This window comes from Mesocricetus auratus, unplaced genomic scaffold, assembly GCF_017639785.1.
Source record: "Mesocricetus auratus isolate SY011 unplaced genomic scaffold, BCM_Maur_2.0 Super-Scaffold_2245, whole genome shotgun sequence".
In the NCBI taxonomy this organism is placed as follows: Eukaryota; Metazoa; Chordata; class Mammalia; order Rodentia; family Cricetidae; genus Mesocricetus; species Mesocricetus auratus.
Window position 1 is genome coordinate 1,470,794 of NW_024429180.1, and position 519,655 is coordinate 1,990,448.

Here is a 519,655-nt window from a genome sequence, read left to right on the forward strand (position 1 = left end):
CCTGGTCTGGGGATTGTAAAGAATGAGCTGCCTGAGTGGAGTTCCATAGTGTGAACGTTAGTGCCAGCTAGTCATTTTAGACAGTAGGCAGCTTCCTTAGATGGCTGTTGTAGACATAACCATATCCTCTGGGGCCGGTTGCTGTAGAGTAGGTTCTGGGCTGTTTTTCTGTATTCAGTTTGCTAGCTTCCTGGCTAATTGTTGCTGCTTTCTGTACAACCCTGTGTATTCAGACTTTTTTCCGTTGCAGTTAACTATTTGGATTCGTGAATGTAGGATCCTTGAGGACAGAAAATCAATCCTTATATTCATATTTCCAGTGGCTGTCTAGTACATTTTCATCATCTCTGAAAGAAACCTTGTACCCATTAGCAATTACTCCTTGCTATCTCTTCCCCTAACATTTAGACGTCACCAATATATATTCTCTCTGTGCAAATGTTTATTCTTATAATTTCACATAAATAGAACCAAATAGAATATGGCTGACTAGTTTCTCTTTATGTAATGTTTTCAAGGTCCATCCCTATTACAGCATGGTTCTTTGCATTGTACTGTTGGGGAGAATAATATTCCTCATGGATATACCCAGTTTGGTTTCCCCACTCATCAGCTAATGGACATGTGGGTTGTTTCCATCTTTTGGCTGTTGTAAATCGCGTTGTAATGGGCATGACTGTACAGGTTCTCATACGAATGTTCTTTTGGCTTTCTTGGCAATCGCAGGGTTGCATGGTAATGCTACATATACCTTTTTGTGGAATATCTCTAGACATAGAGTATGCAACTGGAAAGGGGAAGACTGATTGGACTTTCTGCATTCCAGAACTATCCCCCCTTCCTCCACAGCCTGCCAAGGCCTCTGTGTCCCCCAGTACACGGTACCAAATGGAGGCTCCTGGCCTCCATAACCCCAACTGGCCCATAAGTCACTCTGTGGCCGAGGCCGCATATTTCCAGACCCTTTCTGGTAGCCACAGCGTTGGGTGCTCAGCAGACATGAAATGTTCTGATGAATGAGTAGAGCTGATGAGACAGCTCAGCAGGTGAAAGCGCTTGCTGTGTGTCTTAGTGAGGGGTCTCGTTGCTGTGAAGAGATGCCATGACCATGGCAACTCTTCTAAAGGAAACATTTAAAATTGAGGTGGTGGCTGACATAGGTTTCTCAGGTTCAGTCAATCATCATCATGGCAGGGAGCCTGGTAGCCTGCAGGCAGATGTGGTTCTAGAATGGGAAGTCCTACATCTTGACTCAGAGGCAACAGGAAGTTGACTGACTGACTGTCACACTAAGAGAAACTTGAGTAAAAGAGGCCTCAAAGCCCACCCCCACAGTGACACACTTCCTCCAACAAGGCCACACCTCCTATTATTGCCACTACCTTTGGGGGCCATTTTCTTTCAAACGATGACACTGTGAAAGCATGACAATCTAAGTGCCATCTTCAGAGCCCATGGTACAGGGAGGGAACAGACTCCAAAAGTTGTCTTCTGATCTCTGTACGCATGTTATGGTATGCATGTACGCAGGCACACCCGTTGTCACCATCGTTATCATTACCATAATAATGATAGTTTTTAAATGAATGATTAAATTAACTAAAGCACTGTTCCCTTGGTGGTATTATTCCTTGTCTAGCAAGTACAAGATTCGTTTCTTATGTAATGTTTGAATATGAAATGCCTCCCCTCCATGATCACATTTTCGGGACTTGTTTCCCAGCCAATGGGGCTATAGGAGGTGATTGTGGGAACTTTAGGGGTAGAGTCTAGCTGGAGAAAGTAGGCCCCTGGAGACAGGTCCATGAGGGCATATCATCACTTTTACCTTCCTGTAGGACTCTCTGCTTCCTGTCTGCAAGGATGTGACCAGGCCCTGTCACACATTTCAACCACCATGCTACTCTGCCGAGTGACCACGAGCTGTACTGTCTAAAACCATCTCTCCTCCCTCAAGTTGTTTCTCTTAGAAGTTTTGTCGGCGTGATCAATAGCTAACACACTGTAGGCTGCTCGCGGGTTGCTGCTGATACAGCAGCTCATGTCAACTGAGACAAGACACACGTATCTTCAGAAAGCAGTACGCCCCAGACACCCCCAAGAACCACAGCAATCTCTGCTCCACAGCGGTGCATTATTCAAACTTTTTAAATTAAGTGAACGCCTTTGAATACGCCTCTGCTCTGAGCGCAAAGGTTTATTATCTCAGACAAAACACAGCCTCGCGTAACGCTGACACGTAAAGCTGAGCACCTTGTCGAGCCCTGATACACGGGTTACATTTTGTGTCTCCGTTGTTCAGAATTCCTAGGCCTGAAACTCTCCCAGGCTTCTGCGGGATGATTAGTGCATCTCAGAACAGTAAAGGAGGGCACGGTTGACGTCTGAAAAGACAGTGAGCTCAGCCCTCCTGTCAAAGGCTGTATATCCTTCAGCAGCAAGATCCTCATGGCTCAAGGCTTTGTCAGCGGCGGAAGGTGTTATCTAAATGCAGCGCCGTGCCACTAAGAACCTGGGCACAAAGGGACTCGCTGTGCAGCTCATGGGGGCCTCATGTCACCGTGCTGAGGAAATCTCTCTCTCTCTCTCTTTTTTCTCCCTTGATGTTCAAAGGCTGAGGCTGAACATGATCAAATGGCAATTAAGCCACAATGATCTGCGGCTCACGTGACATGGTGACTGGGGAAGCTGGTCTGCTCCTGCAAGATAAATTGAGACCAGCGCAAGGGGATGATATGTGCCTTCAGAGGAGAATGGATGCCTTGGCGCAGCGGATTGTAACTAGAAATCGAATGCTCCCTTCCTCTTAAACCAGCCGCGTCTCTGGACTTCCAGCTTTGTAAACGGTCAACTCGGAGACCTGGGATCAGTAACAGTGTGTTCTTCTCTCCTACACTCGTCATCAATAACAGTGTCCTGTGCCCCAGCACAGCCTCCCAAGTCCCCATGCCCTTCTCTTCTGCTAACATTTTCTACAAGACTTATTCGAGATTATTGAAATAGCTTTCTAGCTGCCCAAGAGCCTCCATTCTCCCCCACCCCATTTAGTGTATGCACCAACCTCCTCACACATAGGCTGATACTCAGTTCAGAAACTGGCAAGAGCGTCCCTTCAGATTTTCCCCACCAACATCCCGCGCCTACTGGCGATGATGTAACAGACTTAACCTTTCTTTACTATGGTTACAATGAACTCTTTAGGGCGCCCCCCCCCCACATCAGTTACCTTTCTCATTTCTGGGACCAAATAACACAACAAGAAGCTACTGAGTGGAGAAGCCTATATGGGCTCACAGTTTGAGGGGACAGTGTCCACGATTGCATGGAAGGCATGTGACATTTCAGCAAAGCAGGAAGTGGGGGCCGAAAACAGGACAGGACTATCAACCTCAAGGCTCACCCTCCCCACGGTGACCTGTTTCCTCCAGCTAGCATTACAGCCTCCTCCCCAGGCAGAGCTGCCAGATGGAAATTGTATATTCAAATATATGAGCTGTGGGGTGGGGGGGATATTTTATATTCAAAACACAGCTCAGAGGGAGGTTTTGTATACTCAAATATATGAGCTGTGGGGAGGGGGGACATTTCATACTCAAATCACAGCCCCCCCAAACACACTCTTGCCAGCTCAAGAGAGTCCCCAGAGGCCCTGAGATTTAGATGTGTGGGTAGAAGAATCACTGAGGAAACTGAGTGTTGCTGGATTTTCTTGTCCTGCCAGGTCCCGCCTCGCCTCTCAGCCCAAAATGAAACACACAGAAATGCTGTATTAATTATCAACTGTTGGCAGATGGCTAGGGCTTCTTATTGTCTATCTCTTTCTTAATTATTAACCTATAACCGCTAATCTACATTATTTCTACAAAGCCTTATCTTACCAGAGAACTGCCTGGTGTATCCTATCCGCCCAGTCCCTCCGTGGCGTCTCTTCTGCCTACCTTTCCCAGAATCCTCCTCATCTCCTAGTCCTGCCTGTCTTCCTACCTCTACTGGCTATAGGCCAACCAGTGTTCTATTCATCAACCAATAAGAGAAACATGTACACAGAAGGACGCGCCCCCCCCCCATCTACTGAGTGCGAAGGAAACGTCAATGTAGACTGCAGTGTCCCATAAAAGAAGTGACAGCAAGGGGCAGAGATCTGGGAGGGCAGACTTCCCTTAGTCCTTGGCTAAGGCTGGAGTGGGTGTGGGGCAGAGAATGTAAACTGTAAACCTGAGCAGCCTGTGGTCCCCGTATGAGAGGGTAAACTGACTCCCAGGGTCCTGAGGAATCCTGGACCACTCAAAAGTCTAAAGCTATCAGAAGCAAAACACAGGTCTATGCAGAGGATGCCTGAAAAGGGTTGGGGTGGAAGTCCAAAGAAAAAGGACTAAGAAAAAGGCTAAAGGAGAGCATGGCAGGGCCTGATACTCCCTTCCTGACCTGAAAAGGCCGTGCTGAGGGAAGAAACCGCCTCTCAGCTAAATAGCGGTTTCCCACGAACTGAGATACTGCCTCAGCTCACAAGATTCTTTAAACTCAGACTCAGGGAGCTTACAAGCTCGCTAAGCCCCTCCCCGCTGTCAAACAAGCAACAACCACAATTGATGGGGGAGAGGAGTGGCTTTGGTAGATTTGCCTGCGGGTTGTATTGGGATCCCTGTAACTGGAGGTTTCTCTCCCTACCCGCCAGTTCCGGAATAACCATTCTGAGGCTTAATATTAATTACAAACGGTTCGGCTCATTAGCTCAGGCTTGTTACTAACTGGCTCTTACAAGTTAAATTAACCCATTTCCATTAATCTGTGTATTTCCCCGAGTTCCATGGTTTATTACCTCACATCTTGCTTCTCTGGTGGCTGCTGGTGTCTCTCTGACTCCTCCTTCTTTCTCTCTGTGTCCTTGTTTGGATTTCCCACCTAGCTATATTCTGCCTGGCTATTGGCCAAATCAGCTTCTTTGTTAACCAGCGGTTAACAAAGAGGGGTTTCCCACACCATCTCCCCTTTTCTGTCTAATTAAAAAGAAAGGTTTTAACTTTAACATAGTAAAATTACATATAACAAAATAGGTATCAAGCAAGGATTACAGTTATAATACTTAGTCTACTTGTATTTGGCAAAATTAAAGAAAATACTCTGTCATCTATCCCATCTCGGTGAGTCTAAGGTTTTATAGCTAATTTATCTTTTATCATAACTAAGGAAAACTGTACTTACAACTATCCAGTCTTCGACTCCATCAAAGACCCCAGTGCCTCAAATCAAGACTTGAGGTTGGATCTTTAAAGAGGTGAATCCATTAAAATGAGGTGACTGGAGTAATCCCTAACCCACTGAGTGGGAAGGGAAATTGGGATATAAAGGGAGATAACAGGGCACAGAAAATAAGAGCACATGAAGACAGCATGGAAAGGCTGCTAGCTGTACGCCGGAAACCAAGCTGTCTGATACCTTGAAGTTAGGGTCTCTGGCACATGAGGAAGTGCATTTCTGTCTCTGAGCCCCAGTCTGTGGTGTTTCTCCAGAGCAGCCTCAGGAGGTGACTTCATTTCCTTACCTAGGAAGCCAGGCATCGATGCTGGAACATCCTCTGAGGCTGTCATAGAAATGAATAGCAGGCGTGTGGGAGAGAGGTACCAGAGAGTGGGTCATCTGCAACTGAGATGATACAGTTGGGACAATTACGGTCCAATCAAAGCCCACGCTGGAGTAAGTGAAGGAAGAGAGTAGGTTTCGGCGGCTTCAACGCTTGGGTATGGGAGGCTGGTTTAACTTGATAACAGATTCCTCAGCAGTGTGGTGTTCATTAAAATTCTTCAAGTATTCCATATGATGTACTATCTTGTGAGAAATGCCACTGGAAGGCACAGTTGATGGATTTACTGAAAGGTTTATTGCCAAAGTTAAGAACCGTAATCTTTTTCTACTTGTTTAGAAATAATGCTGCACTTGAGCCAAATATGACAACATTCTGGAAGGTATTAAGAAAATAATTAAAAGATTTGAGCTTAATTGGGTTAGTTGCCTGCTATAACTATCTGGAGACCTACTCAAACAGGATTCCCTTCTCCTCTCATCAACCCCAACCCCACAGGTAATACAGCAAGTCTGAAAGACACTTAGAGACTGGGAAGAGAAAACAATTGCTGAGAATTTTTTCACTCTGAAGTCTGGCCTTAAAGGCTATTTTCCCTCCTCACACATCTCTTGGATCCTGTTCCGCCTCAATGGAATCCAGTGTCACCCACTGAGAGAGAAATAAGGTTTCCAAGGAAGCTGGTGAGGATTGGGGTGAATGATAGAAGGTATGCGATGAGGGATGTCATTCTGTGTATATGTTGTCTTATTGGACGTTGTTGAACAAAGCACTGTTGGCCAATAGGGAAGCAAGATAGGTGGGACTAGGAGTCTAGGAGGATTCTGGGAAAGGGAGTGAAATGAGTCATCGCCATGTGATCCCCAGAGAAAAGAATGCAAGTCTGTCATTCTCAGAAAGATAAGTCCTCATAAAAAATGTATATATATATATTAGTAATTATGGGTCAAATATTAAGTCAGAGCTAGCCAATTAGGAACCATAGCAACAGCTTTGTAATTAATATAGTGTCTTGTGTGTTATTTGGGGGTTTAGACAGCTTACAGGGCCCAGGCAGCTGGTGGGAATACTAAAAGTTACAGGTATGGCTGAGTAGAGAAAATGGGGATCAATGGTAGAATAAGAAGTCGACAAGGAAGACACTTTAATCAGGGAGGGAAGCTTTGCATTTTTGAAAAGACTGGAAAGGGCGAGGAAAGGAGTGAGGAGAGGGAAAGGGGTGAGGAGGGGAGCAGGAGGGTAAGGGGATTTGAATGTGCCTTCCCTCAGAAACACGCTGAAGACCTCTCACTGTTAGTGTCTATGATTACAACATTATTTGGAGACCAAGTCTTCATAGATGTAACCAAGTTAAGATGAAGTCATTTTTTTGGTTAAGCCCCATCCAATACAACTGGTATCTTGTTGTTGTTGTTGTTGTTGTTTTAAGCTTCTTATTGATTCTTTGAGGATTTCACATCATGCATCCTGATCCCATTCATCTCCCCATCCCTTTAATATCTGTCCTTGGACCTTGAAAACTTCCCCCCTAAAAAATGAAATAAAAATTAAAAGAAAAAAAAGAAGCAAGCAAATAAACAAAAAAAATCTCGTCTTGGAAGCTGTAGCGTGATATAGAGAGTCACACGGTATAGCCTTTAGTCCATTCGTTTTCACTTTCAAGTGTTCATTGCAAAGAGTCATGGGTCTGGTTCAAGGTCTCTGGCTTCCGCTTCGCTATCTTGATGGGGGATGTCCTTCAGTATATATGTTTCTCTTATTGGTTGATGAATAAAACACTGTTTGGCCGACAGCCAGGCAGAAAGCATAGGCGGGGCTACCAGACCAGGAGAAGACTTAGAAAAGGAAGGTGTAGAAACTTCAGAGAGATGCCATGTAACAGGCCCAGACATTCCCCAGTAAGCCAAGACCATGGGAAAATACATAGATTAGTAGTTATGGGTTAATAATTAAGAGAGAGCTAGCCAATGGGCTCTCGATGGGACCCCTCCTGGATAATCCTGCTGTTGTCCTATATCATGGAGGTCTGTAGTTCTGGCCCCTCTTCGCTTTCTCCAGCAATTCACAGACAAGGTGGTTGCTGGAGTGGACTAACTCATGGCCCTAGTTCTGGGCCCCGGGTGGTAGTTGGGTTGGTCAGCCGGCCAACATTCCCTCATTGTCACCACCAGGGCTAGTTCTCCTGCACTGCCAAGGCTAACTCATCCAATGCAGCAGGCAGCTCTCCCACACCCACACCACCAGGGCTAGCTCCACTGTTTTGCCCAGATGAGGCGCAGGGCCTGCTCTCCTGTTTGTTCCACTTGGTGAGGGTCAGAGTCAGCTCTTCTGATTGCTGCAGGGGGAGAGCAGCTCTCCTTCACCCACCCCACCTTATAGAAGATTAGGGACTGGAAGAGATCTCCCACACAAGTTTATGTATCGAACCCACCAGCCTGGTCCCAACAACTGCATCAACCCCAAATGAATACTCAGAGACTTATATTAATTATAAAATTGTTGGCTGATGACTAGGGCTTCTTATTGGCTAGCTCTGTCTCAATTATTAATCCATTTCCCCATCAATCTATGTATTGCTACACAAGGCTATGTCTTACTCAGTAATGCCCGGCATGGCGTTATTCCTCCGACAGCATCAAGACTGTCTGGCGGGCTCACTCTGCCTACCTTTCCCAGAATCCTCCTCCTCTCCTAGCCCTACCTATCTTCCTGCCTGGCCAATCAGTGTTTTATTCATCAACCAATAAGAAAAACATATACTGAATAACATCTCCCATTAGGTTTACAGGGCCAACTCACCCACATCCATACCACCAGGGCCAGCTCTACTATGCTGCCTGGGAAAAGTGCAGGGTCTTCTCTCCCCCAAACTAGAATCTCTTAGGAGAGGCAAATTTGAACACAGACACAGAGGCAAGATCTTAGAGTGATAACTTCCATTAGGCAAAGAGTACCAAATGCTACCAGATGCTTGGGGGGGGGGGTGAGGAAGGATCCTCTTAGAGGCTTCAGAAGGTGACCTTCCCCTTCTGATGTCTTCAGTCTAGGCTCCCAGACTCCAAAACTCAAAAAAAAAAAAAATAAGTTCCTCTTTTATCACCGTCTGTGGTGCTTGCTATGATAGCTCAACAAACTATTACAAGGAGAGAGACAAAGGACTAAATTAAGCTCCCCGTACCCCCAAGATACTTTGATTCTACATACCTCATGGGAAACATATCTAAATTCATAGGCTAGATCGACAGTTGCTACTCTGTCTATAAGGATCTGAGACCAAGCGGAAAGCATGAAGCAATGTCATGGCCGAGAGCTTTTAATTTTTCTTGTTGGCTAGCTCACTGCTGAATCAATGTGTTGATGAACTGATTAATTCATTGCCATTGTCTCTAACACTTGCGTGGACTCAGGGTACATACACACTTCTGCAGTGAGATAATTTGCTTTTGGGAAAAGGAACAGCTGTTGATCAGAAAACATCAACTAGGCATTTCATCACTGACAAGGGAAGATGCAAATGGAGAAAGTAGAAGGAGAGAAAGAAACAGAAAGACACAGAAGGAAGAGTGCTCCAGAGGTTTCAATGAGAATGTCCCCTGACCTGAACCTGCGAGAATAAGGGTACTGAATGCTACTTGAGTAGTAGGTTTTAGAAAACCATCCCTTTTTTTTCTCCTTGGTATGAGTTCAGTCATGTATGACATGTACAACTGTAAACCTTGTCTAGTAAAAGTATGAAGAATTCCTATCTAATAAAAAGACAAGCCTAAAGGTTTCAAGATTTTGCTTTGTAAGACATTAATCAGTTTTGTTCCAAACCAATAAACATAAAAATGGCTTTTCTGATAGACATAATTTTTCTCTTTTTTCATTCAAATTTGTAAGGCTCTTGTCCTGTTTCCTCACCAGAAATTTGAATTAAGCCTTTCAGCTGTTTGGTTGTATATATGTATGAGAATCACATTTTTATTCTTTTGAGAATCATACCTTACCAACACACTGATCTTCAAGGTCTGTATGTGCTCATGAGGTGGTCTACATCAATGTCCGTCTGACAGGAGGAAAATCTTTCCTTCAAACATCCTTCCTCACTGTCAGGGGCTTGTACAGCTGCTGCCTGAGGGGGGGACTCATGGCTGCTTTCAAGATACCTGCTTTGTTGTCAGGTATCTGTCTAATACAAAATACCCTCCCATCTCTTTTGACTTAAGATTTCTTGGGGAATACAGAATCTCACTGACAGCTCTTGGAATACTCTAGTTTCATGTTGTCCATCCCAAACCTCAGCAGGGGCTTCTGAGTTCTGCATGAATTTAAACAAACCACTGCACACGTCTACATAGCTGATATTAATTACAAATGTCAGTTCCATAGAGCATGGAGCTCTGAGCAAAGCAGTCATCATCCTAATCGGATTGGTGTGTCTTCTTGTAAAAGAAACCAACACGATGGGAGCTGTGGATGTTTCCTCACCGGAAAAGGGTGTGAGGAATGCCAGTGGAACCCTACTGGAGGTTCCAGTTGCTCCTTTCTAGCCATTTGTATGCAATTTTACACTAAGTGTATATGGCCTAGAGTAATGGATGGTGCTATAAGGCTGGGGAGGGCTAATTAAGGGAGTTCCATCCATTCGGGTATGGGAAACTCATCATCTACAAAGGGTGAAGACTTTCTAACATGGTTGCTCTGGGGTCCCCCACACTGCCTTAGGGAAGCCCTTAATCAATAATCTATAAGCAAACCAATAAACTCACTGGCTCCCAGAGTGAACTGTGGAGGACTGTACTTTGGTTTGTCACTAGGATCTTACCAAGAAAGGTAGAGATTGCTTCCCTCCCCCAAGGAAAGGAATTCTCATGACAGGGTATGAGATTTGTATAAAATAACCCATAAAATCACAACCCCTGTGCATGACACATGTTGCAGAACTGGTAAAAATGATGAACATTTATTTTTATTGTTCATGCAGAATATAAACAAATGCACAACACAACGGCTCTCACCTAAAAGAGAATAAGAAATAGTTTACTGTGGAACAAAATTTGTCTGTGGCTCATATATTAGTCAAGGGTCTCTAGAGTAACAGATCTTATAGACTGAAACTCTGTCTATATATACTGAAAGTGGATTTATTAGAATGGCTTACAGAATGTGGTCCAACTAATCCAACAATGGCTGCCTATGAATGGAAGGCCCAAGAGTCCAGTAGTTGCTCAGCCCACAAGGCTGGAAGTCTCTGGTGGTCTTCTGTATACTCCAGAATCTCAAAGACGTAGGCTCTAATACCAGTTAAGGAATGAACTTGCTAGTGAGGCTAGAGCAAGCAGCCAATAACCAAGAACTACTCTTTTCCATGTCCTTATACAGGCTTTGGGAAGAAAGCATGACCCAGATTATAGATAAGTCTTCCCACCTCAAAGGTCTGGATTAGAAGTGTGTCTTCTCACTTCAAATTAAGCAAAAATCCCTCACAAGTATGCCCCCTCCCATTGTGGTGTTTAATTCCATATATAGTCAAGTTGGCAACAAAGAATAGCCATGACAGCATCAATCTTCAACCTATAGGTAGAATATCTGACAGACTTTTCTGTGAAGCAGGAGTTTTGAAGTACTGTCCCACCTTGTCCTGGCAAAGTTCAGCAGTGGCTCTCATTTTTGTTCAGTTTGTCCAATTTGTATAGATTACTATTAGCAGTCGAGACACAGGCAATTTCTTGCCCAGTGGCTAACTTCGTCACAATGAAAGAAAACTCCATATGGAGGCTCTTCACAGCCCATCATCTTCTCAGAAGTAGATTAATGCTGCCAGGAGTAGACATATCTCACTGTCATGAAAGGCCTTAAATGTCATATTCTGTAGGCCTCTGAAGTCTTTGAAGACCAACTATTTAAAATAGATCTCTATTTGACCTTAAAAACATACCTAACATGACTACAAGTTTGATTGTTATAGATGACTAACTACTAAACTGCATTTCTTAATTATCTTAGTTTGTAATAGTAGCTTTTAAGAACTAGAGCTTCACATTTTAAAATGAGTTACATAGGTATAATACCATAAACAAAAGTAGAAACATGTGTACCATGTGCTCAAACAAAAATAACTTTAAATTTGTATCAATATACAAGAACCCATATTACTTTGAAGTTGTCCTAAGCAGCTTGTATACTGAAGCTGATCTTTGGGTGGTATTTGTCAGCTTAGTGATGTTACCACAATCCAGGTGGATTTGTCATTGTAGGGCCCCATCATCTTTGTGAAGACCTCAAAGGCCACTGGCAGGAATGGTCATAGTTCACTGAAGAAAACTTAAACATTTTGAATATCATATGCTGCTGATCTCTGAAAGGTTGAAGGACCACAACCTCTTAAACACATTCAGGGTATACAAATTTAGTTTCTAGTTACCTGTTTCAAACTCAATCCCAAAATCACATACAGGAAGCTAAATGAAGCTTATTTCTAGAATTAATTAGTACTCCATATGACCATTACTATCACAAAAGAAAGCTTGAACATATAAGCTTACAGTTTTGAGATTGTATTTATACCTTAGGAAGAGTTTTAAAGAATCAAATGGAAACCAAAGGATGATGAGATTACTGATGATAGAATAGTCCCATAATTTTGTTTTCTTCTGTCTCATACCAGATGGCTCTTCTGGCATGAAAAAGATATTTTAGATTTTCTTTTAACAAGCATGTTTGGATTTAGAGAAGAAGAGATCCATGCTCCAACTCCAAGGACAACTTTGATTTTTAATTGAATTGGGACCACAAAAAGACCATTTTTCTTTTACATTTGTAGAGAACAGCTGTTTGATGAACTATTGCGTCTCCTAACCAAGAGGTTTCTCCTGTTCAAATCTAATCTTTATTAATCTTGATGGTATCCATAGCTTTTATTCTCCTGTAGAAACAAAAGCAAAACCTCTTCCCCAACACAACACATATCTTGGCTTCCATTCTGAAGTCAGCACATCTTTAAAATATACAGGCTGGTTTAATTCAGCAGCTTTTTCTACAATCGATGTCTCTTCACAGCTGTCATTCCTTTCTCATTAGCATGAAGGCAAATTTTTCTCTATCCTATTCTTGTAAAGTTATAGTAAAGCAGTCTTTTAAATCAATCACTATAGTGAACCACCCTTTAGATAATAAGGAAGCAAAGGAATTCCAGGCTTTAAAGAGCCCATTGGCTGGAGCACCTTATTTATGGCTCTCAGATCTGTTACCATTCTCCAGTTTCCAGATTTTTTTATGTTTTAGTGACAAATATTCCAAGGACTGGTCAAGTCTTCAAAATGTTGAGCATTTACCTGCTTCTGTACCAGCTGTTGTTCTAGTACCTGCAATTTTTTTTATGTCAAGGACCATTGTTCCACCCACACAGGTTTGTCAGTTAACCATTTTAAAGGCAGGGCTGTTGGTACCCTTGAAAGATGACCAGATGTAGTTCCATATTTATGTACAATCTGAATGGTCTGTGATGTTCTTCATAGTAACTTTCAATATTTCTCTGAAAACCATTCTTTATTTTATGGTTTATTTCTGAGATTGGAGGTATGATAATCTTTGTTCTTCATTGCTGTAACAAATCACGTCCCCATAAATTCATTGCTATGTTAGCCACATATGGTCTTAATTTTCTATTTGTCATTTTGGCCCTATATACTCTACCCATCTTGTAGTTTGTTTTACTTGAGATAAAGTTCTAATTCCTAGAGAAGGTGAGTATTTACCTCCTAAAGAGGTCAATCTGGATACCAAGACTTGGGTGAAATTATTGCTATGTCTGTACCTGTGTCAACCAAAACCTCAATTTTAACGCCATTTACACATAGTTTTAGCTTTGGTCTCCAATCATTTATAGCAGTTTGCCAAAATACTTGCTTTCTGGTGTCTCCTGAACCTTTTGCTGTATCTACTGAAGCTGTTCTGTCTTTGACCACATCTAGAGTACTGAGGTTGTCACAACATGTGTTAAGTGTTTTAATTGTCCTGTGGATGAGTCTCTATGATGCTGACAAGGAATTATTGAACCAGTTTTGATGTCAGGTCATGTGGGAGGCCCCTCAGGGTTTTTCTGGTGGCAAATGGTTACCTTTACTGTCCCTTATTGATCTCCATTTGTTAGTCCAGTGATAGCCTTTGTGACACCTTCTGCATATTCCAAAAGGCTGTGCCCTGCTGTTTGTATTGCCTACAATCCCTTTGCAAATGACCTCGTTTACCACAATCAAAACATCTGGCACTTTGATTTTTCTTAAAATTTTCCAGAAATGGCTTCTATCAAAGCAGCATCAGAAGCGTGAGATGCAGTATCAGGCATACTTCTAATCCACTCATCTGTTGGTGCTGATCTCACCTTTCAGGGCCCAAGCTCCCTTTTGCATTTTGAATAGGCATTCTCAAAAGCCAAAGATTCAATGAATTCTCTAACTTCTGGATCTGGGACCATTTTGTTTGCAGCTGAAGTAGATCTTCGTTTTAAAAAAAAAATCAGTGAAGGCTTCTTTGGGGTCTTACATAATTTTAGTAAAATAACTCAGTCTCTTTCCTGTTTTCTTTAACCCTGCCCCAAGTATTCAAAACTGCTATATGGCAGCACTCCAAGGAGCGATCATCAAATCTAGACTGTCTTTGCATACTGGCCTTCACTAAGAAACTGGTTTTGGAAATTTCCAAACCTCTGGCCCTACCTGTTGTTCTATGACCCCTAGCTTCCTCCCCTTACCATGTTTTCCATTGTAGCTTAGGGAAAGCTTCCAATACTGATGTAGCTAAATCTTTCCAGTCTTGTGTTCCAAGTTGCCCATGAATTAGACATCTGCTTCACCTATGGTGAAGGCATGCCACATGAAGCGACAGCTTCTTTAAATTTCCTCAGACCTGAAACTTCCGCATGCTTCTGATCAACTTCTGCATACCTTTGGGGATGCTTATCATCTGGTGGTCATTCTTCTATGGTAACTGGATGAGCTAAGTTTTTTTTTTAATGACCTTGGTCTGCTCCTCTTCAGTTTCATAATGCAATGGTGTAGTAGGCTCTGCTCTAAATTCTCTGTCTGTGGCTGAATATATATATACATACATATGTATATATATACATACACATACATATATTGCTTTCATTAGTAGGTCATTCTAAGGCTTGTGTCTTATCAATCAAATTTTCATCAGTAAGTCTCTCAGGCTTGTATCTCACCAGCCAAACTTCTATTTTCATTAGAAGTTTCTAAGGCTTGTGTCTTATCAGTAGAAACACTTAGTAAGTCCTTGTAAGGTTTGCATCTTATCAGTTAAATCTTCATATTTGACACAGTTGCCAAACCATTTTTAAGGATAAGGCATGAATTGCCAAACTGATAGTTAATTAAAATTGGCATCGTGTTAATCCCAGGTAAGTGGATTATCCCCTCACTTATTTTTCTCATTTGCAAGCTGTTGGGGAAGTCCTGTGCATTTGTCAATAAAGACTGTCTGGCCAATAGGAATCTAGATAGGTGGGGCTAGGAATCCAGGAGGATTCTGGGAAGGAGAAACACAAGGAGTCAACATGTAACGCCATGGGGGTAGGAAGCCTGGAACTATTCTCCGGTAAGAAACATACTTAGATTAACAATTATGGGGTAATTACTTAAGTCAGAGCTAGCCAGTAAGAAACAAGCAAGGCCAACAGCTTCATAATTAATATAGCCTCCTGTGTGTTTATTTGGGGACTACAATGTGGCGGAGCCCAGGCGACTGGCGGGTGATAAACCAAAGCAGCTAGCAAAGAAAAAGCTTCATTTAACAGCAAGCCATCCATAGTAACACTAAACAGGGTTGCAACTTCCTCCATTGTGATAGTTCTGACTCTTAACACGGGAAATATTTTTTCCTTTTTTTTTTTTTTAACCTAATTCTGCTTTTAGGAATTCCTGGGTATCCCACCAGAACTGATGACTTTTTAGTTTGTCCACAGAAGTGACTACAGCAATGGCAGAGCTGTGCAAGGGGAGGGGAAGGGGGTAGCCCAGGCAGTCAGAACTTTGAGGTGGTTACTAGGGTAGCAGCATGGCTGTTGTTGTGCTACACGGGTTAGGGTTGAGGGTGGAAGGCATCTGCAACTGTTTGCATGTAGCTGGGGGCTGAGTGCCTGTAGTGGTGGCAGCAGCAGTAAAAGCCCGAGCAGGTCTCAAGGAGGTTACCCTGGCCTAGTTTGGTGTCCTGGGGACGGGGTCCAGGGAAAGCCTGCATGTCTGAGAGTGAGAGCACGGCTAGTGTTGGGAGACTAACCCCAGAGGCATTTAGGGCTGTGGGGCGGCAGCAGCTGGAGATTGCTGTAGAAATACCGCAATGGAAAAACCGGGTTTCATGGGGAGGGCCTGTGGGGAGGCAGGCAGTGGCAGCAGAGCAGTGGCGGGTTCGCCACCTTGGAGTGGTTTAGTAATGCTGTGCATTGGACACCAGATGTAGCATTTGCCCAAATTGTTCTAGCCTTAATAAAAAAAAAAAAAAACTTGGGAGTCAGAAATTGAGATAAAAACTTGATAAATCCAGGGAACTGCAGGAAATCAACCTACTGACCCTACTCCCTATGTTTTCCCCAATCCAGACTCACTAGAAATCCCCCTCAGCCCCTCCTACTCTCTTCCTGTCCCTTACTATCTGACTTTTGTAGTCCTCCAACATCTCTATGTCTAATCCCGGTCAGTCAGTTGCTCACTCCATCCTTGACTCAAGGTGACTTTATTGGCACAGGGGATTGACAATGTGAGCAATTCTCTTGCAACAGATGGTAAAAGATTACCCTTGAACACTCCAAAGAGAAATTTGGCCCTTTCTCTGTTCCTGGGAGATAACCTCTAAGCCTTTGGAATATGCCCTCTGATAAGCATATACTTGTTTTGTCGGGTCACGCTGGGTCATGCTAACAGTGTAATTGATGGTAGAGGCCTCAGCTCTAATCAGTCCGGCCTCTGGTGGGTAGCTTAGACTGTCAGTCTTGTCTGAGTGACTCACTTTTTAAACCATCCTTGGGCACTAAGACTCATGGAGCTTCCTAAGTTGAAAATATATTTTATGGATCCTGTCATGCTCCTTCTGGGAGAATAAAGTATTGTCTATACAACCGAACAAGATAATGGCAGCTGGGAATTTGTGATTGGTATGACCCTATTGACCCTATGCATCATGTCACTTACGGATTTTTTTATCTGCATCTACAGCCCTAATAAACTGTAACTAGTAAACGGAGTTCTTCTCACTTCTGTGAGTGCTTCTAGTGGATCAGTGAGCCTAGGGATAGTCTTGGGAGTATCCAGGCACAGTTCCTTGGGGTGCTGCCTTTAATGTCTCCGGTTGAAGAGGCCCTTCCCAGAGTTAAGCTCTCACATACATAAAAGCAGCTCTCCCTGTCTGCTCTCAGATCTGTAACAGCAGCTCAGAATTCTCTCTGGAGAATCTGTGGACCAGAGTTACCATGCTCCTTGTTCGTCTCCCGTGTGTCTCATGGGATCCCCAAACTCTGCCAAACTGACAACTTGTCTGTGCCTTAGGTAGCTTCCTCTTCCTTTATTCCTTGTCTTTACCCTTCAGTGAGTTAAAAACCTGTGACTTCCCTGAGGGTATGAACTCTTTCAGCTCTGAAATGCAAGCATCCAGTAGAGGGACTCACAAATATCTGGCTTTCAGTACATTTTTTCTCTTTTCTTTGTAAAAAGAATAAAAGGTTCTACACATAAATAATTAGTCTTCCGTGTAAGTAAATGTCACTTCATACTGACAAGAGCATAGCTATTTCTTGAATGTGCAAACAAGAATTTAAGTTTTTAAAATAAAGGTGAGTCATTAAATAATACACCTACTTTATATACGAAAGAGATGCAATTTGTCACAAACGGAGATTAAATTGCAGTTTACTCTCAGGAAAAGGCAGTCACGCCCATTAGAGTTCACTGAAGAGTGTGGAGAGGGCGACATAAAAAAAATGCACTGTTGTTCAAGTGAGGTGAAGGAAACGTTAGTATATAGGATTCAATCCCATGATTACCAGGCTATGAGAACATCTTTCCTGCTGCCCACCTGTCAGGGAGTCCTCTGTCCTGAATGCCTTAAAATCCCATCATTGACTTTTTGTGGTCCTTTTCATTGTACTGTAATCATTGGCTCTTACAATCCTCTACTCTACCTGAATATATCTACTTCTCTACATGGTCTGGACCCTGGGCACCATCCTACCTGTATGGACCGTGAACAAGAGGATTCACAAGCCTCAGCCACCCAGGCTAGTTACCTATGAGTCTGCTCATACAGCCAATATGAAAAAAATAGGGCAAGAAGGGGGAAGTGGAGGTAAAACTCACTTCAGAGGGATGTGTTTCCTTGCCTGATACAAATAAGATTTTTCTGTCACATTTATCTTTTTCTTTTGGGGGGGGTGTTGGTCAAGACAGCTCTGGAGGCTGTCCTGGAACTAGCTCTTGTAGACCAGGCTGGTCTCGAACTCACAAGAGATCTGCCTGCCTCTGCTGGGATTAAAGGCATGTGCCACCACTGCCTGGCCTGTCACCTTTATCTTAATCTAAGTTTCTTTATCTAAACAGAAGTAAAGCTACTTAAGAAAAAGTAAAAATACAATGGAAGGAAATGGGGGTATAGCAGTTTTAATGCGGTTTCATCGATACAGTTTGGCATTTGATTGCTATGTGGTAGTGGTGTTGGGAGACAAGAGGTGAAATTTCACTCAGGCATTGGGCTAATTCTCACAGGACGCTTAATCACTCTTAGGAGTGTGTTGCTAAAAGGAGACTGACTGCCTCTTGCCTTTTAGGCACCTCTCTGGTCTCTGGAACTAAGTATTTTTAAACAAATGCTCTTTTGTTTGTTTTTATTTGTTTGTTTGTTTTGCTTTGTTTTCTTCTCCAGCAAAATAATTTGCTCATTTAGGAAAAAACAAAATCATAGTCTTGGCCTTATCTCATCTTGCTCCGTAGATGTTCTAGTTATGACTTGATCAACTCATTCCCCGTGGAAAACTTCGGGTACCATCTAGTGCCTATAAAGCCCTAATCCCTTATAACATCTCAGATGCCGGTGGCCTTTTTCTGGCTCATTTTCCACATGTGTCTAAGAGGCCCCACTTTCTGCAAACATGACCAGAGCTTTCCAAAGGCGCGAGCCGGTTTTCTGGCTTCAGTGTTGTCCCTACCCTACGGGTCTCTCCAGCTGGATCATGTGGCTCTGAAACCATTTGCCCCTGGTCACGGGAGTAACCTGCAACCCCCTGCGCAGTTGCAGCACGGCTGTTTTTCTCTGGTGGAATGAGACTGCGCATCGCTTCCGTCTTCCTGGATAGCATGAAGGAACTAGAAAGCCAGTAATTGAAGGCAAAGACCGAAGCCCCATCGTGGGTAGAAGAGCCTGAGTCCATGAATGGCTCTGTGGAGCAGACTCCACATCTATGGCATCAGAGAAAGGGGAAAGCTTTATCGGGCTAAGTCTCCAGGAGCACTGCTCACACCAGCATTCAACCTTCTCCCACGTTGCAGCAAGCACTTCTGAGACTGCTCCATCTTACAAACACGTGTAGGGAATTATCCCTCTGCCATCCGAACTTCCGTAGTGAAGTCTTGTGTTCTACTCTAACAAGCAAAGCTTGCCTGGAGATCAGAGGGCGGAGCTTGCCACTGGTTAACCATAGAGGTCTGGAGGTCTGTAGAGACAGACAGGAAGTGCTTCGGCTGGGCAGAGAGAGAGGAACTGACAAGGCTGGGGGAGGAGACCTGCGCTCACTCCCTCTTCCGATGGAAAGCTAGGGAGGGAAGGTATGGCTGTGGCTTGCTCTCTGATCTTTCAGCATTTTCCCCTGTTACAACTTCCTTGCCTCGTCTATGGGTCCTCTAACAGTGGAACCAGTATTTATCCCGAGTGCACAAATGGACTTTGGGAGCCCACTCCCTATGGAGTGATACTATTTCACCCCAGATACTTGGGGGAGGGCCTGTGACAGACTTTGCTGATCCCCCATGGAAGGCCTCACTGCTCTTGGGGAGTGGGTGGGCGTGAGTTGGGGGGGAGTAGCAGGGGACATGGGAGGGTGGGAGGGAGAGGGAAGGGGGTTGATATGTAAAATGATTGTTTCTAAATTAAAAAGAAAAGAAGAGGAAAAAAAAGAACCTTCTTGCCTCGCATTGTTTGTGGCACTTTCCATTTAATTGTTTTGCTTCCTTTTGGGGATTGTAAATTTTTGAGACCAGGTGTGGAAGAAGTTTCTTGCTGTACTTTATTCTTTGCGAGGTGGACTTCGAGGGTGAGCACTGCTACCCACTGTACACTCTAAATGTAGCTATTACCTAGTGAGCCAGGCTGAGAGGCGCAAAGGAGCCCCGAGAGGCTGCAGGGGTGTCTCGGAGGTTGAGAGCCAGTATTGCTTTGGCAAAGGATGCGGACTGAGTTCCCGGCACCACATCACAAATGCCTGAAATCCCAGATCCAGAGGATTCAACGCCCTCTTCTGGACTCTGTGGGCACCTGCACCCTACACACGGAAATAACCCCCCCCCCCAAGCAGATGCAGTGATCCACAGCCAAGCACTGGGCTGAGCTCCTGGAGTTCAGTTGAAGAGAGGGAGCAGGGGTCGTACGAACAAGGGGGGTCAAGAGCATGATGGGAAGACCACAGGGACAGCTGTGGGAGCTCACAGATTATGGACTGACGGCTGGGGAACCTGCATGAGCCGAACTAGATCCTCTGAATGTGGGTGGCAGTTGTGCGACTTGATCATGTTGGGGGCCCCCTGGAAGTGGACCAGGACCTATCCTGGGTGAATGGGCTGGGTTTTTGGAGCCCACTCCCTGTGGTGGGATACCTTGCTCAGCCTTGATACAGCGGGGAGGGGCTTGGTCCTGCCTCAACTTGGTATTGCAGACTTTGTTGACTCCCCAAGGAAGACCTTACCCCCTCTGAGGAGTGCATGGTGGTGGGGAGGGGAGGAGAGGGTGAGAGAAGAGGAGGGAGGGGGAACTGGGGTTGGTATGTAAAATGAAAAAGTAACTTTTAAAAAACGTTCCTTTTTTTAATTAAAGAAGAGAAACGACACACACACACACAAATTAAGTTTTCTGGGTTTTGTTTGTTTGTTTGTTTGTTTGTTTTTTGCAGGAGATCTGAGTCCCTCATCTTGTCTTTTGGGTTGAGATCTCATCAAGAGTCAGCCCCGCCTGGCTTTAAACCAACCAGTCACACTAACGGAAACGGACCTCCGAATGTAAATATTTCCATTATAACCACTCCCCAAACTGTAACCAAATCAGTTTCAGTCCAGAAATGTTCTGAAACCTAAAATGGATGACTTATGAAGTTTTGGAGTATTTTAAATTCTATTATTTTCAAATATAATGGTTTGCTGGACTTGTATACACAGTAGTGTGGAATCTTCTCCAGCGAGGATTTGTTTTGTTTTGTTTTTATTATTTTGGAAGCTTGCAGGCTTGGCTCTCCTCTGCCACGAAGTCCTTCAGCTGCAGCAGGCTAGGTGGATGGTGCTAACCGAGGTGCTTGAGAGGGTAGCCTTGTGTAGGTCAAAGGTCACTGAGACCAGGGCCAGACAGTCTCAAGTCTTCTTGCTGATGGGTGTGTTTGCACAGCGGCTGCAGAAGCCGCGGAGCTCGTGATGCTAGAGACCATTTGCAGCCTTCCAAGTTGCTATTTCATTGGGTGGCAGTCTTGTGTTATCTGTCGGGATTCACGACGTGGGGCTAGTTCACCAGAATACTAACTCACCATCTTGGGGTTAATCATTAGTACATTAACGCCTGTGCCGGGATCGGCTTGTGATTGAGCTGTTGGGTGGCCGGCCTGGAGTTTGTTTCTGTAGCCTAGCTCCTATCAGAGTTGCCGGGCAGCTAATTTCTACGGTACACGCATCACGTTATTCCAAGTCACAAAATGCTTACTAACGCACACAAGAAGTTTAAAAAAGGAAAAAAACACAACAACAACAACAACAACAACAAAACCCCTTACATTCCTAATACCAGCCAGTCGAAGATTTTGGTAGATGCCAGGACTGAGACCAGACTTCGTGAAGTACTAACAAGATGGCCGTACCCTGGGCATCATAGACCAGTAGAAGAGATAGCAGAGTGAGTGTGTGTTGGATGCTTTCACCATTTGAGATGTGGCGACATATACAAGGGGAGAAGCTAAATAGGGAGCTAGATAAATCTGAACTCAGGAGACAGCAAGGAGCAGAAGCGTAAATCTGAAATGTATTGATTGGAGCGTTGGCGGCAGATTAAATCATAACAGGGAAATTTGTGGAGTAAGGTAAAAGGAGGAGATCTTTAAAACTCTTAAGAGATCATTCCGGGCAGGCAAACCTGCCAAGCAGCCTAGGTAAAAGCCGGACAGTGGAAAGCAGTAGTCCGAGGGAAGAGGGCCTTTTAAGGAGGAAGAAGAAATCTTGGGATGAGCTCGGCCTTGGTAAGGGCAGACGGTAGGAGTGACTCGCAAATGCAGTTTCACTGAATGGGAGCCAAGAGAATGGAGTTGGAGACAGCTAGGGCTGGGGGTCGGGGGGGACAGCAGTCTCCATCAGTGATGGAGGGCAAGGGAGGCAGCATGGCATAGAGCAGAGGAAAGCTTGGAAGGGACTTGGTGCCTAGGATGAGGACTCCACTCCAAAGAGGGAAACAGATCAGAGACTACTCGGAAGGAGGGCGTCGGTGGCCATTGGGGGTTTGAGGTCTGTGGTTTGGCAGGGGGAAAGCAACAAAGGTTTTCACTTCCTTGGAGGTGGCTGCAAAGGTAAGAACTGAGAATGGGAAGTAAGCGGGAAGGAAGGCGCAGCATCTCGGGGTCGTGACTGGAGTATGGAGGCACGCCGCACAGCACACAGCCCTGCTCCTCCGAAGAGCTGGTGCAATCCTGAGACTGCAGGGCCCAGGGAGGAGGAACTCACTTCCCGGTTCGAGAGCGAGAAAGTAGACACACGTCTTCAGCAACTCCTCCCAGACAGGAAGGAGCGTGGAGTTGCGCAAGGGGTGGGGGGAGGTTGTGCATGGATTCTACACGCCCTCGGCGGAGCGCGCGGGACCAACCAACCAGGTACGCGGTTCAGAGCGCGCGGAATCCCCGGGGTGCAGAAGCCAGGCCTCGGCCCCTTCGCATCCCGGCTGCGCTTTCTCCTCCCCAGCGAAGCCCGTCCGCCCCTGCGCCTCCTTCGCCGAGAGCGCCCAGTCCCGACGTCACCCCCACATGTACCAATGAGCGGAAGAGGAGCGTGTGAGTGACGGGAAAGACAACCGATGGGCGCGCGGCGGGGGGGCGGGACTAGGCATTCGCGGGCGGTCGCGAGTGGGGAGCGGCGCGGCGGGGGCCGGGACGCGGCGGGGTGGGACGGGGGGGACGGGAGGGGCGCGGGAGGCCCCTCCCCTGGCGGCGGCGGGCTTGGGGAGCCGCTGGAGTTTAAGCACGCGGGAGGGAGATGCGACCGCCGCTTGGGCTCCTTGCAGGTAACGCGCCGGTGACCCGTTGAGGGTTGAGCTCAGCTGCGGGGCGAGCGCAGTTGGGTGCGGAGCGGGCGCCGGCTCCTGGGCTCGCAATAGAGCCACCAGCCCGGCCCCGGGGCCCGGGGGCGGCGCCCGAGCCCTGCACCTCTACTGGAGGAGTTAGCTACGGGACCCGAGCTGCCCACCGGCGGAGGCGGGTCCCGGGCAGTGTGCGCCCTGGTAGAAGCCGCACCCCGGACAAAGAGCGCGCGGTTAAGGGGTGCGCGCCCCGGGTTCAGCCTTCCGCGCTGCCCCGCCACGGCCGAGGTCGCCGCGCCAGCCACACTGTCTGACCCAGCCGCGCAACAGCTTTGTGACCCGGGAGTGCACCGGGTGCAGCGGCCACCCGGCCACGGGGTCCCCGTGCCTGGTCGCCAGCTGGCCAAGGCACAGGCGACGGCTGGAGACAGCCGGGTAGCTTGGCCGCTTGCCCAGGGTTACACGGAGAGCTACCCTGCAGCTCCTGGAGTGCCAGCTACTCCGCTCTCGCGCTGTGGAGCAAAACCGGTACCACTGGCCTGGGAGCCTGGAGCCACCGAGCTGCCAGGAGTTGGGGAAACCGGAGCAGGTGGAGCAGCTACCTCCTCACCTCTGGCAAACTCCACGGGGAGTCTGGGCTGTTGATGTTGTGGCTGTGGGGCTGTTTGTGTTTTCTTTTCTTTTAACTACACACAAAAGAAAGGAGGAGTTAGAGGAAAGATCTAGCCACTGAGTCATCCACACTTTGCTCTCTCCCGGGGAACAGATGGATGGTGAGAATTCCTTGAGAAACGATTACATTAGGGTTTGACGAAATCCCTGTACCTGCACCCCTCAATAAGCAATGCACCTCAGGTTGAGTTGGGGCTACGTGAGGCCAGCTGGCCCCACCAAGGTGGGAAAATGGCTACAAGCTAGCAAAGTGGAAACTTTCTGAGGCAGGAGTTCTGAGTGTGAAACCTCCTACGGGCAGCCCCTTGAGCATTCTTGAATTAAGAAGGTGGGTCACAACAGGATGCCTCCTACCCTGCCTTTGACTCAGTGACTGGCTCCTTGCCTTGGGCACTCTTAGGTGTTAGCTCACCCTGCATTGTGCCAGAATACTGGTTCAGAAACCATCACATGGTTTAATTTGATTTCCAGAGGCAAGGTTGTGCTCCGTCTTGGAGGACAGCTGGCCCTGGATGCATTGCCCTTCATGTAGAGGACAAGTGCCTGCCTCTCTGTGCCTGTGGCAAATTCTTCTGTTAGGTGATCGCTGTTTTCCAGGGTGACTGGCTCATCTAGGTTGGGTGTCACTGCTTCATTGAAGTGTCCAACGTTATTAGGGGCTCACGGTTCCCAGTTCAGTGCAGTTTAGGCTTTGGGGAGACACTGATTGAGGCCTCTTTGACCTTTTGACTGACAGAGGGATTTGTTTTAGCACCCTGAAAATCAAGGCTTATTAGGAGTTTGAGAGTTGGGGATACAGACTACTGGTTTGTTCCTCGTTGAACCGATCTTAGGGAGCCAATTGAGACAGGAGCTCAATGGCCAGCCACCAGTACACCCAGCTCGGGTAGTGTGACTGTGTCTTTTCAGACTACTCACAGTAGGTTCTGTGCAGATGGGTCACTGCTGAAACTGGAACCACAGTGAGCATCTATCTTGTTTTGGCCCCTCCATACAGTAAGCTACCAACTATCCAAGCTGTGGCTTAGTCTCCAGGGCTCCCAGGCAGGGTGATACCTGGAGAAAGAAGATCAGTAAGACATGTTGCTTAGTCAAAGCCGGAAAGTCCTTTCCTATGTTGTGACGTAGATAGAAAGGTCCCCTTATCTGCCTCCTCACATGGGCATGGCTTCATTTACCCTCACACCAAGCCTTATTGTAAAGCAGGGGTCATTTACTGATGGAGGGTGGAGCGTTGGTGTCAGGGTCATTGTGTGGTGTAGAGTTTGTATAGGACACAAAGATGCCTCAACGGGGAAGCTGTGGGCTGTAGATCTGCCCACGAAAAAAAAAAAGGGTTCCCCTTTTTAGGGTACGCCTGATGGGTTCTGATGGTCACTAAGATGGCACCATAAGCATTAAGATGGGATCAGGGACTAGGAACTGATCGAAACACTATGGAAAGGGAGACTAACTGATTATGCTACCTAACTCAGTCCCTACCACAGCGTAGAGAACACCGTGGTACCTTCTACTGATGAGGAAACTGATTTTTAGGAAAGCAATGCAGCTCAGGGAAATGTAGCTCCAGAAACTTTTGCTGGGGGCTGCCGTAGTGGATTCTGAGAATGTCACGTGGGTTTCCAACGCACTGTAACATGTTTTGGCATTTGCTGATAGAAGGGCGTATTCTGGATTGCATGGCTGTGTGTGTGACACGAGTCCTCTCGACAAATGGGAGCGTTTGAATATTTTCGCTGCAGAAAGCAGCCGAGGCGTTGGACTGAGGTGGAGTCCCCCAAGAGCAGAGTAGAGATGCTTCCATGAAATGGCAGTGAGGACTGAGAATTAGGGTAGAGGACACAGTGCCTGCACGGTTTGACCCCCATCGGGGAAGAGTATTTGCCATCATCCATTCACTTGGCTTCTCAAAAGTGGGGGCGTGGCCCACCAGGGCACCCCAAATGTTGGGGTCCATAATCCACCCTACATATATGTGCACTGTTGCTTGAATGATGGTTGGCTTGCACTACGGGTCTGAATAGCCCGGAAAGGCGTAGCAGCTAATTTGGGAACAGATGATTTCATCAATCAGTAATCATCATAAGGCCATGTGAACTTCTTAACGACCTGTGGTTTCGTATTCAGGTGTTGGAGGCTCAACCCAAGAGCATCAGAACCAGTTGTATGACCAGTTGTTATGGCTTCCATGTAGTCTGTTATACCTTTAAAATGGGCATAAACCATTTGTTTAGTCGAGGAGCACATTTATTCCTTCCATTTTTAAAGCCGTAGTTTCTTGCTAAGCACTTGGTCCTGTTTTAATTTTGAAGTCTCGGGAGTAATTTCTTTAGCTGGAATGTAAAACAGCAATCAAGGGCACTGATGGTGACCTGACTGCAATTAGGATTTAAACAGTGGCTTACCTTTTTCGTGGAAAGAAAAGAAAGCCGCAGGAATTAGGTGAACTGTTCCCCCAGGACTTGCTAAGAGCAAGCCTTACATCAGGCAGTGGTGTTCAGGGGACAGAGAAAGGGTTGCAGGCTTTTGTGTCTGGATTGTAAATGGGCTCTGCCTCTGGGAAGGATCAGTGCCACCGTTGGGAGGTGAGCACTGCTGTCTGTCCATCAGTCAGTCTGCCTCTACCATATTCAGAAAGAAGACTTTAAAACAAAGAAATATGTCTGTGGCCCTAGATTCCTATTTGGCTGACTTCTTGTTGGTCTGGGTATTTACTTGGAGATCTGGAACCAGATACACCCCAGCTGCATTCCCAGCCCAGGGGGGGCTGGAATTTTTTCTTTCATCGACTTGAAAGCAGAATGGAGAGGCTGTTCTCTTAGAAGGGAGGACCACAACTTTTACACCAAAAAGCCAGTGGTGGCTTTCTCCAAATATCCATTAAAACCCACTGAAAGCAGGTTTGTGGGGGCATTTTCTTGATTAATGATTGATGTTGGAGGTCTGCTGGGCAGTGCTACTACCCCTGGACGGATGATCCTGATCTGAATAAGAAAGCAGACTGAGCTAGCCAGTAAGCCATATTCCCTTATGACCTCTACAGTTAGGTTCCTGCTTTGAGTTCCTTCCTTTACTGGTGGGACTGTAAGCCAAATAACACCTGCTCCACCCCCACCCCCCCAAAAAATACAGTGACAACTCTAAAGTAGGCAGTCCCATTTCTGCTTAATAGTGAGGACGTAGTTTCACTAACTCTCGCAGCTAAAAGGGTCTTCCGTTTTACATAGAGACTCATCCGAGTCCACACAGCTAATAAATGGGCAAGGCTGTGGCAAAACCACTCTGTCCATTTGAAAACTCCAAATGGAGAATGTATTCCTAAATTAGCTCTTCCCCAGTAGTGTCAGTCAGTCAGTCAGATCTTTGTGCAGAACTGGGACAGCTTAGTTCTTTTGGGGACCTTCCAAAGAAGTCAGTTATTCTGTCTCTATGTAAACCCCAGTTCAATCATTGTCATGTGCTCTCACCTCATGAGTCCCCTCTCTAAGATTTTCAGCTAACCGGCACATGTCCTTGAGTTCTGCACACAGACGATGAGGTCCGTTAGAGTCAGGATCACAGTCATGTTTCGTAGGTGTACTCTAACAACCCCTTCCCACCCCACAGTGTGCCAACAATGAATGGTTACTGATTTTTCTGGATTGATGAAGTTGATTGTTACTCTTTTAAAAAAGCCTTGTAAGCTGTCTCTGAGATGTATGCTTTGTGGGGCTAGTAAAAACAGGAATCTCTGAAGTCAGAATTTCTGAAAGGAGACATCAGAAACCCCAGGGCTTCAGATTTCATAGGTCATGGTAGGGTTGGGAAATCCTTGAGTCCCAGGTCACTTTTCTGTCCCCTGAAGTTTGGAAGCCATGGCTTGACATGTCTTAACGATTGCATCCTATAGTATCACAGCGTACCTGCTGACGTAGCCCTTGCTTAAGGTAAAGATGCCCCCTGCAGAAGTGTGCTTAACATGACGTTACTTCCCTTGCAGATTTCGGAGCATAATGCTGGAGCAGGAGGCTGGTAGCTGGCGGTTTTCAAGATGGCCGAGCTGGACGCCGACTTGGACCAAATCATCCCGTCTTCTGTCCTGTCCCCTTTCTGGGCTAAGTTAGTAGTAGGATTTGCTTCCCTCCTGTGTTTTGCCAGGAGCTATGATGGAGATTTTGTCTTTGATGACTCTGAAGCTATTATTAACAACAAGGTTTGTGTCTTAATCCTCTAGGAAACTTACAACATGCCAGTTTGCTTATGTCTCAGTAACCATCCAAGTTGGTGTTAGTTCTCTGTTAAACTTGGGTTGGCTCTTGGTGTGGGTCTCAGTTAAGCTATAGATTTCCCCCTTCCATTTTATGTATTAGCTCCTACATTTATTGCCTTAAGGTCTACAGAACCTGTCTGTGCTCAGGAGACCCCCACCCACACACGTGTCTTAGCCATTCTGCTAAGATTACAAGACCAGGGGTGTTGCCGATTGGGTACTCTGGGGTTCTATGAAACTCCCCAGAACCACCAGAGGAAAGAAAGAGACTCATCCATCTGTTGTAGTGACAGGTGGATCCAGTCACCTATTGAGAGGCGTGTGATCGGCAGCAGGCAGCAGCTGACTGTGCGCCTTGCCGTGTGAGGGAGGTGTGCTGCTGAGGGAGGGGTACAGTGTCCGTCCGTCCCCCCACTTGCTCCATGTTTGTGGACTCAGGTTGGCTGACCTTGCAGAATCCTAGTCCATCTTGCTCACCAGTTGCAGCCCCATAAGGCTAGGAAGTCAGTCATCTTTTTCATTATAAAATGGGAAGGAAAAGATTGAAATGGATCGAAAGACAATGAGAATAAGAAACTTGGAGGAAGAACCGGTGCTCGGGAGTGGTGTGGGGTAGAGCCTCTGCGATAGTCTGTGCTGTCAGCACACGGTTGTGTTGCTTGCCCTTGGCTGGAACTTGAAGGAATGCACCTGCCTGTCTCTCTGGGCCACGTCGTCTCTACAGGAGCTGTTGCAGCACCAGTGTTGTGTGCTCCTAAGAGATGAAGGCCATTGAGATAACTCAGCGGGGTAATGACTTGAGTTCGATCCACAGGACCCACATTGTGGAAGGAGAGAACAGTGTCCTGCAATTTGTCCTCTATCCTGTACACCCACACACCATAGTCTGTGTCTTTGTGTCTGTGTGTCTCTCTGTGTATGTGTACAAACACAAGGCTATAAAATGTATTTTTGCATAAATACATAAAACATATGTATTTTTTATAAATGGTGTATATGTTTAAAATCATGGATATCACCAAATGAAGAAAAGTCCTTTTCACATAGAAAAATGTCAAAGAAAACTCCACATGGCGAGACCATATGTTAAGAAGTTGTAGAAAGATATGCTTGTCTTGCAGGTGTTTTACTTGTAACATCATATTATTAGTTTTTTGTTTTTTTTGTTTTTTTTAGTCAGAGTCTCATTATATTGCTCTGGCTGGCCTGGAACTTGCTATGTAGGCCAGACTGGCTACAAACTCACAGAGATCCACCTGTCTCTGCACCCTGAGTGCTGGGGTTAGAGGTGTGCGCCACCATACCTGGATCTGTTGATGCTCACTTTTAACTCACGTTTTCTGCTTGTAACTCCCCTCCCTTGCATTCACCTGCCACCCCTATGATAGGCGACTCCTTAAAAGAAGCCAGTAACTCTGAACAACTCTGCCACATCGATGGCCTGCTGGCCACAGGATAGCGTTTCCAACAAGGATTCACTTAGTAAAAGTTCTGCTGTGTATATTGTGGTGACTTTCTTCATACCTCTGGTCGGGTATGTAATGGGGTTGATTCAGGACCTGTGCTAGAAAATTCCATTGAGCTGGGACGATGGAAGCATGGACTCTGGTGCGTGACGCATGCATTCTGATGATCACTGCAGTCTTGCTTCCCAGTGGAGGAAAGTGGACGGGCATCTTGTGCCCCTTGCCCAGTGTGGTTTGAGCAATATTTTCTGTAATGTCACCTCTTGCCCCTTGGCATTAACTCGTCAGCTCCCCCCCATTCTCCTTCCTTGTTGAATGGAATGCACACCTCCATTCCTGTAGCTGTGTCTTCATGCCGCAAGCAGGCGGTTGCTGGGGTGGGGTGGGGGTGGGGGGGCGGGCTCTGTTTGCTAGATGCTTCCTTGTGCTGAGTTGCCTTTTTTTTGTTTTTCCACAAGATGATCTCCGAGACGATACCGTTAGGAGGAATTTCAGACGCAGTCTAGTGTTCCCATAAATCATTAGAAAAGGAAATTGGCCTTTCTCTCTCACACTTTGCTCTGTGTAGGCTGTGCCCAATTAAATATTTAGAGCTTCTTTGGTGTGCATTTCTGTTCAGAGTGAGGATGAGTTGCTACTCCCAACCACCTCACAACCGAACAAGCGCTTCTGTGGCGCAACACAAAGACTTGGGCTCCCACTTTTGTCGCAGAGTAGGCAGATGGGTCCTGCAGTCCTTGCAAAACATCCAACTGGCTCGTTGGATGCGTGATCTAAATTTTTTAAGGCCGCAGAAGCTGGTAGAAGCGGAAGGCACAGTGAGAATCGAGTGATCGACTTTGCATCTGTTCCCCCTCCTGAGGTTTTTCCCTTCGAGTCGGCAGGCGCTTCATTCAGTATCAAGTGCCGGAGTCCATATTGCAATGAGGATATTTATTCTTTGTGGCCATCTGTCATTTAACCACCTCTTCTGTTTGGGAAAAATCTTTTTAAAGTGTGTGTATGTGTGTGTGTGCGCGCGTGCACGCTTATACTCCTGCCACATGTATACAGGTGCCTGAGGTGGCAGAAGCAGCCATTAAATCCCCTGAAACTGGAGTTGCAGGTGGTTGTGAGTCCAAGCTGGATGCTGAGAAGCAATCTCAGGTCCTCTGGGAGAGCAGTATGTGTTCTAAGCCACTTCTTCTGAGTTTGAGCCTCAGAAAGCTGGTAATGTGCAGTTTCTCCTGTTAGATACACACACACAGCTGCTGGAGTTTAAGGCACAGTCTTTTGACGATATGTATAGCAAGAGCTGTAGCTGGAATTTCTTTCCAACCTGGTCCCATAGCTGATTTGCCCCAGATAAGCACACAGAGACATATATGGATTTGTAAACTGTTGGCCGATGGCTAGGGCTTCTGACTGGCTAGCTCTCTCTCAATCATTAACCCATAACTACTAATCTATGTATTTCTACATGGCCTCATCTTACCAGAGTACGCCTGGCGCGTCCTGTCTTCCCAGTCTCTACATGAGGTCCCCTTGGTGGTGCCTCTCTGTCTCTCTCCCCAACATTCCCCTCGACTCATAGCCCACCTAGCTTCCTTCCTCTATTGGCCTATCAGTGTTTTATTCATCAACCAGTAAGAGAAACATATATACAGAAGGACATCCCCCACCAAAGATCTAGAAGGAGTCATGAGCCACTCAACATGGGTGCTGAGAACTAAACTCAGGGTTCTGTTCAGCCGTCTCTCTAGCCCTCTCATTTAATTTTTATAGCATTTAGTTTCATATTTTAAGTGTAAGGGAAAATGCGTTTAGTCATGGTTGGTATAATACAAGATTAACTTAGCAGATAGATGAGTTTTGTTTAATATTTAGTAATTGTATATTGTAAAATTGTATGGGGGATTAACCCCCCAGTTTCACAATCTGCTCAACTCGTGACCAAAAATGGAAATTTTAAGAATTATATTTGCCCAACTTGTTTACACTGGATATTTTTCTAATACTCTACCTTATTGATTGACTGCGAAAGAATAGTAGTGACCTTGTGTGGCAGAGTGGTCTGTTCTCTTGGCATGTTTAAGCACTTTCTCTGTACTTCAGCTCATGTGGCCTAGGCCTTGCGGAGCGTCAGTCTAGTGACAGATAATTAAGCCATGGCTGTGAGTGACCAGTGTGTCAGCTGTTATGGGGACAGATATAAGATGCCCTGGAAAAGGATTGAGATCCACTTGGGGTGCCAGAAGGGTAAAGGTGACCATCTAGGGCAGACTTGGCCTATGTAAAGCCTCTGGGAAAGGAACTCACGAGAGATAGGCAGGAACTTGGAGTTAGACAGATGGGCGCAGAGTCTATGGCCTTCAGAGAACACCAGCTTTAACCCAGGAAGGTGAGAAGATATTGAAAGGCTTGTAACTAGCTGGATAGTTAATGTTCTTTGTGTAGAAAAACGTGTGACCCTTTTAAGAATTCTGCCCCATGTCCTTGGAGAAGACATGATGGCGGGCTGGGCCTCGGGCTTGTAGGAAGGATGAAGTGTGCAGTTATTGGGGGAAGCTTTCAAGGCTTTGGTACAAGATTAGCGGCGGATCATAACTCCTTGCCCGGAATGTCCCATTGTGTTCCCGCAGGACCTCCAGTCAGACACACCCCTGGGGGACCTGTGGCACCATGACTTCTGGGGCAGTAGACTGAGCAGCAATACCAGCCACAAGTCCTACCGGCCACTTACTGTCCTGACCTTCAGGTAAGGTGTAACAGTGGGAGTAGAGGCATCATTTGAGGTTTCCAGGTGACATCGTATGTAGGAGGATCCAGCCATTAGTTCTTAGGTAGGTGAAGTCCTACCTAAGATGTTTGCTTATTTCAGGTCTTAGGAAGTGTGCCCCCCGGGGAGGCTGAGAGGCTGTGCCTGAGAGAATCTCACAAACTAAGCCCGCACAAACTAGAGCTGGAGTTATGCAGAGAGTTATGACTGTACAAGGGTGATGCTCAGTGTTTCATTGGTTCTCAGGGAACCCACCCTTTTCTGTTTGGTTAGCAAAGCAGGGGACCAATATGATACCTATCTAGGCAACACAGGCACCCAGTAAAATTGTGGGGTTCTTGTTTTCCATGACAGAATTAAGCTCTGAATTATTTTACCACCGCCAAGTCGAAGGTTAGAGATGACTTCTGGTCCCCATTAACCAGGGTTACTGTAAAAGGAGTTCTTAATTGGTTTGTATAATAAAAAGCCCTAGTCAGTTATAGAGGGAAATGCTGAGAGATCAGAGAGAAGGAGCAAGCCACAGCACACCTTACCTCCTTAGCATCTCAGCAGATGAGAGCGAGTTCCTGTTTCTCCCTGCTTATAGCCTGTTTCTGCCCAGCTACATCACTTCCTGTGTCTGCCCAGACCTCCAGACCTCTATGGTTAACTGGTGGCAAGCTCCATCCTCTGACCCCGCCCCAGACTGACTTTATTTGTACAAGAAAGATATCGCCACAGGTTACTAATCATGTGACAGTTCTTATACTAACTGTTTTCTGGGATACACTTAAATTCTTGCATACAGATCTTGCAGAGAAATAATTAAAAATGACCAGAACCACCAGTCAAATGAAAGCCTCACACTAACAGTAGGAAGGTACCCTGCAGAAGGTGGCCACGGATACATATTGTTGAAACACCTTTTTTGTACAGATGTGTAGGTTGTGTGGGCTAGTTTAAATCTAGGCCCCCTGTGGGGGGCAGCCTCAAGGGATTTGTGGTTTATCTTATCCTTGGAAAATAATCCCTTGGGGGGGGCTTAAAAATAAATAAATAAATAAATAAATAAATAAATAAATAAATAAATAAAAGGGTCTAGCTTCCCTTTTGCCTTTCTTGTCCCTGTATTTTCTGGCCATTTCTCCCAGTGTCCTCTATGGCTAATCGCACTCACGGTTTCTTCGGGCTTCTTAGCTGGGCTGGCGTTACCTATCACCTTGGGTGCTGTTTCCATGATGGAGGCGCGCCGAGGTCTTTCAGCGGCTGCTGCCCCTCCGTGAGTGCTTTGTGCATCCACTGTGAACACCCACCGTTTCGTTGCAGGATCAACTACTACCTGTCAGGAGGCTTCCACCCCGTGGGGTTCCATGTGGTCAACATCCTCCTGCACGGCGGCGTCTCCGTCCTCATGCTGGACGTCTTCTCGGTGCTGTTCGGTGGCCTGCATTTCACCAGTAAAGGCCGGAGGGTACACCTGGCCCCCAGAGCGTCCCTGCTGGCGGCACTGCTGTTCGCTGTCCATCCGGTGCACACCGAGTGTGTAAGTGTGACCCATGTGTGTGGCGGTCCACGTGTGTGACAGTCTGCGTGTGTGATATCCCCCTGTGGCGTCTGGTTTTTCCGGAATGGGCTCTTTTCTGTGCACATCACGCTGTCTTCGGGGAATACACAGTGCTCTTCCCTGTCGGATACTTGGCTTGGTCAGGGGCATCTCCTTATGGATGAACAACAGCTACCTTCCTGAGAGACCTTCTCCTTCCGAGTGTCCTGTGATCTTGGGTGGCACTGTCTGTTTTAGCCTGTGTGATGCCACCAACTTCGAGGGCGTAAATGCTGATGTTGCCTGACTTTGCAGCCTAAGGGCCCTTCTCCAGTGCAGAGACAGGGTGGGGCAGTTTTTCTTCCTTTCTTTTATTTATCTTTAGAGGGTGATAGGGTCTTACTATATAGGTCCTGACTGGCATAGAACTCCCTATGTATGCCTACTACTGGACTCTAAACCACAGGGATCCATCTCCCTCTTGTCTCCTAAGCATTAGTATTTAAAGTGTTCACTAGCATACCTGACCTAGGGCAGTTTCCTGTGGTGGCTGGCTTTATGATTTACAAAAATACCTTCTTAATATAATTAGCATAAAAGCACCGTGACATCGGATGGTCTGGTACAACTTTACAGGCAGTGAGTATCCCAAGAGGATAAAGGAAAGTGACCGTTGGGCATGCTAAAACTCCTGAGGTTCCGTGGCCCCTGCTGGTTCAGGGGAATTACTCTTAAAGTTTTCCTCCTCCTCCCTCCCTCCCTGGGTATCTTCCCCTTAACAGACTCGGCCAAGTGATAGACAGCAGTGATAGAAACTAAGCCTGCTGCCCTGTGGCCATGTGCCCAGGACATGAAGAGTACATGTTAGACATAGGCTGTTGAGATTTAACTGGACACGTGAGATGTTGCCAGAAAACCCCTATATGCACACCTGAGCCCTTGGAAGATTTGAGGCAGCGAGCTGCTGAAGAAAGAGATGGGATTTAGTCATTCTGGTAGCATAAAACATCTGGATTAGAACGCTACATTTGCTATTTCTCTCACAGTAGACTTCCACCTCTAGCAGACATTTAAATGCCTAACATTTAACTGATTATCCTGTTGAGGGTCTTAAAGTCAGTTCTAAAGTGTTAATCAGAATTCTTGTTTTCAGCATCTTATTTCTCATAATGTCTGCTCTTTGGTTTCAAGAAGGCATGGGATTTTTCTGGCTATCTTCTGTATCTTTTGTGAAAGGCTGTGGCTCATGCTGCAGGAGTCCATTTTAAACCCTTTATCTCTCTTTTTGTGCATCACCGTGACCAAGTTAGAATTGGTTGCCGCCTCACTTCTCTGGTCTAAGTGTTTGTTGCATCACAGATGCAGTGACACAAAAGGGGCTCTCTGGAAAAAAAAAACCCCGATTGACTGTTTGCTTCTTGTCTAGTTGGGCATAACTGTAAACCAAAATAAAACTGAATGATTAATCAAAGGTTTCCCAAAATTATGATTTTAAGTATTGAGAAGTTGATTTATGAAAAGGTTTTAAGGCCTGGGTGTGCTTATACATTTGTGCATGCACAAAGATACACACACACACACACACATGCTGCAGATAAATGCAGTTTATCTGCTAATCCTGAAAGGCCATATTTCAGGTCTTTAAAGGGGAAATTGAGGGGAATGGAGAGGTAGCTCAGCTAGTTAGGTGCTTGATGTACAAGCATGGGGACCTGACACTGATTACTAGCACCCCACATAGAATTCCTGACATAGTGTGTGTGCCAACAATCCCAGTGATGGGGACCCAGGGTTCCCTGGCCAGCCAGGGAACCTAATTATCTAGCCTGTCTCGTTTGGATAATAATACCCAAGGTTGACACCTGGCTGCGAAATACATAGACACACGTGCATGAACACACAGCATACATGTGCATGGGCACACACAGGTGCATGGGCACATGCGCGCGCACACACACACACACACATGGGGGGTGGCAGCTACCTGTGGGTGTAAAGGATTACTTGAAAATTCCCTTCATCTCCCTATCATTCCATAACAACCATTTAAACCTGAATTTCAGAAAATAAGGGATAGTTAAAAGTTAGCATTCACAGACAGATGCTTTGCGTGTTTACCTTTCCATTATTTTGACACACTATCCAATTTCTTCTTACCAGCTTTTCCATCTTATCTCTCACGCTACATTTTTTTTTAAATGCCAGCTTTAAACACATGCAAAGAGCAACACACCTGGAGCTTATCTTCAGGTGACAGGAGAATGCCTCACAGGTGTCCTGCCAGGACGGGAGAGACCGCCGGTTCTCTACCGTGGTGTGGCCATGATGGTCCCACCGTCCCTGTGGCTCGCTGTGGCATGAGGACCTAGCAGATTGGAGTGAATGTGTGTCCACATATATGTGTTAAGAGGATGGAGTTGCAGCATGAGCCCTACCAGGTTTTAATGACATGCATTTCTTTGTAATTAAGATGAGTATGTTTTGTGCCTTTATCCTCCCTCCCCCCAGGTTCATATTGAGTCTATTTTGCTCACTGCAAATAAACAATTATATTTTATCTTTTATGTTATTGTCGGGGTTTTTGTTTTGTCTTATGGTTTTTTTGTTTTGTTTTGTTTTGTTTTTGAGACAAGGCGTGGCATAGCCCTGGCTGGCCTTGAATACCTGATCCTCCTCCTGCCACAGTCTTCCAAGTTCTGGAATTACAGAGGTGTGTTACCATAACCAACTTAGCACCTAACAATTTCCTACCCATCCAGTGTGCCTGAGACAGAGGCTTCTGACCAGAACCAAGATGGTCCCAGGTGAAGTGGGGTGAATTGGTCACCCTTCAGTCTGATCCTCATCTGGGCTCTGATTGATAGGGAAATCATTACAAACAAACTGATTTTGTTCCTTGGGTGATACAAATCAAAGCCAGTCAACACCCCCCCACACACACCTCAATATGCCATCTTGAATCATACTGAATTGTTAGGCACATGAGGCACCTGACAGGGAACTGCCTCCCTATGAGAGAGGAGAAGCATGAGAAGGGGTGTTGCTTAGTCCCTGATCTGGTTTTGGCTCACCCATCAGGATAAGAAACTCCCAAGGAGTCTTTGAGGACACGAGTACCATCATGTTTAAAGTGAGGCTAAAGATGACTGGGTTCTGATGTCAGAAAAGCTCAGGCCTCTTCAAGACTCCTACCCACTCATTACTGAACCCAGATGTTGTGCCAGGGAGTGGACAAGATTACGGGTCTTTCCATCCCAGGCTGGTCCGAGATTCACTTGTAGCTATTTAGATGAGGCTGGCTTTGAACTCTTGTTCTCCTGCCTCTACCTTTCAAGCGCTGGGATTGTAGGCACACACCGTAATACCCAGCTTTGAACACTTAGATGCCAACCCAAAAGGGATTAGGAGGGGAACCCTTGCCCACCTCCTAACCATCCCCAAATTCTTTATTCTTTTCCCTGGTAAGGAAAACTCAGATGCTACTTGTTTAATGGATTGAAGGAATTGAAGGAGGGTGTGTGATTCCCTCCCAAAAAAACTTGACAGGAGTGTTTGAGGTCATCTGAAAGAAAAGTACAACTGTTGGAGAGAAGTTTATCTGGAAATACATATTTTTTCAGAGAGAGAGAGAGAGAGAGAGAGAGCCTTGTCTTCCTTATGTCCATTCTCCAATGTTTGGATATAGCTTGCTCTTGGATAGCCTCTCTGACTCTCTATTCTACGAGCTCTCTAATTAGTTATTCTTGACAAATATTCATTGAAATGATAAATGCCTCTTTAAAAACTCGCCATAGGTTTATTTCTTTTCGTTTGTCTTTATGTCACTTAAAGACTTGAGATTGCCTTACCAAAATAGGGGTGGAGAGACGGCTCAGCTACTAAACACCGAGCTGACAACCAGGACTGTAGTTTACAGAAAGGAAAAAAAAAACTTAGCATTAGAACGTGAGTCCATTTGTTTAAAGTTCACTTCTTGGCACTTCTTTGCATGCAACTTAACTACCCTGATAGGAGCTTCAACAGCCTGGTCCTTTTGACTTCATCCTTGGCTCTTGTCCAAACTACTCCTTACCCTTCAGTCAATCCAAGAAGTCCTGGTTCCCCCTCCTTCTCCTTAGCTTCTGGTCTACCTTGGCTTTGGTTGCTTCTATTCTGAGAGAGGGTTTGGCATTTGGTCTGTCCAGAGCCACGGCTCTAATAAAAGCTCCTCTCCTTGTAGTCCAGACAGAGGCCCATGCAGCCATGGATGTTCCACCACTTAACTTGCCACCAGGCCAAAAGAAGCAGCACCCCACCCCCAGGGTGTCCGGGGGGTGGGGGATCCTTTTCCTGCCTGCTACTTAGTCCTATTTCTAGAAGCACTCTGAGGTTCATGAAGGGAGCTAACAGGGAGCCTTGTGTCAGGCTTTGTCTGTAGTTGCATCTCCAATCACTTAGTGTTTCCCTCGTCGAATGAACTTACCTCGATGAGTATCCATAACCCGTCACGCATCCGTTTAACCCTCCAGCGAGCTGCCCTGTCCTCTTCAGGTCCATCAAAGGGGTCTTGCCCTTTGCTTCCTGTACTGGTCGATTGTTAACCATTCTGTGAGAAAAAATGCCTGTCAGAAGCAACTTTAGGGAGGAAAGGGGTGACTGTGGCTCATGGTCTGAGGGCACACAGCCCATCGCGGTCGGGAAGGTGTGGTAGCAGCAGAGAGTGAGGTAGCCGGGCACATCCGGTCAGGAAGCAGAGAGAAATGAACGACGGCACTTTTGCTCACTTTCTTCTCTTTATTTAATTGGAGACCCCTTGCCCCCACACCCCAGCCGCTGGAGTGGGTGCTGTCCCCTGAGAGTGAGTTTACCTCAGTTCACTGGCTTATCAGTTCCTGTTCGGACGTGCCGAGAGGATCGTCTCCTGGCCCACTCTAGATCCTGTCAGATTGACAGGGCTGACCGTCACACCTGCCCCTCCGTAGGTTTCCTCTCTCACATGCTCTTGGCTAGGATGGATATGTCTTTCTTCCTACATGACACCATAGATTTCCCAGGGCACCTCCATGGGGCGATTACAGCTACAGTGGACAGTACACCCCAGCCTTTCGTATGTAAGTGCAAAACCATTGAAGGTGTTCCTGCTCAGCTGTTGACTTTACACGCCCTTATGGAACATACTATGTGTACTGATCTCCAAAGGTCCGGTAGTTCATCTTTCCTTTGGAAAGTGGTTAGTCTGCCAGCCATTAAAGTGATTTGGTATATGCCACATTTCGGTACCAGTTAGTGAAGGACACTCCTTAAACTAGAGTAGTACTCATGGGTACAGTTCTGTGGTTCTCCTTATATTTGGGGAAAAAAAAACCAATTATTGGGGTAATTGGCTTGGAAGAAATGAACACAAACTTTATACAGTTTCATTTCTCTAGGGAAAGTAGGGAAAGAAGGCAGAATTGTCTCAATGGAAATGAAGAGAGACATTTCTGTTTCATTTCATTGGTCTCTTGAAAAGCATCTTCTCTTTGCAGGGTAACCTCTAAACCAGTTTGAATCAGAGGGGAAAAGATAGCAGAGGCAGCTCAGAGGCATTAAGCCTACCTTTTCCTTTCTGCCTAAACTGTTAGCATATTTCCTACTTTTGTGTCCTGCGTGCTTTTAATTTGTTATTATTTTTATTATTATTATTAGTAGTAGTAGTGGTGGTGGTGGTGGTGGTGGGGTGTGTGTGCGTGTGTGCGTGCACACATACGTGCATGCTTGATGTATGTGTTGTTATCATTTTTATTATTTATTATTATTATTATTAGTGGTGGTGGGGTGTGTGTGCGTGTGTGTGCGCACACATACGTGCATGCTTGGTGTATGTGCATGCCTGATGGGGGGATAGAGTGGGGCATGTATGCCATGATACATATGCATGCTAGAGGGGCTCCCTGAAGTTTGTTCTCTCCATCCCCCTTTTTTGCGGGTTCTGGGGATTGAACCCGGGTCTCCAGGCTAGTGCAGCAAGTACTTTCACCCACTGTTTCAGTCTTGCTGGTCCCAGGATTTATCTTTTTTAATACCAAACTCTGAGCTGGCAGCACTTTTGACTGAAAATCTACAGGACGTGAGAAACCTGGGTCTCTGGTATTCTTGGGTGTTGTGTGTTAAACAACACAGCTTTTGCTACACATGTGCTATGCCCAGAACAGTCTGTTCAAACAGCCCAGTTTCTCTTAAAGCAATGAAATGAGGTCCAGTACCAGGAAGGGTGAAGAGAACGAACCAGCTATAAGGTAACACTTTATCCGGGTTTGCACAGCACTGCCCACGTGACGTCATAGGTGGTGGGGGGGGTCTAGTAAGTTGCTTGTTTTGTGTCTAAGGAACATTTTGAATGTCCAAAATTTACGAATGCTAAAACATCTTTCATGTAAATCTTTTTCCCTCCCCCCTTCTTTTAAGGTCGCTGGTGTTGTTGGCCGCGCAGACCTCCTGTGTGCCCTGTTCTTTTTATTATCTTTCCTTGGCTACTGTCAAGCGTTTAAAGAAAGTAAGCATTACATTTGCCTTCCTCATTTGCCACCCTCTTCGTATTTCTGCCCTTTGAAACAGCGTTTTAACAGATATCGAATTAGTCTGTTCATAATAAGGTTATCGTTTGAGGCACAGGCTCAGGTCAGAGGTTCAGACTCTTCGCATACGTGTTTATTTCATCACATTTTTCATAATGCTACATACATTCTAGGTCAGTGATACAGAGCTCCCCCACCGGCGTCCTGGGGAGTAGCACAGCTGAGCCAGAACTACTGAAGCACTTGTGCTAGGGAGGCGGGCTCTTTTATTTCCAGCAAAAGTTGCACGGTTGCCCACCAGCTTGGAACCCTTTAGAGATCACATGTTATTCATAGCCAAGCCACCCCATCATGATTTCCAGGGGTGAGTTGAACCAGCCCTACGAAGAGTCTCCACTCCACTATCCCTCCCCCTTCCTTGCATGGAGGCTAAACCCGAGCTCTGGTTGTGTCTGTGGTTCTCAGACACGCAGTTCCATTGTGACATAGGAGAAGGGGGACTCTGCCCCAGGCTGTCGATGTTTACTGTTGGGTACACACCCTTGTGTCATTTTTTTTTATTGTGCCAAGAGAAAGAAACACTACATATCAGTTAATACATTGGCGTCCGGGGGACGAGTGAGTGGAATATCTTCAAGTGTAGAGAAGAGCACTTTTTCTTCCTGAGACCAAAGGTGAGCTCTGCAGGAAGGCACACCTCCATCAGTTCTGTGGGCCGGGTCTCCCCACTGTGACAGCTCATGATGGTATGATTTGGGGAGGTTGTGTCCACCCCAGTTTCACAGCAAAGCTGGTAAGAGATGGTGGCACCAGTTGTGTTTTCCCTAAGATTATGAATCAGGAATGGGAGGGAGTTTCCCCCACCCCTCACAGACAGGTTTATTACTGAAAATGTCACTGATGTCCTAGCATGGGCAGTTCAGTCAGAATCTACAGGAACGTGAGGTAGGAGCTTCTCGGCATTCAGACATTTCCCCCAAGAGAATTAAGACTTCAGACTTGTAGATTTCTTTTCAGAAATGTCTCTTAAGTCGTCATTTATTAATCTTAGCACAACCATATTTAAAAAAAAAACTACTCGCAATTAAGAATGGAACTGAGTCATCGGAAGAGCTTTCTGAAGGAAGTATTTATATTAAATATTAAATACTAAATATTATATAGCAATAGGTGTAACATGTAGGATGTATCATATAGAACCTCCCACTGCTTTTAAAGATTGCTCTTGTGAAGTCATAGGGAAACATCATCACAACACTAAAAATCCTTCTAATGAGTAAACTGATACATTTGTTAGGCTTTCAAATGGACTATTCTTTCACAGTGGTGAAAACAAAAACTGAAGCTATTTTGTATTCCCTTCCTGGATTTTTTACTCTTCTGTGTTCCGGTTCTTGAATTTGTTCATTAATATTTATATCACGTATTCCTTTATAATCATAAAATAGTTTCTAAGGGCCATCCGTACAAAAAGTAATTGGTTTATGAAGCCTTTGGGACTGGGAGTTTAGCTTAGTAGTGGATCGCTCTCCTGGCATAGGCGAGGCCCTGGGTTCTATCCCTAGAGCTGAAAAGGCAAAATAAATATGCATGGAGTCTTAGACACCGATGGTGAGGGCGAAGGCACTTCAGTGTGTCATGGTTTTGTTGTTGTTGTTAAATCATACTTTGATTCCTGGGAAGTTGGTGAAGAACTGGTAGCCCTATACTTTTCTTTTTTGGTCCAGTGACACGGTTTTATCATGTATGCTTTGTTTACTCTAGCATGGGAAAGAGATGAGTAGCCCTTGAGTTTATCATTGTCTCCAGTGAAGTTAACCTGGACATGTTTCATGTTTGCAGATCAGGGACAGGGGTGGCACTGACTCATGCTAGGATAATGAGTAGACACTGATTTGTTTGACATCCCTGAGGCAGTGAGGAGACCAGAGGACAGATGTGGGAGCCTTCACAGAAGCCCTTTGTCTTGTCTGTGGTCACCTGGTCTCCCCGGAATTCTGTTTACTGGTTAACTTGAGCTCATGCTAAGACGGGAAAGAGTAGGCCTGATGGAGCGCGTGGAGTCACCGCCCCTTGGTCTCTGACCGACACGTTGTGGTTAGTTGGCCTTTGGGAAGGATGAAGCTGTGGTAGTTGGTGTACTCATTCCGGGCCTCGGTGCCTTGATCCCAAAAGATGCCCTCAGTCTTGGATCTTTGCGTCCTTTCTGCCCCCTGGTGGCTCACTTGCCCTAGCATGCTTGAGTTGGAGATAAGTATGGTTTCTGCGAGTTTGAAGTGGGTGGTTGAAGTCCCTGTCTCTAGAGTCTTCATCATTGTGAACTAATGTCACTGCTGTCTGTCTGTGCTCCTGGTTTTTCTGTCTACAGAAGGATGGGATTCTGCCTTGCATTTCCACGGCAAGTCTACAGAGATTCCAAGTCTGATTAGTTTCCTTGCAGGGAAGCCCTTCTCTCTCTTGAGCAGGGCTCTAGGCCTGGTCTTCCTCCCCTCCTCCCCCACTGTAATCACCTAAGGACTTTATGTTGTTGCTAGAATTCCTTTCCAGCCTGGCCCCACAGCCGCATTGCCCCAAATAAACACACAGAGACATTTATTAATTTATAATATTGTTGGCCGATAGTGAGGGCTTCTTATTGGCTAGCTCTGTCTTAATTATTAACCCGTTTCTATTAATCTACGTGTTGCCACGAGGCTGTGGCTTACCTATAATCCGGCATGTTACTCCTTCAGCAGCATGTTTTCTCTTCCAGGCCTCCCTCCCTCCCCCCCCCTCTCTCCCCCTTCCTTCCTCTTGTAGCCCCGCTTATACTTATTATTCGTCAACTAATAAGAGAAATATATATGCAGAAGGATACTCCCCCATCATGATGTCCTGATGAGCAACCTGCCTTCCTCCTCTGTACGCGGGTGGCATAACCTTTTGTTGCATCAGCCACTAGATCTCCTCCTACCCACAACTCCCATTCTGTCCCTTGTGTACCACCAACTGTCCCCTTGCCTCTTGACAAAGGTGCCATATATTTCCAACAGGTTTTCTGTGTTGCAAAACCTAGAAAGACAAAGGCCATACAACCCCGTGGGGGCGGGGGGATTTATAACCGCATATGTCTTCTATGTATATGTGTACACACACACACACACACACACACACACACTTACATATGTAAAAATACTTTTGTTTCACATGCTGGAGGTCATACCTAGGGATTTACATGTGCCCGTTGAGTGTTCTACCACTGACTTACATCCCTAGCTTCGCATTATTTAGAGTGTCCCTCCCTCTCTCTACCTCTCTGCATGTACTCAAGAAGAGATCCCTTTTTTGTGGCATTTGTAGGATAGATGGGGGTGGCCATTGCTCCACTAAAGCCTTTGACATCCTATCGGGCTTCCAGCAGAACACAGCTTTTCATAGCAAGAGGCATTTGGGTGTCTCCATGTCCATGTGTCTTATTAAATAATACTAGTCTTCTTTTCCCTAGCTTGGCAGTTCAGATGAACACAGGCCAAACAGTCCTTATGGCTTAATGCTGTAGCACGATGCTTTTGCCTGTGTTTGTAAGTACAGCAGAGAATTAAAACTCTTTTGTAGTAGAAGTACAGTTTTTATTGGAATGAAAATAATCATGCTGTTTAATGTCGAGGCTTAGTGTCTAAAGCAACCAGCTTAAAGACCTGGTCTTTGTACTTGGAGAAATTGAATATATGAAGTCAATAAAGAGGAGGTCCGGTTTTAGTTACATGTAAATTCGGCGTTCAAGAGAGCTTTTTACGTTGGAACCGAGTTAATACTGTTTTATAAGGAACAGAAATTAAGTGCTCTGAATTGAGTTTAACTAGTTAGAAGCCTCTCTGAGAGGCTATAGCTCCTTTTTGGTAACCCCATTAGCTTTCTTTTATAGGTGCAGTCTGTATTGTTATAAACTCTGAACAATCCTAGGCTGCCTGAGTTTATTAGGAGGCAACTCTGCTATGCTCTCACATCCTGGCATTTTCAGAAAATGGAGGGAAATCTACTCACTGTCGTTTCCAGAGCTCTACCCGTGTTTTCTTTTTTTCTTTTCTTTCTTGTGCTTTCATCCTATAAGCTCTTTTGAACGAGATTTTTTTTAATGAAAGTGTTCTTATAAAGGCCTCAGACATTACTTTAAAAAAAGTTATAAAATCAGATGAGTTGAAGGTGCATGGTTTTTTGTTTTGTTTTGTTTTGTTTTGTTTTAAATTCCCAAACTAAAAAATGTGCTATTCTCATGAGATGTTTTGTTAATACCAAAAGCTCTCTCAGAGCCTGCTATTTCAGGCTGGACATGGGTAAGCCCTGTACAATAAGCTTGCTAGAGTGGTTAAAAAAAACCCTTTCTTCAACTAGTGCCTTCAACTAGGACGGGAAGTCTCACTCACATTGGGAGGCGGGGTTTCCCAGAGAGGGGAAGGTCTTGCTACATTGTTAGAGCTCATACTTTTTCTCAGCTCAGCAGAATGCCAACAAGATCTCAGAGCTTGTTTCGCTTTCAGTTCTTAGGATTTTTTTTTTCTTAATCTGCTGCTGTCATGTTGTAGTTCAGCCAGGAACCCAGAGAACCCATTCCCTTCCATTTCATTTAAGATATGTTGGTTTTTGTTTGTTTGTTTGTTTTGACTAAGACTCATAATGCTTAGAAAAAAAATAAGCCTAGCCAATTGGGCGATTCCCAGCTGTCACCTTGTACTCGGGAGGCAGAGGCAGGGGAATTACAAGTTTCAGGCCAGCCTAGAGTACAGTATAAGAATTTGCCTAAAACAAAAAACCAAAAACAAACAAAAAAACTGCCTAACTGTGTCGTAGGGACACCTGTTTTTAGTCTGAAGCCATTGCCAGTAAACCATTGAGAGTGGTATTCTATATGTATCTTTCTTCTCTGCCTTCAATTTTCCTGGGTTCCTTCCTTGCTCGAATTTCTCCACACGGCCCCCTGTCTGAGGACAGCAAGTCCGGCTCTCCTTCCGTGCGTGGAAGCAGGCTTGGTTGGTTCCAGCACTTGGAACACAAGAGTGTGATGTTCATTGTAGCTCTGGCAGCTACGGAGTTGTGACCACCTGTCGTGGTGGCGCGGTTCCCACACACACCACGATGTGCCAGTTTCGCTCGGCGGAGCTGCCAGGCAGAGGGTGGTGGAGAGGGCTTCGCTTGTACAATGTGCTGCTTTTTTGCTGAAAGGAGAGCTCCCCTCCGGAAGGAGTGCCAAGCCGGAGGCACACGCTTCATTAAATTGGTCACATCTGTTGGCACTTGTGGGTGTTAGTGCTGACAAGTGTCTTTCTGCTGGCTGGAGTTTTCCCCGTCACTTCTCAGCATTTGCCTCCACTGACCTAATGCTCTGTATCGTCTTAGAGACACTGACTGAGATGGGGGGAGGGCAAGTGATGGAGGCTCACGTTCTGGATCTTAAGCTGTCAGGATGACGACAAATGGTTTTGTCATGTTCTCCTGCAGTCTTCTGAGCTTAAAAATCTATCAGTCTGGATAAAGTTGGGACAGTGAACTCCCAGTAAGGGTATTTGTATAGAGCTGTGTACAAGTCAGGATTATCTGTCTTAGAGAGACTTTATTTCTGCACAAAGATGTTAATAAATGTAAATGTACTAGAGGCAACATTTGTTTCGAGATTTATTTTTACTGTTTCTCACAGTTGCTGCTAAGTTTAGAATTAATCTATTTTCCTTATGCCTTTTATGTTAACATAATTTTTAAAAAATGAAATGGCCTCTTACATATTAGGAATACTTCCAGCCTGAAGAGGTTTGAAGGCTGAATTAAAAATGAAAAGACTTGAGTTTTAACTATATTTTATTACACTGAGAGTCTTACTAATGTTTTGGTATTATTGCATAATTGCATAAGAAATGTGGCAATATAAAAGACTCCTAATAAACATGGAGTTAAAAGAAACCGTTAACTCGGTATTATGTACAAAGTGGCCTAGCGTTTCTGTCACTGTACTGAGATGTACATACTTGGAAGGAGAGTTGCTGACATTGGTTGCCTGGTTAAAAACCACCACAAAAACATAAAGTCTAAACTCACCTAGGTTATGTTGCCTACTGGCCACGGTTAGCAGTTATTGCTTTGACAAACCAAGATTAAAAGTAAATCTTAATTTAGGGGAATTGCATGGGTAAAACTACCCTCAACGGGGTTGTCCCAGAACTCAGAGCCTGTCTCCCACTTTAAGGTTTTTACCCACCTCTGGTGGGTAAATAGAAGCTCACTAATGCTGTGTCAGTTGGCTGACCTTGGTTTATAATGCACAGACATATTCCGTGTTTGTAAAGAAGATCCACCCCCCCTTTGGCTTGAATGATATGATTTGAGAGATTTATTTGCTAATTATTTTGTGTATGCGTCTGGTAGGTGCTTGCATACCAGGCACAGAGCTCTGAGTCCAGTCCCCAGCTCCACATGAACCAGACCTGTAATCTCAACACCAGGGAGGTAGAAGCTGGAGGCTCAGAAATTCAGGATTATCCTCTGCTACCTAGTGAGTTTGAGGCCAGGCTGGGATATGAGTCCCTGTCTCAAAAAAAAAAAAAAAAAAAAAGCAGTGAGATGAATTGTAGTCTGTCAACAGTAGAATTTTAATATAGAATCCGTATACAATGTGAAACATTTTTACATTGGTTTTCCAGACCAGTCTACAGACTCTAGGTTGGGACGAGATAAATCTCAAGTACTTGTTAGCTTTAATGACCTGCTTCTTGGCAGTAGCAGGTCTGGAGTTGCCTCTCTGCCGGCCAAGCTGTCGAGGTTAGTAACTGACCGTTGAAGTGCTGCCTTTGATCTGAAATTGCCGCTGATTTCAGAGGCAACGCCTAATAATAAGTGGTTACCGATGCTGAAGCTGTGTCTCCACCGCATAGGTTTTCGTCTGGGTGTGTTACGTCAGAGGCCGAAAGGGAGGATGCCGTGAAGGCAGTAGGAGCATGGGACATTTCATGGCTTTCTGGTGTTTCGATACAGCGTGGCAGAAGCAAGTTAAAGAGGAAAGGGTATATTTCAGTTTACGCTTCCACATCGAAGTCAGTCCTTGAACTCGAGACAGGAACCTGGAAGCAGGAGCTGATGGCAGAGACAGGAAAAGGTACTACTTAGTGGCTTGTTGCTCCTGGGTTAGCCTGCTTTTTCATACAACCCTATGACCAGACCAGGGACAGCACCACTTATAATGATCCAGGCCTTCCACGTTGATCATTAACCAAGACATTCTACAACAGACCTGTCTTCAGACCTATCTGATGGAGGCATTCTCTCAAATAAGATTCCCTCTTGCCAGATGTCAGGTTTGTGCCAGCTTGACAAAAGCCAGCCGGCACAGGGTATGAGAGAGAAGTGTAGTGCAATTGTGGGTGACCCTAGGGGAAAAAAAAAGCTTGATAAAGCCACAAGCTGTTTTTTGTTTTGTTTCTATACATTCCATTAAGTCTATACATGTTTGCCATCCATGAAGAGGGCTGTTTTGAATTCTAGACTAGATGGATGGGACATGAGCCCTTCATTTTCACAGGCTCCGTAGTATGTAGCTCTGTGTTAGCGGGGTGCCTTCAAGAGTCCTCCTTTGCATGTTTTAATGAGGGACCTGGACTTTAATTCACCCCCATGGGGAGGACATTCATCTTCATTATGTTATATTTAAGTGAAGCACGAAAGTAATTCCATTTGTCTAGGGAGATATGTAAAATGATCTGGGGGGTTGTGCTTTTAAAATTTAGGTTTTAGAAAATCATATTATGTCTCGGTGAGACATATGAGGTGAGAATGCTTTGTAAATCAGATCCTTAAAAATATAAATAAGGTAGAATTGGTGGTGAAAGGCAAAGCTTCCCATCTTCAGGATGGCCATACTAACTGTATGAGTTCATCGAGATGCATAGACCTTGGGTCTAGCTAATCCCACTGTATAACATTTTTTGTTTGCAAGTTCTTTATATGAAGTTTTGATAGCGACATAATAAGCGTATTGTCAGTTATAACTGTATAGGACAGTTAGGCTTAACGAGCAGTAGACACAATTACAATGGAATGAGGCCAGACTGCAGCCCCTCATGCTGACCCTGGGACATACAAAAACCTCGAATCGGAATCCTGCCGAGTATAGTAGCTTTCGGTAATGGTGTTGGTTCTAAGTGTGGTCTTCTGGTGTCGCATACATGTAAGTCATGTGTGTAAGTAAAATCACCCTTCATTTGTTTGGCACAGCTAGATAAATACGTAACAGTTCCTACTGAAGAACCGTTGACTTCCAGGCCCTCTGCCACCCGAATAGCCTGAAGCTTAAGCCGTGAAATTCAGAAAGGCAAGCTTGTGCTCAGCATAAGGAGTAATATTCCTAATGGCCCAGAGCTTAAGTGAAATGGGCTGTGTTACGAGACGCTCATGCCTGTGCTCAAGTTACTCAAGTCTAGGTCAGGTGGCCCCCTGCTGGAAGCATCCTGGAAGGGATTCGCCTTCATCCTCCCAACATGTGTTGCCACTCAGAGTCAGCTGGACGCTGCTTCTGTCTGCAGCTCTCAGCTCCTCGAAGCCAGGCAGGGTGCCAGCAATGTAGCTGAATGCACGCTTGCTGCCGAGGGTGTTGTTGTGGGACTGTAGAGTGTCCAGAGATCTGGGGAGCATGTTAAAAGGGCCCGTGCCTGCTAGTTGCCGTTCTTAGGATTCCTGACTCCGTAGGCCTGGGTGGGTTGTAATTCTGCATTGTTAGCGATGTCTAAGCCCAGGGCTCCAGACCCTCAACCTGAGTAGTACTGGTTGAGGCCAGCGGTTTCCCAGTAGGCATGGTCCCGCCCACCAAAGTCGTTTGGCAATATCTGTAACACAGTTGGTTAGAGATTCTCCTGTTGTCTAATAATTTCCTGTGATAGGCAGCATTGTCCCCTCAGCAAAGCATCAACCAACCATATGTCTCATTTTGAGGAATTCTCATTAGGGGCATTAACAGAAAAGCCCAGTCTCTAATATCTGAAGAGCGTCTTGATGGATTGTGGGTTAGGGTTATGCAGCTTGTAGGCTACCGCTACTTCTAACTTAATCTGGGGTGTCAGTTAGAGACACCTACCCACAGGCAATCAGACAGGCGGGCCACTTGCTGTTGTAGCTGCCATAAAGCAAATGAATTGGGAAGGGAGACTGCTGGGAGAGTGGGGGTGTGGCTTCTCAGCTTCAGTGACATTTGACAGCTTCATAAGAAGGGTAGGATTTTGCCAGAGGCACACTAGCCCAGGGGAATGGGACAAGCAAAGCAAAGTGGGAATCTGTTGAGTTGGCTACTATGCCTGGAATTGACTATAGACCAGGGAAGTTAGAGGGTGCCAGGTGGTCACAGTAGCAAGGCCACTAATGAAAGCCATACTCACGAGGGTTACCCTTAGCCTGAAGGCAACAGCAGGTGTCAGTCCTGGCAGAAAATGGTGCTGCTCATGCATTCGTGAGCTTCCAAGGAGTTCAGCTAGCTACAGGCTTCATCACCTTGAAAGGTATCTTAGCCCACACGCAGAGAGCATGAAGTTGAGATCACCTCTGGCGCACTCCAGGTCCTGGTGATTATTGGCAGGACATGAAAGACTTCTATCCTGGGGCTTTGCCAATCAGTCCTTAATAAATCATAAGGCTTATATCCAGTCAGGGCATGCACATGTGCACACACATGCACACTTGTGCACGCATGCACACATACACAAGCATTTATTGCTGGCTTCTGGAGTGAGCAGTTTAATGAGAACCATGATGTACTTTAGAAACTGCACTGCATTATTCACACATTTTATCCCAGGATAATTCACCAGCCTCTCCTTTTTACCATTGAACTGAAGCCCCATAGAAATTTCATCACCCTGACCTGAGGAAATTTGCATGCAGAGTTTATCAGCTATCCCTGTGGTTTCCACACTGTATCGAGTGATTTTTTTTAAAAGTGCTTCCTGTTTGATCTGGTTTTTATATGTACATATGGCTAAGAACTTGGTTCTGCAGTGAAAAGTATGACTTCCTCTCTATTTTTTCTTCTTCACTCACTAATTACTATAGTCGGTTGTCCACATGTGTTTCTAGAGGTATGTTTTTGCTTTCATGTAATTTATAGTGGCAAGTCACTCCCTTATAGGTTTCCCCTCTCGTTTCCTGAGATAGGTTCATCACCCCCATCTTACAGGTGAGGGGAGTAAATGGGAGTAACTCGTTAGATGCTGTGTGTTAGTAATGAAACGACAGAGCAGAAGTTAGATGTAATGTCCTTGCAGTGGTACCCGGACATACTAATGATTGGTTCTCCCAAGGACGTGCAGTGTTTGTTCACTTAGATGAGGACTGAGGACTTAAAAGGGGGGCAGGGGTGGGGCCGACCCGTGACTCTGTCTCCTTCCAGCTGTTCGGCTCTGGTCGCAGACAGCAATGGGTGTACACATGCCGCCTCAGAAAGTTAGTGTGGTGGCCATTGACTGCCATCCCTGTCCTCCAGGTTTCTCATCCGTTTCCATGTTGAGTGATACTTTTTTGACTTGCTCTTGAATACTTAGCTCCCATATAGGGTAGGAGCCCAAACAGACCCATGACCTTTACTGGTCGAGAGTGCTGGGGAATTAAGCACCCTGTGGTGGTAGAATCAGAACGACTGTACATAGAGAGGAGCAGACTCAGCCTAAGCCATCTGGTGTGCAGAGCCCAGGCCTTATCTCTGTGATAGCAGTGGGGACCACTGGAGTCATTCTGCAATCAGATGGGTTGCTCGCAGGGTCAGAATTCTCAGTGCCACTTGCTAGAATGGACCTATATAGTGGCCATCGAGTCGGGAAGAAGCAACATGCTCCATGGGAACTCTGGGCTGTGGCATCTTTGTGGCCGGAGCTCACTTACAGTGCTTCTCAGTGCATTAAGATGGGACATGTGTTCTATTTAGATAGCATTGTCCAGTCAGGGTGCACCATGGGACCAAACTTAGGTTAGTGACTCTCTGAGGTGCATGCTTGGAATGTTACTCCCTGGGGCCGGCCGGATGGGACATTACTGTAACATGATTTGTGTGTTTCTGTTACTGGCAGGTAATAAGGAGAGAACGCATTCTTCCACCCTCTGGGTGTTGCTGAGTATCATTCTGGGAGCCGTAGCCATGTTGTGCAAGGAGCAAGGAATCACTGTGCTGGTAAGAGCTCAGATAGAGCCTGTTTCTCCCACACATGGATTCCCTGCAAGAGAGAGATGCTGTGGGGCTATCCCACTCCTGTGTCCTCTTATGCTTGTATGTAATCACCAGCCCGAGGTTTTACCCATTTCTGGGCTCACGATTTTGGCTGCCACCATGCCACCATGCGTTTCAGGTGGAGAATTGGCTGGTTCTCCTGACCACGACTAGTGAATGGTGGGAACTGATCTGTGGGACGTTCTTAGGGAGGGGGAGTGTTAGTTGTCCTAAAATGCTGTGGAGGTTGCTAGGCACTGCTGTGACAGAGACATCCTAGTGAGGACTGCGGCTCTGAAACCTGATACTAATATCAAGTGTGGCTTGAGGACCAGTGGCATCCATAGCAACAGCAGCATCCCAGAGCTAGTTAGCTCAGGATCTCTAACCCCTCCTCAGACCTCCGAGTAGACATCCCACTTAGCAAGGTCTGCAGGTCGCTCCAGAATTTATTAACACCTCAGAAGCGCTGAAGGTCGGGTTGAACGTAAATAAACTATGAGCATTTTGATGCTGCTGCCTCTAACTTGGATGGAGAAGTAAGTACCAGTTTTGTGTTTGGCTTAGTCTTCCTGTTACCCCACCCCCCTCAGCGGCAGTCCCACAGCTCCAGGCAAAGAAGTAAGCGGTGTGAGAAGGTGGTATCAGCAGACAAGGGAGTTCCTGTCTTCTGGAAAAACAGTTTACAGTCCAGCATAGATGGTCTTCTGTGACCCGTGATGATCGCGCGTGTCACTTGAGTGAATAAAAATCAGTATTCTTCAAATTGTTTAACCCGGCAGTGGCCTGTGGATTGGATAATTAGTGACTTCCAGCATTTGTGGGAGAGGGTTGGGCAGCAGTGTCATCTTTGCTCTGAAAACCACAAATTACCCCTGGCTTCTGATGATTTCTGACCATCTTTGCCACAAAACCCCGTATTAAAAAGAGCCCAGTCATGCCAGGGACAGCTTTCGCCAGACATACCGTGGATATTCCGACCCCATTATGCAGACTGGGCAGGGGGTTCCAGTAGATGATATTGCCTTCCGAAGTCATCCACAGAGTAAAGACTAGACCCGACGCACGAGTATGCTCTGAATAGCTGTCAAAGCAGCCTGACCATCACGATGTCATGGGAGCCGTTGGTGTAGGTGGAGCCATGGGGGAGCTGCCCAGTGGTTTCACACATTTGTTCACCTCACAATAGTGAGCGCTTCTGCACAGTGTCTAAGGAGGCTTGCTTGTGCACACATCAGCGTCTTTCATGTGCAGAGTTGCCCGAGCAGCTGTGTCACAGCCAGAAGGAAGGGGAGACAAAGAGGAGAGAGTCCAGCTTTTAGACCAAAACTCCAGGAGAGCAGTTCACGCCTTCCTAAGCTCTGTATGCCACCCACGTGACCTGACCCGTCCTTGGAGTCTCTCTTTGTAGAGCAGACCTGGGGATGTAATCCAGTCCTGTGCCCAGTGGACGATTGGAGCTCTCCTTCAGAGAGTGATGTGTCTGTCCTCTTCACCAGGCCTCAGTCAGCCGGGTAGAGTCTGTGTACAAGGCTGGGTTGGCGAGATTGATGACTGATGTTCTCCTCTTATACTTAATTATTGCCCTGGTAGCTGACCACTCTTACAGTTATAGACAAGGAGGAAGGGAACAAGGACTTCTGGGGAACTTCTCATAGGAGCCCATGCTCCTAAATGTAGGCCACGGGGTCATTACTGCCAGGGTCTCACTAGACTATCACTGGTGGAGTCCACACCATGGGTTAGGTTCATCCAGACATGCGGCTGTTCTTCTTAAATCCCTGGGAGTTTGTCCATGGTCATCGTCAGAGTTCTTGTGTGGGTATAAACAATGAAAATGTGTGACTGTGATTTCTGCCCCCACCAGAGTCAGGCTCTCCGGACTAACTGACACTTTGATTCTTAGGGCTTAAATGCTGTGTTCGACATCCTGGTGATAGGAAAATTCAACATTCTGGAAACTGTCCAAAAGGCACTACATAAGGGCAAATCATTAGAGGTGAGTTACATGCTTTTATCTCGAGCCCAGACATGGAAAATGTCAAGTACCAGCCCATTTAAAATGCTGTTTTCCAAGTATTTCTTGTGATTTGAATACAAAAGTAGGCAGCTTTTTAATGAACCGTGTCAAATGGTTTAGGTGGAGTAATCATACTTGGGGTTGGTATATTTAATTTTGCAATGCTAGGGATTAAACCCAGGGCCTGCATGATTCTAGGCAAATGCCCTATGATTAACCTATATCTCCAGCCCTTTTTTTTTCTATTTTTTTTATTTTAAACCAGTTTTACTATGTTGCCTAGGCTAGACTTGAACTCTGTGTAGCCTCTAGGCAGACCATATGGACCAAGGTGGCCACACTCCTGTCTCAGCCTCCTAAATACTTGGGACCACACGCTATGCTTTATTTGAAAAGGTCTTCCAACAGCAGGAACTTTGTGGTGTCGTTTCAGAACACCGGTGTGCTCAGGAACAGAGGTCTCCTCTTCCGAATGACCCTGCTCACCCTCGGAGGGACTAGCATGCTTTATGTACGCTGGAAAATCATGGGTACCGGTCCACCAGCATTTACCGAGGTGGACAATCCAGCCTCCTTTGCAGACAGCCTGTTGGTTAGGGTAAGTCATGAGCATGGACTTCTTTGCAATCATTTTCTTTCCCTCTGGTCTGTAGATCAGTGGTTCTCAACCTGTGAGACTCAACTCCTTTGTGGGGGTCAAATGACCCTTACACAGGGGCCACATCATCAGATATCCTGCACATGCAGATGTTTACACTGTGATGCATAACAGCAGCAAGGTTACAGTTATGAAGCAGCAATGAAGAATAATTTTATGGTTGAGGATCACCGCAGCGTGGGAGACTGTATTATTAAAGGGTGGCACGTTGGGAAGGTTGAGAACCACTGTTGTAGATCCTTCATCCTTCCCCGTCTTCATCTCTGCCCCTCCACCGCATCCCCCAGTCCCTAATAAGTAGATAAATCCTGTTTTTAACAAGATAACGCCAACCTTTTATTGTGCTGTTGGGAAAGATGTGTGTTGGGTCTCTATATAGTTATCTTTGTGTGTCCCTGGGGAATTAATGTCAAGAGCCCCCGCCTCCCCCCTCCACAATTCTAAACCCAGGGGTGCTGGAGTCTCTTTGATAAGGTAAGAGTGTTTACATATAACCTGCACTCATCTCCTCCGTGCTCAGAGCCGTCCCCAGCTTCTACACTGTTGCTGACGCAATGCCTGCTCTCTGTTCTCACATGGTTCAGGGAAGCACTCGGTGCTCGGCCAGCTTAAGCTTTGGGATTTTTTGAAACCTTCTGAAAAATTTTGTTTTCCTTCCGAATATTTTCAGTCTGTGGTTAAATTCTAGGTTTGTGGAATCTGTGGCTTTAGGCCCACAGAGAAGAGAGAGGACCAACCACCATTGCTTTCGTGAAAAGAAGGAAGAGCAGCCTCTTCTGTGGTGGTGTCCCTCTTACTAACGTGCTTCTTCCTGACCCCGTTTCTGTTGCTGCGGGAAACTGGTGTAGCTGAGACAGGACACAGTGTTGTAATACCACGCTGTTGTGACAGCATCAAGGTTATTCGCTTAGGTTTTCCTGTTTTCCTAACGACCTCAAGCCAGACTCCTAGCTGTGCACTTTACAGAGAGAAACCAAGAAAATACTCAGGGCTGAGCTCCGTTTTTAAATGGTTAGACGCACTGTTGACACCTGGGCCGGCCTCACATTGACGGAGTCAGAGGCATTAGGTACTACTATGTAAATGACCCATAGCCTGGTCGGATATATGACACCTGCATTGCCTGGTCCAGTGGCTTGGCTTTATTTATTTATAAAGTATTAAAAACGTGGATGCATTTAATAAATTACAGGTTACACTCCTATGCCCAGACTACAAATGGGCAGCATTTCATTTTTTACACAACTGCTCCCTGGAACAGGAACTTGTGAACGCCTCGGAAGTGAAGTTAGGACATGTGTGTTCTTTCAAGTTCAGGATCTAGTAAGTGTTTGTTTTTCTTTTGACTGACAGGCCATAAACTATAATTACTACTATTCGTTGAATGCCTGGCTGCTGCTGTGTCCCTGGTGGCTGTGTTTTGATTGGTCAATGGGCTGCATCCCCCTCATTAAGTCAGTTGGTGACTGGAGGGTAATTGCTCTGGCGGCACTTTGGCTCTGCCTAATTGGCCTAATATTCCAAGCTCTGTGCTCTGAAGATAGCTGCAAGAGAAGGTAAGAGAAGGCAGCATGGAATTTTAACTTCTACCCAGCAGAAGCATTTTTTTTTTTTGCTAACTCCAGTGCCCATCACTTTTAACAGCTCTGTGCATAGGATGTCTAAGGACATTTGTCCTGAATGTATGGCTACAACAAGGTGGGAATCTATGGTTGGCTTCAACCAGTAGGAGGGAAACTGGAGGAGATGTAGACATGACTGCCATGCCCCCCTCCCTTCTAAGTAGCACTTGGAGATCTCGCTGTAGGAGGCAAAGTGTAATTTATGGTCAGAACAGAGAGTGTAATTGACGTGTGTTGGGTCCATTATTTCACAGTTTTCCTTCCAAGAAACCCTTGCAAATTCTGTGTTCCTTTCTGTTTGTTGTCAGGCACAAAATAGGTTGCTGCCCCCAAAGAGACACCATACTTTTTCAGCAGATAAAAAGATCTTTTGCAAAGGGTTATTGAGGAAATAATTGGAGAAAACAAACATAGTTTCCGTGAAAATAAAAACTGTCTAAGATGATTTCCACAAAGCTTAACTGCATGATAGTAAATGAGCAATTTCTCAAAGTAATGTTCTGCTTACTTGTGTGCTTAAATTGGCTGATAATTCTAAAGAGCAGCAAACTTTAGTCCCAATCGGCTCATTTATACATGTGAAATAGAATTTAAAACAAAATACTGTAAGGCACAGGGTCCCAGAAGGCGCCACCAAATGTGACCCCCCATTTCTTCATTTATACCTTTGCATCCTATAAGACAGAGAGACATAGAGAGTAGTCCGAGGATGCTATATATGTTTCATGGAATACTGGCTTGTGTTTTGCTGGTTGTGACACAGTAACAACAATAACAACAAAAAAAGATACTTGTTTCTTTCAAATTTTACACAATTTAATCTATTTCTATATTGTTCTGGTTGGTGGCGGGGGGTCACATGTAAGACACGTGAATTTATTGGGGACCAGTGTTTATTAAGCAAAGGATAGATTGAATGTAATCTTTCTGACTTGATACAAGCATATGATTCGGGTGTTTTTCCCCATGTACTGGCCGCTGAGTGCCCTGCTCCGTGCTGTCAGCTTAACTCCCTCTACTTGATGCCCTTTTCCTTGCTAATACCTTTTCTAAACTGACGGCGGGAAACGAAGAAACAGTCTGTGTTAATCACGTCAAGTGAGGAGCTTCTCTTCGAAAGTCTAAGCTAGCCATTACTTTTCATCTTCCAGAATCCTGACTCTGGGTCTGGGATTTCTTGTGATTCCCTTCCTTCCTGCAAGCAACTTGTTTTTCCGAGTGGGCTTCGTGGTCGCAGAGCGTGTCCTCTACCTCCCCAGCGCTGGGTACTGCATGCTGCTGACCTTTGGCTTCGGAGCCCTAAGCAGACACACTAAGAAAAAGGTACCATGGGGCTGGGGAGATGGTTCAGTGGGTAAGGGGTTGGACTCACAACACTGATGTAAAAAACACTTGCCATGGCTTCGTGTGCCTGTAACCCCAAGCTTTGAGGGCTCCCAGACAGGCAGCTCCTGGGAACTCAATGTCCAGCCAGCCTAGCAGAAGTAGCCAGCTTCAGGCTCGGTGAATGACCCTGTCTTGAAGCAGTAAGGAATAGTGAAGGAAGACACTTGGTATCTTCTTGTGGCGCCTACATGGTCACAGGCGGATGCTCATGCCTGCGTACGTACTGAAAATAAAGTAAAAAAGAAACCTGAAAAAGGAAAGAACTATATACATATATACATGGTCACAGGCGGATGCTCATGCCTGCGTACGTACTGAAAATAAAGTAAAAAAGAAACCTGAAAAAGGAAAGAACTATATACATACATATATATATGACAACCCAGAATGCTGCCACCAAGAACCGTAACCGCCACATGTGGCTTACTGATGACGTGTGCCAACTCTGTCCAGAAACCAGTTGCCGCCGTCGTCCTGGGCATTCTACTCATCAACGCGCTGAGATGTGTGATCCGCAGTGGCGAGTGGCGGAGCGAAGACCGGCTGTTTCGGAGCGCCCTGTCTGTGTGTCCTCTCAATGCTAAGGTACCTCGCCCACCAGAGTCCTCCTCAGAACACTTCGCTGGAAGGTCTAAGTCCTCCAGCAGAGTGAGGACGTTAACCACGGAGCAGAAACTGGTGTTAGCCATCATCAAATATTTGTGGGGTTTTTTATTATTATTATTTTTCAGTGAGTTTGTTATGATTCGTTGTACTTAGCTAAAGGAAATGATTATATTCTAAAGAAATAGTTAAAACCAAGCAGTACCAATAGACAGATTTATTTAGAGCTGTGCCCATCCTCCTGTTCCTCTTGTCACTTCACTTTGAGGAGCCTGGGAGTGGGGTGGTGTCTCATCTCCAGGCTGGGGCTGCGTAGAGCTCCCGTCCTAATCTTTCAAGCACACCTTACAGAATCCGCACTGGTGACGGCAGCTGGCCCCCCTTCAAGCTTAAGGTGGGGGTACCTGTGAGCACACTTGGATGTTCAAAGTAGACCACCAGCTCACACACATACCGCCCTGAGTCCTCTGCTGGGTGATGCCTCTTGCCAGATTAGATAAGCATGGATGTATGTGCTTTTAACATTGGCAGTGTTTCTGTTGGGGGGATCTAGAGGGGATTTACCTCACTTGTAGGTTTGGTTAAATCTGAGGTTTTTTTTTTTTTTTTACTTACCCAGCTGTGCAAACTCTCAGTGTTCTTTTTTTTGTTGTTGTTGTTGGGTAAGGAATAATGCCTGCCTGCAAGGCCTCTTGTGGGAGCAGAGGAAGTGATGACGCCATAGCACAACGGTCAGCACATAGTAGGCGCCCTGGGGGATGTTAGCTTTTTAGATTTCACGTTCACGTTGGCTCTGCCGAACAGTAAGAAGAGAATTCCGTTTGCTGAAGCTGGGCCAAGGCTTTAGGGTGGGAGTCTCCTGTTAGTTAGTGTACAGACTGTAGTGTCATACGGACAGCTGTCTTAGCTCATTTGGTTGGAATTGCCTAGAACGTGTGAATGGGTCCTGAAATGGGGGGAGTTTTCTCAAGTTCTCAGTTCTACATTCTATGTTAAGGAAAGCAGCAATTTCAGACAACATCTTACATAAATAAGCTAATGAGTACTTCACATCTTGCTGTGACCCCCCCTCACCTCCCCAACCCCCTCTTCCCAACCCCCCAAACCCCACCTCCCCACCCCCCCCCAAAGTGAAGACAGGTCCATAAAAGCTGTGACTCCCTTGCTTGCCCTCTGTCTTTCCCTCTGTCACCCGTGTTTTATAGTTAAGAGTCTTAGAGAAAGTGATTCACTTCAGGACTTTTTGCCTTTGCTTTGCTGAGCAACCGCTGTCTTCCGTGAGTCAACTTCAGTAGCAGTTTAACTTCATAGACACAGGATTTCCTTTACGTTTACGTCCCTGCGTGGACAGCACCAATTGCCCGATCTGCTTATGTAGTTCCTCGCTGTGGGGGAACTCCTGTCTCTACACGGGGCATTATAATCAATCCCACCATTGTCCTCTTGCTAAGGATTTAGGTAGAGGGCATTACTTTCTTTATTTCCTCAGCTGGGAGAAACTGAGGCATAGAAAGGGGTAGCTGGAACTAGTAATTGGAGTGGCTGGGTGGAGATCCAGCAGGGTGGTTTGCTGTGCACAGGTAACCATGGTAAGCAAGGGGCATGGGGATATATGTGTGTGTGTGTGTGTGTGTGTGTGTGTGTGTGTGTGTGTGTGTGTGTGTGTGTGTATTTGCTGTCTTGGCCTGGAAAATCTTCCCAGTGTGTGAATTCAGCCATAACAGACTGGAAGACAGGGAGTTCACACATGGGCATCACATGGTCAAGGGTATGTGTGTGTCTCTTTCTAACTAAGGTGTGCATAAAGACCTCAGCTTTAAGCCAGTGCCATGGTATTCATTATTTTTTTTTCAATGCCATTTAATGTAAGCAAGATAGTGTAGCTGGAGTTACTTTTCTGCCTGCTCCTGCAACCGATTCGCCCCAAATAAACACACAGAGACCTAAATTAATGTGTAAACTGTTTAGCCGATGGCTTAGGGCTTCTTACTGGCTGGCTCTCTCTTAATTTATTAACCCATTTCTATCAAAGTATTTCCACGTGGTCTTATCTTACTGGAGAAGGGTCTGGACCTGTTACTCCTTCCTCCACTACATGGCATCTCCCTGCCACCCCTCTCTCCTCAACCCAGTCTTCCCGTCTGGTAGCTCCGCCTATGCTTCCTGCCTGGCTGCTGGCCAGTCAGTGTTTTATTCATCAGCCAATAAGAGAAGCATATATACGGAAGGACATTCCCCATCAAGATAGAGTTTCTGCTCTGTTTTAACTGTCCTGTTATACACTCACACGTCGAATCGTCCTCCTCTTATTCCCCCTTTGGAGACTGCTGTATCCTATCAGTCCTTTTCCAGGCGATTTATTTTCTGCGCTGGTCTCCACTGCCTCTGAATAGTAAGCAAGCAGTTGGCACCTCGCTATTGTTCAGACCCAGATTCATAAACTGAGACTCGCCTTTTTTTTTTTAAACTTTGAGAGCTTGAGATACCGGTATAGGTAGTGCTGGTTCCTGGCCTGCATTGAAACTACCCACAGTGCCTTGCATGTGGTAATTGCCTAATATTAGTTATTGAATTGGGCCAAATGGAAACTTGTGTTCTTCAAGCCTACCGTGTGTGAGAGTCCAAGTACTGGATTTATTGGCAGTCGTTTTAGTTTTTTAAGGCTTTAACATATGCTGCGTTTAATATCAACCCCATGATACAGTTCTAAATTACTTTAACAGTGAAAGAAAGGAACCATATACCACCCCAAGGTATTTCCTTAAGGGTGATTACTGAAGTTTTCTGTGTTCAAACATTTTAGGTTTGGCAACCTTCAACGTCGGCAGGGTATTTGAAACAGCCAGTTTCTAATGCAAAGGTATCGAAAGTGCCCTTCATAGTGGATGCCGTTAGCTCTTTACCTGTGTGTATGCCATTTAATGGCCGTGGCTGTTTTAATCTGACTTCCTTGTCTCAGCACATGAGGTACAAAGACTGGAAGGAGAGCTGGATAAATGGCCTCTTTCAGTCTTCTGTATACCACGGTAACAAAAATCACTCATTTTTTTAAACGCTGCCAACAGTAGCCTGGTCGTCGGGCCCCGTTTTCTGCGTCACTTGGCCCAATCTAGACAGCTGTTTTCTTTCCACCGAATTCCCTGCCGAATCCATAGAGTGACAATGGCATCTTACTTTTGGAGTGTCTTCTGGGCCTGAATCCGACTCCTAGCCCGCTCAGTTCCAATAACTGCTACCCAGCTTTTCACAGTGGCCTGTCCTCTGCCCTGGGATTCTGGCCTGGCATTGTGAGTGTCTCGCAGAACCCTGGCCAAGCTGCAGAGGGCAGCTGAACTCTTTGAGGACGGCTTAGGGAGAGGACAAAGGGAAAGCAGCAGGAGCTGCGGGCAGAAGAGGCCGCCGCCGTGCCCACATTTGAGCAGAAGCTGTATTTGTGTCCCGGTGACCAGGAGGACATTCCTCTTGGTGGCACCCTCCAGCTTTCCATCCTTTCGTGCCTGGAATGGAATGAGGCCACAAATATTGTGGCCTGCCCTGGCAATAGCGTTTACTGAACCACTGCTTCTGAGCTGTAATGTCAGAATGAAAATACCAACGAATGGACAGAATTACGATCCAGGAAGTTTCTGTGTGTGGGGTGTATGTGTGTGTGTGTGTGTGTGTGTATGTTTGAGAGGGGTGTGTGTTTGAGAGGGGTGTGTGTGTGTGTGAGGGGCACATGTGTGTGTGAGGGGCGTGTGTGTGTGGTGAAGAAGGCGGCACTCAGGCATATTACATCAGCATGTCTCTGCTTCGGATTTCCCTCATTGAACCAGGTAGACACAAACGTAGCTATCTTAAAATTGGCTACGTGAAAGGGATCTGTAAGAGAGGAGCTTATAGAAATCCAAACATACCAGGCAGTGCTGTAGCTGGGTTTTTGAGACTGACCGTGCAGGACAGGTTCATTTTCAGAGCCCAGTGCCCCGCCCTGCCCGAGTACTGTTTCAGGATTCCATACGTTCGCTTGGGTCACCACTGCATGACGCCCTGAGACCTTGAGCCTGCAGCAGCAGAGATCAGTTCTACTAGACATGTACGATGAGCGTGCCAGCAGGGCTGCTTTCTGTGGAGGCCTCTCCAGCCATGTGTCCTCATGTGGTCGTCCCTGTGCACAGCCGTCTTCATCTCTGTCTGTACCCAGTCAGATTAGGGTGTTGCCCCCCCCATGCGACCTCGATTCTACTTTATTACACCTTAAAGGCCAGGACTCCGCAGCCCCGGGCCTCATTGTCTGAACACTGAGGACACTATATTCAGTCTGTGGCACATAGCAGAAGACAGTAGCTGGCATTATTCAAGAAGAGCAGGCAGTGTGGCGAGGCATCCAAGTGGCCTACAGCAGTCAGCCAGCCTTCGCCCAGCGCCTGGGACGCGGGTGTACTGTGGTTAAAAACCGGACTTAGGAACCGGGGCTCAGATTCAGCCTCATCGTTTCTAATAAATACCAAAGAGGTTTACCAGATCCGAAAAGGGGAGGCAGCAGCTCCTTAAGCTCAGAACCTGCGTATGGGGGAAGATATTGGCAAATCTTGGTGGCCCTCTGTAGGAGGCGATAACTATGGTCTGTCATTCGCCCTGAGTCTTCCTCTCTAAACAGAGATGTGTGGCATCTCCTCCTGGGATTGCCACTGGCTTTTATGGTCCTGGGGAGAGCTTTTGATTTTCAGGGCCAAAGGCATCCTGCTTGCCAAGTCCAGGTCCCAGCTCCCTTTTTTGTTTTGTTTTAATGGTATTTTTGAGATAAGGTCTCAAGTAGCCCTGACTGTCTTTGTAGCCAACCAATGATGACCTTAAACTGATCCCTCTGCCTCTACTTTCCAAGTGCTAGAATTGCAGACATGCACCACCAACACCTGACATTTCTCTGTAATATAATCCAAGCCCATGCCTAACTGAGAAAATACTCTGAATCGTCCCCCCACCCCAGGTGTCCTCATTCTAAGATGGTTAAGAATTTCTCATTGATTTTTCAACCATGAGTCCTGTTTCTTCGATCTTCTCTCCAAATGGCTTCTCTGATCATTAATGATCATCTCATATTCTCTCTCATTCTTTTTTATTGTTGTTTCAAGACTGGGTTTCTCTGCATAGCCCTTGCTGTCCTGGGACTCACTTTGTAGACCAGGCTGGCCTCAAACTCACAGAGATCCGCCTGCCTCTGGCCCCTGAGTGCTGGCGTTAAAGACCTGCCTGGCTTCTCTTTCATTCTTAATGAACGTAAAAACTTCCATCATATAAATTAGCCTTTCTGTGGCCAACAAGATGAGTTAGTAGGTAAAGGTGTTTGCTGCCTGACCTCAGCTGAGTCTGAGGAAGATGTAAGGACGAGGCTTCATAAGGGGAGAGACTTGGCCTGCGCACAGTAAACCAGAAGTAACCTCTGAAAAACACATACCCACTGTCTTGCCATCTGATAACCTCCACTGCGTTCCGAGTTATCATCAAGGAACCCCCCACCCTCCATCCCTTAGACTTCACAGCCTCTCTGTCTTAAAACTGGGCAAAATACATTTCTGTATTAGAAATTAGCATCCTGTGGCATTCTGCTATACCAAAGGTAAGCAGGAAGACAGGGCTTACATCAGGACTGAGAAGAGACGCGGGGACAGGGAAGTTCACTGGTGTGTGAACAGCGCGGCACAGAGGCGTCTGGTCACCAGCAAACACCGAGACCAGGCTGGAAGAGCTCCTCCCTTAGGCTTGGACTTCAGAACTGAGACTGGCAGTGCTGTGTGAACCCCGATCGGTGGCATCTCCTCACGACACCCCGAGGGCACCGGCCTTGCTGCTCTCAACAGCCTGCTGCCACCTTGCTATTCCTGCCCTCAGCTCTCCAGCAACCCTGAGCCTCCTGTCCCAACACCAGCTTCCTCTCCTCCCTACACTGCCTGGGTTGCCCCTTCTTCAGAGGGCATCCTCTATGCCAAACCTTTCCCTAGTAGCTAGGGTCAGATTCCAGCCAGGAAGTCCGTCCCATAGGACTCTTCCCCGGGCTCTCTGAAACCAGGACGTGACCTTTCCCTCGCAGCCTGTGCAGGGACACTGGTACTGAGGTAGACGTGTAGTCATTGGCCAGGGGTGCTGTGAGACAGGGCTTTGGGCTTTGGCCTCCATGTTGTCCCCGGCTGCTGGGACTTCGACTTACTCGGTCGTCATCAGCACTGCCTGAAGGATGAACAGTGGTAGATGTTAGTTGGTAGCTTCTTAGTTTAGGCTGCCATAAAAGAACACTGTGGGCTGGGGATAAAATGGTAGATTCTGGAGGCTGGGGAACCCACAGTGAAGGCACCTGTGGGTAGTGGTCCCTGAGAAGGACAGACATCTTTTCAGTGAGACCCTAAAATAATAAAGTGAGAGGGGGGGACACGTTTATGACCTCTCCACCTTCCAAAGCTCCCACCTTCTAACCCCTCACGTTAGGAGTTAGGATGCCATTGTATGAATTCGGGGATGGGAGACAAAAGCATCCCACTCACGATGCAGGGAGGAAAGAGCTTGCAGTGCTACCAGAGGAATATGCCAGACCGGAGAGGACTGGATTTAGGGAAAAGTGACAGAACTGTTACTTCTGTCTCGGGTCTGCAGGTGACTGACTTGTGATCTCGACTCTGAGGTTAGTCACAGAGGAGGACATGGGGCTTTCCAGACAGCTTAGTTTTGTGACTTTCTGGTTTTTCTCCGGGGGGTGACGTAGCCATTTTCCTTCCCGTCATATTTACAGCTGGGTCTGCATGTTGTCCCTCGTGGCTTGCGACCACCCCACCACCATCATCCCCCCGCCCCCCAGCCTCAACATAGGGTCTCTTAGTTCTGGCAGATTTGTTTTGTTTTGTTTTAAATCCCTTTTCTTTGCGTCTCCAGTCAGACGGTCCGTTAGGTGTCCAGCTCTGAACAGAGAAGTCTCTGTGCCGATAGCCAAATTGTCACCTGTGTTTTCAGGTTCACTACAACATTGGCAAAAACCTGGCTGACCAAGGCAACCAAACAGCGGCCATCAGATACTACCGGGAAGCAGTCAGGTACGTGTGTGCACGTGCGTGCATGTGTGTGTGCGTGCGTGCGTGCCTGAGTGTGCGCCCGTGAATCTTCACTTTCCGAGATGCCTGGCCCTTCCCTGAAAAGCTCTTCCATCTCTGCTGATTCTCCGAGTGTTGGGTGTAAACAAAGGGGGACAGTAACGGTCTCTTTGGCTTTCCTCCCCACTTCCAGACTAAACCCCAAGTACATTCATGCCATGAATAACCTCGGTAATATCTTAAAAGAGAGGGATGAGCTACAGGAAGCTGAGGAGCTGCTGTCATTGGCTGTCCAGATACAGTAAGCACCTTTTTCTCTTCTTAGCTCTCTGCCAAGGACAAAAAAAAAAAATATGGATCCTGGGTTTGGGCCGTCATTCAGTCTTCTCTGTTTCTTGTTTATTTTTTATAAAAACAAAATTAAAAAAAATGCTTCCCTAGGCCAGACTTTGCAGCCGCGTGGATGAATTTGGGCATAGTTCAGAATAGCCTGAAACGGTTCGAGGCAGCAGAGCAAAGCTACCGGACGGCAATTAAGCACAGGAGGAAATACCCAGACTGCTACTACAACCTTGGGCGGCTGGTAAGGACAGACTGCCCCAATTTCCCATCCCCATAAACAGAATCCCCTTAAACCCGTCCAGGGCTCTCCTCATTACAGACGTCCTCTGTGTGTGTGTGTTTCATCTCCTTTGGAAGTAGCGATTTGGTTTCCTCGTTTGTACTGCCAAAGTTCTAATTAATGAGCCATCCAGACCGAGTGAGTCCAGTTTATAAAGTCACGAAGGCAATAGATTAAATGAAAATTCTGTACATCCCTTCTGCCCTGGAAAACATACTTTCTGATAAACATTGGTTTTGTTTTATTTTTAAAACATGAATTGAGTAGAAGCTAAGGTTTAAAAGATTTCTGAGCTCCCTTGTTCTTCTTCCCCAAGGGAGCAGATCTCTTCTTTCTCAAGGGGATATTCTCCTCCAAAAGACGGCTTCCGGAGTTAGAGTGTGTATCTGAAAGGGCCTTGCAGTTTACTTAATGAAACTAGAAACTAGAATGCTTGAATTAATCTATATTTCTAGTTTTTGACAGAATAGTTAAAGGAATCTGATTGCTCCTAATTTTCTTGTGTATGGAAGTTTCTGGCCCACCTTGTCTCACAGCTGTTTAGTCCCAAATAAACACATAGAGGCTTATATTAATCATAAACGGTTTGGCCAATAGCTCAGGCTTCTTATTGGCTAGCTCTCTTAATTACTAACCCATTTCTATTAATCTACATCTCTCCACAGTGGCTACATGGTGTCTTCTTGACTCTGCCTACTACCCTTATTTATCCCTGTTCAGATTTCCTGCCTGGCTAAATACTGCCTGTCCATTGGCTGAAGCATCTTTATTCATCAACCAATAAGAAAAACATATATTCACAGCATACAAAAGGACAGCCCCCATTAAATAATGACCTAAGCAGCAGCATCCTTTAAACAGGAGTCATTAGATTTACTAGGTGAAATTGAGGAGGAAAATATTTTTGGTCTATGTGAGCCAAAGTGGATTGTATGCACAATGATGGGACATCTTTAAAAAAGAAGTGTACAACTTCATAAGTAGGTAAAATTCACAGGTCTTTAAAAAAAAATAACTTATTTATCCCCATTTGAAATACCTGAAGTATCCTCATATTATGCAGTCTTTGTATGAACAAAACCAGTAGTCCTCCCCTACATTAGTTATTCATCCAGATAAGCACTTCATCTCATATTTGATAATTGAGAGCTTCCATATAACATTTGTATTTTCTATAAAAGATAACAAATGTCCCCCTGCCTTTGGGAAGCATCCCTCTCCGAACTCTGTACTTTGACCCAAAGACCGTGTCAAAGCAGAAGGGAAACCCAGAAAACATTGGATGTTTGGTTTCTTTTTCTTTTTTAATATGAAGAATAGACTTCCATTTAATGTGTTTGCTTCTGGAGTGACGTGCCATGATTTTGTGAACTGCGCAGGTGAATGAACAGAGGAAAAGAAATGGTGGGGTGTAAGGCCATGAGCAGTAGCTGACTTTCTCATGGTAGACTGAGGGGTCACCCCTGCAGGCCACGTACAGGGAAGCAAACCATGTGTGGGGATGCGAATGAAAACCTGGCACAGATTGACTCTGTCAGCCTGGATCAGGCTTTGGGTCATTGTCAGCAAATTTAAAAACACAGTAAGCACCATTGTTTCCAGGCAACAGCCAGTCCAATCCCAGGTGCACGATAAAGCTTAAAGTGTGACAACACAGAGACTCCTTTACAAAGTACATGTGACCAGGCGGGTGGGTTCTATAAGTTGAAAGGTCTAGAATCTAGTGTGATCTCCAACCAATAGCATAGAGGTCAGAAGGACATAAAGGACACATGGTGTTTCCCCTAAGGATGGGTAATCGTCTACAGAGAGATTAGTCTGGGATAGTCATTCTGGAGAATTTAGGTGAGGTCTGCCTCCATACCAAAGGGTAGGTGGCGGCTGCCTCCACAGAGAGCAAAACGGTCACCAGGTCTTTAACAAAATCCACTCCCTGCCTTCTGGGTAGGAAAACAGTATTTTTGTCTCCACCATCGAGAAGAGGCCCCTGTGTGTTTAGCATTTCTGGTTTCCCTAGTGACCAGCGGGTGCAAGGTCAAGTCCCTTTAAGTGGGCAGATAATGTTCGTGTTATAAATTTCAGAATGATGTTGCTTATGTGGTTTTTTATTAAAAAAAAAAAACAAAACACTAAAGTTGTTTTAGTTAAAAGTACAACAGGAAGACACCATCTCCAGAAGCCTAAGCCAGTGCCAGAAAGAGGAGTTACTTCCTCCAGGGCACCGCAGAGGGGTGACAGCAACATGACTGACCCCAGGGAACAAGAGGTCTGAACACACAGGCCGAGCGTTTCATTCTCTTGACCTCGCTGGCCGTCCCCGTGACTACTGGGCCCTGGGTGCTGCTTTCATATTTCAAAACGCATCGCTTTATAATGATGCGGACGTCTATGCTGAAGAAGTATTTATCTCTCCTAGGGATGCGCAGGGGGTGGAGGGCACCTTTAAAACCTCCTGATAATGTGAATAGAGACCGTAATAACCTCGATCGCATACAGACCAGGGCAGGTCCTCAGTGCTGACAAAGGGAGAGAGCGGAGGGAGCAGATGTGTCAACCTAAATCCATGCTGGGAGGCAGAGTCTCTTGTTCGCTGGGTCAGTTACACTAGTACTTAGGTGACGTGAGATTTGGTGCTTGTGAAGTCCTGGGTGCTGCACCTCTTCTAGAGGCAGTTCCTTTCGGGCTATTGCTCGCAAAGCACATGTGTCCGCCTGCAGCTTCCACAGTAGCCATCAGCTTCCACCCTGCCTGTCACTGCTGTTAACTGGGATTTAGAAAATGGGATTTATGCTAAATGAGCCCCAGTAGGAGTAGCACCCAAAGAAAAGATCACAGAACATAAAATACAAGCTTGGGATGGCGAGCTCTAGCCTCGGGCTTTATGATGCTTTCCCTGGAATTGACCAGTCATAGCCCCGAAACAAGGATACCTCGGAGTTGTTTACCTATTGTGCTGCCCTGAAATGGCATTAAATTACCACACGGCCTGGTGTCTGGAGGCTCTTGCTCTCCGTTGAGGTTTAATTATCCAGCCTTTGCTCTTGACAGCTTAAAAGCATTAAGGCTTAATCTTTAACAGCTCAACCTGCCCTGTACGTATCTGGAAATAAGAGGAAACTTAATAACTTCAGAGTGTCCGTTTTAGACGTCATGTCTTTATAACGGGAGACAGATGCCTGCTTTGATTTGTGGATTTGATAAAGAAGAGGATGTAATTCAATTATGGAGGAAATGGGAAGAGCCCGGGTTACTGGGGGCACAGTGCTGATCCTCGAGGGGGGTGGTGGTGACAGTGACTCGGAGGATGCTGCCGACTGTTTACCGTGCAGACGTTGGCCGTCTGTGTCAGTTCCCGGGCTTGGGAAAAGAGGAAAACATGCTGAGTGTTTTGAACTGGGAAGCCTTAGCAGAAGGACCTGGTGTTGGGGGAAGAGCAAAAATGGAAATGTATTGATGGAGAAATAAATAATGAAGGGAAGGAAACCCGCAGGTTTTGGGGAAGCATGTGAATGGAAGGAGAACCGAACTCAGAAGCTGCCGTATGGAGGACAGACCCGTGGCTTCCAGGCATGGGACAGTGGAGGAGAGGGCGACGGGAGGAGGAGGAGGGCAGGATGCAAATTGGGAAAAACATGGTTCTCTGGCCTTGACTTTCTGAGGCTGACAAAAAAAAAGTGTCAAGGAGTCCGGTGGTAAGGGACCAGGAGCCAAGTATGGGATGCATGAGTATTAAGTCGCCACATCTCTCTGTTTTCTTTTCTTTTTATTTATCCTGTATGTCTTTTACACATCATGTATCTTGATACCGTTCACTTCCCTGTCCCTTCGCATCAGCCCTCTGCCCCTGCACACACACCCCCCAAAATAAAACAAATTGTAAGAGAAAAAAAGGAAAAAAGAAATTTAAAAAGGGGAGAAAAAGTCTTAAAAATCTCATCATGGGTGAGTCGCGCCGTAAACCCCTCGGTTCAGCCTTCAACAAGCAGTGACAACAGTCAAGAGTAATAGTGAGGGATGAGTTGAAAACGTTGTGTGAGGACGTGTGCTGTCTGAGGAATTTACAGTGTCACCTCTGGCCGTCCAGGTGACTCACATGTGTGTTACACACTGCAGAGAACTGACTCGACACTTCCAGTGCAGAGACCAAGTTTAATGTTTAGTGTTTATTTAGGGTTATTTATTTAGTGTTATTAGCCCTGTTTATTTCCATTTTTATAGTGTTTCCCAATGGTTTAAAGGACAAAATATTACAACCTGATAGTCTAAGCCTCGCAAGAAATTTGAGAAATTCTGACATATTTTTCTTTCTTTAATTTTTTTTCCTTTTTTTAAAATTTAAATTAGAAACAAGCTTCTTTTACATGTCAAACCCAGTTCCCTCTCCCTCCCCTCATTCCCTGCCCCCCACCGGTCCCTCTATCCCATCCCCTTTCTGGTCCCCAGCAAGGGTGAGGCCTTCCATGGGGGATCTTCAAAGTCTGTCATATCATTTGGAGCAGGGCCTAGACCCTCCCCCGTGTGTCTAGGCTGAGAGAGTATCCCTCCATGGGGAGTGGGCTCCCAACGTCCATTCATGTACTAGGAATAAATACTGATCCACTACCAGAGGCCCCATAGATTAACCAGATGTCCAAACTGACACGTTTAGGGGGTCTAGAACAGTCCTGTGCTGGTTTCTCTGTGGTCCGTGAGCTCCCATTTTCATAATTCATTAAACCTAAAGTCACCTATTTGTTGCATGGGCCATAGGACAAGTCAAAAAAATTTTTGTTGCCCCGTGGAAAGTGTACTTAGTAAGCAGGAAGGAAGTGATAACCTAATCTGCCATCGATTTCTGTCATTTGAAATTTGTGCCGAGTTTCAAGGAAGGAGTGCATTCAGATGAAATGTACTTGGACCCCCACATGCAAATGCTCACATTCTCTTCTTCCCAAACAGGCAAAGGGCATCCAAACTGCTGAGGGGTTTTCCACAACTGTGTGGGTCTTTTCCAAGGAGTTTACAAAATGTATCTGAGTAGCCTGTATTTTTGTCTTGAGTTTAGATAGTCATAAGGGGTTTCTAAACCATTCTTTAAAACAAGCAAGTTAGGCATATAGCATGCATGTGCGCTCTTTCCCCCCACGATTGTGCCCCCCTCCATCTGCCACTTCTGCGGGGGCGAGGGGCCGTGTGAGAGAGAGTGGGGGGGTGGGTAGGAAGAGAGAGTGAAGGGGAGGGAGAGAAGGGGAGAGGAGAAAGATAAGCCCGTGTGTACACATATGGAGGCTAAAATCCGGTTTTAGATATGCTCCCCTGTGGCTATCCTTATTTTTCGAGGCAGGGTCTCTGACTGTTTCTGACCTTGCCATTTCAGCTAGACTAGCTGGCTAGTAGTCTCCTGGAGGTCCACCTGTGTTACGGGGTTGCACGTGTAAGCACGTGACCCTCGGAGCCATCTCCCCAGCCCACTACAACGTTAGTTACTTAAAACACTAGTTTACTGTTCTAGATAATGCTTTATTAATAAAGACAGACTGTATAGGAGCCTTTCTGGAGTAGAAGAATAATAGCATCTCTCTGGAGCTTGAAATGTGGTTTTGTGTAACTGTGATCAGCAAATAATACGTTATGCCGTTATGCTTCTTGGCTCAGGACCCAGGCCACCTGGCTCTAACCCCTGACCCTCCGTCTCTAGACATGTGGCTTAAGTAAGTCGCTCAAAGTTTTCCTCGGTTGTTGCCTCTGTAACGTGGAGTTGTCATGGCACCTGGGGCCGGGTTTTTGTTTTTGTTTTTGTTTTTGTTTTTTTTGGTTTTGTGTTTTTGTTTTTGTTTTTCAAGTACATGGCTTGGTAGGAAAAATGAGAAGCTCCATGAGTGATGGTAAGGCAGGGGTTCCTGTTTCTGTTGTGGAACTTTATTTGTCTTTGTTGGCGATACTGTAGAAAGGGGAAAAAGAAGAGTCGGGATGTCGACTTTGGGGGTATTTTGCTTCCAGTATGCAGATCTAAATCGCCACGTGGACGCATTGAACGCATGGAGAAATGCCACCGTACTGAAGCCGGAACACAGCCTGGCGTGGAACAACATGATCATACTCCTGGACAACACAGGTGCGGAGGAGAGGGGATGATGAGGGGTCCCGCCATCCAGTCCTGTGGGCTGATGGAGGACTAGTGTCATCCACACAGGCTACTCGGGTTGCGTAAACCAGTGTCATCTCCACAGACTAACAGGGCATGTAGACTCGTGCTATTCCTTCAATCTAAAAAAATAAATAAGATGGGCGTAGTGGTATCCACCTTTAATCCCAGCACATGGGAGGCAGAGGCAGGCGGATCCCTGGGTTTAACCAAGATAACATAGTGAAACTCTAAGCAAAGGAAGAAGGGAGGGGGGAAATCTGGTGTTACCTGGTATTACAAAAATGTCTGGCTTTTTGGGGGCAGGTGAGATGACTCAGTCAGTAAAATGCTTGCTGAACAAGCCTAAGGGCCTAAGTTCTACTCTGTGCACCCACATAAAGAGCCTAGGCATGATAGCCGAGACCTGTAACCCCAGAACTGGGAGGTAGAGACGGGAGGATCCCCTGGCGGTTCACTAACCAGCTAGACTAACCTACTTCGTGAGCTCCAAGTTCAGTGAGAGACCCTGTCCCTGTGTCAAATAAGACACTTGGTTCTGACATCTGGCCAGCCCGTGCAAAAACCACCCTGACACGCAATAATACTATTGTCTATCTATCTAAAAAATGAAGTTCTCTGACATATCTGAACATAATGTGACAAAAATCACTGTGTAACAGGTGTCTGGCAGAAAAGTTTAACGTGGCTTTCTAGAATGTCGCGGGAAGGTCCTCACCTCTCCAGTCAGAATCGTGCTGAGTTGCCACGGCCCTCCCGCTCACCGGGCTGTGGGTCGTCTTCACGTGTTCTGCTTGGGTCTTCCGGAGTAGTGTGTTCGTGGTCACGTACGATGCGTGTTAAGTCCTTCTCTAGAGAGATGGAGACACGAGTACCGTATTGATGGGGTTTTTCCTTTCTCCTCCCAGGTAATTTAGCCCAGGCTGAAGCAGTCGGGAGAGAGGCCCTGGAATTAATTCCTAACGATCACTCTCTTATGTTCTCCCTGGCAAACGTGCTGGGGAAAGCCCAGAAATACAAGGTGGGTAAACCACGGGCCTCGACAACCCCGCAGTTAGTCCAGCAGCTGACAGGTGCCACCGCTGTTTCTTATGCCTGGTTCGACCAAGAGTTGGGCTGGAGGGGCACCACGGGAGCTCTTGGGGTAGTTTGCTTCCTGAAGAAGTTTCCCAGCAGGAGGACGCGTGGGGTCAAACCCAGTGCCCTTCCTCATCAGAAGCAGGCCTGTTCCTGGTGGAGAGGGAAGAGAAACCGAGACAGGGGGCACAAGGAGGATGAACGGCTGGTCTGTCCTCTGGTGTCATCCCATCCACGATGTCCCCCTCCCCCTTTGCATAAAGAGTCTGACCCTGCAGGAGTGCTAGCATTGTCTATGGGTGCTATCTTTTGTATTGTTTATAGCTGGTTCGCATGGCTGCCAAGGTTTCTCCATGGCATCAGCAAGGCCCTAGAGGTTTTTGACCAATGAAAACCCCAAGGTCTTAATTCTGATCCTGAGATGTAGCTCTATGGTAGAGGGTTTGCCTAGGATGCGTGAGGTCCTGGACTTGACCTCCAGCCTCACACACACACACACACACACACACACACACTTGTGTACACACACACCTCTTCCACTCAGGTTTTCAAGAGTGGCAAGCGGTTGGCTGGGCCTCTCCCCATGTCCTTCAGGAAACTGTGGGCCCATGGGACTGCTGACCCCACACTCTGATTTTGCGTGTCTGAATTGTTGAGGGAGCTTGTTAACACAGATTGCTCACCAGGAGGACCATCCTGGAGTGGGTTAAGTCATGGGTATTTCTTTCTAACTGGCATCCTGAGCACCCCACACAGAAAACCTTGGAGGTACTTTGAGAAGTCCCGTGACCTTTGGAGGAAGAAATATATTTTAGGATCGTGGGCTGATAGATATTTGAGTTACTACTTAAAATACTAATTAATATTTTTATTGATATTTCATGTTACTATTTTATTCTGAATAATTTTATTTCAGAATTATAACGGCTATGAGCTATTTTGAACACCCTGAGGCCATGGATGTGATTCAAGGCCTAACAGCAGCAATTAGGTTTTTTCCTTTAGAGAACCCTGCTAATGCATTAATTAATATCCCACACATTGTCATTTCCTTGTTTCCGTTAGACATCATTATTGGTTTAATTTTCTGTAAGCCATTTTATGTGTTTCTGTCATTTTTGAATGTTGGTGAATTTAGGTTTCCCTATACATTATTAGTTCTAGCTTTTGTCCTAAAAAGCAGCTTTTGGAGATGTTCCATTTTGCCTTTGTGCCTCTACATGGGGGAAGGGGGACAAGTCGGGGGACTTATGTCCTCCATTGACCCAGCTACCGCAAGCCTTCTTCAGGATGCCAATTCCGTAATCATTGTATTGATTTTTTTTTCTCTATCATCCTACAGTCTGTAAAGTGCAATTTCTATTATAGGAATTGAACCCAGGGTTCATTTGGCTTCCTGTCCACATCCTCCCCGCCACCCTATAAGTAGAAAATACTCCATATAACGGAATGGAGCAGTAGGTTAGTTACCCTCATCTTTACACATTTTTCATCTTAATGGGCAAGGCCAGAGTGCGGAGCCTATGAGAAGGAAACAAGATGAAATCTGAAATAAGCGGCTCATTTTCGAGCTCTTGGGCAGCCACCAGCAGGGAGCATAATGGGACTTTTCCATCCAGGGGGTCACCCAGCCAAGTCCAGCCATGGGCCAGCATCTGATACTTTTTTTTTTAAGTTAAGGATTTGGAATATAAACGTTTGTATAGCTTTTTCTCTCACAATGGGAAGAGAATCTTTTGTTCTTGCTCTGCAGGATGCCCTGCAGAGCCCTGGGCAGATATAGTAGGGAAAGTAGTTGTGGGGGGGGGGGGGAGTAGTGTCGATTTATAGGATGGGAGTAGGCTCATCTTCCAGGAATTGGGAGTCGGCATTCCGGACAACTGATTAGTCACTTACACACCTTGATGTGTTCTCTCTCTCTCTCTCTCTCTCTCTCTCTCTCTCTCTCTCTCTCTCTCTCTCTCTCTCTCTCTCTCTCTCTCTCTCTCTTTCTGAGTGTGTGTGTGTGTGTGTGTGTGTGTGTGTGTTTGCACATATGTGTGTGGCTGGAGTCAGAGACTGATGTAAGGTACCTTCCACAGCCACTGTCTACCTTATGTTTCGAGAGTCTGAGCTGAATCAGGAGCTCGCTGATTCAGCCAGATTGCCTGGCCAGAGAGATCCAGGGACCCTCCTGTCTCTGTCTCCCCCACCACTATGCCAGCTATTTCATGGGTACTGGGATACAGATCCAGGTCCTCAGCCTTGCAGTCATGAAATGACCGAATGAATGCCTCATCAGCATCCAGATAGAGGCTTCCAACATGTTGCCTGCTAGCAGCTTGGGTGTACGGAAAATGTGTCTATTGTATTGAGCAGTTCTCCTGCACGTTCAAGAACCCTTGAGCCTAACAGCAGTCACTCCATGCCTCAGTCTGCTCTCGTGTGAACTGTAGATGGCCGTCTGCGGGGATGATCCTGGCCTTGTGGTAGGAGAGCATGCACAGAGTGGGATTTGCGTCTATTGAGTAGCAAACACATGCATACCAAAAAAAAAGATACATTGAGTTTAATGATGATGAATCTCTATGATCATCTTCAACCTGTTAGGAAATCTACGTTGCTTGGGAGGACAGCAGCGATGCTCGGCTCTTACCATGGTACTTTCAGCCACCCCTTTCTGCATGCCTTGGAGTGAAAAAGCGTGTCACAGTGAGGGGGGGGGGAGGAGTCACGCGTGGCGGCACACTGCTTGTTAAGAGTTCTTTGGTTCTCCTCATGTAGGGCTCTACCTGATTTATTTGATATTCTGTTTATTTATACATCTGTTTATCTAATAGACTGGGCCTTGCTATGCTTTGTTGCGCAGCCCGGGTTGGCGCTCGTCCGTCCTCTTGCCTCAGTATCCCAAGCACAGGGGGGCACACCACACCCAACCGGTGCTTCTCTTTAAAAATATACTTTAGATTTTTTACATGTTTTTAAAATTTTTTCCTTTTATTATTATTACTTTAATTTTAAATAGCTTGCTTCACATGTCAATCCCAGTTCCCTCTCCCTCCCCTCCTCCCGTACCCCCCCCACTATCCCCCCCAAGGCTCCCACCCTATTGCCAATTCCTTCCACATAGGGGATATCTAGAATCTGTCATTTCACTCAGGGCAGGGTCCAGGCACTCCCCTAAGAGTCCAGGCTGAGAGAGAAACCCTCTTTGTGCTATGGACACACGATGTCTGTTTGTATTCCAGGGATAGACACTGATCCACTGCTCAGGGTCCCATAGGCTGCCCAGGCCTCATCACTGACTCTCACATTTGGGGGTCTTGATCATTTTAAATAATTTTTTGTTTTTAAATTTCTTACTTTGTGTGTGTGTGTATGTGTGTGCGCGAGCGTGTGTGAGCACCGTACGTGTGCATTGCCTGTGGAAGACCCGAGGGAGACACCTGTTGCAGAGGTTTTCTTGTCCCGCCAGGTCCAGCTGCCCTTCTCTCAGCCCTAAATAAGCACACAGAGACTTACATTATTAAACTGTCGGCCGATGGCTAGGGTTTCTTGTTGGCTATCTCTGTCTTAATTACTAATCCATTTCTATTAACCTAAGTGTTTATACATGACCTTATCTTACCAGAGAACACCTGGCGCGTCCCACCATCCCCGTCCCTCCATGGCGGCGTCTCTTTCCGGTCTCCCTCTCTGCCTGCCTTTCTCAGAATTCTCCTCTTGTCTCCTAGTCCCGCCTGTCTTCCTGCCTCTACTGGCCAAACAGTGTTTTATTCATCAACCAATAAGAGAAACATAAATACAGGACATCCCCCATCAGACATCATATCCCCTGAGGCTGGAGTTACAGATGGTAACTTTGAGAAAGCCATTGTGAGTACTTGGACTCCAACCTGGGTTTTCTGCAAAAGCAAACTCTGTTCAGCTGCTGAGCCATCTTTCCAGCCCTTTAAAAAAAAAAAAAATATATATATATATATATATATATATATATATATATATATATATATATATATAAGATGCAGGTAAATGTGTTTAAAAGTTAACATGTCTTTACTAGAAGTATAAGATAGCTAAAAAGTGACAACTTTGCTCAATCTCAGCTACTTTGCTGTTCCTGGCATAGGCTCTGAGCCCCGGGGTCATCCTACGTTAGCTTCAAAGGAAGGCTGACCTATGGTAGTTGGTGTGAACCACAAGCTCCCAGTTGTACTGTCTCTTACCTAAGTGAACCCAAAGTGAGGTGATCTTGCTGTGACCTGATTTTAGCTTCACATCACACTGCCCCCCACCCCTTCCTTCCTTGAGTCATGCAGGACACAAGATGGCCCCTTAGGAGGGCTCTGGATTCAGGTATCGGTCTTGAGATGTTTTGCCTTCCAGGTCCTCTCCCACCCAAATCTCCACTTGTTCTCAAAGATCCAGATTGCAAGGCCATTCCAGGTCTAAATCTCCGTTAAGTGCCGTGTAGAGTGCCCTTCAGAAGAGTGCATTGCTTTTTTTCTCCGTGTTAATGAATGAAATCTCCAGTTGAATGAGGGGTTGGATGGATCTGTTCAACGATTCACAGCACATTGCCTGTGTTTGTAGGCGTCCAGATCTCTCCATGGGCCGGTTTGTAAAGTCTGTCTTGGACATGGCCCTGATGGGATGGATGAGCACATCATGAGCTTTGAACACCTCCATGCCTGTGCTCTTCCTCAGGTCCAGGTGTAGTCTGGGGCTGCTGAAGCTTGCACTCAAGCAGCCCCACCGCTCCCCGAGGCGGCAGATCCTATCCTGCCCACACTCACTTGCGCCCTGCCCTACCTTTTCTGGGATTCCCCTGTGTCTACATGCTGCCGTGTTGCTGTTTCGAGCCTCGGAAATGTGACTTAAGCTTTCTCCTTCATCCTCTTGTCCCCCTGTAGAGTTCAACCCTGACATGTAGGAGTTGCCACCCACTGAGGATGTGTGAACCTCAGGCCCCTACCCCAGGCTCACTGATTCATTACCCAGAGACAGCCATGGCCTTGACATTTGATTAGTTAGGGAAATGAGAAATTCTGGGACCCCCCCACAGAAAACATGTCATTCACCCCTACAGCAGTCCACTCCAGCAAACTCTCCTGTGTGACGCAGAGCATCTTAGAGTACATTCTCATTTTCAGACTCTTATTTCTTGTAGTTTTTAAGGTTCAATGAAAATCACCAGGAAAGGCACAAGAAACCACACCTTCTGTTTGGTTTGGTTGTCCGGCAGCTTCTTTAAAATGTTGGACAAATCTTGGGTCCCTCCAAAAACAATTCAGTTCTAGAGCTGGGGTGTGGACCCTGACTCCCTACTGGCATCCCATGTGTCAGATTGATGTCTTCATCCTACCCCCTTCTACATGATGGGGTTTTCCCTGAGTTCTGCGGGTTCAGAGTTGTCCACCTGAACCCCCAGCCTGCTTCCCAGGACACCATTGGCTATCCGTTTTCAAGGAAGCTGCTGTTCAGCACTTCAGAGTCAGCGAGGCAGGAAGCTCACTCAGAAAACTCACGCAGAGTGTGAGAAGTCAAAATTGTCCCCAATCTGACAACGTGGGTCGTTAGTATACGCTCAGCATTTGATGCCAGTTGCAGTGAGCTTGGTTCTTTCCAAGCAGGTGTGTGGGAGATACACATAGTGACCTGGGCTTATGTTAGTGGACAGGTTGGGCATCTATCTCCAGGTAGAAAGTGACCATTTGGGCTCACTTAGGTAGAGAACCACTACCCTGCTTCATGGTGACCCCACTGCAAGTAAGGACAAGTACAAAGATCAGTCCACACCCACCAGGGGCATTTGGTCACAGTCCTATACAGTAATTAATGGACAGCTCCCACCAGAGATGGCCATTCCTTCCTCGTTATCTGTGCTAATTGCTGCTGAATAAGGGATGCAGCTCGTCTGGGATGCCAAGGGTATTCTGGGTTTCTGTGGGGGATTAAACAGGCTCATATCCCTACCTTGAGTGCTGGTCTCTGCAGTGAGGCCATCGGTTTGGGTTGGGCTTGCTGCTTTCGTGAGTATCCTCGACAGCTTGGCCCTTTCCCCTTCTGCCCCTCTCCCCCTCCAGTGGGCCCTAAGTTAAGTCATTTGAATTAGGTTACAAAGTGCCAGCCACTTCTGAGGTGGGGCTTACATGGCTTCGTCATCCCCTGACACCACTGTGTCCCACCGCCCCTTCTCAGCAAGGCTGTTTCTGGAAAGGAGATGTTTTGATACAAAACAGCAATGATAGAAGGTGACTGTTTTTGCTTCGTGCGTAATACCTTCTTCTGTTTATGTGTTCATTTTGTTTCGTGTATAATACCTTCTTCTTTCTGTGTGTGTGTGTTTCATTGTTTTAGGAGTCTGAAGCATTATTCCTCAAGGCAATTAAGGCAAATCCAAATGTTGCGAGTTACCATGGCAATTTGGGTAAGAAAGTTTTTCCGATTGAGTTGCATTGAAATTCTGTGTTGTTTTATATGTCTATGTCTATAAAATCTTTTCTTGCAAGAGTAATTTCTGAAAGGTTACCTGTATTGTTCCTGTCTCAAGATGAATTTTCATTAAATGGGTTGGGGGTGCAGATCAGTGTGGAGCCTTGCAGGCTGGAGGCCCTGCACTCATTCTCTAGTCCCTCACGAGAAACATTCCCTATACCCAGTCAGGGTTAGGATGTTGAAGATGCACTTTATTGCAACATCATTTTACAGTTTGATTCTGATGTGAGAGCCCCAACCGCAACCTAGAAACACAGCCTTTTCCCAAAGGGTTGTATGGAAATCTTCACTTAAGAGGTTGTGTTTATAAGAGACAGCTTGGCAGCTAAGTACATTGGCTACTCCTGCAGAGGACCCAGATTTGGTTCCCAGCACCCATTTGGAGGCTCACAACCGTCTGTAACTCCTGTTCTATAGGACCTGGCATCCTCTGGCCTCAATAGGCACCAGGCACCGAATGCATGTGTTACATGTACATACACACAGGCAAATACTCATACACACAAGATAATAAATAAATAAACCTAAAAATAACAAAAAATAATAACAAATAAACCTAAAATATAGAATATATTGTGGGGTTTCTTTTTATACATGAAGAAGGAAATAATGAAAGAGTAGACTTTGACATAGCCTGAGCTCAGCGCAGTGCTGTCTAGCTAGAAGTCTCACAGCAGCATTGAAACAGTCATGGCCCTTCTTCTTCTTTTTTTTTTTTTTTTTGTAATAACATTTCTGGAAACACGTGAATCCTATCTAACAATAAGAAGAACCCCAAGAGTAACAGGCAGGGGGTCCAGGGGCCCACTCCCCGGGGTGTGTGATTACAATAAACAAAGCTTACAGTACAAAAACAGTACTTTTTAAATCAGTGGTTTCTGTCGAGGCTCCACAAAAGTTCTTTGTGCGTGTGTTTGGGAGCCCTGAAAGTTAAGTCAGAAGCGCTTCCAACCAAATTCATCTGCTATTTCAGCTGTGCTTTATCATCGCTGGGGACATCTCGAGTCGGCCAAGAAACACTATGAGATCTCCTTGCAGCTTGACCCCGTGGCAGCAGGCACCAAGGAGAATTACAGTCTGCTGAGAAGAAAACTAGAACAAATGCACAAGAAAGATGTCTGATCTCCCCCACTCACTGTTCTGAGTGTGTGTGTGTGTGTGTGTGTGTGTGTGTGTGTGTGTGTGTGTGTGTGTGTGTGTGTGTAATGAGGCCTCGGTTCAGATTGTGCGTTCGGGTTTAGCCATTTAAAGTTCTCAGGCTTTTTTGTTTACTACACTATTATTTTTTTTCCTGTGAAAACAAAGAGATGCAAGAAGATTGTAGCACCAGCAACACACTCTTGAATGCTTGAGAGGATTTTTTTGCATTGAGATTGTATTTTTTCAGACTACCCAAATGTAATTCTAAAATCTCAAAAATGAAGCCTTTTTTTTTTTTAACTAAACAGAAAAAGGAGAATCAAAAATCATCTCGAGCAACTTTTGCTCGTGTTAAACCTGCATTTGGGGTGTGACTGGCGCAGTGAAGTGGCGTCACCTCGCCATGGCCAACTCCCACAGACTTACATAAGCATCGTGTATCTTGTGTGTGTGTATGCTAGCATGTTTATTTAATGACAAGTAATGACAAGTAAATTAAGGTCTGGGGGTTTAAGTCTCTTTGCAATAGTATAACTTGAAGTTTGTAAGAAATTATTCACTCTTTTGTGTTTAATGGGATAAATAGTGGAATGAAGAAGGGGAAATTTTAACATCTGGTGTATCTGTATATTTTTTTTTCTTTCATAGGAAGGTGTTGACTCCCAAGCTTTTTGGGGTATGTGTGTGCATTCCAACATGTATGATGTTAGTACACAGGATGATGTTCTACAGAAAACTACCACTGGTGGTAGACTAACCCTGCTGTGTTTAGGCAAATGCAGGCCGTCTAACGTTTTGGTTTCTGTCCTGCCCGGTGTTCAGAGGGCTGTTGTGTCCGTGTACATTGTGTTTTCATGTTTTTAGCCGAGGAATGGGTTCCCATTTCACATAATTGACCTACAGACATTACTCTATCCAGAAAATGCAAAAAGGTTAAACTTTCTTACAAAAGAAGTCAAAGTTCTGGATTGTGTGGTGTTCTTTAAAAAAAAAAAACGAGTTGCTTTTTTTCCCCCTTGTTTTATCAGATCTCAACGATTTGTTCACTTAGTTTGTTCTTTATATACTGTTGACCTAATAATTCATGCAATTGCTGTAATTTCTATTGCAGTAAAATTATCACACAAACTGCTGCGAAACTGTCGTCGTTTCTTTTTAGTAGTCAATGTTTCTGTTGAGCCTCCCCTGAAGGTGGAGTCGGATCTTTTCTAGGGTATGTGACGGGTGTGTCCTTTTAGGACCCACGGTTCATTCCTTTCCCACCACTGTGACAAGACAGACACCCAACAGACAGTGTCAGAGTGGAAGGGCTTAGTTTACCTCACAGTCTGCTGTGACGGGGAAGGTGCGGCAGGAGCTTGGAGCAGCTGTCGTGATGTATCACAGTCAGGAAATGGAGCGATCCATGACATGTGGCTGCTCTGCTTGTCATTTACTTCCTTCAGGCCCCCTGCCTGGGGGTGCTGGCGCCTGTGGGGTGCTGCCACCCCACATCTATGCAGGGTCTACCAACACTAAACCTCTGAAAACGCCCTTCCTGGTACACGGGTTTTGCTCAGAATTCAGTCCATTTACAGGCCTATTTTTTGTTTGTTTGTTTGTTTTTGGTTTTGGTTTTTTGGTTTTTCAAGACAGGGCTTCTCTGTATTGTTTTGGAGGCTGTCCTGGAACTCGCTTGGTAGACCAGGCTTGGTCTCGAACTCAAACAGAGCTCTACCTGCCTCTGCCTCCCGAGTGCTGGCATTAAAGGCGTGCGCCACCACCTCCCAGCAACAGGCCTATTTTATAGGCTTATGTTATGAAGTTACTGAAGTTCAGATATTGGGATGTGTAGCTCCATATCGGTAGATTTTCTTCTCTGTGCTCACTTTTAAAATACAACTTTCTTAAGTAAAAGCAAGTGGAAGAATCAGTGTGCAGACAGGATCCAGGCCTGGTGGTTGGTGTGTGTCTACCATCCCCTCTTACTCAGGAGGATCACAAATGCAAGGCCTGCCTAGGTTACGAAGGAATTCAAGACCACGTTGGGCAGCTTGGTGAGACCCTGTCTCAAAGATTAAAAATAAAAATGACAAGTCTGTTAAGTCAAGGGTTCTCTAGAAGAACAGAGAGAGAGAGACAGAGAAAGAGAGACAGAGAGAGAGATGAAAAAACTGTTATTAGATTGGTTTACACGGTACTTCTATGTTGTCCAAGAATGACTGTCTTCACAATGGAGAGGCTCAGAACTGTTGCTGCTTGGTTCACAAAGCTGTTTCGCAGCAGTTTCCCAATCTGACACTGTAGGTAGGCCAGGAGAGCTCCAAGAGAGTCACTGGTCTAAAGCCCACGTTATAAAGCTAAAGAAACTTGTATCATTGAGGGAAGGCAGGGACAGTGGCAGCCATAGAGCAGATGAACTCACCAGCAAGATGTGAAAGCGAGCCAACAAAACGCTTTTCCTGTGGACCTCCCTGCACCAGGGCTGCTGCAGGACCACTGGGCCCACATTTAGGATGGGTCTTCACACTTCTTGTAGCCCGATCAAGGAGATCCCTCACAGGTGTACTCAGAGGTTTGCCCCTTTGCTGGTTCCAGAGCCAGTTGGTTTGATGACCAAATGGGAGTCCTAAGGTTATAGTGATGTCTGCGTATTGTAGACCAAAACCAGAAGGGATGGGAATGCCTGCACTCACCTTCTGGGGACAGCAGGGTAGACTTTTAGACCAGCAGTTGTACTTTGTAGTAGTTGGAATACATCAGCAAAGAAAATTTTATGTCTCAGACATTGCTTTAAACAGTTTGTAGATCCTTTTTTTGTTTTTTTGTATTGTTTCCGAGTAAAGAATATTTCTTCTAAAAGCACCTTTAGGAACCTTTCTCTTTTTTCTCCCTACTGATAAACTCTCATGTCTGGCTCCCTTTCTACAAAACAGATCCCCTAAACTCTTGTTGGTTGGTCCATCAGGATTCCCTCTCCAGCTGTTTTCTGGGGGTGGGGGGAGGGTCATTTGGTTGACTAATACTTCAGGAAGCATTTCCTGGCTGCAGATTTTGGAAGTCCATTATGTAGACTCTTTCTTTTCTTCCTGTCTTAAGAGAGCTGTAGCATGTTTCTTGATTACCCTAAGACTGAAATAGAAGACTGCCTTCTGGTAACTTCTCTACTTGCCTGAACTTACGTATGTGTGTGCATTTTAAAACAGGGTCTTGCTGCACAGCCCAGCTGGCCTCAAACCCATGGTCCTATGCCTCATCTTCCCGAGGAGCTGGAATTATAGACAGGCACCGCCACACCTAGATGATAGCTCTTTTTTTTTATTTCAATGTTTTGTTGTTAATGACAGATGGGGGCAGCATTTAAACATGGGGAAATCTGATCACAGCCCATCACTTCCTTGGGCATACTTGTTTCTCAGTTCAGCACGTGTTACTTCGGGGTCTCTGCCTGGTCTGTCACTCCAATTTGTTTATACTTTGATGCACACTTACATTTGTTCTTTTAAATTTCATCCTATTAGGCACAGCCTCACACCCATATCCCTTACGGGGTCTTCTGGCGGAGTCTCATGTTACCTAGCGTGTTTGTTGCATGTGATTTCAAGTTACTGACTTGAAATGTCGTACAGGAGACTAGCTCAGCATCAAAGCATTAGACATCTGTGTCCGTATTCCTGTTCAACCTGCCTGGGTCTGGAGGTGATGGACCCAGGTATGAGTCTTGGTTCTCCCAGTGTAACATCCTAGGCAACTCATTTACATTATTCTACCCACTTCTCACATTTAAAGTGGGCCATAAGATTTGTTGGATAAGAAGGTAAGACGCTCAGTGGACCCCGGGATAGATGCTAAGAGGCAGAGTGCGCTTTTGAAAAAGGAGCAGCGCTATCATTAAACACATCTATTCCCTCCTTTACTCAGTAAAAAGTTAAGTGCCTGCTGCATCAGCCACTTTTACATTGCTGTGATAGAAACACTATAGCCAAGGCAACTTACAGAAGAAAGTTTATGTGTGTTTATGGCTCCAGACAAAGTCCATGATTGCAGAGCAGAGACATGGTGGCTGGGTCAGAAGCTGAGGGCTCACAACTCTACTGGCACACAGGGAACGGTGACAGTTTTGAAACCGTAGCCTGCCAGCAGTAACATCCTTGAGCAAAGCCATACCCCACTAAACCTCCCCAAACAGTGCTACCAGTTAGGGACCAAGTATTCAAACATCTGAGCCTACTGGGAACATTCTCATGTAAATTATCATATCTACTATGTGCCAGAGACCTCTTAGACCGTGGAAGTATAAGCTGAGAGAAAGTGACTGAGGTCCTTTTACTTTAGCATCCATAAATTCTGGTAGTCCCATGGATATCAAACGATGGCTGCTAACAAACTACCATGGTGATCAGTTTCCCATTTTTACTTTTTAAATTGTGGCTTCTATATTTTTGTATCTGTGTGAACTATGGCTATGGCTCAGTGGCAGAGTGCTAACCTAGCATGCACAAGGCCCTAGAACCGAGTCCCAGCACCATAAGAACTGACATTTAAAAAGTTACAGCTGTGTGCACTGTCCATTTCTTATGGGCAGTGTGTCTCAGTACAAGGCAGTGAATATATGTGACAGCCTAGAAATTTAGCTTTTTTTTAAAAAAATTATTTGTTGCATTTAATCCTTGCAGTCATATTAATTTTTAATGCTGTTGGATACCACGGGGCTATATTTCTCACTGCTCTCCTAAGGTTTTCCTGAGTGGACAACTCGGGTACCTGTCTGAAAATCAGGCACCTCTCAAGATCATAAGATTAGCAAACAGCCAGAGTAGATGAGGCTTCTTGGTGGATTAATTAGAGCTGTTATAATACATGTTGGAAGAATGTTGATTAGAAAATTGTTCTTTGAAGAGCAGTGGTGGCTCACACCTTTAATCCCAGCACTTGTGATACAGAAGCAGGTGGACCTCTGTGAGTTCAAGGCCAGCTAGTCAATAGAGTGAGTTCCAGGACAGCCAGAGCTGTTACACAGAGAAACCCTGTCTTGAAAACAAAAGAAGGAGGAGGAGAAGGAGAAAGAAAGAGGGGGGAGAGGGAGGGAGGGAGGGGGGAAGACAAAGAAAGATAGATCATGCTTTGGGTTTTGTCCCAAACTAATCAATTCAGGAAAGATCAGCAATGAATAAAATCACTATATGAGGGGCGACAGGGAACTTGGTCATGGAGTCCCAAAAGCTGAGCTCAACTGATGACAGCATCAATGAGTGACTGTCCCACTGTGAGGCCATGTGACATACAGTCTCCTAGGAAGAACTGTAAAATAGGGTTCTATCTGAATCTAAGCATGTTGACTTGAGCCATGATTTTGAATTTAAACACTACAAATGATAAGTTTTTGTGATATTATGTAAGAACTTGTAGGTTTTTAAGGTACATACACAGAGCTGGGTGTGGAGGCAACACAGCTGTAATCCCAGCACTTGGGAGGCTAAGACAGGAGCATGGTAAGTTTGAGATCATACTGGACTACATAGCAAGGGACAAACAAGCCTGAACTACTTAGTGACACCCTGTCAAAGGAAGGGGCCGTGGGAGGAAACACAAACTGTGTCTTTAGAGGTTAAATGATAAGTCCATGTTCTACAACAACAAAAAGGCAAAGGAGCCTGGGGGAGATGACTTAGTCAGAAAAGCCCTGAGCACGCATGAGGACTGAGTTCAGTCCCTAGTACTCATAAAAAAATAAAATTTAGAAGCACCAACCTGTAACACAACAAAAACCCAGAGGCAGATGTTGGGGTTAAAGCTAATGACCAGAAAAGCAAAGTGGCCATCCACTAGAGAGCTCTCACCTCTACCGATGCTCAGACTGAGGGAGCGATTATGACCTCTGGTTGTATCTCCACACTGCTCCTTAGACTGCAATGAGTTCCTGTCTCCGCCTTATCTCCCTCTCTCACCCAGCCATATCACCCCTGTCTCCACCTCCCTAGTGCTGGGATTAAAGGCGTGTCATTCCAAGTGATCAACAAAAAGATGAGTGATGGGCTCATGGTCAAAGCGTCACTGAACTTCAACTTAACCCCCATCACCTCCTCCCACACCTTGTGTCCCCCAATACTTTGTGCTTTCAGTCCCCTCCTCAGTAAATGAAGACTTTAATCCCAAAGCTGTTGAAGAGTGGAGCATGGTGAAGTTGGGGCTCCCGTCGCCTGGGGCACCAAAATGGGGCCTTGGGAGCCCCTGGATAAGAAGATCCTGTAGTCTCACACGCCTCTGATTGGGAACAGTCAGAGCTTGATTGCTCATGCTTCTGGTGCAGGGTACAGGACACATACAGAACCAACAAGGACCACATCCTTTTCCAGCCCAAGAGGCTTGGTGATGATGCTCATCTGCAAGGTGGGCTCCGGCCACCACAGAAATGTTCTTCGGGTTTTGTAAGGGAGATCTCATGTACCCACTGGCCACGCCCATTTGGGGCGTGGACACAGGTAAGTGGGAAAGGTGAGGGATAAAAGGAGAAAAAAGAAAAGCCCCTTCTTGGATCCCGGCCAAGATTCGGAGATCATAGAGCGCTGACAAGTTCTCAGCTTTTCATGTAAGTTACTTCTCTCTTAATAAATATCCAACTACCTTCACACACACACACACACACACACACACACACACACACACACACCGGCATCCTTGATGTGACTCGCGCTTCCCTGTCACAGGGTTCCCCCTGACTCATCCGATTTCTCTTGTCCACCTGCAGCAGGCGCTCTGCTTTGCATACCTTCTGAAAGTTCTTGTTGGCTTCCTCCACCCCTTTCTCCAGCAGGGACTGACTGAAGCTTACATGTGTTCTCAAAGCTGAGCTGCAGGTCCACAAAGCAGCGGATGGTTTACTGGCTGAACCGCGTTCTAAAGAGAATGCCCCATGCGAGCCCCATGTCAGCCCATGTGAACCCCAGGGTGATTTTCTTCAGCTGTTTGGCAAAACGGTCTAGTTCTTTCTTTAGAGCCTTCCTGTCCTGTGACTCCTCAGGATTTGGTTCCACCTCCACCTTCGTGGTACTAGGGTGGACAGTAAGTGGACCACGAGAGACCTCCTCCTCTTTGCTCTCCATTCTGACTCCTGTGTGGCCCTCAGGCTGCAGAATCTCTGGGCCAACGTGAGGCATTAGGCCCACTCTGACCTGAGATGCACAGTATGCCATCCCTCCACAGAATTTACATGGCTGCAGACACCTCTTGAGCCTGGCTCAGGTGCTGGCCCAGTGCCAAGCCTAGATGGTGACAGTCGGGAGCTTAACCAGGTCCAAGGGTACACCCAGTGTGGCTTCTGCTCCAGCACCCCACCTGGTGGGGGTGAGAAGACTTGTTAGTTCCACCCTCAGAAATGTAATTTGCCATACTCACCTGCAGTAATAGTGTTTACCTACTTCTGGATCACACTCTGGGAGTTGAAATTGGCAGAATCTTGATAAAGGCAATGCCAAATACTCTGCCCATTATCGTTTACGCCACTGGGACATTCCCTCACGGCTACACCAACTGTGTAATTATATCAGGAGACATCATCTGTTTCTCCACTTGGTCACATAAACAGCACTAAACTTTTTCAGTGTTATCACAAACCTCCACTTTTACAATATATGTTCTGGTTACCTCCAGCTTTAAAGGTCTAAATTTCCAACCCATTTGTGGTACCTTGTAATAGCAGCTCTATGAAGAGGGAAGTGTATTAAGTAATCTAATCTCCCAGTAGCTGCTGTGGGGACCATTTTTTTCCTCTGGCAAATGTAGTTTTTTGGGGGAGGGTATTTTTAAATCAAAGCATTCATTTTCTGAACCTTTCCCTTCAAGCAGATTAGCCAATCATGTCAGAGGGAGACTTCCCTCCCACCAATGGGATGAGACTCAGTTAACACCTACCTGTCTATAATAAAAGATGGGAACCATCTTGGCCCTGGTGTGCTTTCTAGCCTACTTTGGGTTTTGATGCAGTCTTTTTACAAAAAGAATTGCCTTTCTGAGCTACTTGAACATTTTTCCCACGTGTCTTTGTGAGATGCCGAGGCTATTTTTTGTTTCTACCAAGCTTCAGTGACGAAATGGGAAATAATACTTTTCAGAGAGGTATGAGGTTTAAGAGGTGCATATAGACACACAAGGTACACACCCATAGATACTAAAATAAATTATAAAGCCATCCTGATAAAGTGTTTTCATGGTAGCCAAGGGTGGCCTTGAACTCACAGCCATCCATCTACCTGTGTCTCCCAAGTGCTGGGATTAAAGGTGTGTGCCACCACTGCCTGGTGTCTATGGCTAACTATCGTGGCTAGCTCCGAGTTCTGATCTTCAGGCAAGCTTTATTTGTTAGATCATAAACAAAACATCGCAATGCCACATAATAGGCTTCCCTAGGAGACTTCCATATATACTGTGTTTTTATTGATCCTCTTCTCTACCCCTCCTTCCATCCCTACCCATCTTCTACTTTGATGTCATGTGTATTTTATTAATCCCCCTTTCTCCCCTTACCAGGCCCTCCCTTAAGACCCTTTGTCCCCTCTCATGGTCCTCTGTGGAAAGAGTTAAGTGGTTTATGAATATGATCAATTAGATTTATTCTAGACTTGTTCATCTATTTAAAATACAACCACTTCAGCCTCACTGGCTACATCTACACGAAAACCAATAATACGAGAAGAGTTCAAGTACTCCACCTACACAAAGAAGTCAAAGAGACAGGAAATGATGAAAGGACATCAATAGTCTTATACTTAATTGTGTCTTTGAGGACAGAGACCTCTCATGGTTTCTGTGACATTGCTTTCTCCTGGGCTCTAAAAGCGCCACACCATTCCTGAGGAAAAGTCTCTAGAGACAAAGGTTCCCTGAGCTTTTGTTTCTCACCCACCTATTCTGGCTCTCACTCAGGGGATACAGGTGAAAGTCAGCCTTTCCACTAGCTCTTAAACAAGTTTTATTTTAAAAAGAGTCGGTCAGTGGGAGGAATGGCTACATTACCTGTATCCAGTAGGCATGGGTATGAGCGGGTGTGAAGCCTTGGTGATGCATGACTGTCCTGAGGCGTCTTCCTAAGATCCATCAGAGTTTAGCGTCACCACAGGGTTTATGAAAAGAGGTCTGTCTCCAATTTTGTGTTTATGAGTCTCTCTGAAGTAGTGGGTTTCGGGTGTGTTTGGGTCCAACACAGGCGTGTGTAATGTAGAGCTTACCCATTTAGAAGCGGTTGTACTGTGTCTGGTGTGGGGCATCCCTGTGTGTGGGTGCACGTGTCTGGGTGTGTGTGTTGTGTGGGGGGGATGTGTCTGTCTGTCTCTCTGTGTCAGGGGTGGGGCATCCCTGTGTGTGAGTGCATGTGTCTGTGTGTGTTTGTTGTGTGTGTGTGTGGGGGGGGTCTGTCTGTCTGTCTCTGTGTCAGGTGTGGGGCATCCCTATGTGTGAATGCATGTGTCTGTGTGGGGGGGGTCTGTCTGTCTTTCTGTCTGTCTCTGTGTCAGGTGTAGGGCATCCCTATGTGTGAATGCATGTGTCTGTGTGTGAGTGCATGTGTCTGTGTTGTGTGTGTGTGTGGGGGGGTCTGTCTGTCTGTCTCTGTGTCAGGGGTGGGGCATCCCTGTGTATGAATGCATGTGTCTGTTTGTGTGTGTTGTGTGTGGGGGGTCTGTCTGTCTTTCTGTCTGTCTCTGTGTCAGGAGTGGGGCATCCCTGTGTGTGAGTGCATATGTCTGTGTGTGGTGTTTTGTGTGTGTGTGGGAGGTTGTCTGTCTGTCTGTCTGTCTGTCTGTCTGTCTGTCTGTCTGTCTGTCTGTGTCGGGGATGGGGCGCTTTCGTTCAGTTCAGAAGAAGGTGGTCTCAGATAGGTAAGTGCGCGGCTCTGGCCGCGTGGACTGAGGCGTGCAGGTAGGCGTGCAGGCATCCAGGTGTGGTCGGGCGGGGCATTAATGCGAGGGCGCCGCAGGGGCGAGAGGAGCGGCGGAGTGCAGCCTGCAGGGGGCGCCGCCCGGGGCGTTTTGGTTGCGGCGCCCGCTCAGTTGGGCATTTCCGCTCCGCGGGCCGGCGCGCTCCCGCTGATCCTCTTGGCCGGGTGCAGGTGAGGCTCTGAGCGGGCTGGCACTGGGAGCCTGAGCGGCTTAGGGACTGGGTCGCCAGGCTGCAGAGCGCGGGCCGCTAGCGTCCGGGCAGATGCAGGGCCGGGCGGGAGGGCGAACGGAACCCGCGGGGCAGGGCGCACGTTTGACCCCGGAAAACCGCCCCTGACGGCCAACGCGCTGGCCACGGCGGGAGTCGCACAGACGCTGGCCCAAGCCGAGCTGCTGCTCGCTGCTCGTGGGACGGACGCCTCCAGCAGGTAGCTTAAGCTCCCAGGTGGAATGAGGCTGTTTTCAAAAGCTCCGCTTTTTAATTTTAGGTGTTTCTTATGTGTGAAGGAGGCCACAACTTGCAAAAGAATCCAAAACCAACTTCTGATCTTAGGTTCTTTTCTATTCGTGATTATCGTTGCTGTTTCACTCGATCCGCCAAGTTATAATGGCATAGCCTCGCTCGAAACCCATCAGAGGTGTGCACATGTTTTAACTTAGCTTCTTAACTCCAAGTTCAGTTTATTCATGTTGAAGGAATACGGAAACACATTAGAGTAGGAGCATGGAGCATATATATATATATATATAGGCTGACGGTCCCAGTAAGAAATCATGAGTTCAAAATAAAGGCTGTCTTTGAATCAGTTGGATTTACCTCTGAGAGGTAAGTCTTGGGCACACCTGTGCTTACTTTCCTCCAGTTGAAGGCTTTTTCTTGGCCTGGTTCCTGTAATTGAAGTGCCTGGCAGTTTGGCCTCATTTTCCTGAGCCGGCTCCCAGGAGAAGCCAGAAGTCCCTGAGTAAGCAGGCCAGCCTTCCCCAATGAACTTTAGTCTTTAAAGGCTTAGTACGCCAAGTTAATTAGTAGCTTCTTCTATACTGAACTTTTTTTTTAACTAGTAAACTTTACTAACCGTGACCTTAGCATACAACAGACCCAAGGTTGTATCTCCAGCACTGGAAAACAAAGTTGGGGTTGGGTATGTAGCTCAGTGGTAAAACGCCGCCTTATTATGTGTGAGGTGGTGAACTGGAATCCTACTAATGACTGTTTGTGGTGGTGCTGGGTAGTGTGCAGTGCATTTTTAAAATGATGTGTTCAAGTCAGGTGTTGTGGTTTATGCCTGTAATCCTAGCACCAGTGTAAGGATTCAGGCATTACACTGGCTAGCCCCTGTCACTTGGCGGAATGCCCTCAGGCAGCACCCTGGTCAGCCCAGGTGCAAAGGACCCCTTAAAAGAAAGACCACTTCCCACTTACGCTCTCTTTAGGACTTCTCCTGTTTCCCTCTTCTCTTCTGCTCACTCTGACTCTGTGTTTCTTTATCTCTTTTCTCCTCCCTCCTCCCCTTCCTAATAAAACTTCTCACTTAAGCTCTGTCTGCCTGGCATGTTTGTCCCTATGCTCCGTCACCCTCGCCTACAGTGGAATCCACCAAGGTCCCGCACTCAGAAGACTGAAGCAGGGCATCGTAGGCTATGAAAGACTTTATATCAAATGATAACACCCCACAGTGTTTTCCCTTTATCTAGTAACTCCAGTTGTCAGTGCTTGAAAAAATAGTCACCGCATATTTTTTTTATTGTACCCACCATCCTACAAGCTAGGGCCGTCGAAGAGGGATATGGCCCATGGGAAGGTAGCCATAGGAGGACAGCATCAACTGATCTTAGCAGTCTTCTCTAGAGCATTCCCCATCTGGAGCCAGTATTTAATTGAAATTTTATTCAGAGAGCCTGAGCTAGCCATGGCTACCCAGCATCTTGACTGAGAAATCCATCCTTCAGTCAAAGGCTTCTCTGTGTTGTTGTTGAAACTGCTTTGGGAAGGACAGCCTTGCTTAGGTTGCAGGCCCAATCCCTGGAACCCGGAGCTATGTGTAGGCATTGCTAACTTTGTGTGAGGTACTGTTATTCTCCCTCAGCGGAGTTCACTAGAAAAGGCTAGCTGTTCATATGGCGGCATGAGTCAACGGGTATTATCACTAATGTGGAAGAATGAAGTACAAGGCCATGAACTGTTGGAGTGAAAGCTGGGGGTGGGGGCTCTTTAGGGTTAAACCTCAAGCAGAGGGTGGCTTTTTATGGAGGAATGGGACAATGGCATTCCTGGTTTTAGACACCATGAGCAGAAGACAGGGTGAATATATGAAACTATGTTCAGAAAGAGCAAGCGAGCCGACAGGTGTGCTGAGACGACCATGGGCATAGGGAGAGCTGCACCAGATTGGGCCGAGGAAGGAAAGGCTCTCCGATGATAAGTTCTGTTTCTTATCAAGGTTCTGATTTCCCTCTCTAGCTGAAAAATTTTTAACCAGGTATGAAAGCACGGAAACTATCTGAACTTCCAGATAGCCATTAAATAGAACTTATGATTCTTCTCAGCCTGATAGGCATTCTTTTTCCCATTCTCTGTTCATTTAAGACTGGAAATACAGCTTGGTGGTAGAGCACCTGCCTCACATTTGCAGGGTCCCAGGCTTTACCCTCAATGCTACAAGAAAAAAAAAAGGTGATTTAAAGCAGTTTATTCTAGATAGTATAACAGTTCTCTAAATAATTAGAAGGAACATTTTCTTCTGGGACTACAATGTCATCATCACCTCTTAGCAGATTACCTCAAGATGCTCAAATTTTTATGTGGGTTTGTTATGTAAAATGTAGTGCAAAATAGGCCCAGCACTTGAGAGGTAGAGGCAGGTAAATCTCAGTCAGTTTGAGGACAGCCTGCTCTACAGATTGAGTTCCAGGACAGCCAGGACAGTTACACAGAGAAACTGTGTCTTGAAAAACAAAACAAAACAAAAAATTGTGCAAATAAATGGTATCTATTGACTTATTGGTTGACCCTTTCAGGCTAGGGCAGGGATTTATAGGATTTCCTATAAAGGCGCAAATACAAACTCAGGCTTTACAGGCCCTGAGCCTTTGTACAAATGCCTGGCTCTGAAGTTGCCATATAAAAGTAGCCATGGCTGACATATACTACATATGTATAACTATGCTCATGTTTAATTTTCTGGTTTTCATATATGTGTTTGCTTATTTTTAATTCCCTGCAAGGTTCAGCTTACACACAGGCCATGACTTGCTGACTTTGATCTGGAGCAATTCATGAGTTCCTTCCTTCCTTCCTTCCTTCCTTCCTTCCTTCCTTCCTTCCTTCCTTCCTTCCTTCCTTCCTTCCTTCCTTAAAAAAAATAAAAACATTTATCTATTATGTGTATGTGTGCGAAACTCAGAGGACAGCTTATGGGAGTCAGTTCTCCCTTTCACAACAAGGTTCCAGGGCTTGAACTCAGGTTGTCCTTCTTGGTGGCAAGTGCCTTTACCCACTGAACTGTTTGAGGCTTTCCACAGGTTTCTTTACTGTCGGTGATTTATTGATATCACTTGGCTGGTTACCACATTCTGAGCTTGGGGGTTGTTTTTGCTTAGGTCCAACTAGATAACTTGGTTACTGCCAAGATATGAGTTGCCACTGTTGCACCCTGAGGAATCTCTTGCCCTGTTTGTTGGTCACTGTTGTGGTTTATAGGTGTCACAGATAGGTATGATTTTTGGTCATTTCCTCCCTTGGTGGCTTGTACAGTACCTTCAGGTACTATGAAAGCTGGTCCTCTGAGGGGAAGCTTTCAGGTCACATCCAGCTCAGATCCTCTGAATCCTGTGTCCAAACTAACAGCCTCCCAAGTTCTGGGATTAAAGGCGTGTGCCACCGCCGCCACCACCTCCACCTGGCTGAACTGGCCATTTTAATGTATTGCTGACCCTCTGCTGGGCTTCAGAGTCCAGTTAGATAAGAACAACCATACTTCATTCCTTTTGGCCCTAGTGCCTTTGACATAGCAAAGAGTAGGAAAAGGTGACATTTTGAGTTAGGTCTGAGTGAGAGTAGAAGTACCAGACATTGTCCATTTGTTCAAATCATCACACCTGCTTTTAAAAAGTTAACGACCCCTCTGTCTTATCTGAAACAAGAATAGAAAATGATTTGTCCACCTTTCTAGGGTATGCTCAACGAAGACCAGCCAGTCACTGCCAGGATGACAACGGTGTCTTAGCTTCTTAAGGCAAGTAGCTAGGTAGATTTTCAGATGGACCAGGAGTGCCAGTCCCTGGTTGGCTGTGATACATGATGGATATATCTGGTTCCAGAAGTTGAGTTGTCTGCCACCCCTTACTAGAATCTCTGTGGTCTCTTTCTACTTGTGCCAACTGACAAATGTCTCAAGCAAACTCATGACAAATTCTGAACTACTGTGACCCCAGGCCAGACATAGGTTGGAAATTCTTAATACAGAAATTGGGAATGCTCTAAAATCCAAGTGTTGGATTTTGTACCATTTTGCATTTCAGCCCCACCCACCCCACCCCCAGAAGTGCTTGATATGAAGTCTATGCAGTTAAGTAATTCCAAAATCTGAAATGTTCCAACATCTGAAACATTTCTGGTCCCATGGGTTTCAGATAGGGCTACTGAGTCTGTTTTTATTGGGTGATCTTTGGAGACTATAACAAAATCACTAGTGACAAATAGATATATACCTGATATGATGTTCTCTAAGAACTTCTCTGAGTGGCTCCTAGCCTGTGGCTGTTGTGAACCATGCTGCTGAGGACTGTGGAGATGTTGTGTCTTTTAATGTACCATTATTAATGTCAAAAGGTAGTTAGATGATTTATTTTCTGTGCACAAAAAGTTAAATTCTGTCATCAAGAACATCAGTTATAAGACACACACCTGTAATTCCAGCACTCAGGAGGTGGGGTAGGAGGATCAGTCAAGAGTTCAAGGTCATTCTTGGCTATGTAGTGAGTTTGGGCTCAGCCAGCTACATGAGGCCCTGTCTGAAAACATAACAAAACAAAAACCAAAGTGCAACAGCCTCAAAACCATTGGTCAACTAGATAACCAATGTATGGTTTTGTGTGTGTGTGTGTGTGTGTGTGAGAAAATTAAAAAAGAATTAACATTTACCAGACACAGGTACATGCCAGACATGATTATATCTGGGTAGAGTTCAGAAAGATGGGGTGTCTGAACCATGGACAGGCATTCACAGTTGTCTCTTCTCGACCCTGAAGTTGCAGTGCAGCTGGTTTAAAGGTCTGTGTTAATTCTCTTTTCTTTAGTTACTTTGAGACAGGATCTTTACTGTGTGCTCTAGGAGAACTCCCAAGAGCTGTGACCTAGGCATGTCATATCACACCAGGTGTATGTTCTTGTATCTACCCCACACTGGCTCCTGCTGCCAGAGTAACACTGAATAGGTCTGATCTGAAGGATGCCGGGACACTCCAGGAAATTGTAGTTTCATTATAGATTACAAATAGAAACCCTGGATAAAGACCTTGTATTAAGTAAGGCTTGCCCCTACAGCTTTTGCAGAATAACTCTACCCATTCCCACAGGTAGCTCTTCTATGTAGGTTTCCTGTGTTTCTGTGGTCACCCTACATTGCATTATTATTGTCTGTCTGTTTGCTTATGTGCATGTCTGCTATAGATCTCACTATAGCCACTGCTGCTGATATTTCTCTGGATGCTCAAACTGTCTCTGATTTAAACAGATGGTGTCCATTTTAGCAGGCTTCTCTGTCCTTCCAAGTTGACATGTTTTTCTGAGTACTCCCCTTGCTTTCCTGCTCAGGTTCCTCTTGGATGTTGTGTCCCAACCTAGGGATCATCCATTCCCCCCCCCCAAAAAAAACTGCATTCCTTATTAGAAAATGGTATTTAGAAGCCAGTATCTGCAGTGCAGTATACTCACTGCTGTTGGAACGTACCTGTTCTATTACTATAAAGAGACACCATGATCAAGGCGGCTTATAAAATAAAACATTTAGTTGGAGGTTTGCTTACAGTTTCAGAGGGTTAGTTCATGACCCTCATGGTGGGAAGCATGGTGGCAGGAAGTTATGGCGACTGACCTGAGACCTTAAATTCTGATCTACAGGCAGTAGGCAGTGAGAGAGACTGGGTCTGGTGTGGGCTTTTGAAACTTCAAAGTTACCTCCCAGTGGCACACCCCCTCCAACCAGGCCATACTTCCCAATCCTTCCTAAGTAGCTCAGCAGCAAAGAGCCAGACATTCAAGTATGGGAGCCATTCTCTGTATCTACTCTTGCATGTGTGCATGGCTATGTGTATTTACTTACTCATTAATGTTCATAGAAAACCATGGGTTTACACCAGTAGCCTCTACCTAACCTGTACCTTAGAAAGCACTACGGCTTAATATGTTTCTGTATTAATAACCCTCCTCTCTGACACTGAAAAGTCTGGCAGCCCTAAACTTATCTGATTGATCCTTCCTGGTCACAAGCTGACTGCCCACAATAGGGCTCCCCCTTGAGGACTCCCAAGCAAGGCTGGGGAGAATGAGGTGCCTCCCATTACCAGTCAGGCTGTAAAACCACATTGTGTGGGCTGTTTGCAAGGGGGAGGGAGCTCCTGTCCGAAGGACTGTCACCCTGAGCACCCAAACTTCTTAGAGGCCTAAATGGCCTCTTGGATGTATACCACTGCTTCTTTGTTCGTCTCCAAGCCCGAGTGTGAGAAAATCTTACCTGGGCTTTCTTCTCTGAAAGCCACCCCCACAAACAGTTTACAGCCTTTGCCCCTTGGCCCACATAAAAGCACAGGCCAGAGCAACTCACAGTTTCAGTCCCATTAGAGACACAGAGAGCAAAGTCCAGTAATGCTTCTGTGTCTCAGCTGATCAAACAGGTTCCTCATAGTTGTGGTCAAGGCTGAGGTCCAAGCTTGACTCAGAGAGGCCCTGAACTCATGAAACAATGGGGCAGTAACTGGGTCCTTTCTGGATATCGTGGAAACCTCAGTTTCTCTTCTCATGGTCATCTCCATACAGAGCCACAGATGGCAGCCTGACAACTGAGAAATCTGAGACAAAGAACTCCTAAGACAGATGCCTCAGCGTGTTTGTTTTTAATAGCCTAACTTAGAATAATATCTTGTTCTTCTTTGTTTGAAGTGAATCACTAAACCTGCCTATGTTCAGGAGGCAGAAATTGTACAAATACAGGAATGCTTGGGAGAGGAGCTTGCCAAGTGCCCAGCAGAACCTCATAGCCAGGAAAAGACAGAGGCACGTGTTTCTGTAAGGATAAACGGCACACTTGTTGAGGGTATAGGTAACTGTTTTTTGTAGAAATTACTTACAAGAGAAACCAGGCAACCCAGATGAGTCAAGTCTTTCACTAGCGAACCGGAAGCTGAAAAGAGAGCAAGCGCAGTGCTGCCAAAGTCTTTTATTCCCACCTCCGTACTTGCCTCTAGCCACGCCCAAAAGTGGGCCTGGCTAGCGGCGTAGTTCACTGCCTACATCCATATGCATCTCTAGTCACGCCCAAAGTGTGTGTGGTTAGCAGCGCGGTAAACCACCCTTTTATTACTACATCCCTATGCGCCTCTAGTGCGCCACGTGGCTAATGGCGGAGTCCTAAATCTCCTCCTACAGGCATGGTCTTTCACATACTGTGGAAGGTGGAAGGGTCACCCAGTCTTGTTGAGTATAGCAACAAGACCAGTTTGGATGGTCAACCCGGATGGAGTTAAGTGTGTCAGTATAACACTGCTAGAGAAGTAGTGATGGGGTAGGGAGAGGTGAGGGCAAAGGAGGCTAGGAAGCGTGAATGCCCCCCTCCCTCACGGTATCCAGTCACAGGCGGGTGTCACCTTCAGCACCTTCTTGTGATAAGCCTACTGTTTAAGGAGGAGCTGTAGATCAGGTGGCCGAGTGCTTGCCTTAGCACAGGCAGAGTCCTCGGTTCAGCTGCCAGCACTGCATACCAGGTTTGTTAGAATGTATATGTAATCTCTGAAGATGGTGGCAGAGACGGGAATATCAGAAATTCAATGTTGTTTTACCCTCGTGGGTAATTTGAAGCCAGCCTGAGCTACATGAAACCCCATCTTAAAAACAAAGTGTGTGTGTGAGTGATTATCTTATTTTCCCATTGCTGTGATAAGACATCAGGACCAAGGCAACTTATAGGGGAAAAAAGATTATTTGAGGCTTACAGTTTCAGAGGGTGAGTCTGTGGTCATCGTGGCAGAGCATGGTGACAGGCAGGCAGGATGGCAATGGAGCAGTAGCTGAGGGTTCACATTTTGATCCACGAGCAGGAAGCTGGGAGCTCTGACTGGGAATGGCATGGGCTTTTGAGACCTCAAAGCCTGCCTCCCCGTGACACATCTCTTCCAAAAAGGCTATCCCTCCTAATCCTTCCCAAACAGTTCTACCAACTGGGGACTAAGTATCGAAACATATGAGCCTGTAGGAGCCATTCTCAAACCACCATGGGGAAGAGGGATTTTTATAATTCTATCCCTAGGGGATCTGAAACCTGCTTCTTGCTTCTGAAAGTATCTATATCCATGTACTGCCTGACCCCCATCCTGTGCACATGCCTCATAACACAAATCTTTAAAGACAAAGTATAGACCTCCAACTCTCATTGTTACTGTTAAGAAAATTGATTTATAAAGCCAGGTATGGTGGTGCATTCCTCCAGCCCAGCACTCAGGAGGATCTCAGAGGCAGGAGGATCTCTGTGAGTTTGAAGCCAGCCTGATCTGCATATGGGACAGCCAGGACTACATAGAAATATCTTGTCTTTTAAAAAAATGGTTTATGGACTTGTGTAGATAGACGTCAGATTTGGCAGAGGGGTTTGTAGGGCCCTTTTGTTTCAAACACTGTTAGGTTGTAAAATAGCAGGTCTTTTTTTCCAGCATTTCAGGCAGTAAGTACAAGGTGGCTTACAATGTGGTGGCTAAATGTACTAATGAAACTGTTAGCATTGTTGGGAATGTTGAATGAGACAGGCTTCGAATTCTGACTCTGAGAATCAGTGCTCTGATCTTAAGTAATGATGCTCACAGACGGGTTCTACCTTCATATTTCACCCCCTTTTCTCAAGACTGACCTGAGAAGAAATTATTTTAAAGACTGTTATTTTCATAGGTATTTGGGGTTTCTAATTTATGCTCAGAACTATCATTTGATTAATCTCATGATGATAAAAATAATGGTAAATTTAAAGGGCAAATATATACTACATTTAAATCTGTAATTTGAGTTTTGAATTATCTCTCAGCTGTTTTAATTGAATTCAGCTTAGGGTAATACAAGCACTGATAGAATGTGATTGCTTTGGAGAAAGTAGTTAGGAAAAAAAGGCTTAATTTTGAGTTCTGTGCTTTTAGTTTAGTTTCTTTTTTATTTTTTCTTTTATTGAAAATAGACTTTTTTTCTCATACAATATATCCTGATTACAGTTTCTCTTCCCAGTTCCTCCCAACCTTCCCTCCCCTCTAGATCCATCCCCTTTCTGTGTCCCATTAGAAAAGAGCAGACTTGTAAGAGATAACACCAAACATGTCAAAATAAAAAATAATAAGATAAAGCAAAAACTATTACACTGAGGCTGGACAAGGCAACCCAACAGAAGGAAAAGAGCCCTACTAGCAGCCGCAAGGATCAGCGACTCACTTATTCACACTCAGGAGTCTCATAAAAATACTAAACTGAAAGCTATAATAAATACACAGAGGGCGTGGTGCAGACCCATGCAGGTCCTGTGCTTGCTGCTGCTGTTTCTGTGAGCTCATGTGCACCTTGCTTAGTTGATTCAGAGGGCCTTGTTCTCATGGTATCCTCCGTCCATTCTGGCTCTTACACTCTTTCGGCTCCTCTTCTGTGTTCTCTGAGCTCTGAGATGAGAAACTCGACGGAGAGCTCCCACTTAGACTCTCTCTTCCTGTAAAGTCTGGCTGTAGGTCTCTGGTTCTGTTCCTATCTACTGACAGAGGAACCTTCTCTGATGATGGCTAAGCAAGGCAGTCTGTGCATACAGCAGAATATCATTGGGAGTCTTTTGTTCTTGAAAGACAAGTAGTATTTGGTTTTACCCTAGGTCTCTGGGCTATCTAGTCTCTAGTTCTTGATCACACAAGCAGTATCGTTATGGGGCCCATCTTGTGGAGTGAACCCTAAGTCGAAACAGACATTGGTTGGCTTCTACAAGTTCTGTGCCACAATTGCCCTAGCATATCTTCAGGGAGGTCAAAGGTTCTGTGGCTGGGTTGGTATTTATGTTTCTCTTTTGGCAGCCTGAAGGGTACTTCCTGCACCAAAGGCACAAGAATGTTGGGGTGAGGGCATATTCCATATAGGCACCAGGTCTACTTCTCTATATTCAATGAGTTGTGTGGGTGTTGTCCTCAGCAATGGAGCCCACTGTCAGTTTGTAGAGAGAAAACCATTGTCTTAGCAACAGTTTGGGTTGTTTGGGGGATTTCCTTGAGACCACTTTGACCAACAACTCAATTGAATGCAACCCAGTCCCAGTCCTGGAAGACTCACTTGGTGACAAGAGATGGCTATTGAGACTCAGTACCACCACCACTCCCATTATTAGGAGACCTCATTAGGATCATATTTTAGGAAGTTTCCTCTGCACTAGGTTTCCATATCAACCCCTCAAATGCCCGACAATTCCAGCTGTCTTCTCCCTTCCCCTCCCCACCTGATTCTCCTGTTCCCATCACCGCCCACATCTGCTTCCAGTCTACGTGTAAAATCTGTTCTATTTCCCCCACCAAGGGAGATCTATATGTCCCCTTAAATCCTTTTATACCTAACCTCTCTGGGTCTACGGATAGTAGGTTGGTTATCATGTACTTAAAGGCTATATATATCCACATGTAAGTGAATATATAACTATCTCTGGGTCTGGGTTACCTCATTCAGGATGATTTTTTTCTACTTCTGTTTTCCTATATATACTTCATCATGCCATTTTTTAACAGCTGAGTAGTACTTCATTGTGTAAATGCACCACATTTTATTTATCTGTTCTTCTGTTGAGGGACATCTAGGTGGTTTCCAATTTCTGGACTAGAGAGTAATGAATGTGATTGAGCAAGTGTCATTGTGTTGGGATGGAGCATCCTTTGGGTGTATGCCCAAGAGTGATATATGTGGGTCCTTAGGTAGATCGATTCCCAATTTTCTGAGGAACCACTATATTGATTTTCATAGTGGCTGTACAAGTTTGCACTCTCACCAGCAATGGGTGGGTGTTGCCTTTATTCCACATCCTAGTCAGCATGAACTGTCACTTGTGTTACTGATCTTAGCCATTCTGACAGGTGTAAGATGGAATCTCAAAGAGGTTTTGATTTGCATTTCCCTGATGGCTAAAGATGATGACCATTTCTTTAAGGGTTTCTAAGCCATTTGAGTCTCCTCTATTGAGAATTCCCTGTATCCTACTTTTTAATTGAATTATTTGGGGTTTTAGATACCTAGCTTCTTGAGTTCGTTATGTATTTTGGATATTAGCCCTCTTTCAGATGTGGAGTTAGTAAAAAATATCTTCCCATTCTGTAGGCTACCATTTTGTCCTACTGACAGTGTGGAGTCCCTTTAGCTTACAGAAACCTTTTAGTTTCATGAGGTCCCATTTATTAATTGTTATCTTAGTGTTTGTGGAATAGGTGTTCTGTTCAGAAAGTAATTTCCTGTGCCAGTGAGTTCAAAGCTATACTTTCTATTAAGTTCAGTGTATCTGGTTTTATGTTAAGGTCTGTGATCTATTTCAACTTAAGTCTTGTGTGGGTGGTAATTATGGATCTACTTGTATTCTTCTATATGCAGACATCCAGTTAGACCAGCACCATTTGTTGATGATGGACCAGTGTGTATTTCTGGTTTCTTTATCAAAAAGCAGGTGTCTATAGATGTATGGATTTATGTCTGGGTCTTTAATTTGATTCCATTGATCAATGTGTCTTTTTATGCCAGTACCATGAAGTTTTTATTACTGTAGCTCTGTAGTACTTGAAATTGGGAATGGCGAGACCTCCAGCAGTTCTTTTATTGTTCAGGATTGTTTTAGCTATCCTGGGTTTTTTATTTTTTCATAAGAAGTCATTTCAAGGTCTATTAGGAATTGTGTTGGAATTTTAATGGGGATTGCATTGAATCTATAGAGTGTTTTTGGTAGGATGGCCATTTTTACTGTGTTAGTTCTACTGATCCATGAGCATGGGAGATCTTTCCATCTTATGGTATGTTAGAGTTACCTCAAGGTATATTAATTGAGGCTATTGTGAATACTATTGTTTCCCCGATTTCTTTCTCAGTCTTTTTGTCATTTGTTTATAGGAGGGCTACTAATTTTTGAGTTAATTTTATATCCAGCTACTTTGCTTAAAATGTTTATCAGCTGTAGGACTTCCCCAGTGCAATTTTTAGGGTCACTTATATATACTATATTGTAGGAGTGATCCCCACAAAGCTATCCGCCCATGAGGGCGGGGACATGTAAACTGACACAGGTAGATATAAAAGGAAGTGAAAGGAAAAGGAACCTCCCTTTTTCTCTTGGAAGCCAGCCACACTTCTAACTCCTGGTTTGTGCGACTCTCTCTCTCTGGTAAATAAATATATTGTTTTCCTTATAGCATTGAATATCCTCTTTATCTGGTTTGGACTCACAAGAATGAGATAGATGATATTTTCTTTAAATCTTGCTAAATGTTGATAGACAAAATATTGTAACTATGTTCTTACTTGATAACTGTTCTTTTATATATAATTTGACTATGTTAAAGTTAAGACCTTTCTTTTTGTTTAGACAGAAAAGAGGAGATGATGTGGGAAGTCCTGTGATTATGTCAATAAAGCACTGTTGGCCAATAGGAATCTAGATAGGTGGGACTAGGAGTCCAGGAGGACTCTGGGAAGGAGAAACACAGAGAGTTAAGATGTAACACCATGGGATAGGAAGCCCGGAACTATTCTCCGGTAAGAGAAATACGTAGATTAACAATTATGGGGTAATTGCTTAAGTCAGAGCTAGCCAGTAAGAAACAAGCAAGGCCAACAGCTTAATAATTAATATAGCCTCCTGTGTCTTTATTTGGGACTGATGCGGCTCTAGAACCAGGCTGGTGGGAAGGCTTCTCTCAAAGAAAAAGCTTCCCTTTACACTATATCATCTGCAAATAATGATATATGTCTTTCTTCTCAATTTGTATCCCCTTGATCTCCTTCAGTTGTTTTATTGCTTTATCTAGAACTTCAAGTACTATATTGAATAAATACAGAGAGATTGGACAGCCTTGTCTTGTTTCTGATTTTATTGCAATTGCTTTGAGTTTCTCTCCATTTAATTTGATATTGGCTATCAGTTTGCTATAAACTGCTTTTTTATGTTAAGAAATGTCCCTTGTATCCCTAATCTCTCCAGGGCTTTTATCATAAAGGGATGTTAGACTTTGTCAAAGGCCTTTTCTGCATCTAATGAGATGATCATGTAGTTTTGTCTTACATGTTTTGTTTATATGATGAATTACATTATTATTGATTTTTGTATATTGAACCATACTTGTATCTCTGGGATGAAGCTTACTTTATCACTATGGATGGTCTTTTTGATGTGTTTTTAGATTCAGTTTGCAAGTATTTTGTTGAGTGTTTTTACATGTATGTTCATAAGGGGAATTGGTCTGTAATTCTCTTTCTTTTTTGGGTCTTTATGTGGTTTGGGTATCAGTGTGGCTGTGGCCTGATAAAATGGATTGGGCAATGTTCCTTTTTGTGATGATACTTTGTTATCTAACAAATGAAGCTTGCCTGAAGATCAGAGTTTAGAGATAGCACACTAGTTAGCCATAGATAGTAGGCAGTGGTGGCTCACACCTTTAATCCCACATCTGGAAGACAGAGGCTGGCAGATCTCTGTGAGTTCAAGGCCACCCTGGGCTACACGAGATTGATCCAGTCTAAAAGAGAAACAAAGCCAGGTGGTGGTGGATCACACTTTAATTCCAGCACTAGGGAGGTGGAGACAAGAGTGATATGGTTGGGCAGAGAGAAGAGCTCATGGCATTCAGTCTGAGGATTCGTAGGGAAAGGATTGCCCCTTTGGTCTGAGGATTCAGTAGAGGTAAGAGGCCTCTCTTGTAGCTGCCTCCTTTACTTCTCTGACCTTTCAGCATTTACCCCAATATCTGACTTCAGGTTTTCATTATTAAGACCTATTAGAACTCGTGCTACACCTTCTGTTTCCATTTTATGAACTAATTTGAGGAATATTGGATGTTAACTTTTCTTTGAAAGTCTGGTCGAATTCTGCATTAAAACCACCTGGCCCTGGGCCTTTTTTGGTTGGTAGACTTTGTGATTGCTTTTATATCTATTTAAATTATTTATTGGATTTTTATTTAACTTTTGTAACTGTTACCTATTGAGAAAATTATCCATTTCTTTTAGATTTTCCAATTTTGTTGAGTGAGTATAGATTTTAAAGCATGTCCTTATGAGTCTCTAGATTATCTGGATTTCAACCTTCAGTGACGGTTATGTTCTCCTTTTTGTTAATTTTGACATTCTCTTTCCACCATTTAGTTGGTTTGGATAAGCATTTGCCTATCTTGTTGGTTTTCACAAAGAACCAACCATTTTGTTGATTCTTTGTATTGTTCTTTTTCTATTTTATTGATTTCAGCCCTGAGCTTGATTATGACGATGTCTTTTTGTTATAGAGCTTTCAGGTGTGCTGTTAATTGCTAGTATATCTCTCTAGTTTTTTTGGGTTTTTTGTTTTATTAAGTATGTTTATTTAAATTAGAAACATGCATACTTCAAATGTCAATCCCAGCTCCCCCCCTTCTCCCTCCACCAGCCCCACTCCCACCCTCCACCCCCAACCCAATCCCCACATCCTTTCCCAGGGAGGGTGAGGTCCTCCTTGGGGGGGGGATCTCCAAGAGTCTGTCATTTCATTCAGGGCAGGATCTAGGCCCTTCCCCATGTATCCAGGCTGAGAGAGTATCCCTCCATGTGGAATGGGCTTCCAAAGTTCATTTGTATGCCATGGTGAACACTAGTCTACTGCCCAAGGCCCCAGAGATTTCTGAGGCCTCCCACTGACTCTACATTCATGGAGTCTGGATCAGTCCCCTGTTGGCCTCTTAGTCAACAGTCTGGGGTTCAAGAGCTCCCCCTTGTCCAGTCAGCTGTCTTTGTGGGTTTCACCAGCACGGTCTTGACTGCCTTGCTCATCACTCCTCCATCTCTGTCACTGGGTTCCAGGGCGTCAGTTCAGTGTTTAGTTGTGAGTATCTGTCACTGCTTCCATTGGTCACAGGATGAAGGTTCTAGGATGTCACATAAGGTAGTCATCAACCTTATCAGGTAAGGGCTATTAATGTAGTCTCTCTGCTATTACTTAGTTTTCCAGTTGTACATCTCTCGAAATCTCACTAGTGTCAGCTCTCTCCTCAAAGCTATAATGACTCCAACTATTATGGTATCTCTCATCCTGGTCTCCTTTATTCTTAGCCCAACTCATCCTTCCTGAGAGGAGGGTAGAAGAAGACATGGGGAAGCAGGAAGGTTGGTTTTTGTTTTTATGTAGGCACTTACTGTGAACTTGCCTCCTAGAGCACCTTTCATTGTTTCCCTTAAGTTTGGCTTTGTTGTATGTTCATTTTTATTGAATTCTAGAATGTCTTTCATTTCTTTCTTATCTCTGTCTTGACTCATTTTTCATTGAGTAGAGATTATGCAGTTTCCATGAGTTTGTAAGCTTTTTGTTGTTGTCCATATCTACGCTTAATCTGTGGTGGTCTGATAGCATGCAGGAAGTTATTTCAATTTTCTTGCATCATGTCCAAGTATGTGATCGGTCTTGGAGAAAGTTCCATGAGGTGCAGAGAAGGTATATTCTTTTGTGTTTGGGTGAAATGTCCTATAAATGTGTTAGGTCTGTTTGGGTTTATAATGCCTGTTAGTTCCAGTATTTTTCTCTGTCTAGTTTTTGTCTGGATGACCTGTGTACTGGTGAGAATGTGGTATTGAAGTCTCCCACTGTCAGTGTGTCAGGGTCGATATGGGATTTAAGCTGTATTATCGTTTCTTTTACAAACGTGGGTGCCCTTGTGTTGGGGCATAGATGTTAAGAATTAAAATGTCATCTTTGTGGAAAAAAGATTAGCTTTAGAGTTCTTGTTTTGAAAAGAAAAAAGGGAGACATGGATATGATAGGATATAAGGGTAGATTATTGAGTCTACTTTTAAACCTAAAAGCAACTATTAGTTGTAAATATTTTACATTGGCTTGGATTTTTTATATATTGATATAAAGCTGAAATTATTTTTGTTAGAACATCTATACATGCATTTCGAATCTTGTTCAAGGTATTGTATCTATGCAACTCATTTAACAATGTAATACAAATTTTAGTCCTTGCTTTTTCTTGGATGGGGGGAACCCCTGCCCCAACAACCAAGAACTTGGCCTTGATTTTGAACTCCATGAAGTTATTTGTCTCTCTGTCCTGAAGAAATTGACTGGTAATCTTCTAAATAGAGAACACATTTGGCACCCTACCCAGGAGCCTAGCTTGTGTTTTTAATTTCTTCATTTTGAGTAGGTTAGACTTCTAAGTAGAAGTTGTTTAAAAGGGTTAAGTTCTCATTCTTCTTGGGTGTTTTGGTAACAAACTACCTAGAGGTGTAGAGAATGTGCAACATTTTAAATTGCTCTCCCAGGCTTCTTCTTAGTTTTTATGTTGGGAATGCAAGGTTTATGTTAAATTGAGCTGGGAAAATGGCTTACTAGTAGGACACATGCCTACCATTGAAGCCATAAGTTTGAATCCCCAGAACACACATACACATACAGAGTGTTACTATAGCTTGAGTTGTCCTTGAAAAATAAAGCAATGTTGTAGTGTAAACACTCCTGTTTCAAACAGTTAGAGTACTTCTAACAAAAAGTTCCAAAATGCAAAGGAATCATACTGTAGAACAATGAAGGAAAGGGAGAGCCGTCTTCAGGGAAGTTGACTCAAAGTAAAACAGGGAGGCCTTTGGGACAGAGGCAGACTGGAAATTACCACCTTCAGCCAGACCTAGATGCCCCATTTCCCTGCCTCTCCCACTAACAGAGGGTGAGTTAGGACAAGACCTGGATTGTTAGCTCCTCCCTCCTTGACCAGAGTGCTTGCTCCAGGCAGAATAAACATTCCGAGCAGTTGTCAAGAGTGAGTTAAAATCCCGCCCCCCTCCAGGAGCCTGGAAAATACTCCAAAAGGCAGATCATTTGCTGTGTTCTTAGCCAAGTGTGGGCAGTCACTGCTCAGTCAGCAGTTAGCATAGATGGGGCCCTGGGTGGGTGAAAAACGTTATGGTTCTATGAGCTGGTGTCTGAAAAAGGGGCTTTATGTGCCGGTGTCTGAGCACAGGGCACCCCACACATCCTGCATTGATACCTCCTCTGCACTGATCCAGATTCAGCCTTCTTTCCTTGAACCTAGATAACAGCTGCAGAGGAACATCATGTGTCTTACTCTGTTTCACTGTGAGTCAGGTTCCAGAAAGTGATTGAGTTTAACAGGGCAGCATAAACCCATTTCAGAAAGACTGCAGGAACTTGCTGCCTGTGGAACCTCTGTTTCTGATTAGGGATTAGGAGGCATGTTGGATTCCTTGACACATTGGCAAAGACAGAAGGTTCAGTGGCCTCCAAACTACCTCCCTTTGTGTGTGTATGCTCATTAGTTTTTAATTTTTGAAAAAGGGTTGTTGTAGTCCACGATGGCCTTGAATTTGCCATCTCTCTTCATGAGCCAGAGTTCTAGAATAACAGGTGGTGTAGCACTATGCCTAACTCACTGGTGTTTTCTACATTCTCTTTATTTGCACACAAAATGGCTTTCACAAATAGCTACCACTGTGGAAACGCCTACATCAAGTTGGAAAGTGTCCCTGTGCCCTCCTCCAGAGTGTGGTATCCTACCATGAGCCACCCCCCACCTTGCTGAGATAGAGGCATACAGCTGTCTGAACATGACCTGCCTGGGTAACTGGCTCCTGCCTAAGTCACCTCCTAGGATCTGCAGCACTTGGCTCTCTCTCTCTCTCTCTCTTGTTTGGCCTCTGGTGGGGTGTTGACCAGCAATGATGGCACAGACTAGCACTGAGTGAGATACCTAAAGGCCTACACCCAGACTGTGTTGCACACCAGTTGCTTAAAGCCCACAATTTGTGTGACCTCAGCCATGAACTTGAGAGTGGAACTGAAGCATTTAAACCTGGAATTTGACCAAGAACAGCAGTCTCCCAAGTGGCCACCCTGTTGGACTTAGCTTGAGCTGCAGGTGGCGCCAGTGGGTTATTGGCACGTTCCAAGGTCTGGAGCTGCCTGCTCAGGAGTCTGGCTGCTGAGCCACCTGGTGGAACCCAATGTACCTGGCCAGTGTGCACAAGGCTCCTTCCAGTGTCAATGTTTGGGGATGCTTTCAAGTCACTTTCATTTTCAAGTCACTTTCATACTCCAAATGGGCAAAAGCGAAGACTGTGACTATACTGTTGGTCACTGTTCTTTGAAGATGGTATATAACTGCCTTAAGTCTTTAAAATTACACAGAAAAAATATATATGGGAGGGCATGTGTACCACAGCATGCATGTAGAGGGCAGGATTTGGTTCTGTCCTTCAACCACATGGTTCCCAGTCATCAAATTCAGCTCATTAGGGTTAATGTCAAGGACCTTTCTTTACCTTTATTCGCTGAGTCTCTAAAGTAACACAGCATGAAAAACATTTTTGTTATGACCAAAATATTAAAAATTCACAGAATCGTTGCCAAGGCTACATTTGTAGCCCATTGTGGCATTAGGGCCATAAAGATTTGTTTTCCCAGACCCACAAGAGTCTGGAGCAGGTCATACCTGATTTCAAAGGTAGCCAGCGAGGACAGTATTTGGCTGTCTCCTTTCTGGCATAGTGGTAAGATTGGTAAAGCTGGCTCCAGCAGGAAGGTCTTGTCTTTATATAAAGACCCAAACAAGAGCATCAAAGCATCTGCAGAATGTGTCCAGCCCTCCCTGGCAAGACGCCCAGGGCCTCAGTGCCTGCTCCTGCTCACAGGCCAGGGCCAGGTTTAAAGTTCACAACATCTTGTTTTTTCACCTGTTTCCTACAGTTCTAAGAGACTTATTTAATAATTAATGAGTATATTAGGTGCCCATCCTTTTCTCCAAGGTAAATAGGGTTACTATGGGTGTATTTGTGTGTGTTCCAGGCTGCTGGGGGGGTGGGATGGGGGGCAGAGGGTGATATTTAGTAGAGTTGGTGAAGACAAAGGCTGTGGTTAGCGTTGTGAACTTGGTGCAGCCGACTTTGACACAGATGGTGGATGCTGGAAACGAGTGAAAACACCATTTATAATTGCTTTGCTGTGGGTCTATAGCACTGAAATTCCTGGTTCTGGAATGACTCCTTCAGCCACTGAGAGTGGTAGACACATCTGACCACTTGTTCCTATCACAACAACTGGCAGACTGAAGTGATGACATGGAAAGCTTACTAATACTTCTTTGTGTCACTAAGTTTTAATATAAACAGTATGAATGTTTAATGAGGTACCTTTTCAGAAAGTTGTTCTTATGTTAGAAGGTGACATCCATTTAAAATCCTTTATCAAATTAATGTTGGAAGACTTTAAGCCTTGGCTCTTGTCGTATTTGGCTCACTCAGCTGCTGCATATTTTAAGTATGGACTGACATTGCAGTAGTCATGATTTTTAGACTACCTTAGTAAAGTTCAAGCCCTGCCTTTTACATTCTTGCCACCAGGTGGCTAGTGGGAAAGACCAATCCAGCAGTGAAGCTAAGGCCTTAGAATCTGCTTCAGTGATGAAATATGAAACTCGATGGATTATTCTACAGGAAAGCAAACTGCTGAGTGACAGCATTTCAGGCAGCGCCCTGCCAGATGGACATTTCTTTGTTGTTTTGGTTTATAAATATTGAAAGTGTTAACTAGCCAGGTTTTGCTGAGCTAAAGCATTTGGAGACGCTGAGCCTACTCTACCTTTGGGATGACTTCTGGATAGGCATATTATTCCAGGTTATAACAAAGTTTGAGACAAAGGCTCTTCTTTGGGGCACCTCAGACTTGACATTGTAGGTTTGCCACCTGGTCCTTACCATATCTGTGACCTCGTCCACAGAGACACTACGTAAATATACTCAGTACAGGCTCTAGAGCTCCCAGCAAAACCGAAGCTGAGCAGCCATGTGCGGCTGTCTAGACTGCACATATGTGGTAAGATGAGGGACTGGGCTTACTTCTAGAGGACACATCTGTTAGAATGGACACAGAAGCATATGGCACAGACCCTGCTTTCCTCAGTGTTTGCAAAGAGAAAGGCAGTCCTTCCCACAGACATGAAATCTTACCCAGCTCCCCTTGTGCATCTAGCTGCTCTTTGGGTCTTTAATTTATTCACTTTGACAAATAACCTCTTGGTTGTACATTCACTCTCAACTTGCTTCCCTGATTCAAAGTGAGCATGAGTGCCTTAATCCTCTAATGGGAATTAATTGCTTGTTTCAGTGCTTAACTCTGATCCTTTCCCAATCCCCACAGGGACGAGTTGCTTCCTGAAGGATCTGTGTGCATTGTTCAAAACACAATCTGAAAAGGTAATGGTGTTTTTCTTATGAAAGCCAGAAATGTGGAACATGCATGTTGCACTACAAACATTCATTTGAGTAGTATTCTCAAACTGATTTTATATTAGAAAGAATTCATTTACCAAATGCTTCTGAGAAAAGGCTAGCCACCCTTGCTTAGTTATCTTTTACAGAAATAAGCTATTGTTTTCTTTAGAAGAAAGTTGCTGATAAAGTAGAAAACCACTGTCCATGTCATGATTCTGTGGTATAGTGTACTCTTCCTGAGACTACTTGTTGGTTCTGAAAGCACCACTTGATAAAGCTTGAATCCCTCCCCACCAGAACGTTTACCATAGCACTCTCAGGAGCTGAGTTGAGAACCCCACAGTCAGCATTTGGGAAAGGAGGAGCTGGGGTAGGGACCTGGGCATGAGAGGGAAGGGTCAGGGGAAAGAGGAATCCAAGGTCATTGGATGCTTATGGCTGGCAGTCAGTGGTCAGTAGAGAATAACTCGTTGGGAAACATGAGCCCAATTCTAGAAAGAAGAAAACAGAAGGTTTTCTCAGAAATCTACAATTGTTGCGTGCAGGTCGTAACCTGGCTCTACATCTTGAAATGCCTACTGTGAGTGCCCTGTGTGATGCTCACTGGGGAGACTGAGTCCACATTGTCTGATGCAGCAGAACACACTCATCCTTCAGAATCATAGTTCAGGCTGGCTTGGGACTATCTACTTAACATGCACTAAGACAACAGCGATCTTTGGATCTTTGTTTTGTGCTCTCTACCCTTTATTATTACGCTAAGTTTAAGTGAAACTGGACTAACTTAACCCAGAGTCATGGAAAGAACTGTGTGTGGAGGAGAGGCAATTTGAATACGTAATTAGCATGTCTCTCAGAAAGCAGCATCCATCCCTAGGGGCTAGAAGCATCAGAACAGATTTCTCCTGTCCCTGCTAGGGACTATGGACTTTTCTTTTTTTCCCTGCTTTTGAGAACTCTGTTCAGATCCCAGGCCCATTTGTTAAATTTGTTTTGTTTTTACGTCTTTTTTTTAACTCTTTATATATTAGTGGATATTAATCCTCTGTTAGATGTATAGGTGGCCAAGATTCTCTCCCATTCTGTGGGCTTCCTCTGTTGTTTCTTTAGCTGTACAGAAGATTTTTAGTTTTATAAAGTTCTGCTTGCCTTAATTCTTGGGCAGATGGAGTCTTTCTCAGAAAGTTCTTTCCAACACATATATCATGTAGGGGATGGCATGCATTTCCTTCTAGTGTTTCCAGTGTCATATTTAGGTCCTTGATCCACATAGAGTTAGTTTCCATGCAAGGTTATAGATAAGGGTCTAATTCATTCTTCTTTGTGCAGACATTAGTTTTTCCAGTATCATTTGTTGAAGATGCTTTCTTTTCTCAAGCCTGAGTTTTTGGCATCTTTGTCAAATATTAAATGGCTGAAGTTACATATACTCATGAAGATGGAACAGATTCATTCAACTAATATTGGAAAGGAGGTCTAGATATTTAGAGAGAGCAATCACTTACACGAACAGCCGGGTCAGCGCTCTATGGTCTCTGAACCGCAGTCAGGATCTAAGCGACAGAGAGCGCCCATCTGTTCTTCTTTTATCAACTGAATCTTCCCACATACCCGTGACCATGCTCCAAGGGGGCCTGGTCAGCTACAGGTACCTGATCTCTCCCTACTATTCCCCTTTTAGTCTAAATAAAATATTTAGACTTGATATAAACTCAAACATATACAACATATATACATAGAAGATGAGCAAATTATAATCTATTTATATCCTATCCTAAGTATATCTATCCCATCTAAACTTATCTGAAAGAGATGCCCAAGTCTGAACACTTCCTTCCAATCCCAACCCTAAATAATGGAAAACTGACCCTATCAGGTGTATACTATCTTGCAATATCAACAGTAGGGAAAAGGGGTGTAGTTTTCTCAAAATTATTTTCTGCTGAACTGGGATGATGACGACAACTTCATGGGATCCTGTAGAAAAAAAAATGTTAGTGTAATGAAAGTCTCATTTGCATTCAGTGTCAGTTGGCGGGGAATGCTTGATTGAAGTTCTTTTTTTTTTTTGGTTTTTACGAGACAGGGTTTCTCTGTATTGTTTTGGAGGCTATCGGTCCTTGATTGAAGTTCTTGACTGAAGTTGTAATGTTGATCGAAGCTCTTGTCTGAGGCTCTGGTCAGATTGTAGAAGGTGCACCATATCAGTTCATTGGTCCAGAGTTGTGTAGAGCAATGTAGTCCCAAACTGGTTTCAGGATGGTACTTGTCAGATAGAGTCGGTGATGTGGGGCCTCATTTTCTTTCCAAAGTTTTTTGAAGATTGCTGTTAGAAAATTCCTTGTTCTCTGTGGAAAACACAAACGTTATTAATGTCAACAGAGAAATTTTCAACCCTTACATGTATGTATACCATACATATAAGGCAACAATAAGGAAGATGGTAAGTATGAGGGAAATCAGACTTTCAGAGAAAGAACCCAGTATAAACAGATGACAGTCCCTAGTTTTTTCTTCTGTCTTACATCAATTGGCTCCTTGATATAATACAGAAATTCTGAATTTTATTTTAACAACATGCCTGGATTTAGAGGAGGAGAACCAAATCTAACTCCAAAGCCAGCTTCGGTGTACGTGATGGGGGAAGTCCTTCTGTGTACATGGCTCTCTCTGGTTAGTGAATAAAGCACTGTTGGCCAATAAGAAGCAAGATGGGTGGGAGGAGGAGTTGAGGAATATTCTGGGAAAGAGAGGCACAGTCAGTCACGATGTGTAGGATGCAGGGGAAGTAAGAGGTCCAGACCCTTTCTCCGGTAAGAGAAGATCACGTGGAGATACTTAGATTAGCAGTTATGGGTTAATAATTAAGTCACAGCTAGCCAATAAGAAATCAAAGCAAATGGCTAACAGCTTCATAATTCATATAGTGTCTCATGTGTTATTTGGGGGCTGAGACAGCAGTGGGACCCAAGTGACTGGTGGGAAGACTACGCATTACATACTCATTTTGGGATCTTTGATTTTGTTCCATTGGTCTGTTTTTATATAAGTACAGTGTTTTTTATTACTATGGCTCTGTAATATATCTTCAAATCTGGACTGTTCTTTTTGCTGTGGATTGTTTTGGCTGAGGTCTTTTGGGGTTTCATATGAATTGTAGGGTTTTTCTATTTCTGTGAAAAATGAAATGGGAATTTTTATTGGGATTGTGTTAAATCTGTAAGTGGCTTTTGGTAAAATGGTCATTTTCACAACCTTAATTCTACTAGTTCATGAGCAAGGGATGGCTTACCATTTTCTAGTGTCTATCTCTTCACAGGTTGAAAGTGTTATTTGTGGAGGTTCTTCATTTCCTTAGTTAGGTTTGTTATTGATATTTTAATTTCTTTGAAGTTATTGTGAATGGGCATATGTCCATGATTTCTATGTATGTTTGTTGGTTGTGAATAGAAAAGTTGGTGTGTGTGTGTGCACATTGATTCTGTTTCCTCTCACATCGCTGAATTTGTTCATCTGCAAGTAGGGATAGTTTGACTTCTTTCTCCGTTTGTATGTGTCCCTTTGGATTCCTTCTGTTTGTTCCCTTTTTTTTTCCAGCCAGTATTTTGAGCCCAATATTGAAAAGAAGTGGAGGGAGTGGACAGCACTGTCTAATTTCTAACTTCAATGAGATTGCTTCAAGCTTTTCTCCATTTAAGATGATGTTGGCTGGGGATTTCTCACACATAGCTTTTATTGTGTTGAGGTATATTTCCTCTAGTCCTACATTCTCTAGGACTTATATAATGAAGGTATGTTGGATTTGTCAAAGGTTTTTTTCTGTGTCTATTGAGATAATCATTTGATTTTTGTGTTTTAGGTCCACTTATGTGGTTTGTTGCATTTACTCACTTCTGTATGTTGAACTATGCTATATTTCAGAGAAATATAAAGTCAAGTTGGTTGTGGTATATGATCTTCTTGATATGTCTGTATTCTATTTACAAATATTTTGTTGAGCTTTTTAGAGTCTATATCCAGTGAATATATTGGCCTGAGTTTTCTTTGTTGAGTCTTTCCCTGGTTTTGGTGTTAAAAGGGTTTGTATTGGGAGTAATTCCTTTTCTTTCTTTCACTAGTTTAAGGATTGACTATGGGTCTCTGTAGATTGATGATTTCTTTGTTTAATTTTGGTGATGTGGCTGAATCTAGAATTCCATCCATTTCTTCTAGGTTTTTTAGCTTAATGGAGTATAGGTTTTTAATACTCTGAATTTATTTAGTGTCTGTGGTAATGTTTCCGTGTTCATTTCTGATTCTGTTAATTTGGATTCTTTTATTTCTTTTGGTTAATTGGGCCAAAGTTCCATACTTTGTCTTTTCAAAGAACTAGCTGTTAGATTTGTTGGTTCTTTGCATTGTTTTCTTTGTTTCTATTTCACTGACTTCTGCGCTTATTTTTATTCTTGCCATGAATGAGTTTGGATTTGGTTTGTTCTTATTTTACAACTTTTGTGGTTGCATCATGAGCTATTTATTTGTGCTCTTTCTGAATTATTTGGGGGAGGGTTGTTTGGGAGACAAGATCTCTCTACATAGCCCTGGCTATTCTGGAACTCACTACGTAGATCAGGCTAACTTGGAACTCAGATCTACCTGCCTCTGCCACCAATGTGGTTTTAAACTAACTCTTTGAAATGGCAAGCAAACCCCCAATTAAAATGCTCTTTTATAAACTGTCTTGGCCATAGAAGAGCAATAGAAGAGTAACTAAGACACACGTCATTGGAAAAATTGCTATATTGAAATCATCTACTATTAATGGGTTCATAGTAATCTGTGTCTTTAAAGTCCACCAATAAGCTGGGCGTTGGTGGCTCACGCCTTTAATCCTAGCACTCAGGAGGCAGAGGCAGGTGGATCTCTGTGAGTTCGAGACCAGGCTGGTCTACAAAAGCTAGTTCTAGGACAGCCTCCAAAGCCACAGAGAAACCCTGTCTCAAACAAACAAACAAAAAAACAAAAAAACAAAAAACACTAATAGAAATGAAAAATTGGGAACCCCAGAATTTGGTGTCTCCCTCTTTCTCTCCTCTGATTAGTATGTTGTGTCAGCTATTAGGATAGTGACACCTGCTTGCTTCCAGGTTCGGTTTGATCAGAGACTTTTGTGCATCCTTTTATACTCTAGCTCAATGCCTATCTTTAAAGCTGAATTGTTTCTTGTAGACAAGAGATGGATTTTGTTTTTTGATCCATGCAGTTAGCTTGTGTCTTTTGATTGGAGAATTGAGTCATTTATATTTAAAATTATTGTTGAAACGTGTAATTGCAGTCATTGTGTTATTTTTAGTGTTGTATTCTCATTGATAATTTGTGTTTTAATAATTGTGGCTTTGCATTTCTTTCCACAGTTCCTCAGCTATGGTCATTCCTCTCTCCAGCCCAAAGCATTGCTCAATTTTCTTTATGTTTATTGAATACAAATTTTTAGATTTCTTATACTGTGAAAACTTTTTCTTTCTCCAATTATGGCAGATAGTTTTGCTGGTTCTATCAGTCTGTGTTGGTCATCATGGTCTTTTAGGAATTGGAATTTTCAGTTCTTCTGGCTTTCAAACTTTCCATTGAGAAATCAGCTGTTACCCTAATGAGTTTTTCTTTATATGTAACTTGTATTTTTTTTCTCTTGTAGCTTTCAGTACACTTTATGTATTTAGTGCTTTAACTATGATGTGCTGTGGGTGCTTATTGTATCTTTAGGGATGTGTCTTTCCTTAGTTTGGGGAAGATTTCTTTTATGATCTTGTTGAAGATCTGGTCTGTGCATTGATTTGGGAGTCTTCTCATCTGTGTCTATAATTTGAAGGTTTTTTTTTTCATGATGTCCCACACGTCTTTTATATTCCTTTCTTGTGTTTTTAATTTTTCCCCTATTTTATCTTGATCTTTGATTCCTGATATTGTGTCTTCTGCTCATTCACTCTACTTGTATGGCTTTTTGGGTTTTCTAGTTGAGTTACTGGGTTTTCAATTCCATCCGCATTTCAGCCTCAATGTTTATACATCCTAGTTGAATTCCATTCTCAAAAGTCTTAGGTTGCCATCATCATTTCCATCAGCCTTGTGTTTGTGCTTTCTTGGACTTTACTCTGTCTTAATTTTACTGAGCTGTTTGCATATTATTTACATTCCTTGAATTCTTTGATGAAATTTATGATTGTCCTTCTGTGTCCTGGATTCATCTAAGTAATTCTTATTGGTAATCAATGACAGACACTTCTATAGGACTGGTAGGTTTTGGAGAGTAGAAACTGGCTATCCTTCATATTGTTTTTAATTTTGCAATATCTGGATACATGGACTTTTGTTAGTTCTGAGTCTGATATGGACAGAACAGTTGGGGCAGAAGAGAAGACGTGTGGATGGATGGGGCTTAGAATTTGGAAAAGGCTTCAGACGAACAGAGAAGAATGGCCTCTTGGAGTAGATCTGACTTGGTGGAAAGGTTGAATATGGTATGGGAGGGACCCTTGGGTTATGTGGTATGAAGATATAGGTAGGGTGATTCCAGGCAAAACCCTAGAGATTGATTGTAGTACAGGAGAAGGGTAGCCAGACAGAACCTGGGCACTGGTAAATGTGGGACCTGGGCTAGATCTGGTAGGTTGTGCAGAAGGCTCATGGACAGGAGGGTCAGAGAGGCTCATTGGGTTAGACTCTGGAGCAGCTTGAGGGAGAGCTTGCTGGGCGGATGGGTTGGGTTGGATGTGCTACAGAGTGGTCGCAGGTAGACTTGCCCAGGCTCACACTTTAAGATTGATATATCAAACAGAAAATCTGCAAAGTTGTGACAGTCAAACTCATGTGTTAATAGCCTGAAAACGAACCTGATAGTGAAATGGGGTAGGAGAGAGAGAGCCTAATAGTAGATCCTTTCATGTATATTTATGCAAATTAATGAAGTTAGACTTTTATATAAAAACAAAGTAAAGTAAAAATGGATCAAATACCTAAATGTAAGAGTTTAAGTTTGAAAAGCCATGTGACTAGCCAAGCATGGTGGCACACACCTTTAATCCCAGTACTCAGGAGACAGAAGCAGGTGGATCTCTTGTGAGTTCAAGGCTAGTGTACAAAGCAATTTCCAAGACAGTCAGAGAAACCCTGACTCAAAAAACCAGGAAAAAAAAAGAAAAGAAAAGCCACATAACATTGAGTTTGAGAATGGTTTCTTGGATATGACACCAAAATTATAGGCAACAAAGTTAAAAATAAATTTCAATGCATCAAAATTTAAAATGTATGTGCATTAGTAGACATAGTTAACAGAATGACAAGGTAAACTACGGAAGTGAGTGTAGGTATGTATCCAACCAGGATGACCATCGTACTGTAAAGCATGGCACAGCACAGTTAGTTTAGCTGAGCCTTTGCCCAATAAAAACAGTCCTAGCGATACACAATGCCCAATAAAGTGCATGCAAGATGCTGAAGGTCACTAACCATTGGGGACACCAAATACTCTAGAAGCAACCATGGCTGCTGGCACTGAAGTGAGGTTGGAACCTGTGCTTGGAAGACAGAAAACAGTTACCATGTGAACCAGCTGCTTCTGGATAAGTGTACACAGACTTCAAAGAGGTAACCTGCACATCCATGTTCACAGAAACATTATTGGCAGCAGCCAACCCAAGTGTCCACCAAGAGATAAGGAAAAGAAAACTGGGGGATGTCTGCATGGTGGAATATTAGTTAGTTTTAAAAAGTAAATCTGACATACACTATATGAATGAACCCTGAGAACATGGCAGGAAGTAAAATAAACGAGCCATAAAAGACAGTGCTGACTGCTTCCACTTACGCAAGGTGGATAAGACAGCAAACCTCTAGGAGATGGGCAATAGGACTGAGGTTGAGGGGAAATTCAAAGGATAGAATTTGGCTAGAGATCTGTCTCTCAATGCTGTGCCTCCATGCTAACCCATGTAAAAGCAGTTAGAAAAGTTTAAGAAAAAGAAAAGTGGTTTTCTGTTCAGCAGATTTTATCACAGTTGCATAAAATTCTATTTTTTTTCTTTCCAAAACACATTCAAAGCAAATGGTGGGAGGTGAAGGGTATAGGGAGCCTTAGGAAATTGTCCTGAGGTAGTCACTTTCCTAGCCCTGGGCTCCTAGAGTAGCCTGGAATCTTCCACATCAGGAAGCCCTGGTTTCAACTCCTATTGCTGCTCTGGAACCTTCCTCTGAGGCCCCTGACTTGTAACATGTTAAATGAGGGCATGCCACCTACCATACAAAGCCCTGAGGTGGCACACAGCAGCTCTGTGATCAGTGCCCAACAGGATTCAAAGCCAAACCAAGTTCTGGTGGGAACTTACTCTGCCAGGGTGAAATGTTTCCTTTTCTCCTTGGTGTTGAAGCTCTAGCAATTAATGAAGGCAGGAACAACTGTGAGCACTTCTCTGTATTGGCACCTGGCTGCCCTCCATCCATCCAAGGCTGCCCTTCCCGGCTTCTCGGTCTGGAGCTCTTTCCGTTATGTATGTGGATGGAGTTTCTTTCTCACCTGGTCCCACAGCCGTTTAGCCCCAAAGAAATACACAGAGACTTACATTAATTATAAACTGTTTGGCTGATGGCTCAGGCTTCATACGGGCTAACTATTAATCTATGTATTTCTGCATGCCCTTATCTTACCAGAGAACGCCCAGCACATCCTGTCTTCCCAGCAGCTGCATGGCCTCTCTCTCTCTCTGCTTCCTCTCCCCAGAATTCTCATCATTCTCCCATTTCCAGGGTCTGAGGCAGGCTGATGTAATTATGTCACTTTTACAGCTGATGAAGCTGTACACAGAAAGGCTTGGTGATCTGCCTGAAGTCACGCAGTAAATGTTAAGTTTAGGATTTCAACAGCAAATTGATTTTAAAGTTTGTATTTTACCTTAGTTATATTCTATTGCTGAGAAGAGACAGCATGACAGAGGCAGTTTATAAAGGAAAGCATTTAACTGGGGGTCTTGCTTACAGTTTCAGAGGGTGAGGCCATGACCACCACAGTAGGGAGCACAGTGGCAGGCAGGCAGGCAGGCATGGTGCTGGAGCAGTAAGTAGCTGAGGGCTCACATCTTCTTCACAAGGTGGGTGCACAGAGCCTGGCTTTTGAAACATCAAAGCTCCCCTCCAGTGATGCGGCTCTTCTCATTCAGAACGCTACACATCTTAAAACACTGTTTTTGCTTCATGCAGGGAAGCAGGACGTTAAGATCTCAAAGGGCAACAGAGACCAATCCATCTTTGGGTCCCTCCCTCCAGGGGCTGGTGCTGGCCAGGCAAGTGCTTGATGTCGCTAGCCAGTGCTTCCTGTCCCCGCACTGGCAAGTCCCCTCCCCAAAGCCTCACACAGGCTGGCATGGGCAGTGGAGAGGACCTGCTTCTGTGCTCTGAGACGGAAGGGTGTCACAGAGACCTGAGAAACCCACCTGTACTCCATACCCAGCTGAAGAAAGGCTTGTCTGTTTTTCTGTTGCAACCCCACTCTGATCCCTGACCTGAGAAGCTCAGGGACTGTCTCCAGATGTGGGCTGTGCTTGAGCTCTTTGCAAGACCTGGGTCAGTCTGTCCTGGTGGTGCGGAGCGGCTGACACGCCTGCTCTTCCTACCTTAGCATTGCTGTGGACGCTGTTTGTCGGGTGCGATGGTATTCTAATTGTTGGGTGTGATGGTATTCTAATGCCAGCCACTCAGAGGGCTGCGGTAGGAGGATCACTTGAGCTCCAAGTTCCTAGAAACACAAGGAAGATCTTCCCGCCACACATGTGCCACGGTGCTTAGTAAGTGTTCTTCCTCTAAGGCTTGGAGTCTCTGTTACATCCCTCGCTCAGATACTGTGTCTCACAAGTCAGCCTTGGCTGACCTAGAGCTTGCTGTGTAGACCAGGCCATCTTGGAACTCGGAGATTTACCTCCCTTCCATGGACTAAAGTTGAAGGTATGTGGCACACCATACCTTGTCACCATCCCTGGTTTTTAAAATCAGTAATATTTGCTGCTCTTTCTAGGTTCAGGCTTACAAACTCCAGAGCAGGCTGGCCCGGTGCGTCTCTCAGCTTTTTAAAAACCTAGAGAAAGCATGTCATGACATGAAAACTGTGGTTCCTCTTCCTTATAAAGCTGGGCCAGCAGAGTGGAGTAAATGTGATGCCCTGAGGGAGCGCTTCACCTGCTGACATGCCTACTTGCTCTCTCCTCCGTAGTGTCTGCAGCTAGATGGCCCACATCTTCGTGTATGGCACTCTGAAACGAGGCCAGCCCAACCACAAAGTCATGCTGGACCCGTCGCATGGCTCCGCGGTGTTTCAAGGCCGAGGCTGCACAGTTGAGTCCTTCCCGCTGGTGATTGCTGGTGAGCACAACATCCCCTGGCTGCTGCACGTGCCAGGCAAGGGCCACTGTGTGGAAGGTGAGATCTACAAGGTGGATGAACAGATGTTGCGATTCCTGGATGACTTTGAAGGCTGCCCCAGCATGTACCAGCGCACAGCCCTGCAGGTGCGGGTGCTTGAGTGGGTGGGTGCCGGTGGCCCTGTGGACAGCCTCCAGTGCTTCGTGTACAGTACAGCCACCTATGCACCCGAGTGGCTGCATCTCCCCTACCATGCAAGCTATGATTCCGAGGGCCCACATGGGCTGCGCTACAACCCCCGGGAAAACAGGTGAGGGGCTCATGCCCCAGAGGCTAACAGGATAGAGGGAGCCCAGTGGCTGCCTAGCACAGGCAGAGCTTTCCTGGCCCATCCTCTTGTCTATAAGACATATTGGCAAAAGATCTCCGACACAAATTTTGCAGATACTCTAATCTGATGCTACTTACTATTGCTTGCTATTCAAGGAGCTCCTAGGCTTGCAGGTACTAGATGTGAAACACTCTGGGCCGAAGGCCCCTCAGTGGCAGTGGTACCTGGCACTCCTTTTTTGATTTGATTTGCTTTGCTCTAATCTGAAGATGGCATCTTCTGTGACTAAAGACGTGGCTGCAGCTGGATCTCAGAAGCTGAATATATTGATTCCCACACACGACATCTAGAAAGAATTGGTGAGAAATGCTGGTTTGGGATGGTTCAGTGGGAAAATGTCTTCAAGGAAAGCATGCTGCCCCTAGACTGTGCACTCCATCACCCCTTACAGTTTCCAGATCACACACAACGACTAAAACAGCCACCAAAATGTAAGTTTGGTGTACTTACTCGGTAGAAGGTGTTTCTCACTCTAATTCAGTCAGGTCAGGAGTAGTGGCTTGCTGGGAGACAGCTGAGCCCTCAGACTTTATGTCCTTGATGGCTGCCCAGCTCTCAGCCGCCAGTGCATCTCTGCCACCTGAAGGTGCAGCCCTTGGGGGTGGGCCTTTCAGAAGAACCAACACATTAGTAATCTGTTCCTCAGGCCTGACAGAGAGCTTTGCTTCCGAATACAAACAGCACTTAAAATAATGTTAGGAAGACACGAAGTACCAATTACCGTCCACCTCCATCTGAGAATCTGTCAGCATAGATGCAAGTTGCACATGATTCTGCCTCTGCCTCCTAGTAAAATAGAAAATGGATTCCGGGAATTGCAGAACCGAATGCAGCTGCTGCCTGAGCGCCCTGGCATTCCACTAAGAGCTCGCTCTTCAGCATAATGGTGGACTGATCACTAACTGCAGCTGGCACAGAAACACGACTGCTATTTTTAGCCCTTTTTCTTAATTAGAAACTTGCTTCACAAAATAGAAAGGCAAAGGCGGGTATCAGCTGATGGGCTGGCAGCCCTGCACACAACAGTGAAAGTGCGGTGATGGCCTAGCCACTGGGAGCGAGGAAGAGGGACCTGGATAGCAGGGACCTGGACAGCATGCTTATCATTGGATCAGCGCGTCTACAGACCCCAAAATGGTGATCCAACTCTTCGGACCCATACAGAAGAGGCTTCCAGACCCTTCATCTGTGCTACCTGGTCTGAGGAAATCATGAATAACAAGTCCCAGGAATCCGTCCTGAATGATGGAATAAGGAAGGTAATCAGATTATAAAACTGGAATTTATATAAATTTTTAAAGGATCACAAGGAAATGCTAGTATTTACAGTCAATTGGCACAGCCTGTTGCCTCTGTGTATATTGTCTTCATTCAGAAAAAAAGGGCAAACTAATATTTAGACAAGTGCTTGGTTTTATTGATTTAATTTTGACACTAGGGAATCTCAGCAGAAGTACAAATCATATGTACAAGTATTTATATCAATAAAAATTTCCATTGGTGATTTTTTGGCAGAACGTCAGCGTTGCCTCTTGTGAGGAATAAATATGATGCTGTAGAACCTGCCGCACAGGAGTGCTCCTGTAAGCGCTTGAACAAACTGAGGGGTTAGAGAATAATAGAAATGCTAATTAAAGCTGAGATGACTGAAAGGCTCAGAATACTTCATTCCAGCTCCACCAGCAGATCTCCTTCACCAACTGTGTCTCCAGCTTTGCAATGCACCGATTTCACCTTGAATTAAAATGGTTAGGGAAGAGTGAGAAACAGAACCAAGAGGACCAGTCATCCTAATTTCTTCTGAGCATTAGTGGCCTTATGCCCAAAAACTTAGACCATGTGTTCCTACAGAGGCCCGTGATTCACTCCTGGTCCTGTTACTCAGCAATGGAAGCTGTGGGCTGCTCCCAAGCCCCTGAAATTTCCAGACTGGTGCATCCCTGCCTCATCCTATGGCTTTGAAACTAGGTGTGTTTAGTGTCATGGTAAAAACCAAACAGCTACACAACAATCCAAACAGGTGCCAGTCAAAAGGAGAGATCTCCTAGTCTGACCATTTCCCTTCTTTTGAAAGAAATCAAATCAATACCCCCACTTCAATTGAGTGACATAGAATGAGGAACTATGCTTTTTTTCTTCTAATTTCTCTTGAACGTAATCCTGTCTTGCTTCTCCAGATTTGTTTTCAGATTTTAAAAAAGAGCAGGCTTTTAAAAAAGAGCAGATTTTAAAAAAGAACAGTGGCTTTGACCTAACTGGCCATGTTGGCATTAAGCAAATAAAAATGCCAGGAATCATCCAGGTTGCTGCACAGGCCTGTCCCTCCACTGTGAGCCTAGGGTAACTAAGAGCAGTGTACAGCTATGTAAATAAAGCAGTATACTCAGAGGCCTTGAAGGACAGATGCTATGTGTCTAATAGTGAGTGGCACCTTGACTGGGCTGTAGGAGATCTTCATGCGGCTCTGTTTCCACCCTGAACCTTTTCTCAGAGGAAAAAATGTGCCCTCCAGGGAAGAAATACTAGCTCCGGACCTAGCCAGAGCTACTCCTTTATCTTACCAGGTTCAACTCCAGAGACCCATGGAATGAGTGGATGGGGGGTGGGGCTAAGCTAGCTGGGTCTTGCTAAGGCAGACTTGCCCCACCTACAGCACTCCTTCAAGCAGTTCTGGGCTCGGGATGAGGTAGCAGCCAGGCTGCTCCTGTAATACCCCCAAAGCAGCAAGCAAATAAGACAACCAACGCACTGGGCCCCATGCTGCCTCAAAAATTAATGCCATGCTGTGTCAGCACCTCACCACGGGCTGGGCCTTTGGCCTGACTACACACCCATTCTTGGTCCCCATGACGAGGCTAAGCTCGTATCATGACACGAGTGCAGTGTTTGCAAAGAACAAGTAAAATGAGTTTTACATGAACCAAAAGCTTATATTTTTTGTGTGTCTGTATTTTTAGGAGCTTATTATTTAACTGCCTCCACCTCCTAGAAGATGAGCCACCACACTTGGTTTAGAAGGGTAATGAAGACCTCGTAGGTCCATTCTGTTCTACACTGTCAAAGCCCAGGAATGAGACTGCTATCTATCTTAATTCTCCCTAGCCTGGGGCCACTGAATCTGCAGGGGGCCTTGTAACTTTCCCACAAGGAGCAGATTAGACAGTCTAGGCCACCTTCTCAGAATCCAACACACTGCCTGTTGGGATAAGAGACCACAGAACAGACCGAAGCTGAGTGATGCACACTAGGTTGTAACTGACACCTCTCTCTGAACCCAACGCCCCCAAAGTGTGGCCACGGTGAAGGCCACAGCATAGGACACAACCAGCCTCTGCTGCTGTCCTCATCCCCAGTCACGGTCTATGTAGATCCTTGGAAACCCGGACATCCTTTGGGAAGGGGACTTACTCTGAATGACTGCATCCCTTTAGTCACAGGAAGAACAGCAAAACCACTGCTTTCATTTACCAGGGCCTTTCTTCAAGTTGTACTCTTAATTGTCTGTCTTAGTACTGATAACCTTTTTATCTTTCCATGAATCATTAAGCCCTTCACATGTACATGGGGCTTCAGCTCCTCCATCTACAACTGAATTGTTCCCTTCAAGGGGAAATTATCTTGAAGAGTTACATTAATTTTTGCACTCTGTAAAACCATTTCCTGCTGTGTCACCTAAGTCTCACATAACTAACTGCCTCCGAGACAGATGTAAACATTAAAAATTAAAACCCCTTCATCTGAAAGACATTAATGTGGAGAACAATTGTGCTTTGACTACCTGAACATAACACATAGGCCCCCTTCCTGGAAAGCCACCTCTCCAGGAGGCAGAGACAAACTGGCAGAGTGGAGCTCCCAAGTCCTGATATCTGTCCCAGGAAAGGGACAGGTGGCAGAGATCACCTCTACGTTCTAGTTAAGGAGACCAACCCATCACAGGCTGGAGTTGGCGGACATACCTTGCCCATTTTCCCGGCTGTCATACTGTTCTGCATTTTCATAGCTTCAATCACACAGATTTCCTGGCCTTCTGCTACCTGGAAAATAGAATGTTCTTTAAAGATCTATGTTTGACCTAATTTTGTAGTAACATCCAAGAGTGAAGCCATTAACTTCTTTGTCAGATGTGCTGATTGGTCACGGAAACGCCAGTGACTTCTGATGGCTCCCACCACAGTAGGTACATCTCAGGAGACAGTAGAGAAAGGCCATCCACTCTGTTGTCAGGTTCTCACTAGAAAAGCCTGTGCTGGGAGATCATGAGTGCAGCATATGGGGCCTCCCCCAGGGTCCTAGGAGTCAGCTAGAGATGCTACAAAACCAGTGCTCCTGCCTCCCTGCCATGACTGCAACAGGCAGATACCTAAGGACCAAGGGACTCATTAGCGTTTGACTGGGTTTGCCGGACAAGGAGTATGGCTACCAAAGGGTAAAGCGTCCTTTACAGAGTGATAAAAAGAAAAGTTCTGCAATTACTGTGGTGATTTTACAACTATGCATAAACATCACCAGCAACTTGTCTGCTTTAAAGGGATGAAGCATACCACATGGGAATCAGAATCCAGTAACCCCTTGCCAAAAGGTCCATGCTTGCCTTTCTCCTGGGAGCTGAAGATAACAGCCTAGCGTAAGGGCCGACAGGGCTGCTGTCCACCCACAAGGCATACAAGTACTAACATTTCTCCAGCTATGCCCAGTCCTTATAAGATGGCCTTGAGTGCTCCGCAGGTGCTTGTTCAAGCCCCTTGTGGTGCTTGGCTTTCCTCTGCCCATGAGGGAGATCCAGGCTGAGCAGGCACATGCCCACAGGGTTAATCTGGGACATCCATCCAGGAGTCAGCTGTGACTAAAAGCCATGTTTCTTACTCCTTTCTCCCTGGCCTTAATGATTAAGCACCAAGGACCTGGGCCAAGAGGTCTTTTTCTGTTTTGTGGAGAAGGGTCTCTTGCTCTATGAAGTGGCAGGCCGAAGGCTCCACAGAGCGCTGCAGAGGGTGCTGGCTGGGACTCCTGGACAGCCGCACTAGTGTGACAGTGTTGGCCAATGCCGCAGAAGGACCCGGGGAATGTTCTTTCCTGCCATCCCCAAATGATCTCCAAGTCCCCTCCTGGCTCCCTGTGTGGCACAAGCTGTCTTGCTGGCAGTGTGAGCACTGAAGCCCTGTGCATTCTTTCCTCTGCTGTTCAGGTGGTGGGCTGTGCTTTTCTGGCACGGGAATATAGGAAGGAAGGAGATGCCAAGGCTTTGGTGCTGGCACGGAGGAGAGGCACTGCTGACAAGCAGGCTTAGAGCTCAGTGCTCACTGCCGCTTTTGATTCATTTCACCTGGCATCTGCAGTACAGGCCCAGCACCTCCAAAGGGTTGTTCTTCAGAAAGAGGGGGACAGGAGACAGCAGAGCCAAGATGACGCAGATGCCCCGGCCGGAGGTGTCAGAACAGTTACTCCTTCTTGCCATCATGTTAGAACCATTTTTCTCTCCTCAAAGGCAGGTAGGAGGTCAAGAAAGCCAGCAGAAGGGCAGGTGTCACTGAGTCACACAGGAAGGCCTATGAGCCCAGCCATGGCCAGAGCAGAACGGACAGCTTATCCGGCAGCCAGGCTGAAGTGTCCCTGACCCTGGCCTGCAGGTAACAGCACAGATGGCTCCTTAGAACACGGTGAAATCCTATCCAAAAATTAGAAATCAAACCTCTACCTCTGGGCTCTGGTCACTGCTTGCTGTCAGATGGACACGTCTTCACCATGGGTATTTATGTGGTAGCCTTCCACATACCCACCTGCCCTGGCTTCCTCTGTGAGCAGCTGAGAGCACAAGGGGTTGGCTTAGAGTCTCCTCGCCCATCCCGTCAGTTTCCCTGTGCCTCACTGTGCTCTGTCGGCAGCTGTGTCACCTGTCACTGCTCATCTCGTGTCACACTGCTCAAGACCTGCTGTCTGGACAGAGCCGTCCCCTGACCCTTCCTTAACACAAGTGTCCTTACAGTCTTCCTTAAGAAGCCTGGAGGTCTCCAGTGGTCACGTTCAGGAGCCAACACTACTCACAGTGAACATTAAGGAATAGTTTCACCGGGTCACAGCTCCCCTCCCACCAGACTGTGCTAGAACAGAAGGATGTGGGCCAGTTCAGGGTGCCTTGCCACCACAACCGTCCTCCCTGGATGGCTCTGGATACTTGCATGAGTGCAAGGACTAGGTCCCAAATTATTCATCTGGTCAGAAGTGAAGTCTCAAAGCTGACATACCCTCCACCCTCGCTCCGATTGCAAAACTGGTCATTTGATGAAAAGCAAGCTGCCTTTGCCTGACTCTCGGCCCAGCAACAACTCATAGAATTAGACCTGGGCCCTCCATCTACACCCCCCCCGCCCCGCCCCTGTGTCCTTCCTACATCCCCTCGCTACTGGTCCCCTTGCGTCATTTAACTGTGAGCAGAAACCCATGGTCTTCCACCACTACCTTGCTCTTTCTCCTTTCAGCCATGTTTAGAGGCCACTTTCTTGAGGTAGCTGTGGGAAAATGTCCCTTGGTGCCTTACAAGTCAGTGATATGTTTGATCCAACTAGAACATGATACACATGAATTCAAAAGCAAGTATATAAAAAGAGTTATGCAGACAAGCTTAATTTCAGCTTATTTCATCCCTTGGAAATGAATGCAGTTCAAGCACATGTCAAAAACAAAATGCAGTCTCCAGGCTGTGACTATTACTACTCCCAGCCAGGCTCCAGTTCCCACCAAGAGGAAGCCTCCCTGCCTGCGCTGTCCACACCTGCAGAACATGTAGCACACACACCTGCTGCAGCAACTTCTGGACTGCTTGCAAGCCTTGTAAGCCTGAGCAGAGCCAGCAGTACGCCCCCCCCCATAACAGTGCCTGTAGCCAGCCCAGCCCTGCAGCATGGCTGCACACACGCTTCCCTAACACTCTTGTGAGGCATCTGATAGACTTACTGCTTGTGACAGGTGTATCCAGAGTTGGGCTTACTAAATGGTCACAAGCCTCTCAAGTCTTCCTGATGAACGCAGTCAGCCTGATGTGCTTCTCTGCTGTCTAATTGGTGCAAAGTTTGGAGACCTGAATTCCATGCCTTTCATCCAGCTTATTGCATCCTCTCCTCTGACACAGGGTCAAGGTTCACATTCGAATCAGATTCTTACAGCAGCCCTCATTAAGTGGGAGCTAGGCTTGCCCCAAAAGAGTAAAGCTTGTGAGAGAACTCAGCCCCATTTACTCAGCAGATTTTCACATGTTTAGGGGCCTGAATGTCACCCAGCATCACTCTGTGCTGAGCAGTTTCAGACATCTCCAGCTGATGATTAATTGTGAGTGATGGGAAATAAAATCCAGCGAAGCCAGCTGCTTGCCATGGTCGGCAAAATGACTCTAATGGAGAGAGGCTGCCAATTTTCCAGTTTTACTGGCAAGTCTTCCAAGTGTAATTAAGGGAAGTTATAAATGATATGGAAATCTATCAAGTTCCATTTATTTTCAGAGGACTCCTTTCCCAGGGGACTTTTATCTTGAAGCTTATAGTATGCTTTGTTGTGCTAATGATTTAAGCCACATCTTGGTTCTGATTAAAGCCCCCAATCTCCTTCTACCAAGACCCCTTCACTCTTTCCACAAAGATTAAAAGGTACAGAACCATCTCCAGCACATGCCCCCTTCTCAGAAAACATGCTCTGACTGGGACCCGCATGGCAATGTGTATCGTTCGAACTGCAAACTGTCATCACCCTAAAAAAGCTCAAAGAAAATGCAGGGTGGGCATGAGAAGGAGGGGGGTTCTCTGCCAAACATGAAAGGAAGCCCCTCAGAGTGGAGCCTTGAAAGCTGTGCTTGAGAACAGACATTCACCAGAAGGTGCTGTAGCCCACTAATGTTATTTGACTTGGAATAAAAGCATGAAAATGATGGCAAAGGCCTAAAATTGAAGACGTAAAGGATGACTGCACAGGGCTCCATTTCTCAATTTCATCCTTCAGAGCCACAAAATGGGGGTGATACAGTGACTGGATGAGCTTCACAGTAACAGCTGTGGTCTTCCCACACAAGGGAGGCCCTTCTAATGGGCTGAGGTCTGTTTGCAACAGACGGGGAGGAACAAAACAAGGTTCCCTATTAAGGGTGCACAGTCATATTTCTGAGGGAGAAAATCATGGTGGGAGTCAGGTTTCCTTTAAGATGGGCCCTACCCTCTTTTGTCATCCAGACCCAAGGCTGTGTTGAAGGTGCGACTGCTTAAAATACAGGCCAGAGGATGCAAATGCCGTCGAGTTTGTGCCTCTCCCCCCCCCCCCCGCCCCAGAAACCCACTCTCTAGCAACTGTAAAGAATGCAGAGGAAACTGTGCCAGTGGCATATGGCTTTCTACTGTGCTGAACATTCATACAAAAGACAGGTTCATCAGTCATTGGAGTATCTGGATAAAAAATTAGCTCCTGATGGATGGTACTTTGAGCTTACCTGCTGCTAGTACATTACCAGAGAAACACGGGCTTTGAAACCCACATGACATTAGAAACTGCAGACCATGAAACACGACACATGCAGGAGCACATAATGCACGGCAGATTATACAAAATAATAAATAAGCTATTTAAACCCTCTGCCTAAAATTGGGCCCGCTGCAAGGAACCCCGGGTCACTTCTACGCAGGCCAATTAATGCACAGCATCTGCTGCATAGAAGCAGGGCACGAAGCACTTCCGAATGATTCCGGCAATTAAAAGAAAACTGTTTCCTGCCTGTTCAGACAGCAACTGTTTCCCTGCAAGAGTGAGCACCAAATCGGTGCGCAGCTGAAAAATTCAGGCCCCTTTTGGGGAAGAGCGTGGGGGATGGGAGGAGGGGGTGAACCTTTGTGGAAAAAGAGCCTTCTTTTGTTGTTCTGTGTTTTCCTGCCAAGTGAGACAGAAGGCTCGGAGGGCTTACGGGCCCACTGCAGTCTCCCCTTCTGCTGTACTGGCCCCCCAAAAACCAGGATCTATATCAACCCACAGGTGAAAATCCCTCCATTTCACATTTAGAGGCTTACCACTTAGAACACAGGTGTATAACACATTAAGTCCCTGAGATCTGAAGTAGGTGGCCTCGATTTCACTAAAAGGACGGCTAGAATCTGGTTGTTCCGACTTCCTTTTCCTGAGCTACTAAATATGCCCTGATCTTTCCTGGAAAGGGAATGTGCGTCTCATGGAAAGACAAGGAGATGGGACCCTGGGAGACTGCCCTGTCTGAGCAGGGATGGGACTGGTTCAGATTACAGAGAGGATGGGCAGTGGGCAGAGTGGCTGACCCTCACCTGGAGGCCCTCCAACCCGGCTCATTCGATCTGAAGGGGAAAGGGCAGGAAGAGACCACATGTGTAGCAAGCCCCAGGGCTCTGGGACTCAAGCCTGTGGTGTCTGCATGGTGTTGCCCTCGGCTGTGCCCTCAGACCCCTTAGAACTGTACAGTGGGAGTGTGTGTGTGTGTGTGGGGTGCTCAGGAAGGAATCCAGATCGTGGCCAATATAAATGAAGTCCAGGTTTTGTAAAAATTCCTTAAAATGAAGAAAAACATGCTCCCTACTGCCCTCTAACTTAGCTCATACTGACAGTCAACGCCTATAGTTACAAAGAGAAAAAGTTGAAATTGGCATGTTTTACAGTCCCTGCAAGAAGCCAATCAGACGTGCTACCTTTGTGAATTCAGTAGGCTGTTTTAAAGGACTCAAAATAAATGACGACTTCTCTTTCAGCAGTGTGTGTGTGTGTGTAGGTGGGTGAGTGGGTGGGTGTGGTCAAAAGAAAAAAGGTATCTTGAATCTTGGTAAGGTTGAGAATGGTCATTCTTAAAAAATACTACAAAGATAATAGGCACTCTCATCCCAGGAAGACCATTGCCAAGTCTGCACAAGACTTTTATACAGACTCACCATTAAATATGTTTACCTTATGCTGATAATTTGCATTACATTAAATTATAAAAATATTAAAAAAACCAAATGTTAGCCACAACAAAAACTATCCCTAAACATTAAAAAAAAAGTTATATGGGAAAACGATTGAGAGGCCAAGTTAAGGAGAGTCCTCCTTACCCCTGAAGAAAATGAGGCAGGAATTAGATTGGGGGGGCAGTCACAGGACAACTTCATGGTCTGTACATCTCATTGCTAGTAAAATCTGAAGCAAATGCCGTTAAGGCGAGCAGAGAGCACGCAGGTGCTTGGGAGATGATCCTCCTAAGGTTCGGTGTGCTTCATGACTTAGAGGCTTGAAGGTGTTTCTGGTGTGTGATCCTGTGTCTGTGCTGAGGAATACAGTCTACAGTTTGGGTGCAAAACTGGCTTCTCCTCAAACTGCTTAAACAGTCACTGCTATAAAATATGTAAATTAATTATTGCCATCATTTTCTGATTGTAAATCAGGGCATGCCTAGCTCATCTGCCAGGGAAAGGCAGTGTGAACGCTGGGCTGCAAGAGGCATCAGGGCTCAATTCCAGACACACAGGTATCTGGAGGCCCAACCTAGCCCTTCTCGTCCAGGGTGACTAAATGCTTCCGAGTTTTCAAAGCTGGTCCTTTGAGCAGTGTAAAAGAAGTCTCCTGCCAAGTTCTCCTTCCCCAAGGTTAGCTGCAGGCTCAACTACATGAGCTTTGGAGACCACAGGCGGCTGGGACTGAAGTTCTACCACGGAGCACCTGTGTCTTCTGTCTCCTGGTCCATGGTCACTCACCTGCCGAGGAGCCCTCCCACAGAGAAGCACGGGGAAGGAAGAGAAGGCTGGTGAAACTGGGTGACATTATTACTGCTTTCATTTTCTGCCCAAGAAAGCAACAGTCCCAAACGCCGAGTGCCATTCTGCTAAATGCCAGTCTACGGACCAGGGAGAGCAGCCTCAAGAATTGGCTGACTTAAAAATGTGGGCAGGCTTGGGGGGCAAGAAAGCAGAAACGGGCACTTCTGTCACGGTTTTATCTCTCAATGTTGCAGACTAAGATGGAAGACTGTCTGCTGGGTTGTGTCTCCCTAATTTTCTGATGCAGCAAGGGTAATTCTTTCTGATGCAGATTTTAGGAGAGTGCTGAATCTGAATATAACTTGAAAGAATCTTAATTAAAAGCAATGCTCAAAAAGTTCTTATCGTGGGCTGGCTCTTTTTTAATAGCCTTTTTTTTGGGTCTAATTTCAAAAAGTTAAAGGAAAAAATATCCTCACAAGGGCTTTATTTTATTCTTTAAAGGCAAAGGGAAAAAATCTTGCAATAAATGTAGCAACTTAGTCTAATGTTATCCTATGACAGATATGTACTGCACCAACATGCTCAAGGAACTTATTTTAAATATTTTTAAAGGTAAAAGTTTTTTTAAATCAAGTCATAATTATGTTTTGTAAAAGAAGTATTGCAGTATATGAAATAGAAAGGGAAGCATTTTTTTTTCAAATGGAAATGATGCTCTCTGTAAAAATACTTCCAGAAGACAAACAGAAAAGTTATTCTCTCGTTTGTCTCCTGAATTAAATTCATGATTTGTTTGCAACTTACTGTATTCTAGCATCCCTCCCACATACATCAAGACCCCATTCCACCATCCTGTGGACAGTGACCGGCTGCTGCGTCTAATGGTAAATAGATTGAAGCATTAGGAGCTCTTGCCGTGTTGATCCTAAGGGAGTATTTTGAATAAAATTCAACTGCAGTGTTTAGGGCAAGGGAAGTATTTCAAATGAAGCAGTTCTCAGACTTTCCTAGAACAAGGCCTGTGAAGGCATTTATCTCTTCTATACAACCACCCAATTCCTCCTTTCTCAGGTCTTAAAACGCTCTTCAGATTGTTTAGTTTTTAAAAAGCAGTTGGGATTTGCTACTTAGAATTTCATGTGACACCTCTGCAAAAGGTTCTGTTAAAATGTCTTATTTAAAAAAAAAATCAGTAAACTAGGAACAAAACTACAAAGAAAAACAAGCGCTTGCCTAGCCTTAGTTGTTTTCCTGAAACACACAGAAATGATTGGTTTTCATCTTCTTGTCACTGACTGGTAAAGTGGAGCCTCCCTTCGATGTTACTGCTTAAACTGCCCTTAGTCATTTTTACTGCAAAACTGCAGTTGCAGGCAGCATTTTCATGCTATGAGCATTTCTTCTACAAGCAGCTTCATTAAATTGAGTCCAAGGAGAAGTCCTTGTATAGTAACTACAAGACTCAACCAGGGGTTCTGGGAAGAGCTGGCACGCTCTCACACTGTATCTTAGCTTTGGTATTTGTGGTTCAGGACACTGTCCACACATAACAGTAATGCAAGAGAAAACACTGTTTTATCACAGCACAACAGCACAGAATAGGAAAGGAAGTTCTTCCAGGGCCCGAAGAAAGGGATAAAAAGATATGTATGTTACACTTGGCCAGCCAGGCACACGCACAGATACACAGCATTTGTAAAGAAGGTAAAGGCGAACCCAGGAATTCCAGCTTCAAGAGTACATACACAGCAGGCCCTATTCTCTGCGTAAACCTTCTGCAGCCATTCTCCAATACCCACACGGAATGGGTGGTGGGTACTTCTAATCTGATAGCTCCCTGTGAAACAAAACTAGCTTCAGACTGTTCCCTCTTGCTTATCACCTGGCTTTCCCTACTTGCTGACCACAGAGTGGAAAGTAGGAAGGCCAGGAGTGATGCCTGGAGTCTGCACTTGTGAAAAGGCAAGAAGGCTACACTTGCACTGCCTTGCTTGGTATCTCTCTACTTACTGCCAGCTGTGCAGTCACACTTGGGGCAAACGGGGGCCGTGACGGCAGCCTCCAAGGCCAGAGCTGACCCCCCCCCCTCCTCTCTGCCCATCTTGGTCTCAGGTGTCAGAAAACTAGGACTGGAGGTAAACACTTCTTACGAGCACAAATTCAATTTTCTAATTAAAGCCACACAATTAAGTAAGACTGGCGAGCTGGGGCTGGCAGTATATGGACTGGATGACTTCCAGAAAAAAACAAAACAAACAAACAAAGAAAATCCTGCAGGGTAGAGGGGACAAAAAAAATATCTTCACAGTTAGTTCACTAACCTGCACATTTCGACACGGAGAAGATTCCATTGGCTACTCTGGTAATGCAGTGGGGGGGGGGTGTGATTGTTAATGCCAAGACGAGGGGGGAAACCTGCTTTCTGTCCCAACCCTGTGTGAAAGCAAGGAGGCACACCCAAAACTCCACGTCTCACATCTCTCACATCCCAACACTGGCACTAGGTAGCCTTCGCGGCTGCTCTTCTGGGAACATCCACGCCTTCAGAGTGAATACAGCAGGTCAGGGCTGCCTGGTCCTTTATGTCTTTCTACAAAAACTGGTAGCTCTCCTACATCACCAGGGGAAGCCATCCTTAAGTCCATTTCCCAGCTTCATGATAATTTGGGGACTGATCATTTAAAACAACCCAACTTGATTGCTTTCGCTACATTTTTCTAGAAGCCAATGTCAACTCTGTGGGTTTCCCCAGTATTAGCATGATACTTTATATCTGTATTAATAAAAAAAAATCAGGTGCCATCTTAACATGATCAATACAGAAAATTAGGTAAATTCCAATGGCTTCACTCAGATACAAAACAGAATTAGCATACAGCCTGTGAAAGTCTACCCCATCTACCTGTTATTTTCCTGAACAGAAGTAAAAACACAAGTACTTAATGACCTCGAAATCTCCCAGTTGAATCTCAGATTTTTTTTTTAACTTTTGCTGCTAAGCCGCTGATTTTTAAGAAAATCTTTGTATCCTACACATTTTGCTAACAGCGAGTTATGAGGCCGAGCAGATGAATTCCTCGTGGATGCTTCATATCCAGAGGGCTGGGGCATAAATAGCAATTTGAAGTAAAATGCTTCTGTAAACCCTGAATTCGAGAAAGAAAAGAATGTCTGTCCTCATTTCCATTTCGCTCCCACATCACTTGGGAGGTGCTCAGAGGCACCGTGTCACCAACACAACTTAGATGAGAAGCCATTAGACTGAGGGAATCACAACCCACCATCCATGGCAGCCCAGGGTTCACGAGAGGCCACAGAGGGGAGGCGGTCCTACAGCTGCCATTATTCTGTAAGGGAGACCTGAGCCCAGCATGTCCCTCAGAAATGCTCTTACCATGTCTCCTGGCTTGACAGAAACGGTCACCACCACTCCAGGCATTGGGGAGCGCAGAATGCTGCTTGTGTCCTCTGTCACCTTTTCAAGCATGAATTTGTTCAGTTCTGCGGCAAGTTTTGTTAAAATGTGCACTTTGTACTAGAAAAAGAAAAACATAGAGGAAGTTAAATGATGAACTCATCTTTCAAAAACAGCACTTTTCAAAGTCTGGTTTTGTCTTTAAGTTAAAATTACAGTAATATCCTTGACGTGAAACATCCTAAAACCCTGCATACAACATTATTTATCTCTGGGGCTTATTGAGCCAGTGTTTTAAAAGAGAAACTACTCCAGGTATTAATTAATGATATATGGAAAGCATTATGGATCTTTAAGAAAGTCATCACAGAACTTTATAAAGAAAACAGCAAGGGTTTTGCTTGAGGAACTCTTCACTGCTGGTGAACCGCGGAGGAAGTCAAATCCCAGGAGCCCATCAGCCTTAGGGATAAAAGAGTGACAGTGTGTGCACACCAGTAGATGGCAGCATATCGCTGTCACAAGCCTCCGGGGCCTCTAGAGCAGCTACACTGGGTAGATCAATAAATTGAGACAAAGGCTTCAGTGTTCACTTTGAGGGAAAAAAAAGAAAAGAAAAGAAAAGTCTGTAACATTCAAATATTTCTCAGTGACATAAAATGTTATATTCGCATCAAAAATGTTTTTCTTTTTAGGCACATCATCATGTAACCTTTTCTGATAAGACAGGAGAAAGACAAGATGTGAGAAGATCTTATGGGCTGAGACTCAATGATACTGAGATTTTTTAAAACACAAGGAACACCATGCACGGCAGTTTTCACGGCATCTTTATGTAGGCAGCTCTCACAAAGGTGGAGGGCCAGTGAGTCCCGGCAATCACAGTACTTCTAATAAAGACAGTTCCTACCGGACAGGAAACACCCCAGATAAATGTGGATAAATATACGAACTAAAATTTGCTCACAGAAAATGCTTTGAGGTGGGAATTGGAACCCGTGCCAGGTTTCTGGTTCCCACCAGATCCAGGCTCTCCCGGTAAGACAGAAGCAGCGCCCACTGAGCAGCTCCATTTTGTTGGAGGAAAAGCTGCTGTAACTCAAAGCCTCCTGTGGGCATCGTGCTAGCAGGGAGGCAAAGGCAGAGTCTGATTCCCTCTTTGATTCTGCACGGGGACAGTGGCAATCTCCAAGTGGTTCTTTACAGGGCCCTATTTAAAGCGGGTGGGGGGAGGCCCCACGGAAGAGCTTTGATGGCCTAGGTTCCAAGCAGATTTGCGACACTGACAGGTTGAATAATAACATCTTCTGCGTGTTTCTTTACTCCTGAACGTGTGTTTTGCAATCAAGACATAGAAGTGTCTGCCAGTTTCTGAAGGATATGATTCTTAAGTGAAATTACAGCACAAATAAAAGCTTTCTGCTCCTATTAAAATTCATCTGAGTCATAAGTGGCAAGGGAAAAAGCATGCTGCTGTCAGTCTAACAAACATTCTGGGCAGAGGAACTACTTATCACCCATGAATTGTACTTCCAAGTGTCTCATTAAATCCTTGGGGAAGGGGGACATAATTGGGCCAAATTGCACAGTTTTACTATCTGTGCTCTATCGGCGTTGGAAAATAAAACCCAGTACCACTAGAGGCACGCAAGGCACCGGGCAGGTTCCCTTTCTAGTTGGCATCACTGGGGTGGCACTGCTGTATGACCAGCTGGCATTGCACCTTGGGGGTCAGTTTTCAATGTAGCATACAGATCTTTCTCCCCACCCCCTGCTTTTCTTTATAGTTTGGTTTCAAAATGTGACCCTTGGATTTAGGAAAAGTGTATACTGAGAATATAATTTAACAGCTTTTTACCATGCAAATAGGCTTAAGAACTAATAATTCAGCTATCAAAAATAAGCCTCCATGCAAACAAAGTTGCTAACTAAGATTGTCCTCTGCAATGTTTCTCAGAGAGGACCAGATCCTGACAAAAACTGGGTCCCTTACTATTTTTATAACTTTCATATCTTCTGAATTCCTTTCTCTGTAGGGCCCCTGCTTTGCTTGGAAAGAGATGTAAAAGAGTCCAAAACGTAGTGCTTCAGACCAAGCCTTTGTTATTGATGAGATGTTCCTTTCCCTTTTGTATTTGTTTATTGTTCTTAAATCTGTTTGGGGATAAGTGACTTATTGTAATCACAAGTGAAGAATAACAAGGAGTGAATGCCTCGGGAGAGGTCTTGTTGAACATAGCTGACTCAGAAGTGACCTTTCTATTAGGAAAAGAGGGGGAGAGAAGTTCCTCCTCTTAAGGTTACCTTTGATGTTGTCCTGAACATCACAGACCATCTTAAAACAGCCTGTTGTCAGCCCTGAGTTGTGCATATGGCCAAAGTCTGAACAGGCCAAATGGGTGCCAAGTATGGGCCCATTCAGGTAGACATCCTGGTGACAAGTGTAGATGCTTTCTAGTATCTTCTCCAGAAAAAGGCATTGCAGAGTTGCAGGAGGGCTTTCAGAGGTTATTGGGTAAACTGGGACTCACTGCTTTCTCTAGGGGACACAGAGCAGTTAACCAGCTGAGGTTTCAGGAAAGGACCCCTCTAGCAATAGCAGAGCATAAGTCTGCTAATATGATGGATATTTAGATGTTCAGGGTGTGTGTGTGTGTGTGTGTGTGTGTGTGTGTGTGTGTGTGTGTGTGTGTGAGACACACATTGAAGCAAAGCACATTGCTGATGTTTCCAAGGCTAGCTAGCTGCTAACAGAGAGAAGTCTGGTTATGGAAAATGGCAGGTTTTCATCCTGTGTGGGTGGAGAAGAGCCAGGAGCCATAAGAAGGCTCTGTGGAGGAGGTTGGTCAGGTCTGGACTCAGGAGTAGACAAGCCTTCCCTCTGCTGGCTTTAAACCACTGTCACGCTAATAGAAAGTTCAAAAACATCTCACCAGGTAATTAGATAGCAGGTGCTGTCTGGATGGCTGGGCTTCTTAACCCAGGTATGACAACCAGGGCAGGTGTTCAACCCACTTATGTAAAACTACCCCTAAGCAAGTCTCCAAACAAATCCATTTTACGGTGTATATACTGTAAAACCATGCCCAACAAGAAAATGTCATCCAAAAGTTTAAAAGAAAGAAGAATCCATAGAAAACCACAAAAGGTGCGGTCAGAACACTGCAAGGAATGGACAGTGCAGAGTAAGGCAATGAGACCAAATGGAACCCAGTAAAAAAGACAAAAACTACAGGGCTGTGAGAGAAGGGAGTGGGGTGGAAACAGGCAGGGTTCTCCAGAAGATGTGCCCAGCTGACCACCACAGCCTGTAAGTGGGCTGCCCACCTATGGGAGAGCATGCCCAAATCCATCAATCAAATGCGCACTCTTCAATCCAGCACCTCTGGCCAGAGAAGAACCACTCCCTGTGTGATCAGCTCCCACCTGATAGGCTCCCTAATGGAGTTTAAAGCCTTGAATGTCTTTCCGAAGCCTACAGGTATGTCCGCATACAAGCCACATACCACAGTGTTGGCACGATTCAAGGGTGTGACCCTCTGCAAGGTGGAGTCCAGTCTACTTTACACGTCCTTGAGCTGCAATTTCAGAGCTTGTGGGATTTCTCCTGAAGGAGGGCTCAGCTCCAATTTCCCTTTCTAACTAATTTTCCTCCAATGCCAATTAAGATTTGCACAATTGATCTAATTTCTTTTCCTGTCAGCTATTGGCCATCTCAGTTAATGTGGAGTCAAGGGCCAACAGTTTTTCTCTCAGTTATCTGGAAGCCTCAGAGAGATGAAGCACTGGACAAGATCTGTACAACCAGCATCATGCTCCCAAGTGTGGTGGCAGATACATTTTCTTCAAAGACTGCCTTCCTATTCAAAGTCTTACACTCCCTAACCCCACCCCCTTGGTCTCCAACCTCAGGTCACATCTTCATTCGCCTAGTGTGAGCTCACAGGCTCACTGCTCCCTGAAGACCTCCTACCCTAACTCAGCTGGGGGAAAATTGTCATTAGTGCTTTGGAAGTGAGGGAAATGAGGAGTGCCTTTGCAAAACTCCAGTTCATCAGAAAGGCAGGGGGATCCATAAGCCACGCAGCAGAATTAGAAGTCACCAGTGTGTTCCTTTGCCCAGTTCTTTGTAGAACAACCACACTGCTAACAAGAGGAAAAGTGAGGTTCCAAACCATAGACCGTACCCTCTTTTCTACTTGGACATAGAGCCCGTTAGCCGATCTTTTGAAAGAGACAGCTTCGGAAAATACGCAGAACAGGAGCCGGTGGTGGCGTCCTCCTAGAGGGGCAGAGGTGGAGGGAGCAGGCTGCTGTTAAAGCGCCAGGCCAGCGCCAGGCCAGCGCCAGGCCAGCGCCAGGCCAGCCCCAGCCTCAGCCCCGGCTTCGTGCAGCTGCAGGCTCGGCCTGTTAGCATAATGCTGTGACAACTCCATCAGTGCAGTCTCAAGGTGGCTGTCAATCAGGATGCATCATTTAATCCAACAGCACTCGGAGGACTTTCTTCTACAACCCGCATGACAGCATAGCTACAGCTCTATTTATATCAGCGCCCAGTTGTGTTTACAACGCTGCAGTAATTAGAGACCATGCAACAGGCAGCAATATTATTGAGATTTCCATTTTGCAGTATTACCCCTGTAAAGTGTGATCCTGCTTCACAGAGTCATGCTAAATGACAAAAGGCTATTTTCTTCCATCTCCCAGTCCCCGACAGCACTTCATTTGCAGCTATCTATAATTAGATTAATGGTGTAGTGCAGTACAAAGCAGGCCCACTTCACATCAGATAGCTTATGAATTAGGACAAACACTTATTTCAATTCCAGGCAGAGAAAGCAATGACTGGGGTGTTTAGCATACCCTTTATGGTGGAATGAGATGTTAATTGTGTACCATTACCTCTAAACTGCTTGCTTGTTGTATAAATCACTGTGCTAATTGATGCAGAGATAGAAATGTAGCCACAGGCAAGAAAGCAAAGGAATGAGAGCTGAAGATGGAGGATAAGGGATTATCGAGGAAAACCATATGGAGACAAGGTTCCTTTGAAACCTCTGTTTTCTGCCCCTGAGCAGGGATCCTTCAAGTATAGCAGTAGGCAAGAGGAAGAAGAAGAAGAAGAAAAAATTAACTTTCCTTTTACAAACACAAATTTCTTTTAAAAGGTCTGCCTGTCAAATAGCGGGTAGGTGGAATGTGTCATCTCAAATAGCCAGAACACCTTATATGGGCTGTGACTCAGGGGTCAAGGAGCAACCCTTCTAAATTACCCGATGCATATGCTTCTGACACATCCACAAGGCAAAATGCAAGCTTTCTGAGGGTGCAAAATTCTTCCCAATGCTAGGAGGGGGAAAAAAAACTACACTGGCATAGATCTGTGAGGCCTGGGCTTTGTATGAATCAACTAGAACACAGTCTGCCACTGATACAGTAACGAGGGCGCTAGGACCCTAGAAGCTGGCCGTCCCAGGTCACAATTCTACATCATAGGAAAGAACCTCAAAGGAGATGGTTTTTTCTAGCTGTTCTAAAACTAGCAAAACAAATAAATAAAAGCACATCTGATCTAAGAGCACCTGTCTCTTGTCTCCAAATGTTCTTCCTTGTTTAAGTGTTCTGCTCTCGTTTGTCCTGTAGCAGCTCTTACTGGGTTCTAGGAAGCACGAACACAGAAAGAAACACTGAACAAGAGTCAAGCCGTGAGTGAGCCACAGCTAAACATGCCCTTGGGAAGTTCATAAATCAGGCATGTGCCCTGTGTGTGTTTTCACTTTTTTAAGGTGCAAATTACTGCTGTGCACTTTTTCACAATTTGGCTGCTTAGTAATTAGCACTGTTATAACACAATTTTACACAGAGAGCAAACGTAGGGGGGATCAGTTAGTTAGGAATCCAATGTCCCTGTTTCACACTGACAGTTGACATCTCTCACAAAAGCACAATTCTGAAACACTATATAAATAAAAGTGTAGCCTCCTGAAACGCAAACATTGCCTTAACTTGCAAGACAGTCAAGCGATGGCCCAAGGAACTGGGATGGCCGGCTCAAGTTACCACAATTGAAACCTGGGTGGAATAGCCAGAGCTGCTTTGCCAGCAGCTACCCCTACTACCTGTTATGGTTGAGAAGCCCTATATATATTTGTCTAGGACTAACACCTGCACTGTAAGGTTGAGTTCAATAGTTTAAGGCTTGGCACATTGTAATCATTAACAAAAGCCTACAGGGAAACATCAAGGTCCTGTGCAACAGGATATAAAAAACTATCAAAGTCGGGACGGAGATGTCACTCAGTAGTGCAATGTCTGTCTACAGGGCACCCAGAGGGGCCCTGGGTTTGATCTCCAATGTCATGGGGGACAAAAAGTCTTATAAGGAACTTAGTGGGGCATAGTGGCACAGGCTTGTAAACACAGCACTGGGGTGGCAGAGGCAGGGGACTGCAAGGTCTACGCAAGCCTGGGCTAACCTGATCTACATATAGACCCTATATCAAACAAACAGACAAACAAAACCATACTGTCCTAAAAGGCCCCTCCCACATGGCAGCTGAGACTGAGTGAAGTGTCCTAGAATCAGTGCTCAGGCTTGCCCACTTGTCTCACTCATTAGGCCAAAGTTACATCAGAGCTGAATGCTTCAGGGTCATTAATCCTGGAGTGAGCATGTGGTTTCTGACTCAATGCTTGTTCCCACTCAAAAACAAACAAACAAACAAACAAACAAACACAAAGAGTTAGCACTGCTAGAAAAACCACTCTGTGCCCTACCCATTCAGTGGCAAGTTGATCATAGCACTATGCTGTCACATGACTATGGTTTTTCCGCTGGCAGCCACTGGCCAGTCTATATTGAGGGCCGTTTCTTATTTGGTGCTGGGGATTAAATTGAGGGCATTATGTATACTACATTCATGCTTTACCACTGAGCTACAAACCCAGGCCCGAACTTCAGCCTTTGATTGGACTCATAAATGTGCCACAAGAAATCACAAGGGTGATGAATAATCCTGCCCTTTTGGAGGAAAAAAAATGATAACAAAAGAAAAAAAAACAAAAACATGAGACTCATTTTTCAAAATTCTTCCTAAAAGGTTGTGTCTTCCCCAGCTGTCTTTAAGGTAATGTGACCAACTTGGCTTAAGGGACTTGTCATCGGTTCTGACACCTTCACAGTAAAAGGAGAGAACCAACTTCCTCAGGTTGTCCTCTGAACTCCACAAACAGACCAGGGTACATGTGAATACACACACGCACGCACACACATACACACACCATATGTAATGAGAACAATAACTCTGGAGAATGAGCGGGCGGTAGCTCAGATCCAGTTTGGAGATGTCCGTCCACAACTCAAAACTCAAGTCTTTCTGTTTTGTTTTTGTAATCACAAGCTTCCATCCACTTCCACTGCCCTAAAATAAATGACTTTCTCCCTTAACAACTGCACTGAAAATCACAGACAGGGAACTTACTTCTCTTCTGTGCTCCTGTGGGGCAACTTTCCTGGCCCCTGGAATCGGCTCACTGTCTTCACACACAGAGTGGGAAAGGGGAAGAGCCTCTGTCCGGGGAGCCCACCCCATAGCTAGGCTTCTAAGAGAGGCCTCTGATGGGAGGAACAACAGGGAGGAGTCCTTAGCAGGCCTCCGAGGGCCGAGTACGGAGGACCCCCCCACAGCATGCAGTACTAGGGGGCCCCACATACAGGTGCACAGAGGATAAAGGGGCCCAGGCACCCATAGCCTGTCTAACAAGTAGGTGTACAGGCCACAAAAGCAATTTGCTAAAATAAGTGGCACTTTCCCGTCCACAAAGGCAAGTCTGCTTACATACAGTGCACTGCACAGAATCCCAAGGCAGGGCATGTGCCTTCTGTTTGATCAAGAGTCTATGTGACACATTATGACTATAATGAGGTGGGGTTTTCTTTATTTTTACACAAGAAAAATATTATAGATCTTTGAAAGCCGTGTACTCAATTATGTAACAATGCCAACATCTGTTAACGGTACAGGCTGTTTCCATTCTGCACCCTGAATTGTTTTATGTAATTACGAGTTTATAAGGTAGTTGGTAAGCCAGTGAGAAGGTGCCCTTTTTAAAGCACTCTGTAATTTGGGGTACAATGAAGTGTTCCCTTGAAAATCTGTAATTAGGGCAGCATCAACTTACAGGAAAGTACAGGAAATGTTATAACAACACAATTATGTAAATAGGCACATAGGTAAGGAAGCGTACCATTTTGCTATGGTCCCCAACCCTCTCTTTACTTTCTCTTCCGTTTGAATTCTTTGCTCATCTCAAGTGAAAGCGCTGTTGTCACGGGATGTGGAACAAATGGACTCTGGGGAAAACAGATGGGAGCTTGGCCTTCTCTCCTCCGTTCTTCGGTCCGGAGCTACAACACCAGAGGCTGGGAAGCCTGCCAATGCTGGGCTTCTTCAACAGCACTCTGGCCCATGTGTAGATAGTTTAAATAATAAAAAGTTTTCACTATTATAAATTCATCGAGGAAATCCAGAATCAAATAGGACAGAATGTTGGCTTATGTTGGACAGAAATCACAAAAGAAGCATGCTTAAAGGCAAAGTAAACACAGCCAGAGATGACTGCAACTGTGTAGTACTGTTGGCAAAAAAAAAAAAAAAAAAAAAAATCCAACCAGGATGCAACTCAACAAGTCTTCACACAATGGTCCGAGTACCAGGAATGACCTCTGCCAAGGCACTGCTGAGCAGTTCTGCAGTTCACAATGTGACGCATCTTACAAGCTCAGCCTGGTCATGACACAGGCTGCTGGCGTTCCGTGTGGTGTATATTATACACACACAATGCTGAAGGCGCACTAGACCTGCAAAGCCTCAGGCTACAAACAGCAGCAAGTGAATCTTTACTCTTAGAAGCCCATAATCCTGAACTGAAGACCTGTAAAAGATGGTACCTCTAGCTAGAGATGGTGGCACGCACCTATAATCCCAGCACTGGGGAGGTGGAGGCAGAAGGCTGGGGAGCTCAAGGCCAGTTTGGCCTCTTAAGACTGTCTCGAAAACATTTTTTTTCAAAGATGTTAACTTTTTGGCCAAATAATCTAATTTCTCAGACAAAAAATACTCTCTCTCTTAAATCAAAATTATACATCTTTTTAAAAAAAGACTGTGTGTGGGTGGGAGTGTGAGGTTGGGTATTCACAGGGCTAGAAGGTATCAGATCTCCTGGAGCTGCAGTTATAGGCAATTGTGGGCTATCTGACTAGAGTGCTGAGATCTGAACCCGGGTCCTCTGCAAAAGCATCAAGTGCTCGGAACTGTTGTGACGTCTCTCCAGCCCCACAATAATAAAACACCTCGAAGGACAGACAGGGATTAAACTGGTAAGGGGTTTGCAAAGCACCCAGCAAGTGACTGGGAACAACTATGCATCGAGTATTCTTTCCCATCTCTTGGTCAGATGTCCCTGATCATCCAGAATGAGACAAGGCAGAATTATTTATGCTGTATATGGCAGCGACTTACAGAGACTAATTTAGTACTTGCTCCATGGCTTAAAGTTTATAAGTAAAAGAAGATTAAATTCTTCTGATACTACATATAACTTCTAAAAGGAAAGTCTAAAATAAATAAATTATAAATAATAGGATTCTATGACAGTAAGACTTCTAGATGGGACTGTGTGGGGGCTCTGTGGTCCTAAGATCCCTAAATAGATACATGATGAACTCAAGAAACAGTCTGATTGATCCCTTCACTTAAAACTGCTCAATAAGCTTATCTGAGCATCATGAGAGCATAAATATGGAAACATGGCTTCTGGCCTCAAACACCATAACCTGGCCAGTCTGAAAACGCACTCTGCAAAGATACAATATTAGCATACGTGGCTACTACCAAAAAAGGACCCACTGGGAGCAGGTTTTACAGTTAGCCCTCCTAAGTTAGGAGGTAGTGGGGGCAATGACACAGTGTCTAGGGTCCTCAGCAGAACTACTGAATTTCAACTTCTAACTCCACAGCTTAGAAGCTCTATTGTCACAAGAAACTGAGCAGATAGATGCCCCAGCAGAGCTGTCCCCTCTGACATACCAGGCTCTACCACTGAGCTGTGCCCTCAGCCCTCTTTACCTTTTTATATTTAAAGAAGGTGTTTTTAAGTTGTCCAGGTTGGCCTTGAACTTTCTACTCTTCTACGTAGTAGCATCTTGCCTTGCCAGTGAACTTGTGGTGGTTCAGGAGCAGACTTTACCCATTATAAGGTAGAGGAAGGGCTGACTCTCACTCTCCTGGGTTGTGGAGAGCATCAGAAGGTCAGAGACTGCAAATAGTTCATTAATCTCTTAAACACACACACACACACACACACACACACACACACACACACACACACACTATACAAAGATCAGCGAGTAAGTTTTTCTCTCTGTCAAACACCTGAGTGAGAGGATAACTTCATTCTGGCATCTGTGTGAGCGCAGATGCAAACTAGGGGATGACCACTTCCTGTGCCTCCTTGGATCTACACAGGCTACTGAGGTTTACATGGAAGGGACCAGACCCTCACCCGGCCCCCTACTTTAGCAGGCTCCAGAAAAGACACAGCAAGATGTAGGCCTCGGACTCAGCACATGTTGCTGAGTTTCTGGCCTTCTGACCTTGATGTACCTGCCCTGGTCACTAGGATGTCAGACACCCTCCATGTGGCAAAGAACCAATCAGAAGTTAGCTGACAGACTCTGGCCGTGCTTTACAGTAACAGTGACATAACAGTGATGCACAGAGCATAGCAACCATCAATCAACACAGGACAGGTTGCCCAAACCCGGAAGAGCACCAATCCTGAGAATGTTGTCTCTACCCCTGGACCCTCCCCTTGCTCTGCCCAATAAAATCCCTGCCCTGGGGTCCCTCTGGGTCCTTCTCACTCCACCCGCCATGTGGAATGGACAGAGGGCACAAGTTAATGCGGTTAGCTCGTTAATTATTAAAGACCCTTTGCTTTTGCATTGGAATGGGCTCTTGGTGATTTGGGGGTTCAGCATTTGGGTACAGCAGCATCTGGTGAAGCAGTGTCGTGTGCATTGAGCACACACCTAGAACTTTGAAGTTAGGCGAGAAGTCTCTAATGCCACCACAGAACACTCCTAGTTACAGACATTCGACATGAGCTGCCACCATTGCTGTCCTGCTGATGGAAAGCCTCCTCTCCAGTCATGGACGAGGTCTTAACCAGAGACTGGTTCTGCTTTGTTAAAAGATTTCATCTAGGCATGGAGGCAGGCAGATTACACATCGTAAGGAAGTGTGCAGTGATGATCTGAACGAGAAATGTCCCCCTTAAGTACACGTTATCTGAACATGTGGTCCTTGGTGGCAGTGCTCTTGGGGAGGTTATGGAACGTTTAGGATGGGAGCCTTGCTGGAGGAGGTGTGAGGCTGGCTGTGGGTTTGAAGGTTTATACTTTTGCCCTACTTGCAGTTTTCATTCTGACTCCTGTATGTAGTAGATAAAGATGTGATCGCTTAGCATCCTACTCCAACCACCTCGTGCTGTCCCTTCCCTAGCATTATGGACTCTTCCATTAGTCATTTTTGGTCACGGTCTTTTAGCACAGCAACAAAAAGTAACTAATACCTATACCAACATTACAGAGAAGAATCGTAAACTATCCAGAAACCAACAAGTGTCATTCTAAAACACCTTGATAAAGAGGAGCTAATCTTAAGCATTAAGAATGTAGCTGTGCAGACAGGCATAATGGTGGCTATGTGGCACTCAGGAGATGGTGGTAGGCGGATATTTTCAGTTCAAGGTCAGCTTGTTCTACAGAGCAAGTTCCAGTACAGACAGAACTACACAGAGAAACCCTGTCTCAAAACAAAACAACAACAAGAGTGTAGTTGTCTATGTTGGAAGACTATTTGGTCATAAGAAAAATATAAAAGAAGCCAGGAAGAAGTCACAGAGACTGGGGTTTAATATATATGAGACATCTAGAGCAGGAAGTCCAGGAAAACAGACTGCTACCTGCTGGGTAAGGGCATGGGGTGTCTGCTGACTGAATAGGTGGAGAAGTGAGGAAGGCCCAGAACAAATTACTAAATCCCATCTGCCAGAGCAAGACCGAGAGCAAGTGAGCGAGCGAGCAAGCAAGCACGTGAGAGAGAGAGACAGAGAGATATGTGGTATGTCTGTCTTCCCTTCTTCTATTAACAATAATAACTGGTTAGGGAAGGGACCATATGTATGCTTACTTTGTGGATGAAAACAGAAAAAATAGATCTCTGGTTTTTTCCTTAGCCAGTCTATGTGGACCTCTGTTGACAGAAGTGGCAAAGGGCGGGTAAGCTGTAAACACATCAGTGCTGAAGGACCAAGAGCTAAGATGAGGGTCTTCCACACCTCACAGCTCCTCATAAGGAAAGGCTCACCAGGCCTTGGGACTTTCCTTGCTGAATTCTTTTGAAATGTGTTTTTGTCTTGGCATCATCAAAATTTAGACACAAGTTCATAAAGTTGATATGAGTACTGTGCCATTTACGTGGATGGCCTCATAGACAGGAGAAGTGAGTTGGCTAGATTTAGAGAGAAGTGTCTTGCAGAATAGAGGGGTTTCTAGACAGAAGCCTGCATAAGTCCTGCAGCTCTGCCTTGATCTGTGGCCAGGGACCTTGGAAGGTTGGAGCCTGCTGCCACTAAAACAAAATGTCAAAGATAATAGCTGACATTGTTTCATATGATTCATACTTTCTCAACCCAAAGAATGGTACCTCTTAGACATTTACTAAAACTTCAAAACCCAAATTCAATAACTTTCACTATTTTATATCTTTCATATTTCCCCACCACCCAGTGTCCGGAATCAAACCTAGTGCCTTGCACATAATACTAAGGAAGCATTTCATTCCTGGGCCTCACTGGTCCTTCCTTCCCTGCCTTCCTTTTTTTAAAATTTTGTTCATTTATTTTTGGATTTTGGAGACAGTATTTCTTTGTGTAGCCTTGGCTATCCTAGAACTGACCTTGTAGACCAGGCTGGCCTCGAACTCACAGAGATCTGCCTAACTCTGCCTCCTGAGTACTAGGATTAAAGGCGTGCACCACCACCACCACCATCCAGCCGTCTGCCTTTATTCTTCGTTGCATTGAAAGGCATTGAACCTAAGACCCTGTGCAGATTAGCTAAGTATGCTACACCTGTGAGCCACAAACCCCGCCTCTTTGACTCAAAATGTAAATAGAAAAGTGACTGAATTTTTGCAAAGACGATTCTTCTCCTCTATGAAAACAAAACTAATTTCCCAGTGCAACAGACATAAGCATACTAGTGATGTAACTTTTGTGATCATCAAATACTGTAGGTTTTCCACTGAATTTCCCACTTTGTGGCTAACTTTGGCTCTGTGTTACCTGGGGGACTGAGAGTCACAGGCTTCTGAGATAAAAGGATCCCAGAGGTCCTGGAAGAGCACAGACTCTGCCACCATCCCTGTCAGGCTGCCATCTTGAGAGTCCACAGGACTGGAGAATGCAAGCTGCTGATGACACTCGTTGCCTAGCACACTGGGGAGTTTCGTGAGCTTGTGGTTCAGTTCACGGTTTTCTACCCTAGCCTGTGCCCCAAACTTTCCTCTGCTTGGATGATTTACAGTCATTTCTCCAATCAGAGTCAAGGTATTGACTCCCCTGAGCTCCCGGGGTAACGTTTACCTCTGGGCTCTTGAGCCTATCCTGGCTTTGTTTATCTTGTATTTGGTCTTATTGTTTGAACTGGTATGGTGGGTACATGCCTGTAATTTCAGAACTCGGGGCAGAAGCAGGGGAATCAAGAGTTCAGAGCCAGCTTCAGCTATGTAACAAGTCCAAGGCTAGCCTGGACTATATGAAACCATATGAGAAATCTCAAACAAAAACAAAAGTAAATGAAATTGAAATTGTCAGCATAGGTGCCGATTACTTGGTTATAAAGTGAGGAGAGAGGAGTTGGTAATGTTTGCTGTAGAGAAACCTGGCAATACCATCTCAAGCAAGTAGTCACAGCACTGTCCCGGGATTGAAATAACGGGGGTAGGGTGGGGGGCATGGGGGGTGGGGGTAGCTAGGGGAGGATACAATGCAGCAGGTGACTCTGAAGCAGGCCCTGGACCAGAAAAGGCATTTGTTTCTTTGACTATAAGTCAATATTTTTATAGTGAGGAGACAGGAAAATTTGGAAATGTTTATAGTTTAGACAATTGTACTATATTGATACTGTTCATTTCCTGGTATTGGAAACTGTACAACCATGGTGTTATGAAAGGGATTGTCGTCTTGTATTGAAAAAGCACAAAGGTATTATTAGTAACTCGAGATGGGTACAGACTAAAATGAGTGGTAGACAGACAGACATTTGGATGGATAGATAAGAAAATTATAACTGAAGCAACAACCACAATGCACAGTTCACATGAGGAATCTGGGCAGAATGGTATGGGTATTATTTGTAGTACTTCTGTGACTTTTACAGTCAGTCTGACACCATTTTAAAGCTTAAGAATTAAAACTAAGTCCTAAAAACCGGAGGTAATAGTTTCCGTGGTGGATAAGAAAACTGAGAGTATGGATGCTGTTCAGGGTCTCGGAGGACATCTGTGGTAATTACTTTTAAAGTGAAATCAGTGGTTACAGGGAGTGCTAATTGGAAGTTGGCACGGCTCCAGGTCACTGACACTGTCTCCCAAATTAACCCAACAAACTGGACGGCAGAGCAGTAAAATATCTTTGCACTATTGTGAGCTCGTGAATGAGAAGCAAGAAAGGACTCCAAGCTCTCGCCCCGCTTTCATGAGAATGGGCATTTCTCACAGTTTTGAATGAGGCTCTGCCTGTGTCTTAAACATCTACAGGTTCACAAGATTGTCAGGGAGCATACATAGTGCTGGCACTACAGCCAACACTCACTGCCACAGGGGTACTCTCTTAGCTAGGATTTCTCGTGCTGTGATGAAATGCCACAGTCAAAAGCAAGCTGGGGAGGAAAGGGTTTATTTGGCCTACACATCAGAAGTCAAGACAGGAACCTGGAGGCAGGATCAGATGCAGAGGCCATGGAGGAGTTTGGCTTACCGGCTTGCTCTCCATGGCATCCTTAGCCTGCTTTCTTACAGAACCCAGCCCAGGAATGGCACCACCTCCAATGGCCTGGGCCCTCCCACATCGGTCACTAATAAGAAAATGCTCTACAGGCTGGCCCACGGGCAGATGTCATGGAGGCACATTCTCAAACAAGGTTTACTCCTCTCAGAGGGCTACAGTTTGGGTCTGGACTGCTCCAGAGAGCAGGTCTTTTCTATTGTAACAGTCTAACAGCAGTTCAGACACAAACTATGGAGCTATAAGAAGAACAAGCTAGTCCTAACAGGGGTCCTTTCTGCTGCTACATCTTGAGCACTGGGTTTACAGGTGTGTGTGACCATGCCCATTATCTAACCATCGGACTATTGGTTTTCCTTTTCAATTTGCTGTGGTGTGTATGTGTATAGGGTGTGTGTATGTGTGTGTATGCATGTGTGTTCACTTGTGTGTGAGCACACATACATGTTCTTGTACATACATATAGAGACCTGAAGTTGACATAAGGTATCTTCCTTAATTGCTCTCCACTCTCTTTATTGTGACCTGGAGCTCTCCAACAATCCCAGTCACTCTGGCTAGACAGCTTGTCCTGCAGTCCCCTGTATCTGTCTCCCTAGAACCAGGATTCCAGGCAGCAGCACCTCCCTGGATTTTGTGTTCGTGCTGAGGATGTAAACTCTGGTCTGTGGTGTTCCCTAACCCCACAGAAATGGATTTCTCATGCCACTGATGAAACAGACTTTAACCCAACCCAGGAAGGTGACTGACTAACTGCCTTTTGGTGCCCCCCCCCCCCCAGTGCTGAACACAGACTCTATGTTCTTACTCATGCTAGACAAGCACTCCATCACTAAACCACAACTCCAATCCAGAAAGACAGTTCTAATCAAGTTGTCCGGTAAAACAGGTGACAGTATTGAAGTTCCACCAGAACGTGAAGCCTGCATGGCCTAGGCTGCTCTATCTATCACATGATGCTTTTCCACATCAGTTACTAAATGATCCATAAGCAGAACCACATAAGCCCCATTTTCCCAGTGGCAGCACCATGGGTGGGTTTCTTAACCTCAGCACAAAGACCAGGCAAACCTTTGTTATGGTTGACCTCCTACATATGATAGCTAACACAGCAATCCCAGACTTCCACCTCCAGATGCCACAAACTTAAAAAAAAAGCAGGATATAAGTGCCACAAATATTTATATTTGGGGGAGATTTGAAATAAGAGTTACAAATACAGATGAGTTTGCACAAAGAGAAGCATTCAACCCGGGGCTCCCTGTGGAGCCAGGACTACACTGTGGGCCCCCTCTGCTTCCCTGCTAGACTGGAGGAACCTTCTATAGGACTAAACATTATTAAGAGTGTGAGTTTCTGCCATTATTTCAAAACGGAGTTAACCTTCATCCCAAGGGCAGTGTCTTGCAGCTGTCTGCAGTGAGTCAGAACTTTCTTTTTTTCCATTCTTTGTTTGCTTTCTTTTTTGGTAAATTACCCTTCACATTTCTGCCTGTTATTAGGAGAAAAGAGCGAAGTTTGAATTTGCTTCTTGCTATTGTGAACACCTGCCTGCTTTTTTAAAAGGCAGAAATGAAAACAACAGCAGTTCAGCGAAGCTTTTTCACATACGTTACAAAGTGATCCCCAGGCAGGGAGGGTATGTGTGAGCACGTGTGTATTAAGTTGCAATGCCGTTTTTCCCCACTGAGAAGTCACCTTTCAGATGGTACCCAGTGGCTGTGTTCATCACTTCATCACGGAGCACGAAATTCTTTCCCTAGTAGGACCAGCAGTACAGTCCTGCCACACAAGGATTTTTTAAAAAATTTGTGTAAGTACCTTCTACGCTGCCTGTGCAACACAACTTTCTAATTTCTTTTGTATTTGTCTGAGACAGGGTCTCAGTTAGCCTGGGCTGCTCTCAAGCTCAATATGGACCTAGGGCTGCCCTTTAATTCTTACACCTCCTGTCCCCACCTCCCCAGTGCTATGATTATAGGCTAATCCTAACAGGGGCACATTTCTCAGAACGTGAACTATCTCTAAGCGATGTGCAACAGTGTTGACTTTTTAAAGCTGCTTGGCTTGAAAAAGCACCCAGAACAAAACTGTCGCGTGACTGACTACCCTTCACGGCTCTCAAAAGTGTACGGACTGTCATTTTCGGCTCTGTTGTCAGCACCACCACGGGACTTACCTGAAAGGCAGATCATGAGGTCCTACCCATAACTTATCAGGCCAGGAATAAACTGGTCTTACGAGCTCTGAGAATGACTCTGAATCACACTAAAGTTTAAGTGCTCCGGACAGTCTGGGCTGGGCCACTTGAAGCCACACATGAGGAGTTTGCTGTCTTGCTCTGCTCATCTGGTGAAACCAAGCAAGCAGGAGGAGCACCTTAGTCAATGCGCACGAAAGGCTGCAGGTGTCTGGCATGTGGGAGGCCTTAGACTCAGCCACCCTCAGCAGCACAAAACAGATAAGTAAGACAAAATAAATTATATGTTGGTGATGGGAGCAAGGATTGGCTACAGCCAGAGGGAAGAGAGTTTCTGAGGCGAAGAGGGCCCTGAAGCTGAGGACTGCAGTGATGGCTGCACAGCTGTACACTAACCAGGACTGGCTGGCCTATGACAGCGTCAGTGCTATCACTATCATATGTGATGTACAGCTTTGAAAATGGTTTTAAAGGTACTGAAAATGGGGCTGGAGAAATGCTCAGTAGGTAAACTGCTTGCCATGCAAGCAAGAAGACTTGATTTCGGACCCTCAGCACATATAAAGGTAGAGGTAGTGGACATCTGGAATCCCCATATTCCTAGGGCAGGATAGGAGGTGCATGCAGGAGAATGCATGGATAGGAGGTGTGTGCAGGAGAATGCATGGATAGGAGGTGTGTGCAGGAGAATGCATGGATAGGAGGTGTGTGCAGGAGAATGCATGGATAGGAGGTGTGTGCAGGAGAATGCATGGATAGGAGGTGCACACAGGAGAATGCATGGATAGGAGGTGCGTGCGGGAGAATGCATGGATAGGAGGTGCACACAGGAGAATGCATGGATAGGAGGTGCACGCAGGAGAATGCATGGATAGGAGGTGCACACAGGAGAATGCATGGATAGGAGGTGTGTGCAGGAGAATGCATGGATAGGAGGTGTGTGCAGGAGAATGCATGGATAGGAGGTGTGTGCAGGAGAATGCATGGATAGGAGGTGTGTGCAGGAGAATGCATGGATAGGAGGTGCACGCAGGAGAATGCATGGATAGGAGGTGCATGCAGGAGAATGCATGGATAGGAGGTGCACGCAGGAGAATGCATGGATAGGAGGTGCACACAGGAGAATGCATGGGTAGGAGGTGCACGCAGGAGAATGCATGGATAGGAGGTGCACACAGGAGAATGCATGGATAGGAGGTGCACACAGGAGAATGCATGGATAGGAGGTGCATGCAGGAGAATGCATGGATAGGAGGTGTGTGCAGGAGAATGCTGGATAGGAGGTGCATGCGGGAGAATGCCTGGATAGGAGGTGCGTGCAGGAGAATGCATGGATAGGAGGTGTGTGCGGGAGAATGCATGGAAGTTCACAGACCAGCTAGCCCAGCATACACAGTGCTGACCAGGAGACTTTGTCTCCAAAAAAGGTGGAAGGTGAGGACTAACTCCCAAGGTTGTCCTCTGACCTTCACACATGCATGACTGCATGTGTATATACATGCACACGCACACTCATGCCTGCACACATACTTTTTAAATGTTCAGCAGAGTATCTAACTAATAGTAATCACATGTTGATTCTTGGTTATCTAATCCATCTGATAAACCAGACTTGTCAAAACTAAATGTTGTTCTAAAAAGGAAGTAACTTCCCTCTAAATGTGATAGTCTTTTCTTGCCATGATAATAGGATCTTTCTTTCATTCTCTCTTTTTCCTTCCTTCCTTCCTTTCTTTCTCTTTCTTTCTTTCTCTCTTTCTTTTCTTTTCTTTCAACATGTTCCCCAAAACATCAATTAAACCTGTGATCCCTGTTATCACTGTGTCAGAACACCTAACAAAACTACGCAAAGGAAGAAGAGGTTTACCTGAGCTCAAGGTAAAGTGTCCTTCATACAGGGAAAGGCACTGATGCTGGGACCCCACAGAAGGTGAGGGGAGCTTGCAGCAGGGCATGTTATATCTTGCTGTATCAAGAGGCAACTTGGGTTGGAAGTAGAGCCATCCTATATAACCTCCAACCAGGCCCCCTGTCCCAAGGGTTTCATACCCTCCCAGAGAATACCACCCACTGGGGACAGAGTGTTTAAATATACAAACTTAGAGGGACATTTCACATCTGACTCACATGACTCACAATGAAGATTTTACAGAAAGACACCTATCAGTGACAACTACATTCAACTGATCCACACATCAGTCCACAGATAGTAGTTTCCTTCCAAAAGTGTTGCAGGCTCCAATGCTGCCTTTTCCAAGGCACTGTAAGCAGATGCGCCACAAACCACACTGATGTGTTGACAGAAATGGCCACAGACAGAATGGTAGACAGCTATTACAATGGACAACATAGGTGTCCGTGAGGCAGACAAGTATTTCAGTGGTGGAGTGCTTACCTAGCATGTGTGGAGCCCTGGGTTCAACCCCTAGCACTCCCAAAATACATGGCTGTGTTTTTCTGACAGCAGTGTTGAGTTTTTTCCCTGCACATGGTGCTGGTAAACAGAAGAGGTTCCTGAACTGTCAGAATGCTCTCCCATACCAGGAAATGGCAAAGGGGAAGACCCATCCTTCCACAGCCTTGCATAAGGCCAACTGGCCCCTTTCTCAGGAAATCCTTAGCTCTGTAATGTGTCATCTACCTCCCCTATAAAAGCCTAACTGTTCTTTTCAGAACATTACTGCGATAGACCACATGAAATTACTGTAACTGTTAAATGCAATGCTGTTTGATACTGCAACAGATTTACCTGGCTTTTTTTTTTTTTTTTTTTTGGTTTTACAAGACAGGGTTTCTCTGTATTGTTTTGGAGGCTGTCGGTCCAGCATGGCCTCGATCTCACAGAGATCCACCTGCCTCTGCCTCCCGAGTGCTGGGATTAAAGGCATGCACCACCACTGCCCGGCTGATTTACCTGGCTTTTCTGTCCACTTCTGGCTAACAGTGCAATTTGAAATGTAAAATTTTATACTGTTTCAGAGTAAGTAAAAATACACCTATGTTAGCTTTTTCATTGCATGTGTCAGTACTCCTGTATACAACAGAGGAGATAAAATTAATTCACACATATGGCAGCAGCCATTAGAGCATGTGCAGGTAAGCCTTTGTTATACAGACAATGAATAATTTAGGTCTCACGTGTCATGCTGTCTTGTTGTCACAGTAGTCTGGAAGAATCTACTGATGATCTATAAACAGATGGACATTGCTAAATTGGGTTCCAGTGGAATTTTATTTACTAATATGGGTGTGGGCTATAGCATCCATTCTGTTCTAAAGCAGTGTTTTCCAGGGGAACTTGAAGGAACACTACCTCCAGGACATGGGAATAGCTACTGTGAAAACAATAAACCTAAGAGAAGCTGCACTTTGGAAGAACAGATTCAGAGAAAACTTAGGGTTGATTTTCCTTTTTTACAGTAGCTCTCAACAGCTTCAGAATGTACTGTACATGGACTCTGCAAGGAACAACCCTTGAAAGAGTCCTCCTAATCTCAAATCAAATTGGGCATGGTGGTACATGACTAGAATTCTGGATCTCGAGAGACAGGCAGGAAGACTACACCAAGTTCAAGACTAGCCAGTACTACGTAGTAAGGCTCTGCCTCAAAACAACCATAAACTCACAGACAAACTAACCCTCAGGTCAAATAAGTGTGTGTGTGTGTGTGTGTGTGTGTGTGTGTGTGTGTGTGTGTGTGTTTAAAGCAATGAAAAATAAGCCAGGCTATGGTAGCCAGGCCTTTAATCCCAGCACTTGGGAGGCAGAGGCAGCAGATCTCTTGATCTAGCCTGGTCTACAGAGCAAGTTCCAATACAGCCAGGGGAAAAAGAAAAGGAGGGGGGAGAAAAAGAAAGCAAGGAAAAATGGATTGCTAACAATTCTATCACACACACACAACAATATATATACATATAATGCTCACTATATTTTCATACCTACATTATTGAAACATTAGGACCGGAGTGGAGATGCATTTTTAAAACAAAATTCCAACTTTGGGGTGTACAAAGCATGATTTAGTTTGTTCTAGTTGTGAAAAGTTGCTATTGATCATCTATTACTGTGTTTTCCATTGAATTATGAGCCTGTTTTGCATAGGCGTGGGGGTCTTTTTTAAAAGTTACCAAAGTTTCAGCCATCATTTCTCTTTTTAAGTCCTCTTTGCCATTCTGTTTCTTTTCCAGTCCCCCAGTTTAAAAAGACCACCAGGGACCTGAAGATGACTCAGGTAGAGCCCCTTCTCCTTAGGCCTGATGCCTGAGTTAAATCTCCAGATCCCACCAGGTGGCAGGAGAGAGCTGGCTAGGGAGAGCTGTCCTCTGACCTCCATGCTTGTGCCCATGCACTCACAAAATAAATAAGTAAAAGTAAACAACCCAAAAGCCCCACAACGGTGTCTTCCACGGTGTTTTGAGTCTGATACTGCCCGCTAACTGTAAAGGATTTAGTAGCTGGGCATGATGGCACACGCCCTTTAATCCCACTCCTCTGGAAGCAGAAGCAGGCCGATCTCTCAGAGTTTGAGGTTAGCCCGCTCTGCATAGTGAGTTCCAGGCATGCCAGGCCTATGTAGCAAGACCCAGTCTCATAAAAATAATAATTAGCTGATTGAAAAAAAATAAATAAAAAGAAGATAAAAGGATTCTGTGGCCAAAATAAATTAGAGAAGAGCTTTCTGCATTCCCTTCTCAGAAATTCAAATAAAGCATTAACTTAGTGAAACCTGAGAAGTGGCAAATGAAAAAAAATATGATTTCATTTAACCTACTACTTATGTGAATTTATTTAAAATACAGTAAATACTTTTCAGGGAATTCCTATTAGGGGAAAACTGTCAAATGCATGCACCAACAACAACAGCAATTCTTAGAATTGAGTGCAAATTTGGAGCCAATAAAGTAAAAGCTGTGAACCTGTGGTGTCCCATTCAGCAACTCTGCTTTCTCAGTTATAATAGGGTTTGATACAGATACCCCCCCCCCACCTCTGTGGTGCTATTTTGACTCTTTTGGGCATGCGTCCTTATGCTCTTAATTGATTCTATTATAAAGATAAAAGATATTAATACTGCCAAAGCTTCTAACTTCCATTGCTTTTCATATTTGTGAATATTTCCTATTTTAGTCAATACAACCCATTTACATGATATATTTATATATTTTTCTAGAATGTTGTGGACTACATGCATAATGTCTGTTTATTATGAGAAGACCAGATGAACAAACAGGACCATGAAGGAAATTCCATCCTAGGTTCAGGATTCTGTGTGTATGCATGTATGTGTGCATGTGTGTGTACATGTGTGCCCATGCGTGCGTGTGTGTACACGCGTGTGCATGTGTGTGCCCATGTGCGCATGTGTATACATGTGTGTGCCTGTATGTGTATGCGTGTGTGTGTGTGTAATATCCTATACAGGTTATGGTAGTTTCATGTCACAGTACAGTGCATATTCATCCTTACATGGTAATGACTGATCACAGTGTCACTGGCTGCAGACACTGTTCTGTCACATGGAGCAAGCACCCTGGGTTCTTTATGAAAACTCTGCTGCTCAGGAGTGTCTGGTCACCAGGAGTGCAAACACTGTGATAAGAAGGATACGTCAAGTCTGTTGCCACAGTAGGCTTTGGTCCCAGTGTTTCCCACATGGAGCCCTCTGAGGTGGCAGTATACGTATGCATGGAAGCCCTGCTTCCTACCTCTGTGATTAGCTGATTGGACTGAAGAGCAGTAAACCTCTGACCACCTGGTCGGTTTCCCCCTTGGGAGTGACAAAAGGGAGGGGTTCAGGGAGAACATGACCTCTTGACAGTGGTTGTGGAAGCTAAGATAATCTGCATCTATCTGCCATGTGAAGAAAACCAAGATGAAGAGTGGGGGGGGGGCTGAAGCCTTGTAGATGGAGGTAGACTCACGGGGTGGGGGGTGCATTTAAGGAAAGTCAGTGTGCTGCAGGAGAAAGGAGACTCATTAGGATCACAGGTCTTGTCCCCAGATAGTCCTCTGTGACCTTAAGGAAGCTATTGACTGTGTGTAAGTATCCAGAGTTACCACATGAGGTTCAATAAGAAGATAATCTAGCATGCCTTAGGCACACTGAGTATTCCTGATACATACAGTCTCAGCACCGTGGTTTTTCTGGAGCCTCTTGGAATCACCATCTAATGCCTTCCTTAGGGCTTGGATGAACAGTGTTTCCCAAAGGCCTCCATGTGCATATCCTATCAGAAAGCTTAGGAAATGTGAATGGACCTCCTACGAGTAAGATGAACTAAAATAGTTCCTTAAAAATTCTTAGCATTGTCTTGACCCCTTTGATCATCACTCCTCCATCTCTGTCACTAGGTTCCAGGAGTTCAGTTCAGCTGTGGGTGCTTCCATCAGTCCCTGGATGAAGGTTCTAGGATGGCATATAGGGTAGTCATCAACCCTATCATCAAGACCATGATGATGAAACCCACAAAGACAGCTGACTGGATAAGGGGGAGCTCTTGAATCCCAGACTGATGGATGAGATGCCAACAGGGGACTGATCCAGACTCCATGAATGTAGTGCCAGGCAGGAGGCCACAGAAATCACTGGGGCCTTGGGTAGTAGATCAGTGTTTATCATGGTTTATGAATGAGCTTTGGGAGCCCATTCCAAATAGGCTGGACACATGGGGAAGGGCCTATGTCTTGCCCTGGATGAAATGACAGACTCTTGGAGATCCCCTGCAAGGAGGGCCTCACCCTCCCTGGGGAATTATTTGGGGATTGGGTGGGGGGTTGGGGGGGCTGATGGAGTGTCAAGAGAGGAGGGGTGGGAGAGGGAGCTGGGACTGACATGTGAAACATTCATGTTTCTAATTTAAATAAAAACATATTGAGAAAAAAAATTCTTAGCATTGTAAGTGCAGGAGGAAGAGTGTTAACTATTATGACTTCTACCATGGGTTGTCCCTGTGGATCGATTCCCCTTAAGACACTGACCCATGGAATACTTGAACTCTAGCAGACCTCCATACAGCCAGCAATGCACGCGGCTATGCCAGCTCAGGTCAAATTCAGCATAGATCTCAGAAGCCCCAACTAGAAATGTAGGAAGTGTATGGCCTTGCCGCTAGGGCTGCCAAAGCAAATTAGTATTACATACAAAAGATGGCAAAAGGTGTAAGAGAAAAAGGCGGCTTTGCAGCCAGTGAACAGAGAGCACCAGTCTCCAGAGCCTTGCTGCCGTCCTAGAGGCTGAGAGTTCATGGTTCCTCTCTTCTGAACACGCCAGGGCACTCACTCTCAGCCCTCACCCCCTCTGCTTCTACTAGGAAACAGGAGAACCAACATTCGCTCTTGATTTTAAACGGGGAAAGAGGAGGGGAGGGTGGGGGAGAAAGACGAGTGTGAAACTAGAATCATCTTAAGCCTGTGTTTCTCAGAATAAACTTAGGTCCAATCAATGAATACATCGAGTAGTAGTCAGGAAGGAAAGACAGTGCTGCTAAGCCTAACATAACCAGAGCACTGACCACAGTACCCCCTGGAAGGCTCTACCCAAAATCACGGGAGCTGCTTCCCACAAATATAAACCCTGCATGAAAAATTTCAGTGGAAAAATAACATTTCTTTCTTTCTGTGAATTTGGTACTATCTAGAAGACTCCAGTATTAACAGTGGCCTCTTAAATTCTACATATGCCAGATATATCCATGGGGAGAAAGGGCAAGTTTAAATACTTCCAATGAGGTCTTTGTAACTCAGTCAGAGTTTTATCTCAAAGACACTGATCACATTGTTTAGAAATGTAGAATGGCATTGCAGAAGTTATCACAATACATCAAAAACTGCAGGTGCACTCCGGTAAGTCTGCCTGGGCCTGGCTTGGTAAATTTAGTTTTCTATTTTTGGAGGCCATAATCCCTATGCATACTGATTATAGCATCCAAGCATTTTCCTTAAGATGGGTCAGAGTGTCAAGCATTCATGATATCCTCAATCAACTCCTGCCAAACAGTGTGGGTTTGCTACAACTTAAAATAGGGCCAGAGTTCTTACAGCTTCAGCCTGAGGATCAGAAACACAAGCGACCACCTGAGACCACAGAGGGCCGGATATGAGCTACTTATAGTAATATGGAGCCAGTGGACAAGAATAGCAGGAAAGCAGCCCATTTTCTTGTGGTGAGGGCCTTTGAAGTGAACTGTTCCTTAAACATACTACGGAGCTCAAAGCACAAGTCTTTGAAGGCAGGTCATCCTCAGCACAGAAGCCACTGCTGGTCAATTACTTCCTTTTCCTCCTGGATTTTGTTTTAGCATTTGTGAAATGGAGACCCGCATTGTTGTCCTCTGTCTAGGAAACTCACTGGCACGAAGCAGGACAGAATTCTAGGACGAATGTCTCTGGATGGGAAGAGCGTGAAGACAGACAGACTGGCCCAGGAGTTACCCTACCATCGAGGAAATGTGCCTAATCCCAAGCTGCTCTATAAACAGTGTGACACACCTTCAAAGCAGAGAGGTGTGGTAAAAGAAATGAAACAGGACTTGTGGCAGCGCTCAGCGTATAGAGTGCTTGCTGTCATGTATGGGAACCCGAGTGTGAATCCCCAGCACCTACACAAAAAAGTTGGTGCAGTAACACCTGTAACCCAAGGGCCAGGGAGGTAGAGCCAGGCAAACCCATGCAACTTGCTTGGTCACTAGTCTAGCCAATCGGTAGCTACCTGGTTCAACGAGAAACCCTGTCTCAACAAATAAACAAATGCACAGGAGAGTGCAAGGGGAACATACTGACTTTGACCTCTGGCTTCTGCACAGGTGTACACTGGCACACGCATGCACACACACACACACACACACACACACACACACACACAGAGGTAGCATAACTTAAAATGCCAGAGAATCAAAAATATGACTTCACTGTTTATCAAAAACAAAACTATCTACTGTACTTTCCCATTCATGGCTCTGAGTTAAGATGTGTCTCAGTCCTCACTAAATGCTTCTCAGTAAAGCACAGTGGCTGTGCTGATAGCAGTCCAGAAATGAAGACCCATGGGGTGAATGAGTGAGTCCTTCAACCCACCATTAACTCCAGAGTCTGTCTCTGGAAAACAAGGCGTGAGAACTGAAGCCCTGGTGAGCCAGCTTGCCATGTTAGGTGCGATGGCAGAACACTGTTGCTTGCTGGAAGGTAGTCCAGCAGAGGGGGGCGGGGACAGGAAGGGCCAGTGCCTGGACAGACACACGGCTAGAACTGCTCCAGTGTAGCTAGGAACAGCAGGAAGCTTCTTAACATCTAGAAATACATCAAAGGCCCAATGCAGATTAGGCTCTAACACACACACCCCTTTCCTGAAAGGCTCTCTTTTGTTCCTAATATAAAGACTTAGACGGCATTTCTTCAGATCATGAAGCAAGCCACACTTTCAATGACAGGTTAAAAATTATGAAAGTGAAAGATGGCCTTATCACCCTGCCCCCCCCTTTTCCTTCCTCTCGGTGATTTCAAGAAAATATCAGTATAGGCCAAACTTATCTCTTGATAACAATGAGGAATATAGAGTGAGTCATGTGTGATGCCATACAGAGTCAAATTTGGATGATTTGGACATGTTTAAATTCTATTACTAGAAATATTATGTAATACGTGCTGTATCTAAGAACTCCAAGGTTAGTACAGTAGCTCTATACTGCCCCATGGGTGCACAAAGCAGGTAGTATCAAACCTCATAAGGACATACACACCTAAGATAAAGTTTAATTATTTTATTAAATTTTGCATTTTGAGAAACAGCACATTTCTTCTTTCTTCATAATTTCGTTACAGATAGGGTGCAACTGAGAGGAATTAGTGGGAGGCATCCATGCATACATGAAATTCTCCAAGAATAAAGATTATTATTTTTTAAAGAGGAAAAAAGGTTCTGTTTTCTTTACCATCTTGATTCTTTGATCACTACTCTATGTCAAGCTCTACCTTCTCTCACCTGGATGGACCTAGTGTCCTTCTATTATCCCCCACGTTCCCTCCAATCCACTCCCAAGTAGAGTCATTTCATTAAAAGAAACTTATTGGCCAGATGTGGTGGGGCATGCCTTTAACCCCAGCACACTGGAAGCATAAACAGGAAGATCTCTGTGAGTTAGAGGCCAGCCTGGTCTATATAGCAAGCTCCAGGTCAACCAGAGCTATACAGAGAGACTCTGTCTCAAAACAACAAGTATAATGATAAGAGTGATAATAATTTAGATAATAAAAAATTATCTGCTATTTATGTGTATGTGTAAGAGCCTGCATGACTTTGTGCGCATCAAGTGTGGGCGGGAGACCAGAGATGTTAGAAGGGTACATTTGACCCGGTGGAACTGGCATTTCAGGTGACTGAGAGGCACCATGGCAGTGTACAACAGCAGGGCATAGAACAGGGTAGGGGCTCACAAGCTCTCATCCCAGCTGAGGTTCCTGTACAAGAGCTGCCAGAGCTCTTAACTTCTGGGACAAAGTCTCTCCATACCCTAGTGTGATCTTAACACAGACTTTATCGTGACGTAATTGTCCTGACACTTCTGACACCCTTGCTTGAACCTTTTGAATGGATTGCAACTCAGTTAACAACTGGGGTTTGGCTGGTTAATCACACTCAGGTCTCCTGGGTGGTTTGTGGGAAAGGACAAGTGCAATATCTCTAAGAGGACCAGCCTACCAGCCCAGAGCACTTGCCCAGCAGTTTCAAGTCCTGTCCTGCCCACCCTCCTTCATCTAATTAATGATTTTTCTCTCCCCACTATGTACACTTCAACTGGGGCACCAATTTCCTTCCTGGGATGTACTACATAACTTCCCTGTTGTGGAATAGTGCTTTAACTATGTTACGTTTGTTTATGTAGCAGAATAATGTTTAAACTATCTAAAGATATGCTGCGATTGTTTCACCTTGCCTGCTCAAGGCACTTGATTGGTCTACTAATAGAGAGTTGAATGGCCAATATCTAGGCAGTAGAGGACTAGGTGGCACTGGCAGGCAGAAAGAATAAGTAGGAGGAGGAATCAAGGAGAATCTAGAAGAGAAAGGGGGAGAAAGAGAGGGAGACTCCCAGGGCCAGCCAGCCAGGCAGCAGACAGACAGACAGATACAGAGTAGGACGTACAGAATGAAAGAAAGGTAAATAGCCCCAAGGCAAAATGTAGACTAAGAGAAACAGGTTAAGTTAGAAGAGCTAGGAGGACAAGCATAAGACAAAGCTGAGAATTCATAACTGCTATTAAGTCTCCGTGTCATGATTTGGGAGCTGGTTGGTGGCCTAAAAGAAAGCTTGCTACACTTCCCTTCCGGGTAATCCTCTCTATGCCCCAGTTCTGCAGACTCCCTTAGCTCCTGCCCAGTTCTAGATGTTACATTTTGGCTTTGGTTAATGTTGCTTTTACCTACCACAATGAGGTAGACCAGAGAGCTTTAATAAAGTCTTTTCATGTTTTCAGAACTGATGCATTAGCTGACAAAAAGTGCAATATGCAAAAAAAATGTCCAGTGAATAAATACATCCTGAGAACTAGATCCTGATGAAGCAGCTTTGTCAGAGGGATCTCATGCACTACCAGGGACAGTGAGGTGGCAGACTGATTTTTTTTTTTTGCAGCCAGTTAAATAATCCTTCATAACTGTTAGGAACTAGTCAAGGTGTCATATCGTGCAGTATTCACTCGTTCTGTCACAGATGAAGAGGCAAAGAGACTTGTCACTCTCCCAGAGCTACATGCCTAGCAGGAAACAGATTTCTAAACTCAGGACTCTGGGGCCATCACCAATGGCTACAAATGGGCACAAAAGTTATCCATGGTGGGAGTCATGTCAAGAGCACGAAGTACTTCCTGGCATGCAGAGAGAAGCTGTGTTTTCTTGCCAATTTCTGCCCATTTTAGTTAGGCAACTCAGAACAGAGAGCCCAGTGAAGAAGAAATTGAGCCTTGTGGCCCAAAAGTGCTTTGCTAGAATGTAATCTACAAAAAAAAAATCTACAAAAGCACCCTGATAGTCCCCAGATCTGACCACTGACCACATCACTGAGAAGCACCCTGGCAGTCAACAGATTTGACCACTGAGAGGTACCTGGCATCTCTGTGAGTTCGAAGCCAGCCTGGTCTACAGAGCGAGCTTCAGGAAAGGCTCCAAAGCAATACAGAGAAACCCTGTCTTGAGAAAACCAAACTCTCCCCCACCCCCCCACCCTGCCTCAAAAACACCCTACAGACCTGAAAATACCATACATCTCCCACAACTCTCAACACATAGCTCCTAAAATGGAAAATCCCTGTGGGGGGGGGGGGGGAAAGGAGAATTCCTGAAAAGCATCCTGAAGCATAGATAAACATAGCTATGGATTGCTAATGTTCTGTTGCAAATGCTGCAGGATTTCACATAGCTACGGTCTTGCCTGTAACAGTGGCCACACCCTTTTGGGCGTGGCTTCAGGGATGGAAGTGGAAAGAGGGAAGCATAGTCTCCCTTGTGTGGGCTTTTTCTCTTGGGTCAGCCGAAGCAGTAGGAAGGGCAGAGAAGCTTTCCCACAGTTTATCTTGTGTCTAGTGAAATCATTACACCCTCACCTTTAATGGAGAACTAGAGCTTGTACAGTACACATTAATTCAGAAAGAAAACAGAGAGCAGACGTTGGAGAATATCTTCCTGCTCACTGAATTTCCAATGGGGACATGAGATTCTCTAGATCTAAGGTAGCCGCCTCAGGAAGCAGCTATGGCAATGAAGGGAAATCAGACTTTATTCTTGAGATGAAAGGTCTCTACGATGCAAGTCAGAGTTCTTGAGTGGCAGACTCTGTGGTGCACGAATAGCACTTAATGTTATACATGCAATACCCCATTCATTCTCACTGGAACTGAGGGTAAATGGGCACCAGCCAGAGAGTTTAGAGAAGAAGGTATCTGCCTGACTGTAAAGTGGTTGCCCTGAGGCTTTGCCCTGCAAATACCTTCTGTATACAGGCAGATGGCAATGCATTGTTGACATAATGACAATAAGATTCCAAAAGGAAATCAAGGAAGATATTTACAAAACAAAAGTGGTGGGGAAAAGTGACGAGCATCAGAATCCAACGACCTTATTCTGCTTTCTCATCCACCTTCCCAGGCCCAGCACAACTCCATCTTTCAGTTTTGTAAGGACTGAAGAGAAGCGAAACTGTGTGGATACGAACTTGTATTTAGTTGTACTCTATACCCCAGCTGGTTACCAGGGGAACTTGTTTGTGATTCAGAGTTTTGTTTTGTTAAAACAGGTTCATTTAACCAGCACCTAGACTATCATTCCACACTGTGGTCATATATTATTTATGACTTAACGAAGCCACTGGAGATCAAAATGCAAAGCTAGCCTCAGCCATAGAGCCAAGCAGTGGTGGCACACAAAGTTAATCCCAGCAGCCGTACTAGCTGGCCGTAGAGGCCAGATGGTGGTGGTACACACCTTTAATCCCCAGATTTGGGAAACAAAGACAGACAGATCTCTGTAAGTTCAAGGGCACCCTGAGCTACACAAAATGGATCCAGTCTAAAAGAGAAACAGTTCACACAAGGGTGATCTCAGCACTTGGGATCACACACCTTCAATCCCAGCACTAGGGAGGTGGAGACAGGCGTGGTATGGCTGGGGGGGGGGGTGAGAGAAGTACAAGGCAGAAGGAGACAGGACCTCAGGGGATTGCAGCCTGAGGATTCCTGGAGACAGGATCACCCACTTCGGTCTGAGGTGGCGGTAAGAGCTGGTGGCTGGCTGCTTTGCTTCTCTGATCTTCGATTTGAACCCCAACACCTGTCTCCCAGGGTTTTATTATTCCTATTCCACCACACGTAAGAGGCACCCAACAAATGAGTGAATGCCTAAGTGGATTGCAGATGCCGTGACCGTGCAAACAACAGAAGTGGGGAGACAGGACCGTGTTTACCCTCCTCTGCTAATTTTGAGCTAGCGTCTTGGAAAAATACTTAACATGCCTTTTCCTTTCTTCACAATATTAGTGCTAATTAAATACAGTGATACAGTGTCAGCTATTGTATCCCTTACAAATCACAAGTAGGAGGTCTGCAGCACAGGAGATAGCTAAGTGACAAGCACACCGACAGAAATGGGCAGTGTCTGACACCCAAGGCAAAACAACTGTTCACAGGCAACCTCAAAATGTTACAAGATTCCTGGTTTTAAAATGCATGGACACCAGTAAGTTCGTCTGCTCTTTATTCCTTCCTGCCTTTCTTTATGGAAGGTATTACTTATTTAATATCAAACACATTTTGAGAAGGGAAACAAATGAAGTAGAAGATACATATCCATTTAAAACGCATGTTTGCTGTTTTGTGAGAGTTAAATTTACTCTAAAATATAAAACAGGATGAGATGGCTCAGCAGTTGAAGGTACTGACCCAAGTCTGACAGATGGAGTTCAGTCCCTAGAACCTACATGGGGTAGGTGACAATGGACTCAAGTTGTCCTCTGGCCTCCAAAAACATGCCATGCTGAGAATGTGCATGTGCTCAAACACACACACGCACACATACAGTGTAATAAAGAAAAAATGAATAGGCATCTTGGGCTACTTCCGTATTTATAGCTTCAAAGAAACAAGGAGGAACCCTGACAGAGATAACTTTCAAAACCAAGTTTCTTTTTGCCACAGCATCAAGATGTCTGTAATAAAAGACAGATGATGATAAGCATTGCTGAGAACCCGGAAGGACTTGCTGTGTTAAAATGAGTCTTCCTGTGTAGACCAGAAAATGGTCTCCAAGTCGTAACCCTCCCATTGTAGCATGCAGAGTGGCTGTACAGGAACTGGCTCTCTCATACACTCAGGACTGAAGATGCTGCTGCTATGTTTCCTCAAGAGTCCACGCAGATACTATATGATCTGGAGATTATACCAAAGCATAGACCCAGGAAAAAGGAAAACTGGAATATCAACGTCCAGAGCAGCCTTACCCGTGATCGTTCAAAAAACACAAGTCACCCCAATGCCAGTCAGCCAAAGAACAGGTAGACAAAACTATGCTCAGTTACATTTTAAGGTAATGGGTCCTAAAGAGACATGGAAGTGCTGACATGTGATGTAACGTGGACAAACCCTTGCAAATGCAGCTGCAAGACATCTTAAACTGCGTGATTGTGCTGCTGTGAAATGCACAGAATACACATACACGGACAGGAAGAAAAATGCATACCAAGGACGAGTCAGCCCTAGCCGGTTAAAGAGAATTTCAGGCCAGGCGTGGTGGTTCATGCTCGCAATCTCACCAGATGGGAGATGCAGACAGGAGGCCTACCTTGACTCTGAGACGAGGCTGGTCAGCACCTGTGACAGGCACGCTTGAGGCTCTGCTCTTAGTCCTTGGCACCAAACAAAACCCGGGTTAAAAAACATGAAACGAAAACCCACTGGTTATGTACATAAGGGAAAATGGGTCTGTGACTTGCAAACTGCACTTAAAAGTCAAATGAATTTATTTGCATTTGAAACTGGAGAACAAAGGAGATTTACTTTATAATAGTTTTGACCTATTTTAGACAGATATTTATTAAATATTTATTAAAATGCTTAAGCTTGAGATAGTACCAGAGGCACCAGAAAGAAAACAAATAAGAGCAATTCAATTCTATACCTTCTGCTCAATAAAGCTTGCTTCTCCATGGCAGGTGGCACAGAGAACTCTACCCAGGGGGTTAATCAAAATTTCCTTGGAATAATTGAAAAGCATCTGCATTTCCCCCCTCAGAAACCACAAAAAAAGTCACTGTAAGCAGAACATATAATTTTGATTATTAGCACTGAGCCTGGAGCAGCACAATGTGTGTCCCCAGAAATTACGTTACAGGACACAACGGCATTGTGGGAAGTCAGTGATGTCTCCCCTGATGAGACTGAAGAGCTGAGGAAACGGAGAGGCAGGCAAGGGTGCTAATCAGTTGCATGTGCGATGCTTTTGCTACTGTCTGGGGCACACTGCTTATTGTGCCTGATGCAATCACTCTCGGGGGTTAGGATGGTGCTGAGAGAGACCTCGGAGGTCACTGACCCCAACCTTTAATTTTACAACAAAGAAAACTGAGGGTTAGGAGGTCACGTCGCCAGTGTAAAGCATTACTGGGACTAGAAATGAAGTCTTTCAGGGATCTTTTCATTAGATACTTTTCCCCCCTCTGAGTCTGTGTGCTTCAGAGGGTGTTACCCTGAGACACGGGAAATTACAAGTTCTGAGGGTTACACTGGTAAAAACTCAGCATATAAGGGCTTACACCATCTGTGAAGGCACATGACCAAAGGCCGCGGGGGTACTGAAAATTCCAATCAAAGCAACCAGAGAACTGGGGTTCCATGCAGTACAGGTCTGCAGCTATGGTTTGGGTTGTTAAAGCCTAATTGTTCCCAAGAGTGAGTCCACAGGCAGAAAAGGCAGAGCAGGGCTAAGGGAGGCACAGCAAACCGAGGGTGCAGAGTAGCCACGGGGGCCTCTCTTGCAGCTGGTTAAGGAGCAGTTCACCAGGTTTTGGCAGGGCGCAGGAACACTGTGGCCATCTTTGCTCAGACTGTGCCACCTAGACCAGGCTGGTTCTGAAGCTATGCTAAAGAGCTTACTAACCGTCCCGATTATCCTGGAGGGCAAACTTAAAGACTTGGTCTCTCAGGAAAATATACCTCAACCCGAGTTAATAAATGCACATTCTAATGCCAGCACCAGTGTCTGTGTGTTAAGTTACGGCAGGTTAGCTCTCTTGGCTCTGATATGTGCTGTTTCCCAGTGCAATGCACGAGTCTGTGTGTGCATGTGTATGTGTGTTATGTGTGTACTAAGCTGTGTGTATATATGTATATGTGTGTGTATGTATACATATGCATGCATGTATGTGTGTGTGCATATATGTGGATATGAAGATTTGTTTTCTTTTTAGTTGTGTGCAGCAATGTACACGTGAGTGCACTTGCTCATGGAGGTTCGAGTCTCCCTGGAGCTGGAATCACAAGCGGTTGTGAGCTGTCCATCACAGGAACTCAACTTGGATACTCTACAGGAGCACTACACACTCTTGACCACAAAGCCAGCTGTCCAGACTCCACGAAGTTTCAATTTCTCTCTTTTATAATGGCTTAACATTTGGAGGAGGCGCATACACACCCAAGGAACAGACTGCCCAACCCATAGTGAGTTAATTCCAAAACGTAAAGAAAACGGTATTTCTCCTTCCCTAACCATTCAAGACTAGGTACTGGGCAACCAGAGACTGCCCTTTAGCCTAATCAGAAAATCCTACCTACTCCACCCATCTGCCCTTTGCTTTCCCAGGGAGCCCAACAGGGCTTCTCTGCCTGTGTCTCATGGAACTCCTTCTGCCCACGCCCCCTGGCTTTCCCTGTGGGCCTGCATGGTATGACTGCTCCCTTTGGTGGGAAGTAAGTAACAAATTCTTCTCTTAAGGGCAATAACCCCAGTCTCCTCCATAAATCAGAATCCACAAGTAAAATCTGTTGTGCAGTTAGCTTCCAAGGCCAGTTAGTGGACTAGGTGGGGGCAAGCCACCAGATGGTGTCCAGGCCCAAGGCTGCTAGTCCTTCTGTGAAAGCCTGCTGCAAGGTTTGCAGGGTGACTGGGACTTAGACACTGTTACTGCAGGCCATACACAGGGCACATGGTATGTGTTCACACTGGTTTGTGATAAGGAACTGGTAAACTGACACCACAGAATTACATGCATCTTTCCCTTTAAGTTACCATGATATTAACAGAGGTGGTCCAAAGGGAAAACTCTATAGATGGCAATCATGAACTGGAAAAAGTTCTCTTTGAAATGAGATTCAGACACAATCACAAATATGGAAAAGCAATGTCCCTCGTATCAAGCCATCAGTGTCCCAGGAACACGAGGCATTTGCAGAAGCACTTTGGTCACAGTTCCGTGTAGACGCAAAGGCACATGTGAACAGTCACCAAATGCCAGCACAGACAAGGAAATACTCTATCTGGTACAAGGGCTAGAACAAGATAATCTACAGAGTGGATGCGGAGGGACTAGCTGCACCTTGACCCAGGGGGCATCCATGAGCAAGTCTTAGCTTCATGAAGGCTAGCAATATGGTCACAGAGAACTGCAGATGATCCTCAGCTGAAGAGCCTTCCGCTTTACAATGCCGGTAAAAGTAGTAACACATTTGGCAGAAAGGGACTTGGGGTCTTTAATGTGAGGGTGCGAGGCAGTGAGGTCAGCAGCTCCAGGCAGCCTGTGGTCAGGAGGGAACGCCATTCACTCGCTGCACTGCCCGTGCTCCACAGCGCAGGCCAGTGGCCGGTGATGCTAAGGTCTGCTGTCAAAATGGTGAGCTGGACTAGCTGCAATCATCACGAGCTTTAGTGGCTACAAAACCCCATCCTGGAGGTGCCTGTCTATGACCACTGTCTGGAACAGGACTCTGAACCTCACACTGCTAATACTCCGAGGTTAAATGACTCTGCTGTGCTGGGCTAGCCTGTGCATTGTAGGGTACTCGGCACTATGCTGTTCTGGTAGCAGCCCACCACTAGAGGTGACCAGAATGTCTCCAGACAACCCAGATGTCCCCTGAAGAACAGAGTGACTACTCTAGATCACCATGAACAATAGCTAGGGTTCTCTATCTCCCTCTCCCTCTCCCTCTCTGTGTGTGTCCATCCATCCATCCATCCATCCATCCATCCATCCATCCATCCATCACCTACCTACCTACATACCTACCTATCTATCCATTTGGGGGGCAGTACTTGGCTTGAACCCAGGGTCTTGCACATGCTGGCCAAGCACTCTACTTCCATTAAGCTGCATCTCCCCTTTGTACTTTACATTTTAATACAAGGTCTCACTAAGTTGCCCTTGCTGCCTTCACCTTGGGAATCTGCCTGCCTTAGCTTCCTCACTAGATAGGATTATAAGTGTGCATCACCAGGCCTCATTTGGTCAAGGTTTTCTTAATTGAGAGAGAGAGAGAGAGAGAGAGAGAGAGAGAGAGAGAGAGAGAGAGAGAGAGAGAGAAACCTTTAAGTCAAACTGCATGTTTAAACTAGTTTTCTTGGAAAAAACAGTTATTACCTTTTGTGAAAATACTCTCCCAACAAATACAGAAGTAGCTGACCGAGGAAGCAGGAAAATGGGGACCTGGCCTTTTGCAGCACTGGGCATCAGGTCTCCAAAGTCAACTCACAAGGGTCAAGAGCCCCTCACCTGGTGTTCAGGCATCACAAGGGCAGGCGAAAGGCTACTGGCAGAAGGGAGCCCCAAGCCCAAGCTGCCTGGTGCAAGAGTCTCATTTTTGGTCTAGGTTGCTGCTGTATCTGACCTCCCAATACAAAACCAATTGGTTTCTGTATGCTCCTTTTTGTTTTTGAAGTTACTATTTATGTACATGTGGACATGTCTGTGTATGCCACATGTGTCCAGAAGATGTCAGATTCCTTACAGCTGGAGATACAGGTGGTTTTAGGCATCCTACATGGGTGTTGGAAACCAAACTTTGGGAGCGTGGGAGGCACAGAGGTTCTTGTGTTCACAGACGGTAAGCACTAGGGGAGTCAGGACATTAAACATGCAGGGCTGTCTCTTCAAAGGGAGAGACGCATAACCTGGGAGTAGATGTGGTTAACAGCCTGTGACCTTTGCACTATCTGTGTGGCAGAGACCACACCGGATCCTCCCATAGACTCTAATCATGAGCTTGTCAATCTATAGAACCCATTTTTATGGAAGATGTTATATGTACTTTATAAACAGTTTCAGTGTATTCATGTCTTAAGATTTATTGTGCACACAGGATGGAGTTATTTATCATCAGGAAACTTTACACAAAATTGTGCTGTTCTTAAATATGACTGAAATAAACTTACTCGGGGTCAGACTCCCAAAGTTTGAGCCAACACCGGCTACTGAAGCGAATTGCCTTCTTACTCTGTGGGTGTTCAAGAGGACCCCCTAACACACAAGGAAAGAGCAGTAAGTGCTCTTAGCCACTGAGCCATTGGCCCGGCCTGGTTTCTTCAGGTTTGCAACAGGTTATTATTCTCGCCTGCAGACAGAGTGACAAAGCACATTTGAGCACTCTGTTTAATGGATAGCTGTCTTGTGGTATGTGTCTTAAGTGTGTGCTTGGTGCTTGATGCCGTTTGATGTGCTAAGAAGTCATGACAAAAATTGGACTTTGGAATAAAAAGGTTTTCCTTTTGAATTTTTCCTGTAGACTCAATCCCAAATTGTGAACCCAGCTGGGCTCGCGATTTCAGGTGGTGATAGGTCTTTAAGCAAACAAGGAAAGGAGGGGGATATGCAAGTCAAACAAAAGTGCGAAGGCTGGAGGAAAACTGAGCCACTGTGTCTGCATGCCCATGGCCTGTGACTTTTGGTGGTTTTGCTTTGTTTTGCTTTTAGCGTTTTACAGTTTCTTTTCTTTGTTTCTCCCCCTATGCCAAGACAGGGTGTGTCTCTGTGGTCCTGGCTGTCCTGGAACTCACTTTGCAGACCAGGCTGGCCTTGAACTTGTATATCTGCCTGCCTCTCTGTCTCCCAAGTGCTGAGATTACAGGTGTGCACCACCACTGCCTGGCACAAGTAGTTTCTTATTCAGCTTTGTACTTCCATAGAGGTGGGAAATGCTGATGAGAAAATTGAAGATCAGAAAGGTTGAGCAATTTCTGCAAGTACATGAAACTAATATAAAGGGTCAAAGACTCAAATGCAGAGAGGCAAGCTTTGCACCTCTACTTTCTGCCCCTACTCCTACCTGCTGCAGTGAGCACTGACAGGCTTGGAGCAGTTCATGGATATGTCTGTGGGCATGTAAATCACTAATTGCAAACATTTTAAAGTGGCAGTATCCCAAAGTGCATCACGTGATTCATTCCCCCTTCCTTTCTGCGTGTGCATGGTGTGTGACATATTTGCATATAGTTCATGTCTGTTGCTACATGGGTATGTGTGCCTGTGAACACCCATGTGGAGATCAGAGTGGGACATTGGGTGCCTCCCTTTATCCGTCTCTGCCTTACTTCCTTGAGACAGGGCTTCTCACTGAAAAACACGCTTACCCTTATGTCTAGGCTGCCTGGCCACCTTGCTCTAGGGAAACTGCCTACCTCCACCTCCTGATGCTAGAGTTAGAGTTACACGAAATGTTAGGCTTACATGAAAGCCATGCCCTTCTTTTTACATGGGTGCTGGGGATTCAAACTCAGGTCCTCATGCTTACTCAGTAAGCACACTTACCCACCGAGCAACCTCCCTACTTCTGGGTGTGAGTTTTACAACCAGTTTTCCAGTGTTCTGAGACCCATTCATCTTACGAAGTGAATGGCGCCGTGGGCTAATGTATGTAGAACAATTCTAAAGCATCACACGCACTGAGGACACTAAGCTATTAAAACCGATTTTATTCTGAGGATTTGGGCAATATTTGGAAAATAGGTTCTTGAGATACTTTGAAATAAGCAGTGATCCCTATAAAGATAGAATCATTAAACTATGATATCATTGAACAGCCAGATATAATTGAACTAACTCAGTTATAAAGTCTCATCTCACAAGCCTATTAGTGTAGAGGGTGGAAACTTCCCTCTTAGATGGGGTGACATCTCCCCAGGCTCTGCTCTGAGCAATGACCACTGCACTTACTGCACAGTTGTGGACCTCACCTTATCCATGCCCACCCCTGGTCTTCTTTCAGATCCACACATCAGTGCTGTGTCCCTTATTCCTCCTCATTGTGCAACCCATCTGTCTCCTTGGCCTTTCGAACAAATCATACTAAAGTCCAACTTACTCTCTACCCTACCGCTTCTCTGTGTGGTGCTCTCCTGCCTCTAAGCCAACGGATGGATGGCATTCAAACAATATAGGGGACAGTGAACCTCCTCTTCCAACTCCTTTCATGAACCCCAGGCTATAGCACACAGGCCCATCTCCTTGGTTTAGTTTATACCTTCTGCTAGCCTGCATTTCTCTCCCAAACAGATCTCTGTCCGTCCGTCCCATTCCTGACACACTCCCTAGCCAACCTGCTCTTCCTTAAACATCTGGGATATCTTTGGACCTTTGGGCTTAAACTGATTTCTCAGGCTCCTTTACCATTGGTTTTAAAAGTGTCTCTGGTCTTTTGCAGATCCTGAACCCCTCGCTTTCTGAAATGCTTTTCTCGTATGCAAGCTTGACTTATCCTTAAGAGTGGTAGCCTAAGCTAGAGATGTCCCCAGGGGCCACATCTCCTCTAGTTCCTTTATCTGAGCTCTAGAACACTCCTTCGTACCTTACTTGGTAGTTACTAGCTGCCTCCACTCTAGATCTTCAGAGGACAGCCAGCTAACTGATAGCAGGGACAGCTTGTTTTTTGAGTTGGCAAATAAGTCATCAAACAGATGATGTGTCAGTGTAAGGTCACAATGACTGACAGACACAAAGCATAATATTTCGTCATAAAATGTGATGTCTAAATAAGTTACAAAGCATGGTTGCTCTACTCCCATGTTTACTGGTGTCCAGCTAATAAATGGCACACAGATTCTTCATAGTTATTTGCTTTTGAGACAGTCTCTGTACATAACCCCGGTTGTCCTGGAATTCACTATATAACATAGACCAAGATGTTGGCCTCAAACTTACAGAGATCCATCTCTCTCTGCCTCCCAAGTGCTAGGATACAGATTCTTAACTGGAGACATATGCTCTGTGGCCTAGACACTGTGTGTGTGTGTGTGTGTGTGTGTGTGTGTGTGTGTGTGTGTGTGTGTACCAGTACATGTGGAAACCAGACTACTACCTTGAATGTCATTCCACAGAACCATTTCATCTTGTTTTTTGAGAAAGAATCTCTCTTTGGGATGGAGCTCATTAAGTAGGGTAGGCTGGCTAGCAAGCTCAGGTATCTTCCTGTCTCTGCCTCCTGACACGACACTGAGTTTACTAACGCATTCCACCATGCCTGAAATTTTCTGTGGACCCAAACTTGGGTCCTCTACTGACTAAATCATCTCCCCATCTCATAGACTCGACTTTTAATATTAGATTGTCTATCAGTAAAAGAAAAAAAATTAAGCTGGACAGTGGTGGTACAGGCCTTCAATTCCAGCATCCAGGAAGCAGAGGCGGGCGGATCTCTGTAAGTTGAAGGCCAGGCTGATCTACATAGTGAGTACCAGGACAGACAGAGCTACACAGAGAAGACTGTTGGGGGGGGGGGAGGGAATCTGAACGAATCCATCTCTCTGCAGCTACATTAAGCCTATGCACAAGCTACCTCAGCAGTCACCGTACAATCACAGAACCATGTGTCTGTCTTCATCCCCAGCCTGGATGCTTTATTTTCTGAGATAGGGTGGTCCAGGTTGGCTTGAAAACCATAATAAAATCATAATCTGCTGCCTTGTCTGCCTGGGTGCTAAGACTGGAAGTTTATACCTTAGGGCAAAGATCAAGTCACCATCATCCAGTACCCTTCCTAGCACACGGCGTACAGGACACCTGTGATTTTTCTTAACTTTGTTGATAATACATCAACAACTATGTATTCATAAAGCTTTTTAAAAAGCATAGGGCCAGCAAAACAGCTTGGGCAAAGGCTCTTGCCAACAATCTCTATGACCTGATTTTGATCCTGAGGCCCACAGGGTGGACAGAGGGAAGTGAATCCCAGAAGTTGTCCTCTGTCCTCCACAAATGCACTGAGGCATGTGCACCCCAACGAACACCATAAGTAAACAGATAGTAGTAAATAAATTGATAAATAAAAAATACAACAAATCAACTTCAAAAGAATATACTCTAAACTCATGTTCCAAGTGTTCATTCTCAGATGGAGACTGATATCCGTTACATAGACCATGCACCACTGCAGAAGCACTTAAGAGAGCATCTTAAGCACATTTCGTGAACTCTTATCTACACTTGCTGTATTTGGGAGAAAATGCAAGATGGGATGCAATAAATTTACTTGTTATCTGAGTGTTATAAAAATATACATATTTGAAAAACTTCTGCAACCTGCCACTATGCTCTGGGGATACCTGCTTTCTGATTCAAGATGGTGAAGGATTGGGATGGGGGTTAGAGAAGTTGGAGTGAGCCTGTGTGTGTGTGTGTGTGTGTGTGTGCGCGCGCGTGTGTGTGCATGCGTGCGTGTGTGTGTGCATGCGTGTGTTGTGTGTGTGCATGCGTGCGTGCGTGGGTGGTGAGAGAGTATATGTGAAATCTGGTGGGGGAGGCTCTGGATTCCACACCAGATGCTTACCACTACTCTCACCCCGTCATAGTTTTTTCTCTATCCAGGGACAGTGGGCATCAGTAAAAGTGACTGGCAAGTCCCAAGGGGGCAACCCAGCCTGGTGCTTTAAAGAGAGAGGAACTCGGGGAGAAAGCATAAGCAGGTAAGACTTGGGTGGCTACAAAGACAGGCTGGAACAGGTAGACAGTTATGTGGACCAGTGTGTGAGACATGGCTACAAGCTCTAATGTCATTTCTGGTACTCCACAGATGCAGAGAAAGGGACAAGAGATAGAGAGAGTTCCTGCGTCAGACACCTGTGGCCAGGGAATGCTTGGTAAGGCTCTCTCTCTTCTCTCTCTCTCTCTCATCTTCTTTTGGAAGGTGATAACCCAGACTCAAGCAATGACATCACTTATTACTCCAAGGAGGAGCAGGGTGAGCAACAGCAACAAATCCAGTCCTCATTTTCTCACAATTCGACGTTGCGACAAATGGGAGACTGTTCTGTTAAAAATTCAGCAGCCAGAAGTGAATTTTTAGACGTTTTTGGTGATGCTTCTCTGTCTCTAAATATGAATGATGCGGATTTGAGGCCTGCAATATCAGATGACAAGATACAGCGCCGGCTTCAGCTCTTGCTAATTAAACGAATCAATTAAGAGGCTTCGTCGGCAACTGTGTGGCTGCTGTTCGACGGTAGCAATAACAGCCCCACAGGGAGGTCTTTCACGGCATTAAAATGCTGTCCTCCACAACTCCATCTGATATTATTAGAAATGGTTATTTCTGTCTTGCTGTCATATTAGTAGCAAAGGCAAATTATGGAAATATGCAAACCAGGATGGTCCCAGTATGAGATCAGGTTGGGTTTTCAGCCTCCGAGGGAACAATTGCAGAAACTCCAAAGTTCCCCAAAGTTCCTTAATGGAACGGATAAATCTCTCAGCACAGCATCCATTTACAAGCTACGTAAGGGTCACATATTTACATTCCTTCCTGCTAAGCTGATGCGATTCAACTAGATGAATTATCATATTAAGTTTACCCTCCTGAGTTAAACTGATGGAGTTCAAAATTGTTTCCGATGGTTGTCATTAATCGCTGTTACTTCATAAACCCTTACTTTGAAATCTAATTGTACTGGTGTGCCAAGGGTCGCATTAATAGACTCCTTAATGGTAAATCTTTGTAAAACATGTTTATTCTACTGATGTTATCACTCAAGCTTTCAAGGCTAATAAGAAATAAAGTATATTTATTATCAATAAAAACTTAATTTAAAATGTACAATTTGAGATTCAAATTAGCTTTGAGAACTTCAGCCACAATTTGGTTTCATTAAGATCTCTGGCTAAGTGTCAAAGACAGAAGCTCATAGTTCCTTAAGCCCTTAGTGAAACCAATACCATAGCTTTGATCTCTCCAAAGTGGGGAGAATCAGTCTCAGTGAGATATATGCTTGCCTTATACTGCAGTGTTTCAAACATTAAATAGAAACAATGACTAGAATTTAAATAATGAACACAATGGTAACTTCCACATTCCTAAATTAAAAGAAAAAATATTATTGCTTAGTGTGAGAAATTCTAGTTTAGCAAAACACTGCCTTTTCAGTTTCTTAACTTATGCTGTTTGGTGTATAGACTCACAGCTTAACAAAAAAAGTGGGACCCAACCAACTTGCTGCCTGAAATAGGCACCCCTGTCCTAAGGACAGTTCTGGGACCTTCGTTTACCAAGAGGATTTTTGGACTGACTGTTTGGGTTCCCAGCCTGACAAACTCTAAGCACTTTCATGACAGGATTCCAGAGGTAGCCTCTTGGGGAAGTGATTAGGCCTAATCAGAGGAGGTCCTGAAGGGGCTCCAAGGATCAGCTCCCTAAGAAGAAGAGAGTGCGTGTCATCCTCAACCCACCACCATCACCCCTGCGCTCCACCCTGCCCTGTGAAGGCAGAACAAAAGAACCACCATCAATTTCTGAGAGAGCCCCCTGGTTTACCCAGTTCAGAATTTGTTCTGAATTCACTGTGATGTTACCAGCTTGACTTTAAGACAAGTAAGACCTGGCTTCGATCCAGGCTCTGCTCTACCAGTTAATCTACACCCGGTGGTTATTTAACACCTCTGTGCTTACTTGGCGTCACACATCTGAGTAGAAGACATAGTTCCTGTTATAGGGGGTGATAACAGACATGAGAAATACTTGCGGAAATAAGTGGCCATATTCAAGTGAGGCATTAGAAAAAGCAGACCTAAGAAGCAATGAACTATGAGAACATATTTTTGTATAAACTGTCTGAGTCATTTTAATTTTCATACATGTCAAATAATCTTTCCCATGTATTTAAATATACTGGAGTGAACAATGTCATCTAAAATGTCATGTTCTTCAGAACCTCACAGGTATGACATTATTTGGAACCAGAGTTTTGCAGTTGCCAGCAGATAGGAGTTTTGAATGGGTTGGGTAGGTGAACCCCGAGTCTCTTAACTGGTATTCTAGATTCACATGAATAAATGAACAAAGAAAGGGCCACATGATGACAGGAGCCTAGAATGACAGCTCCAAGCCATGGAAAGACAACGGCACCACCACTACCAGAACCTGGGGGAAGGGGTCACCAGCCCTTCCTTAAGACCCTGAGAAGCTAGCCAGGCTGCATCTGATTTGGAGTTTCTTCTTCAGGATTATCAATGAATTTCTGATGTCCTGAGATACCTATATGCAACAGGCAACCTGTGGTAGGGTCAGCTAACTCAGAGTCATATTGTTGGAACACGGTCTGCCATGTGAGGAGAATTCTGAGTGCTTATTAGAAAACTCCAAAAAGCAAGACGAGACTCTTGTAATCTCAGTTTCTTCAAAAACTCAGAATTATTCTTGGATTATGGTCTCATGTCCCTCCCAGGTGTAGAGGATAGAAGTGAGTTTATTTCAGATTATTCATTGAACTGACTATTCCATGAGACTTCAGTCTGCCTTGCTTATCAGCTCCGTTCTCTCAAGTCCCACCGCCTTTACAGCAGGGCGAGTGGTGCCATGAATCGGGGTCCTGCAGTTGACTCAGATAGAAGAGTGGGGACCCTCAGAGAAGGAGGTGAGTGAGAATCATGGGGCAGAAACCAGGGAAGGCTCTGCCTTGCATCAAACTTGTACATTATTTTCTAAAGAAAAGGAGGAACATGAGTATTAAAATCACAACTACTACATTGCTTACAAGTTGTTTATTATTATAATCCCTGGTTTCCAGAGAAAGAACTTTAGATAAAGAGATATGGGACAGAGTCTGAAAGAACACTGTAAAGGCATATAAACAAGGGGGTGGATATGCATTCAATTTTGGGTGGGTCACTTGGGCATTAATTAGGACTGTTATGAAAATAGTTAAGAAAGATAAAGAGGATATTAATCATGAGGCAGGGATGGCTAATCCATTGAATGAATATAAACTGGATGATCAAACCTTGAAATTGGTGTAAGAGGCAAAAAAAGATTTTCCCCATTCAGGCAAAACAGGAAGTGAAAACGGCATCACTGATGACCATGCCTCATCCTCCATTGCCCGAAGGTGACTGGAGCATGGGATGAGGAATTTGAAAAAAATCAATCTAATCTTGAATTCTCTCCACTTTTTGATGAAGATTTAGTAGAGTCCATGAAAATGCTATCTTGGAGAGCCCATGAAAATGCTTTCTTTACAATCTAGGCAAGCTAGGGCACGGCAGAGGAAAGGAATTAGTTTCCCAATTCTTTCTCAGCCTCAGAGCTGCCTGGTATTTCCAATGTACTGACCGATCTATTTAAAACTCTAGGAGAAGGGATGGCATTGACAGCCCTTGGATATTATTGAGAGGGAGGAAAAGAACTGAGGCTATTTGAGTCCAGAATAAAAGAAGCATTTGTGTATCATGTGAATCCTTCAAGCCTTTAAACTTACTGCTCTAAACTTATTTATTGTCTCCTACAGGTATTATAGTACAAAGAGGATAAACTTTTAGAATTTATTTATTTACAACCATAAAGTTCATGAAATACTAACTTACCTTACTCTTCTTGTTCAGTGAGTACCAGGCAAGGACACAATGTCAACAATTATATGGGTTTTATCCCTGATGTATTATATTACTCCTAACTATCAATCAGTTTTCACGGAACTCTATAGATTTTCAAATTACATTTGCAGATTACTATGGATGGGATAGGAAATCATTATCCAGCTGGTAAGCTATGGGATTTCCTCATACAAACTGAATTTGTGATTATAAAAATTGTCCAATCATCTCCCATTCCACAGGCAGATACTTATTTTTATTGATGGCTTATCTAAGAGAATAGAAGGGATCCATGATTCAGATATTCATCAGTCTATTAATACTCCCTTTTTCTCAGCCAAACGAGTGGACAAGCTGTTTTGATTCACATATTACTATTAATTGATAAACCCTTGACTATCGGTTCAGATTCTGCTCATGTTGTAGGATTACTTCCAGCAACAGACTCATACTCACGTATACTCTAACCTCCCTGGTTTTATTGCAGAAGGAAATAAGCAGCTGATGCATTAACCTGCCCTAATGTTACTTCTCCAGAAGAAAACTACAAAGGGAAATGATCTGTCATTGCACATGGTTCCACTAAAACATCATGAATTCCTCTTGGAATCATCTGGCCCTAGACTATCAAGGACAATGACAGAGGGTTAGGAGACAGTGAAAGTCACCAGAAAGATAGAACACCTCCAGCTAAAGGGCAAAAGGAGATCTTGACCATATCATTACAAGTCAGGTCTGCCCACCTGGGGACAAGTTAAGGCCCATGCACCAAGGGAGAAGTGATTCTACAGATGATTCTGTGCTTATGACTGGATCTTGGGGCCATAATAGATTTTCATTCATTCATCTGAAGAAAGGACTGCATTTAGTTTTTCCATGGGGTTTGAATTACTTCCAATTTGCATGAATCAATCATCATAACATTGTGTTCTTATGGGTGTCTTTTCAAGCTAATAATATCATAATGTAACCAATAGTAATGGACAGTGTTTGGATCCCTGTTCTTGATGGCAGAATATCACATACAATGTCTCCAATGTACTAATATTTTTCATTATAGGATGCTGATGCATCATGTGACAATTAGGCTTATGTGCAACACCTCAAATCAAAACCACTCTGGATATCCTGCTATTAAAAAACAAAAAGGGGAGCGATGTCTGAACATGATCCAAGAATGGAGTCATGTGAGGAGAGTGCCTGTGGAAAAAAATTCAAGAAAACAGAGTCATCTTACTAGTTTTCTAGAAGGCGAGAGCTATTGTTACTAACTCAGATCCCTCTAGAGCAGTGGTTCTTAGCCTTCCTACTGCTGCTACTCTTTAATACAATTCCTCACATTGAAGTGGCCCTCAACCATAAAATCATTTATGTTACTACTACATAATTGCAGTTTTGCTACTGTTATGAATCATAATGTAAATATCTGTGTTTTCCAGTGGTTTAGGGGGGTTATGACCCACAGGTTGAGAACCACTTCTCTAAGGAATGGACTTATGCTTCTATGATGGTTAATTTTATGGGTCAATTTAGCAAAGCCCAAGGACCCAGATACTTCACTAAGTTTTTGGATGCTTCCCCAAAAAGACTGTAATATTTTATATCAGCAGAGTTTGAGTAAGGCAGATTGCCTCACATACTTAGGCAAGAATCATCCAATTACTTGAAGGATTTCATGGGAACCAACCAGGAATTCAGTGTGAAAACCAACTATGAATCTGAACTGTGATTTTTCCATGGGTTACCAGTCTACTATACCCCTCTGAAGATCTGGGATTTGCAAAATCTCTGAAAGTGTGTGACCAATTCCTTAAAACAAATCTCAATTGCTTTTGTCCTACATGTACAAACACACATATGGTGGTTCACACCAATAAGCATATCCTATTGAGTCTCATAGGACTTCTCAAGCCATATATTAACATAATATTTTTTGTTTATAAAATGTACTAACTAGAACAAGAAGAGTAACCATGAACCTGAGATTAAATACCTAAAGCTTATGCTACACTGAACAGGGGCCTGCCTATATCCCATCTACCACATATATACTACACACCTACGCATCATACATGCATATCTCTATGCATAGATGGCAAAGCATTAAAACAATGTTCTGAAAACCATAGTTGGTACTAACAATAATTGTAAACTTACATGTAAACCCAGTAACAAACATAGCAAGTGATCAGAACTGTACTACTTAGAGTACAAAGCACTCCATCATACAGTGGGTGGTATCCTAAAGCCTAGAAAAAAACCTAAAACCATAACCAGTCATACAGTTGTTCATAGCTTTGACGCAGTTTATGAAGAGATATACCTTATAAGTTTAAAAATATCTTAGATGTGCTTGAAAATAATTTTTAAAATCCAAGTATCAAAACACATTCATAATGCCAAAAAGTAGAGGCAATTCAAGTAGCTTACAACTGAGTGTCCCAGATAAATAAAAATGCATCCCCTCTACTCATCAGAATGTTAAATATGTCTCCATTAAAACAAGGCTTAGAGGAGGCTGCACAGATGTCTCAGTGGTTAAGAGCTCTTCCAAATGACCCGAGCTCCATTCCCAGCACCCACACAGTGGTTCACAACCATCTAGAGATCCTGTGGTCTCCACAAGCACCACTTACACAGGTGGTGAACAGACAGACATGCAGGCAAAATACCCGTACACCAAATAAGCCACATCAAAGTGATAGCCTAAAACTAAAAAAACAAAAACAAAAAACCATACTCATAAATTAATCAAAAGCAAAAAATTTGGCTTATAAGAGTTGCATAGCAATATATAAATAACAGAATCTACATGAAAATAATGAAGATACAAAACTATGATTCAATTTCACTAGAAAGGTGGACGTGAAGAACCTGACAGAGAAAGATGGGAAGCAAACTGAGTGGTGGCGGGGAGAGAAGTCAAGCTCACTGATTTTATATAATATACTCTTACTTTTAAAAACACAGAAAATCTGCAACGGGGAAGAAAATTTCAACAACTACTCAACAAACAGGCTAGAGAAGCATCTCCTCCCTGAGAAGACGCGGCTGAGATATTTCCAACACAGAGGCTTTTCTCACATGTCCTGCCTCTCGCACAGAGATGTCTCAACTTGGTAGCAAAATAAAATCACCATGAAGGGGGGCAGAAGCATGGGAGAAAACCAGCACGGTTCTCTCTGAGCAAGAGGACACACGGTCTTTTTCCATACTCACCACTGTGCCAAGAAACTGAATGCTCATGTTTCCACCCGCTTCTCGAGACAGACACTAGAAGAAGAAGAGAGTGTAAAATGAAATTGTATCCACAGAAGGAAAAGTGTATTGAGCGTTCATAATCACTACACAAAAACCGCAAATGCCCATCAAGCACTGACTGAGTGAAGAAAAGACAGACACTGTTTCTACACCCACAACACTTGGTTTTAAATGAGCAGAGTATCAAAGCCCCAGAGCCAAAAGCCAGTCACAGAGAACGGGGCGCATGGCCCCCATTGGTGAGAAAGTCTGGATAGGTGAGCCCAGAGATGGCGAATCTGTCCCTGTGACTTGAGAAAATGTTTATTTGGGCTCAGTGTATCATGGTGGTGGAGACACAGCAGCTTTTATCCATGGTGGCAGAAGATAAGACCCCAGACACGGAATGGTGCGGCCCATTTGGAGTCAGTCTTTCCCCTCAGCTAATTCCCTCTGGAAACCCAGACGGAAAAAACAGTTCTTAATCTAGTCAGGCAAAAAATCAACACTAACCACTACAGAGCATTAGTGGCTTCCACTACACTCAGAGCATTAGTGGCTTCCACTACACTCAGAGTATTGGTGGCTTCCACTGCACTCAGAGTATTGGTGGCTTCCACTACACTCAGAGTATTGGTGGCTTCCACTACACTCAGAGTATTGGTGGCTTCCACTACACTCAGAGTATTGGTGGCTTCCACTACACTCAGAGTATTGGTGGCTTCCACTACACTCAGAGTATTGGTGGATACACACACGCACAAGAAAGGAGATCCCACAGTCTCACCCTACACAAACACCAATTCAAAATGGACCACAGACTTTAACAAGGGATCTGAAAATTTGTTAATACTAGGTGAAGTTATAGAGAAAACACTTGTAGGATACGGTATAGACAAGGACTTTCTGAAAAGTACTACAACAGGTCAGAAAATAACAGCAGGAATTGACAAATAGGATTGTGTGAAAAGCCAGTGGTGGCAAGAACGTAGAAACCCTTATACACCGTTGGTAGGAGAGAGGGTTAGTAAAGCCAGCATGGAAATTAGCATGAAGTTCCTCAAAAACACTAAACACCCCTAAAACTGAAACAGTGTGTCCCACAGCAACAGTATTTCTGGTCACGATGCACAGATATAACTGTTAACCCATATTTCCTGCAGCACTGTCCATGATGGCCAGGTTATCATGGACAGGTTGACATGCCCATCAAGATATGCAAGAATGAAGGAAATGTAGTACATAAACACGATGGAATTTTACTCAGCCATTCAGAGATGAAATTGGGTCATTTGCAGGAAAACGGATAAAACCGAACATGGTCATGTTAAATAAGTCAGGCTCAGGTAATTATTGCATGCTTTCTCGCACGTAAAGGATCTAGATTTTTTAAAATATGTATATTAAGATGAAAGTACAGATGTGAGTATCTTGGGGTGAGGAAGTGAGGGGATGGAGAAGGAAGATGGGTGTAAGTATGCACAAACTACATGACACCTGTATGAAGATACTAAAATGAAGCCCAGCACTTTACACTCTGAATATGCAGCACTTAGAATTTAATAGAAAAATAAGCCTTCTTGAAAAATATTATGTTACCAAAAAGTCTAGGATAAATAAGGCACATAAGTAGTTAGTAGTTAGCTCCTCTTTCTGAGTGAGATATATCACCTGATCTCTCTTTTTCCTTTGTGTTTTTTTCAGAAGAATTCTGAAAGGCAAAGAGAAAACACAGAGCAGAGTACTGCAGGTTCTTTTCCTTTATGCCCCAAGGGAAACTAAAAATTCAGTGTTCCTGGTACTCCAGAAGCAGAACCAGGAGGATCAACCGTGAGGTCAAGGCCAGCAGAGCCTACGTAGTAAGTCTCGGGTCAGCCAGGGCCGCACAGTGAGACCCTGCATCTTCAAATGACAAACCTTGGGGGTTGAATCTTCAGTTCTGACCATGGCAGTTTTACTGTTGTCACTCATTCACCGATGGACTACAGTGCTCAGCACTGCTGGCTGAATTAAGATTCACTGTCCCAGAGGTTGGAGAGATGGATCAGGTTAAGAGCGTCCACTACTCTTCCAGAGGGTCCAAGTTCAGTTCCCAGCACCCACAGAGGAACGTTCCCAACTGCCTATAACTGCAGCTCCAGGAAATCCAATGTCCTTTTCTGCCAACCCCACCCCAGACATCCACACGTATGTAACACATGCATTCATACAGGCGCACATACATTATGTACACACAAATAAAAAATAAACCTTTAAAAGATCTACCTCACAGGACATCACAGCAGAGACAATAAATTGTAAATTAATTATGCTTCAATATGATAAAATCCCATACCAAAATGTATTAGGTTCTGTGAGACAAGAAGATCAACTAAACTTCCAGGAGGGTTACAGAAGGCTTACTGCTAAACACTAAAGTTTGGTGTTTAAAAATAAGCAGGACATAGCCAATAAGGTAAACAGGGTGGAGGGGCCTTAAAAACTTCAGAACTACTTACAATTGGAGAATTCCACATATAGCAATAGGTACCTATAGAAAATGAGGTCAACATCATGACAAGATACCAGCATGGTCATGTGACCTCTAAAATATGTGACTAGATAGACATTGTACATATTGGTGTACACGCACACACATGCAAACATACAGTAAAATGCTATTCAGCCCTCAACATAATGGAAATCCTGTCATGGGAAATAAATTTAAAGGACTGTATGGTAAAGGAAGTAAGCCAGTCGCAAAGAGACAAACAACACATGGCTTCATTCCCATGGAGATTTTTGAAAACCTGGACACAGAAGTAGCGAGCTGACAGGTAGAGAAGGATTAATAGAAAGGTAAGACGTTTTAGCTCGGTAGTTAACTTCAAGAAACCCAAAATAATACCAACTAATGCATTGTGTTACTGAAGATTGTTGAGCGGGTTGACATTAAGAGGCCCTGCCACGAATAGATGGGAAAGGTGAGGTGATGCGTGGCTTAATTAGGCTGGTTTAGCACTCTGATAATGCATACACATATTTGAGACATGTATAACCCACAACAATTTACCATGAGTGAAAGGAGTAATTTTGTGTTTATGTGTACATGTTTATATGGCACATGTATGCATGGCGTCTATGTGTACATGTTTATATGACACGTGCATGCACGTGTGTGGAGGTTAGAAGATGCTAAGTGTCTTTCTCAATTGTGCTCTATCAATTCAGCTATGGTGATTGCCAGCAATCCTCCTGCCTCTGCCTCCTCAGTACTGGAGTTGTAGATGTGCACTGCCATGCCTTTTAGCATTGATGCTGGAGTTCCAACTTAGTCCCATGCTTCCACAACAGCACAGTAAGCGCGTTTCTAAGAACGAGTGACTAAAAACACCATGCGGGCAGGAATGTTGCAAAAGGAAGTGAAAGGAAAACTTGTGTGCTGATGGGAAAGTTTATATACATTTTGGATTAGGAGCAAGCATGGGAAGCAGGAGGAAGGGGTGAGTAGTTCCGTGTGGCCAGAAGTAGGGGACAGTTGAAAGATGAAAGTGGCAAGACAGGAAACTGGGGAGGGCTTAACAACCATGTTCTGTTATGTCAGGGACTAAAGCTGTGGCCTGTGCATCCAGGCAAGCACTCTGTCTGTCTGTCTGTCTGTCTGTCTGTCTGTCTGTCTGTCTGTCTGTCTCCCTGCCTCTCTGTCTACCCCCCTCCTGAAGCCACATTCTCAGATCTATAAATCTCTTATACAGCACTGCTTTAGAAAGATTGACAGTCTGCAGCTGAAGATACACAGCAGTGGGGAGGGATGGACTAGAGACCCTTGCAACACCACGGGAATCATCCTCCGTTTGTAAGCCTGAAAGACGGTCTCATTTTTTTTTTTTGTTTTTTGTTTTTTTGTGGAGGCAAGTAAAGTATGGGACAGTGAAAAGCACGTGTTCCTTCTGTATGGGATGGGGGCACCTCTAACAGACTAACACATGGTCACTCCTCAGATGGAGAGTTCTACGTGGGGCAGGAGAGTGGGTCTTGCGCTTTCTCCTCAATGCCAATAGCATACAAGACAATGGTGTAGACACGGAACACAAATGTTATTCCCTTGCAAGAATGCTTCGGGTACTACGGGTTATGAAAGACAAGAGCAAACAGCACAGCCCTGAGTCAGCCTTTTGGACAAGTTGTCCAAAAGTAAAAGTTTGGCTGCTGAACTTAGAAGTGTAGCCATCAAAAAGTTAGGGAAGGAGTTACTGAGACCAGTGGAGAGGGTGAGTGAAAATCAGCAGGCTGGCTTTCACTTGGCTAAGGTTCAGGAGCAGTGTGAGAGGCAGTCCCTGCGCTCCACTGTCCTGGGTGAAGTATTTTCCAAGCTGTGCTTACATTTTCTTTCCTGCAGGTCTGTGTCAGAAAGTCACTGGAATAATAGGTCATTTCTAAATGTCAAAAACAGACAACAAAGAGCCTCATTTCAAGTAAAAATGAACAACAGAAAGTGCCATGCCCATGATCCATATAAACTTATCAAAGAGAAGAAAGCACAGAAAAATAACCCCACAAAAAATGATAGCATGACAAAAAAAGCCAAACGGATGAAAATCATAAATCCAAAATTGAAAGATACTATCATCTAAAAAGGAGACAAAACTCAAGAAACACTTTAAAATACAATGAATGAAATTTTAAGCACACTTGTCTCTCCCCACCTCCCTCTCTCTTTACATGCCCCCCTTACCCACTGAATGTACCAAGTCCAGTCTGTGTTGGCTGACTACTCCTGGGCACAGGGCCCACCCTGGACTGTAGTTGACATATCAGTTATCACACTGAGGATGGATTTGTTTTTTTAAGCAAAGTTTGAATTGGTTCACAAAGCGTTCTTTACCAAAATCACATGGGAACCTTCATCCATAAAATCCACCTTTACTAGAGTTTTAAGCATCTCATCTCTACTGAAGTTTGGGCATGTCATCTCTCGAAATACCTTTTTACAGACAGGTGCTGCTAACACTGCCACCTGTGTGACTTTAACTGCAGAGATCACTGCATGCAACGCATTCAGAGACTGGTCTGAGTCACTTGTAGAGACTCACTTTTAATCATGGTCCCACACTGCCAGTATCAATCATTTCAGCTCAGGGTTAGATGGAGGTGCAGCAGGCAGTGGATTTACAACGCCGGCTTTCCTTTACACTTCCATTGGGGAAACGATCATTTGCTTTTGATTCTAATCTTTTGACAGGCCAAGACTGTGAAAAACAAGCTTGGTATGTTCTTTTGGAAGGCTTTCTGAAAGAAACGGCAAATGTTTAAGAAGCTGGCTAAACTGAACCATTACACAAAGTGACATGTGCTGGGACAGCACAAAATGCCCTGAGACACAATCATCTGCCAGCTAAACACTAATAAATTAAGATATTAAAAGCCATCTTGTAGCCAGGTATTGCACACCTTTAATCCCAGCCCTTGAGAGGCAGGGGCAGGTGAGTTAGAGGCCAGCCTGGTGTACAGAGTGAGTTCCGGGACAGTCAGGGCTGCTACACAGAGAAACCTTGCACCCCCAGAACAAAAACAAACCGAGAACCACTTGCTTTATTATTATTCTTGTTTATTACTTAAGTGCTAGCTGTTGTCTATGACTTTGCCTTGGGACAAGTTTGTGTATAAATTGCCTGGGCCATACCAGGGAGGCAAGCAAAGGTTTTCTAAGAAGTAAGACATTCCTAAAACATGGCTGCCTACTTCAACTGCCTCGTTTTCAAGTTTAAAAATGGCATTTCAAAGTCAGGTAAAAAGTCCCTTCTTTCCTTATATTGAGTCTACTCTAACACCTGTACTTTTCATTTCTTCAGAATGAAAACCCTAGAAGATTCTGTTCACAAAACAAATTCAACAAATACAAAGTTAGCAAATTTAACTACTCAGGAAAGCAACGACACTCACAAAACAATTAAAAACGAGCATTCCCAAAATACCTTACTAGGAAGAAAATACCACAGGTGACATGGAGGTTGTCTTTGTTGACAGCTTTGTCTTACCATTTCCAGTACAGCTACTCCTTGTTCCTCATTGAGACAGTTGGTGCCTAACACCCTTTGAAATTCTCTTCCTCCCTCAGCAACTAAAATGTAATTTTCTAGTAAACAGTAAAGGAAAAGATGTGTGCCTGTGTAGAGGAGTGGGCTTCAGAAAGCCACTTTCCTGCTCTGTTAAATTAATGAACATCTCCAAGTTATAAAACCCATCGCTAAGACCAAGACTCACTCAGCTCCCAGGACTGCTGTCCAAAGGCAGGTAGCCCTGCCTCAGAGTTAATGCCTTAAATTACAGCCGTACATACATCCCGGCTGTTAAACTGTGATTAATTTTTTTTTCTTGAAACATAGTGAAAGCAGTTATTTCTGTTCTGCTGGGGAGCTTGTTCCTCAGATGTGTAACTGTAATTGATCTTTTCAGGGACATGAATGGTTAATAATTACTCTTTCATTTCCTGCTTCTTTGGGAAAAGACGCTAACCCCTGCTTATTCTGTTATATATTTATATACCTGACACAACTAAATATATGGGTTCATATTACATTTGGTGATTCTGGAATAATCACATGCATACAGTACATAATAACAGCTAATTACTCCTAAGAGGGGAGGGGGTGAGGGGAAGCATCTTAAAAACAGGGAAAACATTTATTTTAAGGCTGAAAACATGTTATGAAGCAGATTCTTTTTTTTCTGCGCACAAGCATGTGCTTGCAAATATAAGCAAATCCATGAGCACCATCATTTAACTTCCCAATTAAAAAGTGATTTTAGAGGCATAGAATATGGCTGTGCTCAATCTCCAGCACACAGATACACACATACACACAAGCACATGCATACACATGCACACACACTCACCCACACACACATGTGCACACACAGGCATACGCACATGTGTGTCCCATATGCACATGCGTACACACGTACACACACATGTATGCACACACGCACCCACACATGCATGCACAGACATATGCACGCACACATACAGATGAACATAAAAATTAACTTCAGCATGAATACACAGGAACTAGGATTGAATATAAGGTTTGTTTTCAGATCTTTTGAGGGGCATTTTAATCTTAAACCTTGACAAGGAAAAAACTTTTATCTTTTTAAAATGGGAAACTTAAAAAAATTCAGTTAAAACCAGGATGTTGAAGATGTTTAAAACAGTTCATTCAATTTCTGTGAAGATACACACTTGTAAACATACCATAGACAGTGCACACAGCCTATAGTATGATTGGCCCTCCTCATACTCTGTACTAGGGTCTTAGTCTACATTACCTAGGCTTATACTAAGCACTTTAAGTTATCATGCTATATAATATGTTTAATACTCCAATTAGTTCACAAATAATCCATTTAATCTGTTGCTTTGCAGTAAATGGCATGAGATTTGTGTGATGCTATTCCAAGTTCATCTGCTTTAACATGGAAAATTAGTTCCACTTAGTTACATGACAATGACTCATTCAACACAGAATGTATGAGTGCTGCAATCTGCTCCTTAAGACCACTTGTAATAAATTTATTTTCCCCTGAAAACATTTAAGTGAGAATAAGAGAAAGGAAAAACCCAGTCTTCAAAAGTACATAGTGAATAGCTCCCATCAGACAATGCAGAAACAGTTAGACCTTAGCGGGATCTTCAGATACTTTCAGAAGTGGTTAGCTACTCTTCAGGCCTGAAGACCGCCTGCTGTGAGCAGGTGGGTAGAAGAAATCATGCCACACAAAGGAGCAGGCCAGGAGCAGTCAGCTGGCTCTGCCTAAGAATGTCTGGCAACGTGACTACACAAAATGAAAATCTGGTCTGGGAACCGCTAACAAGAAACACAGTGAAATCCAGCAGACAAATTACACTGTAAGAAATGGAAAACTTCTTGAGTTGGTCAAAGAAAAATTGAAGAACCTCTTTCAAAGGTTACAAAAGAATTGCTTCACAGGAAGGAAATGCAGGCATACCAATAAGACTGGTAATGACGATAAAACCTTCTGTTAATTCAGCGTGCTCCAGTCTGTAGAGAGGTTCCAGCACACAGGCAGGAGACAGAAACTGAACTCAACATAGAGGACACAGCACATCTGCCATTTTCTTCCCCACTTCGGTTGAGTCCTACGGGCAGGAAATCATTCCATCTTGTAGGAAAAGCTCTCATTCTTGCTAAGCTTCTTAAAATTGGAAAAATCTGTTTTAACTACATTGGAAGTTCATCTTTTGCTTTAAAATTAACTCAGCATTTATTCATTCTTCGTTAATTCAGTTAATCCAATTCGTGTGTGTGTGTGTGTGTGTGTGTGTGCGCGCGCACGCACGCGCTCGCGCAGGAGGTGGAGGTGACATTACAAGCTCATTTGGTTGTACCTGTGTATGCATATGTTCATATGTGCATATTTGTGTGTTCGTTCCTGTGTATGCATGTACATGTTCACGTGTGCATACTATTTGTGTGGAGGCCAGAAATCAACCTCAGTATCATTCCTTAGGCATCTTCTACCTTGCTTTGTGAGATAAGGCCTCTCTAACTGACCTGGAACTTGCCCATTAGGCGAGGCTGGCTGGCTAGCAACTGCAGGGATCCTCCTGCCTCCGATTCACCAGAGCTGGGACAACACACATGCTCGTGTTTTCAATGAATGCAAGCATTGTACCAGTCCCTTAACCCAATTAATTTTTAAATGATAAATATCAAGACCATAGCTGATGCATGGAGGAGACACTGAAACAAACAAAATAAACTGTATGATTTTATCTGAAACACTCTCTGGTCTATAAAGGCAAGTTGTCTCAGTTAACAGCCAGACTAGTCATATGGGGGGCTTCTTCAAATGACTGAGGAATTAAATTTTCAATTTTATTTTACTCCAATCAACTTTATTGTAATTTTAAAACTGTATGGGCTGGCAAGATGGCTCAGTGGTGAAGAACACTTGCTGTTCCTGCAGAGGACTCGGGTTCGGTTCCCAGTGCCTACACTGCAGCTCTCAACAGTCAGTAACTCCAGTTCCCGGGGAATGTGTGGCCTTTTCTGGCCTCCTTGTGCATCAAGGCATGCAGCTGATTCACATATAAACACAAGGAAAGGTAAACACTCATACAAAATACAATAAATAAATCTTTAAGATAAACTATAGCAACAATGCGCAGTTCTGTTAAATATAACGTCATTGTTTTGGTAGTCTGGTTTGAGATGGTGTGCCTAGCATACATGACAGACATCTGTGAGGTTCTTGGGTTACATCAATTTGTATTGAAATTATATTTTGCATATATTCTAGACTATACAAGAATATTTATATAGAATACATTTAATCATTTCACCCTTTTACTTTAAAATTATAGCTCATGAAAATATACAATTAAAAAAAAAGAAAGAATATACAAGTTTGTGTGAGGCTCACATTCCATTTCTACTGGGAAGGACTGTTTTATGCCAGAACTGTAAAATAGGTGACTTGGGTCTCCAAGTGCATCTCGTCACAAAGCACATGAGAGTGACAGGATTTCCCAGTACCACTTCTTCAGTAAACATCAAACTAACAGACCCTAAATCCAGGGGGAAGTACTAGCAAAAACATAGCATGAAAAAGCAAATGAATCGTACAATGTTATGTCAATTTAAATAGGAAAAATGATTAAGACAGTGGGGGAGGAGCTGCAATGTTGTCAACAGTTTTCAATGTCTACCTCTCTGCTTCCTTAAATCAGTCCTGTCAGGTAGACACGCACCGGCTCTCCACTGCCATTTACCAATAGTGATTAGTGTTCTTTGCAAGCATAGGGTGCTCCAGCCAGAGAAGAAAAAGTAGCAGCAGCTTGGTGTGTATGGCAGAATTCGGGCCTCGAAGAGCAGCTGGCTGTGAGCAGTGAGTAATGAGCACCAGGCAGGCAGAGAGGGAGGCCATGGTGTGCACAAGCCTGTGAGGAGGAGGAGGAGGAGGAGGAGGAGGAGGAGGAGGAGGAGGAGGAGGAGGAGGAGGAGAGGGACAGCTGGAGGCAGACTTCTGCTGCTCTCCAGATCGATGCCCATCAGAAGGTGGCACACTGGCCTGAAACAGCTTAGGTGCTGCCCAGAACAAACAGTAGCAAACGGTTACTTCCATGAGCAAGGAGCATCCTTGGGTGGGTGTCCTTTGGCCCGTGTTACCTTTCCTTTCACAGGAACCACAGTGGTCTGTATCTGCCTGGTTATCTTATGGTGTGGATTCTACCAATGTGGGGCGTCAGGAACTAGAGAGACCCCATGGAGCACCCAAGAAGGCTGTCTCGGGAACATGGTTACTAGGGGGGAAGGCTTGGGAGAAGAGAAATCTAAATCTTGGGATCAGAATACAGCTAAGGCAGACTTACTTCAGGAATTTTGGAGCCCAAGAAGACTGCATATCCACTGACCTGCCCTCTTTCCATCCAGCCATCCAGCCTCAGATGAGTCAGGACTTTGGTAAGACTGCAGGTTCCAAGTCAAGTGAGAGCAGCACCTTTAGATCAACTGAAGGATGGTGACCACATATAAAGTTCCTTAGCCAAGTGACTGCACACAGTTGAGGGGGAATTCTTCTGTGCAGATGTTTCTCTTCTTGGTTAAGGAATTAATCACTGTTGGCCAATGAGGCAGGGAGATAGGTAGGACTAGGGTATGAGGAGGATTCTGGGAAATGTAGGCAGAAACAGCTGCCATGAAGGAGTAAGAGTCCGGACCATTCTCCAGTAAGATAAGACCACATAGAAATACTTAGATTAATAGAAATGGGTTAATAATTAAGACAAAGATAGTAAGAAGCCCTAGCCACTGGCCAACAGTTTCATAGTGAATATAGCATCCATTTGTTCATCTAGGACCAGGCTGGTGGGAAAGGGTGCTTGTTACATGCAGTAGATACAGCTAGTTTTTAAAGAAAACAGGGACATCAATTCCTCATGGGAGACTTCTGTGGACCCTACTGGAACAGACTCCACAGTAAGAAGGCTGTGTAGGATTTGGCTCCTCCCTCACTACTCACCCTTTCCAGCTTACTAGTGATGGCACATGTGTGGCTCCCTGACAGCATCCTGAGTGTCACTTAAGGTGCCTGCTAGAAATACAGGTGGAGTCTGGACCTATGAATTAGTCAAGTTTAACACACAGCCCGAGTTTAACAAGCCATCCCGGTGGTTCTTCTGCACACTGGGGTTTAAAGGAACACTAGTTTAAAGCATGAATGATAGGAAAATGTGACTTGAGCAACTCTGGCAGGGAAAACAGTAAGAAACGGAACACAGAGGGGTCACACAACTGGTTCAGTTGTGTGGGAAACTCTATAGCAAAACTATGTGGGTTGAGATTCCTGCTCTACATCTTATTAGTTGAATGACCTTAAGAAAGCCGCTTACTTTCTCTGACCCTTGGGGTCTCATTGACAAAAAGAAGTGAGGAGACCATCTACTACATAGCATTATGAAGATTGAAACATTTACTATATGCACTAAGCTTCAAACGGCAGCATGCGCATGTTCGTGATATCACACTCATCCCACAAGGACCCATGTGGTAGTTTGTCACTTCAATTCTGAAGCCCAACTCCATAAAAAAAAGTACATAGAAATATCATCCCCTGCTCATAAGGGAAAAAAATGTCTTATCTTGATTTTAGCAATTGATATTTTTGCTGATACACCATTTATGTTTCTGAGGCAGTTTACATCCAGTGAGAGAGAACTAGCTTGGTCCCACAATTCCTTTCAACAAGTCCAGGGGATGCTTCAAATGGGTTCATTTATTCCAGGTATGTGGATGCTCTTTGCAGCAAAGAACTTACAAAATGAAAAGTAAACTGTACTGAACATCATCCAGGGAAAATGGATTTTCCAGGGAAAATGGTGCTGGTGATTGTTCTAAATACATGCCTAACTGAAAGTCTAGATGTCAAAGAGCCACCAAAGCACAACTATAATCAGAGACAGATGATGAAAAGTACTGTGGCAGGAAAACTTGAATACAACCGCTGTCTTTCACCACTGAGGGTCACACTGTATACCTAAATACATATCAAACTTCACATGACTGAAACCACAACATATTCCAATGGAGAGTATGACCTTAGGTATGACAAGACCACCATTTTGAAGATACAGTAACAAATGCATTTGTTACCCATTCATTTATGTCTGTTTGCTTTCTTTTTTACATGGGAAGCTCATGTCCTCCAGGCTGGTCTCTAAGTCTACATAGCTACAGAGGACCTTGGCTTCTGATTTTCCCTCTTCCATCTCCTAAATGCCAGGATTACAGGAGTGCACCACCACACTTGGTTTAATTCTGGGCTAAGGATCAAATTCAGGGTGTTGTCCTTGCTACACAAGCACTCTGCCACTGAACCGCATTCCTAAGCCTCAACAAATGAATTTCATTGTGAAATTGTGTGGTGATAGCTTCCAAGGGTCTCAAAGAGTCTTATCATGATCATAATTTATAAAGTTAGAAAATAAAATGAGCCAAAGAGATATAGAAGAAAAACATTACATAGTGAGAAGTCAAAACATCAGGATCAGTACTGAGAGTTCAAGTCATCTTAGACCCATAGAGATAACATACCAATTGAGCCCAGCTTGGGAACTATTGAGTCATCAGATATCTTCTATAGAGTCTGAGTCCTCTGACTAAGTCTCTATTAAGAGACAGGTATGGATGAGGGATAAAACAGCTGTGATTCTTTGGTTTTCTATGTAAAATTGAGTTAAAGAACTAGTATTTGATGCTATGGGGATTTAAAATTCTTATTCGTTTGTAACAACCACATTTTCCTTTGGTTTTGTTTAGTGTTTGGTTTTCCAGGAGCCTTTGGCCTCAGTATGAGGTGCCCATGGTGGCTTATTCCTTCCCATGGTTTTCACTTTAAATGAAGGTCAATGATTACAAAGAACATGCTTTGTAATCCATTCTTGGCTTCAAGGTACCTGCTCAGAGGAAGACACTGTACATTGCAGGTGCGGCGTTGGAGGGGGGAGCGCGGGTTGATGCCCCCAAATTACAATACTAACTTCCCAAGGCATGTGCTATGGAAAGTCAACCTGCATGGTCCTGTTTCTGCTGACCTAAGACTGCATATTTCAACTACATAAGAAGTTACTCCATGCAAGTCCCAATTTATAATGAAAAAGATGACCTCTCATCTTTTAAGCTCACAGAAGTATTTATTCTAGCAAAATATAATGCAATGGTTTTGTGAAGTTCTCTAAAAAAATTATTCTCTGAAATTAAGACATAGCTCAACGCTTAATCCCAGCATTCCGGGAGGCAGAAGCAGGTGATCTCTGTGAGTTCAAGGCCAGCCTTGTCTACAAAGAGTTCCAGGAAAGTCTCCAAAACAATACAGAGAAACCCTGTCTCGAAAAAACAAACAAACAAAAAAAGATATAGCTCAAATTCCCCTAGTATAAGAAGAAAAAACTTTTACAACAACTACGAAAAGTATACAATGAATAAAATGCAGCTTTTCCTTATCATGTCAGTATCAGCCACGCGGGGATTGGTAAGGATTTTGAACTTGAAGCCTTCTAAGTAAACCATGTGAACATTTACCTGCACCGTCCTCTGCATGCCATCAACGTTGACAGACAATAAGGGGGATGCCAGGTTCCACGTACTGGTCACATTTAGTTTCGACCCATCAACTTCCACCTGTTGTGACACCAAATAAGACTGTTACCATGAAGAAAGACAGAAAACTGATCCTAAGTTCACTGCTGCATGCAAAGCAGCAGCCATTTTAACAGATGGCTTCCAAACAACCTGTCATGTTTACTGCTGCAGCCATGAAAGACAGGGGCCAACAACAGAGACTCCCAGCCGTCTCTGGGGAGAGGTGAAGGACCTGTGAACAGCTGCCTCTGGGTACCGAGGCTTCAAGTGATTTCCAGTAGGTAGCAAACAGCTTTCTAACTCAAAACCTAGCTGGACATGCTACATTTACTGCAATTAGATGAGTAATGCATATAAATTCCAGTGACACTTTGCAACCCACACAACAGGGCTTGCATATAATGTCCTCTCCAAGGACCAAGGAAGAACTTTCTCGGTGCTAATTTTAATGATGGACTAAGCATTGTTATCTTAATTAAACGCACACCTTAATTAGGCAAGCGTTTCTGGTGCTGGGCAGCCAGCCTATTCAAACTTTGAAAAGTTCTACTGCACAGTTGACAATCATACTTTGTTTTGTTTTTTGGTTTTTTTTTTTTTTTTTTGAGACAGGGTTTCTCTGTGCAGCCCTGGCTGTCCTGGAGCTTGCCTTGTAGATCAGGCTGGCCTTGAACACAGAGGTCTGCCTCTGTCTCCCAAGTGCTGGGATGAAAGGCATACACCACCTTGTGTGGCCCAATAATTTTTAGTAAATCATCATCTAAAACAAAAGGGCCATAATTTTTCAAATCAGACATGCAATTAAAGGGACATTTTTAACTTCTAAGTAAGTAACACAAAAGTAGCTGAAAGGAAAAAGAAATCAAGGCTAACTCAAAACACTCACCAAAGACTGTTTCCTAACTCTGTTAGGAGAGATAAGCTGCAGATGACATTGCTATCCTTCTGGGAGGAGGCTGCAGTCTGCCATGGCCTGGCAGCTCTCTCTGAGATTGGCAATATGAGCCACTCCCCAACCCCTCCACCACACCCTACCCTGGTAGAAGGTACCCTATCCTCTACCTGACTTTATCTGGGGGAAGTCTCTAGGACCAGTGCCTGACTTATCTCTAGTGTGACCCTGGATGCAGATCCCTGTAGAAGATCCCCCTGCTGCCCATAGGGTAATTAGACTGTGGTAGGAGCTTTACCATAGGACCGTGCTTCCACATGTGATAACTAAGAGTTGTGCTATGAGCTTTATGATAGGAACATGTTGTTTAGTGCAAATTAGGTGATTCTCCATCTACTGACTCCAATCCTATATATTCCCTGTTCTCTGAAATAAAGCTGAGCTGATTCATTGAAGTTATCTCCTAGAGGGCTATCTCCACTGTACACTCACAGGCTAGATAAGGCCCTGCTTGCTGCTTTTGTCCCCTTTGCCCCCATGGCCCAGTGGCCAACAGACTTTGGGGGAAGAGAGGACCTGCACTATTCTAGGTCTATACACACCTGCACAAGTTGCTTAAAGCAGAATCAAGATGTATGGCTGCTAACCATCCCCCACTGTCAACTGTCCAAACTATGTGCCCACTCTGTAAAAAAATTACATGTCAAGAGTTCCATTGTCTTTCTGTTGGACCCTTGGGGACAGATAAAAAGACAGCAGTGAACAAAGACTTGTTTAAACATTTCTGCCAAGTACACTGGCTACCCTAAAAGGATCCAAGCTTGAGGACACAGCCAGAGACGGTTGAAGGCTTCATGACATTGCTGATTAAAGAAGTGACTCCACTGCATCATAGGAATCTAGAAGTTTCTGCATGTCTTAGTAGATCAGTCAGGGCTAAGAAAGGATGAAGGCCACATGGCACAGGAGATTCCACAGCTGCACACACCCATCAGGGACTGTAGGCAGGAGAAGTCTTCTCAATGCAGACGTAGCACCAGGAAAGCTCAAATGAGGTCACCAGTTGCTCCTCAATGGCTAATGGTCCAGAGCCCAGCAGCATAGGCTTGGACGGTTCTCTGCTTCGCCATCGTCATCATCGTGACATGGCTCTGAGCACTGTTCCAACACCCCTAGCGCATGTGCCTAAGATCTACATTGGTGGGGTCTGGGGGCAGAGGAAGAAGCCTGAAATGCCAGTGCCTGGAAGTGTATCTTTGCACATCAGGAACTCATAACCCAGTTTACACGGAAGCTTGTATTCTTTTCCTCACTACTAACAGTAGAGAGGTCTTAAAAAAAAAAAAAAGACTGCATGATTGAGTGATGGGGGAAGTCCTGTGTATATGTCAATAAAGCACTGTTGGCCAATAGGAAGGCAAGATAGGTGGGACTAGGAGTGCAGGAGGACTCTGGGTAGGAGAAACACAGAGAGTCAAGATGTAACTGCCATGGGGTAGGAAGCCCAGAAATTTCTCCGGTAAGAGAAATACTTAGATTAACAATTATGGGATAAATACTTAAGTCAGAGCTAGCCAGTAAGAAACAAGCAAGGCCAACAGCTTCATAATTAATATAGCCTCCTAGCCTCCTGTGTGTTATTTGGGACTGATGCGGCTCTGGAACCAGGCTGGCGAGAAGGCTTCTCTTTACAATTGAGAAACAAAGGGGCCATATGCACTAGATAAGAAACCAGTACAAATTTGTGATTTTACTACCTCTGAAGCAAGGAAGTTATCATAACTCCAGCAATAAACATGAAGTACGTCTGTAAATATTAGACGAGGGAATGTGCCATAAACCACCCCCATGTCTTTCTAGGCCTCATATCAGTAATCCAATTTCCCCAAGACACACATAGTGAACAGCAGATGCAATGACTTTATCGATACTGTTATCAGATGGGTGAAACCCAGTTGTGTGGATCGACCACTGGGGAGCAAAAGTACCAGTTTGCTTCCATGGAAAGTTAGGGCAGACTGAGCAGAAGAACGCCAGGTGTTATGTCTTATATGCTGTTCACGCCGGTCTCCCAGGATCACCAAAGCAGATGAAGAATGGGAGGGCATTCCTTATGACTACACTGAGGGCCTTGCTGAACCTGCCGCCACCCTACCTCTTCTTTGACAACCACCAATGTGAAAAAAGCCCTGCCACAGAAGAAACCAAGAGACCACAGGTAACCAGCTGGTGGAAGGTGCAATCCTTGCATCTAGTCAGCCTTCCCTGTTACAGCATAGAGAGTGAGAAGAAAATAGCCAATACTGCATCTCGACATACAACTGAGGAAAATTATATAAGAGAAAGGGGTAAATAAATTAGGAGCATATAATACAGGAGCAACTAGCTCAGAGAAACACAGGAAGACTTCAGATAAATAGTTCTCCAAAGACTTAAAGCGACCATAGGAAATGTGACCTTCTTTAAAAAAACAGCTCAAAGAAGAAAAACAAAGGTTCAAAGAAGAGATTCTACAATAACAGAAGGAAACGAGAAGCAAGCTGGTAGAGCTCAGAAATAAAAGGGGGGGGGAGAGAAAAATAACACCATAGAGATAAAAGCTACATGAAGAAGCAAACAGAAATAGAATGTAACTGAAAAGAAATACCAGGACTTAGAGAAACTCTACACAACAAGATAGAGCTAGTAATATAAAAGCAATAGTGAAGAAAACAGACATGGAGAAAGAAGACAGCACAAAAGACAAAGGCAATTGTAGTCTTCAAAGAGGCATATGAAGCAAAAAGAAATATATAAAGCCAAAGATATGACCATGTTTGTTGTTTTTTGAGACAGGATCTTACTATGTAGCTATGGCTGGCCTAGAGTTCACTATATAGACCAGTCTGCACCTGCCTTCCAAGTGCTAGTTAGAAGTGTGTGCTACTACACACAGCCAGAGTAACTTTTCAAAAAAGAAAAAAACAACAAAAAAACCACATTGAATTTGTAGACTTATGATAGTAATAGAATTCTAAAGAAATAATTTTATAGCTACTTGGATAAAAAAATATAGGAATCTGCACACAAGGAAGGAAGAAAATAGCCTAATTATCCACGAGCAACAACAACACAGAAGAAGACCTCAAAGTAATTTGGTCCCAGTAGAACAAAGGATACAAAGTAACTAATTTTATACCCAGCCAAGTTTTCCCTAAGAGATAACATAAAAATACAGTCTCTGCAATGTAGGGACTTAGAGGGAGTTCTTTATAGGTACTAAAGTAAAACTACCCTCAAAGAAATACAGAACAATATATACAGTGTGCTATTCTATCTTAACATTAGGAACATGTTGTTTTGCATGCTTTTTGAGACAGGGTCTTGAATGCAGCCCAGGATCTAATATAACCCAAGCTTGACACGAACACCAAATTCTCCTGTCTTTGCTCCAAGTGCTGGGAAGACAGCCAGAAACTACAGAAGCTACCTTTAAAATGAAGTAATTAGTCGTTTGCTTGTTTGACTGTTGGTATGGAGCCCAGGGCCTCTTGTAAGAGAGGCAAGTGATTTATTCTGAACTATACTTCCAGTCCTGAGTGATATGCAATGATTTAAAATTTTTCACTATTCTTTGCTTCCCAAAAGGAAGGTATATATCTCTGAGAAGTAGGCCTTTAAGCTAACATCAGAAAGTGAATTGGAATTAGGTAAATGTGCTAGTTTTGGGGTGTTCAGAGGAATATACCCAGAAAGTAAGATAGCTTAGTGGATAAAGCATTTGCTGCACAAATATTCAGACACCAAATAAAGATGGACAAAATATCATGTATCTGTGATCCCAGTGCTATCACTATAACATTAGGGATGGGAGAATCCTCTGTTGTGGAATATTATTTTAACTAGGCAAAGACGATTTGCCTAGTTACATTTGTATATGCTGCAGAATATTACTGTAGCCATGTGGAGCTGTGCTACTTTTGTTTATGCTGCATTTGTTTAACAATGTGTGTTTAATTATGTAAAAATATATTGCATTGGTTTCACCTTGCCTGCGTAAGGCACCTGATTGATCTAATAAAGAGCTGAATCACCAATAGCTAGGCAGAGAAAGGATAGGTGGGGCAAGCAGGCAGAGAGAATAAATAGGAGAAATCTAGGCTCGAAAGAAAGAAAGAAAGAAAGAAAGAGAGAAAGAAGGAAAGAAAGGACAAAAGAGAGAAGAATGAATGAGAAAAATTGGACATAACAAGGAAGACACCCAGGGCAAGAAGCCAGACATGAGAAGAAATGCAATTAAGATATACAGAAAGAAAAGTAAAAAGCCCCAGGTAAAAGGTAGATGAAGAAATAAAGGTCAATTTAAGTAAAAAAGAGATAGCCAGAAAAGAGCTAAGGCTGAACACTCAAAACTAGTAAATCTCTGTGTCATGATTTGGGAGCTGGTTGGTGATCCAAAAGAAAAAAAAAAGCCTGGTACAGTCCTGAGAGGCACATGGGTCAGCCAGCCTGTCATACACAGTAGTGAAAACCAGAAAGACCATCTCAAACAAGGTGGAAGGTGAGACCAACACACGGTGCGCACTGTGGCACGCATACACACACACCCACACACAGATGGCACACATCATATAATGTGGACACAAAACATTTTAAACCCCAAAGGAAAACAAACAAAAGCCCTGTGGCAAGACACAGCTATCGTGGGACCACATTCACAGATAGGAGTGAATCTACCCTTAGCGTGGGATACTACTGCCTCAAGGGCATCTGTAATCAAATGATGTAATCACAACCTAGAGAGAAAATACAGGTATGGACGGTCGCACCGAGGCAGAGAGCCAGAAGGCACACTGGTCACTTGCTGGCTATGGCCAGCAGAGGATGCGCAGCAGGGGATCTGAAGGTCACCCCGAGGAAGGGGAAGCAGGGCAGCAGAAAGGCTGAAGAGGTCCTAAGAAGGGGGGAGAGAGAGAGAGAGAGAGAGAGAGAGAGAGAGAGAGAGAGAGAGAGAGAGAGAGAGAGAGAGAGAGAGAGAGAGAGAGAGAGAGAGAGCGCCACTCACTTCTGGGGTATGCAAACTATGAGAAGGAAATTACTCCCTGGTTCCAGTGTAGACGAGAAGGGGTGGGGTATGCCAGGGAAGATTTGTATTCAAGGATCGGGTAATCACAAGCAGAGGGTGCAGAGGCCAATGGAAAGGATGGAGAGAAGGGGTAAGATTACAAAGGAAAGGCAGAGCAGAGCTTTAGGAGGGCTGCGGAGGCTTTCCCACACTACGCCAAGATCTTTCCACCAGCTCACAGTCACCGCCACCCAAATCTGTATTTCCATATCACCTCTCCCCAGATGCACAGGCCACAAACCCCCTCCCCTAAGCCCTCTAAGGTCTCCAAAAGGTTCTCAACATGAGAATGGTCATTTCCAAACCTGAAACAAAGGGGGCGTGGCAGTACCAACATGAAAATGGGGGAAAGGTGGTGGGGGAGGACACACATATTAAAAACAAACAAAAGGGCTGGAGAGATGGCTCAGCCGTTAAAGGCTAGGCTCACAACCAAAAATAAAAACAAACAAAAACTGACGACAGCATGCAGTTGACAGTAAGGACATCAGGTGGCTTGCCATTCTGCAATCACCTAAAGGCGACATGTTAATTTAAAGTCGTGGGTATTATAAATGTGGATGAATCAGAGCTTGGCTATGGTGGGTGGGTGTTTGTTATAAAATGCACATCACATGCTTTGTTTTCTGAAAACTTTCTGCCAGCATTATCAGAGACAGGTTTAGTTAAAAACTATTCAAAATGAGGATATTTAGGGCACTTCATGAACCACCCAAAAGCATGACTTCTTTCAATTTCCAGAAGGTAGTTTTCCACATTTAGTCACCTCCCTGCAAATCTGTGTTTCACTGACCACGGCCAGCGTGCATTCGTGGCGCAGGCAACACTGGGTGAAAATTTCCTGTGAGTTGTTTGGAACATTTGGTTTTCCTATCCACGTCATCATAAGGGAAAAATACACACCCTGAATTCATATGGCATTTGACTGGGGTTACTTTACATTATCGCTAAAAAAACAACAGTACAAAGGACTTCCTCGGGGTTACCACCTGACACAGTAAAAACACTGTTGCTTCTGATGCTGCTGCACCTGCTAAGCTTTTAAAAACTGTACAACATTAGGAATGTAAAACTCAAAAACAAAGTATTTCCCAGCCCGGCCCCACAGATACTAAAACTAGAGGGAGCTGTGGGCTTAATAAATGCTTCTGGTTTGCTCTGCAGCTTTGTCACAAGTAAATCCTATTTTTCTACATTTCATGTTACCCAGTGTCTAGGAGCTCGGCATGGTGCAGATGCTGACTCTGAGCTATGACTGCAGTTATTCAGTCTACAGGTTTATCTTGCTTCTGCTCCTGACAACACAGTAAAGGTAAGAAGCACTGTCTGAGCAGCTCCGCGACTTTTCAGAAAGGCATAATAATTAGTTCCCGGCCCTTTAATAGACTGTCACGGTGTTTCTACGTAGCCCAGGCTAGACAAGAAGTCTTGATTCTCCTGCCTCAGCTTCTCGAGCGCTGGGATCATGGGTGTGCCACATCTGGTATAGGAACCTTATAAATCACACTGCCCAGAAAGTGAGTAAGAGATATCGCTTTCAGATTTTACTCTCAGGCTGGAAGAAGCATCAAAATAGCATACCCAGCTCAGTCCTCTCCTTCCTTTCCACATATAAGCAAACTAAAGAATCATATACATTAGCTCACAGAAGTAATTTCCTCTAGGTCCTCCTGGGAGAAGTCACATCAATCTGTATTAAAAGCAAAAACAACAAACAAGACGTAAAGACTGAGACCAGAGCTGGAGAGATGGTTCAGGGAGTCAGTGTTTGCTTTTCTTCCAGAGTTCTATTCCTAGCACCAAATTGGGTGTCTCACCATATCCTGTAGGTGAGGTCTGATGCCTCTTTCTGACTTCTTTGAGTACCCATATCACATGTGTACATGTATATACGAACAACAACAACACACACACATACACACACACAAATAGGTACATACATATAAATTAAAATCTTTAAAGATTAGGACACAGGGATACTATGTAAATGTTCATTTTTTTAATTCTAAAAAGACTTGTTCTGTAGACAGAGATGTTTATTGTTTTCATTTTTTATGTCGTAACTACTAACAACAAAAATTTTTTTTAATTGCACATCAATGAATAGGCTCATCTAGACTCTTCACAAAAGCATCTGCACACTCTGGTTGGTTGTTTTCACTCTTTGCTCTTTTGGGAGCCCACGACACAGCCCCCAAACAAATATACACGGAGGCTTATTCTTTCTTAGAATGCCTGACCTTAGCTTGGGTTGTTTCTAGCTAGATTTTCTTAAATTATCCCATTTGCCTTTTGCCTCTGGGTTTTTATCTTTCTCTATTCGATATACCTTCCTTTACTTCTTACTCTATGGCTTGCTGTGTAGCTTGGGTGGCTGACCCCTGATGACCTCCTCCCTTTTCTCTCGTTCTTTGATCTTCTCCTCCCAGATTTTGCCTCCTATGCATTCTCTCTGTGTTCCAGCTCCCCCTTTCCTTTCTCCTATCTTGCTATTGGATGTTAAGCTCTTTATTAGACAAGTCAGGTGTTTTAGACAGGCACAGTAACTCAGCTTTACAGAGTTAAATAAATGCAACATAAAGGAATGCAACAAATCAATACACCATTAAACAAATGTCCTATAGCATAAACAAATGTAGCACATCTTAAAATAATATTCCACAACAGTACACCATCCAATCAGTTAGTTGGGCTATTACTCCCATCTAGCATTACTCCAATTTACTGGGGATGCGAAAGAGGTATTCTTTCAGACTGCCAATAAGAATATAATATCCCCATGATTTAGCAGGTCTGATAGTTTCATTACTTGTTTGCTTTGACATTTATTTAAAGTGAAGTGTGACAGTTCTGTGTTATAATGTTTCTTAAACTTTCAGTATTAACTAGAGCAATTCTATGTCTTACACTGTAACAGAAAAAAAACAAGGTTTTGTAATTCTTCGATCACATTTGTTGTGTGTGCATGTGCAAGTGTGTGCAAATGTACATGCTGGTTCTGGTCTTTCACCTCACTGAGGCAGGCTCCCTTGTTTCTGCTGCTGTGCTGGGAACTTCAGGCTACTCTGAAAGCTTCTGTACCACTATCTCCACCCCTCATTTTGTCAGTGCTGGCATTTAAATGCATTCAACTTCTTACATGGACTCCAGGTATTAAAATCTCGTCACCAGACGTGCGCAGAAAGAGCATTTACCTACATTAGGCCATCTCTCACCAGCTCAGAGGAGGCTTATTTCAATCCTGCCCTTCCACTTAACTAAGAGAGTTCTCTAAAAATGTTCTGATACCCTGGGTGACTTTTCATGGAGGAATGAGATGGCTATCTTAGGAAAACAAAAACTGTTTGCTCTTTATGCTATCACCTTGCAAACAGTCTGATTTTTCTTTGCAATATACACATAAAAATGATCAAAAGATACCAAGAGTATGAGATATGACAGTGAGACAATCAGTTACAAAAGGTTATATTTAATATGTATTGTTATAATTAAATATATCTCGAATGATGTGGATTGCAAAAGCAAAATTTGGGTGCTGATCTACACCACCACCAGTATTATCTAGTTTCTGTTTAATTATCACCTTAATAATTGATCAGTAACAACTTTATTCTCAGTTTTATGGTTAAACAAAAACCTCTGCGTTGTCTTGATGAAGGTTTAATTACATTAGCAGTTTCCTTTGGGTTGGTGCGGAAAGATCAGGCTCTGAAGATCATATTGTAACTTATCAGCTTTGTGAATAACTCCAATAGACACGCTTTACCACAGACAGCCACAGAAGCTTGGGCTCAGAGTGGGTGGAGACCCTGCATCTCTCTGTGGCATCATGATGAGTAGGAAAGTTTGTTTTGTCAGTTCCTCGGTTCCCCGATCACATCTGTCCTGTTTCCTCTCATGTAAAACTCACAGCACAGCTGTGAGCCAGACAAGCACCCCACTTAGGACTTACTTTACAAAATGCTCAGTAAACACAGGTGGTGACCATTCTGTCAGCTCTGCAAGCTCTTCCCATGATCACCATTCACTTTGCACTTTTCTCGTGTTTCACACATTCCCAGTTTTCTTCTTTGGGGGGTGGGGTGTGACGGGGATCAGTGGTACAGATCTTACCTAGCACACTTGAGGGTCTAACCCCAGCACCTTAAAGCCAAGAATGTAATTTTGCTTGGTCCTCCATTTTTCTCTTTTGCTCCGCTTGAAACACGGTCTCATGTGGGCCAGGCTGACCTCAACTCACTGTGCAGCACAGGGCAGCCTTGAAATCTTGATCCTTCTGACTCCGTCTCCCAGTACTGTAGCCAGGGGTGTACCCACAATGGCTGTTTCCTTTGTCATTTTTTCACCAACGCTTCCATGTTTGACCTATAGTTTCATCTGATTCCTTTTAGCACCTCTCTTTTCATAAGATTTCACTACTTCTGATGTCCCTAACTGGATCCCACCGTGTGACTTGGTAGCTCAGCACCCCGAACATGTACACTGCCACAGGACGTTCAGAAGAATGACTCCCTCCTCTTCCTGAACCCCTCGCCACTATAACACGACATTTCCTATTAATCTTGCCTACTGTGTATATTTCTCCGTGACAGATCAGCATTCTAGCACTATTTATAGACATGCAAAGCTCCTCTCAATAGCCCATTTAATACTCTACTTTTAGCTCTCCCACCTAAGTAAGGATTTTCTAAAAATCACTTCCTGAGCTTCTATGGCAGTAAATGACACAATTCTTCATATGCTAAGCAGGTGTTACTTGTGTACTCTAATTCCAACAACATATATCTGATAGTATTATGGGCTTATCTTAAAATCAGAGAAAATCTTACCCCAAAAGAATTACTATATATCTTGTGTTCTTAAATTCTCATCTATTAACAAGACGTTTTATTAGCATGAGCAGCAAAGACATCATGTCTGCCAGATATGCAGGGGCTGGTGCCCCAGAGGGTTCATCACATCCAGCTTGAGTCGGTAGCTATCTGCCTTGTATCGAGTACATTCCAGAAATGACACTTTTTAAAAATCTAATTATTCTTCAGGCTAATCATGAGAAAGTATTACCAGTTCTGCAAATCATAAGTATTACCTTAGTCAGTGACTAGTCAGGTTTTTGTTTGTTTGTTTTAACTGCTTATAAATAGGAAACAGAAAGAAATGGGGAAATCATTGCTAACCTTCTAATGAATATTCTAAATAGTTTTTATCTGGGCTCTTTTTGTAAGAAAGTTTCACATATGTGAAGTTTTTATCAACAATACACACAGTCTGTGCACACTACCCAGGTGTGCAATAGAGAACACTTGCAGGATGGCTCAGGAACCCGTCAGTGTTCCAGCTCACGCTCCCCACACAGGAGAGTTTCCTTACAAGGACAAAACTCAGAAGTTAACATTGCCCAATATCACTGTCTGACCCCGTTTAGATTTCTCTACACCAACGATGTCTTTGGGGCAGGAATGTCTCCTGTTCTCTGTCTGGACCGGCTCCTGAACTTTGCCTTGTTTTCCGACATGGCGCTGTGGAATACACGCTAGCATCGCCTCAAGCCACGTGCTGAGGGCTTAATCCCTTCTTGTAGTGGGATTAGGAGATGGGAGCCTGAAAGGACATCAAGTCACAAGGGTTGAGCCCTCATGATGGCCTAAGGATCCTTATAGGGACCCGAGAACTTGTTTGTCTCGTCTGTGGGCTGTGCTCTCGAGCCTTGGCCCCAGCCATGGTGAGACATAGATATAAGATGGCCATCTGCAAGCCAGGGAGTACTGGGTCTGCCAGAGCTCTGACCTTGAACTTGCAGCTTCCAGAGTGGAAAAGTAAGCACTTGTTATGTAAAGCTCCACAAAGTACATGGTAGGGCATCCCAACACCTCAGCTGCTTTGATAGGTGTGTGAGTACAGACCGATTACACTGTAACGTTGTCTCCGGGTTTGGGACTGTGTTTCTTCCTAATTGTTCGTCTTAGCCGGGCAAGCACAGTGATGCTGCTGAGGTTTTTCAGCATCAATCAGGATCCACACAAGTATCAGTCTGCCTTGCTCCCAGTTCTGCCACTAACCTTATCTCTAACTAAAATGTTTCCTGCCAAGCTATGTTGAGCTCAAAGGAAGTACGTCCAAATCTGTATCTACCCCTACCGGTCATACACCACAGACTCCACTGACTATCCAACCCGTCAAGTTTACTCTAGGCTTTCCTCATCCAAGATTTGTCGGTGCCTTCAGAGAGAAACTGCCTTCCAATACCTGATCCGCTGAGTCACTATCTGCCTTTCTGCTTCAATTTGTCCAGCATGCACATGGATCCTCTGCCTTCATATGCGTCAGCACATAAAAGAACATTGCGCTATAGAAGAAAATATGGCCATGCGTTAGCAAAATCAACGTCCATCTGACATGGTACCTGAGGTGAAATTTAAAAAGTGGCTTCCTTCACCCGAGGGGAAAAGGAGTGGAGTCGGGTCAGGGATGGTTTGGAGTTTTAGGACACTGACAAATCCCGCAACTCAACAAACGTTAAAACAAATCAGTTTCTAGGGCTGTAGTCTGCTGTTAAACAGTCAGGAAAAAGGAAAGGCAGCAAGCATGGGCAGACCAACAGGGACAGCATGGCTCAGCACTCTACAGTCTAGATTTTGTAAATGATTTCCTTTCTATGGTAGAAAGTGAAGGAAAATGAGTATTTGGTCAGGTGTGCTATTGGGACAGTTGTGAGAAGATCCAAAGATTTCCAGTCCTAATTGTAAATAAGTTACCAAAATGATTTGGCCAGAGGGAGAAATTGTTACTATTTGAGGCAGCGAGTGGGAATAACTCAAAAGACAGCTCACCCTCCTCTTGATCACTGCATTCTTGGTTCTTTCTTCCCCGCCACAACTGATTCCTTTCCATCTTTCAGAATTCTTTCATCAGTCACAAAGTCACCTCCTCACGCTTTTCCTGACGAGTGACACCTCAACAACTCAAAAGTCTTCCCAGTAGCGTTATTCACCTCTACTGACCAGCTGAAATTGTGGCTTTCTTGTATCTTTATACTACTTGGCTTCTAGTCACTTAATGAACAGAGACATAATCCCTTCAACCTGGCCCTCTAGGCCTTCAATCTACCAACTCATCATCCTGTGTCTCCTTCCTTTCTCTCCTACATTCATATAAATGTGCACAGACACCCACTCCCAACTGTATTGCTACTAATCTTGGACTAGTCGTATTAGCACAATGCTATGTGTTATTAGCTTTTGACATTTTGTCGCATGCCCCCGAAGCACACCATGGATGAGGTCTTTTAAAGTCCTACAGCACTTTGCATCTCTGTGTGTTTATCTAATGGTGCCTCGTTACCATCACCTCCTTAAACTCAAACCTCATCTCTCTTTTTTGGCTCTCATGAAGAGCTTAACATGAGGCCTTGATCTTGAAGTCTGGTAGATTTTTGGTAGATTTTTAGTAACCATTTACTATGTTAAAGTAAAAATGATCTAATTACATAGAAAATGTAACTTAAAAATTGAGTGTGTGTGGTTTTGTGTGCAACCGTGTGCATGTCATAGAGCACAACTTTGTGGAGTGAGTTTTCTCCTTCTACCTTGACATGGGTTCTGGGAACCAAACGAAGGCAGCTGAGCTTGTGAGACATGGACCGCTATCTACTGAGCCTTCTCACTGCCACAGAAAAAGACAACTTCCGTCCCTACGATTACAGACATGTTAAGAAGCCATGAAAACCATGGCTTGGACAAAAATATCATGGCATCAAAGAGACACGAATACACTGCTTCCCCTTCACAGTCTTCAGTGCCTATTTTTCAGGCCTTAGATTACTAACCACTAACATGGTTCTGTTTTGAAGTTTCCTAATACATCTGCTGTAAGATTAATAAAGACATCCCTAAGTTAAAACTATTTTTAGTTGTAATGTCCTACAAGATGTGAATAGCACTTTTATTTAAAAACCTATAAATGCTTACAATAGCAGCTATTTCAACTACATAAAGGACTCAATTAAGCTTTTTCATAACTTAAAGCCTACAACAGAGATCTATACCTCATTGCCCACCCAACATGTATACAACACAGCAGACTTAACACAGCTCATTTAAAGAAAGGCAGGCAGTAAGAAAGAAGTTTAAAACAAATTTAAAATGCTACTTAAAATTCTATCCCATTTCTGGGGTTTCGCTTTTATGTCCAGAGAACTAAAATTATCTATTCACATCGTTATATAAATCCTTTAATCTTGATGACTGTGAACAGGGTAAAACTACTCTATTGTGTGCAAAACTGTGCTCTCAAACCCCAAAAAGAAGATGTCTGGCATGTTTCCATGAGCCCTGAAAGAGAGTGTGGCTAATGTAGATTAGTTTTGGTAGCAGTTACCAGGAATAATACACTGGCTGTGACCAAACTGAAAGCTGGCAAGCAGGGGAAGGAACGAGTGGGAAATAATTAGGAACGGTACGAGGAATTAATGAATAAATTAAGTTCATCCTTAAAAATCTCCAGATACAACTGGAGGGGGGGGTGGTGAAATCATTCCTATACTTAATTCCTTAGAAAGTTATAAAAGTAAACTCTAAAATATTTCGAGCAGTACCACTCTGAAGCCAGGGATAAACCAAGTCAATCCTCATTCTGAGCAAAAATCATGGGAAGAGGAGAGACAGCCCCAAACTGTCTTGATTTTTCCATCTCTCGCTAGGCAAAGATGAATGTTAGGAGCACATTCTAACTAACTTTACTATGATGGAGCACATTATAATTTACTATGACTGTATTGCAATGAGTCTCAGGAAGTTGCATCAGTCACAGAGTGCAAAACGAATAGGAATGACTCATCTACATAACATCAAATAGCAAAACGATTACAGTTTTGCTGAAGTGTCGCAACTGCAAGGGTGCACTCCAGCCCTTTTCTTCTGAGCTGAACCACTTACAAGCGTCTTTCCTGGGCCACCTCTGTGCACAGGAGCCTTTGGCTGAAGGAAACGAGAATCAAGCATGTTTTAACACAAGGAGTCTGAGTTATTTAGGAGGACTCCCAAAGCAGAGATACCTAGTTGAACAAACATAAGCTCTCCTAACTCACCTAAGGCAGGTGCGTTGCTTTCTGGGAAACATTTCAACTGATGGAAATCACGCTTGCACTGACATTAAGACTAAAAGATGCCCCTTACATAAGTGGACACGTCAGTGTAAATCGTGTATAACACATAGACAAGAGAAACGCAAGGAGCTCCTTGGTGATATTTCCAACTCACTGGTACATGAGGGCACCAGACAGTCTGCTAAGCTACATGGTTCTCACTGTAGATGGGCAACTTTTGATAAAGGAACCAGGGCAGGCATGACCTGAGAAAGATGCAGCAAGTATAGGTACCTTCCAACATAAGGGGTTAGAGCCACTGTGCAAATTGAGTATCAGCTGCCTTGTGTTCTAGAGAACTACACGCAAGCACACACATCTACAAACATGTATCTTAGTAACCCCAAAACGACTATCATACAAAGCCAATCCTGTGATGTCTGTATCTTTATGGATTTGCCCACATGCTCTAAAACTGTTAAGAAGTAAGCCACAACCTTCTCATGCTACCCCTAAACTCAATATGCATTAAGTTTAGCCTATACTAAGACACATCAAACTCTGACATTACATTAACCAAACAAATTAATCTCATGACCAACAATAACAACATTTTTCATCTTATTTCCTGTGGTCTTCTCTGAATACTAGGGGCAGAGCTGGGAGGTGGCAAGTGGGCCATGGAGCAGATAGCTATAAAAGGTACCAACCACACATCCTATGTATAATGCTTTCTCTGATTTCTATTCATTGAAGGGTGGGGTCATAATAAAATATCCCTATTAGTCTGGGTCACAGAAGTATTTCAAGATGCACAGAAAAATGCTTATTATCATTCAAGTTTGCTAAATCCATTCAACCATTCAGCCCTTTGCTTTCTGATAAGACTGCCAACAACTATGCCAATTAGTGTCAATTGGAATGTTAGATTCTGTGACATCTGCACCTGCCACTAGCTAGTTTAGCCTGCAAAAAGGAGTGACTGATGGCTATAAGTTCCAGCAGCATAACACCCCACGGACTCTGAGATAGCATTTGCAAGACTACAAATTCCTTGACTGGATTTTTTAAGTGTTTTTTTTCCAAATTAAGTTTCAATTTAGTTTTAAAGACAGGGACAAATTTAGCATTCATCTGTAAACTACACTTTGTTTTAATCTGGAGTTTTACAACTAACAAAAAATTAATATACAAATTTACTGAATCATACATATATTTACTTCAAATACATTATTTATGAAATGAAGCAATTTCCAGATTATCAAATGTTAAATTTATGATTTCATTTAAACATGACTAAACAAAAACCTAATATCTTAAGATTTCTTCTCATTTTAGCACAAGATTTCTTCTTATTTCTTTAATGATTTATAAACCTCAAGTCAAGAAATACTTAATGTGGGGAAAAGAACGTGAACATCAGGATCTTATATATCTGCACATTCAAGCACTGGCTTCATCTTCATGGTTAAAGAATTGCTCACAACTTAAACTTATGAAATACTTTCAAAATAATCAAAACAATTCATCAATCTTTGATTTATCTTTGGGTAGGGATGCTTCAGTTTGGTTTACTATAATTAATATTGACAGCAATTGTTTAAATCCCACAGTTGAAGCACATTACCCATAGATGATGAATGCTCCTAGACCCAATGGAGTGTTCAATGTCAAAGCACAACCCTGATAGGAAGTACAAGCTGCAGTCAATACAGAAGGAAAGCATGGGAGATGTACACAATGTAGCATGTTCTATCTGGTGTCATTACTTAAATTGCTACTTTTCCTCAACAATCTATTTTGCAGCTCCAGCAAGTAGAATAAATGGTAATTTTACCTGCCAAATTTGGCACAAACGAGGACAAGCAACTTCATTAGCAGAACAATGCTTTCAATATGATTTTTCCCTTTTCTACCCAGTGCCAAATAGTAGAACAATTCAAATCAAGAAAGCTAAGCAAAATTACCTCCTCTTGTTGAAGTTTTATATGCTTGAATAAGCAAATGATCTACAGAATGTTAGCAAGAATATCCTCCTTGTAAGTTAGTATTTTTTTTGTATTGCAGCTTAATTACAAGTTGGAATGCTATACTCATCCAAGAATGAAACACCTCCTCAGTGAGGTAAAGTTTTCAATGCATTGGGGGCAGGGAGTCGTTTGCCTATTGAACATTTAAAAGCACATGTGGTGTGTAAAACTAAAAGACCAGACTTGGAAGCAACTCTGGTTAAGATGTCAGTTAATACACCCAACACAGTGATGTGGAATGAGGGTGAACAGGTCTGTTTTAGTCTATGATAAACTAACACAAGTAACATCCACTACTACCCTCCTCCAACCAACTCTCACACTTGGTGAGTTTGGTAGCAGCCTATAAACAAAATCACAAATTCTTTCAAGCTCCTCTCAGATCTGTTCAGAGGCACAAGACCAACTCTTCTATGACTCTCACTCTGAACTCGAAAAGGGGTTATGTATAGCAGGTGTAAGTCACTGTCACTAGATGAAGAGAAAACACTGCCATTAGATTAAGGAGAAAGCAGAAGCACTTTTTGTCTCGCTGAGTGAATTGGTTACTCAACAAGTCTACCCACAGTTACTTACAACCTTGTTTATACTCTCCATCTGACTCCCTAAACATAATTCCATGTAAGAGTCACACATCACATGTATAAACACAACCAATAGTCTTTACTTAGAAACCTGCATGACCAAATGGGACAACAGCAATGTAAACTCATCTCCATGTGCTGCCATGACGAATGAGATCCCAAGAACACACACATCCATCCGGAGGCAGGCCTTGCACACGTAACTTCAAAATTTAGCAGTGTCTACCTTTTGCTGAGGTTTAAACACCATGATTTATTCTATAACATCCTCCACTGGAAGGGAAACATTCTTTGAGTCAAGACAGAAATTTCAGTTCTAGTAATATCTAGATTATGAATGTTTTAATTCCAGCAATTTAAATTTGTCACTTTTTCAGAGAAATGGATCTAAACCAAAAAAAGGAACATTAACCAGGTATCAAATATGCATCCCACTGATTCCTCCTCAGAGCATCCTACAACAGAGGCTTTTTTTTTTAATAACTCAAAGTTTTTATAAGAGAGTTTGAGGCTCTGAGGTGCAGAGAAAGGAGCCAGTTTGATCTGGTTACCTCAGGCAGAGACTGTTGTTGGTAGGAGAGGGGGAAAATACATATTAGCAGGGATAGATATTGAAAAGCAAACAGATGGGCACTCTGAACACAGCAGAGGGACATCCATGAGGTAGAGAGTACATAAGCAGATACCCGGCAAATTGGCCAAGGAAATAGGGAAGGCAGGTGGAAAAGGGATCAATCTCCCCTCTGCAGTGAGTGAAAAGGGAACTACAGGCTTTAAAGGGAAGGACCCAAGAAACACAGAGGGAAGAAAGACATTGTCTGTGATGGCTTCACCAGTCTCACAAAATCACATAGACATGAAGACTTTCTAGAAGTACCTTTGAGCTACAATCAGCCTACAGGCCACAACCCTCCAAAACCTAGGTAACAAAGAGGACCCTAAGAGGGGCATACATGGATCTGCCTAGGAAAGGGAAGAAGACAAGAACTCCTGAGTAAATTGGGAGCATGGTGGGGGGGGCAGAGGGGAGGGTGAGTGGGGAGAGGGGAGAAGGAAGGAGAGCTGGGCAAAAAAAGTATAGCTCAGTAAAAAATAAATAAAATTTTAAAAAAGTACCTTTGAGCTATTGTGTTACAACCTCAACAAGGGTTTCAAACGGGAAATGTGTAACAGAGCATTAGAATCTCAGAAGTAATTGACGCTGACAAGTCTTGCCAGTGTTTTTGTGTGTTCGTTTCATCTGCTTGTACAAATTATTCACATGCTGTTCCCAAATAGGAAGAGATCTGCTTGCAAAGTAGAGATGTTACTGAATTGTGTGGGACAGGAATACTGTTAAGCACCTGCCACACCACACACTCAACACTCTACTCCAGTCTCCGTATACATGACCTCACTCAAGCTTTACAAAAACCCAGAAGATATTACTCTTATTTTATACATGAGGAAAACCAGGACACTGAAAAAAAAAACCTGGCTCCTCCTGGATTCCACACCCTGCCCATCCGGAGTCGTGCCTTGACTCCAAGTTCATCTCCGTGTCTCGTGGCCCTTTGGTTTTCCTGTCTACCGGCACTTCACAAAACGTTGCTGTGGCAGTGGCTCAGGGGACTTAAGTGGCCTCCCCTTCTGAGCAGTTACATGATTGGTCAGGGACAGAGGAAGTTTCACTGCCTTCAAAGACTGTTGGTTTCAAAACAGCATCAGCTTGTTTCCCTGCCAGGCCTTACCTGGCCCAAGCTGAACTTCATTAGTAAATGCTGTTGGTAGCTATGTTAATTTTTCTAACTTGAAAAAAAATGGAGGAAGAAATAGGATGGTCTATGATCTTATATCTGACTTCTCGAATATTTCTTGTTTATTAAACTGCCCTGTTTGCGTGATAGGAAATGTGACTGCTGTAAGGTGCTGCATATTAACTTCAACAGATAGAAATACAGTTTCCTAACAAGCTGTCTTGCAAATTGACATAAACGACAATTCACTGTGTTCTGACCCTTGATATTTTGTATTTCTACCAAGATTTTTAGAGCATTGCCAACAAATAAAGAAAATTACAAAACATGTACTACAGTTGTAAAGGCAAAACCATTAAAAAAAGGAGGTACCCTGAAAAAGCCATAGCTGTGATTTCTCAAAGTGAGGACATTTACATAAATACTGTAAAATATTTCTGTGTCACGTCTATCATTCTCTTAGCACTGGGAGTTCCACCCAACAGGCACGATTCACAAAACAAGTGATCCAAGAATAGAGATCTCAATGCCTGACTGCGGCCTGGCCCCATCCACCATGGCCCTAGATGATGTCATTGCTCAAAATACAGGTTTAACTTGTAAAGCTTTTCTTGGCCACTTTAACTATCCAACAGGGGTCTCTCTGATCCTTGAGTTGAAGACACTGCCACAGTTATGCATCATGGAAGCTGGTGAAGAGATGGGCAGGGTCAGTCATGGCAGAGACCCAAGGCTGGAGGCTGTGGCTTTGGAATTAATTTTAATCTTCAACAGCCTATGTTGACTTCATCTTTCCTTAAAGGCCAGGGTACTATGCAATGCAAGAGTAGTTTTAGACTTTTCCTAAACCTCTGGATATTAGCAGCAAGAAGATCTGGAATGCAAAACCATGCCTCCTCCCCCTCATGAAGAGCCTGCCTCCAAAGCCCCTGCGTTTTCCCATCTGAGCACAATAAATGCATGAATGCAGTTTTGGAAAACATCACAACCCCAGAAATGTAATTGGGATATGGGCAGAAAAAACAAAGGATGCTGTGATGATGGGGCATACTGGACCCTAGACACACTAACTAGAGGGAGAAAAAGAAAACATTATTGGGGGTGGGAGTGTGTAAGGCGCTACCCATTCTGTTGAAACGTCACAGTTTGCAGCTAATTTTTTTTTTAAAAAATGATAGTCCAGCACATTTTAAAGTCTATTACTGAAGATATTACCAGGGCCCTGTACTATCGGTAGACAAGTCAGAATAAGGGCCACCTGTATTGTGACAACCCTGGTTTAGCTGTTGACTTTGCTTTGTGATTTACATTGGCCATATTGTCAGGTTCCCAGTGTAACCTCAAATAGACATTTGCACAGGATCGAAAGGCTGTATCTACGGGTTAATGCCATCTTTTCAGTTTACTAGTAAGACGCAGCTGCAGTGGGGGTCTGAGAAGTGAGATCCATTCCACAGATCACGGATGGCCACTCTAACCAGGCTGGTACAAAAGGAGCCTTGGTGTGGCCAGCTATGTTTGCTTAATAATAACAGTTGTGTAAACACGAGGTCCTCTCAGTTAAAGGGAACCAACATCAAAAAGCAGTAAAACACAGAACCCGAAACCCCTCTCTTTCTTTGAAGAAACCCGTTTGAAGCGAGGTGTTTCTAGTTATGGGTGAATGGAATGAGAATTCAGCTGCAGCAAGCGGACATCCAGTCCCAGGAAGGACTAATTAAATCCATGTGAGCAGCGGCATCTCAAGCCGCCTCACACATTTCAAAGAGAAGCCCGTGTCCGCCTTTTCCGAAGACATCAAAACATTTGGTGCAGCTGTGGCACATTGAGGCTCCACGACAATGTTGTTTTTATGGAATGCAAAGAGCTGAAAGAGTCATGCCAAGGTTCAAAACTATCTCACCACTGAATCAACAAGGGCAGGACATTCCCACTCGTCGCCACCGGGATCCCTTTCTTGCCTCTGGCCCTACTTAGCAAAGCTTCTGTAGGGCCTCCGGAGCGAGAGGGCAAACCAGCATTTAAAGTGTCCCACGCGTTTGATGGTACCAGGACTTTGATGTAGAGACTCTAGTAGCTGGTGAGAGCCAGCAGAAGAAGCTAATAACTTCAAATTCTTGCTTTAACAGAAAATAATCTCCTTAACAGCCACTACTGGGGCTATGAAATAGTAGAAGTTAGTTGTGGCCAGGACTTGGAATATTGTCCTCAAAGAGTAAAGTCCTCTGACTATCTAGCCTCCGAGGGTCCTAACCTCATCGTTGGCCACTGCAGGCACATGGGGGCAATCACACGATTCCTTAAAGACAAAAGATAGATGTGACAGTAGATGGACAAGGTCTCGACGTACAAAAAACTTCAAGTCGCCCCCCATACCATGAGAGAGATAAACCACTGTCATCCACGCAGCATCTGAAACTCAGTCGTTAGGCTCAGAAGCAGAGCACTTGCCTGATATGTGCCAGAAGCTGAGATCAAACCCCAACACAAATGAGTGGGTGGATAGACAGACAAATGGAGGGACAGACGGACAGATGAATGGCAAGGCCTCGACAGCAGGAAAGCCTGACTTCTGGGTTCTCTTTACTCAGTCATCGTGAGCTCATCACTGGGCCACCTTCCCACCTCTCGTGGGAAAAGGCAAAGGGTGGCACAGAGTAAATCAGATGGTTTTCTCCACTGACATCATTGCTTTAAAACACTGCCTGGTACATGCACCCAACACTTCACATTTGGTAGTAGAAATTACCCTGCTATCCAAATGGGGGAAACCCCAGTGCTTAAAAAGTACCGTTTGCAAGAAAGGTGTGTGTTAGATTCCCATGAGAGCTGGTTACAGCCTGGCATATGAAAAACAAGGTAATATGACTAACTAAGGGCGTAGCTTGGGGTAGAGTACCTCTTAGCATGCACAAGGCCTGAGCTCCATCTCCAGTAGGGCAAAGCAGGAAAATTTTAAAAATGAAGTATGAATATGAAAGTAGCTGAATGAAAGAGCTTACAATGTGTTCCTTGTGTCGACCTCCTGGCTGTAGAGTGAGCTTTCCAAGCTTCTAGAAGCTGTTACAGGTGCTTCTGCTTGTATTTGTATTGCCTATTTTGTTAACTTAGTTACAAAATATGTTTAGGAGCATTGATATTCAAGACATTTAAAAACTGCAGTCCTTAATGTTGATGAGTGCTTCAAGCTTTATAGTTTCGAATTTAGGAACCTTCTGTAAGGCAAAGGTCACAGTCAGCAAGACAAAAAGGCAACCCACAGATTGGGAAAAGATATTCACTAACCCCACATCTGACAGAAGGCTGATCTCCAAAATTTACAAAAACTCAAGAAGCAAGTCTCCAAAACACCAAAGGATCCAATCAAAAAATGGGGTACAGAACTAAATAGAGAATTTTCAGTAAACGGAGTCTAAAATGGCTGAGAGACAAGAAAGTGCTCAACATCCCTAGCCATCCAGGAAAGGCAAATCAAAACAACTCTGAGATACCATCTTGCTCCTGTCAGAATGGCTAAAATCAAAAACTCCAATAAGAGTTTATGTTGGTGAGGATGTGGAGAAACGGGAACACTCCTCCACTGCTGGTGGGAGTGACAACTCGTACAGCCACTTTGGAAATCAGTATGGAGATTCCTCAGGAAAATGGAAATCAGTCTACCACAAGACCCAGCAACTCCACTGTTAGGCATATACCCAAAAGATGCACATTCATACAACAAGGACATCTATTCCACTATGTTCATAGCAGCGTTATTTGTAATAACCAGAACCTGGAAGCAACCCAGACGCCCCTCAACTGAAGAGTGGATAGAGAAAATGTGGTACATTTACACAACGGAGCGGAAAAAAAACAATGGAACCTTGAAATTTGCAGGCAAATGGATGGCACTAGAAGAAACCATCCTGAGTGAGGTAACCCAGTCACAAAAAGAGAAACATGGTATGTATTCACTCATTTATGGATTTTAGACATGAATCAGGGAAATGCCAGCATACAATCCCACTGCCAGAGAGTCTAGGAAACAGAACCTTCATCCAGCAACTGATGAAAGCAGAGGCAGATACCCACAGACAAACACTGAACTGAACTCCTGGAATCTAGTGTCAGAAAGGGAGAACTGATGGGCAAAGGAGTTAAGACTGGGCTGGTTTAACCCACAGAAACAGTTGACTTGAACAAGGAGGAGCTCTTGGACTCCAGATTGATGGCTGTGTGGAAAGCATGGGACTGACGCAGACCCCCCTGAATGTGGATGTCAGTGAGGAGGCCTAGGTAATCTGGGGCCTTGGGTAGTATCCATCCCTGGCGTACAAACAGACTTTGAGTGTCCATCCCACAATGAGAGATGCTCTCTTAGCTGGGACTCTGGGGGGAGGGCCTAGGCCCTGCCCTGGATGAAATGACAGTCACTGGAGATCCACCATGGAGGGCCTCACCCACCTTTGTGATCGGAGTGGAGATTGGGTGGGAGACTGGGGGACCTGGTGGAGATTGTGGGAGAGGAGGGGAGGGAGAGGGAGAGGGAGCTGAGATTGACATGTGAAAGAAGCTGGTTTCTAACTTAAATAAAAGAAGAAGAAGAAGAAGAAGAAGAAGAAGAAGAAGCTGGGCGGTAGTGGTGCATGCCTTTAATCCCAGCACTTGGGCGGCAGAGGCAGGCGGATCTCTGTGAGTTCGAGGCTGGGCTGGTCCGACAGCCTCCAAAACACTACAGAGAAACCCTGTCTCGTAAAACAAAAAACCAAAAACAAACAAACAAAAAACAACCACATAAAATCTCAAGGTCAGTGAGTTGGCTCAACAAGGGCACTTGCTTCCAAGCCTGGCCATCCTAGTTCAGTCCCTGGGACTTTTACATGGTAGGAAGGGGAAAACCGACTCCTACGAGTGGTCCTCTGTCTCCCATGGCACCAGCGTGCTCACAACATAGAAATAAAAAACAGCTTTTAGATTAACGCTTTTATGTTGTCTTATTTTTTTAAGAGTATGAAGAAATGTGGAATATCACAACATTAGTTAGGGTTTTTATTGCTGCGACAAAACACCATGACCAAAAACAACTTGGGGAGGGAAGGGTTGGTTCATTATCAAAAGACGTCAGGACACTGAAAATGCAGCCTGCATGCTGTGCTAATTTCTTGGCTCCAGCTAACCAGCGTCAGTGCCAGTAACGCAAAGGTTTCACGTCAGTGGTGCTGGTCTCTTGTTAATCACAGCTGGCTCTTCGGCCCCAGCTGACCAGCATAACAGACTCTTAATTCAAAATATCAGACGGCCCCGATAGTCCTTAAATGTCCTTCTGAAACATCAAAAGCCAGGCCTCCACCTAATGCATTGCTCTCAACATTCTTGACTTGCAAGTTCCTACAGAGCAGCCTACTGAGCTCTCAACACTCAAATGGCTTTTATAGGCCAAAAGTTCCAAAGTTCTCCCATGATCTTCCCAAAACACGGTGAGGCCCTTCCCAGGAATACCCCAATATGCTGGCACAGACTTGTGTTAGTCTGGGCTTCTATTGCTGTGATGAAACACCAAGACCAAACAGCAAGTTTTGGGGGGTGGGGTGTTATTTGACTCACACTTCTACATCATGGAAGGAAGCCAGGGCAGGAACTCAAACAGGGCAGGAACCTGGAGGCAGGAGCTGATGCCGAGGCCATGGAGGACTACTGCTGCTTACTGGCTTGCTTGCCCTAACTTGCTCAGCCTGCTTTCTTGTAGAACCCAGGGATGGCACCACCCACAATGGGCTGGGCCCGAGCCTATCAATCACTAATTAAGAAAATGCCGTACAGGCTTGCCTGCAGACCAATCTTATGGAGACATTTTTTTTAATTGAAGTTTCCTCCTTCTCAGATGACATTAGCTTGTGTCAAATTGACATAATGCTATCCAGCACACACAAGAATATAGTTTATTTTTTAGATGTGTGTATTTCTGTAGAGATAGGCACACAAGAGTGCAGTTGCCCTGTAAGGCCAGGAGAGGCCATCAGATCTCCTAGAGCTGTAGTTGGCAGAGGTTTGGCCTAATGTGAGTGCTGGAAACCAACCTCTGGTCTTCTCCAAGAGCAGTATGTGTTGTGGAATATTATTTTAACATGTGTTACATCTGCTCATGCTGTGGAACATTTGTTTAATGATGCAAAGATGTGTTGCATTCTTTTATGCTGCATTTGTTTAACTCTGTGAAGCTGTGTTACTGTGCCTGTCTAAACACCTGACTGGTCTTAAAAAGAGCTGAAATAGCCAATAGCCAGACAGGAGAAAGGACAGGCGGGCTGGAGGGCAGAGAGAACCAATTGGAGAAGTCTGGGAGGGGAAAGGAATGAGAAAAGAAAGCAAAAGAGATCAAGGAGCAAGAAAAGAAGGGGCTAGCCACCCAGCTTTACAGCCAGCCACTGAGTGAGAGTGAAAGTTAGATTATGGAAGTAAGGAAAGGAAAAATCCCAGAGGCAATACATAGATGGGATGATTTAAGCTAAGAAAAGCTGGCTAGAAACAAGCCAAGTTAAGACCAAGCAATAATAAGAAAGAATAAGATTCCATGTGTGATTTATTTGGGAGCTGGGTGGTGGCCCCCCAACAAAAAGCAAAATAGAAAAACAAAACAAACAAAAGGAACAACTACAAATGTGTGCTCCTAACTACTGAGCATGTCTTCATCCCCAACGAGATGTACTCATTATACCATTTCAATAGAATACTCTAATGCTATTTTAGCAAGTATTTTATAAACCTAAACGTATTTCATTTTGGAGCTTGCCTTCAGAAATGATTACATGATACTCTGTTAAAAAAAATGCATTCCAAGGGTGAAAAATGACTTGCCAAGTAAAGATGCTTGCTGAGGCCACATGAGTCTGGTCTTCAGACGCCACATGGAACGACAAAACTCTCTCCCACAAATTATCTTCTGACCTCCATACTGCACTATGGGATGTGTGCACAGACAGACGGACAGACGGACGGACAGACACACAGAGACACAGAGAGAGAGAGAGAGAGAGAGAGAGAGAGAGAGACAGAGAGAGAGAGAGAGAGAGAGACAGAGAGAGAGAGAGAGAGAGAGAGAGAGAAACACACACACGCAGATATGCACACAAAAAAGTTAGTGTAAAAAATTAAATTCATTTTACCATAAGATAAAATACACTGTTCATCAGGAGTTAGCCATTTAAGTTCCACTAAGTCTTACTAATGACATCATTGAAAATTTAATAAAATATTTAAAAATCAATGTATTTTTCAATGTAAACATTTTTAAGACTTTCAGAACTGACAGTATAGTTTAGTGGTACAGTATTTCCATAGCACTTGCAAGGTCCTGGGTAATCCTCAGCAACCCTCAAAACAACCAAATGTGTTTGGTAAATTTTATAATAACAAACACAAAAATCTTTACAATATATTAATTTGAACTTATTTATTTAGGTTTCCATCATTTTTTTCTTGATCAATAGTATTGTCTACAATATACCTAATATATTTTGCATATAAGTGTCAGCCAAAATGATAAATTACCTAAGGATGAAATCAAAATCCAGAGCTTAAAATTCTGTCAGGCTGTGCTGTGTCCAAGTTTACCAAAGACTGCCCTCCTACACACACACACACACACACACACACACACACACACACACACACACACCACCCCACGTCCTATCTCCTGGTCCTCTGTGTGCCCTGCTTCAGGCGCGTGGTTCCCTGCCATCCGCAGTCTAAGCACACAGCCCATGCCACAGCTCCCATTCCTGAACTAGAGGCTTAGAGTATGTCACCTCGCTCTCTTCTGTGCAAGTCAATTCTCGACAATGACAAGCACTGCTTCATGACCATGCCACGCCCCTCTCCGCAGTCCTAGCATCCGTCAGAGCACACAGCAGCCTCCAGAGGGGGAGAAATTGCCTCTTCCCTCCATCTCCACTGCCCCCTGCCTCTCCGTAGCTCCGCTCATCTCTCCCCGACTCTTAATCAAGTCCTTCCGGCTTGGGGCCCCATTATTCACTTTAAGAAAGCCCCAATTCCAAGTAAAACGTAAGTCCTACCTGAAGGTGCACTCTGCTTTTTGCTCAACTTCTCATCTTTCCTAGAAGAGTCATTCATGCCACAGTACTCCCATCTTGGCTCTAATGCTCTATCTCTGTCCCCGTAACATCGCCGAAGCTGTTCTCGACTCTTTCTGCCTAAGTCAATGGGCACAGCTCATTTTTTCTTCTGCCTTTGGTTTTGGTATTTTTGAACCAGGGTGTCACTGCACAGTTGTTTTTTTTCCCGTATTCTCTGCCCTTTGTTGGCATTTCGGTGGACCCCGGGTCTAACGCTCCTTCACTTCCCTCTTGACTCTTTCCATCCTCCAACTGCTTTTCATGTAACGGAAGGTCACACTTTTATGGAATGCTCTCTTGGGCCATACGACTTGATTGGCAACAGCCCAGTGAACACTGCCAGGCTCTCCCAACAGGTCTGCAGGTGCCTTCACCACCCCTGATGCCTCTGCGAGCTTTTCGGCAAACGCCACTGTCATTCGGCCAGCTGCCCAGTAGCTTTGTCTACCTTTGTCGTCATCATAGGGCTGTGCTGAGATGGCTTCCAGTGCGAACGCAGGAACCAGAGTCAGCTTCTCAGTCTCAACCCCTTGTCTACTCCAGTTCTGACTCTAGGAAAGGCTGCTAACCTCTCTGCACCTCAGCTTCCGTCGACTTAAGGCAGACAGGATCGTCTTTATTCTTCCTAGAGTGCTGCCAAAATTAGAGTAGATCACATGCATTGCTATATTCGCTAAGTTATGCCAAGATTAGAGTAGGTCACATACCAAGTGATGCTCTGAACATTCATTTCTTGGCCTTGCCAAGACCACACCTTAGCAGCTAATGTTACTGCTCCAGAAATGCTGGTTTTATCAGTATGCCTCTTCAGCTTGCACCGATTTTAAATCTCTCTTATGCTGGTCCATTTGTTCTCCACCATGGCAACACCACATTCAAGGCCAGCGTATCCTCCACTCATTTCCCTAGCCTCCTCGCAGCACTCCCTCACTCCAGCATGGCCTCTCTAGGCTATCCCCTAGGAGGTTTTGCGGAAAGATGTCTTGTGGAAAGAGAGACTTTCTGTGGCCTCCACTGCCTTTCAGATCAATCCCCAACAGATCCACAAGCTCAAGGGGCGTCCACAGATGTGAGGCTGCCGATCCCACCTCTTGATGCCCGCCATCAGTAACAGATGCCAAGCTTTCCACAACCCATACATGGCTTCTTCCATCCCCTCATTTAAGTTCCTTTATACGTCTTACATAAGCCTTCAAAACTGTGACCTTATGCCATGTGCCATCTACCATCCCATCCTGTAGGTCTCAGGCTGGTGGCTACTTTCCCTTGAAAGACTCCACCCATCTTCATGTCAAGTTTGTGGGGCCCCTGTCTGTTCTCCATGGCACCCGACCTCTCTATCATCTTTAATTGCTTGTCACCTTCAACAGATATGAGAAGTCAGATACATCGTCTCTCTTGACTACCACCATTTCTCTAGTACCTGTCACAGAACATGTAAATAAACAGTGATGACATACTCATTACAACTAGAGTGATGACAGAATAGCAACTGTATAAAGATTTATCTAGTGGCTGAGTGACTCAGGGGCATGTAAACAGATGATTTCAATGTTCATTTAATTTGTAAACAGGTTTGAGATGCAAAAGTATGATATCAAAATTGAGCCAAGGATGGGGGTAACCCCTGTCATCTCATCACAAAGGAGGCTGATAGGTTTGCTCAAGCTTAGTCACCCTGGGCTACACAGTGAGACCCTGTCTCAAGAACTTGGGACAGGAAATATAGGCATAAACAAAATTAAAAAGATAACTGTTAATATGTCTATGGTGACATTTGATCAGTGTCTAAAGATGCTGTCATCCACTGCATATGTTTTCGAACAGATTATGAAGTCAATGACCTGAACTAAAGCTGGATCTTTAGAGTCAACATTAAGAATTTTACCTGAAATTGAATCCTTCAGCAAGTGTCAGAAACCTGAACATAATACTGTAACCCAGCTGAAGCCTTGATTACAGTATTTGCCAACTCTAACGCACTAACCACCAACCCTGCTTAGTGCTTTTCATCTCCAGGGTAGCAGGGACTCGGGGTCTGTAGCTTATTTTTGTTCTTCACTTAGCGCCGTAACAAGCAACTTGGCTCTTAAGCACAACATGCCTGAGCCATTTAAGAGGGTGCAGGTGCAGCCCTGCACCCAATTAGACGGGCAATTTTCCAGATTACATGGGCAGGAGCCTCACATTTTTATGAAAATTCAGGCTTCTGGCTGAAAAGCAGATTATGATACCCGCAGGAGAGGCTACGCTTAAAACATAAACAGAACAAGCTGTGTGAGTTACTCTTTGAGCTTGATTTTTCCACAGCCTTGTTTATTTGACCCCCTTCATCAGATGTCAAGCCACTTGACTGTGTCTGCTTGGAAAGAATATTTGTTGGTTTGTTGACTCTCGGGGTAGGGATGTGACAGGAGTATAGCAAGTGACTTTGGGACCTCTTCCTTGAACCACCCTATTCTCAAAATACTCCATGGAGCAACCATGAATTCTAGGAGCCTAGGTACAATCTTCAGAGACTTATCAGCCTCTGATAAGTTGTCTCTTGAAGTGGTTTATACACCTTGAAAGAAAGGGGGCTTCGAAGCTAGTATGCAAGTGTATTTTCAATCTAACTTAGATGAGTTCTTAAAATATGATCTACTCTGTGATCTCTAGAAATCACTTTCAAGTTCAGAGTTCCAGCTGAAAAGGTTTCAGAAACTGCACTCTGTGGCCCTAACCATGCCCGGGAGCTCTGATGAACCCGGAGCTTATCCGAGTGCCTACCTGAATGGCCAAAGGCACTGTACAAAGCTGGACAACCAGCATCAGGGCAGCCCACAGTTCCCACTTTCCTGTGGCTCCTCCTGAGGATACTCTATTCACATAATAACCTTTCACATCTACTTTCTCCCCCTCAAGGCAGAATCTCACTGTGTAGCATAGGCGGGCCTGGAACTCAGAGAAATGTGCCTGCCCCTGACGATAGACTACTGAATTACAGGCACGCACCACCACACACCTGTCCTAACATATTCCTTTTTTAACCAGGGAATATACTTTGCCTTTATTACGTAGGATGGACTCACAATCATTTCAAACAGCTGAGCATGATTTCACTGCTCTGACTGTGCCAGTGTTGTGTAACCATTAACAACAGGCTTGGCTTTTGAGCTAATGAATCCTCTGTCATTACAAACAATACTGCTATGGACATTCTCTTACACATCCTACATTTGAACATACGGTGATAATCTGGGTTTGCGCTTATGGGTTGGTTGATTTTGAGACAAGGTCTTGCTAGGTAACCCAGCCTGAACAAATGTTTCTACCCCATTCATGAGTGTTGGGGTTACCGCACATCTGACTACTGTCAAACTGCTTCCTGTGGATTTGATATCAGTGCACCTATAATGTGCCAGCACTTGTTTTTCTATAACCATACAAACTCAGGGAAGTATCAAAATTTTCATTTTTGCTGAAATGTATATGGAAAAAATGGCTTCTCTCTGTCATCGTACCCTGAGCTTGTTTGAGCAGGCTGGTGCTTGTTCTCGAGTGTCGAGGACCCGTTCACACTCACCCCAATGAGCCATCATTGAACGTCTTCACCTGACATGCAAAGGACTCTCCCCTTTTGTGGAGAAACTGAATTATGGGCCTTTCCTGTCTGCTGGCTCTCTGACTAGCCTCACAAGGTCCATTCTGGGCAGGACGACTTGACATATTTTACTTCTGTAACATGACAGGGGTGGAGGGGGGTTAAACTTCATTTTGTTTGAAATGTCATAATGATATCTAACAACATATATGCTAATTGAAATGTTGTCAATGAGGAAAAGGGACTTGAAGGAAGTGGGGATGGGGGATGCGGTAAAGGGGAGGGAGGCAAGAAACGGGGAGAGTGACTTATTGAAATGCACACCATGTATGCATGTAACTGCCAAAGAACAAATTCAATAGATTGAAAAAGAGAAACAAACAAAAAATAAAGACCAAAACCAAAACAGACATCAGGCAATGTCTCTTGATAAATACCTTGAAAAAGAAAAAAAAGAGTTGATCTATTTTCCTAATTTTCTTCAACTGAAAAAAAATTTTTCAAGAAAATTAACTTCTTGCTGAATGCACTTTGTAAAAACTCATTGTCAGAAAATAAGGTAATTTCTTCAAATAGAGTATTTTAAATCCTGCTTTGTTTAGAATCCTTTTTTAAATTCATTGAGGGGGATATCTACATGAAAAACTTGCCTGACAAATAGTTCACATGATCATAACATTTAATTTATGTTAAAAGAAAAAATAGAGGCAAAAAGTTTAAGTATATCACATAACTTAAAACACCCAATCTCAATTTTCTATCACATGCAAAAGTCAAATTTCAAGACCAACTCACACCATTATATTATAAGGTCTGCTGGGAAATAGAATATTCATTTATTCATTTTCAAACACTACTGAAAAAAGAGTTCTTTTCCATTTGCCAAACATGAATTTGAGTCACAGTATGATGGGGAACATCCTTCTCTTATTGGTTGAAGAATAAAACACTGTTTGGCCAACAGAGGCAGGAAGATAGGCAGGACTAGGACACGAGGAGAATCCTGGGAAAGGTAGGTAAGGAGAGACTGGAAGAGATGCCATGTAGAGAACAGGAAGATAAGACATGCCAGGCGTTCTCTAGTAAGATAAAGCCATATAGAAATACATAGATTGGTAGTTATAGGTTAATAATTAAGAGGAAGTCAACCAGTAAGAAGCCCTAGCCATCGGCCAACAGTTTTGTAATTAATATAAGTCTTTGTGTGTTTATTTGGGGCTGGTAAGGGCAGTGGGACCTGGCAGGACAACAACCTCCAGCAACAGGCTAAAGTTGTCCTAAATACAATAGTTAACTGGCCTTATTTACTAACGTTTTTGTCACATCCCAGTTTTTTCCTTAAAAAAAACTGCCTAAAAGGAAAACAAAATGGTAGATAACAGCAATAGCTTACTTTTCTTTTTTCTTTTCTTTTTTTTTTTTTTTTTTTTTTGGTTTTTACGAGACAGGGTTTCTCTGTATTGTTTTGGAGGTTATTGGTCCAGCCCAGCCTCGAACTCACAGAGATCCGCCTGCCTCTGCCTCCCGAGTGCTGGGATTATAGGCGTGCGCCACCACTGCCTGGCTTTTTTTTTTTTTTTTTGGTGATAGCTTACTTTTCTAAGAAAGGTATTTGAAAATAAATTATTCACAAATCAACCGAAGCTGGGTGTGGTGATGTGCACCTGTAATTCCAAGACACAGGAAGCTGAACCGGGAGGATTGCTATGAGTTCAAAACCATCTGGACACATTTCAGATCAGAGTGCCTTGAAACAACCATAAGCCCTTTGAGTCACATAGTCCCATAAAATCCACAGTAGCCACTGTCTCAGCATTCTCCATTATTAAAAAAAGGCACACATGCTGGGCGTTGGTGGCGCACGCCTTTAATCCCAGCACTCGGGAGGCAGAGGCAGGCGGATCTCTGTGAGTTCGAGGCTGGGCTAGACCGACAGCCTCCAAAACAATACAGAGAAACCCTGTCTCATAAAAAGCAAAAAAAAAAAAAAAAAAAAAAAAAAAAAAGGCACACAGATGGGGTAATCTCGCTAAGGATATATCCTTTAGTTTACATTAAAAAAAGCGCCAGGGGGGCTTGAGAGATGGTTATGTGGTTAAGAGCACTGGCTGGTCTTTCAGAAGACTCCCAGGTTCAACTCTCCCAAACCCACACAGTGGCTCACAACCGTCCAGTACCAGGTGTCACTCCCCTCAAGCACCAGGCACACTAGTGGTACAAGACACGCATACACGTAAGCAAAACCCCATAGACTCAAAACAGAAATAAATAAACGTTATTTTTAATGGTCTCATTTTCAAAAATCATGTAATAGGTATTATAAGTTCATTCAGTTACTGTTTGGTTTTAAAAATGGCATTTTACAAAACTGCCTTCATGGCTCTACTTAAAAACTAAATTTCCAAAGTGTCCTTTAAATGTCAAAACGAACTGGTGGAATGTTTTCCCGGTTTGGAGTTTGGAACAGAGGATACAGTGGCAGAACAAAGGGGGAAAGGTTGGTTACATCAGAGGAAGAACGCGTCAAGCAAGGCGTATGTAATTATTTCTTATTATGCAGCCATATGTAATTATTATTTTTATTCATATGTTCATCACTGTATCTTTTCTTTGTGAAGAAAAATACAGGGTGGTAATTTAAATGATATGAATACTCTACAACATTTCCCTCCCTCCACCACAGGCATCCAAAGATAAGATCATTTTGATGCAACCAAAATGAACATTATTGAGAAAACAAACTGAGAGTTTAAACTCTAGATGTGAATGGTATTCTCAAGCCTCATGCAGCTCTGGAAAAAAAATATTTACTTGCACAAAATTATTCAATCAATGCTAAACATCATTACTTATCACAATATTAACATTTATAAGAAGTGCTAAGGTTTATAAATGCTTTAAAAAGATTTTTGGAGGGCTGGTGAGGTGGCTTGGAGGATAAGAGTGGATACCACTAAGCCTGATAACCTGAGTTCAATCACAGGGACCCATCTGGTAGAAGCAGAGAGCCCACATCTGTGTTTCCATAGCATGGGTGTGCCCGTAATAGCTAGAAAGCAAGTACACACACACACACACACATACCATACGCATGCATAAATACATGAATGCACATATGTGTTCCTGCGTGTGGACTCACATGAGTGCATACACACTCATGCACATACACACAGGCACACACACATACACAACACAACACAAACAATTACAAAGCTTCTTAAAGGTTGGTGAAATGGCTCAGTGATTTTAACTCCTGGGACCCACCTGGTGAAGGAAAAAACTAACACCTCACTAAGTATCCTCTGACTTCCATGTGTCTGTAGTTCATATAAAATAAACAAACAAAATGCAATAAGTTTTTAAGAAATTAAACTAAATACAGATTAAAGATGTCTCTGGGGGAGGGGGATAGAGAGATGTCTCAGAGGTTATGAACATTGGTTGCTCTTTCAGGGACTTGGGTTCAATTCCTAGCACCCATATGGTGGTTTACACCCTTTTGTAACTCCAGTTCCAGGGTATCTGACACTTTCTTTTGGCCTCTGTGAGCATCAGGGATGTACAGGGTGCACAGACTTACAGGCAGGCAAATACCCCCCAACAAAAATGTCTTTGGCATTTCAACACTTAGCTCTCCCACCGTCACACCCAGCCAGTCCCTGATCACACATGCAGTGTGTTCTAAATTGTCACTAGTGATATATCCCAAAAGTCTTCTCTTTTTCCAGATACTTCCCTTCATCCAGCCAACTTGGAGCTGGTTTTTGTTTTTGATTCTGTTCTTTTTGGTTATTGTGCTGGCTAGTTTTATGTCAACTTGACAAAAGCTAGAGTCACCAGACAGGAGGTTAACTTTAATTGAGAAAATGCCTCCAAAAGATCAGGCTGTAGGCAAGCTTGTAGGGCATTTTCCTTATTTAGTGATTATGGGTAGGGATACCCACAGGGCTGGTGGTCCTGGGTTCTGTAAGAAACAGGCTGAGCAAGCCATGGAGAGCAAGTCAGCAAGCAGCACTCCTCTGTGGTCTCTGCATCAGCTCCTGACTTGGGGTTCCCACTTTCTAGCTTCCTTCAACAATGGAGCACCATGTAGACGTATAAGCCAAATAAACCCTTTCCTTCTCCAGTTTCTTTGGACATAGTGTAATGGGAGATGTCCTTCTGTGTATGTTTCTCTTATTGGTTGATGAATAAAGCACTGTTCAACCAATGAGGCAGGAAGATAGGCAGGACTAAGAGATAAGGAGAATTCTGGGAAAGGCAGTCAGGAGCCCGCCAGAGCAGTGATGCTGCTGGAGGAGTAACACCATGCCGGGCATTACGGGATAAGCCACAACCTCTTGGCAATACATAGATTGATAGACACGGGTTAATAATTAAGACAGGGCTAGCCAATAAGAATATCTAGCCAATGGCAACAGCTGAATAATTAATATAGTGTCTGTGTGTTTATTTGGGGTGAAACAGCTGTAGGAACCTTACATTACAATAGTGTTTCATCAAAGCAATAGTAACCCTAACTAGGACAGTTCTCATGTAATTAAATGATTGTAGCCATCTCTAGGAAGGCATTTGTTGCTGTATTTAAGTATGCCTCCCCTTTACCCTGTAAGTGTAGAATCTTCCCATGAGGTCTCCGAAGACAAATGCCCTTTGTTATATTAAATAAAATGTTAAGCTGATACTAGCAATTTCTCATTAGTTTCTTGGGATAGAGTTCTATGAGTAGAATTAGTAGACCAAAGGCTATGAATCTTTTAAAGGTCTTTTATGAATACCATCAAATTATTTTGCAGAGAGCAATAAATGAATACATATGGTCTCCTTTAATTCCTATTATGATGGTGGCATCTGGTCCCATGACTATTATTGGAAAAAGTCTGACATGATTTCAAAGTTTAAATATGTCTATGATAGTAATAAGGACACAAGTACTTAAGTGAATACACAGGATTAAATCCTCATGACAGACTGGGCCAAGGTTCTGTATAACCCAGATGTTTAACTATCTGAGAAATTCCAAGGCACCGTGTCTCAGACCCACCCAGTACATGAGGGCCCTGGTTTCTCTACGTCTAACCCCTGAACAGCCTCCTAATCAGGTAGCAAGTTTTTATATTCACAGTTCTGATTTGTTCTTCAACGAAGTGTTGTGGTACAGGCCTGCCTTTCACTGGCAGAGCCATACTCTCTGGGGTGTACTAAGGGTCTTCAGTCATTTTAAACCTTGATTTCTTGTCTTTTCCCTATGAAGTGTGTTCTTTATAAATTTTCAACACAAGTTCTTGGGTTTTACCATTCTGTGGGTTTGTCTTCAGTTTCTTGTTGGTATCATTTGATGTAAGCATTTTAATCTAGATACATATTATTTGGTCTTTTTTTCGTGTGTTTCTTATGCTTTTTGTGTCATCTCTATGAAAATATGGTAACATATGAAGCCAGAAAAATGGTTTAGTGCCTACATTTAAAGATGAATTCATTTTGGTTAAATTTTACATATTAACTCAATACTAGGAAGGAGTACAACTTCAGTGTATGTGGATATCCCACCACTGGCTAAAAGGGTTATCCATCCTTCCACTGAATTATTTTAGCACCTCTGTAAAACACCACTTTAGTGAGGGGATGTAGCTCAGTGGTAGAGCCCATGCTTAGTAGGCACAAAAAACTCTGGGCTCAGTTCCCAGCACAAACGTCATCACCTCATAAACTGAACCACCACGTGTTTGGGAATCCACCCACCATGTCTTTGGGGATCACCCTCAAATTAGGCACCCAGTGCCTACCAACAGTTAGAGGATTATTACCATATTCTCTATTCTATACCAGCAATCACCACGTCTACCTGCATGTGAAGGCTACACTATAGGTCAGTTCACTGAGGGTGAAAATGGGACTTCTCCATCATCGCGTTTGTTTTGCAGATAATTTTGCAATCCGCTAAGCTTCGATGTGAATGTTAGGGTCTGTCAAAATCACAGCTTGAGTCAGGAGCTACAGGAAGCCTTTAGGTCATGAGGGAGAGCAATGCATGCTATCTTCCTAACCCGTTTACGAACTGTGCTTTCTCCTTTGTTCTGTTTTCAGTGACTTGTACGTTTCACCACGTGTGTTTCACACTTCTTTTATTGTACGTGCTCCTCTGTGGCACGTTCTTTTGGTAGTCTTATTAACGGAACTGTTTTCACTGTGGGGTTGCCACGGTCCCTTTCTTTTTAGGGCTGGGCAGCTCCCGCTTGTGTGGAGGCCCCATGCTTTGCCTGTCCACTCACCTGTTGGTAGACATTGGGGAGTTTCTTTTCTGTCGCTGTCACTAATGCTGCTATGAGTGGTGCGCACAAGTAAGTGTTTTGAGAATTGGCTTCCCGGTGCACAACTGATCATACGGTGTGGCTCTGTAGTGTCATTCCCCATCGTGGCTGTGACACTCACTGCCAACAGAGATCAAGGGCCTCTGTATCCTACCATGCCTAATACTTGTCTTTTTCTGTTTCCTTGACAACACTACCCTGGGTGGGAGGAGGTGCCTCGCTGTACTCGTCACTTAACTTGCCATTTCTCTCATGATTGTGCCTCTTGGCCACCGGCTTCCTTTCTATAAGAAGGATCTATTCATGTCCAGTCCCTGTTTTTTTTTTCCAGTGTGTATATGATATATATGTGAGTGTTTTTAGGAGTATGCATGCCCACTGTGATGATTTGAAGAAGAATGGGCACATATGCTTCATCACCAGGAAGCAGTACCACTTGAAAGCATTAAAAATATTAAAAAGTGTGGTCTTATTGGAGGAAGCGTGTCACTGAGGTGCCCCTCTGCCATGGTCTGCTTATTCCCTTGACACAGGCTTTCACTGAAACTGGAGCTAGGCTGGAAGCCAGCAAGTGCCGGGGATCCCCCTGCCTCTGCCTCCTACAGCACTGGGATTACAGGCAAGGGTACTCAGCCTTGCCCAGCTCCTTACACGGAGTTGAGGAAGCTGAAGAATTCAGGTCCTCACACTTGGGAAACAAGAATTCTTAGCCACTATGCCTTCTCCCCCAGCCCGTTGTTTGGCATTTTTTATGCAGTGTCTCCCTATGTAATCCGGGATGGCAATTAATTGACTGTGTTGTCCAGAGTGGTCTGACGCTTGCAATCCTTATACCTCAGCCTCTGGGGTGATGGGATTCCAGATGTGAGCCTGGGCTACACAGGTACACGGATTTGATAACTGAAGCTTTGTAGTGGGGTTTAACAGTAAATATGAGGAGGCTGACTCTACTCTTCTACTTAGAGGTTTTGACTACTTAAGAGCTCCAGAAATCCCATGTGAAACCAGGGTAAATTATCTGTTTCTGGGAAAGTGTAGCTGGGATTTCAAATGGGACTGCACTGAATCTATGTACCACCATGAGTAGTGCCGATGTCTTAACATATCAACATGCCTAAATTCCTGGCATAGTGCTGCACCCAGCTCAATATATTCAGTGCCAATTTACATCTTTCTGTGTGCAAATCAAATGTATCCTCTGTGTGTGTGTCAGTGTGTGTATGTGTGTCAGTGTGTATATGTGTGTCAGTGTATCAGTGTGTGTCAGTGAGTGTGTGTATATCAGTGTGTGTGTGTGTGTGTGTACACTTTTCCTGTTGCTCCTTTCCACTGTAGTACAGCAAGCACACGCTGAGTGTATACAAGGACATGTGACACTTTCAGAACAGCTGCCACCCCTGTGGGGAGCAGGGATAGAAGGGAGGCTGCGAGGGGAAAGATTCAGCTGCATCTACAGACCCCCTCCACCCTTTTCAGTAGAAAGTCTGTATACACTGTACTCTCTCCATTTGAAATCTTCAAAGTTTAAAATGCCAGAAAAATTTGCAAACTCTAAAATCATGGATTCTCTGAGCTGAGGCGTGAGCTAAACAAACACAACATTGCCTGTGCGTTCTCCGAAGACAAGAACCCATCCCGACACCACTCTTAGGCTAATTTTGGTCTAGCTATGGTGAGACACCAAGGAAACAACCACAGCTCTCCCCTCGGTGAGAGAAGAAGTGCCACACTCCACAAGCCTTCACATCAGGATGTCCACCTCAACCTGTGGAAGTTGGGGGGCAGCACAGGAACCCAAGCTACTCTCTGAGGATGACACACCGCACATCATCCAAGTGAGAAACAGGGAAATGGTTTGTTGTTCATTTGTTTGATGTCACATGCCAAAGTGGGTGCGTCCCCAGGATGAGTTAATGCCCTCATTTCAGAGCGTCTCCCTCATGAGAAAAGCGTAAAGCAGGAGAGGAATTTTACAGGGGAAATGAGCTCAAGGCAGTCAGATTAGTGGTCCTGAGTTCCTAAAATGAAACTGCAAACATACATGAAGTTTGGGCTCAAAGGAATGATCCTGACAGGGAGTGGCTTAGATACACTCCATGACAGATCGTGAGGGGTTTATATCTGGAAGTTGTTTTTCCAAGGGCGAGATTAGATCGCATTCGCACACCTTTAATCTCTGTAGCAAAGACAACCCTGTGACTGTTCAGTGGGTACCGCAGAGAAATGAATCAGGAAGTGGTCTAGAATGTGCTAAATCTAGGAATGTGTTCCCTAATTAGCATAAGAGGACAAAAAACTGTCCCCTTTAAATTCAGCTCATGAAGACAAGCACAGCTATCCTAGGGGCTGTGAAGAGACACTGGAGAGGCTAACAGGTTCTAAGTTTGCCTAGATAATTCAAGATTAGCAAATAAGCAAAACTCACGGTGAATGTGGACCCACTGTTGGATGCCACGACAGTGTGATCTTCATCATGTAACTTTATTGAGAGCTCCCACTTAGCTGCATCTGTTCTAACAACTGGTACTCTGAAGCAAGAAGAAAGAAAAACAGTTAATTATGTATTATTCTGTAGCAATAAACTCATTTCCTTTAACAGTGGTTTTTTAATAAAAGAGTCAAAGAACACACTTCACAACATTTCATTTTACTTATCTCACCCTTGGAAAAACAGCTTTCTGATGTAAACTGGAGAGATTTTCAAATATAGACACTCCAAAGACAACAGCAGTTCCTGTATTGTAAGTGTGGCACCATCACCTCATCTAAGAACCATCGTGGTAGTTTCAATGTAGTTGCCCCCATAATCTCATAGAAGACTAGGGGTATGGTTTTGTTGGAGCGGCTGTATCCTTGTTGGAGGAAGTGTGTCACTGTGGGGGCGGGCTTTGAGGTTTCCTAAGTTCAGGATACTGCCCAGTGTTTCAGTTGACTTCCTGTTGCCTACAAGATGAAGGACTCTCAGCTGCTACTCTAGTACCACATCTGCCTGCATGCAGCCGTGCTCCCTGTCATGACGATAATGGACTGAACTTCTGAAACTGTAAGATGCATTCTACAGGCCTGAGGACATGAATTCAACTCCTGGAGTCCACACAAAAGCCAAAGGACAGAACGGGCTCCACACAGACCTCCCCACAATACCTCCCCACAATACATTAATCAACTTGTAAACAATACAGACTATTCCTCCATAATGCCAAGTGGAAAAACCTACCTTAGTATATCAGCTAGACTAAAACCATAAGGAGAGGCAAAACTAAGCTACGTTAAGCTGCACGACCCACACAAGTTCACAACACTGACTGGCACCGTGTCATGGAAAACCATGGAAGGCAGCATGGCTTGCACACAGCCTGTGTCTCCTGTCTTCTCCATTCCTGGCTTTCTGATGAGCCTGGAGTATGATACAAGGCTGCCAGAATTCTGAACAAAGCTAGGCTTACCGTACAAATGTATGTTTGGTGTTACATTGGGCAGAAAAACTAAGTCAAGCTGCCAGGAAAAAAAAGTGTGTGTGTGTGTGTGTGTGTGTGTGTGTGTGTGTGTTATGTTACCTCAATTTTGCTTTAAAAAGTAGTGACTTCAAAATTAACCCTAGTGCCACACATTTATATTCTTCTTATCTTTAAGGTACAATTAATGCTAGCACTTTTTTAGTATCTAGGCTCTAGCTCCAGCCATTGTATCTAAATTTAATGTTACAGGTTATATTTTTCATTCAGGCCTCTCAATTTCAAAAGAATTGTATTACCTTGTATTTAAAAAAAAAAAGCTCTCAAGTCCCCTCTAGTTACAGGGCCTGGTGAGGAGAGAGTAACAGGAGAGGGTATGTTTGTACTGAGTTGGAAGACACTGCTAGGCAACCTGAAGAGAACTGCTTCAGAGGGCAGGGCCTCATACGGAAGAGAGAGAGAGAACAAACAGAGGCCCTTGGGACGACGAGGACAGGATGAAAGGGGAGAGGGACGAGAGGAAGGTAACGGCCCAGTCAGGGCAGCAGGCAAGAGACTCTCTGCATCTGTTCCTCACTTAGCACCTGCATCTCCTTTGCACGGGGCGCTGCCACGTCCCCGTCTAACCCACAACTGTCACTCCTTACCTTTAATTACTGACGTATTTTTTTTCTAGTGCTGGGATGGAGCCTAAGGTTCTGTGCCTGTGAGGCAAGACTCCCAACACTGGGCTACAGCCCAGTCCGTTTCTGGGGGAGGGGCCTGAGGAGCCACGCAAGTGCAGTAGCTGCGATGCCCGGGAGCCCAGGGCCGTCTGCAGGTCTAAGAGCTGTCTGGGGTTCTAGGGTTGTCTCCTTGCTAGGCTACATTCCTTGCTCAGCCTCAGAGGGTGAGATGCCCATGCTCTCAGGACAGCCACTGTGCAATACGGCTTTCCGACGTCTTTGTTTTCCTTGGTAATGAAAGTACTTCCTTCCTGATGGTGACAATGGTGTGGCATCCTTCTTCACACCATGCTAAGTCTTAATTGGGCTTCTTACCATTGAGTGCTTCCAAGGAAAGCCCTGATATCTTGTGTCTTACTTCTTTTCTAATGACTCCAGCTGGTGTGTGCCAAACTGGACCAGCTAGCTCCCTTCAGTTAAGCCAAACGAACTGAAGGCTGAGGGACTGAGCACGGTGGTTATGAACTGGATGCTGCTGACCCACACAAGTGGGGCCAACTCTGCCTGTATCTCTGGCCTTGAGCAAATGGCCAGGATGTGTTTCCTTGGTAAAACGTTAAAATAACGGTGGTATGTGCACTGACAGACACACAGAGGATGAAATGGAGGCACATGAAGGTAGCCTGATGATTAGCCCCACCTCCAGGCCTCTCCTCTTGTTTGGGCCTGTGACTGAAATCCCACCATTCCAGCAGCTTTGGGCTCCCTCCCCTCTGTCTCTCATCTCCCAAGTAGGGGATCACTGCCCCCTTCACTGCCTCAATGATAATGTAATCTCACTGTCTTTCTTCCACTTAACCAGTAACGTGCTCTGTCGTGTTTTCTGAAATTCAGTGGCCGTCACTCAGAGTCGAGGCCCTTTCCAGCAAGGCAGCCAGCCACCCTTCGCCTGCAGATGAGGCGGGAAGTTGCTGATCCCAGTGTCCTGTTCTAGCCCGAGACACTTTTTCCCACAGAAAACGATCCGGCAGATGGTGGTGAGACAGAGCTGCCTCTCCTCGGGACCCAGCCATTATTTATTTTTCCACTGCTTTATTTTGACCCACATCTGTTTCGTGTATGTTGTAGCTTGCCCCAGGAGGGACCTTATGGAAGAGCACGGGCTTCTGGGAGAAAGTCCAGAGGCTCATGTCTCGGCTCCTTCTCGCCTCAGAGATGCGCTTGAGACCCTGTGTCCCTGGACCTGTCAGAGGACTCCTTCTGGGACAGGCAGGAGATGGGATCTTAAACTCCTGCCTGAAGTAGCACTCTCTTAACAATGTCATCTAAGATGCTTTGGTAAAAGAAGGGAAGAAAGCAGTTCCACTGAGAGGCCATACCTCCAGGGGCCGAGAAGAACAGAGAGCATGAATCCCCAAGTAGGGTCAGTAGGGTTTATCTGTCTTTGCATGTCTTTAAAGGAATGCTGACTTTACCTGGTGAATGGAATGGATGATTTGGGCGTTTATGCCAGTTACCAAGCCATACAATATTGAACCAAAGTAGACACAGAGACAAACCTGGAGAAATGTTTGCTCTGGTTCTGCAGGTTTGCTAAGGGAACAGTGATAGTTTGGGGGTTTGCTTGTTTTGTTTTTGCTTTTGTTTTTTGAACACCCATTTCAATTCAAAAAGCATGGACATGATAGTAATTACTACCTAAAGATATATTTTAAATATTTAAGAAAGAATTATACCTGTTGATACAACTCAAAATGGTTCCAAATGGGCTGTGAAGTTTGGGGTGGAACATTTGCATAGCAGACACCAGGCCCTGGGTATCACTCTGCAAGGAGTGAAAAGAGCCAAGGGGAAATAATTACAAACCCTCGCCAAAGGTGAGGAGCTGCTTCTCAAAGTCACCCCACTGAATGCCTGGGGCTCAGCTTCTCCTCGTGAAAGGCATTTCCGAGCAACGGGCTGCCATGGGTCCAAGGTTCGCTCTGTCCGATGTGATCTGCACATTAACATCTGAAATCACCATACCTAGTGATAAGGGTCTCACACACCAGCAGTTCACAACAAGCCAAGGTTCTACCCAGGCCTTCCTGCTCCCATTACCAGCCGCTCAGCCACAATCGATCCTCTCAATAAAACCCAACCTTTCCATATCTTACAGGGAAAAGCGATGGCTGATTTTTTTTTTTTTACTAGTCTCAATTCTAATACACACAACTTAACCAAAAGACAGAAAACACACAAGTGATAGTAATTTAGATGCATGGCTACTAACAGAGACGCCCAGCATTACACACGGACCCAAGCTAGGACAGTGGCCATCCAAGAGCACACTGCAGACACCAAGGAGCTGAGGCTGGCGGCGCCCCTCAGAACAGTGAGAGCAGTCAAGGAGTCACGCAGAACTGCCTCGCCACTACTTCTCCAGCAAGTGGTTTGCAAGTCGACCTAGAATAATCTGCCGAATTCACAGTCGCTGAGGTCAGTTCCTACATGTGGATCCTCTTAGGTAGAAAGGATGCTCAGAAAGTGGGCCATTTATCTAAAACCAGTTCAGAAACCTTCCAGCGTGGCGAAGAGCTGTGTTATGCAAGCACATAGATGTATTCAGTTGGGGTAGACAGACCCTACACAGGCAGACTACAAAGGAGCCCTCCCATGGCTCATGAATAAGTCGAGGAAATGATCAGGAAAAAAAAAGTGGGGGAGAGAGAGAAAGATGTTTAGACAGATGGCCCACTTAAAATGCCTGAGATAGGGAATAAGAAATTTTAATGAAACTTTTAGATCTAGCGTATGAATTGTTTCTTATTTTCCTCAACTGACGAGGAAAAGAAAACAACTCCCAGGAAGACAGAAAGTCAGCCGTTTGCTTAAAACCTCGCTTTCAGCAAGTTCAGATGGAGGAAGGGTCACAAGCTCGGGTTTTAGTCTTGCAATAAATTCATGTGAAATTCTCCACAGAACCATCAGCTATCAAAATGAATAGAAAAAAAGCATGGAGGGAACAGATTAAAGGAATTTTAAACAGAAGCCTACTGCCAAACCAAACACAAATCTATGCCTTATTATGTGAGAACTTACAACAGGGCAACATTAAAGTTCATCACTGTGAAGACAGATAAAAGTAGCTTTCGGAGAATCCTTCAAAGTCGTGTGGGAGGAACAAGCACCACCTCCAGGCAAATTAAAATGTGTGCCTCCCAACACATGACGCTGGGCCTCAGCCTGTCACAACACTATCCTGAGAATTGTCGGACATCACCACATTCAATACTAGCACTACAGATGATCAGACAAGGGACATCGAACCTGGTGACTCCTCCCGCAGGGAGGACAGCACAGTCACGGGGAGGAGTCACCGCAGGGAGGACAGCACAGTCACAGGGGAGGAGTCACTGCAGGGAGGATAGCACAGTCACAGGGGAGGAGTCACTGCAGTGAGGATAACACAGTCACAGGGGAGGAGTCACCGCAGGGAGGATAGCACAGTCACAGGGGAGGAGTCACTGCAGGGAGGATAGCACAGTCACAGGGGAGGAGTCACTGCAGTGAGGACAGCACAGTCACAGGGGAGGAGTCACTGCAGTGAGGACAGCACAGTCACGGGGGAGGAGTCACCGCAGGGAGGATAGCACAGTCACAGGGGAGGAGTCACTGCAGTGAGGACAGCACAGTCACAGGGGAGGAGTCACTGCAGGGAGGATAGCACAGTCACGGGGGAGGAGTCACCGCAGGGAGGATAGCACAGTCACAGGGGAGGAGTCACTGCAGTAAGGATAACACAGTCACAGGGGAGGAGTCACTGCAGTGAGGACAGCACAGTCACGGGGGAGGAGTCACCGCAGGGAGGATAGCACAGTCACAGGGGAGGAGTCACTGCAGTGAGGACAGCACAGTCACAGGGGAGGAGTCACTGCAGTGAGGATAACACAGTCACAGGGGAGGAGTCACTGCAGGGAGGACAGCACAGTCACGGGGGAGGAGTCACCGCAGGGAGGACAGCACAGTCACAGGGGAGGAGTCACTGCAGTGAGGACAGCACAGTCACAGGGGAGGAGTCACTGCAGTGAGGACAACACAGTCACAGGGGAGGAGTCACCGCAGGGAGGATAACACAGTCACAGGGGAGGAGTCACTGCAGTAAGGACAGCACAGTCACGGGGGAGGAGTCACTGCAGGGAGGACAGCACAGTCACGGGGGAGGAGTCACCGCAGGGAGGATAGCACAGTCACAGGGGAGGAGTCACTGCAGTGAGGACAGCACAGTCACAGGGGAGGAGTCACTGCAGGGAGGACAGCACAGTCACGGGGGAGGAGTCACCGCAGGGAGGATAGCACAGTCACAGGGGAGGAGTCACTGCAGTGAGGACAGCACAGTCACAGGGGAGGAGTCACTGCAGTGAGGATAACACAGTCACAGGGGAGGAGTCACCGCAGGGAGGATAGCACAGTCACAGGGGAGGAGTCACCGCAGGGAGGACAGCACAGTCACAGGGGAGGAGTCACCGCAGTGAGGATAACACAGTCACGGGGAGGAGTCACCGCAGGGAGGACAGCACAGTCACAGGGGAGGAGTCACCGCAGTGAGGATAGCACAGTCACAGGGGAGGAGTCACTGCAGTGAGGATAGCACAGTCACAGGGGAGGAGTCACTGCAGTGAGGATAACACAGTCACAGGGGAGGAGTCACTGCAGTGAGGACAGCACAGTCACAGGGGAGGAGTCACCGCAGGGAGGATAACACAGTCACGGGGAGGAGTCACCGCAGGGAGGATAGCACAGTCACAGGGGAGGAGTCACTGCAGTGAGGACAGCACAGTCACAGGGGAGGAGTCACTGCAGTGAGGATAACACAGTCACAGGGGAGGAGTCACTGCAGTGAGGATAACACAGTCACAGGGGAGGAGTCACTGCAGGGAGGATAGCACAGTCACAGGGGAGGAGTCACTGCAGTGAGGATAACACACACAGTTACAGAGGAGGAGCACCTTTTGCATTTATGCCATAGAGGGGTGAGTAGCTTAGAACAATTTACTGTATACTTTTAAAGAACTGGAAGGCCAGGACTCCATGATTGCCGGCACTAGGAAATACTGACATTTGTGATGTTGATGGCAGCTCTCCTGGCCAGACCACTTTACGCAATGTGTGTGTGTCACATCATCATGCAGTTCACATGGTCTCCTGCCGTGCCGTCACCTCACACAGCCCTCCAACAGTTAATCATGGGTTACACTTGTTTGTTCCAAAGCTTCTCGCCAGTGACTTGGGAGATACCAAGAAAGGAAGCACATGTGCGGGGAGTCACAAAAGGAAGGGGTAGACAGGACGTGTCAAGAAACGTTAGAAAAGTACATCGGATGTTGTCTTCCTAAAATTGGGAATAGGAGGCTGGAGAGAAGGCTCAGTACTTGAGAGCAGTTGCTGCTGTTGTAGAGGACCACGCTTGATTCTTTGCACCATAGGGCAGTTCACAGCCTCCTGTAACTGCAACGCCAGGGGATCTGAATGGCCTTCGTGGGACCCACACACTTGTGGCATACACAGGTATAAACACATACACAAAAGTAAAAGTAATCAATCATTTAATATTTTTTCTAACATTAACCTAAAGATCCTAATCACTGGGATAAAAAGAAAAAAAGCAAATTTAGACACACAAACAGAAAAGAAAAATGAATATTTGTGTTCGGAGAGGCCATAATCATTACATAGGAAATGTTAAGGAATATACAAAACAAATCTTCATAACTAAGGTTTAAAAACATGTTTGCTGAGATATATTTGACATTAAAACAGACAAACAAACAGACAGACAAATTCTGGGCCTGGACAGACAGCTCAGTGATCAGAGTGCTTGCTGTGTGAGCAAAATGACCTAGGCACAGATCCCTAGAACTAGTGCTAGCCAGGTAAGCGTGGAGGCCTACTTGTAATCCCAGAGCTCAGGAAGAAAAAGGATCTTCATGGCAAGTTGGCTAGCAAGACTAGCTGTATCAGCAAACTCTGTTTATGAAAGAGAGACCCTGACTCAGAGAAGGTCAAAGATCCATGGAGGCAGATCCCTGACGTATCCACAACCACTTGCACATATACATGTAAACACATGCACACATATGTGTATGTATACATACATATATACACATACATACATACATACATACATATGAAAAGAAGAAGAAAACTCCTAATATTTAAGGTAATAACTTGTAAGTTTGGACATGTCTCTGACACCAACTACCACAACCATGGTGTGGAATCTACCTTAGATTTCCATGAAGATGCCCTTTTTTTTTTTCTTTTGGTTTTTATGAGACAGGATTTCTCTGTATTGTTTGTGCTTCTTCAGTGTCTCAAATTCCATTTGGTCTTTTTCAGACTGCACATAATCTCATTCCTCTACCTTCTGAACTACCTACCCATTATTTCTTCTGTGGCCACGAGCCTGCTTTTCGATGTCCAGATCAAATTGTCTGTGGCAGAGGCAACATATTTTACATCTGGAATTTCACTTCATACATTCGTATTGAGCGCCTACTATAAAGTCCTTACCCAGGGTTCCATGTCTCCCCATTCTCCTGGCTGGTGTCTTCCGACTGCTCTCTCTCTCTTGATTGTGGGTCACCTTTATTCTTAAAGGTGCAAGCCACTCTTCGAGTGGGGAGTTGAGATTGAAGGACTTACATTTTGCTATCTTCCTGAGAGGTCTTTATTATAGCAGGCATGAAGTTACTAGTTAGTAACTGAAGTTGAAGGCTTGCTTGAATGTCATGTAAGGATGTACCTATTTGGTTTTGTTCTTAATAAACTTTTTGTTTGTTTGTTTGGTTTTTTGTTTTGTTTTGTTTTGTTTTTCGAGACAGGGTTTCTCTGTATTGTTTTGGAGGCTCTCCTGGAACTAGCTCTGTAGACCAGGCTGGTCTCGAACTCACAGAAATAGAAAGCCTGAAGTATTTACAAGACCCACCAACTGGTGAGATTCAAAATTCCAAGCACCATCACCACATCCCTTGGTATGCAGCTCAAATTCTGTTCGTTCTTTGTCCAGCAAGTTCTCCATGCTGAGTTCCTGGAGTTTTCACGCACACACATTTCAATCTGAAATTTCCAGTCTGAAACTCCTCTGTCTATTGCCCCCATTTTGCTGTGATATCCTGCTTGGTTCAGGAAGTCCTGGCAGTCCTGAGTGTCTTCTCCAAGACTTGAGAACCACTGACGGTGGGTAGCTATTTACGTTCTCACTATTCTCTGATGGCTTTGACAGTGACCACAGCACCATGGGGGAACAACAACAAAAAAAAAACAACAATGTGCACCCCATACACTGCAGAAGGTGTGAACAAAGCTCTTCTGAGTGCAGAGTTTATCTCTTGTGGGAAGCCCACAGTCAGGCATGTATGCAAGTACATATGAATGCATCTGTGTGAGAGACCAACTCCATGGCCTGTTATGTGAGTTAGATAAGTGCAATACTGCACTGGATCCCAATGGTTCCCATCTTCTTCCCCATCCATTCTGATCTGCTGACGAATTAACTCCTTAGTTTACTGAGGATACAGCTCATATGATAAAATCGTTTTCTCTCTGCTTTCAAAATTCTTCCCATTTTCTCTGTTGAAGTGTGTCTGGGTGGCTGTCTTTGACTTTATCATACTTGTACTTTATCAAAGTTCTTGATTCTGCAGAATAACACTATCAAAGTTGGGTAAATCTAAACATAATTTCTTTAAATTCTTTTTCTGGTCCTTTCTCCTCTCCTTCTGGAACTATGAGCAGATCCATGTGGCTAGACCGTGTCTTTCGACATCTGTGAGTCTTTCTGGCTTTTCTTAACTTTTCTTTCTGTTTGACAGAGTGGATACATATCACATAGACGACTCCTTTGCCACCTCAAATCTACAGCTCAGTGCAGATAGCACATGGTTTTGTTGTAAGAAATATGTTTATCAAAATTGTTACTTGCCATGTTATTATTTCAATTTTTAGGTATATCTTCCTTCTTGTGAATCATGGTTACTATACAACCTTTTAATTCTTCATAACTCATTTCATTTAGTTCCTTGAATACATTTAATTTTTTAAAAGTTTGTGTGTATGTGCAAGTGCCTGTGTGAGTTTATGGGTACCATGTGCATACGGGTGCCCGAGGATACCAGAGGGTATTAGACCCCCTGCAACTGGAGTTAGAGGCAGCTGTGAGGTGAGAGCTGGGAACTGAACCCAGGTCCTTGGCAATGAGCAGTAAGAACTCTTAACCACTACTCCATCTCTGTGGGTACCTGGAACACATGTGAAGTGGTTTTCTTAGGTCACTGTATAAGAAGTCTAGCACCTCGACTTCCTCCTGAGTCCACTCACTCCATCTCCAGAGAGAACCACTTTCACATTTCTTTACATGCTGTTACCCATGGCGGAAAACTGGACATTTTAGATAAAATGATGTGGCAAAGTCGAAAATTAGATTTCTCCTCCTCTCTGGAGAAAAACGTAGACATCTCTCTTCTACATTGGCCACTGTATGCAGTGGATAACCCCCTATCTTATGTAGCTTTAAATGTTCCTAAAGGAAGGGACTTTTCTCTGTTCCTGTCATAAACTCAGGCATCTTATCACATGGGGAACCATCCATGATTTTTGGAATGACCAAGTAACTAGTTCTGAAGGCAAAGGCTGTCATCATAAAATACAGGAGCAGTAGATGGTTATAACCCTGGTCAGCCAGGTCAGTGCTATCTGGATCCACACAGCCTCAGGAGAGCCAACCAGAATCTCCACAGAGAACCAAACTGAAGACAAGAATACATTAAAGTGTGCCTCTCAGAGAGCCACCTGAGCTGGTGGGCACTCAACAACTCTGGACCAACGGCTAGGGAGCCTGCATGGGACAGACCTAGGCCCTCTGCGTGTGTGACAGTTATGTAAGTTGGGTCTGTCTGTGAGGCTCCTAGCAGTGGGATCAGGACCTGTCCTTCAGGATTGAGCTGCATTTCGGGAACCCATTCCTCATGCTGGGATGCCACGCCCAACCTTGATGTGGGGGCAGGACTTGATGTGTCATGCCCTGTTGACTGGAATGGGAGGCCTGCCCTTTCTGAATGGAAATGGGGAGGGGGGCAAAAGGAGGAATGGGAAAAGAGGAAGGAGGGGAAACTGATCAGTATGTAAAATAAATGAAAAAAATTAATAGAAATGACTCTAAGATATCCATACACTTCAAAGTTTAAGAAAAAAAAGACAGTGAAAATCAATTAAGACAGGAAGTTTAACTCAGTTTGTCCTATCTATTACCAAGAAATCACTAGTAAATACAGAGGAGGATCTAAGTATAAACACAAACAACTACTATGTGAATATCTCTTTAAACAACTGTACTTTCAAACAACTGGTTCATAGACTCCTTCCATTTTTCTGCAGAGTTTTATTTATACTTCTTAATATTTTCCAAGTTTCACGGAATTTATTCCTAGAACATATTTCACTGAAATTATGACTTGGGGGTGAAGATGGAAAGGCAAGAGGAACACAAGTCTAGTCGAGTCATTTCAAAGACTCAGACTTAAATACATGCATTTCCATCTGCACTAATCTGTGTTGTTTGAAGAAAATGCAATACCGAAGTGAACTGACCAGCAGATATAATGAACACAACCCCTCAAATCAAGCTCCTAGAACAACCCTTCATCTTACTCCATCTGTCATTAAACATCTACGTCATTGCATTCCTTATGGATAAATACAGAAAGAAGCACGCTGAAAAATTAAGCAATATCTTCAAAAGATCTATTTCCCATTTGTGCCAATTCCATTACTCTTTTACTTATTGCATTTCTCTCCCTGACAAATCTCTCTAAACCAATTTCAAATTCTTTTTAGAACAAGGCTGAACATAAATATACAAATATTGCTCCATTCCCTACTGAAAATTACTTTGTACAGATCGGCTAACTTGGATTTTTAACAATCATCTTTGTATTATGCAAATTAATCTTTTGACATTTTCTTATAAATGCACTGATGGTGTTGATTTAGTTTCAATTCAAAAATCAGGGATTTCATTACCCTATAAAACATATCCAGAGTTCAAAGTATTTAATGGGGGTTAAACAAAATGCAAACATTTAATGCAACATTAAGCATGTGAAATAAAAACTTGATTGCCTAAAGAAAGCATGCTATGCTGTTACCCTGGTGACAGGTTAAAAAAGGGATTGTGAGATGAATAGCTGTATGATATGAAATTAAAATGTTTCACATCGAACAATCCAAAATGAATTGGGAAAGGTTAGAGTAGAGGAGAGAGAAATCAATTCTCCAATGGCAATGGTGAATGGGGAAGAAGAATGAATAGGATTTGCCAGTGGGGTGCAACAGCTGCCAAGCCTCCTGCAGCCACAGAGCTACAATAACACTGATGGAGTGTGCAAGAGCTTCTGGAGTCAGGGCAGGGGAGACAGGGACTCCCTTACAGTGACAGGCTGCTCTGACATTCAGCCCTTACAGGACAACCGAACTGAAGAGAAGCATGTTTAAAGTGTGGTATTCAGAAAAAAAAAAAAGATTACATATGTGCCATCTTACACACTTACAATTTCGTCCTTCAGCTCACTGCGATTTCTAACTCAGCCAAGACACACTCATGGCAAATAACTGAAGACACCTTAGCAGACGCAGTTACGGAGCCAATGGGAAAATGACTGCATACGTTTTTCTCTCCTCTTGCTGGTTCCAGAGGGGCGTCTGCTCAGATGGACATGGGCATTTCCAAAGATTCTGCATGGCCGTGTGTGTTTGGAAATAAGCAAAGTATACAGTCGGCCGCCAACCCATCAACGTCATTGTTGCAAGAACTCAACCCACCCGAGAATACACATGAATCAAGTGTGAAATAAAAGCTTTATCTCATACTGGTGTAAATATGATATAATATGACACAGTCTTTCAAACTCAGAAAGCTAAATTAAACCTCCTGTCATGCAGACTACACAGCAATATTGGCTTTCTCTTAGAAGGGATTTTCACAAGGCTACTTTTTCCTGTGTTCCTTTCCCCAATTACCCTTCCACGGTTAAAATCCCATTTGAAACCTGAAACTCACCCTCCAGATGGAAACTTAGGAACAAGTGAACAAATTATATCTTAGAAAGCGAAAGGCCACCAGTTTTCAATGGCAAGGAAAACCTCGGATAATTGCATCTGTCGGGTAGAAATCACTAGGACATTGATTCTCTGTTTTATCAGGATGCCAGATGAGGAAAGAAGGTACCACACAGATCTCAACACAACGAAAACACACACAGGGAACTCTAGGGCACGCAGTGTCCCCTTATAGGATTGCGGTGGAAAGGATTAAATAAACTGGGGGCAGGCTGTGTGGCTGGTCAGGCGCCTGAGATATCCCACTAAGCCAGAGCACAGGGTGAGGACACACACTGATCCAAACAGCCCAGGCCAACCCTAATGTGTTGCTGCCTTATTTCCACATTGTAGGCGGGGCTGTTTTCATCAGCGTTATCACTGGTCATCATAAGGACATTATGTTTTCTGATACTTTAACACCTGAACCAGTATTGGGGAGAAATTATGGGCATAGAGTAAAATCTGTGCCCTTGCTCAATTCATACAGGCTCTGAGCTGAGGAAGTCCCCCCATCCCATCCCACACTGTCATTATTCAGACAGGAAAATGAAGGCGAAGGCTGAAGCAGGTTTGCAAAGCTGTTGGTACCACCTTACCATGGAGTGGGGACCAAACTCCCGGACCTCACTAAGTGCGGGTCCCACTGGCTGTACCATGCCAACTGTTCACAGTTCAGTGCTGGGTGAAGGACAAAAACAACCAGAGCAACCCATGATTTCCTGTCCTTAAAAATCTAACTAAAGGGCATGCGTAAGTCAAAGGCCTTAGGTGGGTGCGTTTCCAGTGAGGAAGAGATGTGATGGCATGACGGCCACATTCTGTGAGGTGTCCTCATGCAAACTACCTCTCTGGATCTATTATTTCTAATGGAGTAAGATATTCAATCACATGCTAACTTTTTAAGTGTTAATGTACAGTCTTTTAATATTAGTTTTATTTAAATTAAAAGCAATCTTCTTTTACATACTAATCCCAGTTCCCTCTCCCTCCAAACCTCTCATTCCCTCCACTTTCTCCCCATCCCACCCCCCATCCACTCCTCAGAGAGGGTGAGACCTCCCATGAGGGATCATCAAAGTCTGAAACATCATTTACACCAGGACCTAGACCCTCTCCCCTGTATCTATGCTGAGAGAGTGTCCCTCCATAAGGAATGGGCTCCAAAAGCCCATTCGTACACAAGGGATAAATACTGGTTCTACTGCCAGTGGCCCCATAGACTTCCCAAGCTCCCCACTGGCACCCACATTCAGGTAGCCTGGTTCGGTCCAATGCTGGTTCCCCAGCTGTCAGACTGGGGTCCATGAGCTCCCACTTGCTCAGGTCAGCTGTTTCTGTGGGTTTTCCAAGCATGGTCTTGAACCCTTTGCTCATCACTCCTCCCTCTCTACAACTGGATTCCAGGAGTTGGGCTCAGAATGCACAGTTTTTAAAAACTAATATTTTAAAGAACATTAATATGGAAAAATATTAACAATATAATGCTATATTTTTTAATGAGTCATCCTTTTAAGCGGTCTGCTCCCTTTTCTATAAAGTCAGAGTAAGACACAGACTTTATACATCTACGTAGATGCCTAATCCGAATCTTCAGCCTCTACCTCCCAAGTGTTGGCGTTATAGGCCTGTGCGTGGCTCATAGGCTCATCTCTGCCTTGCTCTCTACCCTCTTCTGCTGTTCCTTCTCAATGTCCTTGGTTGTATTCTCCCCATCTTAAAGAGTTACTGGTGGTGGAGAGTTCCGGGGCTCAGGGCTACTGCTATCTCTGACTTCCATTTTCACCCGGTTATAATTGTTCCAACCTCTATAGCCAGGAACTCTTGTTGGTGCCTGCACCACAGCAAGCTCCTTGCTGAAAATCTGCACTGGCTCCCCACCCCTCACCCAGGGTCCAACCCTCAGTCCTTATTTTAGAACCACTGTCCTTCCCTGTCCTACTCAGAGGGAGGGGAAGGAAAAAAAGAAGAAAACGTGTCTTGGGTTGGGTTTTGAGTGCTGCAATGAAACACACCATGACCAAAAATAAATCAACGGATAAATAAATAAATAAATAAAGCCATCTGGGGAGGAAAGGGTTTATTGGCTTACACTTCTACATGACAGTTCATCGTGGATTAAAGACAGGACAGGACTTCACACAGAACAGGAACCTGGAGGCGGGAGCTGATGCAGAGGCCAAGGAGGGGAGCTGCTTACTGGCTTGCTCCCCATGGCTTGTTCACCCTGCTTCCTTATAGAACCCAGGACCACCAGTCCAGGGATGGCACCACCCCCAATGGGCTGGGCTCTCCCCCATCTATCCCTAATTAAGAAAATGCCCCACAACAAGAACTTATGGAGGCATTTTCATAACTGAGGTTCCCTCCGTTCAGATGATTCTAGCTTGTGTCAAGTTGACATAAAACTATGCAGCATGATATGGGAGGGAGGGAAGGAGAGAGAGAGAGAGAGGGAGGGAGGGAGGGAGGGAGCGAGGGAGGGAGGGATACTTTATTTGATTATTCAGTACATGTTCCACATACTCCCAAAAAAAATTAGCTAAAAAATCATCAAATTCCATTCCAGGAGGCAGGAATGGAAGCAGAGGCCATGGAAGAGTGCTGCTTACAGACTGGCTCCCCATGGCTTGCTGAGCCTGTTTTCTTACACCACCTAACATCACAGGCCCAGTGGACTGGGAGGACCCACACCGATCATTCATAAAGCAAATGTTCCAAGATTCTAGCCTATGTGAAGTTGATGAAATACTAGCCAGCACAAGGGCAAAGGAGAAAAAGCAAGTGAACAAAATAAGGACAATGAAATTTAATAATTTTTTATGTATCTGTGATTAAAAACACTTTCATAAGCCTGGAGTCAGGATTTTCTCTCAAAGACCCTGAGATAAATGCAATGTGTGAAAACAGATAACCCTGCCCTTTCCCCTTGCCTGAGGACCAACCTCTAAAGGGCAGCAGGGTTCTGCACCTCTTCTTCACTCTTAAGAACACCAAGCATGCCTTCTGCTCAGCAAAGGGGGAGTGGGACACCGAGCCACTATCCCTATGTAAGTCACCCGGCCTAGCAGAAACACAGGCGGCAGCTTCCGAGTTACAGAACCTTATGAGAGATGAATTACAGAGGAATGCTGAGACAGGGGAGAGGGACTGCGACTGGGAAGGCAGGTGGGCCTGCTCACCCGTATCTGAGAAGCCTGAGGAGCAGAGCCGGGACCTGCCCAGGGTGAGGCAAGTTCCCTTGACTGCTCCACAAGCTGTATTTCAGGCTGAGGGGAGCGGGTGTTTTAAGCAAAAGGGACTAGAGAACTACCATTGTTATTTTTCCTTCTAACAATTATCAGTTAGTACAAGTTACTATACCAAACTACAAAACCAGTAAAATCTTTTCAGATCCACATAAGAGGAAGCCTTCCTTTAACAGTTTTAATAGTCACCTCTGCTAATTAAAGTATTTGGGACCGTGCTCCAGGCCTCGGCCCTGAGTGACTGAAACCGCAAAGCCCCAGAGTGTTAAGAATTCTGAAGGAGCCTGACTACACAGTAAATCAATATGCAAGCACGTAAGAAGTTATGTTCTGCACACTTACAGGCGTCCCAAGAAGCATACTATTGTTTCTGACATTAACTTTTTTTTCCCCCAGAAATGCCCCTATCACTTTACTATCTAAATACCATGGTACACAGTAATATCTTTTTCCAGGTCATAAATGATGAAAGAGTAAAAACCACAGAGAAATTGGGAAAATAAGATCAGCAGCCAAAACAAGCAAGCCAGAGGAAGGGCTGTGAGCTACCGGTTTGGAAGCAAAAACACAGCGCACTGGAGCCATACCTGGAAGGTGACAGGCCACTCCATTCCCAAGCCAGTCGTTAAAAGCAGCCTGGGAAGCCGGGCTGCAAAGGTTCAAACAGCAGACCTCAGCCTGGAGGAGGCATCAGGTCCCTCCACAGCAAACAGACAAACGTGACCGTAGAGCCTCTGCTGTTGGCACTGGTTTTAGAGCATTTTGGCCTAAGTAAGTGGCAAGTTTCGCTGAGAAGGAACCATTGCTTGTCACGTGGGGAAAGTACATACGCGCAGTTATCTGCATGTCTCAACTTGGATTTGTTTCACTGATGTAATTCTTCCCACTTATAAAAGGACAACGAGTTCAACCATATGACATGGAAGTTATAGAGGTAGAAGACAGTCACTGAAGGCAGCACCCGAGTGAGGCCAGGCCACAGGAGCTTTCTCACAGAGACACTTGGCACATCTGTCCCCAAGGGTGTCTAAGTCAGCACACAGCAGCAGCAGTATTTCAGTACAGTGCGCAAGGAAAACTTGTCTATTTGTGAGTGGAAATTTCCCTTGAAACGTTAACAGCTGGGGAGGGTGGGACATGGACAGAGAAGCTGAGAGAGGATTGGACGGGGCTCTTTGTACTATCATAAGTTGCGTCTGAAACGTAACAACTTTTTTTCCCCAAAGAACAACTAGAAAATAATCATAGCATAGTATTGTGGATTCTTTTTATCAAAAATGATTAAGAGCTAGAAAGGTAGCTCTGGCTCTGTGTTTAAAGCTCACATGGCAAGAAAACAAAGCACGAGGAGCTGCCAGTCAACTGTGTTACTAGGGTGATCCTAATTAATATGCAAACGTCGTCATCACCCCCCACCCCAGGTAAAGCATTGCAATGTTTAAAGCCACTGTTAGCAGAGTGTGGGGTTAACCCAATTTTCACTTTTCATACTTTAAGTCCTCTGCAGAGTCTGACCCAGAGTAAATGAGCGTATTCATTTCCTTTAAATAAAAGCCACATCGTTTCACCTTTAACTACTTAGGACTTCTGGGGTAATAGCAATCCAAATAACAAGAGGGCAGAAATATCACAGTCATCCAAAGGTAACCACAAACAACGTGAGGTTAAGACTCTCCAGCGCACACCCCCTGCTAGAGCAGCACAGGCCCACAGAACCCAGTGGAGCAGGGCTGCCCAGATGAAAAGGGTCATTGTGTGCAAAGCACATAGCCTCGCACCACATGTGTCCACTGAGCACTTGAAATATGGCCCGTGTGATGGAGAAACTGGGTTTTCAGTTCAACCTTAGGAGCACATGTGGCTCCTAGCTTCTATACCGGACTGAAGGGCAATCAAGGGGAGTAGTCATCAGACTCATGGCTCGCCTGACCACTGTCCCTCTCCTGCCAATCATCCGTAGTTTATGGAACCATGGCCAACTGCCCCCCACCCTCACCCCTACCCCACCAGATAGCTACTGAAGCATTACTCCTTAGAGATTGTACACTGAGCATCTAGCTCTTTCTCTGAAGAAGCAGCATAAATGAAACCACATTAAGAACTAAGATGCAACAACACACAACTTTGATGCTTGTGTGTTTCCTCAGAGGCAGTGTGACCCTGACCGGTGCTGAGAAGAGCTATTTGGTCGCCTTCCACCACCAACCCCACTCTCTCATTGTTGTTCTTGTGGAGAAGCAAAAAGAAAGTAAAATAATGCAGTTTTAGCAACGCCACGGATTTCCTTATAAGGGTCACTCTAGCAAGCACGGCTTTATGATCAATGACCCCTTTGCTGAGAAACAGCATTGCCCGTGAGATTTTTGTTCTTATGCTGGTAGAAGGTGTGTCCCCTTTCACCTGGGTCACCAGAAAGTTAAAAGTTATCCTTGGATTACAGATAACCATTTCGTGGTGTTAAACACCTCTTGCAGCTTCCAGTTTCTGATGTGTGTTTTAACCACTGAGATAGGTTCCTAGTGTTGTACAGTGAACATCTTTCTAGACTAGCAAATTAAGCTGAACTAAGTTTCCAGCAAAATCAGAGTGGGTTCTTACCTCTACCGACATCTAAATTAGACAGCTAAGACACTCTTTTCCAAGTTAAAAAAAAGGGAAAGACTAATGCACTCACAGGACCACATTCAACAGTGAGTCTACTGTGCTTTCCCCAAAGGCCCTGAGAAGATCAAGACCCAAGACCAGCCAGTGCTTTCACTGGCACATTCTGTGCAGACAAGACAGTCATAGTATTTCCTGCCCCTTCACTCCGTACCTTGCATGCTCTTGAAAGTGCTGTGCTCGTAACTGGGACGCCACAAACAGCGATGATGCTATGGCCAACAACTGGTTTCTCTCACTCTGTGTTAACATGTGTCCTGTAAGAAATAAAGCCATATCTGTCATGTCAACATCTGCACTTCCCTCTTACAGTCATTAGTCAACAGGACAAGGACTTTGCCAGGCATCGATGGTGGACTCAGTATTGTACAAGAAGCAGATGAAAGGGTGCAGAAAGCTCCATAAGAAAACAAACAAGCAAAACCCAAACCCTCGAAGCTCACGGACTAACACAGGGAAAGAGATTTTGTTTCGTTTTCCAATGTCTATTCATCTTCCAAGCCAGAATTCTCTGTTCACAGATTTACAAATACCAGAATATTGACATTCTTGAAAGCAAACTTCCCATCAGCATGTAACACTTACTTTTACACAAAAACCATTTCAGTGGAAGCTTCTGGTCTAAGCAACTATGTTACAAACTTATTCATATATAAGGAAGAACAAGAATGCCTCTTATTCTAAAAGTTATGAGCAGACAATTCCAAAGTGCATAGTCTGGCAGATCTGCAATGTGAACAGTGAGGGGTTAAGGGCAGAGGTATTGAAGGTCCCTCTGTAGCAGCGAGCAGAAAGGTCGGTTGATGTACAGTTGATCCCTCCCTGCACCTCTGCCGCCAGCCCTGTGCATCTGAACACTGAAGTAAGTGTTAATGCTCATTGAATCTTTTAGAGAAATATACTTAACTGTTTAGGTATATGTACCATTAAGATAATAAAACCAAGGCATTCAAGCTGGCTCAGCGGCTAAGAACACACACGGCTCTTAAGAGTTTGATTCCCAGCACCCAAATCCAACAGCTCAAACTCTTATTTGTATTATTTTTAAATATGTCTGCATGTGCATATGTGATGTGAATGCAGGTGCCCATGTGTAGGTGCCCATGGAGGCCAGAGGCATTGGGTCCCCTGAAGGTGGAGGTACAGACAGTCATAAGCCACTGACATGGGTGGGAAGAAATGGACTTGAGTCCTCTGGAAGAATGACTCTAACTGCTGAACATCTCCCCAGCCCCAGGGAATGGAGTTTCATAGGTGCACAGAACAAAACAGTAAGTAAGAAGCCAGACTCAAGGAGGCCTCTGGGGACTACACAGCTCCTCATACCTGCTTCTTGTCATCACTCATCATCCGTAAGTTTACTTCTAAGGGAATGAGGATAAAAGGCCAAAGTTCCCTCCTCTGCAGAAGCAGATTGGTGCTGGTAAGGGACATGGACAAGGCCATGTTTTTCTAGCGTGAACGACTCAAAGAAAACGAAGGCACACTTCTCCTGCCTCTGTGTATGTAGTCACAACCTGAAGGCAGATCAACCGACTGATCAACAAATCAACAAATTTCTCTCCGCACCAAAATTCAGCTGGCCCCAGGTAGAGTAGCCTAGCCCCCGGCAGCCTCACATGCCTGACTGACTTACAGCAGGTAACTGGTTCTATGGGCAGAGTTGTGCATGAGTCGATGGGTGTCAAAGCAGGAGTCAGATGCTGTGGGGTCTAGAGTTCCCACACCACTTGAGAGCCGAAGGAACCAAACTGTCTGTTGTTTGTCATGTGACAGCAGACGGTCACATGGCACAGTAGGTACAACCGGTGTACTGAGCAAAGAGAATCCAGTAGGCACACAATTTATTTGAGAGAAAGAAAGTGATACGAATGTTATTTCTAAAACTCGCTCAAAATAAAATACTAAGAATTTAAATATAAATATTTTTCAAGATCTGTAACAAATTCTTCTACAGGAAGGTAATTCACAAAATAGAAAGGCATGAAAACCTCAAGCAATCCATCCCTCTTTGGGTCAAATCCCAGACACTGAATGAATTGTAACACAACATGGGCACTCACACCTTATTCTAGGATTCCAGGGACATCCCTCATTGACTTCATAAACCACAACCTTGTGGGCCATGGCATGTCCTAGGTCTTCTCCTGACACTGGAGCAGGGAAGAAAAGCCCTCATAACCCACAGCTAAACATTCTGTATCAGGTAGATAACAAAAGAAGAAACCAAGACTTTCCAAAACGAATACCTAGAAGAAGAATACTCCAAGTGTGACTAGGAGATGACTTGGGGTCCTCAGAGCCCTGCACAGGCCAGCAAGACTAGAACAATTTTCCTATTTGCTTTTTAAATGACCCTCATTTTTAAAGATGAAGTATTTCTGCATTTCTTCCTGGAGGCTACTAATGGTTCCAGGTTCCTGGACACAGAAAGCATGATGATATCGTTGCTCTCAGGTCAACACCTAATGGATTTACTACATTTATTTTCAAATGGACCGATGTTCTAGTTCCTAGGTAACATACAAAGATCAGTAGATACATTGAGCTCTTGAGAGTGCAAGAGGACTAATGGTCCTCAGACTTCATGGGGAACCCCAGTAGCAGGCTTTGCAGTCCATCCTCAGCTCCGCACAGAAGAGAGAACATACTTCATATGTTCAATCAAATCCTTACAAAAAAAATCAATAACTTCCCAAAGGAAAATAGATAATTCTGATACTGTTTTTAAAGGAGCTTGAAGTTAAAGTGTAAAAAGTTACCAGAGAAATTGATACAAAATGCTCATATGAGGTCAACTGAAATTATGATTCTTTAAATAGCTTCTTCATTTTTTCCCTTCAGCTTCGTTCGAATCAAAGAAAATTTGCTTTTCAGTATTCAAATTTAAAAAGGTCAACAATTATTGCATCTCCTAGTTTTAAATTTTAGATTCAATCTAAGTTCAAATCTAAGGACCTTTTGTTAAAAAAAAGTACCCTCAGTTGCAAATAGATTTGGGGAAATAAACACACATAATAGAAATTTTGAATGCAGTCATGGAGACAGGCGCTTGCTTATGAGCAGTGCCGAGAAGATCGGGCCAGATGGGAAACAGATGGGTAACCCCAACGGGGCAGGGTGACCTGGCCCCAGACACAGTGAGAAGGTCCTGGACTTGCTTCACCTGCCACTTCCTGCTGTCTCTTGGGCACATACATCAAACAGTCAAAGATGATGGCTTAACATAGCTACGATCTGCACGGGGGAGGGGAGGATGCACGGATGGCTAGGGAGACAAAACCGTTATCTAAAGGACAGGAGATGGAGGTCACTCAGGGGAGGAAAGCCTGGCATGGAAATAACCTTAGGGAATAAAATGGGGCGAGTGTTGTGGAATACTACTTTCTATGTAAAGGTATGCTTCATTTGTTTATGCTGCATTTGGTTAATGATGCAAAGATGTGTTGCTTTTCCTGCCTAAGGCCCCTGATTGGTCTAGTATAAAGCTCAATGGCCAATAGCTTGGCAGTAGAAGAATGGGCAGGGCTGGTGGGCAGAGAGAATAAGGGGAGGGAAGGGAAGGTAGGGGAGGAGAGACAAGAAGGCAGGAGAAAGAGAGGGAGACACCCAGGGAACCAGCCAGTCCGGCAGATACCAGCCAGTCAGACACTGAGTATAACATAAAGAATGAAGGAGACATAAAAAGCCCCAAGGCAAAATGTAAATAAAGAGAAACAGGTTAATTTAGGATATAAGAGCAAGTAGGACAAGATAAGGCTGAGCATTCATAACTAATAATGTGTCGATGTCATGGTTTGGGGCCTGTCAATCCAAAACAACCTGATACAAGGGAGATGTTGGGAATGTCCAATGAGGGGTATTCGATGAACGTTCTGATGATACATCATTGAAAAGTCTGTGGCATATGAGCTGGAATCCCAGCCCAACTCAAGGGATACTCAAGCTGTAATTGAAAGCCCTGTCTTGAAAAACAAAAAAAGAAAAGCCTACCATCAGGGCTTGAGATTCAGTCTCACTGTTCTGGCCTATCATGTGCAAGACCCTGCACTCCATCCCAAACATAAAAAGAAAAAGTAACTAATGCTCAGATAAAGTCACAAGTGTGTTGATACCATGCACAGAAAATTCAAGCCAGACAAAATCTGAGCATGGGGAAGTAGGAGCAGAGTCCTAGCTCTAACCAAGATGCTACATGCAATTGATAGGTTCTGGGGGGTGAGGGGGGTAAGTAGTTAGTCAACCACTCCTGAGCTTTAGGCCTGCCCATGTTTTTGGTGTGCTTTTTTCTGTTGTTGTTTATGACTTGGTGCTTTTTTACTTTTTCACTTTCATTTGGCTTTGGGTTATGTCTCTCTGCACATGAAGCTGAGTGGGTAAGGAGGTAGGCTTCTGGGAGGAGAAAGAATATGATCCAAATATGTTGTATCAGAAAAAAATTTTGAATAATAATAAAAAGTAATTTTAAGAAAAAGAAGCAGCCGGGCACAGGCTAAGGCGGGAAGACTGCCTCGCATTCAAAGCCAGCCTGGGTTACATGGTAAGACTTTTTAATAAAAAGGGAAACTCTGGAGCCAATTCCTCTTTTAGTGATCACATGGCTTCTTTGAGCTTCGTGAGTAATGAAAGTTGAGAGTAAGTCGTTGTAAAGGGTTCTCCTGGCAAATTAGAACAGTCAACAACTAGAAGAGTCACGTTGGAAATTCCTTAAGACAGAGGAAATATCCTCAAGTGCCCCATGGAAAAGCACACTCAGTTCTAAGGTCAATTTCTCAGTTGATGGGGATTTGGGGCTTATAATTTTAAAAGTATACTTAGTATCATCATTAAGATTGCTTGCTCATGTATACATTTATGCTCATATATAGCTACACATGACTACAAACAAATGCTTACATGCATACCTAAAACTGGTTCTGAGAGTTGACTTGAATTTCTTCCAACTATGGTTTTCTTCTGCCCACTATTTCCTATCAAATGAATTATCTGTGTAGACATGGAACCATATGTAAGTTGTGAATTTGCTTACCAACTTACCACATCTTCTAAACTTTAGTAATGAGAATAAAATATCAGTATCAAACAGGATGAGTTGTTTATATAGATATGTGTACAGATGACTTAAAATATCCAAAGCATCCCTTTCATCAACACCATGGATAAGATTCTTTTCATTGATTAAACAAGTGTTTATATAGTGTCTCCTGTGGGTTGTTACTAGGGAGACAGTAAGAAGCAATGGCCTAAGTGGTTCTGACCTCAGGATAGCAGTTGTTAATGAGATAATACCCAGTTATAATGCACTAATCATAGCCAAGATGTAGTTTATCCTGAATTTTGAAATTTCAAAAATTGAGGAAAAGTAATCTGAGGAATTATTATTACTTTTTGTACAAATAAAAGAAATTCTTAATTTCTTTTAATGATAAAACTCTAATGATAAAATTCAGAGAACATTCAAATTGGCTATTTTCATTTTAATTTACAAAACCTTTATTGTATAGTCTGAACTAAAAATCATTCTGCAAATGCACTTAACAGTCAACTACACAAAGCTGAGCTAAATCTATGTGTGGTCTGCTATATGACTATGCAGGTCACTTCTTGTACTAAAACATGTGTTTTGCTTTGTTTGATATTTAATGACACCAGGGATCAAAATCCATGGCTTCACACATGCTCAGCAAGGGTTGCCAATCTATATACCCCAAGCCCTTAAAACACTTGAAATTCAAGAATAAGCCTTCAAACCCCAGTTCACTAGAGAATTGTGTCTAGGTGTTTCTACAAAGTCTCAGGTGAACCCATTGGTTTCCACCAATGTTAAGTAGGTCTTCCATGTTCTCTCCATCTCCACCTTGATGAAACAGTCTTGTGTGACATGGAAACAAAAGGTTTAAATTTTTTACACTTAAAATTGTTACCTGAGAGACTGGCTTCAGACCTCCATATGTACTGTAGCTGGGGTTGGAATGCACCTAGACTCTCACACATGAGCACAAACTGCACACATGGTATTTTCTTTGTTTTTTAAGAGAAAAGGTGAACATAGTTACATTCATGAATCAAAATCATAAATGTTAATGGTCAAGAATACTCAAAAAAGCTAATACAATGAGTGGAACAGAAGCCAAAGGACCTTCATTCATAATAGAAAAACTATGTGTTACAACTAAGAATATAAATAACCTGACATAGCTGAAGGAACTTCTGAGAACTAAATAGTTCAGCATGCACACACACACTCACACACACACATACACTCATACACACACACACACACACACACATACCTTTGAAGCCATCAGGATACACATCAGAGAGAAATTTGGTGTTGATGTCCCCTTTCACAAAGCGTGTATTGATTATCACCTCACGTAGCAACGGGATGTTGTGTGTAACACCTAAAAACAAAATTTCAGACTGAATTGAAGAACAATAAGTTAGGTAACAACTGGACTTTCAGAGGGCTGAGGTAATTGATAAAACGCTTGTCATGTAAGCAGAAGGAACTCGGTTTCACTCCCATGTGAAAAAACGCTGAGGACACAGCTGTCTGTGTACACCTGTATGCCAGTGTTGGGCAGGCAGAGACAGGAGGATGCCCGGAGCTCTCTAGTCAGGCAGTCTGGTCAAATCAATGAGCTCTAGGTTAGTGAGAGATTCTGGAGAGTTACTAAGAAAGACCTGTGCAGTACACACAAAGTCTCCCCCCCCCGCCCTCCCCCCCTCTCCTTTATCTAAGAATAACTCAATTACTTGTCTCCTTAGCTAATAAAAGCATTAAAACAAAAAAAAAATAAAACCTACCCATTCAGACCCCATTTTCTATCCTACTTGCAGTTCAACATGACAACTAATTCCTAAACACAGGAATGCAAGTTGAAGTGATGGGTTCAACACCTTTCTTTCATTCCTTCCTCTTAGGGGCTTCCTGATGTGGCAGGAATTTCACTTTGGCAATATAAATGAAGCAGATCAACCCCTAGTCTTTCTCTGTCTATCTGTGTGCACAAGCATATCCCCTTAAATGACCTCACTATCTGGAAGGACCAACTAATATATATATAACTAATTATATAAAACTAATTATATAAAAGCCAAGCATAATTCCATAGTATCCATACCACTGTATCTAGATACCTTGGTTACAGCAGATTACCATGAGCATGAGGTTCACCTAGGGGGACAGGGGTTCATCTTTCAGAAATGACTATCCATTTCTAGGCTAATCAATATTAACAACTTACCATATTCCCCCAGGCATTTTTTTTCTATGCATCTCTTTATTCTAGACCACAATACCAACCTATGAAAGCATGTCACCATCTCTGTTCTAAATTCACAAAATACTGTATGTCTAAACTGTATAAAATCCAATCCTTAAATCATCCCACCTACCTCAAACACTTACATCAAGTTCCAGACTTCTAGTAGGAATATTGTTCCTTTATACAAAAATTCCATAGATGGAGTTAACCTATTTAGAGTATTACAAAATAAATCACATGGAGAGTAGAAGGAATTTTACCTGTTTTGAGAATTTTCACATGGCTGGAGAGACGGCTTAGTAATTAAGAACACTTGTTGCTATTGCAGAGGACCCAGGTTCAGTTCCCAGCACACATGTGGTGGCTCACAACCACCCAAAACTCCAGTTCCAGAGGATCTGATGCTCTCTTTTAACTCCACGGGCATAAGACATGTACATGGTACACATACAATCATACATACATGCATGCATGCATACATAATACTCATACACATAAAATAAATAAATAATTTTTTTAAAAATCCAAGAATTTTCACTGTGGCACAAAGCAAATGGTTGCCAGTGGGCAATTGTGTGGAGACTGCAAGGAGGGCACTAAGAGGAGGAGACACACAGCCCGACGCAGCTCTAAGTCCACCAGGCCACAGAGGAAAGTCATTGCCCCCTCAGGGACGGTGAGAATGGCGGTGAGAAGCAGGGTGAAGGCAAGCAGGTTTCTGCATCCTGAGGAAGACTGCCAGGGATGGGAGTGAAAGTGAGAAACACATCACCACTGCGCAATGGAAACCGCCCAGGCTGTGTCCCACAGCAACAAGGGCTGACGGTGTCCATGGAGAAAAGGAGTGGGACTTGAGAGGAAGTAAGGGATTTACCCACATACTGAGTAGCTAGGCTGCTGTCATGGGGAGGGTGTGAGTCAAGCCCATCTGAGTCTCTGGTTCTACGGGAGATGCCTGGGCTGACATGGAGGGCATGAAGGGAAAAGGCTTGCTTCGCTTCGAGCAAGGCAGACAGACGCCTGTGATCCCATTCCATCCTACAACATCCGAAGGTTAGAGAGTCTCAAGACCTGGCCATGGCCATCAACGGGAAGGAAGCTAAACAGCAGGAGAAGCAGCAGACACGGGCAGGATGAAATCAAGCCCCCAGCACTGCCGCAGGTACCACGGTACCCAAAGTGTGCAAGGAGTAACACCCCGTGGGAGGGACCAAACTCAGAAGACTGAGGGGCCACAGTGATTTAACTCAAGGAAAGAAGAGTGATTGTTCTTACATGAAAATTAACAACCCAGTCTGTCCGTTCATAAGACACCCTCCCCAAACTGCTGCTGAAATTGTACGTAAGTCAGTAAGGCCGTCTAACTCCAACAATTATTGTTACAGTTAATAAAATAAAATGAGTATTTTCCTATGTAAGTAACATTTCACGGTTAACTATACTGAGTTTCCCTTTATAGCCTAGTCCTGGTACAGGTTTCCCAGCCCTCCATACTGCCAAAACCCAAACAGTACAATCTGCCTTCAGTAAGTATAACATGGCCTTGAAGATGCAGTTTATAACTGGGACAAGAAAAAGTTACTTTCCAATACTGATATCGAAAATATTGAAATGAATGTAAGTAACAAGGTGAGTGACGCATTAGCGTTTCATTCCATATTCACAGCAGAAAGGGGGATATTGGCTTTAGAAGAGGATTGTGAACAAATATTACTTTACACCTAGGACATTAAACAACAGAACAAAGCACACAAACGGGCGTCTACTTTTCTTTTGTTGCAACTCTTTCTCTTTCAGCACAGTGTACAGTTGGTTCTCCTTTCATCACCTTCCCATCCGTCCTCAGGCTCCTTTTGGCTTTCCTGTCGCATATGCCCTTCATTTCCTCCCCTCCCCCCCAACCCGCAGAACTTCTTTTTACACTTTCTTGGTCTCCTTTCTGGCTTCACCCACATTTACATCTGTTTACAAACACACACACACACACACACACACACTATAAACTAGGGTGGTTGTGCTCCTATGAATGAGAAAATAGAGTTGGTGTTTTTCTGAGTCATCTTGCTTAATATAATCCTTTCCCACCCCATCCATTTTCCTGAAATTTCCATAATTTCATTTTTCTTTACAGCGGAGTAAAATTCTATTGTGTCTATATACCACACTTTCCATACATATTCACCTATTGATAGGCATCTAGGCTGGTTCTATTCCTTTGAAGAATTTTTTAAAATCTTTCTACTTATATAGTAAGTACGACATGAATAAGACTTAGATTTCACTAAGCAATGCATCAAGAATAAGACTGAAACTTGACGTTCTCTGAGTAGCATGCCACACACGACTGTGTGAAAGCAAATCACCAGCCATTGTGCCTCTCTAGGGTACACAGTAAAGTGACTGACACTTTCTTTCCCATGTATGGCTAACAGTAAAGTGACAGTTTCTTTCCCATGTATGGCTAAGAACACAACTAGCTGCTCCAAGATCTCCTGCACAGGAACTGATTCTAAGGCTAAGACAGGAATCATCGGGAAACTGTTCCATGCACAAAATGCTTAGAACACCAGACGGAAGAAAAGACCCACATGAGAGGTACCACTGTGCGTTTAGTTTGCTTTATTTCCACATCCCAGGAAGACAGTGCCGTCCGAGTAAGTCCCTGTATAAACAGTCGGCGGACAGTAGGGTATCCTTTGAGAGTTAGTTTACAGCCTCACTCACATTATTAATCACATAATCATAAAAATTATGACTGAGAGTTTCAGATTGGGAATTGGGCTGACCTGTGCCAGAGTTCAGCAGATCCCATCTGCATGGGAAATCATGACCAGGCCACAGAGGGAGGCCCCTCGAGCATCCTTCTGACTGCCCGCTGGTTCCAAAACAGCAGGCCAGACACTTGCTGTGCACTCCACCAGGATCAAACAGAGGCCGAGGCCACTGCTTCTTTCCTGGGGACATGGAAATTAAGTTTAATATAGGTGTACTGTGCTCTAAAATTTCTCTACTTTCACAAAAGCTCACAAGTGATTTTGTGTGGGGGAATCTACATTTGATCAATGAAGCAGTTACTTAACAATAAATTCTTCTTCCATTCCTGTCCTTTACAAAAGTTTTAAAACATGTCCATCCTTTAGAATTCACCATGTAAATAAGCAACCATCAAAGATAACAGTGGGGAGTAGGGAGGGAGCTTTCTATTTAAAATGAAGCAAAAACCCCGACTTACTCTTTAATAATTTCAGAATCTTCAAAAGTTGGCAAAACTAGTACAGAAAATTATTGTTCAGCCTTGACTCAGGCTCTGAGTCTGGGGGGCAGCTTGGCACATCTCTGCGCTGTCTGTATGTGTAAGCCACAGACCACATACTATTTTCTAACGTAAACCCTTGACAACCTCTAAATATCGCCATGTGCGTTTCCTAAGAAGAAGAGAGGTCTCTTCTGCAAGCTGGGTGTCCATCGAATCTACAGACTTTACTCAGATTTCCCTGGTTGTCCCATCTGTGGCTTTTACTACAAAGGGAAGCCCTTTTTCCTGGTTCGGGCAGGATCTAGTGCGAACCCCCCTGCACCCAGCAGTCTGTGCCTCTGGTTTTCTTTGATCTAGATAAGCTGCTGCCTCCTCTTTGTGTTTACTGACCTTGACACCTTTGAACATCAGAAGTCGTTTATTTTGTTGATTGTCTTTCAGGTTGGTATGTCTGGTGTTTCCTCGTGATTATATTCAGGCTACCATTTACACGTGTGTGAGTGTGCGTGTGTGTGTGTGTGTGTGTGTGTGTGTGTGTGCATGTATGTCACAAATGACTGCTACAAGAGGAGCAGGACCTGGGTGAGCCCTGGCTGCTTGGTAAGGCTGCTAGTAGGAAGCGGTTTCCTAGGTGCTTACTAAGTATATTATGGAGGGACGTCCAGAAACTATAAAAAAATAAAATAAAATAAACTGTTCCTCCATTTTCCCATCAATTTCAGCATCTACTGATTTTCTTATTTTATATTCTCAATGTAGTGCTTTTGCTACATGTATTGGTTTAAAATTATGGAGGAGCCATACCATCTCCTTCATTTATCCATCCAGGTATTTCCAGCCCGGGACGCTCACTTCAACTACACAGGCTGTAAGCTGCTGCTGGTAGACTTCCTGTGTGGCAGACTCCGAGTTTGACCGGGGAGGCCCGCTTCAAGCAGTTCCTGTGTCTTCCTAACAGATCTGCTTCTGAGGTTATCCTTTGTCTGTTTTAGAGTTTATTATACAGGGTGTCACACTGTAGCCAAAACTGGCCTGGGACTGTCACACACCGATCCTCCTGCCTCAGTCCGCCAAGTAAGCGGGGCCCAGATAAGAGCTTTCCCCTCTTACATGGGTGGCCCAGGCTCATTGTATGCTTCTCGTGAAGCCAAGCCTGAGCACATTTAGCAGACTGGGCGGACAGAAGTCAAGCACATCGACAAGCACACTCTACATGGGACTGTCATCCTATGACAGTTGCTGTCCCCAAGGTGTCAACTGTGTCAAACAAAATCCAGAACCTTTAGAGAATATACATAGGTGTGTAAACATGAAAGTATACACGCATATGCATGCACACGCCCTTACGTAGCCATCGGTTTATATTAAAGCCCACGAGTTCTCACGGATACCTTCAGACCCTACTTCATACCACACACAGGGTTCATTCCACCCCCAGGCATTCATTCCCACATCTGTTACTGCCTTTCTGACAAGGGGAAACTTGGTTCTTATTATCCTCAACACATATATTTATTTCCTCAATTCCAGAATGTACATAAATTGGTTTCAGACCTGCTAACCCATCAACTATGAAAAATATACGAACTAATTAGGGTTTAATATTTATTTAGACATATTTTCTCTTTAGCCTAGGGATATGTACAGTTAATACACAATTAAGTTATTTGAGTTAGTTCTTCCCAACCCCTACCCTACTGCAGGGTTATATGGCTCATCTGAAATATGCCATTAGATGTTAGTATTCCCTTTTGACTCTTACTTACAAAGCACTGATTAGTTCAGTCTCAAAAACAGTCAATCATAGTCCCAGAGTCTCTACCTTTTTCCCCATCTACTTGTCTCCCATCCCCCACTCATTTCTTCCATACCCACTCCATCTCAGATATCAGTATGTACACATAAATGTGTGTACCCACAGAGGGCAGAAGAGGACATCAGATTCCCTGGAGCTAGCTAGAGTTATGGGTGGTTGTGAGCCTCCTGATGTGCGTGCTGAAACCAAACTCGGGTCCGCTGGGAGAGCAGAGGCTACAACGATGTAGCACCCAGACTTGCCTAGAGGACACTCTCAGATCCTCACTGGCCATTCAAATTCATAACATACACTTGAATGTGATAACAAAGCTCTTTTCATTACCAACAAGAAGCTGGAACTTACATTTAGCATATAATTTTCCCCTCAAAGTGGGTAAGAATGACCACTTTACAGACTGGAGAGCAAGAGTAGCTTCTGATTCGGGCAGACTGCATTCAGAAGGCTGGTGTAAGAACCAAGGGCAGAGACCCAAGGGAGAAAAACTACAGTTTCAAGCAAATCACCTATGTCTTCTCCAAGCAGAAGCCTAGAGCTATTTTCCCAGACCCCAAAGTAACCAAATGTAAGGTCGTGTATCCATCTACACAAGTCTGTACTTGCCAACCCAAAAACTCACAGACGGCGACACTAAGCTCAATATCTAACTAGGTGGGACAATGGTTCTTCACCGTCTCTCATATGATGTACAATATACAACTACAAGATACCATGAGGCATTTAGAGGAAAAGCTATGTCCTATGTTCAATTAAATAACTTGGGTCAAACAGAGAGGTCAAACACCTGTGTCTGGTGTCCATGTTTGGCCCATTCACATTTTTCTCATTTCCATCTAAGCACAGTAACCAGTTGTTTCTGGAATTCCCTAATGACAAACCCTTCACTCTGTGTCTCTTAACCAGGCACCACACACAGTAGCAGAACAGCAAATGTGTGTATTTTACCTCGGATCACGTAATTATCCAGCGCCGCTTCCATCCTCTTCAACGCTTCCTCTCTATCAGACCCGTATGTGATTAGCTACAAGTAAACAAACAAAATGGTCCGTAGAGCCAGCACACACTGCGTGACGAGGCCTGGTAAAGGCTTAATACTGCCTAACGCATTCACCAATGTGCCTTTTCAGTTTTCACAGTGGTCCAGTTTTTCAACATAAAATATGTCAATTAAGATTTATTTAAATAAACAAATGAGAACCAACCCCATCTCAGATGTTTCCCTTACATATCATTGTCATAGTAAAGAAATACTTGAAAACAAAACAGGCATTTTCTGAAAACAAAAAGGGCAGAAGAAAGATTGGGGGCGGGGAGACCCTGAAGAACCTACACAGCACATGAGCACATGGGTTCCAGCTATAGCGTAAACAACAAAAGTCAAATTCACTCCACAGAACCCGCCACTTACACCACCCTCTTTTGGAAAGACAAAAAACCAGCCTAATTCCTTTCATTGCAGTAGGTTGGGCTCCCATTGGTTAAGATGGGAGCTATATATGTAGGGGCTGGTAGATGATGGGAGCTGCGCATGTGCACAGGAGCAGTGCTGGGGGATGATGGCCGCTGCGCATGTGCAGAGCAGCCCTCCTGGTGACTGTGACTTGACTGCAGCTGAGGGAGCCCCACAAAACCACGAGAAAACTATTTTCACTTTCACATACTGTTTTCTGGCTGGTTTAATTACAGTACAGTGTTAAGGAAAAGGCTTCACTTCTGATTCCTTAATTAAATATGTGTCCTGTTTCAAAGAAAACAAAGAAATGGGACTAACTTTTGATATCATAGGGTCATAATAGATGCTGATATCACTTCCCGGTTGGATGCCACTGTCAACTCGGACCTGAGAAAGAAAAGAAAAAAGTACGTAACTTCATATTGGGCAGATTTGTTTTATTTGACCACAAGCTATTTTTACATGGAGAAAGGAGATAACAAAGTTTCGATCTCAACATCCCTGCCTCTGGAAAACTGAAAATAACCCAGACACATAATGAGGGGTTGATCTTTGATCTATTAATATTCACTACGGCATACGATTTTTGTCCTTTCACTAAAAGGGGAAGGGGGAGGGAAGCTTCATGTGTCCCCACCTGAAGGTACATCTGCAACTGACTGCAGAGGGTTGGGATGGTGCCCCTCTAAAGCCCCCTCCCTCGGAGAGCACTGAGGGGGCCCTGGCTATCCCTCTTCCTCACAGAACACTGACCCATACAGTCAGGGTTTCAAGTCTGCAGTACTTTTCCTCTTTATCCCCTCAACTGTAAATGCTATTTTCTGATGCTTTTGGTCCCCTGAGTCCTCCGTGTTTACACAGCTTTCCCCAAGGCTCTGCTCTGTGAGGATGCAAGCTCCAATTAGAGTTTGGATTCTGCGCTTTTCATCTTGGGCAGGACCGGCACAGGTTCAAAATATCCTTTTGAAGCCCCCGGTTGCTGCTAACCAGCCAACAAGTTAGTTAGTGCATCGCTGATTCTTGTTTTCCTCTCCCAGCTTGATACCAGCAGCACAGCAGAGGCTAGTCATGTAAAACTTTGAACGAGCACCTGCCAAGCACGGGGCATTTATTAGATTTATTGTGACCAAAAGTTTTGGGTCAGAAGTATTTAGAAGCTAATCAAAATATTTAAGACTGGGAGGCATCATATCCTAGGGCTTGAGGGTGGAAGAATTTAATCGAAGCATCCAAAACAGCAGGGTTGTAGTACTCAACATTGTAAGGGTGGGGAGAGAAGACAGGAAGCTCTGACAAACTTGAGAAGGAGGTTTCCCAATAAACAGCAGTTCATCTGTCTGTGGCAAGGCAGGAAAAGGTCAATGTGGCGGCTGGTAAGCCCTCAATATTTTAATTTAGGCCATTATCAAGGGACCAGACATAGAACCTCTTGTCCAGAAGATCCACATGAGGGTGGGTGATGGCTTTATTACATGGCATTAGAAGATGAGTGAAAAATCACACTGCTCCTCTCTTAAGGTTTTAAAGAGAAGGCTGGAACATGCCCGGGAACTCTTGTGTTTGCAGCACAAGCAGCAATCTGGGCTCATGGATCCCACATTCCAAATGAAGGTCTTAAGGTGAAAGCCATTCCACATTCTCACAGTTTTCATCATCTTAAATAATGCCACCCTACAAGCTAAGTGACCTGTCTGTGGCTGCTAGGTATAACTGTCTGTATTTTTACTAAAATAATTACAGTAATTTGTCACTTTCAACCCACAGGGTCAAATAAAAATGTATGATATATGATCAGCACATGCAGGCAGGTAGACATTCCCAAAGAAACTTCACAAAGATAAAAAGAGCCCTCACTTTTGACTTACTGCTTATATAGGTTTTCCCAAATGATAGTCAACTATATATCTTACTCCTAACAACCAATTAAAAACCAGATTCGGTGCCTGTTCATGAAAACAAAGCCTACATAAACTTTCACTGGCCACTTCAACAGTCAAGTCAAACGGATCTCTAAGCAGAACAATCAAAGACTACATGGAAAAGAAGCCTCATCCCTGCTGTAACAGTGTGCTTCAGGCTTAAAGATGCATGTGAAAGGTGTGAACCAAAAGTTAACTCTGAAATATTTGCTCCTTCTTGTGACAAAAAAAAACCTAAGAGCCAAAATTTGACTTCCCAAGTGAAACTGACATATCTAGTTTTAGTAAGGCAAGGGGAAGAAGACCCCACTAAAAACACCCATGCACCCCAATTGCGAGGTTCTCAAGTCAGTCCTCAAGATACCTCCGGCACAATTAAAATTGCTTTCGTCAGCCAAACAGCAGACCCTGGAAACTATCAGGCATGTCCCACCCTTCATTCTCAACTCACCTCCCCCTCAGCACAACTCCCAGCCCGCCGTGTCTACCTGACAAGTGACAGCCCAGTCTGATTAAATGCTTCTAAGGGAGGGGACTCGTGGGCCTCCATGACAGGCCAAAAGTGATCACCATGGAGATACATAATTACAGCTGTCAACGCATCTACTGTCCTGCTGACATCAATTTGATTGCTCCCAGCAATAATGATAGACAAAGCTTAGTGCGCACTCTCCTGCCCCCAGTCTCTTCATCTATTCCTTGGTCCATTTAGCTGACATGCAACATTCACACAGGCAAATAACAGCAGTAAGCAGAACATTTAAGGCATTTTAATTGTTTTTTCTTTCTATGGATGGATCACAACTGCAAATGTTATTACATAAAACTCCTGCTGCAGCATTAATTGAAGAAAGATTTGGTGGGACAAAGACTGTAGGGGGTAGAGTTTGTCCATTATCACTTTTACTTTCAACAGGTCTCACGTTTGAAAATTGCAAATTGCAAAAACTTGAGAGGGCAAAATGTTTGACATTCTGTGAGCTATTACAACATGGTGGAAACTTCTAACAACTAGAGTAATCATTACACTTCTTATTTAAGACTTTTTCTGTTTGATTAAAAAAGTGTTTGGATATGTCCCTCTGACACTTGCTCTCATGTGCTATTTAGCATCACATAATGCCTGTTCAGTCTTTACAATTTTTTTCTGCCTCCACGCTTTGAACACAGCATGGAGTCTCTAGGCCTAGAAGGGGTCAAATCCCTTTAGAAAGCACATGGGCAAAAACAGTTTAAAAGTGAAATAAATCATATATCCAATAACATCTTCAAATTTAGAAGTCTTCCTGTAATCTTTCACCGTCTTCTTACCACCCATCAAACTGAACAATCATATTCACAGATGCTGCAGCCTTGTCACCCGCTAGCTAACATTGCATCATCTATACATGCACTTAGTGCCTTGATTAAGAGAGAGGGTACAGCCCTTGTTCTTTTTATGCAACCAGATTGCTTAAAGGACAAGGAATAGACTGACTATGGGATAAAATGAACACTGGTCACTTTTTCTTAGAGCTGATGATACTGCTCAAAACAAGATACATTGTTCTCCTTAATAAAGTCCTGCTAATGAGCTGATTTTTGTGCTAGAATTTCTTGATGTCTGACTACAACAGGGGGCTAGATTAAAGTTTTGGGTTTTGTTTTGTTTTTTTAAAGAAAACACAAAAATGTCATTTCCCATTCTTAGGATACTATAACCTTTTACAATATAAATTATTGCTTATATGATTAAATGTGTTTGAACTTACCCTATTGAGTGGATTCTAATGTTTCTGAATACCATAGAGTACAAATAATATTTTTTATTTAACACAAAACCTGACTCCCCATGAATTTCCCTTGTCCCTCAATTTACACCCTTTGGTGTTGACATGCTCTAACATAAAAGTGTGACATAAATCAAGGTCCAGGCCCCTCAGTTGGTATCACAGTTAATGACTTACACCAGGTAGATGTGTCGGCTCTTGGTACTGAGACAGTCTCCCAATAGACGGTAAACCGAAAGACTTGTAGGGGTCCTGGGGGTTCAAAGGGAGGGAAGCACAGTCTTTGAAACAGAAACCAGCACAAGGAAGGTTAACTACAGTGAAGAGTATTTATGGGTCTATTTTTAAACATACAGTGTTTACCAGTTCAAGATTCCAGAGTATGAATGTCTCATCCTCTAGACAACTTCCAAGTATATTTAAAAATCAAACAGAACTGCAAGCAGAGTTGAGCCTGACCTCCATCATACTTTATTGCAGTTGGTAATATTCCAGCTTTTTCTTAAACTTCTTAGAATGCCTTAAGCCAAAAATAAAATGACCTAAACTCTCCATCAAAATGTTACTCAAATTCAGAACAACTAATGTAACACACTAAAGACATGTGTTTTTCTTACTTTTCCAAACAGCTCGCATGTGGTCAACCTGAGAAGCTGAGTTCTTCAAGCAAAGACTCAGAAAAAAAGTTGCACATGCTTCCACATACACACGTGTTCCACGCATAACATCATGGGGAACAGAACTGGAGAGTTCGGGGTCAGCACTTCACATATGACCCAGAGCAGTAACATGGGGACAAAGCCTAATGTTGAGCTACTTAAAGATTTCAAAATGACTCACAGCAATTTTAAAGATACTACTAACTCACTGTTGTACATCAGCAGAATATTTTTGCATCTAAAAGATACAAATATTTACGTTGCATTCTTCTGAAGAAAGCATCTTTGGGTACTGAATGATCTGACATCTTATTTGCATAAGCTGTCAGACTAAGACTTTGGCAATACCCATAATTAAAATTATGAATCAAGAGTATGTGCTTTACTAAAAGCTTTACAATTCATGGAATCATAAAGGACAAAATCAACAACACTCAGCCGAGGCTCATTTGCTGTTGATTTCGCCACCCAGGAAAACAGGAGCTTTGCTTAAACTCCATTCTGGTTTTAGTTGTTCCAGATTACCTAGTGTTCATCTGTTTTGGCCACAGGTTATCATACCCCAATCTGCCTGCAGTTTAGACATACTGGCTGCCCTGCCTTGGACATAACCACCCTCCTGCCTCCCATCAAAACACATTTTACCTCAGCATAAACCCGACATTCAACTGCCCAGCCACTGAGGGGAATATCCGTTTGCTTGTGCCTGAGGGGGTAACCCTTAGCAACACGAATCATTTCTTGGACTAAGTCCAGGCCGGTAATGCATTCTGTGACAGGATGCTCAACCTGTAAGGCCAAGACCGCCGGTTAATAGGCGAAGAAAAAGGCAAATAAATGGACATCAACAATGAAAATTCCAAGTTTCAGAGTCAAGTGAAGCTAATTCTGTTTAACCTTTAGTAATACCTGAAGAAAAATTTTCATTGAAATACACAAAAGGAAAGAATAAACACAATTCCTCGCAGATGATGGTCAGAATAACCTGAGATCATTTGTAAGCTTTGGTGTTTGGTTTTTTGTTTTTTTTGTTTTTTTCTGGTTTTGATTCATTTGTGGCCCAACACTTAACAGTTCAACTTTACGTTTCTTTTGGTTCTCAACATGGCTGACAGTCAGCCCCTTCTGTGCGCTTGCCGCAGCATGTGTGGCGAGGTGGCTGGTGTTCTCCAGACCACGTCTAGTCTGAGCTGTGCCCACTTGCTCGTGCTTTCGCTAACCTGTCCTGACAAGCAGCAAGATTAGCGTAATCTTGCATCCGTGCGGCTTGGCAGAAAGCAGCAGATGGAGCCTTCGGGTTGCTTTCCCTCCAGACAGGTTTGGGCAGTGCTTAGCATGCACGTTGGCAGAGAAGGGTGAGGGAGACCACTCTGCTTCCTCAGCAGACTGCGGGCAACTGCTTCAGCTGCCGCCACCAGGGGAGTACCTGCCTGGCCTTCCACACCAACACGTGGGATACATATGTGCAGACACACGCAACTGACATACGGCCACATGGGCAGGGATATATCATTACAATTTGATTGACTGTTTGCTTACAAATCTTTAGTCTTGGGCTAAAATAAAGCCGTTTGCAGCACTGGAAAAAAAGAAAAGAACATGATCTTTCATCTAAAATCTCAAGTCCTAAAAATTTCAGAAAAGCTTTGGTCATATGTACTACTTTGAAACTTAAGTTCTATGTGTACGTCACAATAATTTCTTTATCGTGACATGTCATATTTCATACGTGAACACAGGAAAAGGTCACCGAACAAGCAAATTCTCTTCTGGCCTTGACTGCACTAATTGAAGGACAGGGCTTAGTCATTACAATAATCTTGAAGCTTATCATAAGCAGACAATGCCATGGTCTTTAAAAAAAAAGCTTGGTAAAAATAAACAGATGGCATCCATAATTAGCTCTGTGTGTGTTATGAGTTTGTTTACAGTTTCAACAACATTTTAAGACATTTTGACATAATCTTAATGACAAATCATTGCTAAAATAAGCATCTACTCTTTGTAAAATAAATGTGACACTAAATAAAGATCTTATTAGACAGTTAATGCATATATATTTTAAATCAAACTGATTTGTGAGAAACAATATTCTACAAGAAGCAAGTGCAAAACCCTTCTGCTAATACTCAACACCAATTTCTTGTGAAAAAACATCCCAGCATTCTTAGCTATTCAAGATTTAAACCTACTACGGGCCAAACCCATAGTAGTGACTGCACAGTGTGGAAACGCTGGACGTACTACCTGAATACACCTACCTCACCAGAGATGGGGTAAAGAGGCACTCACAACACTGTGGACAACACTGTGCACAGAGCTACTTCACTGATGACGAAAGAATGCACAGTGACAGCACAGCATGGATGTACTACCTGAACACACCCACATCAGCAGTGATGGGGTACACGCACGCTCATGATGCTATGCACAGAAGCAACCCCACTGCTGGTGCAGTCTTCCAGAAGGCCAAGGCTGCATCCATTTATGAGGAAACATACAAACTCTGAATAAAGAGCATGCTATTTTAAAAAATGGCCCATGCTTTTTAAAAAGGTCGTGATCATAAATGACCAAAAGACCATGGGATTGTCCCAGATTAAGAGAGACAACAGAGAGAGCTGAATATAGGGCACAGACCTGTGAACCCAGCACTCAAGAAAGCAGAGGCAGGAAGAGCCCAATTTCAAGGCCAGCTTGGGAAACACTGGGAGACCCAATCTCAAACACTGGGAGATCCAATCTCAAAAATCAAAGAGAAACAAAAAGTAAAAAATGGAAAGAATGACTATGTGTGACATATAACCCTGATCTAGAATTTTTCTCCTCTCACAATAGTGAGCCCTCTGGTAAAATATTAAGTCCTATGCAAAGACTGCATAACAGTAATGTGTCAATATCACCATCCTGATTGGGGGGGTTCTGTGGCTATGGAAAAAATTATTCCCATGGATATTCTAGGAAATAGCATTTAGGAAAGATGAGACATAAGGTCTAAAATTTTACTCAGAAAGCGTCTATGGTAAAAAAAAAAAACTCTCTCTCTCTCTCTCTCTCTCTCTGTGTGTGTGTGTGTGTGTGTGTGTGTGTGTGTGTGTGTGTGTGTGTGTGTGTGTGACTCTGCACATGAACTTGCTGACAGGGCTAAGTGTTGGGAGCTCAGAGTCACTTCCGCGTCCCCATCTTTATTCTAAGTCACAAATCATTTAAAGATTCAAAAACTAAGTAAACATACAAGTCACTTAAAGGGCTTTGTATTTCCTTGGGATAAGACGTGATTAACATAACAGTATCTGGCTGGGTCAACACGTGCTGCCCCTCAGAGACTCATGAGGCAGCTATGACAGCCGCTCGTTTGTTCTGTGACTCCCTGACCTACACTTTTCAGACTTCACTCTGAATCTACCTAATAGTTTCTAAGACATTTTAAAAAATAGGTAGCTATATAATCAGGCCTTCCTTTGGAGGATGAGGACTTGGACAGACTGTAATTGCACAAGTGAGCATGCTAACAGCAAGAGGATCCTCGGACAGATGACTACAGAGGATGAGCTCAGCCACTGTGCAGAGAGCGATGAGAAAGAGAATCCACAGTTCCCAAACAGAGGGATATTTGACTACAAATGTCTAGTAGCTAGCAATCGCATGGCCCAAAGGAGACACCAGAGAGGAGAGGTATATGGTACAAATGTTAAATCTCTAAATAATACCACTATAAGTTAGCATGTTTTGCTGATGTCTTTAGTAAATACATTAAGCGTGACTAGACAGGCATTAGATAGAAATGGCCTATGTGTCAGCCTTGCCTTGGGTAGGATATGAATGTGAATATACTAGGGATAGACATGACTATCCACTAACATAGGAGGACTCTGTTCTCATACACATGACAGTCTTGTCAGTATGCTCGCGTGGTGTTATAGCACCCTCTCTCTCTCTCTCTCCCCCCACTTGCTGCTGTCCCATATATAAGGATAATGGATGCTGTAAGCTTCGGTTCTGCTCTCCAGGTTCAGAAAGACTCTTTGTCTAGACCAGGATCTAACATGTGCCCATTAAAATTCTGAAGGCCCTCCTCCTGGGAATACTAGGTTTCAAAAGAAAGACCCAAAGTTATTAGACTTTTGATCTTTGGGAATGAAGGGTAAAAAGCATGTTGAGGGAGGCCTCAGCCCGTGTCTCCTGCAAACCCACCTTGAAAGCAATAGCTACACACGAGAGAAGCTGCACACAAACTTGGGCTCCATCACCCAGTGTGCTCCTGCTGAGAACAAACAGAGGAGGACAGGAGAGAGGGCTACTCAGGGCTCACACGTGTCTTCCCCTCACGCACTGTGTCCTGAAGCTCTAACCCTCGCCACCTCAGAATGAGACTATCTGTCGGGGGACAGGACCTTTAACCGCGTGGCTACCTTAAATGAGGTCACTAGAGCGTGCCTAGGACCCTTAGAAGAAGAGACTGGGAATAGGCACACAGAGCACAATGCAAGAACATGTGCAGAAAGACAGACATCTATCTGCAAGCCTCCAGCGCTGTTAAGAAAATGATCGGCAGCCTGAGGAACCGAGCAAGAGGGCCCCAAGTGGGATATTAAAGAGTGCATGGAAATCCAAAACTTGGCGGGACATGTTGGCCCATGCATTTAATGCTAGAACTAGGGGGGATACAGGCAAGTTGATCTCAGTGAGTTTGAGGCCATACTGGCCTATACAGTGAGTTCCAGGACAGCTAGGACTATGCAGTGAGACTTTGTATCAAAAACTCACAAAAGGTCCATAACTCAAAGACAGCAAAATAATTTATAAACGCCATAAAACAAAACCTCAACTGTCTGACAGGCTTGCCCACAGACATCTGTTTAATTTATTCACCACAAACATAGACATACAAAGAAAGGGGGGGTTACCATAAGAATTTGCCCAACTATATCTACTGCCAGAGAACATGAGAACACAATTTCTCTTGCAATGTACACAAGAACTAAAACCCAACAGAACTGCTAAATTATAAAAGAGAATCATTAGGGATAATTAATGATTCGCACAGTAAACAGAAGGAAAGGCAGAATTAAAAACAGAAGAAAATATTACTTTAAAAGAGAAAAATTGTGACATCAATAATTAATGAGGGCAGCCTTTTCACATTGGGAGTATGTCAGATTGCATCATCTAATATTTGTGTGTGTGTGTGTGTGTGTGTGTGTGTGTGTGTACAAATGTGTGGTTATAAGAGTGTGAGTGAACCAATGTCTATACATGTGTCAAAGACCTTACGATGTTGCCCCTTGGACACCATTCACCTTTTGAGACTGGGTCTCTCACAGGCCTGGAAGTCACCAGGTAGGCTAAGCTTGCTGATCAGTAAGGTGGATCGAAAGGATCCACCTGTCTCTGCCTCCCCAGTGCTGGGACAAGGAGCTAATGGTGTACCTCTAGGCCTGGCTTTTTGATCTGAGTTCTGGGGATTGAACTCGGGTCTTCATGTTTGTGTGAACTGAGCCAAGTCTCCAACCACAGACTCCATTATTTAAAAGTGGTTCTTGAACTTAAAAAGCAGGCAGAGGAAAGATAAAGCAGCAGTTGATGATCTGGGGAGACGGACCAGTGGATGAATCACTTGGTACTCAAGTGTAAGGACATGAGCATCTGATGAATGAAAACAAAGAGGTCACTGATGGTGAACTATATAGTAAGATGCTGGTGCTGAGTGCCGTGGAGTTTGTGGCCCCTGGGAAAAGATCACAGACGCAGTCTCACTATAACTAAAATATTTATGGATTAGCTTCTAATAGGACAACTGCCATAAAGTCGAATCTCAGGAGTCTCAGGAAGGAGGTGTGTGGGAAAGGGTTTTTAAAGTGGGAAAACCATAAGACATTCAATATCTATGTAAGCAAGCAAAAATTGGTCTGTGCTGCCAAATTAAAGGGTTAAAGCAACACAAAACTTGCATAAGCAAGTTACAGAAGCCAAAAAAGCTGTTTGTCATATCATAACGAATAGATGGTCATAGCTGTACATTTTAAGGAGGGAATCACCAAACTAGGGTTACTGAGACTTATCTTCCAGTCTAGAGTAAGAGACAAATGACTAGTGGGCACCAAGATGAATGCCTGGCATAAAATGCAGTTTCTTTAGCCATCACACCGACCACCCACCAATATGAGAACCAGGAGAGCCAGGTCTGCAAATAAGAAGACAAATGATGGGCTGACTAATGAGAACAAGTAGTAAAATCAGCACAAGTGAAGAGTTAGGGAAGCTTAGCTAGAAATGTGTCCATTCCCACTAAGTTTTACTACAGGGAAACAGCACACTATTTCAAATTAGAAAATAAAAACCAAGAGCAAAATGTTTTTCATGATCATTTTTCTTAAGATTGTATCTTACAAACTATACCTAGAAAATTTTTAAAAATTCCAATATTTTGGCAACATCGTTACTTTTATTTTATTAAATGTAAATAGGACAATCTAATAAACTAAATTTTTCACATGTAAAAATAAAAGCAATGAGAAAAAATAGTTCTCTTGGATACTAAACTATAAGATATGACATAATGGAGAGAGTGTCCAAGGCTGAGCAAGCAGTCCAAAGTCGGGGGCGGGAGGAGGGAGAGTGAGAGAGAGAGAGAGAGAGAGAGAGAGAGAGAGAGAGAGAGAGAGAGAGAGAGAGAGAGAGAGAGAGAGAGAGAGAGAGAGACTCAGCGGCCAAGTGAGCAGAAGTACCTCTGGGAAAGATCACCTGTGTCCCAGCCAGCATCCGGTGCCATTCTCTGTATGAGATACCCAGCTGCATCAGCAACCACTGGACCCTCAGATGGCCTACATATACAGGAGCAACCACCAGAGCAGTGGCCCTGCCTGCACCTGGAGAGCCTTGGCACCCCCTACAACTGGAGGAGCAATCACCAGAGGCTCTTCCCTGCCTGCACCTGTCGGAGAGATCATCCAAGTCACAGCCCCCAACTGCACCAATTAACAAATGAGAGACCCCAGGAGCACAGGCTCCGCCTGTACTGATTGGAGGAAGACGACATGGGTAGACAACAGCGTGAAAATGCACTCACAAAGAGCAATGCGGCACCACCAGAGACTGATGGCTCTACAACAGCAAGGCCTGAGCATCCCAACGCAGAAGTAAACAACCTAAAAAATAGCCTTATGAAGATGATAGAGGCCCTTAAAGAGGAAATGAAAAATTACCTTGAAGAAATGAAGGAAAAGACAGACAAAAAAATTGGAAGAGATCAACAAATCCCTTAAAGAAAACCAAGAAAAAAAAACAATCAAGTAGATGAAAACAAACAGAGAATTATGGAAATGAAAAATCTGGGCTAACTATCAGGAACTACAAATTCAAGCACAAACAACAGAATACAAGAGATGGAAGAAAGACCGTCAGGTATTGAATATACAATAGAGGAAATGGATTCAATGGTCAAAGAAAATGTTAAATCCAACAAATTCTTAACACAAAATATCAAGGAAATCTGATATGAAATATGAAAAGACCGAACCTAAAAATAATAGGGATAAAAGAAGAACTCCAGCTCAAATACAGAGTTGGTCGAGTTGGGGGAAGGACAGAGAGAGAGAGAACAAGGAAAGAATTATCTTGATAGAGGGAGTCATGGGATTAATGAGAGACCCAGCACTGGGGACTCCCAGAAATACACAAGGATGACCCCAGATAAAACTCTAAGCAATGTGGAGAGGGTGCCTAAGTTGGCCTTCCTCTGTAATCAGATTGATGACTACTGTAATTGTCATCATAGAATCTCCATCCAGTAACTGATGGAAGCAGATGCAGAGATCCACACCTAACCACTGGACCAAGCCCCAAAAATCCAGTGACAGAGAGGGAGGAGCGATAATGTGAGCAAAGGAGCCAAGACCATGATGGGGAAACCCACAGAAACAGCTGACCTGAGCTAGTGGGAGCTCACGGACTCTGGACCGACAGCTGGGGAACCTGCATGAGACCAAACTAAGACCTCTGAATGCAGGTGACAGTGGGCAGTTTGTGGGGCCACCATCCGAGGGACCAAGATCTACACCTAATGAATGAACTGGCTTTTGAGAGCTTGTTGCCTTTGAAGAGATAACTTGCTTAGCCTAGACACAGGGGAGAGGACCTTGATCCTGCCTAAACTTGGTGATGGAACAGACTTTATTGACTCCCCATGGGAGGCCTTACCCTCTCTGAGGAGCAAAAGGAGGGTGGGGTGAGGGGGGAACAGAAGGAAGGGAGGGGGGAGTTGGAATACATATATATACACATATATATATATATATGCTTTACTACCAAAAAGAGATATGACATAATATCTAAGATACTATAGCACTAGCACCCAAATAAGCAGAAAGGTGTTTTAAACTAACATATGTGATATAGTTGAATCTATTGAGTGTCTTAAATAAACATAATAGAATTTATTCCAGACAGAGAGATTCCAATATGAAATATAAAGTGTATTCTAAAAGAAAACATGGGGGTGAAATTTTGGTTTATCATAGAATAGGGAAAATCCAATACTATCACAAAGGCACAAATTTCATGATAGAGAAGATTTAAAAACTTAACCTCTTAGAAATGAAACCTTTATCAGAAAGCAGCATGCAAGTCAAGAAGACAGACAACAGATGAAGGGGAAATACCTGCGAATGGTGTCTGAGGCTTTTTTCCCTATGCTGGGGATCAGGTGACTTCTGACCCGGGCGAGGAAGACCCAGCCACCTGCTCATAGAGCGAGCATCAGAGCCCAGGCACCAACCTCATGAAGCAAGGGCTGGTAGGGTGCACAGGCAGAGCCGCTGGGACCACACAATGGGAACATGCAAGGTATTAAATTCAGGCCATATGGAAGAGCTGTGGGCATATCGGCCCTCCTCAACCACTGGAAGGATGGAGGGATAAGGGAGCAGGGGGAGAGAGAGAGAGTGAGGAGATCATACAAACTGTTCTGGAACGTAAAATACAAGCTCAGTGTAAAAGGACTTAAGGATGCACAGGATACTCCACCATCAGCTGACCATCTTGAGAATAAAGCTGACCTGAGGATCCACGCCTCAACTTGGTGACTCTCGGCAGTACCTCTAGAAAAACAAAATTTGTCGGTCCAAATGTCAACCTTAGACACATCCACTAAGTAAAGATGCTGCTCACATTTCCGTTACCAGAAAACACACGTGGCTTGAAGCTAGGAAAGTGACCGGCTCGTCAGGAAATTTCAAGAGAAAGGAACAAAGCAAATTACAGCCCTCATCGTTCAAGCTGATACACTAATTAAAGATAAAACAGACTGCAGGACCTACAAAATTTGGTGTGTGCTTTAAGCATTAGGATCTCAGCTTAGAAAATAAATTTGAAAGAGAAAATACACTGTTTAAAAAAAAAAAAGAACATAAGTGGTTAAGAACATATCCTGCTCCTGGAGTTCAATTCCCAGCACATCAAGTGGCTCACAACCACCTGTAACTTCAGCTCCAAGGGATGCCATACCTTTGGCTTCTACAAGTACCTGTACTCACATGCATGCAAGCACACACACACACACACACATACACATACATGCACACACACTTTAAAATAACAAAAGTAAATTTATTAAGAAGAGAAGAAAAGTTTCTATTAAAAAAAAGAACATTTTAAATGAGATCAGAAACCAGACATGGTGGCACACATGTATATGGGGCAGGAGGGTAACAGTGATTTTGAAGGCATCTTTATCTACAACAAGTTCCAGACCTGCCAAGATTGCACAGGCTTAGAGGGGACATGCGAGAAATGCCTCCTCGATACTGTGAGAAAGGCCTCCTCGATACTGTGAGAAGTCCAAGATTTGTTCTTCATGATCCCATGCAGTAGACCTGTTTACTATCAAACATCTCCCTACACACAAACACATTCTAAGAAGGCAAAAATTCATTTATTCTTGCTAACTGGCAGGGTCACAGTCAGGGCAAACGAACCCAAGAAAAGAAATGTGAATAAGTATTAAATGGACGTGACCTGTATCAAAAGGTGATGTTAAATAGCACTGTCAGAACTAACATGATGAAATTTTCTAACAACCCCCATCTCCCTGACCCCCAAATCTATTTGTCACATTTGAGGTGACAGGATCTCCTAGCAAGCTATCCAGGATAAAAGTAGACAGGCACGGAGGTACTCCAGTGATTTCAACTAACTGCAAAGGGCTGGCTGCCTGATGGAGAAGACTGTAGGGCAAGCTTTAAAAAGCAATGGGCTAAAACAAATGTGCCAGAAACAAATGAGAGGACAAAGGAAACCAATAGAGCTGGATGGGTGTGGTAATATGTGAAGCCGGCTACTGGGGAGGCTAAGGCAAGAGTATAATTAGAGGCCAAGAGTTCAAGGCCAGCCAAGGTAACAAAGCAAGACCTTGTCTCAGGGAGTTACAAACTGCCCTACAAAAGACACCGGCTGTTAGTTTCATAGATGACGACACGTACTTAACACAAAAAAATCTGTCTTTGTAGAACAAAACAAAAACATTCTTTCATTACAAATTTCTTTCTTGATCCCTTTGAAAGCAACTATTCCCATCACAGCATAATGAAGCCCCTGTCTTAATAAAAACATGATTTTCTAACTCATTATCCAATTAGATTCACTTAATTAGAAAGCTATTACTTTAATAAAAAAATCAAATTCATATCTAAAAGGCAAAATTATAAAGATATTCCCATGAAGAGAATATGAGCTAAGAAATGTAATTTCAAAGGGAGTACCCAACAACTTACTGTCAATAATAAATGTTACAGATGTTTAGGATATTGGCCACAAAATTCAGTTAAATGCATCACTCTGCTAAAAACCAATCTGTTACTACTTGACAGGCATATTTTTACTCTACCAGTAACTTTTTCATACAAAGTTATTTTTCATATAAAGTGTTATTTGGTGATAACACCCAAGGGACTGGCTGGTATTTGATGTGCATACCAAGTCCCTTGCATCTAAGGCTCATCCTGTGACCAGTGAGGTTCTAACCCTCAGGGGAGCATTTCCACTTGTCATTTAGAAAGGAAAAGATATGTGACAGTGAGGCACGGGCTGCCCTTATGGGACAGGACAGGGGCAGGGGTGAGTGAAAGCACACACTCACATGTATATAATGGACTTCTTAATGCCAACAGCTTGGAACCTGTACTCACAGTTACTGGGACTTAGTAACAAGAGAGGATGTTCTGGAGAACATCAAAGACGCTGGGCAGTGGTGGTGCATACCTTTAGTCCCAGCACTCAATTGAGCAATTGAGATGGGGGTTGGGGAGTCAAACTGGTAGAAAATTTCATCATGATAGTTCTGACAGTGCTATTTAACATCACCTTTTGATACAGTTCATGTCCATTTAATACTTATTCACATTTCTTTTATTGGATTTCTTTTCTTGGAGGCAGAGGCAGGTGGATCTCTGTGAGTTCCATGCCAGCCTGTTCTACGGAGCAAGTTCCGGACATCCAGAGCCTTTACAAAGAGAAAAGCTGTCTTGTAAACAAAACAACAACAAAGAGTAAGACTACAGGAAAGAATTATCAGCCAAAAATCCAACCAACAAGCTTGCAGAGATATAAGCACAACATTGAGCACCATTTTTTGTCCTGCAGGCATGTGCACTCCAGCTGCAAAGTAATACTAGGGATGTCGTTTCTTCCTTTAGTAGCACTGAGCAACTGAAAAGCACAGCCATAAAATGAAAGGTGATCACAAGAGAGGGCATAGAAAAGCCTCCTCCACAAGGAGTAGAGGGCACAAAGGAGCAAACCCTCAAGGTCAGAGTGGCTTGCAAGAGAGCCACTCCACCTAACACCCATCCCCCACCCTCCCATCCCCCATCCTCCCACCCCCCACCCCCGCTGGACTGTAGATGGTCTGGTTCAGTACCCCTCAGAAGCCTAAGGTACCCTTAGTACCACAACATACTATCACAAATCTCTGTAAGAAAGGATGCATCATCTAAGACGTCAACGTACCACTAAAAAGAATTTTAAAAATAACAATGGTAACCAATATACCGGGGTTGGAGAGATGACTCAGTAGTCAAGAGCACTGTTGACTCTTGTAGAGGACCTAGGTTCAATTTCTGGGGCCTACATCACTGCTCACAACGATGAACTGGTAACTCCAGTTCCAGGGAATCCAACAGCAGGCACATGCATAGTGCACATATATGCATGTATGAACACCATTCACACACATAAAATCACATAAGCTAATAAATAAAATATTACATGAGCAGCACGAATACTTTAAAAAGGCATAAAAGCATTCAAGCAGCACCTGAGCAGAGTCAGCAAGTAGAGCACCCAGTCACAGGGTTCCAGAAAGGGACACTGTCGCACATACCATAAGACAACTAAGCTGACTGTGTTTAAGGAAGTAAAAGAAAAAAAATAAATTTTGGATAGGAGATGAGAATAGATAGTAAACAGTGAACTGCATTTAAAAAAAATCAAATACAAAGCCTATCCTGATGTGTAAACAACAGAAACTATAAACTAGTGGGTGAATGATGCCTGCAGTTCGGCACGAGAAAACAAAGGGGTAGGCCAAAGGAATCCAGGTGCAAGGTGAAAACTATCAAAGAAATGATATGTAATGACATGACCTAAACTACAAAATTCAGAAGGAAAAGACTGTACTAACACAAAAGCCGCTGAGACTCAGGAAATCCTATGAATTCTGCATGTGTATGTATACATGCACTGAAGAAAACTAGGGGAAAAAATTAAATTGTTTAAGCTTTTATTTTACTATGTTTAAACAGTTTTAGTGAGGAGGCTCAGCAGGTAAGAGTGCTTGCCTTGTGTCTTAGGGTTTACTATTGCTGTGAGGAGACACCATGACCACTGCAACTCTTACAAAGAAAACATTTCATTCAGGGGCTCACTTATAGTTTCAGAGGTTCAGGACGTTATGGCGGGACCATGTGGCATGCAGGCAGGTACGGTGCTGGAGAAATAGACAAGTGTCCTATATCTTGCAGGCAACAGAAAGCCAACTGAGGCCCTGGGCAGTAACCTGAGCATAGGAAACCTCAGAGCCTGCCACCCACAGTGACACACTTCCTCCAACAAGGCTCTACCCACTACAACAAAGCCTCACCTCCTAATAGTGCCACCCCCCCATGGGATTATGGGATTATGGGGGCCAATCACATTCAAACTACCACACCTTTCGAGCCTGGGGACCTGAGTTTGATCCTGAGAACCACAAGAGGTGGAAGGAGAAAATTGGTTCTTTAATCTTCAGTCCCACACATGCACCGCAGCACACACAACCCTCACACAAACACGTCATGAACACATACAACAATAACGGATGTTTCAAACATGCTAAAGCATTAAAAACCAAATTCATAACTACTGTCAGAATCAAAAAAGTAACTATCTACATGCAAGCAGACACAGATGTTTAAAGTCTCCCTAAGAATAGGCAAGTGTAACAATGAATTTGAGAGGGAGTGAAGGGAGCCAATGTGGAGGAATTAGAAGAAGAAAGGGGAAGATGACATACAAATTAATTATGATAATATGATATATATCACACATGTGTGTGGCGTACATGAGTCTGCCACAAGCAAGCCTTTGAGAGAAATTTCCAGTCACAAAGGAAGGAAAAGAGTATTTCTGTGTGGGCAGAATAGTGACTGTTTAAAACAATAATACGAGATATTACCTTGATGACAGTGGAGTGACCTAACTTCTCCTCCAGCCAGGTGAGACAACAGACTTGGATAAATCAAAGCTGTCTCTTGTGGGACAGAGGTTCTAGCAAAAGCTCAGAGGTACAAACCACAGTAGGGATAAAGTGAAACGCTAAGCACTGGAAATCCAAGAAGAGAAAAATGGAAACATTGACTAAATTTAAATCCCGAATGTATCAAAAACAAGTTCAGCTATATGGGGCAGGACCAGAAGTTCACTTGAGCCTGGAGTTCAAGGCTATCCTATTTAAAAAAAAATAAAAAGTATGGTACCTAAGAGTTCATGATGCTGTCTAGGCATAGACAAGATGAAAGACCTTGCCTTTAAAAATTATATGCTGCTTACAGAGATGTAAATAAAATGAATTCACTCACAGACAGGTGGAAAGAATGAAGAAAAACACGCCATGCAAAACAAGAGCTGCTGAGAAAACCACCTTAAGAAAGACCACTAGCTTCCCAGTCGTGACGGGGAGGACAGGGCCACTGAGAAAAACCCAACTCCAGTGTCCAAAACCACAGGACTGGTCAGGACCGAGTACAGAAAGCGTTGCTCTTGCAATCCCTGTATATTAAGAGAGGCCGTCCAGTTACATGAGGCCACTTCCAGGGACAGGTATGCACAGAAGATAGCACGCTGAAGCAAAGGCTTCAGGGTGACAGCTAAAGCTAAGCGTGGGAAAGTAACGAAGAAGAGTGCTCGCCATCCCGGTGATGTGTAAAGGGCCATCGGAGTGGTAGAAACATTCAAGCCCTACTCAGCTTCTGCCCGAGGGAACCCAACTGCCCTCCCGCAACACTCACACAAACCACCCCGCTAAAGGCCTAATGGGAACGGAGTGGATTCTGTTTTCAGGCGTGTTATGATTTACGCCAGTCTCTGTTACTAAAGGTGGCATTTCACAATCCAGGCCACCCATTCACCACAGTCTCATAAAGCCGCAATACATTTTCTGCTTCAGCAGACCAAATGTGTTTTACAAATAGTGCACCAGATTGAACGGAATTCCTTCCAAACCCATGTCCATCAAGAATCTGTGAATATGCACTTATTCGGAAAGAGTCTTAACAGATATAACAATTTAAGGTCATACTAGAGAGGAATGACCCCCAAAATCTTTTAGAAAGAGGAAACTTAGGACATGGGGACACTTAAGGAAAAAGCCAGGTGACAGCTGAAGCACAGACCAGAGCTGTGCTGCCACACACCAAAGAACAACTGGTCAACTGAAAGTCACCTGATGCCATTCTTGCTCAGCGCCAGCATGGAAGAAACTTTGCCGACAGACTCCAGTTAACACTTCACTCAATGAGTAAACTGGGAAATGAATTAAGTATCTATAGAACATCTGCAGAAGTTAAATAGATAAAATATAAACTGGCATTTTCTTCAAAGGAGTATCACATGGAGTATCATGAAACTCCCTGTTTTAACCGTGCCAGCACCAAAAGAATAAATAATGTATGACCCATTGACAAAAGTTGAAATGAAAGAATAGCTAGTAAAACCTAGTATGGCAACACAGGACAGGATTCCATCAAAATAGGAGACACCCCAGAGACGGAGGGAGATGGCATGAAAATGGGCACTTCACACCACTAGACCTAGCAGATGCTTATTTGATTTCTTGCTTCATAATATTTCATTTAACAATATGCTTGTATTTTGTCTACTTTTATTCAGATATTTCACAATTTAAGGGAAGGGGGGAAGGGGGAAGAAAATAAAGCCACCTGGGGGAGAGAGAGAGACACACACAGAGAGAGAGAGAGAGAGAGAGAGAGAGAGAGAGAGAGAGAGAGAGAGAGAGAGAGAGAGCACGTGCAAGGGGGGGGTGCATCAGCAGCCAAGTGAGAACCCTGAAAGCATACACAGCTGCTCCCAGAAACTATCTTGGAAGTGCCTCAGGGCATGGCAGGAGATGGTGACAGCACCAGTGCCACAGTTGGCCCAGGTCATGCCTGGAGACAGCGTCAGCACTGAAGTAGGCCGAGGTGGCAGCTGTGGCTGCCAGAATCTATCCAACCACTTGAGCCTCAGCTACAGCCCTGCCTGCACCTTAAGGATCAATCACTGGAGTCCTGGCCTGGCCCCCACCTACACTGAGAGGAGAGACCATGTGACCTTGGGCCCATAAACACATGGGGGGAGCAATCACCAGAGGCTCCACCCTGCCAGTGCCTGAAGGAAAATTCAATGGAGCCGGTGCCCCCAACTACACCAGTTGGAGGAACAGGGAGCCCCCTCCCCAAGCGCAGTCTCCTCCTCCTGTACTGACTTCAGGATGTCCGGGTAGACAACAAAGTAAGATCACACTCAACAACATAAAGAGCAATATGGCACAACCAGAAACTGGTGGTTCTACAGCAACAAGACCTGAACATCCCAACGCAGATGGGGCAGAAGAAAACAACCTTGAAAATAACTTTATGAAGATGACTGAAGCCCTTAAAGAGGAAATGAAAAAAAATCCCCTTAAAGAAATGGAGGAAGCCGGGCGGTGGTGGCGCACGCCTTTAATCCCAGCACTCGGGAGGCAGAGGCAGGTGGATCTCTGTGTGTTTGAGGCCAGGCTGGACCGATAGCCTCCGAAACAATACAGAGAAACCCTGTCTCGTAAAAACCAAAAAAAAAAAAAAAAAAGAAATGGAGGAAAAGACAAGAAAAAAATTGGAAACAATCAACAGTTCCCTTAAAGAAAAAGCAGTCAAATAGGTGAAGGAGATGACTCAAGACATGGAAACTGAAGTAGAGGCAGTAAAGAAAGCACAAACTGAGGGAGCTCCAGTAATGGGAAATCTGGATAAACAATCAGGAACTGCAGATGCAAGCATAAACAACAGAATACAAGAGATGGAAGAGAAAATCTCAGGCATTGAAGATATGATAGAGGAAATAGATTTATTGGCCAAGGAAAATGTTAAATCCAACAAACTCTTAACAAAATGTCCAGGGAATTTGTGACACCATGAAAAGACCAAACCTGAGAATAATGGGGATAGAAGAAGGAAAAGAATGCCAGCTCAAAGGCACAGGAAATATATTCAACAAATCATAGAAAAAAACTTCCCCAACTACAGAAAGACATGCCTATGGAAGTACAAGAAGCTTACAGAACACCAAATAGAATGGACAAAAAAAAAGTCCCCTCACCATATAATAATCAAAACACTAAACATACAGAATAAAGAAAGAAGATTAAGAGCTGTAAAGGAAAAGGGGCAAGTAACATATAAAGACAAATCTATCCGAATTACACCCAACTCCTCAATGGAAACAATGAAAGCCAGAATGTCCTGAACAGACATTATATAGACACTAAGAGACTATGAGTACCAGTCCAGACTACTATACCCAGCAAAGCTTTCAATCATCATAGACAGAGAAAACAAGATATTCTGTGACAAAACTGGACTTAAGCAATGCCTCTCCACAAATCCAGTTCTACAGAAAGCACTAGAAGGAAAACTCCAACCCAAGGAAGTTAGCTGTACCCACAAAAGAACAGGCAATCCCACACCAACAAATACTAAAAAAGGGAAACAAATATGAGCTACCACCAAAAAATAACAGGAATTAACAATCACTTATCATTAATATCCCTTAATATCAATGGACTCAGTTCTAAAAAAAAAAAAAGACACAGGCTAACAGAATTCATATAAAAACAGGGTCCATCCGGCTATAGCATACTAGAAACGTAACTTAACCTCAGACATTACCTCAGAGTAAAGGGTGGGGAAAAGACTTTCCAATCTGATGGACCTAAGACGCAAGCTGGTGTAGCTATCCTAATATCTAATATCTAACAAAACAAACTACAAACTAAAGGGAATCAAAAGAGATGGAGAAGGACATTTCACATTCATTGCAGGAAAAATCCACCAAGATGAAGTCTCAATTCTGAACATCTATGCCCCAAATATAAGGGTACCCTCATTTGTAAAAGAAACATTACTAAAGCTTAAGTCACATATAAAGCCCCATACACTAATAGTGGGAGACTTCAATACCCCACTTTCACCACTGGACAGAAACTCCCTCAGACAGAAGCACAACAGAGAAATAAAGGAACTAACACAAGTTATAACTCAATTGGATTTAACAGACATCTATAGAACATTCTACCCAAACACAAAAGAATATACCTTCTTCTCAACACTCCATGAAACCTTCTCTAAAACTGACCACATGCTCAGTAACAAAGCAAACCTCAACAGATAAAAAGAAAAATAAGGAATAACCCCCTGTATCAGATGAGATCACCATGACTTAAAGTTAGAATTAAAAAAACAACACTATTTGTAGATAGCCCACAAACTCATGGAAACTGAATAATGTTCAACTGAATCACCACTGGATCTAGGAAGAAATAAAGAAATTAAAGACTTCCTAAAATTCAATGATAATGACAACTCAACATACGCAAACTTAAGGGACACAATGAAAGGAGAGCTTAGAGGAAAGTTCATAGCACAAAACGCCTACATGAAAAATCTGGAGAAATCCCACACTAGCAAATTAACAGAACAACTGAAAGCTCTAGAACAAAAAGAAGCAAACTCACCCAGGAGGAGTATGTGGCTAGAAATAACCAAATTGAGGATTGAAATCAATAAAATGAAAACAAAGGAAACAATACAAAGAATCAATAAGTCAGAGTTGGTTCTTCAAGAAAATCAACAAGATAGAAACCTTTATCCAAACTAACCAAAAGACAGAGAGAAAATATCCAAATTAGCAAAATGAGAAATGAAAAGAGAGACAAAACAACGGACACTGAGGAAATCCAGAGAATCTTCAAAAGCCTGCACTCACAAAATTGGAAAATTTAAAGGAAATGATCAGTTTTCTGGATAAGTACCACATACCAAAGTTAAATCAAGACCAGATAAACAGATTAAATAGACATATAGCCCCTATGGAAATAGAAACAGTCATGAAAAGTCTCAAAACAAAACAAAACCCAAGGGCCAGATGGTTTCAGCATAGAATTCTATCAGAACTTCAAAGAAGAGCTAATGCCAATACTCCTCAAATTGTGAGGCTAGTTACCCTGATATCCAAGACACACAAAGATACAACTAAGAAAGAATATTACAGACCAACTTTTCTCATGAACATTGATGCAAAATACTCAGTAAAACACTGGCAAACCAAATCCAAGAACACATCAGGCAAACACCCATACACATAATAAAATTTTAAATTAAGTCAGTGGGCTGCTTAATCTCCTTAGCAGATGTCTCAGCACAAGTATAGACAGAAAATATTTACGTTTATGGCACTGGTATTTAAAATTTACTGTGAAACAAAACAAGAAAAATAATGAGTGAGGAGGGGCACAGAGCATGGAGAGGAAAAAAAACAGGTGCTGTTACCTGGAGTCTTGTATTCATTTCCAAGAAGTAAAAATTCTTCTGGGAGTCCACCAGAAATTCCACAGTTCCAGCAGAGGAATACTGCACAGCTTTAGCCAAAGCCACAGCCTGCTCTCCCATTGCTCGGCGAGTCTCGTGATCCAGAAAAATGCTACAAATACACAAAGCACTAAGCTGCAAAGCCTTGGTGATCTTTTAAGGGCTTACATAAAACTGCTACACAGGTCTGTCTGTATCAGTTTAGGAGCTGGTCCTGTTGCAAGGCAGAGACTGTGTCCTGTGGGACATGCTTCACCAATGTGACATGCCTCACCAATCCAACATAAGGTTTTATGGAACATTTCATCTTTTCATATTACCATACAGCTTCATTTCTAAAATATACAATAACTTTTACCTGGTAAAACTGAACATATGTACTAGGAGTTACTTCAAGCTAAAAGTAAATGAAAATAGCTTAACGGAGAATTGACATACACAATCCTTGTTTTACATAGATTCTGTATGTGCAAACTTGCCTACTTGCTATAACATATGTGCCCTTTAAAATACATATTTTAGCACCTTTGTGCATACATGAACAAGCAGAGAAGAAAACTGTCAGAAGCTGAGGATAAACAAATGATGTTCTCTCTTCCTATTCTAGGGTTTATATTTCATCACTGTCATCTCCAAGGAGAGAGAGAAAGACCCTGCTTGAGAGACCCTTGACCTTCATGCTTAGGTGTTATCTGGGCTTCTAAGAGCATAATGGCCGTGAAACATCTTATGGTGAACGCATACATGTAACGTAAGCCTAAAAAGAAATGTATTGAAGTCTTGGATTACCATTAAAATAGGTCTTCTTCAACTGGAACACACAGAAAACAAGGGTCTATACTGATCAGGTAGTCACATTTATACATTATGTGAAAATTCTATGGCCTGAGGCTCGAAGGAGCCCAAACCCGTATATCCCCTAGGAAAGACAGTTTGATATTTGATGTGGGATGTCCTTCTGTATTCTGTGAATATGTGCTGCTTTTATAGGTTAATGAATAAAGCTGTTTTGGCCTATGACAACACAGAATATTGCTAGGCAGGAAATCCAAACAGAGATAGAGAAAGAAAAAAGGCAGAGTTGAAAGACCACGGTAGAAGTAAGATACCAAAGCATTACCGGTAAGCCACAGTCATGTGTGGGTTGCACAGATCAGTAAATGAGGGTTAATTTAATTGTAAGAGCTAGTTGGTAATATGCCTGAGCCATTGACCAAATAATTATAATTAATGTTAAGCTTGGAGTGTTTATTCAGGAACTGATGAGTGGGATGAGAAAACAGACTGCAGAGACCTGTGGGCAGGAGAGAAACCAGTCCAGTGGGACCTGGTAAGACAGAGACAAACCTCCAACCACAAGCATTTGTTAATTCAGTGTCCACGGTGCCTTTGTAGAACATAACTAACTGCATTGAATAAACCTCTAATGCCTGTCACTGTCTCACAGGCAGGTCAAGCTAGAATGTTTTCAATAAACCTTGTTTAAATGAAGGGAAATTGTGTGTGTATGTGTGTGTGTGTGTAATGTAGACATATACCTACACATCATATACATATTCATATACTTGAGACAGAGAGTGAATGCCAAATAGCCAGTATTTACGGGTTCTTTATGAGAAAGGCTCTGAGAAATCAACATTAACTACATTTCTATTTGCAGGTCAATGCATTACTTGCATAAGATGTATCAGACATACCATATTCATGATGGGATGGGATGCAGAACTTGTATGCACCTTTCTTTGGTATGTAACCATTTACAAAGAGCCTTGGTTTACCTGTGTTACATGATCACTTTCCTGCCAGACTCACTGGTTTTTGTTTGTCTGGGGAACTTGGGGTTGTTTAAGTAAATTTGAAGCTAGGGACTGATGCACCAGTAGAAACTCCCATATGTTTCTGCTTGCAACTAAGTTTTTGTAACTCCTTAACTGCCCGTCCGTCAGTGTTCAATTAGTCATCAGTCAGTATTCAAAATTTCCGACTACTTTGAATCAAGATACAAATAAGGTCTAGACTGCATTTAGCTGATTTTTTTGTTTGTGTTTGCATTTTAAGATGCTTTTAATCTGCCATCCCATACTTGGTTTTCAGCCACGCTTGGGCACTTTCCTGCCTCATTCCTAAGTTGAAGGCTGAACCCGTGGTGTCTTTTAAGACGTGTTATATTTCAATTCCATATAAACTGAGAGTTAGATTAAAGCCTTCAATGGCCATTTGAATAGACACAGGGTCAGAGCCTACCGTATAAGTAACTGGGAAACGTACTTTCTATCCTGCCCTGTAGGTGATGCTGTGATTATTTGATGGCTTCAGGTGATAAGGTATTTCTTATCATAACTATAGTTTGGCAGTATCCTAATAAATACAGGCATGGAGATATCTGGAAAACAACCACCAATTAAGATACTCAATTTTTCCCTTTCTGGTCTTATCCTTTCCAGTACCACAAACCTTGCCCAGCAGTGGCACAGTTTCTATGTGCTCTGTTCTATTGGCAAGTATGCAGTCAGAGGTCAAGAGAGGTGATGTGGACAACCAATACTAAATGACAGCAGCGTCAAGGGGTTAGCATTCCATGTTTTAAGACCACCATACTTTCCACATTCTTAACTAATGTATCTAAAGCAGGGATTGATTTTATGCTGAGATTTAAAATTTACCCATAGTCACATATAAATTTTGAGAGACCACGCACATTATATTAAAGCATGTTGGTCTTGCAGCCTAAAGTTACAAATATATATATATATATATATATGTATGTATGTATGTATATATATATATATATATATACATACACACACACATATGCTTGGCAATTCAAAACAACTACACACATTCAACTGGGCTTTGTTTTTCAGTTTTTTCAGGGGGTTGCCTGATTTTGATTTTGGGGACAAGGTCTTGCAATGTACCTTTGGCAGGCCTGGTAGTCACTGTGTAGCACATGCTGGCCTTGAATTCATGGTGACTTTCCTGCCTCCACCTCTGAGATGCTAAGGTTATAGGCATTCTTCACTAGGCCTAGCTTCAACTGGGAATATTTTTTCTTTTTCTTTTTCTTTTCTTTTCTTTCTTTTTTTGGGGGGAGTTGTTTGTTTGTTTGTTTTTTGGATACAAAGTCCTCCCTATGTAGCTCTAGGTGACTAGAAATCTCTATGTAGACCAGGTTGACCTCAAATCCAGAGGTCCATCTACCTACCTCTGCCTCCCAAGTACTGCCACCATATTCAATGTTAACTGGGGATTTTTAAGAACAAAGAGAGTACCAGGACATACACAAATGCCAACTCAGCATCAGCTGCAAGATGAAGCCATGAAGGTGTCTCACAGAATCTGTTGCAGCCTCTGGGAGCCACCAAAATCAAGGAGTTTTTTAGAGCTTAACGTGAGAAGCGCATCTATTCTGGGCATCCCAAGAACACTAGCAGCCTCTGCACAACCCCGAAGCCTAAACAAGCAACAGTTATTGTCTATCCAACTCTCTCTTCTCATAAAAACCTACTTTTCCAAGTGTTTTCTCATTTTTATGCACTGGAGTGCGGGGTGGGGGGGTGCCAGGTAACAGATTTTGAATCATTAATGCAGAAACAGCCGCTGGCAATGTTTATATTAAGAGAACTTTAGCAGGTAAAAAATTTTAACCTGGAAAATGCTTAGGAGCGGATGGTTTCATGAGTGTTCTCCGAATGACCCTTACCTTGGCGCTTCCTCCACCACCTTCTGATTTCTTCTCTGGATCGAGCATTCCCTTTCATTGAGCCACAGGGCATTGCCGTGTTTGTCACCTAAGACCTGAGAAAGGTAACACTTGAGAAAACCCCAGTGAGCGTGTGTGAGCCAATGCTTCTCCACACTGCTTCCCCTGAGGGTGTACCAACTAATGCTTCCCCACATCACTTCTCCTGAGGGTGTACCAGCGAATGCTTCCCCACACTGCTTCTCCTGAGGGTGTACCAGCTAATGCTTCCCCACACTGCTTCTCCTGAGGGTGTACCAGCTAATGCTTCCCCACACCGCTTCTCCTGAGGGTGTGCCAGCCAATGCTTCCCCACACCGCTTCCCTTGAGGGTGTACCAGCCAATGCAACCCTCAGAGAATACACACAGCTCTCAAAACACATGCGAGGCCAGGCATTGGTGGTGGCGCACACCTTTAATCCCAGCACTCTGGAGACAGAGGCAGGCGGATCTCTGTGAGTCCGAGGCCAGCCTGATCTACAAAGCAAGTATCAGGACAGCCAGGACTGTTGCACAGAGAAACCCTGTCTCAAAAAAAAAAATCACACATTAGGTTGATATTAACAGAAGTAAAGTATATTTATAATTCTGGAATACAATATTATTAACAAAAGTATCTTAGGAGAAAGATTCTGATGTTGCATTTCAAGCACACAGATGGGCACATGAGTATCATTTAATAATGGCTGAAAGGTCAGAAGCCACGGTGAAAGCGAGGAAATGTCAGCGCTGCCTTCTGGTCACCACTGGAGCACTGACACATCACTGCACAAGCCTGTCTGTTGTTCTTCTTACCAAATGTCTGTTAGTCGGGAAGTGATAGTTTATGGATCTATCGCCCATACATTGTTATTTGTATGTGGACGCCTTTACTATGGCTTATTCTGTTAGAGGAAACTGGGGGGAAAAATGGCTGGGAGCTAGCCCATAACACATCATGATGCTCTCCATTTGTGATAAGAAGAAATAAACTTGGGCCACTGGGGAAGACATGGCCCTCGGCTAAAGATGAGCCATTCGGAGTTGTTCGGATATTTCTGAACACAGACTTGCATTAGAACCTCTGAGTCTATCCAGCCTCACTGCAAAGGCATTCTGTCATTCTGTTTCTTTGTGTATTACAGAGAGCTAGCAGAAGCAGCGTCTTAGTGATTTATATGGCTGGTGGAAAAAATCATATTTGCAACAGGCATAAAATCAGAGTGAATAGCTGACTGAAACATTTTTAGGGAATAAAGCCTTTCTAAATTCAAAAATCATTACAAGTAATATAGGAAAATTTTAGAGTCGTCAGATGCCAATAGATTGGCATTTTACTGCTAAGACTCCAAGGTAGCTGCATGAGGTAGATCTAAAAATATTTTAACTACTCAAAATAACTCTCAACCTCTTTATATTTAAACTCTAGTTGGCAAGGAAGTAAAAGTACACTTCGTCTCCAAGAAATAAAGCCAAAATAACCAAGAATCTCAAAAGCCCTTGAAACTGTCAAAAGAAAAAAAAAGATTCAAATACAGAATCAAGTGTTTGTTTTCTCTGATTCTATATAGTCTCCTTGTTTGCTCTAAAAAGTGTAGGGAATTTGGCACACAAGTGATGCATACAGACATATGTGCTGGCAAAACATCCATACATAGAAAGTCAAAATTAAAAGCTTGGGAAATTTATCAAGCATTTAAAAAACAACATGTAATGATATGCTGGGGAAAACGAATAAAAACACACTGAGGGGAAAGATGATCCTTAGCCTTGCAAGCCATTTCAAACTTCTACTATGACCCTTTAGAGATACATGCGCTGAATGGGGCGCAGCCACACTGCTAGTTCCTCAAGAGGTCTCATGATAATGCAAGCCCGTGAGGACCCCTGAACCCAGCCTGGGGGACACTAGTGGCTAAGAACCGTGGCCATGAGAATACAAAGCAGAGCAGAGTTATCCACCTTGCCAGTGTACACCTGAGACAGGACACAGCGTGGGACAACTCACGGAAAAAATTAGCAGGTGACTGACATGCTACAGATACACTTCCCAGGCTGTGGCATAGACATTCGAGAATGGGTAACATCACCTAAGTGCAGAACCCAGAGGGCCAGGGGACAGGGTAGAAATGGGCTTGATGTCTGTGAACTGAGATTGTAACACAGCACTGTCTGAGCAGGATTGCTGCCGTCTTCTCTAGACCAGCTGTGTCTGCTAGAAAGTGTCACCGCAGCTCTGCTGGTTCACTGATGGAGTTCCCTCATGAAGGGAGGACTGGAGAGGGCCACTGCACCTTCCCCTGACATTGCAATCATCCTTCCAGACACTTGTATATAATTCTGCCCTAATAATGTACATTTTGGGGGGGCCTAGAGCATACGGGCCGGGAAAGACAAAAAATGAATGGGTCCCACCTGCACAGCCATTGGGAAGCCATCATCCATGCTGGACGTAGACTTTTCAATGTGGCTACTTTAGGGTCACCTGCACTCATGCCCATAACCCCTCACTCATGCTCTATAAGTAAGCCTGCTAAACCATTGATTCCCCAGGGGCAACTCTGGTTTGCCAGTGGGCCTTTATGAATCAGGATGGACAGACACTGGAGAAAGAACTATTAAAACAACCCTATATACATAAACTAATACAAATAAGCTCATGGAAACTAGAAAGTGAAGATTTTTTAAAAGCCTAAGACAGATCAGATTGGGGGAAACATCTGGGTTACCCACTTAAACTACTAGGGGACAGGCTTACCTATGTTTAAAAACACAGCCCAGACGGCAGGTCAAACGTAATTAAACTAAAAGGCTAATATAAATGTGTAACAAGTTAACTAACAAAATTTGTTTAATGTTAATGAAATATTTATGAAAGGCAAAGGCCGAGCTGTTTGAACAGCAAAGGACTAAGACCTCATTTCTGCCCTCAAGGAACCATGGTCTCTCCGGAAACAGGGGCATCTAAAGATCAAGCCATGTAAGCGTGCTCCCAGGAGCAGGGCCAGGTTCTCCAACTGCATTCTGAGACAGTTTCTCACTCAGCACAAGATCTAAAGACACAAACTTTTAAGGGGATTTAGAAAAGATACCTGGCTTGAGACCAATGCAGTGTTTGTTATATGAGCAACAAATAAGTGGCCAATCAAACGTATGAAGAGGCTAACACATCACAGCGTCAAATGACCAGATATCTAGGGGGAAAGATCAATGACAGGCACATAAAACCTTCAGACTTAGAACTGTGACCATGCTTAAGACCGCTGTGTTTTGGGAGTGGGTTGCTTTATCATTTCAATCCAGACCACAACAATCTAGCATCTTAGTATCAACTGTTAGAAGGTATCTTGAACAGTACCAACCTGGATTTCTATATGACGAGGGTTATCAATGAACTTTTCTATCAGTAGTCTATCATCGCCAAAACTAGAAGCAGCTTCCTGTGATGAAAATCGGAAACCATCCCTGAGAAACAAAAAGAACAGTTACACAACTGGACCAAAGATAGTCTTCCACACAGAAAACAGTATTTGCTTCATCTTAATTCAGAATAAACTGGGGACAGACTCACTGTATATACAGAGACCCGGCTTCCACCAACAGCTCAGTGACCTTGGGCTCCTTATTTAATGTCCTGGTCATCTCCAGTTTCCCATGGAAACGAGAACTGTGTCCCCAACCCTTAAACGCACTAGCAATGCTGGAGAGACAGACCGCTTAGTAATTAAGGGCATGACCACTCTTCATGAGGACCTAGGTTCCATTCTCACAACCTACATGGCAGCTCACAACTCCAGTTCCAAGAAGTCTCATGCCCTCTTTTGCTTTCCACGGGCACCGCGTGAATGCGGGGAACAGGTGTGCACACAGGCAAAACACTCATACACATAAAACAAAAGTAAAGTTTTTAATATGCTAGAAAAATGGTATTTAAAAAAAGCACGCGTATATTTGGTTTAGAAATTAGAAGACACAAACAAAAGTGGAAAGGGCCTAGTCAGTTACACGAGTGCTGGGGTCAACAACAGTGGATCGCATCTCTGCGGGCTCTTCCGGGTCTGGAAATACAGTTGTCTCTCCAACACTACACAGGTCGTTAGTTACATCTTCTTTAAAATGGCTTAAAATACTTAAAACAGAAAAGAACAAGTTGGGGGGGTGGTAAAGTATAGATCTAATTGTTGCTTCCTATTTGATTCCTAAACTAATCTAAATCATTATTACACCACTAAAATGGGTTTACTAGACACATACAAAACGGGGTCATTTGGCCAGTTCATTTAACACTCAAACTCAGACAGGCATAGTGTTGCACACCTTTAATCCCAGCACTCAGGAGGCAAAGGCAGGTAGACATCTCTGTGAGTTCATGGCCAGCCTGGTCTACATTGTGAATTCTGGGCTAAGCAGAACAACATAGTTAGACCCTGTCTCAATCAATAAATCATCAGTCAACCAATAAAAATGAGTAAGTAAAGCTCAAACTAAGGATTCAATGAGATGGATCAACTGGCAAGGGTACCTGCCACCACGCCCAATAGCCTGAGTTTGATTCCTAGTAGCCACAGAACAGTTTCCCACAGTTGTGCTCTGACCCACACATGCACCATAGCACGTGCACACTTAGGCACACACACACACACTAAGTGAGTGTAAACAATTTCAAAGGAAGAAACACTTCAGACTTGCCTAAAGGTAATTGAAAATGTTTCTCCATTCACTTCTATATTTGGAATGTAAAATGTAATTACTTTTACTTCTGACAAAGTCTGTCTTCGCATTAAATACTTGTGTTGAATATAAAGCATTTAAGCCAGGCTCTTCTAATCCTTTAGTGTGCAAACAGTGCATCTGGCGATGTTAAACATGATTATCTGATGTGCTTGTGTCTGTACTTGAAATGCACAATACAGAAGGCAACTAGAAGATACGTTTCTAAACCTGGGGGAATTCTCCCATTTTTGCTCCTTCAGAGAAAAGGTCTTGGGTTTTCTTAGTCTGCCACTGTATCTTTGATTTAGGAAAATCATGTTCAGACTTGGGCAGACTACACACGTCACAGAAACTGGAAGTACAATAAATTGTTGTTTTCAGTACCATATGATTATTAGATGGGATAGATATTATAATTCATAAAGGGAATAACATAGTGCTTTACAGTTTGCCTCTAATGTAATGACAAAAATCTTTCTTTTTGCTTTTAAGCCAAGAACATCAAAAGTAAAACATCAAAGTCATCAAAATAAAACAAAAGTTTGAGAACATCATGGGTCTGTTTTGGAACTAAAGGAAAGTTGTGTTAAGAACATCTCTGGGCTGAGCATAGAGCTCAGAACAGAAGCTCAACACTTGCAAAGTCGTGGGCTCCACTTAACAACCCAACCGAAACCAAACACACACAATTGGTGACCCTCCTTTAGTAATCCCAGATATAATTACCAGTCACCAAACAAGGTACCTGGTACATACTTTTGTACTTGCATCTAAAGAATAGAAAATATTTGTAGGCTGTGCAAAAGGAAGTTTATTCTTAAAAATGGAAGACAGGAGAGAAGAAGCCAGACAGATATGCTGTGGCGTTAACACTTCATCATGATGGGAGACTGCCTAGAGTCACTGGACCAATTCTCTGAATTCTTCTAGACTTTTGTGTTTGTGTTTGATTTTTTTGTTTTGTTATTTTTCTAAATAAACATTAGATATGAAACAGTTTTTTTAAACAAAAGTATCCATCACCAAGCCCAGTGTCAAATTTCTGCTCACCTGCACAAGATTACAGGGATAGCTCACTCATAATGTTGAAGACAATATTTTTAAGTAGAAAGTGATAGATTTTCACTAACCACAAAAGTGTATTTTTCCTCTGTGTATTACTTACTTGACTAGAAAGGATTTATCAGAGTATGCTACATGAATACATACAGTGACTTCTGAACTCTAAACTCAAACTCATTGATCAACACCAGGGCATCCAAACCCACTGACAAGACACCCCATAAAAGAATATGCCACTTGGTCAGAGTCACCTGGAGAAATGTCTGGTAGGAGATGAGGTCATTTTTTTTTTTTTAACAAATTAAGTTGCCTAGAGTGTTGGCACACACCTTTAATTCCAACACTCTGGAACTGAGTTTGGAATCAGCCTGGTCTACATAGTGAGTTCTAGGCCAGCCAGGGATATACATATACAGTGAGACCCTGTCTTTTAAAAAGTGCTAGACACCAGGCGGGTGGTGGAGCACGCCTTTAATCGCAGCACTCGGGAGGCAGAGAGGCAGGCGGATCTCTGAGTTCGAGGCTGGGCTGGACCGACAGCCTCCAAAACAATACAGAGAAACCGTCTCGTAAAAACCAAAATAAATAAATAAATAAAAAGCGCTAGACTTCCAATGAAATGGCTACATAAGTAAAATACGAAAGGGGGAAAACAACGAGACAAAAGTCAGAGACCCAAAGCACACCTCTCTCACCAAACTCAAGCTGTCACCAGCACCCTTTCCCACCCTTCCTGTAAAGAGACCGTGTGTCTGTGCAGAGATGACGTAAGTGGGTCTCCAGCACTATCTTACCTTGCCCCTTCCTCGGGAAGAAGTGCAGTCACAGTCAAACCCCATGCTGGGCTTCAGAAGCCTGTGCCCTCTGACAACCACTAGATGATGGCGTAGGAGGAACTGTGGGATTCCTGAGACTGAGTCAGAAGGAGGCAGAGACTTTCGCTGGGATTTGAGATAACCAGAGTAACTATGTGTGTGCTGGGAAGCAAACCCAGATCCTCTGCAACAGAAGCTGGTGTTCTCCAGCCACTGAGCCATCTCTTCAGTGCCCAGTCTTCTAAAGACAGAGGCCTAGTCTCTCACTGGGACCTTCTTCCTTCAGCATTTCCCAAGAATTTTCAAGCAAAGCAGACTCGCGTGGTGTGCGTTTCATTTACGTAAACATTAAAACCATACATAATCGGTGACAAAATAACTTTAAAACAGTGCCTACACGTCTTCAACCGATTCTGCTCCGTATCCAGTCAGTTAGCAACCCTCAGTTGTGTTTTGTTTGTTTGAGACTGGGCGTCACTTCCTAGCCTTTTGACACGTTTGGTGTCAAAAAAGGATGACCATCACTAATGACTGTTCTTCAAAAATGAGTTGCTGCTACAGTCCCCTGCTACAACCTCCAGACAAACTCTCAAAAGCTTACCCGATATAGCTCTACCCCACCCAAGACCACTCTGACCCAACTCCTCCTATTCATTCATTCTTGATTTTATAAGACAGAGTCTCATGAAGCTACTCTCAATGTAGCTTCAACTCCTGAACCGCCTGTTTTCATGTCAAATTCCCCCCACCATTTTATCTCTCTCCTCTCCAGCTCCAGGATTATCAGTCTGAACTATCATTCCTGTTTTGTTGTTCTAACTGTTTTGGTTTTGTGAATTTTGTTTTGTTGTGTGTTTTTTAAATATATGTTCTGGAGATCTCAATTCAGATCCTTCATGCATGCATTTAAGTAAGTTAGTGACTGAACCATCTCTCTAGCCTTTCTTGGTTTTAGATTTGGCTGTATTATTCAGTACCATTCTAATAGATATTCATGTCACTGATATATTTATTTTCTTAGAAATTTATTTACCTCTTTAAGAATGACAAGAAAAAAACATTTGGTCAAGCAAGACAGTGCTCTGGTGAAGAAGTCTTCAGGCAAGGCCCAAAGGGAGAAGTTCCAATGGCCAAGTTCAGGGACAGATGCCTGACAGTACTGTTTATTTACACAAAGGAAATTCTCCACTATAGCTTAGGGCCCCAGCTGTGCTCTCTGAGCCACTGGAGACTTGGGGTTCTCTGGACAAGACAGCCCTCCAGGAACTCCTTAGCAAAGTTCTTAGCAAACTACTTCCAAATCACAAAACTCAAGTAATTTATATGGGAAATGCTATGATGGACAATGCCCTAACTGCTGGGAAAATGCAAGAAGAGATTTAACCAACTGTGTGTTTGGAAAAATCGAAGCTTTATTAAATAACACAGATCACTTTTGACTTCCAAAATTAGTTTTAAAAAAGTATTCTAAATTTATAACAGAATGTATTATATATAAAAGACATACAGCAATTTCAAACTCAGAAGGATAACAGTATCGTCCACACTAAAAATTATCAAAATAATCACACACTGAGATTAAATAACCTTGGTTCAAATCCTTAGACCACACTGTAAGTTAGTTATAAGGCCAGGTATTCGTGATTTCTGCCTAAAAAACAGAACAACTCTAATTTTAAAAAAAATCATAAAAACAAAACCCCTTTACCAATGTAAGACAAAATTTTGTTTTAGAAAACCTTTCTGTAATAGGATAATTATCTTCAAAGCATACAGAAGAAAGATTTCTGCACAGCATCACTTTCTCTGCCATCCAAGAAGTAAAGATTAGATGGTCCCTGTAATTACTCCATTATGGGCTTGGTATCTGTTTACCTGTCAGTTTAATAAAACTCTGGTAACTGCAATTTTCATCAAAAGTGTGTTTCAGGCAGCCTCTCTCTCACCTGGTCTCTTCGTCATCCCAAGCGATGCGCATGCCTTTCCCACCGCCACCTGCTGAGGCCTTGATCATCACAGGGTAGCCTAACAGCGGGGAAGAGCGAGACAGATGCTCAGGCTTTGATCATGTGGATGCATGAACATGACAACTGACCACATGTTCAGTAACACAGACGACAATAATTTATTTAAAAGTTCCTTTATTCAGAGTTACAGAAAACAGTTCCAACGTAATGACCTTACTATCCAAATGAGTGACATTTTAAAAGAATGGCAAACGTATCAACAAATACACTTCTCAAGTAATAAAATAAATGCTAAAAAAACAAAACAAAACAAAAAAATTACTTGGCAGAAAATTCCAAAATCAGAAACATTACGTGAAGTAGCCAATAATGAAAGTGGTTTACACAGCATGCATACATGAACACATGTGCATACACACGTTTGTGATTCCGAAAACTGCCACCTGCATGCATAGCAAATTAATTTCTCTTTCATACACAAGTGCTTTGGGTATTTTCACAGAGATAATGCCTGCAGCACTTATCAGCAAAATTGGCAGGATAGCATTAAGGGGAAAAAATGGAACATGTATACTTCCCAGAAGAGCCAGAGTTTATTGCTAACAATGGAGATAATTCTACTACTATACTTCTCTATACATTCAACAGATTGCCATGAAGATACTAAGTCAGGACCCAGTAAAGGCCATTTGCAGTTACAGTTTTATGAGAAAAGATGAAGTCATAAGTTATCATTCTACAATCTCATGTACTATATGTACAAAAAAAGTCAGTCTCAGCAGTGAGGCAGAGGCAGGCAGATCTCTGTGAGTTCAAGGCCAGCCTGGTCTACAGAGTAAGTGCCAGGACAGCAAGAGCTATGTAGTCAGATTCTGTCTCCAAATAAAAGTAAACCAAAAAAGCAAAGTCAGTCTCCTTTAAGGTTTCTCTGGAAACTCAGTGGAAATAGTCGTACAGGTTGTTCCATCTGTTATTGTCTTTGCTCGAGAAAGGAGCGGTCAGTAAGCCAAAGAGGACCCTGCCTGGCCTGTGATTCTGCAGCAGCACTCAACCCTAGCTGTGGGACCCTTACAGGAAAAAAGGAAGAAAGGAACCAAACGCAATGGACCTTTGACCCCAGCACAAAAAAAACACCACCATTTGTTTAGTAAAAACAGCACTTGCTTCTCTAGTATTTCATAACTAAATCCATTAAAATATTTATGCTATGCCTATATGAGACAGCATCTTGGAAACAACACAAGTACAGTGAGAAGAAATATAAATGTATTGTTCCTACTTTGGGGGCTTTATAATCCAAGAAGAGAAACACAAAGGACACAAATAATTTCATACTTGGAATTCAGAAGAACAAAGGAGCAGAGGAAGGTAGAGAAAAGGGATTAAGGACAGCATAACAGAAAGGGTCAGTTCCGTGACACGACGGAACACAAGCAGCCTTTGAAAATTTTTGGACAAGAGCTATAGAAATGGAACATAGGTGAGGGTGCAAGGGAAGCTTTATGAAATGAGAGAAGCAATTCAGTGGAAGTACAGACCACAGCAGGGACACAGGTGGCCAGGGAAGAGGATGTTGGCATGCTGGACCCCGCCTGGGGTCATGCACAGCGTTCACTCTCACGGTAGGTGGGTGCTACAGTCACCAAGAATGTCCACGGAGAAATCATATTGAAATAAGTTTAAAAATATACAAGTCTACTTTGGAGAAGTGAAAAAGTGTGATGTAAAACTCAAAATTGGCATTCCTACAAAATCCTGTCTGCAACTTAGGGTCTTTTTTGTTGTTGTTGTTAGACAGATGACCCATTACCACTCCCCCCAAGAGCATGTTTCTCAGCTCCATCCACATTTATTCATCCTTGCAAGAGGAAAGCAAGAGGTGAGGGGCCACTCGCCTCCCATCTCTCCACCATTTCATTCCCTGAAAACTAGGAAATCTCCTGTCTTCTTAGCCATATACTACTGATCCTCCACTATATAGTCACTTGTGAGTTTGAAAATAAGATGGAGAAGTCTTCCTTGTTCGAAGATCTCTCTGGTTAAACCCATCAATACTTGCAACCCAGGAAGTCAAGAGTCCTTGATAAAAACGTAAAAAGCTGAATAAGAATAGGCTGGGAAGGGCTGCAGGTCCAGCTCTACTTGTTGAGAGTATGTTGCTTTGGCAAAGGACTGGGTTCCATTCTCAACATCTACATTAGGTTACTCACAAGCATCTTATCTCCAGTTCCAGGGAACCCAGTGTCCTCTTCCAGCCTCCAAGGGCTCTTGCACACATGTGGTACACATAAATTCACACAAGCAAGCACACAAATAAAGATTAATTGATTTTGAAAAGAAAATGATGGAAGGGAGAGGGGAAACTGGCAGAAGTTAGTGATACTAACTCTGAGACAATAGAAAGGTCTTGCACTCAGTTTGTGGTGCTATGTAAGTCATTATATCTCAGGTGACACCATCCCATGAAGAAAGAAAACCATTCCACACAGATGATAACAAAATGAAACAGCCTAGCTCCTCTCCTACCATCTGTGTCTAACCATTCTTGGAAGGTTAAGTCATACAATACCTAGAACTAAAAATCAGAAGAAAAATATGGATTTAGTGAAAGTCAATATTACTGAAAAAATTAGGAATTACCAACAAGAAAGATGGCCATTGCCAACTCTCTGTTGCCTAGTCAAGACATGCAGTTTCCATGGACAATCTCTTATTTTTTAATCCGCTAAACAACTCCCTCCTGGGTGTGGTTTTTCTCTGAATGCATTTGTCTATCTTTATATTCTTCCATTGACATGTGTTTAAAACAGAACTACCTTCCAAATCACAACAAATACAAAGTATCTGAGGCTTTAAAGGGGGGCAATCTCCCTTCTGATACTAGGGGGTCACTTCCAATTTTCCATTTTTAAGTATGCAGGCATACATGCTTCACACGCATACACACAACTCTTGGGTTTGCTTTTTTGTTGTTGTTTGCTTGTTTGTTTGTTTTCTGAGACAGGATCTGACTATGTAGCCATGCTGGCTTAGAACTTGCTAAATAGCACGGGCCAGCCTCAGTCTACCCACCATCCTAGTTCCGGGATAACACGCATGGTTCTGCTCCCTGTTCTCACTTTTGCCGTCTTCTCTCCGGATGCATCTGGGACAGACACCAGCAACCTCCCCAAAACTCCAGATGCGCCACAGCATCTAGAGCCCTTATTTCCCATCTGCATAGCTACATGTAAATGAATACTTCCAAAAGGAAATCTACATAGTTTCTACTCGTGAGGCATGTGTGCTCAGGTACACACGACAGCAGAGAAGGATGTCCCTCAGATTGGCCAGCTTTAGTCTTTTCTTGAGGTGACTTCCCTAAACAAATTGATTATTTTAAATGAATTTAAATGCTAAGAGTTGAGCCTAGGCAAACTCAATGAAGAATGGACCCTAAGAAAGGACAGCTGCAGAATTCTGCATGGAGAAGAACGGCGGGTGCTTTGCAGGGAATGAGTCGCCGCAGCTGCACTACTGATTGTGACAGACAGCTGTGATTTGGATGTGGCCAGTCACAAAAGAGAAAGACAAAGACTTGCTTGTTCTAGATTCTGAGTTACAATGTGTTGGAATCAGAAGATACGGAAAAGTCTAGAGCTTAGGGACTTTCCCTCCAGTTGCGGGTGCTAGCTACAAAAAGAGCCAAGTTTCTTGAGCAGCTGAACAGCTGATGATAAGATGTCTACCCACATAGGACAAGATAAATAACCAGACTCCATGGCATCCAGCATGGGGGAAGGGGAGAGTTGTAACCAGGCAGCTTGAAAGCTGATAAAATGCCTAAATGATAAGGTATTCATAATTCATTTTCAAATTACATAGATTTTTAACTTTAGTTTCTTACACTGAATTTTCATACCATATAAAAACTGATGGAGAAGGGAAAGTTAAAAAAGAAGAAGAAGAAGAAGACAAAAAGCAAAATACTCCTTGGGTAATGTCTGGTTCCAACTTTAGTAGTACTGCTTAGTAATCTCACCAAGTGAAATGAGACTGGCAAAGTTATCTTTTTAAAACAGTTGGAAGCCTGCAAAGGCCTTTGTTTCCTGAAGAAAGGTTCAAAGAGAAAAGAAAATAAAAGATACTGCAGGGAGAAGAGATCCCTAGAAGGACAGAATAGCGCCTGATAATGGACAATGGGGCTCAGGGAAGAAAACAAAAGCCTTAACAAGAAAAGATCCCAGACAGGAAGGAAATCCCTGGTGAAAGTCTTGCCTTGGAATTAACAGTGGAACTGGGTGTTATGTGCTGCGTTCTGCAGACTGTTTTAAGTTCATTAATGTAAAACAGCTAATCTGCCCTTTTTTAAAGAGCTGGTTTGCTTCTGTTGTGGGGGAGGAGGTGCCCTTTGTGACTTTTTTTTTTTTTTGAAGATTTGGTCTTGACTGCCAACTTGACAGGATTTAGAAGCAGCTGAGAGACACACCTTTGGGGCTGTCTGTGAGGGAGAAGAGCTACCTTCAGAGTGGGGAGTACATTCCAAAGAGCAGCCACAGGTCCAGGAGGAAAGCAGTGTGAGCTGCCGCCCCCTCTTCCTCGTCCTGCAGGAGTGATGTCCCCTGCTAGTGATGTCCCAGGACCCAGCTTCTTTGACTGTGCAGTGTGGAATTATCACCAGCCACTCTCCAGGCAGCTCCAGGATTTAACTACCAAATTTAGATCCACTGAGGCAGCCAGCACACATGCGTTCTCTGCTTTTCTAGCATGAAACAGCCATTGCTGGCCTACCCAGGACCTGTTGCATGAGGTAATACAATAAATCCCCTTTTATGACTATGACTTGAACCTCCAGGTAAGATGGCAGTCTAAAGACTGCCTCTGCGTGAGCCAATGGAGGACAAAGTCGGGATAAGAAAAAGGGGATTTTATCCCAAAGATAAAAATATGGGGTGTACTGGTAATCCATGAAGGAAATGAAGTAGTGCCAGGCAGAGAACAAAAGGAAGACGTACCACGCAGAGAAGGGAACCGAACCCTGTGTCAGCTGCACAGCTCATCGAAAGACTAATGGGAAATGTGCCACTTTGACAAGTATACTAAGAACTGAGCCGTAAACAGTAACCTGTTCTGTGCGTGTGGGCCCATGCCTATAACCTCAGCATCGGAGCCAGCCTGGTCAGCAAAGTCAGGGATGCACAGGTAGGCCCTGTCTTGGAAAGCAAAACCAAAACCAAGAAGAGCAGGCTGCTCAAGGAAAATCCTCCCAAAACCAGAACAGTAAGCCAGACAGCCAGCACAGAAATGAAGGAAGCATGAGAGAGCCAGGCACATGACTGCCCCGGGCTAGCAAATTCAAAGACACAGTACAATACCAGACATAGACTTCAAAAGTTATCTTGTAAAAATGATCAGTGACACGACAGAGGATTTAAAACAAGAACATGAATTAAATGTGGACCTAGGAAGACAGCAACACAGAGAAAAAGTCAGCAAAACAGATAGTGAAATCAGCAGTTGTGGTGTTTTGAATGAAAATGATGGTTCCCATAGGCTCACAGGGAGTAGTAGCACTGTTTGAAAGGGTTAGGAAGTGTCTGCCTGCGTGCTACCATGCTTACCACCATGATGATAATAGGCCAGACCTCTGAACTATAACTGAGCCCCCTCAATCAAAAGTTTTCCTTTATAAGAGCTGCCATAGTCATTGTTTCTCCTCACAGCAATAAAACCCTAAGACAGAAGTATATTTTTTTAAGTCGGCAACATAGAAGAAAACTTCAGCAGGGGAAACAAACATTTTTTGCAGAAACACCAAAAATTATGAAAATTTCAATGAATAATTTTTTAAAAGGACAGACACCAATAAACTAAACTAAGCAAAAGAAAATTATCAGAAATAGAAAGTAAGACTGACAAAATACTAAATCAATAAGAAACATAAGAAAACAAAATAAATGAACATATCCATCATACCCAAAAACTCATCAGGAGGACAAACCCCAAGATCTACAGAATAAAAGAAGGGCTGAGACAAACACTAAAGGCATAAAATGACAGCATAAAAAAATTAGACATTTATCTGGGCGTGGCAGAAGACACCATTTAACTGAGCATAAGCATGTAGATCTCTGTGAGTTTAAGGGCAGCCTGGTCAACATGGTGAAATCAAGACCACAGAGAGCTATACAGTGAGAGCCTGTCAACATTCAAATGCAATAGCGACTTAGTACTACAAATGGCACAACCAGAGAACCTTTCTACAATATACTATACACAATTCCAAAATACAAAACGATCTAAAAGCTTTAAAGGGGTAAATTTCAGCTTACCTACAAAAGCAAGCATACACAATCACATTTGCTCTCTCAGTAGTAACCCTCAATGCCAGAAAAGGATTGGATGATAAATATTCGACCCTGAGAGTAAATAACCTCCAACCAAGTTTGCTACTATCCAGACATACTATTTTTTAAACCTGACAGAGAAACAGGACACTTCAAGACAGGCATAAGGCTGCAGTGGTTCAAGACAACCAAGCCAATTCAACTAAAGATGTATAAATTACTACATAAAAAGAAAGTAGAAAAAGTCTGAACCGCGAGAGCACAGGACAGAATAAGCTACTTGAGAGGGATAATTGCACAAAGGAGAGCTATGAAGAATCCATTACCTACCCAGGAAACCAGCAAAGCCCTTACACCATGAAGAGAAAGTAAAGAACAAACTATAACCCACCCAAAAAACAAAAATCACAGGAGTTAGTTAATGCCTCTCAATAAAACCTTAAATTTATAATGGCTCCATCTCACCATTTAAATGGAATAGACTGAATAACTAGATAAGTAGATCCAGCTTTCTGTTGCCTCTAAGAAACATGCTTTATTGCTAAAGACTCAGACCAAAGACTGAAAGACAAAGGATGGAAAGAGTTCTATCCAAACACAAGGGGATGATGGGGACATAGCTATTCTGATATCTGATAAAGGAGACTTCCAACCAAAGCTAGACAGAAATGAGAAGGAAGATTGCCACGTGCTAATAAAAGGAGTTAATTAATCAAGAAGAGCTACTATTGTAAATGCCTGTGTACCAAACGTGGGCTCCTAATTTCACAAGCAAGCATTAACAAACATAAAAATGGGGTAGGTATTTTTACAATAGTAGTGGCTGACTTCAATACTTCACTTTCATCTCTAGGTCATCAAAATTAACTACAGCATACATAGATCAAATGAACTAAACAGATGAATCCAGAATATTCCATCTAATAGAAACAGGGTGCACATTCTCCTCAGCAGTCCATGGACTCTTCTCTAACATAGAGTACATTCTCAGCATCAAATCAAGTCTTAGCAAATGCAGATGAATCATCACGTCTGTTTTACAAGATCAGTGTGATAAAACTAAACACCAATGGTAAGAAAAATCTATAGTAACCACAAAAATATATGGAGCCTGAGAAATAAACCCTGAGACACTGAAGACATCAAGGAGAAACTTCCAAACGAAAATGGAAACACCTTGGGACACAGTTAAGGGAGTCCTACAAATACCCTCTGAGTTTATGGGTGAGAGTTTACATGAAAACTGTATAGAGCTCTTAACCTATGGACATACCTCAAGGACTAGAAAAACAAGAATCCAAGCCCAAAAGCAGTAGACAGCAAGAAATAGTAAAGATCAGGGTAGAAATAAATGGGATAGAGACTAAAGGATACATAGAATAATCTAACAGAGTTGGTATTTGAAAACATAAATAAAATTAACAAATTCATAGCCAAATTAGTCAAAAGAAAGAGAAGACCCAAATTAACTAAAAATGAAAAGTGGGGGAGTTTGCTACAGTTTCCAATAAAACAAAGAATTGGGCTAGGCCTGGTGGCACACGCCTCAACCCCAGCACTCAGGAAGCAATGGCATCTCTCTTTCTCTTACACACACACATGCACACATACATACATACATACATACATACATACATACATACATACATACACACACATACACACATACATGCACACATACATACATGCATGCATACATACACACATGCACACATACATACATGCATGCATACACACATGCATACACACATGCACACCTACATACATACACACATATACACATGCACACATACATACATACATACACACATATACACATGCATACACACATACTCAAATAAACACACACATACAGACACAAATATACACACACATACAAAGAAAGAAAGAGAGAGAGAGAGAAGAGAGAGAAAGAAAGAAAGAAAGAAAGAAAGAAAGAAAGAAAGAAAGTAAAGAAGGGAGAAAACTAAAGAACCATTTTATAATGATCATAGAGGCAAAATCTACTACTACTGTTCCCTTAAAAAATAATTGTGAGTTTTTCCAAATAGAAAAATGATTTAAAATAAATAGAATGAATACAGCATGTATTTTTCTTTCCTCAGTTGTACTTAAATGTACAGAAATATTCTAATTATATTTCTAATAAAAACTATTTTTATTAATAATATAGATATAAATATTGCAGTTAGTATATTAAATACTATTTTAATATTAAATGTAATATTTATCCATTAACAGTATTAATTACAATATGTTATGTTTGCTTAATTTAAATAAGAATTAAGCAATACTGTGCACATAAAGATACAATCAAAATAAGTTGTAAAGTACAATAAACCAATACAGAACACTGGTAATTTGGCAGAGAAAACTGAGTAGACATTACAGAAAAGTGACTTAGTTGGCCTAGCTCCACTGCTTGGACAAATAAAAGCTGGTAGATCTAATTCAGCTACGGGAGTCAGAAATCAGTGCACTGAGGTGTATAGGTTGGAACAGACATTCACAGACTGGAAGTTTCCAAACAGAGACCAGTGTTTCCATATTACTACCTGAATGAAGTCATGCGGTCTTTCTGCTGCAGAGTGAGAAAGAAGAAAAGGAGGAGAGGGGCATGCAAGGGCGAGCCATGAAAAGAGAAAGACTGAGATGGAAGAGGAAAAGCAAAGGCAAAGCTAAAACAAACAGAACCTTAGTGGTTGCACTTGTGTGTATGCTGGAAAGTGCAGGAAAAGATCAGTAACCCAGCTGATGGCAAGAGAAAAAAGGCCACCGAACCCACACTTCCACCTCACAGGAGTGTCGTTCTAAACTCACACAGCTGCATTTCTTCAGTAGAAAAGTAGAAACACCTGTGTGTGTGTGTGTGTGTGTGTGCTGTGTGTAAACTAGAAACTTCATCAAGAGGCTTATGCTGGCTACAGAATCCCCCTTAGAACTTATCCCCAGCACCAAACATCTGATTCTTTAATGGACTTCACAGAGAATAATTTGACATCTTATCCTACAATATAATTTTTACTTAAGCATTTTTAATTAAATCTTAGGTCATAAAAATATTCATTGAAGAGAAAATTACCAAATAAATTATCTGGAAGCAAAATCAGGAAGAAAGCATAAATTATCTTTTTCCAGAGATTCCTTCAGTATAACTTTAGCCCATCAAAAAATGGGGGGGGGTTAAGTACTAAACAGCATGAAATAAAGAAAAAATAAAGGCTTTCAAGATTAGCTAAATATTTTTCTCTTAGACACTGATAACTAGTTCTTCTGTTGGACAACGTGAACTTCTTCTTAAAATGCCATAGCACTCCAAAAGGAAGGTAGGAGGGGAGTCGAGGAAGAACAGCCAGGGCGTTCGAAAGAGCCAGAGTGCAGCCCTCCGCGCCCGTCAGAAACGCAGGCGGGAGCACCAAGGACCCACAAGAAAGAGACACCAAGCACAAGTTTCAGAACTACATGAAGCCAAGCTCATCGCTTAGCAGGTGGGCAGTAAGGCTCAGTAAAATATTCCCTATGCTTGCATCTTACTGAGAACTTCTGTTTCCCTACGGTAGTGACCACAAGGGCACCCTGAAAGAACTGATAATCAGGACCATTTATAGGTACTAGAAAACCACTATGTTACAAATGAACACGGTCTGGAACACTAAAAACTAACAGTCAACTCTACTAAAATAGAGACTCAGTGAAGACAGAGACCACTTATAAAGATAGATAGAACTTATTTCCTAGGCCAAGCGGATGGCTCTGTGGGTAAAGTTGCTTGCCTGCGAGACTGATAAGCCAAGTTCAATACTTGTACCCTACGCAGTGGAGGAAAAGAACAACTCATACACTTGTCCTTGGCCATTAACAAATGCGTAAACACAAGCACACATATACAATCAATCAACACGTAATTTATTATTTTTTTAAAATATACTTCCTGCAGAAAATTCCACACTATGTTAGGCAAAGGACAACGCATGGAGATAAATCTAGAAGCATTGCAGAGCAAGCACAACACTGTGTGAGACATGCTACAATTTGATATTTTTTTCTTTTGAATACTTCTTTACAAGTTGAGTTTGGCTCCTTTTAATAGTTCCTTAAGAATTAGAAGTGATTACCTCCAGAGTCCTAGAGGGAGTCAGACTGACATAGAAGGAGCAATGAAAAGAGTACCGTTGGTCTGAACTCTTGTGTGGTTCAGATGTATGGATATGACAAAGTCGGCAATACATACAAAATTTGTTCACATCATTATATGCAAAAATAATAACGCCTCACAGGTACCAAATTCAGTCAATGACTTATATGTTTAGAATACTTAGTGAGACATGTAACAGCATATGAAATTCATTTTAACTAGCGATGAGAATAAGATAGGGGCAGGTGAGACGGCGTATTTGTAGGTAACAACGCTCGCCCTCCAAGCCTGATGACCTAAGTTCAATCCTTAGTACCCTCAGTAGATGGAAAAACAAAATGACTCCCAAAAATTATCTTCTAATCCTACACAATATTTATTTAAGTAAAACGGACTAGCAAATGACAAGTAAGAGAACCTAGCCAAGTGTTTATAGTGGTTCTTGGTATTGAGTATATACTATGCACTGCAAAATTCTTTCAAAAGTTCTGAATGATTGGAAAGTTTCACAATGAGGGGCGGGGGAAAGTTAAGAATATGATTTGTAACTGGTGTGAGTATTATTCAGAAATATCTTTGACAGAAGACATCATGACTGGGGTAACTCCTGGAGAGGATGTGATATTTAAACCGGGATATGAGAGATTCTGAGAAGTTACCTGGGCCAGGACATGAGGAAGCCCTCCAAGACTCTCTTGCCATCTTCTGAGGCCCTGAAAGCTGGGCAGTCAAGAAAAACAATGTGACTGAGACACAGCATGGGGACAGAGAGGAATGAAGCTCGATGATTACTGTGACCTACCATGGTAGCTAAAACAACTAGAAATCAACAGGCCTGGTTTGGCTAATCCCTGAAGCCACAAGAAAAAACAACAATACCAATGGTAGTGTGAATAAGGGATGCAAAGTAGTCCACAAACAAATCCACAGAAGAACGTATGACGTACGGACCGTCTCTCATGTTACGATAACTCTTCCCTCCAGCCTGGTCCCAGTGCCGCTTCAGTCCCAAATAACACATGGAGACTCTATTAGCTATAATGATGTTGGCCAATGTCTACAGCTTCTTATTGGCTAGCTCTGTCTTAAGTATTAACCCATAACTACTAGTGTATGTATTTCTACAAGGTCTTATTTTACCGAGAACGCCAGACTCATGCATCCTCTCATCCCAGGGTCACATGACGACTTCTCTTACTACACTTCCCAGAATCCTCCTTGTCTCCTAGTCCCACCTATCTTGCTTCCCTATTGGCCAACAGTGTTTTATTCATCAACCAATAAGAGAAACATATGTACAGAAGATTTCCCCCATCACTCTCACCCTGTCAATCATCAGAGGCTGTCTCCTTTAATACCTGTAGTATTTCATACAACTATAGTCATCCCCAAATCATAATAAGTCAGCCAAACTATAATGAAAGACATGGTCTTTGAACTAAAGAAATTTTACTTTAAACCAAAAGATGCTGACACTGAGCAAATGACCAATCTATTCCTTACTTTTCTATAAATGTAAATGAAAATAATTAAGTCCAAGAAGTGGCAATGGAAACAGCATTTCCAATACAGTATAACATTTACATATGAAAAAAGAGAACCTACCTCTAAAAATTATAAAATATGAGTTGTAATTATAAGAAAAACTTTAATAATAAAAAGAAATACCATTTCCAAAGTGGATGCCACATAGAAGAAAACATTCCAAAATTGGAGCTACAGCTATATTTAAATAATAATAATAATAATAATAATAATAATAATAATAATAATAAAGAGTCCTGTGGTGATATCTTGCTTGTACAAATAAAGCCTGTCTGAAGATCAGAGAATGGAGCTTGCCGCTAGCTAACCATAGAGGTCTGGAGGTTTGTACAGACAGGCAGGAAGTGAGACAGCTGTGCAGAAACAGGATATAAGCAGGGAGCAGGGAGAAAAAGGAAATCACTATCTTGTCTGCTGAGACGCTAAGGAGCTAAGGTGTGCTGTGGCTTGCTCCTTCTCTCTGATCTCTCAGCATTTCCCTCTCTATCTGACTCTGGCTTTTTATTATTTAGACAAATTAAAAACTCCAGTTATAGTGTCCAATAATTCCTTTCTAGCTATAGCAGCATATAGGTACTTCCAGAAAATAAATACAAATTTGAGAGAGGGAAGGCACAAGAAACTTTTATTTTCACCACGTAGCACAAAACGAGGTAAAAGATGACAGTCTCTGAGCAGGGCAGAGAGTGCACAGCTCACTGGGAGGGCATGGGCCCTGCAGTGTGAAGCCCAGGCCTTGCTTCCCCAGCAACACAGAAGAAGAGAAAGAAGCCAGAAAGAATCACAGGACACAAATCTCAAAAGATAAGATAGAAACTGGCAAAAAACAACAATAACAACAAAACGGGTTCAAAGATATGCTGCTTATAATTCTGTTTCCCCCATGGACTCAATGTCCACTTTAACACTTAGGTGAACTTAAAATGGCCATACAAATCAGAATTATAAGTGTGATATACCTCAACAATAGTAGAAAAAAGCCTGCTATATCACCAAATGGCACACCCATATGTCCACACACACATACACACACATCCAAGCACGCACGTGCGTGCACGCACACACACACACACACACACACACACACCTAAATACTGTGTAATTGATTCTGGAAGGCAGAACTTAAAAAAGGGGGTTTCACATGTTTCTGCATAATGTGGAAGGGATTGCTGGGAAATTCCTACAGCCTTGTAAAGCCGATGACCCAGCTTTTTTTTTTTTTAACTGTGTTTCATTTCACTTCAAATTTGATGGTTTCTCTTCCTTCCGGTCTACTGAGGACACTACAAGCTTCTATTTAATAGCCACGATCACAAACTTGTATTTCACAAATGAGAGGGAACAAGGGAAGAATGAGAAAAAAAAACCATAGGGAAGAGGAAAGAACCATCAAGAACCCACCCAAGCATGAAGGAAAGAGGCTTGAATGGAAGTCAGGTGACCTCAGCAGAGGAGGAGACTGAAGACCAGCTTCCAAACGCTGAAGAGCTAAGTGACTATGGTTAACTGGTTGGCTGAGAAGCCACAGGTATTAAACGAAGGTGGATGGGAGCAAAGGCTAAGCATCCACTGTTTCATCAAAGGAAGTGTTCTTGAGTGGAAGATGTGTGATTCACAGCATGACATGTAATTCTAGATTATCCTCTAAGCTCTTTTTGCTTTCCAAAGTTCCTCATAACATTACAATAATGATATTACATATTATCTAGTACAAGATAATACTATCATAGACTGTTGGGTAGGTAGTGATATCTAAACTGTAACTAAAAAGAAGCCATTTTGAGTTTGAAAGTATATGAATAAAACTAAGCTACTTTAGGAAAATCTCAGAAGCCAGCTGAGTGTTTCTTGGGGAGTGGGAGCTACCAATGAGTTAACCCACAGATAGCAGTGTTATGTAACCTAGCAAGTCTCACTGTGAAATTAGTACTGAAATGCTTCTGAACTTCAAAGAATTAAACAAGCAAAGAAGATGTTGTCAAAAGATAAAATATTATATATTCTGGTCTTAAATCCAAGGCAGTTTTCCAAAACAAACAACCAAGAACACTTAATAATGAGCAAAATCAAAACAATTTAGCCATACACCACAGAAATGAGACACAATAAGTCAAAAACCTTTTCCAATCACTAAAGAACTTTAAGCCTAGCTTAGGAGAACACTAGACTGAAGAACTCCATGCTAGCTTGCCCCATTTGTAAGACAATATTAATGCCACGGTCACTTTGGACCAATGTTTCTACATATCATGACTAATCAAATGCTACATATAATGCCAAATCAAATGCTCTCCCACCATAGACAAAAGTACAAAGTAACAAGCCACAGTGAGAAGACGAGGCTACAAAAATATTAGTATGTGGAATGCTAGAAAGCCTGGCTGGGAGACACAGCAATGTTGTATTAGTAAGTCTGTGAATGCTGCGTAGCTCTGTGTCCCCTGCCTGTCTACGACTTCCACCTGACATAAACAAGTACGGATGTAAACAAGTACCGATCTGACTCTTTTGCAGAGCTTTGTTTTCCACCCCCAGTTTTCCCATCAGCAAACATTGCAAATACAATTGTGTTCACGAGTACAAGGAATATGCTTGAAATTTAATATACAACAGCCTTAAAATTAGGATGTCCAGTTCTTACCTCTTGCTTTCTATTGCATCTTTCCTAGCAAGGTTATTGAGCTGGTATTCAACATTTTAGGAAAAGGTAAAGACTTGAACAAGACTATCAAGCACATTTTAATTTGAATCATGTGTGCTATGTCCTGCACGTTGAAACAGACAACATTCAATCACTCACTTAAAAAACACACATTGCATCCAATCTTCAGGACTCTTCCAACCATTACTTGTTTTAATTAGTTAGTGATTTCATCTTATGAAAAAGCTAGAGGTAAGATCAAATGACTGCAAATCCTACTTTAATAATAGAATATGGTAATTCAAATGATAAATTCTCCCAGATCCACAAGTAATCAGAAACTGAAAACTCTTAAAAATATTATTTGCTCTGTGGGAATTACTTATTACATGTTTGCTCAACCGTATCTGCTGAAAGACACAGAAACACTACCAGAGTTAATTTAAGGACTTACCAATTTCCCTTGCAATTCTGACAGCTTCATCTGCATCCTGTAAAGGCAGGAAATGAGACTCAACATTAATCCCATGAGGCATTGCACAATGTCTTTAGGGCAGTCATATATCGCACTACTGTCTCCTCTGATTCATTTAATGTTCAATTTTACAACCTTCTAACCCTTTTCATTCAGAGAAATGTAAAATTAATACCATAAGCAGAATGTAAATTCTCCCTCGTCGTTATTGTATTAAGAAACTCAAAGCAGTTTGAAATGAGCTGGCAGGAAACATGACCAGAATTGCCAATGATTCGGTGCAGTTGCTGGAATTTAATGGCAGAATTTAGATTTTTACAATCAATACTCCGTTGTAAATCAGATCATTAAAGCTTGTCTGCAGCCTGCTTGACTATTTACAGGCCGTGTTTTGCTGGGTTCTGTCAGCAGGGGGAGTTGACTGTCTATTGTTTGGGAGGAGCTCCACCGATTTCCTAGAAATAAGTAAATACTTAGTACCCTTAGGAATTGTCAATTGTTTTTAAAAAGACAAAACCTCTGCAATTTCCATTATCTTTTTTTTTAATTTTTTTACCCTTTTTTGTCAGGTGCATATTTTACCTGTACAGTTGTAGCCAGGGGCATGAATTAAAACCTTAAATTCAATGATCATACGGTAGGAGGAAAAAGGTCTCAAAGAGCAAAGGAAGGACTCCTTTCTGAAGCCCAAGGCCAGTGTTCACTGAACCACTTATCACCAATGGCACTTGGAACCCTGAGCATCTAAAATCTGCCCCAGCCTAAGCCGTTCATCTGCCGTGATGATGACGTGCGCTGTGCAAACTCCATGGACAGATGTTACATGTAATGACAAAGAGAATTCTGAGCTTCAAGCCACTTTCTCAATTCGATTATTATTTTTTTGTGTGTAATCCAGTGGCACAATATGAGCTGCCAGCCACGTTCTAAAACCACCAGTTGATAAGTATGCAGAAACTTTTACACAGCTTCAAAACCTTCGAGGGAAGCCTGGCATTTTTTTAAAGCTTTTTAATTACTACATTTAAAACGAAAAGCAATCACAACAGAATCCTCCCCCAACTGGGACTAGGGGAGATAGATGGTTCATTTTGTCCACAGAAAGAAAGAAAGAAAGAAAGAAAGAAAGAAAGAAAGAAAGAAAGAAAGGAAGGAAGGAAAGAAAAGAAAAGAAATTCTTCCTTAAAAGTCTTCAGTACCCAACAGCATCCCTGAATAAGGAGGCTGGCAGGGGAAGTTGTCAGAGAAATTTAATTTCCTTTCATTAGCCCGTCTGCTCCACACATAGGAGCTTGTTAAGTTCAAAGAAATCCTGAAAACGACATCAGTTCTAAGTCTTTTTTTCTCCAAGCAGTCACATCTGCTAATGAGATTTTCCAAATAACAATTGTTTTCAAGTCAGAGATAAATCTCTACCTAGCCCGCCCCCTCAAAAAAAAAAAAAAATCAGGGTTTACTGTCTTCTACACCTTGATATTTGTACTGATTCTGCACTCTCCAAATTTTAGCTTAAAGGGATAAAAGTCCATGGAAGGGTCATTTAAGAATATTCCTGGTTTCCACATACTGAGTTGGGAGGTTCTTTGTTCCAGCCAGTGACAGTTATTGGAGAATACTTGCCTTTAACAGCCTCTCGTCAGGAAGTGTTAAACCTGCCAAATGCGAACAATTAGTGCCTCTTGAACAAAATACAGGAAGAGTGAGGGGCTGATGAGGACAGGATTATAATCAGCTTGAAGGAAACTTTTAACATTTCAGTCCCTGTGGAATGGTGTATTTGCCAAAGATGGTCCCAGAGAAATTAAACTGCAAGCTAAAAAGCTTGGGACCCAGGGACAGCCAACAGGCAAGGTTGAAGGACAGTACCTAGAATCCATTTCTCCCATTTTGTCAGGTATTTATATATGTACAGGATACACACGTGTGTTATGTTTTACATGTAAGGACAATTATATTTGTGCACAGCAAAAACTTCCCAAAATCATTTACATGCCACAAAACAATCTCTCTCTCTTTTTTTTTTTTGGTATTTTTGCTGGAAATTTATTTTAATTCATTTTACTAAGTACATAATATTTATGTTTAAATAAATTAAAGTACAATAGGGTATTGGTGAAGAATCTCCCACGCACACCCATGGCCTTTGTCCATCCCGTCTCCTTCCTGTCTCCTACTCCCCTTCCTACTGCAACATTCTAGGTACCCTTCTGCAGACTATTGTCACATACTGTGAGCACACAGGAAAAACATACATGCTACAACACAAACTTAACTTTTCACTAAGGCATATATTTAAGTTTTCTTACTATGAATATCAATTTCTGCAACATAAACTTTTAGATAAAATCAAATTGCCTTAAAATTAAATTTTCATTGGTCACTCACTAACCCAAAAGAAAAAAAATCATTGAAGATTTATTGTGTACTAGACATTATAAAACATTACTAGTGTTTCCAAAAAATACTAAATGCACTCAGCTCATTTAGCTATATTGTGGGCTACATAAAGCTAAATTGGAAAAGATTAAAAACTCTAGACAGTTCCTAAGTCAATAGAACTAACATATGACACCAAGGAACCTCCTAACCTCCCTACAGGGCTACGGATAGAATAAAGCATTTAATAAAGCTCTGAAAGACTCACCAATCAGTCAGAAAAACAGATGACTAACTCCAGAAGAAGAAAATAAACAAATCTAAAGGAATATACAAAACATACCCAGCTCAGCAGTAGAAGTTACACAGAAGATGCCACTGCGGATCCAGCAGACTGATGTGAGCGCAGGTATAAGCTTAAAGCAGCACATCACACCGCAATGGCAAAGCAAAGACGCAACCTATGTGCAAATAGCTGCTGGCATTTATCAAACTTTGAGAGCCTGCCTCTCTTCATCCACGGATTTTACTTGTAGAAAGTTATCCTATGGATGCCTCCTTCACATGCATGAAGAAGAAGGAAGAAGAAGGAAGAAGAAGGAAGAAGAAGAAGAAGAAGAAGAAGAAGAAGAAGAAGAAGAAGAAGAAGAAGAAGAAGAAGAAGAAGAAGAAGAAGAAGAAAAGAACTTAGAAAGAATTTATTATTTTCAGTTGTGATGTTCTGAGAGGCAAAACATCTGGAAAACAATTTAATGAACCTTCAACAGAGGATTAATACATAAGTAGTACAGTGATTGAAATGGCATACCAAATGGCCATTTAAAGGAATTATGATCCATGTGTTTTAGACACTAATCCAATAAGTGCTTCCTAGCAGCTGGTTTCTGCCTTCTAGAGTCCCAGCCCATGAAGAGAAAAAGAAAGTCAAGCAGACAAGCAAGTCAACTGAGAGAACTGGCATGAACATTTCGTGGAAACAGGCAGAGTAAGAGGAAAAATTGTTTGAGATTGTCAAAAAAAGGACCCTCCTGATGTAAAATCTGAAACCCATGCATAAAAACAGCTCAGTGTTGTGGGGGTGAAAAAAAGAGAAAGAATGTTCAACAGAGACCCAACATACAATGATATCATAACTACAAAAGACTTTAGTGTGTTCTTGTAACAGAAAGGGACACAGCAGGGAGAAGACCGGTTATGATGGAAGGCAAGGCCATTCCTGACTGGGCCTTCTATGACACAGCCCAGAAACTCAAAGGCTTCCCATGAAGGGAGATCATGAATTGGGATGGGCTTTCAGAGGACAATTCTTAAACCCAAAGAGATGCAGGAAGACACGGTATATACAGCAGCAGCACACTCCATATGGCTTGCAGGCTTCTGAGGATACAGGGGAGCGTCTGTGCAGACAGTTTAACGGCCCGGCAGCCCTGTCACAAGCTGGGGTGATGGGGACGGACACTTAACACTTACGTTCTTGGGAAATTGGTGAAAATTTACTGTAAGGATTATGATTCCATCCTGCATAACACTTTCATAGTTTAAAACCAAAATCTGCATGCTTAAAAGTTTTTTTTAATTATGCCACAATTGTCAAGGCATCAAATGTTATCAAAACAAACTAGTAACAAGGTACGGTGGTACATACCTATATGTGCAGGAGGCTGATGCAGGAGAATGGTGAATTCATAGCCAGACCATGTCTCAAAAGTCTAAACAAGAGAGGAGGAGGAGGAGGAGGAGGAGGAGGAGGAGGAGGAGGAGGAGGAGGAGGAGGAGGAGGAGGAGGAGGAGGAGAAGGAGGAGAAGGAGAAGAAGAAGAAGAAGAAGAAGAAGAAGAAGAAGAAGAAGAAGAAGAAGAAGAAGAAGAAGAAGAAGAAGAAGAAGAAGAAGAAGAAGAAGAAGAAGAAAGAAGAAGAAGATTTTCCTAAAATCTACTTAAATCTTTTCATGGCAGTTTATTGACTTAGAACAAATTTCAGACTCCTAGACTAGGCTTCAATGCTTCCTCACACTTGCCCAAGCCCCAGCACCAAGCCCAGCCCATTCCACCTAGCCAGCAGCCTCACCCCAAACCTTAGGCTCCCCCAACCTTTGTCTAACCTGCTGGCTAAGTTCAGAGAGAAATTCTCTTGTCTTTCATCAAGTCACACTTTCTAAGACTGGCTGCCAGCAAGGCTCTAGAAACACAGAGAGATGGCAGCTACCACCCACGCTCTCATGGAACACACAAGGCACACAGGCAACATGGTGCACGGACATACATTCCAGCAAAGCACTCATATACATAAAATGAAAATTTTATAGAAAGAAATTAAGGAAGAGAGAGAGGGGGGGAAGGAAGGAAGGAAGGAAGGAAGGAAGGAAGGAAGGAAGGAAGGAAGGAAGGAAGGAAGGAAAAAAACTCAGCTTTAGCTTAGGAGTAAGGAAATGGAGGACTTCGCTCTGGCTACCCTTTGTGGAGTTAGTGAAAGAGATGACCTATATGATCCTCCTGCCTCAGCTTCCAGAGGCCAGCGCTGCTGCTGCCCAGCGTGCAGCTTTTGACTGCATCAAGAAGAAGCGGGGTGTAGTAATTGTGTTGTCAACCTTCTGTCACTCCATTCTCTGCAAGCTCCACAGGCTGGAACTTATAGTCTAATCTGTTCAGCGATGTCTTTCAAATGTCTAGCCCAAAGCCTGTATGTGCCAAGCTTTCGGTAAGCAGCAGTCACATGAAAAGTGAAGGAATAAACCAATGACGAAATGAAGGAACACTCCAGGGTTGACAAGGAGCATAAGTGGGGCATTCTAGGTCAGAGGAAAAGCACCTGGGCGTTGACGGGCTTCTGTTCCCCTTCAAACGCGAGTCTCTTTAGGGCATTCATAGGGCTCCCACTCCAGGCCACATCATAGTCCCTTCCCAGGGCTCCCACTCCAGGCCACATCATAGCCCTCCTTCAGCTCTGACAGCCAGACATTTCACAGTTAACCTCCATGGGCAATGAATGACTGGATAGTCTTGCTCTATCCTGAATACTTGTGCTATATGATGTCATCTCAAATGTCGTCCCAAAACACCAAGTAAGCAACGGGTCAGAAGGACTTAGCCAAGCAGGATTCAGTCTATTTCCATATGAACAAAGCACACTGCATGAAATTCTGCTCACCTGAGAAAAACCAAGCCCAGTCAGTACCTTCCCTTGTCTCTAGATACTTAGTCATTGCTGACTTGGAGTAAGCAATCCCAGTACCACCCCTTATCTGTAAATGCCTATCTGTAAACATTTCTGTAAATGACGACTAACATTGCTTACTTGGAGTAACCAAGCCCCAGGACCTCATCTTGTCTCTGAATTCTTGGCCTTCGTTGACTCAGAGGATCCTCCTGCCTCACCTCCCAGATTCTGGGATTATAAGTTTGTACCATCAAGAAAATTGCTCCTTGTAAAATAGACAGTGCTTCCCTACTGCTGTTTTCCCCTCTAGAGATATATGTTTAATGATGTATCTGAGGGAAAAGGTTTGCGTGCACATGGATGCAGGTGCCCTTGAGAGGCTATAACTGTGAGACTCCTGTTGTTGGGTCCTCTGGGTGAGGGGGTGTGTGTGCTTAACCACAACCAAGCCACCTCTCCAACAACCAAGCCACCTCTCCAACAATGCCCTATTGCTAGCTGCCAATAAAAGTGCATCACTGAGTTGAAAATGGGTCTCTCCATGGCAGCAGGTGTGCAAACGAAAGAGCTGCAAGTTTAAACTATGCAAAAAAGCAACGAAAGCCAAGTTCACTCCAATTATAGATCCTAAGTTTTTTAAATAAAAATATAAAATAAATGTTAAACTTTACCAAATATAAATTGTTCATATTCATTTAAAAAAAATCTGCTAGGCAAAAACATCTTTAACATGTCACAAATCGAATGTGACAATATTCGGAGAAAAAACAGGAAGGGGTTACAGGGGGGTGTGCATGGGGGGGAAGTGTTAGAGGGAGTAAAGGGAAATGGTATGCTTACGTTACATTGTAACTTTGAAAAATAAAAATTCAACAAATTAAATGTATCATTGAAAGTGAAGAGGAAGAACAGGACTTAGGGCTGGCAAGGTGATCAGCAGGTACAGGTGACCTTTGCTTGAACCCTGGGAACCACACAGTGGAAGGGAAGATCACTCACCATGGCATGCATTAATGCACACACAGAAAATTAATAAGTACAAGAAAGATTTTTAAGGAAAACACGGGGCTGTGTCTGATATACATTCTTAGCTGTAGGACATTCTTGAGACAGGTCTCAAAGGTAAATGCATAAGACATGGAAAATATACAAATATTCGGGGCTAAGTGTGTTGCACAAATATCGTACAATTTACTAAAAGAAAATGATCCTAGGCAAGTCTACAATTGAACAACATCTCCAGCCCTGTATGAAAATATTGTTAACCCTTCACATGGAAGATAACCAGTCTGCACTCCTCGACTAGTCCTAGAACAGAGTTAGCAACTGGTTTTGGGAGAAAAAAAAATACCACTGTGAGGAAGGACCATATCTATTTACACAAACTAATTTCCAAACTACACAATAGAAGTGACACAAGTGGAACATGGTGACACATGCCTGCGATCCCAGTCAAGACAGAGAGGTCAGAGGGGGCATGAGTGAGTGAGAAGCCAGACCGGGAGCTAGAGCAAGACTCTGTCTCGATTAAAAACAGAAAGAAGTAAATAAAGTCAAACAATAAAACAAGGTACATAAAACAACTCATTAATGCTGGACCCAGAAAAGGGTCCTGGTATTAGCTTTTTCCAATTACTCAGAGTCAGGACAGCTGAAGACTCTACTGTAGTATAAGAGGCCCAGCTACCCACAGAGATTATTCTAGAAGAGGGTATGGAGAAACTGTGGTAGCCCAAGGGGTTGAGGACACCAGGAGAACACATCCCACAGGATCAACTAGCCAGTGCTCATGCAGGCTCATAGACACCGAACCGACAATCACACAGTCTGAATGTGTCTGCTGCAGGTCCTCTGCACGTATGTTACGGTTTTCGGCTCGGTGCTTTGGGGGGGCTCCTGGCAGTGGGGATGGGGGTATGTCTGAGTCTTTTCTCTTGGGACCCCTTTTCTCCTGCTGGGTTCCCTTGTCCATCCTTGATGTGAAGGTTTGTGCTTGGTCTTATTGTATCTTGTTGTTCCGTGTTGGGTTGACATCCCTGGGGAGCCTGCTCTTTTCTGGGAGAAGTCGGGGAGGCAGATCTGGGGGAGAGGAGGGACGGGCTGGGAAGAGTGGAGGGAGGAGAAGTTGAGGTTGGAATGTATCGTATAAGAGAAAATTTTAAATACATGTAACCTTCCCATACCATGTCCTGTGCTTTACACCCTCTTATGATGCTTGAAATGGCCAACATGGCACAGACACTAAGCCAATGGTTATTACATAGCATCATTGAGTGAATGGAGGACAAACAGCCTGTGTATGTTCAGTATAGTCAACCACATCTTTATTCCTAAGTATTTTCTAACCCAGCATGATAGGCTCTGTAGATGCTAAAATCAGGAACACTCAGGTTTGAAGTTTGACTGTGCTTTCAAAAACCTTGGGATAGTTAGTATACTCTTCTTTTAAGTTATTAAAACACCACAGTAAACATAGCTGGAACAAGGCAATAAATAAAAGAGAAATCATATTTTTATAAAAATACAAAAACTTTAGGCATCATTATTAAATAACTTTTTTTGCTTAGCAGGTAGAAAATATTACCATTTAATATATTATTTTCTAATTTCTAGGATAGAGTTGGTTTCCATTTTCTTCTTTTATAATTTTTAATGATTTTCTTCACAGTAGCTTTCTTTCTATTAAAGCAAGACTGAAACTTTTATTACTTTTTTCATTTGTTTATTTATTTTGTGGAGCTCAGAGGACAACTTGTAGGGAGAGGTTCTCTCCTTCACAGTTAGGTTCTGGGCATTAAAAATCAAGTTGTGAGGTTTAATATCAAGGGCTGCCTGACTGAAAAACTCATTTAAGTATATTACTATACCCTGCTCTGTGTTGCAATTGGGTATTACTACTGCCTTTTTTAAAGATTTATCTTTTTGGTTTTTTTTTTTTTTCGAGACAGGGTTTCTCTGTATTGTTTTGGAGGCTGTCCTAGAACTCACTTTGTAGACCAGGCTGGCCTCTAACTCCCAGAGATCTGCCTGCCTCTGCCTCCCGAGTGCTGGGGTTAAAGGCGTGCGCCACCGATGCCCAGCAGACTTATCAATTTTATTTATGTGTATATGTGTGTTTGCCACACCTGTGAAAAAAACATAGCCTGAACCATGAGTAGCAGAGTGAGTATTTAATAGTGACATCATGATGAGTGTGGCTGAATTTACCTGTCTTTTCGTTGACAATCTTATTTTATTATTTATGTGCAAATCACATGTGTGCAGAAACCTATAGTAGCAAGAAGAGGTATGAGATTCTCTGGAGTTTTAGGTGATTGTAAGGCATCCAATGTGGGTACTCAGAAACAGAGTCTCTCAGATCCTCCGGAAGAGCAGCAAATGCTTTCAACTATCTCTCCAGCCCCATGCCTCTATTTTCCTTTTTTTAATTTTGACATGGGGCACACTCTGTAGCCCAGGTTGGCCTTGAAGCAAAGAAATCTTCCCATCTTAGTACCTAAGTGCTGGAATTATAACACAGCACTTAGTAATTCCTATTAAAATGCAATAATGATTCAAAGACATTAAATTCATGTCCCACAAAGTCACTTTGTCAGTGTTACAACTATAATCATCAGAGACTCACCCTCTGCTTCGTAGCTGACATCCAATGCATCCGCCACCCTACTGACCCAACCTTCACTGTCTTTCTCAACATGGCCTTTACCTCACCCCAACACTTTATATAAGGGCTCATCGTTTCCTGACTGAACAAAGGGAAGAGGATTCCAATTTGAGTATCAACCTTAATTTTTAACTCTAGGCTACATTCATTAATTCATTTGACACAGGACTGGCCTCAAACCCACTGTGTAGCCAAGGATGAAGGTGAGCTCCTCATGCCTAAAGTACTGGGATGGTCGTTTTACTCGGTGGTGGGGATTGAACCCTGGGTTTAAGGCATATAAGCACTCCACTTACTGAGCTACATCCTTCACTCCTCGGAATGACTTTTCCTCTTACACGACTGTTTCATGTTAACCATTTGCATGGAACTGGCTAGAGGATCCCACAGCCACAAGGAAAGCCTCTGCACAGAACTTGTGGTCACACATACCTCAACCCTCACCAGCTCTCTTGCTGTCGTCCTTCATGCTATGCTGGAGGGGACCCTGCCACTCTGCTTCATGATCCTCCAGGACCATGTTTTACCGACAGCCTTGAGTCCCAGCAACACACTCCCTTATACCTAACGCAATGCCTCCCACCTACTGCTTAGCTATAAACCTGGATCCAATGCCCTTCCTATATGGTTCTGTGTCCACTGAGATGAGTGTTACTGAGATAGACTAAACTGTCTGAATGTTTGTTGGCCCCTTGGGAACTTCAAGCTCTTTGCAATCAGGGTAAGTGGCAAGCAACTGCCGACTAATTCCTTTTCCTTACCCTAGAACTCTGCTTTCTTGTACAACAGTCTCACATTATAATCTTTGCTTTGATCTCCATTTCCCAGGAACAAGTTAATTAGATGATTTCTTAGTGATTTTTCTATTGCCATGACAAATACCATGACCAAGGCAACTTGAAACAGTTTAATTTGGTGCTCACAATTCTGAGGATAGCAGAATCCATGACCATCACGGTGGAGAGCATGACAGCAGGCAGGCAGGCATTTTACTACACATGTAGATGGAACTTATATCTGATCAACTAGCAATAGACAGAGAGATAACTGGGAATAGAAAGGCCTTTTGAAACCTCAAAGCCCACCACTAGTGACACACCTTCTCCAACATGACCACAACTCTTAATCCTTCCCAAACAGTTCCATCAACTAGGGATCAAACATTCACCCAATGAGGCTATGAGGGACATTCTCATTCAAACCACCCCACAAATGATAAATAAAACTAAACTTGTTAAAGACAAACAAATGGAACCAGATGGCTGCTTGAAATTACATTTTAAACATTCATCTCTCTCTCTAATGAAAAGGAAATCCAAGAACTAAGAATAAAAAGAGGGGAAAGAAGGACAAATGGAAGAGAAGACTGTTCTACAAGTTGTTTAGTGTAAAACAACACACTTATACTTCATAAAGATGTTTTGATCCTGTTTATCCTTTATTACCCATAATTACCCCACCCTCATTTGTCCCTTTCCTTCATTTATTTATTATTGGTTTTGAGACAGAGTCTCATGAAGAGTAGAATAGGACAGCCTCAAACTCAGTATATAGACGAGGTTAACCTTGAACATCTGGCCCTCCTCTCCGTTAGGATTGTAGGACTCTGCAGAGCTGAGGACTCAACCAAGGTTCTGGGCATACTGAGCAAGCAACCTAACCAACTTCATTTTATCTTCAGGCCTCTCCCCATTCTACTTTCATGACCCTCCTGCCCCATATCTAGGAGAAATATTTGGAATTCTGAGTCTGGCTTACTTCACTAAACATTATCATCTTCAGTTTTATGAATTTTCCTACAACCGACACAATTTACTCTTTTTTAAAGATATATTTATTTATTTATTTAATGTATATGAGTGCTCTATTTGCATGTACAACTTAATACCAGAGAGGTCATCAGATCCCACTATAGATGGTTGTGAGCCACCATGTGGTTTCTGGGAATTGAACTCAGAACCTTTGGAAGAGCAGGCTCTTAACCACTGAAACATCTCTCCAGTCCCCCTAATTTTTTCTTAATGGCTGAATAATAATATTCCATTGTGTAACAGATATAAATAACACACTTTCTTTTTATGTTGTACAGCTTTGATGAATAAACATGAGTATGCAGGTTCTCTGTTGTATGATGAGTTTGATTTCTTCAGCTCAATAGCCAAGAATGGTACAGATAGATAGTATGGTAGTTCTATTTAGTTTCTTGTGGACCCTCCACACTGATTTCCACAAGTTTCCAAAAATTTACATTCCTAGCAATAGCATTCAATATTTATAGCTGTCCTATGCACTGGAATACATAGTTAATATTATAACACATTTGAAAAACTAAAATCTAAAAGCCAAATAAAATGAACTGTCAAGCCTATTTGGAGAGGTTCCTTGTACCTTTGTGATAGAAAACCTCAACATTTTTGCCAACCCCAGCCCTGAGAAACTTAGAAACTGTCCAAGATCTGCAGCCATGCGGGCTTTCTTGATATGGCCAGTGTGTCCAGAGCTTGATATCAAGCTATCCAGAGTGGCAGACGCATGGCCGCAGCATACATAGGATGCCAAGGGAGACAGGGTCTCACTATACAGTCCTGGCTGGCCTGGAACTTGCTATGTAGACAAAGCTGAACTCAAGCTCAGTGAGATCTGTCTGTCTTTGCATCCCCATGTACATTTCTTCCAATGACAATACAGATCAACATATACTCATTACATACAATGCTTTCTCCACGCTCATAGTTTATACCATTGAAAACAGTCTGACTTAAACCACTCTATTTTTTCTCATATGTGTGTATGCATGTATGTATGTGTATACATATATACATATATACACACATATATATACATTCATATATATGTACATATATATGAACAATAATTGTATTTTATCCCATACTTGTCACAGAATGTTTGACTGAGGACACGTACCATGGAGACTCAAATGAAAGCTTCTCACCTTTACTACCCCATCAAAACCGGGGATTGTGTTGACTTTTGCTCTCTTGGCTAATAGTTTGCTTTCTATCTTGTCACCCATGGCTTGAATAGCATGAGTATCAGGTCCAATGAAAGTGACATCTGCTGCTGCCTGAGGAGAGAAACAAACTGAACTTAGTAACAGGACACTGTGATATGAAATCATGATTCTTTACAAAGAAAAGCTTATACAGGTATGCACTATTATAAAACTGTATATTGAATTACTACTTTCATAGCCGATGTTAAAATAAGGATATGAGGCAATATATCAGCATGCAGATTATAGTATTACAACACAAAAGAGTGAAGATAAATTAAACAATGCTAGGCCACCGAGAATAAAACAGTAGAGAATACTAGCTTGATGTGAACAATACCCTTTGAAAAAGTAACTTCCATGACACCTATAACGTGCTCTCACTAAATAAGCAGTACACTCACCCTTAAATTGCCCTGTAAATCTCCATATCATCACTGTCTTCCACAAAGCACAAGAGAACACAAACACCCACGTTTATTAAATACTAGTTGTTGCCCAACTTTGAGTTAAATGTGGTGATCACACAAACACCAGCAAACTGAAGGGAACATTAACAGATATCTGTAACTCAGAGGAAACCAGTAATGTTTACATCTTGTATCTGCAAAAGATGCAACCAAGATGTGGGAATTTAACTGATACAATTATGGCTTTAATTAAGATCAAGCCTGGGGACTGAAGAGTCAGCTCAGCAGTTAAGAACTCTTGCTGCTCTGGTGGAGGACCTGAATTTGGTTCCCAGCGTCCAGTGGTAGCTCACAGACTCACGTAACCTCAATCCCAAGGGATCTAAGGCCCTCTTCTGACTTCCCTGGGCACTAGCCATACACATGGTACACAAAATTAAAAAAAATCTAATTTTTACCTGAAAATGGATCTACCTGCCTGTGTTTATATCACTGTAAAAAAAAAAAAAAAGATACTAATGGGGGAAAAGTGTGACTAGAAACATCACAAAGGACTAGGTGCTTAGTGTCAGCAGAGCAAGACCAGAAAAGGAGGACAAGAGTTTGCTGAAATAAAGGATAAGGTCATGGGATCAGTAAATGAAGCTAGCCAAATGTGGTGGTACACTCAGAGGCAGGTGGATCTCTGTGAGTTCAAGGCTGGCATGGTCTACAAAGTGAGATCCAGTATAGCAAGGGCTGTTACATAGAGAAACCCTGTCCTGAAAAAAAAAAAGAAGACAGAAAGCAAGGAAGGAAGGAAGGAAGGAAGGAAGGAAGGAAGGAAGGAAGGAAGGAAGGAAGGAAGGAAAGATGGAAGGAAGGAAGGAAGTTAAACCCAAGGCAGGGCAAAGCAGATACATCACCAGAGTAACTACAGCAGTGTGCAGCTTGGACTGCCCTTCCCCAAAGGCTGAGGAAAATTAAAACCACCCAGAACAGAAAATGGAAGTATAGGAGGTCATTAATGGAAGGGTTATGAGTAAGACACCTGTCTGAGAGATTAGACAACATCTTGACTTGCACTCATGTGCAGGGTGGAAACACAGGCCCAAGCTGGGATACAAATTGCTCTAAGTATCAGATAGAAGAGAAAATTAAAAAACTACCACTGAAGTCGGGTTATGATGGCACACACCTGTTAAGCCAGCATTTGGGAAGTTGAAGAGGGAAGAGGGCAAATTCAATACCAGCCTAGACTACACAGTGAGTCTTTATCTCAAAAAAAAAAGTACAATTAATATTATTCCGAGAGAATATATTGGAAAACCAAAGTCTTTAAACTCAAGATGAGTAAATATTTTTCCTCCTACCCAAAAGCAGATAGAAGAAAAGAAAATTCAATTTGAGTCAATTGGGGGGTAGGTAAGCAAATACTTCTGCCTTGCCAGTAGGGTTGGAGTAGATAAAATGATGAATGGAGGGGATCCTCTCCTTCTTCTTCGAAAGCTTACATCAACTATAAAAGACAAATCAACTACAGAAAAGCATATAGATTATGCAACCTTTGTTGCATATGACACACAATGCTACCTTCATAAGGAAATGCAAGCCAAAGAAACAGCTAGGCTTGAGTGTTTTTGTTTGAAGATGTTGCTTGTGAATTTGAAAGCCGGGGATTGAATACAGGACCCTTAATCTGTGGGAATTTTATCACTGAAGCACTCTTTCCTCAGTATGTAAAAAAAGAAAAAACTTGGAGGGTTTTTACAGAGGCTTTTGAAGGTCTGGTGGAGCTTGGTCAGCTTGAAAAAAGGCTGGGCAGGGCCGGCGCACAATGTGTTGTAACTCTAACTGGGAGAGACGTAAGGAAGCCTGCCCGTGCCCCTCGGTCTCCAGCATTTCTCATGTCAAGATCTTCTGACCTAGTCAAGAAAAGCCAAGTAAATCCTCTGAGGTTTTATAACCTCTGAGTCTTCACAGGAAAAGGTGGGAGAAGGCCAGGGGGACCTTCTGTTTGTGCTGGGGGCTCAAATTCCTTCCACTTCTAATATCAAAGATGTCACATATAGGTATAACCTGGCCTGAACCACATTGATAATTGCGTGAAACACAAAACTGAGAGGTCCACTATCCGCAAGCTGAGAGAGAAAGAGAACAGGGATGGTAAGGCAGGTCTGTGAGTGCCAGTGATACTGAAACTCAGCACCCACAACCACTGATGTTAGGAACTGCAGAGTCCCATATAAGAACTCTCTCAGGCCATGCTGGATTTTCATGAAATGCAATTCCATCCATGTTTTTATCTGGTTTTAACAGTCTTCTTTGAATGGAAACAGATGAAACGTGAATCTGCTCAGTGTAAGAAGGCAGGTGACCTCTTACCTGCCAGGAACCTGTGTCTCCACCAGGATGAGGAAGTCACAGGCAACAGGGCAGTAATATATGCACTTCTGTATCCCAAGCTGCAACTCACGGGACATGACGCAAAGGCAATAGGCAACAATCATACTTCAACCAACAATAGTCTTTTCAGATTCTCATTTTACCTGCAAAGCTGCATGACTTTGTCATCAATGCTGCTTTAAAAACCACTGTGCCCAGCAGATGCAATCAAGTAATCAGAGTGCCCACACAAAGAGTTTAAGAGATAATACAAATGAGAGTATCCAAAATACGCTATGATTACAGAGCAAGACTTGTGATTAACAGCAGCCCGGCAACCTGGACCACTGATTAACCAGGCTTTCCACATGCATTCTAATTTAAAGAAAATGACTTCCTCCAAAATGTGAAATTATCCCCCAAAATGCTCACATCAAGTATTTAGTGACTATTCTTTATCCCGCAGAACACAGAAGAGAAATATCCACTAAGTAAGTACACCAAGTGAGTTCTTAGACAAAGGTTTGAGGGAAGCAACTTTCTTTTTACCAATGTGTTTCAAAAGTACTCTCTAGGTCAGAATTCACATATAAAGAAAATATCATTCCAGACTCCTGACTCCCTTACCCCAAAATAATAGGCAGACAGACAGACAGAGAGACAGACAAGAAGGAGGGTGTTGGGAGATGGCTGAATAGTGATTGAATAAGTTGTATCAAAGCCTCAAGTCTCTGACTGGAGTGAATGATATGATTTTTTTACCTTGAAACCAAATTTCATCCACTAGAAACTTTAGATGTGGTACTGTTAACTCTGTTATCCATGATGAATATGAGATCTACTTCTAAAAACATACTTTCTAAGGTCCTTTTAAGTCTGATATGAATGGTAAGTGAATGCATATAAATGTCTTTTAGTGGTCATAGAAGTGGGGATTTTCATTATCATTGAAAATTAATGGTGATTCACAGAAAAAAAAATCATGAAAAATCCAAAATTGCTGCTTCATTATTCTACTTATTTTCTAAATTCTATGATTTTTATGGTTCTGGTAAAGTTTTGACAAGAGAATGGAGAAAAGAGGTGAAGTTTGAGGGTTATGTTAGGAAAATAACGAGCCTTAACTTACAGCAGGCTTTGTGTTAGAAATGAGGACAGAGGGAGATGGTTCAGTGGGTAAGAGTTCTTGCTGTGTAAACATGAGGATCTGAGTTCAAATCCCCAGCATGTAGGTAAAACACCAGGTATATTTACGCCAGCACCTATAATACCAGTGTTATGGGAGGGAAAGACAGGCAGGTCCCTGGGGTCGCTAACTCATCTAATCAAACCAACAAGTCCAGGTTAATTGAGAGATGCTGTCTAAAGGTATATGGGAGAAACTGACAGACCAGGATACCTGGTACCCTCCTCTTCCAGTCTCTCACTGGTGCACACACACAGTAGGGATGACCACTTATATAAATTTTAGATGATAAACATTTTCATTGAAAGAAATATTTCAAGTTAGCAAATTGCTCATCAATGAATACATATTGTTTTCAAATGCATACACTTTAGGATCTAACTGCTGCTTAGAGACACATCAACCGGGGTCACACAAGAGACAAAGGACAATGGGAAAACTGCTAAACTACCCAAAGGACACAGATTCTAGGTTTCAATGATATTGTCTGTTTTGAAAAGGAAAGAAAGAAGGAGGGAGGGAGGGAGGGAGGGAGGGAGGGAGGGAGGGAAGGAGGAAGAGCTCAGAAGTCAATAGAGAAAGAAATTAATATCACATATGAAGGTAAGCCAAATAGGAAGTGTCAATATAAACCCCCTAACATTCTGTCACAAAGAACATTGAAGAGACTGGACAGATGGCTCAGTTGGTATAGTACTCATCACACAACTGTTTTTTTTTTTTTTTTTTTTCTTTTTAATTTTATTTTCCAGTTTAAATTTAGATAAGAATCAAGGTTGCTTCACAAGTCAGTTCCAGGTCCCTCTCCCATTCCCTCCCTTCCTCCCGTGCCCTCCCCTCCCCCCCCATCACACAACTGTTAAGACCTGCATTCAGATCTCCAGTAAAAAGATCTCATGTAAAAGCTGGCCACGGCAGTGACCATGGCTGTAACCAGCACTGGGATGATAAAGACGGGAGGCCAGCCAGTCTAGCTGAATCGATGAGCTCCAAGTTCACTGACATGGGTGGATGGGGTGGGTTGACCTTTCCCAATAAATAAATAAATAAATAAATAAATAAATAAATAAATAAATATAATGAGGTGGGCTGGCCTTTGCATGCCCAGGCCAATCAGGAAGCCTCTTCTGTGTGCTTTCTAGATAAGTATAACTATCACACCTCATCAAAGAAACCATGACCGTTAGAGAGCATACATAAGTGGCAATGGGGTCCCCAGCCCCAAGAGGGACATCTATAACACAACTTCTGTACACAAAGTTCAGTGAACAGCACAGAAGGGGAGGGGGGATTGTAAGAGCCAGGATACCAGGACGACTCTTATGAGATAGTGTCTCCTGGATGTCACAAAGGTGCTGCATTCACAAATTCCCAGTCACACAGTTGGCTGTACAACACCTACACAAGACCACACCAGTCAACATGCCGACACGGAAGGAGGGAAAATGACAAGGCCATATCCGCCAACGAGGAGCTACAGGCCGTTCCTGGAAGCTGAGGAAGCGAGAGTCACCTTTCTTTAGACATGAACCCCTGACAGGTTGCTGAGGCCTGAGTGGACAGCCTTCAGTTCACTTACATGTAGGCAACACTAAAAGGACCCAGTTGGTGGGGGTCGGGGTGTAAAACAATACTAATTATGGAAAAGAAGTCCTGAGATTGAGAGGGAGTTGTGGGGGACAGGAAATGAAAGGAGGTAGAAGAGAGGTGGTGGAATGACATAAATACAGTGTTCTCATGTAGAAAAATTCCTAATAGGATAAATTTTTTAAAATTATGGTGTCTGCTGGGTGTGCTAGTACACACCTCTAATCCCAGCACTCAGGAGGGAGAGGCAGGCAGATCTCTATGACTTCAAGGCCAGCCTGGTCTACATAGTGAGATCTCGAACAGCCAGGGCTGGCTACACAGAGAAATCCTGCCCCAGAAATCAAACAAACAAATATATATGGGGTGATACTCCTCCCCATTTCAGAGACATCTGCATTTTCTTCTTTTGCAATGTTAGCCTTGTCCTTAGGCACAATGGTAAAGGCTGGAATGAAATGACTTGGCCGTATTAGGCACCTGATCACCACGGCTGCTTTCAATTCTGCAAAGTAGATTGCTGCTATCAATTGTGCCTTTGATTTCACTGACCTCAACTGCAAGGTCTAAATGTTCCAGTGCTGTTACACCCATAGCAAGGTCCACGGCAGTCAAGGTTAAAAATAGGAAACTTATCACCATCTCTCTCTTCCAAAATTGAGACCCAGACAACATTAAGGGGGTGATCCTGGGGATGCATGTGCTCTAGAATCACAACCATGGAGAAGGCCAGAGCTCACTTGAAGGATGGAACTGAAGGAGCCACCATCCCTGCCCCTTCTGCTAATGTCCTTATATTTGTGATGGGCATTAACCGTGAGAAGTATGACAACTCACTCAAGATGGCCAACAACAACTCTTTTGTCAAGCTCCTGGTACACAATACTGTGGGCTACAGCAATGCAGCGGTGGACGTCATGCCTCCATGGCCTCCAAGCAAGAAGCCGCCCTGATGACCTACCCCAGAAAGAGCCTGAGAGGAAGAGAGAAGGCCAGCAACAATCCAGTCCCCAGACCACAAAGTATTTCTCCTCAGTTTCCATCCCAGGCTCCCAGAAAGACAGGAGGAGTTTAGTGACCCCTGCTCTCTCATATACTAACAACAATGTTCACTGCATCCAAAAAATAATAATAAGGTAGAGAGCAACTGAGGAAGACATTAGAATCAACTCCTGGCCTACACACACATACCACATGTGTGCACACACACACACACACATACACATACACGCCACACACACCACACAGTATACACTACACATACCATATGCATGCATGCATGCATGCATGCACACACACATAAACACTACATATACCACATGTATGCACACGCATACACATGTATACACTATACATACCACATGGATGCATACAGGCACACACACATACCACATGTGTGCACACGCACATATTCACTTACACATACCACATGTATGCACGTGCACGCACACACACACCACACACGTATACGCTACCCATACCACATGTGTGCACACATGCACACACATACACACACAGATACATCTCTCTTACATACACAGAAACCACACATACACACATATGCATAAACTACACAGACACATATATACACCACACACAAACACATCTACAACACAAGCTTTTAGTCAAAGCTTCCACTCATTACATGAGATCTGGACTCTGACATGAGCTGCTGTCACTGCATTCATTCTCTGAACTGATAAGAAATGGTGCACTACCACCCGTGCTGCAAGCTGGGAATGGGCTCCAAACAGTGGTGAACCAGCCATCCTTCCCGCCTCTCCCTTACACTGCTTCCGCTTTATTCTCATGCAGCAAACTGTACCACGCTGTATGCTGAGTGCTAGGAGCCGCGTGTCATTAAGTCTGGTCACAGTACGTTGCTGCACTCAGAGTGTGGTAAATGAAACCTGCAGAGATTTGTTATGGAATGTAAACAGTTTCTGTTTCTGGTAAGGCTACTCCTGGTACTTCTCTGCCGTGTTAGTCAGACTTTGGGGAGATGGTCTGAGTTGGTTTAGAGTTTTTGGTTTGTAGTCCTGGATCATCTAGAGTCACATTGAAGATCAGGCTGACTCTCTTCTAGCCTCTCCAAGCCACCAATCATACTGTAAGGTGGGTTTTGTTTCTGTTTGGTTGTTGTTGTTGTTGTTGTTGTTTAACTGAGAAGCAAATGAATAATTCCGATTCATACAGGAAGGAATTTTAGGTATGTTGCTATCTGGAATCCAAAGAGCTGTTGTGCAAGAGAGAAAAGGCTCTAATACCTAGCTCAAGGCAGGCTTGTTGAAATCTACTTGGTAAAGGTTTTCAGCCAGAACTCTGTGTCCTTTCTCAAATAATCACTGCAAATAAAAGATAAGTCAAACACTTAAGCAAGCAGAAAATTTCTAGGGCACTGCTTGTGATCGAACAGTCAGTCCTGTGAGGAAGGTGGAAGACTGTGCCGCTCCAATACAGAGTGGTTCTAGGTTCCTGGAGGTGACAAACGTGACTATAATGACTGAAGATGAACCCCAATTGGCTCTCCCAGCAATGATAAGAATGAAACCCCATTCCTGCAGCAGGCTAAGGTTCTATTTTAAAATTCTAAATCAAAACAAAAGCTAAGAGCTCCTGAAATCGTTTGGGACGCTCCCTAACTACAGGTTCCATTGGATCCGCGTGGCATCCTTACCAACTGCGTTTCATTTACACAGTGCTATATGCTAACAGTGCAAGAAAAGGACGCTGGGTCTTTCTCTCTCAATAATGGTGGGGTCTGGATTTCATTTAGCCTAGTGTATATTCTGTATCAAGTGTCTGCTTGGCACGATGTGATCAAGTAGGAATATTACTTCCAGATGATAGCTGTGCGGTGTTTAGTTAAACGGAGAGAATCGTAGTGGCTTTCGCTTTCCCAACTTCAGCCACCGGCAGAAGTCAGGCTTCCTGGCCCAGCACATGTTAAGAAGCACGGTTAGATATAATCCGTGTTCTTCACATACGGATGGGGAGGGTGTACAGCAGCAGAAAACACTCCACTTAGTAATGAGGTAGGCTCCAGTTCTATCTTCCAGCTAATAGTAAGTCAGGAAATGATTATGTTTCCTTTATTAAATGTTTTTAAGTTCTAAGAAAGATGTTTAAATAAGGGACTCTCGGTACTTTCTATTTTAATTTTTTAAAAAAGCAATGAACAAACTAAATTTCTAGATATTTTTTACCTTTGGGTTTAAATTTATGGAGAAATGTATTATTTTTAATTCAAATTACCATGTTCACAGTTAGATTTGTAATTACTCCACATCTCGTGTACCTATCTGCATCTGTATCTTCATTTCCCTGTAATCAGCACATTCTTCAAGTGCAGAAAAAAGAAAGGCTCTGTGGTTAAACTTCACCAGCCTACAGTTTGCACATCAGGATAATGAAATGCAACGACTTAGCATAAACCAGACTGGGCTGTAAACCTCTTTTCTCTATGGAAAATATGGCCACAGTAACATTTCCAGTTGAAAGATTCATGGGTGCTCCTAAGGCTTCAGGATGTAACTGAAGTGTTTTATCACATTACTGGTGGCTCTGTGAAAAGCATGGGACTGACCCAAATCCCCTGAATGTGGGTGTCAGTGAGGAGGCCTAGGTAATCTATGAGGCCTTGGGTAGTATTTATCTCCCTGGCATACAAATGGACTTTGAGTGCCCATCCCACAATGAGGGATGCTCTCTCAGCTGGTACTCTTGAGGGAGGGCCTAGGTGCTTCCCTGGATGAAATAACAGACTCTGGAGATCCTCCATGGAGGGCCTCACCCTCCCTGGGGAACAGAGTGGAGATTGGGTGGGAGACTGGAGGGCCTGGTGGGTAGGGCAGGAAGAGGGAGCTGGGATTGACATGTGAAACAAGCTTGTTTCTAACTTAAATTTAAAAAAAGGAAGAGAAAAAAAAGATGCTGTCCTCAAAAAGATAAGTCCTTATAAAAATATATATTAGTAATTATGGGTTAATAATTAAGTCAGAGCTAGCCATTAAGAAGCCATAGCAAACAGCCAACAGCTTCATAATTAATATAGTGTCTCGTGTTATTTGGGGGCTAAGTGGCGACAGGACCCAGACAGCTGATGGGAAGACTACATGTTACAGACTACTCTATCATGGGAAACTGCTTGTGCAGCAAGAATCTAAGAGAAACAATAGAGACAATACCCAGGGAAGCCTGGGTTCACCAAAAATATAAAGAAAGTTGGAGTAAGGAAAACATCAAGCTGTGAGGTGAATTTTAGCCTCCCTGTTTGAAAAGGATTCTGGTGTGATATTTGAGCTCTATAGACAATATATCCATAAATATTGGTGTCTGAGTCAAGGTTTCTATTGCTGTGAAGACATACCATGACCATGGCAACTCTTATAGAGAAAAACATTGAATTGTGCCTGGCCTATCGTTTCAGAGGTTTAGTCCATTCTCGTCATGGCAGGACACAGCAGCACACAGACAGACAGGGTGCTGCAGATGGAGCTGAGGGTTCTACATCTTGGTCTAGAGGCAACAGGAAGTAAACTGTGTACCACACTGGGTGCAGCTTGAGCATATGAGTACTTAAAGCCCACAGTGACACACTTCCTCCAACAAGGCCACACCTCCTAACAGTGCCACCCTCTATGGGACAAGCATTCAAACACATGAGTCTATGGGGGGGGGGGCTGTACCTATTCAAACCACCACAAGTGATAATCACCCTACCTCACCTTAGATGAAATTGTTCACTGTATCATTTATCTGCCTGGCATTTTTAAAGAAATTGCGTTTACTTTCATTCTATAGTGTAGTAGTGATAAAGCCTTAATTTAATGTATAATAAGAAATGTTAACAGCTTTGTTTAAGATGTTGAAACAGAAGTGAAAGGTTTCACACTTAACGTCCATATGCAATGCTAAGTCCCTTCTCAGGCAGACTGGTTCTAGGAATTACTGAGTTTGAAGTTGGCATTTCTTCCTTTCATACCTCTTAGAAGACAGGCACTGTTCTACAGTTTCAGTATTTAAAATGAGGTGCTTTTTTTTTCCCAGATATCCTTGACTTTTTACTGCCTCTGGAACACAGAAATTACTGTTGTTGTTTGGTAATAAAATTATTTTTTCTAGTTTGACTTCAGAATAGAACTTAAATCTATGAATTTAGGTAAATAAATTTACAAGAATCAGGATCTGACAGCACTGTGGTTAGCATAAGAGAACATGGCCATGGGTGTTCCTCACATTAATTAATACAAGGAGCTGATGGCAGAGAGGCCAGGACATGGGGGACAGACTTCAGAGATCAAATCTCATTCTATGACTTTCAAAGTAGTCCATGCTAGCCTCTGAGCTGCTTATGTTTTCTGTTTCCTTTGAAAACATTTCTAAATTTCTTTAAGAATTTGCTCCACATCTCTTTTGCTCCATACGCCTTGCTTAATTAACTCACTGCTTTCGAGTTTTCATTGCCACTGCTGGATGGAAAGGGAAGTCACGTGGTGTGGAGGTGCTTTTGCTTTCCAGCCCTGGTTGGGATGTTCTGCTTGCTCCCAACTGCTGAGCTGTATGTAGTAAGCACAGCCTGGGGACAAGGCTTGTTTGGGATGTTGAGTGGAATGCTAAACTAGGAGAGATTCTGGTTTGTAACTAATGGCCCTAGGCAACAGCACGGTAATTCCTCACACTGCTAGAATCCACTATCTGCTACTTTCATTCTTTATTCTGTTCGGTGACAAAGATGCACTGAAGCCAAAATAATACAGAGGCACAGAAGAGAGATTCCGGCTGAGATAGATCATCTGCTAGGTGGGTCAATATTAGTTTAGCAACTGCTGTTGCAGTGGGATCTCTATGGCTTCAGAATTGTCGTGTAGCTGAGGATGGCCTTGAACTACTGATCCTCCTGCATTTTCCTCCCAAGTTTGGGGGGGTGGGGGTGGGAGTTGGGTAGGAAGGTGTGCCATCACGGTCAGCTTTGAATTAGCACTATTTACACGGGACTGGTGCTCTGAGGCTGGTTTTGCCCTAAACACCATTTTACACAGACAGTATTTAATTCATCAGATTCTAATCTGTATGGAAAGTTCACTCTGGGATCATAGTGGTGGCTCACTTAAAGGGAACCTCTGACACTCTGTCTTCAGATGAAAGGGGGCTAGAAGAGCAGCGACAGTGATCGTCCCCCCCTTAGCCCAGCAATTAAAGGACAATCTGTGGGATCGAATAGCTGCCATGGTCGACTGGCCTGACAAAAAATGATGGGAACCAAAACGCAGTCATGAATCAGTGTTTTTATCTCTGACTTTGCAAACTTGTCACACCATTTGACCTGTTTGGCAACTCTCATAGAGAGGCAAGCGATTATGCAAGAAGCTAAAGACCACAAACTGACCCCCGGGAAGCACAAGCAAACATCAGGTGTCCCCCACTGTGTGCCTTTCCCAGCCTTGGACATACCTCTCACCCCAGAGTCCCACCAGGTCAGTGCCCTTTTGCCTTACGGACACTTTGCAGTTTGCACAGAAATGGATTTTGCCCAAAGAATTTATAAACTAATAGAACAATGTGCATACTATCCAATAAAATCTCAGGATAAAGGGTAGTCAGAACACTAGAAGTTAAATGCCAGACTAGTCCAACAGATAAACAAGGAATACTTGAGAAAAGAGGTGAATTTTTAGGGGGGTGGAAACAGAAAGGATTTATAAATAAAAAAAAAAAACCATAGGAACACAAACACATGACTTAAGTACGTAAACAAAGAGTGTTCCTGTGACATGAAAAAGGTTATCCAGGGGATGAGGAAGAAGCAACATATAACAAGTACACACTTATAAGGACCTCCTCTCTCCAACCAGTGCCACAATAACCAGATTCAACTTTAGACTTCTTCAATATCTACGTAATTAAAGTCACCATTCACTCAACCACTCATCAACCAACCACAGCCAAGTACTTATTCATGTAGGGTCATGATAATCCTAGTGATTAGATAACACACACAAAAAAAAAATAGAAGGAAGGAGGGAGGAAGGGAGAGAGAGGGAGGGAGGAAGGAAGGAAGGAAGGAAAGAAGGAAAGAAGGAAGGAGAGAGAGAGAGAGAGAGAGAGAGAGAGAACACAATTGCATCATTGCTCTCATTCAGTCCACAAACCTGCAAGAAGACAATGTACAAACAATAAATGAACATAAAGCTTCAGTGTGGTACTGGAGTTAGGAAGTCCTATGAACAATAAGCAATAGCATGAAGAATAAAGCAAAAGTGAATAAAAATTTTGTTAGCTAACTCAACCCAAGCTCAACCCAAGCTGTCTGCATGAACTCACCATCTTCCAACTGCACAGAGAGACAAAGATGGTTCTCTTCCAGAAACAAATTCCCTCAACACCTGTCGCACCTGCTGTGCGGCCTGCATCCAAGAATGTAGCGAGGTGGTCGGGATAGATGACACAGAGACCGGTCGGTTGCTTTAAGAAAACTTTATGCTTCCCAAGTCAGCTTAGGAGGAGACCCCAGTCCGCTTAGGAGAGCTCTCAGGAGAAGTCTCTGGCGAAATCTCTGGAGAAATCTCCCCAAGAAAAAAGAGCTTCCCTTTTTTAAGGACTTTTGCCATCCATTTACATACCATTCTTTCCACTTCTCACCCTCCTGGCTGGTGGTTTAATCTCCAGCCCCAGAATCGGGGAGACACCACAGGGGGCAGGAAGAGGCATCTAGCAGTAGGAGGTGTGAAAGGCATGGTATTTCAGTGAGCCAGCCCTTATCTGAGCCCTATCAAGCTTTAAAGCACTGAATTGTTTTCAGTAAACATTACATAGATGCCTGCTCCCAGGCGGAAGGGGAAGTGGGTTTCTGCTCAAGGTCTGGTGTCCCCACAAACACCTACTTCTAAGAAATCCTCCCTCCAATTAATATTAAATATTGTCAGCCGGGCATTGGTGGCGCACGCCTTTAATCCCAGCACTCGGGAGGCAGAGGCAGGCGGATCTCTGTGAGTTCAAGGCCAGGCTGGTCTACAAAGTGAGTTCCAGGACAGCCTCCAAAGCCACAGAGAAACCCTGTCTCGAAAAAAAAAAAATTAAATATTGTCCTAATTTAGTATGTTAAGATCACCTGGGATTTTTCTTTTTCAACAACCAGAGCCTAGATAGATGGCTCAGCTCATAAAAGAACATAAGCCCAATGACCTATATTTGATCCCTGAACCCACTTAAAGGTGAAAGGAGAAAATAACTCCATAGAGTTGTCTTCTGATGGCCACACACACACACTGTGGCATTCCCTATCTCTCTCCCTTTCTCTCTCTCTCTGTCTCTCTCTCTGTGTGTGTGTGTGTGTGTGTGTGTGTGTGTGTGTCATACACACACACCTCTGCTATGCTAACCTTCTGCTTAAACATGATCTTAGAAAGCAGTCTTCTCCCTTCATTAAAATTGAGTCCTGTGAATAATGAAGAAACAAGTAGGTTTCATATCTACTCAAGTGAGCCTCATAGTCTATTTACAAGTAAGGGTAAATATTAATCTCAGGAAAGTACTTTTCAACTGTTTTGCCACCCTTTAGACATCACCCTGACCTAGTAGTCTTCCAGCGTCATGACTGAGAGCTCTCACTTGTCCAGGTCGAGAGACTCTTTATAGCAACTTCCATCCTCACATAAAAGAAAGTGTCACGGTTAAGAGCAGCAATTGTGGCACCTGCCTGAATTTCAGCCCCATCAAATACAAAGTCAGCCTGGTCTGCACAGTATGTTCCAGGCCAGCCAGGACTACAGAGTGAGCTCCTTTCCGAAAGAAAAGAAAAAGAAGACCATAAACATGAGTGCCAACGTGTACTGAGAGTTGACTGTTCCGTTTCCAGAACTTTCTCCTCAAGCTGAGCTATCCTTGTCTTCTTAGAGTCCTAAATACCGACTGTTGTGGCTGCTGCCAGACAACACCATCAAATGCAGTGCAGTGAACCAACACTGGTCCTATGATAAGACAGCTGCTGTACTTTAAGTGTTGCGTTTCTAAAACTTTAAGCTGAAGATTAGTAACTGAATGTTCTTTCTATCCCCAAAGCCATCACAAGTGATAGTTACAGAAAGAATGTAAATGTGAAACCCACAAGTAAGTGCCCTTGAAGAAAAAATTCTAAGCTCTACTTTAATTTTAAAGTGCATAGGTGTTTTTTCCTGCACACCCATATCAGCACTCATCACCACTGTTGCCTCATCTCCAACTTTTTCCATTACCACTAACCCATCTCCAACCTTCTCCATCAACACCTATCTCCAACCTTTTCCATCACCACTGACCTATCTCTAACCATTTCCACCACCACTGACCCATCTCTAACCTTCTCCATCACCACTAACCCATCTCTAACCTTGTCCATCACCACTAACCCATCTCTAACCTTGTCCATCACCATTGACCCATCTGACCCATCTTCTTCACCACCACCACCACCTATCTCCATTCAACCTTCTCCACTGCTGCTGTCCACTCTAAATCTACCCTACCCCAATCCTTACTACACACACACACACATACACACACACACAACCATTGGCAAGCCCCTTCTACAGATGCCTATCTTGGGGTTTCTGTTGCTGTAAAGAGACACAAAGACCATGGCAACTCTTATAAAGGAAAATATTTAATTGGAGGTGGCTTACATGTTCAGAGATTTAGTGCATTATAATCATGGTTAGACTCATATGACACACAGGCAGTCTTGGTGCTAGAGAAGTAGCTGAGAATTCTACATCTGGATCAGCAGGCAGTAGGAAGAGAGAGAAACACTGGGCCTGGCTTTGGCTTCTGAAACTTCAAAGCCCACCCTCAGTGACACACTTCCTCCAACAAGGCCATATCTACTCCAACAAGGCCACACCTTCTAATAATGCCACTTCCTATGAGCCTATGGGTGGGGCATTTTCATTCAAACCACCACACTGTCTCAGGTCAGGCAGTAATCCCTGATCCAGTAGATTATCACAATGTGAAGATCACGAAATAAAGAAAGCATGGTAATTATCAATGGGAATTAAATGCAAAAAAACAAAAGGCAAAGAAAGAACAAATAAAGGTAGGAAGCCAAGCATTCCTGACTAAACTGAGTTGAAACAACAGGAATGATTAGCAACGCAGCACAGCAGGCCCTCACTGCTCTGCAAGACCACAAATTCAGTCAGAATGGCCGCTGGCATGGGAATTCAAATACTTTTAACAGTTGGTTTAAATCTCCTTGCAGAGAAACGCAGGTGCTAGCTACTTCTCAAGTGAGAACACAGCACTGTGGAAGGCAGGTATGAAAGTCACTGTGAACACCTTGACTTTGGAGAACACGTATTTCAGCTAATAGTATTCATAAGCATTTAAACTGGATTTACTTATAAGACCAAACCTATCAACAGTAGTAGTAACTAGTGTAATGGGGTTCATAAGGTACAAATACTAAACCACTAATTTTATATAAAATTCTAGGTAGAGATCACTCATATAAAAACAAGTTTAAAATCAAAGAAATATGGCTGCCTTGTATGTAAATTATTTTTAGTAAAGAAGCATTCAAATATAGTTCAAAGGAAAAAAAATGTCTTAGAGAAAACAGCTACTCTGGATCCCAAACAAAACTACCCACACCAGCACTGGCCTCAGGAATTGCCATGAGAACCTACCTCCTGACAAATTTGGTGCTTACAGCATCAGCAGTAAGTCCAAAAGGTCCATAGTCCACTTTCACAATTACTAAAAATCCCCTTGGGGCTTGTTGGCAGGGAGTAAATTAAATCCTTATGCATTGAGAAGAATCATTTGAAAAATGTACAGGGGCAATGAGCCTTGACTATCAAGTATTGAAATGACTAGAAGTCTTTTGTATGGTTTAACTAAAAGATCTAAATTTACTGTATTTCACTTGTTTTCCTTACTGTAAAATCAACTCAACTTGGCCCTTACATTTGATGTGCCAGGTATCAGTCATGCATATAATAATGCCAAGCACCCACCTTTTTTATGCTTTACAAGCTGAAATAAAACCCATACCCCTACATGTAAACACATGGCACAGATTTTGTTTGTTTGGAGACGCTTATCTCTGTGTAGCCCTGGCTGTCCTGGAACTCACTTTGTAGATTAGGCTGGCCTCAAACTCAGAGATCCGCCTGCCTCTGATTCCCTGGTGCTGGAATTAGAGGTGTGCACCACCACCACCCAGCTAGCACAGATTTCTGTAACCCAATTATATAACCCAATAATGGAAAAATGTATTATTACATGACACATGCATCAGGTATTCATACATAGACCAAAAGGGAAAAAAACTGAATTTAACTGAAATTCATTAATACTAAAAGACTAAACTCAAAAATGTTGATACAAGACTGAATCACCTTTAAAACAAGACCCTACCCCAAACACATAACATCATTCAACATGAAAAAGAAAAACAATTAGAGTTATTATGTCTCTTTTCCAGGTGAATTTTCAAAGGCTTTTAGAGAGACTTTTTTTCTCATGTTCTAGTTTTGATAACTAGAAAACTAGAATGTAATCCATATGACAGCAACATTTCCAGTCTTTCTAGGTTCTAAAAAATGCCTGGAGTCTCAAGGGAACCGAGTCCTTTATCCTGACATTTGATGCATGTAAATGATAAAAACAGCAAAACTCATTTTCTTTTCCAGCAGGGGCCATGTCAACCTTCCCATTCCAGGAGTCAGACTGCCTCTCCTCAACATAGGAAGACCATGTGTATAAGGGACACATCTAGAAGCTCTCTTTCAGGAGGCTCAAACTTTTGCCACAAAGAATTAACTATCACATTTACTATACAAGCAATCAACTTCAGAAGATGCCACGCTGCCTCATGTGACCCAAGTCCTGCAGAAAAGGCTCCTTCATCCCAGCTAAACGCTCGTCTGTAAGAGACCTTCCAGGAACTCACAGTCTAGAACCGACAGATGAATGCTACCCTGGCACTGCGGAGTGTCAACGGCTCGTTCACCTTTAGCCCTCCAAACCTGTAATCAGAACTCTGTTAGATGAGTCAGCGCCCTAACGTTTCCCATCTGTACAGCTGCTGGGAGAAGCGCTTACTGACAGCTGACAGGTTGCTTAGCACTGCAGAATTTGATAATTCATGTCTTACCAGATTTTTACTGACTTGGAAGAAAATAAAACACCAATTAAAAGCAGATGTCTCTTTTAGTTCTGAACTGACTGAGAAACTTGCCATTATTTTAACTCAGTGTGGACACAGAACATACACAGATGACAGTTTGGACAGTTAAATATTCAAAGTTTCTGAAATTCCACAACTTTGAAAGTGATTTTCCAGAACTTAATTCATGTGGCTTTCATCTGGCAAGCATCCAAAATGGATAGTTTCAAGTGGTTATCTCGAAGTCAGATTTACTACCACACTTTTATAAAGGTCACATGAGCAAAACATTAATTAACTAATATGCTCAAGATCTGCATTTTTATCTTTTTACATACAGAAATTTTGCAGAACACATTGTTCCACTCTCAAAACTATACCCAACAAAAACTAACAAAGACTAATGAGCTTACTTGGCATGCCTTCATAAAAACGATCCAAGGGCCAAGTCAGATAGCTTGTCACCAATAATCTGACTTGACTATGGACACTCTTCAACATTACGTTATGAATTCATCGACTTTAGATTCTGACCACGAGTTCTAAATAATTTTTTGTTTACATTTATCTTCATTTTATGTGTGTGGGTCTACTTATCTCTATGTACACTGTATGCATGCTGGCTCCTGCGGGAGCCAGAAGAGGCTGTCAGAACCCCTGGAACTAGAATTGAAGGCAGCAGTGAGCTGCCCTGTATGGGCACCAGGAGCCAAACCCAGGCCCTCTGCCAGAGCAATAAGTGCTCTTAATCACTGAAGTGCCTATAGAGTCCATGAAACAAACTTCTTAAATGGGATGTTGGGGCTAGCACTACAAAAATAAGCACACAAATACATAGACAAAGCATGATGAATGCATACATACATACAAAGGGACCTGAAATGAAAACCTGTGTCTCAGAGATACTCCATTATAAAATACTGAGTGTTTAAGACACCACGGCAGTGACATTGGTGAGCTAGCTGCCCCTGTGTCTGACAACACAGACCACAGTCTTAGAAACCACTTCTCCTTTGATGACCAATGCAAGCAGTCCAACAGCCATCGGCAATCGTGGGATGAGTCCCATAGTAATTCCCACAATGACCCCAAGCAGTCGTCCAAAACCTATGAGATTCGAGGCTGGGGCTGGATAGGTTGGAAGTAGGAGGAAGCAGAGGGATTCTGGGCAGGTTCCTGTTCCGTGTGTAGTAGACAGTATTCTTGCTTTGCAGAAAGTCTGGCATGACAAAGCGCTTGGAGAAGACAAAATGGAGAGGTAGCCGAGGAGAGGAGACTGGAGTCGGAGTCGAGCCTTGGCAGCTTCCCTTCATCCTGCTTCCTGCGTTGGTAATCAGAGACCCACTGCAGGCTTCAGCACACACTGCAGGGCCTGGAGGGGTACTTGGCTCTCGGCTCCCGCTACTCTGTTCGTTCCTAATATATATTCAGCGGGCTTAGACACTAACTACCAAAGAACAGAGCAGCCCCTGCGCCGTGGAATGTAAATCACCGACATGTGCTGAAACCTGGGCTTGCCACCGCTAATGAGCACATTAAAGGGAAAATGCTCGCTAGTCGCCTGCAACCTTTTTACTGAGCCCGTGTGCGTGACTCGACGTCAATTAAAACGGGCTGCAAAACAGTGACACAGCAACACGGCTGCCACTCTCGGGGACCAGCGACAAACGTGAAATTTTCACATTGCAGTGGCTGAAACACTGTGCACAACACTGCTGTGCGTGTGGTCGGCTTCAGTTAAGACCCATGAAACATGGAGCTGGAGAGATGGCTCAGCGGTCAAGGGCACTTCCTGCTCTAGCACAGAACCAGGGCTGGGTTCCCAGCACCCACATCAGGAAACTCACAAAGGTCTGAGACTTCGGCTCCAGGGCATCCTTGTGGCTTCTGTGGGGGCTGCACACATAGATAAGCAGGCACCACACGCACATAAATGTTTTTTAAACAACTGAATATTTTTACAGATTGGGAAACTTGTTGGAAAGGAAGTAGCATTTTCCCCTCCCTAACCATGTTTGTTTCTTAAGTATGAAGACAGGTACCTGGTTGTATGGAGGTGGAGAGACCCAGCAGCTAAGCGGGTTACCCCCTAACTCAGGTTGTAAACTATGAACTGACTGATCTAAACTCCCCCCAAGAACATAGCAAGATTCTGAGAGGTTTAGAAATGTGTCCTTCAAAACAACTGTTAAGTATTATAAACTCACAATTTAAGCATCAAAACAAATGAATATGTGACCTAATTGAGCAGGGGCTCATTGACTGGGGCACAGAATGTGAGATGGTAACCTAGCTACCATAAACAAATCCGCAATTACTCAAAGCTGAGATAAGCAGGCATCTGGTTAAAAAAAAACAAAACAAAAAACCTTTCCTTTCTCCGCACAGCTGTGGGTGGAGTCCAGGGCTGGTACACACTAAACAAATATCCTGCCTCCCAGCTCCTGCCACCACCCTAGTGTTGATTTGGGGGGGGTTGGGGGGAGGTTGGGTTGGTCCGTTAGTTGGTTGGTTATGGTTTTGTCCCTTTGTTTTCTTGGGGTTGGCGGAGGGAGGTTAGAGACAAGGTTTCTCTGGGTAGCCCTGGTTGTCCTGGAACTCAACCTATAGACCGGGTTGGCCTTGAAATCACAGAGAGCTGCCTGCTTCGGGCTCCCAAGTACTGGAATTAAAAGCGTGGGCTAGTGTTGACAATTTTATAAATGATATAAGTGATAAAGTTTTTAATGAAAGGTGTGATTAGCATGTGTTTTTTAAATTTATTTATACTTTTAAATTCCATTTTACATTCCAACCACAGTTCTCCCCCCTACCCCTCGTCTCCCCTCCCTTGCCTCCCCTACCCCAGCCCACCCCAGTCCACTCCTCCTCACAGGTAAGGGCTCCCGTGAGGAGGGCATGTGCAATTTTTAAGAATGGATACAAGCAGATATTTATAATACTAGTAAATCCTCCTTTTGCTGTTGACCTAAAAAGCACAAGACTCTGAAGGCTTCAAAAATGTAATTATTACAGACATTGTACAAGAAAATACTGAAAACTTGACTATTTTCCTCTTTTTTTGGTATCGGACTTGCTGATCTAGTAACAAATGGCAAAGTAATTATTTAATAAGGCCACCAAAACAGCTCAGTGAGGAGAGGTGCTTGCTACCAAGGATGATAATCTCAGTTTGAGCCCCAGAACCCATGTGGCGGGAGAAAACCAACTCCCACGAGCTGTGCTCTGTCCTCCACATGTATGCCATGACACATGTGCCCACACACACACACACACACACACACACACACACTGTAAAACTCCAAAAAGCTGGTCTACCTCTATAATCATTTCATTATTTCACCGCCTACAAGACAGAGATAATGACACCGTAGGTTACCTGTACAGGGTTTTTTTGTTGTTGTTGTTGTTGTTTTGTTTGCTTTTTTGAGGCAGGGTTTCTCTGTATTGTCTTGGAGGCTGTCCTGGAACTCTCTCTGTAGACCAGGCTGGCCTCGAACTCACAGAGATCCGCCTGCCTCTGCCTCCCAAGTGCTGGGATTAAAGGCGTGTGCCACCAACGCCCTGTACAGGTTTTTAAGACATACATGAACCGCTTTGCATACCCTGTTTGATAGTTCTCTAATAAAGAGAGTCATCAGTGCACTAGGAGCCCTAGCCCTTCTCCCAGCAGACCCTGAGTATCACCTGACCCCCTCACTCAGAAGCATGTGGGATTGGCAGTTCAGGTCAATGGGAGAGCCCTTGCTTAGCAACCCCAAGTCCCTGGGTTCCAAGAGGCACAGCAGAGACCAAAGGCCAAGGGCACCCTCAGAACGGTGACTCTCCCTTGCCATGAAGGGACTGTGTACCTCCTTTAGTCACCTCCTGAGGTGACAGAGACATCACCTGCCTCTACTGCATACACGTTTCTGTGTCACCGTTTGTTTTCCGGCTGCTCTCGGCAGCTTTTCCACCGTTCACATCTCACTTCTTGTCCGGTGACGTCCAGGATCTGCGTCTGGCTCTCCATCCCTTGTTGCTCTTTCTGACCTCCACTGGGTGCTAGAACGGCCATCGTGAAGCTGCTAACGGTTCTGGCTGTCTAAGGAGCCACTTTCTCCCAACACGTGCAGTCTTGGTTGCTGACATTGTCGGTGCCACATAAACTGCAAAACCGCGCCACCGGGTCTCCTCAGTCCTCTGTCATCCTCTCTTCTGCTCTTCCTCCCTCTTCCAGCCACGTAGAAGACCATGTGACTCTTACAGACAGGCCCGTGGAGCATGACTAGGGACGTCACCAGACCGAGAGAGTCAGAGTGTACAGAGTTAGGGCAGTAGAGAAGAACAAACGAGAGCTGGGGACAGTTGGCTTTGTTCTGGGCAGGGCAGCACATGCTTCTTCCGAGTTCTCCGTCTGGCAACCACAGATACGTGTAACAAGTGCATGACCTTGAGCAACTTCTCCTTCACCTGCAAAGAGAAACTCTCCTACCCACCCACTGGGCTGTTACGGGAAGCACACTAGTTTGTGCGCACTGAGTGCTTGGGCAGGTGCCTGCAACAAAGCACTCAGAGAAGTTACAAGTCTGAAGGGGGAAAGGCTTATCCAGCTGCAGCATGGGTACAGTCAACCTTGCTCTTGTTTTGTATAACCTAATTATTGCCTTTTTGTCTTTGCCTACAAGTCACTTTTTAATTCACCATTGCCTTTAAAAGTTATGGTAAGCAGCGAGGACAACAGGAGTGATAATTTCTAAAATAAAGAGTATTTGTACACTAACAAATAGGGGTTCCTTGGAACCTATGAGATGGCTCAGTAGGTAAAGACACTAGCCACCAAGCATGACGATCTGAGTTCAACCATTGAGACCCACACAAGTTGGAAGGAAAGAACCCTTGTTCTCCCACAAGTTGTCCTATGACCACCTACACACTTCTGTACACACAGTAAGTAAATGTAATAAGAAATAAGAGCTAAATTCAAACTGAAAGGTATAAAGGCTCATAAGGCAAACTTAACAATTAACAAATAGGAACAGCAGGCAACACTCTCATATTAAAAGTCATATGTAAAAGAATAATGTGATTTTTTTTCAGACAAAAATGATTTAATAGAAAATATAGATCACAATGCATTACCAAACTCTTTCGAATAAGCCGTTGATTGGTTTGATGGGAATAGCAGAGAGATTAATTCTCCAAAAGTCTGTATCATTTTGAAGGACATATATAATCAATTTTATTTCACGCTAAGGAGTTACGAATGGCCAGTGAGTGCAGGAGTTGGCAACAAGAACTGTGAGATGAGTAACGATAATGAGGCCCCCCAAAATAAAGTGGGTGTAGGCTAAAAAAGAACGGTAGAGATGCTTATACCCTCTGCCAACGCCGCCCTCAGACCTCAGCTCAGCAGCAGCCCTCTCTGGGAGGGGATGGCTTCAGCACCTGGCCTACAGTGGTCACTCAGTAAGTCGGCACAGTACTTGGCAGACCATGGGAGCTCAGGATCACTTCTAAAGTGACAATGTTGGCAAGTTCTGGCTACTGCAAGTGGCATCAATATTTACTTAATTAAAATTGTTAAGCATTAAAATTGTATTTATTTAAAAAGAATAGCGCAGCCGAGTAGTGATGGCGTACTCCTTTAATCCAGCACTCAGGAGGTAAAGGTGGGTGGAACTCTTTGAGTTCAACACCAGTCTGGTCTACAGATTGAGTTCCAGGAAAGCCAAGGCTACACAGAGAAACCCAATAAGTGCATACATATATACATACACACATGGCCAGCTTAATGCTAACAAGTTAAAATAACATTTTAAGAGAAACTCATTAGTAAAAGTGAAAATGTTTTACATTTTTGCAGATCTTTTTAACATCTGGCTTAATAGAGGACACCTGGATTCTTTTATTTGACTTCTGCATTGGATCTGTTGTAATAAGAGATCTGTAGACACTGCTGCCCAATCCTGAAGGGGATGAGACGGAAACTTCTACCAATGTTTTCACTCTAGGATCCAGCAGGACCACAAAGACCCCCAAGGGACCTAGGGCACACTGGGGCCAACACATCCCACTGTGGTTTTCTCCACAGCACACATGATGGTATCTATCTCTAATGCACTATTAGCTTCAATACTGCAAAAGAACTCACAAAAGCTCAGGTCCTGTCTCTTATCACTGCTGTGTATAGTGTCAGCACTGCATGATAACTAGTGCCACCTCCCAGGACAGGGAAAATCCCTGAATTTTGGCAAGACAGAGAGAACTGTCTTGCCAAAAAATTTTCCCACAACATGTACCAAGAATGCAGCACTCGATTGACAAGAAACTGTCCAGAACAGCGCAGGTTTTTTCAAGCCTCACTGTTGCTGGAGTTTCTTCCAGCTGGGTCCCACTGCCACCTCAGCCCCGAATAAGCAACAAAGACTTATATTAATTGTAAAACTGCTGGCCGATGGCTAGGGCTTCTTATTGGCTAGCTCTGTCTTAATTATTAACCCATTTCTATAAATCTATGTATTTCCCCATGGTCTTGACTTACCAATGAATGCCTGGACCTGTTTCTTCTTTGGTGGCTACATGGTGTCTCTTCGTGGTTTCTCTCTGCCTACCTTTCCCCAAATTCCCCTCATCTCATAGTCCCTCCTGTCTTTCTGCCTCTATTGGCCAAACAGTGTTTTATTCATCAACCAATAAGAGAAACATATATACAGGAGGATATCACCCATCACTATAGCACTTCAGCCCAGGAAAGCAAGTGAACCCTGGATATACAACCAGAAGAGAAAGTTTGGGGTGGGGGGTGGGGGGCTTAGCTTCACTGGGAAGTATGTACCAGCCAAACTCAAGGCTTGTGGGCAAGGCCTATACTTCTGCCGCCCTGTGAGTGCTGAAAGTATGTTACTTGGTGTGTCCCACACGTGGTCTCTCACTGACGTGGTCCTCTCACTGCATTCACTCTTGCCGAAAGCACCTGGCATATCCGGGAAGCTGCACAGGTCTGACAGACCTGAGACACAGCATGGTGGGTCCCTCTCAGGGACCAGCACCAATGCATGCTGTTTTCCTGCTCTCTATACTTTTCCACCAGGATGAAGCTTAAGTAAATGAAATAATAGTCTCTTTGCAATTTTGTTACCCACTGAAGCATTCCACATACATTCTTAACCTTTTCTAGGCGAACTCAAGTCATTTCACCTGTTTGGTTCCTGGAAAATATACTCTCTCTGTCTCTGTCTTTGTCTCATCTGCCATCAATGGAAGCTGCCACTAATTCTATTATATCAGTTTTTGTCAGCTGACTCAAGTGTTAATGGTTATTCTATGAGACCAAAGGATTACGAATATGGTAATATGAAAAAATAAGGACTACATTTCTCAAAAACTTTATTCTATTATATTTAAAACACAAATGACTCAAAATCCAGTATTTTTGTTTGTGGCAGCTATCTGGCCCTGGAGATGATGGTAATTCTCTTGGTTCTAATCCTAGCACACATATTAGCAACACAGCATGGGAAAGTCTCTCAGCAGAAGCAGTTGACTGACATGGGGTGCAAACCACACAGGTTTTAATAGGATACTGGCATTCAGTGTTTACTGCTTTAAATTAAACTCTGGGGTTTGTCATTGCTATTTGTTGTTGCTTGCTTAGGCCTTGAAGACGCTGTATCACTACATATGTATATAGCCCAGGCTAGCCTTGAACTCTGCCCGCTTCAGCCTTCTGAGTGCTACAATTCCAAGCATGTACCGCTATGCCCAGCTGCATAAAGTGTTTTGAACAACCGAGATGGGGGGTGTTGATTCTAAGAGCTGATGTCATACAGGACAATTTCCCTTTGTGTATCTCCTCCATGACAATAATGTTCAGTCAGTAATGACACACCTCAAGCTGAAAGACCTAAGGCACACAGTATATCCTGTGTGAGTTCATTTGGTTTCTGTTCATTAGCAATTAAAAAAAATGACAAAACACTGTACTCTTTCTCTGTTCCTGAACACATAAAGGATGAAGGTAAGTGACACTTAACATCTTTAACAATATCAATCATATCAAAAACAATGACTAAAATAGAAGGGAGTGTTAACATCCCCAAGACCAAAATGAGTTACTGCTGAATTTCATATTTCCTATGCCAGTCTGGCAGCCCACAACAGAAGACATGGAAACACACTGTGGTTCCTTTTATAAATCTTCTTAAATGAAAAACTTCAGACATAATCAAAACTAGACTTTATACTATAATGGATCCCTAGGGGATCAACCACCCAGCTTCAGCAATTATTTTTAAACTAATTTTAAGTTTGTATTTCAGCAGCCCTGAAACCAACTGAGCCTTCTAAACATCATGTCGTTGTCAGTTAATTCCAAACACTGAGCCCATCTATGCTTCACTAACGCAATGCATTATCATTCACGTAATGATTGCATGGATGTAAGCAATCCTGCTTTCACACTCAACATATTTTCTCTAAACTATGGCATTCTTGTCAAGCAACGACATATGTAAGAGCTGTCATCAGTCAAACAATTCCTTATAAATAAAATATTGTAGTTAAGAAATGCAACACATTCTTTTAAACTATAATGTGTTCATCTTTCTCTTAACATCTACAGACAACCAACTAGTGCGTAAGGAGCTGAGGGGGAAGCTGAGGACACGCAGACTGTCCGGTCGCACCACAGGAATGCTGGACAGACAGACGCCCAGAAAAGCGCACCCTCTCCCCGACACACCAGCATGCCAAACACTGTCTCCAGCCCGTGCCTCTGGAACTAATAATATTCTTAGATAAAGTCCACTCAAAAACAAAGGCCCAGTGTCGTCTCATTATTTCTGCTTCTTTGCCAGTTTTAGACAGCGTGCACTTAAAGCTTAATTTTAGAATGAATGTAGGGCTGGCCAGGAAGAATCACCAGCCACATGGAAAAGTGATAATTAATGTTACTTCATTTAATCCACTGAAATCTTCAGCTTACTGCTTTCACTTGGAAACCTTTCCTACTGATTTCTAGGCTTAGGGGTTAGATATAAATACATCGACAAAAATCAATTTTAACAGAAAAGAGGGTTACCATAAAATAGTGTTAAAATTAACATAGCAACTTGAAAACATGGGATATTTCTCAAGATGACCTTTCTACACTAATTTCCAGAATTTCAAATCTTAACTCAGCAACTTCTCTTGTCAAAGACACAGAGCACAGCAAGGATCACTGAAAGCCCTGATACAAAAGAATAAAAAGCATTTTCACCTTCAGCTATCAATGAGGAACAACCAAAATCTGCATATAATGTCTGAGGCAAATAAATCAGAAATGCTAATGAGAGAAATGATGACATACATGTTCAAATGAAATGATTTTATTTGACTCTTCTAGCCAAAGACAAGAGTTTTAAACTAAGGAAAATTCAAATGAATTATTTTTATAATTGAAGCATGCCCCATTTTCTATGTGGTCCACAATATTTGTTATTACATTATTTCATAAAATTTAGCACAAAAATCAGAAACCATACTGTTATATTTTAAGATTTTAGTGTAAATATCAACATACAGCATTCACCTCCTACTTTAGCCCAAAGTAAAATAACACAATAACAAAACCCCTAAACTCACCATGATTTACAAAAGAACATTTTTATCACACACAATGAAAAGCAGTCTATTCCAGAAAGCTTCCCCTACATACCATGAATACAACTGGCCCACAGTCTATTTTCAGCCAGTCATTGGTAAGGACTACAAATGGAGACTTTTGCACTCTAGCAACTGGCAAAACAATCCTGTTGTGCTGTTCACCTCCAGACCCACAAGGAGAACACTGGAAGTCTGCAATGCACTGTGTTGTGGAACCATGGTGTTTGGCAGGCTAGATGGATTTAGTTCATTTTTCCCTAATGGTATCTTCAGTTTGCACTGGGTTTATCGGGACACAATCCTCTGCTGTGTCGAAAAAGCAAAGAGGAAGCCCACAACGAGAGAAATCTAGCAATGTGAATATCAGGCAAAATAGCCAGAATGTGAACAATTCTACACCATTTACTCAACAACAACATTACAAACTCTGATAACATCATTAATCATCAAACAAATTCAGGTCAAAACCACAGTGAAACACCATTATATGATGAGGCAGAAGTATGGCAAGAATATAGAGCAACCATTAGCAGAAATGTACAATTATACCTACTAGCCCTCAGACCATAACAAAAAAAAACGACACCTACTCCTTACGGTCCGTCTTAAATGTTTACCAGACGGAACTGAAAGTGAGTGTCAGAGAGTCGCGTGCTCTGAGAATGCTCAGTTGCAAAGGCTACAGGAGGGAAGCATCCAAATGTCCAGCAATGCACAAGTGGTCACGAGGAAAGCCGGCTTACCCGTACACCAAGAGAGTGTGACTCGGGAAGGAGACAAAATTAATTTCTTGCTGGTTATTTACAACATGGATCAATTTCAAATAAGTTTGCTGAGCAAAGAAAATGGGGAGCCCATCCAAATGAACACATCCTGTAGAATCCCATCTGTATAAAATTCTAGCAAAGCCAAACAACCTACAGTTACATGAAGTAGATCCCAGTCGCCTAGAGGGGAACAGGAAGGCGTGGGAAAGGGGCAGGAAGAAGAGACGCGAGGGGCACGTGGAAACCCTTGGAGCTCAAAGGCACACCTTTCTCCTGGTCATGATGACTTCTTGTGATAATGATGTTAGCAGCATGAACCTAAGCAAACAGTGAGTTACTGTGGGTACACTTAGCTGAGCATCAATGTGTTTCCATAAAACTTTCTTTTTTTACCACAAAAATAAGCAGTTGTAAGCAAGTATTAAACTGTTTTTTTAAATAAATATTAAACTGAACAGGAATGGAACTGATGAGTACATACAGTTTAAAGTACGGAATTAAAAATGGCAGGAGTTGATAAATGAACATAGGAAAAGACAAACACATGAAAAAAAACAAATGTAGCAAAACGTTTCTGCATGGGAACATATACTGTAATTCTTTTTTTTTCCTGCACCTATGAAATTTCTACAAGTGAAAATGTTGGGAGACGGACATTAGTGTCTATTCACAGTCCGATGGCCCCAGTGCCTGGGTGAGTCCATGTGGCAGATCTAAGTGACAGCGGGCACCAACAAGCCTGAGTCTGGGATGGGCAGGGTGTTTCTCTCCCGGTTTGCTTTCTGCTGCCGTGATGGGCACCTTTACCAATAGCAACGTAGGGAGGGAGGGAAGGGTTTGGTTTATGGTTTCCTCTTTCAGGTTAAAGTGCATCGTGGAGGGAAGTCAGACCGGGACCCCAAAGAGAGCAAGAGCTCCTACAGCAGTGCAGAGACTGGAGGAATGCTGCTTTCCCCAGAAGTATGGTTGCCTATGAAGGCGTGTGATGGCACGTGGGAGTCAGAGGCAGGTGGAACTCTATGAGTTTGGTCTACATAGATAGCAAGTTACAGGCCAGCCAAGGCTAGATGGTGATACCCTGTCTCAAAACAAAACAACAAAAAGACAGTGATTTTATCCAAACCGTGTGCTGTAGAGACTCACACAAACTGATGTCACTGTCGTAAAATGAATGAAATAATTATCAGAACCAGTGAAAGGGCTCAAGGGGGTAAAGGGATTTACCGCCAAGCCTGACAACCGAAGTCCTATCCTCAGAACCCACATGGAAGGAGAGAACCAACTCTCACAAGTTGTCCTCTGGTCTCCGCATGCACACTGCGGCAAGTTTGCACCAACACATACGTGCATACATTCATACATTCATACACACAGGCATATACTCAGTGAATCTAAAAAAGAAAAATATATTTGAGATTTGGGGCCTATACTTAAGGATTAAACCTACGGTCTCATCAAGTGTTCTGCCACTGGGATGCTATATTCCTATGCAGGTGTAGGATACATACTTGTATGTATTGGGAAATTGGCTTATCATATGCTCTCATTTTTTACTTTATGACATTTACTTATTTTCTATGTGTGTGCATTTTCTATATGTATATGCATGCATGCTATTACATGCTTATGGATGTCAGAAGACAATCTGAAGGAGCTGGCTCTCTCTTTACACCTTATAGGTCCCAGGGATCAAACTGAGATCATCAGACAGGGCACCACAGGCTTTACGCACTAAGTCATCATGCCAGTCATTCACTGTATGAATGGCCTCGTTATGTGGCCCTGAACTAGAACTTTCCATGTACACCAGGCTGGCCTCAAATTCACAGAGACACACTGGACGATGCCACCCAAGTACTAGGATTCAAAGCATATACCACTGTGCTCAGCAATCAGATAGTATCTAAAACAAATATGTAACGTAACATATGCTCAGAAAATATTGAAGCAGTTAAAGACATTACATAAAACATTAAATTGGAAAGTACAAATGTTTATTCTAATAAAATTACACTTGACAATAAACAAGTATGCACAAGGCCCCAGATTCCATCCCCAACACACACACACACACACACACACACACACACACACACACACACACAAACTCATACATACTCATGCACACATATCACATGAACATGAACAAGCACACACACACACACACACACACATCACTTGCACATACACACACACGGATTTAAAATCTGCTAGTCTTTCTCACCAAAAATTGTCACCAATGTGGCAATCTACAACAATGGCACTGGAAGTTAGCGAATTTCTAAGGATATAAAAAAAAACCTCACAAACAAAGTTCCTATGACATAACATAACCTACAGTCAATTCCCTTTGTGCTGTTTCTATGGCCCTCACCAGCAGGACCAGAGCATCTCAAATGGTATGCTCTGATGGGACCATATTTAATGTTAGGTAAATTAGATGCCAACTATGAATCTGGCCCTGCTGCACACAAAGAAAAAGAAGAGGGCTCCTTAATTATGAGCTACAAATTGTCAAAGCAAAGAAAAAAATCAGCAGTCTTTCGGGTCCAAGCAAGTCTTTTTTGTGATGGGGGGAAAAAGCACTTTTGCTGGCTAAATGTCTTTTAACTCTTAAACTTAAGTCTTCACGTTCAATGAACTTACTATGTTGGAATCACAAGAACAGATAAAGAAGAAGCAGAGACTGATAAAAACCAAGGCTTCAGCAAGGTGAAAACAGAAACAATTTTAACATAACACAGAGGATGGTATACCCAGTAAGAAATGTTCTTTCCTTTCTTTTTTCTCTCTCTCTTTCTTTCTTTCTTTAGTATTCTAGAATCTGACAGAACACATCCGTCTCATTGGAAAGATACAGAAAAGTTAACGCGCCGACAGTGACTTTCCGTTGGAAAGGCAGGGAGTGCCACTCTGTGCAGTGGGCAGTATGCACAGCAGTGCAGAGAGAGCGGCGGCCTACTTGGTGGTACCACGTCGTCCTGCTTGGTAGAGGAACACATTGTTAGTAAAGGGAAATGGGGGAGACAGCTCAACAACAACAAAAAAACTCAGGGAGTCCAAAAAAAAAAATAGTGGGTTGTTCTCTTCTCTGACACGAATGCAAGTGAAGTTATTGTTTTATTTTTATTTGGAGAAAATTTGATGTCTCACAATAATTTATTTGCTCGGCCCACCAAACATGGCCTCCTAGTCCCAAGGTCTCTCATGCAGGCAGATGCTCACATCTCCTGGCTGCTGCCTAGCTGCCATAGACACGAGGCAGACAGCCTAACTGTCACCAAACAGTTTATTTGTCTCATGTGATCAGAGAACAGACACTACAGGCCCTTAGTAAAGCCAGGCACACACACACACACACACACACACACACACACACACACACACACACACCTCTAAAAAGATATAGTATGCTTTAAAATGTGCTTAGTTGTTGAAGAAACAAAAGAAAATTATATAGACAGACCAAAAAAAAAACATAAATTGTGGTGATATTTTGTTTATGACCTAACAAATAAAGCTTGCCTGAAAATCAAAATGCAAAGCTAGCCACCAACATAGAAGCCAGGCAGTGATGGTACACACCTTTAATCCCAGCAGCCACACCAGTTAGCCATAGAGGCCAGGCACCTTAATCCCAGCACTCGGGAGACAGAGGCAGATGGATCTCTGAGAGCTCAAGGCCATCCTGGGTTACACGAGAGTGACTCAGTCTAAAGGAGAAACAGAGCTCACACATTTGATCCCAGCACTTGGAATGACATGCCTTTAATACAAGCACCAGGGAGAGGGAAACAGGGATGATATGGCTGGGCAGAGAGAAGAATATAAGCCAGGAGGAGATAGGAGCACATTGCATTCTGAAGCTTGGTGGGGAGGCAATCTGAGTAACAACGCAGTCAAATGCAGTCTGAGGTTTGGGTGGATCTCCCCTTCGGGCTGAGCATTAGTAGAGGTGAGAAGCTGGCTGCTTCACTTCTCTGATCTCCAGCTTTAACCACAATATCTCTCTCTGAGTTTTTACTATTGATACCAATTATTACTCATGCTACAATAAATAGTTTAAAATAATAGTCTTTTTAAAAAGAGTAAAGAAATAAAAAAGGAAAAAGGCAACATAAGGATGAGAAATACACAGGGTGTCTGAATCTTGTATGGTGCTTTGTTGACTTTGAATTTTTTAAATAAACAAAAAGCAGTAGCTACTGAGAGATGTTGGATTATGAACACTGATAAATTAAACCAACCTATATATTTTAAGAATGTCTTACCTTCAGAATGGAAGTCAGAAAATGTGTTGCATTAGGGGAAAGGTGGTATTGTTTCCACAATAAAGGAAAGGCTATGGATGCCTTCAAAATTAATGATTAGATTTGACTGGGGAAACCTCCTGAAAATCTTAGTTACAGACATAAATGAAGAAAGCCAAGAAAGACTACAGGACAGGTAATGTATATGCTGATCCCTCCACATGGGAACAGCTCTGAGACTGGATGAGACATGATAAATCTTATTGGCTATAGAATCTTCATGACTTATTATTACATGGCATCCTTTCATATTGCATGGATAGAGGTTTGGCTATACAGACCAAATAGACTCATAAAGTCAATAAATGCCTTTTACCTCCTCAAACATAGAATAAAAATCTTCTTTAGCTGACTGTGCACATCACACATTCCATACTTGTGTTAACACAGATATATATGTTATCATTAAAAGTTCGTGTGTTTTCAGAAAAAAAATAACTGTACACGAATGAAAACAAGTAGGCCAAGTGATCTCACCTGAAAATGCCTCTGTTACAGAGTCTGCAAAATTTTGCATCCAGAACTACTTCAAATCTGCTAGCTGAGGTGGTCTAGTCTCACAGACTACTCCAGACAAGACTTCAGATAAGCTCTACACTTTCCCATCACACAGACACTAAACAAAAAATAATACAGCTAGCTCTCCCAGGACTAGAGCATTATCTCAATTTTCTCAGGGTTTCCTAGAGATGCCAGTACCCACAACAACAAAAAACAGTCTAGAGAACATGATGAACACATTCCTAAGGGGTGGGATGGGTGGTTTTTGGTTGTTCAATGGATTATGGATGTTTATCATCATTTGGGGGGTTGGTTGCAAGTTGTTGTTGGTCATGGTCAGAGAGAAAGCTAAGAAAGGAGATTAGATTCAGTGATCTTGTTCTGAAAAGGAGTAAAAGGATATAGAAATGATAGGATAAAAGGGTAGATTATTGAATCTACTTTTAAAGTAAAAAAGCAACTACGAGTCTTGAATACATTGCACATGCGTTTTTGTATATTGATACAAATTTAAGGCTATTTCTGGTAGAACATACTGTAAATATGTTTCTACTTGTGTTCAAGGTACTGTACCTATGCAGCTCATTTAAAAATGTAATGTAAAATTGTAGTCCTTGAAAGCTATTTAGGATAATTAAGAAATACAGCTTAGTAGTTAGTTATCTCTAACTATCAAATGTGTAGTCATGTTAGGTATGTTTTAAAGGTCAAACAGGAATATTTTAGATAGATGGTCTTCAAACACTTCAGAGACCTACATAATATTATGTTTAAGATATTTTAATAACATAAGGCTTTTCATGACAGGGAGACATATCTGCTCCAGGCAGCAACAATTTACTTCAAAAAAGGATGATGGGCATCAAAGAACCTCCGTATGAAGTTCGCTTTTATTGTAGCAAAGTTAACCACTGGATAAGAAACTGTCCTTGCCTTAATTAGTGACAGTATGCTGTCCAAACTGAACAAGTAGAATATAAAAGAAGGCAACTGCCAAATTTTGCCAGGACAGTCCTTCAAAATTCCTGCTTCACAGAAAAGTGTGTCAGCTACTCTAGGCCTGTAGGCCAAAGATAGATGGCCCATCATTGCAGAGGAACCTTGGGTTACTGATCAGGCAGCCAAATGTCTCTGTGGTTCCTATAGTTTTGAAAGTTGTTTGCTCTGTACTTCCTGTTTACTCAAGTAATGTTTCATCCTTCTTGGGTCTCTGATGGAGATTGAAGACTAGATAGTTATATAGTTTTCCCTGTTACCAAATTCAGAAAAAAAAATTAAGAGGTACAGTTTATAAGGTTGAAAAATATAAAAGATTAAGTTGTTTATCTAAGAAGATGTTTTTAGGTCTGAAAAGTTATTTTTAGGAGGGTAATACAAGTTGTGATAGAAAATGTTTTAGGTATAAAACTTTGGACTAACCAAAATAGAATAGATAATGCAGTAATTTCTCTGAATTTACCAAATGCAAATGGACTGGACATTGTGAATGTAATTCACCTGACAAGTGTTCTTACTGTATATAGTTTTTCTGTATAAGAGTTAAAATCATTCCTTTTTATTTAAGCAAAAAGGGAGAAATGGTATGGAATATTTGTATACTGTGTACAGATGTGTTGCTATCTTTGGTATAATAAAAAACTGAACAGCCAATAGGTAGGCAGGAGGTGTAGGTGAGACTTCTGGGCAGAGAGGAAGAGGAGAAGGAACCCAGGTACAGAGTTTGCCAGAAACTCTGAAGAAGTCGAACATACGAGGTAACCAAGCCACAGGACAGAATGCAGATTAGCAGAGACAGATTAATTTAATTTATAAGAGCTAGTTGGAAAAAAGCCTAAGCTAAGGCCAAGCTTTCATAATTTGTAAGTCTCCAGGTCATTATTTGTGGGGTGGCAGTCCAAGAAAGTCAGACAAGAATGCTTGCTACACCCGGTATAAGCCTAATAATAATAAACCCTTTCCTCTGCAACTTTTTAATCATGGTGTTTCATCACCGCAATAGAAACCCTAAGACAATGACTAGACACATGAATGACCACACTGACCATATCCTTTAACTTTCCTGAGTGTCAAGCATTCATGTATGCCTGGAGTTGCCAACTTCGAAAAAGAGTATACGGCAAGTATTTTAGGGCTTAGCAGGTGACTTATCTCTGTTGTTCCATGACCAAAGCAGCCACAGATGCATATAAAAAGGAATGGCCATGAGTGGGTTTGAATAAAAGTTTGTTTATAAAGAGCAGGATGTATTTGTCCCCCAAACAACAGCTTTCCAACACTTTATAGAAATGTAAATATAAAAGACTACACTCTGTGAGAACATTTGAGTATAAGTTACTACAAACATTCTAGACCATAGTTCTGCAATTTAAATAACTGTTCCAACTGAAACACAGACAGTTTTGAGTTTCATCTAGAAATTGAAAAATACACTTATAAACAATGCTCCAAAGAACAAAATGCAAGTTACAAAGTGGGGGGAAAAGTGTAGCAGATTAGAATAAGATAATTTAGTATTTGACATAATTGACCCAATCACCACAAAAGGTTTAACACTAATTAAACTCATATCTTAGTTCCTGAAACCTTAGGTTTCAGTGTCATCTTGAATATAGTTATAAATATATCTAAAAAATTAGTTTGATACAAATGTAGGTTCATTTATCTAATGAGGACGCGGCTATGGGGATAACACTCAGACCATTTAAAAGTTTTCCAAGGTCGTGGTATAACAATAAACAACTGTACCAAGTCAATGAACAACCTGGCCTATTTACCTAGAGATTTACTTTTATTTTCTAATTATGTGTGTGCGTATGTGTCCACCTGCCTTTGCCTCCCAAGTTCTGGGATTAAAGGCATGTGCTACCATGCCTGGCTCTTTCCCGTTTTTATAATTACTCACCAAGACCTGGATTACAGAATGAAAACATTCACTTTTAACCATTATCAAGAAGTCGGTAAATAAATTAGGATTCTATAATTCAGGAGTCCAACATGAACAGCTCTTATCTCTACACTGCTTTCTGAATTAGGGCAATCATTTCTGGCTTGTGATAGACTCACCAAGCAACTTGCAAACTCTTTGTTTTCCGACAGGAATCCATAACCTGGGTGTACCTGAGAAATGAAAAGAAAAGGTTCTTTTAACTTTATCGTGTTGTCAATCTGCCTAAACCGCAAGGTATGCGCTCTTCCAGTGTGCTGAGGTGACTTCCTCACTGACCAGTTCTGTTGCACTTTTCTGAGTGGAGAACCAAAGTCCTCCTCTGTTCTGTCGCCAGGCAGGCCACAATGGCATCTGTGTCCTTGCCTGGTCGCGTTGGTCAACGCTAGCCAACTGGTCGCATTGGTCAACGCTAGCCAACTGAAACGCACTTGACTTTCCCTGAGGCTGGTCAACAAATACAGAGAACTTCACAAGGGCTAGTGGGTCAAAGAGTTATGATCTACAAACTTTTGGCAAAGCAGATGAAACCTTCGAGAACAGCTGCTCTTAGAGATAAAGAGGTCGTACTTGCCAGACGTGATGGCACAGGCCCATAGCGCTAGCACTCGGGAAGCAGAGGCCTGCAGGTCTCTGGGATTTGGGCTGAGTTCCAGGACAGCCAGAGCTACGTAGAGAAACCCTGTCTGAATGAATGAGTGAATGAATGAGCCCAAGGTCTAAGCCACACGGCACATCTTATTCCCAACAGCAGGAGGTGTTCTACCTCTCCCTAGAACCTCTGGCAAACCACACACAAATGGAGGTTTGGTTTGACTTTTATTTTGTACTGTTGGTTTTTTTTCTTTTTCTTTTGGTGTCTGTTTTTTCTCTCCTTGCTCCAAATTTGGCCATTCACACTAACTCTGTGCTATCTTCCCCACAAGGCAAAGTGTACACTCTAACCTGTGTCCTAGTCAAGTCATTTTTCACTCTATTACATAGCCACCATAAGCCACGCCAACATCAGTCAGTGTTGGAACGATTTGTAGTAAAATACTTCTGCGAGAAAGGAGAGTCGGGTTCCTGAAGGAGCCAGTCAGAACCAAAACAGCCACAAATCTGATGCTTGAATCCAGACCAAGTGATGTGGACAGGGTATAGAGTAATTTAAACACTGCACAATAGGGAAAGACTTTCACCCCACCATTTCAGTTGAACAGGAAATGCCATGGAGACTGTGTTCTGACCAGTGGCATTACACGTTTTTGCTCCTGTTAAGTGCTAAGATGCTGTGAGCATCCACGATATGGAGTCATACCATAGGGGTTTTTTGTTTTGTTTTAAGCATTTCTTTCTAAAGAAATAAGCAGAGCAGTAAGGAAGTCACTCCAGGCTGGTGCCAGGTGCTGACTGTTTTCACCAAACTGTGTCGATAACTCTACCTTTAGTAGTAAATGTATGGTTAGCTCTCTGGTTAAAAACAAAAATCAAAAATTACTGTACCTGATGTCAGAAACTAGTTTTTTTTTTCCCCTTGGATTCCACTCCATCCAACACAAATTAGGGGTGGAGAAAGGATTTACCAATGTAAGCTATTAGCATTTTGTTGACACTAACAAACTGAGATAATTACCAAATACACTGTTTCCATTTCTAGCAATGCAAATGAGTGTGAACAATTTTTAAATGACTAGATTGAAATTTAAACAGTCTTCCCGGAACCTGCTTATAACACACAAGTTTGGGGCTTTGTTTTTTGGGTTCTGTTTTTTTTTTTTTTTTCTTAATGCTCTTATTACACTGAAAGGGTTAATGCTCAAAACTAATTGGGATTTCTTTCTTCCTGGCAAATGTGGAACTGAACTGAAGCTGCTCCCTGGTGTGAGAGCTGAACCCAGCAGCCACCTGCAGCATCCGCCACCAACACGGCCAGATGCTACAAAGCCTTTGATTTCCAGTAGCGAATCGGCCACATTTAACTCATGGGACGCAGACTGAAGGCAACAGCATTTTCAATCATTCTTTCTATGTTTTCTAATGCAAACTCCGGCTTTCTGCTCGCCGCATCGGAAACAGCTGCGGAAGATGGGTTCATTCAGACTCACAGCTTGGGCCCTGGTTTTCTTAATGGCTTCCATGATGGCATCCATGTTGAGGTAGCTTTTACTGGTGGGAGCTGGGCCAACACAGACAGCCTCATCCGCCATTTTCACGTGCACCTAAAGAGACAAATCCCTGCGTTAACAGATGCTCGGTGAAAAGAATTACAACCACCCGTAAGCAGACGCAAAATTTCAAATCAGATTGTTTCGCAGTTACCCAGAGAATTGAATTTCTTTTCAAGTACATGCAAAACACACACACACACACACACACACACACACACACACACACACACACACACACACAAAATAAAGGCTCAGGGTCTGTGTTACCCGTGACTTCATTAGGCACGCCTCACCCACTGTCTAACTAAGTAATTTCTACAATACACCTGTATCCCCTCTTGGGTTCATCCATGCATAAATCTGATATCAAAAACTACCTCACTACATGGAACCAGAGTAGCCCGATATTTTAATAACGGGCACATTCATGCCCAGCTCTGAGCAAGCTCCCCAGGAAGTTGGATAATTAGAGGGACTGAATGGAGGGACGCAGTGAGTATCCCTGCACAGCATCAGGTCGGCACCAGGCTCAAATTAAAGCCCAGAACTAAAGAGTTCAATATCATGACACATGAACCAGAAAATTCTGAGAAACATTTAAATACTCTCACATTCCAGCCTTGTCCGTTTTACCTTTAGTCTAAAAAAAAAAAAAATGATGTGTGTAGTAATCGCTCAAATTATTCAAATTCAGGCATGTGCTTTCCATTTTTTAAGACAGCTCATGCTACAGTATTTTAGTCTGTGTTTTTGCTTGAGAAGAGGCTAGGTAGGCATTCAACAGTGAAAGAGGAACTGTCTAATTCTGAAAGGAATTTATTCTTTTTTAAATTGTCATAGTATGCTTTTGAACTGGCGTCATCTAATAATTTTACAGCTTAAGAAACTCACAATCAAGTCATAAGTATTTTGAAAGGCAGATACAGAAAACCGGGCATAAAAAAAACACCTGAACATTTATGATCCATTTCTCTACTAGGGGGATGGACGGGGGAAGCTATAGTAGAAAACACTTCAGTGTCTCTAAGACATAATCTTTAATTCTAAACTAACTTGTTAAGAGTACTTTGTGAAATGAGAGCTGAAAACTTACAAAATGGCCTTTAGAAAAAAATTAGAGTTCTTTTTATTGAGTAAAAACGTTCCAATTAAGTAAAAAGGTCATTGCATATTAAAAGATAAATGATAACCTGCACAAAGGGGTTACAGGTCAATATCATAACACAAAATGCTCAAATATAGACACTCCTTGCTTGGAAGGGGCTTTTGAGTACCCTGTATCTGAAGCAGGCTCTCTCCCTTTATTTATCTTTGGAAGGGGCTTTTGAGTACCCTGTATCTGAAGCAGGCTCTCTCCCTTTACTTATCTTTGGAAGGGGCTTTTGAGTACCCTGTATCTGAAGCAGGCTCTCTCCCTTTACTTATCTTTGCCTGGCTTGTTTGCTCAGCTTTGTGTTTCTTATGGCTCTCAGACCATTTCAGAGCCTGCTATTATCAACGTTGTTGTTAACGTGAAGGCTGTGAGTTTTGTCTGTTTTCTGTGAAGAAAGCATACGTAAATGATCCTTTTGAAAGACCGTGTTAGCCACTTAGCTGCTGAAGCTAAACGTGCACTTACTTTATATGACACATGCCTCCCCGTGATGTGCAGAGTCTTTCCTGGACACTTTTGGGTCCCCCTCCTTTATCCTGAAATCTCACAAGGGCTGGCCTAAGAACCTCATTTTAACATCGTTACCAGCTATGCTATTATGATGCGTATCTCTTCCACAAATCCTCATGGTGTACGTGAGAAAAGACTGCATCTTAAATTCTTTTTAAAATCTCCCCACGTGCTGTTATGTGCTAAAGGTTCAAGATGGGAATTTATTTAATAACCTGCATTATTAAATGGTAAAACTATTGTCTTTGAAGGAAAATAGAAAAATTCCACAAAAGTAAGTCATTGTCTTTGAGGTCAAAGTCTAGCTATGCCTTCTCAGCCTGAGCAACGGGTTTGGCAAGTGGCATGTATATGGTGGAAAAGAAATTAAAAGATACACATATGCCTAAATTTTCTATAATGAACACACATAAAACAGGAAAAAGGGGGGCTCTGATGGCACTGTGACTTCTTGACTCATCTTCTCTTGAAACTTCAATGATGCTGCATGCATAACTTTTCTGTGATTCGTTAGCTACCATGGTAGACAACACAAACTCCTCATAAATGTACCAAGGGCAAGCAAGCTCTGAGTCTAACATGTTGTTGATGATGATTCACATTGTTCTAATAAACACTTCAATACATTATGCATGCAGGTCAAAACTGCAACAGACTTGGCAGACAAGGGCTACACACACTTCCTAAAGGGGATCACTTTTGTTTCTCAGAAATAAATTTCACTGCAGAGGGACGGGCTATATGCATCCCCACAAACCTACAGTCTAACATAGGGTCAGATGGGCAAAGTCATATGAAAAGACAAACATCTTATTTATCACAGAGACCGTAAACAAAGAGATCTAGAAAGGCTAGTTTAAAAAACTTTTGAAACTGGGGCCAGGCACGGTGGTACATCCCAGCACTTAAGAGGCAGAGAAAAGCAGATCTCTGTAAGTTTGAGGCCAGCCTGATCTAGAGTGAGTTCCCAGGCTACATAATGAGACCTTGTTCAAAAAAGTTTTTGAAACTGCATTTGAGCCAGGAATGTTGGGCTCCACCTTTAATTCCAGAACCAGGAGGCAGAGGCAGGTGTAACTGAGTTTGAGGCCAGTCTGGTCTACAAAGCAAGTTCCAGGACAGCTAGGGTACAGAGAAACTCTGGAGAGGGGGAGAAGGGGGAGAGGGGGGAAGGAAGGAGAGGGGAAGGAAGGAAGGAAGGAAGGAAGGAAGGAAGGAAGGAAGGAAGGAAGGAAGGAAGGAAGGAAGGAAGCAAGGAAGCAAGGAAGCAAGGAAGCGAAGGAAGGAAGGAAGCAAGGAAGCAAGAAAGGAAGGAAGTCCTTTGAATGTTGTTGTTATACTCAGTGGGTGAGGTGCTCCCCTTGGTTCAGCTGTAGAAGCCCCTACACCATTTTGAAAAGACTTTGCTTAAAAAAATCTTTCATGTTTCAAAAATGTCAACATTTTAAAAAACAAAATTTTAAGTAATTTAATAGAAAAGAAAAACTACAACAATCATAGACTTAACCAGAAGCAAATTAATACAGCAAGATTTGCTATGGTGCAAAAAGACCAAAACGTTGGTGGTAAGACTGCTCCCATATCCAGAAAACCAAGTACTTTTCAAAAGAGAATGTCAGTTTATATTCAAGCACACATGGTTTTCTATTTTTAATTTTTTAAAATTCTTTGTAGGAGAGTTGCTTGGATCATCCTATTATTTTCTAATAGGATGTTAAAGGGTGTTATTTTTAAACTTATAGGACTGAAAAAGAATCATCGTCTCATTGTCTTTTTTAAAATAAAACTATGCTTGTCTAGTATGCTTGAGGCCTTGGGTTGAATTTCCAGCACCACACACACACATACAAGTCCAATTACTTGAATTTGTGACTATAGACAATTTAGCACTGGAGGCTTATTAAAACAAAATCCATTATAACCAATGAGATATGTTGAAACTATTGCAATTACCTCCTATGCTTATCAAGAAAACTGTGCCTTACAAAACCTAATTCCAAAAAGATCAAAGATCTCCACATAAATCCAGCCACACTGAACTTCTTAGAAGAGAGTGTGGGAGGTACCCTTGAACAAATTGGTACAGGAGACTGCTTCCTGAACATAATACCAGTAGCACAGACACTGAGATCAACAATTAATAAATGGGACCTCCTGAAACTGAGAAGCTTCTGTAAGGCAAAGGACTCAGTCAACAAGACAAAAAGGCAGCCCACAGAATGGGAAAAGATATTCACTAACCCCACATCTGACAGAGGGCTGATCTCCAAAATTTACACAGAACTCAAAAAGCAAGTCTCCAAAACACCAAAGGATCCAACTAAAAAGTGGGGGACAGAACTAAATAGAGAATTCTCTTTGAGGAGTCTAAAATGGCTGAGAGACACTTAAGAAAGTGCTCAACATCCTTAGCCATCAGGGAAATGCAAATCAAAACAACTCTGAGCTACCATCTTACTCCTATCAGAATGGCTAAAATAAAAAACACCAGTGACAACTTATGCTGGAGAAGATGTGGAGAAAGGGAAACACTCCTCCATTGTTGGTGGGAGTGCCAACTTGTACAGCCACTTTGGAAATCAGTATGGAGATTCCTCAGGAAAATGGGACTCAGTCTACTACAAGAACCAGCAATTCTACTTTTAGGCATATACCCAAAAGATGCCCATTCATACAACAAGGATGTCTGTTCCACTATGTTCATAGCAGCATTATTTGTAATAGTCAGATCCTGGAAGCAACCTAGATGCCCCTCAACTGAAGAGTGGATAGAGAAAATGTGGTACGTTTACACAATGGAGTACTACTCAGCAGAAAAAAAATGGAATCTTGAAATTTGCAGGCAAATGGATGGCACTAGAAGAAACCATCCTGAGTGAGGTAACACAGTCACAAAAAGACAAACATGGTATGTACTCACTCATATATGGATTTTAGACATGGATCAGGGGAGTATCAGCCTACAATCCCATTGCCAGTGAGTCTGGGAAACAGGGAGGTTCCCAAGAGGCATAGAATGATACCAAGATCTCCTGAGCAGATTGGGAACATGGCGGGAGGGGAGAGAGAATGGGGGAAAAAAGAGGGGGACAAGAGGAGGGGAGAGGAAGACATGGGGGAGCAGGAAGGTTGAGTTGGGAGAAGAATAGAGGAGAGCAGGATGAGAGATACTATGATAAAGGGAGTCATTATAGTTTTGAGGAGAGAGCTGACACTAGTGAGATTTCCAGAGATCTACAAAGATGATACCAACTGGCAAACTAAGCAATAGTGGAGAGGCTACCTTAAATGCCCTTCCCTGATAATGAGATTGAGGACTGCCTTATATGCATCCTAGAACCTTCACCCAGTGATGGATGGAAGCAGAGGCAGATACCCACAGCTAAACACTGAACTGAACTTCTGGAACCTAGTGACAGAGAGGGAGGACTGATGAGCAAAGGGGTCAAGACCAGGCTGGTGAAACCCACAGAGACAGCTGACCTGATGGGGGGGGGGGTTGCCCATTCTTGGATCCCAGACTGATGGCTAAGTGGTCAGCAGGAGACTGATCCAGACCCCCTGAATGTAGTGTCAGTGAGTAGGCTCCAGCAATCTCTGGGGCCTTGGGTAGTAGATCAGTGCTTACCATGGCATACAAATGTACTTTGGGAGCCCATTCCACATGGAGGGATGCTCTCTCAGCCTGGACACATGGGGGAGGGGCCTAGGTCCTTCACTGGATGAAATGACAGACTCTGGAGATCCCCCCCATGGAGGGCCTCACCCTCCCTGGGAAATGGTGTGGGAATTGGGTGGGGGGCTGGGAGGGGCTGGTGGAGGGGCAGGTGAGGAGGGGTAGGAGAGGGAGCTGGGATTGACATGTGAAGCAAGCATGTTTCTAATTTAAATAAAAGAATATATTGGGGGAAAAACTGTGCCTAAGTGTTTAAAAAAAAATGTCCTGAGCCAGGTAGTATGTTTAGCATAAAATGGGATGGTCTGAATGGAAGCTCTCAAAACCTTAAAACTAGGACAGTCTGAGACAAGAAGACACTTCATGTCTGTAGTACTCTGAAACATATCTCTCAGTAAGATCTGACTCCAGGAGGATGACCAGCAATACACGTGTTTTCTGTAGTTGGGGTTTTCTTTGGACTGCCAACCAGCTCCCAAATAAAGACAAACAGACTTTAATTATGAAAGCTTGGCCTTAGCTTAAGCTTGTCCCACCAGCTCTTTTAACTTAATTTAACCTGTTTCTATTCACCTGTGTTTCTGCCTCGGGGCTTTTTAACCTTTTTTTCACTCTGTGTATCCTACTTTCCCTCTTCCTCTGTGGTCTGGGTGGCCCCTGGCATCCCCCCCACCCCTCACCCACCACTCCTCACCCCCCCACTCCAGCCTAAATCCCTCCTCCTTCTTACTCTCCCTGCCAGGAAGTTCTGCCTATATCTCCTTCCCTGCCACTGACCGTTCAACTTTTCTTTAGACCAATCAGGTGCCATAGACAAGCAAGGCAAAACATCAACACATCTTTACATAGTTAAATAAATGCAACACATCTTTACATAGTTAAATAAATGCAACACATCTTTACATAGTCAAATAAATGCAACACATCTTTGCATAGTTAAATAAATGCAACACATCTTTGCATAGTTAAATAAATGCAACACATCTTTACATAGTTAAATAAATGCAACACATCTTTGCATAGTTAAATAAATGCAACACATCTTTACGTAGTTAAAAAATGCAACACATCTTTGCATAGCTGAACAAACATTCCTCAACAGTCTTCCATGTGAAAAGCAAAATATTCTCCACGACACCGACAGGCCAACAAAATGGAGACTAGATAGGATTCTTGCCTGAACCAGCAAGGCTCACTCAATTCAACCAGACACCAGTATCCACCAATTCTAACCCAACCATCACTAACGTGAAATTACTAAGAACTGGAAAAGTGCAGAAAAAAAAGTCAACTACACAAATCTTATTTTGAAGAATTGAAAAGAGTTACTTTCAAGCAATCAGATAAACTCCTATTTCAAAAACGACAATCTCTGTGCTTGCTTTGGTTATATTTTATTAAAGTAACATATTTAATTCATGATTACTTTGAATAGTAGAATTAAGGACTTTGATAGTTTCCAAGTATAAATCTCAATCTAGAACTAGAATGAGGGTTTCTACCGAAGCTGCATCGCTTTTGCAGAAATGTAAAATAAAAGTGTTTAAGACAGCTATGAGATGCTGGGGGCCATCTACATGTGGAACCTCACAAAGAGGTTTGAGTAGTTTGGAAACCTAATCCCCTTACCGCTTAGAAAGTGTTCCCGCTGAGCCACATCAGTACAGCCTCGGGATCTATAACACTTAATTAGAATAGTTCATGGAAGACACTCGTCTAGATTTAATTATAAAGGCTCTTTTACTCAATACGTAATCTCCATTTGGGGAATAGAGCACAGACCGAGAATTACTCTATGATTGACTCACGGGAGAACTCAACACTCAGTTGTCAGCAGAGCAAAAGACTTCCCAATACTGTTGGTAAGCAGCTTCACCCAAACGTAACACTTCCCTTCCTGACACCCGAGGTTCTCTCTCTCAGAAAGCTTATTCGATCTCCAGCCCTGGCTCCTCTAAGGACTCAGCACAGCTCTCCCGACTCAGCCAGGCATCCACCATGATGGTCACATAGAAACTGCAGGGACAGGCAGAAAGGGACTGAGCAACTGGAGTGTCTTAAGTCCAAAGGGGGCAAAGCACACTCACTAGTGCTCAGTAAACCCTATAAGTAATCTCATTACAAGTTTAGTTTCAAATGCATAACTTTTATGAACTGATCTTTGAAATTAAGCAAAAACACAATGCGTTTTTGGCATTTTTCTCTGTCTTCACAACGCAGCGAGAAAGTCGACTGGCATGGTGAGCTCACACCTGCAAAGCTTCCCTTTCAAATGCACAGCAGTGAATAAAGCCCACAGAAAACAGGATGACAGATGAGCAAAAGTAAGTGGCAAACGCTTCATGGAGACAAAACGAGAAAATCACACAACAGTGAGCCACACTAACCAGCTATAAGCAGCCTTTTCAGAAGCAGGTGATGCCCAACGCAAGGGACAGGCCGCTTGGAAGGTTGGCAGGAGCAACAGGCTAAGGGGTTGGAGTCAAAATCAGAAGCACTTTCTGTGGCTATCTTCCACACGTGTTCACAGCCATGATCTTAAGACCCAAGCATGGATCCGTCACGCACAATGCCAACTAGAACCATGAGGAAACTGCCCCTCAGTAGAACTCAGTTGGTTGTTTTGCTAAGTGTCTTGGGGTTTAGGTGAAGGGGCAGGGGACAGAGCTGGGATGAGAGAAAAACCAGGAAAGAGAAAAACAAAGAGCAGGAAGCAAGGGGTGGGGAGGTGATGAAAGGGGAGGACATTTTAAACCTTCGCCACAAACAGAGCCCATAGACCAAAATTCCAGACTGCCTCACAAACTAAGAAAACCACCCACAATTCAGCAACAAATAAAACAGTCCGGAAGAAATTAATTTTGCTGGTCAGACGGAGACTTTCAAATACATCAATTTTTCATGAGTTTTGAAAGCACAAACATTTTGTGATTTTTTTTTTATGCATCTCTCCAAAATGCCATGGGAATGTCTTTCTTTGACATGGTAACACTGTTGAGACACTGCTAGATTTCCTGACATCCAAACGTCCCTTCTATATTCATTTTCCCTTGCTTGATGCTCAGACCATTAAGTCAAGGCTCCCACTCCTGAGGGCATAAGGAGAGAGAGCATGCCCTGGCTGTTGTGGGGTGCTGGCTACCCCATCCACTGCACCCCAGACCCCACACCCTGCGACTTCTGGGTTTTCCCTTCTCCTCTCCCTCTACCACTGTGCCTCCTTTAAAGAGCCCCTGTGATCCCATGAGGCAGCCAGATGACTCAAAACAGTCTAGCAGTCTCAGAACTCTTGACCCGGGCAGTTTATGTAGCGCCTCTGTGCTGCACAAGGTAATGTGATGTAATGGTGGCTTGGTGCATAAAAGTGCTTGCCACCAAGCCTGACAACCCAAATCCAAACCCCAGGAACCACATGACCGAAAGGGAAAAATTACTCCAGCAAGTTTGTCCTCTGACCTGCACCTACACACACACACACACACACACACACACACACACACACACACACACACACACACACACACACACACACACACAATGAAAACACTTACATAACCACACTTAAGAACTGAACCTCTTCAGGACCACCAGTACTCGACAAACCTCATTAGGGTCAAACAGCACAGTTACTCGTGAACGGGGGTTTTTAAACACCTCCCAAAGGAAGTGATGATTAAGTGAAGGGACACAACCAGATTACATAACTTTTTAGGTTAAGGACCTCATCATTAATAAGCAATGAGAAACCAAAAACACAGCAGTGATCATCATCAATTCCTCTATTTTTTCTTTTTGTTTTGTTTCGGCAATAGTATACAAATATCAGAAACCTGGGAGTTACAGCTGGGTCATTCCACTTTGAAATGGTTTCAAAGCATTCAAGCAGAGATGCCAGAAAAGCAACCGAGCACTGAGGATGTAACCGGGCAGTGGAGAGGGCTTGCTTTATGTGTGCAAGGACCCAGGTCTGGTCCCCAGCACCTAAGAGATGGGAGGGACAGAAAAGAAAGGTCCCGTAAACACAGCAGGAGTTACATCTTCTCACCCTACACCTCTCTCCTGCTGGGGTACCAACGGGAGAGCAGAAAGCAGGTTCCTCGTGGTTACACTTCCACGTCTAATGTCTCTTCACACTCAACCCAAAAAAGACACTAACAAAAGAAATCCAACCTTCATGGGGTGGTCGATGACACACACCTTATTCCCAGCATTTAGGAGGCAGAGGCAGGTGGATCTCTGAGTTCAAGGCCAGTTTGGTCTACAGATCAAGTTCTAGAATAGCTGTATCAGAAAGCAAAAACAAACAAACAAACAAAAAAAAAACAGTCCTCAAAATAATGAGCTGCGCTTTCTTTGAAGGAGGGAAGGGACTTTTTCACATAGGATTGAAAGCAATGGGTTCAAAAGAGTAGAAAGAGGGGCCACTGAAGAGTGACAAGGAATGTAGCTCCACAATGTGGCGATAGACCATTTATGACTTAATAAAGATTGCCTGAAGTATCTGAAAGCAAAGCCAGTCACACTAGTTAGCTGTAGAAAGAAACCGGGCAGTGGTGGCACACACCTTTAATCCCAGGACTCAGGAGACAGAGGCAGATGGATCTCTCTGAGTTCAAGGCCACCCTGGGCTACAAAAGAGTGAAGACTAACAGAGCCTCATGCCTTTGATCCCAGCATTGGGATCACACACTTCTCATCCCAGCACTGGGGAGGAGGAGACAGGAGGTTATGGCTGGTCAGAGAAAGGAATAAAATGAAGAGGAGACAGGAACTCAGAGCTTTTGCCTCTGAGGATTACTGGAGACAGGATTACCATTTCAGCATGGAAGAGGTAGGATTTACTGGCTTGGCTGCTTTGCTTTTCTGATCTTCAGCTTGAAGCTTGAACTCAATATCGGTCTCTGGGTCTTTTATTTATTGTGTTATAATTGACACCCAACATTAAAATATCAATTCAATAAAAAAGCCACTTTGAGGCTGCTTTGAGCCCAAGCTTGAGCAGCAGGTGGGACTTCCACCTGAGTCCCTGCACTACTGGCTCGGTTTTCTTTAAGTTTGGAACTTTTCAGTAGTGGCTTTTCTACACAGTAGTCAGCTGCCACTCAAACTTTGGAGACTTTCAGACTTTTCCTCCAGGCCCTCTCTCACGCTGACACTCTCAGCTCACAGACACACATGCACACATGAACACACACACTCACTAGTTCTCAGATCAGACAGTTCATTGACACAGTCCGCAGATTTGGTAAATCTATTGATAATTCTTAATGGAAGGAATTAGTTAAAAAAGAGTTTTTTCCCCACATTAAAAATGGGAAATAAAATTACAATGGAGAGAGTTAGGTCTGGGTTTGATTATGCAATGCATGATTTAAAATGGAACAATTAAATGAAGGAACAATCAACTAAATCAGGATTGACATATGATTAATTATCATTTTGAAAATCTTTGTTGTCAGTTTGATAATTCTTGGTTAATCTCTAAGAAAGTTGGTTGATATGAGTGCCAAGATGCGGGCCTTAGAAAAACTTACATAGGCAGATCACAGAGATATTCAGATCCAAATTGAGAAATTTAATGGGGGAACAAATTCAGCATTGCATTTTTAAGTTAAAAGGGGCCTGGGTGTTGGTGGCACAAACTTTTAATCCCAGCACTTGGAAGGTAGAGGCAGGCAGATCTCTGTGAGTTCGAGGCTAGCCTGGTCTACAGAGCAAGTTCCAAGACAGCCTCCAAAACAATACAGAGAAACCCTGTCTCGAAAAACAAATCGAAACAAAACAAAAAGTTAAAAGGGAATCTAAGGTTTTAAGAGAACCAACCTTAATATATTCAGTAACCTCATAGGATGTGCCAAATGACAGAGGTTCTATAAGAGCTACTTGGAAGCTGTGACAATATTACATCTGGGGAAATTCAAGGAAGTAATGATCTAATAAGCCATCCATTCACCATTTGTGAAGTAGATGATAAACACGTGGGTCTGTTTGTAATAGGGTTATTCCTATACACTGGATAGACTTGACTAAAGCTGTCCTAGAGCCTGGACCACAATTACAATGGGCTTCCTGGTTCAGAGAAGAGGCTAAAAATATGGAACAAAAGGCTAAAGCAAGAGGTATGGTTATCTCCCAAGATCAAATTCTTGGAGAAGGAGAGACTATGCTACTTTAGAAAGGCAATGTCAATATGATGATCATCTCTTGGGTTTATGCCAGGCAGCATCTTTGAAAGCTTGGGACAGAATTGGAGAAGCAGAAAAGAAAACTGAATCACTTACAAAAGTTATTCGGGGCCCAAAGGAAGCATTCATAGATTTCTTACAAAGACTATCATCAGTAGTAAATCGAATGATATCAGACACAGAAGCTAGAAAAATAATAATTGAAACAATGGCTTTTAAAAATGCTAATCCCCAATGCAAAGAGATATTTAGGCCTTTAAAAGCAAGGTCAACAGTGCTGGAGGATTAGATGGGGGTATAATTAATATTAAAACTCATGACCATGATGATGATACATGGAGAGGAGAGGTGATCTCAAGAGATTTAAAGAAAAATCAAAATATAAAATGTTTTAATTGTGGCAAATGGGGCACTTGAAAAGGGATTGTAAAAAGGGTGTTTCTATAAACAATTCTTTTTATAAATATAATCCAAACAAAATGCCCCTCCTTTCTAGATTACAGAGGAAGTGTAGCAAAGGCAAACATTGGACTAAGGGATGTAGGTCAACAAGAAATTATCAAAGCAATACTTTACCATCAGGGAACTCCATGAGGGTCTTTTTGTAGGCCCCTATGAAAACCTTATGCCAAATTCAGTTCAGCCCTTTCCTGTCACTGTGAAAATTACTTCCTGGAACAATGAAAGAGCCTAGTACTTATTGTAAGAAATCATACTGCTCTGGATGATAGAAAATATATAAAATGAGAGAACAAACGAGTCAGAAAAAAATCACAAAGTGAGTATATTGTCAAACTTCTGTAAATGAGCAGAGACCAAAATTAAAAGTATGAATAAATGATGTTATCATTGAAGGTCTGGTAGACACAGGTTAAGATGTAACAATTATAGCACAAGAATCTTGGCATCCAAATTGGCCTCTAAAGGAAGTAAATGTTCAACTTTTAGCAATTGGAACTTTATCTCAGGTAAAAAAGTGCACAAGAAGGATTGAATGTATAGGACCAGAAGGACAGAGAGGACTATTAAAGCCACACATTGCTAATACTGCAATGAATTTGTTGGGACGTGATTTATTACATCAAGATCAGCTTTGAATCACAGACACTGCTCAGAACAACTTTGAGGTAGCTAACTGAGATGATCTAACCTCACAGACTACTCTAGCCAGGACTTGAGATAAGTCCTGCAGTTTCCCATTATGCAGAGACTGAACAAAAATGATACAGCTTGACAGTTAACCCAAATTTTTCTTTTCAGGATCCCCTAAAGATGCCATCACTCCCAGACAGCAGAAAGTAACTTTAAGAGCACGATGCCCACATTCCCAAGAAGTGGGATGGATGGTTTTTGGTCACTCACTGGGTTATGAATATTTGTCATTGTTTATGAGGATTGGTTAGAAAATGTTGTTGGTTACTGTCAGGAAGAAAATTGAACAAAGGGGAATAGATGCAAGGTTTTTGTCTTGGAAAAAAAAAGGGAATGAAGATATGATAGGATAAAAAGGGTAGATTATTGAATCTACTCTGAATAGAAAAAGGAGGATATATTATATATATATATGATAAGATGAAAAGGTAGATTATTGAATCTACTTTTTTAAAACAACTACTAGTTTTAAAAACTTTACATTACATTTTGTATATTGTATTCAAATTCTATACATTGATATAAATTTGAAATTTGGTTAAAACATACTGTACATATGTTTCTAATCTTGCTCAAGGTACTAAACCTAAAAAGCCCATTTAACAATGTAATGCAAATTTCTAGTTCTTGAAAGTTATTATTACCAACTATATGGGATAATAAGAAAATACAGGTTAGTAATTAGTCACCTATTACAATCAAACTTATAGTCATATTATGGATGCTATCAAGGTCAAACAGAGATATATTTTAGACAGATAGGTCATCTTCAAACACTTCAGAGATCTATAGAATATGGCATTTAAATGTTGAATAACATAGGTCCTTTTTTATTTTCATTTCTTTTTTTTTTATGACAATGAGACATGTCTGCTCCTGGCAGCACCAATCTACTTCAGAGAAGATGATGGGCTTCCAAGAAACTCCACATGAAGTCTATTTTCTTTGTGGCAAAGTAAGTCATTGGGCAAGAAGCTGCACTTGCCTCAACTGCTGAGAGTATGCTGTCCAAATTGGATAAGCAGGACACAAAAGGGAGTGACTGCAAACCTTGCCAAGACAAGGCTGGACAGCCCTTCAGAAAATCCTGCTTCACAGAAAAGTCTGTCAGAGATGTTAGGCCTATAGCCTGAAGGTGGCTATCCCAACATTGCAAAGAACCTTGGGTGACTGTCCAGGTAGCCAGCTGTTTTTGTCATTTCTCAGATTTCTTGGAAGTTACTTGATCATACTTCCTGTTTACGCAATCAATACTATTTCCTTCTCTAGTCTCTGAGGGAATTGAAGACTAGATAGTTGTAGTTATAGTTTTCCTTGTTTACTAGACTCAGAAAGGAAACGCACTAAAGAAATGTAAAGTATATATAGTTGAGAGGCATAAAAGGATAATTTGATAATGCGAATTAGAATAGAAAATAAATTAGGTACGAGACTTTGGACTCACAAAGATGAAATACATCATGGAATATTTTCTCTGCATTTGTCAAATGCAAATGAACTAGACATTATTGATGAACTTATTGCCTGTATATATTATATATACTTATTGTATGTGTTGTATATAGTTTTTCTTGTTAGTTATAGCTTTCTTTTTTTGTATTAGACAGAAAAAAAGAATTGGGGTGATACATCATTTTGGATTTAATAAAGATTGCCTAAAGTATCCAAAAGCAAAGTCAGCCATACTAGTTAGCTGTAGAAAGAATCTAGGCCATGGTGGCACACACCTTTAATCCCAGGACTCAGTAGATGGGCAGATGGATCTCTCTGAGTTCAAGGCTACCATGACCTAAACATGAGTCAAGAGTTGATAGTGCTCATGCCTTTGATCCCAGCACTAGGGAGGTAGAGACAGGAGGTTATGGCTGGGCAGGGAACAGAATATAAGGAGGAAGAGACATGAGCTCAGAACTTTTGCCTCTGAGAATTCATGGAAACAGGATTGCCATTTTAGTTTGATAGAAGTAAAATCTACTGGCTTTGCTTTTCTGATCTTCAACTTGAAGCTTGAACTCAAATATCACTCTGGTCTTTTATTTATGGTGTTAACGGCACAACTTACCAAATGGATAGCCCTTAGCAACTGATTGCATCTCTCAAATCAATGGTCCCAATCTAAATCCAATGATTCCCTTGCATAATTCTGTGTACTCCTAATGCACTACAGACACCAAGTGCTAAACACAATATTGAATTTCTTTTGTCAGCTTGATCACATTACTAAACACCTCTGGGTGCATCTGTGACAAAAACAAAACAAAAAAAAAAAAACAGAGGCAGAAGGAAGACAACTGGATGTGAGTGACACCACCCCATGAACTGAATAAAAAGACAAAAATCCATCTGAGAATTAGCATTCCCCTTCCTCAGCTTCCTAGTTGGTGACATAAAATAAATAAAAATGAAAGGTTACTCCCCATTAACATGCTACCCAGTCCATAACAGACGATCTGTCTAAACTGAGAGCCAAGATAAAACTTTCCAGAAGTTTGGTCATAGGAATGTGTAAGGAAACTAATACAACATATAACAAATGATATTGGAACAATTGCTGTTACATGTATGCTGACCGCCCAATAAACACTGGAACATCAGAGTAAAAATTAGGCTGTTGTTTTCTAATATTTGATTACTTTTTCCAAGAGGTAGTGCTTCCAGTCCTCTCTAAATATATACTTAGAGAAAAATGAATCCGGAGATTTGGTATTATTTTACACCACAAGGTATGATAACATTAAAGTACAGATGTTTCCTTTAAAAGTGTCATTCAAAGTCATTATGTGTGCGTATTGCTAGAGATCAAACTCATGGAGTCTTTTTAAAGTTAGGGAAACACTCAACCACTGAGCTACATCCCAGCCCCAACTTCTTTTGACCTGTAGAAAGTGATCTTGGAAATCTGCCCTTTATAATAACGGGAGAGTATACATATCCCAAGACTGTCTTAAATTTTCGTTAATAAGAATTTTTGCTTTATTAAAGCCAAGTTGTAAAGTGTTGGTATAGTAAACAGAAGACCAAGGCCCTGCCTAGGCTATGGAGGTACAACTTTGCTTTCTGAGCTATGGGATAATAACAATTTTGTCCTTCATTTAACTTAAGAACAAAATAGTAGAATGTTACAAGTTCCTCCTTGGGACTTTGTTTATTTAAACTCTGGTAAGTTCAGCATTTGCTGAGCTTCCAACACAAGAAAGAAGAGACAGTGAAATGGCTAGGTATGTGAATATAAAGATAAATCTAATAACTGGCACGTGAAGACATTAATGCCAAGGTTTTTTTCATGTCCAGATGCAATTTCAGCCCAATGTCTGCATGAACTCATACCCCTTCTTCACTGGAACTACTGGTTTACCCTTAACGCCAGGGGGTATGAGCCATCAATCATTTCAGCTGCTTTGCTGGGTTTTGGCAATTGAGCCTGCGGAGCTCACAGCTCCCAAGGGAGGGTGTTGGTTGCAAGTTTTACTTCTGTTGCTGCTGACCACTATCACGAGCTGCACAGATAATGGACCTCAATAACAACCACCCGCAGGACAACACTTCTATTAGCTATAATGTGGCTTTAATTGAGTTAATAAATTAAAAGGACACGGCTCGGTATAAAGTTTTATTATATTTGTCAGCGTTAAGAAAAATTCTGAAAAATTGTGTGTACAGTGCTACTATAAATTTGTCTACAGATAGACTACAGTTTGCTTATGGATTTATGCTGCGTTTCAATTTCTTTTCTAAAGGAATCCAGTTTATTAGCTCCATTTCCTCGAAATGCATACGTTTCTAGCATTTCTAAATGATAGTTTCATGACAGATGGGTCTAGGCATGCTGGGCACAGAATGGGTTTACAGGACATAAAGAGATCACCCACCACAGCAAAGGATGCCCCACCCCCATCTGGTTCCAGAGTGTTTGGATGGTGGAAAAGATTAATGCTTTGATTCTTCCATAGCTTATTATTTGTGTATTAAATATTAATTTCTCTCTGAAATGCTTGATGAGAAGATAAAGACACACATTGTAGTCTTGAGCCCAAATCACTTACGTTGCAGCAAATGAGCCAGAGTACTTATAATGAATAAGAAGAGGGTAATCAAAACAAAAACAAAAACATCCATCTTAAAAAAAATAAAAAATAAAAAAAGAAGAAGAGGCTAAGCAAATTCTTGAAGAAGCCTGAAATTAGAGGTATACTCTTACATGTTAAAGGAAAGGGCACTACTTTAAAATGCAGTTCACAAAACCAACATAATTGACACAATTCTCCATTTTTATGTGTACAAAGCAAATCGAGGTAATTTTGTTGAAAATAAGAGAGTGATGACTGAATTCAGCTCACATACATAGTGAATTCAGCAATAATTGTATTTTTTAAATACACCACCTGACAGGCACTATGGTAGATTATAATGAATCAGCATGGGAGCCATTTAATACACTTCTTGATTAACTCATTGCCTGTCCAGTTTGCACAGACATGCTTACATGTCATAACCGTCATAATTCCCATCATGCCCACCGCTAACACTCCAGCACCTTGATTAGTGCGCAGCTCCCAGACGGGCCATTGCTAATGCTAAATGATTCTCTTCAGACTCCTGCCACTGTGCTGCAGGATCTCCAATTAAATATAATGTCCCTGATGAGCCATATTAATGTGAACAAATTCCTACCAGGGATCCCAGCCTATTCCATTTTGCCCCAAAATGTAGAGAAAGTAATTTAGCTACGCCAAGATAATCAAAACATTTACAATGGAGAGAGTATGATGTTTCTGCAGAATAAGTTTTTCTAAAGACAATAATAGCAGAAAAGGGGGGAAAAAGGCTCAACATTTCACATGCATTCTTCTCCTGATTAGTTCTTCATTGAAAGGTCTAGTGTTTCAAATTTGCATAAGTATATACAGCATGTTCCGGAGCTAAAAAGGATACTAATGCATAAGTTTTATGAGAAAAGTGAACAACAGCAAGTTTTTAAGCAACTATGCCATTTAAAAACCCTTTGATTCTCTGGGCCCAGAGGCCTTGAACTGTAATACTTCCAGCTACTCAGGATGGTGAGGCTGAAGGATCACTTCAGCACAGAAGCTCAAGGCAACACAAGAAAACCTCATTCTGCAGCCCCTCTTCCCCCTGCCAAAAATGTTAACAACCTTTTGATTACCTAAGCACCGGAACTAAAACAAAATCTATGAAACTAAGTCCTTCCTTCCCTCCATGTTCAGCACTAGAGCAACTGTCTAATGGTCTTTGTATTGCTGAGCAAACACCTGTTTACTACTGATAAATATTCAGAAAGACAATCCAGTAGTAAGTAGATACCTGATACCAGTTCTGATGCCAAGAGTTCAACTTCTACTCTCCCACCCACCCAGGGCAGTGGAAGAAAAGATTCCTGCAAATCATCCTCTGACTACACACCTGACATAGTGCACACAGCAGACCTGGAGAGGTAGCTCAGCTGTTAAAAGCACTGACTGCTCTTCCAGAGGACCAGGGTTCAATTCCCAGCAACCACAAAATGACCCACAACTAACTATGTGACTCCAATCTCAGGAGATCCAACACCCTTTTCTAGCCTTTGTGGACACCAGGCACACATGGGGTGTAGACATAAATGTAGGCAAAACAGTCATATGCAAATTAGTTATTGGCTAATTAATTAATTTAATGTAATAATAAATGTACAAGAACCATGCTACTTAAATAAATCACCTTAGAAGCGCACACTGTGTTGATACATTATTTATGATTTAGTAAATCTTGCCAGAAAGCAAACTCAGCCTCAAGTTATAGAGATCAGGCAGTGGTGTCACACACCTTAAATCCCAGGACTCAGGAGACAAAGGCAGATGGATCTATCTTGAGTTCAAGGCCACTCAGGGCTACACAAGTTTGTCTTTAATACCAGCACTAGAGAGAGATAATAGGTAGGAGCAGAGACTTCAGTGGTTAGTCTCAGGCATCTCTAGCCACACTGAGGAAAGCACAGCAGCCTGAGTGAATCTGAGGAGTGGTGAAGTCGGGAGCAATCTGAGGATCGCTCCTTTGGTCTGAGCTGAGGTAGAGGTGAGATCTACTGGCTTGGCTGCTTTGCTTCTCTGATCGTCAGCTTAAAGCTTGAACCCCAATATCAGTCTCTGCGTTCTTTATTTATCATGTTACAGCACACAAGCCTGAAATCCTAGCTACTAGGGAGACTGAGGCAGAAGGTTCTGAGAGTTTCAAGGTTTTCTTGGACTACAGATGAGTTGAAGAAAAAGAAAAAACTCTAACTCTTCCAATTTGAAAATGGCAAGAAGTATCCTCTACGTGGGGAATGCTTGAGACGGTTACATTTCAATTATGTTAATCTTGGTAGACATCTAAAGTAAAACTGGAGATATGCTCACCAAGATATAAACACATTAATTCATAATGATATATATTTAAAGGAATGAAATAAGGCTACTCCAACCACCTCCTAAAATGTTAAGTGTTTCCCTCAGGTCTCTTACAACACAGCCTATGTTAATATATTCCAGGTCCATTTACCTGATCATTGCCCACCAGTTTGTTCAGCTGGAACCAACATACACTAATTACTCAGGCATCATGAAGGCCTATTTGTCGTCCACTCCTCCCCAGCCGGCAGGGAAATATTATCAAGGTCAGGCATAAAAAAGGGATGGCCACCCTCACCTTACTGTCAATCATCCCAGAGTACTCACGGGAAATACCACTCTATCTCATTATGGAATCCTAAGGCTGAAATTCAAGTACCTACCAGGAATCACACTTTAAACAGCGTGCTGGTTGGGTGAGACACGCGTCACCATGAACACTTCCCTGATTCTGGGGTCTCGTTCCAAAGCTGTAAGTATCGGGTATTGCTCATTTAAATTCAGCGTGACAGTACACAAAGCCATAAAATGGGAGCACAGGAAAAGTATGGCCAAGAACCATGTTCCTCATTTGAAATGAAGAGTCTTGACCTTTCAAATTTAAGCTTGATTAAGTCTTTCTCTTGAAAACCGAATTTCTAACTTTAGTGGTTTAATGAAAGTATTTTATTCCTTCATGTGGAAAAAAATTTTTAGTCTTTTTACTTATAATTCAAGGAATGAATGGATGCTATCTGAGTGCATTTGGAGGAGTAGAAATACAGTCTCTGAATTCTCCATCTCTCTGCACTATTGACCAAACTAAGGAAACCTCTAATCACTACGACAACTAAAAGTTCTGTTCCCTTAATAGTTTATATCTTCTCTGAACTACCTAAAATCACAGTAAACTAGGAACTAACAATGCAGAGATGCCCCTTCTTTGCCCTCTGAGTCAGCAAAACAGCCATAAAACCCTCATTAGCAAGTCAAGAAATTCAAAACATCAAAGTAGTCCTCAAATCAATGCATTTATTCAGACCTGTCTTTTCCTCTTGTTCTAACATGAGTGGCCCTAGCTTACCCCAACTGTAGAATGTGCTTTCCCTACCAACTCTCCTGGGACCCCTCTAGGCCATTACAAGACACCATTGAAAAGAATGGAAGCAACCTAAGCAAATGAAGTACGGACACTCAAAAAGTGTGTATTATGTACAGACACAGTGCAACACAATTGAGACCCCAGTGGACAGCCTTGCACTGACTTTCCTCTTACTAAACCATGATCAACAGATCTCCTCAAAACACATTATTGTGCTTTCTCAGAAGCTGCAAAATGAAATCTAAAACCTGATTCCCAAGTTCCCGTTTTATTTTCTCCTGCTCGGACCGTTTCCCCTTGCAGTACTTTCTGCAGCTTCACTCCCTGCATGTAACCAGAATCTCACCAACAGAGAGCCGACTTGAGGCTGCATCCAGTTGGTTTGAACCTCACAAAGAAAGCGAGAGAATATATAGGGTTCAAGGTGATAGGAGTTTGGCCAGCATGCACTAAGTTCTGGGTTTCAACCCCAGAGCACAATAAAGTGGGAATAGGGGCACACGACTGTAATCTCAGCACAAGAGGATCAGAAGCTCAAGAACTTCAATTATCTTCAGTTACATGGAGTCTGAGTCCAGCCTAGGGTACATGAGGCCCTGTCTCACCTGCACCCCAGGAGAAAAAAAAAAGGCAATTTTGAAGAATTCGTTTGACATGGCAGAGAGCTATCTTGGGATTAGCAGCGCTTGCTGTTCTTGCAGAGGACCCAGCACCCACATCAGAGTTCACACCCATGTGTGACTCCTGGTCCAGGGATTCGGATGCCATCCTCTGCCAAGAAGAAACACCGCACATGGGTGGCACACAAGCACACATGCAGGCAAATACTGATATACAGAAAATAGAAAGAAATCTTTAAAATCTACTACTAAAATCATCAAATTAAAAAAATTAGTAAAGAATCTATGATTGATTTTTTTCAAATCAAACTATAAGCATGCAAAACCAACTTAACCGCTTCCCATTAAAATATATTTTAAACACAACCATCAAATAAATTGTGCAGTTAACTGATGGGGAAGTTCTGTGTATATGTCAATAAAACACTGTTGGCCAATAGGGAAGCAGGATAGGTGGGTCTAGGAGTCTAGGAGGATTCTGGGAAATGTAGTGAAGAGATTGGTCACCATGTGATCTCCCGGAAGTGCATCCTCATGAAGGTAAGTCCTTATAAAATATATATTAGTAATTATGGGTTAATAATTAAGTCAGAGCTAGCAGATAATAAACCAAGCAAATGGCCAACAGTTCTATAATTAATATGGTGTCCTGTGTGTTATTTGGAGGCTAAAAGCGTCAACTGAACCCAGGCAGCAGGCAGGAAGACATGTATTACAGTTAACATTTGTTTTCAGCAAATTAGTTTGTGATTCTTTTATCTAGATTTTTGAAACAGGAAGTTACACTAAGACAAAATGAGTAACAGTTTCAAATAGAACACACTTTTTAAAAAAGTCACCATACTTTTAAAATATTTCTGCTAAGTTAATTACTAAACTATAAGAGTGACATTATCAAAAATAGAGACAAAGGACAAAAAACAGTGACTTAAAAGTATGACTACTCATATCTTACTCTACTTTTCCCATGGAATTTCTTTCTAGGCATCTGTTGGTCATTACTGCTAGAAAATACCTGTTGTGTTAAGAAAGAAAGAAAGAAAGAAAGAAAGAAAGAAAGAAAGAAAGAAAGAAAGAAAGAAAGAAAGAAAGAAAGAAAGAAAGGAAGGAAGGAAGGAAGGAAGGAAGGAAGGAAGGAAGGAAGGAAGGAAGAAGCACCACCTAAAATTTTGTATCATTCACTGTCTCATGCTATACCTACTTATGTTCAGATCCAATTAGCATCAGCCTACCTCTCACCTATCAAACTTTCAGCTGAATGCATTAATGCCTTTAGGAAAAATTCGACAGTGACAGCATTCTCTTAGTGATGCTGGAACTATGCTGGGGAGGTGTTCATAAGTGAGTGCTGTGTAAACAGCCCATTCATCTCCCAACCTAACTTTGTGGTGCTTGGTTTTAATCTATTTGTTGACCAGCAATGAGCCTGGCCATCTTTGTCTGAGGCTTGGGGGTGGGGGAGTAGTTAAGACATTATAATACTTCCATTGTGATGATGGTGAACAATTAGGTAGTTTTAAAAACTGAATACACCTTTTGCAAGTGAAGGGAGAAATAAAGCAAGTATCTTTCACATCTATCCTAAAGAACCCAAATTAAGTCCGGATTAAAACTAAGTAAAAATGTACTCACGGAACTGGCGTCAACATCACTGTGAATGGCAACTGTCTTGATGCCCATCTTCTTGCAAGTTTTAATGACCTAGTCAAAACACATCATCTATTAACAAAGATCTATATGCAAAGGGATCGAATCCATTTCAGAGCAAAATAGAAAATAATTCAAATTCTACTCACCCTACATGCAATTTCTCCTCTGTTAGCAATGAGAATTTTATCAAAAGTCTGACAAGAGACAGAAAAGAAAATCATTACTCTTACTTTGGGACCAAAAAAAAAAAATCCAAGATTTTCCACAATTAATCATAAATATATGTTTCTATGTTTACTCTCTAGGTAATATTAAATAATAGTAGTTATATGTTCATTTACAACCAGAAAGCAATGACATTCATCTGGAAGGATCTGGCCCTATGGTAACTTGGTTAAAGCATCAATTGACTAGGTTAATTTATCTAATAACTAAACTATACTGATTGCCACAGGGAAATGTGCCTGCCATATTACAAGGTTCTGGGTTCAATCCCCAGCACTTGCTGTTCTTTCAAAGGACCCAGTCTCAGTTCTGAGCACCCACATGGCTGCTCACAGCCATCCAGAACTCCAGTGCCAGGGGACACAACAACCCTTTTCTGGCTCCCTTTGGTACCAAGTACAATGTAGTAAACACTCACACATATAAAATAAAAATAAAATAGAGGGTATTCATGTATCTTAGGAGAGATGGTATTTTAGCCTTCATGGAAAGCTTAAAAATCTCAAAACTCGAAAAACTTCAAAAGTCCTGATTTAACTTTTATAAACACACATAGCTATTTCTACAAGGCAGCCTGATATCATCTTTGCTGCCTTAAAAACTAGTAAACTCCAAACTAAATGAAACTCTGCATGAACCCCTAAATAATCTACTCTCACCCAGGCCTGATATCATGAGGTCATCTACCTTTCTTTGTTCAAACAGTCATGGTAAGTTCCTGTTAAACAGTACATAATTCCTAAGAAAAACCACACTTACACGTGTGATGCGTTTGAAACAGTCAAGTTTTAACCAGCATTAAACACATTGCGTCTGGTAAAAGTGCCGGGATCGCTGCTGTTGGTTACAGACTGAGCAGCTGTTGGCACAAATACTTATTATAAAGCATTATCAAATCATAAGGACACAGCAAAAGCCCCTCTACTTCCTGCTCAATGGCGACTCCAAGTCAGTCTGAGTCAAGCTGGCCGGAACGGGAACCAACAATTCCACATGTTCTCCTACCCTGGATTCCTAGTAGGCAGAGCAAGGACCAAGAAAGCACCTACCACTGGAGCTTGTGAGCATGACACAGAAGCCTGATGGTAAGTACACACGCAAAGAGCGTTAGCTCTCGTGACTGGTATTCATTCCTATAGCACTCATGCCAAACTGACTAACCAGCAAGAAAACTGTGTGAAAATCAATATTTGCACTTGACCAGTCTTCTATAATCAAGCACTGTATGAACTCGATACTGATAGATCATTAACATCAACCTTCCAGCCATAGATTTCCTTTTAAGACACACAGATGCCTCAGAAGATTCTTAAACTTGTTTGTTTTTATGTATATGCATGCTTTCTCTGGATGTATGTGTATGTGCATATTTCTCTGGATGTATGTGTATATATATATATGCATGCTTTCTCTGGATGTATGTGTATGTATATGCATGATTTCTCTGGATGTATGTGTATGTATGTGCATGTGTGTGCCTGGTGCCTGTCAAGGTTGGAAGAGGGTTTTGAATCCCCTGAAAGTGGAATCACTGATGGTTCTGAGATGCCTACATGTTCGATAAAATACCAGATAAGGAAAGCACTTAATGACATTTAAGCAACAGACTTTATGCTTTATGTAGAGAACCACAGCTAAGGCTGTACCCTGAAGAAAAACACAAAAGCACAACAAAAACCCAGGAGCCTGAATCCTTGAAGACAGAGGGGCTTCTGGGTACCAGAAGAAGTGGGGAACTCTCGTGGCTGCTCTGCGGCTGTGCTAACGATGGTTACACAGTTTCCCGATGCTCTTCTTTACCATCCTCTCAACGCTTTTCCTTCCTCTCTTCCTTCTGTTCGTTGTGCTTCATCAGTCTCTATTGGGACTACAGGCTACCACTGGCACGTCGCGTCTCTCCGATTCAGAGACCAGGAGAAGGAACGAGCTCGTCCTGTCTCCTGAGTCCGCCATGGAGGATGAAAGCACAACTCTAGACAGAGTCAGTCGCTGGATACGTCTGGGCGGTAGCACAGCACTCCAGGCAAGGGAAACCAGAGGGAAGGCCCGGACGCTACACAGCTTAATGTCAGAGAGCTCCGTGATTGACAGGAGGACACAATTACAATGCAGGTGCTCTTCACTGCACCATAATGCCACCTGAGGTCGAGCTTATAGAAGCACACCCTCACGTGGTGCTGGCCCACGCTGACTTGGGGGCCGCTCAAACTTCTGGCTCTCGTCCAAACAAAGCACTGTCAGGTTAAGTCCTTATTTTAATGAACGTTCATGAAACAAGTTAACATGTCAAAACTTCGAAAGTCTTTGTAGGGACAAGCATGGCTGCGCACACCTGTAATTCCATCACGGAGAAGGCTAAGGGGGGAGGACCATGAGTCTGAGGCCACCCTGAGCTACATAATCAGACCACTTCTCAAACAAGCAGATAAGTACAAATACTTGGCCATGCATATTTATGCAAATAGATGAATTTAAAAAGTAAATTTCTCCTACCTTAATTTTTGATCTGATATAATTCACTAAGAAAATGTTTGATAAGGAAGTAATCAGGGCCTAGGAAGATGGCTCAGTTGGTAAAACACCATGTGCTACTTGAAGATCTGAGTTCAAATCTCTAACAACCATAAAAACACCTAGGCATGGCCGCCCGGGTACCTGTAACACCAGTACAGTGAGAAGCAGAGTCGGATCCCTGGGGCTTGCTGCAGGCCTAATTGCAGGTTCAGTGAGAGACCCTGCCTCAAGGGAGTTAAGTCATAGAATATAGAGCAGGACACAGATGTTCTTTCTCCTTTACCCTCCACAGGGACAGGCACACATGTATACATACGCACACATGTGTAAGAGAAAGAAAAAAAAGAAGTCTGTGATACTTTGGCAATACAAAAAAATAATTACAATATCAAAAAAAATTCAGTCTACTGAACATCATATGGCAACAAGAAAATGTAACCATTCTAACTTAGCTGTTGAGGGTGTTTTTTAAAGTACTTACTTTTTCTTGAGGGTCACATCCCATAGAACTGAGACTTCGGGACACCACTAGGCACCGTTGTGAATAGACTGGAGGAAGCTATTAAAAAACAAAAACAGAAAAAAGCAAAGCAATTAAATTCTTGTGGGTTTTACCTTTTTTCAGAGTACTTTTTCTGGTTTGCTTGAGATTTTCTGTCTATATATGCAGTGCTAGGAATATAATTTAGTTGTCAAAGGGAAACCATAACTGTAGACTCAGCCCTTGACATGTGAGAGGAACCAAAGGTGTGAAAAGAAGGAAACATGGGGGGGGGAGAATCAGGGGATGACCTATCAGAGGAGGCCATAGCAGTGACAGTGATGCTCCCCAGAAATCTCCAGCGTTCCTGTCACAAACCACGGGGAACTTTAAAGAATTTAAAGCAAGGACGAGATGAGCACTTAGGAGGCGGAACCTCTATCTAACATGCTCAAGGCCCTGGGCACTATGACTTTAAGACACCTCGATGTCTCAATTTTAACCAGAACTAGTAACTTAAAAACTGCCCCGTTTTTATTTGATGAGTCATGACTTTTTCTGGAGCAGAGGAATTTGATAAATTAAAAATCCAAAAACAGTCAAGTTCACTTCTAGTGTATTTCTGGAGAAACTGCATCTTAATGCCCAAGACATCTAGAAAAGGAGCAATAAAAACTGTGACAGGCATGGGACGGGGCTGACTATGCCTCTGACTGAATGTCTTTATTACTGGTTTGGGTTTAGGTTTTGGTTTTTGGTTGAGACAGGGGCTCACTGTGCAGTCCTGGCTGGCCTGAACACTATACATAGACCAGGCTGGTCTCAAACTCTCAGAGATCAGCCTGCCTCTGCCTCCTGAGTACTAGAATAAAAGGTGAACACTATTATGTCCAGCTGAATGTCTTTAACAAATCTCGTACAAGTACCTTTCATATGCTTATATGTAGGGAGAGATGTTACATACCTGTAGCACTAACCATGCCCATTTGGGCGTGGCCACAGGTACGTGGGAGAAGGCAGGGACATAAAGAGGAATATGGAGCGACACAGGGTAGGCAGGGTAAGTTGTCATATAATATTTATTGAGGGGGAAGTCACTTACATGAGAACCTGAGGTCAGCGCTCTGCTGGTCTCCAAGCCTCGACCAGAACCCCAAGAGAGTAGTGTCCTCTTCCTCCTAGCTCTTTATGTCCTGGCCTTCTCCCAGGTACCTGTGGCCACACCCAAATGGGCGTGGTTAGTGCTACAGGTACGTAAGATCTCTCCCTACACTTATGTGTAATTTTATGCTTTCTTTATAGAAATATCTATTTAAATGCTAAAACCATTATTCAAATTGGATTACTTTTGTTTGCTTGCTTTTTTGAGACAGGGTTTCTCTGGCTGTCCTGGAACTCACTCTGCAGAACAGGCTGGGCTGGGACTCAGAGATCCGCCCCTGCCTCCCCCAGGGCTAGGATTAAAGGGATGCACCACTACCACCAGGCTCAAAGTGGATTTTCACTCACTGTTGTTATCAGGGTTCTCAACATCTTCTAGACTCACACCTTCAGTAGGTACATGATTACAAAGATTTTATCTTATTCTATGTTAACTTTTCACTTTCCATGTCCTTTGAAGCTTTAAAAAGTTACTTATGATTAAATCTGTTTGCCATCTGTGTCTTTTTAAGTCACAGCTAATAAACTACTGTCTAAATCAGAAGGTCAAAAAAAGAAAAGTTGTATGACCAGTTCTTAAGAAAATGATTTATTGGGACAGTAAGATGACTCTAGGGAATAAAAGTGCTTGCTGTGCAATTTGGAGGACCTGGGTTAAATCCCTGGGGCCCATGGAAGAAAAGAAGTGATTCCTGAGTTCTGTCCTTACATTCCTGCGTGTGCACACACATACACACTTACTGCATGTGCACACACACACCTGCATGTGCACACTGACACACTGTATATGCACACTGACACACTACATGTACACACACTTACCTACAGGGACACACAAACACTTGCATGTGCACACATACACACTTACTGCACACACACACACACATATACTTACCTGCACATGTACACACACACACACACAGGATATAGACTTTTAAAAAACTGACTTATCTAGTAGTTACTGGTAAAAATGCAAGGGGGGTCATAAACAGCAAAAAGTGTTGGTACTGTCTCACACAAGAAACAGAATGTGTTTTTGTTTGGTTGGTTGGTTGGTTTTTGGTTTTTTCAAGACAGGGTTTCTCTGTATTGTTTTGGAGGCTGTCCTGGAGAAACAGAATGTTTTATCCAAATGTTTTAAAGTAAAGCTAAACACATAAAGGTTTTTAAAACATAGAGTCTCAAACTGCAAAATGTAATCTCCACGTGAAGTAAGAATAGGAGACATGAAAGAGGCAGCTCGTTAACTGAGGTTTTACACTACCAACAAAAGGATGAAACCGGAATGGGAACGAAGTCAACCACACTGTGCACGTTACAGACCAAGACCACATTCCACTTTCCCAAGTTCTATACACCAGAGAGTTGGGTCCTACCAGGCTCTAATTCTTCAAAGGTCAGGAGGGCTAGAAAATTTTATTTTTAATATGAAGATAAAAACAGTGGCAGCTTCCTCTCTGAAGTTAGAGCCCACTGAAAGTGGTGATTTGGTGAAAACGGGCTGATAAACCAGGAGGCCCTCCTCATGCCCTCCATGCTCAGATAAAAATTCAGCCATCTAAACTTTCAAAGAGCTAATAACTTTTTTTTAAAGATGGAAAATAAGTTTTCAAAGAGTCGAAAAACTCAGCCTTCTCTTGCCCTCAGTTAGCTGGACAGCTACATAAAGTTTAATGTCAAAACAAACTTAATAACAAAGATAATATTCCTTCCTCAAATTGCAAATAGCCTCAGCCAACACCAAAACCAAATGTTAAGTGCAAATGCTAGCTGGGCATTTCTCCCTTCTCTGTTGGGCCACATATACAGTGAGCTACACAGCAGCCCCTACAACTTCATCCATGAAGCAAAAGAGCTGGCATTGTGACCAGCTCTCCCTAACGCTATGTAGCCTACAATGGCCTACTGCAGCAGTGTGGCAACACACTCTTTTTAAAATAATGGTATTTTGCCAGAGATGGTGGCAAAACACCTCTAAGTCTTTAAGCACTGGGGAGGCAGAGGCAGGTGGATCTCTGAGTTACAAAGCTGCCATGTTCTACAGAGTAAGTTCCAGGACAGCCAAGAGTACACAGAGAAACCCTTTGGGGGAGGGGAGGTCTTTTATTAATTTTTGAAAATTTCATACCATTTATTTTGATCACATTCTCCCTGCAGCCCCTCCCAAATCCATGCCTTAGCCCTCCTTCCCAACTTTGTGTTCTCTCTCTCTCTCTCTCTCTCTCTCTCTCTCATATATATATATATATATATATATATATATATATATATATATTACTTCACAGCAGAAGCTCTAGTCTTCAGTCTCTAATCTCCTGGCTCCCTCTTCCTGGGTGTTAAGGGTAGGGATTGTGTTGTATGTGCTGTAAATGTCTTAATTGGAAGTAGATACCCCAAGGGCAGTTGATCTTCACAGTTTGACCTGTGGTGTCTTTCTGTGATGGTCTTCTTTTGCCATAAAAAGAAGCCTCTTTGACTGAGTGAGAGCTGCACTTCTCTATGGGTATAAGGACAAGATCTAGAATACAGGTAGGAATTTTACTGGCTTAGGAAAGTAGTAGTAGGTTGTCTCCCAAGACCTTTGACCTCACTAGCCACAAATACTTAGCTAAGTTCACAGGGCTAGGAGTGACTTCTCTCCTATTGAGTAGGTCTTAAGTCCCCATTAGGTGGCTGTTGGTTACCCCAGGATATAAGTGCTATTATTGCACCTTTTGAAATATCTTTTATGTAAGGAAAAAGAAATCTCGTGTGTCTTTACCCACTAACAAATCAAGCATATTGGGGTTACGGATGCAACTCCAAAGTTACCTAGCATGCACAGGCGCTTACCTAGCATCATGAAGACCAGGGTTCAGTCCAAAGAACACAAAACAATGGTATTAATTGGTACACCTCATTTCTGAATAGAGAAATCAGATGAGACTTTTCAAGAGATTCACAGACATTCTGGGTATCACAGCTACTTCTCTTAAGAGAATGGGAGTAAACAATGATACTTTCTTATCAATTCCAGATGTCTTTGCAAAAAGCAAAGCTTTGACAAGTATTTCCCAAGAGGATGCTTCTTAAGACTTTGCAGTAGGAAAGAATTTCTAGATTCCAGAATACTTAGCTACTACTTATGCCCAAGAAAATGGCATGTGTGCATGGGGAGTCATACGCCAGTCTGTTCAGTGCAGCATGAATTGCAGCCAAAAAAAAGAATAGACAAGTAAATAAATACAGTCGTACAATGGGATATTCTCTAGCAGCTAAGTACAACAGACTGAATCTACGTATTAACAGCAAAAGAAGAAAATTATCAGAGAAGAATGCTGAAGTAACGGACACAGTATAATGATTCCTGTGTGAATTTGAATAAAACCGGCTTATCGATCCTAGTTGTAAGTAAGCACTGGTTATGGGAAAACACTTTTCTCTAGAACCCTAAAGTATTAGTTCTGGGGACGTGTGTCAGTTTCCAGAAGCGGTCACTGCTATTGAGAGTGAAGAAGGGAGCTCGAGAGAGAGCAAATGTGGCCCAGCAGAGTAAATAAATGATACGATCTAAATGCCCATTTTTCATTAAAACAAAAGCTCCCTGGGCGGGGTGGGAGGCGGGACAGTAGCGATGACAAAACGCAAAGGATGCTTGCATTTGAGGGGGAGAACTAACTCCCCAGAACGCTGCTCTCCACATAGGAGAGGAGGGCAGGCACCTGAGACCAGCCCAAGCTCAACCGCACACTTTTTTTTTTTTCAACGCAGGCTGCCCATTTAAACACTACTACTCTTAACTTAAAAACAAGAGCTCAGCTGGCTTCCCCCAGGGTTCTGCACTGACCCAGAATTGCTGTTATTCAAAATAAGAACTTAGTCCATGTACACAAGATTCACCAGGAGTTACAGGAAACATGCAGTTTATTCTGAGTACAAGAGCCAGAATGGTGAAAGTGACGTCACTATTGGGCCTCTATGCGAGCAAACAAGCAGGAAATGCAAGAGAGTGATGGGAAAGTCCTGTGTATATGTCAATAAAGCACTGTTGGCCAATAGGGAAGCAAGATAGGTAGGACTAGGAGTCAAGGAGGATTCTGGGAAAGAAAAACACAGAGAGTCACGATGTAGCCGCCACAGGAATAAGAGGTCCGGACCCTTTTCTCCGGTAAGAGAAATACTTAGATTAACAATTATGGGGTAAATACTTAAGTCAGAGATAGCCAGTAAGAAGCCAAGCAAATGGCCAGCAGCTTCATAATTAATACAGCCTCCTGTGTGTTCATTTGGGACTGATGCGGCTCTGGAACCAGGCTGGCGGGAAGGCTGCACTCTACATATGGTGTCAGCACGTGGGATTGAATTTCCACGTAGAATGACAAGAGCTTAAAAGGAATTTTAGAAACAAAAGAATGGAGAGAAGCACAGCTTCTTGGTAGCAGCATTTTTCTCAGGTGTGCTCTGTTTTGCTAGCCACGAGCAGAGACTCACGCAGCTAGCTTAGGGGAGTCTTCCTGAGTCAGCATAAAAAAAAAAAAACACCAAGGTTCTTTTAAGAGGCTCTACTAACAATTGAAAGATGTGTACATACAGCTGGAAGTGGCAGTGACCACATCTCCAAGCCGGCAGCTTTTGCTGGATGTCAGCATAGACTAAGGCATAAGACTAAGGAGCTAGAGTCAAACTTACGCCCGCCATCTTGGAAAAACTGCAGTTTAAACAAGCCATGGTTTTTAGCAGATAAGACACGTGGCCAAAAAACATAAAGATTTACAGTAAAGTCAGATTCAGATGAAGGAAAACCTCTAAAGGTTTACAGTATGTTTAAAAATATAAATAGCATTGAGAGAGAAAAATAAACAACATAGTGGTAAATAAATTGAGAAGCTGGCTGTGGTAGTGCATGCTGGTAGGATTTGCTCCAGAGGCAGAGGCAGGCAGATTTCCAGAGAAACCCTGTCTCAGAAAAATACATAAATAAATAAAAGTAAAAGAAATAGAGTAATAATAATAGATAAATAAGCCAGGCGTTGGTGGCGCACGCCTTTAATCCCAGCACTCGGGAGGCAGAGGCAGGCGGATCTCTGTGTGTTTGAGGCCAGCCTGGTCTACAAAGTGAGTTCCAGGACAGCCTCCAAAGCTACAGAGAAAGCCTGTCTCGAAAAACCAAAAAAAAAAAAAAAAAAAAAGATAAATAAATAAGCCATGTAAAGATGAAAAATACACAGAGAATCTGGATACTGTATACTATTGTGTTTTTCAGTTTTTTGATTGTTAAAGAAGGGAAAACTACTAAAGTATACTTGATTATAAATGCTGCTAAATTAATCCAATGTATATATTTCAAAAATGTGTTGATGTCTAACTTTAAATATAAGGACCAGTTACTTGGGAAAAGAGTTTTTGTTTACGTTTCCACAGAAAATGGAAAACTGTGGATTCCTTCCAGACTTCATTCTACAAGAGGGCTTGTATGAAGGGATATACCTTCTTCTCGGCACCACATGGAACCTTCTCTAAAATTGACCACATAATAGGAAACATAGCAAATCTCCACAGATACAAAAAAATTGGAATAACCCCCTGCATCTTATCAGACCACCATGCATTAACATTAGAATTCAACAATAACACAAATCGCAGAAACCCTACAAACTCATGGAGATTGAACAATGCACAATTGCACCATCCCTGGGTAAAGGAACAAATAAAAAAAGAAATTAAAGACTTCCTCGATTTCAATGAGAATGAAGACACAACATACACAAACTTATGGGACACTTTGAAAGCAGTGCTGAGAGGAAAGTTTATAGCACTAAGTGCCCACATGAAAAAACTGGAGAACAGTCATACTAGAGAATTAATAGCACAGCTGAATGTTCTAGAACAAAAAGAAGCAAACTCCCCAGGAGGAGCAGACGCCAGGAAATAATCAAATTGAGGGCTGAAATCAATCAAGTAGAAACCAGAAAAACACTGAGAAGAATCAATGAAACAAAGAGTTGGTTCTTTGAGAAAATCAACAAAATAGATAAACCTCTGTCCAAACTAACCAAAAGACAGAGGGAGAGCATGCTAATTAACAAAATCAGGGATGAAAAAGGGGACATAACAACAGACTCTGAGGAAATCCAGAGAATCATCAGGGCATACTTTGAAAATCTGTACTCCACAAAATTTGAAAATTTAAAGGAAATGGACAATTTCCTGGATAGATATCACTTGCCAAAACTAAATCAAGAACAGATAAACAATCTAAACAGACCTATAACCCCTAATGAAATAGAAGTAGTCATCAAAAGTCTCCCAAACAAAAAAAGCCCAGGCCCAGATGGCTTCAGTGCAGAATTCTACCAGAAATTCAAAGAAGAGCTAATTCCAATACTCCTCAAAGTATTCCACACAATAGAAGCAGGAGGCTCACTGCCAAACTCTTTCTACGAGGCTACAATTACCTTGATACCCAAGCCACACAAAGACACAACTAAGAAAGAGAACTATAGACCAATTTCCCTCATGAACATTGATGCAAAAATACTCAATAAAATACTCGCAAACCGGATTCAAGAACACATCAGAAAAATCATCCACCATGATCAAGTAGGCTTCATCCCAGGAATGCAGGGATGGTTCAACATTAGAAAATCTATCAATGTAATCCACCATATTAACAATCTGCGAAAGAAAAATCACATGATCATCTCACTAGATGCTGAAAAAGCCTTTGACAAAATCCAGCACCCCTTCATGATAAAGGTCCTAGAGAGATCAGGGATAACAGGAACATACCTGAATATAATAAAAGCAATATACAGTAAACCAACAGCTAACATCAAACTAAATGGAGAGAAACTCAAAGCAATTCCTCTAAAATCAGGAACAAGACAAGGCTGTCCACTCTCTCCATATCTCTTCAATATTGTACTTGAAGTTCTAGCTACAGCAATAAGACAACAAAAGGAGATAAAGGGGATACAAATAGGAAAAGAAGAAGTCAAACTTTCACTATTTGCAGATGATATGATAGTTTACATAAGTGACCCAAAAACTCCGCAAGGTTACTCCTAGAGCTGATAAACACCTTCAGCAATGTGGCAGGATACAAGGTAAACTCAAAAAATCAGTGGCCCTATTATATACAGATGATGAAGTGACTGAGAAAGAAATCAGAGAAACATCACCCTTTACAATAGCCAAAAATAGCATCAAATATCTGGGGATAATGTTAACCAAGGAAATTAAAGACCTGTATATCAAGAACTTTGTGTCTTTAAAGAAAGAAATCAAAGAAGATACCAGAAAATGGAAAGATCTCCCATGCTCTTGGATTGGTAGGATCAACATAATAAAAATGGCAATCTTGCCAAAAGCAGTCTACAGATTCAATGCAATCCCTATCAAAATTCCATCACAATTCTTCAAGGACCTGGAAAGAACATTAATCAACTTTATATGGAAAAACAAAAGGCCCAGGATAGCTAAAACATCCCTATACAATAAATGAACTTCAAGAGACATCACCATACCTGACTTCAAGCTCTATTATAGAGCTATAGTCCTGAAAACAGCTTGGTATTGGCACAAAAATAGGCAGGTAGACCAATGGAACCGAATTGAAAGCTCTAATTTTAACCCACACACCTATGAACACTTGATTTTTGACAAAGAAGCTAAAACTGTACAATGGAAAAAAGAAAGCATCTTCAACAAATGGTGCTGGCATAACTGGGTACTGGTATGCAGAAGACTGCAGATAGATCCATGTTTATTGCCTTGTACAAAAAGTCCAAATGGATCAAAGATCTCAACATAAATCCAGCCACATTGAAACTTTTAGAAGAGAAAGTGGGAGATACTCTTCAACGAGTTGGTACAGGAGACCACTTCCTAAACATAACACCAGTGGCACAGGCACTGAGATCGACAATTAACAAATGGGACCTTCTGAAACTAAAAAGCTTCTGTAAGGCAAAGGACACAGTCAAAAAGACAAAAAGGCAGGCCACAGAATGGGGAAAGATATTCACTAACCCTACATCTGACAGAGGGCTAACCTCCAAAATTTACAAAGAACTCAAGAAACAAGTCTCCAAAACACCAAAGGATCCAATTGAAAGGTGGGGTATAGAGCTAAATAGAGAATTCTCAGTAGAGGAGGCTAAAATGGCCAAGAGACACTTAAGAAAGTGCTCAACATCCTTAGCCATCAGGGAAATGCAAATCAAAACAGCTCTGAGATACCATCTTATTCCTGTCAGAATGGCTAAAATCAAAAACACCGAAGACAATTTATGCTGGAGAAGATGTGGAGAGAGAGGAACACTCCTCCACTGCTGGTGGGAGTGCCGACTCATACAGCCTCTTTGGAAATCAGTATGGAGATTCCTCAGGAAAATGGGAATTAATATACCACTAGACCCAGCAATTCCACTCTTAGGCATATATCCAAATGAGGCAACTTCATACAACAAGGGCATCTGCTCCACTATGTTCATAGCAGTATTATTTGTAATAGCCAGAACCTGGAAGCAACCTACATGCCCCTCAACTGAAGAGTGGATAGAGAAAATGTGGTACATTTACACAATGGAGTATTACTCAGCAGAAAAAAACAATGGAATCTTGAAATTCGCAGGGAAAGGATAGCACTGGAAGAAACCATCCTGAGTGAGATAACCCAGTCGCAAAAAGACAAACATGGTATGTACTCACTCATATATGGATTTTAGACATGGATCAGGATAGTGCCAGTCCACTGATAGAGAGTCTGGGAAACAGGAAAGAACCTAAAAGATATGCATATATGCATAGTACCCAAGAGAAGAGGATTGAGACAAGATCCCCTGAATGGATGGGGAACACGGCGAGGGGTGGGGGGGAGTGGGACCTGGGAAGAAGAGAGGGGGTGAAGAGGAAGAGAGTTGGTCATGGGGGAACAGGAAGTTGAGGGGGTAGGGGTAGAATAGGGGGAAGAGGGAATCATAGGATCGAATACAGATCAGGCACCAGAGCGACCTCGAGTGATCTAAAGGGATAACACCAATTGGCAAGCTAAGCAATAGTGGAGAGACCACCTCGAATGCCCATTCCTGATAATGAACTTGATGTCTATAACCATCCGGGAGCCTTCATCCTGTGACTGATGGAAGCAGAGGCAAACACACAATTAATCACTGAACTGAACCCAAGGAACCCAGTGACAGAGAGAGAGGAGTGATGAGCAAATTGGCAAAGAATGGGCTGGCAAAACCAGCAGAGACAGCTGATCTGAACAGGGGAGAGCTCTTGGACCCCAGAGCGACAGTGGGGAGGCCAGCATGGGACTGATCTGGACCCCCCAAATGTGAGTGTCAGCGAGAAGGCCTGGGCAACCTATGGGGCCCTGAGCTGTGGATCAGTGTCTATCCCTGGTATACAAACAGTCTTCGTGTGCCTATAGCACAAAGAGGGATGCTCTCTCAGCCTGGACTCTTAGGGGAGTGCCTGGACCCTACCCAGAGTAAAATGACAGACTCTAGATATCCCCTATGTGGAAGGATTTGGCAATAGGGTGGGAGGGTGGGGGGGAAGGGGAGTGCGGGAGGAGGGGAGGGAGAGGGAACTGGGATTGACATGTAAAACAAGCTATTTAAAATTAAAATAAAAAATGATAAAAAAACAAGAGGGCTTGTATGATTTTGAAAATATGGACATGCATTGTTCTAGATAACTCTCAGAATCAAAATCTCGGGTGCATGGCGCCCCATGGGTCCACCAACAATGGACTTGGTTAAACTTGGCTCTAAGAGAAGGGACTACTGTAGATATCTCTAAGAGGCTACTCTCTAAAGAATGTTTGAAACAGCTGAATGTGTCCATTTATTGTGTATCTACTCTCAAGGAAAGATCAACAATGTAAAACTAGACTTGAAACACCCACATGGCACGGTTCAAGAATTAACCAAACCTACTACAAGTTACTCATGAACTAATAGAAGAAAGTGTAACTGAATGGGCAAGTGAACACAATGGCTTTGGAATCTTTTTATTATCACTACAAGTACTCGGTCATAAGATCTAAGAGACTGTACTTTGCCAGTTTTTTAAGAGACGGAAACACAGAGAGAAAATACAGTTTGTGTACATGTGGAGTAGCAATGATGTAGCCCAGTATTTGGAAAAAAAAGTGTGGGTGCCCCTAGTTAGCCAATAACTAGAGAGAGAAATCGTTAAACGTGCCGGAACTGCCCAGGAAAAAAAAATAAGAGCCTGGGCGTGGGAGCCTTCCCATTCACAACCTGAAACTGCTTGTCTGAACTGGTTTGGCTCTGCTTGTTCACCCCAGCAAGACCTTCATGAAAGTTTGAAAATGAAGAACCAAGGTAAACACAGTTTTGCTTAAAACCTCAACATAAAAATTACTTCTTCAAATACAGAGAACGAATTTAATAAAAATTCTGCTACTTCAGAACTTTCCCCAAAATTACTTAATATTTGCTGTTTTTCTTAAGCATAGAACAAACTGATTACAAGCTCAGCCCAGGATACTTTTCTGGTACTTCCTAGCACGGAAAATCCTGAGGAATCCAGGTATAGTGACACATGTCTGTAATTGCAGCTGCTTGGGAGGCTGAAATACAAGGACTGCAAGTTTAAAGACAATGAGTGCAACTTCGGCTGCCCCAGACAAGCTGGAGGGGAACTTACAAACCAAAGCTCCCAAGGAAAAGCCCACGCCTACGTTAAAGACTCCAGGAAGGGGGCAAGCAAGAGAGCTCTGCGGGTAAAGGTCCCTGCTGAGGAATCCGAGTTTGATCCCAGGGCCACACGTGGAGAAAGGCGAGAACCAACCCCCCAACAAACCAAACCATCGTCTGATCTGCACACATGCACCATGGCATGCAAGCAATCACACAATACATACATACACACACACACATACATACATACAGACACACACATACATAAAAGACTTAAAAGAAAAAAAACTTTACAGCTCTGTCAAGGACTTCATGATTGTGGGGCATTGGAATCCTGCAGATCCACAATCACCTTTGGCTGTCCTTAGTCTTCTTAGTAGTTATTTAGCACCCACTTTCCGAATCTGACCTAACACTTCAATTGTTAGTTAAAACCTTTGGAAAATGTTAAATTGTCTGGCCAATGGCTCCCCTAAAACCAAAAACTAAGATTGCCCTCTAGCAGGTATTTCCACATTTGTCTTTAACTCACACAGACAATTTACTCACCAGTGTATCTGTCCAATGCCAAATTTACAATGTTCTTTTGTTCTGTGATCAAGTTTGTGTAACCGTGGCCATTGTTATTTGGGGCAACCTGAAACCGTGTCCCAGTCATGTTGGGCTCCAGAGTACCAGCTCTCACTCCCCTTTGAGAAAGAGATTTTTGCGACAACATAGCTAAGTGGGTAGAGCACTTGCCAAACTACTCACAGGTCCTAGGCTCAATCTCCAGCACCACACAAAATGAAACTTTTAGGGAAAAACTTTTAAACAACTCCATTTAAAACAACTATGAAAACTACTACAGCCAAAAAGAGGAGCCGGGTGGTGGTGGCGCTCGCCTTTGATCCCAGCACTCGGGAGGCAGAGGCAGGCAGATCTCTGTGAGTTCGAGGCCAGCCTGGTCTACAAGAGATAGTTCCAGGACAGGCTCCAAAGCCACAGAGAAACCCTGTCTCGGAAAACCAAAAAGAGAAAGGAGGAAAATCAAGGTACTCCAAGGTGGCATAGGGAACACGCTGCCCTTAGTTCTCTTCCACAAAGGGAAGAGCCACTGCGTTTTTCATTCCTGGGGAAGCAATAAATGTGTGTTGACAGTGTGTCAGACAGATGTGGCGGGGCCATCAGGCAAGGCATGGCTGATACTTAGTCCTACTGCTTCAGAACGGTAAGACATGGAACAAACCACCCGTAAAATGTAAGTCGTGCCATCTCTGTAATTCCCAAGAGACTTGTTAAATAGATTGAATGAGTCTTTACAAGCTAAGCTGTCAAGTGTCCCCCAAGGGTAAGATATAACACAAAACTCAAAGTTCCCTCTCTGTCATCAGAAAACCACACCAAGACACTTAAGAGTTGCCTTAAGAGTAACTCCCACCTAGACTCAGATTCCAACACAAGAACAAATCTTAACCCTGACACCTCTCGAGCTCACAGGAAATGTCCTCTTGTGTAAACAAGTCATGCCTGCTAAGAGAACTAAGAAGTGTGTTTACCTAATGCAGTCTTGTCAACACACAGTAAGTTAACACCCCCCCCCAAAAAAGATGAAATAATAGTGCCTTTAGATGACAGGCTATACTAAGCTAGTTAGTACCTTCAGACAGGCTACAGAAAGTTAGTGCCTTCAGACAAGCTACAGTAAGTTAGTTAGTGCCTTCAGACAGACTACAGTAAGCTAGCCATTGAAAGAAAGCAGGAAAATAAGTATCCTTTGATGATAAAAATAACACCTGCTTTCGGGTTAGAGTTGTGTCTCTCAGTGTGTAAAACCAGTTAATCCACTGGCAATCATCTTAAAGAACAATTTCCACATTAGTTCTTCCCTGACCACAACCAGGTAACAACATACCTACAGCAGCACTCAGGTGGATAGCACATAAAACTAAAACATTCTTGTAGACAAGCTAATTCAAAGAAAGACATCTTGCCAAGATAAGAAACACAAGCTGATGCTTCATGTCTTCATGTCCTGGTGAAGGGAGGTCCTCTCCTTCTAATTTAATCCTGGGGACTCAGAAGCACCAGCTGAGTACTGACTTCAGCATTCCCACAGACTGCCATGACCTTCTGAAGGATGGGCCTCTCTAAATGGAGGCCAGACTCTGTCAACACACACCCTAATCATTCCCTAAGAACCCATCCTAAGCACAACAGCTCACACTTGAGGATAGTCAAAACTCAAGATTCTCTGGGCTTTACCTCCACACTAGGCTAGAACGTGAGGAAATTATATACTCCAACTCAAAAGCTTCACCTACCCTTTTAGACGACTACCATACCATTCCTCCTGGGCCTCCTGTAGACACCCAAGGTGCCGCACAGCATGCCCTGGCTGCTCTGACTCTGAGATCACACCTGCTCCCTCATCATGGCGGCTGTTTCTTCTTTTTTTAATATCTGTTTATTTGATTTTATGTGTATGTGTTTGCTTGAATGTATAGATGGGTGCCATGTCTATGAGGGAGCATTCAGATTTCACGAGAGGTGTCAGAGTCTCTGAAACTAGAGATACAAATGGTTGTAAGTCACCGTGTAGGTCCCAAGACCAACCTTCATACTCTGCAAAAGCAATAAATGGTCTTAACCACTGAGGCGTCTCTCCAGCCCCCATAACTATCCCCAGTCCTGAAAGTCCCTGCCCTCCAAGCCTGCAGCCAAACTACTAAGAGTCAGTCCCCTCACCTCACCTCAAGGTAGGACCATTTCAGTGACATAATCTACACTATCTGATATGGCAGCTGGACACTTGCAGTATATTAGGCATGTGAAATGGGCCTGGTAGCAATTAGTCTGAATCCAGATATAGTCCCAGAATAAATTACACACTCCGTCTTGAAGACAATTACCTGATAAAAATCACAGGAGGTTATTCTTTTGACTAAGCTTTTGCTCCAGGCCCCAAATGAGCAGGGCTTAAAATTCAAAGTCACACAGTAAAGGCTCAAGCTAAAACTGTTCTATCCTTCTGAAGTCATGATTTGACAGGTAAGCAGCCACATTTCTGAAGGACAGTTCTAACTGCCGTAATAAAAGACTTAATGCTTACAAAGGCAACCCAGGGGCTCTGGAGACAGCAGGTTAGCTACTTTTCCACTGTTCTGGTTCTCTACTTGGGAGGAAACTTTGAAAGAACCAATCATGAGCTTTCTTCAGCCCTTTTCTGTCTCTAGATGGGTGGTTCTCAAACTTCCTAACGCTGTAACACTTTATAGAATCCCTCACGTTGTGGTGACCGCCAACCACAAAATTATTTTCATCGATACTTCATGAGGGTAATGTGGCTACTGTCATGAATTGTAATGCAGATATTTTTGGAGATAGGTTTGCCAAAGGGGTCATGACCCACAGGTTGAGAACCACTGTTCTAAACTCACCCTTCTCTCAACTGCTGGGAACACTAATTCTGTCTTATAGGACGGAGGGATGCCTGACTCTACAACTGAAACCCAAGCCAAAAGGATCATTATATTGTTCTTTCTGGGGGGAGGGAAGGGGGCAGAGTCTCACCCTACTGTAGCCCTGGCTAGCCTGGAGCTTGCTATGTATACCATGTTGGCCTCAAACTCAGAGGTCCACCTGCCTCTGCTTTCATGTAAACTTTCAATTTTTCCACTGACGTGCCAGGAAAAATAAAGACCCCAGTATTCTATTTTTAATGTTTTAAAGATAAAAATCAGTCTTTTCCCTTTGTGTGAATGTACTCATAGTGCATGAATGTGTGCATGTTTACGTACATGCGTATGTACGTGCAGATGCACATGCATATCGTGTGCATCTGTGTGTGGAAGGCAGGGGTTGATGACCGGGTCTTGCTTCAGTGCCTCTGCACCTTATCTTTTAAGACAGGATGTCACTGAGCCCAGAGCTCACTGCCTGTCTGGTCTGACTTTGCTCACCCAGTATTAGGTTCCGGTTGCACACCATATCTGACTAATGTAAGTGTTTCTCATACCTGCAGGGTAGACACATTGCCTACTGAGCCATCTTCCCAGACCAAAATGTTAACGCCGATTTCAGCTCTTTTAGCTTTTAAGTACAAATGCTGGCGGTTTTTTACTCTGTTTGTAACTCCACAGTCTGACAACTTTCACAGCCCTGTTCTCAAACAGCGGCTCACGCGCTACAGGCTGTAATCGGGATCACCTGGAAGGATTGCTGGATAAAAGACAGCTGGGGTCATCCCAGACACTTGGCCTCTGCAGGTCTGCAGAACTGCAGCTGCAGAATGAGCCTTCCTTCCAAACCCTGGTGCCACGGCCCACGCAGGGAGCCACACTGAGAGCCACTACTCTACAAGCATCCCTGAGGATAAAGCTGACACCAGTCTCCAGCCCACGGAGGGCGGCTGGCTTCATGTTTCTACCTGTTCTATCCTGCATTCTTCATCACCCTCTTGACCATCAAAAGCCCTTCACAAGCTCATGTCCAGAGAACCCCACCAACCCAGCTCCACAGAACTGGCTTCACACAAGCAGACTTTCCAAAAAGGGCCAAGTTCACAGCAACCACCTAGAGTGAAAATATCTCTCCTTTCATCTCTTAAATTGCTGGTTGCCTTTTGGGTTTTTGTTTTATTAATGCTGTTGTCGTTTGATTGACATACTAAAAACAATACGAAAATCCCTGGTATCGAATATGCAAATTCACATGCGTATCCCACCCGTGCAATGCTGAGATGACACTAGACAGGCTGTTGCAATGTATCCCTGGCTGACCTAAAATTACAGTGTTGTTCAAGCAGACCTTGAACTTGCAGCAATCCTCCTGTCTTAGCCTCCCAGGTACTGATGAGTTTACAGCCTAGTACCACTATGCCCGGCTTAGAACAAGATCTGTTTATCCTGGTGAATTAAGTTTCCTTAGTAGACAGCTATCTGGTCTACTACTTCCTTCTCTTTCAAGACTACTATAAAAATCAATGTCACTTTTATACCTAAAAGACATGTCCTTTTTTCTTTTTAAAGCTAGGTTTATTGATGGTATAATAAAAGCACTGAAGATATATTTTACTGGCCAGTCAGTCTAACCGTAGTGAGCTTCATTCAAATGTAATACTGTAATGACACACTAGATTATGTGTGTCATAATACTCTACACTTCCAAACACACACACACACACACACACACACACACACACCTTTTCTTACTTTGAATGAGATACTCTACATAGGTAGATCAGGATGCTCCCAGAAGCCATAGGTTATCAAATGAAAATCCAAGTCCCAGGGGCAGGCTACAAGTTATCTGTCTGGAAGCATCCTGAGGCTATTGGCCACTGGCATTTGTTTGCCCACTAGAAATAAATGGCAAGATCCTATTGAAGAATACACCACAGGCTCTGCCACAGGACGTAAAAAAGTCGAGCTGGAACTGAGCTAGACACTTCACCCCTACTGGCTTGCCCTTGTAGTTTAAGAAAGTACAATGCAGGCTGCTCAAGAAGGAAAGTCAAGTCTTACTCAGCTATGGATATTGCACACTATACTATAGAACACACGGGCAGGATGTGCTACCTGAGGCAATAGTGGTGACTCTATTATAGGGGGAAACTAACCACTTTCTAATGGAGGCTGAGGCCCAGTCCACAGTAAAGAACTTACTTGTACTGTAAACCTGGCCAAGAGCCCAGACCATAGAGATCATAGAACCTCGTGGGAGAAGCTATGCTATATTGTTTTATAGGGCATGGTGTCTTCAGATTATTTCTGAAATAATTATATTAAGGCATAAACTAGTTCTACTATCAGTTTTGGTCAGAGGAGCTTCTTTAAAAAAAATTGAGGGTGGTGGTGTACTCCTTTAATCCCAGCACTTGGGAAGCAGAGGCAGGCAGATCTCTGTGAGTTCAGACCAGCCTGCTGTACAAGATATAGTTCCAGGACAGCCTCCAAAACCACAGAGAAACCATGTCTCCAAAAAAAGGGTGTATGAGGTATGAGTACGACTTGCTAGAGTCAGTTCTTCCTGATCATGTAAATACCAGGAAGTAGAATTCAGATCATCAAGTTTGTCGGCAGGTTCCTTTATTGACTGGGCTCTCTGTCTCTCTCTTTGTCTCTCTGTCTGTCTGTCTGTCTGTCTGTCTGTCTGTCTCTCTCTCTCTCTCAGCAGTAGGCAGCCTTAACTTCAGACTCATAATTGGTCAAGGTGCTGAGGATCCTTGATTAGTGACTACTGGGTGCTCAGCTCTAAGCTTTACTCACACCGACGTTCAGGGAAAACTGATAGACAAGGTGGTGGAAAGAATTTTAGAGTCAGAGGGTTGGGCAGAGTTGTGAAATGCTGTACTCTGGGCATGCAATGGCCACTACACTCAGTAATTCACAAACAAATACAATTACCTGCACAAGACCTGCACGGCATTGAACTGTCCACATTCTGTCATGAAACTTTTCTCCCAGCAATCTACCCTTTTCTTCTGGGGGTGGAGGGGGTGCCTGCTGAGATTCCATGATCAAAAATCATACAACATGTGCCTTTGTTTATGTGCTCATATTCAAAAGAATCACTCTTGGTGCCCTCTTTACATGAAATTCCATCCTAGGCCACCATCAAGGACTCCCGGATTTAGCTCCAAAATATATTCCGAATCCGGACTGTTCTTACAAAAATCCTACCACTACTGCTCTAACTGAGTCACCACCACCACCACCACCACCTCAGACTTGAACATCAGAAGCTTCCTGATGGGCTTCCTGGCTGCCACTGTCCCCACTGAGCTCACATTGAGACAATACCTGGACAGCAGTCATGCTCTTTGCGAAATGCGGACTGGTTACTCAAAACCATCCGCTTGGACTCCGATTATTTGTCGGTTTGGTGCTGGTGATCAAGCCCAGGACCCCACCACACCTGACAGGCAAGCAGCCTGCCACTGTATATTCCAGTTCTCTTACTTGTTTGAGATTTTTTTAATTAAGTTGCCCAGGTTGAGCTGAAATGTGATCCTCCTGCTTCGGTTTCCTGAGTGGTTGAGATTTCCAGCCTGCAGTACCAAAAGTCCTGCAGGGCTCTCACTATTAAATTGTGGATAAGAGTTGAGATGACTGTGTCCTGCCCCTCATTCAAACCTCATTTCTTAGCATCCCGACTCTCATGCACTTTGCTCCAACCAAAGTGGGAAAACCCGCCCCTTGATGATGACAAATGCAATCCCATCTCCTGGCTTTTGTCTTGGCGTGTTGGCAATCTAAAATGCTGATAATCTAGATCATCACACGGCATGTGGGGTTATCTCCAAGTTCAAATGCCATCTGTGCAAAATGCCTTCCCTTTCTTCTTAGGCAACATCTACCCAGAACCAACATTATCACTGCTTTCTATTCAGATTCCCCTTCAGATGAATGTTATTAACACAAGGTCCAGACATAATCCAATCAGGTTGGCCATCAAGGTTCACCATACTAAGGTAACAGTTGCCAATTTAAATAATTCTGCAGATAATAACAATGTGCACACGGGAAGATCATTGCAACAGTCTTTTGCATACCAAAGTAAACAATGTATGGAAGAGGTTGTTCACTGTGAAATTCCATGACTGGTTAGGCTGGCCTGCCCTTGTCACCTAACACTCAGGCAATATCCTGGTCAGACCAGGGTTCCATGGTTGCGCAGTCTGCTCCAAAGTGCAAAGGACCCCTTTAGAAGAAAGACTCCCGCCCACTTACGTTCTCTTTCTCGATGTTCCCCTGGGACAGACAGGACTTTTCCAGTCTCCCTCTTCTCTTCTGTCCTCTCTCTGTCTCTTTACCTCTTTTCTCTTCTCTCCACCCCTTACCCCACCCCTTTTCTAATAAAACTTCTCACTAAGCTCTGTCTGCCTGGTTTATTTGTCCCCTGCCTTGGGCAACCTTGCCAGCCAAGGTCCCCCTCGACACTTACACATGTCGATAACATTATCAGTGGGAATATCCAGAGATGGAGTCTGGCTAAAGGAAGGTCACCATGGGAAGGTTCTTGGGGGCTTTATCTTGTCTGAGGCCCCTGTCTCTCTGCCTCCTGTCCATCATAAATGCCCTGCTCCAACTCATGGTCCCCAATATGACGTTTGACCTCACCTTAGACCTATAGCGGTAGAACCGCACCATCATGAAATAAGGCTTCTACAAGTGGGAACCAAAAGAACCAACTCTCCTTTTTAATCTCTCGGGTACTCTTCAGTGGGGAAGAGTTAACTAGCACACTGCACCCTTGTAGGCCCGTAACCACAGACACCTGAATAAAACCCTGTATTTCTGTCTATTGATATGTTTTCTTCCCCAAATTGCCATTCACACCCTTGTCCCCTGTTCACACATTTATCAACACAAATAATAGATAGATAGATAGATAGATAGATAGATAGATAGATAGATAGATGAATAAATAAATGCAGAGGGACTGAGAGGTGGCTCAGCGGTTAAAGGCACCGGCTGCTCCTCCAGAGAACCAGGGTTCCATCCCCAGCACCTACATGGTAGCTCACAATTCTCTGTAACTCCAATTCCCCAGGGATCTGGTGCTCTTTTCTGGCCTCCATAGGCACTGCACACACATGATACACAAGCATGCATACAGACAAAACACCCATAGACAGACAGACAGACCCGAAGCCATGTTTTTCCTTTCTCTTGATCAAAAATGTCACCAACTTCCCTTTTTAGTGAGAACTGTGCTATTGCCATACTTTTCCTCTGTTTTGAACTTAAGAAACAAACAATAGCCAAAAAGTAGTTCAAATGTACAAATGACCAGCCTACAAGGCATGATGACACACTCCCAGTACTCAGGTGGCAGAGGCAGTCGGATGTCTGACTTCAAGGTCAGCCTGGTCTGTGGACTGAACTCCAGTACAACCAAGGTTACATAGAGAACTGGGACTCTCTGAAATCTGCCAGCCTTTGTCTCCCAAATGCTGGAATTAAAGGCGTGGGCCACCACCACCCGTCTTGTTCAATCTTTTTTCTCCATATCTGACAATTAGAAGCGAACCATGCATTTCAAAAGTGCGGGTTAAGTTTTCAAACTGTGACTGTATCATACAATGAGACTATCAATCATTCAGATGACAAACAAGTTGCTATTTGAAAAGCAAAGCTTTGGACTAACACTGTCCAAGGTTCAGACTTTACCCCAGTCAACTCTGTCCTTAAATTACTTAACTGCTCAAGCTTTGTTTCCTCTTGTATAAAGCTGGGATTTCTGACCCAGTTGCTATATGGATAAAACAATACATGAAAGGACTGAGTATGTAGCACAGATGGAGTGCTAACCCAGCATGCCCAAGCCACTGGGTTAGTTACCCAATACTGCATAAAACAAGATCTGATGGGACACACTAGTCATCCCAGCTGTAAGGATTTTCAGGCATTATGCTGGCCTGCCCCTGTCGCCCGGCAGAATGTACTCAGGCAGTACTCTGGTCAGCCCAGGGTTCCATGAGTACTAGTCTACAAAGGACCCCTTTAAAAGAGAGACCCCCGCCCATATAACACTCTTTCCCAATCTTTCCTGCTATTCCCCTGAGGCAGACAGGACTTTTCCTGTCGGCATCTTCTCCTCTGTCCTCTCTGTCTCTGTGTCTCTTTCCCGACACCTCCCCCCCAATAAAACTTCTCATTTAAGTTCTTTCTTCCTGGAGTGTTTGTCCCTCCACCTTGGTCACCCTCGCCTGCCATGGAATCTGCCATGGTCTCCCATGCAAGGTACTCCGCCCTGCCTTAAGCTTTATCCTAACACCAGCACTCCAGAGGTGGAGGATAAGAAGTTCAAGGGCGTATTTGACTACAAAGAGAGTTGGAGGTCAACTTAGACTTCAAGGTACTTGTCTCGGAGGGGGAGGGGAAGTGAAAACCATTTAAGGCATATAAAAACTCAATAAACTGTGGCAATTACCGTAAAACTAACACCTCTAGCCATTGATTGTACCAAAAAGAAAAAAGGTGTTTTAAAAGTTGATTTACAAAACAAGTAAAGACTAAATATGAACTCAATATGAGACAGGATAGAAATACAGCACAAATTATGGGGACATAGGAACAAGGAGCTCTTAACTTAAAAATCTGGTTGAAACCTCTTGCCAGCTGAGAATCAACAATTCCAGCACAATTTATCACGTTTCTGTGAAGGGTTTCCCACACAGACATAATACTCCTTTTATAGGGAGAATGCTAACAAAGTAGGGAAAGTTATAGGCCCTGCGGGTACCTAACACTGTTGTTTTCCGAAAGGGACATCTTGTTGGATTGGAAAGCTTAGAGGTTAAGTGAAAAACTGGATGCTCTTCTGGAAGACTCGGGGCTCAATTCCCAAGCATCCACACGGCAGTTCACAACCATCTGTGACTCTAGTTCCAGAGGATCCAATGCACTCTCTGACATCTGTAGCCATAAGGCAAAACACATACAGGCAAAACATCAACACATATCAAATAAAATGATGATTTTAACTTTGTCAGACTACCTTCTAAATGGTTATGTCTATCTACATCCTTATACTAGAGTCTCTCGGCCTCAGAGAAGCTGGTTTTCATCGACTGTGGTTAATGCTGATGTTCACAACTAGTCAGAGTGGTAAGATCAAGTGACTGTTGAGTTCTCAGTCATGAATGGGACATCTCTACGACCCCTTCAAAGGCTCACAGAGCACCCATCGCCTAAAGAGGGAGCAGAAAGAATATAAGAGCTGGAAAATGAAGAACAGTGCTGTGAAACCCTGTCTTCCAAACATGGCGTCACCACTACAATCATGAATTTGTAGCAACTATGATTACCTGCATAAGATCCAGCTGTCAACACCCCCTAAAAGAGAAACATCCCCCACACTCACCCACGTCCCTGTGAAGAGCTACTGGCAGGAGAAGGTTACATGGGGGAGTGTGATGGCTATTCTTGGTTGTCAACTTGATTACATCAGGAATTAATTAAAACCCAAGTGGATGGGTATCTTTAATCTGTGCCACACTTTCTGCCAACCGCCCATATAAAGGACATAGAAAAGGAAGCTCTCGCCCTCTCTCTCTCTCTCTCTCTCTCTCTCTCTCTCTCTCTCTCTCTCTCTCTCTCTCTCTCTCCCTGCTTGCTCTAAATCTCTCAGGCAAGTCCATTCCTTCACTGGTGTTACAGTCTACTTCTTTGGGATTCTGCTGTATACTGATGACCAACTGAGCCATCCAGCCTCATGGACTGGACAACTATTAAACTCTTGGACCTTCTTGATAGACAGCTATTACTGGACTAGCTGGACCACAGTCTGTAAGTCATTCTAACAAATCCCCTTTAGGTGGGTAAACAGACAGGAAGGAAGGAAGAATGAATGGATGGATTAGATAGATAGATAGATAGATAGATAGATAGATAGATAGATGATAGAAAGATCCTATCAATCTGTCTCTCTACAGAACCCTAAATGATATAGGGAAAGAGAGTTTTTCTTCAGTACTACAACCACTGGTAAATTACTTATGCAACAGTAAATATCCCACACCCATGCTCAGACAAGATTTTAAAAAAATATGAATGACCCACACTTAAGGCCTATACATATATGTCCTCCAAGGCCACACTTGCTGCTTTCCCAGGAAAACTCAAACAAGATTAAACGTTTTTTTATTGTAAAAAAAAATCTTAACTTCCCCTGTAACCCGTCTGACTCATGGTTATACCAATACACAGGAGCCATTCCAAGATTCACTTAGGTTCCTTAGCAACTCTTTGAGATACAACTTCAGAAGCCAGGAAAGCAGAAGATATGATTACTATAATGATACTTAATTGCAACTTTCCTTCTGAAAGCTCACACCTATGTTCTTGTGAAGGACTGGGCTTCACAAGATTGAGCTCCAGATTCGTCGGGAAATGCTGTCTCAAAAAAGTAAAAAAAAAAAAAAAAGGGAAGGGGCTGAATAGTGACAGAGGAAGACACCTAACACTGACCTCTGGTCTCCACATGTATGAACACACACATATGCACATATACACACGCAAAGAAAGGCTCTATACTATGGTTAGGACCTGGCACCCAGTATTGAAACCCCTGTCCTCTGTAAGCCTGAATCTAAGCTGCCTATAAGTGGACCTGTTCCATTTCTTTAAAAAGAATAAGATGAGCTGGGCACGGTACACACAGCTCTCGGGAGGCAGAGGCAGGTGGATCTCTGTGAGTTCGAGGGCAACACTAAGGGATTAGCAGTACCCTGACAAACCCCAAGCCCACATGGCCTGATTCCTTTCCACCGCCATCTAGGCTCTGCTTGAGAGCCTCCGTGGGCTTAACGCACGCCTTCAGTTGTTCCCTATGGACAGGGACACATGCTGTTCCCTCCTGACACTACTGTTTCCTTTTCCTAGGGAGAAAAAAAAAGGTTACCTCCTCCTTCAAACTTGCATAATTTTTTTTAAAAGATTTTTCCTTTTTCGCCAGGCGGTGGTGGCACACGCCTTTAATCCCAGCACTCGGGAGGCAGAGGCAGGCGGATCTCTGTGAGTTCGAGGCCGGACTGGACCGACAGCCTCCAAAACAATACAGAGAAACCCTGTCTCGTAAAGCCAAAAAAAAAAGATAAAGATTTTTTCTTTTTTGTGTTACACACCAGTGCTTTGTCCAAATGTGTATCTGTGGGTCACATGCATGCCTGGTGCCTTCAAAGGCCAGGGTTCCAAATGGCACCAGCTGCCATGTGGGTCTGAGGAACTGAACCCAGGTTCTCTGGAAATGCTTTTAAGGGCTGAGCCATCTCTCAGGCCCCAGTTGTATAATTTTTTTATTACTTTATTACTGGTGTGTATAGGCTGGAGATCACAGCACAAAGTTATGGCCTTCTACCTTCATATGGGTTCCAAATATGAGCCCAGGTCATGGGGATTTCGTAGCAAGCACCCTTACCCACTAAACCACCTAACTGACTCTTGTTGACATCTTTATTTCCAAATGTAAATGTTGGTTAGCTTAAGTAACACAATGCGCTTAACAGCATTGACTGCTCCTTGGAATCTAGATTAATGGCGCAGCTCTACTAAATGTGCCAGGCACAGAGTTCGATTCATAGGGAGCCACGGCTTCCAAGTTCCCAAGCCTGCCCTGACTAGCCGCATGGCTTTAAGCAAGTGGTTTAACACTGCGGGCCTTGAGCCCATCTTCTGTGAGTGGTGTTATATGCGTAATATGAGGGCAGAATGAATTAATTCAGAATATTCTCAACTTGGTCAACTCAGTCTATTTTATTTTATCTCAACACCAAAACTTCTCAACAGCATCTTTAAACTTGTTTCCTCATCACTAGAGGAAATGTTGTTAAACACTGGGAGCTGCACTCATCCCTTATACAATAAAGATTGTTTTTACAGTTTATTTATTTTTATTTATTTTGTGTCTTGCCTGTATGTATGTCTGTGTGAGGGCGTCACATGAAACTGGAACTATAGACGGTTATGAGCTGGAGGAATTGAACGAAGTTCCCCTGGAAGAACAGTCAGTGCTCTTAACCACCGAGCCATCTCTCCAGCCCCCAATAAAGACTGTTTTACAAAACTATCTAAAAAAAAGCATATATCCAACATACAATATCCAACATACAATAATGCCAGCACTTGGAAAGTAGGAGCCTGAGACTAAAATCTCCCTCGGCTACAAGGCAAATTTGAGGCCAACCTAGGCTAAATGGGACCCTGTCTCAAGAAAACAAACCCCACAAAAGAATCGATATGCAAAGCATGGCTCCAGAGTCCATACCTTTCCACTACAAATCATTTCATAAGCAAACACGTCAGAGCCTTTGCAAGAGCCAGCGTAGATTTAAAAGTTACAAGATGATTAAAGCTAAAGAACAAAAGCTGTGTGGCAACACAGAGGAGCAGCAGTTGAGAGCCAGCATTCTGAGGCTGACTGGCATCAGAGGCAACCTTCCAGCTCACGCTGCCTAACAGTGGACCTGTTTCCATTTCCTTAAAAAGAGTAAGATGAGCTGGGCGCACGGTACACACAGCTCTCGGGAGGCAGAGGCAGGTGGATCTCTGTGAGCCACAGGACAGTCTGGTCCACACGGAGCACGCCAGAACAGCCAGGGCTATAACAGAAAGACTTCTACAGGAAGAAAAAAAACCAGCAAAGATGAGGCAGATCATCTCTGAAGTGTCTTCGAAGTCAAATTTCAATGACCGTAAACCAAACAGCTGTAGGGATTTTCTTTTGAACGCCCCGGCCCCCTGCCCCGACCCCCGGAAAGACAGAAGCTTAACAGGTGCGCACAAACAGCTCTCAAAAGAGTTCGCAGGGGATCTTCGCTTTAAGAAATTTGCTCAAGTAACTCAGCAAATCTACTTTAAAAGTTAGGTAAGTCAATGCCAACAGGTGACGGAGACTCACACAAACTGCAATCTGTGGGTCAAAGTGTCACCATGACACCCAGTGCTTCTAGCCAAGCTAAGCACTGCCTAGAAAGAAAATAAAATCCAGAGGGTGCACTTCTCACGCAGTGGACTGTGGTGACAGGCGGCTTAAACAGACCTTCTCGACTCACACCTGCGGGCTTGTTAGCGATCCTGACCTGGCACAGTCTCCTCGGACAGCACAGGCTCACACAGCCTTAACTATCCAAGCAGCCATCCACGGTTGCCCCCTTTTCAAAGTCGCTGCAAAGACTGCAAGCGAGCACGTGAACTGTAGGAACTCTTTTTTTTTTTTTTTTTACAAGCCGCCCTTAAAGCTACGGGGGAGAAGCCAGCAGCTCCGCCAGACACTGGGATAACCCCCAGCACACCCCTCGGAGCGGTGTCTCTCAGTCGGAAGGCCATCCACGCCCGGAGGAGCTCAGGGAGGAGAGAGCTCGGCCCGCGTCTGTCAGCGCCCTCGGGCGCGAGCGTTCCCCCCGGGCAGAGGAGGGGGGCGAGGATGCCCATGCCAGGACGGGAGTGCGAGCACAGCCTGCTCCAGTATCCGGGCCTGGGGCAGCCGGGGATGCGACGCGGATGTCGCCTGGGAACCCGGGGCAGGCAGGCCCATGCAAGCCCCGGCACTGCTCACCTTCAGCGTCCACAGCAATTGCTGCGGGGGCCGCCGCCAAGGCCTCCTGGCCGCCGCTTGCGCCACCGTCCGGATCCACAGTCCCGCCATTGTGGACCCAGCAGACCGGCTCGCCGCTGACCTCTCACCCCTAGTCAAGGGGCGGAGAAGGGGAGCGTCCGGGATACGGCCAATCAGGAGCCTCGGGTCCTAAGCTCCGCCTCCCCCGGATGAGGGGTAGAGGAGGGACCCGTCCCGCCGCGGAGCAGCTCCAGAGCGGCCGGGGGACGCTAGGCCAGCGCGCTAGGACCCGGAGGGAGCCGATGGCGGAGCCCCCACGCGGTCTTGTTCCCCTCCCCGGTGCTGAAAAAGCTGGCTTGGAGCCCACGTGCAGCAGCCACAGAGCCACCGTCAGCCAATCGGGTGCCTTCATGCCCCCTTTTAATTTCCTGGTGGCTATTTTGAAACTAGCGTCACCTGGAAACACCTCTGTATCCTGGACCCTATGCTCAATTACCACGCCTGTCCTACGGAATCAATCTGAAAGAGTCGACGAAGCCAGCCAAGCTGCAGCTGCATGCACGGGAGAGCCGGAAATGACAAATGCAAACAGAGTCAGCTGTGTCACGGGCGCCAGGGGCTGAGCCTGTTTTTGTTTTTGTTTTTGTTTTTCCCCTAGTTAGGAAACTCGGTTTTCCTGGTCCTTCCCTCTTCTCGCTGCAACCCTCACTTTTGCTCACTGGGTGAGTTTTCTTTAGGTCCTGTTTTTATTACAGAGATTCCTCCAGTGAGAGGGGCCTGTAGAAGAAACTACTGGTCATTCATTGTTCTCCATTCGTTTTGCGAGAAAGCTCCACCGGCACCCACCGGAAGATCCAGGTGCCAGCTTACAACATGATGTGTCCGTAGTGGGGCATATGAAATGTAAGGACCGTGATGTTGGAAAGGGAAGAATACGGTGTGGTTGACTCTCGTCCCTCTAATCCCAGCATTCAGAAGCCGGAAGCAAAAGAAGGATGATGATGATGATGATGATGTTAGATGCGGGGGTACGGGCCTCAAAAGTTCAACATTTAGGAAGCTGAAGCAGTAGGATCAGGAGTTTTAAGACCAGCCTGAGATATATATATATAAGAACCCGTCTAAAAACAAACCCAAAAAGGGCGAGGGGAGTATGTTCTCTGTGCCCTGCTCTTCCTTGTCTAAAATGAAAACGCGGTGGATCCTGGAGCAGTCATATGGAACCAGAAGTTCACCATATCATGAACCTCGACCATAATATGAAAAGCCCAGGTGGCTGACACTGTAGAGCCCGCAACCGCAACCTCATACTGCGCTGAGTGTCATTCGAGAATAGCTAACCTTTTCCTTATTCAAATCTCTGACAGTCTGTCTGTTGGGCCGGCTTACCTCATTAACTTTTCCGAATGATATGTGAACCACTGTCACGAATGTGAATAAATGTCCACCCTAGTTAGGGTACTCTTGGAAGGCCAAGTAAATGGCTCTACCCATCTGGCTTGGTGAACCAGTGAATTTAACTGGGATTACTTAGAGCATTGATAACTTAAGGGTTGCTAACCCCACCAGAGAAAAATGTTCCCACCCAGCAACCATCAGCCATTAGATATCAGAGACAGAACCTTCTGAGTCTGCCCTACCTACCCTTCACAAGGGAACACAATGGTTTTGTTTTTTTCATTAATGGAACATTAATCTTATGAGGGTCTCATCTGTGTCATCGCAGGTGTTCTGGTTTCAAAAATAACATCCACCACGTTATGGTCAGAGGACAGTGTTTCCGGAACACAGCTAAGACTGTATTCTAACCAGTTCATCATTTAGTCTCCAGAAGGAAGGCAACCCATCACCATGATTGATGGGAGATGTCATTCTTTAAATCTGTCTCTCTTATTGGTTATTGAATAAAGCACTGTTGGCCAATAGGGAAGCAAGATAAGTGGGACTAGGAGTCAAGGAGGATTCTGGCAAAGAGAGACACAGAATCAGACACGATGTAGGCCACCAGAGTAAGAGGTCCAGACCCTTTTCTCAGGTAAGAGAAATACTTAGATTGACAATCATGGGTTAAATACTTAAGTCAGAGCTAGCCAGTAAGAAACAAGCAAGCGGCCAACAGCTTCATAATTAATATAGCGTCCTATGTGTTATTTGGGGACTGCAACTGTGGCGGGGCCTAGGCGGCTGGCAAAGAAAAATACGCTCTACACACGATGAAGCCTGAAATGCGTAACAACTTAATAGAGAGAACCCCAACCATGTGAACAAGGAAGCTTATGGCTCTTTAAGACCACTGCATGCTTTTGGTAAAACCATCACTTTCAACATCATAGACAACATTGATGACACTGTCATTAATGGAACCTGCCTCTGCCTCCCAAGTGCTGGGATTAAAGGTGTGCACCACCAACACCCAACTGGAACACACAATTCTAAGACAATGTGTCCAAAGGAAAATTGGTCATTCCAGATGGGTATTGTTACCATAGAGGATTTGTGTCTTGTAGTTTGTGGTGCTTCCTGTTAGTAATGTCTGAAAAGATTACTCCTTATATTTCATCTAATTTTCTCTTCTTGAGATTTACCACATTTTATGTGTATGAATGTTTTGCCTACATGTCCATGGAAGTCAGGAGAAGGACTGGAGTTACAAAAGTTTGCCAGCCACCACGTGGGTGCAGAAAACTGAACTTGGATCCTCCATAAAAACAGTGCTCTTAACCACTGAGCTAGAAATGATAACCGTGATGAAGTAACTGTTTCTCACAGGCCCTTCCATGCCTCCTTTCTGACATTCCCATTTAGCAGTCAAGCATTCGTAGCTTCTCTTGCTCACCTCTGCCAACACTTGAGGCAAAACCGTTTGTCTTCTTTATCTGATTCTTGTAGAGTAATCTTTGGCAGAGTGTTAGCAATCGCTGGACCTTTGCTCTGAAACACTAAACTCCTACCCCTAAAACAATACTGCATTCTACCAGTCAAAGTGGGATCTTCTAGATGCCATCTGTTAGCGGGTTTTTGCCTTAGTCTTACCCACCCAGAACCCTCACCAAATGAGTCTAAATGCAAGCCAAAGCATCCTTGCAAAGAATTCCATAATGCAGATAGGTAACTTTTTCCCACAAAGGGACACAATAAATATTTAATACATTAAGAGCCACATACATCTCTACTCAAGTATGTGCGAAAGTCCTTTTAAAATGTTTTTGTTTGAATGTTCTGTTTTTGAGAACTGGAAAAGCCAGCCATGAAGATACCCACAACATGGAAGGAGAGAACTAACTCCCACAGATTGTTCTCTGGCCTGCACATGGATGGCATGGGACACACACACACACACACACACACACACACACAATATTTTTTCTATCTGAAGAGTAGAAGTAGTGCACTGAATAAAAGATGATAATATCCAGGTGTATTTTTATTTATATTTTTTGTATGAGCATTTTGCCTGCATGGATGTATGTGCACCACATTTGTCTGATGCCTGTAGAGGTCAAAAGGCATCAAATCCTTAGAACTTGAGTTACACACAATTATGAGCCACCCTGTAGGCACTGGGGATTGAACCTGGGTCCTCTGAAAAAAAGCAGCTAGTGCTCTTAACTGTTGAGCCATGTCTCTACCCCTAATAAAATCCAACTGTGTACAACTCCATGCAATCCCTCTTCTAAACAGCCCATGAAATACCTGTCACACTCTCAACTTTGGCCCAGAATAACATTCATGAAGCTTTCAACAATCATGCTTTACATACAAGACCATTTCATTCTGGCCACAACTTACTAAATAACAATATGAGCCCAATTATTATGTCAATTTGGAAAATTCTCAGGGGTGGGATCCCCAACCCCACCCTCAGATCTCTGTCCACAATTATTTTCATGGAAGCAAAGGGAAAATACTGAATGACAACTGTCAATCAGGCTGACATACTGGACAATCTAACTCCTATCTACACCAGGAGAACAGTAACATTGTAAGTTCTGTTGTTCCAAAGCTACTTGTTTGTTCTTACTAACAGGAGTAGACTAAGGATAATCTTAACTCTTTTGAGTTCCAAAAGATCACATAGTTACAATGTGTAAATTCTATATCAGATAAAGGAAGTAGATAAATACTCCAACCAGTGATCTGAATGTGTCTTTCAAGCTTTGGACTCTGAAGGTAACAATTAGCTTTAGGCTCTACATCAGATAAGGCAGTTGATGAAGGTGAACATCTAGCTGGCAGCAGAGAAGGGACAACCAATCTGGGCATTGTGAGTCCAGAACTTGTGTAATACACTGTGCTAAAAATCCTCTACCACCCACAGCTAAACACTGAACTGAACTCCTGGAATCCAGTGACAGAAAGGGAGAACTGATGAGCAAAGGCGTTAAGACTGAGCTGGTTTAACACACAGAAACAGTTGACCTTAACAAGGGGGAGCCCTTGGACCCCAGATTGATGGCTGTGTGGAAAGCATGGGACTGACCCAGACCCCCTGAATGTGGGTGTCAATGAGGAGGCCTAGGTAATCTATGGGGCCTTGGGTAGTATTTATCCCTGGCATACAAATAGACTTTAAGTGCCCATCCCACAATGAGGGATGCTCTCTTAGCCTGCACTCTTGAAGAAAGGCCTAGACCCTATCCTGGATGAAATGACAGACTCTGGAGATCCTCCATGAAGGGCCTCACCCTCCATGGGGATCTGAGTGGAGATTGGGGGAGCTGGGGGACCTGGTGGGGAGGGCGGGGCAGAAGGGGAGGGAGAGGTAGTTGGGATTGACATGTGAAACAAGCTTGTCTCTAACTTTAAAGGGGGAGGGGACCGTCTACACCCATGGCTCCAACTGTAGCTTTTAATTTTTTTAAAAAAGGTTTACTTATTTCTATTTTATGTGTATGAGTGTTGTGAAACATGTATGTCTATGCTGTGCTAGAAGAGAGTGACAGGTCCTCTGGAACTGGAGTTACAAACAGTTGTTCGCTGCCAAGTAGGTTCTGGGAACTGAACCTGGGTTCTCTAGAACAGACATTGCTTTTTACCACTGAACCATTTTCCCATCCCTGTTCTTGTCTCCTGCAGGCCTGCTTCTTTCAGAAGGGAAACAGAGGGGGAGTGGATCTGAAAAAAAAAAAAGAGAGAGATCAGAGGAGCTGGAAGGAGTTAAGGGAGGGGAAAGTGTGGTCAGGATGTATTGCATTAGAGCAGAATATGTATACATACATATATATATATGTATATGTATGTATATATATATATATATATACACACACACACACACACACACACACATATATATTCACCTTAGCTGGACATGGTTGGGCACACATATAGGGAGTCCTTCCTTCCAGGCAAGGGTAGGTTCAATAGCAATGAATAATAATTAATTGTGTCACCTTTTCTATCCCCTGTTGATGCAGCACAACCCCCCATACATAAGGCTCAGGGAACACCAAAGAAGAAGAAGCAGAAAGACTGCACGAGCCAGAGGGCCAGGAAATCTCTAAGTTTGTGTCTCCTGGAAGTGACAGGGAAGCTTCACCAGCGACACTTCAACAATATGACTGCCTAAACAAGACCTGAACAAGGAGAACACCAACTGGGCATGCTAACATGAAAGACAAGGAACTGCGGGAAATGAAGGAATGCTGAGGATGGGAGAAATATTCTTCCGTAGAGATGGGCATCCCGTAAGATTACACAACGCTAAGTGCTCAGCCCTGAAAACATATACATACAAGTAACACTAAGTGGGCTGAGCAGGTTGTATTTATATATTTATGCATGTGTGGGTGGGTGCACATGCACACACCAATTTAAAAAAAGACCTGAAATTTGAAAGGGAATTGGGGAGAGAGGATGTGGGAGGGACTGGAGGGAAGAGAGGGAAGGGGGAACTGATGTGATTATTCCTTGATGTAAAAACTGAAATAAATTTAAAAATAGAAATAATTTATCACCTAAAAAGAAAAATGCAGGAATGGAGAGATATCCCAATTAATGTAGATTATTGAGAGGACATAACATATTATTCTATTTTTCTCTGCTTACATGTTTTATATTATTGGTACAATTTAGATGAAAATTGTGTCCTGCTTCGTCAAAGCAAAATAGGTGATCAATAGCTTCTGTGAGCTAAGAAACTTTACACAGGTTGGGGAGGCAGTCAGTGGGCAAAGCACTTATCACACAATGCTAGGGACAAATATTCGGAGCCCCAGGTGGATATGGTGGCCCAGCTTTAATCCCAGCACCCCGGAGAGAGAAATGAGGAGATCCCCAGAGCAAACTAGCAATCCAGAAATAGTCAAAATTGCAAGCTACCTGTTCAGTGAGAGGCCTTTCCTTCATATGTAAGAACAGAGAAAGAGATTTGCCATATAACCCAAGCTGGCCTAAAACTCACTGAGATCTTACTGCTCCAGCCGCCTGAATGCTGGGATTTAAAACATTTTAGCACCATAACCCACTAAGAACCATAAGCGTGTGTGTCTCTCTGTGTACGCGTGTCCATATATATGCATGTGAGTATATGTCTGCGTGTCTGTGTATCTGTGTGTGTCTGTGTATGTTTCTGTGTGTGCGTGAGTGCATTCTGTGTGTGTGTCTGTGTGTCTGTGTATCTGTATGTCTCTGTGTATGTAGGACAAAGAACAACCAAGAAATCCCTTCTGTCTCAGGAATACTCTGTCTTGTCTTTTATTTGGGGGGCTTTTTTGAGGCAGGGTCTTTCACATATATTGAGAATAAACACAGGCAGAGAGCAGTGGCACACACCTTTAGTCCCAGCAGAGGCAGGCAGATCTCTGTGAGTTCAAAGCCAGCCTGATCTACAGAGCAAGTTCCAGGGCAACCAAAAGCTACATCGAGGAACCCTATCACAAAATAAATAAACAAGCAAACAAACACCAGGGGATGGAGAGATGGCTCAGAGGCTAAGAGCACCTGAGTTTGGTTCTCAGCACCTAGGCTGGCTCACAACCATCCATAACTCCAGTTTCAGAGGATCGCAGGCCACCTTCTGACCTCGTCGAGCAGCTGACATACATGTAGTACTCGTACACAAGTGAAGGCAAAGCACTCGTATACACAAGTTAGTCTTGGAAGAAAATACTTTTGAAAAAGAATTTACACTAAACGCCGAATGTGCTAACTCATGTCTACAATCTTAGCACTTGAGAAACTGAGGCAGGAGGACTGCAGTGGGTTCGAGGAGAATGAAGCGGGTACTTTTATTGTTCTACTATAAAATAAAACTCAGGAGTCAGATATTGGAGTAAAAAAAAAATAACTGATAGACCCACAGCAGAGCAATGGAAAAATCAATCAGCTGACCCTGCCTCTCCACCTTCCCAGATCAAAAAGATCACCAGTCTTTCTAAGCCACTCCCCATTTCTTCCTGTGTCTATCCTAATCAGAGTCCACCAAAAATTCTTTGGTTCATTCTGGTTAGCCAATCACTAACTCCACCCTCTGATTCAAGGTTGAACTTTATCGGCAGTCTGGGCGAACTAATCACCTGCAACCAGAGAGCCTGAGTTACATAGTGAATTCTGATCAATCACTAAAAAACGAACCGAGACCCTGTCAGAATAGAAGAAAACTTACACTAGCCAGGCACAACTGGAGTCTATAAATGATTAATTCTCATGGACACCCCCATGGAGGGCCTCACCCTCCCTGGGGAAATGAAGGGATATTGGAGGGGTTGGTGGGAGGGCACGGGAGGAGGGGAGGGGAAGGGAGAGGGACCTGGAATTGACATATGAAGCAACCTTGTTTCTAATTTGAATTTAAATTAAAAAATAGAATATAAAAAATGATTAATTCTCTGGATTTAGCTTCACTGGAATAAGAGTTGGCAGGTTGGCAAGCAAAATAGTATTCCTGGGTATGTCTTCAAGGGTGTCTGCAGAAGTTAGCTTGAGTGGGGAGCCTAGGAAAGGAGACTCTTCCTCAGAGCGGGCACCACCATCCAATCCCCGACAACCAGGACAGAATTCAAGAGGGGCAAGGAGGGCAGATTCCCTGACTGCTTAGCTTGGAGCTCTGTCTTGGACATCGGTGTTACTGGTTCTCTGGCTTTGGGACTGATCCTAACACGAGCCTTCGGGCCTTTGGACCTGGCTTGCTTCTTAACTTGCAGAGGGCAGAAAGTGGGACGTCTGTCTGCTGTCACTCTAAGGATCAAGACAAATCTCCTGACGTTAAGTGTGCGTGCATCGATCGCACCCTCATGCGGAACCCGAAAGATGGCAGAGACTGACTCTCTTAGTTACTATCCTACTGCTGTGAAAAGACGCCCTGACCAAGACAGCTTTAAAAGAAAGATGTTACGTGGGGACCTCCTTACAGCTTCAGAGCTTTAGTCCATGTTCACTGTGGCAGGGAGTATGGCAACAGGCAGGTGGGCGTGGCACTGGAGCAGTAGCTCAAAGTTTACAGCCCGATTAGAAGGCCGCGGGTAGAGGGAGCAAAATCGGGCCTGGCACGGGCTTTTGAAACCCCAAAGCCCACCCCCCAGGAACACCCTCCCTCCAACAAGGCCACACCTCCTAATCTTTCCTCCACAGTCCACACACTGGGAACCAAACGTTCAAAGATATGCGCCTATGGGGGGCCGTTCTTATTAGGACCACCACTGTCATCTAGAGACCTAAATCTCTGTGTGAACTACGTTTTATTTCAAGTTGCTGCTAAATACTGAGCCCCCCCCCAAAAAAAAAACAAGGCAGAAGCAGAAGTTTATGTTACCGTGCCTCCCGTTCTAGTTCACACGCTGGCGTCCATGCTTCATGATATGTCTGCCAACCCATTCCCTGCCAAGAAAAGTCCCGGGTGTGTGAGTCAAGACTTGCACCTCTTATTTCACCTCCAAGATCTCATCTTACCCACACTAACAATTACTCAAGTGTTGGTTTGCTGCCCTCATTTTCCAGGTGAGGAAACTCGAGGGGGTAGCGAAGGAACCGCCCTGCGGCTCCAAAGCCAAGGTAGAACGAGTGGCAGCCCGCCTGACCCCCGCATGCCCGTAATTTTTACGTCCTCTTCTGCATCTAGAAAAGTAGTTATCTGGGGGAATGAAAGACAAAAACACACTTGCCCAGGGTAAAGTCGGCCAGAGAGAAGACCGGCCTGAAAGTCAGCACTACATAATGACACATCAAGGTGACCAGGTGCCTCTGTTTCAGCACAGAAAGTCCACTGCCTCTGACAAATTAACAAACTACATCTGTTAAAAACCAATGAGCAAATACAAATGGCTGGAGATGTGGCTCAGTTAGTGGAGCGTTTGCATAACATGCCTGATGTCCATTGCTGCAGAACCCGGATGTGGAGGTCTGTGGTGACTTGGGATCTATATAGAGACAAGGAGGATCAGAAGTTCCATGCTGCCTTTGGCTACACAGCAGGTTCAAGGCCAGCCTAGACTTGATGAGACCCTATCTCAAATGTATAAATAAATAAATAAATAAATAAATAAATAAATAAATAAATAATCCAAACAAATGAGGAAGACGTTTTGCTTTCCTGTTGGCTCATGGGTCCCCAAGACTATGCATCTTCAAGGACTGAGATGAAAGCTCTTGAAAAGGCACAGAACTGTGCTCACAGCCCTGACTTGCAAACAGGAGTGACCCATGGGCAGTCCTCCTTAGCATGCTCTCTCCTCCATGTGGGTCTGCTCAAGCTATTAAAACACTTCAGGAGAGAGTCCATAGAACTATTCAGCACAGCCCTATATCCAGAGTTATTTAGGAGTTAATGCTTCAATATGAACTGGCAGGGAGCACAAAATTCAGAAGACCATTCCATGAAAGGATGCACGGTGCACCTGCTTCCTCAGAAATGCAAATGTTTCCAAAACAATACAGAGAAACCCTGTCTCGTAAAAACCAAAAAAAAAAAAAAAAAAAAAAAAAAGAAATGCAAGTGTTTGTGACACTTTTGATCAGGGAAGACCATTAAAGACAACGGTGACAGTGTTTTACCCAGGGTAAAGTAATGCCACTCAGGCGTCTTCTATCTACCATCCATCAGAGTGTCACAGTCCCAGAAGGAAAGCAGCGTTTCAGCATAAACTTAAGTTTATGCTCTTCCAGAGCTCCTGGGTTCGATTCCCAGCACCCACACGGAAGCTCAAAACCATCTGTAACTCCAGTTCCAGAGGATCTGTCTCCCTCTTCTGACCTCCACATACATGTAGACAAAACACCATACACATAAAATAATATGTAAAAAATAATAATAAATAAGTTCTACCGGGTGGTGGTGTAGGTCTTGAACCGCAGGGGTGGAGAGGGGGGATAGGGGTGGGGGAGGCAGGTAGATCTCTCAGTCCCAGGCCAGCCAGGACTACACAGAGAATCCTTGTTTTGAGTAAATAAAGAAATAAGCTCCAAGTTATCAGTCAGAGGCCGACCCAGCAAATAAATCCCTTACCTTTAGTGTGCTCTGCCCTGAGACCCAACAACCCCGTGTTCTTCCCATGTAGTTGTTTGCACCTCCTAAATAAAGACCACGGAGGTGACCCGTTGCTAAGCATGACAACTGGGACAGTGATCGCCTAGGAATTGTTTTTGTCTTTACTTTCAGTGCTTTTGTCCGTCCGGGCCAACCTCAGTTACTTTTTATGACTCAAGCTTACCTCTGGAGTCACTGGATGTCCACGGGCACATTCATAGCCACGATAATTTGTTGACTGTAAGTCCTCTCCATTTTTTTAAAATGCACAGCTTTAAAACATTTTTACATCTATTTATTTATTTGTGTGTGTGTGAGAGCGTGCACACTTGTGCATGAACACACATGTAGCACAGAGTACATGTGAAGGCCATTTACATGAAGTGTATGTTATGCTGTTTCCATTTGGATAGTGTTGACTAACGTGTTATACAAGCTTTTATTACCACAGTGCACATATCTTGGTTACCATCTTAATCTACCTTCTAGACAAGGACATCTTGGGCATATATCTATCATGAACTACAACAAAATTCCAGGAAAGCCGTAAAGGCTGACGGAGAACAGAACCAGGGTTGTGACATCTTCCTCCTCCAGCCAAGGCTAAGGGCTGAGCCCAGGACCTTGTACATACTAGGCAAGTATTTGCCACTGAGGGTCCTCCCTGTCCCCTAGGGCTACTTTGATATTCCAAATAGACCATTTAAATTATTCTAGAAGTAGGATGTGAAAATTACAATTTCATACATAAATGTGTATACAATATATAAATGCATATTATAAATTTAATATATATAAAATAGTAACTACATGTCTGCTCTCTGGCTTTCTGAGAAGCTACAACTCTGGGAGTAGCTCCAGTTTCCTATCTATGGAGTCCTGCTCTCTCTCTCTCTCTTTCTCTCTTTCTCTCTTTCTCTCTCTCTCTCTCTCTCTCTCTCTCTCTCTCTCTCTCTCTCTCTCTCTCTCTCTCTCTCTCTCTCTCTCTCGGAGGTTTTGGACCCCTCTGGAGTTTTTAACTAAGGACCTTTGTGAAGATCAATAAGTACTGAGGCAGCCAGATCATGGCTCAGTTCTCAAATAACACAGAAAGGCATGGGCCTTTAGTGTCAGCACTCTACAGGCTGAGGCAGGAAAATCACCTGAACCCAAGAGCTCCAGGCAAGACTGTGAATCATAACAAGAACCTATCAGAGGAAAAGAAAGGGAGAGAGGGAGGGAATTATTTCAGAAATCCTGTCATTTCCCTGACCTTAGCTATAGTTTTTGTTTTTGTTTTTGTTTTTAATGACAAAAGGCTCAACTACACAGATAGTCCTTAGGACCTCAGTTGACACACCTCTAGCTAAGAAAAACTCAACTCCACAGCTCATGCTTAGCGCCTCAGTTGTCATAGCTCTAGTTAAGCACTTGCCTCAGACTAAATTGTTATGGATTGACTTGTGAGATAATAGGTGTCGGGACACACCCCAAGAACAGAATCATGCGAAAACTTCAAGAAAATAAGAGTCTTGTGACCCCAGATTCTTCAAAACCACAGAATTGTTTTCATGCCCCACCCAGGTATAGCAGATAGAAGTGAGTTTACTCAGATTATTCATTACAATTGGCTATTGTTATTATTTGTTTATACGCCCCTAAGGAAAAACATGTTTTTGCCACATGGAGCTTGCCTTTGTGAATGTACACGTTACTCAGATGGCTCATCTTAATCCTTAGAGTATAAATTTTCTGATGCTCTACATAAAGTTATTCGTTGCATGAGACTTGAGTCTGCCTCAAGACTTGAGTTCGCTTCACTCTTAGGTTCTGTTCTCCCAAGTTCAAACCACCTATTAGAGCTGTAAGCACTTTGTTGTTTTTTTTTAATTACTACGATAAAAATATAACATTGTAGTTACTTGTAACTATACAGGTCATAGATAGTACCAGGCCGCCATCACCATCTATCTCCAGCAGGTTCTCACCTGGCAAAAGAAAAACGCTATCATTAAACACCGGCAATCCACTTTTCCCCCCTACTCCGAGAACCTGGCAACTATCCTGTTGCTTTCTATCTCTCTAACTGTGACTACTTTTGGCACCCAGTGGGACTGGGACGTTTTACTCACAGATGTTCAGCTTTGCTATTCGCCATTTAAAGCCTAGAGGACTCATCTTCTGAAGGGGACATGAGGAAAATCCGAAGTTGACCCTAGTGGGAAGGATCCTAACTAACACCCAGCAAGGAAGGTGATTACACTTCGAGAGAGCTCATCTTTCATTGCTGTTTCTTCCTTTTTTTTTTTTTTCCGAGACAGGGTTTCTGTTTTGGAGGCTGTCCTGGAACTCGCTCTATAGACCAGGCTGGCCTCAAAGTCACAGAAATCCGCCTGCCTCTGCCTCCCAAGTGCTGGGATTAAAGGCATGCGCCACCAATGCCCGGCTTGCTGTTTCTTCCTTGAAGACGAAGAAGTCGGTCTAGAATCAGAAAATGTTCTACCATAAGCCTCTACTGCAGAATTCCTAGGAACACCCCAGAAAATTAAAAAGTACATAAAGGAGACTGTTCCCCCATATATACTGGGTCTCTATGACTCACTGTTGTGTCTCTGTATCTGGGCCATATAGTATGCACAAAAATACCCATTGAATGAATCTGCATATATGTGCTCATAGAAACTGTGCTTTAACTGATAGCACCCATTAAAGTTAAATGCTAGGGCTGGATAACTGACTCACTTGTTAAGAACTCAGGCAGATCTTTCAGGGGACTCAGTTTGACACCCAGAAAGCACATCAGGTGGCAACTACACTCATGTACACATACCTACACGCGGATACATAATTAAAAATGCCAAAAACTAATTGAAGATATTAAAATAGTTAAATGCTAGCACTTTTCAATGTATATGTGTGTGCATGTGTGTAATGGGGGTTGCCCTTCTGTATCTATGTTTCTCTTATTAGTTGGTGAATAAAACACTGGTTGGCCGGTAGCCAGGCAGAAAGCATAGACTGGGCTACCAGAAAAGGAGAATGCTGGGGAGAGGAAGGCGTAGAGAAGACACCATGTAGCCGAGGAGGGAGTAACAGGTCCAGGCCCTTCTCTGGTAAGATAAGACCCCGTGGAAATACTTAGATTAATAGAAACAGGTTGATAATTAAGACAGAGCTAGTCAATAAGAAGCCTGAGCCATTGACCAAACAGTTTCTAATTAATATAAGTCTTTGTGTGTTTATTTGGGGCTGAAGGGCGATGGGACCAGACTGGACAGAAACACTGCCTGCAGTATGGTACCCAAGGGTGTTCACTTGAGAACGCATTCCTAGGACCAAACCCAGGACTTCACCCATGTTTCTTCTTTGCCTTATCTTTACCTTAATCCTCTATTCTCTCTCTCTCTCTCTCTCTCTCTCTCTCTCTCTCTCTCTCTCTCTCTCTCTCTCTCTCTCTCTGGTTTTTCAAGACAATGTTTTTCTGTGAAACAGTCCAGGCTGTCCTAGAACTCACTCTCTCTGTAGACCAGGCTGGTCAGTCTGATCAGGCTGGCCTTGAACTCACAAAGATCTGCCTGCCGCTGCCTTAAAGGCATGCACCACCACCACCCAGCTCTCTATTGTCTTATAAAATCATGATTCTCAATAACATTGATATTTGTTTTGTCGAATAAGTACAGGGAAGTTTCAAAACTATAATACTAAAAACATTACTGGTAACAACCTTGGGTCACTGCAGGCTTGGAATAAAGAGAAAAGGGGAAAACAGGTGTGAGAAATCGCTTCCTTTTCTCAGATCCTTCTAGTTCCTCTTGACCTCAGAACCAAGAGGTATTTGTGTCAAGCTTGAAGAATCCCAGTCTTGTGCTGGTATTGTTCAACTAACCCACCTGTCTCTCAGCATCAGCATCTTGGCCTCCTCCGGGACACTCAAGTTATGCATAGGTTAGCTAAAATCAAAGAACTTTTTCTTCCCGTTCTCTAATGCTTTGAGTCTTTTCCCTCTTCAGTCTCAAAGTGTGCTAAGCAAGCACTCTACCACCGGGCTATTTCTCCAGCCCTTGACTCTTTGACATCCTTCTTCCCTCTTAAAAACACATCAAAATACTTGTGTCATAGAGGACTGTGTACCTATAAATAGAAATGAGGAAAACGTCTGAATATACAACTGCAGAATGATTTCCAGGTTACATTGCTGAGAGAAAACAAACACGGCATGGAAAAGGTTGTACAGCTTGATATTTTTTTATCCAAAAAGAAGAAAAAAGAGAGAGAGAAGAATAAGATGTGTACAAGAGAGGGATATACTACAAATAAGTAATGGATGGGTTGGGGAGATAGCTCGGAAGACAAAGCCCTTGCTACACAACTGTGAAGATCGAAGCTAGGATCCCCAGAACCCATGTGAATGCAAATATCAAGTAAGGCACAGCCCACCTGTAATCCCAGCATATGGGAGACAAAGACAATGGATCCCCTCAGCAAGCTGGCTAGCTGGACTAGCCGTATTATCAAACTCTGAGTTCAGCAAGAAACCTCAGTATATAAAGCAGAGGTTGATCAAAGAAGATACCTGGCATCCACATACATATACACACATGTATCTACATACAAATATGTACACATACAATACACAGACACGTGAAAAAAACCAACAATGCACACACAGACACATACACACACAAAAAAAAACAAGTAAACAATGAAAGAATCTAAAGTCCTTGCCCATACTCTGTCTGCCAGCCAGTGTGCTCATACCCAGAAAGCTGGTGGATCCGATGCACTGTGGGAGGCATCTGGACCATTTTTGGCAGCTATGATTGCCTTTCCATCAGTTTCTGAGTACCATGAAGATTACACACAGGACTCCAGATGCACTTTGTCTTGAGGATGTCAGTGTATCTGCCAACTGCTGCTTGGGATTTCACCAGTTGGCGGTGGGTTGACCAGCTGTCTGGAGCATAGCCAACCTAAGTAAACAAACACCCCTTCTCTGTAGCTCCGTCCACAGTAGTGAAACTTACAACCACAAGATGTCAAACAACTTGAATCTGATGACAAATCCAAAGGGGGTTGTGACGTTACCATCATCAAGAGGCAAAAGAGGAACAACTGCATGTTGGGTGTTTGTTTTTATTGGAAACTACCAATAATAAAGTATCCCTGGGCATGGATACTGACAGGACCAAACCTTTGTGAAGGGCCTTGACCCAAGACAGATGATGCTGCCTGTGTGCACAGAAGCTAAAGATCTTGCTAACATGAAGTACTTTGGGACATCCATCCTTCAAAGCGAAACCTTTCCTAGGTAGACACACGGTAAAGTTGCATCGGGGGAAATGGTCATATGCCATCAATGTGGAGATGAATCCCTGCTGCCCTCTATGCAGGGTAGGGGGAGAAAGCTTTAAGACAGAAACCTTGAGGAACAGCCTCTGGATTCCCTTTGAGATCAGGTGACAGGAAAGCCTACAGGGCCTTTCCAAAATGGCTTGGATCCCAGCTTGGCTGCTGCCACTCTGTAAATAAAGCTGAAAAGGAGCTCCTGCAAACACTTCCCCAGACATCTGCAGTGCACATAGAACTCTGTTGTAGGAGAAACTGCAGCCAGCCTGTCCAAGCCGCAGTAGCCCTGGCCCTGGTGCCCAGACCAGCCCACATGAGCATGTGCAACACGCATTTCTTCCCTGAGCCAAGCCACCAAGCCTGCCTCTACACCCAGACGGCTGACAGAGAGAGAGAGAGAGAGAGAGAGAGAGAGAGCTGACCCAGACACACCAATGAGGAAAGTACACGCAGCAGAGCCAGCCGCCTGATCCAATAGGACCTTGGGGCATGATATAAAGGCGGGTCTAACTTCCTGAATAAACCAGTCTGTTGCTACTCACTGACTCCCGGTGCCTGAGTCCTTGGTGAAGCATCTCACCCCCTACCCCAAGGGGTGTCCGAGCAGGGTAACCCGGAATACTCTGTTCCACTTTTCTGGGTCCTGGAGGGTAATCAAGCACACTGGGAACTGTAGGGAGAGATCTCACATATCTGCAACACTGACCACACCTGTTTGGGCGTGGTCACAGGTTCATGGGTGGGAGAGACAAAAGGGAAAGGGAAAGGGGCGCTCCCTGCGATAGAGATCTGAGTAGAACAGAGCACTGACCTCAGTTCTCGGCTTCCCATGTAAGTGACTTCTCTCTCTCTCTCTAATAAAGTATCATACTCCCCCCTTCCCAGTATCCTCCAACTCTGGGGAAGGCACGCAGGTTCTTGATGTCATATTTTCCTTGAAAACAAGACATTGCAGTGGGTCACACTTCCACAAGTAGGTACTTATTTCCCAACAGCACAGGGGAGGAACACACTGTGAGTGACACGGGAAGGTTCAGCTGAACCTACATGGGATGACATACATCTTCATAAGATATTTTGTCCTGGAAAAGCCAAAAGGGACAGTGAGAGTATCTTGAGGCAGTTCTGTGGGTCTGATGTTATCTGTACTGTTCCCATGTCCTTGACTGTAAAGACTCGTTCCTGGATCAATTTTCTTTCTTTTGTCTTTGCCACCAAATAATACAATGCCCCTCCAAATGGGACAGAAAGCCTTCTTCAGACGGAGATGTGTAAGAACTCTGGTTTGATACCTCCAGATGGTATGGCCACTGGAAGAAGCCTTCAGTGATAGGGTGACCCCAGTGAAGAATTCCCTAGTAAGGATATTATATGGATTGATAGCCAAACCAGCAAAGAAATTGCAATTGGCTTCTTCCAAAACCGGACAAGGTTACTATTGGCCTCAAACCTTAGATTGCCAACACCACCAGATGGGTTAAACGCTAGATGCTGACACGGTCAATTCACGGATCTCTCTGACACATTAAGAGTCAGGGACAAAGTTTACACACACTCAAAGCTATGGAATGTAGTTCCAATTCTAATTGGTCTTAATAATAAAAACCAGGAGCCAGATACAGGGGTTAATGCTGAAAGATCAGAGAAGCAGCCAGCCACTAATTCTTACCTCTACTGAATCCTCAGGCCAAGGGGCGATCCTGTCCCTATGAATCCTCAGACTAAATGCCATAAGCGCCTGTCTCCTTCGCCCTGTGTTCCTCTCTCTGCCCAGCCATTTCACTCCTGTCTCCACCTCCCAAGTACTGGGATTAAAGTGTGAGCCACCACTGCCTGGCCTCTATGGCTAACTAATGGCTTAGCTCCACACTCTTTAGACAAGCATTACTTGTGAAGGGTCCAGGGAATGGAGGTCAGTATTAGCGGTGAGATGCCACCACCAGGCTCATTTAGGTGAAAAAGCTAAAAGCTTTAAATCGACAACGGGAAGCTAGGCATGATGGTGTACCCCTGAAACGTCAGCATTTGAGGAAGAGACAGAAAGATCAAAGGTTCAAGACCTCTCTGGGGTCTATGGTAAGTCTCAAGCTAACTTGAGCAACACACGCACATTGAGACTGTAGCCGGCAAGGAAGATAGGAAGGGGAGAGAGAGAGGGAGAAGAGAGAGAGAGAGAGAGAGAGAGAGAGAGAGAGAGAGAGAGAGAGAGGGACAGAGAGACAGAGAGACAGAGAGACAGAGAGACAGAGAGGGAGAGGGGGGAAGAAAATCATAAATAAAATTAAGAGTAAATGATTGTCAATGTAGCAGGAAAGTAGCAGGGTATCAGTAATGGAGATGCTAGACACTCTAATTAATGTCTCACAAATGTTTTTTTTTTGAGATGGGATCTTCTTCTGCATTGGCCACGGGCTACAGGCCCACACAACTGTGACCTGAATATTTCAAATATTCAGCCTGGTGGTGGCATCTCACTGCTAATACTCACCTCCAATCCCTGGACCCTTCACAACAAGAAGAAGCACAAATAAAGCTTGTCTGAAGAGAGTGGAGCTAAGCCATTAGTTAGCCATAGAGGCCAGGCAGTGGTGGCTCACACACTTTAATCCCAGTACTTGGGAGGTGGAGACAAGGGGATGGTTCTGACTAAGGTGGAGAAAAAGAGACGACCAAGGAAGGCAAAGAGAGAGCAGAAAGAACTTAGTCGAAATCAAAGGCAAAGTCGAGAAATTTACCCAAGAGCAAAATACAAGATAGCAGAGGCAAGCACAAACACAAACAGGAAAGACACCAACTTAAAAGACTGCAGAGTCATGGAACTCAAGGATCCTAAGAATGAGATTTGCAAACTCCTGACCAACTGATGCAGGCTGTGCCGACAGAGCAAAATGCACATTTACTGGTTAGCACAAGGCCACATTTACAGGCTTTCACAATCCACAGGACAGCACCAGCAAGATGGCTTAGTGGGTGTCAGTGTTTGACGCCAAGCCTGACACTGTGTTCCATCCCTGGAACCCACAAGGTGGAGGGAAAAATGACTTCTACAAGTTGTCCTCTGACTTCCAAACACTTCCTGTGGTATGAACAAACAAAAGAAGTAAATGAAGTAAAATGATGGTTTTAACCATATTGTTGACAGTTACATAAAGAAATCTGGAGGACCAACAGAGACTGGGTGTGTAGCACAGTATTAGAGCTCTTGCAAGGCCACAGGGTCAACCCCCAGCAGTGACGTGAATGGTTAATACTGACTGTCGAATCGACAGGATCTAGAATCACCTAGAAGATAACCCTGTAGCATGCCTGTGAGGGAGTTTCTGGTTGTAACTGACCTACTCTACGAGTGAAAAGGAGAAGGGGAGTTTGAGCTGAATAGTGTCCATCTGCCTTTGCTTCCTGGATACAGATGCATTGTGATTAACCACATCATACTCCTGCTTCCATGCCTTCCCACTGTGAGGCTCTGTGTCTGCCTTAACCAAAACAGACATCTCCATTCTTGAGCTGCTCCTCATCAGGTATTTTGGTTACAGCCGCCAGGAAAATAACTATACACTAATCATGCATCTGATGTGGAGCTAAAAAGGAAAATAACAATATGCTAATAGTGTATCTGATAAGGAGATAAAATTCGGAATATACTTTTTAAATGCTTGCAACTCAAAAGCAAATATAGACAAAAGATCCAAATAGACATTTCACCAAAAATGACATACAAATGTACAGAATGTCTATGAAAAGGTGCCCTATGGTTTTACTCATTATTAACTCAAATCACAGTGAGGAGTTGCCCTGCTTGAGGGGCTGCCTAGTCTCTGGTTCAGCCCGAAACAAACACATGAAACAGTACTTCAAGCCAGGCAACCTGAAGTGCACACCTTTAATCCCAGCACTTGGGAAGCAGAGGCAGGTGGATCTCTGTGAGTTCCAGGACACCCAGGGCTACAAAGAGAAGCCCTGTGTTGAGAAACAAACAATATCAGCAAAAGAACAGTACTTCCTATTCGTTAGGATGGGGATGACCAGAATAATAAAATTAGTAGGGCATCTTCCTGAATGGAAGCACGTATTTATCTAGTAGGACTGGGCAAGGTGGCACATGACTTTATTATTGGCACTGTCAACCTGAGCTCAATCAGTAGAGCCTACGTGATGGGAGGAAAAGACAGACTCCCAAGAGTTGTCCTCTCTCTCTCTCTCCCTCTCTCCATCTCTCCCTCTCTCCCTCTCTCTCTCTCTCCTCTCTCTCTCTCTCCCTCTCTCCCTCTCTCCCTCTCTCCCTCTCTCCCTCTCTCCCTCTCTCCCTCTCTCCCTCTCTCCCTCTCTCCCCTCTCTCTCTCTCACACACACACATATACACACACACATACCCCCCTATCCACATACAGAAAGAGATGGGAGAAGGGAGGGAGGGGGAGGGAGGAAGAGAGAAGAAAAGAGAAAGTAAAAAGCTTTTCATCCTTCAGTGGACAAAGTGCACATCTTGGTCAAATTGTCAAAACTAGTATCACCAATGTGAGGCAGACAGATCCTGTGGATGGTGTGCTAATCCAATAACTTAACTCATCATTTTTTTTATCGTTTTGATCAAAGCTCTGTAACCCAAATATAATCTTGAGAAGAGTATCAAGCAAATTCAAAACGAAATCATTCTCTCTATTAAGAAAGGAAGGAAGGAAGGAAGGAAGAAAGAAAGAAAGAAAGAAAGAAAGAAAGAAAGAAAGAAAGAAAGAAAGAAAGATCAGCTCCCTTCAAAAATGCCAGTGCTGTAAAGGTCATGGATATTTTCCCCATGAAACGGATTGAAGGAACATGGCATGCAATGGGGAGCAGACTGCAGCCTCTAGTGGAGGAAGAAGTCAAGTGCTGTGAGGGGGGCCTCATGAGGCAGAGGTGAAGAGGAATGAACTCTGGATCCTTTTAAATACACTGTTTCAGTGTTAGGTTCCTGACACTGGCAACTGTAGACTAGCAATATACAATGAAACGCTGGGACGCAAGGGAGTGGAATACATGCAGTTCATCCCCAAATAGCTCAGACACAGTCAGCCTCTTTAACCGTGAATTAGATAAGTGAATCTGGATGGAAGATAGACAGGTGTTTTGGGTACAAACCTTGCAACCTGCCCGATGGACGTTTGACATTATTTGCAAATAGCAATTTTTTTTAAAAAATGTTTTATGGGGGCTGGAGAGATGTCCTGGTGGCTGGGAGCACTTGCTGCTCTGCCAGACCACAGAGAGCCCGGTCGGTCACAGCACCCACACTGGATGACACTGACCATGAGCACCTGATGCTCTGAAGGGGCTTCCAAGCCCCAACTTATTCCTTTTCTGGTCATGTCCCCACATGTGACCACGCCCAAAAGGGCGTGCTATAGGTGCGGAGGGTGAATATATCACTACAGAGAGAAGGATGTGAAGGACAGCCAGGTTCTGGCCAGTGGTCTAGACAACAAGCTATGAGAGGATTTGGAGCCACTGAAGACGATTACAGCCCATAGGAGGCCGCACCTCTTTTGAGGCCTTAGTGTCCGAGGTCAGCACACCAAGACTACTGGCCACCGGGGCCGTATTGTGGGTGTATCCAAGAAGAAATGAGTTCCTGGGCCTTCGCTGTTAATAGTTTATATACCTGGGGGGGGCAGCATTTCTCTGTGTAGCCCTGGCTGTCCTAGAACTCAAGAGTGCTGGGATTAAGGCATGTGCCACCACCATCCACTTAACTTTTTTTTTAACCAATAAATTTTTTGAGATTCTTTTCTACCACCAACTACATACAGATCATGAATATTTACTTACTGCTACAAAACTGACTATATGACAACTCATGTATCTATTTTATTATTGACATACATTTGTGCTCCTCTGTGCTTTTGTCATTCATTATTTAACACTGTGCCTACTGACATTCTTGTCTCTCTTAATGAACATGTGTATGAGTTTCCTCTGGCACACTTTTCTAGGAGTACGAGTAAGATGGCTTTGGGGGCTCAAGGAAAAATAGCTCAGTGATTGACTGATTGAAAGGCAAAAGGCCCAGCATTGAAAAAGCAAAGAGGCCGAGTGGTGGTGGTGCACGCCTTTAATCCCAGCACTCGGGAGGCAGAGGCAGGTGGATCTCTGTGAGTTCGAGGCTGGGCTGGACCGACAGCCTCAAAAACAATACAGAGAAACCCTGTCTCGTAAAAATCAAAAAAAAAAAAAAAAAAGAAGAAGAAGAAAAAAGAAAAAGCAAAGAGGGTGAAGGGGTTGTCTTGCACAGTCTTTTCAGGGCGCTCTAAAGGAATCTCTTTCATAGAGAATAATGAAAAAGGTCAAAGACAAAGAAAATTTACTAACAGGAACAATAAATGGAACCTCCAAAACTAAAAGTCCTCGAGCTGGGCATAGTAGCATATGCTTTTAATCTCAGAACTTGTGAGGTAGAAGCAGTGGATCTCTGTGAGTTTGAGGCTAGCCTGGTCTACATAATGTGTTCCAGGACAGCCAGAGGTAAATAGTAGGACCCTATCTCAATAGATAAAAGACAGACAGACAGACAGATGGATAGACGTGGCGATATTTTGTTTATGATCTAACAAATAAAGCTTGCCTGAAGATCAGAGTGCAAAGCTAGCCACATTAGTTAGCCATAGAGGCCTGGCATACACCTTTAATCCCAGCACTCAGGAGACAGAGGCAGACAGATCTCTGTTAGTTCAAGGCCACCCTGGGCTACAAGACAGTGAATCAGCCTAAGAGAGAAACAGAGCTCACACAAAGGTGACCCCAGTACTTGGGATCCCATGCCTTTAATCCCAGCCCTAGAGAGGAATATAAAACGGGAGGAGACAGGAGCTCAGTGCAGTCTGAGATTTGGTGCAGACAGATGCAAGGCAGACTCAGAACAGGATCTGCCCTTTGGTCTGAGCATTGGTAGAGGTGTGAATTCTCTAGTGGTTGGCTGCTTTGCTTCTCTGATCTTCAGCTTTATACCCAATATCTGTCTCTGGTTTTCTATGATTAATACCAACTAGAATTCATGCTACAGATAGATAGATAGATAGATGATAGATAGATGATAGATAGATAGATAGATAAAATAATTAGTCTCATTTTCCCATTCACTGCCCCACCTCATTCTCTCATCCTGTTTATAAAGAATTTGCAAAAGCAATATGTAGGAACTGGAAAGATGGCTCACAGTTATCAGCACTTGTTGCTCTTCTAGAGTATTCAAATCCAATTCCCAGAACCCACATGCCAACTCACAACTGTCTGTCACTCCGGTTCCAGGAGATCCAATGCTCATTTACAACCTTCACAGGCAGTGCACATATGTGGTACACAAATACATGAGGCCAAAATACCCATACACATAAAATAAATAAATTACATATGTGTATATATTTATATATACATACATATAGTGTCACATATTTTCTAAATATTTTCACTTTTTCTAAAAATAGAGTAAAGCTGTGAGTTAACACAAATGATGAACAATAGAGTTAAATTCTCTGGGTGCAAATCTCAAGCCTGTAATCCCAGTACTCTAGTGGATGAAGCAGGAGGGCTTCTTCAAGTTCAAAAGCAACCTTGGCTCTATAGCAAGTACCAGGTTACCCAAAGACACCTAGGCAAGACCCTATCTCAAAAACACCACCACCAAAAAAATTAACTTGCAATTAAAATATTCACCTGAAGAACCTGCCATTATAGGACACAAAAGCTGCACTTGCAGGAGATAAATAACGCTCTAAATTCCCACTGAACTCTTAGGGACTGTCTCTTAATAGCATATGATGTCACTGCTTTTCAAGTGAAAGCTGTAGAAAATAAGTTTAAGACATATTGGCAAATATCTATATAAAGTAAGCTGAGAGTTTCTGTGTGTGTGTGTGTGTGTGTGTGTGTGTGTGTGTGTGTGTGTGTGTGTGTGTGTGCTGGACCCCACACGTAGAAAGATAGGCCTGGAATGATTTGATTTTGGCTAAGCACAGACAAAATTGTCCTCGCAGCTCTCAACAGGATAGACAATGTCTGCAAGTTCAAAATAAAAAACAAGCACACGCTGGTCAAGCTATCCAGTGACAATCAGAAGGAAAATAAGATAATTAGGTTCTGTAATCTACGAATAGCCTCTTATGAATCAAACATCCACTCTCACTATGATATTTTGAAACTCTGAGACCTGGTTTTCCACGGCCCCTATTTTAAAAGGCGTGAGAGCAAAGCTAAGTCTGTAGTTGCAAACACACACAGAGCTATTACTTAGGCCCTGGTTCTCATAGTCTGGGTCCTTGTGCATGTCACATGGCTACATGATATTCCCTAGTCATGGATTTTGCTGTTTGATCTGGGATTCCGCTTGAAGATATTCCAGGGGCCTGGGCTGCTCTCTAAACACAGTAAGCCTACATGTGAAGCAGCTCAAATGTCCAAGTGCTTCCATCAACAGTCACTTCAAAAGTCATAATAACTTACAGGTGTGAGCGTGGAAATGCCCTCTGCACTCCTCTGCCCCTTCTTGAACTCTGCTCCCTCTCTCTAGACCATTTTTTTTAAACACTGAATTCTTAAGTTTGCTTGGCATTTCTCCGATTTTCTCTTCCTTGGCTTTGGGGCTCTTAAGACAACACTCGCACTCTCCTAGGAAACACAGAAGCAGGTTAAAACGCTTCAGCGTGTCAGCTCTTTGGTTTCCTTAAGTCCTTGTGCTATGTATCAGTTTCCTCAAAGTAGAGAGAAAACAATTTAAATTCTCCTTGAGAAGATACCTACTAAGGAATTAAGAAGATAGGTGGGTAGTAAAGTCTTTCCTGGTTCCAATCCTGGGAAATGTTTGATGGACTATAACATCTGCCTGGTTTCTACCACTGCTGAAGACAAAGCTCTCCAGCTTTACTGCCATCTCCAAAAAGCAATGAGCTGTGTGTGAAAGCAGCTTAGCCCAGCACCTGCACTAGGATTCCTCAAAGTGGCATCGTGACCTTTAGTGCAAGCCATTTCTCCACTGCAGGGTGGTTCAGCGTGCTGCAGAACGCCAGTGGCGTGCCTAGCTCCTACGGTCTGGATAGCAGTAGCACCCATGCCCATCACCCCCACACGGCGTCAACCTGTGGGACAACATTACCTCCGGTTGCGAGGAGGAAGTCTTAGTGAGCCACGCCCCCTACAGGGTGTTTGAGCACCTGGTCCCTAGTCGGTGCCACTGCCCGTGGAGGTAGTAGAACAGCCCGATTGGAGGAAGTACTCCTCTGGGAATGAATCTTAAAAGTTCACAGCTTCTCTTCACTTCCAGGTTGATCTTTCTGTGTTGAGTTTGCAGCTGGAGGTAAGATGCCTCGGCTTCCTGCCCGGGCTGCCTGTTGCCATGTCCTCCTTGCTGTTATGGACTCTACCCTTCTGGAATTGGAAGCCAGAATAAACTTTCTCTTCTTTTTTGGGGGGGTGGGGTGGGGACGGCAGTGGTTAGAGACAGGGTTTCTCTGTGTGGCTTTGGAGGCTGTCCTGGAACTCACTCTGCAGACCAGGCTGGCCTCGAACTCACAGAGATCCGCCTGCCTCTGCCTCCCGAGGGCTGGGATTAAAGGTGAGCACCACCACCACCACCACCACCACCACCACAGGGCAACAAACTCTCTCTTAAGTTGCCTTGATTATGGTATTTTATCACAGCGACAAAAAGTAACTGATACATAAAGATGGGGAAAAAAGATCACAAATCTACATAAAAAATATTTTCTGACCTTGAGACTAGAAAAAAATAGAATGTACAAGAGAACCAACCAAATGAAGTAACTAAATTTGTGTTAATTGCTGAATAGAGGGATAGCAGCATAGTACCAGAGTACTATTAAATAGTCGAAAATACAAAGAGGGTCCTTCTGTGCATATGTGCTTATCTTATTGGTTGATTAAATAAAGCACTGTTGGCCAATAGGGAAGCAAGATAGGTAGGACTAAGAGTAGAGGAGGATTCTGGGAAATAGAGGCACAGTCACTCACGATGTAGGACGCGGGAGAAGTAACATGCCTGGACCCTTCCTCCGGTAGGATTAGACCACATGGAAATACTTAGATTAGCAATTATGGGTTAAATACTTAAGTCATAGCTAGCCAGTAAGAAACCAAGCAAAAGGCCAACAGCTTCATAATTAATATAGCCTCCTGTGTGTTCATTTGGGACTGATGTGGCACTGGAACCAAGCTGATGGGAAGACTGCACTTTACAAGTATCTTCAAGGCCAAGTGCAGCAAGGAGTTTGTTGTTTAATCTCTTCTGCATTCAGAAGAGTGCTTCAAATGGAGGGAAGAAACCCAACACTAGAAACATGTAGATAATGACAGAAGAAAAATTTTAGAAATTAACACAGTTTCCGAAATGCAATTAGGTTGGAATGGATCAAAATAATCCACTGAGTTGCTGAGAAAGTCATTATAAAATAATACTGTAAGAGTAATTTTTCCAGACTGGAGAGATGGCTCAATGGTTAAGAGTACTTACTGGACTTCCAGAGGTCTTGAGTTCAATTCCCAGCAACCACATGATGGCTCACAACCATCTACAATTCAATCTGGTGCCCTCTTCTGGCATGTAGGCAGAACACTGTATATGTGATAAATAAATAAATCTTTTTTACAAAAAAAGAGTAATATTTTCAGACTAGAGAGATGGCTCAACGGTTAAGAGTACTGACTGGTCTTCCAGAGGTCCTGAGTTCAATTCCCAGCAACTACATGGTGGCTCACAACCCTGTAATGAGATCTGCTACAATTCTTCTAGCCTGCAGGCATACTTGCAGGCAGAACACTGTATACATAAATAAATAATAAACAAATGTCTTTAAGAAAGAGTAATTTTTCACCCTGACTATGTGTGTGCATGGAAGCATGGAAGCCAGAAGTCCACCTCTAGTGTAGCCTTTAGGAAGCTTGTTCTCTGAGACAGGGTATCTATCTCCCTGGGACCTGGGGCTTGCCAATGAAGCTAGACTGACTGACTGGCCAACAAGCCTCAGAGAGCTGCCTGTCACCATTTCCCCAGTGCGGAGATTAAAAATGTATGCCGCTGCCGGGTACCAGTCTAATGGGTAGAAAACAGAGGGGTTCTGTGTTGTTGTTGTTTCTATTTTTTATTTTTTGTTTTGTTTTTTGGAGTTTTTTGTTTTGCTTTTGGAGGGGTTTTGTTCGTTTGGGTATTTTTTATTTTGTTTTGTTTTAGTTTTGGTTTTTCAAGACAGGGTTTCTCTGTGTAGCCCTGGCTGTCCTGGAACTCACTTTATAGACCAAGCTGACCTCAAACTCACAAGATCCGCTTGCCTCTGCCTCCCAAGTGCTGGGAATAAAGGTATGCATCATTACCACCTGACCAAGGAAACAGTGTTTCTTGGAGCTGGAGAATTGACTCAGTAATTAACAGTATTTACTGCTTTTGCAGACCACCCAAGTTCAGTTCCTAGAACCTACATCAGGTGGCTCACAACCATCTGTAACTCCAGTTCCAGAGATCCCAATGAACCTCCACAGGCCTCCACAGGCACCAGGCAGACACATAGTTTACATAAATATATGCTGACAAAAGCCCATACATATAAAATAAAATTGAGAAAGAAAGAAGGGATGGAAGGGGAGGGAGGGAGAGAGGAAGGAAGGAAGAAAAGAAGGAAGGAAGGAAGGAAGGAAGGAAGGAAGGAAGGAAGGAAGGAATAAGGCAAATGAGACAGCTCAGCAAGTAAAGACAGTTTCCGTCAAGGTTTATGACTGGGTTTCAATTCCCAGGACCCACTTGGTGGAAGGAGAGAAGCAACTTTTGCAAGCTGCCCTTTAATCCCAGCACTCAGGAGACGGGAGCAAGAGGATCTCTGTGAGTTCAAAGCCAGCCTCGTCTGTATTGCAAGTTGCAGGGCAACCAAGGCTACTTGGCAAAGCCCTGTCTCAAAACAAACAAACAAATAAATAAATAAAGGGAAAAACTAATTAGAAGTTGGATTCCATTAATAGTTTCCATGATGAGATGGGACTCAATGTCAAGTACAAACACTACCCACCCCCTCTTGACGTGGACCTGGACAAGAAGCTTGACTCAACCCCATTAAACCCATCAGAGGTAAGGACATGTCCAGCAGCCCCACGAAAACAACCTAGGATAAACAAGCAGGATGGGTCAAGGAAACTGACCGGATTATAGAATGCTAGCTAAACCAGTACCCCCACGTCCTCCTACCCAGACTGCTCTACCCGACATTACTCTTTTTACAGGAATAACTGGCAGGGTACGGTGATGCATGCCTTTAAGCCCAGCACTCAAGAGGCAACGGTGGAGAGATATATATGAATTTGAAGCTGGGCCAGACATAGAAAGTTCCGGGCCAGCCAAAGCTACTTAGAGATCCTGTTTTAAAAACAACAACAACAACAAAAAGAAAATAATGAAGACATTACATGAAGCTTGGCTTCAGAGCATGAGGAAATAAAGCTATGACTGAACTAACTGAAAGTTTTGGAATGTGATATGCCAGGTGCTGAAAGAGAACTGTCCCTATAGTTGTACTCAGCTGTGGACCATTCATGCTATGCTACAGAAGTTCCAGCCAAGATGCACTGGCCAGTGCAATAGTGATACGGACTGTTTTGGGTGCAACTAACAACTTCTTAATTGCATTTAATGCCCACCCCCATGGGGGGTAGAAAATTAATATCAGGTACTCTAAGCCACGACAAACCCCTGTGGCTGAGGAGGTCACAACTACCGTTGTTCTGTTGAATGGTATGATGTACCTGCCAAACTGCCTCCTAAACATTTGTACTCACACCTATAGAGTACCACTACTGCTGGCCTTGCTTGTGGGAAAACTTGTCACAACTGATTAAACCGCTGAGAACGAGTGACAGTTGAGGCAGCATGACCGCCCAATGTTCAAATAAGGATCATGGACATGCCCCCCTCCCTTCCAAGGCTCTGGGGACATTGTGAAAAAAAAAAAAGTAGGCAGACAGAATGTAAGAGCTGAAGAGAGTGGACTGTGGCGTGGCAATTTTTCCTCTGGACGTAGCATGGTGCTATTTCGGACCTTTACTGGAAGCTGTTGCAACTACAGAAGATCAGTACAGTAGCAGCCAGGTTTTCGGTGCAGACACTGGGACTCTTAGCACACTCCCTAGCAGATGGAGAAAAGGAAGGTCAGGGTACCCTCCCCTGAGCTGCACGTGATCTGGGGAGACGCTAGAGTATATAAAAAGTGACAGGGATGTTGAAAGTGGGGTTCCTTTTTGCAGTGTCAGTGAGGTTGCCGTCTGTCTTAGTTACTGTTCTGCTGTCGTGAAGCGGCGCCGTGACCAAGGTGTCTCTTATAAAAGAAAGCATTTGCCAGGTGGTGGTGGCCCACGCTTTTGATCCCAGCCCTCGGGAGGGGCAGAGGCAGGTGGATCTCTGAGTTCCAAGCCAGCCTGGACTACAGAATGAGTTCCAGGATAGCCAACCAGAGCTACACAGAAACCTGTCTTGAAAAACCAAATAGAGAGAGAGAGAGAGAGAGAGAGAGAGAGAGAGAGAGAGAGAGAGAGAGAGAGCATTTAATCAGGAGCTTGCTTACCATTTCAGAGGGTTTAATCCATTATCATCATGATGGGAAGCAGACAGACAGGCACAATGCTGGAGTGGCCAGAGCTTTATATTCCCATCTGTAAGCAACAAGCACAGAGAGAGAACCAGTGGGCCTGACAGGGGTTTTGAAACCTCAAAGGCCACCCCCAATGACACATCTCTTCCAACAAAGCCACACCTCTTAATCCTTACCATATAGATCACCAACTAGGGACTAAACATGCAAATATATGAGCCTATGGGGGTCACTGTCATTCAAACAAGCAAGCCATCCATGATGGGTGGGGCTTTGCAGTGACACAGATGCTTAGCAGTCAGTCATGCTTCTGTAAGCAACCACCCATGTGTGTTCTGTAACAAATTCACTGGCCTCAACAAGCCAGACTTCAGTGAATTTACACTTCAGTCTGGTGTTGATATCCATCACAGGAAAATGGGCTCTTGTTTGGGTCTTCTTAGGATAATTTATACTCCAGGTTAGATGACCTAGGAGCTCATCCCATCTCAATGTAGGAACACACCCCACCTATACAGTCTAAGCTGTTTAACTGGACTCCACAGATACCTTAACGAATCTGTAAGGATAAGAAGACAATCGCCTGAACTGTACTCATCTGAGAGACTCAAAAGCCTCTCAAGACTATCTTAAGCAAAGACAAGATCAAGTAACGTAATCTACAAACAAAGAGTTTGGAGCAGAGGGATATCTTTAAAGGCACCGGAGATCCTGGTTCTAGGAATTCTCTCTCGCTCAAACTACTTTGAGTTCAAATCTGTGTTCAAAGAAGAAAGAGCACTTTAAGTAAAAAAATAAATAAATAATTTTAAAAAGCTATTTATATCAAAGCTAGTGACAGAATATATTAAACACCAATTTGGAATCTTCTGACAGACAAGCACCTATGAGCCCAGCAAAGCCTTGGCATCTTCATAATGTCAACACAGTCATAACAAGTTGTATTCAGTAAAAGTAGCCACACAGAAGAGATGTCTGAAAGAAAGGGAATATCCCTCCACATTCTCAATAGTATATACAGATCATAACAATGAGACATGGCAAAACCTACAGACCGAAGTAAATAGTTGGAGAAAAGCAGGGCATAGCAGTACATGCCTGTACCTCTAACACTTGCAGAGACAATGGGATCAGGAATTCAAGAACGGTCGTCAAGGCGAGTCCCAGGCCAGCTTTGGCTAAGTGGGACCATATCTCAAACTTGAAATTGAAAGCTGGAGGTGAGATTTGAAATGTAATAGATGACTGTACTGCTATGGAAAACACCAAAGATATCTTTGCACACCCTATAGACGTCTTAAGACTTACCAGTATTAGAGATGACCTGTTGAGAAACAGGGCAAGAATCAGGACTAATTTAACTAAAGCGTCAAGGCATGAGAGTGAGATGCCAAAACTTTAAGTTGAGACTGCTGGAAATTCACTACTTAGAAAAGTGAGCTGTCATTCAGGTTGATAGCCACGTTTTGCTAACGTATTACACTGAAGGTAATTACACCCATTCAATGATGTTTTAAAATCAAAACTTTGACTCTAGCCAGGCGGTGGTGGTGCACGCCTTTAACCCAGCACTCGTGAGGCAGAGGCAGGTGGATCTCTGTGAGTTCCAGGCTAGGCTGGTCTGACAGCCTCCAAAACAATACAGAGAAACCCTGTCTCGTAAAACAAAAAACAAAACAAAACAAAACAAAACAAAACAAAAAAACCTTTGACTCTATGAGAACCCTCAGTTATTTTTAATAACTGAAAATTTCTACATTTTCCTTTGGCGTAGGTGTTTAAAAAGCACACACACACAGAAATAGAACACCCACAGAAATCTTTCTCAGAATGACACCCAACATGAAAAAAAAGAAAAAAAAACAATCACACCAAAACCAAAGCTGAGTATGAGACTAATTCTCTCTCTCTGAGAGGAAAAAAAAAAAAAAGAGAGAGAGAGAGACAATACCACTGCAGTTTGGTCCACTTTCCATACAATATGTCCTTTCAGTTCGAGATACTGCCTTGAGGCCTTATCTTCGGTCCTCAAAATGCCAGGAAAACCTTTCTAAAGTTTTTGCTAGGAAAGACAATGAATACAAAAATTTCAGTGGTTTGGTGAGTCCGTATCCAAAAATACAAGCCTTCGCTTTCCTACTTTTTAACCAGAAGCAGCATCCATCCTCACATCCAAAAAAAAAAAAAAAAAAAAAGGAGGGGGTAGAAGGGTCACAGCAGTGACAGCAGCCACAAATATTTGAAGGAAAAAGGGACATAAAGGAAAACGAGTTAAAAGAGGAAACCGGATCCCAAATTACCGAGTATGCACCCTATATTAATATATACTGTGCAGAGCACTTGATCTCTCTTTATGGGCTGGATAAAGGCTCTTCTGAGGCATTTCTAATTAGGGATGACTACAAGGAGCCAAAGGGGAAGGGGGGGTGGAGACTCCAGAAGGTGCTGCGATCTGGGGGGGGGGGGGGCGGGAGGGCCAGTCTCCTTGCTGCAATTTCTCAGCCAAAGAAATAACCTCACAGTTACATGGAGGTACTTCGGGTGTCGGTTAAATTTCCTCCTCCTCTTTACGAATTCGTATTATTTTTAAAACACTTGACACGTGTTTAAACACTTGCCTAGCTCCTCGGTTTCAGGAAACAGTGCATGTTCAGCTGAGTGGGGGGGGGGGGTAGGCTTGCAGGGAGAGAAGCATGTAATGAGGAAGTTAACAAGGGTTGATATTTTTTTTTACAAGATTCTTTAAAAACTGAAAAACCTCTTTAAACACCAGGAATAGCTTAAATAATTCACTCTGGGCCTGAGGGTCCCATGTGGACAGTCTCCTCTCTGGTCTGCTCCTGGCAGGGTTCTCCTGGGTTTCAACCACATGACAGTGGGCCCAGCAAACCCCACCGAATAAGACTCCAGGCCTCACCCTCGCGCGCGTGCGCTTGGTTCCCCCTGGTCTTCAAGGTGCACCACGGAGGGCTGCCCCTGGCTTGTGCCACATGGAGCTTAGGCCCACTGGGTGTCCAAAGGATGGAAGTGCGAGCCCGGAAGTGAGCCCAAGTATCCCTCCACAGGCCCCAGGGATTCACTTCCGGACTCTGGAAAAAAGGACCAAGCCTATGCAGCTTGAGGCCTCATACAGGGCTGCTGAGTAGGTTAACCCTTGGCCCACTGCCCCAGCCTTGGCCATTGTTTTTTGTTTTGTTTTTTTCCGTGGGGAGTTGATGGGAGTTGCTTTCTCTCGGGTCCTTCACAATCCCTGGGGTCCCGCAGCTGCAAAGCAAGGAAGGAACGCGCAGGACCCTCCTGGGGAAGGAGGAAGGCCCCAGCCGCACCAGGCTGGCCACGGGGAAGCTCGCACCTGCCCCGCCCACCTCCAGAGGGGCGTTAGCCTGGGCCCGCCCCCCCCCCCCCCTTCCCGGTCCCTCGCTGAGCCGCTCAGGTGCGCAGAACCCAGAACCTTTCGGTCCTCGAATGCCCCTGGCCAGTGGATGGTCGGGGAGCCCTCGACCAAGCCGGCCTCTCCGCGGCAAGATCCTGTGTTCTCAAGAAGGAAGTGTGATGGAGGAGTTCGACCTGCTTCACTTCCAGGGTTGAAAGCCCAGAAGCCGTCGGCTCGCACGGAGAAGTGGTCGGTCAGCGGGCACCCGACACCCGCCGCTGATGAAAATAATTGTTCGCGAACTCACTGTCCAAGGGCGCACGTGCGCGCAAGCGAACGCACGCAACACACACACACACACACACACACACACACCACACACACACACACACACACACACACACACACACACACACACGCCTCTCTAGCTGCCCAACCTTAGTATTCTGAACGTGCAGTTTTCAACAACTTGCTTGACACAATAACAAAGACATGTAAATGCCAGGACGCAGACTTCACTTTTTAACCTGCTGAGAGGAGCCACTTTCAAAGCTTCCCCACCGCGAATAAACTGACAAAAAATATGGGGTGCACTTATAAATTAAACACCTAACCCTCAAAGCAACATTCGTTAATCAGGCTTCTAAAGCAATAGACATCTCTCTGTCTTTTTCTATTCACCCAAATAATGCCCCAAAAAGGAACCCCCTTCACACAAGAGAGAGCTGGGGGGAAAATGAATTATAACCATTGCTAGTAAAACTCATCTTAAATCAATAGAACACCACTTGAACTTGAGTTCCCATTGTTTCACTGGACCATCAATGTTTTTAATTAAACAGAGCTACCCTTTCTGCTAAAACATTACATAAAAGGGTTAGGTTTCTACTTTTGTTGAGGCAGCTGGCGTTTGTTGGCTGTTGTGTTTGAGCAACAGACTGTTCAATAGAAGCGAGAAATAGCTCAACGCGCTCTTAATAGACCTGTTTCGACAATGTACCTTGAAAAGGAATACATTGTGTTATTGTGTTAGTTTGCTACAAACCTATTAGAAGAAAAATAGCATCCATCAGGTCTAACAAAACGCATTTGTATTATACGCACTTATCTGCTTCAAATACACTTCTTGGCACAATGTCTAGGATTCAACTAGATCATCAAGAGCTAGACAGAAGAACACATACCAGTTAGGTAATGATACACAGGCTAAAAAAAATACTAAAGGAAAGTTTAGGCCGGCGGTAATAGAGACCTTTTGTTTTTTTATGAAAATGCAAGTAGTCTTACTTTACTTGAAAATGCATTACAAACTTGACAGTTTCTTTGACAAAATTTTTTTAAAGATTTGTGTCTTGTGAATATTGATCCAGATCCCACAGTAGGAAAAATCTGATTCACTTTCGATAACAATTTCTTTCGGAGAAGGACCCAGGATAGAAATACAGCATTTTAAAAGCAGAATTAAGCAGCACAAAGATCCGGGTCCTTTAGGGAAATGTGCGAAACAAGCAAATCGAAAGCAAGGGTTCCAGTCGAGAGGTCGGGGAGTGGCGCTGCCTGGAAAAAGGAAGCACTGCTTGGAAAAATGCTCTCTTAAAAAATGAGTTTAAAATTTGTTTTTATGGCGTTTTGAACGCAGAGTGGAACTTGAAGCACAGAAATGGGTGGCATTGCAGCCTGCATTTCAAATCTTAAGGGAGAAAAAAAAAAAGAGGCAACTGATGAGGCTAATTTCGCTCTGAAATTGCTTAGAAAAGACAGCCAAAGTGGCATCTGCTAGTGAGGCATCGCCTGCTTCTGCAGGAAGTCACTCGGTGTGGTTTCCAACCTTCCTACCCAGTATTCGGTTTTTAGGTGCAAGATCGTTGAGAACACAAGGGAATGATAGGTTGTTAGCAAGCTCAGTTGTACAAGAAAGAAAACTGACATAAGTTAAACATTATCATCCCCTATATAGTCTATATTTAAAACATAGATAAGGTGATTATTTTTGCCCAACAAAATATTTCACTTGTTACATTTCTGAATTAATACATTATTGCATGAGGATTTAGAAAAAAAAGTTATCCTGTAATTTTAGACAACAGCTTTGCTACTTTTACAATACAGCTGTGTTACACTCTTCCAAAAGGCAATTTGAAGTCAGATGGTTGATGTAACTGCCCTCCTTATTTAAAACATTTACTCAAGAAAGGTGTGTGTGTGTGTGTGTGTGTGTTTCATGGTAGTTAAAATATATTTAATACTTTAAGGCTATTCACTGACATCTCCACTGTATCCAAATCTAGTTTTTTGTTGTCTTTTTTTTTCTTTTGGTTGAGGGGGGGGCATGAAACAGGGTTGACTATCTTGGAGCTTACTTTGTAGGCCAGGCTGGCTTTGAACTCACAAAGATTCACCTGTCTCTGCCTCTGCCTCCTGAATGCTGGGATTAAAGGCACCACCACCACTCAACCACATCTAGCTTTAAAAGCAATTTTATTTGGATTTCAAAAAAACGGAAATGAAATCTTGAACCTTAAGTTGCATATCACAAAATCAGTTTCTCAAATGTATAAGTTTGACAGAAGAGTTAACACACACCAAATATGAGAGGACTTTTTTTTTTTGGCAAGTCTGTGATTTACAATTTTAAAAAATATTTTTGGGAGCCTGAAGTTGTTTTTTTTTTTTTAAGGGAGTGCATATCCAATGTGTTTTAATTTGAAGAGATTGTTCAAAAGGCAAATATTTACTAAACAGAGCATTTGAAAACCCAGCAAAGAAAGAACCCTGTCTTAAAGGTAAACTGTGATCTGGTTCTTTGTGTTGAGCTTATTCTTGAAAATCTTCAGCTCTCCACCCTCACAGAAAAATTTCAGTAGGATATAAAGACTAAATATTTCCATTTATTTCTCTACAGTTCAAAAATATCCAAAAAACCAAATAATGTGCATTATAATTTGTCTCCAGTTAAAGAACAATAACATCAAATAAACAGATTTTTCTATTAACCTATCCATTTTTCCTAGAAGTGAGTTCTTTAATTATTAGTTTATTATCATTGATGTCTAAAACATTACTACTGGCGTTCTAGCCAATAAAACACTGTAAAACTCTCACTGTCATTTGTCCTCAGCAGCATCTAATCTGAAAGATTTTGGAAAATGTGATTTCAAAGCATTTACATATTCTTGGTTTGCCTCCAGTGAGTCAATGAATGTCATTTCAAATTTCCTTTTTGACTTTTTTTTTTTTTTTGCCTTTCAGCTCAGAGGTAAGAGAACTAGAATATGTTTCAAGCATTTCTGCCACACAAGATTATTTCAAAGCCATTCTTTGCTGTTGTGTCTGAAGAACCGGTGGCCAAGCCCACTGCCGGTAGAGCCAGACATTCAGGGGATCCCACCCCTGGGCACAGTCTTCAGAGGGAAAAGATTCAGCTTCCAAACTTGATTAAAAACAGCCTAACAATCTCTGCGACCGATAAAGAAGTGTGTGGTTGAAGAAGCCCAGTAATTTGCTCCAGCGAGGAGGTGGCTGAAGTCTAACTAAGTTTCACTGGGGAATATGCGGGAGCTTAAAGATAGGATAAGGGGCTAAAGGGGGGCTGGCCTGTCCACCAAAACCCGCAGGTAAAACTCACTTTGTGGATTTTTGACTGCTGAAAAAGACTGACTCTTTCTTGTAAGTTGTCACCTTAAGGAAAGGGAACAGACACACCTCAGAGACCTACAGAGTTATCTGGAAATTGTGGACTTGTTTTTCAGTCACTGGGAAACCTTTTGTTTTCCATTTGACAAATATTTCGAAATATATTTCTCCCCTTAAACTTATCTCCTGGGAGATATAATTAAAAGGAAAAGACTAAGAAGGTAAGTGAAATAGGAATGAGGCATATGTAGGTTGGCGAATAAAATAGAGGTTTGTCAGCATTTTCTTAATAATAACTTGTTATTTTCTGGCTTGTGATTTTTTATACATATATATAATAAAGCCTAAAGACTAGAATCTAATCATGAATGAAAGTGGGAGGCTTTCTGGCACACTTCAATAATAAAATGAAAATTTTGTCTTTATGTGACTGTGCTTCAATTCAAAATCTGAATCCAGAAACTAGTGCAATTTGTTACTTTTCTGTGTGGGTTCATGAGGAGGAAAATATGATACATTGGGGGATTTTACAGTAGAGCTGTGTTTAGTTTTAATTTTCCTGCATTTTAAAATAAACACTTTGACCAAAGCGTGTTTGATCTTTGTAAGAAGGAAGCATACATTGTGAAGGAATGTGGAGTGTTTGGGTATGAAAATGGGGTTGTGACTCACAGCTGCAGGCAGGAAAAAAAAGGCGTCTTAGTGTCAGCCAGAGGTGTTCAGTCTAATAATTCAAGCTGTAAACTGTATCCCCTAAAATTACCTACATAATAAATCACTGTGAAAAGAAAAAAAAAGTTTGGACTGAAAAGTGTAAGTGAAATAAAACCCTCTGGGGACCATGATGCTGAGACCTATTGCAAATGATATGAAATACAGATTTATTTTTTCCAAAACCTTAAGAATTAGAATAATGCTGAAAACTATTCTAGCACAGTTGATTTTTTTTTCCTGGCGTAGGTCTCAACACTTTTTATATACCCTGTCCCAGAAATGGGTTTGCATTATTATTTCCCATCTTAATCACACAGCCAAACCGTTCTGTGAGATTCCCCATCTATCAGTACAATTTGGAAGTGGTGGAGGTTTAAAAAGCTTTATGTGTAAAAGAAAAACCAGTTACAACTAAATTATCACATACATATCAAGAATAACGGAGACAGATGTCCCTCTGAAATTCCCCTAAGTTCCTGCCTCATATTTCAATGTTGCTTGTGGGTACCAAAGCAAACACTAAATCCGTGTGAGCTGGTGAATTAGCTAGCCTAGCCCCACTGCCTCATTGGAAAACTACGACACTGCGGTTGGTAAAGCCGGTGCCAAAGCCTACAGGCTTGAGAAATGAGATAATTTTGGGGGATAGAATGCACCAGTTTGGAGTAGAGAGGATTCTAAGAAGAGGCTGGGTGCTCAGAGAAGAGACGCAATTGTCAAGGGGAAGTTTAGGGACGAGGACAAACGAAGTCTTCGAAACAATAAGGCTGGGGAAGTTAAGGAGCAGGCTCGCCAAAACCACATTGAAACAATTTATTTTATAGGATACCCCTACATTTCCAGAATTAGTGAGCAGAGCCACGCTGAGAAAGCGGACTGTTCTTGAAGGCTCTTGAGGCTCATAAGGACGTGGGTGGGGTGGGGGGAGAAAAGTTGACTCGGGTCTCTTTCGCCTGGGCATTTCGCACGACACTCTGAGGAAGAGTGCACACACACACACACACACACACAACAACAACAACAACAACAACAACAACTCCCCCCCCCAAGGCTGACTCCAGAGAAGTTTGCAATAAAGATTAACTGAAAAAAAAAAGGAAGTCCACAGCAATTAAAACCTCTATCCTGGCTCATTAGTATTCATGACCGAATGTCCAGCTCTTTCTTCTGTTTATCTTTCTCCCAGGATCAATATCCTAGCAGCGTGGTCCAGGGAGGAGCCCGAGTAGGGCCCTGCGTGAGCTTGACCTTTCGCGCCCTCCCCACAGGTCAGAGCATCCTCGGAACCGCCAACCAGCGCCGCCGCACCCGTGCTCATTAAATCCCTCATTTACAGGCGTGCGGGGAGTGGCCGGGGTGGGGGGAGGTAGGGGTTGGGGAGGGCCAACAGGCTAGGAAAGTGAGGGCTTGGGGACAGTGGGCACAGCACCAGCCGGCTCCAAAGGGTTTCAGGAAACCACACTAACCGCGGTGGGCCCACTGGGCCCCCCGAGGACAAAACAAAACAAAACAAAAAAATCCAGTGCGCTACGCACCAGGGCTGTCCGCAGCAAGAATCTCTGTCGGCTCTGGGGCAGGGTGTTTGCTGGCACCGGCAACAAGTTTTGGCTTTCTTAGGGAATGCATCAGGAAGGAGAGCCTTTACTGCCTGCCATCAAAGGGAACTCAGTGCCCACTTGCAGTTGTACCGGGGTCAGGAGTGTTCCAGACCTCTGCGGGGCCGTGGAGAAGCAGTACAGAGAGAGACAATAGGAAAAGCTTCAGCTAGGATGGTTGTCTCTAACGTTCTTAACCTTATGCTCACCCCCACCCGCCTCCTTCCCCAACCCTTAGACACTGCTCTGTTCTGCTCCCCAAGGCCACTGACTCGGCCTCTGGGAAAATGAAAACCTGGGAGGAAGAGAGTGAGTACTTAGCACTTCACTCCCGGACTGACAGAAGGACCACTGCTCCCCTTCACCCACACCCACCCCCCGAGAGAGAGAGCAGGTGGGCAGGACAATCTGATCCATCACAGCCCCTGGGGATGGACCTAGGGATGCCACCTACAGTCCCACCCCACCATAACCCCCATCTCCAGACTCAAGGTCAAGCAGGGAGCCCTCGAAAGCTCTATTAGGTGAGTGCGCCGTAGGCCTGGACCCCTCTGGGGAGGACAGAAAGGGGTGAGGGAGCTGTGAATACCCACCCGGCTGGTCCTGTGCCACCCACCCGCATCTCTGCCGCCTAGGGTTCTTCCCACCCGCGAGTGAGCTGGTGGTAGAGAGATTCTCAGAAACTACGGGAGGCGAGCATATGTGAGTGGATGTGGATTGGCATTGGGAGCCCGAATGGTGTGTCTGTGTGTGGGTGAGCAAAGGGACTCCCGCGAACCCTGCTTGATGCCTGTGCCAAGCCAGGTGGGGCTGGAGAGATGCTGGACCCGAACAGAAAGCAGAAAGGGGAGGCCAAGCGCTACCTCTTCCAAAGTTCCCCAGGCCCGAAAACAATGGGGAGGGGAGGGGGATGGGCTGCATAGTGGCCCCAGGGTGCAAAAGTTATCATCTTGCTCCTTGTAGGGGCGGGGCAGGACCGTCCCTGAAGAGTGACCTGGTCCAGACTTTCCCTACCAGGGGTTACAGCAGTGGCCATTCAGGGGCGGGGGCCTTTCTGTCCCTAGTCACCCCCAGCCTTGACCCTGAACTCAGACACTTGGGTTACCCCAGTCAGCTTTACAGGTGGCCTCATTTGTTACAAGCTACTCTTATCATCGCGGCTGCCTTTACTGCATCAGGAACCCAGCGGGGATGGTCTTGTGGCTTTCTGATACTTGACCACTCTATCTAGTCTGGAAAGATCTAGATTATTCCTCCAAACAAACAAACAAACAAAAATCCAGCAACAATCAGTTGAGGCAGGAGGATTTGGAGAGAGAGGAAGGGGGAGGGGGCAGGAAAGACATTTCTTCCACCTTGGGTTTGAGCTGCTGTCGGTTAAGAAAAAAAATAGAAACTTTTCATTTTGGTCTGGCTGCTGGAGTAGCAGCACTAGGATTCGGACCTGCAAGTTTCTGGGGCATCAGACTATAATCAACCCACAAGTATTTATTGAACTCCTACTTTGGATCCTAAGAGGAGCTCTCAATACACATGCCTATTTCAACATTTTTTTTTAATTAAAAGCCTGTCCAAAGTTAAACCAATTCTGGGTGAGGTGTTATTCTGAGGTCTCTCTTTTTTTTTTTTTTCTTAACCTTTGGAACTGGGCCTGCTGCCCTTGGATCATTTCTGTGACATGATTTGGGGGAGAGAAGGATGAGTACATACTTAGTAAATCTCTGCGTGTCTCTAGGTTGCTGTGCTACCAATGAACTCAGCAGAACAGACTGGGGCACACTCCCCACCACCACCACCCCAATCCTACCAACCGGTCTAGGACTTCCCAGCCGAACACAGCGATGCGGGCGAATAGCACAGCGGCTGGAGAAACCCGAGCCCCCCGGTCCAGCCTATGATCTGTCCTTGATCTCAGGGTTTTGTGCGGAAGAAAGAAAAAAAAAAACCACTTGAGACTGAAAAACATCCGTCTAAAAAAGAGACAAAGGGGATAGGGGGTGGGGTGGAGGAAGAGCGAAGGTGCCGGCTGTGGGGACAGGAAAGGGGCCCGGGCAAGCTAGGCATGGTGTGCGGGTACCGGAGTCCCGCAATGTTCGGACTCTGCCGCTGGCAGAGCTCACGCGGCCTCTGTGCTGGGGATAACCTCCTCCCCGCCGGGGAGGACTTCGGAGGACATCACTGAACTGGGAGAAACTGATACCCGAGTCCGTTATCCTTGTGGCCATTAATAATGCAGCGAGGATCACGATAATTAATAATAATAATGATGGGCCTCCCGAGGGAGCTCCAGCTGCCTCTGGATAAAGCGAAATCTCGTGGCGAGAGGGGACTTATTCGGTGGTGGAGGGAGTTAAGCGTGAAGGAAACGGGGCTTCGGCTCATTTGAAGTTCAAGTTGACGGCGGTGGCAGGCAGAAACCCGTCCTCCCGACGCGGCCGAGATCCACCGCGCGCGCAGCTCTTGGGTCTTAGAGGGAGGCCAGTACCAGCTTCAGCTATGAAACCCTGAAGTCGAGGCAAAGCGAGCTCAGGTTAGCATTCAGTTCTGTTGAGAGTTGGTGCGAGGGGGGAGAGGGCGGGAGGGCTCGGGCACCTGCACCTCCACCTCCACACTCACCCCCAATCCCAGCCCCCAATCCCAGCCCCATCACTCCCAGGCTCCCCGGCCCAGGTGCCAGACTGCTGTACCCTCAGTGTATACCGATTCTGACATCTCCGGGCACTCTTCACACCCTTTCTCATTCGGCTCGGGAAATCTGAAGGGCTAAGAGAAAAGACCAAACAGGGAAACTGGACCGAGCCCGTCGGGTTGATGGTTACTCTGAATAAGGCCTTAGGGGCGAGGAGGCACGAGGGACTCAGGAGCCATTCGGCTAAAAAGCCTTTCCCAGGGGGCTCCATCCCTACGGTGGACTAAGGAGGCACTTTCTAGCCCAGCCCCTGCACGTTGTATTTTTTTTTTTTCTGCTGAAACGTAGCAACAGCCCTAGACTTTGAGAGCTCTCCCAAGGAGTTGGGAAGCAATTGCACTGCCTTTGGCCCTGTGAAAGCATTCATTTTGCTCCCAACTTCACGAAAACGAGAAGGCCTCAAGGCCTTAAGTTGACGCTAAAGTTTCCCCTTGAGTCCTCATTTTTTTCTTTTCTTTTCTTTTTCTTTTTTTTTAAAATTTACATTTGGGGTATCTCAAAACTAATATTCCTCCCACCGTGAGAAGGTTGGAAACCTTTGAAATAGGACCATTTCCTTCTTGTCCACGAAATGAATATTTAATCTGACTCCTTTGCGTACTCCCCCCAGGGGTGAGGGCTCAGCAAAACCCTAAGCGATTTCCCTCACAGCTCATAATTGTTCAATGAACTCTCATAAGGCTCGGTAACATATGCCAATTATTTTAATAATTTTCTTAATATTATTAGGGGTTATAAATTTGATTTTAATGGAGAGTTGATTGCTTCAGAAGTTTGCGTTTAGGCTGCTCAGAGGGCCACAGGGGAAGGCAAGCCTGGCACTTGTCACTCCTTGAGTATCACGAGCACGCATGCATCCGCGTGTACACACACACACACACACACACACCAAGCCTGACACTTGTCACTCCTTGAGTATCACGAGCACGCATGCATCCGCGTGTATACACACACACACACACACACACCAAGCCTGACACTTGTCACTCCTTGAGTATCACGAGCATGCATGCATCCGCGTGTACACACACACACCACACTTCTGGGTGGATGGAGTGTGCTCAGCTAGCCACTGAACAGGTAGCGTGGCCCATGGGAGGTCAGCATTGTCCTCTTCCCCAAGTACCCCTCAGAGCTGCCAAGCCTGACCAAGTGGCTCAGCCCAAGAGCAAGGAGAAAGTAGCAGTCTCCTGCACCATTTGCAATGACTCAGGCAGCCCTAGGCTGCACTGACCCAACCCAGGGACTGTTAGGACATCTCCCTCCCGGGGTGGGGGTGGGGAGCAGCTCCCCTTCGCTTAGGGCCTCTCAGCGGTACAGGGACACCCAGTGGGAGGGAGAGGTCTTGATGGTCCAAGAATTGGAAAATAATTTCCCCCATCCCTACCCTTTTATTACTAAAATTATTTTTTTCCTTTCTTGACAGCATCTTGTTTGAAAACTCACACCAACTCCTGTGGGAGCAGGTAGCATGGTGGCTGAGGCTCCTATCCGCTTACTTCACCTGGCAAAATCAGCCTTCATGTTTTCTCCTATTTTACTTCACTGCAGTCTTGCAATGTTGCCCTTTCCTTTAAGATGGCAGAGTAAATGCTTGCCTATGTATGACGGGCAAATCTTCTTTAACGTATTCTATTTATTGCTTTCTCTGGAACACCACAAATTATTGTTGCAGGGCTGCTTAAGATTGCACAGGATTTATTGAGCAAGCTCTGCTTAAAATATCAAGGGGGAGAGGGAAAAAAAACCTCCTCGTGGTAGAAACGAGCCCCTTTAAACCATAATCACTGGGCCAAGTTCAAAAACAAAGTAGTCAGCTCAGTTTTAAATGTGCAATTAAAAATAACTGTACCTCAGCTTTTCAGAGGGAGGGAGAGAGGAAGGGGGCAGGGGATGGAAGGAAAACAAAGAATAAGGAAATGTTTAGTGCTTTTAAAGCCAGCCCAAATAGCTGAGAAGAAAGAAAGGCATTCCCTTAGATAATGGAGCCATTAGACACTCTGAAGGTTCCTGCCACCATTCCTCACAGGGGCTTTCCAAAAATTTAATTCATTCTCAGCTACCAAACAAAGGGATGTAGAAAATAATTTTGAGACTTTCTGCCAAAGGGGCAGTTTGGCCCATTCTCTATGCATAAATAGACCCTTCCTCCAAAGAGTGCAAGGTGACACTCCTCCCCACACACACTCCTGCCCCTTTTCCGTTCTCTTCAATAACTTTAGCAAGAAAAATAAAAGTATGTACATGCATTTTCAACACATTTTATTATATTTCTGTATGCATTACTCTCAAACATCACAAGAAATGATCAGACCACTTAAACCTTCAAATAAAAAAAAATCTGAAACAGTTTATGCCCACAATTGTACATATTTATAGTTAAGAAACATTCTTTATAAATATTGTTTCCTCTGTAGCAAGTTAATACCATAATTTAATTACAAATGGATAAATATGGCAACGGATATTTACAGAAGGGTGTTATTACGGAAAAGAGCTAAGGAGACAACGTTTACTCCCACCCCACCCCACCCCAATCTTTCATACAACAACTAACAAATCGAACTCGCAAAAGCACTGAAACATCACATGTAAACCCAGCTAACAGAAAAATACATTCACAAGCGTTGGTGGTGGCGGTGATGTGTGCTGAGTTGGTGTGTTGGAAAAACAGAAGGGAGACTTTGGCACGGTTCATTTTTTTTTCCAGTCTATAGTTGCATGAAGTTTACAATCAAGTTGCCTCATTAAAAAAAAAAAGGAACACAATATTTAATACCACAATACAAAATAAACCATTTCCTTCCACATTACTTAAAAAAGAAATCGGGTAAACTAAAAGGAAAAAAGAAAAAGCCCATCACTCGGGGGAAGGGGATGAGAGAAAAGGTGAGAAGGAACGCAATCCGGAGTTTACAAATGGACAAACTTCTATCCAACAATAAGCCATTAAAATCACCGTGGAAAAGGAAGGAGTCGGCTATGGCTATGTACAGTTTGGGAGACTGGGCTGGGGGTTGCTAGGGAAGTTTGGCTCGATATTTTTGTGGAGTTTATTTTCCTAAATTTTTTTTTGTTTGTTTTATGTTTTCAGCTTCGGAGACACACAGAGAGATTTTGCTTTTCATGCCTAGATTGTTTTTCTTTTAAAAAAAAGTTTTAAAAATCCTTCTGCTGGTAAAATCTTTTTTCATCACCATAAAAATCAGATTCACGATTTTTAACAACTCGATCCTAAGGTGCCCTCGGTGGGTTTTGGGAGGGCCGTGGTGGAGGAGAAAAACAGGGAACGGGAGAAAGGCCTGGCCCCTCACACGTACCATTCATTGAAGTTGGAGGAGAGGCCGCTATGGCCTCCGGCTGTCCCGCTGCCCCCTCCAGAGCTGCCGCCGCCCCCGCCGCCGCCCGCCCCGCCGCCCCCGCCGCTGCCTGTGGCGGAGCCACCTCCGGAGCCGCCGCTGCCCGAGCCCGCGCCTCGGTGCACAGCGGACACCGCGGCTGCCGCCGCCGCAGCTGCTGCCGCCGCCGCCGCCGCCGCCGCTGCCGGGGACAGGTTGGAGCTGCTTTGCGGCTCTGCGCTGGGGGACACCAACCCCGGGGGCGTGGACGACTCGTAGCCGGAGCTGGCGGCCGGGGAGGACTCGGAGCCCTGAGGGGAGGACTCATGGACCTGCAAGACAAAAGCCGGGAGCGGGGACCAGAGGGGACTGGGTGTGAGTGCAGCTGCTGTGAGGCCGGGTCCCCGAGCCGGGAGCATCCCGGGAGTGGTCCCTCGGCCCCTGGGGACCCTCCCAGGCCTGCCGGGAGCAGGGTGCTCGAGGTCGGCCTAGCCCTCCCGGCTACCGCGGTGGTACCTTCATGTGCTTCCGCAACGAGCTAGGGTGCGTGTAGGACTTGTCACACATCTTGCAGAGATAGGGTTTATCTGAGGTGTGGACGTGCATGTGCTTCTTTCTGTCGCTGCTGTTGGCGAAGCGCCGGTCACAGCCCTCGAACTCACACTGGAAAGGTTTCTCCCCTGTGGACAGCAAACAGGGCGCTTGCTTATGGACCCCCAGGAGCCCCAAAGTCCTCACTAAGTCTGCCAGGCTACAGAGTAAAGGGCAGAGGAGCGAGTCTCCTTGAGAAGCAACCAACTAGCAGATCCTATCATTTTATTTCGCAATTTACTTCCCTTCACAAATTCCCTCCACTAATTTCGGGGCGCTCCTGGCCCTGTTCGCCTTTCCACGGAGCTTTTTTGGATCCCCAGCCCCCTAACAAGTTGGTCTAGCCATCGAGAAGCTGTTATTTTGACAAAATATTTGGGGCATTATCAAAACCACACAGGCGGCTGGGCTGCTGTCGCTTTCTCTTTTGGGGCCAGTAGGCAATCACATTTGGAGATGCTGTGAGTCGTTTGGAGACTGGGCTATGCAGAGAGATTGAGCCAGTATTTTTCATCCAAAATTCTGCAAATTGAGTTAACCATATCCCTAGTATAAACGCTTTTTTTAATGGGGAGGGGGTTTAAACATTAGTGATAAGGTAGCCTTTTAATGATAATAGCTTTCAGCACAAGTTGAGGGGTTGGGGGTTGGAGTCAGGAAAGGAAAACCTTTCAAAATCTCCATGTTTAATTTTCTGGCGGTTCCTGCATCCTGTTGCCAGGATTCCAAATGCTTGGAGTCATTTAGAGGTGTGAGAACTCAAACGTCGTTCCACTTGGAAAGGGGACCAGTTAACGTTAAATTCCATTAGCACCTAAACTGTTTTTTAAAGACAACCGCTCAGACACAGGGCATTTCATGCAAATAAATTTCTCAAATTTTAAACCTTGTTAAAAGCTGTCTCGCACCTCGACTCCCTCCCTTCCCAAAAGAGAACAATAGGCCGCTGGCTCATCCCCACTTTGGAGTAAATATTGACGAGGGAAGTTGCTAAAACATTTGGCTTTCTTTTTAGGAAATAGTCTTCTGCGATTTTGGCTGAGACCCGGTCCTAGATGAATAATCTATGAGGCGGGAGGCGAGTTCTTTTGCGCCTCTTCTTACGCGATCGCCCTGCGGGGCCGTACTGCCTGGGGCTCTTGCTGGCCCGGGCAGGGTCGAAGTTGGGAATCGCAAACCCTCTGGTGCCCATTAGAGAATTTCACAAACTGCTGACAAACCACCGTCAGTCCCCTGCGACCCACCCCGAGATGGGCTTTAAAAACACTTTTTAAATGAGAACCGCTTTACAGCTTCGGCTCACACCAGATTCGTTTAATGGGAAACAGTCCCGAGAAGGGCGTTTGGAGCCTGAGTAAAAGAAATGGGAAAAACACACAAGCCTTTAAAAAACAGATAATCTACTCAGGGCGGAAAAGCTCATTCAGGCAAGCTGACAAAACCTTGTAAGGCTTGCTTCCCGGACATCTAGTTACAGCAAAACTGTTCTATTTGTGCGCTCTATTTATAATGGAAATTATTCACCAGGACTTGGGGGGTGGGAGGGAGGTCGCTTCACTCCAAGCATATTTGGTACTACACTGATGATTTAAAGTTCAGTTTCCGCACGTGGAAAAATCCCAGCCAAATAATAATACTCTACTAGCCTCCAACAAAAACAAGCCGCTGGCTGTCCTGCACTCTCCCAGGTCTCAGGCTGGTGGTTAGCCCCCAGCGCGCGAGAACACACCACACACACACACACACACACACACACACACACACACACACACTCGGCCTCCGAGTTTCTCTTCGAGGTGCCTCTTCCCACTCCGGACCCACGATTACCTGTGTGGGTCCTTTTGTGGATCTTGAGGTTCTCGGAGCGCGCGAAGACCTTCCCGCAGCCCGGAAAAGGACAGGGAAAGGGTTTCTCGCCGGTGTGCACACGGATGTGGTTGACCAGTTTGTATTTGGCCTTGAAGGGCTTGCCCTCGCGCGGACACTCCTCCCAGAAACAGACGTGGTTGCTCTGCTCCGGGCCGCCGACGTGCTCCACGGAGACGTGGGTCACCAGCTCGTGCATGGTGCTGAAAGTTTTGTTGCAGCTTTTCTTGGGATTGCTTAGCTGCTCGGGGTCAATCCACTTGCAGATGAGCTCCTGCTTGATGCACTGCTGCCGCATGTAGCGGAAAAAGGCACCGGGGTGGTGGTGATGGTGGTGGTGGTGGGCTGCGGCAGCTGCCATGTTCATCCCCATGTTCATATTCATGGGGCCGTACTGGTTGTGAAGCTGAGCCGCCGAATAGGGGTCGGTCCGCGGGCTGGCCACTTGGCGGTATTGCTCCGAGCGTCCGAAAACTTCGCCCGGCAGCCCCAGGCGCATTTGCCCGTTGAGCACGTTCTGCGAGCCGTGCGGCCCGTGCTGCTCCGGGAGGCCCGGGAAGAGGAGGTGGCCCTGCGCGTCCGAGTGTGCGTGGTGCAGGCCGCCCGCGCCCGGTCCGAAGAGCCCATGCTGGCCGCCTCCCGGCGCCGAGTCCCCGAAGCCGCGGCTGCGGAACAGGAAGTCCCGGGTGGAATTAAAGGGAGGCCCGGAATAGGAGCCAACGTGCGCGGCGTGGGGCCCTAGTGCCGCGGCCGCAGCGGCAGCCGCAGCCGAGCCCGGGTATGCGCCCGGACCTTGCGACGTGAACGCCGAACTCTGACCAGGAGACAGTTCGTGCGCCCCGGGGTTGAGCTTGAAGGCGCCCATGTGCGCTGCGGCCGAGTCCACGAAGCCGTTCTGAGCCGCCGCCAGGCTCAGCTCGCGGTCCTGCATCTCCGCGGCCGCCGCCGCCGCCGCCGCTGCGGAGTGATGGTGGTGGCGCGCGAAGCTGCCCACCCCGATGGCCGGGAACTGCGGCCCCGCGTCTAGAAGCATGGCCAGCGCGCCCGGCCGACCTGTCGGCCCGGGTGAGCCCCGCCGCCTCGGTTCCCTCTCCCTATCGGCAAGGCGCGTACTCCGAACGCCCGGCTCCGTGAGCCGGCGCTGGAAACACTGGAGACTGCAGTCCTGAGAGCCGCGCTGCTAGCCCGCCGCCACCGCCGCCGCCGCCGCCTGGATCTGCCTCGGGCAGCCGGGCGCAGAACGAAGGCGCGGAGAGGAAGAGGAGGCGGCGGCGGAGGAGGCGCGGGAGGAGGAGGTGGAGGAGGAGAAGAGTCCAAAGCCAGGAGGAGAACCAAAGTGTATTAAAGGAGCTGCGGCGGGGGCGGGCGGGCAGGGCAGGGGAGGGCGGGCGGGAGGAGGGAGCGGAGGGAGGTGTGGGGAGCGGAGGAGAGGGGGGGCCGCCGGAGGGCGAGCGCTGCGCCGCGGCCCCCACCCCTGCGCGCCCCCCGCGCGCGCACGCACGCACTCACTCGCTAGCTGCCTTGCACTGCTGGCGAACCGGGAGCCTAGCTGCGATCAGCGGCGTCTGCCGAATGAAGTCACCACAGCCGTGGGGCCACGGTGCCCTAGGGCAGCGGCTGTGCGCCGGCGGGCAGGGAAGGAGAGGACTGCCGCGAGCTCCGCCAGCCCCAGAGCTTAGCGCACCCGCGGCTCCACCTGATCTCGACGGGGGCGCTGGGCAGCCCGGAGGAGGAGGCCAAGCGCCCAGTCTGCGGCGCTTTCGGGTGGACGCTCCCTCCCCTGAGGCCTTGCTCGCGCCGCCCAGCGCTCTGCGGGTATTGTTCGGCTCCGAGGCTGCGGGGTTTAGCTCTCCTGGTCCTCCGAGCTTGGCATTGGCGGCGCCAGAGTAGTAAACTTGCAGCGGCCACGAATTCCCCTAGATGAAGGAAACGGGCGCGTCGCTCCCTCTTTCTTTAAGTTGGGCCGGAGAAGGAGGCGGGGGAAGAGCAGGGGAGGGGGACTGTGGGAGGGGAGAAGGCGAGTAGGGGGAGGGGAGCAGGGTGAGGCTGGCTGAAAAACAATAACAACAATAAAAAAAGTGATCTCTGGTTCTCCTTCTTCCAGCCGATCCGCCCTGGGTGCTAGTCCGGGAGCGAGTGCTCGCACCAGCAAGGACAGAGGGTTGTCCTCGGCACAAGCAAATGCCAGGAGGCCAACTCGAGTTCCTTCCTCGCGGCTGCGGTGGGCAGCGTTCGCCACAGCCTCTGTTTATTTCGGTGGGCGCTGAGGCCGTAGAAGCAGCCTTTTATTATTTTATTTTATGTATTTTATTTTATTTGTCCCCTCCCTTTCCTCTTCCCTCCCCCGCGTACCCTAGTCTCCCGCCCCGGTATTCCTCTCTCTGGATCCAGGCCGGGCCTCCTGGCCACACCGCCCCTTTAACGGTGGCTCCCGCCCATCCCGCCCTCCTAGAACGGCTATTGGCCACCGTGGCCTCGTCAATCCTGCGCCCCCGCCCTGCTCCCAGTCCTCCCCACCTTCCCGGAGCCTGGCTGGGTCTATGTAGCCGCATCAGTGACCGAACGCACCCACGGACTGGGCCTGGTTGGCAGCCGAGCTTCGCCCGCGAGTCTGGCACAGTGGCTCCCGGTCCCAGCCGGTTTATGCAGGAGCCCAGCTGCTAGCGTAATGGGGTCCCAGGCCAAAGGGTCATGTAACCTTCCACCAGAACTTGACCCTGGAGCGGGATTGCACTCTGCACCCTCAAACTTTTATCCGAGGCCACCAACTCCCCGGGGATCACACCCACAGCCTAACCACGCACAGAAAAACCCAGGAACCCTGGCCCAAAGCACCCTCGGTTATAGAGACGTGATTAACAACCGAGTCTCTAGGCCGGAGTCCCTGGGGGAGCGAGGAGACTTTAGGGACACTCTACGCTCCCCGTCCTTTCCTTGACCAATTTGCTTTGAGGCGTTGAAACTCGGGTCAAGGACGGTGAACACAGATAAAGTCAAACTTACCCCTTGTTTCCACTCGCTGGACACTCACCTAGACATCACTCCTACAGAAGGCAGCGGTCCCTATCTCCCCTAGGGCGCACTTAGCTCCCCCCCACCAACCCCTGACGCACGCTTTCAGCTCAGATTACAGAAGCGAACCCTAGGCTTCAGCCCCCTGAGAGGCAGAGCCAAGGGGTAGTTTGGAAGTCATTTAAAAAGACAGTGTCACCCTCAGGGTGGATGCCCACTGACCCGGTCCACGGCCACCTTGAGCTAGGAAGTGGGATGCCCAGAATCAAACAAGATTTAGGCCTTAATTTGGCTGTTGATATATCAGGTCCAGGGCCTCGGAAAAATAAACTGTGGGGCTTAAACCTTCTTTACGGTAAGCGTCACTCATCCTTTGGTGGACACTCCTCAGTGTTTCACCCGAGCGCCGCCTTCGACCCCAAGCAGGCTGATCTTTAGGACATCCCACGGCCCCCAACCCCTCGCTCGAGCTCCGAGTGGTAACGGGAGAGGGAACCGTAGGCCCAGAGTCTGGGGAAGTGTAGGGACAGCCTCTGGCAGGCCCGAGGACTGCTTTTATTTATAAATCTCGGGGAACTGAGATAAAAATTCGGGCAAGAGAATAAGCACACACTTCGAAATTTCACATGGAAACGAAATCACCAAAAAACGTCGGAAGAACACTCTTATTCAGGATTGTTGCAATGAATTGGCATCTCCTGCCTGCTCAAGCAGTGTCTCATACCTTAAGGGGGTCTGCGTCAACTGTTGGAGCTGGCCGCAGCCCCTTCTGTAAAGGCTGCCTTCGCCCCCACTGGCTTCCTCGCTTCCCTGCTCCCCGTCGAGGGGGAGGGGAAGGACGACCAGAAGAAGGTATCTCGTCTGAAACCACGAGCTTTCCTGGAAGCTGGAGAGGGGAAATAGTTCCCTTTCCACACACATAGCCCCCCTGCCTCTTCTCTCAAAGTGCAGATGCCAAACTGGCCTGCCAGACTGCAGGGGGGAAATGGAGAGAGAGAGAGAGAGAGAGAGAGAGAGAGAGAGAGAGAGAGAGAGAGAGAGAGAGAGAGAGAGAGAGAGAGAGAGAGAGAGAGAGAGAGAATATCTAAGCAGTTAAAAATGGTCCAGTCTTTCACATTTGATTACCTTATTTATCAGTTTGTATTGAGAAAGTGCATATAACGGTTTGCTCCGAGAAAAAAATATATTACCCTCCTATTTTGTTTTCTTTTTTTACCTAAGATCGACTGTGAGAATAACAGCCTTACTTATCCAAAGACCTTATTTCCTTCTTTCAAGGCTCCCGAAGCTCCAGGTTTTCCTCCCCTCTCCCACTTTCTCACCCCTCCCTCTCCTTTTTGACCTATTCTCTCCTTTGGCTTTGATTTCTCCTTTGCTGAGCCCGCGTTTCAGGATGGCGCGGCTGGGCGCTTTGCTCGCGCCGGATTCCAGGGCCGAGCCGTAGGGCAGACGCCTTAATTCCCGCCGGAGAACTCGCCCGGCTGGGCCCTCCTGGCTATTCTTTCCAAGCTCCAGTTCTCCTTTCACTGCAGGAAACAGAGGAGCCGAGCCAAGTTCAAAGTCACGTCTCCATCCCCTCTCAGAAGTGTTTTATTTCTCTGCAAACCGAAAAAAAAAAAAACGTTTTCCTCCTTGACTTTTTTTTTTGAGGGAAGGAAAGGGAAGAGCGAGAGGGAAAGAACAAGGGTGTGTGTGTGTGTGTGTGTGTGTGTGTGTGTGTGTGTGTGTGTATGCAAAGGCTTTCTGGATTGTTGCCTCAAAAGTAGACATGGGTTCCTTAGAGGAAGAGAGGGAGGGAGGGAAGGAGGGAGGCAGAGAGGGAGGCAGGGAGGAAGGGAGGGAGGGAGGGAAGACACCATTAGTGAATTTACTTTTTCAACAGGTTTCCTAAGGCTGGTCTGCAGTGATGTCAACTCCCCCCCCCCAAAAAAAAACCGGTAGCAAGCTTGTCCTTTCTTTGTAAGTTCCTCCAAACTGTTCCTTCAAAACTCCGATGGTGGCTGAGAAGGGTATCTGCCCCTGGTCTCCTGGCAAGGGCAAGTTTGTTGTTGTTGTTGTTGTTTTCAGCAAGTGGACAGAATCAAGGCTTGGTCAGAAATTCGTGGTGTGTTTACAAAAGCAAAAATAGGGCATGGGGGGGGAGCAAATCCCATAAGCATCCCAGCATAGAGCAACTGCTTACAGTGTGTGGGCCTCTGAATGGTGTCTACCAAGACCCCTTGTAGCCTGATGTGCACGCACAGAAGAATACACACATTTGTGTTTCCACCCACTGTGTTCTCACACCTACAAGTAGACATTTGCGGGACAGGAGAAGCCAAGCACAAACTCTTGGTCCCAATAAGATACAGTTTTGTTTTGTTGTTGTTTAAAGAAAGGAATAAAAGTGGGGGTGTGTGTGAGGAATAGTATGGAATGCATTGTCTTTACATCTTAGACCAAAATAACAACAACAATAATAGATAATATTCCTTTCTTTTTCCTACAGAGTTATAATACCGTCATCCTCTGGATCACAGAGTTAAAAGTTCAGCAAGATCACCAACAGGTTATTAGGTTGAAGGTCATTTTTGATTCTGCTTTCTCAGCTACTCTTGAGTTGGGTGACCCCTGGACCTGTGAACGGCCACATGCATGCTCTGGGAAGGCCCTCTCTAAAACCCACTTGGAACAAAAGTCTTTTGTCAGGACTTTAGGTAGGTGTGATATAAAAGAAGAGGAAGCTGTGAAAATGCTAGCCAAAGCTGTAACATAAATAGAATTAAGAAGGAGGGTTTGAGGGTAGAGTCAGACAAGGCTTTACCATGTCTCTATTTATTTTCTATTTGCAGTTAAACTCCATAGTTGAGACCATTTTATTAAAAAAAAATCTCAATACCAAATATGTGCCCACCAGTAGTTTAGTGACAAGAATGCAAATACTTTTGTGCTACTCAGAATAGGGGTGAGAAGGCCATCAGCTACCCAGTCACCCCAACTGGGTGACAGTAATTGTGGTTTTGGAATAAGAAGGGAACTAATTGCCCTTGCCTCATCTCCTCTTTTTTTGATAGAGGTGTTTTTTATGCATAAAACAAAGCAAAAACAAACAGACCAAAAAAATGAAACAAAACAAAAATTTTAAAAAAGCCCAGGAGGCTATAGCTTACAGGAGCATATTTAATTATTTCAACGATTGTTATCCTTCAGGCTCTCAGGCAAAACCTGGAGGTTGAATACCGACCAGCCAGCAGCTTTCCAATAAAGTGCAGTATTATTGCAGTAGACTTTGTAATACAATTTATGCTGTCATTCATAAATAACAATGCCATATGTCAACAATATTGCTTACACAAGTAAAACCATCAATGTGTCACTATTTGATTTATTTCAACAGCTTTTTCAAATATTGAAATGTAGATACTGAAGAGGTGTTTAATGAGGGAACACCCAAATTTTGAAATAAATACATTGAAACTTCCGCTTGCTTCTTTATCTGATTTCGAGGGGGGGAAGAAACCAAGGAAAGTCCATCTCAGGCCTAAAATAATAAAAAAAAAATTAGGCTTCTGTGTAAATCTTGGCCGTGTAAAAAACGTTTTGTGGCTATTACTTGGAATTTCAGAGCATTTTTTAGGACACAACCGTGGGTTTCTCAAGAAATCCCCAAACCTAGTGGTCAAATAAAGGTCGAAGGCCTTTCTCAGACAGCCTCTACCTCTGACTGTAAAAATAATTTTGAACCAAATTGGGAATGCTTAACTACAGGCAGATTTCGCACAATTTATCTTTAGAACTGTAAAAGTAAGCTGGGTTTTTTCCCCCAACAGCTTGTCAATGCAAAGGTCAAGTGGATACAGGATGGGGGGGCAGTTCTTCACTATCCAAAGGATTCAGACAACAAGACACACCCCCACACCTTCCCAATCCAGGGTCTTAGTATCAGGAACAGTCTGTGACTTTTGTCTTCCCATCTCCACCGTGCCCAAATAAACCTCAGCATAAATTACTTTTTTTTTTTTTTTTGGTACTCCTCGCACCACACGTGTCCGTGGAGCCTGAAGATTGTGAATGAGTTCAGGAGGGCGCCGGAAAGAGACAGTCCTCAAAGAGATGCTCACGGGGCTGCGAGTTGCCACCCGGACGATTTTGAGCACCCAGGTCAGTAGCCCCCATGCCAGACTAGCATTGAGAACCCGAGAGAGGAGAATCTGGTTCCTGTCGGGAGAAGACGGAGCGGGCGTGGCCAGGAGAATCGACTTCAGACCTTGCTGCCTAAGAAGCCTAGAGTACCTGATTTGGGGGGGAAATAAATCCCTTCAACCCACTTGTCGCCATCTCTTCCTGCCCTGATAGAATGAAGAAGATCTGCTGGTTCGCTTGCCTTTCTGGCTCCGGCTTGTAGACAACTCTGGGTGAAGTACCACCACCACCACCATCCTCTCGCCGGCTGCCAGTTCCCACCCTGCGCGCCTTAAGCACCCCTTGGCAACCCAGCCCAGGTTCAATCGTCCTTCACCAGGAGTTCCGTGGGCCGCTTCGCCCTTGAACCCGCCTCTGGCTGAACCCAAAAGGCCCTCGACTGCACAAATCCGCTCCGCACCCAGCCCTTCCGCGAGGAGGCCGCCCCTCAGAAACCACGCGGGGACTGGCGAGTCGTAAAAGCAAATTGCAGGGGCAATAAAAAAAAAGGCATCCCGGCGGGTCTCCCCAGTTACTTTCTTGTCCACCCCACCGTCCCCCAAGTGTCCCCCCCCTTCTTCGCCCGCCCGCCTGGAGAAACAATCAAACAAAGGCTCAAAAGCCAGGAAATGTCCAATTCACTTCCCTTAGAGTTTATTAATTGCCCACACCCATCGTAGGAAACTTGACTGTGTTGAGAGAGAGGGGCACGGGAAGGCACCTGGAGCTGGGAGACGCTGCCCTCCCTCCCGACAGCGGGAAGCCGGCCACAGCATCCCCAGGCGCCAAGTTCTGCGGCCTTTAGGCGGCTCAGCAGCCGCGTGGCCGTCGGGTTCCGGCCAGCTGGTGGTTGGCTGCGCCTTCCCACCTCCCCGAGCCTTTGTTTGGGGGCCTGGAAAAGAGGTTGGGGTTACTGGAGCAAACGTGAGCTCTGTAAATTTACGGCCGCCAAAGCCCCGGTTGCCTCCAGCACCGGTATTTCCAAGGCTGGCTTGTATCGCTGCCTCCATACAAGAACCTCTGCACCCGAAAGTGCAGATCAGGGCTTGAGTGTTGGGGAAGTGGCCCTGAAGACACCGTCCTCAGAACAGGGTCACAATCCACGGGGAAAAAGGAAGGAACTAAGCACGAATGCATCTATTACTCCCTGCTTTGGAGACCAGCACATTATTCTCTCCAATACCCTGGAAATTGTTTATTTAGGAAGTGTGACACAGTTATTGCGGCCTTAGAAAGTCGGGATTTAAGGGGGTTAGGGGTTGGCTCCCAAACAGCTTGAAAAAGAAACAGCGCACCTGGGGTCAGGCGGGTCATCACAATAACAAAAAGCGCGTCTACAAAATAAAAAGCCCCTTTTATAAAGAAAGGCAATCCCGGAAATCCACAGCGAGCCTTCCTGAGGACCAAGAAGCTAGGCCTATTCTCAGGTTTAATTGGCAGGAGGTTTATTGGCGCCTTATTGGTGTTGATTGAAATTTTGCTCCCTTGTCCTTTCTTTCAAGAATTAGCATCTCAAATCGATTTACCTGAGTCAATTATCTTTTTAGGGTCTGAGTTTGGTCATAAATTTGAATATTCATTAAACTCACTTCGTAAATATTCCCTTTCCAGTCACCACCCAAATCTCTGCTATTACCAGAGAAAGTGTTTTCTCTCCTCTCTTTCTTTTTTCTTTCTTTCCTTTTCTTTCATTTTTCCTAGGTCTCCCATAAAAAGAAATTGATCAGGGAGCTATATTTGAATTAAGACATATTAAATCGATGACAGATACATACCATGCTGTGTTTAACAAGAGTTGTACAAGGAGGCGGGTTCCAGATTCCACACGGGTCTGCTGTAGCGTTACCCACATTTTTACAGCCTTTCCTTCATGCCTCCATCCATTAAACCATTAAATTTCAGCAATTCAATAAAACAAAGCAGTTATAATTCTGACGAAAAGCCATTTTGAAGGGGGTGGGGTACCCATTTTATTGCACAATAAAATTGCTCAAAGGTCTATATTATAAACCAGGTTGTACTTATTTTCTTTATTCACTTTTTGGGGTTAGTTTTTTTTTTTTTTTGATAACCTGCAGGAGCACACTCTGAGCTGTCATTACTGCCAGTATGGACGCCCATTGCCAAGAGGTTGAAATTAAAGGAAAACCATCTGAAATGGCCTTCGAGGAAACGGAGACAGTGGTAATAATTCCCAATTTGACACCTCCTTTATACACAATCTACACAGATGGCACCATTCTCCACCAACCTTTCCATGGTTGGCTCAGGATATTTACGTCCCTGAAACAAGTCATCAAAGAATTCCCCTCCCCAAATACAGATGTGGATTTGATTGCTGCCACTGTGTGTGTGTGTGTGTGTGTATGCGTGCACACGCGCGTGCTCAGGCTCTTTGCATTTTCCCTAGATTTAAACTTCATTTAAGCTAAAAGAAAAAAGGCATTTAGAATATGATGGCATGGTTGTCTTTGTTTGCTTGTCAACTTTGTAAGAGAAATGACATTCCCAAGGTTCACAGGGAGGCTCCTGTAGCATGGCTCACACCGATGTCAATGGTGCTAGCAAATCAACTCTTTTGAAATAATTCTTTTGAGTGCTATCTGATGACTGCTTTTGGGGGGGGTTGATCTTTACTCAAACTGCAAAGGAATTAAGCTTGAACACGTTATCATGCCCCTCTATCTCCCACCCACCCCACTCTCCACCTCTGGATATGGGTGGGGGGATCATATTTGACTTGTTATTACTACTTTATAGATGATTTTATAGACGAAATCAAAATATTTTTGTTCGAGTTTGAGCATTTTAGAACGTCACAAAATTAAGAATATTTTATTTAAATTAAAAACAAATGACACTTTGGGAGATTGAGTAAAGGGTCTCACATCTCTCCCATGGCACCCACCATGATGCAGGGACCCTACTTATATCTTAAAAACTGGTTTGGTGGCAAAGATAGATAGCATTCACTAAGACCCAGAGCGTGGGATCCTAGGGGTTTGCTTTTTTGTTTTTTCAAGCATGGCATTTCAGTAAAAGAAGGAGGAAGCTCATTCTATTGATAAGTAAATAGGCAAGATACTTACTGATTTTTAAAATATTTTATTTGGTCTATTCCAACTTGCAGTCCTTCTGGAGAAACTGAGGCACATATGAGGAATGCGTTCTGGGCAGGAAGGAGACCTTCTGTTTAAAGGGCGTCTCTTATTTAAAGGCTTCACTTGGCCTTCTCTGCCACTCTGAGAGGCAAAAGTTAGCTTCACACCCCCACCCCCACTCCATAGTCCCATCTCCCTGCCCCTCAGAGAGATCTAACTGGAAGGAGCAGGTCTAGAACCCATGAACAGTGAGGTTACATCTTGAGCCCGTTCCTTTGAGCCATGTTTGAATGGGCAACCCATGAGCTAAAAGAGTCTATGTAAGACTGTTCTTTTGGGGAAGGATTTATCATATATTATTTTGACTTTGGTATTTGGCCAAGCTCCATGAAGCTGTTTTGCAACCAATAATGTTTAACAACCGTCCTCATTCCGCCTCCAGGCCATACCCCACGTGGGCCCAGTGGCAGACGAGGTCCATATAAGAAGTTTCCCCCATCGCTAAAATACCATGCATGGCAAGATGGTTACTCGGTCCAGAGTGAAGCCAGGGGATCATCCAAGAAAGGAGGTAGAAAGTGTTCGGGGACTACCATCCTTGGGTTCTTCCCCACCCGCGTCGTAGCTTTACCCCAGGTCGGGAGGTCCCTTGACCCCCTCGAAATTGGATGCACCCTGGCCAGGAGCTCCACTCCAGGAGCGTCGACCGAACGTTCGCTGGGGACTGAGGGAGTAGGCCAAGCACAAACTTCTGCAAGTGGAACTTAGGCATCCGTAGAGATGGGGAGGGGGGGAAGGGACTGGCATGTAGAGCTCCTGGGGAGGAGGGGGCGCGAAGTGAAAGCGCAGGCGGTCTCGAGCTCGGGGGGCGGTTCCCCGCTGGGCCCAGAGCCTGAACCGGAGCCAATCGCGCAGCCGAGGCAGCTGCCAATCACATGGCTCCCTCCAATCCCACCCGTGCCATTTCCAAAAAGTCGGTCCCACTGTGCAGCTCAAATGTGGTGTTCACTCTGCCAATCGCTGGAGGATAGAAAGGGGACAAGAATAAGCAGTTAGGAGGCCAGGACACAAGAAGTTAAAGAGCGCCTAATATATACATGTTTTTGAAGGCGGGCAGAGGGGGGGAAAAAGTGCCCCCAGAAAGGGTCTATGGGCCTGATTATATAGTTATGATGGAGGCCCCTTTCAGCAAGAGGAACCCGCCAGCGCTGAGATTAGCGGATTTGGCAACGGCTCAGGGCCAACAGCTTCAGAATATGACAGGCTTCCCGGTGCTGGCCGGCCCGCCCGCCCACTCCCAACTCCGTGCCGCCTCCGCGCATCTCCACCCGCGGGACCCAGACACTGACCCTGGCGCGGCCAGCACTGCGCTCGGACCCGAGCACATGGCACAGGCCAGTGGGCACGGCCCCAGCCCTCCCGCTCAGGCGCTCCAGGGACAGCCCCAGGCTCCCGCGCCCGCCGCCCGCTCCGCGGCCTCAGGGGCGCACCCGGGCGCCCGCACCCACCCCGACGGCGGGGGCAGCGGTGGCGCGCAGGCCCCGGCGCCCCCGCCTCCAGCCCCTCCTCTTCCTCCCTCCCAGTCCCCCTCTCCCCCCCTCCCCCGCCTCCTCCTTCTGCCCTCTCGGGCTACACCGCCACCAACAGTGGCGGCGGCGGCAGCAGCGGCAAAGGCCACAGCAGGGACTTCGTCCTCCGGAGGGACCTTTCCGCCACGGCCCCCGCGGTGGCCATGCACGGGGCCCCGCTCGGAGGGGAGCAGAGGTCCGGCAGCAGCTCCCCCCCAGCACCCGACCCCGCCTCCCCACCCAGCCGGGATGTTCATCTCGGCCAGCGGCACCTACGCGGGCCGGGACGGCGGCGGCCCCGCGCTCTTTCCCGCGCTGCACGACTCTCCGGGGGCTCCTGGCGGCCACCCTCTCAACGGCCAGATGCGCCTGGGGCTGGCGGCCGCTGCGGCGGCTGCGGCCGAGCTCTACGGCCGCGCGGAGCCACCCTTCGCTCCGCGCTCAGGGGACGCGCACTACGGGGCGGTGGCGGCCGCCGCGGCCGCCGCCTTGCACGGCTACGGAGCCGTGAACTTAAACCTGAACCTGGCTGCAGCCGCGGCGGCTGCGGCGGCTGCGGGGCCCGGGCCCCACCTGCAGCACCACGCGCCGCCCCCGGCGCCGCCGCCAGCGCCCGCGCAGCACCCGCACCACCCCCACCTCCCGGGGGCGGCCGGGGCCTTCCTGCGCTACATGCGGCAGCCAATCAAGCGGGAGCTCATCTGCAAGTGGCTAGACCCGGAGGAGCTGGCCGGGCCGCCGCCCGCGGCCAGCGGCGCCAAGCCCTGCTCCAAAACTTTCGGCACCATGCACGAGCTGGTGAACCACGTCACGGTGGAGCACGTGGGCGGCCCGGAGCAGAGCAGCCACGTCTGCTTCTGGGAGGACTGTCCGCGCGAGGGCAAGCCCTTCAAGGCCAAGTACAAGCTCATCAACCACATCCGCGTGCACACCGGCGAGAAGCCCTTCCCTTGCCCGTTCCCGGGCTGCGGCAAGGTCTTCGCGCGCTCCGAGAACCTCAAGATCCACAAGCGCACTCATACAGGTGGGTGTCTGTCCCCAGCCGCGCCGCCGCCGCCGCCGCCTGCGCCGCCTCCTCGCCGCTGCTTCGCCTTCTGCTCGCTTTCATTTTTCCCTCCTTCTGCTGCTTCTCCGCATACGTATAACCCGGACATGTGACTTCTTTTTTTTTTCTCTCCCCCCTCCTTTTTTTTTTCTATGAATAAGTAATTCGATAGCACACACAGGCCCCGCGCTGGCCTCCCTCTTGGCGGAGTCTCCAGCGCGCCCGCAGCCCCTCCGCCGGGACCGGCAAAGCGCTCCAGCCGCCACCGACCTCCGCCGCCGCCCGGGAGGAGGAGGAGCAGCAGCAGCAGCAGGAAGGCGCCCAGGACGGTCGGCAGCCCCCACGCGCCCGGCCCCGGGAGGTCCGAAGGCCCATGGGGAAGGGACCTCTGGCTGGGGTCTCCCGGTGGCACCTTCCTTCCCCCCCACGGGACGCAGGCCTCAAGCGATCGCTGCCTTGCGGAGATGTGGCGTGGGATGGGGCGCGTGAGATTCGCTGGGGCTTGGGGGCTGATCAGTGTGTCCTCGCCCGGGAAAAGGGGGGCCCGGGTGCCTCCGGGACCGGTTGAGGAAGGCCTAAGGGAAAGCACCCCACCTTAGGAGGCCTCCAGTCGTTCACACTGACTTGTACAGCTTCACGGGCGCGCATCCCGCACACTCCTGACCTGGTTGCACACACTCCCGTGACACCACGACCTCTCTTGCACACACACACACACACACACCCTCACTCAACACTTCGTTTACGTAACCCTCACGCGCACCGACTCTCACGCGTCCTTACCGGCCCTACCTAGAGTGTGTTGGGCAACTGGGAGAAGTTGGCTTTTTGTCCTTTTAAAGGTGGTTCTAGTCCCAGTGAGAGCGGTTTCCTGGGTCTGGTAAGGGCCTTACCCCCCTCTGTGGAACTTTGGTGAAAACTCTCAACTCTGTGAGGGATCCTGCCCCCCTCCCACTGTACCCCCACGTCGTGGCTCTCGCGTGGAAGGGCTGAGGCGTGGGACAGTAGAGGGACGCGCCCTGTAGAATGCACAGTCAACGCCGGGCTAAAGCGCTGTGGAGCGCGGGCGCAGTCGAGATTTATATGATAGGCAATATTACTCCTCCGAGGACACTTAGGTAACCTGAGTTTACATTCAACAATCACTTGACTGATTTATCTGCGCATCGGGGGGACGAAGAGGCAGCCCCAAACACGGGCCTTTATGTGGGGCCTACCTGCCGGAGGCCTTAAGGTCTTTATGGGAGCATCCTGGTTTTCACAGCCTCAGGACAGGGCCGTCTAGAAGTCCGTTTTCCCTGGAGGCCTGTTTTTTTTTTTCTTCCCCCTTCCCTTTCTGTAACTGGGATCAATTCTCCTTAATGAGTTTTCCAAACGGAAACTTCCCACGTGGTTCTCGTAAAAAACAACCAGGCCAGCTAAGGCAGCTGCACTTCCCCCCACGCAGCCAGGGCTAAAGGGAACTTCAAAATGCTGGAGACCTCTCTGCTTTCCCAGGTCTCGGGAGGCGAGTGGACCTTACCCTGGAGGTGGCTGGCAGCTAACCAAGGAGAAACTGAATGACAGATTCGCATCGTGGCGTTTGGGTTCCCACAGGACAGGCTGCCTTCTGACCCTATCCGTGGCAGCAAGTTGTTGTTGTTGGTGGGGTGGGGGGGGGGGGACGACTCGCGGCTGGATTTTATTTCTGGTTCCCCTGTTTCCACGTAGCAGGGATGGTTACACTTGTTGTTTCCACTCCCAGAGGCTGCATGGACCCTTCCGGTGGAGCTTGTGGGCCTCCCTGAAGAGGGATGCTGGCACCACGGATTCAGCTCTAGGGAGTGTGCTGGGGTTTGTTTGGCTGTCCCGTGGCTTTCTGAGCCTTTTGGCGTTGTATCGAAAGAGACAGAGACCATCTCTCCTTCCTTTCCTCGCTGCCACACTGCCTTTCCCTTGTGGGGTTATCTGGGATCCCAGAACAGATGGATCGAAGGACTAATCCCCAGGCCACTCCTGAAGGCCTGTTTCCTGACCCACGTGCCCTCGGCTGCATTTATAACCTGTGTCTGGCCGGTGTCTAGAGGCAAGATCTAGGCAATAGCCACACAGCTCTTTGCTACAAGCAGCGAGTCTCCAAAAAACTCTGCATAGTTCAGTTTTGACGTGACCCCTCTGTCAGTGTCTGTAACGGAAACACTGGGGTCGCCCAGCCCTTCTGGTTAGGCCTTCCTAGGTCCCTAAACAACATGGGCTGTTCAATTATGTCTACCTTCTTTTTCTTCCTCTCCTTCACTGAGTCCTGCTACTCCTTCTCCCAGCGTCGTGGAGGAAACAGCAGTATCCAAAACACTTTTCCCAACCCAAGATATGTAGGCTGCTCAGGAAAATGAGAGTTTTAAGATGTAGCACATTTGCTTAGAATGCATAAAACCACTTCTGCCTCCATACTGAAGGTCTGATTATATGCATGCCTATATATAGCACATGTATATAAATGTGTAACACATTTTTAAGGGATGCTGTGTTGAATGGGGCTTATCTTGAACTTGCAGGGTAATACAGAAATCCTGACAAATCCGTGTTCTCATAGGAAGGGATTAACTTTGTGTTCCACCCCATCTATAGAGAATTTTTAAAGCCTGTGATTGTCATTGTGAGCTGTGTGTTCCTTCCAATGGTGGGTTAATATTGTAGGCACATTTCTAGAATAACTAATTTCACTTTTTAATTACTATTTCCAATTATGGAAAGTTATAGGGTATCTAAATACTCTCAGCTGTCTTATACTCTGGCATTGGAGCAGTTACCATTGACAAAATATGAAAGGAAAAAAAGACCCCATTGAAATATTTGTGTGGACAAAAAGATAATTAACCACAGAGATTTACCCACTGTTATGCCTTTTTAAATATATCCAGAACAAAGAACATTGCCCTGTGTCAGAGCAACTGCTGGCTTGTTGATGTTGTTGTTTTAATCCTCAATGGAAAAAATTAGTATTTTATGGGATGACTTATTTAGTTTGGGCCTGAATGCATCAAGCTCATAGATAAACTGAGGTCAGAGAGAAACACAGTTAGTTGTGGTCTAACCTGTTGTCTTGTTTATAAACGCCAAAGTGATTCTGCTAAATTTCTCTAGTCACAGCTTACTAAGCAGTCTCACTTCCTGGAGATGTGGCCTTGTGTTTAAGGAGTTGTGTTCTCGGGGCTGACGGATAAGTTAAAAGAGGTGATAGGCCAAAGGGCTTTGCTTTTAGAAACATGGTTTTGATTATTAAGGAGTGAAGAAAGCTGTCAGGATGGATAGGGCAGGTTCTACTGAGGCTGTGTGTTTTCTAGTGTCTGCTCCTTTCACAGGTTGGAGTTGCAGGGGGTTAGTCCTGGGGAGGCAGAAGCCAGTGGCCTGACCTCTGCCCAGGCAGCTTTGTGAAATCTAAGGACAAGATCGAGTGTTTCACAGGTGTCTCTTCTTTCTGAAGAGAGGCGGTGTTCAGTTTTTCCCCTTCCTTTTCCCACCAGTGAAATCTAGGGAGAATCTCGATAGCATGCTGCTGACAACTCACTGTGTGCCCCCAGCCTACTGTGAATTAGTGTGTACCACGTTTGTTTTTACTTGTTCTTTGATTCTATACCCATTGTTTTGGAAATATGGTTTCACCGGGGGTTTATCTTAACAGGGGAAGCTGCCACTTGCACTCTTCTGTGTTCAGATCCTAAGGGAGTTTTATGTGTGTGTGTGGTGAGGGGGTATCATGGAGGCCCTTGGTGTCCTTGACTTCAGATTTTGCTCCCACCAATCTGGTGCTGCAGGAGCTAACATCTGGTCCCTTACAACCCAAGTCCAAGCAAAGCCTCCAGGCCAGTGGGCACAGGCCAATACTTGCAGTGCCTCTTCCCTTGCATGCCTGGAATACTGCAGTTGGGAATAAAGCTGGGGTTTGCTCTTCAGGAGATGGGGGACCAGAATGCACCCCTAATTCTATTCTAAGATTTCTTCAAATGAGAGATCTCTGGAAAGCCATTGTTAACCTTCCCTGTGTTTTGTTACAGGGGAAAAGCCTTTCAAATGTGAATTTGATGGCTGTGACCGGAAGTTCGCCAACAGCAGCGACCGAAAGAAACACTCCCACGTCCATACCAGCGACAAGCCCTACTACTGTAAGATTCGAGGCTGTGACAAATCCTACACTCACCCAAGCTCTCTGAGGAAACACATGAAGATTCACTGCAAGTCCCCCCCACCTTCTCCAGGAGCCCTTGGCTACTCATCGGTGGGGACTCCGGTGGGTGACACTTTGTCCCCTGTGCTGGACCCAACCAGGAGTCGATCCAGCACTCTGTCCCCTCAGGTGACCAACCTCAGTGAGTGGTACGTGTGCCAGGCCAGTGGGGCCCCCAGCCACCTCCACACACCTTCCAGCAATGGAACCACCTCCGAGTCTGAAGACGAGGAAATGTACGGGAACCCCGAAGTTGTACGGACGATACATTAGAATGATTATTAATAAGTGAGATAGTGAGTGAGGGTCCCCTGGACCACATCCTAGCCTGAGACGATGCTGAGCCTGAGACAAATTGGTGACTCAGACTTTGCCGCCCGGTCTAATTAGCCCTATTTATTCAGTATGGAAACCCTATGGTGTTTGTACATTTAATTAATTTAATTAAGATATTTGGGTTTTTTTTCCTCTTTCTCCAAAAAACAAAAAAACAAAAACCAGAAAAACAAAACAAGACTGGAGATGCAGCTCAGTGGTAGAGCCCTTGCCTAACACGCATGAGGCCCTGGGTTCAACCTTTAGTGCTGAGAGGAAAAAAATTTATGGCAAGCAAATAAAAAGCAACCAAGCTAGACTTGTCCATTGCAGTGGGACAGGCCTGGAGGCAGAGTCAGTCTATTGAGGAAAACTAGTGGAAAAATTAAGATATACACTGCCAATACTGTGTGCGTGCATGCGTGTGTGGGTGTGTGTGTGTGAGTGCGCGCGTGCGTACACTTCTGTGTGCGCATGTGTCTGTATATATGAGTATATCTATTAAATGGGAGGGAAAAAAGCAGCATTAAGTCAGACCTTAACACATCAACCAGGCCCTCTCCATGTCCCCTAGTGCCTCTCAGATGCCTTTGACACCATAACGAGAGCTGCTTTTTTTTTTTTTTTTGAGACCTAATTCTGCAAAAGGCCTCTTGATTGTAAAACACAACACTTGCTGCATGGACAACAGATCCTGGACTGTGCCTGTATCCAAAAATCTTTTGTATGAGAAACAGAACAACAACAAAAAAAAGACCTTTCTGATTTCTAATATTTATCGTTTCAATTCCTATGCTTTTATTACCAATCTCACCGCAACATGATATTTTTATACAGGATTGTTCCTTCAGTATCTTTCCTTGTGTGATTTAAAAAAAAGAAAAAAAGAAAAGAAAAAGACAGAAATGAAACAAAACACCAAGCCAAGTGCAGCCACCCTGATACATCTCCCCATATCATGCTACTGTGATTGTTCAAGCAGAAACAGAAGAAGAGCTGCTGAGACAACTGGAAACTGTGATCTTTTGTAAACTAGAAGCAATTCCAAGTGCTTTCTTTTTCCTCTGCTGGGCTGTCCTGTCGTTGTTGTTTTTGTTTTTAAATTGGGTATTTCAGGTGCCGCCTCTTGGCTGCATCCTAACTTGTTGGGTAATGAGGAGCCAAGAGTTGGGTTTTTTTGGGGGTGCCAGCAAGCACAGTAGAGGCTGAGGGGGGTGTGGTGGTGACACCCTGCCTATCTTTTAAAGCTTTTTATTTTTGTTGTTGTCGTTGTTAACAGGCCAACTCTCATCTAACTCTCCTTTTAATACTACTGTATCAACTTTTTTTTTAAAAAATGCATTTCTTTCACTTGCTCCATGAGCACTGAACCCTCTTCCATTTGAAAATGACAGTGTGAAGTATATGAACTACATTACAGGAGGAGGAGTTGCTATACATATTAAATTTTTAAAGAGGTTTATAGTTACCACCAAACACTGATGAATGTGTGACCTTTGCCAGAGCTGTCAAGCCAGGATACAAAGGGTCAAGAACCTAGGACAATAACTCTTGGTCAGTTTACGTTCAGTTGGTACAACACATCTCCCGTGCAAACTGTAGCCCAGCAGAAAACATCACACACACATACTAAAGAGCACTAATTTATCCTCAGAGATCTTGAAGACACCCCTCTCCCCAGGATTTGTGGAAATCTTGTTTTGTGTGCTGTGAGTGGTTAATGTAGTCTTGTCATTGCTAATAAGTGTTTGTGAATACTTTATCTGTACAGTTTTTTTATTTAATTTATTTTTAGAGAGCCTTTTCTGTTTCTGGAAGAGTTCAAAGCACACCAAAGAAATATATTATACATTTTGGTGAAAGATTGTCATTTATGATCCATGGTTTATTTAAGAAAAAAGAAATGGAAAGGGGTAAAATATAAAATATATTTTTAAGCTTACTTGAATGGACAAGGTAATGTGAAAACCCAAATCTCTTCCTGCATGTTTTTTTGCCTCGTGTTGATGAGATTATAGTTTATAGATATATTACTAGTACAATGCATGGTGCTTTTACGTGGACACCTTTCAATGTTGTCTTCAGATTGTTACAGTAAATATGACACATGCAGACCCTCCTTTATAAAGAAAGACCCACAACTTGAATATAAAATAATTCTACATTTTAAAAGTTTATTTGATTTTTTTTCTCCCCCTGTTATTCACTTTCAAAGTCCTTTCAAACAGAAATGATAAGGTATGAACTTGGGTGGGATAACTTATGTACTGTAAATTTGTTAGGGCAAAAAATATTCCTGATATGTGAGTTGTTTTATTTATACAACTTTTTTCCCCCAATGGTAGTTTGCACTATTCTTTATCATGCTACAGGTTTATTTATTATGAGACAAAGGAATATGTATTTTATGTATTTTGCCGTGCATAGGTTTAACTGCCACAGGTTTACTGGTTCCTGATGCACCAAAAATAAAAACCTTAAAAAGTGTGTACCTCCATTAGAAAGAAAGCAAGAATGACAATGGAATGACAAATGTAATAAAGGTACTCTTCCTATGTACTGCTACATTTTACCCAGTGGCATATCTGTCGTTCATTTAAAGCAGAACAGTTGCTATGGCAGTGAACATTAGATTGCCCTTCCCTGATCTCTTATCAGCTCCTGAATGGGGGTGGGTGGGGGGAGCTTGGATTACTTACAGTTTTAGTCTAGAACAGTGGTTCTCAACTTTCCTAATGCTGAGACCCCTTAAATACAGTTCTTCATGTTGTGGGGACTTCCCCCAACCATAAATTATTATTTTCATTGCTACTTAATAACTATAGTTTTGCTACCGTAATGAGTCGCAATATAAACATCTGTGTTTTCCATTGGTCTTGGCCACCCCTGTGAAAGGGTTATTTAACCCCAAAGAGGTCGAGAACCACGATCTAGACATCCCACGGAATTCAGGAAAACAAATCACTACAGGTTACAAGTACAGTTGCACAAATCTCAGTACCAACTCCTTGTTAAAATTAGTAATGAGCTTAATGGCTCTGATCACTGAAGGAAATGAAGTTGAGCACTTCTTGGTGCATAGCCTCCACCCTGAAGGGGGGAAAAAAAGGCAAGATAATTTTGACAATAAAAAAAAAGAGAACAGTAAGGAGCTTTCAGATATAAGGTAGGTGACAGCAAAAACTGCTCAGGAGTGATTTATAATTATGGAATGAAATTAACTAGTGGGTACCAAATCAGCTCATAGCAGGCCATGGGGTTAAAGGTTGGGGGAAGATCAAGTTACAATTAGTTTATTTTGGAGGGTACAACTTAAGTTCAGCATTCTGGGGCAGGCATTAAGTAATTCTTTCATGGCAACAAAAAAATATTCCAGTGGCTCAAATTGATATATTTGGCAATGTATGTTAGCAAGCCTGACTGTTTGTTTTTGAGTTCACCACTACAAAACAGATAAAAGGGCAAGTATTTAAAAAACAATTGGTAGTCACATCAATAAGCATTTCACCAAAAAAAAAAAAAAAAGGTTATAGTGGCTTTTCAAAGTCAGGTCTGTTAAATGTGGTAAAGGTGAAACAGGTTGCCAAGAGCTGTTTTAAGCCCGGTGACAATAACCAGCACGCGAGGGAGAAAAACACTGGTGAATGAGGGCTGCAATCAATGGGGGTACTTACAGCTCCTCTAATGAAGTTTCTTGTGAAAAGAAGGGTGACACAGAGCCACCAAGACATGAATCATTCATGGGAAATATAAAAAGATAAAAGGTATCTGACAGTGAGCAGAGCCTTGTATAGAGTGTATAAAACAAGTTTCCCCTTCTTATTTTCTGCTTTAAAATGCACACTCTCCCAGTCCCAGCATCTTCTGTCCAGCCTATAGAGTTAAAATTGACCACTGCTCGTCCTGAGCCACTTCAAAGTAATTTAGTCCAGAACGGAAGGCTTGGCGCTTGCACAATCTTCATGGTGTGTTAAGATTTCTATGGCAATTGGCAAGCAAGACGTTCCCATCTGAATATGTCCCAAAGAAAGCCACTTATTGACACTGAGTTGGCTATCATCAAAGACTTCATCTTCCCTCTGCAAACATTAAATCGGGCCACCTTTGTTTTCCAGGCCAGGAGGCTCTTCAAACACACGGTTCTTCGTTTGTATATTTCTCTTATTCAAATGTTCTTTAGTTAAAGGAACGTCCAAGGTGCTTAGAGAGAGCTATAGGGTGGGAATTATAGTCTCTTGAGTTGGAGGTGGTCACACAAGTGCCCTGGCCCTGGGGCCTGAAAGCCTTGCAAGCTGGGCCTAACTGTCTGCCCACTGAATATTTAGATTACAGTCTCGTAATTGGTATGTTTCATTTTTGTGGGATCTTTTTGGAGACCTGTGCTTTTCTGAGTCATCTCCATCTGTGCTGGGACTTGAGGGATCCTGGCCACCACAATGCTGAGGTCCCAGTGTGGTTAGGAACTACAACCTCAGGGGAGTGGCAGGAGAGACAGTCGCATCTCCCAAGTGGTCACCTTAAATCAGAGAAAAGGAAACCCATCGCTAGGCAGACAAAAACAACCCACAGACTTCAGAATCCATCCATCTGCCAGTGGTTTTTACCCAGACACCACCCGAGACCTCAGGAACCTTCCAGGTCTGGAAAAGGATGGAGGAGAACCACAGAGAAACCACCCTGGGATGGCCAGCACACTCCCCCTCCCTGTGAACAAAACCTCTTGGAGACCTCACGCCCACGCAGGAACATCCCAGAGCACACATTCACACACCACCTAAGTGCCTAATCAGGCGGGGAGAAGTTCAAAGGCATGTTCTTTGAAATTCAAACTAGTGTTTTTTGTGGTACATCCACACAGAGACTCAAGAATTGCTATGGCAATGGGCAGGGCCAGGAGAGTCGCTGGCAGGCTGTCCACAGCAATTTGAGACACTCTATTAAGATACAGTTGCAGTGACCCTTACTTTCATGGCCAGTTAGTTCAGTCAATTCTCACCTCATCAGAAACACAGACGCAGAGATTATAAATGTATGATATATATATATATATTTTGCATATCATACATATTAGCTTTTCGTTGTTGGTGATGATTCCCCTATAGAACCTCCTAGCTTGAAAGAGAGGAGAAAGAATGGAGAGAGGAGGGAAAGCCGCGGTGGGGGTGGGGGAGTGATGTCACAGGGTAGGGGGAGAGAGAGACAGGGGCCCCCTGGTCCCCACTACCTCTTCCTTCTCTCCCCACCTAAGCACTTTTATTTGCAGAGCGATTGTTCTTTGTTTATTTAATACAAGTACTGTGTGAATAGTGAAAAATAAACACGATGAAAAATAACCAAACAGATGATTCCTCGGAGTGAAAAAGCCCGGACTTAATAAAAGTGCGAAGCAGTCACCGCTCAATGAGAAACGCTTTGAAGTGAACTTATTATAAGAGGGATACTTCAGGGTTGCCTTAACGACGCCGCTGAATCGAAAGCGCTCGCCTTTGTCAGCGATTTGTTCTCCTTTGCTGGGGTGCCCGGAGAAATTACTTACATGGGCTGCCTTAACATGCGGCCTGCAAATCAGTAACTTTGCAGCTCAGACTTGCAGACGCCACTGGGCCACCGACAAAAAGAAGTCAGAGGGGAAACGCACCAACCTTAAAGGCCGAGGCTCTGGGGATGGGGCTCACACGGGGCGTGTTGAGGCGGCAGATAAGAAGTTGTATTACAACCAGGCCCCCTCACCCGAGCTCCTACTGTAACTCCCTGTTGTCCCTCACCCTGAGCAGGTCCTGGGGCTTCTGTCCCTAGGTGATCCAGACTCCTGCGGCTCCCCGGCCCTCCAGCGAGGGGCGCTCTTGGGCACACAGGCCCAGCGTCGTATTTTCCCAGCAGTCCGGGCCATATTTTAATAAGGGTCGTTTATCACTCAGGCGCTTTGAAGGGTCGCCTCCAGCCCTGTGCCCATTAGAAAGGCGGAGGTGACATTTAAACTCCGTTTTCAAGGATCGCGGGGGGATTTCATTGAAAAGGCAACTCGTTTGTCTTAGGAGCCTGGAAACAACCCCCTTCTCCCTCCTTTTGACCGCATGGCATAACTCAAAAACAATAGTTCAAAAGTGAAATGGCATCGTGGTGTTCACCGGGAGACAGGCCCCCATCTAGCACCAGAGAAAGGGGTAGTACTCAAGACAATGCGCTTTTTGTGTCCAACTCTGTCACGAGGATTGTGCTGTTTGCTTTGGAGGCTGCGCCTGTTATACTGGCCTGAAAGTGCTTGTGTTAAACAAGAGTTATGAGTCATCCAAAACAACAAACATTTTGATTTTCTTTGCCTAAAGGGCTTTCCCTGGCTATGGGCACCGTGAAAAAATAATGTCCTTGCTTAGAAAGGAACACCAGTAGTTGCATTACAAGCGGGCGCATTAAATATTGAATGACACGAGGAAGGAGCTTGTCGAAGGGCACTGAGCCTTAAAGTCTTCCTTCAACTTTGTCTTCCGCGGCTGCTGAACTATTTAAGATGGTATTAATTAAGGCAGCTTCGGATGCTGTGGAGCCGCCCGGGCCCCTGGGCCACGCTCTGTCAATGGGCCTGTGTCCCCACGCTCTGCTTATGGGTTGGCTGAAATGTCACTTCTCATTTGCAGGCTGAAGAGAAGTGACCATCCTACACGGAGGGTGTCGGGAATGCAGTCAGCAGCTGTGGCTAAAAGAGTTTGAGGGACTTGATTGAAGGGATGGGAGATGGGGGACAAAATCCAACCAGCTCTTAGGGAGGGGGAGGAGGGTGAACGCCTCGTATGCCCTCTTTGGGTTTGGATACCCCCTCTTTTTAATCCCTCTTGTGTGGGGGGAATTAAAACACCAGCCTCACCAAAAAAAAAAATTCATTAACCAGTCTGGCTCCTACAAAGAAAGACAAAAGCTTGGTGCAAACAGGCTTAGCTAAGGCACCCGGCTCCCTCTCGGTCTCTTTCACAGGTTACAAACAAATAAAGGCCCCAGGACCTCAACCAAGGAACTACAGGTGGAGAAACTGAGGCCTCATGAAAGGCTGTGAAATCACTTCCATCAGGACTCGCTGAGGAATGAAAGCTGAGACCCTCACTGAGACCAAAGGCCCAAACAGAAGCCAAGTTCTGTTTAAGGTGGGCCCACACCCAAAGCCAAATGGAAATCTATTCCAGCTTTTGGAAAATTCTAGAAAGACGAGAAGGAAAAGAAAGGAAGGAAAGAAGGAAGGGAGGGGGGAAGGAAGGAAGGAAGGAAGGAAGAAAGAAAGAAAGAAAGAAAGAAAGAGGCCTACAGCCAAGTAACTATGGTATAAATGAATCCATGTGTCAAGACCAGGTTGAGTATGGCTTCTCAATGAAGAGAGTCAAGAGTTGAGTGGCTGGAGAGGCAAGCGCATGCTGGCAGATTGGTTTCCACAGCCTAGAGGCCCCCTCACCCCACTCCTGTCTCAGGGTGTGGAGTTCCAGCTGGGTTGTGCCTTCACTTTCAAGGCAAGGCCCCTGGCAGGTGGAGGGGTGCAGTTACTCTTTTCACTCTCTGGGCCCGAGTGATTTGGACTTTTGCTGTCTGTCAGAGGGGTTTAGTACCCTCAGCTGTAGATCTATTTGTAGTGCTTGATTTTTCCATCTTGGATGAGCTCCTTCCATCCACCCCAAGAACTCTCTGTCTGTCCTTTTGCATAAGGAAGGGTCCTATTTCTCACCGAGAACCCAGGGTGTAAAACCAGAAGGGGCCTGTGCCCTTTCACCTCAAGACTGGCTGACTATTCGTTCTGAGGAGAGGGAGAAAAGAGGAGAGAACCTATGGGCCATAAAAAGCGGGCCTAGGCCCTCCTATCCTCTGGGACCCGCAGGTAACACTAAAGCAAGGATCTGTCTGTTTGGGTCAGGACCGGGAGGGGGGTAGGGGTGGGAGTAGGAGGGTGGGCAGAGGCTCCTCTCCCACAAAACCCAGGGCAGAAGCTGCTAGGCCTGAGCTCCTATCCACGTGACTTTTTTTTTTTTGCACTTTTTACTCGTTTTCCTACTTCGGTCCCTCTATCTATACCCTTTTTGTACAAACAGGTCCCAAGTCCGGGTTAAGGCATGGAAGAAAAAAAAAAAGATGGCCATTTGATCTGAAACGTGTACACCCAAGCACAAGTCACACACACACACACACACACACACACACACACACACACACCCGCCAGCCTCGCCTCAGTCAGTGCACTGGGCACTCACTTGGGTTCCAGGCGCCTTGCCAAGAGCGCGCGGGCACCCTGCGTGGCACACTGGCTGAAGGTCCTGCTGCAAGAAGTGGCGGGGGTGGGGTGGGGAAAGGAGGGGTGGGCGGCAGTGAGGGCAGCTGGCGGCTGGCGGAGCGGAGCGCACAAGTTTCTGTGCTCAACTTCGCCGCTCTTAAAGAGACCCGGGATCCCTCTGGAGAGGCCCTCGGGAGCTGGCGGCAGGGCTGGGAGAGGCGTGGGTAAGCTAAGCTGGCCGGCGCGGGGAGCGGGCGGTGGGACACAAGGGCGCGGCAGGAGGAGGGCGCGAGGGTGCCTGCGGCCGGCCCAGCGCTCGGAGAAAAGTCAGCCCGGAGCAGCTGTGACTTCACCTATTAGCCCCGATGTCTTTCGGAGGAGCCTGGTGGAGTTAAACAGCCCACAATGGGCGCTCTGGGGCGCCTCCAGTCTGACCTCTACCCGGGTTTAATAGTTTCATAGGAACGTCATTAAATCAATTACTTAGTGAGCACATCATCATTTATTTGTAATTAGCAGCGAGGAGCGCGTTCTCTCCCCCAGCCCCGCGGCCCGGGTCCCAGCGGGGTTGGCGAGTTGTGCAAGCACTTTTGTTTGCTTGAGTGTTGACTCCCGGCATTATTCGGCCGGGGTAATCTTTACATCTTAATCTAGCATTCAGGGGGCGAAGGGAAAACAAACAGGGCGCAGGCCGGAGGCCAGCCCTGCAGTCCCAGCCTTGTCCCATAACTCAGCCTTTGCGGGATGCGCGCGGGCCACACCTCTGCGGCCTCCTCTCCTCTCCCATGGCCCAGGGAGGACAGAGAGGCAGAAGAGGAAAGAGGCAGGCCAGAGGAAGCCGGGGAGGAAAGTGGCTACGGAGAGGAGAACCAGAGGCCTGCAAAAGAGTACAAAAGGAAATCCGCCTGGCGTGTGCACGTGTGCGGGCGACGTTGGAGGGGGAATCCGTGACAGTGCGCGCGTGTGCTTGTGAGTGTGTGCGCAGGTTGTGCATGGCATTCCGTGCAACGGGGCAGAGACAGGGACCGCGAACCAGAGCCTGAGGTGCGGGCCTGGAGACAGCTCGCTGGGTGTCGCCGTAGCAAAAGTGCTATGATTTGGAGGCTGCAGCCCCAGGCTCAGCGTGGCCACGGCCTCCAAATGAAGTTGGGGTAAGGTTAGCAAAGACCAAAGACCGGGGATGTCACTGAAAGCCAGGGCAGAACCTGCGCGTGAGAGGAGATGCCAGTAATGACCCAGTGAGGAGTCATGTTCCTCCCTCCCCCCCAGCAATTCTGGCCAAGCACCGAGCACATCTAAGCAGTTTCAGCTGCTGGAGCCAGCATGGTGAGCTACAAGCTCCTGCATCCTTGCTGCAGTCCAAGCGCTCTGATCCAAGTTGGATCGCTCAACTTCTGTAGGGGATTCCAGCTCAGGAAATGGAAGAGGCCCTGGGAGCCAGGGGTCATTGACAATGGGGCTGGGTTCCCAAAGTGCGAATATAACCATAGTTAGGAACAGGCCCCTAGGCACACACACTTCATCCCCACACCTATCTGTGAGAGGGCTTCCAGAAGGCATGATGGTCAGTGACCTCTGGGTACCTATCTTCCTGGTGAGTTACCTAGGTACCCCGCTTGAGTATGCGTTTCCTGGATTCCTACACTAGTGGACTGGCTTGTTTAGGATGCTGTGTGGAGGCAGTCCCGACAGGTGGTATTTCAGAATGTGAGACCGGGACTGTATCCTGAATATTATATTCCAAGAACCAACAGCAAGCCTGGCTCCTAGGTGGCTCCCATCACAGTCTCCCTCCTGTCCTTGGGTTCCTACTTCTGTTCTTCTTACAATCCTTTTTTTCTTTTTTTAATTGACTCAGATCATGCTGTTCTGTACCTCAGAGCCTTAGGGATTCTTTGCCTGCTGGACACAGCAGGAGCAAAGGCCAGGGGGCTGCTGGGATCCTTTTCCAAATGGGCTTTTCCTCCAGCCTTCTTGGATGGCTGAGGTTTACTGGGTTGCTTGACTGCTGAGGATCAGCCTGATGTCCGGGAACCTAACTCGACCTGGGAAACTGAAATGTGTCCAGATAAGCACTTTCAACCAGCTGTCAATCATCTGGAAGAAGCAGGAGTTAAAATATAGAAAGCACAGCTTCACTTTGCAGGCTTCTCTACTCAGATGGTCTGGGCCGGAATGACCAGGAATGTCAACGGGCAGCAGAGACAGGACTTTCTTGAAACTCTCTAGAACCCCAACACGGTAACAAAAGGCTCCCTTCAGTATGTTGAGCATACTTCTGCTTCAGCGTGTAAAATGTACATATGATCGATCAAGTCCACACATACACACACACACACACACACACACACACACACACGCACACACACACACACACACACAGCTTTACAGATCAAATTGTTGAGGTAGAGAGATCAGGGGTTCAAAGGTAGCTTGGGCTGCAAGAAATCTTGTCTCCAAAAATAAAAAAATAAGGGCAGTGGTGGCGCATGCCTTTAATCCCAACACTTGGGAGGCAGAGGCAGGTGGGTCTCTGTGAGTTCGAGGCCAGCCTGGTCTACAGAGCGAGTTCCAGGACAGCTAGGATTGTTACATAGAGAAACCCTGTCTTGAAAAACAAAACAAAAACAAAAAAAACAAAGAAAGAAAAGAAGCCTAGGCTATCTCAGGCACCCAGGAGCTGGGATTGTGGGTGTGCACTGCTGTGACACCCCCCCCCCCCCCCGGGAACCTATATATATTTTATTTTTATTTTATGTTCATTGGTGTTTTATCTGCACGTACGCCTGTGTGAGGATCTCAGAAGCCCTGGAACTGGAGTTGGAGACAGGTGTGCACAGCCTTGTGGCGTGCTAGAAACTGAGCCTGGGTCCTCTGGAAGAGCTGTCTATTCTCTTAACTACTGAGTTCCCTCCAGCCCTCTCCCTCCCTACCCTTTTATAAGATTGGGTTTCATGTATTGCAGGCTGGCCTCAAACTGACCGTGTAGGGCAACCTTAAACATATGATCCTTTTGCCTTCGGGCATCTACTAATGCTTCTGGTTTATTGGGCCCTGGGGACTGAACTCAGGGCTTCGTGCTTGGAAAGGCAAGGGTTCTAATGAATGATCAACAAACCAGCCCCAAGAAACTGGCTTTGTTTGGTTTGGTTTTGGCTTTGGTTTTGGTTTGTTAGTTTAATTCTAACCTTGTAGAGGAGCAGGGCCCACACGTGTTCTGGGTCTGAGTAGATTTAGGATGCCCTTGGCTGAAACAAGATGGAAAGGACTACATCTAAAATTAAATTAAAATGTAATTCACCCGTAACATGTCTTTCTACTCTCCACCTCCTCGGCAGCCTCCCACACTGTTTAATAAAACAGCACCCTTTGGAGAAAGGAAGGCAAATCTGAGAAGCGTTTTATAAGCTGGCCGGGAATTTGGTCCAGTGGTTGATTTAGGAAAGTCTGACGGTGCCTGTGAGGTTTCCTTAGTGATAGTCACTTTGCGACTCTCTCTTTGGGACCTAAGTCCTGCAGTTTTGAATCTGTGATTCAACGCTCTTCTGTTGATGTTCTAGTCTGACTCCACCTGTATAGGGGCAACCCCATGCTGTCCCACTTGAGTGGCCCTATCAGAATCAATGGCATCTTTCAGTTCCTCCCCCTTCATTTCCCTTGGGTCCCTGCCATTGGGTCCCTCGGTCTCTAAACAATGAGCTGTCATACTGACAGACTGACAGACTTTCTCCCAGAGGCTTATCTTGTCACTGGCTTTGGATCTCATCCTCCTGCCTATTACAGAGTAGGGCTGGCATTGATGTTCTAATAAGTTGACAGCCAGGCTCACCCCTGTGCAACTGGACCCAAGATTCCTGGTGATGTGGTTTTGGTTGATGACATATAAGGAAAGGTTTAGGGGACAGCCAACGCTAACCATGGTAGTCTCCTCTATGGATGAGAGCCAAGTTTTGACTTACTTGGTTCAACTACAACCTTATTTGGTTAAACGGACCTTAAGGAACAAGGATTAAGAAACCTTGAGTGACCTGCTACAGGGAGGAACTTCCAGGGGAGCTCAGACTTCAGACTCTGATGTGTCAGTGGTTCCCTGCTTAAACCTAGGAGATCACTCCTGGGAAGGGAGTATGGCAGGAGAGACAAAGGACTGCAGGGAAATCCCTACCTACACTTGAGCTGAGGCTGTCCTGCCCACCAGCTCTCCCTCCAATGGCAGGCTTCAACACTATTTCCTTTATAAATCTTGCATATTTATTCTAAATAAAAGGAAGGAAGGAAGGAAGGAAGAAAGGAAGAAAGGAAGAAAGGAAGAAAGGAAGAAAGAAAGAAGCAGGGCACTGGAGTGATCCAGAGATTTAGGGAATGCGTCTTCAAAGAACTTCCCGGTCTTCACCTCTGCAAGGAAACTCCAAGCATGTGGGGTCCACACACTCCTCCAGTTGAGTAGGGTAGGAGAGTTCGGGGAAGCATGTCGTAGAAAGAGCCACTCTTGGTTCCTCAAATCACTTTTTTTTTGAGACTGCAATGAGGTTTTACATACTTACTGGGGCTTTATCTTTTATTTTTAATTGAGTGTATATGTGTGGTGTGGGGGGGAACATGTGCACATAAGTTCAGATGCTCTGGAAGGCCACAGGCAACAGATCTCCCCAGAACCGGAGTTACAGGCGGTTGTGAGCTGCTCTTTGTGGGGGGTTGGGAACCGAACTCAGATCCTCTGAAGGTGCCTAGTCTTTCTGTTGAACCATCATCCTAGTCCCAGAGGGAGGTGTGTGTGTGTGTGTGTGTAAATAAATATACACATTAGCATTTACCTGTTTGTTCTGTGAGAGCCTGGGTATAGACTTACACGCAACAGCATGGGTAGACCAGAGGACAATTTGCTTTGCCTCCAATTTTGTGGGCTCTGGGGCTCAACCTCGGGTCATCAGGTACCTACTGAGCCATTACACCAACCAGCTCCGAAATTGGGTTTTAATGTGACAGTTTCCATGAACCACGTGAATCCATTTCAGTCATTTTTCAGTTGTGTAGTTCGATAGCGTTAAACACATTCACAGGGTTTTGCACCCATCCCTACCGTCTATCCCGGCAACTTTAGCCCAGGCTGGCCTTGAACTTCTGATCTCCCTGCTTCTGCCTCTAGAGTGTTGAGGGGCCTGTGCTAACACGTCTGGCTTAAACAGCATTGGAGATTGAACCCAGGGCTTCACGCAGGCTACACAAGAACCACCACGCTCAGCTCACTCGAAAGCTTTCTCATGTTTTGGCTGAGTCACTGCAGTTTGGAAGCAGTTGTCCCGACTCCCTCCTCCTACCATCCTGCTTTCTGCCTGAGTTTGACAACTCTAGGGAGCTCATACAATGTGTGTCCTTTCTCGTCTGGCTTATTTCACTTAGCACGGTGTGCCCTCATTTCATCCGTGGTATGGCACACACCAGCACCTTGATCTTTAAAAAAACTTCCCTTGGCATTTTGTTTTGTTTGTATGTGAGCACGGGTTTGTATGTGAGCATGGGTTTGTATGTGAGCACAGGTTTGCATGTGAGCATGGGTTTGCATGTGAACACAGGTTTGTATGTGAGCATGGGTTTGTATGTGAGCATGGGTTTGTATGTGAGCACAGGTTTGCATGTGAGCATGGGTTTGCATGTGAGCATGGGTTTGTATGTGAGCATGGGTTTGCATGTGAGCACAGGTTTGCATGTGAGCATGGGTTTGTATGTGAGCATGGGTTTGCATGTGAGCATGGGTTTGTATGTGAGCATGGGTTTATATGTGAGCATGGATTAGTGTGTGAGCACAGGTTTGTATGTGAGCATGGGTTTGCATGTGAACACAGGTTTGTATGTGAGCACAGGTTTGCATGTGAGCATGGGTTTGTATGTGAGCATGGGTTTGTATGTGAGCATGGGTTTGCATGTGAACACAGGTTTGTATGTGAGCATGGGTTTATATGTGAGCATGGATTAGTGTGTGAGCACGGGTTTGTATGTGAGCATGGGTTTATATGTGAACATGGGTTTAATGTGAGCATGGGTTTATATGTGAGCATGGGTTTATATGTGAGCATGGATTAGTGTGTGAGCACAGGTTTGTATGTGAGCATGGGTTTATATGTGAACATGGGTTTGCATGTGAACACAGGTTTGTATGTGAGCATGGGTTTATATGTGAACATGGGTTTGCATGTGAACACAGGTTTGTATGTGAGCATGGGTTTGTATGTGAGCATGGGTTTATATGTGAGCATGGGTTTATATGTGAACATGGGTTTAATGTGAGCATGGGTTTATATGTGAACATGGGTTTAATGTGAGCATGGGTTAGTGTGTGAGCACAGGTTTCTATGTGAGCACGGGTTTATATGTGAACATGGGTTTAATGTGAGCATGGGTTAGTGTGTGAGCACAGGTTTGTATGTGAGCATGGGTTTGCATGTGAACACAGGTTTGTATGTGAGCATGGGTTTGCATGTGAACACAGGTTTGTATGTGAGCATGGGTTTGCATGTGAACACAGGTTTGTATGTGAGCATGGGTTTGCATGTGAACACAGGTTTGTATGTGAGCATGGGTTTGTATGTGAGCATGGGTTTATATGTGAACATGGGTTTATATGTGAGCATGGGTTTATATGTGAACATGGGTTTAATGTGAGCATGGGTTAGTGTGTGAGCACAGGTTTGTATGTGAGCACGGGTTTGTATGTGAGCATGGGTTTGTATGTGAGCATGGGTTTGTATGTGAGCATGGGTTTGTATGTGAGCATGGGTTTGTATGTATGCTAAGGCAAGTGAGTGGAGCTCAGAGGACAATCTGAGGAACTTAGTTCTCTCTTTCCACCATTCCAGAAGGTCCTGGGGAATCAAATCAAGTTGCTAGGTATGGCAACAAGGACCATCTGCTTTTTGTTGTTATTAATGACTGAAGAGTCTTCTGTCACAAGGATAGCATCACACTGTGTTTATCTGTTCCTTTGGTTAGGGGTACTTGGGCCGTTTCCACTTTGGGTAGTATAATGCTGCAAGCTTGTTCGCTGGCTCTCTTAGGTACTTGTGTTCCTATGTCACAATTTATTTTTATAAAACACAAACGAAAACACAAGGTAAAGCACTTGGAATGCAGTTCCCATCAGGAATATAAATATCAGCCAGGTGTTCTGGCTCACATCTTTAATCCTGACTCTGTGGAGGCAGATGGATCTCTGTGAGTTTGAGAACAGCCTACATAGTGAGTTCCAGGACAGCCAGGGCTATATAGGGAAACCTTGTCTTAAAAGAGAAAGAAAGAAAGATAAGAAAAAGAATACAAGTATCAGATTTCTTACTTGGATCTGACTTTCCAAGGTCAGCAAAGTGCAGCTAGAATTCAAAGGTGAGGCAAAATGTCGTCTTCCAGTCCTGTGACATGCCATCTTGTGTATATGAATGTGTGTGGTGTGTGTGCCTGGGAAGGTGTGAATGTGTGTGTGTGTATGGTGTGTGTGTATGTGTTATATGTGTGTGTGTGTGGTATGTGTGTTTGGGGAGGTATGTGTGTGTGTGTGGTGTATGTGTGTGTAGTGGATGTATGTGTTGTGCTGTGGTGTGTGTATGCGTTGGGAGAGGTATGAGCGTGTGTGTGTGTTTTTGGGGAGGTGTATGTACAAGTGTGTGGTATATGTGTGTGTGGTATGTGTATGTGTTATGTGTGTTATATGTGTTTGGAGAGGTATGTGTATGTATGGTGTATGTGTGTGTGGTATGTATATATATTTAGGGAGGTATGTGTGTGTGTATGGTGTGGTGTGGTGTGTGTGTGTGGTGTGTGTATGGTGTGGTGTGTGTGTGTGTTTGGGAAGGTGTGTGTGTGTGTGGTGTGTGTGGGGAGGTGTGTGTGTATTTGGGGAGGTGTGTGTTTTGGGAAGGTGTGTGTGTGTGTGTGTGTGTGTGTGTGTGTGTGTGTGTGCAGACCTACCAGCATTCTAGCTTTAGAGGAACTATTAACACATTAATATTATCAATAGCAGGCAATGCGTTAGCCATTAGGGATTTATGAAAACATCTGAAGCAAGTCGTTTCAAAGCGCTGATTTGTTTTATAGTCAGTATTACATTTTATGACAGGCTCTTTTGCCAACAAAATGAGTGAATAAGAATCATACACACTCCGTAGACGGAGACTGCTGCCCTGTCTGCCCTGCAAATTTGTGTTCCAGATCCCTTGGGAAACTTGTGTAATTTGCAGACAACTATTGACCCTTTGGTGAAGGGCCAGTCCTGGAACAAGATGGAGAGCATGCCGAACCCTGCTATATTTTCAGCTTTGGAAAAACACACAGCCTTTTCCCTCTTCAGTCATTTCCCTCAATCTGCACATTAATACAGAAGCCAGAAAATCTGCACACCTTCTCCCTGCTTCTGCTTTTAGATGGTAGTGGTGGCCGCAGCTGCCCAAGCCCTTTTCTTCCTTCTTTCCTTCCCCTTCTGACTTCCTGAGTTTCCCTTTTTTTTTTCTTGTTTCCTTGTTTTTTGTTTTTTGTTGTTGGTTTAAGACAGGGTCTCAGTTGGGCAGTGGTGGAGCACGTCTTTAATCCCAGAACTCAGGAGGCAGAGGCAGGCGGATCTCTGTGAGTTTGAGGCCAGCCTGGTCTACAAGAGCTAGTTCCAGGGCAGTCTCCAAAGCCACAGAGAAACCCTGTCTCAAACCAACCCCCCAAAAAAGAAAAAAAGACAGGGTCTCCCTGGACAGAGGCAGAGGCAGGCAGATGTCTGTGAGTTCAAGGCCAGCCTGGTCTACATAGTGAATTCCAAGACAGTCAGAGCTACACAGTTAAATCCTGTCTTGAAAAAAGGAAAAAAAAAAAAGACAGGGTCTCTCTCTAGTCCAGGACGACCTGACCTCCACTGTGCTGCCCAGGCTGATTTCAAACTTTTGATCATTCTCCTGCCTCAGTCTCTGGAGTGCTGGGGTTACAGGAGCTAATCTACCAAAGTCCAGCTTAATTTTGAGCATTAACAGGGCAAATTCTCTGCTTTGGGATGAAGCAGTTTGAGCCTTCTCAAAAAGAGTGAGGCCCAAGAGCAGGTCACTGGGAGAAGGGGAACATGTGAGCCCCAGAAACTTAGTGACTGGCTAGCTCTGGCTTCAAGCATCCCCTCTGCCCCATGACTCCTGCTCCCCATCCACCAAAGAGAAAGATCAGTTAAGAGTGGGAGGGAGCCACCGTGGTTACAGAGAATACTCCCATTGACCTGCTTGCCAAGCCTGGGATTTGTGGGGCCTCCCCAAGTGTCCACCTCTGGGACCTGGGATGGTTTTGCAAAGTTCCCTCTCAACCTTCTCAGGCTTGCAATATAGCACAGCAGCTGTTTAGCATTTCCCTACCTAGTTATTAAACAGAAAGGGAGTAAATTAAAATGGCAAAGTAAAATGAAATAAAAGGCGTCTTTTCTTTCTGTAAAGAGACAGCACCTAATTAAGAAATATTTGAATCCCACAAAAATGCAGACTTTCGGGGGGTGACATAAAAACCTCTCCTTTTAAATCAGAAGCAAAATCAAGAAAATTGGGGACAGGCCCAAGAGGTAGTCCTGTAAAACAAAACCCCTTGAGACATGATTTCTCTGTATTGTTTTGGAGGCTGTGGTGGAACTCTGTTGAAACTCGCTCTGTCTACCAGGCTGGCTTATTTTTTTTTTAAGTTAGGCCTTCACTATAGAGCCCTTCCTGCCCTGGTAGTTACTAAGTAGACCAACCAGGCTCAAACTGTGTTGATCCTTATGCCTCTGCCTCTTCCCTGTTATCATTAGTGTTTATTAGAAGAGGTTTGTCTTTGGTTTTTTGTTTGCTTGCTTTTGTTTTTCTGTTTAGGTTTACCATTGAGAAGAAAGAAAAAAAAACAAAGCTAAAGGGTGGGGTTACAAAAGAATATGCCCAGCAGAGGTGGCACACACCTTTAGTCCCAGCACTCTAAGGCAGAAGCAGGCAGATCTTTGTGAGTTCAAGGCCAGCCTGGTTTACAGAGTGAGTTCTGGGACAGCTGCCAGGGCTGTTAGACAGAGAAACCCTGTCTCAGGAAGAAAGAAAGAAAGAAAGAAAGAAAGAAAGAAAGAAAGAAAGAAAGAAAGAAAGAAGGGAGGGAGGGAGGGAGGGAGGGAGGGAGGGAGGGAGGGAGGGAGGGAGGGAGGGAGGGAGGGAGGGAGGGAGGGAGGGAGGGAGGGAGGGAGGGAGGGAGAGAGGGAAGAAAAAGGAAAGGAAATACATTGATAGACCTTGAAGTAGTCAGGTATTTAAGAAATACTTTGTAGCAATTTGTATTTAAGAAATACTTTGTAGCAATTCACTTTAGCTCTGCCTTCTTAGGGTTGTTTCACGCTTTGGATGGCTTGAAAATCCTGCACAATTCCCCAGCTTCACAATGCAGAGGTGGAAAAAGAGGTCACCCAGGCTCCAGATTATTAGAGTCAACAGTCAGAGAAAACCAGTTTTTCTTTTCAAGAATAAGAAGAGGCCTGTTTGCTGGCTTTTCCTTTGAGGGTGGAGCCTGCATTTGGCTTTGGTTTCTACAGAGCAGTGCAGGCTCTCCCCGAAGTGAAGGACAGAAGCAAAGCCTAGGGTCCCTTATTGCCAAGCTGGCTGGGTGGGTCCCAGCCTGGGTACCCAGAGCTAGAGCCAATACTTCCTTTTCTTCTCTGAAACCTGTAGATAGAACAGGATGCAAAAATGGCCTGATTTCCTTTCCTATACATTTTGAAATACAAGTATTTCTGAGTAAAGTGTTGTTGGGTTTCTAGAAAAGGGGTCACAGTATTAGAAATGATCAGATATCTGCATGTTTTGTACCTATAAAGGGAGGGGGGGTTCTTCTGCCTTCAGGATGCTTAGCCAGGACCTTGTCTTCCTCCATCTGAGGCAGGAACAGCCCCAACTCTCCTCTACACTGAGATAATCGAAAGCATCAGCAGACATTGCCAATGTCCTCTGAAGGGCAAAATCACTGCCAGTCAAGGACTCTGAGTGAGATGCTTGTACGTTATTCACGTTATCCCAGCACTGTTCACTATCGTGGATTTTATAGGACTGGCCTAGGAGCCCATCAGCAGAGGAAGGGATGAAGAAGATGACATCCATATACACAATGGAGTCTTAACCATCCATAACTAACAAAATGTCGTTGGTGAGAAAATGGACGAGGCTAGAGATTGGCCTCATTCAGCAAATCAAGTGAATCACAGAAAAACAGATATTGCATATTTTCTTTCACTGTGGATCCTAGATCTTATATATCTGAACTGAGATTAGAACTGAAGCTGGGGGGGGGCAGAAGAATTAAGGGGAAGGTACAGAGGGGAGGCAGCATGGGATGATAGTACAATCAAAGTGCATTATATATTTGCCTGATAATGACCTTATAAGTCCATTATGGAGTGTGGTGAATGCAAAAAGGAAGGGAGAGGAAGATAAAAAGAAAGAGAGAGAGAGGAAGGAAGGAAGAGAAAGAGAGAAAGTGAACTCTGAGCGGGGACCAGAGATAGTCATTTGTGGCGAGAGATGAAAACCAGATGGAGAACACTTACACAAACCACAGCACCATGACCTCAGCCCGCAGCCCTGGAGCAAGTAGAGGACAGGAAGGCATGAGTGCAGGTGCCAAGACAGGAGGGTATAAAAGATCAGAGACCCAGGAAAGGGTTAAGGCTGGAGGTGTAGGCTTGGCGGTCTTTCCTAGTATCTACACCAAGATGGAGATCATGTAGGGGCATTTTGTGACTAGGCAAGAGAAAGGAACTAGACCTACAGAGAAAGGAAATAGAACACAGTCCTACAGACCTTTGCTAAAAGACAGTATCTGTGTTCAGGGGAGCACGAAGAGCTGGCCAGTGGTTGAGGTCAGAAAAGGAAGTGAGGCAGAAACTTTCAGGAGGAAAGAGGCAGAGCAGAGGGCAGAAACAGTCGGGAGAGGCAGGCCACAAGCATCTTCTCCCAGCAGAAGCCCAAAGAGTGTGTCTTTATGATGGTCCCAGAGACCTGGAGGCAGGGAGGCAGAGAGTGGTATAAGAAGTTAGGGTAGTTGAAGCAAGAAAGATGCTAAAAGAATGAAGTCCCAGGGCTGGAGAGATGACTCAGCCATTAAGAGCGCTGACTGCTCTTCCAGAGGACCCAGGATTCAAATCCCAGCACCGACACGGCAGTTCACATCTGCCTGTAACTCCTGCTCCAGGAGACACAGGTAGCCAAAACATCCTTGCACATAAAATACAAAAAGAAAAGAAAAAAAAAAGGAAAAAATAATAAGATCCCTACAACAAGTGGAACTAGAGCCCATGCCAATGTAGCTATGGGTTTAAATTTATTTGTTTTTTTTTTCATTCCTTTTCCCGAGGTGAGGTCACATTTAGCTGCTTCAAGCTCATTGTATAGCTGAGGATGACTCTGAACCCCTAATCCACCTGCCTGCATTTCCCAAGTACTAGGGTACAGGCCTACTGCACCATTTATATGATGTTGGGGTCAGAAACCAGCACTTTCTTCATGGTAGACAAGTAAGTTCTCCACCAACTGAGCTACATCCTCAGCTTAAGTTTTTTTTTTTTTTGAGTAAAATTTTAGAACACAAATCTGCATTCTGTCTACACAATTCATTAGCACTGATTATTTTCACAACGCTGTACGATTACATTGCACTGTTGCCAAAACTTTGTGTGTATACGGTGGGATGTCATGGGGATCGAATCCAGAACATTTCACGCTACCACTGAGCTACATACCCACTCTTTCTGAGACAGCGTCCTGTTAAATTACTGAGGTTGGCCGTGACTAACTCTGTACCTCAGGTAGGGCTTGAACTCATAATCCTACTGACTCAGCCTCCACCGGCAGACCTTTGTTCTTTTCCCCCACTCTCCCAACTCTCCTAACTTCTCCTCTAGAGACTGATTTTAGTAAGAGCGGTCATCCCCAGTGAGAGGGAGGGTCCAGACTTCAGCGAGAGGCAAGGACAGGCTGCAACGTGTTTTGTCAGTGTGAGAAGGGAGTAGGATCAGGTATGTTTGATTGCTGGGATTATCTCCTTGAAAGCCTAGGGTGGGAAAGACAAAAAGAGCAATGTAGGGGATACAGGAAGAAGTGTAGAGGTTACAAAAGTAAAGCAAGGCTAGGAAAATCCTCAGGGTTGACGGCCAAAGTCCAATGCTCACTTACTGTCTGCACATTTGAAATGAAAATGAGAGCAGCCAATAATGACTGTCTTTTTTTGTCCTCTCTCTCTCTCAATTTAAAAAAATGTGAGGATCAGGGGATGTAGCTCAGTTGGTGGTGTGCTTACCTGGCTTCTATCCTCAACACTTCATGCCCTAGGGGAAATGGGGGATGCCTGTAATCGCTCAGGAGGTAGCGGTGGAAGGATAGTTGAAGACCACCCTCAGCTACATAGCGAGTTAAAGTCCAACTTAAGCTACATGATACTCTATCTCAAAAACTATGATGAAATTATATATCTAATTTGTCATTTTAACTGTGAGTGTGTGTGTGTGGGAGTTCAGAGGTGAACACTGGGTGTCTTCCTCAATTGTTCTTAGTCTTATATTTTTTTTAAAAAATGATTTCTCCTCACTGAACCTGGAGCTGGCCATTTTGTTTTTTTGCTAGATTGGCTGACCAGCAATCTCCTGGGATCCTTCCCCAACACTGGGGCTACCAGAGCCTGTCACCATGCCTGGCTTTTTACATAGACGCCAGGGATACAAACTCAGGTCCTCAAGATCATGCAGCAAGAACTCTACCCGCTGAGTCATTTTCGTGGCTCCAAGCTAGCCCTTTTCAAGTGCATGATTCCACAGAATTAATAACATTCACTTTCTGCAATAGCTACTTCTCCAGAAATAATCCCTGTCCCACATCAAAAGACCGTGGCCGTGAAACACCATTGTCTCCTCCTCCAGTCCCTGGAGACTCCAGACTGATGGGTTTCTTCCAGAAATGTCTAGAGTCTGGTGGTGTGGTGCGATTAGCAGGGGAGAAGGAGGAAGGTGTTGGATACAATGGTCCACTACACAAGAAGTGACTCAATGGTGTCTTGGAATGCCAAAGATACTGTGTCCCTTCCCATGATTCTACATACGGCAGAAGCCACAACTCATATTAATTAATTACTACGGTTCTGTATTCTCTACTGTTCTACAAAAGGGTCTGCAATGGCCCCCGGGTCCTCCTCCTCCTCCAAACGGTAGACCCGAGAAAGCCGAGTAGTCCTCTATGATCCCCGCACACCCTGCACCTAATTAGGTAAGAGAATAGGCATATGGTGTTGTATACGGGGAAAGAGGTACATCTTCTATGAATAGCAGAGCGATGTGAACAGACAGCTTGGCAGATGATCGCACTCGATCTGATCACACAATATGGGCAGCCGCATTGTGCGAAAACCCACAAAGCTTCAGAAACTTGCTTGCCCCTGCTTCCCTTGCAAAGCTCAAGTGGAGGTGGGGGGGACTCTTGTCACTGCTCCAGGCTCTGCCCGGAAGTTTCCTCCTGGGAGGTTCTCACCACCCTGATTTATCTTTGGTCAGGCCAGCTATTCCTTGTAAGTGAAATATTTTAGTACTTATTATTCTTAGTCTCTTAAATTTTTAAAGATTTTTTCCTTTCTTTCTTTCCTTCTTCCTTCTCTCCCTCTCCCTCTCTCTCTCTCTCTCTCTCTCTCTCTCTCTCTCTCTCTCTCTCTCTCTCTCTCTCTCTTTCTCTCTCTCTCTCCCTCCTTCTATTTCATGCGTGTGCATGTGCGTAAACACGTGGTGTAAACATGGAGGTCAGAGGAATCCGTTCTTCATCCACCATGTGGATCCTAGGAATTGAACTCATCATCAGAACTGGCGGGAAAAGCCTTTGCCTGCTGAGCGCAGCCTGATTTGTTTGTTCGTTTTTGCCACAGAATCTCTTGTGGCAGGCTGGCTTCGAACTTGCTGCGTAGCCAAGATGACCCCGAACTCCTCATTCTCCTGCCGTAGCTTCCCAAGTGCTAGGATAAAGGCATGGGCCACTGTGCCTGTCTAAAAGTCACATGTTTTTTTTTAACAATATACTGCTCAACCTTTGTGTTGTGTTATCTGACTTGTGCGTGTATGTGCGCGCATGTGTGTGTGCCTGAGTGTTTGTGCCTTGTGACTTATAAATTCGATTCTTAAAAGACACGCTGATACCGTGCCGTGTGAGTACGCTTTTGAAGAAACGGTGGCAGCATTTGTTTTCCAGAGCATAGATGCCCTTGATGAGGAAACAGACGCAGAAGTTGGGGGGGGGGTTTGTCTTTTACACACAGAGCTGAGGCAGGACCTCTCATATTATACAGTACCAGATAAGCAATTGTAAGGTAAACCTAAGCTCCCGCAGCATCATGGAAGCTTCCAGTAATACTTTAGGAGACCCAGGAGGTCATCAGAAAAGCAGCTGCGTAGATGGCTAGAGCTTGAAGGGACGGACGGTAGCACCTGGGATTGTGTAGCATACGTCAAGTTGTATTTAGCTTGAGTTAATATGGCCACATGTGGCTGATGGCCACAGTGGATGGCACAACTTTTGTTCCTAGGTACAACTTACTGAGGGGCTACACAAGCTTTTTCCATTACGGTGATTTTAATTACTCTGTGCCAGCTTATTCCATCGTCTCTGGCTATAAGTAGGGAGTAACTGAGTGACCCTGACCGTACATGTGGAGTTTATGTTTCTCCCTCCGAAAAAAGCTCCAGAGTGGGCAGGGGAGGGCTAGATCGCCAGCAAAAGAAGGTTTCCAGAACCATTTGGGTTTCAAGTTCTTCACGGTTGGGTTTCAAGTATCTTCGCAGTTGTGAGACAGTTGCTGAATGTCCCATAACGTTTCTGTCAGAAAGAGGAAGTAAAAACACCACGGGAAAGGCTGGGGGAGCCTGGGCTTGATCCCCAAGCACTGCAAAAATACAAAAGCAATAAACCAAGGTACAGAACCCAGCCGAACAGAGCACAACTCCAACCATTACTCCCCTCTAATCCAACAGCCCAACAGCTAGGAGTTGACTCCAAAATGGTAACAGGCATACATGCAAAGTGATTTATGTATGATACCATGCACCACAGCGTTGATTTATGGTAATTAAAACCTGGAAATAGCTCAAACACGTGTCAGTGAGGGACTGTTTGGATAACCGATGATAATCCAGTTACACAATCACATACCTCATAGACAAAGAGCGGCGAAGATGATCTGTGTGTTGGATTGCCAAGAATCAGGATTAAAAATAATAATAATAATAATAATAATAATAAGGAGAGATGGGTGTGGTACCACACAACTGTAACCCGCCAGTTGTGGAAGCAAGGAGACCAAGAGTTCAAGGTCATCCTTGACCTCACTGCAAGCTCACGGCCAGCCTGCACTACCTGAGGCCCTGTCTCAAAGACAGTGATAGCAATAATGAGAACTACAGAGAGACATGGTTAGAGTTGTCTTTACATGGAAGAGAGAGATAGAAGCACACACACACACACACACACACACACACACACACTTGGTAGGGAAGGGAGGTGGGTGTGGAAGATGTGAGTGGAAGTAAGGCAAATGAGCTAACTTGGGATGGTGGCCACACCCCTTTGGGTGTGGCTTCAGACGGATGGAAGCATAAGGTGTGGTCTGGTTTGTGAAGGTCTTTTCTCTTGGGTTAGCGGATCCAATAGGATGGGCAGAGAAGTGCTCCTGCAGTTCTTAGTCATTATCTGTGCAAATGCTCCCAAATAAACACCCTTCCCTTTTTTTTTTTTCATTTATCTTGGGTCGAGTGAAATCAATACACCCACGCCTTCACTAAAACCTTAAAAAAACAAAAAACAAAACAAAAACCCCAACCTGCAGCGTCACCTGGACATTTCTCATCTGTTGACTAGAACTGAGTCACAAGCTTCTGCCCAGCAGCAAGGAATGGAGCAGTGTTGCTTGACCCATCCAAAAGCAGACTGAATGGAGTGTCTAAGGAGGAAGGGGCGGGGCTAAGCCATAGAGCAGGCGTAAAGCACATGGGTCCACTTTGAGCAGTGGAGAGTAGACGGGTTGACTGAGATGGGCTGGTTCAGTTGGACGGTTGGCTGTTCTGGGAGCACCGCTCTCAGCACCGTAAAAGAGGCCTCTGCTTGTACTCGTGTTGCTGGGCAACAGGGAGGGGTCTTCTGCATACCTTCTGTGTATTACAGGACACACAGTGACTGGGAGGTAAGACATCTATCCAGGCATCGCGTGGTAGAAGTAAATGCAAGCCCTCAGTGGGTCTCAACAACGACGACCTGGCCACCCTGCCTACTGATACCACCTGGCAAATAGCCGGGAATAGGTCGCTTGCAAAAAAAAAAGTGCTTGGGTCATTTGCTGTGTTTACAAGGCGGAAGCCACCCATTAACAGATGGATGGGTAGGCCAAGTGCGGTAGGGGTTATTCATCTGCTAGAGAGGGATTCTGACTCCGTGTGAGACGATGGACCTTGAGGGATGCACCGCTAGTATATTAAGCCAGTCACAAGATGGTCACTGCTCCACCATTCTGCTTCTAGGGACGCAGACCAAACTCACAGAGGGATAGGGGGACATGGAAACGATCGGTTAAAGTTATAGAATGGAATAGGGGGAAATGGAGAAAGCTACAGCGACGAAAGGTGGCGATTGGTTGAACCGGGCTAAGAATGTAAGAAAGCTCGGCGTTGAAAATGATTAAAATGCTGCCTTAGTGTGTTTTATTATGCCTTCTTGATTGAAAAAAAAATAGCTTACATTGTTATGCATCCGCATAACAGGGTGTTGGGCTGGGGATGGCCGTATGCAGGCCATGGCACAAGCGTGGAGGGCACGTGAGGACACGTGACAACTGTGGAGTCAGGTTCTCTCCCTTCCATCTTTATGTGGGTCCTGGGGTCATCAGGGCCTCAAAGACCTGCCTCTCGCCGCCTACGTCTTCCAGATTCCCCGTGTCCGGAGGATTCCCGGAAGGAACAGCGCCACCAGTTGGGAAGCACGTGTTCAAACACCCGGGGTCTCTGGGAGACATTCAAAATTCAAGCCACTAACAATACACGAGGAATAACTAGGGTCATCAGGATGGCTCAGTAAGCAAGGGGCTTTGCTGCCGAGGTTGTCCGCCGGAATCAATCCCCGTGACACACATTGTGGAAGGAGAGAGCTGGCTCCTCAAAGTTCCTGTCTGGTTCTACATGCACACCGTGGCACATTTACACACAAACATGTAATGAGCAAAAAGAAGTCTTAACTAATTGACTTTATGGGTTTGCGGCAAGCATTCCGATAAGCCGGACAGAATGCTTTATCATTTTTGCCTCAAGTTTGTGATAAAAAGAAGAGCAAGTAGGGTTGGGTGGCGGCGGCGGTGGCGGCGCAGGCGCACGCCTTTAATCCCAGCACTCAGAAGGCAGAGGCAGGCGGACCTGTGTGAGTTCGAGACCAGCCTGGTCTACAAGAGCGAGTTCCAGGACAGCCTCCAAAGCCACAGAGAAACCCTGTGTCAAAAAACAAACAAACAAACAAACAAAGAACAGCAAGTGGGGTTCATGTCCTCCCAGAATGCTTCAATTTGGCAAAAGGAAAAATCAGCTCCTTGAATTACCATGCATTTGTGCAACTATGTAGAGTGCCCCACTGGTGTCTGGCAGAACTAACTTGTCAACCCACCGGGCACTTGATTCTATATATTGTTTGTCCTCTAAGACACAGGGAATCTTTTCTAAGTAGCTGGCATAGATTCTACACATTTTTGGTCCTCTTTTTTTTTCCTTTGTTTTATGAGGCATCCAAGAGAGTCAGAAAGGAAGAAAGGAAAGGGTGGTGAGCGCCTAACCGTCACTTGAAAGCGTGGTTTTTGTCCTCAGAGAGTTTTTAATACGCTGTATCGAAGAAGTGTCAGGGAGATGAAAACAAGCAAAGACTTTTGATATTTAAGTTTGAAACAAAGCGGAGGGACAGGAGATTCGAGTCTAACGAAGGGGGGAATTTCAAAAGAGAAACTGTGCCGCATTTCCTGGTTTTGACTCTCCCGTATCAAACAAAACCCAACTCAGATAACTGCTGCCAGTCTGTTGTCTCAGAGACACCAGGGAACAGGCACGTTGACGCCAGAATTCTTCAGGGGCCCCTCTTACCTTTCGGTGTGCTTGCACGGCGCTGGGGGGACCTTGACCTCACTTGGATGCGGTCAAGGGTATTTTCTGTATCCTCAAGTTGAGCTGCCTGCTTGGGACTCCAAACTTCCTTTGATAACATTCAGTCCTGGCCAGGCCTGTGCTCTGCACACACACGATTCTAGTCCGCAGAGCTTGGTGGGGGTATCGGCAGGTATGCTGAAGGGAATACAGTTTCCACTTAAGCACAAAGAGCTCTCCTTTCCGGCCAAGGAAGTAAGCTTAAGTTTGTAAGGTGGTGAACCGGGAGCCACACAAGACAGTACTGATTTTTTTTCTTTTAGGGAATAATGGGAATTGGGTAGTTTTGCTTGGGGGAAGAACATGGAACAAGAGGCTTGTAGGCTAGGATATGAAGGATCAATAAAAACAGTAATGTGTGTGTGGGGGGCGTGGTGGCTTAGTCAATTAAGCGCTTGTTGGGAAAGACCCCGAGTTTGGATCCCGTCGAATCCAGAGGCGGGAGTAGGTATTTCTAGGTCTAGCAGGTGGAAACAAGCAGATCCCTGGAGATCATTGGACAGTTAGCCCAGTTGAAGACAAGCCATAGGCTCAGTGAGTGTCTTAGTTATTCTTCTATTGCTGTGGTAAGATAGCACGATCAAGGCAATTTACCAAAGAAAAAAGTAATTGGGCTTGTGGTTTCAGAGGGTTAGAGGTCATGACGCAGGAGCAAAGGCCAGGATCCATATCTCGAGTGAATCCACAAGCAGGAGGCAGAGAGAGAGAGAGAGAGAGAGAGAGAGAGAGAGAGAGAGAGAGAGAGAGAGCGCAGCAGGAGCTGCCTTCAGTGACACACCTCCTTCAACAATGTCCACCTAATAATCCTTCCCAAATAGTTCCACCAACCGGGGATCCAAGTATTCAGACATATGAGTCAATAGGGCAGGAGAGGGGAGGCATTCTTTATTTTTTTTTTATTTTTGGTTTTTTGAGATAGGGTTTCTCCGTGTCTTTGGAGACTATGTGGCTTTGGAGGCTGTCCTGGAACTAGTTCTTGCAGACCAGGCTCACAAAGATCCGCCTGCCTCTCGCCTCCTGAGTGCTGGGATTAAAGGCGTGCGGCCACTGCCACCACTGCCCGGCTTTGGGGGGAGGCATTCTTTTTTTTTTTTTTTTTTTTTTTTTTTGGTTTTCACAAGACAGGGTTTCTCTGTATTGTTTTGGAGGCTATCGGTCCAGCCCGGCCTCGAACTCACAGAGATCTGCCTGCCTCTGCCTCCTGAGTGCTGGGATTAAAGGCGTGCGCCACCACTGCCTGGCGGGGGGAGGCATTCTTATTCAAACCTTTACAGCAAGAGAGAGAGAGAGAGACCCGGTCTCAAGAGAAACAATGTGGAAAGCAACTAAGAAGGACAGGCAACGGGGACATGGCACACACAGTAAGGGACACGAATCCCATTCTGGGACCAAGGACCACACGTGAGAAACCTGGGTTTGTGGAGAGAGCCACTGCACTGAGAGAGAGGCTCAGCGGGGTGAAGCGTGGGAGCCTTGCTGGTCGAGGTACAAAGGCAATGCTTAGAGATGCTCAGTTGCATGGGGACAGCAACAAGGTCTGACTGAGTGGGGGTAGCTTGCGTCTGCCCATTGGCTTAGCCGGGAAGTGATTACACTAGTAAGTGCTGCACGAGTTTTACGTAATCTTCACACTGCCCCTTGAAGCAGGGCCCATTTTTCACTCCCATTTTATAGGTAAGGAAGCTGAGGCACAGAAGATGGCTTGTGTAGGTATGAAGTGGTAGCACCCACCGAGACTTATAAAGATTTTTTTTATTTTGAGACAGTTTCTCTGTATAAATGACCTGACTTGATTCTCCTGGAACTAGCTCTTGTAGACTAGGCTGGCCTGGAACTCACAGTCTGCCTCTGCCTCCCGAGTGCTGACATCAAAGGCGTGCACCACTGCTTGGGAGGAATGCGTCAGACTTTATTTATTTATTTATTTATTTACTTATTTATTTATTTATTTATTTATTTGCTAAGCATAGCACCTTTAAGTCCCAGGATTTGGGAGACAGAGGCAGACGGATCTTCTGTGTTTGAGGCCAGCCTGGTCTCTATATACGGAGTTTTAGGCCAGCCAGTGCTATATAATGAGATCGTGTCTCAAAAAAAAAGTATTTATGCACCTGCATGTGTTTCTCTGTGTGTATTTACACTTCTGTGTATGCCCGCAGAGAACGGAAGACAGCAATGGAGACCCCAGAGCTGGAGTTACAGGCGCTTGTGAGCCATCTGATGTCAGTGCTAGGAACTGAACTTGGATACTCTGGAAGAGGACTTAAAAAAAACTAGTAATAAACTAATCTTTTAAGTGAAAAATAACAATAATAAAAAAAGCTACTTCTTATTCGGTATTGAATGCAGTGGTTCCTACAGGGTAGCTGTCCCTCCCCCTCAGCCTTCAGTAAACATTGGCCTCTTTCCTTGACTCCTTCTATCTCTGGACATTTTTTGTTTTGTTTTGTTTTTTCGAGACAGGGTTTTTCTGTCTTGTTTTTGGAAGCTGTTCTGGGACTCTCTCTGTACACCAGGCTGGTCTCGAACTCACAGAGATCCGCCTGCCTCTGCCTCCCGAGTGCTGGGATTAAAGGCGTGCGCCACCAATGCCCAGCTCAGGACAGCCATTCTTACCACAGCCAGACCACAGCCATCCATGGCCAAAGCTGTTTCCGTTCATTTATAGAGTCATTGCCAGTGACCACATCCTTTATTTAACGACACTCCCTTAGAAACGGGTATACCGACACACACGTATAATCCCAGAATTTGGGAGGCAGAGGCAAGGGTGTCATTTTGTGAGTTCAAGGCCAACATGGTCTACACAGTGAGTTCTATTCCAGCTAGGCCTACATAGTGAAAACAGGTAAAATAAAAGAGAGAGAGAGAGAGGAAACAGAAAGAGGGAGGGAGGAGAGGGAGGAAAGAAAGAAGGAAGGAAGGAAAGCTTTTCATTTTCATCATGGTAAAAAACAAAAGCAAAAGAACCACTTAAAACTGACCGATTTGAAGTATATATTCCACTAGAATTAGCTGTACTCAGAATGTGATGAAAAACACCTCTAATTCCTAGGACTTTCATGTTGCAACCCATACCTCATACTTAGGAAACCATAACTTCCCACTCTACCGGCTCCACGGCTTATTGGTTCCTCATTTAGTTTTTCAAAAGACAATTGGTTTTCCTTGAAAGGTTAACACTGTTTCCTGTTTGTCTAGCAAGGTGTGTTTGAGCTTATACTGTTAAAAGCACCATAT

The 519,655-nt window shown here is 44.0% G+C and overlaps 5 protein-coding genes, 2 long non-coding RNA genes and 1 pseudogene across 21 annotated transcripts; 4 read left to right on the forward strand and 4 right to left on the reverse strand.

The window, feature by feature from the left end:
* Window positions 1-22,981: 22,981 nt before the first annotated feature.
* Tmtc4 (transmembrane O-mannosyltransferase targeting cadherins 4) lies at window positions 22,982-81,433 on the forward strand. The gene is made up of 18 exons (XM_005079433.4): window positions 22,982-23,080; window positions 27,747-27,959; window positions 32,104-32,219; window positions 33,549-33,765; window positions 40,192-40,279; window positions 51,371-51,471; window positions 53,414-53,506; window positions 53,961-54,125; window positions 55,539-55,741; window positions 56,959-57,130; window positions 57,647-57,778; window positions 64,778-64,857; window positions 65,048-65,155; window positions 65,296-65,437; window positions 71,456-71,570; window positions 72,509-72,621; window positions 79,017-79,086; window positions 80,128-81,433. Exons 2-18 carry the CDS (start codon window positions 27,798-27,800, stop codon window positions 80,274-80,276), a joined length of 2,226 nt encoding a protein of 741 aa, XP_005079490.1. The 5' UTR covers window positions 22,982-23,080; window positions 27,747-27,797; the 3' UTR covers window positions 80,277-81,433.
* A 1,030-nt stretch (window positions 81,434-82,463) lies between these two features.
* On the reverse strand, window positions 82,464-89,336 carry LOC101823578 (annotated as a pseudogene).
* Window positions 89,337-90,261: 925 nt separating this feature from the next.
* On the forward strand, window positions 90,262-132,822 carry Ggact (gamma-glutamylamine cyclotransferase). Of its 8 annotated transcripts, XM_040741700.1 has the most exons (4): window positions 90,287-90,375; window positions 110,848-110,903; window positions 120,150-120,232; window positions 121,156-132,822. In XM_040741700.1, exon 4 carries the CDS (start codon window positions 121,169-121,171, stop codon window positions 121,616-121,618), a length of 450 nt encoding a protein of 149 aa, XP_040597634.1. In that variant the 5' UTR covers window positions 90,287-90,375; window positions 110,848-110,903; window positions 120,150-120,232; window positions 121,156-121,168; the 3' UTR covers window positions 121,619-132,822. The 8 variants fall into 8 exon arrangements, with proteins under 8 accessions (XP_012975566.1, XP_040597437.1, XP_040597634.1 ...); XM_040741503.1 differs by having other exon boundaries at window positions 90,286-90,375; window positions 120,150-132,822; XM_013120108.3 differs by lacking the exon at window positions 120,150-120,232 and having other exon boundaries at window positions 90,290-90,375.
* Window positions 123,091-424,515, reverse strand: Pcca (propionyl-CoA carboxylase subunit alpha). 5 transcript variants are annotated; one of them, XM_040740593.1, is made up of 25 exons: window positions 424,365-424,514; window positions 397,504-397,581; window positions 394,430-394,477; window positions 394,266-394,334; window positions 371,811-371,924; window positions 369,843-369,896; window positions 333,820-333,951; window positions 321,651-321,687; window positions 306,529-306,607; window positions 301,355-301,457; window positions 297,974-298,068; window positions 294,232-294,382; window positions 275,759-275,902; window positions 274,632-274,706; window positions 271,085-271,153; window positions 270,259-270,334; window positions 267,028-267,195; window positions 263,264-263,374; window positions 257,125-257,227; window positions 238,234-238,336; window positions 198,316-198,414; window positions 184,712-184,765; window positions 135,820-135,960; window positions 125,655-125,732; window positions 123,091-123,429 (listed from the first exon to the last, which is right to left on the reverse strand). In XM_040740593.1, exons 1-25 carry the CDS (start codon window positions 424,452-424,454, stop codon window positions 123,361-123,363), a joined length of 2,340 nt encoding a protein of 779 aa, XP_040596527.1. In that variant the 5' UTR covers window positions 424,455-424,514; the 3' UTR covers window positions 123,091-123,360. The 5 variants fall into 5 exon arrangements, with proteins under 5 accessions (XP_040596527.1, XP_040597250.1, XP_040596869.1 ...); XM_040741316.1 differs by lacking the exon at window positions 267,028-267,195; XM_040740935.1 differs by lacking the exon at window positions 198,316-198,414.
* A 43,492-nt stretch (window positions 424,516-468,007) lies between these two features.
* On the reverse strand, window positions 468,008-472,908 carry Zic2 (Zic family member 2). Of its 2 annotated transcripts, none has more exons than XM_005079431.4 (3): window positions 471,519-472,906; window positions 469,617-469,780; window positions 468,008-469,432 (listed from the first exon to the last, which is right to left on the reverse strand). In XM_005079431.4, exons 1-3 carry the CDS (start codon window positions 472,588-472,590, stop codon window positions 469,073-469,075), a joined length of 1,596 nt encoding a protein of 531 aa, XP_005079488.1. In that variant the 5' UTR covers window positions 472,591-472,906; the 3' UTR covers window positions 468,008-469,072. The 2 variants fall into 2 exon arrangements, with proteins under 2 accessions (XP_005079488.1, XP_040597850.1); XM_040741916.1 differs by having other exon boundaries at window positions 469,289-469,469; window positions 471,519-472,908.
* Window positions 472,909-473,024: 116 nt separating this feature from the next.
* Window positions 473,025-480,740, forward strand: LOC121138901. Of its 3 annotated transcripts, XR_005875789.1 has the most exons (6): window positions 473,025-473,372; window positions 473,662-473,813; window positions 476,452-476,528; window positions 477,058-477,265; window positions 478,606-478,709; window positions 478,905-480,740. It is a non-coding gene; the product is annotated as an uncharacterized LOC121138901 (long non-coding RNA). The 3 variants fall into 3 exon arrangements; XR_005875772.1 differs by having other exon boundaries at window positions 477,058-478,709; XR_005875811.1 differs by lacking the exon at window positions 473,025-473,372 and having other exon boundaries at window positions 473,635-473,813; window positions 477,058-478,709.
* Window positions 480,741-481,819: 1,079 nt separating this feature from the next.
* Window positions 481,820-483,809, reverse strand: LOC121139016. Its single transcript, XR_005875888.1, has 2 exons — window positions 483,676-483,809; window positions 481,820-482,851 (listed from the first exon to the last, which is right to left on the reverse strand). It is a non-coding gene; the product is annotated as an uncharacterized LOC121139016 (long non-coding RNA).
* Zic5 (Zic family member 5) lies at window positions 482,897-491,535 on the forward strand. Its single transcript, XM_040741983.1, is given in 4 exon segments — window positions 482,897-483,418; window positions 483,421-483,611; window positions 483,613-484,423; window positions 488,479-491,535. Coding segments are annotated over 4 exon segments (1,935 nt in total). The 5' UTR covers window positions 482,897-482,928; the 3' UTR covers window positions 488,922-491,535.
* The last annotated feature ends 28,120 nt before the right edge of the window (window positions 491,536-519,655 follow it).

Excerpts from the sequence above, each read along its gene's own strand:
- Pcca (XM_040740593.1), bottom strand. The coding sequence starts at position 424,454 with ATGGCGGGACTGTGGATCCGGACGGTGGCGCAAGCGGCGGCCAGGAGG. Across the intron at positions 333,952-369,842 it reads AAGAGTTTGCAAGTTGCTTG|GCAGCAGCAGATGTCACTTT; the intron begins GTGAGTCTATCA and ends TTCTCTCCTCAG. Across the intron at positions 257,228-263,263 it reads GTATCCTGATGGCTTCAAAG|GACACATGTTAACACAGAGT; the intron begins GTATGTGTGTGT and ends TATTTCTTACAG.
- Zic2 (XM_005079431.4), bottom strand. The coding sequence starts at position 472,590 with ATGCTTCTAGACGCGGGGCCGCAGTTCCCGGCCATCGGGGTGGGCAGC. Across the intron at positions 469,781-471,518 it reads CCACAAAAGGACCCACACAG|GGGAGAAACCTTTCCAGTGT; the intron begins GTAATCGTGGGT and ends TGCTGTCCACAG. Across the intron at positions 469,433-469,616 it reads CGTTGCGGAAGCACATGAAG|GTCCATGAGTCCTCCCCTCA; the intron begins GTACCACCGCGG and ends TTTGTCTTGCAG.
- Ggact (XM_013120112.3), top strand. The coding sequence starts at position 121,169 with ATGGCCCACATCTTCGTGTATGGCACTCTGAAACGAGGCCAGCCCAAC.
- Tmtc4 (XM_005079433.4), top strand. The coding sequence starts at position 27,798 with ATGGCCGAGCTGGACGCCGACTTGGACCAAATCATCCCGTCTTCTGTC. Across the intron at positions 27,960-32,103 it reads AAGCTATTATTAACAACAAG|GACCTCCAGTCAGACACACC; the intron begins GTTTGTGTCTTA and ends GTGTTCCCGCAG. Across the intron at positions 51,472-53,413 it reads AGCAAGGAATCACTGTGCTG|GGCTTAAATGCTGTGTTCGA; the intron begins GTAAGAGCTCAG and ends TTTGATTCTTAG.